The 571,657-nt window shown below is 43.7% G+C and overlaps 5 protein-coding genes and 1 long non-coding RNA gene across 7 annotated transcripts; 3 read left to right on the top strand and 3 right to left on the bottom strand.

The window, feature by feature from the left end:
- The first annotated feature begins 1,064 nt into the window (after positions 1-1,064).
- Positions 1,065-465,943, top strand: BCAS3 (BCAS3 microtubule associated cell migration factor). The gene is made up of 26 exons (XM_028157532.2): positions 1,065-1,191; positions 2,697-2,784; positions 6,278-6,332; positions 12,871-12,946; positions 22,491-22,597; positions 47,325-47,406; positions 65,667-65,739; positions 90,468-90,575; positions 92,598-92,674; positions 101,454-101,530; positions 103,500-103,583; positions 109,533-109,703; positions 115,888-115,981; positions 132,263-132,396; positions 146,719-146,983; positions 169,101-169,251; positions 177,545-177,589; positions 188,292-188,416; positions 191,463-191,628; positions 195,580-195,680; positions 219,734-219,834; positions 222,472-222,668; positions 225,241-225,338; positions 445,151-445,318; positions 454,990-455,055; positions 465,474-465,943. The coding sequence occupies exons 2-26, from the start codon at positions 2,714-2,716 to the stop codon at positions 465,620-465,622; spliced, it is 2,841 nt and encodes a 946-aa protein (XP_028013333.1). The 5' UTR covers positions 1,065-1,191; positions 2,697-2,713; the 3' UTR covers positions 465,623-465,943.
- LOC103293186 (calmodulin-1-like) lies at positions 13,815-14,431 on the bottom strand. The gene has a single exon (XM_028157534.2). The coding sequence runs from the start codon at positions 14,215-14,217 to the stop codon at positions 13,921-13,923; it is 297 nt and encodes a 98-aa protein (XP_028013335.2). The 5' UTR covers positions 14,218-14,431; the 3' UTR covers positions 13,815-13,920.
- Positions 27,996-42,694, bottom strand: LOC114234944 (60S ribosomal protein L21). The gene is given in 4 exon segments (XM_054709321.1): positions 27,996-28,189; positions 28,192-28,347; positions 28,350-28,484; positions 42,652-42,694. Coding segments are annotated over 4 exon segments (528 nt in total).
- Positions 465,944-473,330: 7,387 nt separating the features above from the next.
- TBX2 (T-box transcription factor 2) lies at positions 473,331-482,183 on the top strand. The gene is made up of 7 exons (XM_008149497.3): positions 473,331-473,930; positions 474,960-475,227; positions 476,177-476,323; positions 477,452-477,528; positions 477,626-477,789; positions 478,221-478,852; positions 480,958-482,183. The coding sequence occupies exons 1-7, from the start codon at positions 473,536-473,538 to the stop codon at positions 481,405-481,407; spliced, it is 2,133 nt and encodes a 710-aa protein (XP_008147719.2). The 5' UTR covers positions 473,331-473,535; the 3' UTR covers positions 481,408-482,183.
- Positions 482,184-510,335: 28,152 nt separating this feature from the next.
- Positions 510,336-523,580, bottom strand: LOC129147420 (uncharacterized). Its single transcript, XR_008554774.1, has 3 exons — positions 523,494-523,580; positions 520,192-520,400; positions 510,336-510,443 (listed from the first exon to the last, which is right to left on the bottom strand). It is a non-coding gene; the product is annotated as an uncharacterized LOC129147420 (long non-coding RNA).
- Positions 518,341-543,796, top strand: TBX4 (T-box transcription factor 4). 2 transcript variants are annotated; one of them, XM_028157518.2, is made up of 8 exons: positions 518,341-518,526; positions 519,267-519,361; positions 527,273-527,392; positions 528,593-528,740; positions 538,645-538,797; positions 539,754-539,842; positions 539,959-540,194; positions 543,177-543,796. In XM_028157518.2, exons 1-8 carry the CDS (start codon positions 518,341-518,343, stop codon positions 543,794-543,796), a joined length of 1,647 nt encoding a protein of 548 aa, XP_028013319.1. The 2 variants fall into 2 exon arrangements, with proteins under 2 accessions (XP_028013319.1, XP_008147718.1); XM_008149496.3 differs by having other exon boundaries at positions 543,180-543,796.
- Positions 543,797-571,657: the final 27,861 nt, after the last annotated feature.

The raw sequence follows: 571,657 nt of genomic DNA on the forward strand, positions 1-571,657 counted from the left end.
AACTTTTCACCTCTACTGCTTCACTTCTAGACCCCTTCTCCCACCTGGTCTACTGAAATAGCCTCCATACTTGATCCACTGCTTCTCTTGTCCCTTCCCTGACAAAAGTTTATTTTCTGTTTAGTAGGTAAAATGATCTTTTAGAAATGTAAATACGATCATGACACTGCCTAGCTGAAAGTCCTCGAATTGATTCTCACTCTAAAATAAAATGGAAACTCCTTATAAATCCTGTACAAAACCATAGTCCGTCTGGCCATTGCTTACCTCTCCTAACTAGTTTTCTATACTAGTTCACTTTGCTTAAACCATAGTATTTTCCTCGTTCTTATTCAAAATTCACTTCCTTCTTGGAGCCTTTGTGTTTACTGAGCGTTTGTTCAATAAGTCAATAAATGCTATAATTATTATTCATTATTACACAGAAACGTAACCAACGAAACAACACCGGCGAGATTTTGATATCTTCCTTACGGGAGGCAGAAGGAGGGAAGGGAGGAATCAGGTGTGGTCCATAAACCTAGATTAAATTGAGGCGATTACTTGCCGCGTCCCTCCTTGAGATCAACACCTCCTTAGCTCCAGGGCTGCCCACCACCCTCTACCAACCTAGCTTCCCGGAAGGTAAACACATCTACGAGGGCGGGGCAGAAGGCGGGTTCGGAATGGATGAGTGGCCAACCAAAAGTGATTGGCAGCTGCCATGTCCACGTGCTTTGAGCTTCTAACCAGCTGTCGCGAGAATTCTATGTAAACAGACCAGTGTCCGGGTCCTCGGATTCCCAGCCTGAGACGCTCAGGTGAGGCGCACTGGAGTCTGGGGCGTGATGCTTTTTGACAAACCCACGAAGGTGCTGTCTGCAACGGAAAACACACATGTCCGCAATTCCTCCGGCCGGCGTTCGCAACCGAACCTGACACCTTGGTTTTACCCGAATTTACATACTGTTTTGTTTTTCCTCTCGCCCCAGCGGATTGGGTCGTTTCAGGAGGCGGGTCCGCCTCTTTTCTCCTTGCTGGTTGGCGAAGCTGACCTCTAAGGGCGGTGCCCGGCCGTAGTCAGTTTGCTTCTGGGATTGGCTAGGAAGGCAGTTCCGCTGAGGCGTGGTAGGAAGTGGGGGCCGTCAATCACGAGGGGACTCCAAACAGTGAGGCTTGAGCTGGAGAACAGCGTTTACCGGCGGGCGGCCGGTGAGAGGGTTGGCGGGGCTGTGTCTTTGGGGAGGCTTGGCGAGGACGAGGGGCCAGCCGCGTGAGTGGAGAGGGCTTGACTGGCAGGAATTCGGCGAGGGGAAGCTGTGGAGATTGGAGGGGGAGGGGAGGAAGGGAGGGCAAGGGGCCAGAGGGCGGCCGGGGGGCAGCTGCGGCACGGCGTTGGAGGTTAAGTGGGCAGCCCTGTGCGAGTGTCTTTCAGGAGAGTGGGGCCTGAGGACCTGGCCATGGTCGTCTTCAGGAGACAGGGCCCTCATAGGACAGTTCTTGGGCGGCTGTGTTTGGAAATGAAGGGTGGTGTGGAAATGAGAGGGCTGAGGGGCTGGAGGTGAAGATACCCATTGAGGAAGGGGTACCTGGGCTGGTTGGGGCAAAGGGTGTTTTGGTTGTAGCATATGGGACTCATCAGTTTCAAAGTTGTCGAATAAGGTGGTAGAATGCTCCCTACTTAGAAGTGAGGGTTTTAGGGGCTTTTCAAAATTAGTTCCAGGCTGTGGGCTCTCCTGAGCCCTGTAAGAGATATTTAATATTGCTGTCAGTTCTCCTTTAAACCTTAACCAAATACACTCCATGCTCTTAAAACCTCCCCAATGATTCAGATGCTTATTAGGGATGAGGAATCAGTGATGTGAGGGGAAAGGATAAGGGGCTTCTAATGTCTTAAGTTTTTTTAAACTTATTTAGACTGGTGATTAGGTTCCAATAGCAGGGGGTTAATACAACTGTTTTTAAAAATCGTGCTAATTATGACCATGCAGTCTTTTTTTTTTATCTTTATTTATATATATCGATTTCAGAGAGCAAGGGAGAGGAAGACAGATAGCAATATTAATGATGAAAGAGAACCATCTACCGGTTGCCTCCTGCACGCCCCCTACTGGGGCTGGAGCTCGCAACCCGGACATGTGCCCAGATCGGAAATCGAACTGTGACCTCCTGGTTTGGCGCTCAACCATTGGTCGGGCCATGCAGACTTTTTTTTAAAGATATAATTGACATATAATATTATATTAGTTTTAAGTGTACAGCATAATGATTTGGTATTTGTATATATTGGAAACAATCGCCACAGTAAGTCTAGTTAAGATCCATTACCACAGTTACAATATGCTTTCTTAGAGATTACAACAGTCTTAGTTGGATGGTATTACCCTACTGTTCCATTTGGACTTGAAATATTGTACCCTGTGTATTTTAACTATCTCAACATAAAATTGCAGTACATTTTTAAATTTTGGCTTACATAGGTAGCACATTGGTTTTTATAAAGTGATCCTGCACCAGACTTCCCATCCTTGATCTGGTTCTCTTCCTTTTCTAGTTTATCTTAACAGTAGATCAAAGGGTCCAGCAAGAGTCTTAGCTAGTTTTATGGTTCTGAGGTTTGCTTCAAATAAAAAAAAAAAAATCTCGGTAATTAACCATAAACCTTTCTCCCTACTCCCAACAATAATGATTTTTTCTATTTTTTGTTCTGGAAACAGGTTTTGTGAATGAAGCTATGGCTACAGATTCCCCGAGAAGACCCAGTCGTTGTACTGGTGGAGTTGTGGTTCGCCCTCAGGCTGCCACGTAAGCAAATTTCAGAATAAGCCTGATAGCTGAAGAAAGATTATTCAGAATAGTGATTTAACACTCAGGTTTCCTTTTTGAACAGTGATTACTTTGTAGAATCTATTTAATTTTGGCTCTGTAGGATGCTAAATATCATTGCCAAGGTCAAAAAAAGGGAATAATTGGAGGGTCAAGTTGATGAATTCAGCACATTTATTTACACAGTACATGAAAAGCACTATGCTAAATCTTAAAGAGTAATGTTTTGTCATACTCTAGGTTTAACAATTAGTGGGTTATTAAACAATTTATTGGATCAGGACTATTATTCAAAAAAGAAATAGAATTAATAGAAAATAGGGTTGAGAGTATTGTTTTATGGCACACACAGAGTTATATCTATTTTACTAGATTGTGATGTAAAATGTATTTCTTTACATTAAGATCTCAGTCAGAAAGTTTCAAAGTCAATGTCATAAAGAGTACATGTCTATATATGTTTTTATTTTTGTTGTTAATCCTCACCTGAGTATATTTTCCCATTGATTTTTAGAGAGAGTAGAAGGGAGGGGAAGAGACAGAGAAAGAAACATCGATGTGAGAGAGACACATTAATTAGTTGCCTCTCACACATTGCCCCAACCAGGGCCAGGGACCTAGCCTGAAACAGAGGTACATTCCCTTGACTCGAGACCCTTCAGTCTGGGAGCCTATGCTTTATCCACTAATCCAAACTAGCTGGGGCTGCATTTCTGTATTTTAAGCCTTTGACAAAGCATATGGATACTTACTTTAAAAAAAAAATCCTTATTTTTATTGATTTTTTAGAAAGAGGAAAGGAGAGAGGAGAGAGAGAGAGAGAGAGAGGAAGAGAGATACAGATAAAGAGAGAGAGAACCATCAATCAGTTGCCTCCCATATTTGCCCTGACCAGGATTGGAACCCTCAACCTATGTATGTGCCCTGGCTGGGAATTGAACCCCAAACCTTTAAAAAAAAAATTTATTTATTTTATTGTCTAAAGTTTTACATATGTCTCCTTTTGCCCCAATTGACACCCCCCCCCAGCCATTCCCACCCCAGGCAAGCCTTCACCACCCCAGTGTCTGTGTCCATTGGTTATGCTAATATGCATGCATACAAGTCCTTTGGTTGCTGTCTAAACGCCCCCTCTTACCATTTGTCTCTGGATCTATTCTTGTTCATTAAAGAACCCCAAACCTTTTTGGTGTACAGTATGATGCTCCAGCCAACTGAGCCACCCAGCCAGGGCTATTATGTATACTTTCTAGGAGCATATAATCTAATGTAGTTTTAAGATATGTATGCTTGAGCCAGCGGTGATCCTGGTTTGATTTCCCAACAGGGGGCATGACGGGGTTGCAGGCTCAGTCCCCAGTAGTGGGCACACAGGAGGCAGCAGATCCATGATTCTCTCTCATCATTGATGTTTCTATCTCTTTCCCTCTACCTTCCTCTCTCTGAAATAATTAAAAACATATTTAAAAAAGGAAAAGATATGTATGTTTGCAATCACTATAATCAATAAAAAAGATGCTAGCAAAGTAGCATGAGAATTTAGAGTATTTTTGTGTGAATATTTTAGTATTTTAGATTTGAAAAGTTTTTGTTAGGAAGCTAACATTTATAGTGTACTTCGAAGGCTGAATAGTTAGAATCAAGGGTACATTTTAGGCAAAGGGAATTGATTGAGAAGATGTGGGTAAGGTAAGCTATTTTCATGAAAGAAGCAGAAAAGTTGACTTACTATATGAAATAGGTTGAGGTGGACAATTAAGACCTTTCAATACCTGGCTAAGGAGTTGAAACTTTTCTGCTTTTTTTAAAAAAAAATATTTTTATTGATTTCAGGAAGGGAGAGGGAGAGAGAGATAGAAACATATATGATGAGAATCATCAATTGGCTGCCTTCTGCATGCTGCCACCAGTGCATATGCCCTGACCGGGAATTGAACTGTGACCTCCTAGTTCTGCTTTTTAAAATGTTCATAAGGGAATTGTAACATTTTGGATTATTTCCCTTGGGAAGTTTAGCATCTTACATAAAGAGTGCCTTCTCAGAATGACAAAAGTATATGGGTAATATGATATTTTACCACAAAACTTCCTTTTTTCTCCTGCATTTTCCAAGGCTATATGTCTGTTAACTATGGACAGTGGCAATAAGCATGTTATTAGCTATAAGTTAGGTACTCTTTCACTCTTCATTTTACAGGTGAAGAGACCAGAGCAGAGAGAAATTAAGTAAATTGTTCTTTGGTAACAGCCAAGAAGGGGAACCTGGATCAAATCCAGGCAGTTTGTCTTTGCTGCCTCACCATATTCAACATTTATTGCTTTTTATAATGCAATACATAATTTTTGTGGTTTAAAAAAAAACCTCCATTCAGTATTCTTTTAACAATGCTTGAGCATCAACTCCATGCCTAAGTACTGGCTTACAGATTCTGAAGGTATAAGGTAAATATGAGAGATGGATTCCTTTCTGTAATAGAGTTTACATTCTAGTGGGGGAAACAGTGAATAAGTAAAGTCATTACAGGCTCTGATCAATGCAGTGTGCTATGATAGAATGACAATGGGGAGTATTACTTAAGTCTATGAGGGAAGGCTTCTCTGAGGAGGGAATAGTTTAGGTGGAGATCTGAAAGGGAAGGCTGAGAGTATGGGAAGGACTTTAGGTAGAAAGCTAGTGTAAAGGTCTTGATTAAAAGAAGAGCTTGGTGTAATCTAGGAATTGAAATTGCATATGACTGAAGTAAAGCAAATTAAGGGAGTGGCAGAAAAATGAGTTTGGAGAGATAGGCCTAATCACAATGTTTTGGGGTTTTGGGGCTTAATTAGTTCTGTAGGTATGTAAGGTATATTTTAAAATAGGATTTAGGATCTCATTATTTCCCTAAATGTAATTTTTCACATCTCTCTGGAATGAATTTGATTTGGTATTTTGAAGAATTTTTTTTCTCTACTTCCTGACTTCCCATTTAAAATATTTTAGTGTCCTTGAGCGTTTTAATACTTTCCCATGTCTTGTATACGGCAAAAGTTACCTGTAGAAAAAAATACAGATTCATTTTTCTCTATGCATATAAGGGACTAGGTTCATAACCAATTTAAAGTGAAGGTCACTATATACTGAGTCATCAGCAACAGGTTTTCTTGGTCTACTGGTAATTAGGGCAGTCTGCTCTGACTCAAGAGGAAGGTTCTGCTTTAGCCAAGTCTTCTGTCATCACTCCTTCAAGTATGAGTTAGAAGTTCTCTATATCAAGTTAAGATAGCATGATTTTTCAGAAGAGATGTTTAGAATTGTTAAGATCTCATTTGCATTTAATAACATTCAATGAAAGAAAGCTTAGCAGAATTATCAGGTAATGTGAGTTAGGCTTTTAAAAAAAATATTGAGTGACTTTCTAAGGGCTTAGGAAGAACTTTTCCATATTTGTCTTAAGCTGTCATGATAAATTTTGTCTAATTCTCCTTTTTGCAGGGAGCAGTCCTACATGGAAAGTGTGGTGACTTTTCTACAGGATGTTGTGCCACAGGTAAGTGTCTGAGGTTTCCGAAACAGTAGGTTTTACCTTTGTCCAGGGAGCCTCTTAAATGTACTGTTTCCTAAACTTGATACTAGTATCACCAATTTCAAAAACACTTGATGTTTTAGTATCCTGAATATTGGTAGGGAGGAACTATACTTGTTATTAGATGTACCTGAGTTTTGTGCTGACTGTGGCACCATTATTATTCCTCAGAACTTGCTCTCCTAGGAGGAATCAAGGTGAGATGGTAGTTGAGAGAAGGGACTTGGGATCTCTAGTTGGATTCTATTTCCACAGTCTTCCCCTTGTCCTGGTTAAATGATGCCTGACTGAAGTGAGACAAGCAATACATGCTTTACATTTCATTAACTAGGTATTATGTTAACTAAATCCTATATACTGAGCACAAATCTATGTCTCTTTCATATTGAGCAGTATTTTTATGCTCCACAGAGTATGCCCTGTTACTTTAGCCTGTGAGAAAGGAAGCTCCTTACCGTTCCCTCGATGTCCATGTGCGATGAAGAATGAGAGCTGCCCTCCTGGGATCATCCCTAGGGCACTGATGCCCAGACTTAACATAAGTATCACTTGGCACGCTTACTGAAAAGAGTAATTCCCAGGCCCCTCTCCCAGAGCGTTTGAGTGGCATTGAGGTGGCATCTAGTAATTCGTGTCTATAGTAAGAATCTCAGGCGATTCGTGTGAAACATTAGCTTTGGGAAGCAATGTTTAGTGGAACTACTGAAGGGGAAGGTTTCTGCTTTCTCCTTGTGGTGCCAGTATTCCCCGACTGCTACAGCATCTGTAATTGCCCTGTTCAGAAAGGACATTTGGAGATCGGTTTTACCAGAGGGTCCTAGAAAACTCTAGACTTCAGATTCCAGTTGTATTAGAGTATTCATCAAATATGAGAAAATACCAAAGAATGTTGGTATTTATTATGTTTAGTCACCTTTAATGAAAATAGGCCACAGTGACAAGGTCTGCAGGTCTGTGGGGCATGTAAGGAGAAATACATGCTTTTTTTTTTCTTGAAGAACTAGATGAATAAGGGAAGTCAAGTGTTTTGAAACAACCAGAGGTAGTAACAACATATCAAATAGTGTTACACATGTAGTACAGACTGAACATTTAATTACAAAGGGAATGCATACATAGCCAAGAAAGAGTGAAAGGCTTAAGTTCCAAAGGTCATTGGAAACAGCATTAATTGAAATGAATGGAGAGTTGGGTATTTGATGTTGAAGGAAACTAGTTAGCTGGGCATGGTAGGCAACAGAGTTCCTGTGGCTGGAGAGCTTCCTGTATTCTTCTGAGAAAACCAGGCTTAGGTCTTCTACAAACTGCTCCTTTCTTGTAAGCCCTGAGCTCTGGCATGTTCCAAGGAAGGGGCATTTCAAAATTTTTGTAGTTTGCCTGCCCTGGAGTGCCTCTCTATCAGATTTTTACAAAGGCAACTTTTGTGCTAATGGAAACCCTGCATAGCAAGCTGTGTTGGTTGGCTGGGGAAGAAAGGCTGTGGTCAGGGGCTTTGAGGGAGACTTTTCTAGGGAAACAAGAATACTAGAGTGAGTAATAGATTGAAAATAGGCTGCTAAAACTGATAGTGTAAAAATGCTGGAAGGTAGATGATTAATTTAGTTTTTATGAACATTATACATTAGAAAGGGGTTAATCTATGCAGTTGACTGAAGATTTGGATCAGAGTAGTAACTGTGGAAGTAAAGTCATAGTCATTGATTTAAGAATTAGAATATTCATTCAAGAAATTTATGTTATGTAAGTCATTCTATTTTGGAAAGAAAGCAAAAATTTAGGCAGCAGACATTTTCTTGTCAAGTTGAGGAGGTACTTTATGACCATCCTTAAAACTTCATGGTCTAGTGCAGCAGTTGGCGAACTGTTTCTGTAAAGGCTGGATAAACTTTCGCAAGTCATATAATCTCTGTAGCAACTACTAGCACTGCTTTTTAAAAAATATATATTTTTATTGATTTCAGAGAGGAAGGGAGAGGGAAAGAGAGAGAGCAACATCAGTGATGAGAGAGAATCATTGATTGATTGCCTCCTGCACACCCCACACTGGGTATCAAGCCCATAGCCCCCAGCATGTGCCCTGATTGGGAATTGAACCGTGACCTCCTGGTTCATTGGTTGATGCTCAACCACTGAGCCACACTGGCCGGGCATCACTGCTTTTTATGTAAAGCAAAGGGCAGGGCTGTATTAAAATAAAACTTTATGAAACAGGTGGAAGGCTAGATTTGGTGACTCATAGTCTCAATGTTTTTAAATGTAAACGTTATTTTTCAGTTATAATTTACATTTATTATTATTTTATGTGGGCCTCAGGTGTACATCATAGTCTTTATTGCACATTGAATCCAGAAGCCCCCATTGGTACTTTGTGGTTAGCCACTTGGAAAATGATATTTTTTGCTGATGATATTATGTTCAAACTTCTGTTCTATTCTGGGAATCATCAAATTCATGGAGCCTGGAAATTATTCTTGGGTTCTCTAACCCCCAAAAGGAGAAAATGTGTTAAAGTGGCATTAGCTTCTTTAGCTATCACAAATAGAGTGAATTCCCATTGTCTTCAAGAGATATCATTGATGACTTATAGAAACCCTTAGCTGTGCCCTTTGATCTAATAATTGTACTTTTGAAAAGTTATTAAACATAATTAAAAAATATTTTATTGATTTTTACAGAGAGGAAGGGAGAGGGATAGAGAGTTAAAAAAATGGGTGAGAGAGAAACACCGATCAGGTGCCTCCTGCACAACCCCTACTGGGGATCGAGCCTGCAACCAAGGTACATGCCCTTGACCAGAATCGAACCCAGGACCCTTCAGTCCACAGGCCAATGCTCTACCCACTGAGCCAAACTGGTTAGGGCTAAAAATAATTTTAACAAAGAAAAAAAGTTAAAGCTCAAATTTTCTCGTTTAAGTCTTTTTGAAAATTTCACATTTTCAGGGTAAAAAAGTTGTGGTCCGCCCAAGTGTTAATAGTAGTAAAGTAAATTATATGAAATTATATATGTTTTTCCTATAGAATGATTTGCTGTTATTAAACATTATACTTTTGACAGCACACAGTGGTATTTTCTCTACAGTGAAAAAAACATGTCTATAGTGATCTTAGCTGTGTCTTTCAATATTCAACAATAACTTTGTGCTTATGAAGGTGTAGCTATGTTAGAAACCAGATAAGGAATAAAAGGAGAAATAAACAAATCCTGTCAGTTGTGGACTCTAAATTAGAGGTTTAGGGCAGTTGGATTTTGGTTGAAGAAGGAGGGCTAAGCCCTAGCCGGTTTGGCTCAGTGGATAGAGAATTGGCCTGTGGACTGAAGGGTCCTGGGTTTGATTCTGGCCAAGGGCATGCACCTCCATTGCAGGCTTGATCCCAGGCCCGGGTTGGGTCATGTGTGGGAGGCAACCAATTGATGTGTCTTTCTCACATGGATGTTTCTCTCTGTCTCTCCCCCTCCTTTCCACTTTCTCTAAAAATGGAAAAATATCCTCAGGTGAGGATTAACAACAAAAAAGAAGGGCTAATAGTCAGTTTGGTAGTACGCTAACCACCATTAAGACAGCAAGTGAAAGCTGGATGGGCACTGGGTGCGTCCGTGCATCACTGGGAATGAAATATCTAAACATGGGCAAAGATTATCTCAAGTTGAGAGGCAAAGTGACGTAATGTCATTTACCTTCTTAGTGCAAACCTGCTGGAAGGCACACAAGAAGCAATACTCAGATGCTTCCGTTAGTTTCACAGAATTTTCTCAGGAATGCTTGTAAAGAATACCATGTCTGGCCCTGACCGGTTTGGCTCAGTGGATAGAGCATCGGCCTGGGGACTGAAGGGTCCCGGGTTCGATTCCAGTCGAGGGCATGTACCTTGGTTGCAGGCACATCCCCAGAAGGAGGTTCATAGGAGGCAGCTGATCGATGTTTCTCTCTCATCGATGTTTCTAACTCTCTATCCCTCTCCCTTCCTCTCTGTAAAAAAATCAATAAAATATATTTAAAAAAAAGAATAAAAAAAGAATACCATGTCTGAGAAGGAGAGAGGAAAACCTGAAGACGTAAGAAAAGTATACAAGCCTTTCTATGAAAATCTTATTTCTCCCTGAGGAGGAAAACAAAGAAGTTCTGGAATCCCCATATACTGAAAGGCTTCTTTCATCCTTGTTTTGTTCTGCATATCAACCCAGAAGTTAAAGGACAACATCTTTAGATGTTGCAAAGGAATCGGGAGAATGTTGAGTAATGCTGCGGGTGATAAGCAGCTTTATAATAATTCTGCTAAACTGAAGGAAATGTTGATAAAATGTTACTCCTTTACCAGACTGAAGAAGAGCCTAAGATAGGAAAAAAGAAGTCCTAACTGTAATGTGTCTTAGATTGGATGCTGGAGCAGAGAAAGGACATTAGTGGAAAAACTGGTGAAATCCCATGAGATCTGAGGCTTAATTAGTAGTAATGCATCAATTAGCTTCAGAGTTTTGACAAATACCATGGTAAGGTAAAATTTAGTTAAATTAGGTAGTTCACATTAGAGGAATCTGGCTAAGGTGTATATGAGAACTTTCTGTACTGTTTAGTAATCTAAAATTATTTAAAAATAAAAAATTATTTTTATTTATTTATTTATTTATTTAAATTTCTGATTTTTTTACTGAGAGGAAGGGAGAAGGATAGAGAGTTAGAAACATCAATCAGCGGCCTCCTGCACACCCCCCACTGGGGATGTGCCCGAAACCAAGGTATACATGCCCTTGGCTGGAATCGAACCTGGGACCCTTGAGTCCGAAGGCCGACGCTCTCTCCACTGAACCAAACTGGCCAGGGCTAAAAAATTATTTTTAAAAAATAGTTTTCAAGGATGATAAGGGCAAGACCAAGGAGGTAGAGGAGAAGATAAGGATGAGAAGATAACTGGTGATAAGGATGAGATGGTTGAAGATAAAGTAGATTATAGTGTGGGTTTTTCTCATCTCCAAAGAAATTAACTGCCCTATTCACAGCTCACTTTTTTTTAAAAGACAATTGAAATGAATTTTTTTGTGTATAGTAAACTTACAATTAAAATAACTGTATTTTAATAGTATTTTCAATGTCCTTTGTATGGTAAGTATAGGCACTTTAAATTGGTATGGAAATTTAAAGCAGGTCATATATAGCACAAATTATGTGGTAGTTTTTGTTATGCTTTTGATATACCATATTAAATAATAATTCTCTGAACTGAGAACCACTATAATTGAAAATGTTGCAGCTCTTTTGTTGACATTCTAAATATTTGTAAATTCACACAATAAAAACACTTGCTTAATGGAGAGATGACTCCCTTTGACTACTGATGAGAACCCTTGACACTTTTCCTATGACTTCAGGGCAGTTTATGTTTATCTTTGTGACCCTTGCAGGCTTGTAGAAACTAGCTAATAGGTTAAGTGTAGAGGCCAGATCAAAGACTGAAAAAGTAATACTTTTTTCCCACCCCTAACACTGCCCTCCAACTGGAGGCATGAAGAAAGTAACACTCCTTTTTGTGTGTAGGACTACAAACAAGTGAATTTATTTTTGTGTTTTTGTGCTGTATTTTTAAGCCTACAAGAGAAAAGCAAATAAAGCTTTTAATTGTTGTATGCTTTAGGAAAATGAGGTAATATGTATGTACTATCCTATCATTCTATTTATAATATCAAGGAGTACATTTAAAAAATTTCATTTTTCAATTACAGATGATGGTCAATATTATTTTATATTAGTTCCAGGTGTATATATTAGTAGTTAGACAATTATATAATGTAAGAAGTGATGTCCCTGATAATTCTAGTACATACATAGTTATTACAATATTATTGACTATATTTCCTATGCTGTAAGAAAGTAATACGCTTGAAAATTTTGGGTAGAGTGTAAATTGCCTGATCATAAATACATGGGAACTAAATAGATACCTGAGGTAGTTTTATTTTTTTAAGATTTCTTATTTGTTGGCTAATATAGGAAATGACTTAGTTTTTTGAGCACCTTTAAATTATAGTAATGCTTTCTAATATACTATGTTTATTATATTTTAGGTTTCTGCAATTCTTTTCAAAAATACTTGTTTAAATCCTCACTTAGGGACATGTTTTTTATTGATTTTTTAGAGAGAGAGGGAGGAAGGGAGAGAGAGAAACAACAATGTGAGAGAGAAACATTGATTGGTTGCCTCCCATACATGTCCTGACTGGGGAATGAACCCACAACCATTTGGTGTAATGGAACAATGCTTCAACCAACTGGTCAGGGCTTCTGCAGTATTTTAGTAGCTTAAAAACCCTCTTTTGACCAAGGTTTTCAGACTCCTGGATAACTTTCTTTGGGAGTACAAATATTACAAAATGTGCTGTTTCTAAGATGTAGGATTGGTGAAATTATAGAGGGATAGTGTTGGCTTTAAGTTACTCTTTGTTTTGAACATCAGTAATATTAGAGCTGTAAAATATTTTTATTCAAACATTTCTGTTTACTATGCAGGCTTACAGTGGAACACCTCTAACAGAAGAAAAGGAGAAAATAGTCTGGGTCAGATTTGAAAATGCAGATTTAAATGGTATGGTTTTAACTTTTTGGGGCTTATACATTCAATGTTTGCTTCAGGTTGACCTGATTCTTGAGTCAGATTACTTTCTCTTTTAGTAACTTTTTAATTTTCAAAATAAATTTGTGTTTAATTAATTAATTATTTTTGGGGGGGTAAAAATTTTTTTTTTATTGGAAAACAAATATACAACTTGGAATGGATTTGAGGCAAATTGTGCCATAAGCAGATTTTCTTTAAGTGGCTAAACAAAATTTAAAAAGCAAGTAACGATAAAGAAAATGTTTCTGGTACAGGACCAGGAGTACAAAAAAAAGTAGTGTATGAGTACCTGGATAATACACCCGTTTTGCAATAGTGCAACTTTTAAGTACATATTGTTGACTGTCCATAGTCCACGCAGAGTTACAACTTCAACAGCAACATGCTGACAGTTCCTAAAGAAAACTACTTCAAAAAAAGGCATAACCAGATGTTCCCTCATTTGACCAACTCCATCTAAGTTTAGATGTGCAGAAGGGCTTAGATATATCCAGAGTAAGCCACATGCAACATGTTACTTGATCAATTTTCTAAAATAAGGTTTCAGGATATTAACAGTAAGATAAGGGAAGAAAACATGGAGGAATGAAGTCCTAATTACTATACATGCATTTTTTTTTTGGAACATATTTTATTGACTTTTTACAGAGAAAAGGAGAGGGATAGAGAGTTAGAAACATCGATGAGAGAGAAACATCGATCAGCTGCCTCCTACACACCCCCTACTGGGGATGTGCCCGAAACCAAGGTACATGCCCTTGACCGGAATCGAACCCGGGACCCTTCAGTCCGCAGGCCGATGCTCTATCCATTGAGCCAAACCGGTTTTGGCCATGCATATTTTTTTTGACAGTAGGGGGAACCTTTTACAGATAAGTTACAAACAAAGAAAAGGCAAACAAACAATTTTGTACAAGAAATTTAGCACATTCTGTACAATATCTTCACTTTGCTGTCATCATTTGTACAAACCCTTCATAGTTTACTTGACCATCACCATCAATATCTGCTTCCCTGATCATTTCATCAACCTCTTCATCTGTTAACTTCTCTCCAAGGTTTGTCATCACAGGGCGAAGCTCTGCTGCACTAATATAGCCATTGCCACCCTTATCAAACACACAGAATGCTTCTCGGATTTCTTCTTCACTGTCTGTGTCTTTCATTTTTCTTGCCATCATTGTCAGAAATTCTGGGAAGTCGATTGTGCCATTACCATCAGCATCCACTTCATTTATCATGTCCTGTAACTCTGCTTCTGTGGGATCCTACCCAAGAGACCTCATTACAGTTCCCAATTCCTTTGTTGTTATAGTTCCATCACCATCCTTGTCAAATAGTGAAAAAGCTTCTTTGAATTCTGCAATCTGCTCTTGAGTCATTTGGTCAGCCATGCTGCAAGCGCTACCGGTCTCCGAGACGCAACTACACAACCACTCAGCTCGCTCGCTCCACTCGGACTCATTTTGTGTTTAATTTAAAATAGCATTACCACATTACAGGAACTTCGTTAGAACTAATATGATATGTACAAGTCTGAAAGCAATGCTAACATAGGGCCTAGCCTTAAAACTTTAAGTCCAGGTGAGAGGCGGCTGCCCCCGAATGTTTCCCAGGCTACCTTGTCTGTTAGCTGGCTGAGTTGTGGAGGCACTGGTGAGAAATTGAACGGGAGGATGGGAGACAGGGAAGAGTATATTCTCTCCTCCCTGTCAGTGGCTGCATTTTCTCTGTGGTTTTAGGTTCCCTTGGGCAGTTGTACTGGCAGTCCAGTTTTTACCAGGTGACCTCAGCACCCTGCACTCCTCTGTGTCTTCCTAGGCTAGGGGTAGCAATGACTTCCTGCTGATGCTAATCCAGTAGGCTGCCTCACAGTTCCTTCTCAGCTACCAGTTGTCTGCATTAAATTCCCAGTTACAAATACGCTGAGTTGTTTGAATTTCCTAATTGGACCTTGATTGATACCATACTCTTGAGTCTTTGTCTCCTCTAGACTTTTAAAATGGTAATGCCTATTTTTCCTTTAAAAGCTACTGTCTAGGCCCTGGCCAGTTTGGCTCAGTGGGTAGAGTGTCGAACTGTGGACTGAAGGGTCCTGGGTTCAGTTCCGGTCAGGGGCACATGGCCGAGTTGTGGGCTTGATCAGTGGTTCTTTGTCATCATTGATGTTTCTATCTCTCTTTCCCTTTCCCTTCCTTTCTGAAATCAATAAAGAACATGAAAAAAAAGAAAGCTACTGTCCAGGATGAGAGAGGCTAAGTATCGCCTCTGCTAATTGGTTTCTTCTGAATTTTGGATTCTCTATCAGCTGGTTCATTCAAATAATGACAACCTCTTGGGCCCTCTTTATGGGAACAAAACGTTCATTTGTAGGGGTGATTATTTATGATTTATAAACTTTTCCTACAGTATCTCTTTTTGAAAGCTTACTGTATTTTACATTTTCTTTTTATGGCTCAAATTTCTTTGTTTTTTAGCATAAGTCCTTCCTTTTCCTTCTTTGTTACTAATTATAATGCCGTGTTTGAATTGAACTCTGCTTTAGTGATTGCTTCTGTTTCTTCCAACAGTCCTGGGAGCTCTGCTCTTTTGCTTAAAATTATAAAGTGCTGCCAGGTAGCCCCTTCCCTCCAGCCTGCATCCCCGTTGATATGGTTTATCATGGTTGGGGGTTGGGGAACCAGTCCTGCATCCTCCTAGGTATCTCCATTCCTAATCCATGCTCTAATTTTGGCTGTTGTTAGGTAGAGATGACTACTGTTGGAGGTTATTAGAGAGAAGGACAAGGGCCTTTTGTATCATGATCACTGTTCTGTTTCTCTTTCAGACAGTCTGATTCATGCCTAAGCTTGTTTTCCTTAAGGTACCATACTGAAAAAGAAGTAGCCAAAGAAGTTTCACATCCTGATATTTTTCTATCAAATTCCCTAAAGGTGTGCATATGGTTTGAGACCCAAAGCACACTAGGTTATCCAGCTGGTTCGCTACAGTATAACCAGAACTGCCAGGTCTCTAATCTGTGAGGGGGAAGCTCGTTGCACTCCATCGCCTTTCTTGACTTGGCATTCTAATATGAAGTCCAGTGCTATACTTAGGTACCAGTTTTTATATTCCACAGCCCCTTCTTCAGTTGCAAGTGATTGATTTAAGGGAAATAAAAAAGATTAATTATGGTAAAATGCACATAAAGTGTATTATTTTAACCATTTTTAAGTGTATGGTTTAGTAGTCTTATGTACAGTAAGTCCTCAGTTAACATTGTTGATAGGTTCTTGGAACTATGGTGAAATGAAGTATAAGGAAACCAGTTTTAACATAGGCTAATTGATATAAACAAGAGTTAATTGCCTACAGTATCTCATCAACATTATAATGAAATGATATTGAATGAAATTTATTAATGGAGGACCTACTGCACATTCACTTTGTTATGCAACTGATCTCTAGAACTCTTCATCTTGTAAAACTGAAATTTTATACCCATTAAACAACAATTTCACATTCTCTCCTTCCCACTAGCCTCTGGCAACCACAGTTCTATTTGTGACTCTGAATTTGACTACTCAAGATCCTCATAAGTGGTGTCATATAGTATTTGTCTTTATGTGACTGGCTCATTTCACGTAGTATAATGTCCTCAGATTCATTTATGTTGTAGCATGTGTAGGTTTTTTCTTTCTTTTTAAGGCTGTGTAATATTCCTTTGTGTGTGCGCACCACATTTTGTTCTTTATTTGTCCTTTGATGTTCCATTTGGGTTGTGTCCCCCTTTAGGCTTTGTGAATAATGCTGCTATGAACATGGGTGTATAGATATTGCTTTGACTGCCTGCATTTAATTATTTTTGAGTATATACTCATAAGTGGGATTATTGGTTTATATGGTAATTCTGTTTTTAATTTTTTGAGGTACCACCATACTGTTTTCATAGGAGATGTTTTTTGAAACCTGTTCATGTAGCTTGTGTCAATGTAAGAAAGATCCAAACCTGTAGAGAATTTGTATAATAGTTTATTTGAGCCTAACTGACAACATATGCTGGGAGCAAGATCTCAGATGCTCCAGAGAAAGAGTTTTGCAGCTTCTTTAATGCATTTGAAATTACGGAAGATTACTTGAAGGTGGGAACAAACAAAACAAGGAGTGAATGATAGGATAGTTAATAAGATTATGTGTTATCTTGAGGGTGGTCATCCTTTAGAAGGAGGGCATTTGTGCTTATCTCCACCCAGAGAAATAAAAATAGCACAAGTGACTAACCATAATCTAAATTAAGAGAAAGGAGATTTTGTTCACATAATGATCTCAGGGTTTTTATATGTGGCCTTGGAGCCCTTCTAAACCTAACAACCTGTGATCAAGGTGGTAGCTATAGTAGAAAGATGAATAGATTGTGTATCAAGAGTCCTGAGCCCTAGCTGGTTTGTCTCAGTGGATAGAGCATCGACCTTTGAACTGAAGGGTCCTGGGTTCGATTCCATTCAAGGGCATGTACCTCAGTTGCAGGCTCGATCCCCATCCCTGGTTGGGGTACATAGGGCAGGCAACCAATCTATGTGTCTCTCTCACATTGATGTTTCTCTCTCTTTCTCTTTCCCCCACCCTTCCACTCTCTAAATATCAATGGAAAAATGTCCTTGGGTGAGGATGAACAGAAAAAAATAAAAATAAATAAAAAGCATTATTAAAAAAAAAGTCCTGAGATTTCCCTTCAGCTTTGAGTAAATTATACCTAACTTGTTCTTGTCAGTGATAAAATTAAATTGGCTCTGGTTCTGCATATAAAACAGGATTATATATGTGTGTCAGATTAGATGATGTATCTATACCAAAGCACACTGAAAATTAGGAATGACCATTAAGTGTTAGATATAAAGAGAATTAATTATGCCCTAGGAAAATAAGCTTATAATTCTGAATTTTGCTGGAAATAGAATCATGTGCTATTAACTTTATGTCGATGAATTTCTATTAAAAAATCAGCATTAAGCCTGGCTGGTGTTGCTCAGTGGTTGAACCAGGAGGTCACAGTTTGAATCACGGTCAGGGCATATGCTCAATCCCCAGTGTGGGGAGTGCAGGAGGCAGCCAATTAATGATTCTCTCTCATCATTGATGTTTTTGTCTCTCTCTCCATTCCTTTTTTTTTTTAAGAAAACAAAACAAAAAACCCCCCAGCATTATTGACCATAAGCTATGTTTTGATCTTTATATTTGGGCAGCAGGAAGTCCCTAATGTAGAGAATGGAGGTGAGGAGGTATGTCATTATTTGTGTTTTAGAGAGAGCACTGTGACTGTTGGGCAGTGGTGGATAAGGGAAGTTCCTTATGCTTTTGGAATAGACGGAGCTAGGACGGGGTTGTGGTGTAAGAAGAGAGCTGTTTAGAAAGACAGGGTTTAGGGGGAGGTTTATTGCTCGAAGGAAGGAAGAAGGTGGTTCCTGATGCTGCTTTTTCACTGAAAGAGGGAACCCTGGAAGATCAGATGTGGGGAGAAAAATAATGATTTTTGAGTGGAATTTGCTGTACTATTGAGATACCCACCAACTCATGCTAAAGAGATACTAACTGAAGCAATGGGATCACCAAGGGCAGGGTATACTGTGAGAAGAAAAGGGAAACGTTCAAACCTGTAGGGAATTTTTATGAGCTTATTTGAGTCAAACTGATGACAATTGCCGGGAAGCAGTTTTATACATCAGAATCAAAGGGAAAGATATAAGGGGTTACAAGAAATTCACTGAAATTCATTGGGGTGGGGTTACAAGTGATTCATGAATTGGGTAGCACCCCTTCTGGCAACCAGAAGGGCGCTCCAAGGGCTTGTACAAAATGGAAGGTATTTTTAGGAAAAAGAGGGCAAGGGAGAAAAGAAAAGAAAGGATTATTTTTGGGCTGAACATCATTGGGGGAAAGAGATACAGGTGGTTGTTTTTTTTAAAAGAAGTATTTTTATTGTACTAGAGAGAGAAGAAGGGAGAGGAAGAGAGAGACAGAGAGAGACAGAGAGAGATCAGCTGCCTCCTGCACGCTCCACACTGAGTATCGAGCCTGAAACGGCACGAGCCCTGACCTGGAATTGAACCAGGGACTCTTTGGTATATGGGCCGATGTTCAACCAATTGAGCCACACTGGCCAGGGCCTGAGTGGTTTTTGTTATGCAGATTGAGGATGGAGAGGGTCCTCTTAACAGATAACCTTACCAGTGCTTGACCATAAAATTCCAGACTGTTAAGTTTCTGGGAGAGGTTGAAATTGCAGTTAGGTCAGGTAGTAAATGTAGGTTTGGTATCAGGGGCTTTTAGCATGAGGGATGCCATTTTGGGCCTATAGTTTTCTCTTTAACAACAACTTGGAGGTGATTGGTGACTATAGCAAAAGTCACTTTGGAGGAGTGTTAGGGGCAGAAACCATCCTGGAATGTATTTTTGGGTGAATGAGAAATAAAAAATAGATGACAGTTATAAACAATCAAGGAATTTAGCTTCTAGAAGGAGAGGAGAGTGATGAAATCAAATACAGGGAGAAGGATATTGTTGCTTTAATTTATGATTTTTATAAACCTTTATATTGTGCAAACATCATGGTAAAGAACACAAAACTAAAGTGTAGATCAGTGAAATTTTTGCAAATCCAACACCTCTGTAACCATCATGTAGGGTAACAAAAAGAATATTACTAATTTCCTGGTGATTTTGAATTTCATATAGATAGAATTATTCAATATAAGCTCTTTTGTGTCTGGCTTATTTTGCTCATTATGTCTGTGAGGTTCATTCATGTTATGGTGTATGGTAGTAGTTCATTCTTTGTTCTGTGCCCAAAAGTATTCCATTGTATCAATATAACACTGTGTTTGTCCATTCTGTTGATGGACCTTTGCATTGATTGTAGCTTTTGGCTCTTTTCAAATAGTTTTGCTATGGATATTCTTATGCATGTCTCTTAGTGTATATGTGTGTGCTCATGCTTCTAATGAGCATGTATACCTAGAGTGGAACCTCTGTTAAAGGGCATGGTATCTTTGACTTGAGTAAGTTGTCAAACTGTTTTCCAAAGTGGTTGTACTAATTAAATTCACCGCAGTGAATAAGCAATCCACTTGCTCCACATCCTCCCAACACTTGGTTTTGTCATTGTGGTTTTAATTAGCATTTCCTTGATTACAGCAAATGAAGTCCAGCCAGTTTTCGTGTCTTATTGATCTTTTGAATATCCTCTTTTTGAAGTGCTGTTTCATGTCTCTTGCCTATTTTTCTAATGACTTATCTTTCATATCGATTTTTAATTGTTACATGTACTGGATGAATCCCTGTGGGGTTATGCTTGTTGCAAGACTCTTCTCCCATGCTGTGGCTTGCCTTTTCACTCTTGTGGTAAGAGTGGCTCCTGATTAACAGAAGTTCTTCATTTTAATGTAAAAAATAATGCAGTAGAATTTGTGAATCTTTTGTGCTAATGTTACTGGAAAGGGGACCAGGCCCTGAACTGGTCTGCCTAGGGCCAGCTGGTAGTGTGTGGGTTCTTGGTTTTGTGCAGGAAAAATTTCACAACACGAGTCCAGGTGAATTTTAGAAGACTTTTATTAACGCTGGAGGCAGGGAAATAAGAACGGGCTGGGGAAATCAGCTTAGGCTGGTCTGCTTTGGCTCACTAAGAAGCCAGAGAAAAGGGGCCCTTCGGGACAGGGTCAGGGCTAGGGATTAGTGGCTGCTACCCATTGATGCCCTGGTTGCAAGCCTCATGGAGTCCCTTAGAATTTAGGAGATGCCTGCCTGTGGGGAAAGAAGAGGGGGGAAGGTTCAGGGGTGGAGGTTAGGGAGGCACAGGCATGCTGCTGGGAGGGAGAGCATGCACTGGACCTTCTGACCTTCCCTTTTTAAAAAAATATATTTTATTGATTTCAGAGAGGAAGGGAGAGGGAAAGAGAGAGAAAACATCACTGATGAGAAAGAACCATTGATTGGCTGCTTCCTGCATGCCCCCTATTGGGGGTCGAGCCCACAATCCCGGCACGTGCCCTTGACCTTTCAGTCCATAGGCCGATGCTCTATCCACTGAACCAAACCAGCTAGGGCCTGACCTTCCTTTTGAGGGCTTTTAAAGGTTGGGTGTTTAGGGGAAGTCTTAGGGAGGATGTCAATAGAATATTCATCAACTTTATGCTGATGTACCAAAATGAGATTTATTCTCTTAACTTCATCTGTCCTTGGGTGTGGTTGGCAAATGGCACTAATTGGATTTCTGCTATCTGTCTCCCTGAGTAGGATGACTTAAGCCCGTGGTCAGCAAACTGTGGCTCGAGAGCCACATGGGGCTCTTTTGCCCCTTGAGTGTGGCTCTTCCACAAAATACCACGGCCTGGGCGAGTCTATTTTGAAGAAGTGGCGTTAGAAGAAGTTTAAGTTTAAAATATTTGGCTCTCAAAAGAAATTTCAATTGTTGTACTGTTGATATTTGGCTCTGTTGACGAATGAGTTTGCCGACCACTGCCCTATACTGTCATCATGAAAATACTTTTCTGTATTATATTTCAGAGTTTAATTTTATCTACATTATTTATATCTAAAATCCGCTGGTACTGGTTTATTTGAAAAATTAGGGAATACGTCAGCATGTGTAAATGCTCCTTGAAACTATCCAATAGCATGGAAGGAATCGAAGATACAGAAAAGGAATGATTGGAAAAAGGGCCCCTGAGAAGGTGGTGGAGGATGGGACCCAAAGCACGGATGGAGGGGTTTGCTTTAGACAGCAGGAAAGACGACTCTTTGTAATAGGATGGAAGGTGAAGAGGCTGCCACCGATGCACATCGGTCTTTGGCAACAGGAAGTTTCTAGTTTCCCTGTGCAGTATGAGACAGATTATTGGAGTGAGGAGTGGGCGGAGTCAGGACTGGGACAAAGTTTAAGGAAGTCATTGAAGAAATTATAAATTAAGTTCTATAAACAATACATTTGTTGTGCAGTTTTGAGCGTCCAGTTGAGGCTTGTGGAGGTAATTTAATTTATAGTGTACCAATTCTGTCCCACAATGATGTTTCTATTTCAGTATATGGCTGCCATAGAACAAAGTAGGATAGTGGGTAGTTGGGTTCACCTAGGAATAGGGTTTTGCTATTTGGATGCTATGCAAAGATCCCACAAAAAAGGATAAGAGAATGTAGATTATTGACAGAAATTACTGAGATGATTGATAAAAAACTAGGATCGGAGGAGTTACTAAGATAAGTCTAAAGGGAGGAGGCAGGGGTGTCAGTGAACTGAATAGCCCACAGCCAGCCATGTGTCTTGACTGGTAATCGAACCAGCAACCTGTTGGTTCTTGGGTCATTGCTCAACTGCTGAGCCACGCCGGCCCGGCTGTTCACTTTCTTTAATGAGGTCTTCCAAATACTTTTGCACCTATTTTTTATTGTGAGACAATTGTAGTACTAATGGCATTAAAGAAGTATGTTGCTTTCTTGACTGACATTGTGTCTTTTTAATTCCTGTTATTTAATTCTAATGTAGATACATCAAGAAATCTGGAATTTCATGAAATACACAGTACTGGGAATGAGCCGCCTTTGCTGATTATGATTGGCTACAGTGATGGAATACAGGTCTGGAGCATCCCTGTAAGTATGAAGATGGTTGATTTCCTAAAATACAATACTTTTGCAGAATGCTATCTGATGGGAAATCTGGTGATACTTTCAGAAAGGTCTCATTCATTTATTTCACAGTAGTTGCTTAAGATACAGTTAGGTGTGCAACACCATACAAGGTACAAGGAATAAGGGCCAGAGATGCTGTAAGTGATTTTGAAAAGTGGACTAGGAATTGTGGAAATCACTTTATGTGCAAGATCTCAATTTTGTAATGGTAACTCTGTTAGGTAGGTATTATTTTTTCCTCTCATTTTATAAATGATTAAACAGACTTACAAAGGACTTGTTTTAAAAATTAGCAATCACTTAAGAAAAATCAGTGTTTTAGAATTAGTTTAAACATTCACTTTGTCCCCACTCCCACTCTTAGTTCCTCATTTCCCCTACCTTGAGGCAGCCAGATTTTCTAGTTTCTTATGTATCCTTATAGCTATATTTTATGCAAAAAATATGTAAATATATTTTTCCCACTCTACCCTTTCCTAACAGATAGGAGCAGCATATAAGCTACCTGGGTTTCCTTAATTTATATAATTTGTACCCTATTACTGAAAAACATAAATGTCCCTTTTTAAAATTAGAAACAATAATGTAATACATGACCTTGAACAAAGGTTATTTTATATGTGTAGAGTAAATTCCAATTTTGATAAATGTTTTAAATTGCCTAATAGGGTCCCAGTTTTCCTTTTAAATCCTACATATTCCACTTTGGAATGACCAAAAATAAAATGTCCTAAAAGAGGAAAAGGCTTGGTAGGATCACAGCTCAGTGAAGTATAGTTGGGATTGCATACTGCAGTTTATACTTATTTACATTCTGGTTTATGGCATGACCTAAATACCGCATCTCCTCAGTAGATGGGGGCAGACTATTGTGTGGTACTTTTGCAGTTGGAGGCTTGGGGCCAATAGAATTTGAATTTGTACCTTTAATAAATATATTCACCAAACTCATTAGAAGCCCCTTGTGTGTGTGTGTGTATGTGTGTGTGTGTGTGTGTGTGAGTGAGAGAGAGAGAGAGAGAGAGAGAGAGAGAGAGAGAGAACGTGCGCTAGAATTCCCCCTGCCTTTTTTGGTTGTGGTTGTTCTTTTGGATATGGTTACTACTTAAAATATTTATAAACAAACATATATTGCTGCAAATTTAATAGGAATCAGGATATTCTTGAGTGCAGGATTTTGGTGTCAGTGTTGTAAGAATGAAGTAACCAGCATATTGGACTTTATTATTTTTTAACATTTTAAGTAAAATGTATTTGTTCTTTGATAAATCACTTGTGATGAACTTTGGTCTTCCATCTGATCATATAATTATGTATCATATTGTTAGGTATTTAGGACTTGGGGTTTTGTATTTCTTGTTTTTGAAGATTGGCTTTATTTTGCAGAGGTAGAAGATTCCTGCTGGTATGGCGTGGACTGAGTGTCCTCTTTCTTTAGCCTTTTGGGATGTGTAGTTGACATTTTTCAAGGTCCTGCAACATGGTCTGTAATTTAAGTACCATGTCAAAGGAATGGACAAAGGCCTTAAAATCTGGCATTGGTTTTTTTCTTTCTACCCAGGGAACTATTTCTATGTCGTGATCAGAGGAAAGGATTTTGTAAATACAACTCTTATTAACAGAGACTACCGTTTCATCTATTACACGATTTGTTGACAGACTTAAAGGCAAAGAGGAAGCTCAAGTTTTAACAAGAAGGTGGAACCTCGTGTGGTTAGGAGTGTTGACTGGATTGAGCACATTCCTTTGGCGGTACTCAGGCTACCCACTTGTTTCGGTTATAATTAGAGGCATCACTTTTAATACTCACAGAGGTAACTCGCGTTTAGCTCTGAGTAACTTAAGGTCTTCTGAGTAATTTAAATTACTTCTTTAAAGTAGTTTTTATGCCCAGGTTCAAATTTTTATTGACTAGTTTTCCTTTTTTTGACTAGTTGTTTACTATTGCAGGAGTACTAGTATAGCCCTGTGAGAACTGTTTCAAAAATTAGGAGGCAGTCTGGATAATAAGCTCCTTCTAATGCATCGATGGAGCTCTTACTGTGTTCAGAGAGCTTTATATATACACTATCTCATATACTGTACACTGTGAGGTAGAAGTTACCCTGTTTTACAGGTGGCAAGGTGACATATAAGAGGCAGGGTTGGAATTCAAACAATTCTGTCTGACTTCAAATTCAGAGTCCATGGTCTAAGAGCTATACTTCATTACTTCCAACATGTGATTGCAGAAGATATACTATGCAGGTAGTTTGGCATTTTTAGTTTTCATTGTAAAAGGTTATGATATAGCTTCAAATATTTATCTTTTATAGACTACTGTGACTGTTATGCATTACTCTAACTAAACCCTTCTGAAACTTGTTTATCACTAGTCAGTTATTCAGTAATTATTTAAGTGTTCCCATATGCTAGACAGTGGGGAGCTAATGTTGGTCAAGCTAGAAATAATCCTGGCTCTTAGGGATCTTTGCAGACCATAAATCGTATTTGCCTTTTTAAAATTTTTATTGAATTTATTGGGGTGACATTGGTTAATAAAATTATATAGGTTTCAGGTGTACAATTCTATAATATATCATCTGTATATTGTATTGTATGTTTACCAGCCCCAGTCAAGTCTTCCATCACGATTTATCTCTCCTTTACCCTCTTCTACGTCCCCTACCCTCTTTTCCCTCTGGTAATTACCATACTGTTGTCTGTGTCTAAGAAAGTTTTTTTTTTCTTTCCTTAATTCCTTCACTTTTTTCAACCACCCCCATTTTTCCCAACACCATTTATTGAGTAGACTATTTTTACTGCATTTTATGTTCTTGCCTTCTTCATCAAATATTAATTGACCATAAAGGCAAGGGTTTATTTCATGGCTCTTTATTCTGTTTTGTTGATCTATATGTCTGTTTTCATGCCAGTACCATCCTTTTTGATGACTATAGCCTTGTAGTATATTTGATATCAGGTAGCGTGATTCTTCCAGCTTTTGAGTAAGTGTTGGTAAGCAGAACGTCAATCCTGGTCCAAACTAAGCACAGTTTTGCCTCAGTTTTGTGCACGGTTCTCCCTTCTGTAAATTTTATATAACTGTTCCACTTGTGAGTCTTAGATTAAGAAAATAAACATATCTTTGTTAAACATTTTTAAAAAATTGATTTTAGAGATGAAGGGAGAGGGAGAGAGAGATAGAAACATCAATGAAGAGAGTCATTGATCGGCCGCCTCCTGCCTGCCCCACACTGGGAATCAAGCCCACAGTCTGGGCATGTGCCCTGACTGGGAATTAAACCTCAACCTCCTGGTTCAGAGGTTGGTGCTCAACCACTGACCCACACTGGCCTGGGTGGTTAAACATTTTTTAAGATTATCTATATAAGAAGTGCACAAATATGAATGAAGCTTAGACAATGTTCAGGAATATAGTAGAGTTAGCTCAGAATCAGAACTATGCAGAAGTATTTTTTCTATTTCCCAATCCCACACTTCGTAGATGAGATGGCTGCAGGAAAACACCAGTTCTCCTAGCTTTCCCAAGCTGTCAGGCCCCTTCTTTCTACATATCTGATCCTATCTAATAAAGAGGGAATATGCTAATTGACCATCACACCCTCACAAAGATGGTGGCACCCAGAGCCAATAAGGAGGGAATATGCTAATTGACCGCCACACCCTCAAAAATGGCGGCGCCCACAGCCACAAGATGACGGTGCCCAGTCCCCTCAGCCCTGCTGGGGCGGCAGGCGCATGGCACAGCCGGGCCCGCCCCCAGGTGGGTCCAGCTGCTCCATGTGCCTGCCTCCAGAGTCCCCCAGTCCCCTCAGCCCCCCAGCCACCCAGGGCCAGTCCGAGGCGCAGGCAAGCCTTGGATGGTGGCTGCCCAACTGCCCAGGGCCAGCCCAAGGACGACCAAATGACTGAACAGGCAGGCTGAGTAGGGCGACCAGGCTGGCGGGGGGGGGGGGCAGTTAGGGGCGACCAGGCCGGCGGGGGCAGGGTGCAGTTGGGGGCAACCAGGCTGGTGGGGGGGGAAGTTGGGGGAAATTAGGCTGGCAGGGGGGTAGTGAGGGGTGACTAGGCTGGCGGGAGGGGCAGTTGGGGGCGACTAGGCTGGCGGGGGGGGCAGTTAGGGGCAACCAGGCCGGCAGAGGGGGGTAGTTGGGGGAAACCAGGCCAGCGGGGGGGGGGAGGGGGAGTTAGGGATGACCAGGCCGGCAGGGTGGGGCAGTTGGGGGCGATCTGGCCAGCAGTGGGGGGGCAGTTAGGGGCAACCAGGCTGGCAGGGAGGGGCAGTTAGGGGCAATCAGGCTGGCAGGCAGAGGCAGTTAGGGGCGATCAGGCCGGCAGAGGGGGGCAGTTAGGGGCTATCAGGCAGGCAGGCAGGTGAGCGATTAGGAGCCAGCGGTCCAGGATTGTGAGAGGGACATCCCCCAAGGGGTCCAGGATTGGAGAGGGTGTAGGCTGGGATGAGGGGACCCCCCCATGCACGAAATTTTGTGCACTGGGCCTCTAGTGTAATATAAGAAATGATTATTTGTTATGCTGATGTTCTGGATAAATAGGCTCTATTTGTATCTATGTCTAACAATGTTATTGCTTCTTTTGGTAATGTAGTATAGACTCTTTTCTTTAAAATCTTTAATTAAAAAAAAAAAGTTATACATGTACCTGGACTGAAAACCAAATACTTTTATGGGATTCATATGAAAAGAACAGCATTTCTGTATTCTTCCTTTATTATCATCTTTATTTCTATTATTGTTATCTTAGTATGTGTTTCAGATATTTGAAAGTAACATACTTATATTTTTTATTTTTTTTCTCCTAGTTTTACAATAGGTTGACTTGGTGCTGTGAACTATGAGGACTTAATTAGTGTTCATTTATTCAACAGGTCTGGGATAAAATGTGTATTTTGAGCAAAATAGACACAGTCTTTAATACAGCTAGTAGGAAAGAAGAATTTAAATAAAAATAGATTATATGCAACTTAAATTGTAATGTGAAGAAAATAGTAAAATATTATGATAAGGAAGCGGCACAGAAGTTAAGATTTAGCCCAGGGTAGAAAAAAAAAAAAGATTTAGCCCAGGGTAAGAGGGAATAGCAAACAGTAAAGTCAGAGGTTCTGAGGTAAAGTGTTCTTTTCTCTGTAGTTGGACACTGATTTAGATTTTTAGTTGTTTTCTTCCTCCTCCTCCTTCTCCTCCCCCTCCTCCTCCTCCTCCTCCTCCTCCTCCTCTTCCTCCTCCTCCTCTTCTTCTTCTCCTCCTCCTCCTCCTCCTCCTCCTCCTCCTCCTCCTCCTCCTCCTTCTCCTCCTTCTTCATCATCAGCACAGAATTCTTGCTTATTTTTTCCCACTTATCACGTCATGAATTCATAGGGAATGGGTTCCAGCAGCTCAGGTTCCTTTCCAAGCACATTTCTCACAAAGTGTGCTTCTCTGGGTGGAGTAGGATCACCCTTCAGTTGAACCCAGGTACCTTTCTCTTTGGCTTCCTTCTTTTTCTGATCATTTTCCTTCACACGTTTCAGGAAGCTATCTTGGCTCTTAGAGGCTTAATATGCTCAATATGTACATTAATCCTCTTGGCAAGAATCTTGCCCTTAACTTGCTTTTTCACAATAATGCCCACTGCATGCTGGGTGACATTGTAGACTCTTTCAGTTTTGTCATGGTAACATTTGTGGGGCGTTCCTTTTTGAACAGTGCCATTCCCTTGATGTCCACAATACCACTTTTTTGTATGTAGATTTGCATGTATGTGGCCAAAGAAACAATGCCATGTTTTCTAAAAGTCTTAGAGAACATATAGCGGGTGCCTCTCTTTCCCTTTGTGTTAATAATTTTGGCTAATTAGTCTGTGGAACCCCGGTCACTGGGAGCCACGCACAGGGTCTCCCTGGAAGCGCTTAAAGAATATTGATATAAATATCTTTATTATCATGTAATTTGGAGAGCTCAATAAATGTAGAAATACTAATATTCTTCATAGAATTGTCAAATTGCATTCTTGTAAAGCCATGCCATTCATACTCACCTTGTTCATTTATTCATTCATTCATGTAGCAAAGATTTATTGCCTTTTACATGCCAGAGCCTGATCAAGGTGCTGGGAAAAATGAGTATACAAAATCATCCTTTTTATGGACTTGCCATTCTAGGTAGGTGGGTTGGAGAGCAGTCTAGATGATAAACAAGCATGTACCATGCTAGAAGGTGGTAAGTGTTATGGTGGGTGGTTGGTGGTGCCATATTATTCCGGGTGGTCTGGGAAAACCTCTCTCAGGGATCTTTTGAGTAGAAGTGTGGAAGAGACATCCTGTGGGTGTCTGAGAGAGGAACATTCAAAGCCAGTACTCTGTGGTAGTATTATGTTTTCTTTCTCTTTTTTTCAAAATTGATTTCTTCTCACTCGGATTGTGTTTTCTATATTCAAGAACAGAAGGAGGCAATTTATCTAGAGCTGGGTGGGCAAGGTTATGAATGCTAGGAGGTGATGTCTGAGAGGTTGTAGTGGGCTAGATAGAGCTCTGTTTAGTAAGGACTAAACATTTTCAATATAGAGCAAAGTTAAAACAGTTTTGTAGTGAAAGCATGTATACCCTCTACTAAGATTGTACCATTAAAATTTTACTCTGCTGTATTTTAAGGAGACCTACAATCTGGCAGTGATTTTGTAAATTTTCTGTTTATCCATCCATTTTATTCGACACATTTCAGAGTAAATTCCAAACATCAGCATGCTTCCCCTTAAGTACTTTTGTGTGTATATTATTAACTGGAGTTCAATATTTGCTTAGTTTATGTTAGATAAAATTCATTCACAAGTATTCAAATCTCAATATGTAAATATTGACAAGTACATACACCTAAATAACCCCAATCTCTTCAAGATACAGGACATGATTACTACTCAAGAAATTTCCCTCATGCCTATTCCCAATTAGTTTTCTTCCACCCCATCCAGAAGCAATCACTTTTCTCAGTATTTTCTAATCTACATTAGATTCTCCTGGTTTAGAACTTCCTGTACTATTATACAGTATGTACTCTTGTGTAAGGCTTCTTTCTCTCAGCAAAGTGTTTGAGAGATGCACGCATGTTGCTTGTTTCCTTTGATTGCCATTGTATTACAGGATATCCATATGCCATAGTTTCCATCTTCTCTTAATGAAGGGTAGCTGGGCTTTTGATAGCTTTTGTCTATTATGAACAAAGCTGCTGTGAAGATTTTTCTTCAAGTCTTTTTGTAAAACATGGATGTTCATTTCTCTTAGATAAAGACCTACAGGTGAAACTGCTGCTTCATAGGGTAGCAAAGTGGTTAGTTTTTTTTTAAAAATATATTTTACTGATTTTTTACAGAGAGGAAGAGAGAGGGATAGAGACTTAGAAACATCCATGGGAGAGAAACATCGATCAGCTGCCTCTTGCACACCCCCTACTGGGGATGTGCCCGCAACCAAGGTACATGCCCTTGACCGGAATCGAACCTGGGACCCTTGAGTCCGAAGGCCGATGCTCTATCCACTGAGCCAAACCGGTTTCGACAAAGTGGTTAGTTTTATAACAAACTTCCAAACCTTTTCTCAAAGCATTTGTAGCATTTTACATTTCCCCCAGCAATGTGTGAGTTGCTCAATATCCTTGCCAAAGTCAGTTGCTCATCTGTTTAATTTTAGCCATTTTGATGGGTGATACCTTGTAGTTTTAGTTAGTATTTCTCTGATGACTAATAAGGTTGAGCACTTTTTCATGTATTTGTTGGCCATTTGAATATCTTTTAGGAATTTTTTGTACCATTTTTTTTTTTAACCATTAAAAGATTGAATTGTAGAAACCACTTGGAAGACTTTGAACAGGGAGAAACAGCGATGGCTCTTGTGAAAAATAGGAAAGATATGATAAGGAGCAGATTTGGGTGGAAAGATAATGAGTTTAGCTTTAAATTGGTTAGTGCAATGTCTGTTACTGTATGCAACAAGGTAAGTACAGAATATGAGCATAAGCTTTTTGAAACCTATAGTAATTTGCCAGTTGCACAGCATCCAAACATGTGTTTGTAGTTACAGAAGTATCTGTTTGTGTCAGAGTGGAAATAAATAAAAATATTTGAGCCTTTATAACATAGTTTGACAAGCACTATCAACAGGGGATCCAGTTGTAGGAGGAGTTGTTTATGACAATGAGTATGTTTTAGACATTGTGCCGTCATGTATTATTTCACTTAATACAAATAACATCTCTATGATCATCAGCATGCATTTTAGTGGTTGTCCTCTCTCCATGGACATGGAGTGAGATGTAAAAATTGCAAGGAGGAAATTTGAAGTGCAGGTTGAGGGGTTGGATATTAATCTTCCAGTCATTATGAACTCATTAAAAATCTTTGAGTAACAGATACATTCCCAAATCCATATTTAATAAAGATAGATTTTGCAGTGGCAACAGGATGAATAAAGCATAAAGAGAAAGAAAAGATTATAAAGCCACTTAGGAGTCAGTTCCAACATTATCTAAATGTGAGATGTTGAGAGCCTTAACTCAGTTTGTTATTATCGTAACTAGTAAAACATTCAGAAGAGAAGAGTCAAAGACGTTTGTAAGTCTTGACCTGGGACTAGTGCTATCTGGTACGTAAGGTGACCATAGTTTTAGAAGAAATAGAATTTGATTACTAGACTTATGTTAAAATTATATAAGGCAGCCGAAACCGGTTTGGCTCAATGGATAGAGCATCGGCCTGCGGACTCAAGGGTCCCAGGTTCGATTCCGGTCAAGGGCATGTACCTTGGTTGCGGGCACATCCCCAGTAGGGGGTGTGCAAGAGGCAGCTGATCGATGTTTCTAATTCTCTATCCCTCTCTCTTCCTCTCTGTAAAAAATCAATAAAATATATTAAAAAAAAAAAAATTATATAAGGCAGTTGAGTCATTATATACTTTAAAACAGTAATTTTATATCCCTTTGTATTTGTGAGTTACTAATCAATAAGTAATATGAAGTTGTATCAAAACAATTCAATAAGGCAAAAATTGCACTGTATAATAAGTAATAAAATATTCTCATTTAAAAAATTTGACGGACAAGAAACCCAAGATAGTACCTTGTAAAAGTTATGATATTTTAATATGTATTTTTGCTGTGTTTAAACTGTGTACTTAGTTTTCTCATCATCCATGGAAATGATTAATATATTTAAAAAACTTGAAAATGTATTTATTATGTCACCTAGAAGAAAACAGTTGCATTGTAGGAACTGTATTATAGATTCAATAAGTTAATATTTGGAGTGTTTTCTTGGAACTTTGAATTTATATCAAGGATGTAACACTAGGTGTCGCTAACACATTGAGCTAAGAGAAGTGAAGCTGTTTCAACCCTTGAAAGGAAATATTTACCCTAAAGCTTTTAATGTAACTTTTACACTAAAAGCTTTAGAGAAAACATGCAAAGGCATATTTGAGGTAAATACCAATTAATCTATTATTTATAAAAGTTGGGTGCCAGTCAACCTTGCCATGTTAAGATTGCTAACCAGGAAACCATTTTTATGGGTTTCTTTTGGGAGCAACCAGTGATTTGGGTAACTGGCAAACTGAAAAAGTTTGAATATGAACCCCACTGAAAAAATTACCTTTGTTGAGAATAGGGCTTTATTTTGTTTGGTCCAGCTTCTTATTACTGAAAATAGACTTAATGGATGATTCTTTAGTCATCTGCAGTGGAAGAACATTGAGTGTCATGAAGTGCATAAAGGCAGAAATGAAAAATAATATTGAAATAACTTCTGGAATCCACCCATTTTTGTGGAGGAAAATACTTTTTTCTAGAGATTGTTTCTTAAGCTGTCACTTTAGAGAAGTATTGCATCTGAAGTTTAATCTTACTTTATATTCCCCTAACCTTAAATTATGTTTTAATAGTGGCATTGTATGACTTTTGTTGATTTAGTATAGGCAGTCTGCTTTAAATGAGTTTGATATTTATCATTGTAAAGTGGAATCTTTCTTGTATGAAATATTTTTGATGTTTTTCTGCTCTAAAACAAATATTCTTTGGACACAAGCTGAGGGAGGCAGTTTAATCTGGGGGAGGCAGTTTTTTCTTTTGTTATGAAATATATTAAATATATTGTGTAAGTTCACAGATCTTAAGGATACAGATTGAATTTGTATAACTATGTAACCTTCTATACACCACTCAAATTGAGATACAGAATGTTTCTAGCAACTCAGAAGAGTCCCTCATGCTACTTCCCTGTAGATACTGTCCTCTTGGTGCCTCCAGTAATCACTGCTCTGACTTCTATCATCAGAGATTAGTTTTTTCTAGTCTTGAACTTCATTAAGAAAATATGGTTGTAGATAATACAGTCTGTATTCTTTTGGGTCTGGCTTCTTTCTCTTAGCAGTATGGCTATGAGATTCTTTCATGTTATTGCGTGTAGTAGTAATGTGTTCTTATTTTTGCTGTGTTGTATTTTATTATGAATATAAGGCATTTTGAAAAATCCATTATACAACTAATAGAAAATATTTATTGTTTCCAGTTTTTGAGTAATCTGAATAAAGCTGTTGTGAACATTCTTGTATGTTTCTTGGTGGACATATATACCCATTTCTCTTGGAGATAGACCAAGGAGTGGATTTGTTGTGTCATACTGTGGTGTATGTTTCACTGTAGTAGGTTATTGCCAAAGAGTTTTCCAAAGTGGTTGACCAATATGTATGAAAGTTTCATTTTCTCCACGTTCTCACTCTTTTGAGATTGTGTCTTAAATTTTAATCATTCCAGTGGGTATGTGTTTGTATCTCATGGTGGAGTTTTTATTTCATAGTAATTTCAAACCATCTGAAAATTTTATTACTAGTATAAGGAACTCCTGTGACTTAGAATTATGGAGATTTTGCTTCATTTGCTTTATCATTGTCTCACTTTGTGCAGATTTTTTTTTCATTTGTGCAGATTTTTTCCTGAACCACTTACAAGTTGTTGAAATCATGTCCCCCTTTTCCATAAATAATTCAGTATATATTTACTAAACATAAGCACATAACATTATTATCAAAACCAGGACATTTAAATTTGATATAATACTATTATGTAATCCACAGACCATTTTCTGATTTTATCATTTGTCTCCTTTATAGGCATGCTTATATTTTTACCTTCCTAATGACTTTTGATGAAAGAAATCAGGTTCAGGTTTTAAGTGTTTTACGTATTGTTAATGCTTTGTGTATTTTTCTTTTGTTCTAAGGACATGAAGATATTCTCCTGTGTTTTCTGTTAGAAGGTTGTTGTTATTAATTTTAGTTTTATGATCCATTTGAAATAATTTTTTGTATGTATGGTATGAGATAGCAGTCAAGGCTTTTTTTTTAAGTTAAAATATTAATAAAAAATGATGCCTAACTTATTCAGTACCATTTCCTGAAAACAACAATAGCAACAACACTATCATTCCCGGCCCTCCCCCCTACTTAATTGCAGTAAGGCTATATGTGTACAGGTAGATTTTGCTGTGTCTGTTTTTGTTTTTTTCTTTGGCTTATTTTTTAATTGACTTAAAATATTTTTATTTAGAAATAATTATAGACTCATGGGGAGTTACAGAATATTATTTAGAGTCCTGTGTACCCTCCCCACAGTTTTCCCAAAGGTGACATCTTATGTAAACTCTTAGTACAATATTAAAGCCAGGAAACAGTTTATTGTGAGTAATCAGTTGTCTCATTTTTCTGAGAAGAGTGAGATAACAGAAAACATTAGTTTTCTGGAGACTTTTAAAAGAAATTCAACTAGTATTACTGTTTTCTAAATTGTGCTCATATTCATTTTAATGTTTAAACTTTGGACATAGGACCAAGTGAATTAAATGAAAAATTTCTGACTTCCTAATTTTTGATTCACTTTGCCTATGTGTTCCAGTACTTTCTGGGAATCTTGATTTTTATATGAGCAGCTGGGAGAATTCTTTTTTTTTTTTTTTTTAAATATATTTTATTGATTTTTTACAGAGAGGAAGGGAGAGGGATAGAGAGCTAGAAACATCGATGAGAGAGAAACATTGACCAGCTGCCTCCTGCACACCCCCCTACTGGGGATGTGCCCGCAACCAATGTACATGCCCTTGACCAGAATCGAACCTGGGACCCTTTCAGTCCGCAGGCCGACGCTCTATCCACTGAGCCAAACCGGTTTCGGCTGGGAGAATTCTTTGTAAGCCTCCCTAGAACTGTGATGATGCGGGCCCCCCCCCCCCATTTTTTTTGAGAGCATTTATTAAAGTGGAAGACAGTGAAGCAAGGAAGGGCCTAGGATAGAAGCAACAGGAGAGTAGGCTACTTTGGCTCTTTAGAAACATGGGCGAGAAGTGAACCAAAGAGGAGCTGCTGTCAGCTCACTGGAGCGTCAGAAAAGGGCAACTTGGGGATAGGTTTGGGGTTAGCCCTGGATGAGCTGCCACTGCCCTTTGCAATCCTGGTTGCAAGTCTTGTGGGGACCCTTAGAGTTTAGGAGATGCAATCAAGAAGAGAGGGGGGCCGAAACCGGTTTGGCTCAGTGGATAGAGCGTCGGTCTGCAGACTGAAAGGTCCCAGGTTCGATTCCGGTCAAGGGCATGTACATTGGTTGCGGGCACATCCCCGGTAGGGGGTGTGCAAGAGGCAGCTGGTCGATGTTTCTCTCTCATCGATGTTTCTAGCTCTCTGTCCCTCTCCTTTCCTCTCTGTAAAAAGTCAATAAAATATATTAAAAAAAAAAAAGAGAGGGGGAAGGGGAAGGTACTGGGTCCTTTGGTTTGAGGGTTTTAAAGGCTGGGAGTTTAGGGGAGATGTGTGATCATGTCTTAATGGTCTTTGTATCTCTTGTGCTATAACTACATTGTCTGATGTATCTCTTGTGCCAGCTACATTGTATATGCATATGTATGTTTGTGTATATTACATATGTGTGTACATGTGCTTATATCTTTAATACATTTGTTTTAGGATTTCAACCTTTTGCTGGATATTTTCATCTAAGTGTGCTAGAGACTCAATTTCAGAAAGATCCATACTAAGCTTTGTAATCTCTTGTTTGCTGTCATTCCATCCCATTTGCAATCTATCCCTTCCTAAAATCTCTGTTTTCAGTAATTAATAGCACCATAATTTTTCCACTCAGCAACACTGAAACTTTAGGTTTTATGCCAAGTGTTAGGAGATACAATTGTAACTTAAGACCTTAAGGAGATTATATCCTGTTTGTGCAAAATGTCACTACATAATTGCAGTCTTGTGTCAGTGCTTCTCAAATGTAAGTGATTTTGCCCCCAGGGACATCTGGCTATGTCTGCAGATATATTTTGTTGTCAACAATTTGGGGTTGCTACTGGCATCTAGTGAGTAAAAGACAGAGATGCTGTTAAGCATCTTACAATGTTACAGGACAACCTCTCTCAAGAAAGAATTTTCCAGCCCAAAAGTCAGTAGTGCTGAGGTTGAGATACCATAGCCTATGAGATTAATGTTAGGAGGGAGGTATGAATAGATTGCTGTAGAGCTTTGAGGAGTGATGGGATGCCTGGGGAAATTTTGACACTTGTGCTGCCTAGTGAAGTTTCATAATAATATAAATAATATCTATAATTTAAATAATCAAAATATACCATGCATTATTTTAGGCACATTTTATACCTATTGTTTATTCTGTCATTTTTTTTTAAGGTCAAGCATATTAATTTTTACTTAAATGAAGCTTCTTTCCAGGTATATCTGGTAGTAGCCTAAACAAAGAGCTGGTGTTTTAATAGATGGCTTGGTTGGAGGGCTTGAATTAAGATGGTTCATAAATTATCCAATGAAGAGAGGGTCTAAACTACAGAATGTTTACCAATGTCTATAAAAACAGGTGAGGGGCAAGGGAATAAAAGGGGGGGGGTATTCTGTCATTTTTATTAGTTAATGGTATTCCCATTTTATAGATGAAAAAATTAAAACTTATATTTAACCAGCTCAACTTCTTTGGTAGATACTGTTTAAAAAAATAGAATTTATTTATTTATTTATTTATTTATAATATATTTTATTGAGTTTTTACAGAGAGGAAGGGAGAGGGACAGAGAGTTAGAAACATCGATGAGAGAGAAACATAGATCACCTGCCTCTTGCACCGCAACCAAGGTACATGCCCTTGACCGGAATCGAACCTGGGATCCTTCAGTCCGCAGGCTGACGCTCTATCCACTGAGCCAATCCAGTCAGGGCAGAATTTATTTTTTAAGAACAGTTTTAGACTCATAACAAAATTGTATGGGAAGTACAGAGAGTTCCCATGTATATCTCCTGCCTCCACAAACACACAGCCTCCCTACTGTCAACATTCCACACCGAAGTGGTATATTTGATATAGTTGATGAACCTACACTGACGCATTATCACTCAAAGTCCAAGGGTTACTTTAGGGTTCACTTTTGATGTTGTGCTTTCTGTGCATTTTGACAAATGTTTAATGACATGTATCCACCATTATGGTATCGTAAAGAGTCTCACTGCCCTAAATATCCTCTGTGTTCTGCCTATTCACTGCTCTAAAAATTCTTTGTACTTCCTCCCCCCAATTTCTGGCAGACACTGATCTTTTTGCTGTCTATACAGCTTTGCCTTTACAATATGTCATATATGTGGTTGAGATCATACAGATTGACTTCTTTCACTAGTAATATGCAATTAAGTTTCTCCCATGTCTTTTCATGGCTTGGTAGCTCATTTCTTTTTAGTGCTGAATAATATTCCACTGTCTGATTCATCATAGTTCATTTATGAGATAGCTTTTAAAAAATTGTTATAACATGCCATAAAATATACAAATTTCAAGTCTATAGTTTGATAACTGTGTGTGTGTGTGTGTGTGTGTGTGTGTATGTTTATGTAAGTATTATGCAAGGTGTACACATATATAAATAAATGAAAAATATTCTTACTCAGAAAGTTCCCCAATCAGTATTCCCCCTACTTTTAGGTCAGGTAATCACTATTCTGACCATAGATTAATTTTGTCTGTATTGAACCTCACGGAAATAGTGGAATACACATTATGTATTCATTTGTGTATCCTTTTTTCTTATTGTAATTTAAAAATAAATATTTTATTGTTTTCAGAGAGGAAGGGGGAAGAAGAGAGAGAGAGAAACATCAATAACGAGAGAGAATAATTGATCGGCTGCCTCCTGCACGCCCCACACTGGAGATGAGCCCGCAACCCGAGCATATGCTCTGACAGAGAATTGAACTGTGACCTCCTGGTTCATAGGTCCACATTCAACCACTGAGCCATGCTGGCTGGTCCTCATTGTAATTTTTACATTTATCTATGTTGTTATATGTTGTGGTAGTTTGTATTTTTATTACTGTGTTTTGTTTTACTGAATGAATATATCACAGTTTGTTTAGCTATTCTTTTTTTTTTGTTTTCAAATCCTCATCTGGGGATATTTTCCCACTGATTTTTAGACAGAGTGCTAGGGAGGGGGAGAGACACACAGAGAACAATATCGATGTGAGAGAGACACATCAATTGGTTGCCTCCTGCACAAGCCCTGACCAGGGCTGGGATCCAGCCTGAAACCTAGATATGTGCCCCAGTATGTGGGCTCTGTCTACTACTGAGTCAATCCGATTAGGGCTGTTTAGCTGTTCTTTTAATGGGCATTTGTGTTTCCGGCTCTCGGTTACAGTGAATAAAGTTCATATGAACATAATATTAGATATATCTACTGTATTTTTGAGTAAGTATCTAGGAGTAGAATTGCTGGGCTGTAGGTTAGGCATATATTTAACTTTATTAGAAATTATCTAGAGTTTTCCAAAGAGATTGTAGCATTATACCCTTCTGTCTGCAATATCAGATACTAGTTCTATTTGCTCCTCTACCTGCCACAATGGTTGTTGTCAGTCTTATTAATTTTTAATCATCTTGTCAATCTTACAAGTTAGTACATCTATTTTATATCATCAATTCCTCCTTGGTTAGATATCTATTGCAAAACTATATTCAATCAGTGGATCATAGGATAGATTTAGAATCCCAATAATATGTGACAAACTCAGTCTTCTAAAAGTGGAAGAAGGCTATAAGCCAGTATTGGCTTATGTGTAGCCCTGTTTTCTCTCTTTCTCTTTTCAACTGGACACATTCGGCACAAAATAAAATAACAAGTTAAAGGGAATCCAGTTTGTGTCTCAGAGTGATTATGAAGTGTTTATGACAGCTGCTAGGCTGACACTCTCTGTAATGGTGTTACATTGACTTCTGAACACCTTCCAGTCTGCCTCCAGGCGTGTGTGTCTGTGTAGTCTGAGTGGTTTTGCATTAACATCTACCCTGAGTAAGATCTTTTGACTACAGAAGTGTTACTTGCAAATGGAAGATACCATTAGGGCTGCTTCAAAGCTCGGAATGGTATTTGGATTGGTGGTGCTGAAGTAATGGCTGGTGTTTTGAAGTGTAATGTCTAAATCTGTGTTGCATAACTGGAGGACCGTGTGAGTTTAAACTGTTTTTCTTTGATCTTCTTTTAAAAAATCAGGCTGAAGGGGAAAGGTTAAAGTCGACCTAAAATACTCCTCTCTGTGTGCAAAAATTTGGGAGTATGAAATTGCGGTTACAGTTCCATTCATTATTTGTGTCTGTGCTTTTCATATTGTTCTTGAAACTCACTTCCTTCTTGCCTCAAGTTTTGTATTTTGAACTTAGTGTCAAGACCAAAATATACACTCAGTTGCTGTCTGCTTTATGTGGTTAGCAAATATCTGTTGTATAAGTTGTTAGCCCTAACAAGCATGCGTTTTAAGTGGTTTTTGTGGTTTGCCCCCTTTTTTTCCCTTGACAGCATACAGAGCAGGTTATAGAGATATTGACACTCTAACCTGATCATTTGTGGTTAGGTAGGCAAAAATAAAACAAAAACCCTGTCCCCTTGTTTCTCAATAATTTTGGGAGCTTTCAAAAAAATTACTTTTTACTGTTAGGAATACTTTCCTCAAACTGTGCTATCTTAAGTTTTTGAAATTGTTGGAGCAGAGTTGTAATATGGAAAATAACTCCCCGGCAGCGAGACTTTTCTCTATCGAAAAAAAAAAAGGCCCAAGTTTAAAAATGGTTTTGAATACAGTGTATAAATAGGAGATTCTGATGCTTCTCTGGCCAATTTTTTGAAATATTTTTCTTTGTTTATTTATGTCTATACTGAAAATATATCACTGAATTGGCTCACAGGGTGAGTTTAGAGAGAGACTATCAGCTCTTATTAGAGAGTGCTTTGTAGTTATGATTGTCACTCACGTAGATAGGTGAGGTCTTTTTGTTGCTTAGTAACTTAATACGTAAGTATAAGATGATATCCCCACCCCTTCCCTTATCTCTCTTTTTTACTTTTATCTCTTCTCCCTAATTAAGAAAATTATTCTTGTGATTTTTTAAGTTAAAACAAAGTAATGAAAAAGTCTTTTTAAGGAACTTCGTTAGTTCATTTGTGTTGTTTGTATGATTAGTACATGTGAAACAGCAGAGTGATAACTATATACTTCTATATTTAAATACTGGTAGGCTAAGTGAGGTCCTTTTGCTTTAGGAACTGTATTCCTTAGTATAAGGCCTCATTGTCTATTCATTCCCCCCCTTCCATATATTTTTACCCTTTATCCCTATTTTGGGGGCAGCGGTATCAGGGAATGTTAAAAAATTTTACATAGAGCATGGGGCAAAAGTAGATTTATAGTTCGTAAGGAAAATAATACAATAATTAATAAATAATAAAAAAGAATAAACTCTTTTGCATACTCACATCTGTAAACTTACTTTTGCCCCACCTGTATATATTATTTTTAAAACAGTTATTTTTACATAAAAATTGAGTGGAAAATTCAGAGAATTTTCATTTACACTTCCTTACCCATTTTTCCCTATTAACATCTTATACTAGTGAGGTACATTTGTAAAATTGAATCATTATTGATACATTATTAATAACTAAAGTCTGCAGTTGACATTTTTCTCTTTAATGAAAAAATTTTATTTGGTGCTACTTTAAAACTAATAATGATGATCTTTTTCCTTAAATTTATTAATTTTAGAGAGGGGGAGAGAGAAAAAAAAAAGAGAGAGAGACATCAATGTGAGAGGCACTCTAACCACTGAGAAACTGGCTAGGGCTAAATGATGATCTTTTTAAGGAAGTTCTTTTCAGTTGTGTTTGTATGATTAGTACATGTAAAACAATGAGAAAAGATTGATAACTCTACATTTGTCTATTTAAGTGGGCTGTTTTTACATCACTGTTGGTAAGAAAACCTGTTGCAGGTAAAAACATTATATTAACACATGACGGTTGCAATGAGCGTGGGATATTTGTAAGAGAGGGTAGAGAGCCCTGACTGGTTTGGCTCAGTGGATAGAGCGTCAGCCTGCGGACTGAAGGGTCCCAGGTTCGATTCTGGTCAAGGGCATGTACCTTGGTTGCGGGCACATCCCCAGTAGGGGGTGTGCAGGAGGCAGCTGATCGATGTTTCTCTCTCATCGATGTTTCTAACTCTCTGTCCCTGTCCCTTCCTCTCTGTAAAAAATCAATAAAATATATTTTAAAAAAAAAAAAAGAGAGAGAGGGTAGAGAGACTGCCTTGGTCTTGAGGCTGGAGTGTGAAGATAAGTGTGATAAAAACTGCTGTCCAGATGAGGTGCTGTTTACCGTCTAGTAGTAGTCCTTTCCTCAAGAGCGGTAAAGCATAGGAAGGAACATATCAGTAGGTTCGAGGATGAGTTAAAACAAAGTGTGTTTTCTGATATGGTATTAACAAATTTCCAGGCATTAAATATTAACATGCTTTGAAAACAATGGGGCAATGGCAAATTACACTAAATACCATTGAGATGGAATAATCAGGGCAATACAGACTCAATCATTTACTTATCAGTTCATTCATTCAACAAGCATCTTCTTGATTTAACTGTTTTTTCTGAGTGCCAACTATGTGTTACGTATTTTAAATACACACTTTAACACAGCTACCTTGTTAGATAGAAATGTCATCACCCCTATTTTAAAAGTCATACTCAAAGTTAGCAACTTTGTATAGTTAATAAACACAAGTCAAATTTATAAACTGTTAGAACCATTGATGTTGTTGCTGTGTGATATTTGTAACTGATGATCTGGCATGTTGTACATATTTGGCATTGTTGCCATAGCTCATTATTTTTTGGGCGGGGGGGGGGGGAGAAATAAAAAACTTCCAGGGGTCCTCCCTGGTGACTCCTTTTACTCCTTTAGACTCCTTAGGTGGAACCAGAACCATTACTTGTCTAGAGAACCCGAGGATATGTTTATTGATTTTAGAGAGAGAGGAAGGGAGAGAGAGAGAGTGAAACATTGATGCGTTCCCTCCTCCACAACCTAGATATGTGCCCTGACAGGGAATTGAACCCGCAACCTTTTTGGTCCACCTTACGATGCTCAAACCAACTTAGCTACACCGGCCAGAGTGACATGAAAAATATTTTTGACTGAAAGTCAGGATGTGCTTAAGATACACATGAGGAATTCTTTTTCTATTGTCTTTCATGTCTGGTGGCTTAGTGTTTTAATTCATATTTCCAGCCTAGAAATGATTTGCTACATCAGATGTAGCCATTTTGAAAAATAGGTAAATCAATACCTGCTATAAATTTTTTTCTTTTAAAGAATCAAGCTTGTTAAAGTGTCTATGAAGAAAAGGAACTGCTAATCATTATGCTTTGTGTTTGAACTGCTTGAGTTATAGTGGAAACATAGTGATATTTGTATGTTTCCTCTTTTTAGCAGTCACTGAATTTTCTTTGAATATTTGTATGAATTTTTACAAATCAATATGTTTTTTACTTCAAGGGATGACATTTTGGTATACGCCAACCATTTCTTCCTTAGTTGGGTGGAAAGATTTCTCATGACTGGGTTTGGAATTAAATAGGAATTTGATTAAGTATGAAAAGCTTTACCTTCTTTTAGAACTGCTGTAATGAGTTCTTGAATCTCATTCATGTTCTGTACTGTTTATCATACAAATCTCTGGAAATCAAGAGTCCGTTAGGACAAACGTTTTACATCACTTGCCCTAATGGAGGGCTACTGTAACAAAGACTGTTTCTACAGTTAGTTTGAGGCAGCATTGCTTTTCCAGAGACTGATTTATACATTTTTTTTCATCATGCGCAACCATTTAAATCCATAATTTTTTTTTAGAATCAGGCAACTGTATTGGGCAAGAGACTTTAATAGTCAGTCATTTATGAAGTAGTGTAACTAAATTCCAATAAGAATTAAAAGCAATCTTCTTAGTCATGAAGACACTGCAAATTAAAACCACAGTTGTGACTCCCACCCATCAGAATGGTTGACACTACCTGTTGGAGAAGATGTGGAGCAGGCAGAACCCTTATTTAAAAAAAAAATTTTTTTTATTGATTTCAGAGAGAAAGGGAGAGGGTGTCAGATTGGCTGCCTCCTGCATGTCCCACATTGGGGATCGAGTCCGCAAGCTGGGCATGTGCCCTGACCTGGTTCATATCGATGCTCAACCACAGAGCCGCTGCGGCTGGGCTATTGTCTGTTATCCCCCCCCCCCCCCGCCCCTGTTTTAACCTGAAATAATTTTGTTGGTATTTGAATTGCATTCAGTGGGACATTTCCTTGAAACCACAAAATTCTGTCTGGATTATTATAGTATAAAAGCCCTTCTCTCCTCCTGTTTCCACCCCCCATGTCTGTTATCTTTTAATAAAGTTTGCTAAAAAGAATCAATTGTAGCCCACAATTCCCCATTTGACCAGTGTCTAAAGGGTAGTGGAGGGTGTAAATATGTACTCCTAATTCTGTCATTATAAAGCATTATTGATATTGTCCTTGATTTTTTTTTGAATTTTCTAGTTTGTAGTCATATATGTTTGAAAAGTCAACAGGTTTTCAGAAACAAGTTTGGTTCTGAGGGCTAGATGACCTTTATTTGCTTTTAGCATCCTCTAAAAGCACTTATAAAGCTCTCCCACAACTTTTATAGCCTTTTCTCTGTATGTATTATTGTCTCGGCTGTTATAATTTCCTTTTGCCTTAGATTGAATTGTGAGATTCTAAACTTGTACTTTCCCCCCATCTTTTTTGGTTTGGTATGTAATTTGCATATTTTCACCATGCGAAAGCTATTTTCTATGGTTGGAAAAGATTTTTTTCCCTACAGTGTGAACAAATCATTCTTTGTTCTCTTTATTGTGCCTCCAAACTGGTACGTCCGGTTTATGCTCCAAACAACAAAAGTCTGTCATCAGAAATTAAAATGCCAGTAAGAACAAAGGCAGAGACCCATGAGGAGCTATTGGAGAGGTTTCCTCCTTTCCCCAAGTAACCGCAGTTGCCAGGAAGGTGGAACATTGCTTGGTACACACTCCTTCCTTGTAGTTCTACCCTTGGATTTATTATTATTGTTGGTTTAAAAGTGAATTTACAGCTCCTGGTAATTCTATTCAGGATCTATAAAATCCTCATCTCAGAGATTCTTTGCCATCTTCAATGAGCTCTCTTTAAGAAACCTAAAAATCACTTTGAAAGCCTTTAATAAATGTAATCAGTTTTGACACTTATTTATTTGAGAGCAAAATTACCAGTGAAGATACTGTATAAAACATTAGAGGCAATTGACGATGGCAGCTAAAATGGTGCCTGTAAGGACATATCCATCCTCTGTGTCCTTTCTAAAATGTGCCCATCCTATCTGTTTGTTAGCTTTGTTAGCGCTGTCTCTGTCCTGAAATAGTACAATATAGAATTTGTGCATACTGAAGAGTTCTCTGGGAAGTTTGACATTTGTGACTCCCTTAGGACACTTTAGCATTATGCTTGTAACAATCTTGACTTTAACATATTCACAGATACCTATAAATAGTGACAATGTTTCTTCCCCTCTTCCTTACTTTATAATTAAACAAAGCTTCTAGGAGCTTAACTTAGTGGCAATAAAGGATGGGTAATGAATGTGAGGAAGCATTTTATAATCAGTCCTAATGTGTTTTTTTCTCTACCTGTTTCTGTACATTCAAAGAGGGGTTTAGAGTGGAAGCTAGCATTTAGGTTTGTTTTGAAAGCCATTACTCTGAAAAACATTGTGTGTTCAGATTTCAAAATGTTTTTCTATATCAAAGTAAGCTCTTGTGTATTAATCTAGTGATAACAAACGGCTATTATATAGTGAGTATACCAAGACAGGTTTGTTTTATTCTTTATTGTTTAGTGTAATTTAGTACAGCAGCTCAGTTAAAAATGATTAATTTTTTTAAACTTCAGGGCTTCATTTAATAGAACCAAAAGTTAAGTGCTAGACTTGTGGCATATGAAAATAATAGTATAGAGTAGATTTTGTGTTGGAATACAATGATTTGTTATAGGTACAAATCTTATTTATAATAGTGAGAAGTGGTTTTCATTACTCTAACTATAATTTCAAAGCAAGTTTTATTTTTTATTTCCTTGTTAATAGAAACAGTATATGTATTGAAGAAGAATATTATTTATCCATTGCCCAGCAGACACTTTATTTTCAAAAAGTAAATGACTTGTCATTTGTTGGAAGGAGCCAATAATGCATCTACAATATAATTGGATTACATTAGTGATATACCTTTCAGTCAAAGTGTGCTTAAAATGAAAGAGATTGTGATATCCAGATTTCAGAGAATGTGTAATTACTGCTTTGGGTGTTGAACAAAATTGACTTTTAAAGGCTTTTTCTAAATTTTAAATTTTATTCTATAATAAAATGTAGACTTAAGAGCTGCAGTATGTAATGGCCATGGTTTTCATTTACAAAATTAGTGTTCACAAAGGAATTTGTAGAGAGGAAAATTCTTATAGTTTGCTATGCTGAGTTTATAGCCTTTGTGTTTAATTGGTGATAGGTGGTGCTATTGTTGCATAGTTGGTCTGAAGAGCCAAGCATTCCTCATATCTCTGCATCCCAGGTGCTATTAGAGGGACTTGTCATTGTGGTCAATAAATAAGTTGTAATAAGTTTTATAAGCAAAATGAATATGATGGCTCTTTAGTCATTACCATAATTTAACATTTATAAGAAAAAATATTTATAGGTTGCTGCACTTAAATTCTCATAGAAGATGAAGATCTAAAAAAGTAGTTAATCTAAAAGGCAGCTGTACAAATTTATAGTTTAATATCGGAAGAGTTATAAGCCTTTTATTTTATAATATATGCACTGTTGATATTTTAAACTGCTTGTCTGGCAGGCCTATTTTAAAAAAAAATACCATCAGCATGTTTCTTCTATTGAATGTTTATCATTATTATATCTGTTTAAAGTTCTTGAGTATTTAGAACTAGTTGTATAATGTTTGCCATTTTCCTTATTTGACGTTACATATTCCATCAAACACTTGACAATTATGAAAATGTATTGGGGAAGAAAATGAAAATGTATTAGGAACTACATTACCATTTAAAGTAGTCTGGAAAGCCTTTTTTAACTAATTCACATTTAATCTACTCAATATTTCAATTAGCAGCAAACTTTTTTCTTGAACCACTAATTTTGAAAAACAGTTGTTTTTTTACACTTGACACATGTATTAGCATATCCCTTTTACCTTTGTTTTAATAGATTGCTGTACTCTTTATATCTGAGGAATAAATCTGATATGACTCAAAATAAATGGTCATTCATACGGTGTTATGTGTATAGCAAAAACAGTAACATTTAATGAAGTTTACATATTAATTTTTTATTCATAGAACATTGAAATTAGAAGTATCTTTGTCTTTTAGCACCTTTACCTTCTCAGTTTATAAATGTAAAAGAATAGGTGTATGGGAGGTGGGGGAAATGGGAAGATGTTAGTCAAAGGATGCAGTGTTGGTAAATCCAGAGATCTAATGTTTAGTCATGATGACTATAGTTAACAATACTGAACTACATCCTGGAAAAATGCTAAGTAATAGATTTCAGGTGCTCTTATCACACAGTAAAGGTAACTAAGGAGTTGTCTGCAGTAATCATTTTACTGTGTATATGTATATCGAATTATCCTGTTTTACTCCTTGAATATGTACAGTTTTTATTAAAAATATGTTCAGGAAAAAAAAAAAGGATATAAAAGATGTTTATGGAGGTCAAATGATTTACTCAAGGTGGTTAACAGCTAGTTAGTTGCAGAACCATAACTGGTAACTAGGTCACTGACATTTCACTTCAGGGTTCTTTACAATATATTTTGCTTTTTCTCTTTTACAACATATTTTTGAAATTTACTACAACATTTAAGATCTGCTTTTCAAAAAACCATAGTTGCTTTGGAAAGCAGTCGTGCAGGAACTGAGCTGATTTATAGTAGTTTATTAAAGATTAAAAATTATAGACTTCCAGACAGACTACATGTTCTACCATTCATATCAAGTGCATGCTCTTACAATTTTCTAGGAATATTAATGATAACTTAAGTTATGATATATTTAATGTATATGATTAACCATAAATGTGTATGAGTGTGTGTGTGTGTGTGTGTGTGTTACATACAGACAATAAGTTATGATAACATTTAGGAGATCTCATTTTCATATATTAATGTCCTGAACTTGTTTTCATTTACTGAAATTTTTTTGTCTTCTCTTGCAGATCAGTGGGGAAGCACAGGAGCTCTTCTCTATTCGAAATGGCCCAATTCGGACGGCTAGGATCTTGCCTGCTCCACAGTTTGGTGAGTGTAGCCCTTAAGAAGAAACAAATCATTCAGAACATTTCTCTTTTATTGGTCTTGGACTACAGACAGCAAGAATGATAACTAAAGTCTGTTTTCTCCCAAGTGTCTATACCCCTTCTCCTCTTCCCCCCCCAAGATAAACTTTTAGTCCCGTCAGTTGAGATGGAAATAGGTAATCTTAACCAATTCAATATGGCTATTCACTTTCTGCTGTGTTTTTGATTTATCTTCATCCTCTTTGATCTTGATTTAGCCTCTGACTTGGCTGGCTCTTTCTTGAAGGCCTCTTCTCTCCTGGTTTTCATGGCATCGCTCCTCCCAGGTCCCTTCCTTGCTGACTGTGCTGCTTTTGTTATGTTTCTGGTTTAGCTTTCTTCTCTGGGTATTCCCCAAGTCTCTGTTGTTCTTGTGTCTTAACTCCTTTCCGAAGTTACACTGCCTGCCTTGGAGAGCTTGGTTTTTCATCATTGTCTTGATTAGAGAGGAGTTTGCTCTCTGCATTTCCAGCTATGTCAGAAGTACAGTTTCTGGCTTTTAACCTTGGATCTCTGCTTTAATAATGAATACTTCTTAATATCATGTTTTATTTTTACTTTTTACAGAATCAAGCACATTTTAAAATTAAATCTGCTATTTGGATGTCTATGTAACTCCTGACTCTTTAATGATGTGAGCTTCCTAAGGGTTGTATTTTCTCATTAACTTGTCTGTGTTCACTCAGCATTTTAGCATGTGCACTAAAAACAATCCTACTAATATTATATGCATACTATGAAATCTTCTAAAAAAGGATATTAAGATATTTTAATTTATGTTTTTAAAAATTATCCAGAAGTTGGGAAATCTTCCTTCTAATACTTCTTTAAACAGTTAATTCTCTGATTGGTGAGAATGATGTTTATTAAAACTACCATGTGAGTAGTAATGTTACAGATTAATGTGGTGATTAAATCTCAATTGAAATGAGAAGGAGAAGGTAGTAAGACAATAGTATCCTGAAGTCATGTGGAAATTTTTCTCCTCCTTTTTGAATTTTATGGCATGTACAGATTTCAGCTCTCTTTTTCTCCATCTCTCCTTTGCACTCTCACTCTCTTGCTCCTATTTCTGTTGTATTTATGTTTTGGTGAAATCTTTTGACAAAGAACATTATTTTTTTTGGAATAGTCAGCATTCTCTTTGGATGGTTAGAATCAAGAAAAACTTTATTACTAAACGACTGTGCTAAGTCTTTGTTTCTTTTGTATGTAATTGACAGAGGCAAATTTTTCTTCTTTCATTTCATTTATGAAGCTCTTTTGTCTATGTCAGTTCTTAAACTTTTTCAACTTTTGCTTTGGGCAGATACTTCATGAGAGAGTATAAAGCTATAAAAGTTAATATTACTAGTAAAATTTGGATATGTTTAATTTACTTTGTCTAATTGAAAAAAGATTCTTCCATCTACTGTAACATGCTTACTTTAAAAAATAACAGATTTAAAATATAATTTCATATATATAGCTAAATGTTCTGTTATGACTTGCAAAAATAACATGTCTCATTTATTGTATTTGGTTATTTTTTTTAGATTTGTTTTCATTAAAGTTATAATGCAACTGATCACATAAGATTTATAATGGAAAAAGGAGTACCTTTTGTCCATTTTGCTTTATGTGCTCGTTTTGATGGAATAAAGTCCTTAAGAAATTTCCTGGGCGGGGGGGGGGGGGGAGGATTTGTGTTAGATCTTTTTAAAATATGTTTTTATTGATTTTGTTTTTTAAAAGACAGGAACGAAGTGAGAGGGAAGGAAGAAGGGAAGGATGGGGGAGAGAAAGAGGGAAAGAGAGAGAGAAAAACATCGATTGGTTGCCTCCTACATGCCTCCTACTGGGAATCTAGCCTGCAAGCAGGGCATGTGCCCTGACCAGGAATTGAACCAGTGACATAGTGGTGCATGGGCCACTGCTCAACTAACTGAGCCTCACTGGCTGGTGCTGATTTGTGGTAGCTCTTGTTTGTCTGTAGATGTCTTTATTCTTACATATTCTTGGTTGATACTTTGGCTGGGTAACAAATACTTGTTTTTAAATAATGTTACTTCATAATTTTGAAGGCATTGGTCTGGTGTTATGGTTGAAGAATCTGAAGCCATGTTGATACCTTTTTCTTTGTAATTGGCTTGTTTTCCTCTGTGGCATCCAGTATTCTGAAACTTTTCAGTTTTATTTCTTGGTTCATGCATTGTCCTGAGCTCCTTCAGTGCGGAAATGTAAGGACTATACATAATTTTGAGAAAATTTCTTAAATTGCTTTCTTGATAATTTATTTTCCTGTTTTCTTTTGGTTCTCTCTTTCTGGTATTGTATTATTTGGCTGTTACACCCCTATAATGATTAATTAAAAGGTAATTTGTTTCTTGTTCTTTTGCAAGATTGTCTCAATGAGGATTACTAACACTTCTATTAAATAATTCTACTCTGCCGTCATGATTTTCTTTTTTCTTGGTAATTCTTTTATCCTCATCTTTTCATGCCCATGCATTTCTCTTTCCCTCCATTTCCCTTTCCCTCTCCTTTTTTCCTTGGTATAATTTACATATAATTATTACCAAATAGAATCTAGTGATATATGAAAAGAATTACACATCAGGACCAAGTAACAGATATTTTAGGACTACAACATTGGTTAACATTTGAAAATCAATTATTGTAATTCACCATATCAGCAGAATGAAGAAGAAAACCAAAAGATCATCTCAATAGAAGTGGGAAAAAACCATTGATAAACTTTAATAGCCACTTATGATTTAAAAAAAAAAAACACCTTTCAGCTAATTAGGCATAGAAAGAAACATCAGTATGATAAAGATTATCTATAAAAAGAAATCTAAAGCCAACATCATACTCAATAGTGATATGTTAAATACTTTCCTGTTAGTTTGGGAGGGCTTCCATCACAACTTCTATTTACCAAAGAATGCAGGCCCTAACTATTATAATAAGGCAAGAAAAATAAATAAAAACTGTAAATATTAGAAAGATGTGAAATCCTTTATATATATATATATATATATATATATATATATATATGCATGCTTTAAATTTGTTCTATGTTATGGTCCTTCCTCTGATATAATGTATTTATTTGGAATCACAGGAGCAGCATATTCAATGCAGTGCCTTGCATGGTATGTGGAATATGAATGATGCCCCCAAAGTTAATTTATTCAGTATTTTACAAAAGAGAAACCAGAACTATATTTTTTTAAATTTAAATTTAAATTTTAATTGAGTTCAGAGAGGTAGGGAGAAGGAGAGAGGGATAGAAGCATCAATGATGAGAATCATTGATCGGCTGCCTCCTGCACGTCCCCTACTGGTGATTGAGCCTGCAACCCGGGCATGTACCCTTGACTAGAAGAATCTAACGCGGGACTCTTCAGTCTGCAGGCTGACGCTTTATCCACTGAGCCAAACTGACCAGGGCTAGAGCTATACTTTTGCGTAAATAATTTTTAAAAATCATTTGTCAGTGACCACATGGGTAACACTGTTTTGACTCTAAGCAAGCTTATAACTCTATTAGGAATTATATTAGGCTTGCGCTCATGCAGAAGGATGATCATTTTGGTCTTGAACCTGAACTAGATTTTTGAGAAATGCAGATTCAACCATAGTTGTCATTCTTAAGAGTCCAATGAACTTTCTCCATATAAGAACAGTTTAGAATAAATTCTTATAAGCTAGGGCCTTTATTCTGAGAATAGACGGATTCTTTGGAAACAGTATTCCCAAGTGTCTATGAGCCAGATTTCTGTACTCATCCAAAACACTGGGTAACCAACTTGGCTTATTTTTTCTAGATTATTTCATTGTGACTTACTGCTGAAAAGCTACTATGATTTTTTGTTCTGTTATCCAAGGAATTTGCAATTTCACATCTCAAAAAAATATTAAAAGTTTAAGAAAACTTAAAATCCATCCCAGTTTTTCCTACTGGAGTATAAATGCCAACTATTTTCTGGAGCTTGTAATATTGTACACAGTCCAGTCATGCAGTTTAAAATACTAATTGTTTCTGGTTTTTAATGATATGAATGGCTGAAATTATTTTTCTAGAAACAAACATGAGCAGAACAACTTTAGAGTTGTTAAACCTTTTTTCATTTGCTTATTTTTTTTGTTAATTTTCAAATAGGTGTCCACGTTTTTCTTATTTTTCTTAAGGCACAACTACTGGTTTCATCCTTTTCACAGAACTTAAATGTATTTTTTAGAGTTTGATTTGTTCAGCTGGATGAAATCAGAAATTTTGATTAGGTTCTCCAAGAAGGTCTGCGGTAAATTTTTTTTCCTGCCAAAACACTAACAACCTTCCAAAGGTATTGCTTATAGTCATCACTAGTATCTTGCAAAGAGGGAACCATCTTATTGACATTTAAAATGGGCAAACTATGAGATTTAGGCTTTCATAATGTTTTCTGCTCTAATTACGTCTCAGTTTGCTGTTTTTTTTTTTTTTAAATAACACTTAGTCTTTATCATTGGGGCCTTTACTACTTGGGATAATTTAGGTTTCTGCAAAATTTGGCCAGGCGTGGTACTTAGATAAATTATGACTGGGGAACATATGTTCTGTTCATCTTGTTTGGTTTGTTTGTCTTTTTTTGTTGTTTCAGTGTCAGATTTTTATTGTCAAGATCATTTTGAAGACACACAGCTTCTTAACTATACAAAGTTGGTACAGTACTTAGCCTTCATCTATTATATCTTGTATTTTTTCTTTTCTTTCTAATTCCAGGAGTCTGCCTTCTTTGTGAATCCCCCTCTAACAGGATGTCATGGTTTATTTTTTTCCCCTGTCCTTGGCCATGTGGATGGGCGGAGTTTTAACATTTTACTATCCTCATCCTTTGGGGTGGGTTCCTGTTTCTCTGCTATCTTGGGAACTCCTGCTGTTTGACTGTGGTGTTTGCATGTTACTAAACTGTTAACCATGAACTCTTCAAGCAGACCAGCTGTGCTGTGAGGGCTGTTTGTTATTCCTCAGCATGGTATTTTTATTCTCACTTGGCAAGACCTGTGCTTGTTGTTTCCAGTCTGTTGTGGAACAGTCTCCCCAGAAATTCTGTCTTCATCATGTAACTGGGCAGCCTGCACAGATCTCCAGCACCTGGTCTGTGTGTAAAGAGAGGGCAGTGGGGCACATGGAGAGAGGCAAGCATCCAGACCTGAGTTCTGCATAGGCCTTTGCCACTTGATAGTTGTATGGCTTGGGGTGGGGGGAGGGGGAGTGTCACATCATCTCCCCAGACCTGATGGTGATCGGACTGGGTGTGACCACAGAGCTCCAGCTATTCTGAAGAGATGCCTCAGGGACCCTTTCCAAGGATGCCGCTGGTGCTAACAGGGAGACACTGGCTAATGAGGACTGATTTCCACTCGTCATTGACCAGCAGGAATGTTAATATAAGAAATGTCCAGAGTGATAGAGAATTTTTGTGAGTTTGTTGGAGACAAGATATGCCAGGGAGCAAGCTCTCAAATGCTCTGTTCATCTTAAATTTCTTAAATTTTTTTTTTTTTTTTGTCAGAGAAGTAGTATTTCTAGGGGAGAATGTTTTAGAAGTGTGGCTTTTTTAGTATTTTAGTTTTTGTGATGTCATGGTGTTGAATTTGCAAAATTGATCTGAGTAGTCTCAGTTTATACCTATTTGAACCCTGTAATTAGGGACTTTTCCTCTGAGGGCTATGGTGAGAGGGAAGTATACAGAACAGAAAAGAGGAAGTAAATTTATAAATCAGGTGAATTATAATGCTTATATTTTCCAGACGAATGCTATGTTGATTATATCATTATCACCACATTTCCACCGTTCTGCAGGATGCGTCCATTACCCTAGTTCACTGGTGAGACTTGGAGCTCAAAGAGTGTAGGTAACGGGCATATAAAGACACATCGTTGATAAGTGGTGGGTCTGAGATTGGAAGTTTAAAGCTTGCCTCTTAATCATTTAAGCCTCACTTGTCTCCCAGTATTTGATTTTTCCAGTATTATAGGGAAACCCTTTTTACCACATCGAGGTGTTTCTAGGCTATGTCTCTGCAGAAATCTAACAGTTGTGTATTCATTGAAATATGTATAAAGTAGCTCTGTTTTTTCCATCTTTTCTTCCATTTTGAAGGTCTAAAATATCTTCAGTTGCCCTAGTGTTTTCATTGTCCTTGGAGTCGTTGGTTGTTTAGTCTAAAGGTGAAGAGCACTAAAAATAGTCAATATGGGCACAGTATATAGGGAAGTCATTATCCTACATAACTACATTAAAAATTTTTAAACTGTTAGGATAAGGTATGTCACAAAGACAGCTGCAGTCTATTCAAGTTACGTTCACCCTAAATTAAATCAGCCCTTTAAAAGAAATGTCGCTTCCCTTTTACAGGACTCTCTATAAACTATTAAAAGTACTTCAAAAGGGTTAGTGACGGATATCTTGAATCAGATAAAAACAAAGGTGTAACATGAAGCAACTAAATTACATGTGAGCTTAATGATTGTGACCCAAATAAACAGACTTGTAATGGAGATGCTGATTATTATCAGTACAGTTTAAATGCTTTTTACTGTAGAACTGTAAAAAAGAATGCGGGTGTCTTAGTGAATTGGACAAGTTGTGGTCTTGGAAATCTGTGTTCATTTATCATAACACATTCCTAGGTGTGAAAGGGAAAACTCATTATTTTCTAAGTCATAGTTATTTTAAGGAAGTCTTTTAAAAACATTCAGCTTTATTGAGAAATAATTTTACATACAATGAAAGCCATTACTTTATATAATCTGATGAGTTTTGCCAGATGAATCCAGTTATGTTATTACTACACAATCAAAATAGAAAGCCTTTCCATCACTCTAAAAAGTCCCCTTGTCCACTTCATACCCACTAAAATGGCTGTGTACAAAAGAGGGATAATAAGTGTTGGGGAGGATGTGGACTAATTGAAACTATCATACATGACTCATGAGAATGTAAGATAGAACAGGCACTGGAAAACAGCTTGGCAATTCCTTAAAAATGTTAATTATGAGCAGCTTTAGGTTCACAGCAAACTTGAGCAGAAGATACCGAGATTTCCTTTATATCAATCTATATGTACACCTGCAAATCCTCCCTTATTATCAGCATCCTCCTACAGAGAGTACATTTAGGCTTTTCAAAAACAAACCATTTTAATTTTCAGAAGTTTTTACATTAAAATTTTAAAATTCATTTCTAGTTTCCAAGTTGTAGATCTTTTATAGTTTGTGATTTTTGTTTTTCATTAACTTAGACACACTTTTTCAGTTACCTTGTGATTTTGTTCATGACTCATGGGTTATTTAAAAGGTATTTGTTTTTTTTAAATTTTGAATGCCTTTCCTGATATCTTTCCTTTATTAATTTCTAATTTAATCTTATTGTCATCAGAAGACATAGTTTATATAGACTCCTATTCTGTTAAGTGTTTTGTGATTTATTTTATGGCCCAGAAAATGGTGTATCTTGTTTCATTCTTCTGTATCCATACAGGTTGTCTTTATGCTTATTCTGTTAGTTATATATATACTAGAGGCCCCGTGCATGATTGAATCATGCACGTGTAGGGTCCACTACACGCTTTCGCTTTCAATTGCGGGGGAGCTGGGTGCCTGTCCCAGCGCTGGTGCACCAGGCCTTTCAGAAGCCTCCGGCTTCTGAAAGGCCTGGTGCCGGAGCAGACAGGCACCCAGCTCCCCCGCGGCAGGACATGATCTCGCTGCCCCAGAGGCCCCTTCTGTTCCGCAGCACAGCCATGGCGCAGACGCTGAGCTCACGCCGCCGCTGGCCTGGTGACGTGAGCTCAGTGTCCCGCTGGCCCAATCGGCTACCCCGGCCACCCCAAGTCCCGCCCCCTGCACCTCCCGCTGGCCCAATCGTGGGCATAGCGGAGTGATGGTAATTTACATATTACCATTTTATTAGGTATGACTAGGGGCCCAGTGCATGAATTCGTGCACCTTGAAAGGAACTGTGGGCTTGTGAGGCTGTGGTGGGCACAGGGGCGGGTCTCAGCCCATCCTCCGCGCTCTCTGCTGACAGCCCCGCTCCCGCTGCCGCCAATGCAGAGCGATTGGGGTTGGTGCCAGTAGCTGGTGCAAGTGGCGGCTGCCGGCTTTGATTGCCCCTCAGGAGCAGGGGGAGGTGGAGAAGCCCTGAGGGACGATGGGGCCAGCAGCCGCCACTTGCATCCACTGACGGAGCAATCGGGGCCGGCGCCGGGCACTGTCAGCGGGTGCGAGTGGATGCTCCAGCACCAGCAGTGGGTGTGAGTGGGGCCAGCGCCGGCAGCAGGGGTGAGCGCCGGACGTGACTGTGGCACATGGGAGCAAAGAATTTTTAGTAACCACCAGAGGCTCGCCCCGCCTTGGTCTGGTGCCCTCGCTCACCTGCTCCATCATCCCGCCGCGGCTAATGCCCGCCATATTCTGTGCTCTGCTGCCTGCTGCTGATGCCTGCCATGTTCCGTGCGCATCCCCTGGTGGTCAGTGCACGTCATAGTGACTGGTTGTTCGGTTGTTCTGCTCTTCGGTCTATTTGCATATTAGGGTTTTATATATATAGATAGTTATTCAAATATCCCAAAATAATTGTGTATTCTTCTTGTAACTTTTTTTTCAGTTTCTGATTTATATGTTTTGCCATTCTGTTGTTGGGAACAAAATCATTTAGGATGATAAAATCTTCTTTGTACAATTGATTCATTTTTTTGTTGTCGGTGTTATAGATTTAAGCCATTCTGCTAGCTCAGTGATTTTTAAAAAAATATATTTTATTGATTTTTTACAGAGAGGAAGTGAGAGGGATAGAAAGCTAGAAACATCGATGAGAGAGAAACATCGACCAGCTGCCTCCTGCACACCCCCTACTGGGGATGTGCCCACAACCAATGTACATGCCCCTGACCGGAATCGAACCTGGGACCCTTCAGTCCACAGACCGACGCTCTACCCACTGAGCCAAACCGGTTTCGGCAGCTCAGTGATTTTTTAACCAGTGTGCAACAAGAATTTTTAAAACATGCAATACCTGTCTATTTTTCCCCCTTAGGTTATCAAATAAAAAAATGAGAATAGCCATCTGAAATTATACATGAAATTATCAAAATCATACCTTAAAAAAAAAATCCTCACCAAGTACATGCTTAGAAAAAGGAAGGGAGAGCCAGAGAGATATTTGTTTCATTTATTTATGCATTCATTGGTTGTTTCTTGTACATGCCCTGACCGGGAATCAAACCTGCAACCTTGGCATATGGGTTTGACACTCTATCCAACTGAGCTACCTGACCAGGGCCTCTTTGTATGTTTTAGACAACAGCCTTTTATCATATATATATTTATATATATGTATAATTTAGAAATAGTTTTTCCTAGCCTTGGCTTGTCTTATTTTCTCTTGACAGTGCCTTTCTCAGTGTATATTCAAATATCTTTTTCTTCAGTCTTTTCCCCACTTTGTGTTTCCAGTACTTTCTATTGTTGATTGTTGCTTCTTCATGTTTTCTAGTTTTCTTCTGCAGTATCTAATATATCATTTACCTATCCAATGTGTTTTTCATTTCAAACACTCTATTTTCCATTTTTAGAAGTTGTGCACATACTCATGTGCATTGCATGTATATGGAGAGATCTCCAATGTCTTGTTTTTTTGTTCTTTTCCCCCTCAATGTCTTAACATGCTTGCACTTTCCTCTACCTTCTTGAATAAATGGAGTATGCTTTTCATAGTAGTGTAAATGCCACTCTGTTCTGTTGATTGATTTATCTCATTAATATGATCAAATTGTATTGTATACTTACATGCCTTGAAATATTTGTTTGGGTGTTACACATTGTGAATTTAATGCTGCTGAGGGTTGCTGTTTTGTATTCCTTTAAATATTGTTGGTCTTTGTTCTGGGGTACATTTAAATTACTTGGCTTTTTGTTTGGTATGTCTGGAACAGCCTTTTGTCTAAGGCAGGGGTGTGAAAACATATTCTGAAAGGGCCAGGTGGAGATATTTTAGTCTGTGGGCATCTGTCACAACTATTCACCTCTGTCATTATAGTGCAGAAGCAGCCATTGACAATACTTAAAATAAATGAGTAGTATGTTGAGGCATTCATAGGGCTCATATCAATTGTTCCCCTTGTCTCAGGGATCACTGTCCCATACTACCTGTTGTTCTGCGTCTGGAAACTGTCTTTTCATACATTTGATCTGTTTCTTACATTTTCTAGCAGGAGAGAAAACCCAATCCCTGTTAATCTATTATGGCTGGATGCAGAAGTTCAACACTGCTTTAATTTTAAGTTTTGGGTAGTTTCATATGAATTTTTGTAAATAAAGAAAACAAATAAATTGGGAATGGATTTTGTAGGGTAGTTTAAAATTTAATGTATCTTTGGAGAAGTTGAATCACGGATCCTTTAAAAGGTGCAAGCATTATAGAAGAGTTGCAAGAGTATTATAGCTTTAATTGTGCTGTTTTCTGTCTGGTGCCAGATGTAGCAGCAAAAGAAAATGATAAAAACACCAAGGGATTCCTTTATTTCTTTTGATCTCATGAATAGGTAAAGAAGGCTTAAACTTTCCCTCCCCTCTGACTATCATCAAGGGACTACTATGATTCTTGCCTTTCAGAGAATGGCATCTTGTTTTTTTCCTCCCATTTGCCTGTGATTCTTTTAGTCTTAAAAGCAAGAGGATTGGGCCTCAGTTGTTATCATTTGAAGTATCTTCTTGGCACCTACTTTTTAACCTAGTTTCATTGAAATTTTCCAATTTGTTGCTGTTACTGTGTCTTGCACGTTTTATGTGTATATGGGTTTACTTTAATATTTTGGAATTTTCACTTGTGGTGGAATATGGAGAGAATTTTATTTGAACCCAAGAGAATTTACTAGTATATAGCTTTATATTTAACAGAAACAACCAGATTCATGAACTAATAAAAACTCTTATTTTAAAATGTATGTGAAAAATAACAATATAACTGTGTGTCTGAAAAGGAGTGAGAAGCACAAAATGTAGGGACAGGGTTTATGATGTATGAATATGTAAGTAAATGAAAAGTGTTGGTCATGTTTTCTCATCTTCGGTGATGGGTCCATAGCTGTTTATTATATGATTAAAATATAAAGAAGAGGTCTAAACCATTGAAGAGAAATGAAGCAAGGATTATTAATGGTCTAATTCTTTGTACTCAGTACCCTATGTGGAGATGAAAAAGATGCAAGCAAGGGAAACAAGGAGTTTTTTACTGGGTCAGAAATGGAAATCATAAATGAGAATTTAGATGTTCACAGTGAACTTTTACTGCCTCCGCTGCCACCATGGCACCTCTGAAAAAGATGTGGCAAAGGAAGGCTGAAAAAAAAAAAAAAAAAAAAGCAGATTCTAAAGTTTACTCTTAACCACACCCATCCTGTAGATGATGGAATTGCCAATTTTGAGCAATTTCTTTAGAAGGGAATAAAAGTTATTGAAAAAGCTGGTAATCTCAGTAGAGGGGTTGTAACCTTGAAAGAAGCAAGAACAAGATCACTGTAACTTCACGGTGCCTTTTCCCAAAAGGTATTTTAAATATCTCACCAAGAAATATATGAAGAAGAATTAATCAACAACATAATTTGTTGCTTGTAGTTAGTAGCCAAGAGAGTTAGGAATTTCTTTACTTCCCAATTAAAGCAGAATGAAGAAGGGGAGGAAGATGAGGATTAAAACTCATTTATTTGGCATATTTGTATGAGTTCTTGAATAAATCTTGGGAACAACAGCAGAAAAGTTTATAGTGAAGATATAAAAGGGAGGGATGCCGGGCCAGGTAGCTCAGTTGGTTAGAGCTTTGTCCCAATTCGCCAAGGTTTCAGGTTCTATCACAGGTGAGGGCACATACAAGAATCTGTTAGTCAATTGAATATGCCCTTCTCCAGTTGTACAACACATTTGTATTTTCTTGTCTTTGTTTTTTTAAAATATTTTTATTGATTTCAGAGAGGAAGGAAAAGGGAGAGAGAAATAAACTTCAGTGATGAGAATCATTAATCGGCTGCCTCCTGCATGCCCCCTACTGGAGATTGAGCCCACAACCCGGGCATGTGCCCCTACCGGGAATGGAACCATGACCTTCTGGTTGATAGGTCAACATGCAGCCACTGAGCCAACCCAGTGGGGCTGTATTTTCTTGTCTTTATGTTTTATTTTTTCCTCTACTCACCCATATATTCTTATCCTTTAAAACCTTAATTCCAGTTTGGCATTCTTTGTGAAAACTTTCTGATGAACCAAGCAAAGATGATCTCTATGAACTTTTTGGGTGCTTCAGGAGAGAATCTAATGCCTATCATTTACTTTTCTTCGTATTTCATGTGTACTAGTTTTCTGAGTAGTCTGGAAATTCCTGCTGAGGAGGGATGATTTAATTCTATTTTAGTTTATCTGTTGCATCCTTTCAAATAACTTATAGCATTGAGAGAATCTCTTAATAGTTACTTCTATGTTTAATTTATCGTTAAATATTTGTGTGATTTCACTAATTTTTTTACACCAATTCTCCAAAATGCCTTCATTTTATTTTAGTTTATTGTAATAGCTACCATATATTAATCATTTGCTATGTGCAAGTTATGTAGAATCTCCATTTTACAGATGTGGCAATTAAACTTCAGAATTAAGGTTATAAATCATCTACTTCAGTGGCATGGACTGTCTGATAGCTTTACTTTAGAGGGAGTAGTTTTCCCTGTTCTTGATGATGTTGTGTGTATCAATGTATCTTTCTTTTTTATTGTGGAGTAGCATTCCATTCTATTAAAATACTAAATTATCCGTTTTTCTGTTGGTGGACTTTGGGTTGAGTATAGTTTTGAGGTATTATGAATAAAGCTGTTGTGAACATTCTCATACAAGTCTTTTTTTGTCATGGAGTTTGAGCCATCATTTGAATGCACTGAGACAAATAAATGACTAGAATGTATATAAGATGAGATTCTGTTAAGTGCTTTGAAGAAAAATAAATCAGGTAGGTACCTAGAGCATAATGTAGCATGATCTTTCTGATTGGAAAATATTTGAGAATGAACTAAAAAAGTAGACAAATGAACTAGATAGATGACTAGGGCATAATTGGGTATTTATGCCCAGGAGAAAGAAGAGAAAGCTCAGCATTCCTGAGGCAGGTGTGTGCTTGGCATATTTCAGTGTGGGTGAGCAAGGTGTAGAAATACTGGCATCATGGAAGAAAGAGCAAGAAAAGAGTCAAGGGTGTGAACAGTATTTATTTTTTCTTCACCAGAAAAGTAGATGAATGGGTTCACTATATTACAGTTGCCAGCAACAAAATAATTGCATTAAGTTTATTGAGTTCTCACTGTTTCAGCACCTTGCTTATAGTCCATTGCATTTATTATTTTTTTTATAATTTTCTCAATTCTAGGTGAAGTATTGGTACTTATCCCTACTTTGCAGACGATAGAATTAAAGCATTAAGGAATTAAGTACATTATCCTTTGCCCATAATTTTTTTGTAAGTGGAGAAGTTGATCATGATTTTATATAGCAGTACTTTTTAAAATTTAATTTAAGTGAGCAGAGGGAAGAATTCTGGGCTGTCTTTCAGGGTCACATGTGGCATTTATTGGGCAAGTTATTTAACTTTTCTTACTATCAGTTTACTCCTCTGTCATATGGATGGTTTGTAATCTTGTGTTCCTTAAAGTCTGATGAGTCTCATCTGTGAGAGAGCATAAGAAGCCTGATTATCAAAGTGAAATAATATGGGGCCGTTAAATGTTAAGGGATACTTCACATACGGAACATTTTAACATACAGAGGAAGGTAATAAAGCTAGCAATAATGAAAAAATGTTGTCTTTAATATTTTAAACTATTTGAAGTCACTGTGGAGGCTAAAATGTATATACATATTTTGGCTATTTTAGGCAAGTGGCAAAGATGTCTTTGTAATCATACTTAGGTAAAACTGTTCAAGGCAGTAAGATTTCTGTCCTGTTGCTCTTTCCCGTGGTTGGTTGATGGTACCTGCAACGTGTGTATCTATTTTCCTGTTTTTCCCCTCCTCACCTCATTTTCCACTCCATATCCTGTCTTTAAAAATTCTTTTGCTTAGGTAAGAGACTTATATGAAGATTACCCAGTTCATAATGGAGATTGCTTTATAGCACAAAATGGAAAATTTTGTAAGAAAATAGAAATTTTTAGTGGAAAAAATCTGAGTATAAATTGACAACAGAATCATATTTTTTAGCCAAAATTAAGACCTGTAATATATGACTACAACTTTAAGCTCACATTAAGAGAATCTATAAGGAAAACTGGACATAGACAAACAGAATTAAATACTTTCTAAAATAATTATTTCAAGTAAATAAAAAATGGAATGGAAGAGTTGGAAATGGTTTCAGTGGTCGGCAAACTCATTAGTCAACAGAGCCAAATATCAACAGTACAACGATTGAAATTTGAGAGCCAAATTTTTTAAACTTAAACTTCTTCTAACGCCACTTCTTCAAAATAGACTCGCCCAGGCCATGGTATTTTGTGGAAGAGCCACACTCAAGGGGCCAAAGAGCCGCATGTGGCTCGTGAGCTGCAGTTTGCCGACCAGGTTTAACTGATAAAATGCATTAAGTTGTTCATTAGAATCTTTCTGCAAAAGATTTTCACATTTAGAATTTATTACTATTAGCATAGTTTTGTGTAAAATATTTATACTTAAGACATCATCCACAACATCAAAAGAGCAGAGTTGGAATATTTCATTATCAGTTGGATTTTTATTTGCATCTGGATTTGCTTTTGGATCCTCACAGAAGTGGTTTCTATTTGCTATCTTGAAATCCTTAAGGCTGATTTATGAGCTTAAACTCATTGGTTTAAATGAGTTTACAATGGCATGTATGGTGAGGGGTATTATTTAACATTTTCTGACGTGCAAACTGTCTTGAATTTTTTTGAGGGGGAGAGGAGTTGTGACTTGGTGGGCAAGCCCATTTTCATTACTTTAATTGTGCGATTTATTAGGATTTTAAGCTTTTTATAAATGTTTTAGTGTTATAGGACAGAATTAAAAGGATTTAGAATAAGAGGAGTTTAACAAAAGGACTTTGCAACAGGATTGCAGTAGTTTTTATATTTGATGGATTTGGCTAGCTGGTTTTCATTTCAATCACCATGCTGCATTCTGTTAAATGCTGTAGAACAGGTGTGTGTAACGTCATTCTCTCTATTGTACATGCAAATAAACACAATTTTATATATAAAAAGTTAATCCTCTACAATTTGGAGGATTACAGTATGGGAGAGTGATGACTCCATTAGGCATCATGGAGAGTACATGCTACTATTTATACTGCATGAAAAATCAGGTTAATAGCTACAGTGTTCATGAGATTGTAGAATTTTTATGTTAACACTTTCAAAATTGTATTTATTCAAACTATCCTCAATGAATAGTTACTTAAATTTGTACTTTTCCAACTACTTAAATTTGTACTTAAAATTTTTTTTTTTTTTTGCTTTGATTCCTTCACTAAATACCCATGGAGAGTATGAGTCTTTAGTAAGTATTAGGTGGTTGATCTTCTATAAAGTTTGTGGTACTACATCAGGTCAGCTAAACCATTGGAGTTCTTGAATTCAGGTTTGAGAAACCCAAAACAATCAAACCATTTTGCCAGGATTATTTGCATTTTAAGGCCATGATATTTCATTCATCAGCATGTCAAAGTGGTGTGTTGAATCCAGGTACAAGCTGTGAAGACCTTGCCGATACCAGGAAGCAGAAGGAAAATAGCTATTGTTAAAGGTGGAAGTGAAATAAGTAGGAGTGAAGAGCTGGCCTTGAAGAGATGAAGCTCAGTCATAATGAATTTAGAACATAAAGATTGTGGGCTTTGGACCAGTTAATTTTTAACTCGTGCTTCGTTCAAGGCACATTGTTAATTGTGAAATCTGATTTATTTGTTTCGAAGGGGTAACAGCATACAACCCATAGTTAATGATTTTTAAAGACTTAAACACTGATTGCTGTAGTTCCTAAAAAGTTTAAATAGTTCAACTTATTTTGTATAACTACTATATTTAAAATTTAAAAGTATTTATATTATGTCATGTCACAGTTTAAAAGAAATATATATATATATTTATTGATTTTTTACAGAGAGGAAGGGAGAAGGATAGAGAGTTAGAAACATTGATCAGCTGCCTCTTGCACACCTCCTACTGGGGATGTGCCCGCAACCAAGGTACATGCCCTTGACTGAAAGATGAAATAGAGTACCGGAGACCATGGGATACCAGGACGCAGGCTTTATTGGAGATCACCCTGTCGGCCGCCTTCCAGAAGGGAAAAAGCGAGAGAGAGAGAGAGAGAGAGAGAGAGAGAGAGAGAGAGAGAGAGAGAGAGAGCGAGAGAGAGCTTGCTGGGGTGAGAGTGCCTTTTAAGGGGAGGAAAAGAGGAGATGGGACTTAGGGCACTCAGCCCACGCTGATTGGTGGTTTCATGTAAGGTACATATTTAGGGGCCTAGGGATTTAGGAATTGGGGACTTATATGGCAGGTGCTGATTGGTGGTTCAATGTACAGTCCATATAAGGTGTTCAGGAATGTCCGGCTGCAGGTGGAGTTTACATCATACTCCGTCCATCAGTTGGGGGAAGGGAGGATCTATCATTGACCAGAATCAAACCTGGGACCCTTGAGTCCGCAGGCCAATGCTCTATCCACTGAGCCAAACTGGTCAGGGCTCATGTCACAGTTTAAATGTGTAACCATTAAGGTGCCTCCTCAGTATTAAAACCTCATAATCCTTGGAGGGATCCATTGAAATGGATCTAATTCACTAATAAGTGAAGAGACAGAAAATATTGTTTAAAAAGTGTTAAAGTTTCCTGTCTCTCCCAAATACCTTCATCTTAATTCCCTAAGAAATAGATCCCTATTTTGAAATTGTTGTTTATCTTTATGAGTTTATACATTCCATGCTTCATATAACAAAATATATATGTATGTAAGTATCTAACCACACATACAACTTTTTTCTACCTTTTTCAAAAATCTGTAGTAAAATTGTAAAAATTGCCTGACAAAATTTACCATCTGGACAGATTTTAACTGTACTGTTTAGTAGTGCTAATACATTCACAGATCTCTAGAACTTTTTCTGCTTATAAAACTGTAACTTTGTACCCAGTGAACAGCCCTTTCCATTTCTTCCTTCACCCCAGTCACTGGTAATAGCATTTCACTTTCTGTTTCTATGAATTTGACTACAAGCTTCAAATAAGTGGAATAATAGAGTATTTGTCTTTTTTTATTACTTATTTCACTTAGCATAATGTTCTCAACATTCATCCATGTGTAGACAGGTGACAATATCTCCTCCTCTTCCTCCTCCTTCCCCTCCTTGCCTGGATTTAGATACATTTGCATTTCATGACTTTATTTTTCTGCTCGTTGCTGCTATTATATTGGTTTCATATCCTGTATGAGTTCATTATTATTATCCTGTCTGGGACATCCAGTATAGGGTTGAATGAGGGCAGTTACATTGGGCATCCTTGTGTTATTGCTGATTTTAATGGGAATGCTCTGAAGCATTACCAATGATACTTGTAGTTTTTTTGTAGATAATCATTATTGGGGTAAGAAACTCTTTTGCTGCTTATTTTGTTATTATCATGACTACCTGTATAATTTAATTGAATGCTTTTTCTGCATCTGCTGAAACAATAGGATGAATATGTTAATTGGTTTTGTAATGTAAAATTATTACTATTACTTGGGTAAATCCAACTTGGTTATAAGATTTTACTTTTTCTAATACATTGGTATTTAGTTTAATATTTTTAAAGGATATTTGCATTTATGTTTTGAGAATGGCCTATAATTTTATAATTTCCCTTTCTGGGAAATTAGTTGGTAGAGTTGGGGGTGATTTTTTGAGCTCCTGGAGAATGTGTATAAGTTTTAAGTTTATGCCAATTAAAAGAAAATATATTTTATTCAATTAAAAAATAATTATAGGTTTATTTATACATTTTCTAGTTTTGCTAAAAACTAGTATAAAATCATAACAATTTATAATGAATGTTTTGGTATCTCTTTGGCTGTAAATATTCTGAGAGCATGAAAATAATGGGTATTATATAAGAATACTTCTCAAAATTTTGTTTTACATTTTATATTCCATATCAGGTACTCAAAAGTGTGACAGCTTTGCAGAGAAAAGGCCCCTTCTTGGTGTTTGTAAGAGCACTGGATCTTCTGGGTAAGGAAATTTTAAAAATTCTTTGAACCATTATTAAAAATTCATATTATGATTTCAGAGGGAAAACTTTGATGACTCATTTCCCCAATGATTTTAAGATGACTACTGTGTTTTCAGTTAGTGCATCTCCTCAACTCGAACTCCTAACTGCAAGGAGAATACTAGTTTTGTTAGTAAGGAAGATGATTAAAATGGGTATTAGCCTTGGCAACCAGGAGTTCCTGTCACATGCTTTCAGCTCATAGTTTGCACTTTAGATCATGGATGCAGTGGAGAAGGGAAGAATGTGTTAATGGTATAGCATGATTAGATTTTAGAGTCTTAATTGTGCTTTTTTAGGGAAATGATTTGACTACATGTGATATAAGTGTAAATTTGGGGGTTGAACTAGGCACAAATTTACAGTGTACTTAGCACTATGTCAGGTATGGGGTAAAGATACAAAAGTATGAAAACCCAATTCCTTATCCCAAAGCCTTAAGGATATAGCTGGGAAAAACAAAAAAAGTATAGCACACAGAAAATAATAATAACTAGAGGCCCAGTGCACGAAAATTCATGCACTCCGGCGGGGTCCCTCAGCCCAGCCTGCGCCCTCTCACAGTCCGGGACCCCTCGGGGGATGTCCACCTGCCAGCTTAGGATTGCTCACTGGGGGATCAGGCCTAAGCTGGCTGTCAGACATCCCTCTGGCAGCACCGGGAGTGGGCCTAAGCTGCAGTTGGACATCCTTAGTGCTGCCGAGGAGGCGGGAGAGGCTTCCGCCACCGCCGCTGCACTGGCCAGCCATGAGCTGGCTTCTGGCTGAGCGGTGCTCCCCCTGTGGAAGCGCACTGACCACCAGGGGGCAGCTCCTGTGTTGAGCGTCTGCCCCCTGGCGGTCAGTGCTCATCATAGCGACTGGTTGTTCCCTGTCGTTCCATTAGGGTCAATTTGCATATTACCCTTTTATTATATAGGAATATATATATAAAAGGAATTCAGTGAAAGTAGAGATCATTGTGTGTGTGGATTAAGGGGTGAAGGCCTCATGAAGAAGGTGCAGCATGTGCTGGATCTAAAAGAATGGGAGGTTTGGCAATACATGAGGAAGAGTGAGGACTTCCAAAGTAGTTATAAAGCTATAGCAGTAGAACAGAAACTGGTATAAATACATTTAAGAATGATGGAAGTTTATGACTTAGGACTAAGATTATCTGCAAAACAGGCAGAAGCAACCGTTTCAGTGCTCTGGAACTCAACCAATGGTTTATAACAATCTGAAAAGTGTTTATGTTTGAGAAATGTTTAAACTTTAAGTGGTAACAGTGGGAATCTGTAGCATTCATGCCTGGAGCTGCTCCCATCACACTCCACCCGTTCTCCTTCTAATTTGGTTGATTCTTCAAGAGTAGGGAAGATCATGAGGACGGGCACTTTCCCTGCTGTAGCTGGAAGATGCACATTCAACTTGGAGCGGCAGGTGTTGCCAGCCCGGAAACATTGTCCATGGTAGTTATGGTCTAGGGGGTATATGAGTTGTGAGGGCAGTGGCTTTATGTATGTGCAGAGGACCCATGAAAGAGTCCAGGGGGAATGAAAATCTCGGGAGACTTGAAAATGTTCTGAATGTTGAATGTGCTCCCCTGTCCACACATAGATTCTTTTGGGAAGGACGACAGCCTATGTGGACTTAAGAGTATTCGAGCAAAATCTCAGCTAACCACTAAGCTACATGGGCAGATGGGCAACCCCAGGAAACCAGACTTTAAAATAAAAGCAAGACTTAAAGAAAAGTAAAAAAAACTTCACATTATGTAGGAAGACAGATGCCAGAGATGTTATACCATATTATAGAAAATATTTAATTTTCAACATAAAAGTATGACACATTTCAAGAAACAGGAAAATGTGATATATTGAAGAAAAAAGGAAATAGAAGCTGATTATCTCCATGGTTAAATTCTACAGAGAAGGGTTTTTAAAGCAGCTGTTATAAGTATATTATAAGAACTAAATGAGCCATTTGTCTAGAATTAAAGGAAAGTATGATAACGATGATTCAACAAATAGGGGGTCTCAATAGGGAGTTAGAAATTACAGGAAAACCAAATGGAAAATCTGGTGTTGAAGAGATACAAAAAATGAAATAATAAACTTTCTAGAGGAACTCAACACCATATTCAAGTCAGCAGAATAACAGGGAACTGATGTGTTGATGAGGGAGCTGAAAGAGAATGGGAACCACAGAGGAGGATGAGCTACTATGTGATGGGAGACTCAGTTGATTTCACTTTTCCTGATGTTTATTTAGCCCTCTGTAATTCAGGTGCAGGAAGGCCTGTGGAAGCCCCTCAAAAAGATGTTTGTGGAAGACACTCAGCTACCTGCTGAGTTTGGCTTGTAGTTTTTGAAAGATGTTCTGTTTCTTATCAACTCTGCTAGCTGTAAGATTAAGGAGATTGTTTTTTTATTTCTGTAGGATTCATTTATTGTGATAGCACTTTATCAAAAAACTTGAGGCCCGGTGCATGAATTTGTGCATGGGTGGGGTCCCTTGGCCTGGCTGGTGATCGGGGCCAATAGGGGGCCGTCTCTCCCAGTCCTGATTGGTGCCAATGGGGTCAGCGGGCCAGGGAGGGACCGCAGAAGGGCTCCAGGGCTTGTCCGGCCTGTCTAGCCCAGTCCCAATCAGCCGGACCTCAGCAGCAAGCTAACCTACCTGTTGGAGCGTCTGCCCCCTGGTGGTCATAGTGATTAGGTGGTCATAGTGACTGGTTGAGAGGTTGACCAAATGGTCGACTGATCGGTTGGACACTTAGCATATTAAGCTTTTATATATATATATAGATCAGAGGCACAAAAGTCGAGCAAGGGGCTCGGCCCATCGCAGCCCTGGCTGCCTTGTGTCCCTATGGCCCCGCCCACTGGTCATTCCAGAAGGTCATTCTGGAAGGTCTGCTGGTCTAATGAGCATATTAGCTCTTTATTATATAGGATTATATAGGACTAGTAGCCCATTTGCAGGAAAAATCCTGCAAGCGGCTGCTGCGGCAGCATGCGTTGCCGCTGCCGCCGTTGTTGCGGCCGCCGCCGTTGCGGCCGCCGCGCCTGCACCCGCGCGCCGCTGCCACCCGCCCCGCTCCGCGCCACTAAGCCCTGCCCCGCCCTGCCCCGCCCTGCCCCGCCCTGCCTGGGCTTTCCCTCTGGCAGCCATCTTCCTTCTAAGTTGTCTTCAGTCTTCACTCCTCCCGCCCTCCGTGTTTGCAAATTAACCGCCATCTTTGTTGGGTAATTTGCATACTCGCCCTGATTGGCTGGTAGGTGTGGCTTTGGATGGTGGGTGTGGCTTGGGCATAGCGAAGGTGCGGTCAATTTGCATATTACTATTTTATTAGGTAGGATAAGGTAACATAGTGAGGGTAAGGTGATGAGATATGGTGATGAGATAATTTACTGAATGATGAATTTGATGGTATGTGGGTTATATTAGGGTTCTCCAGAGAACCAATGGGATGTGAGAGGTAGGTGTGTGTGTGTGTGTGTGTGTGTGTGTGTGTGTGTGTGTGTGTGTAAGAGATTCTAAGAAATTGACTCACATAACTGTCAAGGCTGGTAAACCCAAAATCTGGAGACCAGGGTAAGAATAGCAATCTTAATCTGGAGGCAGAATTCACTGTTCCTCCAAGAAGGTGTTAACAAAAATTGTTATTAAAGCTTTCAACTGATTGGATGTGCCCCTCTCACATGATAGAGTACAATCTACTTAACTCAAGTTATATTGACTTACATGTTAATCTTATCTAAAAAAGTTTCACAGAAACATATTTGACTAAATCTGGTTATTGTGGCCTAGCTAAGTTGACAAATAAAATTAATCTGCACAGGAGCAATGAATCTAGTCCTGATTAAAATAGCATTTACCTGCTTGAAAAAATGTAGATATTCATTTTCTTCCTCCTATTTTAAAAAATATTTTTATTGATTTCAGCGAGGAAGGGAGAGGGAGAGAGAGATAGAAACATCAATGATGAGAGAGAATCATTGATTGGCTGCCCCCTACACAACCCCTACTGGGGATTGAGCCTGCAACCCAGGCAGGTGTCCGCAGGCCGATCGATGCTCTATCCACTGAGCCAAGCCAGCTAGGGCCCTCCCATTTTTGCTCTTCAATTTATGTCATAGAAGGGGAATCATTCTGTCAATAGACTTCTGTATGTCTGTATTACCTGGTGGGCTGTTTTAAATAATGATAATTGATAAATACCATGGCAAAGAAACTTTTGAATTAAGTTTATAAGTCACTTCATGCACCCTAAGTTCTAGGGTAAGGTATCTTGTTATTACTGTATATGTATAAGCTCTCTATATTTTTTCTCTTCTAGTTTATACCTTTCTCTCTAATGCCAAAGGCTGCTGGAAAATACTTGTTTTGTTTTCAGTTATTTATTTGCTGAACTGATTATGTAGCATCTTTGTCAGAATGTTTACAGTCACAGGAAGGACATTTTCATTGAGGACTGTGTTCTGTTTCTTGTAAGTGTCATATTGCAATTGTGAATAGAATTTTCTCTCTAATCTGAGCAAGCGATCTGTGAGTATGTATATATTTTAAGTGTTATTCTAAGTGTTAGCAGTAGGCTGGCAGATGGTGATGTCAAATACACAAGACACTTTTCAGTAACTTTAAAGTTGACTGTAATAGTAGAGAAATCTCGTTGTAGGGGAATTCTTTTAGAATCTGTTTTCCAATTCCTGGGATAAAAAAAAAAAGTTATAACTCAGTCTTTCTTTTATGAGGCACGTACTTGTTGACTATGCTAATATAGCACCAGGGACTGGAAGGCAAATGTTCAATGCCTCCTATGTACTAGGTCTGTTAAATAGTTTCCATTATGTAACACATTTAATCCTGAAACAAGCCTGTGAAGGAGATGGTATTATCCTCATTTTATACACCAGGAAACTGATGCTAAGGGAGGTTCAGGCCCAGTTAGTTGTGGACCCAGGCCTTTGCCTCACTTGCCAGTCTCCAGATTTTGAGAAAAGTTTTAAATATGAGGAAACATATATACTGAACCAGGTTGTTAACATCTTCAAAGCTAGTAAGACCTCCTTCCCCCTTTGGAGAGGTACAGGACATGTCATTTGCCATCTGTTTCCCTGGCAAATGCTTAATTGAGTACCTGGTGCCTTAGACATTGTCAGTTGTTTATATTTAAAATTAATACTGCTTCTTAAATTATCCTTGGGGGAAGACAAAAAATTTTTTAATGTAATTTTCATTTTTATAAATTTATAGTACCTTTTCAAAGAAGTGGGAGTTGCTATGGAAATAATCCGAGTTCTTTGCATATTTTATCCTTTAGCTATGAACATACTATGCTTTAGCCCACAATTGAAAATACTGGCTCTAATTGCATTCATGATAGTGATGTGTTCTTTCTTTCTTTTGTGTGTATATGTGTGTTTGTGTCTATCTGTGTATGTGTGTAAGAGGCAATACCATAATCATTCCAGATAAGCTATGTAAGGTCTTGGAGGGAGATAATGTTTATTGTGCTACTGATCCAGGGATTAAATCAGTGCCTTGTGTAACAATTTAAAGGAGGGAGAGGAAGTATGGACAGTATACTAAGGGATATACTCTCTTAGGAAACTAAAGCTCTTTGTATATTGTATACTAAACAGTTCCAGTAATGTAGCTGTTTGTGGTTAGGATCTTGTTGGGTATTATGAATGATTGCAAAAGAGTAATATTATTAAACAGTTGACTGCAGACCTAGAAGAATGGTTATCCCAACATAAAATATACTATCATCATGTTACACACAATGTGGATTGGGGATGTGATGTTTACATAGATAAATATAGAATATTGGAAGTAGAAAGAACCATGAAGATCATGTAATTTAACCACAGAGATTTCCATTATGTATCCATTTGGTGGTGGGAAGTTCTTGTAAGAGTGAGAACATTTCTTCATTTCAATTGGTTAGGAATCTCTTACCCTTTATTTAAATATGCACTCTGTGGCTATATTTCCAAGGTTGGATTTTAATCCAAAAAATTAAATATTTAGCAGTTTTATTGAGTTATAATTGACATACAATAAACTATGTATATTTGAAGTGTAGAATTTTATGTTTGATGTAAGTATACACCTATAAAAACATCACTATAAGCAAGATAATGAATATATCACCCCCCAAAAATTCTGCATGTCTGTTTATAATTCCCCCCTTCCCACGGCTCCTTTTCCTTAGATAACTACTGATCTACTTTCCATCATTTTATTTATTTATTTATTTTTCATTTATTTATTTTTTATTGACCAAGGTATTACATGTGTACATATCTTCCCATTGCCCCCCCCCCCTCACTCCACTCCCATACATGCCCTCAACCCCCAGTGTCTTGCGTCCATTGGTTATGCTTATATGTATGCATACAAGTCCTTCGGTTGATCTCTTATCTCCCCCACCTCTCCCTAATCTTCCCCCTGTAATTTGACAGTCTGTTTGATGCTTTACTGCCTCTGTATCTATCTTTTTGTTCATCAGTTTATAATGTTCTTTATTATCCACAAATGAGTGAGATCATGTGGTATTTTTCTTTCATTGACTGGCTTATTTCACTTAGCATAATGTTCTCCAGTTCCATCCAGGCTGCTGCAAATGGTAAGAATTCCTTCTTTTTTATAGCAGCATAGTATTCCATTGTGTAGATGTACCATAGTTTTCTGATCCAGTCATCTGCTGATGGGCATCTAGGCTGTTTCCAAATATTAGCTATGGTGAATTGTGCTGCTATGAACATAGGGGTGCATATATCCTTTCTGATTGGTGTTTCTAGTTTCTTAGGATATATTCCTAGAAGCCAGATTACTGGGTCAAATGGGAGTTCCATTTTTAGTTTTTTGAGGAAGCTCCATACTGTTCTCCACAGTGGCTGCATCAGTCTGCATTCCCACCAGCGGTGCACGAGGGTTCCTTTTTCTCTGCATCCTCGCCAGCACTTGTCGTTTGTTGATTTGTTGATGATTGCCATTCTGACAGGTGTGAAATGGTACTGCATTTGTTTTGATTTGGATCTCTCGGGTAATTAGTGACTTAGAGCATGTTTTCATATATCTCTTGGCCTTCCTTCTGTCTTCTTTCAAAAAGTATCTATTTAGGTCCCTTGCCCATTTTTTTTATTGGGTCATTTATCTTCCTTTTATTGAGTTGTATGAGTTCCCTGTAAATGTTGGAGAATAAACCTTTATCAGTGATAACATTTGCAAATATGCTCTCCCATACAGTGGGCTTTCTTGTTGTTTTGTTGATGGTTTCTTTTGCTGTGCAAAAGCTTTTTATTTTGATGTAGTCCCATTTGTTTATTTTCTCTTTAGTTTCCATTGCCCTAGGAGTGGTATCAGTGAAGAAATTGCTTCGGTATATGTCTGAGATTTCTCTGCCTGTGGATTCTTCTAGTATTTTTATGGTTTCCCATCTTATGTTTAAGTCCTTTATCCATTTTGAGTTTATTTTTGTGTATGGTGTAAGTTGGTGGTCTAGTTTCATTTTTTTTGCATGTATCTGTCCAATTTTCCCAACACCATTTATTAAAGAGACTGTCTTGACTCCATTGTATGTTCATGCCTCCTTTGTCAAATATTAATTGAGCATAGTGGTTTAGGTCGATATCTGGGTTCTCTATTCTATTCCATTGGTCTATATGCCTGTTCTTGTGTTATGCATTATATTTATTTTGAGGTTCATCCTTGTTGCATTTATCAACAGTTCATTTATTTTTATTGCTGAGCAATATGGTATATGGGCATACCACAATTTGATTATCCATTCACTTGGTGGATATGCTTGTTTCTAGGTTTTGGCTTTTACAAAGAATGCTGCTGTGAACATAATGTTGAAGTCTTTGTAGATACGTATTTTCTTTTCTCTGGGATAAACACCTATGAGTTGAATGGCTGAACCACATGTTGATGTATGTTTTTCATAGTGGTTGTTTCATTTTACATTCCTGCCAACATTGTATGTGTATTTTGAGAGCAAGAGATTCGAGAATGCCAAAAAGGTTGAAAACTTGGTGAGGAGAAATGGTGCATATATAAGTGAAACAAAGGAAAAAGCGTAATGATTTTATAAAGAGGATTGAAAATAAATATAAAATAAAACAAAGTATATTTTCTTTAGAGTTAGTTTACTCTGTTGAATTTGTTTTATATTCTAGGAAATTGCATCATGTCATGTGAGGTAGTCATGATACTTGAGACCAGGAGATATTACTTTTTTCATACAAAGATTCCTCTTTTATGACTATGTCATGTTGTTGTCTTTTTTTGGTCATAGTGTCAAGAAAAAGATAATTCTCATCAAATGTGCCTGATTCTGAGGTTGAATGTCTACCTTAAAGTAGATTAACTTTAGTAGTGACCTATAATCTATTTTTACTTTCAAATTAATGTATATTATAGAAACTTTTTAATATTCAATTAACATTTCTTTCTCTCTGTAAAAATAAGGATTAGGATAGAATTCATTGTAGTTTTTGCCATTAAATGTTAATGGAAATGATTTTCCACCTAATGCCTTTTCATTTAGTGGCAGAGTTTTCAGGAAGAAATTAAAGTTACTAAGTGAGGCATGCATGTTTGAGTAATTGTGTTGTACTATTGTGTTTTTTATTTTGTGGGCTTGGGGGGGGGGAGATATTTTCATTAAGATAAAACTCTAGTTTCCCAGTAGTTTTGTGTGAATGATTTTACTCCATTTTTGTTCATAATAAGCTAAATATGATTTTTCTGGGCAGCATTAACAATCAGTTTTATAAAGATTAGGGGCTGTGGTTGGAGAGGTTTGGATGCCTTACCTGGTTTCCTAGCAGGAGTGTGCCTTTTCTGCAGATACAGGGTTTCTTTAATAAATGATACCTTGGGGCAGTGGCTTCAGTTCCTCCTCAGGAGGAGGGTCTTTTCTGATAAGACCCTTACTTTCAGCTCTTTCTTCTGTCTTTTCTTTACCACTAAACTCCTGAGGATACATCCCATGTCTGATGTGATTCCCATGACAGACTTCTCTGGTCCTTCACGTGCTCCCTCTCATCCCCTGACTTTTGAGTAATTCGTAGCTGATGATTTGATCCAATGTATTGCAGATTTTTTAAAAAAGTATTTCCCTACTCCCTTGCTTCTGAGAGTAAATCCTAGGTGATTTCTCTATGCTTTGCCAGGACTAAGACTGTTGTACTTACTCCCTTCTTGTTTTTCAAGTAATCCCTGCTCAGCTCTGGGCCAGCTCAGAAGACTCTGCCAGTTTTGAATATTTAACCCTTTGCACTCGCTTGCTTTTTCCTCGATTCCTTTATTCTACTCGGGATTTAATTTTTTAAATACCCCAGATTTTACAAAGTGCGGCAGTAGAATAAAAAACTAGAGTTTCTTTTCATACAAACTTATTTATTTAATGTAAGAAAAGCCCAAATAAAGGAGGAGGAATGGAGGGAGAGAAGGGATGGGCTACCGATGCTAACCGTGTCGAGTCACACTTGACATCCAAGTGCAAAAGGTTAAGCCTCTCCTCTCCAAATAATAAAGTTGTTGGTTTTTCTCTCTCTAGTTATGCTGCAGTTTGATTCAGGGGTGATTTCATTTGCTTTCCTTGTTGATATGTATTGTTTTTCAAAGATATTTGGAGATTCAGAGTTAGGTAGCCATGTATAAATATACAAACACATTGGTAAAAGCATTTAGGTCATATTTTTTTATTTGTTGAGAGAGAGAGAGAGAAAGAGAGAGAGAGAGACACACACACACACAGAGACATTGACATTGACATTGAAGTGAGAAAGACATATTGATTGGTTGCCTCCTGTACAAGCCCTGACTGGGCTGGGATCCAGCCTGCAACTGAGGTGTGTGCCCTTGACCAGAATCGAACCCATAACCCTGAGCAATTAGTTAGGAAATTTTACAGGTGTTTCTAGAAATTTGAATAAGGAAAACTTGCCAGAGGATAGTAGTCTATAGTGTGTGAGCCTTCAACTCAAATCTTTTTTTTTTTTTTTTAAATATATTTTATTGATTTTTTACAGAGAGGAAGGGAGAGGGATAGAGAGTTAGAAACATCGATGAGAGAGAATCATCGATCAGCTGCCTCCTGCACAACCCCTACTGGGGATGTGCCCACAACCAAGGTACATGCTCTTGACCGGAATCGAACCCGGGACCCTTGAGTCTGCAGGCCGACGCTCTATCCACTGAGCCAAACCGGTCAGGGCTCAACTCAAATCTTGACACTAAGATATTCTGGATCACACTGGGCTTTCAGTGACAGCTTTTTTTAAAATTTTTATTTTATTGATTTTTTTTTTTTTACAGAGAGGAAGGGAGAAGGGAGAGAGAGTCAGAAACATCAATGAGAGAGAAACATCAATCAGCTGCCTCCTTTACAACCCACTGGGGATGTGCCCACAACCAAGGTACATGCCCTTGACCGGAATCGAACCTGGGACTCTTGAGTCCTCAGGCCAACGCTCTATTCACTGAGCCAAGACAGTGAGGGCAGTGGCAGCTTTTGTAGTATTTAAATTTAATAGGAGCTAATAGTGATAAATCTAATAGAGATATTAATGGCTAATGGATCTGATTTTCATTTTGGGTTCTACAGTTTTCTTCTATATGCATTTAGCCTAATGTTGGTACTCTGTAATATTCATTGATATTCCTGAACCCATGGATAGAATTGTCTAGAATAATGAAAAGAAAAAAGATTTTGAAGTCACACAGACCTAGATCTGAATAGTTAGTTACATAAATGAAATTATTTACCAGTTCTCCGGTTCAGTTTCCTTATTTGTAAAGTGGTGCTCATAAATAACTGTTGTGAAATATGGCAGTGCTTTAGAGTATTTAGGAAAGTGTCAGGCCCTTATTAGGTGCACCTCCTATTATTTGGGTCAGAAAGATATGAAGCGTAGCCAGGGAGCACTCATTAACAAAGACTTCTTTTCATATACATGTGAAGAACAAATGTATACCTATGTATATATAAAGCCACCCTGTGTGACTATTGGAGAAATATGGCTGTGCCCAACTTATTCAGTACTTGTGCTAAAGTTTGTCAGCCTTCACGTCCTAGTCCAGTAATGGACCTGGTAGCATCTCTGATGAATAGGAGCCCTTTACTTTCATTGGAAAATGATAATTAGTTTATATTCCCCCCAAAAGAACCTCATGTTATATTTATATATTTATATTTTCATTGAGGTATAATTGAAACATGACAAACTTCACATAAAGTGTACAGTGTGATACATTTTGACATTTGTATATGCCCACGAAACCATCACTCCAATCAGGATAATGAGCATATCCCTCACACACAATGGTTTTCTCATGCCCTTTTTAATGCATCCCTTCTGCCCTTCCTGGCACTCACTAGAAGCAGCACATTTTTGTGTAGTAAGTGTCTCTGAGTATCACTGAGGTCTTTATTTTTGGGAGATACTTTGCTGTCATGCTGTTTAAGGTGACTTTAATATACTGTTAAAAACATAAAGGTGGGAGTCTTGAATTCAACGTTGCTTTTTCTTCTGCTCTGCATCTTAAACTAAAGGCCTTTCAAAAGTGAAGCTTTCCATCTCGAACCAGTACATAAAACTACTAACAGGCTTGCAGTTACTCTGTGTAATCATTTCAAAACAACAGTTTTTCCAGCCACCAAAAGGATGCAGTCTTGACATATAAATAGAAAACAGATTGGGTTTTTGGCTGATATTGCTATACTGGTTTAAATGTTGGTTCAGTCAGCTTCAGGCTTAGATTACAAGATTTGCAAATTAAAGGAAAACCAAAAGGGAAAGAACATCTGCATAGATTCCGACTTGGTGGAATTTCGTACAGGCAGACTTCCTCTGTTTCTGGTGGGACAGAGCATGTGCACAGTGAAAAAGCCTTGAAAGGGGATCAGTTGTGTTGTGATAACCCTAATCACAAAATTGATGATGAAAATGAAGTAATTCATTATGGAGATCCATGAGAGTTTCCAGATCAAGTGTTATTTCACAGTTTTGGGGGACAATATTTTGTTGATGTAGCTATATGGTATTTAGACAGAATAAATTCTTGCTAAATCTCAATCGTTTTGTGACTTGATTTTCTTGAATCAAAGAATTGGGAGTTGAGAAAGGTTATTTGCTTTAACTAAGACCTAAATATATTTTCATCACTGACTATGTCAATATAATTGATTACCTAGGCTGCCATCCCCAAGGAATGCTTAATTTTAATGTTTCTTTTTTCTTTTATTCTAAGAGGGGCTTTACATTCTTTCAAGAAATATTTGTGGGCACTGACTATATTTCAGCTAGTTATAGTATCTCTTCCTAGTACCCATTCCAATGATTGAACACCTTTAAATAGCATTTCTTTATGACTGAGAATTGTAATCCTACTGTAATGGTACATAACATGATATTGTTACACAAGTCTAGTTGGCAAACTTGCCTGAAGGATGGCAGAAATCCTTGAAGCCATCAGATCTTGAGGGGGAAAAGGACAAATGGGAAGTCCTGGGTAGTTACTTTGTGGGAAAGGTCATGCTAAGTGAAGTGGTGGAGGAAATTGTTGTTTTTGTTTTTAATGCTAAAAGATTTTGGGTTCTGTATTTGTGCAGGGTGGTACAGAGGGCCACAATTTCCTTGTTTATTTTTATGTGTAAGGCTGTTAGTCATATCTTAGGTTACAGAAGACCAAATACTTGAGGAGAATTGGAAAAGATGAACTTCTCTTGGGCTTATAGTTTGCTAAAAATCCTGAAAAAATTATGAATGATTTGAATGTTACTTTATGTTTATAAACAGATTATTATATTAAAAAAAAAAAGCTTTCTGGTCTCAAAAAGGTAGTGTCACAACCATAGTATCCTAGAGGCAAGATTTTATTTTTGTTGTGTTGTTTTGTTGTTTGTGTTTTGAATGTGTATTTTAGTATTAACTGATTTTATCCTTTGTTAGAAACACTTGTTAGAACAAGTGGTTTTTCTTAGCATTCAAGTAATTTTATTAACGTGTTGTTTTTAAGCACAATATCCAGAGAAGATTAAAACAGTTATTGTGAGATAACTGGCATATTAATCAGAGCCTCCTGGTGTGGGTGAATGTGCTTGTGGAGAAGAATGAAGATAGGGGCACAAACAAGAGACAGTATTTTGAGTGTACCTTTGGAGATTTAAAAAAAAACATGTAAGTGCTTAAAATGCTATATTTAGGTTTTATCACTCACTTAAATACTATAACACTTCATGGTTCCCTCTCTGGAAACAATAAAATATAATACGTTTGTATGTTGTAAAGCAACATTTTCTATTTTATTTTGTTTTCATAGTAGTCCTTTTCATTTCCTAGAACACATTCTGAATGCATTTGTTGGTCAGTTTTGTCCCTGCACCTTTCTCAAACAAGGAAGTAAAAGCAGTTTATCCTGACCAGGGAGCTTGATGAAAACAGCTGCAGCATACACTTGTGTGTGTCGCTTCTCAAATGGAGCAGCAACAGAGGGAAAATGATAATGCACGCCTCCACTCCTAACGACCAAACGGCTGTGATTGGGGCCGGTTCAAATTATTAAACACTGTAAACGCCACAACGTTAATTACAAGAGGAACAAACTCTACAAAGATAAATGTGTTTTCAATATGATTCGTAGGGAGGGTACAGTAGAAACCAGTGAAGAGAGAGGAAATTTATTTCTGGCAGGACTCTAGACATGGAACTGTGGCTGAACTTTTTACCCTAATTACCTCCTGCTAATGCCTGCAGCGGTCTGGAATCAAAGTGGTGCTTCGGGCCCTGGAAATTCTCTGATGTGGCAAACGTTTGTTGTGTGAGGAGGGTTTCTTAAGAAAAAGCAGAATATTGTGACAGGATTTTTAAAAAATTTCTCAGTTACCACCCACCTCACTTGTTGCCTACAAAAATAGAGTAATTGTTTGCATCTGTGTGTGCTTTTTTACCCCCCCCCCCCCCAAAGAAATAACTGTTATAAATCAATGTGACATAGATCCAGTGAACTGAGGCTTGCCTGAGGTAGGGTTTTTTATTTTTTTAAAAGTTTCTTCTTTATTTTAAAATGTAGGTTCAAAATGTAAAGAAATTATTTTTAAGTGAGAAAAGGCATTCTGTCCATTTTAAAGGAGAATGTGGATCTTAAAGTATGTTTTTTAAAATGAAGTTGAACCACTTTGTGGAGTCACACTGATAACTATTAAATTGCTTAATCCTGGAAGTTGAAATGGGAATTTCCAGTTTCCATTTTTAGCTGTCCATTCGACTGGGACTAGAATCTTTGAGACATTTTTCTGAAACATTACATCATTCCATTTGTCTGTCTTAACATTACTGGCTTGTACACATTTTTGAAATAGAATAACTTTTGTGATAACCACCTGCTTTTCATCCTTTGCTGTTAGAATCAGTGATTCTATCCTGTATGTAGCATAAACACAGTGACTGCATTTTATGTATTCTAAGACAACCCAGATTTCAATTAGCCTGCCCTTATTTCCTATGAAGGTCTGTGCTAACTTGTAACTTCAGCTACAGCCCTTTACTGATCTTAAATCCTTTTAGAGATTTCTTGAAAAACAGTAATCACACTCTTTTGAAATGCAAATAAAATCATGGTTTCACTTGGGTAGAAATTTATTTTGGCAGTCTTTTATTTAGGTATTGTATAGAAATAGCTTTAGCTTGTAAAGGTAGTATTAGTTTTTTTTTTTTAATTCCTCATAATGAAATCTAAAATTATAAGGTTGTGTCAGAAATTCGCATCTTGTGGTGGTTAGCTGTGGTTACAAATTGCTCTAATATAACCTTAGTATTTTTCATTTTGTGTAGTTATACTTTTGCATTGCATCGACGACCATTCATGTATTAGTTTTATTTGTGAATTGTGAAGGAGGGTTATTTCTTTAAATTGCCACATTTCAAAATTATGTTTATAAGAACATTTTGATCAGTGGAAAGCAGTTACACATTTTCACTTCTAGTATATTGTTTCAAAATGGTTTTCCACATTGGATGTAAGATATGAATTTCACAACTTTTGCTCCCCTGCCCCGCATTCCACTTACCTTTATAAGAGCAGCCAAATAAGAAAAACATTTTTCTTCTTACTACTGTGTGAAAAGTATTCTTTTATGGTAATAATACTGTTAAAACTGAAAAACTACTTATGTCTTAACCAAATCTATATCTTTAGGCATTTGGTGCTGTTGCAATTTTAATTTATACTTCACTTGAAATATCATCTGCTTTATTTCTACACCTGATACCACGATTTAGCTAAATTGATGTGTAAATATAAATGGATATTATTTGTACAACAAATATGTGTTTAAACAGTACATATATTTTATTTTTAGCTCCTTTTTAAATCTCCAAAACCCACAGGCCTAGAATTGTGTCCTGATGAGGGGGCTAATTTGGCCTTGGATAACTGAACAGCTCAGCTTCTGGGGGGTAAAGGGGGCGAAGAAATAACATGACATGGCTTTATCATATATTGTGGAATGTAAAAACATTAAGCCAATATGAATATAAATATTCCTCCCAACTTACAAACAAACATTCTATGTTGTACAAATAATGATTTTTTGGTACTTTAATAAGTCAAATTACAGGAATTGATTCGGAACCATAAATTTAGGTGTCCTGTAAAAAAAAAAAAAAAAAGCTCAGATTTTCCATTGTCATTTTAATTATTGAGAAGGGAATTAATAGAAGGTACAGATTTTTACATATATTCTTTCTAAATTCTCTCAATGTCATTCTGATATTCCTTGATTTTGAGAAGTAGATTTCATATAAGCTGTTAACCTTAGCATTTCTTCATTTCTCAATGTGTCTCAAGTGCTATAATGAACTGTAGGTTTCTTTGACATGTTTAATAAGTTGGTTTGTATTGATTTCATATGTATACTTAATCTTTTTGCACATTTATAAAGTTTTATGGTAGCATTGGAGTAATAAAAACACACATGCTTTTATACAGTATAGTGTATTTGGCCCCTGTGCTTGCTTAACAGAAGTTAGTATAATTATCATCTTTTGGTGAGTTGGGCCAGACTTTAGTGTTTTCATTTAAAGTAGCCCATGTTTCTCAGTTAAACCTTGATTATAGGTATGTGTTGATATGCAAAATGCTTCCGTATATACGTTTTTTATCATAACAAATAAGCAGTTATGAAATAAATCCAAACAAGATTTTGCATTGTTTTGTTGAAGTGCTATTGCTTCTACTATAAACAACATAAATTTAAAAAATATATTTGTTTACTATTCATAGTTCCTTTTTGATATAGTGACTGAAAATTAACTATTTTTTCTTTTTTGGGGGAACTTCATGATGTATTTCTTAGTCATTAAACAAAATTTTAACTTTTCTGTTTACCTCTGTTCTTTGTATCCCTCTGATACATGACTTTAGACTCATTAAATTCATATCTTTCAAAATTACAAAATAGTGAACAATTTATTAACATTTTGCTATTATCAATGAAACATTTTTTTATATAGGGAATTACAAAGCGATATTTTGGTATTCTGAATAATTAATTTAAAAGAATACTGTATGATGGTTATAATAATCCTGGCTTATTATAGTATTTGCTATATAAATAAGAGACAGATATGTTTTTGATTTTTTTGGAAACCTGATGCCATTGAAGGCAAGGTTGCCACTTCAATCTTTGTTATTTTTGTTCTCTTCTGTGTTTAAAAAAATCGTGTTTCTAATCAATTATTGAATGAATATCAGCAACTTAATATTAAATATTCAATATTTGAAGTTGCTATTGATAGAAGTACTTTTCCAAGATATTTTATTGCTTTCTTTTATAAAATTTTAACTGTCATAGGATCATTGCTCATGTCATTATCACCTGAAGTCCATAGTTTGCATATGTTGGGTGGTAATATAATAGAATATCTTTTATAACCATAATGCAATTAAATTAGAAATCAATAACAAACATCTCTGGGAAATTTATACAAAGTTTAGAAATTAAACTATGGGACAAGCAGAACTCACAAGAAAATAGGAAGGTTAAAAAATAACAAAATTTGGGATGTAACAAAAGGGATCAAGGGATGGATGTTTAAAGCACTAAATGCTCTCATTTGAGAAGAAGAAAGATCTAAAGCTTTTCACCTATGAATCAAAAAAAGATGAGAAAGTTTACCTAAAATAAGTGAGTGGTAGAAAATAATAAGTGGAAATCAGTGAAAGAAAACAGAGAAAAATCAGGTAAGCCAAAAGTTAGTTCTTTGAAAACACTAATATAAGTGATAACCCTTTAGTGAGATGGATCAAGAAAAATAGAAGACACAAATTACCAATATCAAGAGTAAATGAAGGGGCATTACTACGATCTCATGGTCATTAAAAGCAATATTATGAACAACTTTTTCTTTGAAAACTTACATGATACGGGCAAATGAAAAACCTAACTCAGCAAGATATTACTGGTAAGTGAAAAACAATCAGTAGAATAGTGTTGCTATTGATCAATTGATAATTGTAAACAAATATTTCAGAATAATTTTATATAATTTATTACCTATGAAGGGAGGAAACAAAACAAATAGGAGAACTCTGGGAAGAAAGGGTGAATATAATAGGAGAGACAAAATCTATGGGAAGAAATAGATGGGGGAAAAATCCACAAATGCATCACAGTTGATGAAGAAATTGGAAGGCACTCAAGGGAGAATGGTAGAAAATTGGAATTAAATGAGAGCTTGAGAAAATGGATAGAAAACTAGAACATATATATTGCTCCCAAATAAGAGAGGCAATGGCGGTAATGTAAAAAATTAGGCCCTGACCGGTTTGGCTCAGTGGATAGAGCGTCAGCCTGCGAACTGAAGGGTCCCAGGTTCGATTCTGGTCAAGGGCATGTACCTTAGTTGCGGTCACATCCCCAGTAGGACGTGTGCAGGAGGCAGCTGATCGATGTTTCTCTCTCATCGATTGTTTCTAACTCTCTATCCCTCTCCCTTCCTCTCTGTAAAAAAAATCAATAAAAAATATATAAAAAAATTAGAATAGTTAATCCTATGATGTCTTATTGTAGAGTTCCTAGTTTTTAAGGAACTAGGCTCACCTTGAATTCCTCCACAACAACTGAAGCAAATACTATAAAACCCCTGAGAAGAACAGTGTAAAACAGCCCCATTACATTAGGAAAAAAACACACCACCCTATAGATCATTGAAATTTTGTTTACCATATATGAAATGTTTTAATCTTAGCTGACCATATGGTTTCTATGGCAACTACTCAACCCAGCCATAGAAAATAAAGAAAAAGTGAGTGTGGCTATGTTCCAGTGATACTGGCAGTGGGGTTGGATTTGGGACATAGTTGGCTGATTTCTGCTATATAATAAAAAATTTTCCTATTAAAAAAAAAATTTAAGTGCTGTACTAAAGCAACCACTAATATAACAAACTAGAGGCCCAGTGCGTGAATTCATGCACCAGTGGGGTCCCTCAGCCTGGCCTGCAGGATTGGGCCGAAACCAGCTCTCCAACATCCCTTGAGGGGTCCTGGATTGTGAGAGGGTGCAGGCCAGGCCAAGGAACTCCACCGTTGCATGATTGGGGCCGGGGAGGGATGCGGGTGGTTGGCCAGCTTGAGAGGGACTGCAGGAGGGCTCCAGGGCTGTCCGGTCCATCTCTCTCAGTCTTGATCGGCGGGACTCCAGCAGCAATCTAACCTACCATCCGGAGCGTTTATCCCCTAGTGGTCAGTGTATATCATAGCAAGCGGTTGAGCGGCCTTAGCATATCATTAGCATATTACGCTTTGATTGCTTGAACAGATGACTGGAAGACCAGACACTTAGCATATTAGGCTTTTATTATATAGGATGTTATATAAAATAACATGGTGCATGAAGTTTGTGCACTTGGGCGTCCCTCAGCCCGGCCTGCGCCCTCTTACAGTCCAGGAGCCCTTGGGGGATGTCCAACTGCTGACTTAGGCCCGTTCCCCATAGTCAGACATCCTTAGTGCTGCCACGGAGGCGAGAGAGGCTCCTGCCACTGCCACTGCGCTCGCCAGCTGTGAACTCCCCCTGTGGGAATGCACTGATCACCAGGCGGCAGCTCCTGCATTGAGCATCTGGCCCCTGGTGGTCAGTGAGCGACCAGTTGTTCTGCTGTTTGGTTGATTTGCATATTAGCTTTTTATTATATAGGATGGATATATGAAGTCAACTGCAGACTTTTCTTTTCCCCTGTAACATATTTTTCATAATTTGAATTTTCATTGCCTTTGCTTTTCACTGTGATATATTATACACATTTTCTTGTATTATAACTTTATATTCTATCTGGTTAAAAAAAACACATACCTAGTTATTTTAAATTCTCCCTTAAAGGTAGAGTATTTCCAGCTCATCTTTGTATTTCATTGCAAATAACAGAAATTTACTTAAAAAAAAATCGAATGCAGGATGTCTTTGGTTGCCTGTTATGCAGTATGTGAAGAACATCTGATTCAACCCCCAATTCTGACATTACCCCCTACTTTTATGTGGAGATGTTACTTCTGCCTGCTGGTTGCCTCCCAAATAAAGGCTTCACTACTACCACTCTTGCAACTTGGGGTAGTGTTGGAAGGTTTAATTACCCAGTGTTTATTCAGAACTTTACTGAAGAAAAATATTATTAAGTAGGATAATCACAAACTTAGCTTTTAATATGGTTAAGTTTCCATTTTCTTTTTAATTACTTAATAAAACATGCAACCAAGTGGCTTTTGTTCTTTAGGAACTGAATAAGAATACAAATAATGTAATTCTATCAAAAATTTTCCTCTTATATTTAAAGGATTAGATTCAGTAACACATGTTGAAGGTTGTGCAGCTTTTTCCCATTTAAAAATAAGTGTTTCCATGCTTCTTGCAATTTGTGGTAGATTTAAGATGTCTTTGCTATTTTGTGTTTCACTTATACATGCACATTCTTGGAAAATGTCACTTTCTCAGATACTTTGTTCCGCTTTTCCTAATTTTGTTTCAATCTGTTAAATATCATGAATGAAAATAATAAAAGTGTTTGTAAAGGAAAATGGTATTAATGTTTAGAATTTTCAAATCATAAAAGCCATATTTCACATTGCTTTAAGGTGATGCTCATTGTATTGCATTACAAAAGATATTATTTTGAAAACATTGGGATAAGAAATGGCTATGATTCTAATAAAATATATTAATATAAAGCAAAAAGCATATTATTATTACCCAGCTGGTGTGGTTCAATGGATTGAGCATCATCCCATTCACCAAGAGGTCAGCAGTTCAATTCCTGGTCAGAGCACATGCCTAGGTTGAGGGCTGTGTCCTCAGTATGGGGGTGTGTAGGAGATGGTTGATTGGTGTTTCTATCTTTCTCTCACTCCCCCTTTCTCTCTATCTAAAAATCAATAAAATCATATTTTAAAAAGGTTTTAAAAGCATGTTATTATAAGAATTAAAATTAGACTGAGATTAGAAATTTAAATATTTTAGATATTTATAAATTTGAGTATAGTAGTTTAATATTGTATTCTTTATAACTCCTTTTCCCCTATACAGCATAAAAAATTAGCTAATATACTGTTTTTAGGTAGTATTTAAATTTCAAAAATAGAGCATAAGGTCCATCATTTCTTCATACATAAAAAATGCAAAAGTATTCAACATTATACTAACTCTTCACAAAAGGCTCAAGATACCTGGGTCATATATTATTCTTTAGAAGTTAAAACCTAGTTTTTGACATAGAAAAGGGATTATTAATTCTAACATGAAAAGATGTACTTCAACAGCAATACTTAGCTGTACATACCTAAAAACCTTAATTTCAGTTCCAATTCAGAGTCCTTTAAGTGGTTCATTTGTCTTGACCTCACTGTATTGTTGACTTTTTCTTTAAGTAGTAATTGCTAGATCTGAGACAGACTGTCAGAATATTTCCCCATGTTTACAACATGTATAGTGTTATTTGTATATAAAAGAATTCTGAAGTAATGGATTGAGAATTCTGATGATCACTCAACCAAATGATGTGGTTATGTACATTTGGTCAAGCCTTTCAACTTTGTAACCTCAATTCATTAAGAACAAATTACTGATATAACTTATGAAGATTAAAATAACTTTTTTTATTTCAAATATTTGATGTTTAGTAGTTTTCCAGCTTTATTATTTTGTAAACTGTTTCTATTGCTTTAAAAAGTAAGTTAGGATACTAACATTGTTAATGTGTTACAGAAGAACTGAAGAAATAGACACCCACTGAGATTTGTCTCAGAATAGTTTATATTGATAAAATTTTTAAAATTATGTAAATGTGTATTAGTTTAATGTAATTGTCCATATACTACTTTATGTAAAGAAATTAATTAGATTAAAATATAAACAGTAAATTATAACTTCAGTTACAATGCTGAAATTTAATGTTCAAATATAGTAGGTGAAAAGGCAACCCAATGTTATTTTGAAGTAGTACAATGGCAGAAGGACAAACTGGGTCCTGAGTTTAGGGTCTTACAAGGCTGCTCTCAAGGGTTGACTGGGAGAGAATCCACTTTAAAAAAATATATTTTTATTGATTTCAGAGAGGAAGAGAGAAGGAGAGCGAAATAGAAACATCAATGATGAGAATCATTAGATGTCTGGAGATGGGGGTGGAATAGAGGACCATGAGTAGAAAAGTCACTAATGGCCTGACCAGTGTGGTTCAGCAGTTGAGCACTGACCCAGAAACCAGGAGGTTGACGATTGGATTCCCTTTTAGGGCACATGCCCGGGTTGTAGGCTCGGTCCCTGGTGAGGGCGTACAGGAGGCAACTGATTGACGATGTTCCTCTCATCCATGTTTCTGTCTCTCTGTCCCTTTCTCTCTAAATATCAATAAAACCATTTTTAAAAAGTCACTAATGGTATTTGAACTAGAATACAAGAAGAAAATGTACACTAAATATTTAAAACAATTTGGTCCATATTATGGGGGCTTTATTTGCTTAGATAAAAGGTTGACGTTTATTCTGTGGCAATGGGGTGTCATTTAAAAAATATTTTTATTGATTTAGAGAGGATGGAAGAGGGAGAGGGAGAGGAAGAGAGAGTGGAAGACGGAGAGGGAGAGGGAGTGAGAGAGGGAGAGGGAGTGGGAAAGAGAGAGGGAGAGGGAGTGAGAGAGGTAGAGGGAGAGGGAGCGGGAGTGGGAGAGGGAGAGAGAGAGAGACATCAATGATGAGAGAGAATCAATGATTGGCTCCCTCCTGCACACCACTTACTGGGGATCGAGCCTGCCACCAGGCATATGCCCTTGACTGGAACCTGGGACCCTTCAGTCTGTAGGCTGATGCTTTATCCACTGAGCCAAACCAGCTAGGGCGGGTGTCATTGATAGGTTCTGAAACCAGAATAAATGAGCAGAGATATATGATTTAGGAAAACTTTAACTAGATAGATAGATTTTTAAAGTGTGATATAATGGAATAGATCACAAGTGCCCATGCTTAAATATAATTGTGAGCACTTCAGAAGAAAGAGGATTCTGCTTTTGTTGGGTGGAGTCTTCTGTAAGTTGGTTAAGCTTAATTGATTTACAGTGTTGACCATAAGCTGTTTTAATTTTCTTTCTTTATTTTCATTCTGCTGATCTCTAACTTTAATTGTCTTATTTTCTGGGGCACTGTGTAGGGTATACGAGAGTACTAAGTAAAAGCTTTGTATGTCATGTCTGCATGCTTTAGTATAACATGTGCCCTTCCTGTTATGGGGCATGCTTACTGCTGATGTTATGGAGAGCTTTCTCGTCAGCCTACCCATGAGGAAAATTAAGATTGTCTTGAACTGTGTCCCAGGGAAATGGTCAAGGCTTTTGAAAAGAGAGAAAGTAGAGAACAAAAGGATATGCCAAGCGTGTACACAGCTGTGTTATTGACAGAACGTGTGACTCCTTTATGAATGTGTGACTTTCTGAAAACTCTTATTTTTTTTTTTTTTTTAAATATATTTTATTGATTTTTTTTACAGAGAGGAAGAGAGAGCGATAGAGAGTTAGAAACATCGATGAGAGAGAAACATCGATCAGCTGCCTCCTGCACAACCCCTACTGGGGATGTGCCCGCAACCAAGGTACACGCCCCTGACCGGAATCGAACCCGGGACCCTTCAGTCCGCAGGCCAACGCTCTATCCACTGAGCCAAACCGGTTTAGGCTGAAAACTCTTATTTTAAAGAGTTATCTTTATTCTATTAGGCATTGAATAAGCAGGGTTTTGCACATACCAATAGAATTTTTAGTTCTTTCAAGTCTTGTTAAGTCAACTCTATAAACAACCTTCATTGCATTTGTTTTGTCTACCTCTATGGGAGGCTTTCTGCAGAAGCAATCTCAGTTGTGACAGTGTATGATGCCAGTGAAATGATCAGAATTCAAGTTTCTATGTACCAATAGCTGTAATGAGCTGCTAATTGAATGTGACAAGCTGTGTTTTACTTCCCAGTTGGTCTGGCAAAATGTTAAATTTCATTTATTATTAACTCATTGCTTCTCAGCAGAGGATTGGTTTAATTATTGGGAACAGTAAGAGAAGAATTTTTGCCTTGTGTTAATTTTAGAGATTGAAGTTGAAGTTTTACTAGATTTCCCCATCCCCGACCCAGTTTTGCCAATAGTATACAGTTGTGTGAGTACCTGATATAATCACGACACAACAATATTTCCATCACTCCCCAAAAATTTCTCATGCCACTTTATACTATATAGTTTCCCTCCTTCCCTGGTCCCTGGCAACCACTGATATGCTTCCTATATTATAGTTTTGCCTTTCTAGTTTTTTTTTTTTTTTTTTTTTTTTTTTTTTTTTTTTAGTTCATAATGGTGTGAGGTTCATCTCTATTGTATGGATAATTTGTTCTTTTAAATTGCTGAGTAATACTCTAGAAACATTCTTTTACATTAATATATCACAATATATCCATTCTTTATTGATCAACACTTAAAACTGTTTTTGTTATGAATAACAAATTACAATTTTTTATTGATTTCAGAGAGGAAGGGAGAGAGAGAGAGATAGAAACATCAATGATGTGAGAGAATCATCGATTGGCTGCCTCCTGCACGCACCCCCACTGGGGACTGAGCCCACAACCCGAGCATGTGCCCTTGACCGGAATTGACCTGGGACCCGTCAGTCTGCAGGCTAATGCTCTATCCACTGAGCCAAACTGGCTAGGGCAAATTACAAATTTTTTGAGGAACCTTCATACTGTTTTCCATAGTGGCTGCACCAGTTCCCATTCCCACCAACAGTGCAAAAGGGTTCCCTTTTCTCCACATTCTCAGTAACATTTTTTTTAATTAATTTTTTTTTCATTTCCAGTTAATATTCAATATTATTTTGTATTGGTTTCAGGTGTATGGCATAGTGGCTATACACTCATATACTTTACAAAGTGTTTCCCTGATATTTCTAGTACCCACATGGCCCCACACATAGATATTACAATATTATTGACTATATTTCCTTTGTTATACTTTACATTCCCATGACTATTTTGTAACTACCAATCTGTATTTCTCAAGCTCTTCACCTTTTCACCCAGAAAATATAGAGTTTACTACCTTGTGAAAACTAATGGCATTTGTCTTTTTTCTTTCTTTCTTTCTTTTTTTTTTTTTAGCACTAGCCCACCTTACTGTTGTGTGGATCTGTATTCACTTCGTACTGGGGAAATGGTCAAGTCTATTCAGTTTAAAACTCCTATCTATGATCTTCATTGCAATAAGCGGTAAGCATTTTTTCATGTATTTCTTTTACAAAGTAACATATCTCCTGGGCATGTGGAGCCATGCCAATATAATTGACTACCTTTGATTTTTTTTTTTTAAATTGCAAAAATACCTTTTGAATTCTGCTAAATGGAGTAGCTCTGAAAAGTTCTTAACAAATGTTTTCAAATTTTTAGTCTTGACTCATTAGTGAATTTTGAATTAAATTTAGTGAATTATAACCAGTGTTTTAAAAATGAAATGGAAAAGAATAGAAAGTATCTGAGCAAACATACCAAGGTTATTTGAAATGATTTTATATGTATCACATAACTTTTTAGTATTTATGATATATGTGCTTCTGTGTTTATTGGTTTATGATATGAAATGTGTTTTCCTTTTAGCACTGTGAACTGCAAAAAAGATTTTTTTCCTTATTCCTTAAGACTGCAATTGAGCTAATGTTTCCCTTCATTAAGATCTGTTTTGTTATATTCTCTAGGAAAGTTTTCAGATTTGGGTTGAACTTTTGCCTGACCTGGTAATAATGAAAACATTGAAGGAGAAAGGGACCCTAAGAATCTTCTGTTACTCAACACTTTACTTTTACATTTGCACAAACTGAAGCCCTACGATCGTAAATGTCTCGATCAAGGTCATGCGTGCAAAAGTACAATTCTTCCATTGCATTAAAAAGCAAACACATAGAACATGGAAAATGAAATATTTTGTGCTGTGTCAATATAAAATAAATTTTATAATAAAAGATTCAGGTTAGATTTTAAAGGAATATTTCAGAAAGTGACTCAGAAAGGTTGAACGTAGTAGGAAGGGTAGACATAGTGATACATATAAGAACACATTGGCTTTGATACTACTATGAAAGCATTTGAATGAAAGAAACAGGCAAAGAAAAACTCAGTGATAGTATACAATTCATATTGAAGGTCTAATTGTTATGCATATTTCGACTTCAGTAATGTCAAACTCAAAAATTACAGGAAACTAGAGGCCCGATGCATGAAATTCGTGCAAGGGTAGGTCTTCCTTTCCCTGGCTGCCAGCACCGGCTTCTCTCTGGCATCCGGGACCCGGGCTTCCCTCTGGCTGCCATCAGACACCCCGGATGTGGGCTTCCCTCGCCGCCTGGCTTCGTCTGGAAGATCTTCCGGAAGGACATCCAGTCTAATTAGCATATTAGGCTTTTATTATTATAGATAGAAGGAATACATTATTGTTGGGATAATGTAATTATCCTATGATATATCAAATTATTCAAAGACGAGTATGTTAAATACTTGCCAATCATTATAATTTTTATTTGATTTTTAAAAACTTTGAAATTTGCCTGTTAATGCCTTTGCAAGGAACAGCTCTAAAATGTAGTTTGTAATATAACTTTATTTGGGATGTATTTTAGGAATTTCAGTTTAAGAAAATTTATAACTAATTATTTTCCTAATTATTTGTAAATCTCAAGGGGGGAGAACTTATAGTTCATACGGAGTCTGATTAACTTTTAATATATTGAGTCAATCAGAAATGACTCATTTGCACTGAATAATAGTGTCTGAATTGGGTTTTTTTTGCTTTTGTGTTGGGAAATTCAGCAATAATTTTAAGTGACAAATTAGATAAATCCATTTTATGTTCAATTCCATGACTTTGAGCCAGAAGTGGAAAAACACTTTTAGTAAATAGCCAGCAATTTATTGATCTTATACATTCTTAATGAATATAGATTTATTTGATTTATAATAAGTGGAGACAAAATTTTATTCAGAGGAAAAATTTTTTTGAGATGTATTTGGTTCTCTGTCACTTTTATTCCTGTAATGTCTATCTTGATTATTAAGGGTTTTATGGTTATATTTTTGCCTTTTATGAGGCATATATTTCTAGTCTAAATTGTATAAGAAATGCTTGATTTTTTAAAGCTTTAAAGATAGATACTTGTTTAAATCTAGATGATTTAACTTATTTATGATTCTATAGACTTTCACACTCACATTTAAAAAATTTTTTTTTCTTTCTAATTTTAGGATCCTTGTCGTAGTCTTGCAGGAGAAAATTGCTGCCTTTGATAGCTGTACTTTCACAAAAAAGTTTTTTGTAACAAGTATGTACCAACTTGATATTTCCTGGCATTCAATTATTAGGATATTCCTATGTTTCTGTTGATGTCTTATTTAGTACTATAATTTTATGGTATGAATTTTCAACCCACAACACGTTTTCCACATATTACTAAGCAAGCCTTATACTAGATTGCCTCAGTTTCTTCTTATATATTCTCATGTAGCTATGTTGTACTTTTAAAGCAGTTGTTTAATAAATTATCATAACATACTTGAGGTAACTGTATTATCACACATGAGGAATTTAAAATTTTTTTATGTCTGTTGTTGAAAATATTGCAGATGTCTCTTTCTCCCCACCATTGACCCCCTCTAGCCCACACCTGGGTGAAATGTGTGAGCCTGTCTCTCTCCCTCCTCCTTTCCCCACATCTTCAGACTTTACTGCTCAGAAGTGCAGAAATAAGCATAGAATCTACACACACAGGTAGAGAGGGAGAGGGATTTTTTAAAAAGGTAATGGACACGTCTAAGATTTGTAGGGCAGGCCAGAAGGATGAAAATTTCAGCAAGAATTGATTCGGAAGGAAGTCTGGAGTTAGAATTTTTTTTTCTACTGTAGTCTAGTATGACCAGGGGTCCTCAAACTTTTTAAACAGGGGGCCAGTCACTGTCCCTCAGACTGTTGGAGGGCCGGACTATAGTTAAAAAAAACAAACTATGAACAAATTCCTATGCACACTGCACATATCTTATTTTGAAGTAAAAAACCAAAACGGCAAAAACACCCGCATGTGGCCCACAGGCCGTAGTTTGAGGAGGCCTGAGTAAGACGGTAGTTTTTGTCTGTCTCTGTCTATTTCACTTAGCATAATATCCATGTTGTCACAGATGGTAAGATTTTATTCTTTTTAATGGCTAAGTAATAGTCCATTGTGTGTGTGTGTATATATATCACATTTCTTTATCCATTTATATATATATATATTATATTTATTTTTTTATTTATTTTTAATTAGCATGGACACCTTGGTTGTTTCCATGTCTTGGGCGATGATAAATAATACTGCAGTGAACATAGGGATGCATATAGCTTTCAAATGTGTTTTCATTTTCTTTGAATAAATGCCCAGAAGTAGAATTGCTGGGTGTTACGGTAGTTCTGATTTTAAAATTTTGAGGAATCACCATACTATTTTTCATGTGGTTATACCAACTTACAATTCCACCAATAGTGCATGAGAGTTCCCTTTTCTTCACATCTTTGCCAACTTGTGTGTTGACTTTTTCATAACAGCTATTCTGACAGGTGTGAGGTGATATCTCACTGTGGTTTTCATGTGCATTTTCCTTATAGCCAGTAAATTTGAGGATGTTTTCATATTTTTACTTTAACTTCCCTGCCTTTGGGGGTCAAATTTATAAAGTCCTCTCTGACACTAAGATCCTTAAGTTTACTACCTAAGTTTTTTTTTCTATGTATTTTATTTTTTCATGGGATCTAATACTTAGGTCTTTGATCCATTTTGAGTTAATTTTTGTGTATGGTGACAGATAGCAGTCCAGTTTCATTCTTTTGCATGTGGCCTTCTAATTTTCCCAGCACCACTTATTTATTTTCTCCATTGTGTGTTTTTGGCTCCTTTGTTGAAAATTGGTTGCCCCATACACATGTAGGTTTGTTTCTGGATTCTCAATTCTGTTCCATTGGTCTATGAGGCTATTGTTTTGATCGTGCAAGCATTTAACTTCTAAAATTGAAAAGCTCTTGTGTAATACAATTGTGAGTACCTTAGTTATGTATGAATCGGGACTGTAAAATTAGTAGAGACAGCTGTGTCCATCAGAGAAAGTATCTTGGGAATTTGTGCCAAAGGGGTGAAGGATCAGGTAAAGAGAGCTGATAGAGAACTGGAAAGGGAACGCAGCCAGTGTGATGAGAAAGGAGACACCTTTGTCTTTGGCTGTACAGAAAAGGTGGCCCTGAGCAGCTGTCTGATGTGGAAATCTAAAACCCATGTACGATTAAGAAAACAAAAGACAAGGACTGATAGGTGTCATTAGCAGTCATTTCCAGTGTGCTTAAGTTGAAACGTAGATAGGAAGTCTCCAGAGAGAGAGAGAGAGCGCAAAAGATTATACAGTAAGTAAGTGACTCTTTCCATTGGCCCCCATTTTTACTTGGAGGAGGAACATGTATTCCTTATAGTCCTCATGTTATTTCTTAGTATTAGTGTGTGTTCTTCATATATGTTCATGATGAATAAGAAATGTAAGAAATGAATTTAAAGGATCTTAAAAATGCACAATTATTTTTAATTTTTGAAATAGGAGCTTTTTTCTTTCTTTAATATTTCAAAGAAAATTTGTAAATTATCTAAGAAAGGTTTGGAATGTTAATGTGAGAACTCAGTCCAACTCAAGGTAAAAGTCAAATCTACCTTCTTTTGGTTTCTCATTTATGTACAATGGACTAGGCTGCCATGGTGTTTTCACAGCCTGGTGCCTGATACATAGTGGACACTCAGCAAATATGTTCAATGAAATAACTTAAGACTTTCTTATTCACTGCACATTATTCCCACCTGTTTAGCCTTATATTGAATGGCAGTACTCTTCAACTCATGATGTTTCTTTTTTTAAATTAGCATGTACAATTATTTTCATGATACTTTCATGGCAATATGTAAAATGCTTATGAGATAATGTTAAGAAAAGCCAAACATAAAATTTTACCTATACTTTCAGGAAAAGTCTCTGTATGTGTAAAGGCAAAGATATGGAGATAGTTAAAAGATCTGTGGTTGATGGGGTAATGGGGAGGGCAGAGATGATAAATAGGCAGAGAGGATTTGTAGGGCAGTGAAAATACTCTATCATATTACAATGATGGTTATATGTCAGTATACATTTATTCAACCCATAAAACATATAATGCCAAAAGTTTGTTTTAGGGTTCACTTTTAGTGTTGACATTGGCAAAAGAATAGACAGATGTATCAGTGGGACAGAATAGAGAGTACAGATCTTCGACAAATAAGCAAAGGTAGTACAATGGAGCAAAGATATCCTCAACAAAAGGTGCTGCAACAAGTGGACATTCATGTGCCAAAAACTGAATCTAGATATAGACCTTACATCCTTTGCAAAAATTAACTAAAATTAATTTTAAGTGCAAAGCACAAAAGTATAAATGTATAGACTATAACAGGAGAAAACCTAGATGACTTTTGGGTATGGTGATGGCTTTTTAGATGCAACACCAAAGGCACAATTCATGAAATAAGTAATTGATAAGGTGGACTTTATTGCAATTAAAAACTTGTGCTCTGTAAAATACATTGTCAATAGAATGAGATGACCAGGCACAGACTGGGAGAAAATATTTGTAAGAGACACATCTAATAAAGGACTGTTATCCAGACTATACATAGACTCTGAAAACTCAACAGGAAGAAAACAAACTGATTAAAAAATGGGCCAAAGACCTTAAATAGAAAAAAGAAGATATTCAGATGGCAAATAAGCATATGAAAATATGCTCTCAATGGTAGTTCATCAGTGAAATTTAAATTTAAACAGTCTGGCTGGTTTGGCTTAGTGGTTGTGCATGAACCTATGAACCAGGAGGTCAATGGTTGGATTCTTGGTTGGTGCACATGCTTGGGTTGCAGGCTCAATCCCCTGCATGCAGGTATGGGGGCAGCCTATCGATGTTTCTCTCTCATGGATCTTTGTATCTCACTATCCCTCTCCCTTCATTTCTCTCTTAAAAAATCAATAAAATAATTTTTAAAAAAAATATATTTTATTGATTTTTTTACAGAGAGGAAGAGAGAGGGATAGAGAGCCAGAAACATCGATGAGAGAGAAACATCGATCGGCTGCCTCTTGCACACCCCCTACTGGGGATGTGCCCGCAACCAAGGTACATGCCTTGACCGGAATCGAACCCGGGACCCTTGAGTCCGCAGGCCGACGCTCTATCCACTGAGCCAAACCGGTTTCGGCAATAAAATCATTTTTAAACAAAAACAACAACAATGAGATGCCACATTATTAGACAAAGCCAAAATGCTGACTACTGACAGCACCAAATGCTGGCAAAGATGTAGAGCAATAGGAAATCTCATATATTGCTCCTGGGAATGCAAAATAGTACAACCACTCTAACAGACAGTTTGATAGTTTCTCACAAAACTAGACATTTATCTATCAATGGGCATTTACATAAAGGAGTTGAAAACTTATGTCCACTTAAAAAACATGCCCATGGTATTTATAGCAGCTTTATTCACCTTGCCAAAATGTAGAAGCCACCAAGTTGTTTTTTAGTGGGTGAGTGGACAGATAAACTGGTATGTTCAGATGATGTAATGTTATTCTTAATTTCTTTTTATTGCTGAATAATAGTGTGTTTAATAACATTTTGTCTGTTTATCAATTGATGGACCTTTAGTTTCCATTTTCGGGCTATTATGAATAATGCTTTTTTGAGTAAAAGGTTTTTATGGGGAAGTATTTTTTTCATTTCTTTTGGATATAAGTATTTGTATGGACATGCATTTTCATTTCTCTTGGGTATGTACCTAGGAGTCAAATTGCTTGGTCATATGGTAATTCTATCCTTCTCTATTTGAAGAGCTGCCAGGCAGAGTGATTGCAACATTTTACATCACCACCAGCAGTGTCTGAGGGTCCAATTTCTCTACATTCACGCTGACAATCGTTATTGTTCTTTGATTATAGCTATTCTATTAGGGTCTCATGAAGTGGTATTTGATTCTACTTTTAATTTGCATTTCCCATCTTTTATCTTCTTTGTTAAGTTTTATATTGAGTTGTATTTTCCGCATTGACATAGTTCTGTTTATATTCCAGATGTAGTCAGTTATCAGGTACATGTTTTGCAAAACTCCAATTTTGTGAGTTGTTTTTTCTCTTTCTTTGTGGTGTCCTTTGAGGCACAAAAGTTTTAATTTTGATGAAGTCTGATTTATCTATTTTTTTATCGCTTATTTTTGGTGTTATATCTAAGAAAACATTGCCTAACCTAAGGTTGTGAAGATTTACCACTATATTTTGTTACATGAGGTTAATACTTTTAGCTTTTTCATTTCTTAACTTTATTTTTTATTGTTGACACTAATACAGATGTCTCCATCCCCACCCCACCCCTTTTGCCCACCTCCACCCAGCCCACACCTCCCCTCTCCTCTGGCGATCACCACAACGTGGTCTGTGTCTGTGATTTATGCATATATGTTCTTATATGTCTTTGATTCATTTACAGTTAATTTTTGTATGCTGTGTGAGGTCAAGGTTCAGTTTAATTCTTTTGCACATGGATATCCAGATGACCCACCATTTGTTGAAAAATTATTCTTTCCTCATTGACTTGCCTTTGTATCCTTGTTGAAAGTCAGTTGACCATAAATGCAGACATCAGGTTCTCCCCGCCCCCACAAAGGTCTGAACTCTTGAGTTATTCTTACCAAGAAAAATAAGGCAGAGTGTTACGGAGCGTGGTTAAATTCTTTGGTTTTCAAAATGAGTTCAGGTGAACTCTCCATTAGGACCACGCTTCTGGGAGGATGCCCTCTAACCCAGGCGTCCTCAAACTACGGCCCGCGGGCCACATGCGCGTGTTTTTGCCGTTTTGTTTTTTTTTTACTTCAAAATAAGATATGTGCGGTGTGCATAGGAATTTGTTCATAGTTTTTTTTTAAACTATAGTCCAGCCCTCCAACGGTCTGAGGGACAGTGAACTGGCCCCCTGTTTAAAAAGTTTGAGGACCCCTGCTCTAAATTGTATGTCTTGTGCCCTTATAATTACTCTAGTGGAAGAATCTTCATTTATTGTGCTTTTCTTGAATTTTATCTTTATTTAAATTCAGAAACCCAAGTTTTTAAAATACCTAGTTCTTTTTTACTTTGTTCACAAACATTGTAAACTTGTTAGAATTAGTCCTAATATTATAGCGGGTTGGTTTTTTTCCCCTTCATTTGTTTTCAAAGTTTAGCTGGAGGCAACAGTTAATCTTTAAAGAAGTCATGCTTATAAAGTTGGGATAGTGCTGAGTGGCTGATGTTCTGCTGATTCCAGCTGTAAAATGTTTTTGAAGAGCAGAAAAACAGTTTGCTTTTATCCCAATACACTGTAACTCTTGAGGTCCACTGAGTTTCTAAAAACATTGACTCTAAAAGTAAAATGAAGAATTGTTAACTGTACTTTTCCGTAGTATGCTTTTGTTTTAGAAAGGAGAATATATACTTATTAGGATATAGTGAGGCAAAATGGTTATTAGAATTGAGAGTTAGATTATGTTGACTTCAAATTTCAGGAGATTAGCTACCTCTTATGTAATGCCACAATTCAATATTCTTATTTACTTAACGACATTGAAAAGGGGGAAACTATCTTATGCACCGTACCTATACTCATTTCTCTAGCTCTAAAAATGCCTGTGGAATATATGTATGCACATATATAAAAGCACATTTTTGTATGAGTAGGATTAGTTTACTCAATATGAGTATAGAAATGAAATCTTTTAACTAAGTGATACATACTGTTTGTTAGAGTGTGTTGTTTTGCACTATTTTAATGGGCCTTTGTCCTGTGTTTTTTCCCCATAATATTTAGCCATAATTAACATTAAGTGGATATAGCAAAATAAAATTTTAAATCTTCTTTTTTAACAATGAAATCTCAAGATAGATGACAGTTGAAGGAGGTGAAACGAAAACTAGTGTATAATGGAAGCAAATCAATGTGGATTTCTCCAGTGTTGTGAACACAGCAACACCAACTTTCAAAATGATGACTTTTGCTTCTCACAAGGCTCTCTGAATTCAGGGAACCATGGAATATACATTTAAAAAAGATCTCTATCAAAAGTGGCTTTAAAATATCTGGCTATTAGCTGAGCACACTATTTGAATATTTGAAAAAAATTTCTGTATAGATGACTTTTTTGGCCATTACCTAATAAATATGCTTTAATTTATTAATTTTTTTATTAAGAAGTATGCTTTTGAATGAAATGTCATGCATTGATTACTCTGTCTTTTAGGATCAACATAGACTGGGACTTTCTGCTAGGTAGCATGTATGTGAACAGTGCAGTTTGAAAATTAGAAAGGCTATTTTTTGATACTATATTTATGTGTTTATGTAATTTGTTTATTTATTTTATTTATTTTTGCCATGGGAAGAAAAGGTTATTGTTATAAAATCTTGTTTGCCTCCTGATTGCAAAAATTTAGATTCCAAATTGATACTAAAACTATGAAATAGATAACCTTAGCTTGATCCTCTAGTGTACATTTTAGAAGAAAACATTTGTGAAAATATTAACCAGATACTTTAGGAATGGTAAACCAGGAGTCCTTTAGGTTAGGCTTTTTGCATTCTTTCATTCTGCAGTCTTTCCACGAGTCCCTTTGAAGCATTTCTGTGAAAAACTGAAACAGACTCCTAGATACAGAGTATAGACTTGATGGTTTCCAGAGGGGAGAGGGGTTGGGAGATTGGGTGAAAAAGGTGAAAGGATTGAGAAGTACAGATTGATAGTTACAGAATAGTCATGGGAATGTAAAGTACAGTATAGGAAATAAAGTCAATAATATTGTGATACCTATCTATGGTGCCAGTTGGGTACTGAAAATATCAGGGGGAACACTTTGTAAAGTATATGATGGTCTAACCCCGTGGTCGGCAAACTGCGGCTCGCGAGCCACATACGGCTCTTTGGCCCCTTGAGTGTGGCTCTTCCATAAAATACCACGGCCTGGGCGAGTCTGTTTTGAAAAAGTGGCATTAGAAGAAGTTGAAGTTTAAAAAATTTGGCTCTCAAAAGAAATTTCAATCGTTGTACTGTTGATATTTGGCTCTGTTGACTAGTGAGTTTGCCGACCACTGGTCTAACCAGTATGCTGCACACCTGAAACCAATACAGAATCATATTAAATGCAAACTGTAGTTGAAAAATAAGAAGCAGTTTTGTGAGACAGTGGAATATTATTTTGTGTAGTTGACAGATGAGGGTGATAGCCTCAAGACACTTCATTGGCACAGCCAGGAGGGAGATGAGAGCCTTGAGGATGACAGACATCACATACTTGAGTAAATTTTGTGTGTCTTGGTTAGTAGAGTTCATTGGTATTTCTATGCATAGATGGTGTCCACTGTCAGGAATAGGTGATTTATTCTTGTTGAAAGGAGAGAACCTCAAAATAATCCTTTCTATCATTTTTTATTGGCTGGACTGGATTATGTAAATAGTTCCCCAACTTCTTTATAACGAGGCATCCTTTGTGGATTTCTTCTCTTTGGCCTCATACTTAAGTGGTTATCGCCCCCCACCCCCCAATTGTACATTATATCTTCTTTTCCTTTTAGGTGTATGTATTCTTTATCTTTTGCCCTTAAATTCCTGAACCAACTGTATCCTTCCTCTGGCCTCTTCAAACATTTGTTGCTTGACTTATGAAGTTGTAGACTTATAAACTTGAAATAATTTGCTTTAGTTTCTCTCTCTTGTTCCTGGAATCATTGTATAAAATGCTCAATATTTGCAAACAGTGATTACCAGATTTGTTTCTTATTTGAAAAGTAAAAAATCAAAGGGGAACTGTAGAGGAAAAAATAAAAAACCTCATTTAGCTATTAGAATAATGACTAGTATTATGGTAATTTTATGTGAAACTTGAAAAATAAAAGCATTTGTTTGTTATATTTTAATGGCATCAAAATATGGTACATCAACAGAAAATTTATTAAGAAATTTCTAAATATTGCCATTTGAAATTTTTTAGGCTGCTATCCTTGTCCAGGGCCTAACATGAATCCTATTGCTCTTGGGAGCCGCTGGCTGGCTTATGCAGAAAACAAGGTAAGGCAGGGCCCTTGGATTATTGGTGATGGACCACTCATTCCTAAATTTTCCGAAGTGATTACCAACCAATGATGACTCTTTAACTTACTAGTTTGTTTTCTTTGATTTGGTTTTGGTTTTAGTTGGACACCCAACAATTGTCCTATCTCTCTCCCAGCATTTGAAGCAGGAGGCAGCAGGGGGATAATTTTCTTAATTTTTTTGAATGGTTGTGAGTGAATGAATCAGTGAGGCAGAGGGTGAATGAGTAAGATTATTTTTTTTTAACTAAAACAACCACATTTGCTGTTGATCACCTGTCATTTGGAAAATTCCTCACCATTGACCTTGAACTTTATCTACTTAAAAGCAGTCATTCAGTGTGGCAGTGTGATATCTCACATGAGACTTTCAAAGCTATTTCATTATAACATATACTAGTGACTGACCTGGTGGACGGATTCGTGGCTGGTGGGGCAGGACTGGGTGAGACAGGTCTGACACGCCTTGGAGCCAACCTCCCCGGGCCCTCCCCGGCATCTGTGGAGTGAGCAGGGTCCCTCCGGCAGGTGGGGTCTCTCAGCCTGGCCTGCCGGGATCGGGCCGAAACCAGCTCTCCGACATCTCCCGAGGGGTCCCAGAGTGCGAGAGGGCACTCTGAAAAGTTGCTGTTGTACAGGGTGTGGAATGCAAATGCAAGTGTGCAGTAAACCAGATTTGGGGCTGACAGTGCCCCAGCAACAACATAACCTATGGCCAAAGGTGGAATTGTGTGGTCCTGGGAGGAATCGGGCTCCCTTCTCTCTGGTTCTGGGGTGTGTCACCGGAGAACCGCTGCTGCCAAGTCACTGCAGCTCGGCAGCTCCTGTGTTGAGTATCTGCCCCCTTGTGGTCAGTGCACGTCATACCTACTGGCCAGTTGGATGGTCACACGGTCGGATGGTCCGACAGTCACTTAGTGTTTTATATATGTAGATATTGTTATTGCTTTGAGGAATTGTTTTTTCATACAATGTCAGTGAAGAAGGGGAATTTGATTTTAGATTAAAAGAATAAAAGGCTTATATACTAATCTTTATCAAATGACCTGGTTTTAGATTATATAAAGCATTTTTGTTTTTATGTTTGGAGAGGTAGATTCTTTTTGAATTCTATTGGCTTGTAATAATTCGTATCACTCTATTATTGTTATTTCATTACAAATGTAAATGTAAGAATTTGGCTAATGATAATGTATAAATATATATGTTCCCCTACCCACCCCCCCACCCAATTTAGGAAATGTAGTAGCAGTGGAGAATTTAATACCAGTTTATTGCTCAGCACATGAGAGAATCATGTTTGTCAAATTAGTGATTCACTCTGAAAATTGGCAGGTTAATATATTTACATCAGACATGAATAAGGGCCTGTCTTTTTCATTCTAATGGTAAAACTAGTAAGCCCTCTGAAGTGGATAGCTACTATCTGTGTCATAGTTGATTTATGCATAATTTGTGCCACTTTTACACTGACACAGTTGAAAATGAAAATATGGCACAATCTTTTGTCTATTTTTTTAGGTTTCCTTTTACAATCTTTATGTAGGAATTAAGAGGACAAAACCTCTAATTTGCTAGCATGTTAAATATTTAATGTTAGGAAGTCATGTCTAAGTCCTTTGATTATGTTTTTAAATTTTATTTGTGGAAAGGCTGCCAGAGCCCAGATTCCTCCATTTCAGAGTTTATGAATTCTTAAAGACTATTCATCTTGTAATTAAAAATCGCATTTGAGCATGAAACGGCCTGAATGGCACCAGTAGATTATAAAAAGGGCTAAAAGTGTCTGAGCAGGGCTTTTGGCTGTTTGTATGAAATACACTTGTACAAACATTTCCACCCACCACCATCATTATGCATGGTAAATAAGCTCTGTCCTAATAGCCTGTAGAGTTAAACAGTTTAATAGAAATGACTTTCTGCTTTTTCTCGCTCTCTTTTTCCAGTTGATTCGATGTCATCAGTCCCGTGGTGGAGCCTGTGGGGACAACATTCAGTCTTATACTGCCACGGTCATTAGTGCTGCTAAAGTGAGTATCCAGTAGTCTCTGGGAGTTGTGATTATTTGGAGTAATTATCAAGTTTCTCCACTGAATTTGATTGAGATTATCTCTTCCCTTTTCATCCACAAGTATAATAACCTTAAGAAGTAAGTCAGACTTATTTCGTGTCTCATGAGAATTGGTGGCTCAGTGATTAGGTATTTAATTTCTTAAAGTTCTTAAGTAAAACTTTATTTTCTATTGTGATGATTATAGGGTTTATAGTTATCCAATTTTAAATATTTAAGTCTGTTAGCTAGAGTAAAGTCTGTTATATAATTAATCCCACTTTTGAAAGAAGCTGTACATGTCCTAAGTAGTGACTTCTGGATTCTTTATGCGTGATTAGCATTATTCTACCTATACTGACATCCCTTTGCGTCCTTTAACATTTATGAATCTTTAGTTGGCATAAAAAAGTAGTATTCCTTAAGAAAACCTGAGTAAGATCCCTGGCACATTCTAAGGTTCCTTTAGTCACAGGCTGCCCCTTGCATGTTTGTCACATGACTTCTTTCTGTGTGTGTGCTTGGGTTAATTTTGACGATGGCTCGTAAACTTTATGCTGATTATAAGGTATTTTATAATCACTATCCTTTTGAATTCTGAAGTATACAACAAAACAATTCTAATAATAGGGGGTGATAGAGCGATTCTAAATGACAGCATGTAATAAAAAGCACAACTATTTAGAAGAGAACAACAGTTTAAAGGAAACCACAGGGAGGCAATCAGAGGTCACACTGTTTTCGTGTGAAACATACAAAAATACTTCAAGATTGATCACAAATGCTTACATGAAGTGTTTTAGCATGTTTTTATGCTAACAGCACTCTATATTTTAGATGTCAGAATCTTTATTAAAAAAATTGCTTACTTCTCTCCATTGTCTATGCCAGAATTATGGTGGTTCTTTCAAGGAAGGGAAGTCTCAGACTGAGTAATTAGGTAGCATCAGTGTTACTCAGTTAATTTACAGGAGATCCATTTCTCAAATATTCGATGCTTTTTAGACTGACCTGTCATACACTTGCCTCAGGTAGCTCGTTGTATTATAATGTAGAATAATTTTCAATTACATAATGTAGTACAGTTTTTCAGCTCTTCTTTGCTATAATTATGTTTTCGTGTGCCTTCGTAAAAGGAAAGTGACCTGCTTTATTCAGTAACTGGTAAGCTGTTTAACTGTTAGCTGAAAGTGGACATACTGGGATGAGACTAGACTAAATATGCTTTGAAAAGAACAAGCTCGAACTTCCTACTTGTTACACTCCAATATTGCAAACTGTGAGAAATATACTCAGGTCTTCCACGTTTAACTGTAAGAAATTACGTTGATGATCACACCCTCAGTCAATTCCCAATAGATCCTTGGTCACCAATGAAAGTAGTGTTAATTAACATTCATTGTCAGCTCTGGCAATGTATAAAATTTTTCCAGTAGCACTTGAATACAGTGGTAATGTTTAATTTTTGTTAATTGCATTTGTCTGTTTTTAATGCTTATTTGTATTCTTGTTTGTAAATTTATAAAATGAAGGAAAAATATAACTATGAATATGTCACACATTTCTTTTAAAATCTTTTTAATTACATAATTTTTTTAAAATTACAGTTTACATTCCATGTGAATTTGTATTAGTTTTGGGTGCATATTGGTTAGACAATCATACTTTCCAGTGTGATCCCCCTGATATTTCAGTACCCAACTGGCATCATACACAATTAGTGTAATATTAATATTAGAGGGAAAAAGGGAATGGTTATTTCAATATATGCACAAAAACACATATGCATTGGTGAAATATTTTAGTGGATAGTGATAATTTCTGATTCTCTAGAATTCATTTTTTTTTTTCAAATTACCAAGTTGTTTAAACACCCTTATTTTTAAGTATGTTACTGATAACTCCAATATTTGGTTTTGCTTTCAGTGAATTTTTGTTTGTTCATTTCAGCTGGTCCTTATTTACAATGTCTTGACTCATGGTTTGCCAGACTTTATTTCAAAAATCTTTAGAAGCACTTTTAAATTTGAGATGGTACCAGAGTTCTGCAACACTGTCAGTCTTGGGTCATCTTAATCCAATTTTAGGGATTGAAATTAAAGGTTTTAAATAATGTTTACCTGAAATAGCTCTGAGAACATCATTACTACTGGTTCCCTCTTCTATCTATTCTGTATCCCTTGGGTTCCCACCCAAAGCATGGAGGGAAGGTCACCCAATTAACCCCTTGAACATGGCCACATAGTTCCCCAAGTCTACCGAAAACACCATTCAGTCTCTTAGCAGCCCTCCCTGGAATCATCAAATGCATCTAGGCCTAAAATATTTCCTTGTTTTCTTGGATTTTGACCTAAGAACTCTTCACATTCTTGTTAAATATTCCATATGTTCAAGCAGAGTTGAAAAAAAAAAAAAAACCCACCCCAATTTTTCCTACTTTTTTCCTTTGGGGTGGATTAACTTGATTTACCTAGACTATCATTGAAAATAGAAAATAAAATTTCTTATTTCTTACCAGTTTTTTTTCACTTCTATGTAATATAATATTTTTTGAGATGTAACATGGAAATAATTTTAAAAGCCATGTAGTACATGCTCTTTAAGAAGATGTTTATCTTAAAAATAAATTCACAATCATTTCATTATATCACTTTCTCAGAAAGATTAATATTTCTCTCTCTCTGACACTTTCTGATTTGAATTTATAGAGGGTACTTAACCATAGAAGGATTAATTTTTAAATTTTTACTCTTTTTTCACTGTACAATGATAAGTATAAATATATTAGTTGTATATGTACTTGGATCTCCTATGCAGCAATACTTTCTTTTCTTTTCCTTCCTTTTTTTTTTTTTTTTTAATTTCTGGGTTTTCAAAATAGCACTTAAAATTAAAGTTTACAGTTTTAGATTTTTCCTTTTGAATTTGAAAATAACTTATTTGTCTTTCCTTAAGAATATAATAGTGATGAATTCTCTTTGGTGGTGATAAAGGAAAAACTTAATTTTGAAATTGTTTAAATTGGATTATTTTGATAAATTTATAAAATCTTGTTCCACATTTTCTAGTTATGCTGTAATTGTCTTAGTTGAGTTTTCCTTTTAATGTGTTTTAACCCCAGTATGATAAATTGATTTAATAAAAATGCCTCTATTTTCTCGTTATCTGATAACTTCTTAATGACAACTAACAGGTTTTGTGAGAGCAGCACCATTAGCACTAATGGATAGGAAGGACAACTGATATGGCACAAGAAAGGTTAAAGATGCCTAGTGACCCTTTGGCAAATCTGTCTGCAACAGAACAGAATAAGTACTATGCTGATTTAAATTAACATATCCATTTGGCCTAGTTAGATTTGTTTTTTTAATTCCTAATTTTTTTCTTAGCTTTTGTATGTATTTGAGGAAATCATCAGGTATGCACTTAACCTTTCTACTAAAATCTAGTGAAAAGGCTAATTACATAGTGTGGTGATTTAGGTATCTAAATATGATATATGAAAATTATTAAAAAATATTATATAGCTTCTGGACACTACTCATCGATGTGACATGGAAACAAATTTCTTCTAGAAGCAAAGGTCTTTACTAATGTAGAAAATGTCTAGCACCCCTCTCTCACCTCCTGCACTAGACCTTATTTGGAAGTTAGTAAGCTATGATAGATAATACTGTCTTGTCATTTACGATACAAAGTGCAGATTTGATGACTGTTAAATTTTAATAACATGACCCCACTGGTAGTCATTACTTACTTTTTTATGAGAAGTACCTATAACTCTTCATGTAATATGAGCCCTTGCCTAAGAAATATACTACCCTGCTCCCCTGGTCCCCCCATCCCTGAGTTTTTTCCTAATTCTTTTATGTGAACTTTCCCATTTAACTTGTGGTTTGCTTTGGTACATTATTTCCCACTTTCTGTGTGCTCTAGTTGTTTTAGTTTGTTCCTATTCATTGGTATAAGAGCATGAAATAATAGGCTCAAGGGCAAATGGGGAGGATATACAAGCTAAGACTTTAAACCTGAAAGGCATTTCTTTGATAAAGGGGTAGTAGCTCCATTTAAGTGGGAGCATCTCCATTAGCATTAATGGAGTCAGTACATCAGCTGAAGCATCTCAGAGGTTAATAAGGCTTCCTGGCTAGCTTCTGACATCAATACACCGTGGCGCCTGATTTTGTTGGTCCTTCAGAGGCTTTCTTAACAACAATCTAACAGACTCTTTGTAAGTCATTTCTTGTGAATTATTGAAACAAATGTTTGGCTGCTAATTGAGGAACGCTACTGTGTTTTATAATCACTGCAGTTTGAGTTTTTAGCACTAAACAAAACAGTTACAATTGATTTGTGGCTTTTTTCTGGTTTCAGTCAGTTGTAAGTTATATCTTTTTGCTTGAATTTAGCAAATGGCTTTGGTGGTCATTTATTTAAGTATTTATTAAAATACAGTGTTATAGTCTTCCTCCCTCCTCCCTCCCCAGTATATGTGTGTGTTCTGAATTCATGAAGTGTGAGATCATAAGTAGTAACAGGAATAGCTTATAAGGAAATACTGGAGAGTGGTTAAATTCCAGCTTTGGAGATAGATAGCCCTAGTTTTAAATTCTGGCTTTGTCATTGGCTAGGTGTTGTGCTTAATTTCTGTAGCCTCAGTTTTCTCTTAAACTGAGGTGTTTGAGGAAATCTATAGATTACTTACGTTTAGAGCGTTAACCAATCCCAAGTTCATAGTAAAGGTTCCATAGAACATAGATGCAGCAAAATAATGCATAAATTACTAGTGTTAATCATGTGGTGTTTTAACGGAAAATACATTTCCTTTTGAAACTTAATCTAATTGTGGTTTAAATCCATATTTATTTTCCCACAATTATTTTTAAAAGAGTCACCTTACTAAAAATTAATTTGAATTATTTTAATAAAAACTTTTCTCACAATGTGAGAATTGGGAAAATATTTCTGGTTGTGTGTTTTATATGTAATTTTTCATTTATCCCTGTAATCTAGATTACTTATTTAGTCTCTAATGACTAGGTATTTTTCCAATGTTTATCAAACACATAATTTTTTTTCATAATTTTCTTTATGCTCTAGCTTTCTTCCTTTTAGACAATGCCCCCAAACATTACCTTAACCTTATTGCTTGTTAATGCATATGAGACTAATTAGATGAGATTCTATAAAATAAAAAATAATCACACACATTACTTTTGTCTATTTGCTTTGAATGAAGTGGAACTAAAATGTAATTATAAAGCATCTTAAGTTATTTTTAATTAAAATTGCATTTTAGAAGAATTATATTGAATTGTTTTCTGTTATCAGAGAAAAAAGAATCTTCTTTGCTAATTTTATATGATATTTCATTCATCTAGTAATTAGTATGTTGGATGGAGACTGTATTTTTTCACATGTCAGATCCTGATGTACAATCTTATATAACAGCATATTATAAATTATCTTTGGAAGCATGATCTTTTTTCACAGGGATTCTACCAGATCATCACAGTCACTTTCATGCTAAAAAATAGTTTTACATTTATAATATCTGAAAAAAATAGGATATCATCCTACTTCTTACTATGTCACATGTTTTAAGTTATATACATTAAGAAGAGGGGAACATAATTTTTATAAAATATAATTGTATCCTCATGTGAAACAAAGCTTTTTAATTATTTACTTATGGCTTTATTCTCACCATGATTACTTTGGGGCTGTACTGATACCATTCACTCAAACTGATACTGAATTTACAGTCACATGAAAAGTCAGACTGAATTTCTGTGAAGTTCACTGCTACATATAGGCTTGTAAGAGAAGAAAGAATTTAATTGATAGGAGAACTAACAAATGCATAGTTCTACTTAGAATTCAAATACTGATAGGAAGTTATTTATAAGTTTTACCTTTCATTTTACAGACTTTGAAAACCGGCCTGACGATGGTTGGGAAAGTGGTGACTCAGCTGACAGGCACGCTGCCTTCAGGTGTGACAGAAGATGATGTTGCCATACATAGTAATTCGAGGCGGAGTCCTTTGGTCCCAGGCATCATCACTGTAATAGACACGGAAACAGTTGGAGAGGGCCAGGTACGAACTTGGGATGCATGTCATATCCATTTTCTGCAGAGGGCTGGCTGACTGAGAGTATTCTTTGGGATCAGGATTAGCCAAAATGTACTTGGCCTTGTAGGTTGTTAATCTAGATTTCTAGAAATCAAGGTTATTTTAGGTTAGATTCTTCCCACTCCCCCCCAAAAAATGATGAGTAATATGTTAGAACCTGTTATTTCAAATTTTATAAATCCATCAAACCTGAAGGTAAAATTGAGGTTCCATGAGATTCTCTTGTTATCTCTTCATCAGGACATGTGTTTCACAGGCAGATATTTGCTCATAGATCAACAGGATCTTTCGGGGAATTAAAAAAAAGATTGCCTGTGATGGTTATAGGTGAATACCATCAAATTTTATTATAGATATTTCCTTATAAATATGAAAATACATGAAACCTCAAAGTATATGCTAGAATACATACAAGATAATAGCTAATTGTAAAATCCTATATCTTCAGTTAAAACAGATTTTAAAAATCTAAGTTCAGAAACAGGAGAAATGATTTAAACATGGAAAAATGCCTAGTTGATAAGAAACCCATTGGGTATAGTTTTTTCCTCATGTACTTATAAATATTTCTTTCGTATCATAGTTTTAGATTTTAAATACATTTCTGAAAGGAAGTAATATTAAAATGCAGTTAGTTTGTGATCATTACTATAAAATATAATCTAATACCTATTACTAGAATGAGATAGTAGAGCAACATTTGTTAAAGATTGAATTTGTCAGCTACTCATGTACTAATTTCTATAGTAAGATCAATTGTCATTTAAAAAAAAGTGGAACCTATTGCAATTAAAAAAATCTTTTTGAAATTTTTGGTTATTGAATTTATCTATTGTATTTTACTTGAAATCAGAATAATAATAATTCTCCACCTTGCCCATCTTAACTTTGTTGTTAACCAACTATGTTATAGACTTACATTCTTTTTAAAAAATATATTTTTATTGATTTTTTTACAGAGAAGAAGGGAGAGGGATAGAAAGTTAGAAACATGGATGAGAAAGAAACATCGATCGGCTGCCTTCTGTACGCCCCCTACTGGGGATGTGCCCACAACTAAGGTACATGCCCTTGACGGATCGAACCTGGGGCCTTTCGGTTTGCAGGTTGACACTCTATTCCCTGAGCCAAACCGGTTAGGGCTAACTTATGTTCTTTTTTAAAACTCTTTTCAATGAAATGTTAGCAAAGTTTTCAGTTGAATGTAATGACATGTTAAAAAAAGCTGTTTTAGTTAGGTTAGCTCAAGTTGATGGACACATACAGATATTCTCTTTTTAAATTGGAATTAAATATATGAATCCTTTAATGTTTTATAAGTGTTAAAAGAATAGTTATTTTCTTTTGTCCTTTGATTCTTAATTAATTCACCTCCAAGGCCACCCACATTTACTGAGAGTAGTAACGACCCTTCTCAGCATTGTCTAGTTTGGGGAGTGTAATGTACGTCTGTTAAACATCCAGCCTTTGTTGACAGATAGATTTGTGCTCATTTAAAAGTAGGAAATGTTATGTCTTATTATCTCTAATGAAACAGAGATGTAACTCATTACTTTATTATATGTAAGTGTAGGAATATGTTAAAAGAAAAATTAAGCTAATTTCATAAAATGCATAACAATAGGCCATATGTTTTCAAATGTTTGTCACCGTACCTCCTCTCCCCCACCTCCTCCCATTCTTCAGTAACTTTTTATAATTTTAAAATGGAATTCTCAGGTTTGAAATATGGAAATGAACTGTAGATTGTGGAGTTGCAAAAGTTATTTTGTCTGTGATAAATTCATTGTTAACACTTGAAACAACTAAAGCTGTTTATTAGGAAATAAGACTCATAGAAATGTTAGCTTTTAGGTTAGTGTCATTCAACTTGAAATGTTCTATTTTCTATTATTTGTTTGGAGCATAATCTTATTTTCATTCCTACTTATGAAATATTCTAAAATTTTAACTTGACTTAAACATTTTAAGACAGGAAATAAATTGATGTTCAATAAATGGTAAGTTGCTATGTGCGTTTTAAAATAATTATAAATATTTTTTAAAGGAACAAGATTTTGTCAGTGTAATACTGTCCTCCTCACTTCTTTTATTAATGTGAATCTGTTTTTTGTCATGAAGACATTTTTGTCTCTGATAAGTAGTTCAGTTGGAGTACAGGGCTGTTTTTAGGTTATTCTGGATTGTATTTAAATAAGAACACTGCGGTGGTTAATGTCATAGATTTATCACTTTTAGCCCTTTCCCACTGATGTTTGACCTTCCCCTTAATGTTTCTGCTCTTTTATATACATCATAGGAGCTCAAGCTGACATTAGGTTCACTTTTGCTGTTTAAATCCATTGAGCCTTTAATAAAGATATTTTCATGTTTACATTGGTGGTGTATAAAATTTTATTCACCATCTTTCTGATACTAAATTGATTAGTTTGATTTTATGATGTTGGGATCATTGTGTAGTAACTGCATTAATGAAGAAAGGATTTAATTGACTTCATGTACATTTTTATCTTTGTTACTTTCATTTTTATTGAAAAGCATTTCTTGCCTAAGATAAGTTAAGCTGTATAATTTGCCTTTATACATTTATATAATTGAGATTAGCAATGTGGCAAAGTCTCTAATAAAAAACAACTCCAGAATGATGATATAAACTTGAGCTATCTTGCCTTGAGTACATGTGTTATTCATAATAATTTAATGGTTCCTTAGGTGTTTTGTGTATCTTTTTGTTCATATGATTAAGGCTTATTCACTTTGTATCAGTTAAAATGCTTTGCTTTATTTTAATATAGTCATGTGCTTTACTGCATATATTTAGGGCTTCAGTCTGTTTAGTTAAGTGGTGAGTAAAAATTAAATGTCTTAGGACAATTATATTGGAATATCTCTGGTTTTATTGATTTGATACTTTAGTAAAGGTGCTAATGCAATGGAGAGAATCCTTCCAAAAGTGTCTGGTTATTTGTGAAGCTCTTAAAAAGAAGATTCAAAGAATCCTATGTAGTGGTATGAGGTTTTGCTGTGTACCAAGATTAATGTGCCTTTTGCTTGATGACTTCTGTATTAGTACCATCAACTAGAGCACACAATACTAATTGTGTTGGAAGGAGGGGTACAGGGTTATAACATACATATAAAGAAAGGGAGTCTTGTAAGATCGAGTTAAAATAGAAAAATGTGCAAAAACCAAATACATCACAGAAAAAATGTATACAAATGGTATAAAATCTATGCCCATGACTTCACTTGTTAATGAGAAAGACTTGTTGAAACTACAGTTAGATACTATCTATCACCTACTAGAAAGAGAGAAATTCAAAAGCTTGTATTTTAATTTTGAATTAATTGTAAACACATAGTAAGTTGAATATATATATCCATGTGCTCTCACCCAGGTTCTTCCAGTACAGTATCAAAGCCAGGAAATTGACAATGGAACATTACTGTTACTAAGCTATAGACCTTATTACCTCTCACCATTAGTTTTACCTGCATTCATTTGTATTTGTATGTGGGTATATATAGCTCTATGAAATTGTATCCCATGTGTAGATGAATATAATTAACATAATCCACCACAATTAGGATACTGGACAGTTTAACACACACTTTTTTTGTATTCAAGCCCATCCTTCAATCAACCTCTGTTCCTTTCTCCTGAAAAACAGTAGTCTGTTCTCTACTAGAATCCTATCTAATAATATCCTATCTAATAATAGACAAATATGCAGATTGACCATACCTCCGACACACCCACAAGCCATGCCCACCATCCAATCAGAGCGAGTATGCAAATTAACCCAAACCAAGATGGCTACAGCCACAAAGAGCAAGGTTTCCTAGGTAACAGAGGAAGCCAAGCTTTCCGCCTGCCCTTGCCAGGCCTAGGCCTCCACTCAAGCTACAAAGTTTCAATTATAGAAGGTAAACAAATTCAAACAAATGGCGGCAGAATGGAGCTTGAGAGAGCAGGCCAGGGTTGCCGCCGGCAACAGGGGAAGCAAAGCTTTCCGCACACCCTGGCCGGGCCCACCCGCTTAAGGCAACAAAGTTTCAATTATAACCCCAACACAAATGGCTTCCGGCCTCCTCGGAGGGAGCCCCAGGCTTGGCTCTGCTCCAGGCTACAAAGTTTCAATTGTAGAAGGAAAATAAATTCCAGATACCAGGGCCTCTGCTTGGGTTGCCAGGGGGTGTGGCCGGCCTGCAAACCACCACAGGCCCCACATCCCAAGGGAACCCCCACCTGATCTGGGACGCCCTTCAGGGCAAACCAGCTGGCCCCCACCCCTGTACCAGGTCTCTATCCTATCTAATAAAAGAGTAATATGCAGATTGATCATCACTGCAACACACAATATAGCTGCCCCCATGTGGTCAAAGATCCTGCCCCCATGTGGACACAAGATGGCCACCACAAGATGGCCAGCAGGTGAGGGCAGTTGGGAGGCATCCGGCCTGCAAGGGAGGGCAGTTGAGAGGGACCAAGCCTGCAAGAGAGGGCAGTTGGAGGTGATCAACCCTGCAGGAGAGGGCAGTTAGGGGTGACCAGGCTGGCAGAGGAGGGAAGTTGGGGGCAAACAGGCTGGCAGCAGAGTGGTTAGGGGGTGATCAGGCTGGCAGGCAGAAGCAGTTAGGGGCAATCAGGAAGGCAGGCAGGCAAGCAGTTGGGAGCCAGCAGTCCTGGATTGTGAGAGGGATGTCCGACTGCCCGTTTAGGGATCCGACTGCTCACCGGGATCGGGCCTAAAAGGGCAGTCGGACATCCCTCGAGGGGTCCCATATTGGAGAGGGTATAGGCTGGGCTGAGGGACAACCCCCCCTCCGTGCAAGAATTTCGTGCACCGGGCCTCTAGTGTTATATAAGAAATCATAGTATGCAACAGTGTAATATTAACTTACTCTTTTGTTAGTCCAATTGAGGGTTTGTCAATTTTGTTGATCTAAAAATACGAACTATCAGAAATAAACTTAAACCAAGGAGGTGAAAGACTTGTATACTAAAAACTGTAAAACATAGTTAAGAGAATTCCAGGATGATACAAGTAAGTGGAAAGACATCTCACATGTGTGGATTTTAAAATTTAATGTTGTTAAAATATCTATACCACCCAAAGTGATACACATATTAAATGCAGTTCTATCAAAATCCCACCCTAAAATTCTTACGGGATCTTAAGAGACCCAGAAAAGCAAAAACAATCTTGAGAAAAAAACATGATTGGAGTCCTCACATTTCCTTATTTCAAAACATACTACACAGCAATATGTGGCATAAGGATAGATATGTAGACCAATGGCATAGAATAGAAGATCACAGAAATACACCAATACATATAAGTGCAAAATGTTTTCAATAAGGGTGCCCAAACTACACAAAAGGTAAAGAAGAGTCTCTTCAATAAATGATGCTGGGAAAACTGGATGGTCAACTACAAAAGAAAGAAGGCGGGCTCTTACCTTACACCATATACAAAAATGAACTTAAATCCATCGTAGACCTAACCATGAGACCTAAAACTATTAAACTCCTGAAGAAAATTAAGGGGAATAAATTTGAGATTTAAAACTATCTGTTTTAATATACTTCTGATTTTATGACTTGGTAATGTTTTCAAAGAGGTGATGTGTCTATCTAAAAAACTAGGAGTTAAAAGAGCAGTACTTTTCTACTTAAAATAAAAATTTTAGGGCTAATTTCTTTGCCATACAGCTGTGTGTTTTTAATCTATTAAGTTGTTTTTCCTTGTTTTATTCCAATCACGGGCAAGAATTTTTTTAGAAGGCCATAACACAATAAGAGCTATATGTTTCTGTCATTGGATAAAGCTCTACATAGCTGTTTTTATTTTATTTGCTGCTGCTGTTGTTTTGTGAACCTACACTTCAAGAAATGATTTTCTCTGTCACCTATAGTCAAGTTAACCAACTGTTTAGCATTATATGATTGATCTGCTGGGGTCTTATTATATCGTTTCCTCATTCCTGAAGTGGTATTTTCACTTTTTAGTGACAAGAATAATCTTACAATAAAATGGAAGCATGTTATTTAGTCACAGACATTGTGGTGTAACTGTGTATATCTTCAAACTCAGTAATTGGTGATTAAAGGTTAACTTCCATTTGCCTCTTTATTTTTGTAAAGGTTCTTGTGAGCGAGGATTCTGACAGTGATGGTATCGTGGCCCACTTCCCGGCTCATGAAAAACCAGTGTGCTGTATGGCTTTTAACATAAGTGGTATGTTTGTTTTTCCCCATTTATGTCATGGGCTTTCCAATTGATTTTTTGGGAAATGGAATATCTGAAACACGAATCTCGTTTTTCTTCTGTGTGCCAGTGTATATAACAAAAGCAAGTAGTTTCAGTAACTGGTTATTGAATGAATGAGTTTATAATAAAATTTAGAAATCATCCTGTAAACATTAGCTTTACCCATAATAACGTGGTGAAAGCAGCAGTCGGTAAACAGTGTTGTTGAATTGCATTAATTTCTGAATTATAATTAAGCCAAGAACTTCAGTATTTCAATCAACATATTAATGTATGTGAATGGAATTTTCTTTGTAACTTCAAGTTTCTTTTTAATGTCACATTTTATAAACTAGTTTACTTACATTTCCCCCCCGTTTTCTTGTGGTGTTTTTGTTTTTCTGGTTCTTCTTAAAGCATGTGGTAAGGAGAGATGTTAAAGCTATGTGGAATGCCCTATTACCTTTTGTTTTCCCCCCAACTTTTTATTATAAAATGTTTCAAACATAAGAACAGATATAAAGGTTAGTATAATAATGACCCACATATCACCACCTTGATTAAACAGGTGTTCATATTTTAATGTATGTTATATATATGTATGTGTAGTTTGCTGAACCATTTTAAGTTCCACACATTATAACATTTCACCCATCACAAATGAACTATGCATTTCCTAAGAATAAAGACCCCTTTCTATATAACCACAAATTATATATTAGTTCAGAAAACTAACATACTATATTATCTAATATCCAAGCCAAATTTAAAATTCCCCTGGCTGGGTAGCTCAGTTGATTGGAGTGTCATCTCATACACCAGTCGGGGCACATTTGGGAGGCAACCAGTGCATGTTTCTCTCTCACACTGATGCTTTTCTCTCTGTCTCTGTCTCTGTCTCTCTCTCTCTCTCTCTCTCTGTTTCCCTCTCTTTTCCTTTTTATCTCTCTTCCCCTCTCCCTTTCCCACTCTAAAAACAATAAACATATCATTGGGTGAGGATTAAAAAAAAAATCCCCAATGGTCTCAAAAGTGTATTCTCCAGCTACTTCAAACTAAGTTCTAATTAAAGTTCACTTCTTACATTTTGTCATATCTCTTTGGGTCCTTTTAATCCAACATATAACTTCCACCTTTTCTTTTTTTGCAGTGCCCAGACCAGTTATCCTATGCAAATTCTGTACTTGTCATATTTTTTTCATTATAATAATGTTTTCCTTATTCCGTAAAGAGGCTTTTAAATAACATTCAGGCTAAGGATTTTTTTTTAAAACATCTTAAGTATTACTGTCTACATCATTTCATCCCAACAAGAGACATATATTAGTAATATCAGGTTGTCTTGCAATTTATGATACTGTGTTTGATCACATGGAGAAGTTAGTGACCCATCAAATGTCTGCATATTGGAGAGAGGTTTCTCTTGTGGAGATTAGCAAGTTATCTGCAGAGTGTTATTTTGGCCTCATTTTTGAAACAACTTTTTACTTAATAGTTTTGTTACATTGAAGGCTATATCATAATGGTGGTTTTTCTGATTGTATTGTGTTTTCTGCATTGATTATCTGCTATTCTTCTATCAAAATTTTTTTCTTTCATCAACCAGTAATGAACCACAGTTATCCTGTATGTAAAAGGCAGAGATTAAATGCTTAATTCTTTCTCTTTAATTACCAATTTTCATTGTTAGGAATTGGTTTAATACTTCCAGTGGCGGAATTCTACTCCAGTGGAATTAATTTTAAAATACTTTGTTCATAAATAAAATTGTTCTCTTGCTTTCAGAGCTGAAATAGTCTTCATAAATTTACAGTCCTTTTAGATCTTATTTCTTTGGTTGATGTGTCTGAAGAGACTGCCATTTTATCTTATTCTGCAGAAATGATCCTATTAGTTAAACTTGATGTAAAGATCCATCTTTCCCTTCTTCTCAAATAAAGAATGATGGTAAGCAGATAATATAGAGTACTTTGAATAATCTTTCTTCTAATATCTTAATTAGTCATTTTTGATAGAGAGGAAGATTTTTGTAGTGATTGTTGATCAGTAGGATTGATTTAATTAATGAAGACAATGATTTATTGAAGTGCTCTGAATGTTGTGGGAATTAAGTTAAATTTGAAGAAAGAGTCTGGAAGTTCTGTTCCTTATAGCACTCCACTTGGAGTAACCAGTATGACTCATTTTGATAGGCCATCTGTTATGTCAGATCTCCTTTGTATTAATGTATATTTCACATTACCCTAGTCAGAATGCTTCAGACACTTGAAGCTGTATTTTTTCCTATCTATAACTTTCTTTTATAATAAGAACATATTATATAACATAAAGAATGTAATTAACCCTATCATTGTCTAGCAATTAATTCTAGAAAACTATTGTTTCTTTTCTATGGTTTTATAACTTTGATCTACATTTGCCTTTGAATTCTGTTTGAACTCCCCAATTTGTATTTTTATGATAAGATTTAAAATTTTTATATTTATACCTACTTTTTTTTTGCATTTATGGATCATATAGTAATCATTTCTTTAAATATTTGTTTACCTAGTTAGCCTATGAGTTCCAGTTTACATTTGGATTCATTCTTGGTTTATATTCTGTGGGTTTTGACAAATATGTAGTGACATATATCCACCAGTATAATACTACTCCGTATAGTTTCACTCCCCTAAAAATCCCCTTTGCTCTGCTTGTTCATTCCTCCCTCCTTTGAACCCCGACAACCACTGATTTTTCCACTGTTTCCATATTTTCGGTTTTTGCAGAATGCCATATATTGGAGTCTTACAGTAGGTAGCCATTTCAGATTGCCTTCTTTTACTTACTAATATGCACTTCCTCCATCTCTTTTTATGCCTCGATTGCACATTTCTTTTTATGTTATTCTCTAAATATTTTTTATGGTTCAAAATTATGGCAAGCCTATATTTTAACATATGAACAAAAATCATATATTTTAAGTATTTTACTTTGTCTTTTAAAAAATATTAGTCTTTGAAAGAGGTTTCTAGGCTTCACCATGTTGTTAAAAAGTTCATTGCACAAAAAATGTTTGAGTCCATGCATGATTTTCAACTAACACATTAGAAACGAACTCTTTCTTTTAACTGGAGACTCCATTCACATTGCCTGGCTCAGTCATGGTGATTCAGAGAGAGTCACCACCCATGGAGTTTTGCTGGTGTGATAGGGACTTAAGGAAGGAGAGTCCTTTTTGGAGTTAGGAGAGCCTGCTAGGAGATGAGATGAATTCTAACTTGGTCTTTGATTATTGGGCAACATTCTTCAAGGGGAATTCAGTTCTAAACTGGAACCTAAAAGATAATTAGCTAGGAAATAATGATTCAGTGCCTGGCATATAACGAAATATTAGTTGAGTGAAAGAGGCAAGAAAAATATTGCACGTTCAACATGGATTGTGAAGCAGAATCTATACCATGGACTGATCAATTTCTTATGTGGTAGAGATATTTCAATGCATCGTCATTTATGCAACATTTTATAAATGCTTTGTGCCTATTTAAATATTTGAATTAAATGGAGGGTTCATAACTCAGCAACCACTCACAAAATTGGTCTGCAAAATATAGATGCTGGTAGGCAGAGATTTCATACATTTGCTTATAATTTATCTTGGTTATTTACTGTTCAGCTCTTAGTATTTTTACTATTCAGAATATGACTGATATTGCTTGAGTGTGGCACAAGTGTATATATAAAATATTTAATTCTCAATGATTTGAAAGGCTTGTTTGTTTGTGTGTGTGAGTGTTTTTTTGTTTTTTTTCTTAAAGCTGGTCGGCAGCCTACCAGAGAATGGCTATGGCTGCCAACTATACAGCTCCTAACATTAGGTGACATTTTATTTGTCAAGTTTCTGTATCATGTTTCTTGTTTTACCCAACCCTCCTAGATTAAGATAGAAATACATACATAAGAATTATTTGAGTTAAGAAGCTGCATTGCCATTTGTAAATGCATGGATACCTTAGTAGATGTTATTTATTCCATTTAACTATTTATGTTACAGTTTAAAAAATATTTTTGGGAGATTAAATGATGAATTTTCTATCAACCTTTATATAATTCCTTCTCTGTAAATTTACTTATGTTATAAAATGAGGCAGTTTTCTGTTCTCTGGCTGAATTATTTTTGTTAGCTTCTGAACATTTATTAATTGGTATTTTGTACACATAAGTACTGTATGAAGTGGTCCTTCACACAGTACTTACCATTTTTTATTTAAATTGGCCTTTTCCAAAATATAACTTATAGATTCTCCAATAACATCCTCCAGTTTTTTTTTACATATATCATACATATTTTTAATTTTTTTCATACTTCTAAATTTATACCAATAAGTTTTAACTCTTTTAATAATAGTCTATTTGGTTAAAGGTTTTTTCATAGGGACTGTAGTGTGGGCAATAATAACCATAGTGTTTACAAGTTTAGGGAAATTCATTAAAACAAAAAACAGATCTTTTTTTTTTAATTTTTATTTTTTTATATATTTAATTGATTTTTACAGAGAGGAAGGGAGAGGGATAGAGAGTTAGAAACATCGATGAGAGAGAAACATCGATCAGCTGCCTCCTGCAGACCCCCTACTGGGGATGTGCCCGCAACCAAGGTACATGCCCTTGACCGGAATCGAACCTGGGACCCTTCAGTCCACAAGCCGATGCTCTATTCACTGAGCCAAACCGGTTTCAGCCCAGATTGATTTTTTTTAGATGACAGAACTATTAAAATGTCCTGGACATCAGAATTCAAGAATAAACCAGACCTGTTGTCCACATTAAAAGCAATGTAATATGTACATGTTGGAATAACTCTAAAAGTGAATTAAGGGGATAAAGTAGGTTGTGTGAGTCAGTGGCATGAGGTTCAATCTTATATGGGACCACTCAGAAAAGAAATTAAGGGATGCCATTAAATAGAGCTGTGAAACTTTTAGTTCAGCAGCTGCATTCAGTTTGTTTTTCAATTTCTCCTTCCCATTCTTGTTTATTAGCTGTGACTCTGAGTCCTGAATTAAAACACATATTTTAATGGCAACATTTATGATTTGGTTGGAAGTGCCAGGAAGGCCTCCAAGTTTAGATCTGGGCAGCTTCAATATTGGTGGTATAAGTTCCTTTCAATTATTTAGATACACAGTGAATACCAATTTCTAGGGAACTTTTAAAATAAAATTAATACACTTTTTAAAAGCAGTTTTAGGTTCCAGCAAACAAGTGGAAAGTACAGAAAAGTCTCTCTCTCTCACACACACATAACCTCCTATACTACCAAAATGCCACACCACAGGGGTAGTTTTGTTATAATCATGAATCTATATTGATACGTCATTATCAATCAAAATCTTTAGTTTACATTAAGGTTCACTGTTGGTGGTTTTACATTCTGTGGGTTTTGACATATTAATATTGATATGTATCCACCTTTGCAGATACAGAATAGTTTTACTACCCTAAATTTTTTTTTTTTTAATTCAAATTTGGGACTTCTTAGTTACTGTTTATTTTCTTTTCCTTTTTTTCAGTCATTATTTTTTTAAACATTCTCTCTGCTTCTTGTTTTCCTCTTCTTTCCTTTGGAACTCCATGATTCATAGATTCATCTCCTTGATGGTATCCCACAGGTCTCAGAGGCTCTGTTAATATTATTCGTTCTTTTCAAAATACTATCCTTCCTTTCTTCCTTTCTTTCTTTTTTTTTTTTTTTTAGTATTTTAATTTCTGCTTGTTTTTATTATTATTATTTTTGGGTGGGGGTATAACTTTTTATTTATTTATTATTAAGGTATTATATTTGTACATATCTTACCATTGCCCCGATATCCTTCCTTTCTTGAATTCTTTTTGTACTTTTATCAATAAAGTACACACTTTTGTGGGTTATTTTTGGGTTCTCTGATGAAGATGACCGCTTTTAGCTATTTCCTGTCTGGGAATATCTGTATTTTTTCCCATAGTTTTGATAAGTATTTCAACTAGAGATGATATTTTAGTTTGACCCCCCCCCCCCTTGCCAACAACTGTCAGCTGTCTGTCTTTGTTCACAGCTTTTGGCATTATTAATCTAATCCTCTTGATTGCTTGCATACAGAATTGCATTTTTTGGGGGGCAGAATTCTAATCTGTGGTGTTAGCTCAAATGGAGCCTTTGGAAGTTTTTCTAAAGGTCGGTGCCTTCTCCTTACCCTCAGCTATTGTGGATTGCTCTCTTTCCGGCTGTTTTGTCTGAGGTGAGAGCAGCTGCTTCTGTTTAGGTGTTTTTATACAGAACTTTCAAATAGATTTTTAAGTGCTTTGATTTTTGTTGTTTATCAGTTTGTTTTTGTCATAGGGCAAGAACAACAGCTTCTTTTGATTTTACAAATTCAGTCCAAAAGCCTCTGCGCTGGTCATTCAAGTGTGTAAAATGTTCTCTAGGACACTGGTTTATACCACAACCTTTGTACATGTATTAGTCAGCTTGGGCTGCCATAACAAAACACTGTAGACTTGATGGCTTAAACAACAGAAATTTATTTTTGGACAGTTCAAGATCAAGGTTCCGGATGATTTGGTTTCTAGCAAATGGTCACCACCTGGCTCTGAGCTTGCATAGCCTTTCCTCGGTGGAGCAGGGAGAAAGAAAGAGGTGGCTCTCTTCCTGTAAGATGCTAATGCTATCAGGTCAGAGCCTCTCCATTGTGACCTGATATATAGACACTTAATTTAGGAGCCCTCATCTCCATGTATTGCCACCCTGGGTTTTTAGAGTTTCAATATATGAATTTTGGAGCTACACAAACATTCAATCCATAATAGTACTTTTGAGAATCATTGTTACTCTTAGTTTTTAAAACATCTTATTTGACCACAGCCCAATTCTAGGTTATTCTGTTTAGCTGTGATTGTTGCAGCATACACATACTTAATTCCACTTTAAGGTATTCAGTTATTTTGTAAGATATTAAATGTTAATGATACTTCTGTCTTTAAACAACTTCCTTATTGCTCTGAGTGTATTGTCTGAAAGCCTGGTACAAGTGACTGATGGCTTCAACCAGGTCTACATTTTCCCTCCAACATTTATCTATAGTAGATATTTTTCAGCTGCTTAAACATGTTACATCATTTTCCCTCTGCCTAAAATCTTTTTTGACCTGGCTAACTCTTATTTACCACTTGAGTCCCATTTTTAAATATTATTTTAGGAAGACTTACCTGACCCTATATAAAATGTCATTCTCCCCCCGTCCCTGCTGCCCCCACTTCACGTTGCCACTTAATTGAGCAAGTTACTTTATCTGCTTGGATCACTCCCAGTACTTTAAATTCCTCATTAGTAAAATGAGGACCAATATACTGAGACCTCAATAAATATTAACTGTTGCCTTCATTATTATTAATACTCTCATCCTAGTTTTTTATTTATTTACTAGAGGCCCGATGCATGAAAATTTGTGCAAGAGTAGGCCTTCCTTCCCCTGGCTGTTGGCACCGGCTTCCCTCCGGCACCTGGGACCCACGTTTCCCTCCGGCCCCACCGGCAGGCACCCAGGACCTGGGTGGCTTCCCTCCAGCCCTGGATTCATCCAGAAGGATGCCCGAACTAATTAGCAAATTACCCTTTTATTATTATAGATACCCCTCAAAAATATCTTTTTGAAATATTTTCTGCTAGAGATGAGCAGAAAATATTGTGCTTTTATTTTGTCCCTGAGGTTTTTTTACTCTGACAATTTTCACGAGTTGATAGTAAGTATATCTCTCTATATAAAAGCCTAATATGGTAATTGTCCCTCTGACAGTTCAACCATTGTGCCAGTCGCTATGAAGCGCACTGATTACCAGGCAGCAGGTGCTCCGGCCGGTATGTTGGCTTGCTGCTGGGGTCTGGCTGATTGGGACTGGGTGAGACGGGCCAGACATGCCCTGGACACTTCCTGCGGTCCTTCCCCGGCCCCGATTGTGCACTGGTGGGGTCCCTTGGCCTGGCCTGCACCCTCTCGAAATCTGGGACCCCTCGGGGGATGTTGGAGAGCTGGATTCGGCACCAATCCCTGCAGGCCAGGCCGAGGGACCCCACCAGTGCATGAATCCGTGCACCGGGCCTCTAGTATTGAATAATTACATTAATTAATAGTTTCTTTCCCTATTATTATAATCATGGAGATACTATGGCAGGGCAGAGGTAAAGCATTAATGCAATGTAATTAGTCATTTGTTGAGTAAAACCAATTTATATCTAATTGTGGTTCCAGTAAGAATTATCTTCCTCCCTAAATTGTGGGAGTGATCTATCTTGTAGAAGCTACATTATATTTATGTAACTAAATTCACTAGATTGGCATATTGCTAATTATATTGCCTTTGACATCAAATAAAATAAGTATTCTTTATTAATTAAATTAGATATTAGAAGCATATGAAAGACATTCTCAACTCTGCAGTAAGTCTGACATTTCTGAAACAGACCTGCTGTCTTTAATTTGGTAAATAATTGATCTGCTGTCCAGAAGCATTATTTCTGCCAGCTGAGTAGCTGAGAGCTGTGAATTGCAACACATCTACATTTTAAATAATTACCTTTTCTTGGCAGGGAAGTTGTTTTTCCATCCATTAATAAGACAAAAATGAATGTTGGGTGTCTAGTAAAATAGATTAAACATGGACCCCTTTGGGTGTGTGACTATATCTTTAAGAGACTTTACATTTTTCTGGTTACGTAAATGCTGTATATTGAAAGGTGATGGTGGTCCTGGATTAATCAGTAGGAAAGTTTAAGTTGAAGATTTTTTTTATGCACAGAGTTCTCTCCCTACCTACCCCTCTTCCCATTGATCACAGCAGGTGGTCAAGTGGTCTTGATTTTTGTGAATATCTAAAATGCTTCACAGATTAACAGAATTATGTGGCTTCAGATTTTCCCTCTAACAGTTCTGGTGTATCACTGCCAGTCACACTGTGTCACTCACACTGCAAAGGCAGCTTGAAGAGCTTATTGCTTTTTCTCCCACCAAAGAAGGGGGTGTTTCTTTAGGTCTGTAGTTACTCTCTTGTTTTGTCATCTTGTAAACTGCTGGATATGATGTGTCTTACTTGTGCAGTGAATTAGCCCCTGAGGGATTTCTTCTCTTTGCTCTATGCTCAGTGTAGGACTAGACCTGTATGAGAGTCAGAGGGAACCTTGCAGGTTTGACTCATCAAGCCTGGGGCCCACTGTACTTTAGGGTCCCCCCAAAATGATTCATCCCTTTTAAGAGCAAAAAAGTATATAAACTTTTGGGTTACAGGAATGCTTTAATATACAATTAAAACAAACAACTGTAGTCATAAAATGTAATTTTAAATAATTTTTCATGGAATAGGGGTCCTGTGAAGAAAAAAAAAAAAATGTCCAGGGTTCATGAAAGTCCTAAGGCAACCCTGGTCCTGGGTGTCCATCAGTAAGGAAGCTCCCTCCTTCCTCCCATCCCTCACTGCCCAGTAATCATAGTTAATTTAGCAAAGGTACTCAATTAAAGCTGAAGGAACTAATGAAAGCTGTGAGTGACTTGCTATATACAAATGTGAAGTAGACATATATACCTATAACACCATAACTGATCACCAAGAAAATACAGCATATTAAAACTGTGAGAAATGACCAAATACTCACTGAAATGATTACAATTTAAAAAGACCAACAATACAATATTGATGAGATTATGGAGCTTATGTTACATGCCGCTTTGGAGAAACATTTTTGCGGTATCTTGTGAAGTTAAACATACATATGATGCAGCAATTCCACTTTATTTTACCTACGAGAAGAGAAACAAACGTCCACACAGAGGCTTGTACTTAAATCTTCATAGGGGTTTCATTCACAATAGCCCAAAACTGGAAATAATTGCTGAATGGATATATAAACTTTCATGTATCCGTATAATGGAACTGCTCAGTAATATAAATCAATGAATGGGCTCCTGCTACCCGCAGCAGATAGGGCTAGCAAAATTTTGTGTGATTACGTTTACATGGAATTCTAAAGCAGGCAATATTGATTCATAATGATAGAATGCCAATCAGTGGTTTCCTGGGACCATGGAATGGGGAGGGGATGGTCTGCAAGTGGACACAAGGATATTATTTTCACATGTTCTCTATCTTGATTATGGTGGAGTTTCATAGCTGTACATACTTGTCAGACTCATGAAACTGTTCACTTACTTTGAGTGCATTTATTGTATATAAATGATGGATTAGTAGAGGTTAATAAAGTTTGAAAATATTCTGGCATTTGACAAATACAGTCAACCACTTGGAAAAATAAGATTACATATAGATACATACCACTTTCCTATATGTCTATTGGATGAACAGACTGTTGAAAATAATAGAACACTTAATATGAAAACCCATTGGCTATAGCTAAAGATACCTTCAGAACTTAAAAAATTTCTTGATACAAAATGAAAGAATGAAAACACATTAATTATTTAAATAAAGATGTTAGGACATTTAACTTTCTCCTAAAAATGAAGGAGGGTGGACTTAAAAAGTTATAAAACATGTGAGCTAATTGTTGATTTTAGACTTTTCCACATGGAACAAATGAATAAGTGCCATGTCAGAGATTTTGTTGTAACTTATCTTGGTTCTTATGTGCAACTTTTGGAAGGGATCAAATGAATCATCTTGTTTTTTTCCTTTGATAGTGTTTATTTCAATGCCTTTAATGGCATTATCAAGCATAAATTTTAGAAAGTCTTAATATATTATGGGCCACAAATGTGGAAGAATAAAATATAGATTAGTGGCATCTTTAAGCAGCTTAAGAACTGTGGTAATATTAATGCTGCCCATAGGGAGACTTTGAGACCATTGCTTTAAGTATTCCTATTCATCTTAAAGGTTTTATTAATCAGACTTTAATAGGCTATGATATTATAGTGGTTTTATGTAATTTGAAGACCTAGTAGATTTTGACCAGTACTAGGATTCTGTTTCTTTACTTTTATGTTTATAAATATGACTAGTAGCTTTAAAAATTTAAATAATTTGGAAGTTTTAATCTCCACAGATATTGATGGGAAAGTATTAAATTTACAAGAATTAATACCAAAACAAAATTATTTTGAGTGATATAATCTGAAATCCTGTAAAGATTTCTATTTAACCAAGATTATCAGTGTTCATGTCTTTTTTTGGAGGAGAGTGTGAATAGCTGGTAATTTGTCTTCCAGTTCATATGTGTGCATGTGATAAAGAAACGTACAATTAGGTAGGTGTTATAAATAGGATATGGCAAAAAGACATACCTACTCATGTTTCCAAGCTTTTATAGCATATGTCCAGTGGAGGTTTGCTGCTCTTTAATTTTGCCTTTTGGGCTAACCAGCTGACGCCCAGTTGAAAAGACTTATGTTCTTATGAGGCCGCAAAAGCCTTAATGTTCAGTCTCCAGCCTCAGGTTTTGGAGAACGCCATGTACCATCAGCAGCTTCAGTTTCCACCCTCTAATGCTAACGCTCATCTATCAAACTTGAGGCTGAGAGTGAGGGAGAGGAAGCTTCCAGATAAACATACAACAGCGCCTAAACAGCTAATCACACTAGGCTTCCGCTTCCAGGCCCTATAATTAGAAGTCCTTCTTTTCCTTGTATTCCCAGATGACGCAAATGCATTTTGTGGCTTGGCACCTCATTTGGGGCGTAGGTTTAGTTTATGGCCAGGCTAGTCTGGTTTAGTCTTCTGATGCTGCATAAATAGTTCTCAAGCCACAGTCTACTCTGTACAAGTTTTTCCTTTTATGTATATCTGCTTTGTAACTTGTTTTCTAGAAGGAAAAAAAAGGCTTGTCATTTCTCCCAGCAGAATGTGTGCAACAGAGGAAATTATAAATTAAAAGAAAGCACATGATTGTGTAGTACTACACAAGCTATTTCTTCCCTTCCTCTCTGCTCTTTCAAGTTTTCCTCCATCATTTAAAATTTTGTCAAAAAAAATTAAGCTAACTTCTGGATTATGGAAGCCACATTTGTGTGGAGAAGTGGAAAAAGAAAAGTTTAAGATAGGATATACAGAAGATAATAAGTATAAATTTTCAAATGGGTAGTCCTCTAAAAATTTGAATTTGTTTACATAGAAAGATAGATATTAACATCAGTTTCAAAAACAGGAGCATATTGAAAGTGTTCATTTGAATGCTTATTTTGAGTAAAATATTGATCTGTAATTCTAAAAGAAATGAAGTTTATCTTCAGTAGGGGAGTGATATGTTTGTGTTATAAATGCAGCTTCACTATAATTCCTGTCAGAATGATGTTTCCATTAAATAGGCTGTCATATGCATAAAATAGCTTTGTTGTGGAAAAGTAGAGTCAAAACCTAGTAGTGGAATTGTGATAATGGAAACAGTATGACTCAGCAAAAAAATGGGAGTAAAGAAATATTGTCCACAAAAGGACAATAAAACATTCATGCCCAATCTTAGCAATTTATTGTTTGCATAACATCAACAATATGGAAAGAATGTAAAGTTGTCAATGGCATTATGTCCATAGCTAGGTGCAGGGTGAGAGGCAATCCTAATAAAGAGGGAATATGCTAATTGACTGCCACACCCTCACAAGATGGTGGCACCCACAGCCACAAGATGGCGGTGCCCAGTCCCCTCAGCCCCGCCTCATCCAGCCTCAGTCCCTCAGTCCCCTCAGCCCCGCAGGGGAAGGCAGTTGGGGGCGATTGGGCTGGCAGGGGAGGGCAGTTGGGGACAATCATGCCGGCAGGGGAGCAGTTAGGCGTCAATCAGGTTGGCAGGGGAGCGGTTAGGGGACAATCAGGCAGGCAGGTGAGTGGTTAGGAGCCAGCTGTCCTGGGATTGGGCCTAAACTGGCAGTCAGACATCCCCTGAGGGGTCCCAATTTGGAGAGGGTTCAGGCTGGGCTGAGGGACACCCCTCCCCCCCAGCTCCGTGCACGAATTTCATGCACCGGGCCTCTAGTGTTATATAAACGGTTATAGATTTGGATAGATTTCAATAAATAACACTTTTCATATTTAAAATGTGTTTTCCTGGAAATAACCAGTGCATCAGCATCTAGTATGTTATTTTTTAAATCTAATGTGGTGAGTAGGCCTATACCATATATTAGCCAAGTAAATAGCAAACTCAAATATACTTCACCTTTCCATTTAAATGCCTACCATATCTTTCCACAGGTGCTTAATATTCTTTCACATCTTTTCTTTCAACAAGGAAAAGTTTTAACAGTAAAGAAATGTAATAACATCTCTGGTAAAGCAGAATAAGCTAATAAACCACTTTTCCCATAGAAAAATATAAATTCTGGACAAAATATAGACTAGCACAAATTTAGCTATATGTTTATTATAATCCCTGAAACAAGAAAAAATTAAAATAAAGAGATTTATCCAAACGGTCAATAGGTAAATTAAAATTAGATATTATAAATAAAATTATCCAAAAAAGGGAAGGAAAAGCAGATAAACAAACAGAGACACTCATAAAAATAGTAAAAAATTATAAAATGGTAGATATAAATTCAACCCTACAAATAAGCTATATGTGTATGAACTTACAAGCACAATGAAAAGTCAGGGATTGAATTAAAACAACAACAACAACACACCAAAACTAGACTCCAATTGTTATCTAAAACAAAGTCATTTTAAATAGTTATATTATAAAAGTAAAAGAATGGGAAAATATTTATCATGCATACACCAATCAAAATAAAATTGTAGTGCTGGTATCAAAATCAGAAAAAAGTAGACCTCTGAACAAGGGAAATAACAGGATTAAAATGGGACATTTTCATAAGAGAGGTAATTGAACAAGAAGTTATAGCGATCCTAAATATGTATAAACCTAAAAATAAAAGCTCTAAAATTAAGGGACTTTGTATGTGTAACTGAGAAGTAACCCCAGCATATCCACAGATACATTTGGAGATGTTAATTTCTACTCAGTAATAGAATAGGAAAGCAGACAATCAACCAGTAAGTATATTGAAGACCCAAACAACATTATCAATTAACTTGAATAAATTGGTGTTTATTGAACATTCTAGGTCAAGCATGTCAAACCGAAAGGCTAACTCAGGCCAAATAAACAAGGTTTAAGTTTATGTGGGCCACACAAAAAAACAAAAGCTTCAATTTTCATAGAAATGTAGGTTTATTTTGATAGACACATGTTGAATACAAAGGGCTGAAATGAGTAAATTTCTTGTCACAATGGGATTAAACTAGAGGTTAATATGTGAAAATACCTGGAAAATACCCAAATAATGGTTAACTAAACAACATATCCTATATTCCTATATAATAAAAGGCTAATATGCAAATAGATCGAACAGCGGAGCGAAAGGTCGCTAACACGCGCACTGACACCAGGGCTGGAGCTGCCCCCGGTGGTCAGTGCGCTCCCACAGTGGGTGCACTGCTCAGCCAGAAGCTAGGCTCATGGCTGGTGAGCACAGCTCTGCAGCAGTGCTAAGGATGTCTGACTGCCAGCTTAGGCCTGCTCCTCGTGGGCCTAAGCCAGCAGTTGGACATCCTCTGAGGGCTCCCAGACTGCAAGAGAGTGCAGGCCAGGCTGAGGGATCCCCGCTCCTCGTCGAGTGCATGAATTTTGTGCACTGGGCCTCTATTCTTTAAATATCCTATGTTTTCTATACCTCTAGAAAATATTTGTAATAATGTAAAAGAAAATGCAGCATATCCAAATTTATGGACTTTAAAGCAGGCTTATAGGAAAATTTATATCAATGAATGCTTACTCCTGAAACTGTAATCTAAGTTTCCACCTTAAGAAACTTGAGATAAAAATGAGCAAATAAACTAAAGCAAGCAAAATGAGGGAAATAGTAGCAGGAGATAGTAATAGCAGAAAGAAGATAGTAGGAGGAATCCTTGAAATCAATATGTTTCCTTGAAAATATCTAACCAGACTGACCAAGAAAGAAAAAACAGAAAAGACACAAGTTGTTAATAATCTGAATGAAAAAGTGGCCATTACTAAAGACAGACCCTACAGATATTGACGGCCCTTTCCTTGAGGTACAGAAAGTAATTTACCTAAGAAGTAAATTAAAATATATAAAGTATATACAACTTTAATTTAACAAATTTTAAATAAAAATGATTAAAGAGTTCCAACATTGTAAAAATTCTCAACAAATTATGAGTAAAAAAGAATGTCCCTAAGTTGATAAAGGGCATTAATAAAAAAACACCTAAACTAGCATCGTGCTTAAAGATTGAATGCTTTCTCCTAAAACTGGAAACAACACCTGAATATTGCTTCTCACCACACCTGTTTACCCCAGAAAATGTAGTAAGTGAGGAGAGAGAAAGAAAAGGCAAGGGGTTTGGAAAAAATGAAATCAAATTATGTCCATTCACATGCTGCATGATTGTGTGTAAAGAAAATTCCATGTAATCAACATAAAAACTTCTAGACCTAGCAGAATATACAGTGAGTGTGAAAAAGGTATAAACTTAGAAACAGATAAAATAGAATTGTACTTTTATGATGATGAGAAAAAAAAAAAAGAACCTGAAAAAAAAATGCATTTTTAGAGGAAGATGTACACAAATATGGTCAGTTGACCTTTGGCATGTTGACAATAGATAACAAAGGATAAAGAATTCAGTCTCTTCAACAAATCTTGCACATCATTTGCAAAACAATTGTACATTGTTTGCAAAAAGTTAATTTGTCTGCTATCTCACACTTTGTACAAAAATTAACTCCAAATGGATGATAGACTTAAATGTAAAATAAAAGACTATGGAATTTTGACGAGAAGACATAAAAAACTTTTGTGATACTGCAGGCAGTTCAGTAAATATTATGCCAGGGAAGAGACAAGTTTTAAACTGGTGAATTAAGTAGGGTATTAGGAGTTGTTTTAGTAGATAAATTGGAGCTTAAAATTCAGGTTTGAGAAATGGCAAAAGGTGGGAGTAGGTTCCAATCATTTTCACATTCAGTTGATTAAATTTCCTATTTTAAAATGCTTGTGAACGCTCTAAATTCATACATATAAAACTTTTCTGCTAGTCGTGCGGTAACATGATAAAACAAGTATTTTCATCATTGTATATGACATGGCCTTAAGGTTTTTTAATCATACATCACTGGTAATCTTTTTCTTTGATAATATTTTAAAGCATGCTGAGTACTTTGTGAAAATATTTCATCCATATGCATAATCGTTTTTATTTTTACCCTTTTTTTGGTATGTCCTACAGGAATGCTTCTAGTCACAACAGATACTCTTGGCCATGACTTTCATGTCTTCCAAATTCTGACTCATCCTTGGTCCTCATCACAAAGTGCTGTCCATCATCTATACACTCTTCACAGGGGAGAAACTGAAGCCAAAGTAAGTTGTATAATTTTCAGAAGGTTTTTCTTTGTTTAAAATGATGCCTAATCTAGCTGGTTATTTATATCATATTGGAGCTTAATATTAGTGAGAATATACTTGGTAATAGAATGGTTCAGATAAGAAAAAATATTTATTCTATTTTGATCCAATAAATACATAAGCAGTAGGTGAACAATTCAATGAATGTTCAAACTCTGTAATTCAATTGATATCCATATTTCCAGGCCTTTTTCTAGGAATTTTGATTCTATGTACATGCACATGTGTATACATAAACAGACATATATATGTAAGCACATACATATTCACATATATACAAAATAATTGAGTTTTTGGTGTATATGACTATATGGATATTACTCTGTGGATACCAGGGCCAGTTCACTATGGCTAGTTAGAAGCAGTTATACACTTCTGTCCCCAGCTGGGACTTACATTGATGTGAAATCATCCACAGTGGGAGTGTTTACATCATGGAAATCAGCAAACACTACAAGTCAGAGTACATCTTTTTTCTTAGGGAGCCAGTTTTTAACATTTAACAGCACTCCACTGCGCACACATGCATGAGGGCATGCAAGCACACACACACACACACATGCACACATGTCTATATACTAGTATATACTTTACTGAGCGTTTGTATTAGACATTATGCTAAGGGAAGGTTTACATTTCTTGTATCAATATCTATAATAATAAAAGGGTAATATGCTAATTAGACCAGTTCCTGACGAAGCCGGGGCTGGAGGGAAGCCAGCCTGGGTCCCGAGTGCCTGTGGGCGACTGGAAGGAAGCAGCCCGGTTCCCGGGTGCCAGAGGGAAGCCAGTGCCGGCAGCTGGGGGAAGAAAGGCCTACTCTTGCACAAATTTTTGTACATTGGGCCTCTAGTAATAAGATAATGAACTATTTGATGAGGGATTTTTTTTTTCTCTACTGAAGAATTCAGTTTTATAATGTTAGAATTTAGACTTATTCTGGTGATCATTTTGCAATATATACATACATACATATATATATGTATGTATGTATGTATGTGTGTGTGTGTGTGTGTGTGTGTGTGTGTATATATATATGTATATATATATATATAAAATCATTACGTTGTATATATGAAACTAAAATAATGGTGAATGTCAGTTATACCTCCTTTGGGAAAAAAGTTAGAATTTTAAGACTCATTATGTTGAATGCACCTAGGCAATAATGGTCCGTGGTTTTAGCTGATATCTTAACATTACCAAAGGGAGCATCTGTTATCATGTGTTTCCCCATATGACACAATAGGATGTATAAGGCATCATCTATGAATATATTTCTACCCAGCATGTTGTATTAAACTTAATTCTAATTCAGCCCCTAGAAATAATTAGCAAAATATAGAGATTGAGGAACCAGTTAAACACTATCATGAGAATCCAATTAGCCAACTCTAAAATGTGGGAAGTTCTTTTTTTAAAAAATTATTTATTTCAGAGAGGAAGGGAGAGCAAGAGAGAGATAGAAACATCAATGATGAGAGAGAATCATTGATCGGCTGCCTCCTGCTTGTCCCCTACTGAAGATTGAGCCCCCAACCCCTGCGTGTGCCTTTGGCCTGAATCGAATCTGGGACCCTTCAGTCCGCAGGCTGACGCTTTATCCACTGAGCCAAACCAGCTAGGGCAAAAATGTGGGAAGTTCTTGATTACAAGTGTGACCTGCTTTTACAACAGATAATTGTCATGGTAAAATAAAAGTGGGAGCATGACTGGGCTTAAAAGTAATTTTAGAGAATATTATCTAAGTACAAAGTGTGGACCTTGTTTGAATCTATTCATACAAATTAAGTATAAAAACATATATTTCATATGAGTGGTGAGATTTGAACATTTGACTTAGTAGATATTGGTAATGAATCCAATGTGCCTATTTCCTTGTGATGCATACACAAGTATTTGCAGATGTGTAGAATTAGCTTTAAAATAATCTAGTAGTAGGAGAGTGTTAGATAAAAATGAGGAGAAAATTGGCAATGGTTATATTGATTATAAGAGTCTTAAGAAATATGAACTAAATGCAATGTATGAACTTAGAGCCTGATTTAAACAAAGTGTAAAGAGATATTTTTCAGACAGTTGAGAAAATAGAACTTGAGCTGGGCATTATTATATGATATTAGTTAATTTTGCTGGATCTGCAATTGTAGGTTTTTTTTTTAAGTCTTTATCTGTTAGGCATATATCATGAAGTCCTAAAACATTATGATATCTCTAATCAATTTTTAAATATTCTGGCAAAACAAAACTAAGAGATAGATTAAACTAGATTTGTAAAGTGTTAATTACTGAAGCTGGTCAATATTGGCGGTTCATTATAGCAATCTATACTTTGTGTATGTTTGGAAATTTCTCTAATAGAAAGTAAAACAATATTTTTCAGTGTTCATTTTCAAAAACTTTCCCAGCTATTCTTGGGCATTTTCTAATAGATGTAGTTAAGTGTAACCATATTGAGTTATATAAATAATTTTCTGGAGTTTTTTATTTGAATTGCATTGAAATTACATTTTAATACAGTTTGAAATCATCTTTACAATATAGAAATTTTACATCTAGGAATTATATTTTAAAATTAGTTATTGCTGTGGTATGACAAAGCTATTTATTGTTTTATAGCATATTTTTATCTTTCTCCTTTGCTAGTCTCTATTATATTAAGGTCAAATAGTTTTCAGTAATTTTTTGAATTTTATAAGTAGAACATAAGTTTTTGAATATCATAATAGTTTTTTTGTTCAGGTCTTTTTTCCTTATTGCATTGGCTAGGAACTGTAAAATAACATGTTATAGTGTAAGTGTTAGCTGTAGTTTTTTTTAACAATATATTTTTAAAGTTTTTCTCATTATGCTTTATTTATAGCACTAGAGGCCCGATGCACAAAATTTGTGCAAGAGTTGGCCTTCCTTCCCCCTGCCGCTTGCAGGCACCCGGGACCCGGCTTCCCTCACAACCTGGCTTTGTCCGGAAGGTCGTCCAGTCTAATTAGCATATTACACTTTTATTATTATAGATTTGTTTTTATGTCAATACCATGCTGTTTTGATTACTGTAGTTTTATAATATAGTTTGAAATTAGGATGTGTGATGCTTCCAACTTTGTTCTTTTTTCCTCAAAATTTCTTTGGCTATTCAGCATCTTTTGTAGTTCCATGTGAATTTTATGATTGTTTTATTTCTGAGAAAAATGTTAATAGCATTTTGATAAGGATTACATTGAATCTGTAGATTGCTTTGAGTAGTTTAAATATTTTACTAATATAAATTCTTCCATTTCATGACTATGAAATATCTTTCCATCTTCTTCAGTTTCTTTCATCAGTGTCTTACAATTTTAGTGCACAGATCTTTCACCTTCTTGGTTTAATTTTCCTCAGTATTCTTTTCTATGCAATTGAAAGTGGGATTGATTTTTTAAATTTCTCTTTATAATAGTTCATTATTAGTGTATAGAAACATAACTGATTTTGGTACGTTTGATTTTGTATCCCATAACTTTACTGAATTTATTAGTTCTAAACAGTTTTCTGGTGGAGTCTTTAGGGTTTTTCATGTATAATAGCATGTCATCTTCAAATAGAGACAGTTTTACTTCCTTTCCAATTTGGATCCTTTTAATTTCTTTGTCTTGCCTGATTTCTCCGGCTAGAACTTCCAGAGCTATGTTTACTGAAAGAGGCAAGAGTGAGAATGATGTCATGTTCCTGATCTTAGAGGAAAAGCTTTCAGCTTTTCACCATTGAGTGTGATATTAGTTGTAGACTAGTCATATATGGCCCTTGTTATATTGAAGTACGTTTCCACTTTGTTGAGAGTTTTTATTATTATGGATGTTGAATTTTTTCAAATTATTTTTCTGTATCTATTGAGATGGTTATATAATTTCTATCCTTTCTTTTTTTTTCGTGTGGTATAGTTCTTATTCAGCACCCAGCTGCACATTGATTGAAAGCTGGACCCTCAGGCAGCAGCTTTTTTTTTTTTTTTTTTTGATAAGATTTTATTGAAAGCCAACAGCTTTTAAAGTCCACAAATATGCCTCTTTCATGGGAATATTGGGTGATGGGCATTATAGTCAGCTGCCTCTGTGCTTTGCCCTGGATGGAGAGTAGGTTAAAAAGTAATTTTAAACTATATAAATATTCCATTCCTCATCAAGCTTTGTATCCTTTTATTTACATATATCATCTGGTGTAATAGCTTCTTCTTTTATCCAATAGATTATATCATTCAATAATTATTCTAATGCTCAAAATATCCTAGATTTGGCTAGTTGGAGCTGATTAGCTTGGCATCTGTGTCCTGTTGACCCGTCTCCATTATTCTTTGACAGTGTCCTTACTTCTGGGCACAAAGAACTTGTTTACTGTCATGTTTAGTTACCATTTGTTTTTGTTCCTTTTGTATGGAAGTTTTCAATTACTCTATGAGCATTTTATATAATGATTTAATATTTCATTATGCTGCTGGGCACATATGTACTCTGAGTTTATTTCTTAACTTTGGTTTTATAATTCTTCACTAGGTACTGGTATGCTGTACCTCAGCTATCACCTCAAAGAATTTGAATATTTTAAGCACTTACACTGTTTTTATTGTTGTTGTTTTGTTTTGTTTTTTATTTACACCTATTTTTGGTACCTCTTGTGTTAGCATATTTTATCATTTAATTTACCTACACATCCACTTGGAAATAGAGATCATGCTTCAGCTTCTTTGTATCTCTAACCCTTAGCATACTGCCCTACACATGGACAAATGTTTATAGGTAAAGATGTTTGATACTTTCAGTGCTATTCCTATTTAAGCGGAAAATCAAAAAGAAATTATTAAAATTGTTTTGTTCTATGTCACAGCTTGTAATTTAAGAGCTTGGGAATTTCTAAACATCAAGATCTAAGGAAATTCAATTAATGACCATAAAATTAATTTTATAAGCTTCTACTGAAAACCGTATTTTGAAATGATATATACAATTTAACACTGATGATAAAATCTATATGGCATGTGATCTGTCTGTCCATCTTTGAGTACTTCAGAATCATGTCATTCTGGATTCTTCCAAGAACTCTGAGGCTACTTTAATCAGGCCAGGAAAAAAAGTCAAAGTATGTGGATCTAATTATGTTGAATTAAGTTGTTTTGTGATCTATGACTTGGGATATCCTCTGCATCTGACAGTAATTTTCCTCATAAAGCACATATGTAGTTAGAAAAGTATTCCTAGTTTTCAACAGTAAAGTCATATGTTGTAAAACCTTAAAATATTTTGTTGCTCTACTTCCGTAATGTCTTACTCAAGCAGACACAAATCATTTTGTACTTAACATGCTAATTTCTATAAATGGTAAACTTGTTTTTGAAACATCTGCACATCAGATTAGTGTTACTTTTACTTTATCAGAGTGATCCTACAAAATATTACTCATATGTTTTCTTCCCAAGGGGAACAGAATCTAGCTTTTTAGTATTATTAATTGATAGTATTTGATGGTCAGTTAAGATGAAAACAAGCAAATTTAGTATGAGAATGTCTCAAATATTGCCTACTTATGCTTTTGCCGAAATGCAAATTTTACTGGACTTTCTATATATTTACTTGCTAAATGTGGCAACCCCCACGATCCTGATTTTTGTTATGTTTTGTTTCCCCCCAAAACATTACCCTTATTGAGATGTAATCCTCATAATGTAAAATTCATCCTAGCACAAATACATCCAAAGACAATGCATAAACAAATGGGTATGGTTGGCCCACAGTTATAGTAATCCCCCAATTAAAGCAGAGGTGGCAGCTTTCCATTATCCTATGCTGATTAGTCCTTACATTTATCCCTCCTCCCCTGCCCATATTTTTGTTGGGGTTGTATAGCTGTGCCCCAGCCAGTAGTCACCATCCCGTTTCATCTTATACAAGCCATTAGTGAATTCCTCATTTAAAGGAAGCTCTGTGAAAAAGGGCCTGTTGAGCCAGTGGCATTGCTTCAGGCAGTGGAGTAGGTGATGTGGTAACTGTAATAGTGAGATGCTGCTGGGGCCAGGTGGGAACATACTCTGGAACATGCCATTCCCATTTGACTACCAAGCCCTGTTGGGCCCTTCCACTGTGTCCATGATCAAAATTTGAGTTGAGCCCTTCGAGTGTGGGTCTGGGCCAGTGGTTCAGTGGCTGGCCTCTACAAAAGGAAGTGAACTTGGTTGCTGGATCAGGCAGGTGGCGGTGTTGTACTGGGATAGCACCTCCAAGTACTTAGCCATTAAATCTTCACCTAAACTTTTTCCCATTGGGTTGTGTGGTTTTTCTTGCATAACATGGGAAGGAACTAGAAGTCAGTTGTGTGCTTGTCCCACAGCCTACATGGCACAGGATACCCTCTGACACAAGTGTGTAAGTACAATCAGTTAAGCCATTAATACCAGTTATACTTTCACAACATAAGCTACCATACTAGTATACCCACAACATCACTTTAGCTTCTCTTCCTGCTGTGGACTCTGCTTACACCTCATTGGGTGTAAACACATGGACTAATGTGTTTATTGTGCGCATGCCATTTGTTCCACTGACAGCTGCCAGTGGTCACAGTATCCCCTATGTTGGTGTCAGGGGAGGCTAGCCTGCAGATACTATGGGGGCACTCAGGAGGATTGGCCTTTTATTAAAAATTTTTTTTTCCCACTTTGGGCAGTGATACTATTGCCAGCCTCCAGTGAGCATCCTGCCACGGCAGGCCCCTTCTTTCTGTCCCCATTCCTAACACTTCCCAGTTTAATGCCTAAGTCCTTGACATTTTGGACCAGCCCTCATCCTCATCTCCACTCAAGTTCAGGCTGTAGCAGGAGCCGGCTACACTAGGATTGCTGGCTCTGTGTTATTTGCAAGGCATCACATTCACTTTGTTGAGTTCAGATTTTTATTGAAATAATTTGTAGATTCATATGTACTTGTGAGAAATAGTAGTAAGAAATCCCATGTACACTTTACCCAGTTTATCCCAATGGTAACCTTTTGCCAAAGTAGAGTATACTCACAACTGGGATATTGACGGTGCATGTGAACAATCACCTGCACTGTTTACAGTTTTGGGCTATTGGGAATATCTTATATGAACATAGTTTTCATTTCTCTTGCATAGATTTCCAAGAGTGTAATTGGTTCAGATGATAATTGCATGCTACTTATTTTAGCTCATTTTTGAATTTCTAGCACCTAGAAGAGTGCAAAACATGTAAAAGGCTTTCCATAAATACGTATTGAATAAATAAATAAATGAATGTGAAGAATTGACAGGTGCAGGGAGTAAGCAGATGGGACAGAGGATATGTGGAGATTATCAGTATTTACCATGTTTCCATTCTAAGTAACTTATTCCGAAACAAACTTTTACTGTCCTTACCCTTGTTGTGATAGTCAGAGTTACAGCATATTCAATGAAAGTGTATTAATCAATTTTGAAGGTAAAATTATTGAAGTGGTGGATTGGGAATGACTCTAGAACTTAATTCTTATGCAAATAGCCTCTTTTTTTTTTTTTTTTGTATTTTCCTGTAAGTTTTCATTAAACACAACCTCGTCTGGTAGCTTGAATCTTGGCTAGTTTAAAAAATTTTTAAAAAAAATATATTTTATTGATTTTTTACAGAGAGGAAGGGAGAGGGATAGAGAGTTAGAAACATTGATCAGCTGCATCCTGCACACTCCCCACTGGGGATGTGCCCGCAACCAAGGTACATGCCCTTGACCGGAATCGAACTTGGGACCCTTGAGTCCGAAGGCCGACGCTCTATCCACTGAGCCAAACTGGTTAGGGCTAGTTTAAAAATTTAAAAAAAAATTTCAGGTACACCATTCATATACAATATTATGTTAGTTTCAGGTGCATGACAATGATTAGACATCTATATAACTTACAGAGTGATCACCTAATAAGTCTATTACCCATCTGTCAGTATACAGTTATTATAATATTGTTTATTATTGGTTATATTCCCTATGCTGTACTTTATATCCCCATGATTTGTACATCTTAATCCCTTACCCTTTTTCATCCATCTCCCCATCCCCTTTCCCATCTGACAACTGTCAATTTGTTCCCTGTATTTATGAGTCTGTTTTGTTTGTTCATTTTATTTTATTTATTTTTTTAGAATTCACATACTTGAAATCATATAATATTTCTCTTTCTCTGTCTGACATTTAATGTAGCATAACATTCTATAGGTTTATTCATGTTTTCCAAAATGGCAAGATTTCATTCCTTTTTATGGCTGAGCAATATTCCATTGTATATATGTACCACATCTTCTTTATCTATTTTCTATTGATGGAGACTTAGGTTGCTTCCATATTTTGGCTGTCCTATATAATAAAGAGGTAATATGCAAATTGACCATCACTCCAACACACAAGATGGCCGCCCCCATGTGTCAAAGATGGCTGCCCCCATGTGGTCAAAAATGGCTGCCACAAGATGGCCAGCAGGGGAGGGCAGTTGTGGGTGATCAGGGCAGAAGGGGAGGGCGACCAGGCCTGCAAGGGAGGGCAGTTGGCGGGGGGGGGACCAGGCCTGCAGGGGAGGGCAGTTAGGCATTGATCAGGTTGGCAGGGGAGGGCAGTTAGGCAGTGATCAGGCTGGCAGGCAGAAGTGGTTAAGGGCAATCAGGCAGGCAGGCAGGCAGGCGAGCAGTTGGGAACCAGCAGTTTTGGATTGTGAGAGGGATGTCCGACTGCCCGTTTAGGCCCGATCCCACAGATCGGGGTCCCAGATTGGAGAGGGTGCAGGCTGGGCTGAGGGATACCTCCCCCCCGGGGCACGAATTTTGTGCACTGGGCCTCTAGTTGTAAATAAAATTGCTACATAGGACTTATGTTTATGGTTTTGATTGTCATTCTTATAGGCTTCTGAAAGTATAGTACTCTGGGATTTGAGAATTTTTATCTAAGTTCTTAATGCTTTTGTGTTTTCTTTCTCTTTAAGAGTGTTAGGGCAATTGGTATTTGAGTCATTAGGCATATCTTTGGCTATAGAAGTAAAATCACATTTAACAATGCTTTTTAAAAAATCAGGGTTTATTTTTCTCATTTTATAAGAAGGCTGCTGCTGGTTTTGGTACAATTGCTCAACAGTGTCTCTGACATTTTTGCTCTTTCATGTATTGCCACTGCTCTGGACATCATTTCTCAATTCCAGGCAGTAAGGTGCGGGGAGAAAGGGCAGCATCAGTGATGTTAATTCCTTTTATCAGGAAAGTGGATACTTTCCAGAATCCTGCTTTTGTCTGACTGATTACAATGATGTCAACACTTACTGTAAGAGGGCTGGAAAAACATTTTGATGGTGTCAGGTGAGGGAGTGAAGTTTGGAGATGGGTGTTTGATTTGCCATCCACTCAGTACATTTGTATGATCATCACCTCAGTCAAGATACTGAACATTTTCACCATCCCAGCAAGTTTCCTCCTGCCCTCTCCAGTCAAATCTTCTGCCTTGCTCACACCGTGGGCAATCATTGCTATCACTTCATGTTTTTATTTTTCAAATTATAGTTTACATTCAATGTTATATTAGTTTCTGGAGTTATTTCATTTCTTTTAAAACAGTAATCTTTTCTATAATCACTTAAGGTTTGATATGGATTTGGGGGAACTTTCATTTCTGGTCACTTTATTATATTTTTTAGCTCCGTATTACAGACTTTAGGTCTGTACCACAGTCATTATCCAAGTGTTTTAAAATTGCACATATCTCTGTCATGTCTCTGCCATCCCTCCATAGCAATTGAGTTATAATATGCATTTCCTTTAGATTTTAGAATGTCAAAATAACCCTAAATTTTTATCACTGATATCAGGTAATTGGGTTGTATTTAGAGACTTGTAAGATGCTGATTTCTGCGTCTTAGATGCGTATATGTAGTGACGTTTAATTCTAGTGTCAAAAGAGAGAACAAAAAAACAGAAAAACAAAAACAATTACGCATAAAAAATAATTCTACTGCTCTAATATTCTTGTTTCATATGTAATTTGAATTTAACCTGTTTTGTGAGTTAATTATGCAATTTATGTATGGACATAATCATTCCAAGTGCATGTATGTCTGCTATATAATGTTGTTCTTATGGATTATTAAGTCAATGATATTTTAAAAAATTCAGATAATTCAGATGAGCATTGGGATCTATTTGATTACTAGCTTAGAGTCCCAAATAAGCAAAATATTATCTTCTACAAAAAGGATTCCATGTTTCTCACTAGTAGACCCATAGTACAAAAAAAGTATAATATTGCCTGACCTGGTCAATATTATTTGCCATGATATTTAGTAATGCAGAACTAAATCAGAGATACAACTCTCTTATAGCTCTCCTGTTTTGTGATGAGAAAATCTTAACTAGAAATATTCCCAAATTGAGGTCTATAAATAATGCAGAGGATGCCATCTTCTTACTACTGGTTTGCCATTATGTATAGTCAATTTATTTATGTATTTATTTTAAATCTTTATTGTTGAAAGTATTACATATGCCTCCCTTTCCCCCCACTGACCACTTCTAGCCCACTCCTGCCCCCTCCCCCCCAGACATTCACCATCCTATTGTCTGGAACCATGGGTTATGTGTATATGCATACAAGTTCTTTGGTTGATCTCTTCCCACCCACCCACCCATCCACCTACCCACCCACCCCCGCCTTCTCTCTGAGATTTCCTGTTTTTAATGATCTATGAAAAACCACCCAACTTGTTTGATAATACCAACAGTTATATCATTTTGTATTTTGTGGGTAGGTGACTTGTTATCTTCTGTAATGTTATTCAAAGGATTAAACTTGCTCTAGTCTCCTGACAGTCAATGTCTGTAGCAACCCTCCTCTGCTCATTAATGTCCCCTAATGTGTCTTCAAGGTCATGGAGCAGACTCGGTGCTCTAATAGCAGTTTCCTAAGTAAGCATTTAGGTGGAATTCTGTCTTCCTGCCTTGATACTGATTGTTAGCACCACCTCATATCAGAAGTATTCTTAAAATGAAAGAGGGAAACTCCTTTTCATTGACAGATCAGGAAGTGGTCTTGATTATAAGTGTTTTGGAAAAAGGTTTTAGATAACATGCTTTAGTTCCACTGTGATGGAACATAAATTACTCAATAAGCCCTAAAATATTTTTCTCTCTGTATTTGATTCTGGCTTGTGTTAAATGCATTTGATATTTTGATATTAAATTTGTCTGTTACTGTGTTTCTTTTCTCTTGCTTTGCTATTTACACTTTTCTTTGTCCTGCTATTTCCTTTTCTCTGGCTTTTCGATAAGTCAGTTTAGGTAAAAGTTTTCATAGGCAAAGTACAGAGTTAAAACAGTGGAATGACTGTTTATTCATAATTCTAGAATTCCTGGGAGTTACATTTATCAGCTCTCAAGAGATTCTTTAATTATAATGTTAACGTTTTACTTTTGAAAGAAATTGAAATGGACAGGCATGCGGTTGAATTGGGGTTTTTCCTTGTATTTTTGTCTAGCAATAGTCTAGCAATGGAGTATCTTGTCTTCATATAGAAGACTAAAATTTCTTTTTTATTTTAAAGGTTCGAGGTTCTTTTAGAGACTTGTACTTTGATGAATACAAATAGCATTGATTTGTGGAGTATTAGTCAAGATTCTAATGCGAACTTGGGCTTACTTGAAGATCTAATATGGGAAAGTTGGCTTTGTTGATTGCTAGGGGAGTTTTACTTAGCCCATATTGTTGTAATGAAGCTAATATATTCCTATAAGTAAAAATACATGTATATATTTTTCCTGTTAAAATCCCACTCACAGACATTTTATATTCTACCATACTTTTACATTGTCTGGGGTCTTTTTTTCAGCACTGTTTGACAGTTGTTTTGTATGGTAGAAAATTATTATCATCATTATTATTATTAATTTTTCAATTATTTCTTAATACCTCCACCTCTTCCATCTGTCCCTCTGTATTAAATACAAATAGGTAGTTACAAAATAGTCATGGGGATGTAAATGACAGCACAGGGAGTATTATAATAACTGTATGATCCCAGGTAGGTACTGGAAATATTGGGGGGAACACTTTTTAAAGTATATGGTTACCTAACTATTATGCTGTATACCTGAAACTAATACCAAATAATATTGAAAATTCTTATAGTTTATCAGTAAGTCAGTGTAGAAAATCTTAAGTAAAGTATAAAAGTATAGAAGTAAATGAAGGCATTTTGTTCAAGTTGCCACCATTAATCTGATATCAAGATAAAACTAGTAAATTCAATTTGCTAATTTAATTATGCAAATTAGTGACTAACTTTTCATAGATCAAGTCTGTGGCCAGCCTTGATCTATGGAAAGTTTTTGTAAATAAAGTTGCTTTTGTTTTGTTTTGTTTTTTAATATAGCTAAAGTCATTAATTTACGTTTTCTATGGCTACTTTGATACTAAAAAGGCAGAGTTGAGTAGTTACAACAGCTAATCATTGCAGTTCATTGTTTGTTTTTCCTCATTAGGGTGGTGTGCAGCATGTTACCTTTATACATCTACTTTTAATAAAACACATGTATTTTCATTGATTTCAGAGAGGAAGTAGAGAGAGAGAGAAAACATCAATGATGAGAGCGAATCATTGATCGTCTGCCTCTTGCACACCCCCTGCTGGGGATGAAGCCTGAAACTGGGGCATGTGCACTGACCCGGAATTGAACCATGACCTCCTGGTTCATAGGTTGATGCTCATCCACTGAGCCACAGTGGCGGGGCAGATTTGTATATTGTATTATGATTGCCATTGTAGCCATGTTTATCACATGACATAATTACAGTACACTGTTATTGTCTGTATTCATTATAGACAACAATGAATTAGACCCCTGACTTATTTACTACTTGTTACAAGTTTTATGCCCTTAAATACTATCAGTCTCAGCTCCTCATTACCCATCCCCTGGTTACTACCATTGTACCCTCTGTTTTTTACATACTTGATTATTTTTTTTTGCAGATTTCACATATAAGTGATATAATACAGTACTTTACCTTTCTCTGATTTATTTTGCTTAGCATTCTCTGCTTAAGGTTCATCCATGTCATAAATGGCAGGATTTCCTCTTTCTCAAGACTGACTAATACTCCATGGTGTATATACTGCATCTTTTTATAAATCCATCCACTGATGGGCATTGGGGTTGTCAGAGTGTTTTGAGGCCTTTTCTCCTGAGCACCCCACCTGGATCCCTAGCTATGAAGGCAGCTTCTACCCAGTTTTCCTTCAGCTATCCTTGTCCACACTGCAAACCTGCTTCCTTATATTTGACTCCCAGAATCATCCTTCCAAAATTGAAATTTTGACTACATTATTTCTTAAAACCCAGGCACCTCCTGCTCTCTCTTTTGCTGACTCTCATGTTGTTTCTGACATACTGAATTAGTTGCCCATCATTTCCATTTTATGTCTATGCATTTATATCTAAAATGGAATATGTGATATACCTGATATATCTCTACTGTAATATCCTCCTCTCCTTTCTTTGTAAGTATATCCTATTTCAAAGAGCAGTTCCATAATCTATACCTATTTAGATAATGTTTTTTTTGTGCCACTTCTAACCATCCACCTTCACCAACTCATTTTCATGTCTCACCAGTAGATTTCATATATTTCCTTTCTTTTTGTTACCACTGTGCCTTATGCATAAGATAGTTATTTCACTTTTACATATTATATTTTCACAAGTTTCTTATGTGTCTTTTCCTTTTGTTAGGCCGTGAGCCCAAGGATTACTTCTTATTTACCTCTTTGTTCTTAGTACTTAATAGCATGGTACCCAACGAATTTTTGTTGAGTGAATGATTGGGTTAATTTCCTCACCTACATTACATGATGTGTATTTTTATTTTAACCAGTTTATGCTTTTTAGAAGGCAAATTCATTTAGAGTAATAAACTTGACTCATATATCTTTTCTCTTTTTTCCATATGTCTTTTCTTATAACTTTGTAGAGTGAAACTAGGTATGTCCTGTTTTCTGACTTGCCACTCTATGCAGCAAGGGATAGAATTTCTTACTCTAAATCTTATCAAATCCCTGATAGGGAGTTTTGATCACTATTCATCATGAAACTCATCTGTAAACTAAAATATATATTAACTTCATCTTAGGTATATTTGGTAATGAGATACGTATTTCTATTCATATTTGGTGATGTGTGTGTGATCCTCTTAATGTAGGTAGTTTCAATCAGGTCTCTGTTTTCCCTTGTTTCATTTCTAGGTACAAGACATCTGCTTCAGCCATGACTGTCGTTGGGTTGTGGTCAGTACTCTTCGGGGGACTTCCCATGTTTTTCCAATCAACCCTTATGGTGGCCAGCCTTGTGTTCGAACACACATGTCGCCACGAGTCGTGAATCGTATGAGTCGTTTCCAGAAAAGTGCTGGGCTGGAAGAGATTGAACAAGAACTGACTTCTAAGCAAGGAGGTCGCTGTAGCCCTGTTCCAGGTCTCTCAAGCAGCCCTTCCGGATCACCTCTGCATGGTAAACCTAATTTTCTCTCTCTCCACTGAACCCTTCAGTCCTTCTTTTCTTTATCCTTAATTTTCAAGGTCTGGGACAAAAATAAATCCATTTTTTTCTAATCTGTTCATGCAAAGACAAGGTCTTTTTAAGCTCATGTTGGGACATTCTTAATTTATTAAATAATTTAATTAATTGAAGCCAATGTAGTAATGGCAGTCTTTATCACACGACTTTACCTCCCTAAGTTTTTCAGTATGTAAGGACTTCCTTGTGCTATTTTTATGGAATATGAAGTTTGAGACTATAGTCATAATTTAAAGATTGAATCTCATGTCTGTAGATCTTTTCCAGAAAACTTCATTTTTAACCAAAGCCAACAACACTATATGTAGTTCATTAACTATATTCATATTCATTGTTGGAGAAGAATGGTCATGAGTCATGTATATTTTAGAGCATCATTTGTTTTTTATTTTAAAATACATTGCTGTGAGATTTCTACCAATACATTGCAGGAAAGGAAAAAAAAACAACCTCTACAGCTCGATAATTTGTCTTAGAGCAAATAATTGTGTTACTATCACCCCAACCAATAAATGAAACATTACTAGAACTCCCCTTTTGTGCTTCTTTTCCATAAAAGAAAACCATGAATCTGACGTAATGGTAATAATTTTCTTACTTTTTAAAAATATTTCTCTGCTAAGGAAGTATCCTTAGATACTGTTGTTCTCGTTCATATAAGTGGAATTATAGCATAGTGTATTTTGGTATATTCAGCTTCTTTAGCATCATGTTCATGGGATTAATTCATGTTGTTCTTTATCGGTTTACTTGATTACTTGATTTCTTTCTCTTTTTAAAATATATTTTTATTGATTTGAGAGAGAGAGAGAGAGAGAAAGGGAGAGGGAGTGATAGAAATATCCATCGGTTGCCTCCTGCATGCCTCCTACTGGGGATTAAGCACACAACGCAGACATGTGCACTGACCAGGAATCGAACTACTTACTGTTGATGTATATGTGGAGAGTTTCTGGTGTGGGGTTATTACATATAATGATGCAGTGAAAATTTTTGTATTTGGTTCCTGGTACAAAGGTGTACTCATTTTAAGTGGAAATGCTGGGCCATAATGTATGCAAACCTTGACCTTGGTTGTTAATACCAGAGTGGTTGTACCCTTTCATTCCCACCAGAATGACTGAAAAATATTTGATGACATTAGATGACACTTTTTCTAGAGTATTACAGATTCTCCTTGACACATGACTGATTTAAGTTTTTAAGAGTAGGAAATTTTATATAGAGATAATGGTTACTACAGAAAACTATTTACTTGATCTGAAATTCATATAATATACATAACCATTTAAATGTTAACAATTCAGTTGTGCAAACCACCACTTCTCTTGTTTCCAAAACATTTTCTTTATCCCATATGAAAATCAAACATTCATTAAACAGTTACTCCCATTCCTCTCTTTCCCAGTCGCTAGCCACCACCAACCTGTTTTCTGTCTCTCTGGATTTACCTGTTCTGGATATTGCATATAACTGCCATCATACAATATGTGAACTTTTGTTTCTGGCTCTTTTCCTGTGGTTTAACATTTTTGAGGTACAACCACATTGTAACATGTATCAGTACTTCATTCCTTTTTATGGCTGAATAATATTCATATATATACATATGTGTGTGTGTGTGTGTGTGTGTGTGTGTGTGTGTGTGTACCATATTTTTTTATTCATTGATGGAAATTTGGGTTGTTTATATCCTTTGGCTATTGTTAATGGTGCTGATACAAACATGTATGTATAAATATTAGAGTACCTCTTTTTAATTCTTTTAGCTATACTCTAACCCTAATTTGTTTTAACTTCTTCTTGAATACATATCCTTTTGTAATACTTAAGCAGTCCTAGAAATGCATTTTCTGTAGGAAGTTTTAAGAGAGCCTGAAAAACATAGGTAAATGGAATCCTGGGGAGAAATTGGGTTGTAACAAAAAATTTGGGACTTCTGTTTTCTCTTCACATGATGTCTTATGTTATGGCTGTATTATTTTTATAGTAATAGTTATTCATGTGTAGTTAACTTAATTAGTGACCCAAGGTCAGAAATCTTTCAGAATCAGTCCTAGATGAAAACAGCCATTTGAAAAAGTATTTCAAATTTTAAAAGAAGTTGAAAGCTATGCGATATTTGTATTTTTTGCCATTTGCAATAAATTTTACTTAAATAATTAGTTACATTTTATGGCATAAATATTTTGTCATATAATTAGGTGACAGTATCTGTTCTTTGAGGACCTTTCTCTTTGTGTTGAGTATTTTTCTTTAGTTAAATTCTACTAAACACTTTATGGAAAGAGATTCAGTGTACATGTAGGGTAGCTAGGTTGACCAGAGGACCAGATGTATTGGTAGAAGAATTAAGATTTATATTCCTTACATTTATACATCTCCAGAGAGTATTCTTTTGAGCTTCATTTTCCTTCCTATTCTTCCTTCCCTACTAAGCATACCCCATACCAGGTTCCATGGTAGTTTTGGGGCATATCGTGCACAAAAAATTGTCATCTTTGCCCTGTGTATCATCTAGTCCAAGGGAAAAGATAGGGATCAAATAACTGTGAACAGATTCCTAAGATTATATTTTTGCTGAAGGGTGCAAAGTGCCAATCAATTAAGGATTTGTCATTTGTAAAAGAACATGTATTTGAAGAGCATACTTGGATTTCTGAGTCAAAATATACTATTTTCTCTCAGCTTTATTGCTCACAGCTCTCTTCATTGTTTGCCTAAAGCTACCAGAAGACATCGCAGAGAGGAGATGATATACTGTTTGACAGATAGCTATACTTAGCATTCTCTTTTGAAAGCAAGGAATTTCAGAAGGCATTTTCCTCCTGATAACACCTATTAAAAATTTTATTGTGTTGGAATTTCACCCTATTACTCTGTGTAGTATTCCTTATTTTCAAAGCACCAATGTTAGAGTGATGGTCATTTTTCTTCATGTTCTCTTTGTATTTCACATGTCAAAACAAAATGGGCATTGTTGTTGGTTAGTTCTAAAAAGGATGTATTTACAGTTTGTGTGGATAAACAGTTTGATGCTGGTCAAAAACAATGTAAACTTTGAACAGGGAGGGATTCATCTTGAAAATGAATCATGCTTGGTGCTATTACCGTTGTTTGTGCTCTTTTTAGCAAAGTAAAGGAAACTGTTAAGTAACAGTTGATATAGGGGTATTTCCTTTTTACTCTCTGGAGTCAGTCCAGTGTAGGTTAGGATTATTTTATCTTCTTGTCATTATTTTACATAACAGAGGACGTTTATTTATTTGAAATATACTCTCTCTAAATATGTCCTTCATTTTCTTTCTTATTTCCTTGACCTTAGTCTGTGTGAGTGTTTCTTAACTTAAGATCCATGGACATGGATATGAACAAAATGACATCATTATGTTTACTATCCTCTAACCAAAAGTGTTTCCTTTTATTGTGAATATAGACAACACAAGATATTAATATTAGTAGTACTTGTGACATTGTCACCAATAAAAATGCAGATGTTTTATATCACAATATATATGAACTGGATATCTTGAAATGTTTTGAGTTACTGATATTTTGAAATATTGTTTATGCTTATCATAGCTTTGAAATTACTATATATTATGTAATACTATTACTGACTTTAGTATTTATTACATATACTTCTATAACAAAATTTAATTTTTAAATGTATTAATAACTATACTTCAATATAATTGGTTTACTTTAATTCTATGTATTTTATTTAATACATTTATATATAAATAATTGATTTTTAGAGAGGAAGGAAAAAGGAGAGAGAGATAGAAACATTAATGATGGAGAGAGAATCATTGATCTGCTGCCTCCTTCACGCCCCCACACTGGGCATTGAGCCTGCAATCCGGCATGTGCCCTGACTGGGAATCCAACTGTGACCTGGCTCACAGGTCTACGCTCAACCACGGAACCACACTGGCCGGGACTCAATCGATTATTTTTTCTTACCAAATCTGTTTCAGTAGCCCCTACCCAGCCACATTTGCTATCATAAGACATTTCCTTTGTTAATCATAAATATTATTTTCCATTTTCCTGCTAAAGTCTTTCAGTATCTCAATATCCTTGTAGAAGGTTAGAGAAGCTCCCATCCTATTTCTAGCTGTTGTCCCACCACACCTGGATTACTGTATCCTCCCCTGAATATGCCACATGGATTCATTTTCTTGGCACCTTTCCTATTTTTATACTCATCTCGAACTAGAAATAATTGTTACCCTCTTGAATGCTTATTAAAACCCTACTTCATTGTGTTCTAGCTAAAAATATCACTTTGTCTCTTAGCCTCTCTTAAACACCTCTGGATGTGTGTCATCTGGAGCAGCCTCCATATTGACACTCTGAACATATTTCGTTATATCACAACATGTTGGTTGTTTGTGGACAGGCCTGTCTGTCTGTTAGATCCACTTCCATGAAGACAGGGCCTTATTTGCATTTATGTCTTTGTATCTTGTGTAGTATTTGGTAAAATGTAGACTCCAAGGCTTCGAGCCAAGTTTCCAAACATCTTTAGAAGTTCTTCTAATAAGACGATTTCTTTTTTCTTTTTTAGATTATTTATTTTTAAATTTTATTGTTTTCCATCACCATTTATCTCCCCTGTATCCTCTTTCACCTCCACCCAATCCTCTCACCCCCCCCACAATCACCACACTGTTGTCATTGTCCATGAGTTCTTTCTCTTTTTTGCTTAATCCCTCCACACCCCCTGTCCCCCCAATACAACAATTTAGATTGAAATCGTTACTTGTCGGAATGAAGCGATTTTTATTCATGATAACATTGCTGTTCATTTTAAGATCTTTAAGATACATTTATGTATTCGACAGCCATTAATTAGTGTTTACTATGTCTAGGCATTATTTCTGAACTCGAAGAATAGAGCAGCGGACAGGAGGAACATGTCTCTTTTCCCATGGAGCTGACTTTCTAGTGGAGTGTTATGAATAAAAAAGAGGATGGAAAGATAGATAGATAGATAGAAAGAAAGAAAGAAAGAAAAAAGAAAGAAAGAAAGAAAGAAAGAAAGAAAAAAGAAAGAAAAAGAAAGATAGCCATAGCCGGTTTGGCTCAGTGGTTAGAGCGTCAGCCTGTGGACCAAAGGGTCCTGGGTTCGATTCCGGTCAAGGGTACGTACTTTTACTTTGGTTGCAGGCTTCTCTCCAGCCCGGGCCCCGGTTGGGGCACGTGCAGGAGGCAACCAGTCAGTGTGTTTCTCTCACATCAATGTTTCTCTCTGTCTTTCCCTCTTTCTTCCACTCTTCCTAAGAAAATAAATCAATGGAAAAATATGAGGATTAACAAAAAAAAAAGAAAGAAAGATGATAGATAGTTTTATGGGCTAAGGAGAAAAATAAAGAATTGAAGGGGAATAGGGAATGCCTGGGGAGGATTGCAATTTGAGATTAGAATTCTTCAGCAGACCAGACTGAGTTGCTAACATTTGAACAAAGAGGTGATGGAAGTATGGATGAAAGTCATGCAGATGTCTGGGGAACATGTTCTAGGCAGAAGGAACAGCTAGTGTAAAATCCTTGGTTTGGGAATGTGCCTGGAGTGTTCAAGGGTTATGGTTAGGGCTAAGGGGTCAGTGTGGCTGAAGCATAATAGTAGAAGCACATAGTAGAAGATGAGGTCAGAGCAAATGTGTCCAGATCATGTCAACCTTTGACTTTTACTTAGAATGAGAAATGGAGAAGCTGTGGAGAGTTTTGAGAATAAGAGTGACATGATAAGCTTGTGTTTTGGTAGGATCAGAAGGGAGATCTAACAAGGGTAGAAGCCCAGTGAGACCAGTTAGGAGAGTATTGCAAAAATCCAAGTGAGAGAAGACAAGGCTTGGACTGAGTTGTTTATAGTGGAGATTCTGAGTAGTAATTGGATTCTTGCTATATACAGTAGGTCCTCGGGTTACATCGTAGGTCCGTTCCTACGGCACGACATAACTGATTTTTGCCGTAAGTACAAACCCACCTACATAAGCACCTACGTCACTCACATGGAGCACATACACAGCAGCAATGAAGTGAAACAATAAAAAAAATTTAAGAGAAAGATAACAATTCCTGACCTTCACTTGTGGTAAATAAATAAAAAAAGCACATATGTACATGTCGAAATGACGGAACTTTTTTTTCTTCTTATAAATAAATGGGAAATGGCGACGTCACAAAATGACTTACATCGAGTCCGACGTAACCTGAGGACTGCCTGTATATGTTTTTTTACAAAAATATTTTTATTGCTTTCAGAGAGGTAGGGAGAGGGCGAGAGAGATAGAAACATCAATGATGTGAGAGAATAATTGATTGGCTACCTCCTGTATGCCCCCAACTGGGGATTGAGCTCGTAACTGGGGCATGTGCCTTTGACTGGAATTGAACCTGGGACCCTTCAGCCCACAGGCCAATGCTCTATCCACTGAGCCAAACTGCCCAGGGCAGATTCTTGCTATATTTTGAGGGTAGGGCCATCAGGATTTCTGGTACACTTTATGTTACATATGAGAGAAGAGAGGAGTCAGAGTGACTAGTACCTATTGTTACTGTGCCTTAACTTTCTTTCTGTAAAATGGGGAAAATAATATTACTTACCTTAGAGAGTTACTGTGAGGATTAAAGCACTTTGAATAGTGTTTCGCACATATCAAATACTCTGTAAATGCTTACCTGCTATGATTAGTATCATTATCAATATTGTTTTTATTGAGGAGATATAAAGGATTGAGTACTTTTTCATATTTTTCATAGTGCCTCTTATCCAGAAAACCAAATAAATGAATAATTCACTGAATGAGTGAATGAAAAATATAATTGTGACCTTGTTGTGTACACATTTAGCCTTTTAAAATTTTATTTATTAATTATTATTTTAATCCTCACTCCTGGATATGTTTTTTTCTTGATTTGAAAGAAAGACAGAGGGAGAGAGAGAGAGATAGAAAAGCATCAATTAGTTGCCTCCTATTAGAGCCCCAACTGGGCATTGAACCCAGGAATCTAGGTATGTTCCCTGACCAGGAATTGAATCTCTAACCTTTTGGTGTATGGGACCACTCTCCAACCATCTGAGCCAGGGCTTTTATTTATTTATTTATTTTTTAAAGCATTTTGGACTCAGTATTGATAAGTTGACTTCCAACATTGTTTCTGAAATGGAGACACCAACACAAAACTGAAAAGTGAAGGTAGTATAATTTTTTTTATTTTTCCTCTGTTTTTGCTCATTTAAAATTCACACATCAGGAAGTGTAGTTTTTCCAATTACGCCACCTATTCTTGAGCCTTTGCCTTTGTTTATTTTGCAAATTAGTTTTCCAGTTTAGATTCAAGAATATGGCATGTACTCTGTGGGCTTTTAAGGAACTTGTTTTTTCTTGCTATTTCCATCGACTTAACAGAGGGATTTTGGATTTATTTCTACAGTTCCCCAGAGTTCCTGGAAGCGTCTCCTTTCCCATTAACTTATTGATCCTCAGGGGAGGAGTCATCTTTGAGTCATGACTTCTGGCATTTGAATTCCAGATTCTGCTTCTTCCAAATGGAAGTAGTTGAGACCTTCTTGGACTCAAAGCTCCATGTTTTAGTAAAAGTGCTTTTAAATAGCTGGTAGCATCACTTTTCTTTTTAACATCTGAGTGCTGCATTTTTTTTTACCACTCAGAAACTTTGTTTATATTCTTTATTTGATGGTTTATTGTAATTACTTTTGTTGATCAGTAGTTTTCTTGATACAGACCACATCACAATTGTAAATACAAAGCAACCACACATTTCAGCCTTATATAGTTTCACCTACTTAAGACAATCAATAAGAATGTGATGTTCCTTGACTTCTCTTTCCACATCTCTGTTTACTTGTGGATTGAAGTTTCCATTTGTATGTTTTAATTTTTGCCAAGAAAAATCAATCATGTGCACTGTAGCTCTGCTTTAAATTTTATGCCTCATATGGCACAGAGTATATATAGTATATACATGTTAAATGGATAAACCTCTTTCTGTTAGGCTATCTTAGTTTAGTACCTGGGTTTTTACTGGTTACATGTACTTGATTGTTTTAGCTCAGATGAAGTTTTGTTTTTAATTGGTTGTTTTCAAGCCTAATAAAGTTTTTCTAGTGAATTTATTTTCTTATAAATTCTTTTATCATCCTTTAAAAAATGTTGCTCTGACATTATGCTGTACTATACACAAAATCATACATATTTAAATATTTTTATGTCACTTCCTATTGTTTCTTAGAGCACATGATTTCTTTGGGAAAGTGGATTGAAAAGAGAGATTTGAAATAAGATGCTTTCATTTAAGAAGGACTAATTGAAAAATAAAAAGAGCTCAATTTTCAATAGATTATTTTATAGAGCAGTTTTAGGTTCATAGCAAAATTGAGAGGATACTGCCGATAGCATAGTTTCTGAGAAAAATAACATCTCTGGAGTACCTTTAAAAATTATTATATTGTCTCTAAATTATAGATTACAATTTGGTGCTATAAAAACTGGTTAAACTCTTATTTGAATATTTTTTTTCTATTTTATTTAGAAAATGCCTCATTTTTAAAATTTAAATATGTTTTCCCTTAAAATAGACGCCAGATAAGGTAGTTAGCAATTGAAGCTAACCTGAAATTCCTTGTTTTGCCTTTTACTGTTCATGAAATATTTTGTTTGTTTCTCTGTGTTTATTTTTTACTTTGGCAAAGCATAGACTCCAGTGATGTGGGGTTTTGATTTTAAATGGTTAATGAGACATGCCTCTAGAGGGCGGTCTTTTCTAAACTTTGATCTGATCATGGTAACCCTGGCATGAACCTGGTGTACTATGGATGGTGATGTCTTATAAGATGTCATAGTTACCCAGTTTCCTTCTTACTATGTTTTCCAAGATGTATTCCTCAAAATCTTCTTAGAGAATTGAACTTTTGAATATATTACTATCAGTTAATATCTATTTTTAGTACTCCATCGAGATACCTAGGTCCTATGAATAAATTTAGGTAGTTGAACGGAGGCAAATTTTTTTAGTTAAGTAAGTATGTGGTGTCTGCATCTTCTAAACATTCCTTTCCCTGATTCTCTATGTTGCTATTCTTTACTTTATGGGATCAGTGATTAAACTCCACTATTGAGACATTAAAAGGGCTTATAGTTAATCTCTGCTTCTCTTTTCTGTTAGTATTTATTAGAATTTTATTGTTTTTATTTACCTATTTAATGTAATTTCATCAAAGTAATGTACGCACTTATTATAAAAGAGAAATAATTCCACAAATTTATAATGAAAAACAGCCAATCAGGTGTCATTCACAGAGGCTCTTATGTCAGCTCTGCATGGGGTCTTCCTTGCTGGTTTTCTTTTCTTTTCTTTTTTTTTTTTTTTGCTCCTTTTGGGAAACATGTTAGTTGGAAATGGATCTCCTATATTGAACCCCTAACTTTCTTTTCTATTTTCTATCACTTTGTCTTTTTGTTTCACTTTATGAGAGTGTCTCCAACTTGATCTTTTAAACTTCTTATTGCATTTTTATCTCGGCAACATGTTTTTAATATTCTTTACTCTGAATGTTTCTTTAATTATCACATTTTTTTTCTTATTTGACAGACACATTATAGTTTATCTCTTTGAAGAGTTATAATTTAGTTATAATTTTTGAAGCATATTTTGCTCCTTGTATTATCTTTATTTCCTCTGACTTCTTTTTCAAATTTTTTGTTGTTGTTAGGAGCATTATCTTTCATATTAGAGCAATGGTTCACAATTGCATTTATAATTTACCTAGGTAGATTTTAAAAACTACTGATATCCAGGCCCAATCGTGGACTGATTAAACCAAAATGTTGACCTGAATGTTGAGGAATCTTTGGCTGATCATTTTTTAGAAAATATTTTATTGATTTGAGAGAGAAACAGAGATTTGTTGTCCCTCTTATTCATGCAGTCATTGGTTGCTTCTTGTATGTGCCCTGACCAGGGATCGAACCCACAACCTTGGGGTCCTGGGACGATGCTCTGACCAACTGAGCTACCCGGCCAAGGCTGATCATTCTTATTTTTAGTTTATTTTAAAATTTTATTATATGTTCATTTATTTCACGATTTTATTTTTATGCCCCTAATCAACAAACCTATACTACCAAACTGATCGGAAGCTCTTTGAGCATGAGCAGGTCATACCAACTTGTAGGCCCCCCTGGTCTATCAGGTAGAACTGGCAATTTTATTAGGGTACCCTAATCGATACAATTTGTATTTAATTTTGCAGATCAGTTTCCCCATAAAGGAATCCTCTTTTTGGGATGGTTTTGGGATGGTGCGGTCTTTCTGGTGCTAAACTTAGAAGTTAGTGTTGAAGGAGTCATTTTAGTTTAGTGATTAGGATAATAAGAGGATTTGGTTTATCTGTTTGCATATTACTATTGCCTTACTTTTCCAGGGAGGAAGACAAGTAAGACAGTTCTAATTAGCTTCCATTGAAATATCCCCCCGCCCCAAATTGCTTTTAGAAAAACTGGAGAGGGATCAGAGAATAGGAAATAGGCTTCTTAGGACACATAATGACCAGTGTCTGGATGACCCAAACAAACAGATTTAGAAGTGATCAGACTTGAGAGTAACAGGCATGCGTAGTTGTGAACTTAAAACCTGAGCAAGAAATAAAAACCTGATTGTTGGCTTATGATTTGCAAGCCACAAAAGGGTAAGGAAAGTGGGGTCTGTGCTGTGACAGGGTCACACATACTGAGAAATAGAAACTGTTATAGTTCTCACCATAATAGGCTCTTAGCATAAAATGACAGAATTTGGAGGAGGATGAGAAAAGGAAAAGGAAGAGGATTTAAGGTTCGCTGAAAAGTTATTAACATTGGGGGATGTGTTTTTGCAGGTGAGAATATTGAAGCTAGAATGAGGCACAAGAGTCAAACTGTTTCAGAGTGGATAGAGTGCCATTAATGTGGGCATTGTGTTTGGAAGTTTCAGGAGAGACGGGTGTCTCTCGCAGGGCGTGCCGAGGAAAGGTTTGATAATATTTGACTCTTGTCTAATTTTGGAGTGGATTACAATGTATCCACATTTGATAAAATCATGGGTATGATAAATAAACAGCCACAACACTGATGAATGAATTTGGTTTTCTGGCCAAGGTTAAGAAAAAGTATTTCTGCCTCAGCAGAAGAATTCTAGGGAAACAGAGTCAACACTTCTCAGGTGCCTACGGATCACGGCATCGCTCCTCTGTGATTCTCACGCGCAAGGATTTCTACCAAAGGAGTTTTTATGTGCATGGTAAACTCATGGTTTTGCTTTTGGAAAATCAGTTTAGAAAACAAGGACTTACTATTTATTGATATTCATATGATGTACTTTGATTTCTTTCTTCTCTTTTTTTTAGTGAACAATTCTCCTTCACAAATTTTTGATAATTTAGGCAGCTAAATGGGGTATGGCTTTCCTGTTTTCTTCAGGAGCAGAACGTGTAAGCATATTTTGGTAGAAAGATATTTAAAAGCTGGAAATAAATATATGTGAAGATGAAAGGTTTTATCTCCCCTGCTGTCCAAATTGCTGATGTGGCCCTTTTGCGCTGCACTCCCATCTTTGTACGGTTGTTAAAAATCTGCTGCTCTTTCCCATCTGAAGGAAATGCATCTTTGACACTTCTCATGACCTGAGCCATGATGCTGAACGAGAGCCAGAAAATATCCTTAACAGTCCTGTAAAAAGAAGGAAGGCTTCCGTGGGGAGGGAGGCTGTGGGAAGAGCATCTTTAGAGAAGCTGCTTACATTTCACTGCGATAGCTGTGATTCAACAGAAAATACTCTTGACTTTCATCTTTATTTTTTCCCTTCAGTATACAACGCTTAATGTATTTGGAAAACACAAGTTCTGCAAATGTTAAATTAAATTTGAGTCCTCCAAGTCTAAAAATATTACAACTTAAATCTTGCACTTTGTTTAAAAGTTTATCTTATAAAGGGTCCGATTGTTTTCTTCAGGAACAGCTCTCAGTTCTTCCACATCTTATATGTTTAACAGTATAAGTAATAGTTGTAAGTTGTAGTTGTTGAGTGATGAAGATAAGTTTCTATGTTTTTTTTTCCCCTTGCACAGCTTGCCCTGTTTGCTCTGTTGACATGATACAAAATTCATTGTGAGATAAACATGGGCGATCTGGTGTAGAGCCTTTTCAAACCAGAATTTCAATGAGGATTTATTTATACTTTGGGGAGCTCATTTAATCCCAAATGAGGTCCAAGAGATGCTAGATTTGGGGTTTTTAATTCTGGGGATTTTTCACTAAGGTGAAAATTCTTCTGAGCACTTCGTCCCTAAACTCTGTTTGAGCTCCTTCAGAGAACAGGGAAATTTTGAGGGCACTTAAATATGTTCTGTTAGGTTTAGGAATAACACTTAAAGTAAAACTCCCAAAATCTTTTGTTCTTCTCATTTATTACGAAGAGTTTGTCTCTTCTGTTGTTAAATGTAGTCTATTTATGGTTTTGTTTGATTTTTAATTGTTGAAAGAGTGGCAAACTACAATCTTAATGTTTAAAGTGAACTAAAAACTGCTAAAACTTCTTAAATATTAAGAGCACTAGCTCTTACAAATTTCCTTTATCCCACATCTTAGAGTGCTCTAAGAAAAATAAACTATGGTAACGAACTTCCCACTTGTGGGGGAGATTTTGCTCATTTATTTTATAAATTTGGGCTGGCTGTGTGATCAAGACTACATTGTGCCCCAAATACAACGGAGAGGAAATGTAGCCAAAAGCTTTTCTTGCAGGGTATGTCATTGCCGTTCCCCATACACCTGTATCTTTGAAACTTTTTGGACATTTTTTTATACACCTCTCCCCCCAATTTTATTCTTGGCTTTTTATAAACATTGTTTCTAGCTCTTGATCTCATCTCCCTTTTTAGGCTTATTTTTGCATCCCAAGGCTCCTAATTCTATTCCTGATTTAGTATCTTTTTGGAGTAGTATAGATAGTCCTGTCTACATATAGTTTAAAGAACAGTTATCTCCATTTGATTTTAAATTTTTTATGAATGAACTTTCTAAATGTATTGAATTTATTTTAATTTAAAGGAGGAAAAAATATCCAAATTTGCCTATAACAGTCATGAGCACATTAAGATAATAACTGGTAAAATGTATTAAGGCTAGAAAAGGAAAACCACCTAGAAAATTATTTGTTTAAAATGTATGTATTTATGTAAATATGTATAAATATTTGCATAAACGTATATACATATAATTATTATTTAATAATTAGTGCAGTGTCAGGTCTCCAAAACATGACATTTTAATTCTGCTGACATTTAGTAAGCACTAGTGCAAAGTTCCATACAGGCTAGTCTGTTATGTTGTATAGTGATGACAATATTAACAACCTCAATCCCCATCTTGCAAAAAACAAAACAAAAACAACAAAGATTCCTTCCTTCTTTTCAGATTGATTTTGTGGGAGATTTATCTTTTTACCTTCCCACCCCTCCCCAAAATACCTATAGTAGTGTCTATAGTGCCATAAACTGTTTACATGAAAAAGCAACAAGTGTTTTTGCTTGAAATGCATAAAGGTTTGCAGTATTTTTACTTCACCAGCCATCACTCCTCCCAAAAAGTTACAGGGAGAAACAAGACAATGCCCAGTCAGAATTGTCCTTGAACTGTCTGGTTGTTGTGTTAATAGCCTTTTACAAAAAAAAAAAAAAATAAAAAATTTTTATTCATTTTCTTTTAATTGCATGTTCTACTTCCTTGGCTCCTGTGAACAAGCATTGCTCCCGCCCAGTTTGGTATGTGGGTCAGAAGGCACTGTTTCTCACCAGGGCGCTGCTGCTTCCTTTTCCTACTTGAGTAGATTACAGATTATACTGGAATACGCCTGAGAAAAGGTCAAAAAGGAGGGTGAATGTCCTGGAATGGCAGCTGGGAAGTCATTCTCATCCAGAAAAGGGGAGAGGGGAATTAGAAAAAGAGAGAAATAGAGACTCCCATCCCAACCCCAAATATCCCACATTGAGGAAATGCCCATTTGCACAGGGTACTTGTTATATTTTCCAAAAGGGTTTTATTTGGTTTTGATTAAATAATTATCAAGTGTTTAGCTGAGAAAGCTTTAATGTTAAATTAGATGGCAAGCAAGAGCTAAGCTGTGTTTTTAACTTTTCAGAGCCCAGATTTCCACTGAGTGTTTCAAAAGCAGCTACCACTGTCCTCTTTTACACAGAGTCAAGAAACCGGGAGCTTTTCAATGACTTAGTTAAACTTGTTAGTATATTTTGGGTTCTTATCCCAGTCAGTTCCACAGCAATATGTTAAAAGCAGACCAAAAGTGTGAAAAGCAAAAAGCACAAGAAAAGCCCCATATGAACTCAATACCCGGGTTTTATGTGGGAAAGATATTTAGGGAATAGATACCATGTAGAGGGCTTAGAGTAGGGGGACTGTTGGAAGGAGGACAATAATGGGATAGCTGGCAGTAGGACTTTTTTCCCTTCAGACGTGTCTTCTCAGGAGTCCAGGTTGCACATCAATGCTGGCTTTCAGTGGGCCTCATTTGATCCAATTTCAAAATGTAGGAATTCAAAATAGTAGCAGCCCATGGACACTGACTGGGAGGCTTGATTCCTAGAACAGCAGCAGATCTTGTGGATGAGTGTGTTGGAAAGGTGATGAGATCAGAATGTGATACTATTGTCGGCATCTAATATATAACATGGGAAGGTTGCTACTGTAAACCTTCAGAGCACTGGAGTGTCTAACGTGTCCCTGGTAAGGATGAAAGAAGTGAGAAGATTATGCAGACCTCCTAAAACATTGCTCTCCTGTAGGGCACTGTCAACACTGCCTGGAATCCTGTTGCTTTTTTTTTTTTACAGATGAATCTATATTTATATTTATTCACAACCCTAATGACACCAAAGGACAATGCTCCTTTATCCTCCAAACATGTCATTTGTTCCATTTTATTCCATTATAGTTCTTAGTTTCTTACACCTTGTGTTACTAGAATCTTCCTTTGACCCCCATTAGCAACAATCTGTAGCTTGTGCCTCTAGAAACCTATAACAAAAAGTTTTATCTTTCTCACTGATAGGATACTTTTTAAAGGTACTTTCGGATCTACAGCTCTGAGCCTTTGATTGCTTAATGCTACATAACTGCTTTTATTCACTTTGTTTCATAATTTGATAGGATAAGGAAATTATTTTTAAAGGGGAAGAAGGGAGAGGAGGCATATCATTACATTTATACCTCATTTTCCCCCTTTTCTTGTTTGCATTTAAGAAGACATGCAAACATGGGCAGAGACACACTGATATTAACTTTTATATTTAGCATAATCTGTAATGGTCAACAATCTCAGGATCTTGCTGGCTGCAGAGGTTCCTTGTAGCTGGCAGGGTGCCACTTGCACATGTTCTCACGTCCCTGCATTCAGAAGCTCAGAATACCAGCCTGCAGCTTCTGCTGAGAGGGTGAAGATAAAGTGGAGAGGAGGCTAGCTCCGCAGCCACAGTACCTGGGAGTTGTTGCTGATGTCTTTTCCACAAATGTTCAAGTTTGTCAAAGCCCAGTAAATCTTACAAAGTTTATTTTCCTTGTAGCATCTGTGTTTTATAATGGGTCTTTTAATTTGTTTTCACTTTGTCTGCAGGGATTTCTTTTGTCCGGAGTTTTCAGACTCTGTCTTTTTTTTTTTTTTTCCTGTGGAAGTGAGTCTGTTAATGATGGCTGGTTAGGGAATATGCCTCTCTGACAAGCCATCCCTCTGGTGCAGCAACAAAGCCCATTGTTACTCTCGTTCTTTACTTTTATCCTCAACCTAACCCATTTTCCTTCGTGTGTTTGCAGTATAGAATGTTTTGGAGAACATACTTTGGGACAATAGGTAAATGAGAAGATGGCATTTTGGAGTTACTCTAACTTTTAGTAAACAGGCCATCCCCTGTTCGACATCACACACAGATGGCGGTAATCTGTATTAATATGCTGGTTGAGAGTTACTTTTCCCCTACCGTATAAGGTGTCTGTAGGCATTCTTCATCTAAAAGGTAAAAATCTTTTTGAAAAGCACATGAGGCTGTTTTCATTTTTCAAAAATGCAGTCTTGTTCAAGTAAATACAGAAAGTCAGTGGTTAAACCCCATGTGACCTGTTTTGGTTTAGTGCTTTGTTGTAACATTAAAAACAATAATAGCGTAAACAAACAATTAAAACTAAAGCAAAGTATCCTAGCTTTAAACATCCAGGGATGCTTTATAAATTCTGCTTTTAAATGATTTCCTATTCCTAAATAGAACTGCTGCTCTAGTGTATTAAGAAGCCATTTCATTGGAACTTGGAATTTTTGCCCCCCAAAGGAACTCAACTCCCTCTATCTTGGGGACTGGTAAACCGCTAAAGGATCAAAGCTCTAGTGGATTTGGATAAAGACACGAAAGCCCGAAGGCTTATGGAAGTTTATCTGTATAGAGCAAGCCCAAGAAACCGGGATGAGAGTCTTAGAAGAGCTTATTTTCTCATGAGATTTTTGGGACTTCCTCTGGCTGTGCCAGAAATACTGTGAGAATATCCATTCTCATGGCATTTGTCACTCACAGGTCTTGTCCCAGCTGGGATTTGAAAGTATAATGGGGTGTGAAATATCTATTTTAAGGTTTTATGAATCCCTCTACTAAAACTACAATTAACCAACTTCTGCTATTTTCAATGTATTTATACATTGGGGAAAGAAAAAAGTCTAGTAAAGAATGGTTAGCAAAGGTTACATTTAGAATTTGTGTAGTGACTCTTCACTGATCTCAAATTTTTTTAATTTCACTGTCACTACTGTATATATATATGCCTGAGAGGTGCAGCAAAGAAATGGTGCTACTCTTTGTCCAAGGGGTAATTGAACAAAGGGAGGAACAAACAGAGGGACAGACTTCATCACATGCAAGACTTGGGATGCTACGGAGCCTCATTATTTTAAGCACATAAAGAAAAATTCTGGCTTGGAAATTTAGCTTTGCTATAACCATAGGGAGTGTCTGAAGATCTATTCTTAAAGTTATCAAAGGCTAGGCTCCCAGCCTAGTCAACATGAGACTAAGCAGAGAAGTGAAGGCCATGGATTCCAGCATCTGGCTATCTTCTCAAGTCCTTTGAGTTCCCTCTAAAATTAATTCTTTTTCTGTAGCTCACAGGGCTAAATTTTCCTGTACTTCCTGGATGTGGGAAAAAAAATATATATATATATTTACACACACACACACACACACACACACACACACACACACACACATATATACATATATGCCGCATTTTCAAAGAAAGTCTATGACACAAAAGATAATGCAAAATTATTTTTAGCCAAAGACTTTGAGTAATAGCAATAAGAAGAAAGGATCATTATGCTATTTTTGTGTATTTGATTTATTGAGTATGAACTTCATTTTTAAATTTGATGTGTTTTAAAGTATTTTTTGAACATGAAGGTCATTATGCATCAGCTAATGAGATTTCTTATCTAAGCTAGTTTCCTGATTTTCCTAATTCCTGATATAACTGTCCACATATCTATCATCCCTTAATTTTCTATTAGAAAAGTAAAGGGAAGATGATACAAGTTTTTTCCTCTAGGCTCAAGATTTCTACACCTTTTTAAGTTGTCCTTTAACACAACAACAATAAAAACGTCTCCTTCCTTTTTGTTTCTGAGACCTTTTGCAGATATCTTTATTAGCATGTTTTCTTCCATTTAAAATTTTTGGTTTATAAATAATCTTTCTGTCTCATTATGTTACGAACTCTTTAGGAGTCCCTTGGACTTATTCATTCAGGACTAGAACAGGGCCTCATACCAATAGGCTCAAAAGTATGAAGTGAAAGAATAAATGTAGAATGAAACCTTTGCTGGTACAGTATCTCATCGTGTCAATATCTTCTTTTTAGCCACCAAGTCCTTAACTCTGCATCCATTACCTGTATCATTTTTTATCAGTGTTCCCTTGACTTATCCCTTTCTATCTGACGTTTTACCTCTTCACGGAAAATACCTGAAGGAAGATTAGCTTTCTCTCTCAGTTTGCCTTCCTGAACCTTGTCATTGCTCACCATTTTATTAACACATTTATTCTTCCTTTAAAGCTGCTTTTACTAAGTACTTGCCATACCTGTAAAATACAGCAGTCCCCCTTACCTGCAGTTTTGCTTTCCGTTACTTCTCTTACCTGCAGTCAACTGCGATCCCAAAACATTAAATGGAAAATTCTAGAAAGAATTCATAAGTTTTAAATTGTGTGCTGTTTTGACCAGTGTGCTGAAATCTCTCACTATCACGCTTCGTACTGCCTGGGACGTGAATAATCACTTTGCCCAGCATATCTGTGCTGTGCATGCAGTACAATAAGATATTTTGGGAGAGAGACCACTGTCATGTAACTTTTATTACAACGTATGGCTATGATTGTTATATTTTATTGTCAATTTATTAACTGTGCTTAATTGATAAATTGAGCTTTATCATTGGTATGTATGTATAGGAAAAGACATAGTATATGTAGGGTTTGGTACTGTCTGTGGTTTCAGGCATCCACGGGGGGTCTTGGAATGTATACCCCTAGGAAAAGGGGCACTGCTGTGGAAGACAGACACTGCCTCTATTCTTATGAACATAAAATCTCCCCGGCTTACTTTACTCTTTCAGCCCAGTCAAGTGAGGGCTGGATTTCAGAGGCTACATCATAAACACAGATGCTAAGAGTGAAATCCCATAAATACTTGGGTGTTGCTTGACAATACAGTAGCAGGCTGGGAGGGATAAGTCTGAAGTACCTTTGATGCTATTCTGAGGTTGTCCTTTATCCTAGTGAGCCAGTGAGGGATAAGCCATGGCTAACTGATCCACAGATTTGGAGCTTCTTGGTAAATCAGTTCATTTTTCTAGACGACTTAGCCCCATCTATGAAGTTCAGTGATCTCACCCTAGCTGGTTTGGCTCAGTGGATAGAGCGTCAGCCTGCAGACTGAAGGGTCCTGTGTTGGGTTCTGGTCAAGGGCACGTACCTCAGTTGCAGCTCCTCCCTGGCCCAGGACTTAGTCAGGGCATGTGCAGGAGGCAACCAATCAATGTGTTTCTCTCACATCGATATTTCTCTCTGTCTTTACCTCTCTCTTCCACTCTCTCTAAAACTTGTGTATGTGCATTGAATTATAAGAATAGCTAACTACAGTAATCAAGAAAATGAGGTATTGATGAAAGGATAGGCACATGGATCAAAGAAACAGAATCCAGAAATAGACCCACATACATATGGGCAGAGAGGAAGGAAAAGGGAGAGGGAGAGGGAGAGAGGGAGAGAGGGAGAGAGGGAGAGAGGGAGAGGGAGAGAGAGAGAGAGAGAGAGAGAGAGAGAGAGAGAGAGAGAGAGAGAGAGAGAAAGAAAGAAAGAAACATAGAAACATCAATGATGAGAGAGAATCGTTGATTGGCTGTCTTCTGCACACCCTTCAATGGTAATTGAGTCTACAACCCGGGCATGTGTCCTGACTGGGAACCACTGAGCCACATTGATCAGGCTGGGCAATTGATTGTGTGTCTGTGTGTGTGTGTCCTGAATTTATTTCTATTTGAAGATGCTCAAGAGACTTTTAAAAAGGCAAAAAGGCCCCAAGGCATCTAGGTTTAATTTAAGATCATCCTGAGGTGATATCCCTTGGTTTCTCCTTTTGTGAGGCATCAATTTGATCCTTGTTAATGAAACACCTTGATAATTCTAGTTGGATCATGGCAATTTATTGTGACCCCCAGTATCTGTCATAAATGGCCACCAGGTTATGAACGATGAGAAACGTAATATTAGAAATAATCACAAGACATCTGCAGATTCTACTTGAATATCCTTTCTGCATTATTCTTCGCAACCAGGCTCAGTGATGATCAGTTTGAGTAGCAGAGATCATGATGAGTGTTTACCTGCAAAGACTGGTATTAAATGCTGCTCTTTCAGAACAGAAACCAGCAAACATTCTTCAAGATGAAACACCTGGGCAATTGATTTTTGACAAAGGTGAAAAGGCAATTCAGTGTCGAGAGGATAATCTTTTTACCAAATGGTGATGAGACAAATGGGCATCCATTATCAAGGCAATGAACACAAGGAACCTCAACCTATACCTCCCACTATGTACAAAAATGAACTCAAAGTCAATCAGTCTGCTCGACACTTCTGTTCAGCATTGTACTGGAAGTTTTAACCAGGACTATGAAGCAGTAAAAGAAGTAGAAGGACTGGAAAGAAGAAGTAAAATTCTTTTTTTCTTTGAGGATGACATGATCATGTATATATAAATCCAAAGAATCCATAAGAAATCAGTAGAGCTAAGAAACAAGGTTATAGCGTACAATATTCAGGTGCAAAAATTAACTATTTCTCTACACTAGCAATGAACAATTTGAAAAGGCAAATGAAGAAGACAGTTCTGTTTATAAGTTGCATCACAAAGAATAAAATAGGAATAAATTTAACCAAAGAAGTGTAAAACTTATAGCCTGAAACCTACCAAAAATATTCAGAGAAATTAAAAAATTCCTAAACAAATGGAAAGACATCCCATGTTCATGGCTTGAAAGACTAGATATTGTTAAGATGGCAATTTTCCCTAAACTGATCTACAGATTCAGTTCAATCCCTATCAGAATCATGGTTGATGGTTTTTGCAGATGACGGCAAGGTGTAGGTGGAAGCAGCAAGTATTGTTAGGTATCATGGGCCATTGAGGAAAGGCCTCAAACCACCAACGATCTTTGGAAAGAAAGGAATTAAATATACTTTTTCTCTCTCTCTCTCTCTCTTTTTTTTTCTTCTCTTTAGTTCTTCTGAAAAACCATTATTTATTGTTACAGAGATGCCTCCTTAGAAAAGGTGACTAAACAGGGGTTGTAAGAGCTTTGAAATTTAAAGTGTCTTCTTATTGAGTTCTGTGCATGCTTGGGCAGGGTTTCATGCAGTGTCTACTTTGGAAGTCATCAGTTGTTTAGGAACCTAATTCCCAACATGATAGCATTTCAAAGCATTATGGAAATTCAGAATAGCAAATGATCTAACTTTTATAATTCTATATGCTTGTATCTAAAAGAGGGCTTTGATAATGTAAAAATAATTTCTGCCTTTATACTAGTATTGTATGCCCATGTTTCTATGAGCTTTTGTAACTTACTTGAATTTTGTAGTTGTAGGCTGCAAGAAGGTGATAACAAATAATATAGAAACAGTAAATGTCCGGAATATAATATGTTTCCTTCTTATAATCTGGTCTCTTTCTTTTCAGTGACTATGTGTGATTTCTATTTATGATAAGAAAGCAGTACAATTTGCCACAATTTGCCATAACACTTCAGCTCAACAAAATTTAGCTCAAAACTTGTCATTAGGCCAGGATACCAAGTAAATGGAAAAAATGAAAGAGATCATGGGTCCTTCCTTGCTTAAGGTTTCATGTACTATAGTATTGGAATAATAGATACTATAGGTAATATTTTGAGTCCACTGGTTAAAAAAAAATAAAAAAAAACAGGAAAAAAAATCCTAAACCCACATTTGTAAGATTGTGGTAAACTTCATTTAAACTTTATAGATTTTTGTTTCATCTGCTTTCATTTGTTTCATTTCATCATTATATATTTTTTAAAAATCACACCTCATACCTTAAAAATTACTCTATATTTCTTTATAACACCATAACATTATGATTAAATTTCATACTGATTATTGGTATAACCATTTAACATCTATCCAGTTCGGTATCCTCTATTCCTCTATCCCCAAAGTCTCTATTTCTAAGTAAGTCACACTTGGTGTAACCAGTGTTCTTTGTTTTCCCCCACCCTCCCATCTTTATAATCATGATTCTTTTAGAGTGAATTCTGCCTTTGATACCTTTCTTAAGTGATGAGTGGAGTTAGTGTAAAACCTATGAGAAAAGGAAACTTACCTTGGTGATGTTTTTCTTTATTTTTATTTTTTGTAGGGAAACTAAACAGCCAAGACTCCTACAATAATTTTGCCAACAACAACCCTGGCAACCCTCGGCTCTCTCCTCTCCCCAGCTTGATGGTCTTGACGCCTCTTGCACAAATCAAACAGCCAATGACATTGGGGACCATCACCAAACGAACAGGGTAAGGCCTCAGGCTTGACACTTCTTTAATAGCTGTGCTAGAGGATTGAATGCATAAAAGAAAACATACTTTTTGTTTGGGTAGTTTTGATTATGTTTTTCATTTCCAGTCCATATGATACTTAATGGCAGCAGGTTAAGTACAAAGCGTAGAACAGGCACAAACATACTTGCACACAACCCTGTGCACACACATTCAGAGAAAAAACAAAGCAGTGACAAGTTGTGAAAACAAGTGTTCGCTAATAAAAACCAGATCTAGCTACTTAGTCTTCTACTTGCTGCCTCGTGGCTTTGTTTGAAAGTACAGTTTCATTTTCTTGCTTTTGTAGACATGATCTGGACTTACAATGACTTCCAAATTTTGACAGACACACCTACTAAGATGATAACTTTAGATGACAACCATGTTTCTAATACTCTAAAAAAAAAATCTATATTGAGGTATAATTTACCTATAATTGTCATTAGTGCTAGGACAGTGTGGAGCAAAGGGTAGTTTTCAAAAGCCAGAGTCCTAAGATTTGGGCTTTACTCAAGATTGGTCGTTAACATCCTCAAAGACTTGATGATTCACTTTAATTCATACCTTTGTGCATATTTTAGCTATTTAAAAATTTAAAACAATTCCTGCCTACTAGAAATCATCACTTTTTTTGGTTCCTGAAAAATAAAAGTGCTGTGTCTAAGATATCATGATATTCAATTGTGTAATCACTTTGAAATTCACTTGTACCAGAAAGTATATATGTCTATACGCAAATTACCTATTTTCATCAATAAGCAATTCTGGGCTTTAACCTAATTTGAAATGGAACAACTGCCTAAAAATTATATATTCAGCTAGTCAGGAGAAAACCCTCTCTTGGCTTCAAATATTCTTCAGGGCCTTTCCAACAAAAGGATTAGGTTAATTATTTGGCCGTCTTAATATTGTTGGCTAGGTGGTAAAATGTTCCCAGAGGTCATTTTTGTGAGAAGAATTACTCATACTCAGGAACCAGGCCTTTGAGCTCCAGATTTTATCATAACACTGAAATTGACCCTCTCCCTAGTAGAGTCGTTTTTGTATATAAAATGATCCTTTTGCTCAATGCAGGAATAAAGTTGAGTTTGTTGCATATGAAGGGGGAAAAAAGAAAAAATACAGCAAACGTAGGTCCAAAATCAGCATTGTACAAATTCTACTTAGGAGGTTTTGACTGTCTTTCCTGTTCAAAATTATTGTTCTTGAAATTGATTTTATTTTTTTTCTAGTGTTTATGTTTGTTATTTTTAAAACTTAGTAGGCATGCTACTTTATAATCCAAAGAGTTAGCTCTCTTTCAAATAAACTTCTTTCTCTATAGTGACTGTAGTTCTATGCATGAAATCATATGATGTTAGAATTTAATTCAAAATACTTGATGGAGGGGTAGAAAATGAGCCTACTTTTATATATATTTATAATTTTCCATAAAACAAATAAAATCTCTCTTTTTCACTCTCTCTGTCCTTAGACAGGGAGAAACTATGAGTTATCTAGTCTTTTCCTATGCAACCATACTTTATGAACTTAGATTAATTTTGTTTCCTTTTCTTTTATTTTAAATGTTTATATTTTTGAATTACAGTTGATATTCAATATTATATTACTTTTAGGTGTACAGCATAGTAGTTAGATGTTTATGTAACTTATGAAATAATCACCCTGTTAAGTCTAGTATTATTTTCTTTTTAAAAAGTTGTTTACAAATCCTACATTTTTAAAGGATGTATATTAGACTCTCTTTTATTATAGTTAATTTAATAATTATTTATTAATGAATTAAATATACATGTATCATTATTATTTACTAGACTTTTTATCTCAATTATGAAACCTTTTATTTCTGCCAAGTTTTTGAATTTTTAGCATGTCCTATATGAAAGCATTTAGAGAGAATAATTAATATTTCTTATAATGAGTACTTAGTTTCAAATTTTTACTTTTACTATAATTCACCCAAACATTTGGTCATAGAATTTTCAGAATGTAATTTGTGGTTTTATCACTTAAACATTTAGCATTTACATGGAAATACATGTATTTGCCTTACCAAAAGTTATATTTGTTTTCAAGAACAAAATATGTTCCCTGAATTTTCATTTTTGACATATGTAGAGATTTGAAACAAATCCCAGACATTTTATATTATTATATTTCATCTCATTAGATTTGAAAGGCTCTATTTTATTTTAGTTTTATTTAAATTTTTTTTACTATGACCAGTTCTCAATACTGCACTGAGCTAATTTGCATTATTTCCAATTCAATTTTGTTATACTTACTGAGAAATTTGATTGCCACATTAAGGTCAGCAGAGTGATGAGCAAATGGGCTTTTCATTTTCCAGGTCTCTTTTCATTCTGGAAATTCTAATTTACTCTTTTTTTAAAAAAATATGTTTTTATTGATTTTTTTAGAGAGAGAGGAATTGAGAGGGAGAGAGACAGGAACATCAATTGACTGCCTCCTGAATGCCCCAAACTGGGGGTTGAGCTGGCAACCTGGGCATGTACTCTAACCAGGAATGGAACGGATGAACCAGCAACCTCTTGGTGCATGGGACGATGCTCTACCAACTGAGCAACATTGGCCGGGTTAATTTCCTCTTAACTTTGCTTCTATGAAATGCCTTTCCTAGCATGTGAAAAATAAAATTAATAAGAAGTATTTGACTTGGATAATGTAGAAAGAGAACGCAGCACTTTTCATTTATAGACATGTGAGTTCTATGACTACTTCTAATATACCTGATAATTTATCTAGTAAAATTGTATACTTCCTTAGGTTAGATCAACATTTATTTGTTTCATGTCAATAGAACAAATTGTTCCATGTCATAGACATGGAGCAAATAAAAAGTTATATTTCTAGCACAAAGATTTCTACGGATTGCCTATGATCCTATTATTTAAATAACCGAATTGAGATGGCAGCTTCAATTCAAACCATTGGGGATCAACCGTGTACTTACCACGTTTCACATCTGCCCTCTTATTTTTGGAAATATATATCCCTGAATGCCTGTGCAGTGTCACAGACCATCTGTCTTTCTCCAAGACATGCATGAGGCCAGTAGAACTAAAATGGCAAAAGACAGATGTACTTACACCTTCATGTTCTGTACCTTGAAGCGGCATTTGGAGGAAATGAGGCCTATTTTGGCAACAGCTGCTGCTTCACCCCACTACAGTGTACACCGATGAAGGCAAAGGAAGTGCTAGAAATCATTTGGTTCAACAATCACTCAAGTCAAACAGAATCCATTTCATCAGTCTCAGATTGAAGGCCTCCGTCACGTTTTTATCACTTGTAAATAGGAATAGTTCTCCACATCTATTAAAAGTGAAACCAGGTGCTAAAGGATTGCTCCTTGTTTGGGAGTATTAAGTTTTTATAGTAGGGATTTACTAAGCAGCGTTTTGTAGATATTTGGTTGAGTTAATGAATCATGGAAGTGGTAAAAAATTTTTAATGCTTCCTATCTATGTAAAAGTTTAGTAAATCATTTTCAGTATGCTTAATTTTATGTGCATTAAATCTAAAATTATTAATATATACACATCACTTATGGGCACAAGCAGAGAAGAGTTAATTTCAAAAAGAGGTCAGAGTAATTTCATGGGAATAAAAAAAATACAGAAATGAAATTAACTTCCTTGCTCTTAAATAGCTGATCAATTTTAGTGAAGTAAACACAAGATAATTTGGTTTCCTTTTCCTTAAATGGAGCCGCTCCCTGCTCTTTTCCCCTCCCCTATTCACTTTTTTTGTGAGCAGTTTGAGGTAGTTATTAGGAGCCTTGGGCCTGACCCTGTAGGTGTAGGTGGGGTATTGTTGTGGGAGAAAATGGACTAAGGAGTCTGAAGCCCTGGCTTTTCCTCTTGGTTCTGCCACCTGTTAACTGTGTGTCTTAGGTCAGTTTCTTCATCTGAACAATAAAAATTTATAGGTATAGATGACAATCTTTCAGCCTCTCAGTGTATGCGTTCCCACCACGCCTTTGATCCCATTACCTGATTTCCAAGCCTCACTCATTGTTGAGCCCTAGGCCAGTGCTGAGCAATTTCCATTTGGGAAATGTAGATGATTGTGCTTATTTAGAAATGGCAGCATTTAATACCATGTATTTGGTTATCTCTAGCTGAAATTTGTAGACCACATCTGCCATCAGAGCTTGCGAAGGTGAATAAATGTCATTGGCACATAGTAAGCCGAGAAGAAGGCCTATTCCTTTTTCTCATTAGGTCTACCTTGTCTAGACAATTTGTCCTGAGCCCCAGATCACATAGGCAAAGTTCTGAGAATTAATAGGGAAGATTTGGTATAGTAACACACGATAATTCTCCACCTCCCATCCTTGTCTGCTCTAGGTATTAGTTCTTGATAGCTAAGCTATAAGTGTTTGGTTCCAGATACAAAATTATGGACAATGTATTTTTTTTCTCACTAGAATGGATATGGATATATTTACATGTGCAATATACTTACCACAGTTTGAGTTTTCAGTTTTTGTGCTAAATCAGTAGAGTACTTAAACCACACCATAGTTTGTTCCATTTTACCATAAATCTATGGATTTTTTTTGGGGGGGAGATAAAGTATATTATGTACTGTATTAAAAGTCAGAAATAACTTCCTACAGATATTCGACAACCTATTTATGCTGTTCTAGTTTCTTTTCTGCCACATCTACCAGAATTTGAATATTATCTAATGTTTTTCTAATGAAAATCTTGGGTTTATAATTTAAATTTGCTCATTGAATATATCTCAAATTGGACAGTTTACCTTCAGTTTGCCCTACAGGTCAATAATTTGAGAGCCAATAATGCCATAGGTCTCTTTAGTAGGGAGCAGTTAAAATGAAAGAAAAATTAAAAGTAACACTGGAAAATGACATAAGGACTAATTTATTTGCATGTGAGTCCATTTCAGTTGCTCTTTAACAGGGGGCACACTGGATGTAGCAGGGTCATTAGGGCTCCTAGAAGATACTGTTAGAGAAGATGGCTTTACAATTTTACTCATGGTGTCGTATAGCTTTTCTTCTGATTTTTCTCTATTCAGTATGTTTAATATTTATATATGCTCATTCTAAAGTCGGTTAAGTGATGGTGCCTGAATTCTCTTTGGGTGTGATCAGTTATAAAATAGGACTTTCAGAGTGTCTTCATAGAGAACTTAAACTCCAATGATTTTGTTAACTCGGCAGATGATTGAGCCTAATCTTACTAATACGTTTTTAGCACTAGATTCAGGTTATAGAGGATTTCAGATCAACCTTTTTACTTACATTTAAGAAACCCTCACAAGTTGGCCTTGTTTTCTGCTAGCAAGACCAGAGCTTTTGTGGTGCTATGTGGAATTCAACAAATTCATGATTTTAAAGACTTACATAGCATTAATGCACAGTTCCTTCTGGTTTTCCGAGTCTATCCAGAAGAAACCCTTTGAGAACCAATGGCCCAATCAACAAGTCTGTAATAAAGATGTCTTGATATTTAGTCTCTTGATCAACCCTAGTGTTTGTCAATCAGAATTCAGCTTTCAAAGGACATATTCATGATGAAGAGAACAGGTTTTATATAGCAGGATTGTTAAATCTGCTAAATCTTCATAGTGTTTGAAAAACACACACATTCTTAATATCTGACTTTGATAAATTGAGTTGAATATATTCATATAGACAATTTTAATTCAACATAGACTCCCACTCTTGCCCTCTACTTCCTTCTAATTATCCCCATATAAAATTCCAACTGTGGGATTTGGGAGGGGGAGGAGAAAGTCATAGGTGAAGACAGCTGGATCATGGACTTGTCCTTTGTGACTTTATATTTTCATTCTTTTGCTATTGAGGGAAGATGAAGCAGGCACATTTCAAAAGAACAGCTGACACTACCCATACAAATTCAGTAATTACGTCAGTCACTCTTAATTCCTTGGGGTTTGGGGCTCTTCTCTTACATGTTCGTGGCAGAGGTCCAGTTTGTAGGAGTGGGTAAGAAGTGGTTGAATATAGATTGGGAACATGCCAAGTGTACATTCTAAGGCAGGTTCTCACCCTGTTTCCCCAGCCCTCTGATTTCTCCTTAAGCTGTGTTATCTTTACTTGATTGAAGAAGGATAAAAATATGTTCCCTGTTTATATATACGGGACACCTAAACCTGGCTTTATAGGTGGGGAACATCAGCTGGTCTTTTGAAATGTAGAAACTTTAAGGTTTTGTTTCATTTTTGTTTGGTTGGTTTTGGGGGTCATAGTGAAGCCTTTTAAGTCATAAAGAACTATGATAAAACTACCAAATTCTTTACAGTGAATGAGCTATATAGTCTGGTATTTGGAATGAGATGGGAGAGTACCCGGCATCGATACAATATACACTAAAGAGCAACTCATGCCTAAATGCTCCAGATCACCGGAGCATTTGAAGTATTTGATTAGTTCAGGTGTTCTGCAGCATGAAGAAAATGAAAGGAAGCCGGGTCCTGTGAACCAACAGGAACCTTTTCACTTGGGAGGTATTTGTGGGCACGTGGAAACGTATTGAACCTTGCATTTTCTGATCGTTTCTGCATGGCATCTCTGTGTTATTGAGAGATTGGAATCTTTATGTGGTCTCAGTTATTTAAATTATTGTTTGTCAAGTTGCAGGGCAAGCTGCAAGTAGTATTTTGTGTCTGATGTAATTAGTGGATCATGAAGTCAGAACAGGAAATTTTGATTTTTTTTTCATTAATGAAATAGAATACAATAAAATGCAGTTCTGCAAACACACAGCTTTGGCATCACCTAGGAGCTTGTTAGGAAAAGAGTCTCAGGCTCCACCCAGACCTGCCCTGTTAGAATGTTTATTAATCTTGGTTATAACTAAGTCCTAAATAGTAAAGTTGGTTACAACCAAAACCCATTCATTAACTTGTTTCAATTTGTGTGTTTTTATGTACACACCAGTTTGCACCTGAAAATACATTTTGATGGGTCCCAGTAAAAAAAACCAAGTTTGAAATCCACTGTTTTAAATGTGAATGATGGCACTTTATCTCTGGTCATGGTCTTACCATTAACTGTGAGATAAATGTAAGATAAACGAGATAAATGCTCTACATCATCTGCAAAGTTATTTCTTGTTTTCAGTATCTCAGTTCTTTCATCTCACTCCTTCTACTTAGAACCTCTTACTCCTCTGTTGCCTTGTTCCTAGCTTCTGTGCTGCAGTCCTCAGAATGGTAGTTAGTGTTGTGAAACATTATCCTCGAGTTTCAGTTTGGAGCCAAATATACTCAGTGCACTGGGAGATTAATACTAATTAGCAGGATTTTTGAAATGTCCCTCACACCAAAGTTGAAGAAGAAAATAACCAAGTTTTGATAGTGTGCTTTCCTTCTCAATTTGTTATGTCTTCCTTTCAAACGTCAGATGTCATAGCAACATTTTGTTCCGGGTATAATTAGATCACTCGGACTTCTTTGTGTGCAAATGTGCATAGCACGTCTCAAATACTGTGAACAGAGTATTAAGAAGAAATATGTGTAACTCCGAAGTCTGACTTTGTATCCCCAGTTGTATCTAAAGCAAGCAATTGTGGCTTTAGTTTCCTGATTCCAGCCTCACTCAATGGCGGCCAGGTAGAAGAAGCTAATCCCTTGTATCCCTATTAAGAGAATGGCCAGTTTCCTGGAATGTGACCCTAAATGAAAATAAATCCTACTACTTGTATTTAGTGTTTGTTCCTTTGACCAGCAATATGCAGTCCAACTTGCTATCAATTAGCAGCTTAGAAATATGTGCTTCCTTGCTCTGGCTCTGAGACTGCAACCTGTGAACTGCAGACGATGCTTGCAGAATTTTGGTTGAGTTATCTTTAGCTAGTTTTAAACATTCGGTGTCACACAACCCCACATCTGTTGCTACTGATCCCACTCTTTTTCTCCATCTGATTACTCCATTTAACTTGTGCTTTGTTTTAAAAAGGGCCTCAGAACTGAATTTATTTTATTTTACCTAGGAACCCTATAGGGTTGCTCCAGAAAAGGGGGAGAAATAGAACATTTTGAAATCTCTAAGCCTATGAAAACGAAGGGACTTGTTATATGTAATTTTTATTGGTTCTATCAAGCTCATTAGTATCTACAGCAGAATTACCAATGATTACTATTTTTTCAGTGATTTACCATACTAACAGTATGATATACATGTATTTGTTAATGTTAAATGAGTTTTCCTCTAATTTTTTTTGTGCATTTTCCCCCCTTTTCCACGAAGGCCTTATCTGTTTGGAGCGGGGTGTTTTTCCATAAAAGCTCCATGGTGAGTCCCAGTTCAGTCCCGCATGCCTAATTCATTTGTTGTACTCTCAGAAAATAACTGTTTTGTACTGTTGTTTTCAGTTGCATGGCCTGAGCACAGATAGACGCACCGAAGTACTGAATAATTTGTAGATGGGACATGAATGTTGATATTTAAGCTTTCAAAGAGCAGTTTTCTTGGGTTTACTTCATTTCTTGAAAAGTCAAATTAAATCACAGTTAAGTATTAAAGAAAAAGAAATTAGAAGAGTTCTCTCTTGTAATGCTAGTGTATAAGACAAGACTAACATACCAGTTTAAGGCTTTGAGCATTGTAGTAACAGAAGTTCCCTACACATCCTGCTGAACATTTGGAATATTTGATTTATTTTGAAATATAAATATATTTAAAGTATACTATAAATACCCTATAAATTTTAACTGCATGTGGTACCAGAGGAACAAGAGTCACTTCTGTTTTGAATAATTTTGGTGATTAAGGAGGAAATTTGTGTTTCACATTGAAACTCCTAAATAATTTATAATTTTGAGCTCATAGCACCTACTTATCATAACTTATTTATTTTGGAAAATTCTTACAAAACTGCATAAACTACAAGTTTGTCTTGTAGTTAGACACGATGAACATGGAGTACTTTTATATAAAGATATGATGTAAAATGTATTTAGAACCTGGTATAGTGTGTTTTACATAATGGATAAAAGTCAGGGCTTCGGAATCAGACTACCTAGATCTTAAATCTCAGCTCGTATGCTACCTATGTGATCTTGGGTGGTTTTCTAAAACCTTTCTGTTTCTTGTTTCCTTATCTGTTAATGGAGTTACCAGTAGCACCTAACTCATAGGTTCATTATGAGGATTACATGAACTGACAATGTAAATTGCTTAGAACAAGAAAGTGCTCAATGAATGTGTTGCTACTATTATTTTCTTTCTTATCCAAAGAAAAAATATCATTTTTGAAAAAACTTTAGTTTTTTTTTTTTTTTTTTCTGCTTTTCAGAGTAAGTGAGGCAAAAGCAAGTTTTGGGCAATGTAAGTTATATCAATATTATAAATTTACTCAGAATACTTAAAAGAGTTCTGCACATATAATATGTAGTTCTCATAACTGCTACTAGGAGTTGTTTATACTGGCCCATTATACTAGGAAAAGAAACTTCCAGTAATTTTTCTCTTGTTGGACAAAAAGAAGCTCAAATACCACCTTAAGGGTACAGTATAATTAGACACAAACTAATTTCACTATTCATATGCCATAGAAACATTTGAAAATTTCATTATCATATAATAATAGAGTGGCAAACATAAAAATTTCCTTTGTGAAATGTAGTATCAAAATTAGGACACCAGTCGTGAAAGGATTCTAAACAAATTTAGGGCCTAAATGAATAAAAATTCCAGGAAAGTCCATCTTTATTCTTTTTGTTAACCAGATTTCTTAAAAAAAAAAAACAAAAACAAAAACAGAAAACTAAACCAAATAAGATACATGAATCTTACTTAGGAGCTCATAGTGAGCAGTCGATTTTTAAATGCCAGATTCAGCATATGATACTATTTCTTTGCAGGCTAAATTTAGGATTAAATTCACTCTTAAGATAAATGTCTCATTCTAAGTACAAAGAAAAGAGTTTTAGCATGTTAATAAGGATTGAAGTTTTAGCATAGAAGTAAAGACGTAGTAACAAATGTTGTATGTTAAATAAGTAAAGTCCATTCCTTCATCAGCTTATGTGCTCTTCAAATTTAAGCAAAAGCACTTGTCAACCAGAAATGATTTGAGGTTGAAACAAGATTAAAAGAGCCAGATTAAAGAAAGGGATATGTGAAATATAGTAGACTTTTAAATCATTGCCTGTCTTTTAGAAGACTGCCTTGTGGTTTGTTTGATGCCATCGTTAGCTCACAAGAAACTCGTTTTTAGTCACTTATGCTAGCCTACAAGATCCTCCTTTCAAATGCGTTCCTTTACTAGTGGTGCATGTTTTTCCCATTAAGATCTTAATGAAACCTCAAATTAAGGCAGCAAAATGAATATAAATTTGACAACTTCCATGTTGTTTATAAGAGCTTCTTTGTTTTAACAGTTTTCGCTATTTTTTTCCATGGTATTTAGCATTCAATTTGAGAATGTTTTATTTACTGTTCTGACATAGAACATTATGCTAAATAATTATGTTTATAGTATTTCCACTTGTAGGGTAATAATTTGTATTGTGGAAGAATATGACATTTTTTACAGTTCCTCTTAAAATGTTATATAAATTTTATACAAAATTGTTAGTACTTTCAAGTTGCAGCATTTATATTTAAATATGATTTTGCTTTTGATAGGTCACAATTTCTACATATTTTTCATTCTTTGATAAACTTGTTTAAGTGTTTAAATGCATGCAGTTTCAAATGAGTCAGTTTGAAATAATGTCTTTCCCTTTGATAGTAAAATAAACTTGTTGGAAAGTTAACTGTGTAGGCCATCTTCGACATATTAGCTACTTATACGTTCCCAGGATTATGTATACTCTAGGATATTTGAGTTTGAATGACTGTAAAAAATAAAGTAAAATAATCACACGTATGATATGCTTTCTTAATACAGTAATTTTAAGAGAAATACCATTGTGAATTTTTAAAAATAAATTTTGCTTTCAATATTACAAATAAGTAACAAGTATTTATTGAACTCTTAATGTGCATGTGGTATTGTGTTTAAGCTACTGCTATTTTTTGATTACTAATCAAAAGAAAAAATACATATATAACAGTGTGGAGAAGAGGTAGTCCATTTTAATATCTCCCTTACACATAACCTATTTTTATATTATATAAGGTTAATTTTAAAGAAGAATTAAATGTTACATAGAAAGTTATATTAAAGTTTTAGTCAGCATTGTCTGAGAGTATTCATTTGATCTATATATAAATAGTTTATTTAAACTACCGTGTTCTTTTGAGAGTATTAAAAATATAATTTTATTTTTGGAAGGAAAGATTTATATGAAGAGAATCTGTTGTGTGCAAAGTTTAGATAAATCTGTGAGATAAATTTAGATAAATTTGTGATAGAATATATATATATTCTATATATATATATAATACTTTCAGTTTACCTTTTAGTTCTTATTTAAGAAAAATAAAGTTGAAAGTGAGAGAAAACTTCTAAACCCTTTTTCAAAGCTTAATCACAGTGAGGCATACAATGAAAATTGCTTCTTTAACACGAAAACATTATACCACTTGTAATTCTTACATCAGTGTTGTGTCTAGCATTTAAACTGCAATACTGACTGTACCCTTATGTTTTAGAAAAGGAAAGAAATGGTGCTTCTATCTCCATCTAGCTCTTTTCATGCCTGTGTCCTTCTAAACAAGGCATCCAACATTGCTGCTTTTCATGCCATCCACAGATACATCACTTATATCCTGTTCTGTAGGACCCAGTAAAATTACCCAGATGGCCATCATTTTACTGTAATTTTAAAGCAGATAGCAATAGAGTCTTGCTGGGTTTTTGTTTCTCTTTGCAGTAATGTTGGAGGGGAAAAAAAAGGCAAGAGAAATTCAATATGTTAATCCGACTGGATTACATAATACAGTAAACGCCAATGGGTAACATCAATAGTCTTTGTAAATAATTTTAAAGATGTCGTAATGTTAACGTCCCCAGAACTCCTGTTGGCAGTAAAAATGACTCTCATTCTATGACTTGACGGTTAAGTCTCTCAAAGGGGACGAACAAGAAGTTAAACTCCTGGGTTTTAATTTAGCACCTTATTTCTTTTGTTTCTTTGTACGTTCATTTTACTTTTGATTTTGTTGTTATCTTGCGTCAAGTTTAGTAAATATGATTCTTATTTTGCCTGATATGATGAAAGTTGAGGTCATTCCATTCTACTTTTACATTTTTGCTCAAATACTTGTTTTTTTCTTTTGGAACATGGGTTCATTTATGATGGGTTCAGGGGAGTAAAGAGCATGCGTTCTCAATAGGAAGGAGCCCATCTGCACTGCCAGTATGTCTCATTCCCATTTATAACCATAATTAACACAATTGAATTTCGGGACACCTGTATACATGGGGATTTCATTTTTTTTATATCATATTATTAATTTAATAAAATAATGAATAGAGGAGAGGAGGCCTCCAAGGACCCAGAGCTATTCTTTTTAAACTTGCAAATGTTTTGTGATGGGCTGTAAGCAAAAAGGGGGATGCTTAGAGGGAAACAGAAATAAGAGGGCTAGCATTGGAATGCTTTCCTAAATGGCTGTGCCACCAATCTACAGGTGAACACAGTTTACAAGCCTAGCTCTTTTCACTTTTAATTCTTTCACATGTTTATCACTTTTCAGTGCTTTATTATTTTAAATATATTTTTATTGATTTCAGAAAGGAAAGAAGAGGGGGAGAGAGAGAGAAACATCAATCATGAGAGAATTATTTTTTTTCATTTTTAATATATCTTTATTGTTCAGATTATTACAAATGTTTCTCTTTTTTCTCCCCATAACTCCCCTCCACCCGGTTCCCACCCCACCCTCTGCCCTTACCCCCTCCCCACTGTCCTCATCCATAGGTGTATGATTTTTGTCCAGTCTCTTCCCGCATCCTCACACCCCTTTCCCCCTGAGAATTGTCAGTCCACTCTCTGATTCTATTATATTCACCAGTTTATTCTCTTCATCAGATTTTTTTATTCACTTGATTTTTAGATTCACTTGTTGATAGATACGTATTTGTTGTTCATAATTTTTATCTTTACCTTTTTCTTCTTCTTCCTCTTCTTAAAGAATACTTTTCAGCATTTCATATAATACTGGTTTGGTGGTAATGAACTCCTTTAGCTTTTTCTTATCTGTAAAGCTCTTTATCTGACCTTCAATTCTGAATGATAGCTTTGCTGGGTAGAGTAATCTTGGTTGTGGGTTCTTGCTATTCATCACTTTGAATATTTCTTGCCACTCCCTCCTGGCCTGCACAGTTTCTGTTGAGAAATCAGCTGACAATCGTATGGGTGCTCCCTTGTAGGTAACTAACTGTTTTCCTCTTGCTGCTTGTAAGATTCTCTCTTTGTCTTTTGCTCTTGGCATTTTAATTATGATGTGTCTTGGTGTGGTCCTCTTTGGATTCCTCTTGTTTGGGGTTCTATGTGCTTCCTGAACTTGTAAGTCTATTTCTTTCACCAGGTGGGGGAAATTTTCGGTCATTATTTCTTCAAATTGGTTTTCAGTGTCTTGCTCTCTCTCTTCTTCTAGCACCCCCATAATTCTGATGTTGGTACGCTTGAAGTTGTCCCAGGGGCTTCTTACACTATCTTCATATTTTTGGATTCTTTTTTCTTTTTGCTTTTCCGGTTGGGTGTTTTTTGCTTCTTTGTATTTCACATCTTTGACTTGATTCTTGCGATCCTCTAGTCTGCTGTTGGATCTCTGTATATTATTTTTTATTTCAGTCAGTGGATGCTTAATTTCTAGTTGGTGCTTTTTCATATCCTCGAGGGTCTCGCTAAATTTATCTGCCTTTTCTAGGAAATTATTGAAAAACCTTATAACCGTGGTTTTGAACTCTATATCCAGTTGTTTGCTTTCCTCCATTTCTTTCATTTGTGACCTGTTTCTTTGTCTCCACATTTTGGCTGCTTCCCTGAGTTGATAGAGTGGCTTTGTGTGCGAGGTGTCCTATAGGGCCCAGTGGCTCAGCCTCCCCAGTTATCTGAGGTGGACACTCTTGGTGCACCCCTCTGTGGGCTGTGTGCACAGTCTTGTTGTAGTCAAGCCTTGATTGTTGTTGGTATCACTGGGAGGAATTGACCTCCAGGCCAATTGGCTGTGAGGATCAGCTGTCTCTACGCTGGGAGAACTTCTGTGCTGGAGACACCCTTATGAGACAAGACTTGCTTCAGTGGGGCTTTGGTGCTCACTGAGTCTGCCCCTGAGTGTGTCCTTTATGGATCTGAGGAGTTATAATATGGATGGTCCTACTCTGACCCCTGGGTACACTGGCTCTTGGATCTCCAAGGAGGTGCTAATTTAGCCTCTGCCTGAGGCCACCCAGCAGGAGCTATGGAGAGATCTGCAGATTTCTCTTCTTTGTTTGGGTTTTGAAGGTGCCCAGATGAGGCCCAGTGTGAAGCAATGCAAGGTGCTGAAGGCCTTGGGCCTTCTTTTGGATGTTCTGAGTCTCACTGACTCAGCTGCAGTTTGTTAGGTAAGTTTAGAATTCAAAGGACCAGGTCATTCATATGCAAAAGCCTCTGTGTTCAGCTTGGATGGGGCGGAGTCTCAGTGGAGCAAACAGCTATGGCTTTGTGGGGCGGGATCTCAGGGGGGAGCATACAGCAATGGCTTCCTGTCAGCCCTGCCCTAAGAGGCCCCTGGGTCTCAGTGTCCCGCGGTAATCGCTGCAAGCACCTCTGAGAGAAAGCCGCCCTCTAGTTTTGCCCGCTGTCAGACAGTCCACTGTCTCCCCGTAAGAGCCTGGGTCCCCAGAATCTCGCCCAGAACTGGAGTTCAGAGCAGTTGGGAGCTTTTGTCTCCCTCCCAATTGAGAAAGCCAGCCATGTACTCTGTTGCCAGCCCTCTCCGCGCGCACGCCTTGGTACCTCTGCCTCCTGCAGCTCCTCTTGAGTCTCAGTGTGCTTTTCTCTTTCCTTCTAGTTGTAGAATTTCCACTCAGCCAGCCTTCCTGTGGTTCTGGATGATGTCCGTTTTGTCCTTTAGTTGTAGTTTTGCAATTGTTGTGCGAGGCAGCAGTTTAGGTGCTTATGTATGCCGCCATCTTGGTTTCTCCTGTTGAGAGAGAATTATTGATCGGCTGCCTCCTGCATGCCCCCTACTGGGGATTGAGCTTGCAACCTGGGTGTGTGCCCTTTACCGGAATCTAACCCGGGACCTTTCAGTCCACAGGCTGACGCTCTATCCACTGAGCCATACCGGCTAAGGCCATTTTTCAGTGTTTTATATCTCTGCTAACAAGGTTAGTTTGCAATAGAAAGATTCTGGGTTATTGCGGAAAAGTTCAATTCTGCTTCACCTCACATTCCTGGTATTGGATTTTTTTAAAAAACTTAGGATGAAGGGTAAATTGAGTCAAATTTAAATTTTCTCCCATTGGTTATAGTACACAGAAAATACTTTATTAATAATAACCTTTAGATTATTATCCCTTTGTATTTTCCTGGAAGTCTTATATACACATGAACATTTGTACTTTGCTTAAATACCATAGTCCTTCTAAATGTAGGTTGATGTAGAAATAACTTGTTATGATTATGTTCGTAATATATGCTCCATGCCTAACACACAGCACTATGTCATGTAGGAGGTAGCAAGTTATTTTCAGGGAAGAAAACTCCTTTTATTACTTGTTGAACACAAACTTTCTTACTAATGTGATTTATTAAGGGACCATCTGAAGAAAAAGAAAACTAGGAATAAAAATGATCACTACAGACCTAGCTGGTTTGGCTCAGTGGATACATCGTCGGCCTGTGGTGTGGAGGAGGAGGCAGCTGATCAATGATTCTCTCTTATCATTGATGTTTCTATCTCTCTCTCCCTCTCCCTTCCTCTCTGAAATCAGTAAAAATATATCTGAAAAAAATCACTACATAATGTTATGCATACTTTTATTATAATTGCTTATTCTCTGTAGGAGATAATGAGTTTATATAAAATGATGCTGTATTGGTGCTTTTTAGCTGTATGTTCAGAAGCTGAGTAATTTGCAGCATTAAAGACATGTAAGGGATTTTACCTCTGATATTGGCTGATTAGACTGTAAACTAACAAACATACGGAATATATTTTTGCATGGCCAAAGAGTAAATCGATGTCCTCTCATATTTCTACTCTTTATTATTATGCTATAAAGGTCACTCTCTGGCCCAGCAACAACTATTTTAAAGTCTTTTTAGGATGTATACTCTAGATCCGCCATAGTCTCTCTCAAGAAGTGGCATGCGCACTTGTTTTCTCTTGTTGCTTACCACATGATTAAAAACAAAACAAATGTAACATTCAGTAATTTGCAAAAAGCTCTTAGTTCCTTGTGAAGCTTATTTATACGTTGTAGTCTTATTGTTTCCTGATGGCGATTCTAGTAAAATCACATAGTCACACAATTAGAAACACCTTTCAAAAAATTCTGCAATGGTGTTTTTCTCTTTCCTCCTCCTTTCCAACCTCCCCAAACACTTAAGTGTTAAATGACCAATGGAATTTAAAAGATGCTCCTTACAGGAACTTAACAGCTCAATGATAGTAGTTCAGTGATGGAAATAAAGGCTTTGAGGGAGGGTTTCCATTGTAATGTAGTGCAACAGAGAGCATCTCCACCAGAAAGGGCAATTCTGATGCCATTCCCCGGGAAGGTGCACACTTGTTCAGGTGGAGCGGACTCTTTCCTTTCTGTGGGTAGCTTATTGTGGTTGTGCGGAGGTTATCGCACTTATGAAACTGTTTCATTTCCTCACAGAGACTTTTTAAAAAACTATATCTTTATTCCCTTCAGTGGAAGTCTGACTGTGACTGGCATTCGTATTTTAGGCATGGATTCGATCTTTATGGGTAATGACACAAAGCGCTTAAGAAATATTGGTGGAAAGCCTTTTCATACATGGAATTGGTGGAAAACCTTTTCATATATGGAATGTGCATCACGTTGGATTTGGTAGCAAGGGAGGGACCAAAACGACCAACCACAATGGCCTCTGATCTAAACTTTGTGCTCTCCCTACCAGGAAGGTGTCAAAACAGAGGGCTCGGGAGGTAAAACGTGTGAGACTATTTCAGGTGTCATAAGGGTCTGGAAACTGAGATTACATATGCAAACTCTAATTAAAAGAAAAATAGAAGAGAGTTAACATCGCCGAGTATTATGATAAGGGAAAGTACTGCCCTTAGAGCTTTATGCACTTTACCCGATACGGTGTTTCTTATTTATTTATTTATTTGTTTATTTATTTATTTATTTATTTCTTTATTGATTAAGGTATTACATATGTGTCCTTATCCTCCCACCCCTCCACTCATGCCCTCATCCCCCTGGTGTCTGTGTCCATTGGTTAGGCTTACATGCATGCATACAAGTCCTTTGGTTGATCTCTCCCAGTACAGTGTTTCTTAAATCTGAGTATGTGCCAAATGTCCTGGAGGGCTCCTCAAAAACAACAACAACAACAAACACCCCACAGATTGTTAGGCCCAGGATTTCTGATTCAGTAGGTCTGATGAATATTTGCATGTTACGAAGTTCCAAGGTGGCACTACTAGTCAGGGACCACACTTTGAGAACAATTATATTAATCCTTAAAATAACCCTATGAGGTAGGCATTACTTTTACATTTTTTAAAATTTTTTTACATACTAGTAGTCTGAGCTCTGAGAGGTTAAATAACTTAACCCAAAGTCACAGAGCTAATAAGTGGTAGCATTGGGATTCAGATTCAGGTTTCTTCCTGACTCCCCAAACCCGTGGTCAGCAAACTGCGGCTCGCGAGCCACATGCGGCTCTTTGGCCCCTTGAGTGTGGCTCTTCCAAAAAATAGCACGGCCTGGGCGAGTCTATTTTGAAGAAGTGGCGTTAGAAGAAGTTTAAATTTAAAAAATTTGGCTCTCAAAAGAAATTTCAATCATTGTACTGTTGATATTTGACTCTGTTGACTAATGAGTTTGCCAACCACTGCCCCAAACCAATCCTTCTACATCCAGCCATACTTTATTAAAAGATGAAGAGATAAAGGACAGTGAACAAAACAAGGTAGAAATAATGTTACGCAGCATTGGAGACTGACTAGCAAAGCAGGAACATCGAGCTCTGTTATTCCTGTGCCCCAACTAGGCTGTGATCATGACCAGTGTGCAGGGAGGCTATTGTCTATGAATTAGAGAACATAATACCATCACTTATCGAAGGTGTTTGGCAAATTGCTAATGAGCTTTGGGAAGCCTTTGAAAATCAAAAGAAAAGGGAAATAAAGGATTTGAAAGAATAGAAAAGGTTGGTATTAGAAGTTGATAGTATGAAATCTGATTTGGGGAAAACAAATAGGAAAGTACGTGCTTTTTAATGCTAGTTCTGAGATGTAGCAGCAGTTACTTAATGTGTCCTCAGACATACGAAAAACAGAACAAAAATACACACATCATTTTCACACATCTACAGAGAAAAAACAAATTGGAAGATCAGCGAATATAATTGCTGGGCCCACACGTTGTCTAAGTCCTTATAACACTGTGGCTGAGAGCACTTTCAGGGTTTCATTCTGTATCACCTCATTATTTTCAGTCATGCTGTCTCCATTCAACTGAATTGTCACCCCCAAATCTTATCTATCAAAATGAAAAGGTAAACTGTTTTATTATCCTGTGATGTTTATGGTGGTTCTGTTGCTTCACTTTGAAATCTCCAAGGAATTGTTACCCATCTGAAAAGAAGTGACTTGGATTTCCCCAGCACGTATTTCAAGAAGGAGTTAATTTTTATTGATCTGATAAAGCTCTGGAACTTTGAACTAATTTTACTCTTACTGCAGAACACAGCCTCACACTACCAGTTATTAAGGCAAAATGCATGTCCACATTGAGGGGGCGGTTGAATACTTAGAGGTGGAATTTTAAGGAAAAGATGTCATTATCTCAAGGACTATGAGTTCTTCATGGTAATTTTTTTTTTTACTATCATTTTATTTTTTTAAGCAAAGTTAAACCACCTCCACAAATTTCACCCAGCAAGTCGATGGGCGGAGAATTTTGCGTGGCTGCAGTGTTTGGGACGTCCAGGTCGTGGTTTGCAAATAACGCTGGTCTGAAAAGAGAAAAAGGTGGGTATCTCACTGAGGGTTAAATGGGCCTTTGGTAATATTTGTTTCTTGAAGAAAATTTTCTCCTTGTAGTCTTGAACCCAATATTTTAGAAACCAGTTTTTCCGTTCAGTAAGCATGTTTCCTCTCAGTTGCTCAAGCCTACTCAAGAAGAAAGGCTGTCCTCTCACTGTAGATGTTAAAGACATAGCCCACTGAGTGTTTTTATTTTGCTTTGTTGGTGCAATTTACAGGTGTTCTCGATGCTTGTCAACTCCATACCATTAATGTATGCAGCGTTTACATTTTTGACAAGCTAATTTCACACCTACTCTGAGGTGTGGAGAGGAAAACCTTATCTCTGTTTAAGAGATGAAGTGAACTTGAGATTAGTGAGTTTAAATAGCTAAAAGCACTAGTTAATAAGTGATGGTATCAGAGTTTGAAATTTTTTTTTTTTTTTTTATGTTAAATCTGAGAGCAGGCAGACAGCTCTGGTGGGGGGAGGAGGTGTTGTTGGGATGGTGGTGGAGGGATTGAGCAAAAAAGAGAACGGTGTGGATTGTGGGTGTTGGGTGATGGAGAATGGAAGAGGGCATAGAGGCCATAAATGGTGATGGGGAAAAAAATCAACAAGTTTGCCATCTTATATAATAAAGAGGTAATGTGCAAATTGACCATCACGCCAACACACAAGATGGCTGCCCCCATGTGGTCAAAGATGGCCGCCCCCATGTGGACACAAGATGGCTGCCACAAGATGGCCAGCAGGGGACGGCTGTTGGGAGGGATCAGGCCAGCAGGGGAGTGCAGTTTGGAGGGACCAGGCCTGCAAGGGAGGGCAGTTCGGGGTGACTGGGCTGGCAGAGTAGGGCAGTTGTGGGGGACCAGGCCTGCAGGGGAGGACAGTTGGGGGAAACCAGGCCTGCAGGGGAGGACAGTTGGGGGAAACCAGGCCCGCAGGGGAGGGCAGTTGGGAGGGACCAGGTCAGCAGGGGAGGGCAGTTAGGGGTGACCAGGCTGGCAAGGGAGGGCAGTTAGGGGCAATTGGGCAGGCAGGGGAGTGGTTAGGGGGTGATCAGGCTGGCAGGCAGAAGCGGTTAGGGACAATCAGATAGGCAGGCAGGCGAGCAGTTGGGAGCCAGCAGTCCTGGATTGAGAGAGGGATGTCCGACTGCCCGTTTAGGCCCGATCCCAGTGGAGGGGTCCCAGATTGGAGAGGGTGCAGGCTGGGCTGAGGGACACCCCCCCACACACCCCTCCATGCACAAATTTCGTGCATGGAGCCTCTAGTATTATTAACTAAAAGTTAAAAAATAGGCTGCCGTTCAGAAATAAAAGTCATCTTTTATGGTAACCATTGCTCCTTTGAATTCATATAGTTATTTAAAAATTTTTGTTTGTTATTGTCAACCCTTACAGAGGATATTTTTTTCCATTGCTTTTTAGAGAGAGTGGTAGGAGAGTGGAAGGCGGGGAGGGAGAGAGAGAGAGAGAGAGAGAGAGAGAGAGAGAGAGAGAGAGAGAGAGAGAGATACAGAGTTAGAGATGTGAGAAGAGACATCAATTGGTTGCCTCCTGCACGTGCCCTGATTGGGTACATACCCTTCACCCAGAATCGAAGCGGGCTGACGCTTCAACTACTGGGATACACTGGCCAGAGCGAATTTATATAGTTGTTGTGTGTTTTTTAAATCCCTTTTTTAAATCAGGATCAACATCTAAAATGTTTACATTAATTACCATTTATTGTGTGATGGCTGATTGATTCTGTGTAGAGGAGAATCCCTACATTTGATGGACAACGAATTTCATTTTGAATAAGCTTTCCCCCTCATTTGAGTCCTATTGAAGTAGGTCACACTGCTATTATTAGTGAGGCACTGCTTTGAAGAGTTCCAAGGGCTGTATTGTTCTTGGCTAAACGAAACGGCTCTCCATTGCGCTTAATGCTGGCAATCAGACGTCAGCCCCTTCCCTGGTTATCGCCTGTCAGTGACCTCTCCGGGGAAATAGGATCTCCCCCACAGCAGGTTCCTTACCTGAGTGGGAGAGGATACAGTACAGAGCGCAGGCCTTCCATTTCCTTATCCCATCTTTATTTTTTTGTTACCTCCTTAGCTTTACTGATGCTATCGAAATGACTTTTTGTTGCTAGTTAAAATCCTCTGTGTAGCTCGATTTCAAATGCTTCTCCCTTCTGTTCTAATTACCCTTTTAACTTGCTACTCCTTTATGTCCCACTGACTGGTCATTAGCCATTTTCTCAAATCAGCTGTAATGAATTCCTCTGGCCTAGAGATAAGGTGACCCGCCCAGCATTCAGGAGTGGTTTTCTATGCTCCTAGGTTTACTGTAAAACCCGAGATAGAGGGCTGAACCTGTTCTGGCACTGAGGACATGTGTCCTCCTTCTAAAGTCATTTGATTAGTTCCATATTCAGCACCTGACCTCCTTCAAAGTATAATCCCCTCTTCATTTACCATGGGGGCCAGGGATCCAACTCAGAGAAAAGAAGGAAGAGGATTTGGGGAAGGAGGATGTGTGAGTTTTTTGCTTGTTGATTTGTTTGAATCCAGAAATGTTAAAGGGAAAGTGAGAAGTTGGGCTGATGTCAGCGTACAAAGGGCTCCCATGCACTTGAGTGGGTACATCCGGTGTCACTATTAAGTCTTCGTCCATGCAGTGTTCCTTTTCAGTCAGTCCGTCTCTGATAGCATTCATTTTTCATAAAGTGGGACACATTATATTGCAGACAAATACACAAGACTGAAAAATATTGTTTCACTATATTAGAAATTTGAGTATCCTTACATCATTCTTTCCTTAAGATTTAAAAAATGTTTCGACAGTGTAGACATTTTTAAATTCCTTAGTTTATACTTAGTAAGAGGCAATTTTTAGGCAAGGAGCAGACACCTTACCCATTCATGTGAACAAAATTCCTGCCTTCTTGTTCCCTCTTAGCAGCCTCAGAAGAGATTAGAAGTTCAATAACTTTTAAAAACTGTGCTGTGCTCCTTTTAGTTCATTATCAAACATCCAGGTTCTATTTTTTTGTTTGTAGATCAATCCAAACAAGTTGTAGTTGAATCTCTCTACATCATCAGCTGCTACGGGACCTTAGTGGAGCACATGATGGAGCCACGGCCACTCAGCACTGCCCCCAAGATTAGCGATGACACCCCACTGGAAATGATGACATCACCTCGAGCCAGCTGGACTCTGGTTAGGTAATACCACCTTTCTGTTTTCTTTTTCTTTTTGTTCAAAAAATTTTAAAATGTCTTTATTATTTTTTAATCTTTATTGTTGAAAGTATTACATATGCCCCCCCTTTAAAAAATTGTTTAAATTTCAGTAATAGGCTCTTCGGGACTGGTTTTGGCTGTGGGTTGGGGACTCGGCTCCTGGGGTCCTGGCTCTGCCCTTTGGCAGTGGGGTCAGCTGTTCAGGATGACTGTCAGCACACCGGGACTAGAAAAATAAATAAATAAATAAATAACTAAATAAATAAATAAATAACATTAATTCATAGTGCACATACATATACATTCTGGTCTGGTAATGGGACCAAGTTTCAAATTGTTTAATATCTGGTTATCTTGTGACATCATTGCAAAGATAAGCATAAACCCTTCTGGAGAAAGTACCCACAATCTAACTTAAAAAGACCCCTCATCTCCAGAGGCCCTCATCCGTGGACCACACTGTGATGGGTCTGACTCCCAAGCACTCCCTTTTCCATCCCCCTTAGACTATAGCACATGGGCCGTAAAGTCAAGCTTCCATGCAGTTATTATAAAGAATGCATCACTCTCTAAATAATACTTTGAATACATTACAAGGAAATTATACTCCGCAGCATTAAACGCAGTTGTTTGGGGGGAAAATTTTTTTTTTCAGTAATAACAATTTTCAGTTTTTTCATAACAGCTTTATTGAGGTATAAAAAATTAAATGTGTACAATTTGATAAGGTTTGACATCGGATACAGCTGTGGAAACCACCACCATAAGTAACATTATAAATATACTAGAGGCCAGGTGCACGAAATTCGTGCACGGAGGGGGTTGTCCCTCAGCCCAGCCTGTACCCTCTCCAATCTGGGACCCCTCAAGGGATGTCCGACTGCCCGTTTAGGCCCGATCCCAGGGGCCTAAAGATTCTGCTTTTAAGATTCTCTAAACGGGCAGTCGGACATCCCTCTCACAATCCAGAACTGCTGGCTCCAAACTGCTTGCCTGCCTGCCTTCCTGATTGCCCCTAACCGCTTCTGCCTGCCAGCCTGAACACCCCCTAACCACTCTGCTGCCAGCCTGTTTGTCCCCAACTTCTCTCCTCTGCCAGCCTGGTTACCCCTAACTGCCCTCTCCTGCAGGGTTGATCACCTCCAACTGTCCTCCCTTGCAGGCCGGGTGCCTCCCAACTGCCCTCTCCTGCTGGCCATCTTGTGGTGGCCATCTTGTGTCCACATGGGGGCAGGATCTTTGACCACATGGGGGCAGCTATATTGTGTGTTGCAGTGATGATCAATCTGCATATTATTCTTTTATTAGATAGGATAGAGGCCTGGTACAGGAGTGGGGCCAGCTGGTTTGCCCTGAAGGGTGTCCCTGATCAGGGTGGGGTTCCCTTGGGGCATGGGGCGGCCTGAGCGAGGGGCCTGTGGTGGTTTGCAGGCCGGCCACACCCTCTGGCAATGCAAGCGGAGGCCCTGGTATCTGGAATTTATTTTCCTTCTACAATTGAAACTTTGTAGCCTGGAGCGGAGCCAAGCCTGGGGCTCCCTCCACGGGCAGCCGGCAGCCATTTGTGTTGGGATTATAATTGAAACTTTGTTGCCTTAAGTGGGTGGGCCCGGCCAGGGTGTGCGGAAAGCTTTGCTTCCCCTGTTGCCGGCGGCAACCCTGGCCTGCTCTCTCAAGCTCCATTCTTCCGCCATTTGTTTGAATTTGTTTACCTTCTATAATGGAAACTTTGTAGCTTGAGTGGAGGCTTAGGCCTGCAACGGCTGGCAGAAAGCTTGGCTTCCTCTGTTACCTAGGAAACCTTGCTCTCTGTGGCTGTAGCCATTTTGGTTTGGGTTAATTTGCATACCCGCTCTGATTGGATGGTGGGCGTGGCTCGTGGGCGTGACTCGTGGGTGTGTCGGAGGTATGGTCAATTTGCATATTTGTCTATTATTAGATTAGATTCATCACCTGCAAATGTTGTCTAATACTTATTTTTAATCTCTCCCTTCTGCCCCTCTTTATCCCTACGTCTGCCATGGAGCACCAGGCAACCACTATTTGCTCTCTCTCACTGTAGATTACTTGATGATTTTTAGAAGTTTATATACATGGAATCAGAGTGTGTATTATTTTTTTGTCTTGCTTCTTTCATCCAGCAAAATTATTTTGATTCTCCCCTGTTGGGGCATGTATTGATGATTTTTTACTTTTTGAAATTGAGACATAATTTACACATAATACAATTCACCCATTTAAAGTAAATTTTCACTAGGTTATGTACCCATCACCACAATCAGTTTTCATCAACCCCAAAGGAAACTTGATACCCATTAGCAGTCACTCATTTTACTTTCTGTCTCTATAGATTTACCTACTTAGGACATTTAATATAAATGGAATCAGACAAAATGTAACCTTTTGCATCTGACTGCCTTCACTTAGCATAATGTTTTCAAGGTCCAGCCACGTGGTAGCATGTATCAGGACTTTTTTCCTTTTATGGCCAAATAATATTCCAGTGCATGGATATACCACATTTTGTTTACCCATTCATCAGTTGACCCACACTGTGATGTGACTTTTTACCTGCCATTAATTATGCTGCTAAGAACATTTTTGTACAGATTTCTGTGTGGTCATATATTTTCAGTTGTCTTTCATATATGCCTCAGAGAACATGTCCTTTTGAACTCCTTTTTCCTTGTATCTTTGTGTTACCTCTTCTCAGACTTGGGTTTTGTTTTATTATTTTTAATTTTCCACATGCTTCCCCTTATTTCCAGTCTCATGCTCACTGAAAATAGAGAGTGCACTGAGGCAGCCATTGAAGGGAAAGAAACTAGCATAAATAGATTGAAAGGTTTCCTTTACAGTCATTCCCCAATATATAAGGGCTAACACTGTAGAACTATTTATTAAGAATCAAGAGTCCTGCCTGGCTGGTGTGGCTCAATGGTTAAGTGTTGACCCATGAACCAAGAGGTCGCTCAAATGGTTTGATTCAGTATCCCCAGTAGGAGGCAGCCAATTGATGTTTCTCTCATGAACGTTTCCATCTCTTTTCTCCCTCTCCCTTTCTCTCTAAAATCAATAAAAACGTATTTTAAAAAAATGAATCAGAGTCATTCTTAAAAGTACATAATCACTAGAATCTTTATAAGCTAATACAGATAGAGAAGTTAAATCCAGAGTAAAACCTTTTCAGTGTACTGTACAATGAGTGGTATAGGAGAGACAGAAAAAAATTGGTCCTGACATGTATGGAAGGAAACAAACAAAAATGGATATGAAAATGATCCCTTTCCTTTTGACATTTTAAAATACTCTTATATTGATTTTTCAAGGCTCCAGCATTCTTTACTACTACTTTACTGCACTAAATTGATTTGATCAATAGCTTATTTATCAGGTTATTCATGAGCGGGCATATCTGATTAAAATTACTGCACCATCATTGTTGAAATAAGTGGTTTATTTTGGAACTCAGATGCTAATTTGTTTTATACTACGTCACCCATGAACATAACTGTGTTTTTTCCCCGCTTTATTCTATTTGAAAATACACACATATTCTGAGAATAGAGAGCTCTAACAATTGTCAGAAATTAGGTAAAATTAGAACTACTTAGTTGTGACATTTGAATTCCACACTTCCTCTCTGTCCAATATTTTGAATGTCCTATTTGGGCGGGGGTGGCGGCGGGGTGTGTGTGTGTTCTGCTTTAAACTGATACTGGCTCTGTGTGATTAGTATGAATCACTGCCACCTTTTTATTCTTTTCTAAGCAGATGGCCTTGTGTTTCAGGTTTCAGCACTCCAACAAGTTCATTTTAATGATTACAAAGATAGTGTGAGTTTATATCAATGTCTGCAAGTGGTGACAGTGATGTTGATTTACATACCATCTATTAAGCTTAAATATTAATATTCTTCTGCTGTTTCCTTAGAACTCCTCAATGGAATGAATTGCAGCCACCATTTAATGCAAACCACCCTCTGCTCCTGGCTGCAGATGCTGTACAGTATTATCAGTTCCTGCTTGCTGGCTGTAAGTAGTTCCTGTGTTTTTCCTTCCGTACAGTTATTTTGAGATTTCATCTTAAAATGCTGACTTTTAATGCGACCATGCATATTACCACTGGTCCATCATCCATCGGCCATAAACAATCAGATGGAGACAATAAGATATCTACTACAAATATAAACCATAAGACGTAGCACACGTTAAGTCAACCTCTGCTGTCCTCGTTCCCTGGCCGTGAGATACATGCTATTACGTAAGCTGAGAGGGAATATCTGGTGGGCTCAAAGGTGTTAACAACAACAACAAAAGGATAGTGGTATCTGTTTCTGACATGAAAAAATTAAGTACTTTTCACTGTGAAAACTGTGTTGGCAGATTTTTCTTTTTTTAGAATTCTACTTGCGATAATGAAGTAATGATTGCAACTCCATTGGTTTTTGTACGTCTACTTTCACATCAGAGCCTTTACTTGAATCATACTAGAGCAGCAGTTGCCAACCTTTCGGACCTCATGGACCACCAGTGGTCCGTGGATCACTGACTGGCGACCGCTGTACTAGAGTGCTCCATACAGAGGTCCCTATGGAGGCAGGGAGAACTCTTTGTTAACTCTTAATAATTACTGTTATAAAGATGTTGTCATGGTCAATGAGGTGATGTTAAAGTCCTTTAAAAACTGTAATATAGTACCTAATTATATAGATTGATCTGGGTTCTTTTGTTACTTGAGAAAATGTACATTGACCTAGAAACAGCCTTGTTTATAGGGGGAGGGGGTCATGAAAAGACAATTTAGTATTTATCCAGTTTATGGTCCTAGAATTAAAAATTCCTCACAATTATAATTCAATTTTGTAGAAGTGACTGGATCCTTAATTTTACTTCATGGGTCTGAGCAGTGCATGTTTTTAAGAAACTTCCTAAAAATCAACATTGACGTGTTTTTAATGGAGTTTTGTTGTATTGAACTTATTATTTCACTTGCTGTTTTTATACAGCATGAAGTGAAATATTTTCTAAAACTGTTTTATTTTATGTTTATAATGTGTTACATATTAAACTGAAACAGAAAATTTATTGACTTTGCTCTAAAGTTATGAGACTATAATTGTAACAAATAGTTGGCGGTCTTGCTCTCTTATATAATTGAACTCACTGATTTTTCCAGTATACATTTATTGAGTGATTTCCACGTGCCAGGCACTTGTGATTTAAAGTGAATAGTACGTTGCTCTGTCCTCAAATGAATTATCTGTCTATCTCAGGAGGTAGGTGTTTAATGAAAAAGTAATATAAAATCAGATGGGCCCATCAATGAAGAGTTTGGTTAACAGTGAACTATGAGAGCAGTGACTTAAGTTGCCAAAGCCTTTACCAGGAGGGGTTTATGTAAGTGGTATTTTGGTTCAAAAACTGAGTACATGATAGTTGTTAGTTCCTAGGTTATCTAAGCATATATTTAACTATCATATGCATTAGAAAAAAACACGACATTTATGTAATATCTAATTAAAGTAAGAGAGCATTTTCCTCTACCCTTTATTATGGGTGAAAATAATTGTTAAGTTAATTTCTTTCAGAATTAATATTAGTTTGTTTGTTTTATTATTTTGATAGGCCTGTCCAGTAGACCAAACAGGTCTCAAATATTGGAGAAAAAGATATGGACAAAAAATAAAATGCATCTATCTTTATTCTTTAATTTTTTTGTTCCAGCAAATTAAGCTGCTTGATATTACTTGATTATAGCAGCTCTAAACACCTTTGTCCAATTCTTGGAACTGCAAAAATCCCCAAGTGCATGTGTTAAGAAGCACCACTGTAGGCAATGACAAGCCATCAAATGTTCTCCTGGAGTGACACCACCAGAACTGCATTTTAGAAAGACCACTCGGGCAGTCTTGTAATAGGAGGTCCAGAGGAGGGGAGGGGAGGGGGAGCTGAGTGATCCTGGAGCGAGACGAGGGCTTTAATTAAGGCTGTATTACACAAAAGTCAGGGCAAATCCGTGATTCAGAGCAAAGTTGGGATAGAAAGGAATGAGAGATAATTTGACAGAATGTAGTCACTGATGATTCTGTGATTTCTAAATTAAAATATATAATATAATGCATTTCACATGGACCTTTTGAATATTAGATGGACTAGCAATGGGATAAGAATGAAAAGGCCTGGGTTCCAGCTCCAAACCATTTGTCAATAACTTGATAAATATAAAATATCAGTAATAATAATAATTACTGTTATAAAGATGTTGTCATGGTCAATGAGGTGATGTTAAAGTCCTTTAAAAACTGTAATATAGTACCCTTATTTTCAAATAGTAGATTTCAGGGCCTTAATAATGAAATAGCTATTCTGGCTACCTGATTTTGACCATGTCCATTGTCCACTTGATGGATCATCATTAATACACTTTTTCTTATCTTTTGAAGTGTTACTATAGATGTAACCTAGTAGGTCAAGAAATACCTAAGCGACAGTTAATTTTGTAGTACTTCTGTACATTGAGAGTGGAGATACAGAATTCGTCTGGATTTTAAAGTCACGTTCTCTTACATAAAGAAAGGATATTTGATTGAGAATATGCCAGTATATGACATGATTGGAGCAATTAAATATTCACAACGTGGACATCTGCGTCAGAGGTACAGCCTGACACACAATTGGCAAAAGCAGTGCTGGAGCCAGTTTATAGAGAATGCCTTTCCCTGCCCATCTCTTGAGCCCTTCGTGCAAGTAGGACCTCTTATTACCTTCTGCTTTCTCACCAATGCTCCTCTTGAAACACAGGATACCATAGTTGATGCAGGGAAGTTTTTGGTTTTACTTAGCCATACTGAAAATCACCTCTTATTTCCTGACTTGAAGACCATTGATAAATACACTACTACAAGTATTTTCAAATAAAGTGGTTTGGAGTAAAATTCTAGTGCTAACTTCACAAATGTTGCAAGCATTTTCTTTGGTTCTGTTTGGATCTATGGATCAGGTGAAGTAGACTTGTGCAAACTCCGGAAATGATAATAATAGTCATAGACAAAGAATGATGTAAATGGAAATGGGAAAGAGACTTGGTCTCAGGGAGAAGAGAGTAGGAAAGCCGGATGTTTAGCAAGGAATCCCCACTCCCCTTCCAGCCCTGTAATCATAATAGATGCATTGCTAGTTGATAAACAGAGTTCTGCCTGTGTGGCAGGAGGGTGACTGGTGGGGAGGGAAAGGAAAATCTGCCTGAAACACTAAATACTAACTTTAAAGTGAAGTAAGTAAAAGGGCCAAATTTTGTATTTGTAACTGTGGTCACATTTTCTACCTATATTAATTAAATGGAATGGTATAAAATTGAGGATTTGGGATGTATCATTGAATCATACTAGAGCAGCAGTTGCCAACCTTTCGGACCTCATGGACCACCAGTGGTCCGTGGATCACTGACTGGCGACCGCTGTACTAGAGTGCTCCATACAGAGGTCCCTATGGAGACAGGGAGAACTCTTTGTTAGTAGGTTGAGCCTTAGGAATTGCTAATTTAAGTCAAAAATCAGCAAAATGACATGGTTTGAATAGATTGATGAATTTATACGTGCAAAATGAATGTAAGATGGTAATCTAATCCTTATATAACTCAGTAAAAGTTGGGAATTATTACAAAAATGTATTTTCCTTGGTCATAAGTAATCTTGGGAATAGTGGATAAAAAGATTATACTGAGATTAGTATTTTTTTTCTAATGCATTTTCTAAAATAGGCACTTTACCTATGATCCTAAAGTAGATGACCTTTTTTTTAAGTCTCCTCCAGAGCTCCCCACTTGTAAATTAAAAAGGGGGCGTCCTGAATTGACTTGAGGAAAGTTATATTCATGGGGGGAAATAAAGTTTCTTCCTTATCTTTCAGGTAATTGGGCAGCAGCAGTATTTTTAAGTTGCTGACATTAGCTAGCTTTGTTGGGGTGGAGGTCAGACTTATTTCTAAAATAATCCTTGGGTATATGAGAAGTTCCTTCCTAAGCTTACTGAGCCTTTTTGTTAAGTAGTAACAGAAGGCCATACAACAGAAATACTGCGTTGATACACAACAGAAAGGTGACTGGGATCTATAGAACCTTCCTGTGTTTTACTGGGAATGTAATTATCTTCCTCCACCTTCAAAAGCATCATAGGAATGGTGGGGAGAGCCTTGGCCACCAGATGGAAAGGAATGGAGAACACCGGAAATGTTTAAAACTGATATCCTTCACACCAGTGTGTTTCAATTGGATTTGTGTGTGAAAATAATGTGCTTTGATTTCATTGAGTATTTCTCAAGGTTCCACTTCAGTAGTAGCTCCCCACAAAGATGGAATAACAAGGATCGGTTTACCATCCTGCCTGAAACAACAACAACAAAAACCAGAATATAGTTTAAAGCAACTGTTTTCGAGTCACTGGACATCAGGAGTAAAGGATAGTAATCCTTGAGAGATGGGAAACTAATGGGGCGAGCCCTACAATTGCCTTAAAGGATTCTCTAGACTGTGCTTCAGTGATGGGGAATCCAAGTGGAACGCAGAGTGGACAGCACTGAGTCCTGCAAGACCAAGGAAGAGTGTCTTTCAGCAAACTATCGTGAACTATTATTGTGTAAAAAAGGTTTACTGAAACACAGTGACTTCATGATTTCACTTATATATTGTCTGTGGCCACTTTAAAATAATAACCACAGAGCTGAGTAATAGTGCAGAAACCATATGACCCACAAAGCCCTAGATATTTACTATTTGCTAACTCCTGACCTAGAATTAGCTAGACTGGTTATTAGAGAGAATAGATAGATCAGCACAAAATGAGAATTCTGAACATCTGCAGAGGGTCCTCTTCTAGAACTGAACACAGGACTGATGGCTGTGGGAAAATACCCAAAGCCAAGGAAACAGCAACCACAGAGACTCTTAGAGGGCAGAGTGCCTGGAGCTCACACAGGGTCAGGAATGGTGACACTAACACAGTTATCATAACTAGATTCCATATGTTTAAAAAGTTAGAGATGTGGAAGATATTAAAAAGACTCAAAGTCCTACATATGAAAACCTAGATGTGAAAGTTACATTGGTTAAAAGTGAGAATAAATTAGAAATTGCAGAAGAAGATGTTAGTGAAATTGTGGATAGAACAAGAGAAACTATCCATAATGAAATACAGAAAGAAAAAGAAATTAAAAACAGTTTTACTGAACCGTAGGATAACATATACTTGAAATGAGAGTCCCTGAATCAGGATGATGAGGGGACCGAAGAAATAGCCACAAAATTTTCAAATCTGATATATCCAAGGAAAACAATTAAGTCCCAAAACAGAAGAAACATGAAGAAAACCATACCAAAGTACACAATTACCAAGCTGCTCAAAGTCATTTAGAAAGAGAAAATCTTAAAAGCAGCCAGTGGTTAAAAAAAAGAAGAAAGACATTACACAGTGAGGAACGATGATGAGAATGACAGGTTTCTCTTAAGTATTGAAGGGAAACAACTGCGGACTTAGAATTCTGCCCTCTCAGAAAGTAGCTTTCAAAATGAGGGCAAAATAAAATACTTTCTTCAGATATACAGAAGATTAAAGAATTTATCAGCAGCCAACATGCTGTACAAGCAGTCTTAAAGGAAGTCCTTTAAGCAGAAGGAAAGTGGCAGCAGATGGAAGAGAATGAAGAACACTGGACATGGTTAGAACATATAACGTGTTTTTTGGGTAGTTATTCAAGTCTTTTTAAAATATAATTTACTGTGAACACAAAAATAGTATCAGCACATTGTGGCTTTAAAAATATATGTATGAGTGTGTATGCATGTATGTATGTGTGTGTATATATATACATACATGTATATATAGAAATGTATTATGGACTTACAACATATGTGTGTATATGAATGTGTAATATAAACACACAAACACAATAACAACAGTAGCATAAAGGCCAGTAGTGTGAGAAATGGGATATTATTATTGTAGGTTTTCATAGTATTGTGAGTGGTATAACATCACTTAAAGGTAAACTGTGATATTAAAGCTATACATAATGCAATCAAAAGCAGTCTACAAAGGAAATAGAAACAAATAAGCAAGCTGATGTGGCCCTAAGTATATCAATGCTCATTATAAAAACTCAGTTATGAGTGATCTAAACAGCTTAATAAAAATTCAGAGATTGTCAAATTGGATAGAAATATAAGCTCCAACTATATGCTGCTTAGGAGAAACCCTGACTTGCTACATTAATATCAGACTAAGCTGAACACTCCACCCAACAACAGTAGAAAACATTATTTTCAAGTGCACAGGGAACACTGACCAACGTAGGTGATCTTCTGGGCCATAAAACAAGTCTCAATAAATTTAAAAGTTTTCAAGTCATACAAAGCATATTCTCTGACCACAAAGGAATTAAATAAGAAATGGATAACAGATCTGGAAAATCCACAAATATTTAGAAAGTAAACAACATACTTCTAAGTCATACATGGTTCACAGAAGAAATCAAAAGGCAAATTAGAAATTATTTTGAACTGAATGAAAATAAAAAAGAACACATTCATATCTTAGAATACTCTTCAAAAAAAGTTGATTGAAGTGTAAGTACATGCAACAAGTTGGATGAATTAGGGATATTATGCCAAGTGAAAAAGGCTAGTCTCAAATCTTGCATACTAAAAATCTTAAAAGCACCAAGAGAAAAAAAATTTCCATTTATACATCGTTCTCAAAATGACACAATTACAGAGATTAGCGTCGATCAGATCTTAGAGCCGGAGTAGTAGGGAGGTTGCTGTGACTATCAACAGGGAGGTAGATCTTTGTGGTGAGGGAACAGTTCTGTATCTTGATTGTAGTAGGGGTTACACAAATTAACAAGTGAAAAAAATGGAATAGAACTATGCACAAACATACGCGCACGTCCTTTGTAACACAGAATGTATGCATATACAGCTGTATTCGTAAAACTGGTGAAATCTGAATATGGTCTATGGATTTAGAATGGCAGCTTCTGGGGTTGGAAACCAGGTAAAATGGGTACAAGACCCCTCTGTACTATTTGTACAGCTTCTTAAGAATATAATCATTTCAAAATGAAAAGTTGAAAGTAAAGTATAAGATTTCTGAGATGTCCCTAAATCAGTACTCAAGGGGAAATTAATAGGACTAAATGCCTGTTTTATAAAAGAGATAGTTCTGAAATTAATTACCTCAGTTTCCACATTCAGAAGCTAGAAAAACTCAAGCATATTAAAGTACAAAGGAGGAAATAATAAAGGTCAGAATGGAAATATTATTTATATTTTTCCTATTGTTTTCGTAAATGGAAAATACGAAAACAATAGGAAAAATATAAATAATATAGAAAAATAGAAAAAATCAATTAAATCATATGTACCGTGGTTTTCTTCTGCTTGGGATCTGTGAAATTCCTGGGTCTGTGGATTTATAGTTTTCATCAAATTGGAAAACTTTTATGCAAATACTAGAGGCCCGGTGCATGAAATTTGTGCACGGAGGGTGGTTGTCCCTCAGCCCAGCCTGTACCCTCTGCAATCTGGGACCCCTCAAGGGCAGTCGGACATCCCTCTCACAATCCAGGACTTCTGGCTCCTACTGCTTGCCTGCCTGCCTTCCTGATTGCCCCTAACCGCATCTGCCTGCCAGCCTCATCACCCCCTAACCACTCTGCTGCCAGCCTGTTTGCCTCCAACTTCCCTCCTCTGCCGGCCTGGTTAGCCCTAACTGCCCTCTCCTGCAGGGTTGATCACCTCCAACTGCCCTCCCTTGCAGGCCTGGTCCTTCTCAACTGCCCTCCCTTGCAGGCCGGATGCCTCCCAACTGCCCTCTCCTGCTGGCCATCTTGTGGTGGCCATCTTGTGTCCACATGGGGGCAGGATCTTTGACTACATGGGGACAGCTATATTGTATGTTGCAGTGATGATCAATCTGCATAGTACTCTTTTATTAGATAGGATAGAGGCCTGGTACAGGGGTGGGGGCCAGCTGGTTTGCCCTGAAGGGTGTCCCTGATGAGGGTAGTGTTCCCTTGGGGCGTGGGGCGGCCTGAGCGAGGGGCCTGTGGTGGTTTGCAGGCCGGCCACGCCCCCTGGCAACGCAAGCGGAGGCCCTGGTATCTGGAATTTATTTTTCTTCTACAATTGAAACTTTGTAGCCTGGAGCAGAGCCAAGCCTGGGGCTCCCTCCGAGGCCTGCAGCCATTTGTGTTGGGGTTATAATTGAAACTTTGTTGCCTTAAGCGGGTGGGCCCGGCCAGGGTGTGTGGAAAGCTTCGCTTCCCCTGATGCCGGCGGCAACCCTGGCCTGCTCTCTCAAGCTCCATTCTGCCGCCATTTGTTTGAATTTGTTTACCTTCTATAATTGAAAGTGTAGCTTGAGTAGAGGCTTAGGCCTGCAACGGCTGGCAGAAAGCTTGGCTTCCTCTGTTACCTAGGAAACCTTGTGCTCTGTGGCTGTAGCCATCTTGGTTTGGGCTAATTTGCATACTCGCTCTGATTGGATGGTGGGCGTGGCTTGTGGGTGTGTCGGAGGTGTGGTCAATTTGCATATTTGTCTATTATTAGATAGGCTATCTTCAAGTATTTTTTTTTGTCAGTCCCTCTCTCCTGTTGTGACACCAGTTATATGTACACTGAGTGGCCAAATTATTATGATCTCTGAACGCATAATAATCTGGCCACTCAGTGTATATCCTATATAAAAGGCCAATATGCAAATTGTCCCCTCAACCAGGAGTTCGACCAGCAGGCAGGCCGGCCAACTGCCCATGTCCCCGCCCCTTTGCCAGGCTGGCCGGACCCCACCCATGCACAAATTCATGCACCAGACCTCATACACATACACACACTCACACACACACACACACACACACACACACACACACACACACACTGAGTGGCCAGATTATTATGAGTTCAGAGATCATAATAATCTGGCTACTCAGTGTAGGTTGATCACTTGATATTTTCCAAGCTCACTGGTTCTTTGTTCAGTTTGCTTTTCCCCTTCTATGTTTATTTTGTATAGTTTGCATTTATACATATTTAAATTGATCAATTCTTTTATTAATTTTTTTATTTTTTCACTTCAGATATATTTTTCATTTCTAGAAGTATCATTTGGATTTTTTTTCTATCTTTCCTCATTATGTCAGTGTTTGAACATATGGAACATTTATTTTATGATAGATGTTTTAGAGTCCCTGTGTGCTAATTCTTTTCACCCTGACATATATATATATATATTTTTTTTTTTTTCAATTTTTTTTTTACTTTTTTCTATTGATTGATTTTTTTCTCCTTGGTATGGGTTGTGTTTTTCTCTTTCTTTATGTGCCTAGTGATTTTTTAAAGGATGCTGGGCATTTTTAATATCGTGTTATTGAGTGGTGGACTGTTTTATATTCCTAGGATGCACTAAAGATTTAATTGGAACATATTTGACTCTATTTATTAATATTTCATTGAACAGAAATACACATTTTTACTTCTAAGCTGTATGTAGTGACTGCTGGATTTTTGGGACCCTGAGATGTCCTAGGCAGTCACACTGAAGACACAAGGTTGGTGGGTCAGGCTGAGGGAGGCCTGCTCACTGGGGAGGGGCCTTGAAGATGGAAACTTTGGGGAAAAATTATATTAGTTTTATTCTCATTAATCTGTATATTTCTATGCTTATTTAATTATTGTTATTCAAAGTTAATAATAGCCTTTTGCTTAGGGCTAATGTACTTATTTGAGGAGATAACATAAATCTCTCTTATGTGTTCAGTAGTGGAAGTGTATGATCACAATTATTTTTTAAAATTTAAATGCTTAAATCCTATGTATTATCTAGATCTTATAATAGTTGTGCTGACTTTACTTTTGACTCATTTCTCTAAAATAAATATAAATAAGGAATATGTACATGAATTCTATAAAACATTGTGATAAAAGCATTAATTAATTGGTATAGAAAAATTTAAAGTTTGAAGAAGTTATTTATTATTGCTTCCTACATGCCCCACACTGAGGATCAAGCCCGCAACCTGGGCATGTGCCCTGACTGGGAATTGAACAGTGATCTCCTGGTTCATGGGTCGACGCTCAACTAACTAAGTCACCCCAGCCGGGCAGATTCTAGAGATCTTGATTCCCAAGTAAATTTTGTGCTGCTGTCCTACCAGCTACAGACATGAGAACAGAAATAGCAAATGTTTTCCCCTATAATATAAAGTCAAACTTTTAGGTTTAGAATGGAGTCATTTTAAATATTTTACTATCCTATTGTATTATTGGTTTTACAACACTATGGTGATACATTTTGAACACATTGATACAAAAAGGAAAAACAAATTTTGTCTTCTCTACCATGGTCATTGTCAGTGCCCTGGAAAAGCAATTCAATATGCAGCAGTTTTCTGAGTTCTGCCTTTTGGATGTCGCATTAGATTTAACCTAACATCCTGCGTTGTATGGCTGTTGTGTTTTGTATCGAGTGTGATGGAGGTACTCAACAATATTTCCTCGCATTGTCCACAATAAATATTTGCCCAAGAGTGGGCAAGGGTGGGAGGGGAAGAATGAAATGTTTTTCTTTTGCAGAGGAAACTTGTAACGTAGTACTTATTTAAAGAGTATTTATAGACTATTGTTGGCCATTGGGTGTGTCATACTGTTCTCTCCAGGTCTAAATATCTGAGGTCGTTCAGAAACCACTTCAGACTGAATTATATTTCACAGTTTTCCTTATTTATGTTTAATTTTATCAACTGAAACATGTCCTCCCATAGAAAAATGATTTAAGTGAAATGAATGGTATTTTTCTTCAAGAGACTAATAAAAGCTTGAGATACATTGACCCTGAATTTAGCCAAGTTGTATAACTTGAGGAACATTTAAATATGTTTTCTTCTTCAATGAAAAGATATCATATATTTAAATGAAAGTACTATCAGCAATCTGCAAGCTTTTTGAAGGATGGATTGAAAAGTTTGGGATTACCCACTTCCTCTTATTTTCCTTTGTGTTTATGGGATACGTGCTTCTTATTGATAATCATATCTTTTACATAGATCTTCACGCCTGTGGAATAGCTCATTGGGTTTTTTGTCATTGCTGGTTTATTGTTGAGATGTTTCAATATCAAAAGTCCTTATTTTTTATAATATAATGACATATACTCCATTCTGAAGTAAATCTTTGCCTTTCTGTCATTTGTTTTAGTACTCTTTAAAGTATTACTTGCTACTAGTATTTTGTTTGGTAAATAAATAACAATTTATAGGCCAAACCACTTACCTGTCCTAATTGTTCTTAAAATAAAACAAACATAATGGCTTGTTTTATACTTCTATGTTTTTCTTTATTTTACAAAATTCCAGTGATATTAGTAGCTTAATGTTTCTTTAGGTTGTTTTATGACCTGCTTTTGAGTATACATCTTTTTTATTGATACTAGTATTTATTGCCATTGGTTTGGCAGATTTGACTGGGATGGGACATTGGTTCTGATAGATTAAATAAAATAATCAGTTGGTCATAAAGCCTCTGGTCCATGAGTACCTTGGCTTCTGATGTCATTCACTCTATGCCACCTTAGTTTAAGGTTCTTTTTTTTATTATTGCTTAAAAGTATTACAAATAGTGGTACATATGTCTCCTTTTTTTCCCCATTGACCTTCCCCCGGCCTTCCCTACCCCCCGGCACATGCTCTCACCCCACCTCGCCCCAGTGTCTTGTGTCCATTGGTTATGCTTATATGCATGCATACAAGTCCTTCGGTTGATCTCTTAGGCCCCTCCCCAACACTCCCCAGCCTTCCCGCTGTGATTTGACAGTCTGTTCGATGCTTCTCTGCCTCTGTATCTATCTTTTTGTTCATCAGGTTATAATGTTCTTTATTATCCATAAATGAGTGAGATCATGTGGTATTAAGGTTCTTATATACTAAAGACACTGATACCTGCCAATTGGGTAGTGGAGATATGGGAAGGAGGGTACAGGGATATCTGTTTGCCCTTTTCTCCAAAAATAAGGAGCTAAAGCAGAATGGCCTGTGTCTGCTCACCTGTAGTACCGTAATGGGCTGATGTTGGCAGGAGCCTGTGGTTGGATGTGCCTCAGTTCTGTCCTTAAGGTTAATTGCTAACAAATGACTAAATGAAAATTTGTGGGGGGGAGTGGGGGATGCTACAACTGTCTGCTCGGTTAGTGGTAGCAGGAGTTCTGGCGCCATTTCAGGGTCACTGTTTGTTTGTATCTGTCTATCGGAGTTTAGAATACAGTTGTTTCTCTGAGTTTCAGCCTTCTCTATAGAATTTCTGTCAATGGTTTGACTCCATTAAGGGTGCTGGGGAAATTAAAGCCTGAATGACCAATCCACCAGGGGCTGTGGACAGACCCTTTCTTTGTCCCTCCTCAGAGCACTGCATTAGGTCTCATTATCCATTTATAATAAGTGACCTCTGCCCCCTAGGTCACTGAAAAATATTCAGTGTGCTTTTCTGACACATAGGGCACTTCTCAGCAGACACATGAAACAAAGGGACGTCTGGCAGTCTGGAGGGCCATGCACATTGCAGGTTTTTAAATACATAGCCTTGTGCCAAATCACTCTGGCAGATTTTTTTCTTTGCTCTTGCAGGGGTCATAAAGGCACTAAAGGAAGCCTAATGTCTGGGAGATGAATGTAGTGTTCCCTTTTCAATATATATTTTTTTGCAGTTTTGTTTTCCAAAAAGGATTTGCCTTCATCTCAGCTTTTGCAGTTCCTGGTAGAGAAATATAGAAAGACTTAGATATAGTGATTGAAAGTGGTTGCCAAATATACCTGGGTGGCTCTGGAGCCTTCCTTTGACAAGTATTAAAAACCTGTCTTCTAGTCCTCTGCCCCGGCCAAACTGGTGGTGATTAAATCTCCCACTGGAAAGTGTGGGAAAGGATTTGACCCTTCCTTGGTTTCTATCACCCAGATTTCTTCAGTGATATCAATTTGGACTATCTACCAGAAAGCTCAACACATCTTGTGGTTCTGTCTCTAGCTCCCAATGTGTAGTTAGGCTTGGGAAAAGTTGGAGATGGTATCGTGATTAGTGGTTGAAATGTATTTACAAAGTAAAAAAATGGTATGTTTGTGTAAATTGAAGGACAGTGTCTTGACTAGCAGTCGCTAATTGTGTGGCCTTAGCACAGTGCCTGTGGGAAGTACTGATGGGAGCTGTCATTTACCTTAAGTCTGTTGGGATAGGAAAAGTACAATCTGAGAGCCACTTCTTTAGCAGTTCGTATGAAGAAACTTTGAGAATAGGGAAAATGTTTATAAAAATATTATTTAAGTTTAACATGCATACACTTAATTAGGAAAGCCCTCTTTCTTAAAAGCTTATATATTTTGCATTTAGTGTCATATGCATTGGCTTGCCACTTTATTAAAAATACTAGAGGTCCGGTGCACAAAATTCGTGCACTGGAGCGGGGGGGGGTGTCCCTCAGCTCGGCCTCTGCCCTCTTGCAGTCTGGGACCCCTTGCTCCTTACCGCCCGCCTGCTCACTGCTCCTTACTGCTTGGCTTGCTGCTCCTTAGCACTGCCACGGAGGCGGGAGAGGCTCCTGCCACCGCCACTGACCTGGCTTCTGGCTGAGCAGTGCTCCCCTGGTGGGAGCACAGTAACCACCAGGGGACTGCTATGTTGAGCGTCTGCCCCCTGGTGGTCAGTGCACATCATAGTGACTGGTCATTCTGGTAGTTCCGCTGTAACAGTCACTTAGGCTTTTATTATATAGATATGAGACATACATGGGTTCAAGGAGTGAGAGAAACATCAATGTGAGAGGGAAACATTTATTGGTTGCCTACTGCATGCCCCTACTGGGGATAGAGCCTTTAACCTAAGCATGTGTCCTGACCAGGAATCGAACCAGCAACCTTTCAGTGCATGGAATGATGCCCAAACAACTGAGCCACACCGGCCAGGGCCCCTGTTTATTATAATGAATTTGCAGTCACACTGTCCTGTAGAACCCAGGTGTGTTTAATGTAGAAAACTGTTTTTGCTATGTACAATTGCATACTTTAAGATATTGGTACACAGAGGTGTTATCTTAAAAAACACACACACCAATTATAGAAAACCATATAGTTGTCAGAACTCTCTCCATGAGAAGAATTAATATTTTAACTGGATTATAGCACCATTTGACAAATTGCTTACTAAATACATCAAAATTGATTGGACATTTCGTATTTGAATTGACAAATGGGTGCATTAGAAGAAGGAGGGAAATCCATTAATTATAACTGCTCTCTACCATAGGAAATATAATTATATAACTATGGATTTTGTTAAAAGAAAAATCTCTACTTTATTGTAGTGCTGCTTATATGTGTACCTATACCTCTTTGCCATTAGTAGGAGGGTTGCTCTGAGTCACTGTCCTTTGAATAATAAAAAGCAGTAATTTTTGCCATGTTATATGTTTCAGGCTCTCCTGGATGCATAATAGTATTTAGTTATTGTTTAACAAAAGTAGAAAGTACCAGGGAAACTTTGTAGTTCAGCCTTTCTGCGCAATTCTTTTTTTTTTTTAAATATATTTTATTGATTTTTTACAGAGAGGAAGAGAGAGGGATAGAGAGTTAGAAACATCGATGAGAGAGAAACATCGATCAGTTGCCTCCTGCACTCCCCCTACTGGGGATGTGCCCGCAACCAAGGTACATGCCCTTGACCGGAATCGAACCCGGGACCTTTCAGTCCACAGGCAGACGCTCTATCCACTGAGCCAAACCGGTTTCGGTATCTGCTCAATTCTTAATCGCATCTCTATCTGTCTTGCATTCTTACATTATTTAAGTCAAAAGCTTTACTTTTGTTTTGATGGTATATAACCTTCTATTATCACTGAAATTCTCCTTTTATAAAAATATTTTTCCTCATCAACTTTTAAAAAAATTTTTTTAATTGATTAAATAGAGGAAGGGAGAGAGAGAGAGAGAAACATCAATGATTAGAATCATTGATTGGCTGCCTCCCGCACGACCCACATTGGGGAGCCTTGACCAGGAATTGAACTGTGACCTCCTGTTTCCTAGGTCAACACTTAACCACTGAGCCACGCTGGCCAGGTTCTCATGATCTTTCTTACTGAAGGTACCCAACCCAGTGACCGAGGCATAAGGGAGCTGGGTGAATGCCATAGATTGTCTCCACAGTTCGAATCTGTTCTCCTTATTGTTGTCATATGACAGGAGGCTTTTCACCATGTGATTTTGTGGAACTTGGTCAAGAGACAAGAAACACTGAATTGCCTTCATTGCCTTTGTACCATTAGTTTTTTGCCTTTTCTACTATGCTTTCTTTGTATTTTAAGACCACATGAAGAGCATCGGAGCCACCCTTACATGTCAAGTCTGGGTCAGAGCTGAGACCTATAAGGACTGTTCTGAGGCTAGTGTTCTTTTTTGTTTTGTTTGTTTTTGTCTTCTCTTGGCACTCTGCTAGTCTTCAAGGCTATCTTTCAAGTGCCAGTGGTTCTTGTATGGTTATGTCAAATACATCTTGAACTAAGAAACCAAACCAGGAGGCCCAAAGTACTTTGGTTCTGAATATAAATGTAAAGCTTCCTGAGATGCCTGTAACTTCCTTGTGTTATAACTTCCAATCAAATTAATTTTTCTCTGTTGTTTGATAGCTCTATATGGTATCTTTGATCACGATACATAGGTATTTAGATGAAAAAAATGATTAATATAGGAGACATGGAATACAGAAATCATGGAAACTCCGGATGAGTGATATGATATAGTTGGTATCTGAGATAAACCATCTCTTGAATGTTTCATGTGAAAATTTTAATTTGAATTAATGAACCTAATAGGTAAAGATATGATGAATTGAGGCAGTTTATTCTTCAGGTTGAGAACGTGGTCTTTGGCATTTCCAGTTCTGTCTCTCTTTAATGTAAGGCGGATAAAGTGTTATGACAAATCCACCCACTGTTATACCTTTATACTTGAATACTTTAATATACATCTAATGGCAAGGACATAAAAAGAAGTAATTGTCATGCCAGTGGCAATGATTTGTGGAGATAACTTTCCAGTAGCTTTGCATTGTGAATCCATAGAGGTGAGAGCAAGCCTTGGAAAATACTTGGTTCTGGGCTGATATTTTCTCTCTTTCTTTCCCATGTGGTCTTGGTCCTATGAATTTTTTGATTTAGTTAGAGGTAAATTTTGAACGTTTAGTTTCTTTATTATATGGTACCTATCATGGATCCTTAATGATTTTTAAGAAAGGTTTTAAATTATGTTCTTATGGATAGGTTGAAAATGTTGATGTCCTCCATGTCTAAAAGCTTTTCACTTTCCATGCCAAGAGAACTCTGCCTCTTTTGCTTAGGAAGGAGGAAATCTGTCCTTAATTCTCCCTGCTGTATAATGATCTGCACTCTTCTAGGACGTACCTAGCTAATAGATAAGCAGAGATTGGGAGAACTGTTTTTTCCATTTTTCATCTTGTGAACGATTCCCTCCCCTTCCTGTATTTTTGTTGATAGGCTTTATTCTGAGGCTGAACTGAGTACCTTAGACTCTGCTTTTCAACTGTGCAATTACTGATTTATTGCCACTTGCACAAAATTCGGTTGATGACCTAATGCAGTTTAATGACCCCAAACAGTGATTTCTTACCTTCAAGACATCAGTTCACAATAGGCTCTGCATATCTTCTACTCATCTTATTTTCTGATAGAGGATATCCTATTTTGAAATGCCTGAAAAAAATGCATCTAAACTACAGGGTGAGATGTGAGAATACAGTTGCCACTGTTGCAGGATTATAGTTCATATTTCTACATAGAATCAGCACTAGGAGAGTTCTAGCTTCCAGCCCATAGTCATTCCCCTCAACAAGAACACACACTACCATGTGCACTGGAGCTAAAAGCTGGTCCTGTATTTGATTTGTGCATGTGTGTAAATATGGAGACAAGGATAAATGGATATATATGGAGTGAGAGAGTGTGTATAGAAGCACCCTCCCCCCCCCCTTAAAGAAAATATCACTAAACCTAAGAAATTAGGGGGACTGTCCCTGACTCATTATGCAGTAAGTGCAACTTTGTTTAATGCATTGGTTTCCATCATCCCATATAATAAAAGGTTAATATGCAAATTGTCCCCTTGGGAGTTCGACCGCTCGCTATGGTGTGCGCTGACTACCAGGGGGCGGCGCAGAACGAAGGAAGGCCCCGTCCAGCAGCCAGCAGCCAGGGGAAGGAAGGCCCTGGCCAGCCCTGATCGCCAGCCAGGCCTTCGGACCCTCCCTGTGCACGAATTTTGTGCACCGGGCCTCTAGTTCATTGATATGCATCTGATTTCTTTGTTTTCCTTTTTTGACTTCTTGGATTGACTACTCTAACCATACAAATTTTAGTGTTCTTTCTCCAGAAATATTAATTTTTAAACAGGTACATGGCATACACAATTAAAAGGTCCCAAGGAATACTTAGTGGAAAATAAGGCATCCTGTCCTCAGCTGCCCTTAGGCCCTTTCAAAAGGTACTGCTGTAACTACAGTTGAGCTTTGATTAGAATGGGTTTGTTGTTATTTAGACTTCTTTGTCTGCATAGGTTATACAAACTGTGTAGGACAAAGTTGTTATTTATAACTTTACATGGAAGATACTATACAGTGATAATATGATTCTGTGAAATAGCAAAGTGGCCTGGCTGGCATGGCTCAGTGGTTGAGGTCAGGGTTTGATTCCCGGTCAGGGCAAATGCCCAGATTGTGGGCTCAATCCTCCGAGGAGGCGTGCAAGAGGCAGCCGATCAATGATTCTCTCCTCATCATTGATGTTTCTCTCTCTCTCCCCCTCTCTCTTCCTCTCTGAAATCAATAAAAATACGTTTAAAATAGCAAGGTGGACTTCTTTCACTTTCCTGCTATTGTTTTAATGTCTGTGGAATGCAGTTGTATTATGAATTGAGTTGATATAACAAACATCAAACATTGTGTACATCTTTTCAGGTAAATAAACTCCACCTGACCTTCATTGAAAATGTTTTCAAGGGATTCTTTCACTCTGTTCAGTCCTTAGACATACATTGGGACAGTTTGAATTTTTTAGTGGAGTAGCTGATCTTGCCTATAGCATGAGGCCATTGTGTTTTATCATATTTAGGGTTATGTGAAGAGCCAAACTAAATTGCAGACCTTTCCAGACTGCCTCCAGGTGTAACTTGTCCAGATGCTGAATGTCCAGTGACCATTAGGGCAGCAGGAATAATAACAAGTGAAAGCTCCTTAGTTTACGTCTCCTGTGAGAAACTTAGTGGAACTTGGGGGGTAGGGAAGAGAAGGCAGAGCAGGGCAAGGGAGCGAGGCACCCAGTGTTGGTTATTCAGTGAAACCTGTTATCTCACAGGCAGTGATATGCATTTTTCTAGTTATATGTTGCCTGCGACTTATTCTGGGATGGTGGAATAAAAGGAAAGTGAAACCAGAGATGCACAATGACTGACTGCTAGAAAACTTGGTTACTTAATTAGAGAACATCCATGGTAACGCATGGTCAGGGTGCAAGGAAGGCCGTTGATCGGTTTAATATATAACATAGGGAAAGCTTTTCCCTTTTATGGAGGGTAACACTTCAGATGTTCTTGCACTGGTACTGGATATGGCTCCTATTAAAGTTCAGTGAGTTCCTTACATTTAAGTTGAAACATTTCTAAATCAGAGAGAAAACTTCTTTCTAGACCTCAGTAAAATTGAGTCAGGCCCTTAATAAGAATAAGAATCCTACCTATTTCTTAAGGTTGTTAGTGGGTTTTTACCTGAAAGCTTTCTCATTAAAAAAATAAAAGGTTCCCTTCCCCTAGAATACTATGCAGCAGTAAAAAAGAAGGATCGCTTACCCTTTGAGACAGCATGGAGGGACCTGGAGAGTATTATGCTAAGCAAAATAAGCCAATCAGAGAAAGGCAAGTATCATATGATCTCACTCATATGTGGAATCTAATGAACAAAATAAATCCAGAGACATAGAAGCATAGAACAAACTGCACAATCTCAGAGGGAAGGTGAGGGAGGGTGAGTGGGAGGGAAGAGATCAACCAAATAACTTGCATGCATATATGCATAACCCATGGATGCAGACAGTAGGACGGTGAAGGCCTGGGTGGAGGGGGAGGCTGGCTAGAAGAGGTCAATGGGGAAAAAAGGAGGATTATGTAATACTTTGAACAATAAGGATTTAAAAATATTTATACTTTTACCATAAAAAAAGAATTTTTTTAAAGGCCAGGGTTTAAATTCTGTTAGTTTGATAGTATGGAAGCATAACTTTTGAATGAGTAAATCTCTGATTACTGCTTTTACATATGTTTGTTGGTTGTTGTGTTTCCCCTTTTGTGACTTGCTTGTTCGTTGGCAGTGCCTTTTGGCTGGTCTTTTGAGCCTTTCTATTTAAAGGCAGATTTTAGTTTTTGTACTAAGAAACTGCATTCCCAAGCAGAATTTCTTTCTCAGGTCCTGAGTGCTTTCTGATCAGAAACAGAGTTTGGTATAGAGCCCTCTCTTATTGTATGGTTGCTTTATAAATGCTGTTTTTAATAAGTACCGAAACTATATTGAAGTTTGTCCTTGGATGAGAGTTTATCACTGTTGGCCTTTGGGTGAACTTGGAGCCTGAGCTGTTTCATTCAAGGCAGCATGATGTCATCTAACTCACAAATTTCTGTTGCTAGAAAAAGGCAACATGTTCCCCTAAATAACCTAAAGGGCTGAGTAATGCTGGCACAACGTTATTCACCTCTCAGGTCTCCACTAAAGACTTCAGCATGGTGAGGGTTTTATTGTTTTCGGAGGGTTGGTGAGGAGATGGTAGAGAGCAGGGGACCCAGCTCACACTCACGTCTCCAAAATAGATCCATCTTTGTTTCTTCATATTAAATATCTCTGAGTTTCTTTCTGGGCCCAAATATTCAGCATCTGAACGTATTTTAGGGTTTTTAGCAGAAGCTAAAGCCAAGAGCTGTATCTCACATAAAACTCTAGATACCACTTGCTTTTTAAAAGAATTAATTATTTTATTATAATTGTTCTACAATCTTATATTGGTTATATATAACTAGGTTGCATTTGGATCAGTATTTCCCCCCTTATTTGAGAAGCAGATTTCCCTGATTCCATAGCACTGAGATTCATTTCGGGGAGTAGTACAGCTTTTTAATGTCTTCTAAATTTGGGAGCATGGAATTCACCAGTAACAGAACCTGTAGTTCATTAGCTATGTCCTCCGAAGCTTCCAGAGCTCCAGCTAAGAAAATTTATTACTGGGTGTTCAAGAAATGGATGGGAGAATAGAACAAGAACAGAACAGAACCAAATGGATTTCCCCTTCCTTGTTTTTATAAATAAGCACTACCCTGTGTTCAATATTGTGCTTTGTGTTAGTTTATGTAAAAAGGATGCTTATGACCCATATGTGGTTAGTGTTTTAGCTTTGATATGCATTGTCAAGTCTTTTTTCTTTCATTGCTTTAAAAGCAAATGGTGCTGGGGGCAAATAAATTTTTTTTATTCTTTCATCTTAATGGAACACCTAGACCCTATGTACCCTGTTGTAAACCCCATAGTTAGGAGATTATTTTTTCCTGAATACCTAAACCATGTCGAACACACTAAGAAAAGTAATTACCTGCCCTAATATTAGGTATATTCCATATACTGATGATAAAAACTTATCTCCAGTTTTCAAACCAGAATACTAGATTTGTTGCAAATGAACTTAGGTTCCTGAGAGCCAGCTGTTAAATTTGGGGGTAATTCAGAAAGAATTTGATTCCTTGAAATTGAGGATGTACTGCTATTGTTTTGGAGAAAACACTCTGAAATGTCAGCAGGTTAACATTTCTCCAGGACTAGGGTTTTCAGCAGAAGCTAAAGCCAAGAGCTATAGCTCACATAAAACTCACAGGACTAGTAGTAACTCATTGTTGGAACCTTGGTTCAAATTACATATCCTAACCTACAAGTATTAACCTATATCCCTTCCATTAAACCATGTTTAAAAAGGAGACTTCAGAGTCACTTTCAGTATCTGGCAATACAATGTTTATAATGCTTTAATTTAGCAATTATTATTTGAACAACTTAATACGTTGTACCTATAGTTTTAACAGCATCTAAGTCAATGCTTTTAACTTCCTCTAAATCATAAATGCTATATTTTATGTGGATGATTTTAAAAAATTCTATACCAATTGATCCTTACATTATAGTGCAGAAGACACCTAAGAATACAAAACCAGAGAACTCATGGAAACTATTTATAGAGTTGAGAAGTGATATCACGAATTGATGTTTTCCATTTTGGAATATTGAGGATTTTGTTATGTGGAATTCATACTTAGAAGCATGATCAAAAGACCATTCAAATTTTTTTGTTCATAACTGTACTTAAGTTATGCTTACTTGGAATTCTTTGGGGTTTGGATTAACAGAACTAATTTGCAAAGGTCGGCGCTGAAGCACATTGCTTTTTGTTTGCTTTGCACATAAACATAAAATATATATAGAAACACATGTATACATCCCCTCCCACATATATCACTGTAAGACAGCAAAATACACTTAGTGATTTTTTTTAGCTTTTATTTACTCACTAGTAGCATGATCTGCTTTCCTGGGGACACGATATAAACAAAGTCTGGCTCACAGTTACCTCATAATGATCTGCCCATCCTGCCCTGGCTTGTTGATCTGTACTCATCGAATGCCTGTGTAGAGGCAGTCCTTTTGAAGTTATATTCTCTACAATAAATTGACAGGGTATCCTTTTTATTTAGATGGGTAGGCTTGTTCGCACCCACTCAACCAGAGCTGGGGATTGAGTCTGCAACTGAGGTATGTGCCCTTGACCGGAATTGAACCTGGGATCCTTCAGTTCGAGGGCCAGTGCTCTATCCACTGAACCAACCTGGCTAGAGCTAAATGTTTTCTTTTGGTAGAAGGTGTATGTATGTATGTTTGTTCATCAAACTCAGACTTGCAAGATAGATAGTCCATTTTTTCTATAAATAAACTCTTAAGTTCATTTTGCACCTTTATTCTAACAAATGTGGGAAAAAATTAATCAATTATTACCCTCTCCAAAATTGCATCTAAATTTGATAGGGGCTTACATAGTACAAAGATAATGAGATGGGAGAGTTGGGGACGTTTTATCCTTGTTGTAACCACTGAGACACCTTCCCCGCCTCTCCCCCCCATTGAGTAATTGACTGTCTTAGGTATTGTTTCTTCTCTCCCAGAGGTTTAAGGTATTCGTATGTGTCCTTTAAAATCTTGCCCTAGGTTCTACTCTGTCTACTTGATTTCTGTTTCATTAACATTTAGTTCTTCAAGATACCTTGTCCTGGCAAAAGTGCAGTGAGATTAGCATTCTCAGTCACTGCTGGTGGAAATATATAGTTCTGGGAATATGCATATAGGAATTTAAATATGATCCTATCCTTTGATTTCATTTTTAGGAATATAACCTAAGGAAGATGCATATAGAAGTATATTTATATACCTCTGGGTGGTGGAAATTATGAGATTATTTTGTTTCTCATTATTTTCTATTTCTTCCACATTTCTGTAATACTCGTCTACTTTTCTTCCTCCTTTCCTCCATCTTTTTCTTTTCTCTATTTTTTCCACAGTATTTAATTGCTTTATTTTTATTAGTATTAAAATGGTATATGGCAGTAGAGTGTGTGGGAAATCTCTGTATCTCCTGCTCAATTTTGCTGGGACTATAAAATTGGTCTAAAAATAGTCTACTTTATAATAACATTTAGCAAATAAATGTAACGGGGCTTTAAAAAGAAGAGGCTATGTCTTACTGGGTTAACATGTGGTTGATAGTAGAAACTGAATAAATTATTGTTGAATTATTATTTTTCCTAAGCCAAGTTTACTCTTTGTATGAGGCAGTAGGCTCTTTGTATTTTAAGCCTATATCCTACTGTCGCTGGTAAAGGGGTTCTTGTCCCACCCCCTTCCAGATAGAAATCAAGAGATGAGTCCAAACAAGATTCAAAAGAAGAGGTTTACTGCCGGGCTGGTGTGGGTCAGTGGTTGAATCAGGAACCAGTAGGCTGCCGGTTCAATTCCCGGTCCTGGCACATGCCCCGGTTGCAGGCTCACTCCCCAGTGGGGGCTGTGCAGGAGGCAGCCAATCGATGACTTCCTCTCTCATCAGTGTTTCTGTTTCTCTCTCTCTCTCTCTCTCTAAAAATCAGTTAAAAAATATTTTTTAAAGAAGAGGTTTACTGAAAACATGGTGGAGGGGCAGGAGAATGGAGGGAGCTTGATGCTTCAAGAGTGAGCACATAGTAGAGAAACCCAGTGAACTGCTACTGGGCTCTGGCTTATACAGGGCTGGGTTCTTCACCCAGGTGCAGAGTACATTTATTTGCTTTCCAGGCCTCCCCCCCCCCTCCCCCCCGAGAGCTGGCATCAACCAGTGTAGGCATAGAGCGGAGCCCTTTGGCGGGGAGCACCTCAGGAGAAACCTGTAACTTACCTATGAGAGGCTTAAAAACCAGCTGAAGAGCATTCCTATAGTTAGTGGTTTATTTCTTTTTACAGTGATATGTCATGACTAAATTCCTGCAGATATTTTTTAAAGTCTACTTTTAAAAAAATTATTTATTTTTTAGAGAGAGAGGAAAGGAGAGATAGAAACATCGATTTATTGTTCCACTTATGCATACTTTGGTTGATTCTTGTATGTGCCTTGATCGGGATGGAACCCACAACCTTGGCGTATCCAGACAATGCTCTAATCAGCTGAGTTACCTGGCCAGGGCTACAGTGTACTCTTAATTGAATATCTTTCTTATTCCAAAGACATTGAGTCTTTTTTGTTCATTAATTATTTGAGTTGTCTTTGTGCATTAAATGTCATATTTTATAAAGTACCACAATATCCAGGATGGTTGTGCCCGCATTCATGTTTCCATTGCATGGATTAAAGTGATTTAAATATGTTTTGTTTTTACTCTAGTGGTTCCCCCTGGAAGTCCTGGGCCCATTACTCGGCATGGGTCCTATGACAGTTTAGCTTCCGACCACAGTGGACAGGAAGATGAAGAATGGCTTTCTCAGGTAAAACTCTGAAATGTTTGGCCTGTTAGAATGAAAGAAAACAGGAATCTGTTGTCTGTTTCTATTCTTGAATTTTAAAAAGTATTTTCCTTAGAGGAAAATGGACAGAACTGGGACCTTTTATTTAGGATTGCTAATAAGCTAATCAGTTGTCTTTCCATATTAAGAATTTTTCCTAAATACTGTTGCAGGAATATATAACACCTATTATTTTATACACACACGTTGTGTGTGTGTGCATTAGCTTTCATGCAAAGGGCATAAAGTACACTTATCTTTCAAACAATCCGTTTATATCCCCCAGGATCTTGGATTTTAGATGGACACTTTGGATTAACATAAGAATTGGCCTTGTTAAAACAGTGAAGTCATTCAGCACTCCCTGGGATTTGTTTTGTGGGGCCAAAATTTTCTGAAAATCGGGCCCATACTTTGGTCGGGGAAGCTTAGCATTCTAATCTGTGAGTCCTGGTTTTGCCCGACTGGGTTTCCTCTCCTCGGCTCATGCAGGGCTGCGTCCAGCGGTCTCTACAGCAGCCCTGCAGCAGCTTCCAGAGACCCTTTCTCCCGTGCCAGGTGAAGCTGTCTTCGTCTCAGGGCTTTGAAATAAAAGATCCTTGGGCAACCCTCAAAATGATGAGATTACAAATGACTTCATTACAAATCCTGTTATGTCTGCTTCAAAGCTGACATCATTCGGTGAAGCGAACGACCTGTCTCCGATTACCAATCCAGCGGCTTTTCATCAGACAGGTGCCTCGGCGGAGGCCGGCTGCCGTTTACTGCTTTCACAGGGAGGGTTGCCGAAAAGCTAACCGGAATCTGGATGCCGGAGAAGCAAATTGCTTCTGGGTGACACATGTCATCACGCCTAAAATACTCACAGGACGCTCCTTGAAGGAGGGTCAGTGTTTCAGTTCCTGGCAGATAGAGGAACATCCTTTTTTGAGGATAACACAATAAAGTTAAAACAACAACAACAACAACAAAATACCAGAAGATGGCTGGCGGAGAAACCACTGCCCTTCACCTCAACTTTTCAGTTAGGAAAAGGGGTAATGTGTGCTGTCAGTGTGAACATCCACACAATATGTTCGTCCCGCACACAACAGGGGAATGAATGGGAACATCTGGCCACCGCCTCCGTGAAATGGCGCGGGCATCTGTTTACCTCTCGGCTCTGTGACACTGATGGTTTTGAGCTCAAAATGCGCAGCATGCTTTCTCTGTGGCCTAATTTACATTGCTGAATACAACTGCTCAACTCAGAAATCACTGTCCTAAATCTGAGTGGTTGTCTCCCCGTGACGAGCGGGAATGTGAATATTGTTCCAAGAGCACGATGCTTTTTTTGCCCTTCAGAACTTACAAACCCAGAGCTGTACTCTGTGAGCCTTTTCAGTTGTTTTGGCAAGAATTAATCACCGCAACCAGAGATTTGTGATTAAATATAGAGGAACTCAGGGCAAAAGGAAGGCATATGGGAAGTCAGTTCCATCAAGTACGTTCACAGGCATGGATGTAGCAATGAGAAGACATTGAGAAATAGTCTTTCACCAAAGGTTTGCACATGTGCATCTTACTCACGTTGCTCATTTGCAAAATTACATACTACGTTTGTTTTCAAGTTTTACCCAGTATCTTCTACTCTGCTTTCTCTTTAAATAGTTTCACTTAATATTGGTAGCATTCCCAGCCCCCTCCATAGACTAAGCATGAAATTCATAAAGCATTTTGGTTTTACTGTTTTGTGGCCCTTAAATTACCTGTGTCACTGTTTGTGATAGCAGAGAAAACACTCTCTTTTATTTTTTTAAATATTTTTTATTGATTTTTTACAGAGAGGAAGGGAGAGGGATGAGAGAGAAACATCGATCAGCTGCCTCCTGCACACCTCCTACTGGGGATGTGCCTGCAACCCAGGTACATGCCCCTGACCGGAATCAAACCTGGGACCCTTCAGTCCGCAGGCCGACGGTCTATCCACTGAGCCAAACCAGTTAGGGCGAAAAAACACTCTCTTAATATAAAAGTAGATTATGGGGTGTTTTGATAGGAGTTAGTAAATATTACAATATTTAAATGGAGTTTTGGGTGGTGAAAATTATTTTATATCTATTCCCCTCCCCCTTGGATAGTTTAAGAATAACTTCAAGCTTGTCACGAGGTTGGTCCTCAGTGCAGGAATCACTTTTAATCTGTGGATTTATAGGTGCAGTATTCAGTGCATGCCCAGGGTGGTAAGTACTGTCTAGAATGAATGAGAAAGGTAGTTCCTAGGGAGTTGACCCTAGTCATGTGAGACAGACGGCTGGTCCTTTTACTCTCATGTGATTTTTGTTTTGTATATGTGTGGGTCTGGTGTATGTGTATATTTACGTGTGTGTGTGTGTACATATATGTGCACAAAATGAATTTTTTGCTTATTTTTGTGAAAACCTGTAGGAGGGAGATAATGAATGTCTGCTTAGGCTGTGATTATCTTTGCCTTTTGATTGTGGGTGCCCTGGCCCTCCTTCACTTGGTCAAAATGAACTTCTTGGAGAATATTTGTGTTCAGGGACAGGATGGGGGCAGATTGTGAAAGGTTCTCAAAGGTCCTACCACATTGAAATCATGAGTCCTATTCCATTTCAGGTAGAGATTGTGACTCACACTGGACCCCACAGGCGTCTGTGGATGGGCCCACAGTTCCAGTTCAAAACCATCCACCCCTCAGGCCAGACCACAGTCATATCGTCCAGTTCGTCAGTGTTGCAGTCTCATGGTCCGAGTGATACTCCACAGCCCCTTTTGGATTTTGATACAGATGATCTTGATCTCAACAGTCTCAGGTAAGGAAGAAGTAAGAACTAGCGGAGTCATTTGACTGGGTTTCTACTTTCATTTGTAATGAGCATCTTCGGCAACATTTACATTTCCCCATTCGGGCACAGCGTCCTCTTGCGGAATTCATGCTCTGTATTTTGTGATTCCTTATCGTTGGGGATCTCATGTGAGATCTCATTAGATACAGTGTGCTTCGGATCATATTTCCCAATGCCACTTTCCTGAAACCCTTCCAGAATTTTCATCAGGGACTTTCCTTCTCCTTACACTAAAGAGCTCCCACTATTTGTTATCTAGTTGTACACCTGAAACCTATATAATTTTATTAACGAATGTCACCCCAGTAAATTCAATACAAAATAAATAAATGAAAAGACCAAAAAATAAATTTAAAAGAAATAAACTAATCCATAAAATTCACTGTGCAATTCAACATCCCCACTGTTTAATGCCGCATTTCCATTACCTCTGTCAGTTTGTTTTTATTTTTCTCTTATTATGAAAAAATTTCAAGCTTATAAACATGTATAAAATTAAAGAGAATAATAGAATAAACCCCATGTGTTTGTCACCCAGCTTCAACATATCGATTCTTGGCCAGTCTTGTTTTATCCATAGTACCATCCAAAACGTCACTCATAACTCTGGATTATTTAGAAACTCTACTATAAATTGAATTAATATTAGGAAACTTATTAGGCTACATAAGTTTTTGAGGCCAGGAGGGAGCTTTACTTTGCCTCACCTGACCGTAGACTAGCTTTTTGTTTCTCTCAAGAACCAGAAAACATCTTTTGCAGAAATTTCAAATAAACTCTTCCTCTTTTCTCTGCCCCAACCATTTTACCTTGGCTCAGGTAAAATAAGCTGGGATGAATGGACATTGGGTCATACACCACATTGCCCATGATGGCAGTGATCAGTGTTTAATATCATCATTCCAACTTCTGGTACTCGATCAAATGGATTTGCACTTCACCTCCCTCCCATTTCTTTCGTATAACAAACACATATACATTTAAACTGTGCTTTCAATAGCTACGAACTCTTTTTCTGCAGTTCATACTTAGCATTTTAGGCTTGTGTAATCTGTCCCATGGTGATTATCAACCTCTTCTCTTCCATCAGTATCCACTAGAAACTCCATGCTTCAGTCAAATCATGCTCCTCACCGCACCTGCATTTCTCATGCTCAGTCACAAATCCAAGGGCTTGCTTGTTCTAGTTCTCTGCTTAATGGGCACATCTTGCTCCTCTGTATATATACATACCCTGTTACTGTATGCAGGTGCCATTCCTGTTACCCCTTGACAAACTCTTCATCTGCTGTGGACCATTCATTCATTCCGCTACTCCTCAATTCGGAGCCTTTATTACCTTCTTCATTTTGACATGTTAGTTATCTTTCCCTCAGTCCATGTGCTATACCATATACCCACACACAGACCTTGTATTTCATGTTTTGTTTCTGCTTATTCCTAGAATAATAGCGATACATGATTAATATTCAGCAAATACTTATTGAATAAACAAAGTTCCAAATGCATGCATATATTGTTATAGCAAGTTTTTTTTTATTCTATTAAGTTGCTTAGGAAGCTCGGATTTTTTAGTCATACAGATAATAGTATATTCGTGTTATTAATATAATACAGCTACAAATAGACACTTGGTATTTATAGATTTACCATTCATGAGCAATTTGAAATTGTATTTAGTAAATTGCAGTTTTTCTGGGATTCTAATTGATTCTTTCATGCTAATTGATAATTTTATGGAGGTAACTCAGTTAGATAGTAGTGATCCTAGCTAAACCCCTGGCAGTCACCTCCAACACAATTTTTAAAAATATATATATTTTATTGATATTTTTACAGAGAGGAAGAGAGAGGGATAGAGAGTTAGAAACATCAATGAGAGAGAAACATCGATCAGCTGCCTCCTGCACACCCCCCACTGGGGATGTGCCCTCAACCAAGGTACATGCTCTTGACTGGAATCGAACCTGGGACCCTTCAGTCTGTAGGTTGATGCTCTATCCACTGAGCCCAACCAGTTAGGGCATTCCAACACAGTTTTGCTGTCCTATGCTTATTGTCTTATATAAAGTAACTTTCACTGAGAGTTTTAAGGCAGTTACTAAAAAATGTGTATCTAGTATTGCTGGCTTTTATAGAAGGCATTGCTAGTTACTGCATTTTTCTTGAATTAGAGGATTCTCAGAACTCTTCATATTTGCCTCTTGCAAAAGCCAAAGGTCTCTGTATGAAGTATTTTGTTTTCTCTCTCAATCTACTTAATATATTTCTTTAGATTAATGTCAAATTTCCAAACCCTTACTTAAAAGATATTAAATAACGTACAAAGAGAAGTGGGGTGGGGGGTCAGGAGTATAGAAAATTTTTGCTGTGCCTTGTGCAAGAGTCAGGGACCACAGCTCCTCTGTTTGCCCTACTTCAGAATGAATGGTTCTTGAATGGATTGGGCTATGCCAGCATTCCTGATTTAAGGTCTGTTGTAGCAAGTGACAGTTTTGATGCCAGTAACATATGTGAATTAAATTAAATTGCATTGCAGGATCCAGCCGGTCCGCTCTGACCCAGTCAGCATGCCAGGGTCATCCCGTCCAGTCTCAGATCGAAGAGGAATTTCCACCGTGATTGATGCTGCCTCAGGTAGAAAACTACCTCCAAAATGGTTACTGGGTAGTTCTGTGCATCTTTAAATTCCCTTTCTTGCACAGTGTGAAGAATGATAATATTTTACCTTTCTCTCTTAGTTTTTAGTTTTGTTTTAGGACGTATGTGCTTGCCTGTGTGTGTGTGTGTGTGTGTGTGTGTGTGTGTGTGTTTTACAAAAATACTATACCGACATTTGTTGCTGAACAGTGCCATGCATTTAAATATTGTTGAGGTTGGTGAATGATGCGGTGGAGTTGGCACTTGATTAAATGTAATGAACACAGTATTGAAGGCTACAGGGTTGATGACTGCTTTGCCTTTGATCTTTCAAATGTGGAGAAGCAACCTTGACAGAGAACGTAAATACAATATATGGATTCAATTTACTCAACCTGTTGAGTATCAAAGTGCCTGATCTGTGGAAGGAGAGAGTCCAAATGCTGAGGCTTAAATGGTCCTATTATTGAAAGCATAAAGTTTAGAAATTCATTAACTTAGCTCTAGTCTATCTATCACAGTTATTAACTTCCTATCCTTGGGCCCACGCCAGGAATATGTATCATTAGTACCTGGAAGTTGGTCTCTGCCTCGGTTAGGTGAGAGTTGCTGCATCAGTATTGTGAAGCTGTATTCTGCCAGCTCTGCCAAATATAGAAACTGTTTGTAATAATTTTCTCATCTCCAAATGGAGTGATAAAGAAAATAAGGACAGCAGTGCTTCATATTGTGGAGCAGCTGCCGAGCATCTGAAGATAGCACACAGCAGGGTTTCATCAAAAACATCCCTTACAAGTAGAATTATTAAATACTTGGCATTAGGGAGACAGTTGGGTCCGAGAGGATTTTAATCTACAGCAATTTTAAAATCCCCAGAGACTGCTGATTTGATTGAGGCTTAAACTGTGAAAGAAAATGGGGGGGAAAAACCCAAAACTGATTTGTGAAGGTCACTTTTCAAAGACCATAGCTTCTGTTTCTGACTGTCTCTGGGTGGATTTTGAAGTTTGAAAGCTAATGGCTTTTGTACGTTTTGTTCTCTTTCTGATTTATACTTTTGGGGTCTGTGGTTGCACCTTGTGTCCAATGGAGCTGTCCACATCCGGGGCTCTGCCCTCACGTTTAACGTAGACTCTTACATTAGAGGACCCATTCTTGTTCTCCGATTTAACTTGGCAATCACGGCTGTCTCCTGGAAACAAGGACAGAAATGCGTCTCTCTATCATCGCTCCTGTGTGTTGAATGAGATGTTGAGATAGGTGACTTAGACAATACATCTTCTTGGCTGTGTCCATGGGAAGATGCTAACAGGCCCTGCTTATTTGGGGTTATCATTTATAATTGTGAATCCTGGAAATGATGCATTAATCTGAAGTCTTTCATTTAAGATTAGAGTTTTAGACTTTGTTGGGGTTTTTAAAATATTCCTAAACTGCCGTATTATCACTGTGTTAGAGTCAAGTGACTAGCAACCAGCCAAGTGAAATACATGTCACTAAAGAAGTTGCCATATATGTTATTAAAAGTTGCCCTATTCAGCTCTGTAGTCTGAGGTAATAAAATGTTTGTCGTGTAGCACTATCTCCATTTTAGCTCTTCATAAAGTTATCTCCTGCCACAGAGAGGGACTTCAGTGAACTGTAAGAATCATGGTTTTGCTTAACTCTGTCACAAGGAGTTTTAAAATCGATGTTTGAATACGGGAATGATGTCTTTGCCCTTGACTTACATTTCCACCAGAGACACGTCGTAGGAGTTTCTGGGGTGTTGTTTGACAGCTCAGAGCTCCTGCCTAAAAGCACCAATCTTGTGAGCAGAGAAAGGACTTCTTGGTGACCAGGCTCTATTGTTACTTTTCTAGGACTATTTTCACTCCAGACAATCATAGCTTATTTTTGGAAGACGCCAAAGCAATGACATGTGTGTGCTTTCTCTAACTGAGCTAAAGAAACCCCATAGGTGAGGAATTGGACTTTTATGAATGATTCTCTTTCTCTCCAATTCTCTACTTCTCTACTCCTTTTTTCCACACATTTTTTTTTAAAAATGAGTGAATAATGTTTTGTTGGGGAAACTTTATCTGATAGGACCACTGACGTAACAGATTTACTTTTCTATTGACATTTAACATGATGGAGGCTAAATGGTTTGAATCTTTTTGGAAACATTTGTGGGAAAATTCTGTTTTTGATTCTTCTATTAAAAAGAGTCTAATGATTTTTGTAATTGCTCCTGAACTAGGAAGTGCTTCCCCAATTATGACCCATGTGTTCGAGTCAGCTGCATGCTGTGAATATGCTTATTTGGAGTTTTGTTTGCCTTCGCTTAGAGATAGGAGCAGCGTGGCGGCACCTCTGATGATGCGTCCGGCTTTGTATTACCTTCAATCAATTTGGACGGGGAAATGTACTATCCTTTTCATTGTTCCTGTGGCCCGTTTCTTAGCTCTCTTTCTATGTTAATGACACCTTTTGCTCCTTCTGTCTAAACTGGTGGTGATACAATTATTTTTCATACAATCACTTTTCAGAGGCTTAGAATTTAAAATTTCATTGTGATGCGATTAAGTCTTTTGTTAATGTAACAATTTTCGAAGTGAAAATATGTTATTTGAACCTTGGCTCTGCGTGTTAATGTTTTAGATATCTATGTATTATGTATTACGCTGGTCACGTTATTCTGTTGAAACTAAAAGGGATCATCAGAGTTTTGGCACTTTTGCTAAGAAATATTTCCCCCAACAAATTTCTTGATTATCTAGTGTATCTGTGCTTCACTGCTTCCCACGGAACACATTCCTAAAACATTTGGTTTTATGTTAACTTAGGTGACTGAGGCACAGCGTAAACTCTAGCCTTTAGATACCTATGAATCAGCTGCTCATTGTCTCTATATAAATATGTCTGATTTAGACTCAGCAGATTTATAACTGAGGAGTGTTATTCCATAACATGCTTCATCTGATCTTGGTGATTCAGAAGACACTGTCCTACCTGAGGGTTTGCACTTAGATGAATGTGAGGTGTTCCCTTCTTCACTAAGGAGAAGACCATGCTGGAAATAGACTTGATAGGATCTTATCGTTACACACAAGCTACCCAGAAAAAACAGAATTTGAAGGAACTGCTCCATTTTCCGGTGTCCAACTAACTACTATCACTGTCTCTGAGTTGTAGACAGTATTTCTAGACAGAGTACCTCCTGGATTACTTACCATTTTATTTCTCTGTCCATTCCTATTGGTTAGGTACCTGAGAGTTTCTTCCATTATTGGTCCTTTATAACACGTGTCCTACACAGGTGTAGGGCCCCTGATGCGAAAATGGACAGGTGGTTCTCAGTGTCCTGTGGAAACTTTGTTCCCACGTTGGTGACGGATGCTCTTGTTCTGAGCCCTGTAGGCTGTCTCCGTTGGATAACTTCGTAATAACTCTGGTTGCTTTTGAGTCACCCACACAGAGAACCTACAAAGAACTAGTTTATCTGAAGTCTGCTTGTCCTGATTTGTAGTTTTGCTATGGAAGTTGGTGTTTACCAAGAAAGAAATCAAAGCAACTGAGATTAAAAAAACGGACTTATTCCTGGCTCATATGAAAAGCAGACATCTTTGTCAAATTCTACTGAAGTAAGCATTCCATGGAGAAAAGTGTGGTTAGAAGTGGTGGGAGCAGCGTTTAAGTGTGGTCCTGAGGAAGGTGACAGCAGGAGAAGGAACACTGTGACAGATAAGTAAAATGACTTCTTACCCTTTAGTGCAGACTTGGTCACATAAGGTGTCTCATGCCACATCCAGCGTTTCAATACATAGGGACAGAGGTGCCGACCTGGTATTTGTTCCTGTTCTTGACTCAAGAGAAATGTTATTTTCATTGTGCAACTGAAGGAATCTAAGTAACTTCTATGAAGTTAATTCAGGAGACAGTTTTCCAGCACGCAGTTTTGCCCAGTATCAAAATAATTTGTTTATTGAAGAAAATGATGGACTTAAAAAATCCAAATTGGTTTCATTTGATTGATTTTATAATATTCCTTCCCCCTGCTTTATGTTTTTGGCATTCAGTGCCTCAGACCTTGAATAAAACAAATAATACTTATTAGAGAAGTCGATAGGGCAGGCAACAAGGAGGTTATTCAGGACTGAAATCCCTGCTGGAAGGATGTTCTCCCAAGAGGTATGCTTCCACCATACAGACTTTACTGATGGGCAGGGGGAATATTTCTGACGGTTATATTGCATTGTATCCACAGTCGCCATTCCAACCTGAGGCAGACAAACTTAGCCACTTTATCTTAGAGCCCTCAGAGACACGAGATGCTAGTGGTAAGGAGCAAAGAGATTTTTAAGAAACACCATTCCTCCAGTCAACCTGGGTGAAGTCACTGAGCTCCGTGACTCTAAAACTGAAGCTGAGTGACAAAAGCCATGACATTATACTCATGGCCTTGAACTGTGGCTGAAACCTTCAACAAGTTATGTTTAAGTACCTAGCCATTCTTCTATATCTGTAAAAAGAATTTAGGGTTTCCTGTAAAAAATTTGTCTTCCCCCCCCACCCCACCCCCTTTTTTTTTTTTGCAGGGATGTGTTCAAATTATTGCCTAAAATAATTTCCAGAAACAAATGACACTGAGTTTTGTAGAAATACTGGAATATTTCTTTGAGTAAATGATTTGGTATTTATTTAATCGAGTTCCAGATAGTCTTTGTGATTATAAGGTGTCGAAAACTGCAAGCATTCTTGTACCTTGTGTATTCAGAGCCGGTGTGGGATCGGTAAGAGGATTATGGATGAGGGTGAAATTAAAAGAAGGCTTAGTCCTCACTTGTGAATAGTCCCTCGTATGGGGGGAAAGGAGGTCAGTAATTTACCTGGACACTATTTATAGTTGAAACAGATAGTAAACAAACTCACACATGAAGGTTGGCATTTTTAGTAGAAATGAGGAAGTTTATGCATTATTTCAGCTCTACTCTAATGAACACCTATGGTCTGTATCAAATAAAAAATAAGTTTTAGAGATTAAGAACATAGAGAAAAGACCTGATGAGTCCACCAGGATAGGGCTGGGCCACATCTCTCTCCTTCTGATTTAAATATTCCTCTATTCTTCTTTCTAATATTTATAGGATGTTAGAAGATGAAATGCAAGTTAACAGTGTGGAAAAATTTAGCTCAGCACAATTAAGAATCAAATGATTGCCCCACTTGAAGATGAAGAAACTGTAAACAGAAGTAGAAGAAGCTGTTGGGAAAGTTGGGGGGGGGGGTGTTTTTTTTGTTTCTTTTCTTTTTTTTTTCTTTTTTTGATGACACATTGCTTCTCTGAATAAATCTTTGTGTCCACTGAAACCGCGCCTTTGCTTTCTCTATTGCAAGCACCAAGAGCCTGTCACGACTTTAAGTCTCTCCTAAGCACTTTCCGAGGGAGTTGGTGGCATTCCTCCCCACTGTTGATACACCACGGCACCACATATTTACATGGGGCTTTTTGGCTAAAAGACCCAACTTTTCTCTTTTTGTACCCTCATTCCTACATCTTTAATACAAGGCTGGACTGTTTATGTAGTCTGTTGCCTGAGACTGTGGTGGCAGAGGGACAATATTAGGGGCAGTATTAGAATTTGTTTAAGTCTGAACCGGGAATTCCATTTGTCTTGGTGACATTAGTGTCAAACTGTTAGTGCCACACTATTTTAAATTGTGTCCAAGAGCCTGAGAGGCTTGGGCTTCTAGGTGTCATCTATAAACTTGGAAACAAACAAAAGAGCCTCTCTCCATTGAATATGGAAGCCCCGAGAGCAATTAAAAAGCAGCCTGGGACCTCACCCGGGCAACTCGGCGGAACCAGAGCTCAGGGCATTCCCCTGGATATTGTTGAAATCTGTCAGAGAAAAGCTAAAGCAAATAATCAAAGGGAAAATAATTGTTCCTGGGAAAAGTTTTGTTTTGGAAGCTAAGTGTAGTGGAAAGAATTGTTGGTTCTAGTCTCAGCTCTGCCTGTAACTACGTACTTGGCTTACTGCTTCAGAACCCAAGGCTTTCTTCCATAAAATGAGGAATCCAAGTAGCTTATTTCCAAATTCCCTTCCAGCTTAAAAAATTGATAAGTTTGTACTTTGGCTCACCTTTGAAGAATTTTATTGTATTCTTTTTAATCTTCACCTGAGAATATGTTTCCACTGACTTTTGGAGAGAGAGAAAGGTGGGGGGAGAGAGAGAGATTGAGAGAGATTGAGATTGAGATTGGTTGCCTCCCATACGCGTCCTGGCTGGGGGTGGAACCTGTAACCTTTTGGTGTGCGGGCAACACTCCGACCAACTGAGCCACCCGTCCAGGGCTCACATTGGAAGAATTTTTGAAAATTAGGACGTATTTACATATAACAAACATGCATGTATCTTAATCATACAGCTTGCATTTTATACCCATGTAATCACAACTTAGATCAAAATTAGAATATCTTTATCTTCCCAGGAAGTTCTCTTCTGCCTCTTCTAGCCAATACTACCTTTCATTTAGAGATTACCACTCTGACTTTCATCATCAAATTAGCTTTGTCTGTGTTGAACTTCATGTAAATGAAATCATTCTGTAATACTTATTTGTGTCTGGCTTCTTTTACTCAACTTAATGCTTTTGAGACTCATCCAGGTGTTACATGTGTCACTGGCTCATTTTTTAAAATATTGCAGTATAGTATGAATATAACACAGTTTATGTATCCATTATCCTATTATTTTCCGTTTCAGGCTTATTATGAATAAAGCTGCTTTAAACTTTCCTGTACAAGTCCTTTTTTTTTTTTTTTTTTTTTTTGACATATGCAGTCATATCTTTGGGGCGTATACCTAGGACTGGACTTGTCTCACAAGGTAGGCTTGTGTTTAGCTTCATTAAGAACTGTCAGGAAAGTATTCCAAATTACGATGCCAGTTTTCATTCTTAACAGCAATGTGCAAGCTATTCTGGTGAACATAAACTGTGATTTTAATTTGCCTTTTTCTGATGAACACTGGTATTGAGCTCCTTGAATACAGGGTGGGGCAAAAATAGGTTTGCAGTTGTGAGTTTAAAAGCACAGTTTATTATTTTATTATTGCTTATTAATTATTGTATTATTTTCCCAACGAGCAACTGCACACCTACTTTTACCCTGCCCTGCATACCCACTGGTCATTTGAATGGCTTCTTTTGTAATGACCTTTTGAAGTCTTTCACTAATTTTTATTGGGTCTGTTTATATTGAATTTCAGGTGTTAAATATTCTGGATGCAGGTCTTTTGTCAGATATTTTGAAAAGATTTTCTTTCATTCTATTGCCTTTTCACTTGTTTTTGACAAGAAGAAGTACAATTTTCCCATTGCTTTTTCATTTTATGTTTTGCAGAGAAAAAAAGTTTCCCTTTCTCCTGGTCATGAAGTGATGCTTTTCTCTAGTAATATAGTTTTGGCCTTTGTATTTTTATCTATGATCCTTTTCAAATTATCTTTTATTCTGAAATGAGGCCAGGATCAAGGGTTGGTTTCTTCCATACAGATAACCAGTTGCTCCAGCACTGTTTATCAAAAAGCCATGCCTTTTCCTCAATGTGTTTCAGTAATGCCTTTAAAAAAAATCATATTTTTTTCTGGATTCTCTATCATATCCATTTATGTTCTGTCTTTGCACCATTATCATACTATTTTAACTCCTGTAGCTTTTTAGTAAGTTTTGAAACCTGACAGTTTAATGTCTCCACTTTTGCTTTTCATGTATATCTTGGCTGTTGTGGGTTCTTCACATTCCCATGCACATGTATGTGTACATATATACGAGTGGTTCTTGGTGAGCTCCCCGAGACACTTTCAAGCGGTCTGTGCGCAAAAACTAGTTTTATAATAATATGAAGTCATTATTTGCCTTTTTAAAAATACTGTGTTGACATTTAGTACCGATGGTACAGTAGCAATGGTAGGTAAAACTGATGGAATCTTAGTATAGTAAAAGCAGTGTCAGCAAACTATACTGTGGCTGATCCTACCTACTCACACATAAAAGAAAAAAAAAGCTATAATTACTTAGGAATGCCTTTGACACAATAAAAATTCCATTTATTATATTAAAAATTTTTAAATTGAATAAACTAATTCTATTAAATTTTGTTGCTTGTGTACTTCTTTTTAATATTCTGTATATCACATTGCAAGATAGATGTCCCGAGGAGAGGCAATTGAATGATGGTTGTGGATTGAACCTAGCAACCATCTTACTTCTAAGAACAGCTGACAAACCTTATTCAGACGCGGGTATTTATTTGGCAGACATTTTCTCAAAAATAAAGTAAGCGAGACACTTCAAAGCAAAGAGCTGACATGTTTATTAACAATGATAAAATTGCAGTCTTTAATTGGAAGTTACAAATTTGAAAACCATGTATTCACCTGTATCTACCACTGTCTACGTTGCAGGTTTCTTATATTTAAAGACATCTCTGATGAGATAGGTGCTGATATCAACTACAGTGACATTTTTATATCCTCTGGTAAAATAAATGAGGAATTGGAAGATCTGCAATATTTTCCAAATGACCAATTCTATGATATTACAAAATTATGTATGGGTAATGGATTCATTCCAAGTTAAGATAGGAAAAGGGATTTTAATGTAAGAGAGGACAAAAGTTAATTGATATGGTCTCAGATATCATTGGAACTAACTTGTTAACGTGTCATATTAAAGAAAAATAGCCCTAGAACATGAAAAGGTTCAGAATCTGAATTAGCTCCACCCTTTTGCAGTTACATTTTTGAGGGAGGTCAACTTGTCCTCACATACTTCACCAAAACCGCATATCGCAACAGATGGAATGCATAGGCTGATATGAGAATCCGCCTGTTGTCTATTACAGTTTTCTACTCCAAAAGTAAAAATGGCATTTATACTAGTATTAATGCTGAAAGAGTTTCTTACTGTTTTTCAATGAGTTGAAAATAAACGTTCCCAATGTTGATAGGTAAAATGCACATAAACCAAAGCTCTTTGGAACTTCAAGTTTTTAAGAGTAGAAAGGGATCCTGATTCAAAAACAGGTTTGAAAACCATTGATATATACCCCCTCACACACATACACATATATATATACATCTCTACAGAAATTTAAATATTTGATTATAATTTCATTGAATTTGTAAATGAAATTTGGAAGGATTGACATAATTATGCCAATGCATGAACCTTTTCTAGCCATCCATTTATTTATTTATTTATTTATTTTCCTTTAATTTCCCCTAATATTTGTTAAGTTTTGATGTAGAAGTCTGAAACACATTTTGTACAGTTTCTTTCAATTATTTGATGTTTTGATTCTAATATAGTGTTTTATTTCATCTTTCTGGTTTTTTATAGTATATAGAATAAAGTATTTTTTTGCAGGTTGAACTTGTGTCTAGAAGCCTTTCTAAAATCATGTATTAATTCTGGTAGATTCCTTTGAATTTTCTACTATGCAATTATGTTATCTACAAATAAAGATGGTTTTATTTCTTTTCGATGTTTATATCTTTTATTTTTTTAACCCCTTATAGTTGCTTAGACTTCTAGTGCGATTTTGACTAGAAATAATGACATCGAACATTCTTATCATCTTAATCTTAGAGAAAAGTGTTTAATATTTCACTATTAAATAGTATTTTAGATATAGTATGTTTGATATGTATATTACATGTAATGAAAACCTATATTTTTATATTGTATCATTCTTATATTAGAACCCCTACATTCTTATATTGTATCATTTCTTTACTGGAATGAGGAAAAAATGGCAAAATCATTAAAAGAACCAAATTGACATTCTACACCTGAAAAAATATAATATCTTAAATCAGTGAATGGGCTTAACAGCTTACTGAATGCACAGGAGAAAGGATCAGAGACTCAAAAAACAGGTCAAAATTTATCAAAGCTGAAGCAGAGGCAGAAGAAAATAATGAAATAAAATAGAACTCAGTTTGAGAAGTGTGAGGGTTAATATTAAACTAACATGTGTAATTGTTACACATGGATGACAAGATGGAGAGAAGAGGGCAAAAGAAAAGAAGGACTGAGAATTTCCAATATTAATTAAAGATATCAACTCAGTTTCAACAAAGTCAGTGTACCCCAATTAGGATAAACACTACGAAAACCTTACCTAGGCATATCAGAGTCAAACTGTTGAAATTCAAAAAGCATGAAGCAATTTTAACAAGACATTGTTTCCTTTGTTAGGTTCATATTTGGGTGAGGATTTGGAGCTTCGACAAAATTAGCATGATTTTTAAGTTTCTTTGGCAGTATGAGATCCCTGTCTCCCAATGATCTGTGAAGAATCTTTAGGGCCTTAACTGGTTTGGCTCAGTGGATAGAGGGTTGGCCTGTGGACTGAAGGGTCCCGGGTTCAATTCCAGTTAAGGGCACATGCACAGGTTGTGGTCTCCATCCCCAGTAGGGGGTATGCAGGAGGCAGCCACATGATTCTCTCTCATAATTGATGTTTCTATCTCTCTCTCCCTCTCCCTTCCTCTCAGAAATCAATAAAAATAAAAATATCTATCTATATATAAAAGAATCTTCAGGACATTTAAGGAAAAAAAAAGTAAAAGATATGGGAAACCAATATTTATTGATAAACATCTAAGTGCCCAACACTGTGCTAGGTGTTTTCACATGGCTCATCTCATTTAATCACATTTAATTTAATCACAGGTCCATTTCAGAAATATGCAAAGAGTGGGACCTAAGACACCTAGCTCCTGATACTTCGAATTACTTACAGTGCATTATGGTGACACCTCAGATAAGTCCAAAGCTCTCTTTACCCTGCCTGATCAAATATTCATTTCAAAGCACTGTATGCTGAAATGAGGTACATGGGAGTTGAAGAGAATCAACTATTCAGGTGGTGAAAATTTGTGAATGCGGCTGGCAGGTGAAGTTCAGTATGATGGATTCCCAGCTTGTCCCTACTGCTTCAGGCAGCAGCTGACAGGCCTGACTGGCCACTGGCTTCCCATTTGTGGCATTGATAGGACTGAAAATTCTTAGTGTCACAGATACTTAAAAGCTGCCCCTGTTAGAGTGGATACCAACAGTGCCGGAGGGTCCTTTTTGCATAGAGATGTAATCAATATGGTCTAGAGTTCATGGCCCGAACCTATAATTATCTGGACGTTATAAAGGTGGCTCGTTGTTACAGAAAATGCTTATCTTCAGAACTTTGGGGCTACGTTGTGAATGGACAGAAGACAAATAGAGGCTTTGTCAGACCTCTTTCTATTCTTGGCAGTATTTTGAAGGCTATCATCATAATCACAGAATAGGCTATTCTTATAGGATTAGAACATTGTATCTTTAAGATTTGGGGTGCTGAAGTCTACATCTCACCTCTGATGCTATCCTGTGAAAGTTGTGGCTTGAATGTTATCAGCTTCTGATTGGGATTTTTTGAATACCAAAATATAATTTCTTTTCATTGATCCAAATACCTGGATTTGAAGCGCAGCTTAAATAATAACACATTTTGAGTTTGATCTTTTTCTGCAGCTAGATGTATGCTGAGAAACGAAATAGGGTAAGCAGATACCAATGGCATCCATCCCAGGGGCAAGAGTGAGTAGAAGGAGATGACACAGGTAGTAATTCTTAAGTCACTACTTTTACCACTGCATTTATGTATATTTTGACCGACATTAATTTGCCACCTGAAAATAGTAAAACTTGCAGGCATAAAGTGATCTGACAGTTGATATGGATCCTGATTGTGCTGTCACTGTTCAGCTTAAGAGACCTCTGGATGGCATTATTATTGGGTTACCCTATAGGCAGGATGCTTTGATAAGGAGGGGGAAAGTAGTGCCTTGTAATAGAGGGCTCTCTGAGAACAAGGCCGTCTTTGTATTCCATATGCCTGGTATTGGTGCCTGCCAGCAGATAATCAATATTTGTTGCATTGTTGGTTTCTCATAAAAATAAGGCTTTATGCCATAAAGTGATTAAAATTCAATAATGTTGCGTCTTTCTATCTCCATTCCATCACTTATACCTAGAATACGTAATCTTGACCTACAGTCTTTTCTTAGCATTGCCCTTATATGTTCACGATCACTATTCCTTTATTTGGGCCCTTGGTAAACTGTGTGAGAAGTTGGACTATTTTGCAGAGCATTTCAAATGATCTTTTATGTTAATTTAGAAAAGCATTATTATTTTTAAGTAGTATGTTTTTCACCTTTGATAGCTTTGCTGTAACCAGATAATAAAAATAAAGGAATTATGACCCTCAACTCAATTGTACTTTGGTCTCATTAGGCTAGCATGGAAATTTGTGTTTTAAGGTTTATCTTTATAAAGCATCAACTGTAGCAAATTCCTGCTTTCTGGCACCCGTGGTCCAATCTGGCAAACTTCCACTGAAAGGAATGGACTTGCTTTTGTCTGGTCACACTAGGCTAACTTTCAGACGTATCCTTGTATGGATCTTTGGGGCTGTCTTTTAACCTAGCCCATCTTAGACGTGGGCTCAGGATTTTGACATGGGCCCAGGATATGACCTAACTTCCATGAAGCCAGAAAGTTTTATTGAAGACTTGAGTGACTTGTACTAATGCTCTAGGCCAGTGGTTGCCAACTGGTGGTTCGCGGACCAGTGGTGGTCGGTGAGGTCCAAAAGGTTGGTAACCGCTGCGCTAGGCAGCCCCAATGGCACATCGTATCGTGAGTCTCACACCTGTCTTATTTTGGTGTTGGAAAGACTGCAGTTATTCTGTAAATGCTCAGTGTGAAGATTGTAGGAAATACCACAAGTTGCACTTGAAACTTTAATAACCTATTGGTTAGTAATCGCTTCTTGAGATGAGTTTATATAGTTTTCAAATAAAAAATGTTTGCATGACTGGGAAGAGAAAAGACCCTTTTACCTTCTGTTTCTCTCTGGAGAGGGCACTTAAAGCATCCACAGTAATCCCTGGACATTCTCTTATCAAGCTGACTCCTCCAATGCCCGAAAATTTTAACCACGAGTGAACACCTCTGAGCAGTATTTTTATAGCCACGTAGGGTCCAGATTCCTGAATCGGAGAGCCTAAGCCAGAGAGACTGAATGTAGGTATGGTGCCTGAAACTTTTCATTTGCCTGGAAACCTGTTCCTAATTTTACTCTTTATTCCTATACACCCTCATTGATTAAATTAATTACTTTCCCCTCTGTTCTTAAACTTTTACTGTTGTGTTTATCACCTCATATTAAAGTTAGTTGGGAACCATTTCCCATTCTAGACTGTGAACTCATCTTTGTACTCCCCACAGCACCCTGAATGGTTCTGACACATAATAGGCACTCAATAAATGTTAATGAATTCAACATTTCAGCATGGAATATTGAAACCAAATTTTTGCATTTGAGTAGACATAGTGGTTGCCTCCTAAGAGGGAAACTGAGTGGCTAAGGAGCAGAGGTGAGGAGACCTTTTTTCACTGTCATCTTTTAGAACATGTGCATGTATTACCTCTGCCAAACAGAAGTGAATCTTTCCTTTTAACACCTAACACAATTTTTCAGAATTTGACAGGCTGTTCTTGCAAGTTATTATTGTTTGTTTATACAAATGAAGAAACTGAGGTTAAGGGATGTTAAATAACTTGTCTATTGTCACATGGCTAATAGGTGGTAGAGCAACTAGATGAATCTGTGAAACCTTCACTTTTTCCAGGAAATTGAACAGCCTTTTGGCCATACTAGCCTACCTTGATTTTGTTCTTCAGTCAGCAGGTGGCAGGGTGTGATCTGACGTAGGAACCATCCTTATTTATTCTTTATATTATATAATCAATATGTGTGTGCATCATCGAAGTCACAAAAGACAGCATCAGCGCTCTCAAGTGGTTCCTCTATTTTAAGGGGCCGCTGACAAAACCTCTGTGATGGGGTTTTGATGATTGAAGTCTGTTGCCTTCATGGCTCACCCAGATATCTCTGCAGCTCACAGGGAGACTCTTACCCTTTAAGCAATAAACATTTATTTTCAGCAGGAAAGCCACTCTCAACCAGGTAATGTTTTCTCAAGCTGAAAAAAGGCTTTCACTACAGGATGGTAATTGCCCAAGGTCACATTTCTTTTCCATCTGCTTGTGAGAAAATGCAAACTAAAGGAATACCAGTGTCTGAAACTCACAATTTATTCTATATTTGAGGGCTGGGAGAGGGTGACAGTGATTATATTTCTCCTAAAATATTCATTATTGCTTTTTCAAAATATGGATTAAAGCATAGAAGAAGCCAAAAAAGCCCTGGTTCTAAATGGACCTGACACCTTGACCTTCTACCATGGCATAACAGGAGTGAGTAGTCCCAGTGGACCTTTGTACACTGCAGTTCTCTTTATAGTTCTCAGCTGCTTCAAAACGTGTAAGAGCTGTTCGAATCCCATCCCCCAGACTTGGGTTTCACATGTTAAAATTACTGTTGTTGTTTTGTATAGTTTACTCAGAAATGCCTCTCCACCCTAAATTCTGAATAATAAGATTTGGGTTGTCAATAAACCTAAAACGCAGAGTTCAGTCAGATATGAAAGTATACCTGAGAGAGAAATGTTCTCGCTTTGCTTTTCTTGTCTATTAATGCCCAGGGCCTATAATGGGCTCATTTATGCCTCTGTTATTTCATCTGCAACATGGCAACTAAATTTTGCCTTTTGGTTGATATGACAAAAATACTAATAAATTAAAGGTGCTGCTATTGATGGTGGAACGTTCACTGTAGTTATCAGTTCCTGCTATTGATGGTGGAACTTTCACTGTAGTTATCAGTTCCTGCTATTGATGGTGGAACGTTCACTGTAGTTTGCTTTAACACTGTGGTTTAAAGAATGAACACTATAGTTTTTCTGACTTGTTAAAACATGGTTTTAAGAATAAAAAAGAAATTACTAAAGAATCTCAATGAATATAGTATCATTAACATTCACAAAAATAGTTATATGCACATTAGATGTTCTTAGCTGACACAGAATTATTTTGAGACCGTGATCATGACATAAATTAATATAATTTTGAATTATGTGCTTCCTTACTTATGATGTAAACCCAGCTAGACTATGTACTCTGGGGAAGATATAGAATTAAAAGAAAATAAATAGGATATTTAACATCTCTTCTTAAATCTTGTGCTATATGCAGCCCATACCGTTTCTGTGCTGCATATTAAAATTTACATATAATGAATAAAGTGAGTTTTGGTAACATTTTATTGCTTAATGTATTGTGCTAAGCATTTTACATGCATTATCCTCTCTGGTTTTCACAAAAATCCTGAGATAAAGGTATTGGTTTAATTTCCTTCCCGCCCCCCCCCCCCCCCCCCCAGAATAAGGACCCATACATTGTACTACCTCCCACTTTGACAGTGCCACATGAATTCCTTTGTCATGAACATTTTTATATAGATCCTTATTAAAATGTATAAGTGATGAATGCATTTTTAGAATAGACAGGTGTGTAGCAGAAGTGCATAGACCTTGTGGTCAAATGTAGGTTGATTTCCTTTTTTAAAAATAAATATATTTTATTGATTTTTACAGAGAGGAAGGGAGAGGGATAGAGAGTTAGAAACAGCGATGAGAGAGAAACATCAATCAGCTGCCTCCTGCACACCCCACACTGGGGATGTGCCCGCAACCAAGGTGCATGCCCTTGACCGGAATCAAACCTGGGACCTTTCAGTCCACAGACTGACACTCTATCCACTGAGCCAAACCAGTTAGGGCTGTAGGTTGATTTCTATATCTATAGCTGACCAGGTAGATGACCTTGAGTCTCTTTGTCTTTGAGAAGAGTATAAAAGCACCTGTCTCCTATGTTGTGAAAATTAATAAATATTTATATAGCTTCTGATCACAGTTCAGGTACATAAGAACTTATTAAATGTTAGTTCACGTTCTGTTACTTTATTTCACTATAATAATAGCTTTTACTATATCTCAAATTTTTTGTTTTTTTCTCTTTATGTTTATTTCTCATGACCACCCTCATGGCCATACAATTGTCCTCATTTATAATTGAGGAAATAGAAAAGTGGTTGGTCCCAGCTTGGAGTCCAGGCAATCTAATTCCAGATCTTCTGTTCTTAACTAATATGTGATTTTCTTTGAGAATATTCCTAAAGATTAGATTCTGATATTTCAGGCAGTGGTCTAAATCCCAGCAATTAGTATCCCATCTCCTCCTTCTCTGCCACTCAGTTCTCTCACTTAAGATTTTGACAGTATGACAATTCCTGATCCTCCGGAGATTGCTACAGTAAGTTTGTTAGAGAAGATGATTAAAGACCCTGTTGATTCCAAAATCTGTGATCCAGTGCTGTTTGGGTACATTTATAGTGTGTAAAGGTCACTCTGACCGTCCTTTAAAGGAAAGATAGTCATCACTGTGGCTTAATGAGAAATATGTTGACTTCTACACAGAACTGACATTAACCATTTCATAAGGTTTTTAGTGGGGACTAAAGAATGGGAATTAACTTCTTGAGCCTATCTTAAAGCTTACGTAAAAAAGAAGAACCTCAGAATAGTTTGTTTTTCCATGTACACACGGTTTCCTCAGGCTACAAAAGGTGAAGAAACGTTTGCCAGGGCTGGCTGTGTCCATTGGGTTTTGACTCTGTCTTGCTATATCCTTGTCTCTCTCCCTCTTTCCCCCTCTGTGTCTGTTTCCATGTCTTCTGTTTCTGTTTCTCCCCCCTAGCCTCTGGCTTTCTATTTTGATAATTCTCTTTTATATCTGTAAGTGGAAGACTCTTCCCAGGATGCTGACTCTGCCATTATTTTTGTAACACTCCTTCTATGCACAGGAGGTTTTACTGTGGCTGGAAAACTTGGCCTTGGCATCCATTTGGCAGATAGTTTTCAGCCTGGGTGAGACTTTTTGTTGGGACCATGAAAGTGTTGGGGCGTCCCTGCCCTCCACTCTTCTTCTTCAAGTCTGACATTAGTGGTTTTAGCTCTGTTGACCCTTCTTTAAACCAGAGCTTTATAGCCTATTAGAGCATCATGTGGATTTTTTTCTTTTTTTATGATATGGTAGAGGCAAAGAAAAAACTCCTCTAAAGTTACAAATGGTTTCATTTACCAAAATGACTATTTCTCTTGGAAAGTTTTGTCATTTCTTTAAAATTTCCAGGAGTTGGGTGGGCTTGATATTCTCCCTCCCACTCCGCTTTCCCCCTCTGTCTCCCCCTCCCCGCACCCTCATGTTGGCAGATATGTTGAGAACTCTAAGCATAATTCCAGGCTTCTAGGAGACAAATTATTGACCAAGGAGTAACCAAGACACAGTTTTCTACTGTTATTTTAAGGAAACTTCTCAGTCAAGATGGAAGTTAAGGACAGAATACCACAGGCTATTTTTCGACTGCTTCGTTTGTAAAACGTAGGACAAAGGCAAGCAATCTTGGGCGATTGAGGTCTATGCTTTTCCAGTCTACACTTACTATCAGACTTCATCATTTATTGGGTCCAAGAACAGTCTCATTCACATATAGTCTATTGTGGGTGCCAAATCAGGTATTACCTGACCCCTTGTGAGAGATTCTCCACATTGCCCTACCTAGTCCTCCTTAATTAAAGGACTTCAAGCACTTCCCCCTCAAGGTATCTTAATGCTTTACTGAAATGAAACATATTTGCCCTCTCCATAAAAACAATGCTTCAAACTTTTAGCTTATGTTTTGCTTATCAAAGTAACTTTGCCCAGCCCTGAATCAGAGAACTCTTACTGTGAGCTTCTGATGGGCAGACAAGGAACCACTGTAGAAACTTAAGGATTTCCTGGCCTAAGGAGGTTATGTCCTTCGATAGGGTGCCAGCTTATCATAAATCTAGGCAGAGCTGAGAAGAGGGAAAGTTGTGGAATTTTTTATCATCACAAGCTGTGCGATCCATGCTTCAGGTAACCTCCATGGGTTGCCTCTCTGCTGTTGCCTCAGCTGTGGCTTTTAATGGAGCTATATCAGCACCTCCGCTCTTTCATCCCTCCCTTTTTATGAGAATAAAAAGTAAATTGGGTGCTATTTAAATATTTCCTACTTACGTTTATTGAAAACTACTCTGCCGCAGGGCATAGCACTTGGAAAAACTGCCTCAAACCCGCCCGGTGTTCCACCACGTGGTTTACCCCAGGACCTGGACTTTGTTTTGCTCAGACCTTTAATTTCTTTAAACCAAATGATCACAGAAAAACTTAGGAGGAGCCTAGTTTCATCTGTGAGGTTTTTAATAAAAGTTAAGTGGAGTGCGGCTAGAAAACCAGACCCGTGAAAGCCAGGATGTGCTGACTCTAGAGGAAAACCTAGAGAATTCTTAGATTTCTTGCTCTCAGTGTTGGGGAGAAAAGACAGGAAAAGAGGAAGGCAGAAGAACTTCAGCACTGGTCCCCTTTGGGAAAGAAAGGGAGTAAGGGAAGTTCGGTTAAATTCATTTGTCACATATTGGTGTTTTATTTAAAAGTTTGTCCTGCTTACATATATATGATTGTTCTATACATTTTTGAAAATAGAAAAATGTATAAATAAAATTTAAAAATTACTTTTGTTCCATACATATTATTCTTTTAACATTTTGATATTTAACATAGATATTTTAATGATTATATTCTCTGAATCATTTATTTGTCTGGTCTTCTATTAAGCTTTTTGGTTTCTATTTTTTTTTTCCATGCTAATTAAGAATAAATTTCCTATATGTAAATTTTTGTTTTATATGTTTCCAAACATAGAGAAGAATTATTACCAGTCCTTCTCAAACTCTAACAAAAAATAGAAAAGGAGGGAACATTTCCAAATTAATCTCACAAGGCTAAAATCAGACAAGGACACTACAAGAAAAGAAACTTAACAGGTCAATGTCCCTGATAAACATAGATGCAAAAATCCTCAATAAAATATTAGCAAAGCAAATTCAATAATGCATGAAAGGATCACATACCACGATCAAGTGGGATTTATTCCAGGAATGCTAGGATGGTTCAACATCAGCAAATCAATGAATGTGGTACACCAAGTTAGCAAAATGAAGGATAAAAATTATATGACCACCTCAGTAGATGCAGGAAAAGCATTTGACAAAATTCAGCATACACTTATGATTTTTAAAACAACTCTCAACCAAGTGGGCATAGAAGCAACATAATAAAGGCCATATAGGATAAGCCCACAGCTAACATCCGACCCTATGGGATTTTCTTCCAATATCACCAACAAGACAAGGATGCCCATTCTTGCCACTTTAATTCAACATAGTACTGGAAGACCTAGCCAGAGCAGTTAGTCAAGACAAAGAAATAAAAGGCATCCAAACCAGAAAGGATGAAGAAAGAAACCTGTCATTATTTGCAGATGACATATTATGTGTAGAAGACCTTAAAAACTCCACCAAAATACTGTTAGAACTGGTAAACAAATTCAGTTAGGTTGTAGAATGTAAAGTCAATATACAAAAATCAGTTGTGTTTCTATTCACTAATGAATTATCAGATAAATTAGTGAAACAATCCCATTTTTAGTTACATAAAAAAGAATGAAATTTCTAAGGCATTGATGAAAGAAGTTGAAGAAGACACAAATGGAAAGATATTGTGAGCTCATGTTTTAGAAAATTTAATATTGTTACAATGTTCCTAATACCCAAGGCAATGTACTGATTTAATGCAATCCCTATCAAAATTCCAATGGCATTTTTCACAGAAATAGACCAAGCCATTCTAAAATTTATATGGAACCACAAAAGACCCTAAATAGCCAAAGCAATATTGAGGAAGAAGAAAAAGCTGGAGACACCGTGCTTCCTAATTTCAAACTATATTACAGAGCTACAGTAATAAAAATATATAGCGGAAAAGTAGATCGATGGAATAAACCCACACATATGTGGTCAATTAATTTACAACAAGGAAACAAGAATATACAATGGGGAAAGGATAACCTCTCCAATAAGAGGTATTTAGATCATTGGATCTCTATCTTAAATCCTACACAAAAATCAATTAAAAATGAATTAAAGTCTTGAAACCATGAAATCCCTAGAAGGAAACATGGCAGAAATCTCCAGGACATTCATCTTGGTTCTGGTATTTTGGATTTGATACCAAAACAACAAAAGCAAAAATAAACAAGTGGGACTACATCAAACTACAAAAGTTCTGCACAGCAAAAGAAACCATCAAATGGAAAAGTAACCTATGGAATGGGAGAAAACATTTGCAAATTAGATATCTGATAAGGAGTTAATATTCAAAATATGTAAAGAATGCATATAACTCAGTAAAAAACAATTCTATTAAAAAATGGGCAGAGGATCTAAAGAGACATTTTCCGCAGAAGATGTACAAATGGCCACCAGGTACATGAACAGGTGTTCAACATCACTAATCATCAGGGAAATGCACATCAAAACCACAATGAAACATCACCTCACACCTGTTAGAATTACTGTCATCAAAAAGAAAAACAAGTGTTGGCAAGGATGTGGAGAAAAGGGAACCCTAGTGCACTGAAAATTGGAATTGTGGAATTTAAATTGGTGCAGACGCTGTGGAAAACAGTTGGAAGTCCCCCAAAAAATTAAAAATAGAACTACCATATGATCCAGCAATGCCACTTTGAGGTATTGATCCAAAGGGAACAAAACCACTAACTTAAAAATATATCTACACCTACATGTTCATTGCAGCATTATTTTCAATAGCCAAGCCATGGAAACAACCTAAGTGTCCATCGATGGATGAGTGAAGAAAATGTGGTATGAATATTATTCAGCCCCAAAAGGAAGGAAATCCAGCCACTTGTGACAACATAGGTAGACCTTGAGGGCATTATGCCAAGTAAAATAAGTCAGACAAAGACAAATACCATATGATCTCACTTATAACTGGAATCTTAAGAGAAAAAGAACTCATAGATACAGAGAACAGCCTGGTGGTTGCCAGTGGTGAGTAGGAGAAATGAGTGAAGGTGGTCAGAGTATAAACTTCCAGTTTTAAAATGAGTCAGTTCTGGGGATGTAATGTACAGCATGGTGACTATAGTTAACAATAATGTAGGTGTTGTAAATTTGAAAGTTGCTAAGAGAGGCCTTACAAATTCTCATCGTGATAAAAAATATTTGTAACTATAGGTGGTGATGGATGTTAACTAGACATATTGTGGTGATCACTTCACAATATATACATATATTGAATTATTATGTTGTATATCTAAAACTAATATAACACCATGTCAATTATATTTCAATTTTTAAAATGTAAAAACGATGTTTAACTTATATTTATTTGATTGCCTTTGAGCTTGAACATTGAAAAAATGTTAATTAGCCATTTACCATTACCTTTAGGAGTTTTCCTATTTTCAATTCAATGATTTTAAGATCTTTTTCCAACTTTTTTACTTCCAACCTGTGTATATTAAGTTTGAAATGACTTTCTTATAGACAGCATATAGTAGAGTCATGTTTTTAATTCTCTCTGCCAAACTGTCTTTTATTTGGTGTTGTAGACCGTTTACTTTTTTTTTTTTTTATTTTATTTTATATTATATTGATTTTTATTACAGAGAGGAAGGGAGAGGGATAGAGAGTTAGAAACATCGATGATAGAGAAACATCGATCAGCTGCCTCTTGCACACCCCCTACTGGGCATGTGCCCGCAACCAAGGTACATGCCCTTGACCGGAATCGAACCTGGGACCTTTCAGTCCGCAGGCCGACGCTCTATCCACTGAGCCAAACCGGTTTCGGCTTTTTTATTTTATTTTTTAATATATTTTATTGATCTTTTACAGAGAGGAAGAGAGAGGGATAGAGAGCTAGAAACATCGATGAGAGAGAAACATCGATCAGCTGCCTCTTGCACACCCCCCACTGGGGATGTGCCCGCAACCAAGGTACATGCCCTTGACCGGAATCGAACCTGGGACCCTTGAGTCCGCAGGCTGACGCTCTATCCACTGAGCCAAACCGGTTTTGGCTAGACAGTTTACTTTGACTATAATTATTTACATGTCAGGTCTTAAGTCAGACATTTCATTTTTTATTTTCTATTCTCTATGTTTTTTATTTCTTTGTTTTTTGCCCCTTGCCTTCCTATGGGTTTCTTGAACATTTTATACAATGCCATGTTGGTACATCTATAGTATTTTCTATTATACCACTGTATATAGTGTTAGGAATGGTTGCTCTAGATGTATTACATTGTTCATAACATCACAGTTTTGTGTTGTCATTTTACCAATTTCAGGGAAGTCTTTCCTCCTGTTACCCTTCCTATCTACATATATAAAAAGCCAGTGACCTGAATGCCGTAATGACCAGAACGACCGGTCGCTATGACGCCCACTGCGGCCAGCGAACTGGCCTGATCCAGGGGTGGGGCCAGCCTGCCAACCTCCTGCGGCCCCTCTCCCAAGCCAGCCCCACTCCTGATCACCCCCCACCCCAATAGGGGGCAGGGCCGGCTGGCCAACCTCCTGCAGCCTCTCCCCCTGGCCGGCCCTGCCCCTGATGGGCCCCAGCCAGCTCCACCCCTGATCAGCCCCCCACTCGGATCAGGGGCAGGGCTGGCAAGCCAACCACCCATGGCCCCTCCCCAGGCCACTGGCCCCCGTTCGGCCTCCCATTTGGGGGTGGGGCCAGATGGCCCACCACCCACAGCCCCTCCTCATGGCCGGCCCCACCACCAATCAGCCCCCCAACCTCAATTGGGTGGGGCCCGCTGGCCAATCGCCCGAGGCCCCTCCTACCAGCTGGCCTGGCCTTGATCGGGCCCCAATCAGGGCTTGCTGGCTGGCCAACCTCCCACCGTCTCCTCCTCCTGACAGGCCCAGCCCCAATCCGCTATTGGGGCTGGGTTGGCCAGACCCCACCCATGCACGAATTTGTGCACTGGGCCTCTAGTTTAGAATATTTCTTAAATATTTCCTCTATAAACATTTTGAGCAACATCACTGACATTTACAATTTTTGCTTTAAATCATAAACATAAGTTAGAAAACTCAAAAGAAGAAGGGAAACCTGTCTACCTAAAGTTTTGTTTACATTTTCTTTCTTTTGAATTATCAAAATTCCTAAGTCCCTTCTTTTATTGTTTTCTTTTTGTTAGGAGAACTTCCTTTAGCCATTCTTTTAGAGTTAGTCTGCTGGCAATAAATTCTTTTCATTTTTATTCATCTAAGAATGTCTTGATTTCCCTTTTATTTCTGAAAGATATTTTCTCTGGGTACAGGGTTTGGGGTTGACAATTCTTTTCTTTCAATACTTAAAAAAATATTGGGTACGTTTTTTCTAGCTTCCTTGCTTTTTGAAGTGTTGTGTGTTTTTTTCCTCTGTAGCTGAAGTGTCATTTTTCTCTAGCTTCCTTCAAGATTTTGTCATGGGATTCTTTAGGACTATCCCATTTGGGGTTCACATAGCTTCTATAATGTATAGATTTGTGTCTCTTGCAAAATTTGGATAGTTTTTAGCCATTACTTTAAAAAAATACTTTTCAGCCCCACCCTTTTTCCCTCTCCTTCCAGGCCAATATGAGACCTTTTTTATAATTCCATAAATCTCTGAGATTCTGTTATTATTTCAGTCTTTTTTCTCAATGTTGTTCTGATTGGGCAATTTTTATTGTTCTTTTACAGATTATTGATTCTTTTCCACTCTTCCTCCCATCTTCTCTCTCTAAAAATTAATGAAAACGTATCCTCTGGTGAGGATTTGAAAAATAAAAAAATCTGGTATCATCTCTGATATGGTAGATGATTTGAATTACTGCCTTTGTTGAGTTCCTTTGTGTTCTGAATATCTTGCAATTGAAGTTTTATTGCTTAGTGATGTAGTACACTGCATAAAATAACCTATCCCAAAGACCAAAATATTTCCTTTTTCCAGGTCACTATATAGGTTCTTTACCATCATTACTCTGAATTCTGTTTCAGATAAATTTCTTATCTCTGCTTCATTTATCTCTTCTTCTGGAGAATTCTCTAGTTCTTTCATTTGGGGGTTGTTTCTTTGTCTCCTCATTTTGGCTGTCTGTTTGAGTTTGTGCCTATGTCCTAGGTAGATCCTCTACTCCTCTCAATCTCTAGTGCAGGACAGTGTCAAGGGCTGTTTCTGACTAATTATATCAGGCAAAAACAAAGCCTCCAGAACCCCCAGTGATTGGATTCTGACTTAATTGTCCCCAGGCAATTGTCCTCAGATATGGTGAGTGTTTGTTTGTTTTTCCAACAGGGTGGGGCAATTGCTTATGCCTGGAGGCTAATTGTTATTTTTAGTCTCTTAAGTGGCCTCACGGTGGGTCAGTGTCTTCCCCTCAGGCAAGGTAAATGTCTCTGTGGGAAAGATGTCCTCCACTGCTTGAGGGAATGACTCAACATTGGAATCTAAGGATCTAGGGGTCTCTGTCTTCTGAGCTTTAACCCCTGAGTCCCCAATCCTGGCTTCTGCCCTCCTTCTGCAAGGTGGATGGTTCCACAGGGAATTTTGTGTGTTGGACCTTTAAGAAGGTGCTTAAATTTTCAGGGGTCACTCCCTGGCAGACAGCAACCCTGCTGCTTCTCACAGCCAGATGTTATGTGGGTACCCTTCTCAGTTGTGGTGCACTCTTCTGGGGGTACCCAGCTTGGGGATTAGACCCCAGAGTTCTCAGTGGAAACCCCCCACAGCTGACATATCTCTCCGGAACTTCAGTTGCTGTCTGTGGGAGCTCAGCCGACCCTTTCGCCCCTCCACACCTCCTACCAGTTCTATGTGGTCTCCACTTTCGGTCCTAGGGTATCAGGGTTCTCTCCAGTGAGTCTTCTGTTGTTTATTCAGGAAATTTTTCTCTATTTTAGTTGGAATTCCAGTTTGTTTTTGCGAGAGTGTTCGTGCAGCATCCACTTACTCTGCCACCATTTTTAATCCCTCACTATATAGATTCTACTGCAAACTCAGAATCTGTTGCAAACTAGTACTGAACTTAAGGATTCCCATGAGCTCTGAAATGGTTAAAAACATTGATCAAAGTATGGACTAACTTCTCAGGATTCTGATCCTACTAGTTGAAAAGCATGTTGTTTGTTTGTTTATTTCCTAACCTGGCTTTCTTATTTCTTATTCCTGTTGACATTCTCCCTCCCCCCCCCCAAAAAAAAAGCATTATGGTTTTTTAAATTATCTTCCAAAAGATGACAGTTCTTGTGTCTGTCATTACTTTAATATTCTATATATTTTTTAATGGTTGCTTGGTTAGGTGTCTCTAGACACAACACTTCACACTAAGCAAGGCTGACAGGTAAGTGATGTGGAAGCCATTATCTCACCTTCTTGCTTGCAGGCTGTGGCCTCTTGCCTTTTCCTATTTCATAATAAATGGCATTAGCATTCAGGAACTTTTTAACACCTATTGAGGACAGGATTTTTCTAATGCCCTATAAAAGGGGATTTTAAAAATAAATGACTGAACCCGGAGAAACGTAACATACAAAAAAGAACTATGCATCAATCATACGCTTGAATTTAGATTTATAAATCTTAAACAAAATACCAACAATCAAACTGAACATAACAGTGGGATAATTTTCCACATGACCAAATATGATTTATCTTGTATTAATAAACCTATTATAATATATAACATTAATGGGTCCAATAAGAAAACATAACAATCTCTGTCATTGCTGAACGGGCATTTGTTAAAATTCAGCATTTATTAGATTTATTCTGAGATATAGGAATAGAAAGATACATTCTTTAAATAACAGAGAATAGCTATCTTAAACAAACACCAGCATCATATCTAAGGTGGAATCCTATTGACATTCCTTCTAAAATCAGGATGAAGGCAATCATACCATGACCATGATTATGCAATTGCTCTGACAATTCCAGACAATGCGGTAACTAATATATAAAACATAAAGAAGAGCTATAATGACAAGAATCATCTTTTGAAGTCAACATTTTTTAATATAGAAAATTCAAGAGCATCAACTTTTAAAGAACTTACACTGATCAGATATATGGTAAATACGTAAAACACCTACAAATCAGTGAAAACTAGCTGATCTAATTCTGTAAAAAATTTTCACTCATGCTAGTACCGGAACACATAAAATACTTAGGAATGACCCTAAGAAGAAATATGGAAAGCCTACGTAAAGAAAGCAGTGAAAATATTTAGAGTGATAGAGATTATTTCCATAAATGAACAATGCATCATGTTTCTGCATAAGGAAACAGTCACCACAGTGTTGTCCGTGTCCGTGAGTTTTTTCTATTTTTTCCTTTCTTGCTCAATCCCTACACACACCACCCCCCAACGCCAGTCCCCCACCCCTCGCCCCCCGCCCCCTCTACAGCTCTCAGCCTGCCCTCTATGAGTCTTTCTTCATACAAAAGGCAATTGTAAAGAAAAGCATGAAAGGTAGTTTGGTTTCCTTAATGTTTTCAGCATACCTTTTTGGCCACAACCTAAATAGTGAACTAGGGACTGTATTGAACAAACACCCCACTCCCCCATTTTAATCCCAGCTGAAAGGACCCGCGTGACGCTTCCAGCGCTGTGCTCGAGGTGGGAAGGTCTGATCGCTGGAAATGGTTCCACGAGTGAGGAAACATGGCCCCGAGTCTCTGATACAGTGGGAGGCCTGGAGTGGGACATGGGAGGCCTCCCGAAATCTGTCTAACCTTCACTCGGGGCTCCTCTTGGCTCGGAGCCAAATAACACACTTTTTCTGTCCAGACACCGGCTTAAATGAAGGTAGACCTCACTTGGAAATACCGCTCCCGCTTTGGGCGGGAGGAGCAGAAGAGGAACCTCTTCGGATGGGAGGCCACGGGGGAGTCCTCGCGGACGTGCGTTTTCACACATCTGCTGATGCACAGCCCCGGTGCGCGTTAGTCCCGGGAATGGTATGTGCATTTGAGATGAGCTCCCCAGGATTTTTGGCAGGTCAGGACAAACATTATCTTGCTCCCATATGTTTTTGTAGGCTCTTGAAAGGGAAATCATATACATTTCCCTAAACTGACATGCTGAGTTTTCCCACATACACGAAAAAACCCTCTCAGCAAGAATAAATTCTGAAATATGTGTGTATGACCTTCCCTATCGTTAGCATCTGCTGTCAGTACAACCATATAAGCTGATGGCTATTGGGATTTGCATACAGTGTGTATTTACTTTCATTTAGGTTTGAGTGGCAGATTTCAGAAAAGCTGGCCCAACAGATAAAAACTCGGAAAGATCCCACATTTTGAGTCATTCCTTCTCCTCTGCATTTCCTTAGGTGCCGTGTAGGTGGGGCAGGGGCCCTCATTTTCACTCCTTGCCCGTTGATAGCACTGAACCCCCAGATGGACAGGTTTCCCGGCAGGTTTTTTTTTTTGTATCTGATATATATCTGACATATTCACCATAAAAACATGATCTCACTTGTAAGTGGAATCTAATGAATATAATAAACTGACGAACAAAATAGGACCAGAGGCACGGAGGCATGGACATATCTCAGGGGGTAGAGGGGGAGATGGGAAGAGATTAACTAGAACTCATATGCATACATGCATAACCAATGGACATAGACAATAGTGTGGTGAAGGCCTGGTGGGGCAGGGGGTGGTTGGGAGGATGGCGGTAAAGGAGAAGGAAATTGGGGGACATCTGTAATACTGTCAACAATAAAATAAAATAAAACAACCAGGGGGCCTATGAAGCTAGGAATTCACATATAATACTAAAGCTAACACACTGTATACAAAGACTGTATCCTTTTTTTAAATCTCCTCTGAGCAAACCAAGTCCTGTTCCATGTGGGTTTGACAAACTGTAGGCACTTATCCTAAGTCTTTTTATTCTCCAGTCTCTAGTCCAGGCGTCCTCAAACTACGGCCCGCGGGCCACATGCGGGTGTTTTTGCCATTTTGTTTTTTTACTTCAAAATAAGATATGTGCAGTGTGCATAGGAATTTGTTCATAGTTTTTTTTAAACTATAGTCCGGCCCTCCAACCGTCTGAGGGACAGTGAACTGGCCCCCTGTTTAAAAAGTTTGAGGACCCCTGCTCTAGTCCCTCCAAGGATTGATAGTTATTCTGTTTAGTACTTTGGCTTCTTTTCTCTGCAAGTATATTATTAAAAGTGGAATAAAGCTAGCACCAGTAGCCCAGCCGGTGTGGCTCAGTGGTTGAGTGTCCATCTATGCACCAAGAGGTCATCACTGGTTTGATTCCCAGTCAGGGCTCATGCCTGAGTTGTGGGCTCGATCCCCAGTAGGGGGCATGCAGGAGGCAGCCGATGGATGTTTCTCTCATCGATGTTTCTATCTCTCTCTTCATTCTCCCTCTTCCCTACTCTCTCTAAAAGTCAATAAAAACACTTATAAAAATATATATATAGTGGCAGTTGCAGCTACGTAATGGCACATTGGTTGATTCTCATTGGTGCACAAACTGATGGATTGAGTCTCATTTAGATCTGGGTCCTCCTAGAAGATTGAACCTAAGTTTGAGAAGATGATAATCCCTAATCACTTTGCTTACTTGTTTTGTAAATGAGCTTTGTTGCTGCTGTGCCTATGCCTAATCAAATCAGTCCTCCAGTTCTTTCATCTGCTTATACCGCATAGTTTTCAGGCTATCAAATATTATTTAAAACTAGCATTGAGGATATACTAGTATTTCTTTTTTCTTCCACATTTGGAGAGAGGTCACATATCTTTGACCTCATTTCTTTTACTTTTATTTTGTGTTTGTTTATTTGCCACTAATAGTTTCCTGTTGGATTATTTAATTAGAAAAATGATTTTTATAAGGAAGTGAGACTGATAATTCTGCTTCTCACAGGAAAACACCAGGAGGCAATGTTATCAATTTAATGTATCTTATATAATAAAAGCCTAATATGCAAATTGACAGAACAGCAGAATGGGTTGCTATGACGTGCACTGACCACCAGGGGGCAGACGCTCAATGCAGGAGCTGCCCCCAGCCCGCAGGCCCCAGGCCAGCCAAAGTGGGTGCCAGCGGGCCCCCCCTCCCCATCACCCCACAAGTTGCCCTGCAGAGGGAGGCGACCGGCAGCAGCAGGGGGCTGGTGAGCGGGTGGCGCCAGACAGGCCAAGGTGGAAGCCAGCGGGGGCCCTCCCCCCCAATCATCCTGCTGGTCACCCCACAGATCAGCCCTGATCGCTAGCCAGGTGTAGGGACCCTACCCATGCATGATTTCGTGCACCGGGCCTCTAGTTAACAAATAATTGGTTATTTTCCTGATGTCTTGATGAACCACCAAGGCTTGTAGCTTTACTTGAACTGAATTTATATCAATATGTAAAGGTAGGGATTATAACTTTAACTTCTATCTTTAACTAATGTTTCCATATTTCTTTCTTGTTTAGTTTGTTGACTGCATTCTATTGTAGAAGTGTTATATTAAGATCTCGAGATCCATAGAAATATTGTTGTTGTATCAGTTCTTATTTCATTGCATGTTGGTACTTGGGCGTTATTTCTTACATCTACTATTGTTATTTTAGGGGGTAAACATGGAAATGTTTCTTGTTGGTTTTCTTGGTTTATTTCTTCCCTCCCTCCCCCCCCACTAATTTTCCTTGTGTGTTATATAATTGATTACATCAAAATGTTCTGTTCTAAAATATGTGATGTTTTCAGTCCTTTGAAAAAATGGTAATAGTCCATTTTCCATATATTACTCAACATTAGCGATCTCCTGCCAAATGATCCCAGGTGTGGGGTTGCAGCAGGTAATTTCCTGAGCTGTACGGTACAGATGATTTTCTGTGTTAGAAGATGCTATCGGCTCACCTGGCCTCGTAGTGACAGAGAAATCCTTTGTTTATTCATTTAGTAGGCAGATTAACCCTAATGAATATTGGCTTCCTGGAAATAGATACAGGTGACAATGGCAAAGTGAGGAGTGGGAAGAAGGAAGACAGGTTCCCTTTTCTTTCTTCACTTATAAATAAAGGTGGCTTTCATGGGAGAGTGTTTTAAATCGGAAAGGAATGCAAAATATTTCCATTTAAAAGCTAGGTTTTAAATAATCAACCTTTAATTTTCAGTTTTCAGTGTCTATATAAGTATATATTTTCAGAAGAATTAAAGATTTGTTAATTTTGGGAAACAGGTTAAAAGTTTTATGTCTTTCAAAGTAGAGTTTAAATGAAAATATTTAATTACATTCTTCATGCTGGTTTCGGCAGAAGCAGTCATTGGAACAGGAAAACACAATCCCAATATGTCCTTGCACTCAGTTAAAATTTTTTGAATTTAAAAATAATATCATTTATCAGCTTCTTCTATCACATGAAAGAAAATATGCTTTCTGCTGTGTTCATTTCCGTAGTCTTTCATGCTGCTTCAGTGACATATTTATTGTTTTCTCTGGAGCAGGGATTAAGGACTAATATAGCCCTTAGGAAAGTATTCATGGTCTTATACTATAAACTAAAAGAAATTTGTGGACTTAAAGCTACTTTTGGTTCTTTGTTCTAACTTAACAACATTGTTAAGAACCATTTTTCTGAATACAGTTATGAATGTTTGATGTGATTCCCAACAACCTATGATGGCGCCCCTTTAGGTTTGCTTCCTGAAGGAGGGAGTGCTCTACAACATTTTTCTATGAATGGTTTTGGAGATACATTATTCCCAGGACATGAATGTATAGACGCAGATGTAAAAAGCCTCTAACGTTCAACTAAACTATTCCAGAGCTTAGAGCTATAATTTATTCCCCACTCTCCACATTCTGCCCAAATGTCTTCTTTTGCATAACTTTATCCATTGGAGGAAAAGTTTAAATTCTTCCCCCTGTGCATGCTAAATGTTGACGGTAGGCTTCTCTTGATGTGTTTTGGAGTTGACTATAAAAGCCCTAGAATTTCAAGGGAGAAGTGAAAGAACAGAGTCTACCTTTCTATGAAGATTTAAGATTTATGGTCTTTCCTAGCTAGAGAGATTCTGCTTGAATTGTGCTCTGAATAATGTGAGATATATATGAATCGAAGCAGTAATAAATTCTGAATGAATCTTTGGTTCTTACTTAAGATTACTTTATCCTTAACACTAATGTTTCCATAACCTCTGACCAAATACAAAAGATCCAAAGTACTTCCAAGGGTGAGAATTTTTCCTGGCCTCGTGTGAGTAGTTGAATTCATTCCAGTTGTGTGGTATGTGCCATGAGTGCATGAGGGGTGTGCTTGCAGAGTCTTCATTTACATATCTCCTTGCCAAAATAGGAGGCAAGCCTTTACTGAATTGTCAGTAATATTTATTTTCATAGATTAGAAAGAGAGAAAGCAATGTATTTGTATCGTATTATCTTCACATGAACGGCTGCCTATGGTAACTGGATTTTTCTTTCCTTTCAGTGAAAAAAACACACACACACAAAGGACAACAATCATTATACGATTTTGTATTTTAAGTATTTTCATAATCTAACATAAATTGGCCCACCCAAGGATTATGTCTGTCTTATAAAGATGTGTTTACATAGTCATTGGGTGAAAGATTGCAGAAGTTGAACCGCTAGTTTTGAAAGTTGAGCCAGACCAGGAAAAATCAGGATACAATTTGGCACTTATGGAGACGAAATGATTTCCTTTTTAGCTGCTGATTTCTACTGGGAAATGTATCCTTGGACTGAAAATTGCATCCGGAAAAATGTTTATGTAGTGTTTTTCAAATGACTGATTATTCTTCTAACCTTTAACATGAACTGTGTCTAATTTTGGTCTCCTTTAACTCTTTCACGACTAGGGGATTTTTCTCTCTGTGGGAAAAATATTACTAACAAACATATCTTTACTGCTTTGAACACAGGAATGTCTTCCAATGGCAACAAGGACATAAATTATGTCATGATTTCTTCTTGACTTAGTTTTCTAAGCAGATAGCACAATGCCCTGTGTTTTCCACCCTTGCTCACAGGCACTGAGAATTGTATTAAGGCACTTCTCTAGAACATAGTTCTAGTCTGCTTGAGCAGCTGTATCCCCCTCTTTTTTTATTTAACGTATGTTTTTATTGACTTCAGAGAGAGGAGGAGGAGGAGAGAGAGAGAAAGAAACATCAACGATGAGAGAGAAATACTGATTGGCTGCCTCTTGCACACCCCCTACCGGGGACTGAGCCCACAACCCCGGCATGTGCCCTGACCGGGAATCAAACCCTGACCTCATGGTTCATGGGTCGACACTCAACCACTGAGCCACGCCGACCGGGCTGTATCCCCCTCTTATTGCACCAACACCAGCACACGTGAATCAAGAGCTTCTTGATATTTTCACAGGTAATATTTGACCCATAAGATCTTCACAAATGATCAGTACTTGCTATATTTTCTTCCTTGTACATTTTATGACTTTTCTGGCTAAATCATTGTCCATTGCAGGGACATCTTCTCCATGCTATCTCCACTCAGGGACCTAGGTTCAGTAAGGCTTCCCCATTGAATTGTTACAGGTGATCATGACAGGGAAACAGGGACACCGGAGGTCCCACGGGTCACTTCTGCTCACCGTTCGTGAACAGTGTCTAAGCACGGTGCCATCCACGGTGACAACCACCTGCGACGCTCCGTCATTTACATGTCAACTAATGAAAACTCACCGAATCAGCAGTTCAGTTTGTCAGCTGCACTAGCCACATTATAAGCCTACCACATTGGACAACACTAAATGGAGAACATTTCCATTGTCACGGATGGCTCTGATGGACACTACTGGGCTATCCTGTATGCCCAGAGGTGAGGAAGAAGCAAATATTATGAAACTGTATAATGTCTACCATTTGGTAAAATATATTCATGCAGATATTCCTGAGATGCTCTAAATTTGTTTTGTTATATTTTTGGAGGTGGGGGTTAAAAGTGAGGAAAGTGATATACAGACACACACACACACACACACACGCACGCACACACACACACACTGCTGTTATTCTGCAAGCAAAAGAAAACTTACGAAGCATACACTTGAAACTAACATTTTGTCCAAGGGGAGGGGGGTGGCTTCCGTTACATATCATTTGAAGGAAGAATCTGTACTGTGTTTGTGTGGCTCCGGAGAAGATATCCAGGAAAGAAACACCACAATTCCCATTGAGCTCAGAAAATGTGATTAAGGAATTTGAATGTAATTACCCAGAGTTTGGCTTTTCTTTTAAAGAACCCATTCATTTCAGAGATTCCTTGATACTGTAAATCTGACAACTACATCTAGTTTTTTTTGGAAGACTTCCACCGGGAACAGTGTGAGTCCAGGATGAGTCCATAAAAAAGAAGCCCCTGCAGCAAGCGCAGCTTGAGCGAGGCTGTTTTGACTTCAATCAGATTTTATCGGTGGCTGATGTACAGAGCGGGCATTTAGTGGGATGTGCTCGGCTCTGCTCGAGATGCCTATCTTACTGGACTGGTGTACGAGCTTATTGAACGGAGCGGTTGGGGCAACGAGAACTATATGTTCAAGCAAATCACAGCACTAATAACAGAGCTGGGGAATTTTCTGTGTTTTCAGAGACAGAGTTCTCCTTGCCCATAATTGGTGGATTAGAATTCAGCAAGTGAGAGGCAAACCTTCAGTTCCTTTCTCTTCTAAATCGCTTGTATAAGATCCTCACAAAGCAAGTTACCCAGCAAAAGTTGCGACAGAAACTGTTAACCGGTTTTTATTTTTTCTTTCTTTCTTTTTTTTTTTTTTTTTTTATTGGTGTTTCCGCACTATCTTGTCTAACATCTGGAAATCAGCGTATTTGCAGTCGCCTCGCAGCACGATTTCACATTTACATCCTTGTGCCGGTTGGTGAAAGTTGTTCTCCCTCTCTTTTCTTTAGGAAAAAGCATCAGCAGCTTTCGGTCTGTCACAAGGTCAAGCGATGATTAGTGGTGCAGTCTCCCCTAAACACATGTTTAGCTCAGAAAAGTTAAATCAGTTTCCAAAAGTTTGGTAACTATTAGCGCACTTCCTAAGTCACTTCCGGTGTCAAGCCCAAGGTGCAGGGAGTCGGGGCTGTCCTGAGTGCTCGGCAGTTCTCTACCGAAGGGACTTAATGTGGCAGCTGATCCAGCCAAGGAAACACTCACGCCATCACAGAGCCAGACAGGAAACACGTTGGAAAGGGCTGTTTTGATAGCGGATCATGAGATCAGGCAGAGAGCTGTGAACTTTATATGTCGCCGAGGCCATGGAGCGGTAGGCCAGGCACCTGGGGGTGGAGAACAAGAAAGAAAATTAAAGGAGGGAACCATGTAACGTACGCGCAGTTTTCTCAAAAAGAGGCATGCTAAAAATGATGGGATTCTTTGACGTAGAGGAGCATGAGTAATGAATTTAGTTGTTCTTGTTTTCTGTCGTTTTTTTGTTTTGTTTTTTTGGTGAAACATTCCACCACCATGATCCACCTTTACATGCTTAGCGTGATGGTTCGCAAAGACTGCAAGAGCGGTCCCCATCAGTGCTGCCTCCTTTCTGTGGCTCTCCCAAGAGCTGTCTTCCGCGGAAAACACTGCATGGAGCAAAGGTTGTCCTTTCGGGAGATGGACGTTTTATAATGATACGTTTTGACAACTGGCTCTGGTCGCCATGTGTCTCCCAGGCCTGCCAGTGGGTGGGTGTTTGTCAGGAGCGGGGGGGCGGGGGGTGTCTGAGAGGGGCTGCTTTATAGCAGCCAGACTCGATGCTCAACTTCCAGGGCCACGAGCCTCCTTGGAGCCCGCGGGAAGCAGAGCAGAAGGCTGCTCCTGTGTGTGACTCGGAGGAAACGGCTCGTCCTGCTCAGGGCGGAGCCGAGCCTGGTTTAGAGCCTGGGAATGACGCCTTTCCATCTCCCACGAGCTTCTCTTTGGTCCCCTGTGCCCAGATGTAGAAACGACCATGTGATTTATTTCTTCTGTAGGGCCCCCCTTCAAGGTCTCTGGGAGCCATTTTTGTGTAGAGGGCAGACCCGGCCGATCATTAAATTCTATCCATACCTGCATTGGACGAACGCTGCCAAGACTTTCCTCTTGACTGAGTGTGCTCCTCGGTTTGTTGTCTGTGAGGGCAGTGTTGCGATCCACGGCACCGTCGCCCCCTCTCTGCTCTGTGGCTCAGACAGCTGGCAGGTCCCGGGCAGGGCATATGGATGACGCCCTGATAGCATCCGTCCAGTTCTGATCACGTATTAGGTGGACAGCTAAAAGACCCGCGCTTGACTTGACTAAGTTTCTATGACTAATTCTAAATTTTACTATAGACCCCTTTTTCTCTAGACCCCTTTCAAATGCTTACTAATTCTAAACGATAATTGTGTATTTCTCTCAATTCTGACTTACAGAGCTTCTTAAGATCCAACAATTCAAAAAATATCTTCCCAGTTAATTATGAGAAACTGATCTGGTACAATTTCCTTTATTGTCATTCATTCTCTTGTATCCAAAAGAAGAGTCAATACGACCCGAGGAACCCCATTTATCAGAATGACCACAAAACTGATTTTGGATGACCTCTGGCCTAGAGCACTGCAGCAGCGTCCAGATTGGTCCCACACATATCAGTCTCTCTGACCTGCCGCTCCTCCCCACCCCCAGTTTGTCCTGACGACACCCATAGCGTCTTCTTCCCCAAATATTACGTTGGTCACGTCACTCCTGTGTTCCAGAATCTTTGAGGGCACCCCATTCTGCAACAGGGAGTCTCCGTGATCTGATGGACGAGTCCCGGTTCTGGCCATGCTTCTTGTGCAGCCCTCCTCTGAGCACCCACACTCCAGTCACATGGACCTTGGTAGGTGAGTCGGGCTCCAAGCAGTTCAGGTCCTGGCTCCTCACATCAGCATCCACAAAGGCTTCTTCTCCTGGGGTCTTCGGAGAGTTTTTCTTCATGAGGTCGGAGTCCGACACGGGTTCTGGTAGAAACAGGAGAATTTGGAGGCTGTTAGATTCAGGAAGCGTTCATCGCTTTGATGGATGCTCATTCTGTAGTTATGCTTTACAGTTTGACTTTAACAACACTGGGGTGGAGGGAACTGGTGTTCTTGGGTAGATGTGACTTTGCCTGAGCGGGGGCTCCTCTTTGTGAGGACAAGGTCCCAATCCGTCAGGCCACAGCGAGATGACATTGTCATGCCATCAGCTTTCACAGACAACAACCGATAAAATGCCAGCAGAGTGGAATCCGCAGCAGGTCTTGGCTCCCCGGCAGGAGTGCTGTTTTGACTGCTATGTAGCATCGTGTGTTGGGCTAAGTGTCACCCAGGGCTTCTTTCTCGAGTTCATGCCACGCACCCTCTGTCACAGGCAGGTAGATACGAGGTAGGTTTTCGGTTTGTCATTAGGAAAGTTAGCATCAATTTTGGAAGCCATGGACTCAGCTCTCTGCTTGTTAATCAGCTCACCAGGCTCTGGTCTGATTGTGTTACCTAAAGGGCGATTTCATATCTACACGCGTATCCAAGAGTCCTGGAACTTTTTGCCATAATCTAGATCTATCTTCCTATGAGAAGTGATTTTTCAGTGTTTTACCTGAATCCTGTTAGCTCATTAATGTTCTCAGAAAACTTTTTTAAAAATATATATTTTATTGATTTTTTACAGAGAGGAAGAGAGCGGGATAGAGAGTCAGAAACATTGATGGGAGAGAAACATCGATCAGCTGCCTCTGCACACCCCCTGCTGGGGATGTGCCTACAACCAAGGTACATGCCCTTGACCAGAACTGAACCTGGGACCCTTCAGTCTGCAGGCTGACGGTCTATCCACTGAGCCAAACCGGTTAGGGCTCAGAAAACATTTTTATAATAATTTAATAATACCTTGAATGTATGAGGAATTGCATCGACCTATAATATATTCAGGAAAGATATAAATCCCATTTTACAGATGAAGAAATTGAGATTCAGAATGTTAGGTGATTTAGCCAAGGTAAACCAGTAAGAGGTGGACATAGGACTGGAGCCCATGTTTTCTGACTCCTCCCACTCCTCTCTGTTCTCTTTCTGTAAGTGATGCCATTTTAGTATTTGACTCTTGTGTGACATCTCTCGTTGTATAAGATGTTTGGAATCCTAGATTCTAGAGTAAACTCTGCTACTAACCAGCTAAGCTGACTTTTAGCAAGTCCATTTAATCTTTTTCTTAGAGTAATTCTAGGATCATTGCCAGTGAAAAAAATATAAAGAATTTATAAGTTTATGGCTCTGATTACATTTAAGTGAAATAACAGTCATATCACAGACATTAGTTCTCATCTGTAATTTTTTGTTTTATTTCTTTTTTTTAATATATATTTTTATTGATATCACCTAGAAAGAGAGGGAGAGATAGAAACATCAATGATGAGGGAGAATCATGGATCAGCTGACTCCCTCACACCCCACACTGGGGCTCGAGCCCGCAACCCAGGCATATGCTCTGACCAGGAATCAACCACAACCTCCTGTTTCATAGGTTGATGCTCAACCACTGAGCTATGAGGGCTCCATTTATTTCTTAATGACTTCACTGAAACAAGAGGTGAGAAGGAGAGTTTCTGACTTTGATTGTTTCAAAGCTATTGTTATTTTCACTTATATCCTGTGGCTCTTCTTTGGTCTTACTAAGCTTTGGATTAGGTGTCGAAATCCTTAAGCTGGAGGGTACAAATTACTATTCAGTAAGCAAACTCATAATCTATCTTACATTGTGGAAACGAAATTCTATCCCAGACTCTTACGGTTACGTGTGAAAAATCGGTGTTTGAGATTTTAAAATAAATCCTAAGCGTTGGAGTTCCATTCCACCTTCACTAACTTATTATTTCGACATAAAGGCCTTTCTTCCTCCGGGCCTGTGCGCCCCAGGCCTTTTCAGCATCGTGGTCTGCACTTCTCTGTTTTTCTTTCCCTGGGAGTGCTGATTAGTGACTTGCGGTGTGGATTCTGATTTATCGCAGACCAGAGCCGCCCCTTAGGGGCTGAGCAGAAACACTCATGAAGGAGCCCTGATTAAAAAGAGTGGTAATGAAGACAAATGTTTCAGAGGGAGTTGAGAGAAAACCAGTGCTTGGCATTCCCCGCAGCTCCTCGGAGCTTTTGAGAGGGAGGTGGTGGTAGCCAAAGGAAATATTTCCCCTTTGTTGTTTATTTCTCATGGCACTGGAAACATTTTTCTTTTCCTCCTGGGTGTTCTAATTCTCACTTGTTAACTGCTTTTCATGCAGGGTTGCAATTAACCCCTGGCAGATTCCTCACCAGGTTCCCCTCATAGCCACTCCATCGCCAAAGAAGTTTTTAATGCTTTGACCTGTAACCATTTTTAAATTCTTCAGACTTGACACTTTTGCCTAATTTCTCAGATCATTAAATCACACTTTTGGGTCCCCCCACCCCTCAGTGATTTTTACTAAATTTGATGTTAGGTGCCTATAATTTCCTTCTTGTTTTTTACAAGACAGAATGCCAGTAGAAAAAAAACAAATTCCCATTCACTTGATAATTTTAGTCACAGCTAGGTCAAAAGTTCCAAACCAAGTGTATATGCCCATAACTAAGGACACCATTCCAGCATGACTTGAGTTCCGATGGGACCTCTGCAAATACCCGCCATGGCTTGGCCTGGGTCTTTGGGCATCTGCCAAAGCAGCAGTCCCATCATCTGTAGCTACATGAGCTGTCATCCACAGCCCTGCTCAAGCCTCACCAAAATCTACCTTCTCTCAGAAGATTCCCTAATATTGGAATTAATGCTAAAGATATAGATGATTTCTGACAGGCTTATGCAATGAGTCTCTGAACAACATTGAAGGGTCAAAATACCACATTCAGAACACTTAGGGATGGAGAAGGATAAAGGATTGTGGAAGCTATGGAGTATTTGGTGAGCAAGAGCAAAGCACTATGCAGCTACCTGGTTAGTGTGCTCCATAGTGTGTTCAGTGCTGAGGGGGCAAGGTGCACAGAAGGAAAGACTAGAAATAGAAGAGAGAGCCCACCCGCTTGAACTCTGTCAATAGAAGCTCCTTAGCAGGTCTACATTGATTAACAGGAAAAGATCAAAGAACCCAAGCGAAGTTCAGGAAATGCCACCACCCCTGATTCATGCGACCTACTGAAATGTTTGATTTCCAGAAGCGGGTGATAGTTACTGATCCAATCAAGTGATTCATTCTTGTGGAGAAGGTCCCAGTGTACTTAGAGAACCTTATCAAATATCCAAAATCAAAGGGAAATTTTAAATCTCATCAGATGAACAAAGCTGATACAAAGGTAGAAGTCATCCTTATTGCCTTTCTGGCATTTCTGCTTCTGACTTAAGGCAAAACAGAAACAAAGAAATGAGTAACAAAAGCAACAACAATAAATTATGAGCTTCAGGCTCCTCAGTATTAGGGAGAATTTGAAGTTATCCCATTCTGAAGAACATATGAGATTAAAGATCAACAACATGGAAGATTAAAGAGCTCATTGAGAGACGACTTGGGCGAAACCTTTCACATTTAGGTTGTTTCTATTGAGGTTTGGTCTTCTGAACTCTGCTCCAACTCTAAAGGCAAGGTCAAGGGCTGAGTCTAGTCTAACTGATGTCAAGAGCAAGTGCTGTAGGAAAGGCCAAAAATTGCTGCAGCTCATCTGGAAACAGATGAAGATTTAGGCTGCTGGACTTAAGTGCCAAGTTTGTAGGATTACTTCAGGATCGTGCTCCAGGGCATTAGAATTCCATGAACATTTGAGCCATTTGACATTACTTCCCTGTTAACTGGGGAAGAAAGGCTCTTAGTAATTTCCAAGACTGAACGGAATTCCCCCTCAAGTACTGATGGACTCGTCCTGGTCTTAAATATTGGCATGAGGTTCTTTATTTTTCCTGGCTTCAGACAGGCATATTAAGATTTCATGGATATCTGAATCTTTCTTTGAGTATCTGGGAACACATCAGAGAAACCAGATAGACAAGAGGGAAAAGGAAATAGGCTATTTCCTCAGCCTTTTGAAGCAAATGAATTGGAGGGCTGCTTTCTGTGACGTTCACTGGCCCACAACTGCCTGGAATCTGTAAAAACACCACCTTTTTTTCGTTACTGTGTAATATTTAACAAAGTATTTCATAGATGTATTTAGCATGATTTCCTCCCAGGATCCATGGAGCAGAGTTGGAGGGACTGAAGCATTGAATGGCTATGAAGCAATTTGAAATTGAGGGAGACACTACTGAAGGAATCACTCACAGAAAGTGAGAGGTAGAGTTTGCTTGATTTGGAAAATAAGTATTTAATTTTAAATTAATTAATTAATTTTTTTTTTGAAAATAAGTATTTTAAATAGTCTGCTTCAGTCCAGTGTGGCTGGCTAATATAATTAGATAGGAGTCAAGTTCAGAACAAACACTGGGGCAATTTACGCATACTTCTCCAAAAGATGAACAAAGGACATATAGTTTCATAGTAGGAAGATTAAGGTCAATAATAGTAGTGAACATTTATTGATTTAAAAATATATGTTGGGGAAATTCACAAATAATCTGCAATAACTTGAGATGCATACCCTTTGGAACACTTCCTTTGCTCATGTATAAATTAAAATGTTTGCTGCCTTTTGCAAAACGTCAGTTCTCCAGAACTGTGTCCGTGTGTTTCTGTACGTGCAGTGCGGTAAAGCTTTAGATGAAACCCCATAATCACAGCGGCACACTGTCACTCAGGTTCCAAGCAGCAAAATAAACAGTGTCGCTCAGAAATTATAAAAAAAACTGTGTTAGGCACTGTGCTCAGTACTTTATGACTGTTATTTCATTTAATCCCTATTTTATAAATTAGGAAATTGAGGTTTTGGCAGAATTTGACAGGCTGGTTAGCCAGGGCTCAAAACCAGGCATGCCCAACTCCAGAGCCCTCGCTCTCTATACCAAGCTCCACGACCTTTCTGTGTGTCTTCAGTCAGTCAGTCCATTTATATAATGTGAGAGCTGCAATTTCTAGGTTCTTTTGGCTCTTAAATTGTAGAAAACTATGTAAAGTTGGGAGGACTTTATTATGGTGAGACATTGAGAGAGAAACTGAAGTCGTGATTGTAATGGCATTTCAAGTTAATGATACCTACCATCGATGGAGCACATACTGTATACTAGGCACCATGTAACTAAATTATAATCAGATAAATTAATCCCCAAAACAATCCTTTTGACATATGTTTATTGTCCCAAAGAAATATCATAGTTATTCATAAAGAGTCGGCCACATCAGAGATGTGAAAGACAGTTGTTTAGATTTCAAAGGGCTTTAGTTATCATAGGACACCACTGTGGCTATTGAAAGTAATAAGAAATTGGAATCATGAAGAAACAAGAAATGTTTCTCCAGATTAGTATCTGTATCTTCCTCTCATGCAATCTTTTGAATAAAACATTTTTCAAAATTAGTAAAAGTGATATTTTTGTTTTTAAAAATTGAATTCATGTTCTCAGACTTGTCTCTTAAAAATAGTTTCACATTACAGGTAAGAAGTTTCCAGCAGTTTGGACTAGCTGAGATAGTGAGAACAGCTAACCTGTGTGTGAAGCACCCTGTTTCATACTTCTCACATTGACACTATGAAGTACTCCGTATACCTTCATCGGAACAGATGCTTATAAATACGGAGTTGTTTCTTCATAGCTGGTACTTTTTGTCACTTCGCCCTCATTTGCTTAATTCAGGGACACATACTGGGGAGCTAGTTTAAGGATGACTTTGCTGCAATAATCAGATTGTTTTAGTGTCAAGTGCCCACTGATTATGAAGAAATTTCTGTCTGCATTAGGTAAATGTCATTTCACCACAGTAGCCTGAAATGCGATTTTTAATCCTTTAGTTAGCATACCATTTCATTGGAAGTATTAAAAGCAAGCTATTGACAAAATTTAGGACCAAGTCCATCTGTTCTTTGGAAGGAATAGCTAGAAGATTCTCAGTACTTCCAGAGATCTCAAGAGAAATGCCCTGTTTTGTATCTGATCAGCTACCTTCTCACCTTGAAGTCCCGTGTATTTGCCATAGCAGGGCTTGGCAAACTACGGTCACCTCCTGTTTATGGACAACCCACAGGTTAAGAATGGTTTTCACACCCTGGCCAGTTTGGCTCAGTGAATGTCAGATTGCCAATTGTAGGGTCGCAGGTTCAATTCCTGTCAAGGACATGTACCTTGGTTGCTTTCTCTAAAAATCAATGGGAAAATGTCATTGGGTGAAGATTAACAAAAAAACAAAAAGGAAAGAAGGAAGGAAGGAAGGAAGGAAGGAAGGAAGGAAGGAAGGAAGGAAGGAAGGAAGGAAGGAAGGAAGAAGGGAGGGAGGGAGGGAGGGAGGAAGGAAGGAAGGAAGGAAGGAAGGAAGGAAGGAAGGAAGGAAGGAAGGAAGGAAGGAAGGAAGGAAGATTTTCACTGGTAGAAAAAAAAAGAAAAGAATATTTTATTAAATCTGAAAATTATTGAAATTCAAGTTTTAGTGCTCATAAATAACATTTTAATGCACTACAGCCACATACCTTCATTTATGTATTGTCCATGGCTGCTTCCTCGCTATGATCACAGAGTTGAGTAGTTGTAACAGAGACCATATGGCCTAATGATGCTTCCTATCTGGCTCATTACAGAAAATGTTGTTGACCACTGACGATAAGATCAAGTCTAAACTGTTTCCTAGCGTGGCATACAAAACCTTTATGACTGGCTCCTGCTACCTGTCTGCTTCATCGTCTCCACTCCTCTCTGGTAAAACAGCCTGCGCTCTGCCCGTTCTGAACTAACCATTCTGAACTACTGGAACTTCTTACACTCTGACGTGCTTTCTACACATCGAAGTATTTTCCCGTGTTACTCCCTTCGCATGAAATCATTCCTTTCCCTCCTGAGAATCCCTGCCAAATTCCCATTTGTCTTCCAATGTTTGGACTTAAGCATCCCCTCCCTTCTCTGCAGCCCTAACACCCCGTGCTCTGCTCCCACCTTCCACTCCTTCACGGGACAGTAAGCATTTGGAAGGCAGATATTGTCTCTTGTTCGACTTTTTATCCTTCATACAGGGTTTCTCAACCTCAGCACTATCGGCATTTTTGACTGGATAATTCTTCATTGTGGGAGCTGTCTTGTTCATTGTAGGATGTTTAGCAGCATCTCCAACCTGGTCCAGCCAATAAATACCAGGGGATCCCTCTTCCCCAGTCATGCCAATCGAAAAAGTCTGCAAACATTGTCAGATGTCCCCTGTGGGCCAAATTGTCCCCATTTGAGAACCACTGCCCTAGCGTCTTGCATAGTCACTAACCCGTAGTAGACACTGAGTAAATGTTGAATTATGTAGTGAAAGACTTGATTGGTTTGAATGTACACTTCAAATGGATGATTTGTATGATGTACTATTAATAGCTCAACAAGGCTGTTTTTAATAAAAAGACATGGTTTACTAACAGCTATTATTAGTGACATTATTATTGTGGTTTTTTTGGTGTTCCAGAATAATTGCCAGAGCAACTGATTGTGTCATGTACTATACTTGCTGATGCCCAAGACACATTATCTCATTTAATACTGACTTCAGACCTGGGAAGTTGACTTCATCTTTTCCTCTTTCTTTGTTGGTAAATACAGATGCAAAAAAGATTCAGTAACTTGCTCAGAAGACTCTGCTCTTGTCTGGTTTCAAAGCCTGTCTTCGCATCACTGGACCATGTTGCTTCCACAAGCCAGATAGTCGCCACAGGGAGAAGCCTAACTTCTGGGTTAAGTGAAAACGCACTTAACTATCAAAGACAATGTGTTTTCAGAGCAGATCTGAGCAGTTTCTAAGTAGCAGGAGCATTGTTTTTGTTCAAAATGCTAAACACTGTTTCTGACCAGTAGAACTGCCCGCATGCTCTGTGGACCGTGGTAGGCTTCTGTTTTGTTGTAGTTGTAGCTGTTTGGGTTGGTTTGTTTTCTCTGGGTCCACCAAGGGGCCACTTTTTATTTCCTTCCAGGTTCTTAGATCCTCGGGTGGTGGGCTATCTAGTCTGAAACATTATACAAATCTAACATTTAGCCTAAAAAATAAAAAGGAAATCGACAGGTGGCATTACCAGTTCTGTCTTTCACTTTGGCTTGGAGCAACGGCCTTAAAGCAGATATGATCGAAGACTGGTCATCTTTTGACCGGTACTGGGCAGTGGAACTCTCCGCAGGGATGGCAATGGGGTAGGTCTGTGCTCTCCGGTAGGATAGCCACATGTAGCGATTGAGCACTAGACATATGACTCATGAAACTGAGAAACTGGATTTTTGATTGGTTTAATTTATTGACATTTAAATAGCACAACTTAGACATCTTAGCTTTGACAAAACCACAAACCTAAGCTTAACCCCAGAAAATACCTTAGGGGTCAGAGACCCTGGTTTCAGATTGAATAAATTACCCGTGGTGAATACATATAGAAAGTGTAGGAATATCTTCTTTCACAGTACAATTTAAAAGGTTGCTGGTATACCTCAGCTATGTGATTGGTAGAAGGATAAAATTGCTCTATTGGGGGGGTGAGGGTGTTACACTCACATTGTATTGTTACTTCAACATTTATGAACACCTAGCAAGCCATTTTGAATTTTTCTCTTGACTTGAGTGTTAAAATAAATTATCCAGTTAGGGGCAATGTTGAGACATTGAGGAATAAAGTGGAAAATGTGGTGTATTTGATTGTTTTATGTATTTAAGAATTATTGGTTGAGTAAGAGACTTTTGCTTTGTTGAAATTCTTGAATTTTTTTTTTACTAAAACATTTGTTTTTTTGCTCTTGGTCCAAATGACAACTACATTTAGTAATTTAACAGTAAACTAACAAATTTTTTTTTCTCTGGGTAGATTGCTAAGTGTTTTCAGAAGAGTCAATGCTTTGGAATATTCTTTTTATATCCATAATATTTTAATTTTGATAAAGAAAAGAAAAATGGCATTAAGTTGGTATATTTTCATTTCAAATACCCTCCTAAATTAGCTCTAATCTTTGGCAAGTTATAGTTAAACCCATTTCATGTTTTTGCTTGTATGTGTTCATTAAGTTTATTAGGTCTCAAAAAACACACAACTCAGTTATAATGGAGACAGACATCAGTTTTATTATTCTTGGATCTTCAAGAATTATCACTGACTTTTTACTTACATTTACTTTGCCCCAGTACTTACCTTATATTAATTGCAAGTGATTGAAGTTTTAGAATATAGATGCATTCTTCACTTGTGTTGGCCCAAAGGCCAAGAAATAATAGATGCATTCGTACAGATTATACATTGTTCTCCTCAGGGTTACATATGACCTAATCTAACAATTTGGATGATTTAAAAAAATAATTTTTAAGATATTTTTTCCCTCCCCCATGTCCTGCCTTGCTCTCTGTAAAGAAGTGTGATGAGGTTACAGATGTCTGGGATCTGGCTGCAAGAGGTTCACAAATACTGTTTCCATACTGTGGTTTTGGTATTTCCCCTTGCACATGTGTCTTCTTCTTCAGTTTTTTACTCACTCTGTCAAGAGAGAGAGAATTGGCTGCTCTATTTGTATACTGATATCAGGTGGGCTCAGTGGAGGCTTTGTCTATGGCAGAAACCATCATGTCCAGGAGTCGGTGAGCTAATGAAGCAATGTCCTTCAAAGGATTTCTGTGTGGAATACTTACCCAGAAAGATGTAATGCTATTTTTGACGGTTTCCTCGATCTCAAACATGCAGCACAGTTCAGTGTGACTCAGTGTCACCACACTCCACGTTCTGAGGCAGGGGTGGGGAGCCTCTTTCCTGCCAGGGGCCATTTGGATATTTATAACATCATTCGAGGGACGTACAAATTATCAACTTAAAAATTAGCCTGCTATATTTGGTCAAACATTTGATTAACTCAGCCCTCATGCCTTGGCAGGGCAGACGAAATGCTTTCGCCGTCATATACAACCACTGGCTGGACAGTCCCCACCCCTGCCTTAAGGGGTGTAATTAAGAAAAAGGCATGCCCCCTAATCCCCAGAACCTTGGGATTCTGGTGACAAAAATAAAACTCTACTGACCGTGGTATAAGGCAGATCAAGTCCCCTTAGAGTACGCAGGAGGGAAAGATAAGTTCTAACTGAGGTGATCAGAAAATGTTGTGTAGAAAAAATGACATTTGAACTAGAATTTGAGGAAAAGGTAGGATTTTGATAGTTACAGATTGAGGAAAGGGACTCCTGTTGGCAAGAAATAAAGGCACACATACTGGACTAATTTGGGGACAAATGGGAATCTGCTTTGAATATATAGGAAAGGATATGTGAGGGGAAGTTGTGGACGACCCAACTCTCTAGGGAGGTTAGGACCAGACTGGGAAAGGGAAGTGCAGGTGGAGGAGTGAAAAGTGTTTGTGGTGAGTAAGTGATGAGTTTAGGAAGATTATTCTAGCAGCAGATAGAATAAATAGGGAAAGACAAAAGCAAAGTAACCCCAGGCAGTGGCTATCACAGTCAGACATTTACCAGGTAATCACACCAACAGAGACTTGATTTGTAAAAGTTGCTATTCCTCCCTCCCTTCCTCCCTTCTTTCCTTCCTTCCTTCCTTCCTTCCTTCCTTCCTTCCTTCCTTCCTTCCTTCCTTTCTCTCTCTCTCTCTCTCTCTCTCTCTCTCTCTCTCTCTCTCTCTCTCTCTTTCTTCCTTTTCCTGGAGAAATAGAACTCTGGCATTTGGCCATCTTAGCATAACCTTTATATAAGTTTGGAATGAAAAGAAAGAGAAAAGAATACTCATTAAAAATCAGTGAAAAGCTTCTAGTTTGTGATTTTTAAATGAATAGGTAGGTATATAGTTCTTGTGTAAAACTTTCATATCAGTTCTTTTCCTTATGAATGGCCCTGGGCACATTATAGACTGTAATGTAGTGGTTTGATAGTGCATGATTTAAAGTACATTTTGTCCTGATCCACAAGTGTCCTGACAAATGTTAAGCAAAAAGCATGCCTCCCCGTGTCCTTTATTCATCTGAGTGATTTTTTTTCCGAAGTATAATACTGAAATGGTGTAGGCATGAAGCCAAGTGACGACCCAGTGCCGCCACTGCCACTTTTCATTATGGCACTATCCCTCCCCTTTGCTTTACTCTGTCTGGTTCACTGGGACAAGTAGTGAGCGTTCACCCCCCTCCACCCCGAGTCCTTACACTGGTATATAAATACTAGACTTCAGCCAAGGCCCTTCACATTTGTGTATGAGACATTTGATTTTTTTTTTCTGCAAAAAGCTTTATTGTTTCCATTTGGTCCAGTGCATGGGAGAGGGCTTCAGGGCGGAGGTTAAAAGAATGGCTAGTAGTTTCGGGGAGAGGCTCAGGCAAAAGCCAGACACCAGGGGACTAGAGAGGGGCCCCTTAAAGGCCTCGGCTCCTAAGGCTCCTGGTCGTGCTGGAGGGTGAGCCTTTCGAAGGGATACTCGCCCAGCCCAGCCTGGGGGCCGGCAGCCTCGGGAGGTGGGTCAGGTATCACCCATCTTCTTGATGAGTTTCACCTGCTCACCCCGGAAGTGGTTCTGCAGGAAGTCACAGAGCTGAGGGTCTTCGTGGTAGAACCCAGGGCAGGCAGCTTCCATGGCGTCCTGAGTTTTGCCCACTCATCTTGGGAGGCTTCAGCACGTCCTGGAAGAAAATGTGGCCACCACGCTGGGTTTGCAACTTTAAGAGACACTCGGCCCACGCCCTGGAGAGCCACATCCTCGCGGTGGCCATAGAAGCCCAGAGAGGTAGGTGCGGGAGGCCCGCCGGTGCAGGCTGGCCAGGCGGTTGACCGCAGCCTCCACCTCGGTGGAATAATTCGGACGAATTTGGGAGCTCATGGTTGTTCGGCAATAAGGAGTTAGGGTAGAGAAAAAAAAACCGTGTGTTGGCTGGTCTCGGAGGTGGTTCTGGAGGTGGTTCTGAGGGTGGTGATGGGATGAGACGCTGGAGAGTGGTCCGAGGCTGGAAGAAGGGGCGTCCCTGGGTCTGTTCGTCCAAACACTGCTGAAACAAGAGACAGGTCCGGACCGCCGAGGGCACTCTGATTTTTTTTTTTTTTTTAAGAACTGACAATTATGAACAGGTTGAATCACCTGTGTTTTAGATTATGAGCTTATTGAAGGCTCCTATTAAACAGTAATACTGAGACACTTAATTTCTTCAAAGAAGTTGGTGGAAGATACAATTTACAAAAATGGAGTATTTTTTTTTTTACCCCCATTTCCTCCCTCATGTCATCCTTTTCACTGTATACAGACCCCTTCTCATTACTGATATTTATCCATGTAAGACTCTCTTCCTTAATTTAAAAAGTGAGCAACCACTTATTTTAAGGTTCTTGGCTAAGCACTCTCTACATATTATTTCATTTAATCTTCATGAGAGTTCTGTGCGGTAGTTATTATCATTCCAATTTTAGAGCTGAGGGGACAGACACACCGACATAAAGTAACTTATCCAAGGACACATAGTAATTGAGAGAGCCAAATGTGAAGCCAGAAATGTGTGGTTGAAGCTGATGCTTTAACCACTACCTGCAGGTCCTTGGATAACATCATTTTGTTCAACGTCATTTTGTTCTACATCGTTTGGTTATAATGTTGGTGAGAAAAAATAACGTCTGTTCTTCAGCGGGGCCACGTCTGTGCGGAGTTTGCACTTCCTCCCCATGTCTCGTGGGTAGGAACTTGTTCTTGTTGATATCCGTCAGCCTATGGAAACACGGGTTTGGTTAGACGTCATTTTGCTTCAAGTCGGTTTCCAAGAACCTATCGATGACTTCAAGTGAGGACTTACTGTACTTCCTTAATCACTGTGCCTTCCTTGATGCTGGATGATGTGATCCCAGTTTGGGTAATGGATGAATACTGGTCCCAAGTGGAAGTTTGCATAGAGGAGTGATAGAATTTTAAGAATGGAAGGGTATATGGAGGTCTTCAGCTCTCATGTAAAATAAAGTCGTGTGTATCTGGGAAGGGTGTCTAGTAACTCAATTCACCTGGTGCATTGGATAGTAACCGTACTAGTAACAGCCTCCCGATGAGGGTAAGGAGCAGGGAGTTAATCATCAAAAACATTGATTCTGTGGGTAGAGGTGAAGGCAGAAAGAGACCATCCATTTGGAATAATATGCTTGGAAGAACTGTCTGATTTGCTGGCACCTGGGATTTGCTTCAAAATAATGCAGGAGGAGGGAACTGGAGGTGGGAGGGGCAGGATTGGCCATGGTTTGATGGCCCTTGGGTTGTGCGATGAATGCTTGGGTTTATTATATTTTTCTTTCTGTTTTGGTGAGTGCTCAAAATTCTTCATAATGCTTTTACATTTTTATTTGAAGGCACCGTTCTTATGGTTTTGCAATGATTCGATTATGTACATATTTTCTTACGCAACATTCTCTTGGATGTTTTAGTCAAAAGGATAATTTTTTTTCCTAGTATTTGTTCTCTCTTAGAATGTCCTTCATTTCCTTTTCTGACTATTTGCTAAAGAAAGAACTCCGCTTTTCCAATGCTGAAGGTGACGTTACTTGTCAGCTGCCGATATGGCTGCGGCATTAGGATAATTTATCTCATTTCTCTTATGAGTAACTTCTCTTTGACATTAGTTTTCAACTCAAAGACTTGGCTTGCATTGTTCTCGTTAGTAAAAAAAAAAAAATTGCTAGGATGTCCTTAGTAATTGGAGTCAGCTGCACTTAAGACTGTTCAGCCAGACTGTTATTTTAGCCTTCACTAGTAGGGTTTTTAACACCAGTTTGACCTTACTTTGAAACATTCTCAAAATGCCATACTTTAATATCGATTTATATACTTTCATATTAAGGCAGGGCAGGGTCCCTGGGGGGAAAATAATGAAACTCTTACTTCCCACAAATACAGGAATAAAGGTTGATTTTCTGTCTTTCTTTTTTAAAGAAAAATAGGGAAAGACTTTGGGTAAAGTTTTCCCTGGGTTAGGGCGTAATGCTAGGTGGGCTGATTCCCTGGGCCTGTGGTCCTTCCTGTTGCTTGAGGATTTTGACTGAATCCTCTCTGTTCATAGCACTGAGCAGATGCTCAGTGGATTTGTTTCTCAGTGCTAAATACCGAGTTCACATGACAATAGACCAATTATATTTTAGGCAAGTGTAAAGCCCAAATTTTATAAAAATCTTTTGAAAATATTCTCTGTTTTTGTTTATTCCAGGGGAATACAGTTCTCTGATTGGTCATTGGTAAACTCCCATCTAGTAGAATGTCAGGGGCAGAGTACATTGAGGAGTGTAGATATTCTTTTTTAAAAAACTAGATGGATAAAAAAAGCTATGGTACATTTACACAATGGAATCACTGCACAGGACAACATGGATAGACCTGGAGAGTGTTAGGCTACATGAGATAAGCCAGTCAGAGAAAGACAATTACCATATGATTTCACTTATATGTGAAATCGAATGAACACAATAAACTCACAAGCAAAATAGAAACAGACTCATAGATGCAGAGAATAGACTGACAGCTGTCAGAGGGGCAGGGGGACTGGGTGAAAAACATGATGGGGCTAAGCAAAGAAAAGAAAAAAAAAACACTCCTCGGAGACACAGGCTGCAGTATGGTGATTCCAGAGGGAAAGCGGGCAGGAGGGATAAGTGGTGATGGAAGGAGACTTGACTTTGAGCGGTGAACACACAGTACAATATACAGATGTAGTATAGAACTGTACACCTGAAACCTATATAATTTTATTAACCAATGTCACCTCAATAAATTCAGTAAAAAAAGTAGATTGAGAGAGGCTTAGAGTATTCTCAGGACCAGCAAATCCGTATTAGGCCATTGGACTCCCTCCCATCTCTTCTGAGCCTTCCATGTGTGTCTCGGGACCTAGAGCCAGTGCCTGGGGAGGCCTGGAGCGCTCCAGACAATAGCTCATGCTCGGGTCCTCATGCTGTATGTAGGAGCTGAGCAAGTGCTTTAGAATGAACCGGCCCTCCAGGCACCCTCTCCTGCTGACGCCAAATCCGCAGGCACCCAGTAAGCGGTCCTTTTTGAGTCTCAAGTGCCGGCTACTTTATTTACGTTACCTTTCGGAAACGTTTGGCCTGGTGTTCTTCATAAAATAGTAAAATCTGTGAAGGATTAAAATTTGATAATGGCTTATCCTCAATAGCCGAAAAGCGCGCTCTTGCACAGCACAGCCCTCCTCGGCGTGTGGCATGTGCGTGAGCTTTCACGTTTGCTTACCTTAACCCTGTATCTTCTCAACTTCTCCAAGTCCACGACGGGGGTTGTTTGTGAGTGGCTGAGGAAGCTAAAGGTTCAAGAGAATTTCTTACTAAGTCAATTTACATCCAAGAATAATTTCATATAGATTAACGGAAATAATAATACCGGTAAGATTTCCAGACGGGGGTCATTACAGCATTCAGAGTAGGCCCTCCGTGACAAATTGCTGTAAACCTGTTTGGCTCCCTACCACAAGGTTTAAAACATAAAAAATATCAAAGTGCTTAAATTTTTCTCTCTGTTCCCTTATCAGAAATATTCATTTAGACCATAACAACTGTTAGAACAAGATAACAACTCCAGGCCAGCTGTCAAATGTTTACCATTATCAAAACTCTCCCTGGAGGGAGATGCAACTTTGGCTCGCCTCACCGGCAGTAATTTAATTTTTCCTTCATTCTGACTCGGAAATGGCAGCATTTTTCAAAGCTTCCTCCCACTGATGGCTGAAATTTTCCCTGTGAAATGATTTCCACCAGTCTTGAATCTCTCTTGTTTCTGCCGTCTTCACCTTTGCTGATGGTTCTGCAACTCATCACCAGCTATGCAAACTGACAGTTCACATCCTGGGGCAGCAGCGGGGTCTGGCCCGCAGAAAGGAGCAGCCTGCCCAAATTTACGCTCCCAAGATCTCTTAATTCACAAAAGCATTTGCTCCAGTTCCTGCTCTCGGCTGCAGGGGCTGCGGAGAGGGAGTGGGGGCTGGGGCAGGACCGTGGGGAGAATGCTCTGAAGAGAAGAGAGGCTCTCTTCACACTCTGCTGAGTACACAGACTTGGGAGATGAAAACCAGACGGGGAGAGGCATTTCCAGCCATCTTGCTGATCTGTGCGGGAGTTCATTGAACTGTACAGCATAGCACCAGACCCTGGTGTCAGTGAAGGTTACTTTTAAAGTTTGTTCTTAAATCTCCAGCACACATATCCCTCCTTTCCTTTCAAACGTGTGCTGACAAAGAATATCAAAATTAAAAAGAAGCAAAAAGATCCATCTTGCCATGAGGATGGCCAGAAATCGCTTTCCTCTCTGCAGAGTTCTGTGTCTTAACGAGAGTGGACAGAGGACGTTTTAGGTTTGATTCGAACTTCATGTACATGACATATTTCATTTTCCCCCCCTTTCCTCCCCAAATTCAACCCAGGCCACTGGATTGCAGAAGCTGCCAAAGCCTCCCTGGCTGCTTCTAAGATGCTCCTGGAATTTGAGGTTGCCTTTGTATCATCTCGGGAGAGACATATTTTTGTCCTTTTCTCTGCAGAGGGCTCCTCTCTCCCCGCGCAGGCGACCCAGACAGACAGCTGGCGCGTCGCTGTTCCCCAGCACAAGGTCACCTATGTACTTGGTGTGCCAGTTTGGGTCAGTCTGAAAATTGCTGTCGAGTACAGATTGTTTAAAATGACTGACCTCTTAGGTGTATTTCTATCCGCTCCCCACTCCCCCAGATGTCTACAATGACCTAATCAAATTGGTAGGTTGTTTCCATGGCTTTGAACGGGGACCTGTAATTAAAGTTACAGTGACAGAATCCTGAGTGAGAGAGGCAGGTCTGGATTCTAGGCTTTCCTCTTCCTTGTACTATGTTTTCCAATTGCTTTCCCTGTCGCCCACACCATCACCCTAAAAGAATGGGGAGTATGAGTGATAACATGATCAAGTCCCGAATTTGGATCCCACTAACTCAGAATGTCGGATTACCCTGAATTGAAGTGGCTCTTTGAACTGTCTGTGAAGTTGGCTATGAAAGTTGGTGTTTTCAATAATATTTCAGAAGATAGCATTCACTTACTAAAAAAAAACCCAAAAGCATTGCAATCACCTTTATGCATACAGTTAGTTGTATAGAACATTCCTAATTATGGGTGTTTCTTATATCAAAGTAGATAAAACAGATTTCGGCCTCTCAACAAGTATTCTTCTTAAGTATAACTCACCTGTTTCCTTGTTTAAGGCTGGCCAATTCCCTAATTGTCTGAATGAGAGGTATTTTTTAATCATCTTTATCACAAGTAAGTTGTTTATTTCATTTATTGGTGTGACATTGGTTAATAACATTACATACATCTTATGTGTAAAGTTCTATCTGTATATCATCTGTATTTGCATCGTGTGCTCACCACTCACAGTCTGAGATTTCTGTCACCATATATTTGACCCCCATAACCCTCTAAGTCTCCACCCCCCCACCCACAGCCCTTCCCCTCTTGTAACCACATACTGTTGTCTGTAGCTTTATTTGTTTTGTTGGTTTGTTCCTTTCTGTTTTCTATCCCACATATGATTGAAATCATATGGTTCTTGTCAAAGAGGTATTTTTATTCTCAACAGTGCTTTGGGAATGCGCACTTGAGGAGCTTACACGTTGGTTGAGGATTCAAATAGCAAGAGGCGATGGTAGGTGCTAAATTCCAGAAGAAGCAGCATGAAAAGTAAGTGCGCTAGGAATTCTAGGTCCATGGGGATATTTGGGAGGTTCTGAAATCATATACCTATATATGTTGTTCTCTGAACCTTCTAAATATGTATACTTACACACACACACACGCACACGCACACGCACACACATTAGGAAAATTTTGTAAAATTTCCAGAGCTTGATGTAGTCTGTGCTGCATAAGATGTTTAATTGATATATACATGAATCCTCCTTCCACTGAGTTTACTTGGCGGAGTAGTTCTTATAATGCCTACTTTTTCTTGAGTCCTAGGTACCACGCATTTTGTGCTGGACAGGGTTCCAAACGATTCAGAGAGACCTCCGATGCGCCGATGCCCATGTTGCGTGGGGGCTCTAGCAAATTACCTGCATTTGCAAGGTGGCTGCCCCTACTTCACGCCGTGTTGGCACTGCAGAAATGTGGGCTTGGCGTTGGCAAACCTCCCATTCAGTCCGGAGAGACAGGAAATTCACATTTTTTATGGCGATTTTCTGATTTTCAAAGCAGTACAAGCCACATAAAAAAAAAAAAGTCGGTGACTTTTACATTATATACTCAACCCCATTTCATCCTCACCGTATCCCTATAGGGGAGGTACAGTTCTTCCTACTTGCCCACTTTCAACCCAGCTCATCAGTAGCAAAAGTGGAATTCTACCCCAGATCGTTCTCCCTCCAAAAACTACGGTGTCACCGCACTGCTGGGCTCTGCCCTGGACTGTGGGAGTGGTGCTGGGGGAAGTATTGGCGGAAGAGTGCTGTTCAGTTACAGCCAGGCCCTTAACAAAATGATCACATCGTGTAGACTGTACTGTAGAGTTCTCATCTTCCAGAGAACAGTTATTTATGGCTTTGGGGGAATTAATTATAGCACGAAGGTATTGGTGGCTGTAAATATCAAACAAAAGCCCTCTTGCCTTTGCTGCAGATTTATTATTTCAACCTCTTGGTACTTCCAGAAAAGCTGCACCCGTACTCTGAGTTGGTTGTAGAGTTCTTCAGGTTTCACTAAGAGCGGCAAAAGCATTAGTGGCAATTTTACAAGGCCTGACCTTGCCAGAGAGAGGAGAAACCAGTAGTTCTCAGGGTCTCCTAAATTGTTAATCACTTTTTGTTAAAATTCTAAATGAACTCTGTGGCCTGAAGAAGTTAACACACCTCCACAAGCCCGCCTTCAGCTGGCGCGATGGGGCCCGTTGTTATTATTATACACAGCTGTAAAAAGCTGGTTACATCGCATAAATTGCATTGAAACACGTAGGCCACAAGATTACTCCAGAAGAATTGTATTGCTTGTTCAGTCATATATTTTGATCTTTATTGCCAGTAGTTTATTCTCGTGAGAGTTGGGGATTAGCCTTGCTTTTAATGTAAGAAGTGTATCTATGCGGGCAAAAATATAAAATGGAAATAGATTTTTAATGGCAACTTTGGTTCTTAGCATTAATTTTACATGCATTTTTCATTCTGAACTTTTAAACAGTTTTGAGAAACCTATGAGAGATTTGTGAACAGGGGCAAGAGAGGGTCAAATGTATCAAATCCTGGGATTCCAGCAAATGTAGGATTTGTGGAAGAGCCGAGGAGCGCACATGTGTGGGGAGTGTAAATTAAAATAAAACCTCACTTTGTGGAGGCTTTGAGAAGTGAGCCCACCACGTTAAGGCAAATGTCTGAAGCGTTTGTCTTGTTAATAAATTAACCAAATATTAAAATAAACATTAATTTTATCAGTCTGCCTATTTTTTTCCTCTCTCTCTCTCCCTGGATGAAAGTGTTTCAGGAAAAATCATAAAAGAATCTATGGTAGCTTGGAGAGGTTAAACTCAACAGTTGTTTTCTTTGAAGTCCCTGGCCATGAGGTTAATTGCCAAAACTGCTTGTGGAAAAGGTGGTAACAATTTAACAAGACTGTACAACTGCAGAGACTTAGATGAATATCAGGTGTTTGCAGATGTTTTTTTTCCCAACAGGAAAGGGGGTGGGGAGGAGAGGAGGAACAGAATGAGAAACAGGGGAAGAGAGGGGCCTGAATAAAGTCCCAACTAAACAGCCAATAATTCTTTGTTTGCTTAGCCAATCATCCTGTAATTGGCCAGGAGGTTAATAGGAGTCTATTGATTGGTCAGGAGGAGTGCTTACTGTGGCTATTTTTACAGTATGCTCCCAGACAGAAGGCTGCAATTACTGGAGCTCTCATTCCCACTCTTTAGGGCCATTGCTGCCCTGATTTATGAAACCTGATCAGCTTGCTGTTGGCAATTTATGTTTTAAGTGTTGCCTTCTGGGTCTTTGCTGCTTATGGGTCGCTGTGCTATTTCTCATCATTTATTGTGGTCATTTGAATAGGTAAGCTTATTTATGACTTATTGAAGTAGGAATACATTAAAAATAATAACCACCACCCACGTGGACTGGAAAGTGAGAGCAATCATACGAGATGCGTGTTAGAGTCCTACCTGTCCTAGAAATAGAAAGTCTGCTACCCGCGTAGCATTTCCAATAGATCAAGACATAAAGGACGTAATCCTTTATCTGCCTTCAGCAGACCTGTTTCTCAGCTTGCCTCACTGACTCGCACTTATGGATTACCCTTGGGCTTCCTTTGTGTCACTCCCAATAATTGGGCGTGGCCGCTGATATTTCAGAGGTAAGGAAACTGAGGCCTGTTTAGAAAGCCTTGAACCAGCCAGTCTTGCTCGTGACCGGGCTCTTCTGTCTTAACCCATCCCGACCCGGTCCTGACCTTCACTTTCCTAATAAGGTACTTACCTCCCCATTGCATTTCTCACTTGCTAACCTTGGCTATAAATCCTCCCATGGCGCAAGCGCTTGGTTTCCCAGCCCTGCTCAACCCTGCCTTGGCAGTTCAGAGTTCCCTGGGAGCCCTGTGGAAGGAGAGTAAATCTCTGCTGATGATAAGGCCCTTGAGCCTCAGATTTCTGTGTAGCCGTGTCGAGCAACTGGATTTCACCTGCACTCCCAACCTGTCCCTTAAGGCTGTGTGACCACGGCTACTACCACAGCTGCTACTGCTTCTTCCTGTTTCTCCTCCTTTTTAAATGTTACTACTACTTAAAAACAAACATGTGAAGGACATTTGCAAATCCTCTCGTTGCATCTAAAGATATCCATCATTCGGCATCCGTATTTTGATGGACTGCTCGAGTCCAGGCACTCGTGCAAGTGCTGTGGATACAGTGGTGAAGTCAGTAGACCACAGCTGTCGCTGCTGATGGTGCCTCTGAAAACAAGGTGACCGTTCCTAAGACCTGCTGAGCTTTCTGGCAGAAGTGTGGCAAGCACCAGCCCCACAAAGGGACAGTAGCAGAGGGCTAGGGTTCTCTGTGTGCCCACAGAAAGCGGTGTTATGACAAGAAGTGGAGGCGCCGTGGTGGGTAGACCAAGTTGACTTTCTCGAGAAAGGCTAACTCTCCAAAGAGGATGGTGCTGAGGTCTGGAAGCATGGAGCCCAGCTGCAGACCTCAGAGCGTGCCGGCTAGTAAGAGAGGGTGAGCATTTTAAGCTAGGAGGAGATAAGAGAAAGGGCCAAGTGGTCCAGTTCTAAGCTTCATATGTTTCATTTTATTATGAAGAGTGTAAAATCTTGCGGTTATATTTTTTAAAAAAGAACCAAAAAACCAACGATCCCAATTTTTCAGCTGCCTGCTCGTTTTCCTCTAGTTTGGTGAGCACACCTCCCTCTAAAAGAAAGCAGTGAAAGGTAAGGTGGCCTCACCTGAGCCAAAAGATCTACAAACAGCCTCCCAGAGATTTATTGTTTCCTGTAAGAGGACTACTTATTATGGAACCATTGTTATTTGTGCTGTCTTTCCTTCTTCCGTCTGTTAAAATTTTTCTTCTATCATGCTGTTGTCACTCACAACTTTTCTCATCTTCTTGCGCTCACTAAAGCTCGAAAGAACTGTAGTAGTTTTCTCCCCTCTCTGTCAAGAGTACCGGGAACTCTCTTCCTCTTCCTGTTGCTTCTGCAAAAAAGAGTGGGTTTTTCCTGCCCTCCCGCTCATGAGCTCACTTTAGAAGTCTATTCTGACTGTGAATCCATCTTTAGTGAGAGTGAGACTCTTTTCAGCTCTTCTGACTGACCTGTTGTTACCATCATGTTATCATGTAGGAGGATATCAATCGGACCTGTCTCTCAGTGTGGTAATTATGGCAAAATGTTAGTAGCTGAATCTTCTGTAGGGTAGTCTGCTACCAGTTCCACTAGACTTGGAGAATATCACTCCTGTCTTTCTCCCTGCTTCAGATCTAGGCTAGGTGACCCTTTCGGTCTTCTTGCTACGTTATTGTTTTTATTATGAATATTGGAGGGAAACAGATGACTATGTGCTTAAAAGATCTGACCTCACTGCCTCCCTCCCCCGCACCCCCCCCCCCCGCCCAATATAATGTGATATTTCCTGTTTACTTAATATGAAATTCATAAGAGAAAGTAGTTTGGTACTTTTAGATAGACTGATATGTTCTTCATTCTTTACCTTTATCCTAAGCCAAAAATCTCAGAGCCCCAGAGAAAGGTTCCTGAAATGCATTCTCTCCACCATTGTATGCCCTTAGAACCCTTGTATTGGTTTGTTTTCTTGTGGGTTTTTTTTCCTAGACGTCACTGTGTACCTCATTATTAACTTTTATATCAGAACTCAACAGCATTTTTAAGATTCTTTAGTAACACAGTGATGTCTGAACTTCTATCTTCCCATTTGTTGGTAGAGCTGCTACTGTTTTCCAATGGAACTAACAACCACCCACACCAACAACAAAATTGAACAATCCATGTTCCAAAACTAGATAGTTGAAAGGTCTCATGGTTTTAGTGTCCTTTCACTGCTGATAAAGGAATCATGAGAAAGGAGAATAAACAGGCCACAATCCATGGTTTAAGAGAAGAGACGCAAAAGGGCTAAGGAAGCATGTGATGGCGAACCCTAACAGTGATGGCGAACCTATGACACGCGTGTCAGCACTGACATGCGTAGCCATTTCTGATGACATGCGGCCGCCTCAGCCGAGGATGAAACATTTGCGAAATAATGTTTTTTCCTCAGAGTGACACACTACCCGAGTTATGCTCAGTTTTTTGGCGAAGTTTGACACACCAAGCTCAAAAGGTTGCCCATCACTGCCTAGGACCACTTTGTTCTCTTGAAGTTCCTTTCCTTTAGATAGTTGTCCCACTGTCTTTCTTTTGTTTTATTTTGTTTTGCACTAGCCATGCCCTTTGCTGCATGACCATTTGGGGAGGGGGAGATGGAGGGAGGGAAGGAGGGAAGGAAGAAGGAAAAAAGGAAGGAAGGAAGGAAGGGAGGGAAGGAGGGAGGAAGGAAGGGAGGGAGGGGGGAGGGAGGGAGGGAGGGAGGAGGAAAGAAAAGAAAAGGAAAGGAAAGAGATAAAGAACACTTGTGTAATAAAACAGATTGTGAAATGAGGGTTGGAGCAAATGAATATTTCGAGATGTAACTACTTATAAAACTTTGGGCACGGACTCAGCCATGACACATTCACCTTTTTGGGAGAACTCAGAGAGATTTCTTGGCAAAATTCTGTGACTTTGTTTTCATAGTTCTGGAACAAAACTGCTACCACCAATTTTAATATCCTTTTTTATTCTTTAAGGTATTTTGAATTTATTGACTGATTAAGCTAAATGGGTCTTTAAAAATACATTAGGAAAACACATTTATCTTTTTGGAAAACTTATACAAGGTGTTATTGATCTTCAAGACCAACAAAATAATGATTCTTTTCTACCATATAGATATATATCTGCATTTTGTTTATAGGAAAGTGTCTATAAACAGAAATTATTCTCAAGTAAATGCTGAACAAAGTTAAAGGAAATAAATAAGAGAAAGAGTAGTACTATTTATTGAGCAGCACTCAAATTTGTCACACCACAAAATTATTTGTGGTTAATTAATCTAGGTGCTGGGAATGGTGTTAAATGAAACATGTGGCATTCTTGTCTCAAGGAGCTTTCTTTTAAACTTTTTTATTGAATTTATTGGGGTGATGTTGGTTAATAAAATGAAATTATAGAGGTTTCAGGTATAATACATCATCTATATGTCGAATTGTGTGTTCGCCACCCCATAATATTCTTGAGACTCTAAAATGACTTGGATTACTCACTAGAAGATTTATTTTTTTTATGTTAAAAGGAATGAAATTTTTGTGAATGAAGATACTGGCACCAAATGTAAATTTGAAATATTCTTTTGATTGAATGCAACTGTTTTTTTGTTTGTTTGTTTTTGGCTTGCAAAAGACAAAATACTCATTTCGGGAATATGTTTCTATCTGCGCTTTTCCTTGAAATTGTCTTTTGAGTTTGGAAAAGTGACCAGTGAACAGTACAGAGCATTTTTAACGATATATTTCAGGCATCAGGAAAGGTGTGTGCATGGCTCACTTGTGTAAGATGACCTCAACAAGTTCATTTTACTACACAATGAGGAAAAAAGGTGTAAGAAGCTTACATATAATAAAAAATGATTCTGCCTCCTAGAGCATGGATTAGAGAAACTTTGACAGAAGCAAAAATTAATAAGCATACAGTTTGTTATGAATTTTGGTGAAATTTATCAGAGACAAATAGGAGTGGGTCAACTAAATTGATATATTTATTGAAAAACTTGAATTGGGACAATAAATATGTCCTTAGGCTTTGGTGGCATCGTAAAGTATTTGTGCTTTATTCTTTGTGATTTACTGTTTTATCATCAGAGGTGAGCCTTTGTGTTCAGAAATGGGTAATTCACACTTAAATCTTGTGTCCTCTATTTAATCAAGCTTAAATTATAGGTTAAGAGTGGTGTCCCTCCCCCAACCCCCCAAAAAAGAAAAATACCTACAAAAAAGTGCAACATTTAGCTTGAATCTTGATTTAAATTTGCCACCCAAGGCAGAGTTTTTACATCCGTCTAGGGGCAAACACCTCTGGGATTTGTCAATGAGCAAAAGAAAAACACTGGCTTTCAGATAACAGGCATTTGGAGAGCTGGCGACGGTCATGCAGGCGAGAATGTTCAAGTGACTCCAGCTCTTTCCAGCTTCATTAGGCCAGGCTGGCAGATCCCATATGGCATTATGGAAATCAGCAAATGAAAACCATATTGATCAGCATCGAGAACAAATGTGAAAAAGGTGGTCCCGGAGAGGCGCCGAGGAGAAGAATGCTTTCCCGGTCAACCTGATAGGCCCTTGTTAAGGCCTTTTAATCATTTATTAACGTGACCCTCCTCCTTCCCTTTCCACTCAGATTACCTCAGCCACAGAGCATCCTGCTCCATTTATCTTTTAATGTTTCCTTTATTTAATTTATTTTTTAAGCTCTAAGTTACACTCTTATTTCAGAATTGAGTTTTACTTTTCATGGGATTGTTCTAAGTGACTTAAATGACTTTTCCCAACAAGCTCACCAGGCATTCAAAGGAAGGAAAGCATTTGCTGAGATTCACCTAATTTACTTGGTATGCACCCCAGCCAAAGGGGAGAGACAGTCAGCCAGACACATAAAAAAAAAAAAAAAAAGGAGAGTAAAACCTGACTTGTTTCTAGACCTGAAGCTCTGGTTAAAGTTGGGGTCAGTGTTTCAATTTTAAGGTCCTTTTTTTTTTTCCAGGGTTTGGAATTTAGCCTCGTGAAATTACTTCAGGTCTAAAAGCAGAATCTCAGCCACCTTTCTTCTTCCTTTTCATTCTGTGTCTTCAGCAGAGAGCTGGCGTTTTATCTTGGTGCTCTGGGAGGAAAGTAGAGTAATACTCAGTGTGCCCAAATGAGAGAGAGAAAGCCAAGTCTGTGTGTGTGGAGGGTTCTGCTTTCCTGGCGTGTCCTCACCTGGAATGCATCTCGGCCTTTGTAGGTTTGCTGCCTCCTCCTAAGTCACGTTCCCACCTAGGTTTGCAGGGCTTTCCTCTCTCCCCACCTCTTCCCTTCCAACTCCTGCTTCCCCTCCCATCGTTCCGTCCAGCTTCATCACTTTGGTAAGAAATGTCGAAGGTGTTTTCATTGGGAACTGTGTCCTTCTGTGGTTGCTAAGTAACCTGTGGATATTCTTTGGAATATTCAATAGCAGCTGACAATAATTGTTTCTGCGCTGCTTTGGGGCATAACACCCTCCTGAAAGAGATCCAGATAAAAACCAAAGAAACCTGAAATATAGATATAAGTGAATGCCTTGAAACGGGTGCATACAAACCAACTGGATGGTGGACTGTTTCCTGAGTTATTTACCTAATTGCCTAAACTGAATATTTGCTTTTTCTCCTCCCCTTTCAAACCACCTTTAAACACACACACACACACACACACACACACACACACACACACACAGAGGAAAACCCTCTTCAACATCGAACAATTGAGGTACCACTTTCCTATCCATTTAACATTGAATTCTGAAATAGGTATTCATAAAAAGTAAAAAATATGTGATTAATCTCTGGGTGCTTGGGTGATCAAATCCTTGAACTTTCTTTCTGCTCTAGACTCCTTGTCTGTAGCCATTGTAACCTGATTATTTGAATTTGTACTTTCCTATGTTTTTGTTGCTTTCCCATGCATGGGGGGGGGGGGGCGGGGGGGGTACTGTTTCTGATTGATTTGGGTATCAAAAGATGCACAATGTGTAGATCTAATTTATCTAACTAGAATCAAGAATTTTATTTTATTTTGGTTTTCCCTTGGGACTCCAAAGCTACCTTCAGTAATGCATTGGGGAGAATCCATGTATGAAATCTATTTTGTCTTTTCCTCTTCTTGCATACTCATTGATTTCTAAGTGCTTTTCCTCACAGACTCTCGTTGCTATCCCGCTTTGCTTTCTGGGCTCCACATCAAACAGTGTAGGCGTGCTATCTGTGCAGGACTTACTCTCCCTGCCTCGTGCAGAAGAGCAGAACATTAAACAGTGAGTGAACTGTGCAGAAACGCTCTCTCCCCAGCTCTTTCTTTTCCTCTCTCTCTCTCCCCCCTTCCCCCCCCCCCCACTCATCCCTCTCCTTCTCTTCCTCTCTTTTCTCTCTCTCTCTCTCTCTTCCCCCCATTCCCAATGGGAGTGTTGTTTATAGAGCATTATAATTTATAACTGAAGAGAGTGGATTTAATTTCAGTGGAGAGGCTCGCCAGCAGGGCGCCAGCCTGCAATCATATGAATCAGCAAGCTGCAAACTCTATTGAATGGAAAGTATTATCGCTGGCCACAAACGGACACTGTTTCTCCTAAACAGCTCCCTTGGTGCAGGAAGACCTTGTCTTCATTCATCTATTTTACATATCTCCTTCTGTTTTAATTTTGCCATTTCCTAAAAGTGTTTTCTCTTTAGATTGCAACTTTTCTCTAACTACCTTATTTCCTGACCCAACATTGCAAACTGCTATCGTGTATTTCTGGCTGATTTGATGTTTCTCCTGTCTCCATCCTTCCCATGTATGACTTGAGTTAGTTTTCCCTTTGCGTCTCCTTTCTGCATATAAGTCTTTTTTTTTTTTTTTTAAATGGGAGCTGTTAAACATGCAAACCAGACTGTGATGAACCATTAGCATTGATATTGTAAAATGTTAGTCCATTTCAATCACCTAAACTTTTATTTACTCATGGATATTTTGTTTATACTCAGATATTTTTTTTCTGCATTCACTGAAAGATTTATTCTCTCCTTCAAACATCTGGGAGATGATTTCTTATTCTTTACATGACCCGTCAAATCTCTTGTAGTATTCATCTACCTGTGCCTTTATGCCAAGTTTCTGGCCCTTTTTTAGAAGGCGTGCCAGAGTGCATGCTTGACTTTTTGTGGTTGGTGTTTGTTTTCATCCAACATCGGCTGCGTTCGTGTAGTGAAGCTACATCTCTGAGTCATTTTAAAAATCAAGTGAGAGACCTGCAAGGCTGCTACCTTTTTAACATGTATTTTACTGAATTCATGTCGCTACTATAAGTGTTGGTGATTTGGGTAGTAAAACTGTTACTTAGGTTAGAGAGACTGCATTAATATTTCATCAAATATCAGACTATCTTCATCCAGTCTTGAATAAGTTCAATCCTCATGTCTCAACAATGAGATTCAAGTTGCACAAATAGCTGGAGCTGGCTGAGGCTGGTATTTGCTTCCAGGGAGGAAGGGATAGTGCGTGAGGCAGTAAGGAAGCTGCAGTGAAGGAATTCTGATTAGACATCGGTGAAAAAGCCAACTGGCCCGACTACATTTGTGTACGGTGAAGGTCGTATGTGCTTTAAAAATACGAACAAATGCAAAGGGTAACAAATATCAAAATGCTGGAGGCTCAGCAATCTTATATAAAATGTACAATTTCTTTTCAGAAATGTATTTTCGTGTTGTAGATATATGAGGGAATTCTTTATATATCAGCTTGCCTAGTTTCTTGACACAATTTAACGTCAACCAATCAAAATATATGTAACCATGATTTTTTCTCATTTAAAGCACAAACTTAGGAATCCATATGATTCCATAAATTTTCTCCTTTGAAGCCTAAGAATAGAGTTATAGTCTTCACTGTCTCAGCTAGGATTTTTTTTTTTTTGTGCCTTTGATTACTCAATAAGAATTACACATAGGAACAGAAAATCAATATGTTTACTTCTGCTTATTTTCCAAATTGAATGTTGCTGTGGTTTAATATCAGAGAAGGCGTACCCACTGCCAGCTTAGAGAGGGTTCGTTTGGTTTAGTTTCAAATTCCCGGTGGTGGTAGTTGTTACCTCCAACAACAAATTATCAACAAAAGTGAAATTTCTTATCACTCCGCTTTTATCCCAAGAAGTAGTATGTGACATGAGGAAGGAAACTGGGAGGTGATCGCAGGTGAATGTGTGTCTAAGTCCCTTTTATTCCCGACTTAAAACAGTTGGTAAGCCGACTCATGATGTGTGGATTTTTTTGGCTGAATTAAGATTAGAAAAAGTGCAGGCAGCTCTGTGGTGAATACCTTTCTACAGAAACCCTGTGCATTTTCAGCACCCTTGAGGGGGAGGGAGAGCTATATTGAAGTGCAAACATTGGAGTGAGGTTGGAATGGCTCCACAATAGTGAAAAGGGTCTTGGCTTCATTCATTGCTTTCCAGAGGCAGGCAAAGGAAGGGCCTTTGTCTTTTCCCTGGAGCTTCGTTATTGTGCTTTGTTTGTTGTATTTTGACCTAAAAGTTGCCCCCCCCCGCCCTTTTTTTTATCTGTAATATAATGTATGGTTCAAGACAAACATGGTTTATTTGTGCCTTATTCTGATTAATTCCTTTAAAAAAAAATCTACCGTAAGGTCTCTCAGAACCCAATCTAGAACAGATAAATTCTGTTAGCCTGAATATTCTAAGCAAAGGATAAGTTTCATTAAATTAGTATCCACGATTCAATTAATTGTTTTGAAAATTTCCGGCCACTGAGGTTAGAAGAAAAATTTGTTAGTTATCTTTGATTCAAATACAAACACACATGGAAAACAGAATCATCTATAAATATATTTGTCCACAATTTTTCTGTTCTACTAGATTAAAAAATATAAATGACGTGCAGGGAAGTACAGTTCATTTAAAGCTGCTTTTTATGTCTACAGCAGGGTGTGTGTGTGTGTGTTTGTTTGGATTTTTTGCACAATTCTTGCACGTTAGAGTGGCTGGACTTCTTAACAAGTTCTCTGATTCCTTGATCAGAAAAACTTTAGAAGAGTGGGTTTTTAAAATGTGACTCGGTGACTTTGCAGAAGGGAGTATGTTGCACTTATGTAATTGCCATTGGCTTCCTTGACTGTTCATATCTAGAGTTTCCAAGCGTTGTTTTAATAAAACGCGCTCAGGCATCGAGGCCGACAGCTAATGTTTCCCCGCCCTGTAGCTCCGCCGCTGGACCGTGTGCGGCCGCTCAGCCAGGCTCAGGAGCCAGCTGCGCCTGTGGGAGCCAGCTCCGCTTTGACTGCCGCAGTCATACACCATTTGTTTTCTAAAATCACAAACGTTTTACTTTCCGTTTACTGGGGCTTTCAAAAAACCATTGCTTCGGGCTAAATGCTTACCATTTCATCTAAATTCTGTACCTCCCAAATATTTTTAAAAAAATAAAAATAAAGAAGGTCATGGCCTGGTGATTGATGGTGGTGGATAAGGCGGTGGTCGCTCCAGTTACAATTGTGACCGAGGTGGGGGATGGGGAAGGCCCTACTGGTGGCTGCTTCCCTCACTTCGGGGAGCTTTGATGTGTTCCTGCAACAGATACAAAGGCACCGGGGTTCAGGGAGGGGCAGCTGGCTGGCAGCGACAGATTAAAATATTTCTGACCCACAAAAGTAACCAAACGCCCATATTTCTTCATTTACCATAATTAATACCTTGTATTTCCACTGACTTTGATAAAGTGGCTTCCCTTCTCCCTCCCCCTCCCCCTCCCCTCTGTCAACTTTGGGAAGGCTGCAAAGAAATCCGTAGTTAAAATCCTCTGCAGAGGACGAGGGAGAGCGTGTCTTAAAAAAGCTAACATCCGAAGTCTCAGTTAGGCTGCTGCCCAGCCGGAAGCTTAGAGCCACATTAAAATGGAAACGTTCATTTCATTTCCAGTGTACTGTGTTTCAGCAGCAAGGGTCGCAATCTCAGAGCAAAATGAAACATTTTGGTTTGGCCGTCAAGTGAGTCCACATTTTGTCACAAACGTGTAACTACAGGAAATGGAGGAAAAGACAAGTGTTAAGCATTTCTTACAGAATATTGTTAGAGAGGAATTTGGTGCACTTGGAATTTAGAAGAAGCCTGGGATGGATTTTGGTCATGTTACAAGGTCTGCTTGTTGCATTTAATTTGAAGCAGTTGTCCTTATTTCATTATCACAGAACACAGTGTTCTTCGACGTATTCTTTAAAAGACGGAGAACATGGCATCGAGTGTGCCTATAGGTCTAGGCCATATTTGATGGATCGTGTGATTATACCCATGTCTTTTTTTTTTTTTTTCTTTCTTTCATTTTGCACCTCGTTGTACACATTTCTAAGAGAAAAGACAGACGATGTCTTAATTTGAAACAATCTAAGTAATGGTTGAGCAAGCCATCTGGAAAGGTGATGTCAGCTGAGGGCAAGGGTGGCTGCTGGTGGGGGGACTGGTCTGCCCCTCCCCCCCAGCACACACACCAGCCCCCGCAAACCCAGTTTCATGGTGCCTGAGTCACTGTCTGGGTGGTTGAACTCATGCTCCTCAGCTGATAGTTAACCAGCGGCTTGTTCTGGAAAAGTGTCAGTTCTGCCTCCCCTGTCCTTTACCGGCCTGAGCGCCGGACAAAGATGAGCAAGCAGCACTGATCTGCCAGGATGGACGGAATTCGATTACCTTCCTCTCTCGTGGGGGTAAAAGGCACACACGTTCCCCGCTGTCACTAAATTGGACTCCTTCTACGAAGACATCCTAAATTTGCGTTTCAATAGCCAGATAAATGTAGAGCTGATTTACATGCACAGGCTGATTGTAGAATTTGATGGCTAGAATATAAAGTTTGGTCTGTATGTGGATGGTGTGATTTCCCCAAACGCTATGTGTATAATCCTGGTCCTGCACCTTTTTTTTTTTTTTCCCCCCCTTAAGTCAAAATGGAAGGTCTCTCAGTGGAAAGCATCCTGGGTAAGTAAACAGCTGCAATGTGTGTGGAGCCACTGTTCCTGGAAGAGTGTGTGTGTGTGTGTGTGTGTGTGTGTGTGTGTCCCATGAAAAGGGGAAGCCCCAGGTATAGATACTGGTTCTCCGTGAGATGGGGTCGGTAGGGAATCATTTCACGAGGGAAGGTTCTCCGTGGAATATCCAGCTGGGTTTCTTTTTTATTCCCCACAAATAGATGTTCCATCTGCCTTTGCCTCCACAGGAAGGGGATTTTATCCTATTATGTGGCTGTAGAGAAAGGACAGAGACACACACCGTATTTTATTTGGCAGTGTCCTTCCAGAGTTCCTCACCACCGTTTCCCATGCTGCAGTCTGTTGTGCAGCAGCAAGACTGTGAGGATCCCAGGAATAAACCTTATTGGTATGGTTCACTGATTTTTTTGGACTCTGCATTTATTTTAGCAGACTTCTCCGATAGCTTTTTGCCGTTTTCAGCTTTTTGTTGTTGAAAACAAAAATAATAAGTAAACCAGCTCAGGGATGTATTTCTCTCTCTGAATCCGATCCCATGTCCTCGTGCCTTCCGTGGGGAGGAGCTGTGTCCCTAGCCAAGGCTGGAACCGGAGGGGCCCCTCCTGACGGAACATGAGAAAGACCCGGGTATTACTTACACTCTGAATGTCCCTGCCTTTTCTTCCTGAGACAGTCAAGAGCACCAACCTGTGGCTAGCATTTCTTCTTTTTAAAAATTACATAAGTACCTATCTTGTTCAAGTTTTATCCATAGTTCTGGACATTTAGCCTTACTTTGTGAAAGATCAAGGCAACACCCTGTATATATTCATTCAACAAGTTTTGGTTGAACACCATTATATTGTTCAACATAATAATCAACATCTAGACTGTATTTACCAGAGTAGATGTTGTTCCCATTATGTGAGTGAAGCACTGCAGCACACGGGATAAATATTAGTGAATAAGGCATTTCTTCTACATTAGAATCTAGGGGCTGGGTTCTTCCCAACTCTCAGGAGGTGGCCTAGTTTCTTTTATCCTAACATTTGACCAAGATATCTTAGGTTGAAAGGAATAGATATAACATGTTATTCCAGTGGAGAGCTGCCCAGATTCTTTACTTAGTTTAGATGAAAGATTTCATTCCAGATTCCTTTCTGGAATATGGGTTAAGAATATTCCATTGTGATAATATTCCATTGATCTAGAAGTCAAAGAAACAAGCAGATAAAACTAAACTGAAGGTTTAATTGATGGAACTATTGTTAGGCACTAAAATTAATAATAAGGATGTGGCTGCTTTTTTTTTACATCATTGGAAATATCAATATTGGGAGATTTCCAAAACCCTTAAAAGGAGGCAATGAAAGTACCATGGAATCAAGTGTATAGTGATTCTGAGCCAGTGGCACAATATTGAACTGTCTTCTAAATCATCAATGAAATTTCAAATTATGTTCAGTATAGTTTTTGTGTTAACCATGCTTCGTTATTTTCTAGTTCCTTATTTGTTAGTATCAACCTATGATAGATGTGACACCTCTTCATTAATAAGAATGTTCTGTACATTGCCTCAATCCTTGAGAGAACTCGGCAGTAATTATTTTATACTAGGGTCCCTCGGCCTGGCCTGCGGGGATCGGGCCGAAACTGGCTCCCTGACATCCCCCAAGGGGTCCCAGATTGCGAGAGGGCGCAGGCCAGGCTGAGGGACCCCACCGGTGCATGATCAGGGCCAGGGAGGGACCGCAGGAGGTGTCCAGGGCGTGTCCGGCCCGTCTCGCCCAGTCCCGATCTGCTGGACCCCAGCAGCAAGCTAACCTACTGGCCGGAGTATCTGCCCCCTGGAGGTCAGTGTGCATCATAGCAACTGGTTGAACAAATGGTCGGACCCTTCACATATTAGGCTTTTAATATATAGGATTCTATCCATGAGTATACTGGGGCTTAGCGATGTTAGGTGATTTCAGCTTAATGACCATGTGTTGGAGCTGGCCGTTAAACTGAGGTTCTGTAAATCCAAACACTGTCTGTCTACCGTGTGACACCTCCTCACTCTTTGTGATGGCCATGATCATAGCCAAAGCAGGTAAATGCTACTTCAGCTTCTCAGTGAACAAAGGAAACCAAGTCTCTTGATAACTCTCCCTCCCATTATTGCTAGTTTAGGAGATGCTTCCCCCCCCCCCCCCCCCCCAGTTCCTTTTCATCTTTGAAAACAAAACACCTTTCCCAGGGGCTCCTTTTGGCAGGTTATCAACAAGCTTGGATTCTTTCATGGCATTTTTATTTTTTATTTTTTGGTCCTATAAAGAAGCTTAATAACTAACTGATAGTCGCATCAGTCTTCCCTCCAACAACTTCTAGCTAAAAGGCAATTTGTGGTAGGGCCTCAGAATGCTGGGCTACAGCCCTCTGAGCATTTTCTTCTTTTGTGAAATAGGTAGAGACTTACTGAATCCTTACTGCGTTCTTAGCCGTGTAGGAGATGAGAAAATTTTGTTCCTGTCTCATCCAAAAAGTTTTCTTTGGGAAAGATGAGGCATGAACGCCTGCCTATGAAATACTTAAAAGATGAAGAAATACCACAAGGTCTTATATTATCAATTGAACAACTAATGGTACGGATAGAAAAATGCTTTTGTGTTCAGGGAAGGGTGAGTCACAGTCTTAGAACCGTAACATTGATAGAGTCCTTATCTAGTCCTCCCACCTTAAGAGAAGGTAAAATTCGGCAAAATTAATATACAGACTTAAATTGCTACAGAAAACTATTGCCATACCTAGACTTCCAATTCAGATCTTTTCATTGACAATCTCTTGCCTAAACGAGACTCTCTCCCTGACCTGTGAACACTTAGATTTTTGAGAGAGAAGTGAAATCTTGGCACCCATATCTTTAAGCTTTCCTCTCCACTCTGGAAGATCTTGACATGAATTCCATATCTGCTTCCACCTATAATGTGGAACGGTCTGGTCCCTTGAGCCTTTTCTGTTTCTCCCTTCTCCTACATTTAGTATTTAGCATTTAATCGCCACGCTACAAAAACAGTTTGACATCATTTTGTGTATAAAAATATAAAAGGCAATCATATCCAACTTAATTTGCTTTGAACAGTGACATTGAATCATTAATGACTGCCTGGAGATTCAGTCATAATTTTCTCACCTTATTCAAGTGTTTATCTCTAAGTTTTCTCCTGCCAAAGTCTAGAATTCCAAAGTGTCTTTCCTCGGTAATTTAATTAGGCCACAAGTTTGAGGCTTAATGATGGATCAAAAAATGTATGATATGCTTGAAAGATCAAGACTGCAAATTTATTGCTGTTGTAGCAAAGGTTGGCAGATGTGGGAGAGGGAGCAGGTACTGCCCTGTGCTGCAGGATCTGAGTCAGTGATCAAGGTCAGCCTCCGTTCATTAACTTCTTCTGGGGGCATACAGTCATTATAAATATAACTTATCATAACTGATATTCTCATTACAATATAGTGTGGTTTTGGAATGACTTTTGTTTACTTCAGTTAAGTAATATATGATGTTGAAAGATCTAGAATTGCATAAGCTAATTTCTGGTCATTTTGCCTAGTTTCCTGGTGCCCCAAATGGAAAAACCTCACCCCTCAGGATATGTGTGCATACAGATGTTGTCATCCACAGGCTTGTTAGGCAGAGGGTCTGTTAACCTAATCAGTTAAACCATCATCTGTTTTAGGGGGCAGTATATGGGGATCCCATTGTGCTCTCAGCTAACACACTTAAAAATTGGAATGTATTGCATTTTAATTAAGACCTTACTATTCAGAAACTCATTTTTGCAACAATTGTAATACCCATTTCATTCCCATGTTTAGACAGTAAACATTGTTTGGCCCATAAATTGCTAATAAGCCTACTTTTAGATGATTTTTAAAATATTTCACTGGAAGCAAAATGGTAAGTCACTTTAAACATAACAATTTTTATGAAATCTAGAGTGAAGATACAATCTTATGTGTCCAGTCCTTTGCACAGAAGTATAAGAAATTAGTTTGGAGTTTGCACATGGATATCTTAACTGTGCTACGAGACCACATTCTTTTATTTAAGTATCCTCAGTGTACTCTAGAGTATCTCAATAACCTTCATAAATAAACACAGAATCATAAAAATTAATATACTTTTTCACTTATTATACAGATGTTACAGACCATTTTAGAAGCAGACAGTTGTATTGGTGATAACATGATAAATTGGAGTTTTTAAAAGAATATTTGTGGATATTGAACAATTTTCTATTAATCTCATTTAAAATAGATTTTGTTTCCCTTTGATTTCTACAAGTTGATTTACTAAAGGTGAAATAATTAACATTCATTTTCTAAGCATTAATTGGGTACTCCATATCCAGTTAATGCTTAGAGTTTTACAAGCAAGGCCTTCAGTGAATGCAGGCACCAGATTTACCCTTCCACCTGAAACAAATACGCTGGGCAATTATATGATACAATAGTTTTAAGTTATTGGGTATAAGGCAGTTAAGGACAGTGATCCCTGAGAGATGGGAAACAAATGAAGTGTGTTCTACAGTTGTCCTGGCTCATTGCCAGTACATATTGTCTGAAGAGGGAACCCAGGTGGAGAGCAGCAGTCTTTCTAAGTGGAATAGATGAAGTTTGGAGTTTGGGGAGGCCAAGGTGTCTAGCATTCACAGGGCAGCGTGCCATAGAGGAGAGAGCTGCACAGATAGAGCGCCCTAGAGTTCTGCTGAGGATATACTATAAGCCTTCAGCTGAGTACCAATAAGCACATGAAAAACTACCCAAGGTCTGGGAAAGAGTCATCCAAAAATATTAGAGGGAGCAATTATTGGAACTCAGTGGAACTCAGGGCTGGGAATAGTTCCTGTTCCCACCAGTCAAAGTAGAAAAATCTTACAATTTACAGGCAAATGGAGAGAACACTCAGAAGTGTTCTGCAGTGAGGCAAAATTTCTTTTAGACTCTACTGCCTAACAAAGCTTAAAAGCAAGACCCAAAGCACATCATCAAATTGCATAAAGCCAGTGATAAAGAGAAAGTTGTTGTAAGTTTTTTACACTATGAATGAAGTGTTGTAATATTCCTGAAAGGTAGACTTTGATAAGTTACAGATATATGATATTAACCCTAAAGCACCACTAATATAACAAACTAGAGGCCCGGTGCATGAATTCGTGCACCAGTGGGGTCCCTCTGCCTGGCCTGCGGGATCAGGCCAAAACCAGTTCTTGGATATCTTCTGAGGGGTCCTGGATTGTGAGAGGGCACAGGCCAGGCTGAGGGACCCCAGTGGTGCATGATTGGGGCCGGGGAGGGACATGGGAGGTTGGTCAACTGGGGAAGGACCGTGGGAGGGCTCCAGGGTGTGTCTAGCTCATCTCGCTCAGTCCCGATTGGCCGGACCCCAGCAACAAGCTAACCTATGGTCGACTGCGCCCTGGTGGTCAGTGCACGTCATAGTGAGCGGTTGAGCAGCCTTATCATATCGTTAGCATATTACACTTTGATTGTTTGAACAGATGACCAGACACTTGGCATATTAGGCTTTTATTATATAGCATATTTATATAGCTAGTAAGCCAACAAATTAGATGAAATGGAATCTTAATAATATTTAATTAATCCAAAAGAGGTTAGGGGGAAGAAAAAGAAGAAAAGGAACAAAAATCATACAGACAAATAGAAAACATAGCAAGATGGTAGATTGAAACCCAACCATATAAAAATCATATTAAATGTAAAAGGCCTAAATACCCAATTAAAAAACAGAAATTGTCAGATTGGATAGAAAAGGAAGATTCAATTACATGCTGCCTACAAGAAATCCACTTAAATATAAAGACACAAATAGAATAAAAGTAAAGAAATGGAAATGACAATATTCTATGTTAACACTAATCAGAAAAAGCGGCAATGGTGACATTAATAGGCAAAGTAGACTTTAAAAGAAAGAATGTTATTATAGAATAAGGGCTCATGCATAATGTTAAGGGTGTTAATTCATGAAGAGGACCTATCAAAACTAAATGTTTATATGCCTGATTGCAGAACTTCAAAACATATGAAACAAAAAATGAACTGCAAGCAGAATTGGGCAAATACACAATATTGTTGAAGTCTCAACATCCCGCTCTCAATAAGTTGATAGAATAGACAAAGAATCATTGAGGATATAGAAGGCTTGAATAACACTGATAAGCAACTTACTATAATTGACACATTTATAGTATATACACAAATATATGAAAGCCTCCCATCACCTGCAGAACTATCTTCATTTCAAGTGCACACAAAATATTTACTATGATAATCCACATTCTGGGTTTTAAATTTTAAGAGATTTAAATAATATCAAATGTGTTCTTTGACTACACTGCAATTAAATTAGAAATCAACAACCAAAGATATTTGGAAAAGTGCCCAAATATGTATTTGGAACCACTTCTAAATAAACCATGGATGCAAGAAGAAATAAAAATTATTTTGAAGTAAATGAAAATTAAGACATAACATATCAAAATTTGTGGGATGCAGCTCTTCCCAGGCCAGAACTCACCAAGGAGAAGGCCATGTTCAGTTCAAGCACCAAGATGATGAAGCCCAAAGGTGAGAAGCTGGACAAGTTCGAGTGCATCATCTCCCATGCTCTGCTGGAGCTTGAGATAAACTCAGACCTCAAGGCCCAGCTACAGGAGTTGAATATTGCAGTGGTTAAGCAAATTGAAGTTGGTGGAAATTGAAGTTAACATTAACATTAATTAATAGTAGGCTCTCTAATATTAAAAATGCTGACCACACCAAGTCTTGGTAAGGATATGAGGACCTCATACACTCCTGTTGGAAATATAGAATCATACAAACAATTGGCCAGTTTCTTAAACATTAAACATATACCTACCTTACAACCTAGCCCTTTCACTCCTAAGTATTTAATTAAGAAGAATGAAAGCATGTGTCAAAGACTTAGACAAATTTATCTGTGGCTGTATTTGTAGTGGCCAAGAACAGGAAACAACTCAATGTTCATCGACAAGTAAATGGATAAACAAATTGATGTTCATCCATAAAATGGTATACGACTCAGCAATAAAAAGGAATGAATTTTTGATAAATGCAGTGACATGGGTGGATCTCAAAATAATTAAGTAAAAGGAACCAGACCAAACAAATACATATTGTATGGTTTTATTTGTATAAAATTCTAGAAAATACTAACAAATCTATGATAATAGGAAGCCAATGAAATGTTTCCTAAATATAGAGGGGGACTGAGGAGAGAGATGGATTAGAAAGGGGCCTTGAAGATACCGTTGGCAATGATGGATATGTTCCATTATCTTGATTGTGGTGATGGTTTCACATGGGGGATACATATGTCAAAACATCAAATTTTAACACTTAAAAATATGCACAGTTTATTGTATGCCAATTAAACTGTTGAATTCTCAAGGAAGGCAGTGTATGCCCATATTATGTAAATTCTGTTCAGCAATGTTATTTTGAGATTTTTGGCTTAGTGTTCCAAGTAATCCAGTAGTTTGTTCACCTGGAAGTTAAACATTATCTAGCCCAGGGGTCCTCAAACTTTTTAAACAGGGGGCCAGTTCACTGTCCCTCAGACCGTTGGAGGGCCGGACTATAGTTTTTTTAAAAAAATATGAACAAATTCCTATGCACACGGCACATATCTTATTTTGAAGTAAAAAAACAAAACAGCAAAAACACCCGCATGTGGCCCACGGGCCATAGTTTGAGGACACCTGCTTTGGATGGTATGTTAGTCCAATCCATACAATAAACATAAGTATATGTAAATATAATGGTACACGAAGGGCCAGGGATCAGTCCACATAGGTGATCTAGCCATTGTACCTGCCTTGTTTTCAAACTCATCACTATTGAATGAGAAAACCAAATCCAGGGCATTTTGATTCCATACTCAGCGAATAGAATGGACATATTACATAAGAATATGTGAAATAGCTACTAAATGGATAATCTTTCGTCTTACATTTCTACATCCTAAAAGAAACATTAGATAGGTGTGTCTTTGGGTGTTTAGGTTAGTATTTTGCTTTTGGACTCTCAAATACTCAAATCCTAAACATTTTTTAACTTACCTCCCAAATTGATAACAACTGGCTCTTAAATGCTTGGTGGGCTGTACACACTCGGTCTGCCATTTTATTTCATGGAAGTCCTGCCTGGACATTATATTTTGAAATCTGTATTACAAAGTCTTTTATCCTTTTATTGGTTTAGTACTTTAAGCCTTAGACATAAGAAAGAAGACTATCAGTGAAAATCAATTGAAATGCAGTTAGATAAAGATCTGTTGTACTAGGCAGAAAGCTTAGTTGCAGCACAATATAATCAATTAGGGCCCTCCAGCTGCATACAGAGTTTTACCCAGCCAATCACTTTTCACACGTTTCCTCCATTAGCTTGACTAGAGTTCTTTTTTTCTTTTTTTTTTTAATGTGAATTATGATGAATGAGATTGTTGTGAATATAGAGATGGGTCATTACCCTACAGAAACCAGACTGCGCTGGCGATTAGGGCTTTCTGCTCCAGCTATCAATAAAGTATAAATTTATCTGTCTCAAACTATAATTGGGAAGCTGTAGTCATTGTTATCTAATTCATTTAACAATGTTATAATCGTAAATTGTTTTTGTTCATCTGGGTTATTTACACAACTTTTAGTTGTGAGGGTGAAGGAATAGAATTGATCAAATGGCGGTGGGAAGTTTTTATGGCTTGAAATTAAATAAATATCCCTCGGGGATTAGTACCCCCAAATTTAACAACCTGGGGATAGCCCTTTAAGATGTCAAAAAGTAGAAATAATGAATGAAACGTACGTACCCTATGTGAAGATGCTGGAGGTTTGCAAATCATGAGCATTAGCGCATTTTAGAAGCCCTGTCGTTGTTAAACTCTAAAAATTATGTGGCTGTTTTCCCTGGGCTTGTGTTGGGGAATTCAAGCTGGAGAAAGGAGTCATTGGGTTTGGTTTAATGCACTAAGTGACCGAGATGCTTTACTGGTAAAATGGGCCCATGAGCCTAACATTAGCATGTTTTTTGTTTTGTTTTTGTTTATCCTCACAGAGGATATTTTTTCTGTTGCAGACTGAGTGGAAGTGGGGGGAAGGGGAGAGAGAGAGACAGAAAAACATCAATGTGAGAGACTGGTTGCCTCCTGCATGTGCCCCAACCGGGCCTGGGAGTGAACCCCCAACTCAGGTGTGTTCCTTTGACCAGCAATTGAACTTAAGACCTTTCAGTGTGCAGGCCTGTGCTCTAACCACTAAGCGTACTGGCAAGGGCTAACATTAGCATATTAGGGGGGGATCAATCCTTAGAACACCTCCATGGGGGTATATTAGTAGAGAAGGTCCTCCTATAAACTATTAAATTACAATCAAATTTTGTCTTTTTGTTATTGTTCTTAAAATAGCTTTGGTTTTGGTTTGGTTTTTGCTACTTAAACTTTATTCCAGCCTCCTATTGTCACAGACAAAGGCTTTTTTTCCCCTTCTACCTATAACATAGCGCCTACAACAGGTGGCCCTCGCAGATGTCAGTACATGGATAGAAAAATTTCAGGGGATAATTTTATCGTTACGTTAGAAAAGGGGGAACTTTTGCCTGCTTGTGGTCGAGACCCAAGATATCTCCAGTGGAGATACTGTTCTTGGGAGTGTCAAGTCAAAGCCCGCCAGCCTTTGAGGTCCATGGATGAAAAGGCCTTTGCGTTGTGTGCCATGCGGGTGGGGGAGGAGGCCTCAGTACCAGAAGAGTTAAAAAACACCAAGAGCTGTGCTCAGCGTGGAGCTTTAGGGAGCGTTAATCTGTAAGCTTGATTACCACCTAACCCTCTATCTCTTGCCTCCCCCTTCCAGCTCGGCGGGGGCTTTATGGCAGCATTAGTGGCATTTTGCCCATCATTGGCTTTAAGGGAAAAATCGTTCCACAAGAAAGAAAAGCAGAAAGACTAGGTCTGTCTACTGTGTGAGATCATGAACACAGGGGCACCCTTATGAGCTTCAGAGGGCGGGAGGGAACGTCTGTCCCTATGGAAGTCTTCAGCTGAAACGCCACGGTCCTTTTCTTATATCCCAACTTGTTTCAGGCCTCGTGGCATCCATCATCTGAAACTCACTTGAGGTGCTGTGAGCAGGAGATTCAGTTGCAGATCATAGAGGGCCGGCCCTTTGTATTTGCTATGAAGTTTATACTTGCACAGAGTTGCTATGAAATTAATTCTCAGTATTGAGAATATGCTAGTGTCTGAGATTGGGTTCAATGCTCTCTGCTTTGCCAAACATCACCAGTCCTTCGTGTAGGTGACTTGTGAAGAATCGATTAAAAGCTCAGAGAAGCCCTGGCCCATTTTTATATTAATCCCAAGAGCTTTATAATATTCTCTTTTCTTTTTCTAATTAGTAGCCTGAGAAGATATTATTTTATTTTTTAAAAATCTTGAAAGATAAGCTGAGAAAATGATTATGACCACAAAGAAGAGACTAAACTATTCATGCAACAAGCAATAATAAATAAATACTGAGCCAATATACTGTTAAATTGGGAGCCATTGGGTAGAATTAATGTGGCTTAAAATTTGACCCTGTGTTGTCAGAGGATGTGAGAGAGACAGTGAAAGCAGTTACTTGTCCTTAGCGTATCCCAGAGTTGATTGTCAGGTCACCTGAAGAACAGGGAGACTGTTATAGCACGTGATGGGCCTTGATAGTTAGTGCTGGCTGGTACTTGCTTCGTCTATCAGAGAGCACTAGTTCCATGCTGTGTGTCTGTGCAGTGGGACAAAAAGCATCAGTCTAACCTCACAGGTGGCTTTGCCTGCAGTAGGCGTTGTTATTTAGGCACAGAATAAAATGATGGGTAAATAAGATGACTATTTAGAGCCCAAAGAGAGAATATATGCTCCGTGAAGCTGGGCCGTATCTTCTGTCATTGAGTTCCCAGCAGTTGGAACAGTCCCTGGCCAAAAAAAAAACAAAAACAAAAAAAACACACCACGGCAATTTGATATAAAATTTTAAGTAATTAATTACATGACTTGTGAGGAACAAGAGATGATTAGATCCTGGCCTGAGCCCATGGTGAGGCCTGAAACACTTTAGTAGTCAAATGAGGGGTTCAAAGAAGGTCAGAACAAAAGCATGGGGTTGCTATGAGATAATTCTGAAAGCAACTCAGAGAACTGAGATGCTACACATTGCTATAGGTGATGTTACCTTTTAACCTTTACTCAACCAGTTATTGACCAATACACCCAGAAACAATCTTTTGTGTACTAACACAGCCAAAAGCTTAAATATTTCAATCATTTCCTTATAATGGCCTGGAGTAATTTCTTTTCTCTTTGGAAAAAAAAAAATCAGCAAATTGGTATTTCTTTCTGAGTTGCCAGATGATGATAAAGCTGGAAGCTACAGTATGAATTTGGTGAGGACAGTCTTACTGTTGCCGGTCTGAGATACGAGTTACTTAAGTCATGTTATTTTCTCAGTGAAGGGGGACCCATTGTGGTATAGACTACCCATCCATAGAGTTAAGAAGATGCCTTGAGAGATGAATGAAACATAAACTTTGAAAAAAGTTTTGGGGTAGTTGAGAAAGAGAAGGGATATAAAAGGATATGAAGAGGGAGGTATGCCTTAGAAGATTGTTAAGAGGGAAAGGATTGATGCTCAATTAATTAGCTTCCCATATAACCTTTAAGAATGAAAACCTGCTTCCACCCCCAACCTAGGCAGTCATTAACCTGGTTTATGTCTCTCTATGTTATTTGTCTTGTCTAGAAGTTTTATTTAAAAGGAGACATAGAATATGTAGTCTTTTGATTCTGGCTTGATAGCATAATGTTTTCGAGGTTCATTCGTGTTGTAGAATGTATCAGTATGTTGTTCCTTTAACTTTTTTTATTATTATTTAAAGTACTTTATCATTAAAAATTTTTTAATTTAATTTATTGAGGTGATATTGGTTAGTAAAATTATATAAGTTTCAAATGTACAATTCGATGATACATCATCTGTATATTGCATTGTGTGTTTACCACCCAAAGTCAAATCTCCTTCCATCACCATATATTTGACCACCTTGACTCTTTGCTATCTCCCCTCCCCACTTTCCCTCTGGTAACCACCATCCTGTTGTTTGTGTCTGAGTTTTTGTGGCTGTGGACCCTGTTCATTTTAGCTATTTTGGCCTTTATCTTGGCTTGAATGTGTGGGCTCCGTGTGGAACACCAACCTCAGTGTCATTTTAAAGGGGTAGGTTTTTTTGTTTGTTTTTGTGCTTGTTTTAATGAACTGGCCTTTCCTGTGTGTTCATACTGGTTGTAACTTGTTGAAGGAAATGTTTCCTTAATAGAAGAACCCTCTTTCAAGGTCCTCCTATTCCTTTTCTCAAGCAGTGAATGTAATTTAAACTTTTTTCCTATTACAGTTTTCCATGAAGACATTCCCTTTCATTTTAAAATGTATGGTTTCTTGCTTTTAGAAAAGAACGTATTCCTTTAAAACTTGCTGTTTCACATGTCAATTGCCAAGGTGTCCACGATAAGAAAATTCACTGTCAAGAGCTCATAAGCACAAAGTTCTAAACCTGGTCCTAAGTGTGGTTTTTAGACAAATGTGTTTCCAATATGTTGTTACAAATAAGAAGTTTCTCCTTATCTCTGTAGTTCAGAATAGGTATATTTTGACTTAATTATGTTGATAAATAATATATTTTACTTCATATGATGCTTCAAGCTAAATATTATACAGCAAGCCCATAAAAATGCCATAAACATATGTTTGTTATTTCTCCACATGAGGTTTGCTGAGATTAATAATAATTAAAAAGTAATTTACCTCTGGGAAATCACAGGTAAAGTTATACAAAAATTAATTCTAAATGGGATCATAAATCTCAAGAGTGAGCTAAAACTGTAAAGCATTAAAAAGAAAAAAAATTGGAGCATATCTCTTTGTTCTTAAATTAAGCACAGATTTTTTTTAGATAGAATTCAGAACCTTGAACCAATAAAAATTATTGATATATTGGACCAAATAAAAAAATTTAAATGTTTGCTCTTGGAAAACCACTATTATGAGAATGAAAAGGCAAGCCTCAGACTGGAGGGAAAGTCTTTGCAGACCATACGCCGTTGATCCTGTTATTCCCATACTCCCTGTTTGTGAATTACTGACTCGCTGAAATTTATTTGTAACCCCAAATCAATACTTGCTGTGCTTTCGTGTGCAGACATGGACAGAGCTGCAAAAAATTTCAGTTGCCTGACACATACTCTCCCAACTGCCTTTGAACAAGGCAACACTCACTCTGTCTTCTTGTTCCAACTTTCATAAACAAATGTCCTTTTTGTGATCTATTTAGTGTCGTGGGGTGTTTTTTTTTTTGCATTTTTTGCACGTTTTTCTTGGCGATTTAAAATGGCCCCAAGCATAGCGCTGAAGTGCGGCTTAGTGTTCTTAAGTGCAAGAAGGCTGTGATGGGCCTCATGGAGAAAATATGTGAGTTCCATAAGCTTCATTCAGGGGTGAGTTAGAATGGTGTTGGTTGCGAGTGTGCAATATTGATTGATCAACAGAAGGGTGCATACAGAAAAAGGAAGAGGAAATTCGCCCATCAGTACATGAGGCTGCTCTGGAAAATGCTAAAATATGTGACAAGAGGTAGATGGAAAAGATGGAAAAGTGGCTGAACTTGTGGATTTTAAGTTCAATGACAACTGATAAAATTGTAGTATTGTTGTGCGGCTGAAACCAAAGAACTTCACAGTCACGTTACCCCCAGTCAGGAAACGTTGTACCCTTCTTGGCTGGCTTGCACAATTAAAAGGTAACACAGCCTGGAAAATGCTAAATTTGCCATCAAGGCAGGTTCTATAGATTAGGAGGTCATGGAAGAATCTTAAAAATATCTGCTAAGTGTTAGAAAAAGGAGGAGGAGCAGGGTTTCAACACTTTTGAGACTAGTTTTCAATACTGAGGTGACATTAGCAAATGAGCCACATAATTATTAGACAAAAATGTTTTGACCAGAGGCTTGAAGGAACCTCACTCTGTTTTTCCCCTGGGAAATTTCAGTATTCACTAATTCGGTATTCCCAATGCCTTCATAGAACATAAATACCACAAATAACCCGAATTGACTATTTGATAAAGAAGTCATGTGCAAACTATGGAAAGGACTCTTATAACGTAATAATGAGGAAAACAGCTAAATTTAAACATGGGCCTTTAAACAGACACTTAACCAAAGAAAATTTTAAAAAAAAATTGACAAGCCTGTGAAAAGATGCTGTGACGTTCATCATTAGAGAAATGATACCATACTCTACAACAATGGCTAAAATGTAAATGTCTAATAATACCAAGTGTTGAGGATGTGGAAAAACTGTGAGACCCTTACATATTATTGCTGGAAATGCAAAATGCAACAGCCACTTTGTAAAACAGTTTGGTAGTTTCTTATAAAGTTAAACATACATCTACCATATGATGTCATCATTCCACTCATAGGTATTTACCCAAGAGAAATGAAAACATATGTTCATACAAAGACTTGTACTTGAATGTTCATTGCAGCTTAATTCATAATAGCCAAAAAACCTTGAAACAAACCAAATGTCCATCAGTTGGTGAAAGGATAAAAAAAATTGTGTCAGATCCCTACTTAGCAATACAAGGAAAGGGACTGCTGATGGATACACATAGCCACATGGATGAATCACAAAAGCATTAGGCTAAGCGAAAAAAGAGACATAAAACACTACATAATGCATGATCCATTTATATGAAATTCTAGGAAAGGCAAAACAATGGAGAGAGAAGGGAGATCAGTGATTGCCAGAGGCCAGGAGTTGGAGAAGAGGAATTGACTTCCAGGGCTCATGAGCAGACTTTTTTGGAGTGATGGAAATGTTCTCCATCTTGTTTGTGGTGAGGGTTCCATACTATATATATTAACAAAAAAACTTCATCAGACCCACACTTAAAATAGGTAAGTTTAATGGAAGGTAAAGTCATGCCCCTATAAAGCTATTTAAAACAACAACAAAACTCCTTCCCAAAACCAGCAGGATAAAATGTGTGCCTATCATTTTAACTTTTAAAACAAGTTTTATTGTATGTGAATCTATAGACCTTTCATGCAACAAAAGGGGTTATTTCCATTTAAGCCGGTAATAATTAAAATATTTCTTTGAATGGCTAATGGGCTAATGGCTTAAATACTTATCCATATTCTAACATGTTCTTCTCTTCCATGACCATGCTGTGACCTCTCAAAACAAAAGTTAGAGATCGGAAGTAACTAACTGACAATTACAGTGGTTGATACACTCCAGTTTAAATAGAAGTGTCCTTGGTTAAAATATGGTTCATTCATCGGTCAAACTGTCCTTATTTCCTTTAATTGAATTAAGATAGACAAATGAGAGATGTGTGCAAGACAGAAAAAAATCCTTTCACATTTCACTGTTATCCTCCCTCTGAGTGTAAAACGAATCAATTAAAAGCATGTCAAAGCATCTTTCACTCTTGACCAACTTTAAAGCAGACAACATTTTATAAAGATAAAAATTTTGAGTGAGAAATAGAAACTGGTTATGTTTTTAGTTAAATATAATTTAATTTTATCTCAGAGAATTATGGATTATATTATTTTATATGTTCTTATTTGCCTACAAATTATAGGTTTGTGATAAAAAGCCTTCTTTTTTTTTTTCATTTCATCTTCAAGTTGGAAATATCTAATCATGAGAAAATAGAAGATACAAGAAAATGTACAATTCACAATTGTGTATACACAATTGGGTTTCATCTGTACATTGACTTGGGCAGTGGTGTGGGAGTAGGAATGGAGGATGAAATATAATTTTATTTTTCTACTTAATTGCCAGCTATTTTGAAAAATGCAGTGTCCCTGTTCTATTTCATTAAATTATCATTTATTTCTACTATATCTTATATGTGGATTCATTAACAATCCATAGACTAACCTGTGTATTAAGGTTTATTTTATTAAAATTAGTTATCTGTCCCTATATTTTACCTTTATTTTTACTAGTGTATAGATGCCAATTAACTCAGAGCTCACTTCCTGTTTGTAATTCATACCTTTTAAAAATATATATATTTTTATTGATTTTTTACAGAGAGGAAGGGAGAGGGATAGAGAGCTAGAAACATCCTCCTGCATACCCCCTACTGGGGATGTGCCCGCTATCAAGGTAAATGCCCTTGACTGGAATCGAACCTGGGACCCTTCAGTCTGCAGGCCGACGCTCTATCCACTGAGCCAAACGGGTCAGGGCTCATACCTTTTTTTTTCTTAAAGATGTTGTTTCCTACTTTCTGAGTTTGATCATAGATATGCTCTTAATTTATGTTATTTGTTCATTTTAAATTTTTATTTGTATTTTTAACAGGTTCAAAATTCAAAACATACAAAAGGGTACAGAGTGAAAAGTCTTTCTTCTACGTATACTTGCCCCAGCCACCCAATTCCTCTCTTTGAAGGCCAGCAATATTACCAGTCTCTCCTTCCAGAAATATTTTATGCAATATATATTGGGGCAAGGATGACTGAAGCAAACCTTTTTTTATAAATTGGAGGTTATACAATTTAAAAACATATTGGATTGATATCACTTTCTATGTTAACTTTTAAAATAATGGTGGCTGAAACCGGTTTGGCTCAGTGGATAGAGCGTCGGCCTGCGGACTCAAGGGTCCCAGGTTCCATTCTGGTTAAGGGCATGTACCTTGGTTGCGGGCACATCCCCAGTAGGGGGTGTGCAAGAGGCAGCTGATCGATGTTTCTCTCTCATCGATGTTTCTAAGTCTCTATCCCTCTCTGTAAAAAATCAATAAAATATATTTAAAATAAAATAAAAAAAAAAATAAAATAAAATAATGGTGATTTTTTCTTATAGAATCAGTTTGCCAACACCCACCAAATCCAAGACTTTAAGCATGATCAGAGACATCAAGATTGACCCTTCACAAAGAGATTTTAAGAACTTAAAATATTCGGACTATCAGGATTCCAATGTTTTCTGTCTCTGGACTTCATGTCTATGATGTGTTTCACAGAATTCTCATGTCTGAAACTTCTCTTACCATTTGTCTTTTAGTATAGATCATGTCAGAGAATGGGAGTGCGGGTATGAATTATTGAGTAGCGTTGATCACCAATACATCTACCCATCTGGTTTTCCCTTACTTTAACAAATTTCCTTCTACTAAAGTGCCCAAGAGCAGAGAAAAATAATTTTACTTTCCTTCTTACATCATAAATAAATAAATATTTAAAGACACAGGACAGGAAGCTAAAATATTCGCAAACATGTTTAGGGTTATTTATTGATGGCTTTGCTCATTGGCAGTATAAAGTGTGTGTCACTTGTCATTAGCAGTAACAATTTCAGCACGTTATATTCTCTTTTTATTTACTCTGGTGGCAACATGTTTCTGAACAGGGCCACTGGCTGTGGGTCAAGAGGTCAGTCTTTGAGGTTAAGAGTGGATGGGGTCATTTGCTATTAACCTAAGATTAGCAGCTAAGTTTTGTTTCCTTTTTTTCTTTTTAGCAGATTTCCTCCTATTTGTGTAACACACCAAATTAATCTTGCTCAATTTTAGAAGAATTTCTTCTTTCTGATCTGAATTTTATTTATTTAAAAACTTACAAAGGTGTGTTTTTTTTTACTATCCAGATCTCTTCCTAGCCCCTTTTCTGAGTCCATGAAGCAATGTAAACTATTTTTAAGATTAAAAAATGTCTTATCTTTAACATCCTATTTCCCAATGTACCAATACTTCTTTCTATAATTTTACATCTCAAACTAACAAATGCATCGCAGAATTTTAGGATTTCCTTGACCCATCTCCCTTGGTACGATTTTATTGCTATTCTGGATATTAAGCCATGATAAGCCCCTAAACTAACAAGTTTTATTATTGTTATTGTTGTTTAACTTTAGGAGTCTATTTATTTGGTGTCCTGGTATCTGAGATCTTTTTTTCTATTTCATCTTCAGCAAAAAGAATCACCTGTTAGAATATAGTTGCATTAGTCATTGTCCAACAATTGCTTTCCGTGGAATTTCCTCCTGAGAATTTCCACACAATTCCTAGTTTATATTGTGGTATAAACCACAGCCTGCTTTAGGAGCTAAGTTGATGCTAGGTGTGTTTTTGGTTTTTTTGTATTGATGCTAGATCTTTTTATACCGAAGTTGTTTCTCTTACATCTTGGCCCATTTGATTGCTAGAAAGAGATTTTACTTGCCTTTAAAATGTTTTATTGCTATTGGTGATTTGCTTTCTTTCTTTCTATAACCTTAGCAAGTGGGACTTAACCTGTAAATAAGCATATAATGACTACATGATGGATGCAAGGTACAACAAACAGGGAAAGGTTCCTTAATGCAGGCTTCTCAGAGTGCAGTGTTGACCTTGATGGGTAAAAAGGAGAGGAAAGTAAGTATATACAGAAAAATGTCAAATATATTAAACCTATGATAATTGAGAGATTAAAATCAACTGTATTTCTAATAATATTATACTGTGAAGAATAGCAAACTTCGGAGGGTATGGTCTTTGCTAAGTTCCCTTACATGCTTGGACTTGAGGTAGGTAGAGCATATTTAAAGAGAGTGTTGATTTGGTAGCAATCCAGATAGACAATATAGCATAAGTGAAGGTATAGAGGCAAGAAAAGTCATGGTATGCCCTGGCGGTTTGGCTCAGTGGCTAGAGCATTGGCCCATAGACTGAAGGGTCCCGGGTTCCATTCAGGTCAAGAGCACATACCTTGGTTGCAGGCTGGACCCCTGTCCTTGGTCAGGTTGCCTGTGGGAGGCAACCAATTGATGTGTGTCTCTTACATCGATGTCTCTCCCCTCCCCTCCCCTTCCCTCCCTTCCCCTCCAAAAATATCCTTGGGTGAGGATTAAAAAGGAAAAGAAAAGCCATGGTATAGTCACAGGTTGGCGTTGCCATAATGAAATTCCTAGGCAGGGACTGTAAGAGATGAACCCAGACAGTCTCATGCTAGTGAATATTTTCTTTGTTCCTTTGTTTTGTCTATTTTGCTATTGTTTTTTTGTTTGTTTGTTTTTGCTTTCATGAGCAATGAATTTCTGGTACATTTTGCTACATTTATGTTATTATTTTCTCAGGGTAAGTTTCTAGAGGTAGAGTTGCTAATCTATTAAGTATTTGTTCTTTTATGGCTTTTGGTTGTAAATTGGACAAAATCACTATCCAAACGGATTGCCAGGTTTGCACTGCCATATAAGTGTGAGAGAATTATTTTTCATTACTCTCCTAACTCTATCTTAACTCTGTTTGCCAACCCAATAGGCAAAAGTGATGTTTTTTTTTGCTTTAAATTTGCATTTATTTGATGTTGAATATTATTTATTTTTTGATCATTTAAGAGAATATATTTTAATTTGAGTGTTTTCCACTCATTACTTGGATAATTAAGAATGTGAGAAATTAATTATAATTATAAATTATAAGATATCATTTGAGCCCTGGCCGGGTGCTCAGTTGGTTAGAGAGTCGTCCCATACACCAAAGGTTGTGGGTTCGATTTCTGCTCAGGGCACATACCTAGGTTGTGGGTTCGATCCCTGGGTGGGGGGTATATAAGAGGCAATCTATCTATGTTTCTCTCATATTGATGTTTCTATCTCCTTTTTCTGTCCCCTCTCCTTCCTCTCTCTCAAAGTCAATAAACATATCCTTGGGTGAGGAGTTTAAAAAAGGAAGAAAAATCATTTGAGCATAATAATTTTTCAGCATGACTTGCATATATAGGTATCCATGATATAAATAAGACCCTTTTGACTTAGAGGAAAATCAAAAGATGAATGACTTAGAGACCACAAAAATGTTGGTTAGGGGAACTCTTTCAGTAAAGATGATGTTATAAGTCTATACCTTGATGATAAACCATTGGAAAAAACAAAAGGAAAAGGACAGAAAAGAAAATTTAGGTTTGACAAAGCTCAAAAATAAGACAGACATCTTCATGGGCCAAAATTGGGACAGGAATGCAGGGGCCCAGAGGTGGACACTGTGGTTGTTAGTGTCTGAAAGATGGCTCAGTGGCCAGGAGTTAGGCTTCTGCAGAGTGCTCTATTTGGGGCCAAGGAGTGACTTCAAAAGAACACTAATCAAAGCTGCTGCTCACTGCTACAAAGAGCTAAGGCCTGTGTGAAACTGCATGGCCAGGGAGTTGGGAAGACAGAGACAGCCTTAGCAATGGAGCCAAGCTAGCCAATGACTCATTTTCTGATTTGGATTTCCCCCCATATTACCAAGAATTAGATCCCCTGATTGTGCAATAGAAGACCAGATTCTGGACTGGAGCTTCAGGGATTCTGTGGTGGCAACCATTAAACTGGAAGACAGGGAATGTTGCACTCATAAAGTACAAAGAAATCACTCTAACTCCCACTTAAGATGTGCCTACAAATAAAATGTCAAACTTCATAAAATAAAGTAACATATTAATACCAAAGAAAACAGACAGTATAGTCAGCAAATAGGAGATGAATTCATGCAGATGAAAGGAAAATAATAGAACAATCTGAAAAACACACAACACCTTTATATTTCAGATCCTCAAAAAGATAAAGGTATGGCTCAGCAGCCCAGAGAGATAAAAATGTGAAATAATTAAGAAACAAGTTTAAAAACTTCAATATATATCTAACTAGAGGCCTGGTGCACGGATTCGTGCACCGGTGGGATCCCTCAGCCTGGACTATGGGGATCGGGCCGAAACTGGCAGTCTGATATCCTGCAAGGGATCTTGGATTGCGAGAGGGCGCAGGCCAGGTTGAGGGACCCCACCAGTGCACGAATCCATGCACCAAGTCTCTAGTATGCATATAAGATCTTTGGTTAATATCTCCCCCTCTCCTCCTTCCCTCCTTCCCTCTGAGATTTATCAGTCTTTTCTATGTTTCCATGCCTTTGGTTTCCGCTCCTATGTTGAGTGTTTGCCCCCTGGTGGTCAGTGAACATCATAGCTACCAGCCGGTTGGCTGGTTGCTTAGGCTTTTATATATATAGATGAGTTCTAAAATAATTAGAAAGAATGACTAAGAAGTGATATTCACATAAGAGAATTGAAGAGATTTAGTCCTCAAGGTAAATGAGTAGTAACTTCAGTATTGAGCAAAATATACATAAGTTCATATCTACATACTTTATAGCAAAGTTGAAGACCATTGATTTTTCCCCCTCCCCCTCCCTCCCTCCCTCCTACCCTTCATGAAGACCATTGATTTTAAAAAGCTAGCAGAAAGAAAAGACATATTACCTACATAGATAGGTAGTAGACTTCTATTAGGTGACATTAATTAATACCAAAAGACAATAGAGTAATACCCCAAAGAACTGAGCAATAGTAATTCTTAAATTACAATTCTAGTATACCCAGCTAAAATGATCATTCAGTACTTTCACACAATAGTAACAGTTTACCACTGCCTTGTTCTTGCTGGAAAAAAAAAAAAAATCCTTTAAATATGTACTTCACTATGAAAATGCCAATGCAGAGGGAAATAGTGATATACATGATACAGAATGGTGTTGGTAATTAACTTTGAATGTTATAATAATAATATAGTGAAATAATAAAAATGTGTAATAATGTGTAATAAATTATTTATATGGAACTAAAAGTCCAGACAATAATGATAAGGAAGAAGGGATGTTCAGTTGCAATTAAAGCATATTTAGAATAAATATTGTGATATTGAGTAATTTAGGGAAATATTTTGTTACATACAGTATGATAAAAATTAAGACTAAATCATTAATAGAAATGCAATCTATAGATCCCCAACATATAGTTTTAAAAAAGTGATTATGGAAAACTGTCAGTGCAAGAGAAGGCAGGGAAGAACAGATCATGCAAAATAAGATGGTAGAAATAAACCTCATTATATCAATAATGAAAGTAAATATAAATGGCAAGGGATATAATATTTAATTTTTTAAATCTAATTATATTGTGCTTAAAAATATATATGTCTAGAGATTGTGCCATTAGCTTGTACCAATGGTATGAAATTTTCAGTCAGGATATGCTATAAGCAACAAATGGCTTCATTTTCTTTTCTTCCTTATTACAAATATATTTGCATGAGAGGAAGAATGTAATGTCACAGATTTTGTCATTAGTTAATCAGAGTTCATAGAAGCTTCATAGATCATATCTCTTAATTCCCCCTGCATTTGCAATTTTCATTGTGCTAAAGCTGATTGAAATTCTGAGCTGCCTTTAAAGCAATTCCAGACCTCAAGCTTCTGAGGATTTAAAAAAGATATACTAAGTATGTGACACTTAAATTCATAGGCTAAATTTCCTTTCATATTGTTTTGCAAAGATGGAAAATGCCTATGTCAGGAAATTTTTCTTTCCATTTTCCAGCTTCTCTACTTGTCAACTATTCTATTCTGACTTCTAAGATGAAGTTCACATTTTAATTACAGTTATGTATGGCAGTCTCCATCTGCCATAGCCAGCCAGCCCGTGGGCTTAAAGAGAGAAGGAGAGAACCTAATACAGGACTTCTTTTTGACAAGTTATCTTGCTATTTTTCCTTTACAATTAGACTCTAAGTAATAATCTGTTGGCAATGACCCAATGACCCTGTGAATTATCAAATATTGCAAATCTTCGGTTTTGTTAGGTGTATCGTTTTAAACATTAATGATTAATTTCTTTTTAATTAAATTTATTCATCCACATTTGTGCTTATGGCAAAGTTGTAAAAAATTGCTATTTTCTTATTCCCATTTAACTGCATATGTTAGTTGTTCAGGTGAAATTGTCCTTCAGGTACTATTTTTCCCATTTCTGTGGGTCCCCCAACTGTTTGCACCCTAAGAATATTTCTAGTTCACTGTGACTAGGGTTATCCACCGATTAAACATAGATTCATTTTGGTGGGTAATGAGCATAATAAATGATCTGATTGGATCTCTAGGGATGATTATTGGTAAGCTGTAGCAATGGTCAAAGCCCAACACTGATTTTTTTATCTAAGGTCCAAGGATGAAATTTTGTTTATTCATGGACATTTATGTCAGAAGCATATGTACAGAGATTGAAAACTAGAAAACATGGTTTCTTTTTGCCTCTCATATGACTATAGAGACAGTTGCCTCTGCAGATCTATCTAGAGGACTCTTCAGGTTCCTGTATGTACAAGGGACATCTCATTTGTTGCTGCTGATAAATTCTTGATCTATCAAATCACTGCAGTCTGAGAGAAGCTATTCCATAACACAGTGAATCTCAGAATTTATTTTTTCAACTGATACTTCCAGCTCTGGATTCTGTGACATTTGCCCAAAGGGAAACACCGGTCCCTGGGATTACACTGTGCTTCCATTGTCTGAACTGTCACAGCAACAGCGCGTAAAGCTGTTTGCATAGCGTGCTAACTCTATCAGGGTCAGTTCCAGTCTGTGGCCGCTAAAAATGAAAACCATGCCCCAACCGGGACAAGAGCAGGGTCAACAGCTGGCAAAGGATATGGCAATCATTTATATAAATATGCTTTCTCAAGCCCACAAAAACAAAAAACCCCAACCTAACAGCTGGGAAGGGTTGGAAGTAGCCCCAAGGCTGGTTAGTCCCCTTCCAGATGGGGAGGTTAGACCGGGGCTAGCCAGACTGCTCCACATAGACTTCCGATTCGCATTAGAAATGAAAAGAGGAGAGGAAAGGGAAGAGGAAGAAAGGCCACAAGCATGACTGCTCTGTTTTTCACCTAACTTAATCAAATCAGAGGAGACTTTCCGAGACGGAAGGCTTCCATTTATTGGTATTCACGCTCCGTTTTTTTTCTGTTTATCATAGTGTCTGATACACTTCTTAACTGCTTAAACAGAAAGCATATATGCTCTAAACTACAGTTTATATATAATGTCATGGTTATTTGTAGACAGATTGAAGAACCGATCTCAGATTTATGTCCTGTTTACATCTTCCAAACACTTATGTAGAGCATTCAGTGCTAGAGAAGATAATAATTGTGGGTGCTGGCGCGCACCCAGAACTTTATCCAAGGGATAGGGTTCATATTGGTAACCTGATTTACTTTATAATACATCGTTATTGCACATCTAATATATCCAGCAGGAGAACGAATACCATTTCCCTGAGTTCATCTGAAGGTTGCATTCCACGAGACAAAGTATTATTTTTATAACCTGTTGATGCAGCAAGAGCCAAAGGTGGAGAGGATCTGACTTCCAAACCCTTCCAGAGTGACAGTGAAATGAAAGTCACCACCAAGATGACGAAAAACTTGCTCTCATTATTTAGAAATGTGCAGCCTCTTCCTAATAATGGAAAGTTCTGCCGGAGCCAAAAGGAATGGCAAGCAGCACCTTCCTCCTCTCCAGCCTTCCGTTTGCTGAAGGGAATGCTTACATAACGAGGACATTTTTTTAAGGTGTAGGATGAGCTCATGATGCTGGGAATCCATAACGAGACCGACATTAGGGTCTTTTGCCAAAATGGAGGCATTGTCTTAAAGGATGTGCGGGTCTGACGCAGAAGTAATGCACTTTCCTTCTGGTAACGACTTGCCTGAAAACAAACATTTTAGCTTTCCTTGTAGAATGGCCTAACCAGAAGGGTCTGTAGTGATCGCCTCTGATACCTCCTCTCACCTTCCGGCTGGAGTAGTGGAGATCGCATAGGTGGACCTGCCGCTGGAGGCTCTGTGGGCTCCTACTTAGGTGTGCATGTCCCAGCTTCGTACCTGCAGGGGGCGCTGTGCTGAGGAGGAACAGTTCTAGGCCAACCTGGATAGAGACCTGTGCTGTCGGCTGATCTGTGATTGTCTTTACCGCCCCCTTAACTTTGTACTGTGACCCTGTAGTAGCAAAGCAAGTGTGGCTCAAGCATCAACATTTTAGTAGATATTCTGATGGTTTCCAGATTATGAGTGAGTCGGGTATTTCCATAGATAAGTGATAAGGTAAGTGTGTTACGACGCTATCCCCTTTATCTATGTAGTACTAGATTTTAAGCATTTTGAGGGCAAGAAAAGTAAGTCTTATTCACCCTTGTACACACTGAGTCTTGCATAGATGATCAGCATCTATTAGATGTTTGAGGATGTGAAATTAAAGTGCAGGAAATGCTGATTTTGAGATTATTAACTCATTTAAACGTTTTCTTTTATCATACCTGCGAGCTAGGGGGAGGTACTTTTTCTTTTCTTTTCTTTTCTTTTTTATTGTTTAAAGTATTACAAATAGTAGAACATATGTCTCCTTTTGCCCCCATTGACCTCCCCCCGGGCTTCCCCCCCGCCCCCCGCCCCAGTGTCTGTGTCCAGGTACTTTTTCTTACTTAATTTACATACTAGATCAGTTGTGTTTTGTAGGACAGTGCAGGTCTGACAGAGGTGCTTCTGACACGCTGTCCCTGCGATTCCTAATGCCTTCTGTGCTTTCACAGGCCCTTTTCTTGTTTTGTGCACTTACTTTTGGTTAATCTGTTTGATTTGAATACACTGTTCAATTTGTCTCAAAGATTTTCTTAGGATTTATCTTCGAACATTAAGTATAAAAGCAAGACAGAGGCTTAGAGGTGTGCTCAGAATTTAAGAACTAGTGGTTTAATTTCCTGACTCTGGGATTCTAAATGTTTCCTTAGATTGGTGCAGATTAGTTCAACATAATTGGAAGTTTGAAAGGTGCATGTTTCTAGGGCTTTTAAGATAATGATACTTAGGAATCACTGATTCTTCCCTGATGACTAATGTCCTTAATATATGTTTACAAGCTCCAAGGACTTTTAATATCTTTTACCGTCGTCTGATTACTAATAATATGTAACTGAAGCAAACATTTTCTCTATCTTGTAATTCTTTGTAAAAAGAAAAAAAAAAAACCTATTCAGTAGAGGCTGTCCTTCCTGAATTTTGTTAAAGCTCCGTATCTTATTTTTATTTTTGAAAAACTTTCCCAGTCCATAATGCAATACGGTTTGCTCTGATATACCGAGAAGATATTTCTTCCTTCCACTTCCTCTTTTAGCCGTTTGTATACCACGTACAACCACATAATACATATGTTTATATCTGTTCTATTTTATAGAATCCTATGACACCAGCCAGCTTGACTCTTTCCTTGCCACACTGCCACAGCTATGCCTACTTCCTTATCAAAAATTAGTAAAACTCCAGGCGGAAACCGGCGCATAGCGTTCCATTAGTGACATCTTGACACTGTACTGACCTCAACTTTCCTCTCTTAGTTTAACTGCAAATGGCACCTCTCACAACCACAGTTAGGATGTGATTGGCACCGCTGTTTAGTTAGGGGTGTGTGTGTGTTTCATTGTTGTTATCTCATATTTATTTTTCCTTCTAATTTGTGGCCTGACTACTTTGCTAAAGGTGTAGGACTAGGATAATCACTACAATGAAAAATCAAAAGAAATACTTTCAGGGTTGACTAATTTGATTTTAAACAGCAAATGCAAAGAGTAATGCATTACTAATACTATAGCTCCTTTCTCAAACAACGGTGGCAGGTTAATGTCAATGGGGTCCCTATGATCTTTCTAAGCGTATTCATGTCAGCAATGTCATCCTGAACATTAGATCCTATCTCTATCCCTTTTCAAAAAAAGCTCTGTAAAGTTAGTGGCTTAAAAGTACCTGAAACATCTTTCTAGACTTCCACCTTACTTCAGGGCCCTAAGGTCATAACCTCTTAACCTTACAGGTTATAGGTCTCTCACTTTTTGATCTTTCTTGGTTACTACGTTTTTGCCTACTTCCTCCGTAACATTCAAGCCTTGTTATGTAAGGAAATTGGAAACACCAATTTTGGACAAGATAAGAGTTACCCTCTCTTCCAGAATCATGCAAAAAGATGATTTTAAATAGAAACATGCTTGGGAAAAAATTTAACAAAACGAACTCCAGCATCCTGTTTAAGGCAGTTTGAAGTAGATTCCCTTCATTTCTTATCCTCTTAAAACACACACACACACACACACACACACACACACACACACACAAAAAAAAAACACACACACACACACACACACAAAAAAAATACCACCTTAGAACTTACTGTTGACTTAGTGATAAAATTTTTATTTAGGTCACAACACAACTTGCTTACATCATCAGAGTCCAAGCGGTTTGAGTGAATGAGAAGTGGATTAGTTAGTTAGCTTATTATTATTAACAATTAGTTAGTTAGCTTATTATTCTTGCCCTACTGGTTAGAGTGCTATTTGATAATAGTAACAACTAACACTCATGTGGCACTTGCTGTTAACAAAGCATCGTATTTATCATTTTATAGCCAGATCAGCTTAATGGGAGCGAGAGTCTCTTTATTTCACAGTGGAGGAACCTGAGCGTCAGAAAAGGCCCTCGACTTGCAGAAACTCAGGGGCAGAGCTGGCATGGGGTGTTCGCCTCCCGGATCAGACCTGTGCAGCCAGCCGTTCCTTTTGGGGAGGCTTTAGGAGGGGAGCGTATTTCTTTTGATTGTCGGCCAGGCTGGTGGTACGATATCTTCAGTTGTTTGGCTGATTGGCTGGCTCTCTCATTATATTAATATATTTCTTTTTTTTTTTTCTATTTTCTTGCTTCTGTTTCAGCCAGTATTCGGGTTTTATTTCTTTGACACACCCATAGACTGAACTTACAATTTTCCCAATAAAGAAACTTCCCTGAGCCTAATAATCAGTACTGAAATCCAAGTAGGATTGGGAAGTGCACTTGTTTCCTAGAATACCTCTCCCGAGCCCTACCTCAGCTGAAGAATATCCCCATTAGAAAGAAAGGGAAAGAAACACCTCTCACAAGCCAAGTTAGAAGCTCTGCGTTGTTTTTAGCAGGACAGTATGTCTTCGATTCTTACTCAAGAAGTTCAATTTACCCATCACCAGACAGCAAAGGACAAATGGTAAAAAAAAAAATAAAAAAAAAAATAAAAATTATAGGTCATTATTCAGTTCTTTCAGTCTTTTTTCTTTTTTAAATCCTCATCTGATGATATGCTTTTATTAATTTTTAGAGAGAAAGGAAGGGAGAGAGAGAGAAACATCAATGTGAGAGGGAAACACCAATTGGTTGCCTCCCATATGTGCCCGGACCAGGGATTGAACCTGCAACCTTTTGGTGTACAGGATGATGCTCCAACCAACTGAGCCACCGGGCCAGGACAGTTGTCTTTTAGTCTTACTAAAATTAGGAGATCTTGCTTTAAAAAAAACAACAACACAAAACCAAGGCAACTTTTAACCCAAATCTAAAAATCAAGCAATGACGTCAGTATTTCTTCTCCAATACAAACTACCTGATATCCTCAAATATCTACTAGTAGCAAAATCAGAGCAAGGAAGCCTTTGATCAATAACCCTGCTTCTACCCCATAGTAATCACCTACTTGTCTGACTCACAATAGCACTTAAGTATGTGTACGTATGTGTGTGTGTTCTGAATTTATTTTTATTTTATCTGGCTTGCCAGCTGACTAAGGGGGCAAAGAATGTAATGTGGAGACCATCCATTTCCACTGGAGGAAGGAGCCAAGAGGAATTCCTCAAGCTGAGAACATGAGCTGTGAGCAACATGTTTAAATACCTCAACATCCAAAGTTTGAGTCAAGTCCATTTATTTGGGGGGGGTGTGTGTGTGTGCGCGCACGTGCACGCTCTTTGGGGCTTAAAGGAGTCCTTTGACTTAGACTCTAGCATATGTGGTGCTAGAGGAAGTGAGAGGCATGAAGCCCCAGAGAATATGCACAGGTTGTGGTTGATGGTGAGAGAGAAGGGTGTGGCTCCCTTCATGATGTATGCCCCAGGTTCAATCCGGAAAAGCCGTGACTTTTAAAGAAAGACTTCACCGAAATGAGGGGAGTGGTAGCTAACATTTTGTGTGTGTGTGTGTGTGTGTGTGTGTGTGTGTGTGTGTGTGTGCTTTTTATGTGCCAGAAGCCATTTCGGGTACTTAAGTGTCACATTTGGTTCTATCAACACTCCTAGTAGGTAGTGATTTTTATCCCCATTTTGCAGATCAGGAAACTGATGATATCTGAAATGACTTGAGTTCTCTCTAACACCTAGAAGAAGGCCCAGGCAGGATCTGATCCCAGATCTGGCTGGGAAGTCCCGTGCTTTTCTCAGTCGCCCTGAAGCATTACTCAAAGCATTAGCTGGAGCTCTCAACAAAGAATTGACTTTCCTTCTGATGTTCCTTGTTTTGCTGCTCTAGGCTGTCTGGGCTAATTACTCCATTAGTTAGAATAAGAATGCATTGAGCCCCAAATCCTGTTTGATCTTTGGATGGACCAAGTTAATTTTTTACAAAGCAAAGCTGAGAATTATATGGCATCACCGTAGGCCTGCCAGTATGACAAAAGTGTGAGCGATGAGCTAAGAGTGTGTCTGACTCCACGCCAACCCAGAAAAACAGCTCCAAAGTACATCTCCTGTGGCTCTCACATGGTCTGAGCATTCAAAGGGAATAAAAGTAATGCATCACTCGTAGAAATAAACAGCCTGAATAGCTTAAAACTAAGTCAGTAGCCTTTCAGCAGTGAAGCCGAGTCTTCTGTATCTGTCCTGTTTCAATTTAGGCAATCAAGACCCGGCATTTTCCCTGAGTAAGTTTATATTTAGAGTACCAGCGCTGTGACGGAGGTGGTCTGAGGCCTCTGTTGTGAATCAGGACTCACAGTAAATTACTAGTGTGTGTGATTGCTGGAGAAGTTTGCGAATGCCTGTGCTCTTCAAAAAAAAGCCTTTTTTTTTTTTTTTGTACCTTCTAGGTCTAAAAAGGAAGAGTTTTTCATATAATTTCAAGGCTTCTTTTTCTTTTCTTTTTTTTTTTTTAATGTAAGCACCTTACTGTCTATCTTTGATCACTCATGGGTTGTCATCAGTGGGTACATGCTTTTGTCTGTTCCACCTTTTTTTTTTTCTTTCACTCAATATTTGAAAAATAAACATTTTCATCTATTATATATTTCTCACGTTAAGGACATTTTTAAGCCATCACTAATTACCCTTCACTCATAGCCTAGTTTAAGTGCATTGTCACATTCTCTGTGTGGGGCAGATTGGGTTTGGTGTAGAGAAAGAATATGCAGTTGTACAAAATCATTTTTTTTTTTTTTTGGAGTAAAGGTTGAGGAAGAGAAAGAACTAAATGTCAATCCAGTCGGAAGCGCCTTCTGCCCAGCGTGGGTGGGAAGAACCTTCCAGAGCGTGCCTTCCTGCCTCTCCCTTAGTCGTTCTTCATTAGTGCTGCGACTTTATTTTCTTTCTTTGTCTTCCTGACTTTTGGGGGACAGCAGGGCACTAAAGAGAGAGTTTAGGAAGAACTTAACAGTTTCCACATTGTCGTCTGTGTAAAATCACAAAGAGAATAATTAACAGATGTATCATCGATAGTTAGGGAGGATAGTGATCAAAGAGGGCTTGAAGAGATATTTTAAAATTCATGGAAACTTTCAGCCATCTACTCTGCCTTCTGTTCTTCTCTGTAAACTTTTTTTTTTTCCAGGTTGAGTGTGATTCTTTCTTTCCAGCTGGAACTTTCGGCTTTGTCCCTGGGACCAAAGGCTCAGTCAGTATCACTCTGCAAAGAACGTGTCCCGAGGCCCAGCATCCTCACCTTGGCACGGCCAGCCGGCCCCGTGGCCAGGAGCTAATTAAACGCCCAGCCATCGGAGCTCCGGAGTGACCCAGGGGAAAGGGCAGAGAGTGGAACTGAGAGATCATTCAAATGGGGTTCAAGCTGTGAACAGCGTCCGGCCCCCTTCTTTCACAGCTGGGGTTTTGGCTGCGTGTCCCTCGGGTTGTTCAGCACGGTGACCTTGGCGCCTGTGATTTACTAACTGTTTTACAAACATTTCCTCACTCTGGGAGGTTTGATATACTCTTCATCCTCCTCAGCTCACCAGAGTCACTCAGTGTCTTGAGCCAAACCTGCCTTTGTTTACAACTTTTCCGGAAATTTTCACAGAGGGGGGAGAAAGAGACCCCTCCCTCCTCTTCCAGTGTTTTATTTTTAAGTCAACACTTTCCCCAAGTTTATTTGTGCTCAAGCAAACTCTCCTACAAGGTATTACTCTATATTCAAATGGGAATTGCTGCGTTCCTATAAATAGGACGGAGGTCATGTGAACGAGGTCAGAAACATCTAGATATCAGATTTTACTGGACCTTTACATTTAGTTCTCTGGTTTTTGAAAATAATATTCTATGTTTGGATTTGTCTTTTTTTCCCACATTCACATTAGCCTGACCATTATGTGAAACGCTGAATTTGGGAAACACTGAGTGGAATCTTTTAAAACTAAAATACCCATGTTAAAAATAACAAAATTTGTTGTCGCTTCATCATTGTAACTTTCTTAAAAACAGAGTTTATGGCCCTTACATGAAGTAGTTTTAGACTGTCATTACCTTTGAATACACAGTACCAGGGCTTCTTTCTCTCAACCTGATTTCCATTGCACTGTTAGGTCTTTACATTGGCTGAGAATGAAAAAAAAAAATGCCTTGGAACTTATTAAATATCAAGAATAATTTGAAGAAAAATTAAAGAGTGATAGCATAAAAAAAATTAGAAAGTCCAATTACATCTGAATCCAAAGGCTAATTTTTGGTTCACACTAAGAAGAAATTAGTGTGGCCAGTATGGTTAAGCTCATGAACCAGGAGGTCACAGTTAAATTCCCAGTTGGGGCACATGCTTGGTTGTGGGCTCGATCCCTAGTGGGGGGCATGCAGGAGGCAGCTGATCGATGTTTCTATCTCTCTGGTTCCTCTCTCTTCTTCTGTCTAAAAAAATCAATAAAAATATAGTTTTTAAAAAATAAGAAATTAAGTAGGAAGTTCTGACAAATATGAAGTAGTATAAGACTCTCGTAAGAAAAAGTGTTATTCTTTGGAACTTATCTGTCTGGAAATACAAGAAGTATTTTTCTCTTTTATACCTGTCAAAAAAAAAAAAAAACAAAAAAAAGAGGAAGAAGAAGATTGAAACCAAAAGAAAACAAAACAAACAGGTATTATTGTCTTTTAGAACCAGAACAGACAGAGTATATTCTAAATGGGATACAGCCAGAGACCAGTTTCCTGATAAGATGTGTTTTAGGAAGGAAAAATCGCTTTATTTCAACAAATCCAGCTGGACTTCCTGGTGGGCCTCCCACATTGTCAACATCAATAGCATTTATTTGTTGACCAACAGAAGACCACCAGAATGAGCTGTTTCCACGTCTGCATATTCCCAAGTCTGCTGGAAAGATAGCTGTTGAGGAGCTAGTCTGAAGGAAATGGCAAACAAACACCATAGGTGATCCTAGGTGACATTCAGGAACTATTGCCGACGTCCAGTGCTCAGGACCGTCTCCTCAGCCATAATGTCATTGACCTTGACAAGCTCAGAACAAATTGGTCTTTGTGATTGCTACCACATGCTGTATGTAGTGCCTCCCAACCCTGCTATTGGTCTAGCGTGAATGGGGCCGGGGAAAGGGCTACTCATCAGAGAATATGCTTCCTTTATGTTCCTTAGGCCCTTGTCTAGCATGCTTTTCCCACTCTGGTTAGTCCTTAAATGGCTGATTTAGGGTTGTCGAAGCTTTGTAGGACCTGTGGAGTGTACCTAGCTTTACCCCAGTACTTAATAGATGCATTGTCTTTGTATTCTTAGGGGGAGCATAGTTTAGGCAGACACAGTCGGAAAGAAAGCCTTTATGCTCAGTTAGAGGGAAGGTAATTGTTGCCTCAATGCTCTTTACACTGTCTGTACTCATCAGACCAGTAGAATTGGAGCTTATAAAGAATTAGCAGTGATATCTCTTTCTGGTTACAAATGTGTTCAAGACTCAACTGAGGTGAGCATATTCTTGAATTGGGGTTTCCTTTTACTCATGTAGGTTTTTCCTTTACCTGGGGAACATTGTTTTGGCCAGTAAGAGTTTCTGCAGGCCCCTCGGTTTCTAGCATTCTAGTGATAGGCTCTTAACAAATGTTGAATGAATGAATGAATCCTGCACAATCCAAGTTGTGTGGGGTAAGTCATAATCTTGGCAAAGCCTTACTTAACACGATCAAATCACTGCTTCTGAAACAGGATTTTCAACTGTACCTTTGACTTTTAGCCTAAAATTGATACATTAACTTCTGTGATATTGTACACCTCGATAGATAGATACACTGGAGTGTGACCAGCCAGCATGCTGGGGGCCTCCCGGGCCGTCTTTGGTTATCTATGTCCACAGTGTCCCACATACGCTGGATGAGAGCTGCCTAGTGGATTCTTGACTTCTAGGAATAACTTTCTTTTAAAAAAATATATATATATTTTATTGCTTTTTTACAGAGAGGAAGGGAGAGGGATAGAGAGTTGGAAACATCGATGAGAGAGAAACATCGATCAGCTGCCTCCTGCACACCTCCTACTGGGGATGTGCCCGCAGCCCAGGTACATGCCCTTGACCAGAATCGAACCTGGGACCTTTCAGTCCGCAGGCCGATGCTCTATCCACTGAGCCACACCGGTTAGGGCTTAATGTTGTATAATAAGTGATGTTGTGTTTTATCTTGGTTATATAAAATGCAAGTTCTTTTGTGGCACGGGGAATAACCATAATATTAACTAAAACTATACTTTTATATTAGAAAATTGTTGAGAGGTTTTCAGTTATGAATGTACCAGTTTTTCCTTTGATCCTATCTGCTTCGTTGTTGTTGTTTTTTAACTTGGAGAATTCTATATAGATCCACAATGATTTTGTTTTGAAAGAACCGCGATCCTAGGGGAACGACTGACAAGTAAGTAGGGAAGGAGTATGTTTTTCGAACATCTCTTTATTTGAAGATTCACTATTATCTGTTCTCAGCACTTTTCCAAGTTTGCTGCACATAAACTCTTACAGTGTGCCAAAGACAGCAGAGATGTTCCTTACACTTTTATCTGCTGCGTGAACAAAAGAGCAGAAACCCGGAGTTCCCTTTCCTGTCCTCATCCCACTCTAATGCTCGCCAGCCCCTGTTTTTCTCTCACCGATTTGTGTTAGAGATATTGTCTCCCTGTCAGTACTCTTTTTACTGTCTGCATATTAATAATAATAATATTTCTAAAGGCAGGTGTGTATGAATGCATTTACCATAACTTTAGGATGTAGGTATTGATAGAGGAGGGAAGTGAGGCAAAGGATGGTTACACATGTGTTCAAGGTTACAAAGCCAAGGCTAGATTCCAACCCAGGCGCGCTCTGGCTCCTTAGCCTGTGCTCCTAACCCCCGAGCTCCTTCTAACAGCGTTCTGTCGTACGGAGGTTTTACAATATATCTCACTGCTCCCCTGTGGAGGTTAAGAGTTTTTGCTTTACGGACAAAGCTGCAGTGAACATCTTTGTGTGTATTTCCTGCGCCCTGTGTAGCGTCTGAAAAGCGTGGCTCTAACTGCCCTCTCCACCCTTTCTGTCCCAAGCAATCCCTGCGTTGCCCAGAACCCCGAAGAGGAGAAAACCCACCCTCTCATACGGCTCAACGAAATTCAACTGGCAGATGGTCCATTTTTTCAAAGTTTTTTTAGAGCTGTAAGATTTACACTAAGATATACGTTTTTTGTGTCTTGTTTGGTGGGAAGAGGTGGGGAGGGATACTGGGTTCAGTTTTGCTGAGATTTCTATTAGTAACATGGCTGAAAACAGTGGCTTTGTAAAAATTATCTGTAAGATCTTTGTGTTTGAGGAGAATTAGAAAAAGAAATGTATTGTTAGTATTATTAATCTTACTTTCATATAAGAACCTGGATGGAGAGGGGGGAAACCCCACTTAGGAGGTAATATTGATCACTTCTTTATTGTTATGTCTGTTATCTTTTAAGTATGCAGTAATAATAACAAGTAGGACTATTTTTAAAGCCCTCTTCACAAAATAGATATCCAGCCACAGATACAGAAACGTATAAAGACTGGGATATTTAGGAACTCAAAAACAAGTTTTAAAAAATGCCTCTCTGAATATAGGGTAGAAATAACCAGTTTTCACCTAGAGTTATACCTCTTACCTGTTATATCTTAATAAATGACTCTCATTTAATATTTTAGAAAATGGTCTATAAAACTCTATTGACTTCAGTGTAGGATTTCAGCTCTAAGTTTAAGATGAGGAGGTTTCGTGGCCTCTGGCCTCCCAGAGGCTGGTGGCTTCCATCCCACTTGCCTGTGCTTGGTGGTGCCTCCTGTATATAATGGACTTCTCACTGTATTTCATTTTTTCTAAAGCGTGGCTTCTTCTTCTCTCAGGAATAAGAGAATTTTCTTCTTGATGCTTTTCTAACACCTTGCTAAATGCTCTCACTCAGCCTGACTTTAACTCCATGCTTTCGTTTTCTAACATTATTAATGACTAGAGGCCTGGTGCATGAATTCATACATGGGTGGGGTCCCTCAGCCTGGCTGGCGATTGGGGCCGATTGGGGCCAGCTGGCCGGGGGTTGGGGGGAGAGGGATCGCAGGAGGTTGGCTGTGGGAGCACACTGACCACGAGGGGACAGCTTCTCCATTGAGCGTCTGCCCCCTGGTGGTCAGTGCACATCATAGCAACCAGTTGACTGGTGGTTTGGTTGACCCGGTCGTAACAGTCGCTTAGGTTTTTATATATATACTAGTAGCCCATTTGCAGGAAGAATCCTGCAAGCAGCTGCTGTGGCCGCGTGCGCTGCCGCTGCCACCGCTGTTTCGGCCGCCACGCCTGCACCCGTGTGCTGCTGCAGCCTGCCCTGCTCTGCCCTGCTCCGCCCCACTCCACCCGGCTCCGCCCCGCCCGGGCTTTCCCTCTGGCAGCCACCTTGCTTTCTGCTTTTCCTCCCTCTTCCTTCTAAGTTGTCTTCAGTCTTCACTCCTCCCACCCTCAGCATATGCAAATTAACCGCCATATTTGATGGGTAATTTGCATACTCGCCCTGATTGGCTGGTGGGCGTGGCTTTGGCTTGTTGGCGTGGCTTGGGCGTAGCGAAGGTGCGGTCAATTTGCATATTTCTATTTTATTAGGTAGGATAGATTAATATTGAATAAATGGAGATAGCTTCTTTAGAGGGCTGAGATAGCACGTTTCATGAAAAGTGCTTTTGTTTAGGACATTTCTTCTCAGCTTGAGTTTAACTTGAATTTCATCAGCCCAGCTTAACTTGTGGATGTTCTAAAAAGGAAGAGGGCCCTGTCCGGGTTGCTGAGTTGGTTAGAGCATGGTCCTGATATGCCCAGGTTGCAGGTACGATCCCTGGTGAGAGCACATATGAAAAGCAACCAGTGAATGCTTCAATAAGTAGAACAACAAACCAATGTTTCTCTCTAAAATCAATATAAGTAAATAGATGGATGACTAGATAGATAGATAGATAGATAGATAGATAAAATGGAAGAGGGAGAGACAAAGCGCATGGTTATCTTAAAGGCTAACATCAGAGGCTCCCCTCTTATAAACCTGTTAGGTCTGTGCTTCTGTGATGAAAGCAGGTACCCATGTTGTGGATGCTCCCCAGAGAGGGCCTCAGACACATTTTGTTCCCAAACAGAATTAGAAGGGAAAAGTCTGCTTAGCTGTCTTTTCCTGTTTAAAATACAGCTGCTCCTGAAGCAGAGCCGTCGTCAGCTCCCCAGCGCTTTCTGCAAACTTGTGGTGCGGGTCTATGATATAAGTAGTGCGGAGTGGTTTGGTTGCTAAGAGAAAAGTGCTAAAAAGGGGAGGTGGGGGTGGAAGCTATCTCTCTTATAGAGCTCAGATCCTTTGGGTATTTAATGTACAGTTTCAACAAAGGACACTCAGAATTATACCTCTGGTTCAAAATTGCTTAAATGTTGAAACATATGGTCTCATGTTCCATTCGTTAGGAAACAGCCAGCTGTTCTCAGCCTGCCAAGTCCAAGTAAACATCCACTGTGTGGAAGAGTGAATCTGAAGTGGTTCAGTAAAAACATAAAAGCTGTTTTTGCTGAAGAAGAAGAAGAAGAAGGGGAAAAAGGCCACCCCGAAACAACAGCGGGTGAAGAAAAAAGAACCCCTGTTCTGATAGCCTATTTTCCCTGGCTTGCTCATGGTGGACCGTGGAGCCGGAATAACTCGGGGGGAGGCATTTCGATTTAAAAAAGATCGCTGGGCATCCTCATCGTCTTCTGTTGGCGAAAATCAAGTCATGGTCTCCGTGATGGTGATTATTTTCATAAAATGCAATTCTCTGAATAATTAATTCATTTGGCTACTTGACTGTGTCCTCCATTCACGGAGGCCAAAATGTCAAAGATGAAGTAGATTGAGAGGAGAGGAAAGTTCTCATTATAAAGGCAAAGGGAGGAGGGAAAGGATGAAATAGTTGGAATTTCAGTGCAGTGGTTTCTATTTATCCGAAATGTCAAGGGCAGTGTAAAATGTATTTTTAAAATGTGTTTCTGTATGGTTTGTGCCCATTCTTGGCGTGGCTGTGGCTCTACAGAGACCATTGTTCTTTGAAGAGTATGAGGGGGTGTCTTTGTCCAAAGTGACAAAAAGAGGACTTGGAAGACTGGGCTCCCTTTGTTCCTGTGTGGCGCTGTAAAATTTGGTTTGAAATTAGGACCTCAGGGAAGGACCTTCAATAGAGCGCTTTCATTTCCTGCCAGCATTTTAATCACCCTGAGGTTGAAAGTGGACGGCCGGCCCGCATAATGGCCCTATGTTTAATAGAACAGCTCGTATCTTGAAGGCCAGTTAAGGGATCTGTCATCTGCCCAATATTCGTCTTCTCTGTTTCCTGTCCATTTACGAAGATCACCCACCCTTTTTAGGTGGCTTCTCTGGACCATTTGGAGGAGAGCTACTGCCACGGCTTCTTAAAGAGGCTGAGCAGAAACCCACTTGGATGTGGTCCAGTCTCCTGCCTATGCAAGAGGGTCTGGTAATGCTTTAATTAGACATCAACTTCCCCAGGTTTGGGAGGTGATTCCACGCTTGCAGAGAGGAAGTATAGGAAGGTTTCACAAACTGTGTAGAATATGAGGGCGGTTACAATTGGTCCCTGTCTTGTAAGGAGTATTAGCACCTACTGACCTGATCCACGATGATGACGTCATTGCCGTGGAAGCTAATGTCATCCCATCAGGCTGAGGAGGAATTTGCCCCCTAGGAGGCAACATCACCCAGTGGATTTGATCTTGTACAAGAAGGAAATTTGTAGTTTTGGTGGTTGAGTGGCTTTTTAACTCCGAAGGCTTTCTTTGGAACCAGTTACCTTTCCAGCTTATTAAATGACTAGAGGCCCAATGCACAAAGATTCGTGCAAGAATAGGCCTTCCTTCCCCTGGCTGCCAGCACCCAGGACCCGGGCCTTCGCTCTGGCTGCCGCCTTCTGCCTTCATGCACTGCCCAGAGGCCTAGAGCAACCGGGGCGGGGCGGAACGCCTGCATCATCGCCATGGCGACGACACAAGCGTCCCGGCCCTGCCACTGCCATCTTTGTCACGTCAATTTGCATATTCCCTCCTTATTGGCTGTGGGTGCTGCCATCTTTGTCGTGAAGTGATGGTCAATTTGCATATTCCGTCTTTATTAGATAGGATAGCCAGAACTCCAAAAGGAGTCGAGTCTTGAAAGATAGGGCCAGCATTAAGAAGTAAGGATTCTGAATTTCTTCCCTGGTTCCTACCTAGTGGCCAGGAGTAACATAATATCAGTGAAAGCCTCAGGTTTGCTAAATTCTAATCTAGGACCTAGGACTGAAATTATTCTGTGACTTGGTGCCAAGCATGGAATTCTCCTTGCGTGGCCATCCTAATAGTGGCAGAGGCAATTTCAGGGGTAGCTGTGAAATAGGATGAGAGTGTTTCCCTAACAGCGAATGAGGAATGAAAGAGAAGGGACTTTTTCAGCTATTAACACATTTTCCCATCTTGCACTCACAAGTGCCACAAAAGAAGCAGGGAATGCACTTTCCACGGGCATTTTTGGTTTTGTCGGTAGGTGTGGCTTATCCTGGGGAAACGAAGGAATGCGTGAGCCTTGTTCAGTGGAACTGAAAGGCTTCTCTCTCCCATCTATCTCAGGCCAAGCTTGGCCTACACCCACCGAGATGATGAAGTGAGTGAGAGTCTTCGCTGCCCACAGCTTTCTCTGAGCCAGAGTCCTGGCCTGGGTAGAGGAAAGGAGAAAAGGCCTTAGGGTGGGGGCGAGATGAATGACGTATTTTCACTTCTTCCAAAGAAATGGAGTGATGTTAACATTCTCAAAACAACAACAACAAATTTTGCCGGAACCAGCTCCTCTTCACTTTTCCCCTCTGTAATCAGCAGTCATTGTCTGGTTCGTTCTCACGATAGTCCAAGTGGCTATCCTTCCTGGGCTGTGCTGCCTTACTGACTGGAAGACTTTTCAAACAAGGATTTAAACGTCCAAGACACTTTCCTGCCCCTTCGAGAGCCACCCTCCCACGGGGTCCCTCTGACCTCTTTCAGCATGTCTCTCGCCACACATTTTTGAGCCCCTTTGAGTTGGCCTCCCTTGGATGAATAGCTGTTTGAAGGCTGATTTAAAGTGAGTGTTGCCCCATGGAAGAGCTATTGGCTGAAAAGAACACTATCCAGAGCAGCAGAGGTGGCCGCATAAGGTAGGCAGGCTCTCCCGAGGCCGGTTTTGCAGATGTGCGTTGGTCTAGCAGGAATTATGCATCATTAGACGCAGGATCTTTTCTTTGCATCCAGGTCATTTCTCCATCAAAGAATGCCTCTGACATTTCAGCCAGGGAACCACCATTGTGCTTAAACCAGTCTGTTCCCACACATGAAATGTTCTGACTCAAATTGCCACTCAACAGCTCCTCTGAAGGTCTAGAGTGTGTTTGCTGGGTAAAACATTTCAGGCATAGATTTGGAGGGAAAGCTGCCCACCAGAGCAGGGCCTTAACATAAAGTTAATATTGTCAAAGATCTAACTATAATCTGTTTCATTCACTGTTGCATTTTGCTGTGTGGGTGTATCCACAATGTGGGAACCACATTTCATTGAAGAATCTGAATATTTTGTAAGGATGTGAAGAGTTGCAAATAATCTTTTCTGTAAGGCTGCGAGGAGGAACAAAGCAGCTAATGTTAGAAAGAACTGGCACACCATTGTTTTCTGCCATTTGTAAAACTCAATAGGAATATCCTACACTTGACAAATTTATATCCTCAACTTGCTGTTCCTTAAAGACGATGCATATCTGCAGCAAGCGTACCTGTGAAGAGATCTGCTCCATTGGAAGGACATCCCGTTTGAAGCAGATATAGTTTTAACATAAGACGACATACATAATAAACCCCTGAAGTCTTTGTGTGTAGCAAAGAGTTTGTCTATACCTTCAAAGAACTACCTAAAGTCTGCTATATAAGCAACAGAGACAAGGCATAGAATAAAGTTTTTAAATCCATATACATACTTTATTTTTATATAGTCAGGAAAGATGTGAATAATATAGAAAAATGATTATGTATAAATATATAAACACAACATATATGTATATAAAATGTAAGTATGTATATATAACCAAGTCACCGAAGTAAGCCAAAATGCCTTAATTTTTGCCTTGTTTTAGGCAGCGAGATTACAGCAGCCTTAACTGTAACTAAGTGCTAGTTTCCAATTTTTGTTTCTTAGCCTATTTTTGAAAATGACACTCAAAAGTGATGTGACCTTTGTGCATTTCCCATGGTAGGCAATCGCACTTGGTCAGCATTGTTTCTGTGGGCGCTCTCGGGAGATTTTGCCTATGTTAACACTATATCCTTCTTGTCTTTCCTTCCTTTCCTGAGAGTTTATTCCTTATGTAGCTAATACCTATTTTATGAAATTGTGTGGAAAAGCTTTTATGTTTTAGAACTTAATCCCCAGCCGTTAGTTGACTTCTTTGAGTTAGGACCCGTGTCGCACGTTCCCTGCACTCCTCAGAACCCATCAAGCTGTCCAGTGCCCGAGTAAGGTGTTAGTTTTCTTTCCTTGTTTTAATTGTGAACCACACGTTTTCCATGTGAGAAAAGGAATGCAAGGAGGGAATTTTTGTTCTTTGTTTAGTTGACAGGAAAACGGAAGCACAAGTAGTGCAATAACCACCTTACCTCAGGTTCCTGGAAGAATGCTCTCCTCTAAGTTGTACAGCTCATCTCTCTTTCTGACCTTTAACTATCTTAGATGGACATTTTTTTAAATCAAATTGTTTTTGAAAGTCTCATGATTAATGATGAATAGACAGACAGATCGATACACATGTGCCAGTGACTGGATTAGAATTCACAAGTTTTGAGTTTGCTGGATGTGGTTGAGTACATCATGAGACCAAACCATAGCAGCCCCTACTAAGTGACTCTAAGGGAGACAGGCAGGGGAGAAGTGAAGGAGATACTAAACTCTGCCTTCTGCCTTTTTGTAATTGTCCCAGAAAGTTCTGCAGTGATGTAGTACAGAGGGATGGGTAGGGTACTCTGGCAGCCAAATGCTTCCTAACGTGAAAGGCAAGAGAATGATGGCTGGAGTAGACCAGCGACCCTGTGTAACCTCACAGGATGACTGCTTTCAAGCTTACTCGGCAGGAATACATTGTTGGAACTATTCCTTAGAATTAACAGAGCCTTTCCTGGAAATTCTGAAAGCTAGCTATTCAAAAGGACATTCTCTGGCTGTGAGTGTACCATACAGATGTATGTTGCAATAACATTTGTTCTCATAAACCTTATCACTTGCATGTATTTAATGCACAGGCTTACCCTCTAAGAGAAAGAAATATAGCCTGCATGTCTCTTATACCCACTACATAAAGTTTAAAGAACTAATCAGGATCTCCTTGGCTAGCGGGAGCAGATAAGCAGGGAATGTAACTAACCAGGATTCATTTCACAGGTAGTCTATTATAGTTTTTCTTAATCTACTCCTTGGCTTGATTTTTTTTTTTTCCTCAGTTCAGGGAACTAGCTTCTTGAGAGTGGAGGACAAGGATGCATTTCCTCTATGTCTAGTGCTTTAACTGTTTTGAGAGGGAAACAGTCCCGTCTGAAACCCATCAGTGAAAATACTGTAGGAGTCATTGGCATCATCCTGCTTTGTTGATTCTCCTTGCTCTGGATGGGGAATCTGCAGGTCTGCATTTTTATCTGTCTCTGTTACTAACTAGCTCTCTGTCCTTTGACACTTCATGTCTTTACACTATGATTCCAAGTTCCCTCTAGTAGAAATTCTATTGGTATATCACTTGAGACATGCAGACAACATTTGAATGGAAGTCTCCAAACACTCTCATGCAATGCTGCCCCCGAATGGAGCGGGAACCAATGTCCATTATGCTGCTGACTCGAATACAGAAGAACATATTTTTCCATCTTTTTAAAGCTAATTGAGCTCTCTTTAAAATTGTTAGAATTAAAAGAAATGTGGAAGATTACCATTAACCTCTCTGCATGTCCATCTCTTTCACATTCACGTCATTAATTTGCTAACCCCTTGGTTCATGACACCCAGGCTTTATCAGATGTGAACACCAACAACTCTTGGCCTAATGGTCTCCCTCCACCTTGGCCTCACGTCAGAATTCCTTGGGGACCTTGGAATCCGTATACCCAGGTCACACTCGGAACAGGTGAGGTCAGAGTGTAGGCATCAGTATTTTTCAGACTTCCAGATGATTCCAGTATATAGCTGAATTTGAAAACCTCTGTCTTGGGAGTCGGACCTCCGTTACCACCATTTGTCCACCATCCAGAGCTGAGGGGTCAGTGCTGACATGTACACATAAGGAACTGGTGGACATTGAAATTGGGTCTCAAAAGAACTGTTGGTCCAGAAAGAAACTCACTACAGACTGATCCATCTGCCTGTCAGCATAACTATTATTGCTCGTCTCACATTCAGTTCTCATAAGTATATATCTAGTGACATATGATCTCACTCATCTAGGGGAAATGATGAACAACATAGACTGAGGAACAAGAACAGAACCAGAAGCAAGGAGGCATCGATCGGACTATCGGGCCTCAGAGGGAGGATAGGGGAGGGTGGGGGGAGGGGGAGAGTTCAACCAAAGGACTTGTGTGCATGCATATGAGCCTATCCAACGGTTAAGTTCAACAGGGGGTTGGGGCATGCGTGGGGATGGGGGGGATGGGAATGGGGGGATGAGGACAAATATGTGACACCTTAATCAATAAAGAAATTTAAAAAAAAAAAAAAAGAAAGAAAGAAAACCTCTGTCTTAGTTGGACCTCTTTGCTTTTCAGGATCATATGTAAGTCTACTTTTCTACAATATTAAAAAATAATCATATGTTGGTTCCTTCAGGAGTAGATCTCTTATATTCCAGGACAGTTTGCTGAATATTTTACTGACTATATTTTTTATTTCATACTGATCTCTCTGATAGCCATGTCCCTTCCCTTGGAGGCATAGCAGCATTTCATGTGAGGCAGCACAATGCGAATCTTCTATTCCCATTTCCTACGATGAAACTCTAACCTAGAAGGGAGATTCCTTCAGGCACCGTGGGGTGTCCAGAAACTGAGCATCGCCTGACACCTGAGTAGATTAGGGTGGTGTGGGTATGTGTTTGTTTACCACAGAAGATGCTGCTGTTGGGATTTATGTCACCATTTTATCAGATTTGCCTTAAGTCAAGTATGGAAGGGGGACTTGCTTCTTCCATAATTGACTTTAACCAAAATGGAAGATTAAAGTAAAAAAAAAAAGGGGGGGGGTTTAGGAAGGAGGAACCGGAATTAAAACGCATTTAGGAGTATAGCATATGTTATTATACATATGCATTAGTCAAGTCAGCAAATATTTGTTGATTTTATATGAGGCAAAATAATTTTCAAAGACACTGTTCCACCAAGATGCAGAATGTAAATGTTCGTCTGTTCACGAAGAATCTCAGCACACACTCATGCAGGTTTTCCTTTATCTGAATTCCAGACCCTCAGTCCAGGTGGTGTGCCTGCCACGTGTAGCTGAAGTTTAGCACTGGTTTTAAGGCGTCCTCTGCATCCTGCTGTCTGTATTCCTGAAAAGAATGGGTGCCTCCCCCACCTGAATGATTTCCAGCTCTTACCCTGGGTTGGAAGCATTTGGGAAGCATATTGTGAGCCAGAACTCATTCTTGTGGCTGAGTTTGGCTTGCCCGAGTCATGTAAATTATAGGAAACCTTTCTTGGAAAAAAAAAGCAGAGGAGCTAAGAGCAGAAGTGGTTTTGTCCCTGTCATGGTTATTTGGAGCCAGTGAATGGACATATAAGTGAAGGGCATGTTCCCGATACCTGGGCACTCCAGAAGTCCTTATTTTTACCCCAAGTTGGTTACCTTAGAGCTGCTGCTAGCATTGGGCAGAGTCCTCTGACCTGTCGATTTGCTTGAGAAATGTTTTCCTTGATCATGTAGTGTCTCATACTTCCATTAGCCCTTTTCACTCCCTTCCTCAAAATGACTTTAAAACAAATTTTTTTTTAATGCCAGGCACAAAATAAATTGCAAAAGGAAAGTGTCAGAACTTCCCCTAAAATAGTTTTGGTTGCTGAGTTTATTGCTCCTCTGAGAGGCCTGTGTGCTTTGGAATGAGCTCCGCTGTGATTGGCCACCGCTCATTTGTGTGCACTGGTTACCGCCAGAATTCTCGGGGTTGTCTGATCCTCTCCCCGTCGTTCTCCATTTAATATCACTGCGCTTACCATCTAGTTAAGCTGTCACGATCTCGATCCAGCCAGAGCCAGGGGCACTGGGACAGTGAAATGAAGAAATGATCAATGTTGGGCGGCGAGACATTGAACTGAGCACCTCCGGAGCTGGCCGCCCTGACTTTCTCACCTGAAGTCCCCTCCTTGCTGCCCCTCCTAGGCTGCTCTGAGCTCATTGTCACAGTGAGTAGCAGCCTTCACAGGGTTAAGTGACACGCCTTTCCCTAGCTGAAAGACTAGAGTCTGAATTCTTCCCTTTTGGGGGGTCCCCCTTAAATATTTCTCTTCCCTCCTTTCCAAGTGGAAAATGCCCAAACTCCCTTCTGTCTGTCCTCCAGGATCTTAGAGCCAGACAGACAAACCCGAGACCAGCATGCCCTTGGCTTCTGGTGCATTCCCAGGACCCTGCACCTACAGTTGCAATGGGTAGTTGCATCTGCATTGTAGTCACTGTGTTAAGGTTCCTTCCTAAGGCGTCAGGGCCCGGCCCGCACGGCTGTCTGCGTGATCACTGTGGGCCAAGCAGCCTGGTGTTTGCCGGTAGGCAAGCAGGACCCCCCGCTGGTGGGCTGAGCATCCCCTTTCCATCCTGCTGTTAGTTCTGTGAGGAAACAGCCCCTTGTTCATTTCCTATCTCATCACGTGACTTTTCCGGCCTCAGTTTGCTGCGGTGTGCCTGCCACGTGTAGCTGAAGTTTAGCACTGGTTTTAAGGCGTCCGCTGCATTCTGCTGTCTGTATTCCTGAAAAGAATGGGTGCCTCCCCCACCTGAATGATTTCCAGCTTTTCTACAATATTAAAAAACAATCATATGTTGGTTCCTTCAGGAGTAGATCTCTTATATTCCAGAACAGTTTGCTGAATACTTTACTGACTATATTTTTTATTTCATACTGATCTCTCTGAGAGCCATGTCCCTTCCCTTGGAGGTATGTGAGGCAACACAATGTGACGTGGCAGCCTGACCACAGGGCCCGATTGCCCCGGTCCCCTCTGCACTCGTGCCAGTTTAATTTTCAGCCGTGCTCATTCCACCCCCAAACGTGTACCAGTTTGGATGCCACCCACGTATCTCCCTGGGTGAGAGAAGGGGGAGCCAGGAGAAGGAGCTGCCAGGTGGAGTGATAGTAGGACCTGTGCTTCTCAGACATTCGAGTTAGCCTGTATAACCTGCTGCTTGCCGCTTGAATCCAAAGAGTTGTTAAATGTCTTCGTTACATTTGCCAACAAAGAAAGAATTGAAATTCCGGTCTCTGTAAGTCACATTTTCAGAGGAAGTCAGAAACAGAGCCGGGAAGTACGAAATCAGGCAGGCTCTAGAGCAGCGGTTCTCAACCTTTCTAATGCCGCGACCCTTTAATACAGTTCCTCATGTTGTGGTGACCCCCAACCATAAAATTATTTTCGTTGCTACTTCATAACTGTAATTTTGCTACTGTTAATGAATCGTAATGTAAATATCTGTGTTTTCCGATGGTCTTAGGCAACCCCACAGGTTGAGAACCGCTGCTCTAGAGCCTTTTCCATAACATTGGACTCTCCTTCATGGGGCATCATGGTGGGTAGCTGGTGGTGGAGCAAGTTACTCTCTCAACATACAACCTCTGAGAAGGAACCTCAGTCCGAAACCCCATGCCTTAAGTAGTGCTCAGTGGTGCCCTGGCGAGGACCATTCTAGTAATTTCTTTCTGGGCACATTTCCTAGGGAGAGAGTTGAGCAATGTACAGGGTCAGGACTTCGGGGCCAGATCTCCACCTAAAGGCCTTCCTCTCCCCAAGGGGGTCCATTGGCTTGGTAGCCGTGTGCCCGCGTGACTGGTGCTGCCAGCTCAGGGAGTTTATGAAATTTTGATGTAGAAATGAGGTTGTTGCTTATCTTGTACCTCCGTGCTCATAGTATTGACAGTGCCCTGGAATGGCTGGAGGCAGATAGCATCTCGGCGATCACTGTGCTATTTCAGCTCTCTGCTGCTGACAACATCAGAAGTGTTTTAACAGGGTTTTAATGGGCAGCCTCTGTCGCTCCTTGGAGGGTTGCAAATAGCTGCCGTGAGAAAGCCCTGCTTCGGCTGCGGCTGACATGCCCTCTTTTCCCATCCAGCTGCTGCTTGTTTAGAGGGCTCCTTCCTGGTGACAAGCACTTCTTATTTGGGCTGAGCAGTCCTAGGACTTGAATTCCAGAGATGAGATTGTGTAATATAAAAAAGGAAAGGTCTCCTGAGGACATTTTCTTCCCATCCTGTTGGGGGCAGGAAAAAGGAGTCGTGGGGGTGTGGGGTGTGGGGTGGGGGGGGAGGGGAGGGCCAGAGAGAGGGTCTAAGCAGGAATAAGTCGGCCATTCCCAGAACCTTTCCGAGAAAATTCCTAGTGTGTCGTTAAAACTGAAGTGTTCTCATTTGGTGGAGTCACAGGAAATCTATTTGGAGAAGGCCATGTCCAGAGCCCCTGTTTTCTAGCTTTCCCACATTTTAGGGTTTTGTTTAATGGCCGGCAGGCACACAAAAGAGCAAAGTGGCCTTCCACACTGAGGACCGTGTTTGATGGCTGCGTGATACCCTGGGTTTTCTCTGCTGTTGTGAAATACGTCTCCAGAATGAAAGCACAGTGAATTAATGCTGATTCATGGGCTTTGGTTCTAGCACTTGAGTTTCAGATGTAACAAAGTGATTGAATTCCCCGCTAGCAACTTAAAACCTGAAATCTTAGGGTGAAAGGGGTGGATATCTGCTCTTCCTAGAATTCTCTTTACTAAGACAACGAGGTAGTGAAATGAAGTGGGAAAGGAAGAAATTATATTGACCTCTCAGCTGTGGCACCGTATCTGTGTCCAAGGTCATCAGGGTACCCAAAGGGAACTGCTGGTAAGAATGGAAGGGGAAGCCGAAACCGGTTTGGCTCAGTGGATAGAGCGTCAGCCTGCGGACTCAAGGGTCCCAGGTTCGATTCCGGTCAAGGGGCATGTACCTTGGTTGCGGGCACATCCCCAGTGGGGGGTGTGCAGGAGGCAGCTGATCGATGTTTCTCTCTCATCGATGTTTCTAACTCTCTATCCCTCTCTCTTCCTCTCTGTAAAATGTCAATAAAATATATTAAAAAAAAAAAAAAAAAAAAGAATGGAAGGGGAAAATGGTGGCTAGCACATTGAAGCTTTTAGTGTGATACAGGGACCCAGTCCAATCAGGAGGGCTCCCCAGAGGAAACTATGTCTGCGTTCCATTTAGAAAGCGTAGTTCACCAAGACGTGGAAACGACCAAAGGGTCATTTGATGGGTGATTGGATAAAGATGTGGTACATGTACACCATGGAGTACTACTCAGCCATAAGAAAGGATGAAATCCTGCCATTTGCCACACCTTGAGAATCTCATGCTAAGTGAAATAAGTTAGACAGAAAAGGACTAAAACGATATGATTTCACTCATATGTGGGATACAAAGCAGAAGGCAGCAAGTGAGCAAGCAAACTCATAGACATAAACAACAGAAGGGTGGTTACCAGAGGGAAGCAGGAGGATGAAGAGGGTAAAGGGGGTAAATTCATGGTGATGGAGGGAGACTAGACTTTGGGTGGTGAGTACCATGCAGTATCCAGGTGATGTATTATAGAATGATACACCTGAAACCTATATAATGTTATTAACCACTATCACCCCAATGAACTTAATAAAATAAAAAGAAAAGTGTCGAATCTCAGGGTTTGGAAGTATCCGTGCAGACATCAGCTGCTATAATTGTTTCTCTCCCTCAGCCTCCCTTCTCGGGGACAAAGAAGCAGCAGGCTACCTGGCTCCTTTTACAGGAGATCTAATAATACTTCCTTCTGAAGTCTGAGAGTGGCTGCCTGCACTTAAGGTCTACCTACTTGGAATTGGTTTTTATCATTATCACCCTCCACAGGTTTGTGGGGTGTGTGGTTTTTTTTTCAGGCTGCCTAAGAAAATCTCCTATCAGACACTTAAGGCCATTTCACAGCCTCCTCTTCCCCATCCAAACTGATAGAGCTAGGTTATCATCTGTCCTTCAGCGATTGAAGATTCTTAACTTCTTGTCACCAGCAGAGGCACGACTTTAGCTTTGAAGAGATAAGTGTGATTATCAAGGTTAGAGGAGAAAAAGCGCCAGTACACCCCTGGGACACCTCGGAGACGGATTCCCGGGAGGTCCCAGCCGGTTTCCGTTGGCTTTGCTACAGCGGCGCCCCTTCCCAAGGCTCTCTGCCGGCCGATGTGGGGACTGTTACCCCAACTAAGATCCCTCTTAAAAAGGCTTTATGAGATGGGCTTGTGTCTAGGGTCTTCTGCAAGGCTCTGAATAAAGAAAGCTGCAGGAGTTCTACAGCATAGAAAGGGGAAGCCACCAGACTATGGCCCAGAGGAGAGGATAATGGTGAAATGTGTGAAGCCTGCGGCTAGAAAGCTAACCCCATCACTGCCTCGCGAGTGGATTTGCCTCCCTCTGCCTCAGCGTCCTCGTTTATAAAATGAAAATTGTTATGAGAATTATAACCTACTTATAAGATTGTTGAGCATTAAATATGGCATTGTATTATAGCACAGTGCCCAGCTCATAGTTATGTGCTTGGTTAAAGGGCCAATATTACTATTTCTGTTATGTATACACATGTCTGGTTCTCTCTCTCTCTCTCTCTCTCTCTCTCTCTCTCTCTCTCTCTCTCTCTCTCACTTTCTCTCCCTCTCTCCCCGGTTGCCTATTCCCAAATCCAGTGGTTTAATTCTTCAGTTTGAAGAAAACCAGTATGATATCTCCCTTCCCTTAATCATACCTGCAGGTGGTGATTATGGGATGTATTTCCTACACACATTAATTTTGCTTTCAACTTGTGAGTAATTCAGCGCTGTTTTTAATTAAATATTCAAAACAATTAAAAACTCAATAGAGACATCTCTAATCAGGTCCTGGACGGTTCGCAGGCTGCCCGGGTAGTCCTTCTCCTGTCTGCCCTGGGGCCTGTCTCTCTTCGTGTTCATGCATTTCCTTGTTGTAGGTACATGTTTGCCTGTGGGACAAGGTGTGACAAGGAGAGAACACTTGAAAAGTAAGCTAGACTAGAGAGTGTGGGGCTCTGAGTACTTGGCAGTGTTTCCTATATTTCTGGAGTCGGTTGGTTAGTCGGGATTTGAATCTTACTTTCACCCTCTTCTTACCTCTGTGATCTTCAGCTGTCTGTTCTTATCATGTTTGTTCTTCAGGTTCCTGGCCTATAAAAACTAACAGGTAAAATGAATTTTAATGTTGTGTTTTATTTAACCCAGTGTATCTAAATGCCATTTTAAGTTTTAGTCGATGTAAAATGATTAATATCATCCTTATATTCTCTTTCCCATCCTTGTCTTCTCTTTCCTTATATCCTTCAGGATCTGCTGTATATTTCATACTTCCAGCCCACCTCGATTCAGAAAAGCCATCTTTCGAATGCTCAGCCACATCCTGGCTGCACAGAACTTCCACCTGAGGCTTTATGAACCCAAAGAGAGAACCTTAGAATTAAACTCAAAAGCCATTCCATGCTGATATCCATAGCTACCACTTACAGGTGTTTTTGACATGCCAGGAGAAGTTAATACAAATACATTTTGTGCTCAGTCAGCCACAGGAGATTAGTTAGCGATGATATAGAATGAAAGCCATCACTGGTAGCATGCCCATCCTGGCGCACATGTGAGCTTTACTCTGGCTTTTTTTTTTTTTTTGAGACTTAAGACTCATCGCCCCTTTTATTATTTCCTGACCAAGACTGCCTTTGTATTCAAGTCTAACAACCTTGGAAGAACGCAGATTCTGTGCTAAATATAATAGTGACCCTTTTCCACTTAATGAGTGGCTGTCTGAATTCCCAGCACTGATCTCATTCCAGTCCCTTCTGAAGTTTACCTTTTACACTTGTGTTGGTTTTAGCCAGTGGTCACGGTGTCAAAGGTCATGAACTTGTACACTTCCTCCCCAGAAATTCACTGTATCAGTAACGATTTGTGAGGATCCTTCTAGAGTAATTTACTTAATTTTGCCACCATTGGTTCACAAAAGAATAAAGCCAAATGGATGGCAAATGGGTGATAAAGGGGAAGGAGAAGAATGAAATGCATCAGCACCTTAATTATCTTAGTTTTAAGTTCATCTATAAGTGTGTCTTTATGGATGTAGTTTTACTAGCTTAAATCATCTAATTGAAGCCAGAACCTTACATCTCTTTGGATCAAGGAGGAATAATAAAACCAGAACATTTTATCCCTACCAATCCAGAAACACTTAGGTAGCTTGTACTTGATATATATATGTAATCAGTTTACTCTCCCAGCTTCTTTTGCCACCTAAGACCTTAGCATGATCTAAGATGGCGATGAAGGGACTATTTATTCCTGTTTTAATGGGTGCAACCAGCAAAGGCGGGTGGGAGCTCCATTATTAGAGATGGTTCAAAGGATCTGGTTTCTTTACATACGGTAAAATGGAGATGACCCATTATTTTCAGCCCCTTTATATAGGTTATGGTTACCCCGTTGTTATGCCAGTGTTGATCTGTTATGCAGAATGGCTAGATTTTGACTAGACCAGTATTTCATCTCTGGATAGAGGAATTACCTGATGAGCCCTCACAGACTGTTCTGAAGGGGTGCGTGTCCCAAACCTAAACCTACAAAGGCTAAGTTAGTGGTTCCCAATATTCTGGGGTCACTGGCTGCTCTGAGAAGCTATTGAAATTTCTGACTCCTCTCCAGAAAAACAGTGCAGAGCCTTCTTATACACACACAAAGTTGTGTAAGCTTTCAGGGGGGCCAGGACCCCTCGGACATCCACCCCTGGATCCCAGATGAAGAGAATTCATTTGAGGCCTGTGGGTAGTCACTAATGCTCCTATAGCCTAAGCATGTCCCTCAGACAAAAAAACACACACTATACAGAGGACAAAGGAAGCCGAGGGACTGTGTGGGTTTTGAGAAAGAAAAGGGCTTTAGCCCTGGAAGGAATTTGTGTTTGCATTGAATAAGGTGAGGCAAGCAGGTAGAGAGTAGAGCCGGGTCCTGGAGGCTGGGAGACCAGCCCTGCCCTGAGGTCACATGGCTGAGCGAAGGGCTGGAAGCCAAGAGAGAAATCAGGCGAAGTTCCTGTAGTTACACCAGTGGGTCTGGCTGGAGCTCACTGGTCTAAACTCAGGGAAGTGCTTGCTCCTTTGAGGAGAGGTTTTCAGAATCAGAAAACTGTACTTGGAAAACGTAACTCTCTCTGCTGTTTACGTTTCCTATAATGATTTTCTTTTGCTCGCCTCATGGTTTTATGTAAGATTTGCACTAAGATCAAACCCAGAAAGGGAGTGTGCAGATACATCCTTGAGTGGGAAGAAGAGCGCCTGCAGGGATGCTAACAGCCCCCTCCTCTTCTCTGCAGGGAGCCCCCAGGGAGCTAAGTGCAAAGGCGGAGGTTGGGGCGGGGCACTAGACCCCCTCCCACCTGGACACTCTCCTTTCAGGTTTTCTACCCCAGGAGTTTTGCCTTTTGTTTTAGTGCGCTTGCCTCTGTTTTTGCACTCATTGCTGCATATTTTTGTTCTCCCTCCCTATCCCCCTCCCCCCCTCACCCCCCTCAAGTAGGAAGGGCAGTAGGGCCTTCCTTGTGTTGGAAAGTGTGACTCCTGTGTGTGGGGCTTGGCTCTAGTCGAAGCCTTGAACCGGCTCAGAGATAGGACAACCCGTCTCGTCTTGCTGTGAGCTTCTGTTAAGCCCCAGTGGTGTTGAGAAATTATCGAGGAGACTAAAGACACATTGAAATCTTTAACCAGAGAAGCTGCCTTCACAGGAAAGCATAATTTATAGTATCTGTTCAAAGGATTTGAAAGCACTAAAGTAAAAGGTCCAAATAAGTACAGTATTTTTCCAGAGTCGTTGGATGTTATCCTAAGGAACGAAAGCTGTCACCTTTTAAGTCACAGACCAATTTTCTGTATGGAAATGCGGTAATTTTTTTGTAGGCAGCCCTCGTCCGAGTGGCGAACCACATTCTTGTGCTTCGAAAACAACTCTTTTAAGTGGCGTCCACAGCAGAGGAGAGTCCCCAGTACGAGACACATCTTTTCTTGAAGCTGGGATTTTACCATAAAATTGGTGTTGCCACTCTGTGCATGTATATGTTTGTTTGGATATATGTCATTTGTCTATCAAATTTACTCTTTTCCCTAAAATTTTCAAGCAAAATAGCTTTCTCTGGCCCAACACTGCTTACCCGCAGAAATAACTGCGCTAGAGTGAACATCGGTAGAGGTCATATTTTTTTAATCGCTCTCTCCTGTTCCCATTTTACAGATAAGAAACGAGTTTTGTCACGTTCAGGCACTTGCTCGGGGTCAGAAACTCAGGAAGTGGCAAAGCTGTTCCTACCCATGTCTTTCTTGAGTTACAGATCTATCACACAAAACCGCGTGGGCATTAATGAGTCCTAGCTTCAAAAGCAGGAAGAAGGTGGTTTTAAAAAGAGTCCACAAAGGTAGTGGTTGTGTTATTCGTGCACAGCGTGCCTAGTTTCCCAGAGAGCTTGGAAACAAATAACTTTGGATTCGCATGCAGGTCTTCTTGTCGCTGTAGACACTGGGAATAATGTTTTTTTAAAAATATATTTTATTGATTTTTTCTACAGAGAGGAAGGGAGAGGGACAGAGAGTTGGAAACATCGATGAGAGAGAATCACCGATCAGCTGCCTCCTGCACACCCCTCACTGGGGATGTGCCCACAACAAAGGTACATGCCCTTGACCGGAATCGAACCAGGGACCCTTCAGTCCCCAGGCCGACGCTCTATCCACTGAGCCAAACCAGCCAGGGCAGGGAATAATGTTTTATGACGAGATACGTTTGGGCAAAAAAGAGCGAGTAGGGCCCTGGCCGGGCAGCTCATCCTGATGCACCAGGGCTGGGGGTTTGGTCCCCGGCCAGGGCACATACGACAGTCAACGAATGAATGAATGCATAGATAAATGGAACAACAAATCGATGTTTCTCTCTCCCTTCCTCTCTCTCTCTCTAGCATCAATAAATAAAATAAAATTTTTTTAAAAGAGTGACTTCCCTCAAAACCATTATCTGGCAGGGGTTGGGGTTTCTTTTACCGACAGAAAAGCAGTCTCAGCTAGGAATCTTGGTTGCGTTTACGGCATTTTGGCAGACCCTTGAATGGAAGTCATTTCCGGGCCCGCGTGCTAGTGCTGCCCTGAGAACCCTCTTGCTTGTGAAGAAAATCTTCAGAAACCCCAAGTCCTGAGTTTCATCCTGAGGCTTCAGGACCCATTTTCTCTTTCTTAAAAGGAACACAAACAACAACCACAAAAAACCAAACTAGCAAAATGGTGGCAAATTCTTTGCAAGTCCTACTGTCTTCTCAGTTTTTCTCTCTCTTCTCCATTGCTGCTTTATTTTATAGCATCTTCAGCCCTTGTGTAGTGGAAAAAATTGCTATTACCATTATTAAAAGAATTCTCTCCTTTATTATGATTTTCCAGCCCTACATCTATTTAGCAGACCTAGCAGCTTGCCTGAGTCTGAGCTGCTATTGTAAGATACAAGATTATGTTGCCGGCATCGTTTTGGAATTTCATGGAATTTGCTTCCTCGTTGACTATATTTCCAGATGGAACCATGTGCCTAAGTGTTTGTTTTAGGCCCCCACCAAGTCATTCCTTTGCAGTGGTCTGTAGCTATACTGCTCTCCCTTGGGCCTAACCTGTGTGACTAATTGGGGTGTGATAAACTTCCACACCACTTCACAAGAGGCTAAAAATACTTCTTTTTCTTTGTTTCTCCCCATATCATCTAGCAATACCCTTTGAGGGAGCAGGAAGAAGAGGTGATGAGGATTAGAGCTCATCGGGGAAGGCTCTGAATGCCTGAGTTTCATTTCGGAAGCTTCACACCTTTGAGCCCCAGGGAGAAGTTCTGACCTCGGCTTTTATAGGTTTTGCTGTATAATCGGAGCTTCCCAGAACACGCTGTAGCTAATGGCTTTCGCAGAAGTGATTTTACCACTAAAGATGGCCATCAACCAGGCTTGTCTTAGGGCCATGTCCACATCTGAAAATGACTGTTAACTTGACTTACTGCTGCTAGGTAAATATTTCTAAGAAGGGTCTCTTTCTAGGTTGCAGTCTTGGGATCAAAACACAGTAAAAGGAGGGCTCCCCTCAAAAGTGGAGCAATAGATATGGTTCGATGATGATGCCAAGCAGGCTGGAGAGGGATTCTTGTCTTGGCCCTGCCCTCCCCGCGCTGTGGGACCCAGCCTCCCTGTTCCATGCTTTTCAACTTGAAAATGAAAGGATTGGACCAGCTCTTTGGTTTTGAGGGCCTCCCTCTTCAGCCCTCCTCTCCCACAGGACCCCGATATATAAAACAGATATAAGTGAAGCGGTTTCATTAATGGAGGCTACAGGGAAACTCTTTCTCTGGCCCCACTTCTGGCCCCAGAGGCACTTCTGCTTTATTTGATCTTTCTTGAAGAGCTCTTCCAGCTGTGGCATTCTGTAATTCTAATGAATCTGAATTGAGCTTTATTAAAATCAGTAGGGGTTGTTTTTTTGTTTGTTTGTTTTTTTGTCATTCAGTACCCACATCAGGGAGGGAAGAAATGGGCTTAAGTTACAGTATGATTTCAGTTAGTAGAAGATATAATTCATTGATGTTAAAGACAAGCACAGGTCTAAACATCAGCCTGTTAGAAGTTGTAGAAATTCACAATAGAAGCTCTCTTCCTTTGCTCCAGCAAATATGGAGCAAGAACACAGAGGAGCAGATAAATGATGAACCTGCCATCATTAGACCTCACTTCCTAAATATTTCCCACCGAGCTCTAGCATCCAGTTCCTTCCTCTTCCTTCTTCTCCTCTCTCAGATCCTAGATTACTGCAGTTTGGAATTTTGGCCCTAAAAGTGTGTTTCTGGGTTCCCTCCATCCCTCTCTCTAACTGGAGCCAGCTCAGAAGTCCCCTCATTCCTACCTGTCATCGCTGCTAATACCTTGCAGATTCAATACCAAACGATTGCATAGGATTAAATTCTGAGCCTTCCAGGAAAAAATTTCAGAACGAGTTCCTTTGCTGTCGTTAATTGCAAAATAAACAGCTCTCCCTCCCAGGGAGTGGGGTTTCCTTCTCCTTTGGTGGGCTTCCCTCTAGCCATGCAGGGGCTGCTGGGGGCCGATTTACACCTTCAATTCCAGACCAGTTCAGAGCGCCCACTTCAGTTTCTCAGTTTGCATTATTTCACCAACCCGATGACGGACGGCTAATCATTCCAGCCTTTTCTGAGCCATGCGTGGCCTCTCCCAGCCAGCGGTGTTCCCACTGGTTGGTAGAAGTGTCCCTTAAAGTCAGGATTTCTCCCCCCAAAAGAATAATAGCAAATTCTGCTTAGCATTTTCTGTCAGCCAGGCACTGCCCTAAACACTTTACATTTTTTATTTATTGATTGCAGAGAGAGAGAGAAAGAGAGAGAGAGACATCAGTTTGTTGTTCTACTTATGCATTCATTGGTTGATTCTTATATGGGCCCTGACCAGGGTCAAACCTTGGCTTATCAGGATGATTCTCTTAACCAACTGAGCTACCTGGCCAGGGCCTGTCCTAAACCCTATTAGTGCGTTCACTGCTTCAGGATCTTGAAGAATAGCCAGACAAGGCCCAGGTAACAGGATGGGTACAGAGTTTCCAGAATCCTCCATGACTAGTTGTAGCCAAATGACTTGCAGGCAGGCAGGCAGACAGATCCCAAATGAGTGTCCTTCAATTAAAATGTACAATTTTGAGAATTTGGATTTTTTTTTTTTTAACAAACAAATGAACCACTTGAGTTGCCTGTGTATGAAATGATTGTTTGGCAGGTAGAGTTATTATTATGCTATTATGTTAGAAATGATTAACAAGGGCTTAATTTCATTCCAAACAGACTGTGTCAAGGCGATTGGGCGCTGCAGAAATACAGTGAAATATGAGAATTCCGAGCCTGTAGCAGAGGCTGAGCTAGAGACCCCAGTCAGTCCTACCCCTTTCTAAACAGCCTCAGCCATGAAACTTTCCTGACCTTTTCACCTTTAAACTTTGTTTGAACTTGGAAAGAAGACTTTTGAATTATTTTAAAAAGGAAAAAAGAGCAGAAAAAAAAGAAAGACAGGAGTAAGAAGGCTGGGGGAGGCTGTGGAGGAGATGTGGAGACTGAGGGAAGGGTCTGATTATATGTTAGTGTAACAGTAATACTAGGAAAATAATCCTCCTCTTGTGTAGGAGATTCTGCTACTGGGAGCCACAGGGTAATCAGCTCACGTGACATACCCAGAGGCTAATGCTAGCCTGTGCTGTTTTTGAACATATTCAAACAAAGGCTGATTATCCAAACAAGAATTTGGACTGCAGCAGTCGGACCGGTAAACTATAGTTAGTAAAACTTGGCGCCTTGCGAGCCTGGAATGCTACAATTGCAGCTGGGTCTTCGTTTGTCAGGCAGCCTCACTGAGCAGTAAAAGCAGAGATTTTTATCTCCCCGGGTCTCAGTTTTAACTCCTTGGTTGCAAAGAGGAAAGGGCCCATGGCCGCGTTAGGGAGGCCGTGGCATTTTCCCCGTGTTCTGTGGGAGGGCGAAGGCAAATTGCTCATTTTCTCAGATCTTATTCTAGAGACTGAATAATGGTTATTCGTTTATTCCTTTAGCCAACCTTTATTAAGTGCTACTGTGGACACAGCCCTGTGCTGGGTGCTCTATTTCTGTACAAATACAGAAATAATAGATGGCATAAAATCGCTATCAAAAAGTTACTCAGTATTGTCAGTAATTTTGTGAAGGGGATGGGGAAGATAAATAAAGGCTTATCGGAGAAGGTGTCATTGAAATAACTTGGAAGGAAGGTAGGCTTGAATCTTCTAAGGTGGTTTTCAAAGTGACTTTATGCAGCAGGAACAGCACACATAAAGGAACAGACGCAGGAAAGTTGGATAGTGGATGTGAAGGGAAGTCGTGGAAAAGTCTGCCAGGCCTAAGGGAGTGGCCTTGATTGGTAAGAAACCATTACAAGGATGTGAGGGCAATCTGGCTGCGACATCTGTCACCCCATTGATCGCCAGGGTTGATTCGGCTGATCTGGCTGGCTAGGCGGGTGTCCCCCTCCTCCCTCACCGATCCATGTGCGTCCCTCCCGAAGCTGCGCGCTCGGTCGAAGAGGACGACCTTCCCCCCAGAGGAGAGGACCGGTCTTCGGTCAAGGGTATACGAGTAGCTGCGCTCCCCTGCTAGAACCTCCAAACAAGCTCTCAAGAAACCATTACAAGTTTTCTGCAGCTTTTACATAGCTACCTTTAATAATAACAAGTTGCCCTAGCCGACTTGGCTCAGTGGATAGAGCGTCCCAGGTTCGATTCCGGCCAAGGGCACATGCCTGGGTTGCGGACTCAGTCCCCAGTAGGGGGTGTGCAGGAGGCAGCCGGTCAATGATTCTGATTCTCTCTCATCATTGATGTTTCTATCTCTCTCTCCTTCTCCCTTCCTCTCTGAAATCAATAAAGAAATATATTTAAAATAATAATAATAAGTTAACATATGTGGAAAGTTCATCATCTCTTGAGACGTCGGGTCCTCATGATAATTCTCTGTGAAAACTGAGATTCAGAGAAACGGAGTAACTTTCCCAGGATCACAGGGCCCATTAAGTGGCAGAGTCAAGATTCAAACCCAGTCTGACCCTAGTTCCCCAGCTCTTTCCTACTTTTCGGGTCTACTCTCTATGCCTTTGAAAGTTGCTGATGATCATAATGCAGAATGAATTAGGCATATTTTTATATGGCGGCAAGAAACTCGATTCTAATGGAATATCACTGTTCTTGAATTAGATGGTTACAGTGAAGAGACTTACTTTACATGAATGGTCTTTATATTGGAAATCCATATGCAGCTACAACAATCACCACTCTTGAGTTAGTTGAAGCATACGGGTCCTAATAAGTTCATGGGAACAAGAGTATTTCTTCTTGACCAGTGCCATCATAACGAGACAACCTGCTCTCCGAGTCACTTCTCACCGTGATTTTACGCTAACACAGAGCTGACTCTGGCAGCTCAGGTCTGATATGCATTTATGACGTTGCCTTTTCTGAGAAACACATTTGATACCATTAGTCTGTGCCTCCCCACTTCCCGGTTTCCACAGGGCATCTTCACCGTGTTCTTATCCTCTGCTGACCCCACCGCCCTCTTGTTTTCCTTCCTGTCCTCTTTGATATACTCTGTTATTGTAAGCCAGGCCTGCGGCTGCTGGGAGGGGTGATTGGCAGGGTCACTCAGACATAAGCACTGGAACGTGCGTCCCAGAGGTGGAAGCCAGATTTCCTCTCCGGGCCCCGAGGCCAACTCCTGTGATAGCTCTGTGGCTAGAAATAGCAAAGATCGAAATGGATATTGCAGATAGTCCAGACAAGCAAATAAGAAATCCAAGTGCTTGGGTACTTCAGGTTTTTAAATTTATTCGTGGACATTTTGAACCACAGAAGCGATATAACATGTCCGTGCATCAGTGTTGTGTGTGTATGGCGTATAGGTTGGGTTTACAGTTCTAAGGGGGAGAAGTTTAGGTGCTGATTTAGTGAGCTTTTTTGAAAAGCAAAAGCAAGAGTGCATAAAATAGCAGGCTGCCATATTACACATCGTGGGAGCCCATTAGCACCAACATCATTATGTAGCTTGGGTTCAAACAGGTCCTCAGCTAGTGAATTTGGAGAGGAGAAACCAGCTTGAAGGGCATTTCCGTCAACGATAGTTCCGTATCCAAGAGGGAAGCCTGGGTTTGAAGTACTGACGTAGCCGTGCATGTGTTCAAGGGGGTTTATTTGTTTGCTTTGTCTTTTAATTCAGTCTGCAAGGCCTTGGGCAGATAGCTCCGAAACCTCGGGGGAAACTGTTGAAATGCTGGAGATTAGTTTCCATGACTTACGGTGCTTTTGGAAGCGAGGGTGGCCTCGTGATGAGCCATTTTCCCCTTTCTGATGTTAATTATTTGCGTTTTGTCAGTGGCTCTAAAATTAATATAGAAAGGGAATTTCGTTTACTTTGGGTGATCGTGTTTCACTGTATTAATGTCTCGGGCGTAGCAGAGGATAACATGCTCCTGTTAAGATCTAGATCATGCTGAAAGTACTCAACGTGGCTTTTGGAGATTAGGTTTCCCTACTTAAAATTAAGAACTTAAAGATTTTAATCAAGATAATCTTAAAATGTCTTAAGGTGCAACATATTCTGGAGGTGATACCACTTGGAATAGTCAAGACCAAAGGAGAAGTTGTGAGTTAATGTTTACTCTTTTATTACTATTTTAATCAAATGGCTTTACAACTTGACCTTTTAAATGTGAATATGTTTTTTTAAAAGAACACTCAGGTATGTGAAGCCATAACTGCTGTGCTGGAAGTTCACAAGCCGCCGTCTTCTGCCTGAGCTTTAAATATGTGCCGGAGGAAAATGCCTTCATTGGTGTTGCCTGTGGGGGGATTACCTGGCCGTGGTGACAGGTGTTTTGGTGTAGGTGAAAGCATCTTTTGGGCCCGGCCGGCGTGGCTCTGTGGTTGAGTGTCGACCTATGAACCAGGAGGTCACAGTTCGATTTCTGGTCAGGGTACATGCTTGGGTTATGGGTTTGTTCCCCAGTGGGGGTGCCTGCAAGAGGCAGCCGATCAGTGATTCTCTCTCATCGTTAATGTTTCTATCTCTCTCTCTCTCCCTCTGCTTTCCTCTCTGAAATCAATAAAAATCCATTTTTTAAAAATCCATTTTTTGGATGTTTGGGAACTGTAGCCATGTCACCTCAAATGATAATGGTAATGATGTTGATGATAATAGCAGGAGCTACCACGGACTGAATGCCTGCTCTGTGATAGGCACTCCTGTGGGCACTTTCTATGCATAATTTCTTGTCCCCACAACTAGCCTGTCAGGCAGAATTGTGCCTTTATTTCACAGATAAGAGAATTCAGCCCAAGGGAAGGAGATAAGCTTTGAACCCAGTTTTCTCTGACTCCAAAGTCCACATTCTTTCTGCTACACCACGATATTAAAAGGAATGAGTTGTAGCTGATGCTCATTTAAAACTTACCCGTTTTACCACGCCATGCCCTAAGAACTTCACAACAGATCTTACCTAGTAGACCCAATTCTTTTACCTGTGCCATTGAGCTCTATGACTAAAGGGCTCCTTTCTCCTAAATTAACCCCAAACACACTGAAGTGTATCTTAGCTAAAACTTTCCCCCAAAAGAAGCATTCTTAAAAGGCACTGAGGGTTGTTATTCTTAAAATGATTTTGATGAATTTGAGGGCAAAAATAGGTTGGGCTTGTGATTAGATTTCAATATGCCACTCTTCCTTGGGAATTTTCCTTTGTTTGGGCATGAAGGAAACTTGCCATGAGAAACCTTCTGCTCCTTTCACTCCCCCGCCCCCCTCTCACCCTTCACGAACCCAACCTGAAATTACAATCCTATTAGGATGTCTTTGGGGGACCCTCAGTACAGTCGGTACACTGCATTCATAGATTTGACATTAGGGGTTTGATAGTGACTCTGAAAGTCAGTGAAGAATTGGCTGTTATTACTGATTAGCATGTTGGTATATAGGAGGCATTGGCAAAGCTGGTGGGTCAGCCTGTTTGACCACCCAGTACCTGCATCTACGTCCTGGGGTTCTACTTATTGTCTCATGGTTTGATTTCACACACACACACACACACACACACACACACACACACAACACCAAAAAAACCAACAACTATGTAGCTATCTCTTTATGCTAATGATGGAAGAGAAGAGAAAGTAAAAAAGCCTAATAAAAGAATAGTTCTTAGGGAAAACCAGTTCAAAAATTGTACTTTCCCTCCCTACTAACAGCATTTAACACCTAGGTGTTGAAAAAAATGTTTGTTGAATAAATGCTTAAATTTTCTAAGGAACCTAAGCACTCTCATAATAATGGAATAAGATTCAGGAGGTGCATGTGTTTTAATGAAAGGGAAATGGTTTCCCAGGGGTGAGTACACCCAGGACCAGAATGGCTCTTGTTACCCAACAAGAAGCAGCCAAGAACTTGAGGAAGACAGTTCAAATATCCGAATTAGACCTAAAAGAGAGCCTTAGACATGGCCTGGTTAGCCCTTTCACAAATCACTATATCTTAAAACACAGAAAAATATCGATAGTGGGTTTTTTTAGTAACTTTCATGTCTATTTTGAATCCAATCCATATTTGGATGCTGTTGCTAGGCTTAGACCTCAGCCCGCCTCTGTTTACATTTGATGCTTTCAACATGATAAGAACTTCCTCACTGACTAGCCTGTGCTGTGTAGATCCCTCCTCCAATGAGAAGGACGTCACTGGATGCAAATTATTGCAAAGAGCTGTGGCAGAACTTATAGTTACAATCTCATACGATGCATAGAGCCTGGAATTCAGGAAGCTGAAGGGAGAATTCACATTCATACCCTCTCTTCTATCAATCAACCTACTTTTTTTCAGAGGGATTAATCTCCTGGTATTTTTGTTTTGTTTTGAACCATTGTTGAGCAGAAGGAATAGTGGTGATCACTGCCTTTACGGACTAACCCCAATTTCTTCCAAACTGATTCTTGAGAACTTCATTTATAATCTCATGTAATGGGTGCAAACTATTCCATCATTGGCAATATTAGGATTTATTTTGCCAATTCTTGAGAAGGTAGTGTCTTTAACAGACAAAAAAAAAAAAAAAAAAAAGGCTTTCAGTGGGTTAAAAAAAATAAAAGAACCTAACGAAAGTCAATTCAGTCTATGGCAGTAACATGAGCAAAGGCATGGGTTTGGAAATGGCAACTAGAAGTTAGCAAAAATATGTCATAAAAAAACACAAAAATAACAGTGTGGCTCAGTTGGTTGGAGCATCGTCCCTGATACTGAAAGATTTCGGGTTTAATTCCCAGTCACGAGGGCTGTGGAGCCGAGGGGGCAGCTCTTTAGGGTCTAGAGACCTAATCTTTGTGGACCAACGTCGTGTTAAAGCTGGGAGGCCTCCTCCTTTGACCTCTTCCTTTGAGCAAAAATGAAGCTCTGAGGGTTCCAGTGATCTGCCCAAGGTCCCACAGAGATTGGGAGGGCTGACACGTAGAAGACCCTGATTTGGGCCACCTCACATTGATCAGGGATTCTTTTCTGTGCTGGGACAGCCCTCAACCTTTCATGACCCCACACCTGATCTGTTTACGGTAGCATTCTGGACATGGTGAATCAGGAATAGGTTTAAAATACAGGGTGGGGCAAAAGTAGGTATATAGTTTGTGAGTATAGGAAACACAGAGTTTATTCTTGTATTATTATTTTCTACACAAACAACTGTAAACCTACTTTTGCCACAACCTGTAGATTGCAATTAGTCCCTGGGTCTCTCCCTCTACTTCCAAAATCTTCTAAGGGTGTTCTAAGCACCCCAGTGGTCAGAGGGTGGACTGAATGTATTGGCGTAGCATATCCAATAACATTTGGGACATGGCTCACCTGGCATGGCCTATGTACCTGAATTATAGCTGTTGTTGCAAGTCCTCTCTCGTGGTTGGTAACAGAATTTCCTTTTTCTTTTTTAAAATGAATGTGGCTAGTTTTGCCTTTGAGTGTGGGTGTGGGTGTGTGTAGAATAATCTAATTGGCAACCAATCATGAAGTTCTCTTTGAGCCTGATGCTGTCCCATCATTTGGAGATCCATTTTGGTTAATTTGTTTTTCCATATAGTTGCTAGTGGGGAAAAATGCATTGCTTTGGTACTGAAATTAACTTGATTGATGTGTCTTTGACTTTGTCATTTTCCAGTGGCTCAAAAGGTTATTTCCCAAGTGTTTAATTTTTTTAAGTACAGTGTATATTAATTTAACTGCTACTTTCTGATATTCATCACTCTGTGAAAAATTATTACAACTGCATGCCTTGAACAGACTTTTATTTACACTGCAAATTCTATTCAATGTAGAGTTATTCAACTCAAAGATACCATGCAAATTTGACAAAGATGAGGTTTTTAGAAACTTGAACCATTTATTGATTTGCTAAATAGAATTTTCACATTTTCTTTATAGTATTCTATAATATATCTTTCAGAAGGGAACACTTAAAGACTAATGCAATCTACAGGAACTGTTCAATCAGAAATAATGAGTGAAGAGGTCATTCTTGTCTGAAATACTTACATTAAAGGGTTTCCAGTCTTTGAGGTATAAAGTTCTTCCATGAAAAATATGGATTGCGTTGGGCTTCTGAATCCTGTACAACATGTCACAATTTTTGCTCTTGGGCTAAAGATAGAAAGTAAAATAAAATGTTCTTTGTCCATTTAGTTATCCTTGACTCCATGAAATTCTCCAAAGTAATTACTGGTGACCACAATACCACCTACCAGCAAGAGAAGCATTGACCTGGTGCCAGCTGCCTTATTGCTGACCACAGCTGCTCTTGACTAGAGCAGATGTTTCTCCTTTTGCCTTGCCAGTAAAAATTTATTGAGCCGTTTTGCAAATACAGAGCAATACACTCTGCCTGATGAGCAACCAGAGATCTCAGCCACCTTATGCAATAATGCTAGATTTCTCCTCTCTCCTGTGAGGCCCTCACTCCTAGGTTCCATGCGTCTTACCTCCCAGGCCTCAGAGCTTTTACACTACAGTCTTCTTGGGTTGGCTTCCCTCCCCACCCATTTAATTTTCTCCAAGAAAATAATGTTAGAAGAGTAACCACACTTGTGGTTGCAACTCGCTGCTTTAAAAAGCTGTCTCATTGGAACTTTGCTCCTACCAGTTGTGGGTTTGCAAAAAGGAGTGAGGGTACTTTGCTAGGATGTTTTGTTAGGATGCCTTTCTGAAATTTTCCACGTCCCTTTGGTTTGGATGTTGACTTGGAAATCTCTTTGGAATTAGCTTCCTTTTGGAGAGCTTTCAGCCTTCCTGAGTGCTTCTTGAATCCTTTCCCCATCAAGGCAGCCAAGGGAACTTCTGATCGCACCGCTTTGTATCTATCATGGATGGTGCTGTGTTTGAGTCTGAGAGTTGAAGCACTTTAAGGGCTTGCTTTTGCTTTTGAGTTGGAATGAATGACTTAATACGATTTCTCTCCATGTTCCTTGTCCAAACATAAAGGAATGATTTTCTTGTTATAGCTGATATTACTTTCAAAAGGGAGGGGGAAAAGGGGCGGGGGGATCTAAAGGACTACTCCCTTCAGTGGTTACAGCCTATTCCCCAGGACCTTTGAAAGAAAACAACTCATGAAGATAATTCATGCCAGCCTAGCATGAATTCCCACAGAGCCTTGTGCCTAGGGAGGACAGGTAGGATATAAGATCAGAGGGCAAAGGCCATTTGGTGAGAATTTGCCTGCTTTGTGCTTCCTCAGCAGGGAGGAAGTAGCCGTGACCTGCGTCCCTCAGTGGCTATTCCAGGAGTGTGTCTCTGTGGGAATTTATCTATCCGGCTTTGTGGCAGATGACCAATTCTGATAGCCGAATGCTAAGGCTCCTGACACACATGATACCAGGACTTCATTGAATATTCTATGGAGTCCCTATTAGGATACAGGGGATAAAGTGAGTGACTACTTGCGATCTATAGATCAAGAAGTTTGCAGCAGTGTGTTCACTTTTAATACTTTAACCCACTTGGAGTAATTTAAAGTAGTAGTATACGCTCAAATACTTGTAACTTAAAACTTTAATCTTCTTTGAGTTTAAGAGAAGAACTTGTTCAGATTAATGTATATTTCCCGACTTTCTCTACTACTCCTGAAAAAAAAAATACTATTTTTAAAATAAGAACGTTGAAAAAAAAAGATTATTTTTAAAATAAGGACGTTGAAAGAATTATCAGCACTGCTAGACTGGGTATTTGGCTCAGGACTGGAGGGTGTTTTTTTCCCTCTCCAATGTTTCCAGAGCAGAGCACTCCTTAACTAGGATGAGAAAAGTTAATTTTAATCCTCCAAAGGCTTATTTGCTAGCACAAAAGGTCACGAAATACACCCAAAAACTCTGTTGCTGAATTCTTAAGGACAGCGATCTCAGCAGCAGAATGGTCCAGGTCTAGTATCCCAACATAGGATTGTGTCTCTGGCTGAAGAAACAATTTATTTTAGGAGCAATTAATACAAATCTACTGAATCGAAGAGCCTTCCCTTAATCTGTCTAAGGGAAAACTTGCTTTGTTCATGCTGTTTCGGGTATCTCAGAAGAGAATTATTGAGAAGTGGTTGTAAAATGGGGGTAGGACTTCTTTCCAAGGATGTTCCCTGCCCAGTCTATATATATAAAAGCCTAAGCCAGTGGTCAGCAAACTCATTAGTCAACAGAGCCGCAGTTTGCCGACCACAGGCCTAAGCCACCAGAAGACTGGCCGGTAGCTATGACGTGCACTGACCACCAGGGGGCAGACGCTCAACACAGGAGCTGCCCCCTGGTGGTCAGTGTGCTCCCATAGTGGGAGCGCCACTCAGCTGACAGACGGGCGCCAGACCCTGGGCTCCTGGCTGGCTACCACAGCTACGGCAGCATAAGCCTCTCCCTTGGACACTCCCCCTGCGAGCCTGAGTGGTGGGCAGCATGGCACCCAGCCCGGGCTCAGGGTCCTCCCCGGCCGCCTGCCACATCACGCACCACTTTGTGCTGTGCTGTGCTGTGCTGTGCTGTGCGGGATCAATGAGGACAGTAGGCTGGAGCCCAACAAGCTGAGGGGTAAGGCTGGACTAGGGCGGCGAAGAGGTCCACGGATCCCTGCAGGCCAGGCTGAGGGACCCCACCGGTGCACGAATCCATGCACCAGGCCTCTAGTATTTTTATAATTACCACCCATTAATCTGGGATGCATCCAAAGGAAGAAAGACTTGCTGCATCAAACTGGTTGATCCATGGAATGTAAAAATGTGATGACCCAATTTTTTCAAGCTTTATTTTGAGCTGATTTTTTAGGGTATTAACATGTCACCTGCCCCAGGGATTAAGAATCAGACATTGAATGAGGCAGGCTTGAAGAGGATCAAAAAATAAGTTACTAAATCATAGCAGCCATTGGAGAGCTAGGGAAATGGCCTCGCTTTTGTATGGGGAAGGTCTTTTCCTTGAGTTTGGTCTTTTGCCTCCTCAGCACCTCTATGAATTATAAGGTTATTAAAGGGAGGGGAGGAGAGGCAACCCAACTTCAAATTTAAGTTTTGATCACTTTAAAGGAGTAGGTTTGTGAACAAGTGCTCCTTCAGACAGTGTGAATGCTGATGTACTGTGAAAGTCGGGCCTGCTGAGCCACTGGAGGAATTCTCAATATATTGTGCAAGTTTTTATGGCAAGAGGACTGAGAGCAAGGCTTGTTTTCCATATAAAAATCGCCTTAGAGATGAAGGTTGTAACTGAGTACCGCTCTGTACTGTATCAAGCCATAATATCCAGTGAGTCAAGAAGGCATTAGGGAAACGCTGGAGACATCACAAGAAACATTTGAGTTAATGTTTGAGATAAGGAAGATGACTATCTCTGAAAAGAACCCGAAATTAAAGGGCTCAGGCTCCCATTTTCGGACAACGAAAGGGAGTTCCTTTTAGGGATGCTTTCTTTCCTTCCCGATGGAAGTGGGGGGTGAAGAGCCAGCGTGGAGAACTAGAGAGCAGGCTGCTAAGCTCACCTAGGCCGCGAGACCTTGAGCTGCTGTTGCCCATCTCAGCTCCAGTTTCCTCACCTGAAACTAACTGATGAACCCACACCATCTCTATGGGCCCTTCTGGTCCAAGGAGTCTGTGAACCTGTTTTTTGAACATTATCTTACAATGGATAACCCTGGAACGCTTTCATCATTTATGGCTGCTGCTGTGGTGTGTCCCTGGGAATACTTAATGCTTGGACCACCCAGAGACCAACGCCCAATTCTACTGTTTCCACCTAGCCGGGCATTCAGAGGGCCAAACACCCTCACCCCCGGTCCTACCCCCAAGAAACCCTTAACTCAGAAAGGACATTTCATTTCCTGGGAGGCTATGATTCAGGCGTATCTCACGGGTCGTGGAGCTGAGCACTGTTCGGCCAACTGGAAGGTGAGACAGTGGAGGCCTCAGCCCCATGAAGATGCTGTCAAGTGACCTGGCCTTCCAGGGATCTGTCAGCTGGTGACAAGCTGGGGCGAGTCCAGTCCCTCAGTTCACATCAGGCCTGATGCTAACGCATGTGGGATTCCTTGCCGAAGAAACGGCTGGATCCTGGTGTGTCCAAGACTCTGCCCTCGAAACGTCTGGGTTGATGACTGATATGTTGGTCTCTGGGGACAGGGCTGTACAGTTGAGAAAAGTAGCAAGAGCATCAGATCGCAGTAGGTCATCTGGCCCCCATAAAAAAGCAATAGCAACTGGGGAAAGGCTAGACTGCTAGGTTCCCAGCTCTGTTGGATGATTAGACAAAGCTACCCACTCCATCTTTGTTTATAGAACTCGTTTTCAGGGACAAGTGTTTTATAGTGAGGCGGAGGTTGTTAAGGAGCTATTTATAATGAAGATCTCAACTACATGAGCCCTCTATCAAGCTTGATCTAAAGGAACTTTGCATGGGTGGCAGTGTAGGAGAAAGAGGGAGAAAAGGATAAGGGGAAAAACTAATAAAAATAGCTGAGATCACTCAACAGTTATCAAGAAACAGATACTACAGTTTTATAACACTAAGTACTAAAAGTATATGCACTCTTAAAAGGCAATTAAAACGTATGCTCTGAAACTATAAAACATTTTCTTTTCATCTGCAACATAGAGGGCAGATTACAACACATTAATAACGTTTTGTTTAGAGTTCAGTTTCTGATGGTTTCCAAATGTAGTCTGTGTAGATTAACCAGAAGGAGTCCAGTTCCCTTTTTTAAGAGCGCTTGTAAAGGAAAGCAATGTGGTAAGATTGTTATGAAAAGAGAGTGTATTTAGGAAATAGCACTTAGCAGGGTCTCTCTGAATGGCTGCCAGGTCAGGAAGCTGAAGTGCAAGGCTTGGCCCTTGTTCAGCCCCCCCAGTTCCAGCTCCTTGACCACACAGTACGTCAGGAACATGTCACAAGCCAGCCAGGAAGGCTCAGCCCCGCCCATGGGCCAGCTTGGCACGGCTGCTTTCACATAACCCAGGGCTCCAAAGGGGCCGGAGGCAGGCATTCCAGGGCCACGGGAACATGCAATTTTTTAAAATAGAAATGAAGAACTAAAAAAAAAAAAAAAAAAAAGCCTGGGAATCAAACTGTTGCTGAGTCCTTCTGAAACACGGCCCCTCCTGGAGAATGTCAGAGCTGAAAAAGGCCTTAAAGGTTATCTCATCCTCCGCCCTTGGCTTAGAGACTAGGGAACTGACCAGCCTACCACAGGAGTGGCAGACTCAGTAGTGGAATCCGAATCTCTCAGCTCTCAGTCGGCTAAGCCCGACAGCTTCCGTGCCTCAGTGGGCTAAGCCTTCTGTCTTAGAAGCTCTATCCTGTCCTTAGCGTCCTGCACTGCCTGGGAGCCCTCTTGGATTTTGGCTAGCCAGTGACTTATTGCTATTCTAGTTGCTCCTACTACTTGCCTTCCTGCTCTGCGTCTGAGCCTCAGCTTCCTCATCTGCAAAATGGAGTGAATGTCAGTGTTTAGTCCTCATAAGTATTGACCCAATAAATAAATAAATATATATATATAATAATTACAGTGCTCGAACCTTAAGAAGGGCTCAATACTGTTAGCCATTATAATCCTGAATGATAGCACTTATGTGGCATTATTACTGTCATGTATGTTGTCATTATTATTACTGCTATTGTTTCTACAGTTGCTGTACCCCCAGTCTTCCTCAGGCACCTGGGCTTGGGTGACTGGGGTGTCCGTTCTATCACTAGTAGATTGTCATGAAGGGCAGAACAAAAGGGATACTGAGTCATAAACACCTCTGGGCCAGTTCAGGGTCCCGCCGGGGAGCAGAGGTTTAGAGTGCGCTGGCGCTATTTGGGGGGGAGGGGTTGCTTTTCTAACTTCATTATGTCATTTTGGTTGGAAGGGATTTAGAGATGATGGAGTCATTATATCTTATAGTTCAGTCTTCCCGGCTCACACGCGGGGAAAACTGAGGCTCAGAAAGATAAGTGATTTGCTTGGCTGTGTCTCGCTTCCCTAAATGTCAGAATCGACCGGAGCGCTCGTCTTTATCTCGAGAAGGGAAACTGGCGGAGGAGGCGTCTTGGGATAACACCCACAAGACCCAAATCCTTTATCCTTCCTTCAGCATCAGGCCCACTTCGACCCCATCTAAAACCCCAGTGGTGACCTTATTCCTCAGTCAGCACCGAGACAACCCTGAGGAAAAAATGCGAGAGAGCCCGCCCCTTCCTTTGGTATTATTAGAGAACAATCCCCTATAAAAGTTAAGTGGATGTTTGTTTTTTATTTAAAACCCTGAACAGATTTAACCCTGTCGGGCGGGCGGGCGGGCGGGCGCTACTGTGCTGCTTCATGCACAGCAGGGTCCCTTGAGGCCTCACATAACGCTGCTCAAAAGAAGACCTCCTTTCGAGTTCCTCTAAAAACCGTGACAAGCACGTTTCTCTGCTTCCTATCAGGCTCACTGGTTTAGAAAGTAAAATTACTTTCTTAGTTTTATGCCTCAGTTGTCTTTCCCTTGAGCTCTTTATCTCTCCTTTTCCTTAGTATCACATCAGTTTCCTGTTTTTCAAAAACGTTGATCAAGTCGTTGGTGAGATGGGGAAATTTAGCTATACTGCTTTAAATAGAAGATAAGTATAGTATTTGGTTGCTGGAAAGGCCTATGTGCTTACCAATAACAAAACGGCCTCAAGCCATTATTTGCCTAGAAAAATCAACCCTAAATCCATTCCAACTGTCCAGGGGAACCTTTTAGCTTTTTCCCTTTCAAGATTTTAAGCTCTGGTATTGGCTGGGCACATTGAAACAGCCCTAGTGTGCCGTCCCACTCTCTCTTTCCTTTCACCTTCCTCTTTGGGACTCCCTTCGGCTTCATTAATCTAGATTTGTTCTGAAGGCATTAAAGCAGATTTTCAAAGAGCTATAATTGTCACAGCAAGAGCACAATGACTTATTGAAGTTTCAGATTTTGCTTGGTTTGGAGTCTACCAGAGATTGGAACAGATTCCCCATCCTCATCTCTACCACAGAGTTGGATGAAAAGAAAGTTTCCCCTTCCCTGGTGCTTGTCAAAAATACCCTTTTCAACTAATCACATTCCCAATTTTCCAAAAGAGCAAAACCAAAGCTCAAGAGGTAACTACTCATCTCAAGGTCACCTGACAAGGTCAAAAGAGGGCTTTGGTGAATGCGCCCAAGTTTCTTTCCCTTACAGCCTCCAAAACACCTCCAGTTTATACTTTTTTTTAGTTTCCACATTCCACTTTCCTATGTTTCTACTTAGTTGGACAGGATTTTCAATGGGCAGAGTCTTTCGGATGTCATCAGTACCCGCCAGTGCGCCCATCCTTCCCTGGAAATGTAATCCTTGTACCGGGTGGTGTTCGTGACAGCCCTGACGTCAGGGTAGACTTGGCTTTGTGCCTCCATCTCAGTAGCTGGCTTAAGTGCAGTGTATGTATTGAAACTTTTTTATTAGAAACTTATTCTTTGGAAGACTTTTATAAACTTTTTTTTTTTTTTTTTTTTTTTGCTTGACCATACTGTGTGTAGGGCTCGGGGATTAAAGGTTTCCTGACAGAGCTGCTCATGTGGAGAACCTTACTTACCACAGCTTTCTTTTCCCTGAGCTATTTGTATAAAGTCCTGGCAATTTGTTCAGATGTTTAGTAACACCTAATAAAATAATAAGTAGATGGGGTTTGACTCTAAGTCGGTTTGAGGCCTTGATGGTTTTCTCGCCAAGTTACTGTATGCAACTTTGCTCCTAGACTTGGGATGGGAGATGCCATGTTATTCTTTTTCCACGAAAAAGTAAGTCTGGTCAAACTGAGAAATTTTTTCCTGAAACTTCAGGTCACAAGTATATCGTATGTATTTTCTGACTTTGATCTTTACTTTTTACAGGTAGTAAATATTTCCCACCCGCAGTCAACCTCTACTGGTAGCCAGAGGATGAATGGCTAGTGTCTCATTACACAATTGAGGCTTCCTTTTGAACATGAAAGTGGTATGTCTCAAAGTGCCTTCACAGTGACTCTGAGCTGGATTAGATAGACTACATGGGGTTATCGAGCCTTCCTCTTAAAGCCAAGAAGTCGTTTCTTTTTGTTGATATTTAGAAATGTAATGACCTTGTCCGTGGAGTGGTATACATCCAAGGTTGATGTCCACTTCTTACCTTTAAGACCACTGAGTCTTGGGCCAGACAGGGATGAATAAGATGGCCTTGGAGCAACTTACAAGGGGTGGACCTAGTTGCTACACATAAGTATGTCTCTGGGAAGTTCCTAGGGGTGAACTCAGGTTCTGTTGGAGGTATTTTCTCTATCAAATCAAGAATTTTGGATTTTTTTTAAAATTTCACATTATGCTCTATACTTTCGGAGCTTTTCTACCCACGTCATATACTTTTAAGCCTAAATCTGCGAGGTCAGTATTGTCATCGCCTTTTCCCACTAAGGCTTAGAGATAGAATTACATGGCTAGTAAAGGACGGAACTCTGTCATTCACCTATGTCCTCTGTCATTCCTTCAAGAGTACTTTTTACCTTCCTTTGAATGGGATACTTCAGTGACCCGGTAGAGTCTTTATCCCCAAATAGCAAATAGTTTGATCATGTCAAAATATTTTTCTCCTCAAAGATGATAATGATGTGTTGCCACCTTCAAATAATAGAAATCTAAATTCATTAATTTCTTGTTTAAGGTAACAGTGTCGTGGGAGGAACCTGGAACTTGGGAACAATCAAGTAATTCCAAATATGACTGTTCTGCAGTCAATGTGGGACTTTACCTAGCCTGTTTCTTCTTCTACAAAAATGATGAGCAGATCACCTCCAAGGAGTCTAATGACTCTAAATAGAATGACACAGCACAGCGCCTGGCATGAATAATAATGAAGTCTCCTTTCCCATTTTCACTTTGGTTCAAACCGATCTTTTCCACCTTACCTCCCACCACTTCCTTAGACGAACCCTTTGCTCATGCCAAATTTAATTATTCATCATCTCTTGAGCAAGCTTCTACCTTCCCACCTTCAGATTTGTGTCCCCTTCGTCTGAAGAGCCCTCCTGTCCTCAGTGACCCTTCACACACTCCTGTTTAGTCGCCTATAGAATTTCTACCCACTTTCAAGGGTTAGACCAAGGACCAGTCCTCCGCAGAGCCTTTTGTGATCATTCCGATCAGAAATTGTCTCTCTCGGAGTGTTTATATCTTTAATAATCACTGCCCTCATATGGCACTTGCCATGTTTTGTCTTATGTTGTTTGAATTTATGTATCTTGATTATCGTTTTCTCAGACTTTCAACTCATGGTGGGAAAGGGTTGTAACTTCTTGCCTCTAAATAGACAATGTAATATGTAACATGGTTCCTGGGAGGTTGCATGGTATGGTCAGAACACAAATTTGAGAGGCAGGCTTATCTGGGTTTGAATCCTGGGTCTGCCATTTCCTTTCTAGCTTTTGGCCTTGGACAAGCTACTTTACCCTCAAATCCACTTCATCCTATCATTGTATGGATTAAGTGAAATAACATTTAGAGAGTCTGGTGCTGAGTAGGTACTTAATAAAGGTTAGAGTCTTTCCTTTAATTGTAATAAAAAATAGATGAAGTAAGAGGATACTCTCCCCCCTCCCTTATGCTATGATTTTATAAACAGGGGATTTATTGATCATCATTTTAGTAGATTCATCTAATGCAATGGGGACCTCTGTAGTTTATTTGGAAAGCCAGGTGTTACTCTGTGGAAGAAGCATACACAGAACACTAGCTAAATATTGACAACTGACTGTTCCATCCCATTCCAGCATATGGATTTGTATTTGTAATTCCCCCTAGATAAGATTTCTCTGTCCCTCTTAATTTCATTAATCCATTCTAAACTGACAGATGTTGTGGTGAGCCTTGAGCTCCTGGGGATTCTTATTCCATTCTGATTAAAAGATGAGTTTCCTTCTTAAACCCAAGGGTCTAAGTATACACTGCCCTTCTCTCCTAAACAGCTTATTTGAATGTCAGAAGTAAACTTGTTATTCTCTGTTAGGTACTAAACAAGTTTTCTAGTATCTGAGCCCCTTCTAAAACGTTTCCTTCTAGACGGCGGAAGAGTGGTATATGGGATAGATGAGCAGTAGTGCCTGGTACTTTGTAGTTGCTTAGTAAATAGTAGTGTGAACTTCACTTTTTATTTCCTTTTTTTTTATTTTGGAAGGGGATGGGGATAGTAAGCAGAACTCACAGAACTAATAATCTGTGTTGATCTCTCTTCTTCTCAAGGGCACATAGAATTTGAGAACATTGAACTTCAGCCAGATAACAACTCAGAGTTATGGACAGTGTTCAGTCATGGTGTGTGTTTAGCGTCCAGCTCTGACTTTAATAGTATAGCACTTGTCAGTTTCTAGCCACAGAGGTTGAGAACATCGGATGGTCTATTTAACACAGGAGAAGTTGAGGTTGCTGAAATCTGGTCCATTCTTTTTTTTTTTTTAATGGATTTGTCTTAAAAAAATTATATATATATTGATTTCAGAGAGGGAGAGAGATAGAAACTATCAATGATGAGATAGAATCATTGATCGGCTGCCTCGTGCACGCCCCAACTGGGGATGGAGCCCGCAACCCGGGCATGGGCTCTGACCGGGAATCGAACGGTGACCTCCTGGTTCATAGGTCAACGCTCAACCACTGAGCCACGCTGGCTGGGCTGGTCCATTCTTAGGTTCCTGGCTACTGTGTGCACTGCTACACCAGAAAGCACGGTGGTCAGCAGAAGAATTTTAATGAAGCCTTTAAGTTCTCCGCCCACGGGAGCTGGTTCTCTTGTTGTTGTTGGGTGTTTTCCCCTCTTTCAGCAGCCTACCTCCAAGAAGAGGCTTGTGTTCTTTCCCAGGCCAGCAGCCTTAGAGTGGGCAGCTGTCCATCGCTGGCCTGCGACAATCATTTTGGAGATCTCCCTGGACACCAGACACTTGCTATCACTTCTGCTCTCCTGCTGGCTGATCCTCCGAGTACTTTTAGGGACACCTGAGGTCATCTTTTTCCTTAAGGAGTGTCACTGAGTGGCGTCTTTACTGCATAGAACTGTGGATGTGCTTTCGATCACGTTGGACTGGCGATACCTACTATTTATTGAACTGCTCTGTGAGTTAAGCATTGTGCGGGTTGCTTGATATGGATTGTCGTTAATCCTCCCAACAACCCTTTAAGGTAGTACTATTTTACCTCTTTTATGGACAAGTCGTGGAGAAGTTAAGTAACTTGCCCACGTTACTGCATGCCAAAGCCAAGACTTAACCTCAAAGCCCTATTTTTCCACTGTTTACCAAAAGCTCAAAGCAGCCCTGAAACTGAAATGACTGTGTGGCATTTCACACGCACGTTACCAGAAATTCCCAGGACATGAATGCATGGACCAGAGTCGAGTGTGTAGACGCATTAGCCAATTTGGAAAACAGTCGATTTCCACCGTTTTACAGGAAAACCCAGAGAAGCCCAAGGACATCGGACAAATTGGAATTGAAAAGCTTAAGTGAAAAAATATTTATTTTAAGGTCATCTGTTTATACTGACACGAGGTCCCTGGAAAAGGAGGGAGCAGGCATCACGTTTCTGAAATATGCAATTTTACAATGGGAACGTGTTATAAAACGCCCTGCCACTGTTGTTTTCCTTGGGATTTGGGGTGAGAGACATGAAGGCTGACAACTCTCTTCCTGTTATAGGTCAGAGCTTCAAGGAACTCTGTAATCTTCCCACCAGCTTTCTCTCTCCTGGAACTCACGGGTAAAATTAGATGCTGGCTGGACTTCAGTAGTTGAGCTTGAGAGCTTTCAGAGGCCGAGTCAGACAACGGCAGCGCGTTCTCACAGGACCGCTTTGTCCAGGCCAGCACAGTCCAGTAAACCGAAGAGTGCCCGGCGACTCTGCCCTAAAACACCATTAATGACAATGCCCACGGGAGCAGGGGGACATTATCTCTGTGCAGTTCATCTCCTTGGAAACAGGATAAGGTTTATCTTCCTTTTACTAATACGCCGCATGGACCTCCTGGTCTGGCTCTACTCCACGCATACGGTTCAAGCTTTAAAAAACACACTTCTGCCCTAGCCGGGTTGTGGAGTGGTTAGAGCGTCGGCCTGTGGACTGAGGGGGTCCCAGATTCGATCCCAGTCAAGGGCAGGCTTGAGCCCAGGCCCTGGTCGGCGTGTGGGCGGGAGGCCACCAATCGATGTGGCTCTCTCACATCGATGTTTCTCTCTGTCTCTCCCCCTCCCTTCCACTCTGTCTAAAAATCAATGGGAAAATATCCTCGGGTGAGAATTAACAAACAAAGATAAAAAAAAAAAAAAAAGCAACACTTGTATTTGAGGGTCTAGATGCTCTCAGGTTGCAACTCTATTATACACACTCTGATGGACTCTCCGGGGCAGATACGGTGGAAAGGGTGTGGGAAGAAATCATTTAGAGAATGAGAGCTCTCCCAAACCGGCATCGAACACATTTATCTAATGTGACACATTTTGCCTGGAAGTCACAGAAAGAGACGAGGTGCCCCATCTGAACATAAAGAGCCAGAGACTAAAACCAGACTAAAAAGGGCCAACCCATTAGGGAAGTACCTCCCCGGGGAGTGGGGGCACGGGGAAGGGAGGTTAGGTGGCGGTTATTAAACACTGAATCAAGAATATGTCCAGAGAGGCTGCTGCCCAGGGCAGCCCCCCTCCCAGCCTCCGCCGGGCAGGGGACAGTTAAGGAAAAGGAGTTCTGCTTATTCTCTGCTGCAGGATGCTACCCCCTGACCCTTTATAAGTCAGCCTCGCTTGATTACTCCTTTTAATTCAAGACTCAACACAGCTTGTAAAGTTTTTTTTATCATCCCTTTCCAGATTGTGTGGGCCACACTGTAGCACGCGCGTTCCCTGGGTCCACATCTGTTTTCCAACCTCATTACTCTTCTGTTATTACGTTCATTAAAACAACAACAAAAAGAGCTGTTTATTTCTTTTCAGCATATCCCCCCCACCCCCGACCCAGTTTCAAAAGCTAAAATGGTAAATCGTGCGATGTTTGATGTGCCCATCTCGACTATTCGAGCATAAGGAAATGATGGTTGCTTCTACAGGACCTGGTTGGATCTTACTGTTTAAATTAGGTGTCCCCACGCCCAGGCTCACCGGAAGATGTGTCAGTGTAGGCCTGTCAAGGCTTGTCATTTCTGGATGCGAAGGTCACACCACTCTCTCCAGGGCCCAGAGTAGCAACGTGACCTTTTTTTTTTTTTTTTTTTTTTTGACTCATGAGACCACCTGAGCACCTTGATTTGAATATTCTTATTTAAAGGTAAATGGAAGCTGAGAGGCATAGCTTTAGGATTGATAGTGGTTTCACTTTGTGAAGAGAAAGCTAAGAGAAATGAGATAAGGAAGCTCATCCACACCACTTCTCTTCAACATTGTATGGAAATGCTAGGCAATGCCATGAAGTAAGAACCAGAGATGAGAGATATATGAACTGGAAAGAAAGAGACATAGCTGACCTATTTGTACGTGATACGATTTGGTACATAGAAAACCCAGGAGAATCAACAAACTATTAGAATTAAAAAGAATTCAACAGGGTTGCCGGGTACAGAAGTTGATGGAGTTCCTACATGCCAGCAATAACCAATTAGGGAAAGGTTCCTATTTGCAATAGCAACCAAAAGCACAAAGAAGCCAGGAATCATTCTTAGAAAAGATATATGAAACATTTAGAGAAAAGTCATAAAAGGACATTGAAGGGATGAAAGAAGACCTAAATAAATAGATGTGACATGTTCATGGATAAGAAGACTCAATCTATTAAAAGTTGTCAATTATCCTCAAATTAATTGAGAAATTAAATGAAATTTCAATCAGAATCCTTATAGGTTTTTGCATACGTCTGGCAGAACGCATTTACCGAAGACAGTTAATGAAGGGCCTCTTTACAAAGGTTCGGACAAAGCTTAGGGAAACTAAGAAACCAATAGCAAGAAGCCTCTCGTGTCCCTGGGCCTAAACAGCAACAGCTGGAACCGCTGTCGGAACCTAGAGAGAGCTGTAGCTGTGGTTTAGGAGAAGCCCTCCTGACAGACCTTTGCTAGAGGAGCAGCTGGCGAGAAAGCCGAGGGGGGAAATTTCTTGACTTATCTTTCCTCTGCTCTTCATTCCCCTGCCGCTGACTCACTGGCTGGATCCAGGATGAAGGGACCCTCGGTTGGCGCTGTCCATCTGGAGGACAGACCCGTGGGGACCGAGCAGTGCGGAGAAGAGGGGAAAGCGGATCTGAAGGAGCAATCAGAGAATATCCAGGACAGGTTTCTTCAATAAAAATGTTCAAAGTGATCTTGAACTTCACATGGAAAGACCAAAGGGTCAAAAACAGCAAAGAACAATTTTGGAGTACAACAGACCTATTATGCTTTTTATTAGAATCTTATTTAATTTCTGTCCTGCCAGATATTAAAATGCATTATAAACGATAATAAGACAGAATGGTATTGTTACAGAAATAGACAAACAGAGGAACGGAGTCCACATGTGTGTAGAAACTTGAAATATGCTAGAGATAGCGTTGCAAATTAGTACTGTAAGATGGACTAGTCGAAAAACTGTGCTGGGACCCATGGTTATTGACGTAGGAAAAAATGTAGGACTTCATATTAGGATAGCAGAGCTTTAAAATGTTGACCACAGGTGTTGGCAAGGATGTGGAAACTCGCTGATGGTAGATGTATCAATTGGTGTGAACATTTTGGAAGGTGATATGCAATGTTTAGTCAAGTTGCATAGATTCTAGCACTGGACTACTTCTCATCTGAAAAAAGAACAGAATCCTCATAAGGTTATTGTGAAAATTAAATGAGTTGATATGTATAAGCTACTTAGAACAACGTTTGGCACAAAATAAGCACTATTTAAGTGTCAGTTATTATCATTATTTCTGGGATCCTGCAGGTCCACCCCTAGGTAGGTAATCCATGGAAAAGTTCTGACTTGTATAAAAGAAGACTCATACAATAATGTTCATAAGAATTGATTTTTTTAAAAAGTCATGGTATCTTCATCATATAGAGTAAAAATGCAAGAACTAAAACTACATGCAGCAGCATAAATAGTAAAGGTATTTTAGGCCCAGGCGGTGTGGCTCAGTGGTTGAGCATGACCCATGAACCAAGAGGTTGCTGGTTCGATTCCCAGTCAGGGCACATGCCTGGGTTGCGGGCTCGATCCCCAGTGGGGCCGTGCAGGAGGCAGACGGTCAGTGATTCTCTCTCATCATTGATGTTTCTATCTCTCTCTCCCTCTCCCTTCCTCTCTAAAATCAATAAAAAAAATATTTTTTAAAAATATGAAAGATATGAGAAATAGGATAAAAAGAAACTATCTTGTAGAGGAATGGTATAATCTTTGGGGGCAGGCAGCCCTGGGTTCCAGTCTTCCTTTTTAAAAAATTGTCTATGTAACCTTATCTAAGTTACTTAACATGCGCTAACCTCACTGGGATATTTTGAGGATTAAATGAGATACTGTTTATAACATAGCATAGTGCCTGATAAATCATAGATAATTGTTCCATTCTTTCCCGCTTGTATAAGGAAGAAAAAGTCTAATCAACATTTTCCTTGGAAAATATTCTAGACTAAATTTCTGCTTCTGTGGACCGGGTTTCTACAATCTCGTCTTGGCTTCAGTTCATGTTGACTTTAAAGCAAGGATTGCCAATTCATGCCTAAACTTAGTGCAACAAGCTTATTTGATAAAGACATGCACTGCAGGATCTCACTGCACAAAATCACCGCTCTTTTTCCCATCAAGTCGTGTATTTCCCAGTGATTGGGGGTGCAGCGCTATCTGGGGCTTTGAGTGAGAAAGAGGAAATGATCACGGTCCCTACCTTTATCCTAAAAAAACATGGACGATTCTATTTTTGTGATACCCACTTGTGAACGGAAGCCTTCTCTTGCTAACCGAACTCGGGAATAGTTATCCTCCCGCCTTCCCCCCAAAAGACAAATGTCTTTATTTTCTGAAAACCCAGTGTCACCTTTCATGGATACTAAACTGTTTCCCTCCCTCTTCTCTAATGAGTTGCTGTTTGATTATTGTTTTTATAAAGTTATGAAATCCATATGAAAGCCCTGGAGTCAGGGTCAGTTTCAACATGGGGAAACTTGTCGTCACTTTCATTAAAATTATATCTATTTTAGGCAGACAGGCCCCTTTTGATCATTAACAAGCAATTTTATGGTTGGTTTTTTTTTTCATATGAACACTTCTGTAACAACCAAAATAGCAAATGAAGGATTGTAGTTTGGGATTTGACCTCATTTTTACTCTAATATTTAGGGAGTCAGATATGATATTCAGCGCTAAGAAGAGAAGGTATGCAATAGGTAAAGACATAAATAGTTTTACTAGTAAAAATCGTGAGGGGGGAGTGGGAAGGAGGGAGACAGAGATAGAAACAAAGGGGGATGGAAGAAGAGAGAGAGAGAGAGAGAGAGAGAGAGGCCCATTAGTAGACAAAGAAAATGACTGGTGTGTGGATTTTTAAAAGAGATCTTTCTTGCATGCTTCATGCTTGTCACAGGAAACCCGCTGTGAGCAATGCCGTTTAAGGAAAGGTCTGGGAAAGGAGAATTACTTTCCAAAGGAAAGTGCGAGCAGCACCTTGAGCTTGAATGATTTAACACTAACCCCAGACCTGGTATCTGAGAAGCTCTATCTGAGGGTGGAGAGGTGAAACTAGAGGCCTAGGAAAATTTCCCTCTCCAGTGTCCCCAGGGTATACCAAGATGACCTTGCACGTAGATACTGTTTTCAGAAACTGACATATTTAGGAAATCTGTTAAAAGATCTAATTGCTACAATAAGTGTGACTCATCGCCCTTTGCACCTTGTGCTGCTGTGGAGCCCGTCCCATCCCGTGCCGTGCCGTGTTAGAAACTTTCTGTAATCTAAGCCTATTTAGTCTATTTTCTCCCACTTTGTAAACACCCTTTTTCCATAGTTGCAAATGTCTCCACCATTATTTGTTTCGATTTGTAAATTGCAGAAAAGCTAGCATAAACAGTGTCCTCACACACGCACAGCAGCCACTGCCAGAGATTAGCTATCTCCGGCCAGAGATACATCCAAATGGGGCCGCCCCATATTTTCTTTCTAAAGCCAGAATTCCCAAAGCAAGGTTTTTTCCCCCCTCTTGTCCCCACTCTGAAGTTAACTTTTAAAATTGCCACAGTGGTTGGTAACTTAAAAGATAGTAAGTCCTGATATCAAACTTTTTATTTCTTTAGAAAGTTAAACAAGAGATTAACTGATCCCTCCAAAATACTCAGGGTCCTTACCAACAGCTATAACGGTAGGGACCATGACTTACTTATCTTTGAATTCCCAGCATTGAGCTCTGATTAATGAGTGAGTGAGTGAGTGAGTGAGTGAATGAATGAATGAATGAATACATAAATTAATGAATGCCATGTTGCCAAAAATGTGTTATCCTTGGCAAGGAGCATGGGATGCTCACAGGCTTACAGTCTGACCCTGAACTCAAGGAGGGTGGTGGCCAGGAGGTGACACATGGAATTTTCCAGAGCATAGTTCCACTGTAGCTAAGGTGGTTCAGGAACGGCTGTGTAAGAAAGGACGGTTTGACCTGAAACATGACCATAGAGTGAAAGACTCTGCTCCCTTAGTTTCGTTCCCTTCTTGTCCACGCACCTGTCCTATATAGGCCCGCGTATGCTTGGAGCTCGCTGAAAACCCAACACCCATAGCCCCCCAAAAAACTAGGTCATGTATCTCGTGAATATTTAATATCCTGTCCTACATCTTGTGCCGGGAGAGAAACTGTCACTCACTTGTAATGTCACTCGGGCCACAGACCTTCTGTCATTTGGTGAAGATACAGGATCCCCGCTCATATTCGATCTTGGGGACAGTTCGCACCTGTTCTGGTTCCGCCCCTGCCTGTTCTGCATTCATTCATTCATTCATTCATCCATTTATTCATTCAATACTTTCATTAACAAAAGATTCTCTAGACTCTTCAGACATGAAAGTAAGACAGAGAGTCTATCCTTGTTCCAGTTGGGAAGATAAAATTATAGAGTACACGATAGTGTCGTCGGTCTGTCTATCCCTCTCCTTCCGTGTCACCGCCACCTCCACTGCGGCATTTTTTAGTTTTCTTTTGCTTTCCCTTTACCGATTTCAAATTATTTTTTTTTTCTGGTAAAAACAACAACAACATATAACATAAAGTTTACCACCTTAACTATTTTTAAGTGCACAGCACAGTATTACTGGCTTCATTCATATGATTGTGCAACAGATCTCTAGATTTCCTTTTCATCTTACAAAACTGAAACTGTGTAGCCATTGACGAACAACTCCCCTTTCTCCCTCCCGCTCCAGCCCCCTGGTAACCACATTCTACTCTGTTTCTGAGTGTGACTACTTTAGATACTTCAAATAAGTGGAATCATACAGTATTTATCCTTTTAAAAGTTTGTAATTTTTGTAGACTTAATTTTTTAGAGAAGTTTTAGGTTCACATAAAAAATTGAAAGGGTGCTACAGAGAGCTCCCACGTACCCCTCATCCTGACAGATGTTCAATCTCCCCCATCGACATCCCGCGCCAGAGTGGGATCATTTCGAAGAACATAAAAAGCATCGGCTTTGATCCCAGGGGCAGAACCACTGGCATAGAATGAGCGGTTCATTATAGGGATTGGACCTCTCTGTGACCTTCTATGGTGTGGTCGCTGTTGAAGAAGTCTGTGGCCCGACAAACTCTACCCCAGGAGGCAAACTGGAACCCATGTCTGCTTCTCAGTGCGATCAGCCTGGGTAGCAGGGGGACCTGCTGCAGGAGCTGGCACTCCTCACTGCAGAGCTGCCCGTGCCCTCGGCCCAGGACTCGGAGGATCCGAAGGATGATGTCTGGGGGCCGCTGGTGGGTATGCAGGCCTGGCAGGATGAGCAGCAGTGGGCACAAGCTGCCACAGTGCCATGGGCCCGACACTTAACCATCAGAGGGTGACTGCTGCTGCATTTCCACCTTCTCACGTACATTTTTCTTATAGCCAACGCTAACTCCCAATCCTACAGGGAAGGACATGTTGGGAAATGTAGTTCCACGTTAGCTAAGTTGATTCAGTACAAAGCCGCCACAGGACTTAATTGTTTTTAAAGAGCCTTAGGAACAATTGTAAAAGGCAACTCATTCACCAAGGATGCAGAATATAAGAACAATATACAAAAATCACTTGTATTTCTATACAGTAGTCATGCGCAAATAAAAAATGGGACTGGGGAAACAGTTCCATTTATTTTATATTAGCATCAAAAAAATAAAAATATTTAGGAATAAATTTAACAAAAGAAGTGCAAATTTCATTCTCTGAAAAATACAAAGTGTGGAGAGGAATTACAGAAGACTGAAATAAATGGAAAGGCATCTTATGTTATGGATTGGAACACAATATTGTTAAAATGACAGCACTCCCAAATTCATCTACATTATTCAATGAAATCCTTATAAAATCCCAGCCAACTTCTCTGCAGAAATTGAACAGACACTCCTAAAATTCATATCTAGATTCAAAGTATGCAGATTAGCAAAATCAATATTGGAGAAAAAAAGAAAGTTATAGGCTTCAATTTTCCCAATTTTAAAATTTGCTAAGTTGCAGTAATCAAGACACTGTACTGGTATAAGGGTAGACATATATAGATAATGGAATAGAATTGAGAGTCCAGAAATAAACCTTCACACTTATGGTCAATTGATTTTCAACAAGGATGCCAAGACAATTCTTTGGGGAAAGAGTCTTTTCAACAAATGGTGATGGGACAGTTATATGTCAACATGAAAAAGAATACCATGTACAAAACTTAACTCAAAATGGATCAAAGACTTAAATATAAGAACTAAAGCTATATCACTTTTAGAAGAAAACATAGGTATAAATACTTGTGACCTTGGATTCGGCAGTGGTTTCTTAGGTGTGATATTAAAAAACACAAAATGAAAAATAGAGAAGCTGGACATCCAATCTTTTGTGTTTCTAAAGACAATATGGCAAAAGTGAAAAGACAACTGACAGAATGGGAAAACATTTTTGCAAGTTATATATCTGACTTGTATCTAGACTATATAAATAACTATTACCACTCAATAATGAAATGGGACATTTAACCCAATTTTAAAATGAGCAAAGGATTTAAATAGACAATTCTCCAAAGAAGATACACAAATAGCCAATAATCACATGAAAAGGTGCTCAGCGTTATTATCAGTCAGGGAAATACAAGTCTTCACCCATCAGGATGGCTATATTCTAAAAGGTAGATGATAGTGAATATGGAGATGTGGAGAAATTGGAATCCTCATACACTACCTTTGGAAACAATATAAAATAGTGCAGCTCCTTTGGCGAACTGTCTGGCAGTTCCTCAAATAGTTAAACACAGAGTTACAGTAAGATCCAGCAATTGTACACCCAGGTATACACCCAAGAGAAATGAAAACACGTCCACACAAAAGCTTGTACACAAATGTCAATACAGCATTAACCCCAAATAATAATTAATAGCTATTAATAACCAAGAAGTGGAGACAGCTGTCTATCAATATATACCCCAAAGTAATTGAAAGTAGGGACTCTAACAGGACCTTGAATGGCAGTGTTCATTGCAGCAGCATTCCCAATAGCTAAAAGGTGGAAACAACCAGTAACCATCAACAGATTAATGGATAAACAAAATGTAGCATGTCCATACCATGGGATGTTAGCCATAAAAAGGCATGAAGTTCGTATCCATGCTCCAACATAGATGAACCTTGAAAACATTTGTGACTGAAAGAAGCGGGTCACAAAGGACCAGAAATTGTATGATTCCATTCATGTGAAATTTTTAGAGTAGGCAAATCTAGAGGGACGGAAAGTAGATTAGTGGTTGCCTAGGGATGGGGATATGGGAAGTTTGGGAGGTGATGGCTAAGAGGTACAGCGATAGTTAAAATGTTCTTATTAGATTGTGGTGATGGTTGCGCACTCCATGAATATACTAGATCCTGTTGAATTGTACCCTTTACATGGGGGAAATGTATGCTAAGTGAAATATATCTCAAAAGAGCTGTTGTTTTTTTTTTAAAAAGGGAGGCAAAGTAGGACTGGCACACTTAACAGAATAGAAGCTTTTGCTCATTTCTTCTCTTTTCCTCGGTTAGTGATTCCCTTGGTGGGGAGATCTGTGAACCCATAGGGAGTTCCGTTCTTTGTCATTTGCGATCTTCTTGAATGGCAGCTTCTGCCTCGCCTATGGTTGCTAAGAGATTCACTGGCCGTTGTTAGTATTTTGCAAACTTCTCCCTGGGGCCTTGCAGAGGATATTTTGAGAAAAAATTTGGGCCTGATGTTGATGCGGTCCAATGTCTGGTCCCTTATCCCCATCCCTGCCATTGGGATAAGCATATGTTACAATCTATCGCAATCCCTTGGAGGATACGGAGTTGTTCAATCCATCTTGGTAGAGACCACAAACCATGTTTAAATAGTGGGCCAAGCCATTGGGCCTCCATGGTGAGGTGGCACTGATCCCTCTGCTTGAGTAAAAAAAAAAAAGGAAAGTCAGGCAGGTAACCACAAGCCACGCTGGGCTTGGCTGCTCACGCTGGCTGGGTGACTGTGACCATGGGAGTTTGCGAGGCCTTCTTTGACTCATCCTTTGTCCCCCTCTCAGTCTCTCTCCACATTAACTCTTTATGGAGCTTGGCTCCACGTTATGAATACTTCTTTTTAGTTAAGTGTTCATCTCTGGGGTGGTTCTCTCCTCGCTGTCAGCAGAACTCAGGAAAATCCTCTATTTCATTGAAGAGTAGAGCTATAGAGGATCAAATTCTTATAGTCTACGCTGCCTGCTTTACACTTGAGCGCCCTGGATATCCAGAGAAAGGTGGTTAGCGTCTGTTCAAGTTCAGGAGGCTCTCAGATGCCACTGAATCCAGGAAGTTGTATGGGGAAAATACATACTTTATTACTCTTAACACAGCTTGGGGACAGAGTCGTCCCAGATTTATCTTTGGAAGGCCATGTGCCGTAGTTAGCATGGTAGAAGGAATATCTAATTTGGAATTCAGGGACCTAGGTGTGAGTCACAGCTCTGCCAATTTAGGGTGAGTAACTGAAGTTTTCAAAGTACTTTCCTTGGAATCTGTTATGATTTGATGAAATGGATAGAAAAGCTTCTTATAACTTCAAACAAAGGTGTCGTCACATGAAAGATTGGTACGTGTGTCTGTCTGTGTGTGTGCGCGTGTGCGTGTGTGTGTGTGTGCGTGTGTGTGTGTGTACACCCAGGAAGAAGTGGCCCCTGCAAGTATGTTCTCATGCAGATTCGTGTTTACATGGGCAGTGCCAGAGCTGAGGGTTCTGCCAGCTCTCCTCAAACATGCCTGCTCATTTGGGCAGCATAGATGAAGCCATATGGGTATATCTGAACTTTTAACAGATCAAAGACCTTTTCCCAGCAAGTCTCAACTCATCAGCCTACTTTATTTTTATTCCCGGGGTATTTCAGCTTTTTAAATAGGTGTTACCATACCATGCAGTTAGAACAGAAAATCGGGCACAAAATGGTATTTAGTGAGAAGTCTCCCACCCCATCTCCTAGTCTGTCCCCAAAGGTAATGCTGTTACCCGTTTCCTGTGTGTCATTCCGAGGATATTCTGTGCACATACAAACATCCGTTTTCCTTTACATCAAAAGGACACCCTACTATGCACGTTATTTTGTACTTTAGTTTGATCGTATGTTGATATATCTTGGATATTTTTTCCGGTTTTAGTATTTAGGGAATTTTCTTATTATTTTTAGAGACAACATAGTTTTTCATTGTAGGGTTTTACCATAATTTATTTAGAACCCCTATTGTTAGACACAGGTGTTTTTCAAACTCTTGTCAGGTGCTTTTTAAACTTTTGTCATTATAAACAATGCTGAAGTAAATATCTTCCTACATCTTTGAGCATTTGTGTAATTGTAGCTGTGCAATTGGTTTCCAGCAGTAACATCCCCAAGTTATAGGGTACGTGCACTTGTAATTTTATTATCTAACTAGAGGCCCCATGCATGAAATTCGTGCAAGAGTAGGCCTTCCTTCCCCTGGCTGCTGGCACCAGCTTCCCTCTGGCACCCGGGACCCGGGCTTCCCTCGCAGCCCCGGCTTCATCCAGAAGGTCGTCCGGAAGGACATCCGGTCTAATTAGCATATTACACTTACATTATTATAGATGCCAGATTTTCCATAATAATTGCTATACTAATTTATACTCCCACCTACAATATATGAGAGGGCTTATTTCTCAATACCTTCCCAAAACATCATCTTATCAGATTTTTCAGACTTTTGCCTATTGGATAGATTCAATGTGATATTTCATTGTCATCTTCATTTGCATTTCTCTTAGACTGGCATTGAGCATCTTTTCTCATATTTAAATTTCACATGTTTAAACTCTCTGCTCATGTTCTTTCCTCATTTTTCTATGGTTAGTGGGCTAATCAGCTATTTCAATTTAGACTGTTTCAAACACTGAATTTTGATTCAGAAGGCCTCATTGACTAACTCTAGCCTAGACATACCTGTGACTGTGTACCTGCCTCTCAGATTTTTGCTAATATCTAATAACAACAAACCAAATAATATATGAGAAAGTGCTTTTTAAATTGTAAAAGAATTACTCGGTGTGATTTCTTGGTGAACACATCCATCTACGCTTTCCTTGCGGGTGCACCTCAGGGTTAGAGCATTTGACTATGCGTACATGCTTTTATTATTCTCCCTAATTGGTCCCAGGTTTGAAATAAAATTGGTCTCTAAAAACAGCTAACCTCATAAATGTGAAGTTTCCTTTTTTGCTTCTTTGGGAGTATCTTGCCAATGTGAAGTCTTGACTGAGCCTCCCGGTTGGGAGCTGGAAATGGGGCAGGGGAGGAAGGGTACCTTTAGTGAGGCCTTCTCCCTAAATAAGGGTCCCAACGAGTCACTTGGAAGAGCTGGATGGTTGGGAAAAGTGGGAGGGCATTCGGTTAATATGCAAGGACAGAGAAGCCAGTTCATGGGGGTTGTGCTGAAAGAGTTCAAAGGCAAATTCTTTGGGGAACTAGAGTTGGTTTGCTCTTAGATAGCCGTGACTTCCTGTGTTGGCAAGGGAAAATTCCCTGGCCTGACCTGGGACGGCTCCAAGCAATGTTAAATGACCAAGTTATAGAAAGTTGTGTTTGGTCCTTGTTAATAAAACAAAGGAGCTGGTTCAAATGAAAAGCGAGGAAGCCTGTCAACACAGACTATTGCTAACTAAGCCTTTCCAGAAGTTTCTATACCTCAGTTGGAGAAGAATTGAACACTTATTATTTTTGTTTCCATGATGGCTTAATGAGTTGGTCAAATGATATCACTTCTTGATCTACCTAAAATGTGAATTTTTAAGCTACTTTTTAAATTGATATTTTTTAGAAAGTGAGGAATGGGGGGTGAGAGAGACAGAGAGAGAGAAACATCAATTTGTTGTTCTACTTATTGATGCATTTGTTGGTTGCTTCTTGTAAGTGCCCTTACTGGGGATTGAACCCACAATCTTGGCATATCGGGGCAATGCTCTAACCAACTGAGCTACCCAGCCAGGGCCTTAAACCTTTTGTATTAAGGTAAATTTTTCGTAAGTGAAATGTAGAGATCTTGAATGTATAAATTAAATGTATTTTAACTGTTGGAAATATATATATTTGTAATTCCCCCCCCCCCCCCCCGTTCAAATTCTAAATACAGCAGCCCATGGCACCTTAAATGTAAATGATACCGTGATGTTGTAATACTAGAAGTTGTGATGTTACGTCACTTCGTTGTGCACCTTTATGTGTTGAAAACAATTGGGCCTTTAGGCTGTTCAGTGGTGCTTCCTCGTCCTTTTGGAGATTTTACCATTTTATTTACTTATTTTTAATACAAATGGGACCACTTGTGCTGTGAGAGTACCAATGAACCTAGTTAGTCTTGATTTCCTACTATTGATCCCACAGATATTTGTTAAGCACCCACTTCATGCCAAGTCCTTTATATTGTATTTGTTTCATTCCCCCTCTCTGCCCCTACTTCCGGGGAGGTAGCGGTGACAAAGGGATGGCCACGGGGGTTTAGAGCAAGGGTCCTCAAACTTTTTAAACAGGGGGCCAGTTCACTGTCCCTCAGACCGTTGGAGGGCCGGACTATAGTTTAAAAAAAACTATGAACAAATTCCCATGCACACTGCACATATCTTATTTTGAAGTAAAAAAACAAAACGGCAAAAACACCCGCATGTGGCCCACGGGCCGTAGTTTGAGGACGCCTGGTTTAGAGGGGATGTATACCAAAATGAAGCTTCAAAAAGTCAATTGATTTTTTCAGTGATTAGAGCTTGGGGACTATAATTCAAGTTAGAGCCTGAAGTCCCTCACCGGGGCAGCTTTCATTCCACCTTCGCTGTAATGATCCGAGCCGTGCTGATCTCTGCTGCTTCTGGGCTCCTTGGACTGGGCCTTGCGGTCCACGGCTGCATTTCTTGGCCCTGCTCCCTTTTCTTCCTCTGGCTGAGCACTGGAGGGTGTTATTTAGGCTTCAGGAGACTGGTCCTTTATTGGTTCCCATAAGGCCATGCTGATTGTTGTCAACGTGGAGAGGAGGAGCCTTCAGGTGAGCCATCAAGGTCTCTGCTGAGAGAGCCCCTACCCTCCTGCTCACCAGTAAAGTGAGGAGGGGATTTGCCCAGGCCGGCCAGGCCAGGCGTGGCACCATGACCTGGGGCTTCCCCAGCGCCCAGCTTAGTGCCCGGTCCCTGGTCACTGAATGGGTGGGTGGGTGACATTCTCAAGCACTTGTCACCAAGGCCCCTCCTGGCTCTCTTGTCTGCGGACTCTGGAAGCCTTGTTGCCCTAAATCCCTCTTCTCAGTCTCCTGCCCAGCTCTGACCTGGGGGCCTCTTCTGCTCCCTCCTGACTCAAACCAGCTACCCCGAAACCGCCTTCCCCCGAGTACGCCAGGGACCACGTGAACCAGAGAAGTGAAACGTGACAGCTGAGAACTGAATTGGGGTCCTTTGCTTTCCCATCCGGCTAGGCGGGGTTTATCTTGCTAAAATCCGGGGGAAAGGGAGAGAAACAAACACGCTCTTGAGTAGGTGTAAAAGAGGGAACCCAGTGCTGCTTGCCCAGCGCCGAGGAGCCCCCAGGTCTGAATGGTGCTTATCTCTGCTTTCTGCTGATTGCCAGCAAGTGTGAGCTACACTTTCTGGGCCCTCGAGCGAGCGAGGAGCTCTGCGTGTTTGGTTCCGTTTACCCATAGGCTCTAGACCCGACTGGAGGATTGACTCAGTAAAAATGTTTACTCCTCTAATTAAGCAGAATTAAGGTCTGGATTCAAACTGTCTGAGGCTGCAGCGAGGCATAATTGAGATGCATGGGCTTTGTGTAAATAATGTACTTCTAATTGGCTTTGATTAAGTGCAAATTAGGATCACACTTCACTCCAGCGTGATTTACATTCCTAAACCCTTTTACACACAGAAGTAGTGTGGGTGGCCGATAAGGCTTGTTTATCAGGGGTGGCGAGAGCTGGGAGCCGGGGATGCGCACTTCCCGGAGGTGAGGAGCGGGTTCTGACCTCTTCCTTCCCATTTCTGGACCCTGCTTTGGGCGACTCGGCTTAGTCCTCCAAACTCCACCGCTCCACCCCTTTCTTTCTGATTGTCAGGACTTGGGAAGCTTGTGTTTTTTTTTAAAAAAAAAAAACACAAAAAAAAAACACAAGTGAGTACTGGAGCGTGCCTTGTGGAACCTGAGACCTAATGCCAGCACCCGGCTCTGGCTGTCAGAACATTGCGGCACCTTTGTTAGTCGCTGACCAGAAACGTTTCATAAAAGGAAACAACTGGTGGGAAGTTTCCTCCACCGAGTTCCCAGTGAGCGGGGGTGAGTCACCAGACCACTGCGGAGCACACGTCTTCCTCTGGGATCGCGGGGCCGTGCGCGGAGGGAAGGTCTCTGCCACTGGCCCTCGGTGAGCCTGGATGGGGGACGTGCTCATAAATCCTCTGGGTCTGCATTTGAAAGGCATCGTGATGAGGGGAAGCAGCAGCGGCTGGGTTTCTGGATGGGCGCTGACTCCCGGGCCCGGGGAGTCTGGCCTGGGGAAGGGCCTCTGGTTAGTGTGCGCCCAGCCAACGGGCCGCCAGAGGAGGACTGGGACGCGGTGTTTATGACCCTTAGGCCACCGGCAGCAATCCGGCCTGGAAGGGCTGTCTCCAGATTTTCTCACATGAGCGCGCTGCTGCTTGGTGCTGGGACCGGAAAAAAAAAAACACACAAAAAACACGTAACCTGACAAAATAGGGATTTTCACACTAAGCGCGCAAGGCAGCGCCCACCCGGGTCCGCGGGAAGGCTGGTGGGAAGAAGCGCCATGTGTTACATCCTCACGTCACAGCCTGGGGAGAAAGGCCAGAGCATCCCAGAGGGACTCTCGAGCAAGTCACCTTCAGGCAAGGTTGGACCGCTAAGATGTTTGGTATCTAAACTCGGGGAGAAGGCAGCATCCTTAGACCCGCTGCATTTCTAGAGAAGGGAAGAGAGGACGCGCTCTGGGCCCTTTAAACTTCTCACCCATTGGTTAATTCAGCAAACGCTTGTGGGCCCGAGCCCGGCGCTGGAACTGGGGAGGTGACGAGGAAGAGGGGGACTCGCCCCCAGAAGAGCTCTGTCTGGTGGCGGCCCAGACCCGCGTCGGCTAAATTACAACCAAATGTGGGAGAAACGAGGAAGCAGATGGTGGCGGCTGCCGTGGGGAGCACTGTCTGCCACTCCGCGTCGGTTCGGGGCAGCTTGGAGTCAGCTCGAGGGCCACGTGCTGTTCCAAAAACGCGTGCTTGTTAGCCCTTTCCCTTGAGTGGGGCCGGCACGAGTCTCTGAAGAGACACAGCAATAACAACAACAACAATAATGAGGAACATTTGTGCAGCGCGCACTGCGTGCCAGGTACCGCTCGTTCGGAGGGCTTTTGATCTCGCTCCGTCGACTCTTCACAGCGTTACGTGGGTACAGTTATTATTCCTGTTTTAAGAAGAGCGAACTGAAGCTTGGACTTCAAGTAACTCGCCAAAGACAGGAACCAGGACTCGCGCTCGGGGCTGACGTCTGCGCGGCTCCAGCTCACAACCGCTGAATCGCCCCGGCAAGGTCCCCCCGCCCATGGCCTGCGTGTCCGAAGCCCTGGGCTCCGGCCCTGACTGTCTCACCCGCTGCCCGCGACCTCTTAGCAAGTTGCTTCCTGCCTCTGCCTCAGTTCCTCCCAAGGCCCACCATCCAGTCCAGCGAGGCGCTCAGCCCGGGGAACGCACGGGCCATGGCCAGGGAGAGAGTAAGGTCTCTTGCTGTTGCTGCTGTCGGTTGTGAATTTAGTGACCTGGGCTTGCCATCTGCAGCCCCGAAGGGAGTGATGTTGATCGTTGTCCGTCTTCCTGACCCGTGTGCTCATTCCAGAAAGCCTCGTCAAGCAGGGCTCGGTGACCCTCTGTGGAGTGGTCCCTCTGTGGAGTGCAGTGGCTTTGTCCCAGGGCCATCTCCGCGGCAGACTGTCCCCGCCTTAGACCAGCATGTACTTCCCACTTCAGGTCCTGTCGGGCCTGGTTGGCAAATGCAGCTCTGATCTTTTAAACAATGGGTTCCGCCCAAGACCTTGACTCTGAGCTCTCCTTCACCTGGTCGGTGAGGAGGAGTCCTTCCTTGTCTGGCCTACAGAGACGAGGAACCAATTCTGAGGCGCCCACAAAGTATGGCCTCCCAGAAGGCCAACAGGTTCCCTGAGCCCTAGCTGGTTTGGCTCAGTAGATAGAGCGTCAGCCTGCGGACTGAAGGGTCCCCGGGTTTGATTCCGGTCAAGGGCACACGCCCAGGTTGCGGGCTCGATCCCCAGTAGGGGGCATGCAGGAGGCAGCCAATCAATGATTCTTTCTCATCAATGTTTCTCTCTCTCTCTCTCACTCTCCCTCTTTGAAATTAATAAAAATATATATTAAAAAAAAAAGTTCCCTGACAGTCTTGAGTGCAGACAGGCCGGGAAGGGAGCCGCTGCCCACCTGCCAGGCCTCTCGAGAAGCGGGGTGCCCAGCCTGGGGGAGGCCGTACTGAGAACCAAGGCCTGCTCAGGCCCAGGTGGTGGCTGGGGTACCTACGGGTTCCAGGGAGCCTTGGACCAGAAGATTTTGGTTTTAGAGGACAGAGGTAGAGGGTGAGGAAATACGCTCCTGGTATTTATCTATCGACCAATAAATGGTTTAAAACAGTGGTCAGCAAACTGCGGCTCGCGAGCCACATGCGGCTCTTTGGCCCCTTGAGTGTGGCTCTTCCACAAAATACCACGTGCGGGCGCGCACGTACAGTGCGATTGAAACTTCGTGGCCCATGCGCAGAAGTCGGTTTTCGGCTCTCAAAAGAAATTTCAGTCGTTGTACTGTTGACATTTGGCTCTGTTGACTAATGAGTTTGCCGACCACTGGGTTAAAAGGACCAGTGTCCGCTTCGTAGCATCAACCCTTCAGTCCCTCGCGGTCCACAAGGACCCATGGCCTCTTGGGAAGGACCCAGAAAAAGGGCCCCTTTCTTCCCACCCCTTAGTCCACTCGTTGGAACAACTTGTTTCAGAGTCTTGATGTTGTCTGATCCTTCTAATCATGTTCTGGGACTCTGACTCACGTCTCTGAGCCTTACAAAGGAGAGAATACGGCCACCATGCCTCAGCCGGCTCCCTCCACGTGCAAGGTGGGGGCGTCCACCCCCTAAATTCTCATTCACTCTGGAAAAGGGGTTTCTCCCCTGACTGTTTGCAAACATCTTCACATGATCCCAATTGGGCTTTTAGCTTCATTCGGCTCTTTGCTTACAGTTCCCCGGTATCAGACGTGATGTTTACCTCCATGTGCATTACTGCCATGTGAAACCGCTCTGTCCTCCGAAAGCAAATAAACCGGCGTTAATGGGCGTGCTGGCGGCCGGCAGCCAGAGGGTTAACAGTTTCAGCAGGCAGACTGGCCAGCAGGAGTTAGTGGTGTGGAGTAAGAGGGACGCCAGGCTGTCTCTAAACTTTTTGGCCCTCCCCAAGCACAGAGATGAAGGAAGAGCCTCTATAAATCACTGGAGATTAGAGACCCTGCTCTTGCCGACTCCGCAGGGTTGCACTGCTTAATGTCAAAGCCTCACGTATTACTTTAACAGCACTCCTTTTCTTTATTAAATCCACTTTGAAATAAAATAAAATAAAAAAATGATGATCTTTCCAGGAAGGGGGGGAAGGCTGAAAGGATTTAGAAGGTATCTGCTGTGTTACATTACAGAGACTAATAACTGGTTAGGGAGTAAGGAACATTTTTGCACCATCTTAAGCCATAAAAATGCAAAGACGTATCAAGGTCTGTTCTTTAAAGTCAGTTTGTTAGAGCGTGGCTTTTGCCCCGGTTCCTTTGTCTCCAGGCTTCTTCAAAGAGGGGGCGCAGAACCTGGGGACCGGAGGTGTGAGTGCTAATGACCAAAAGGTCTGGGACCACACTCTTCACGGAGTTGTGCGGCGGTGAGGGTGTTTACTGTGTGTGTGTGTGTGTGTGTGTGTGTGTGTGTGTGTGTGTGAAGGGAGCACGGGAGGGACTGGAGTTCCACTTCTGTACTTAAAAGAAAAAATGCGAGCTCTGTGTCCATCGAGGGCCGAGACCGAGCTTATCTCCTTCATCTGACTTTAATGAAGACATATTCTCAGCAGCTGCACCCATGGCCAATGTCATGTGTTGGCTCAAAACGTCTACCTTCCAAGTGGGAGGTTTCGCAAAACTAAAAAGTTGCCAGTGATTATCAACTAATTGGGGAGCTCTAGGCAAGAGTCCGTTTGTCACAGAACTCAAGTGTAAACCTAATTTACGCAGATGAAGTAAAAGGGCCTCGGAATTGATCGTCGTTACAGCTGGGGATGGGTAGATGAGGTTCTTTATTTTCTCTGCTCTTTAAATATTTTTCATAATAAAAATAAACACATCAGTTTAAATAAAATGCTTAGCACTCAGTGAAGCAACACACACACAGCACAGAGTGAGCTCAGATATTAAACCGCCGACGATAGCATTTTTATTTATACTTTCAGAGAGATCTTAAGATAGAGAAAAGCTGCCCAGAGAATTGGGGTGCCTCTGATTTGTTTACTATCCATTAAAGCTGGAAGCTTCTTTCTGTGTGTGTGTGTCTTTATTAGTAGTATTTATTGTCAAATGGCCATGACTTAACTAGAATTATTTTAAGAAGGTAGGATTCTCTCATTAAAAGCCCAGCAAAAGCTTTCAAAATCTTGGAACACATGTGCTCAAGGGGGCACTTTTTTTTTATTTTCTTTTTTTTTTTTTCAGTTTGCCCGTGTTAGCCAGCCTCCCCCCGAGCCAAGTCCATTTTGTTTTCAGGATTTCATGTGTTTGTTCAGCAAACATTTCCTGAACGGCTACTACATTCCAGGCGTGTTACTAGCTGCCGGTGACAGAAAGCCGAGGAACCTGGGCCCCCGCTCTCGGGACGCTTACGATCTTAAGTGGAAATATAAAAACGCTGATTAAAAGTAACGTAGGCATGAAACCTTAAAAAGCAGCGTCCACGTTTCGGCGCCGCCACACTCGCCGCGGGGAAGGGGGCCGCTTTCTCTCTGTGGCTCCCAGACCAGGGCCTGGGGAGGGACGGCCACGCTTGCGATGAGCGGGGAACCCTTGGCAGCCCACCCCTTAGGCTGGGGCGGTGGTGTTTCCATCAGCATTCTGCAGGTGGGAAGGCGCTCACACCTTTAACAGACGGTTCAGACGGGCCAGGGGAGGGGAAACCACGCACACACACACAACACCGACGGCTAGTGCTGCCGCACGTCCCGTCCACACGCTGACAGGCCACGGCTCGACGGTGTCGCCGCGGTTCTTCATTTATGGCAGCCTGTGATCCGTGCGCGCTTTCCTGTGTTCGGGACGCTGGCCCAGATTTAAAGTAGCAGCTCTTAAAATAGCTGGAAATGGACGTGGAGTTCAGGTTTGGTTGAAGTGGGGTTGGTGGTGCGTGTGCGTGTGCGTGTGTATGTGTGTGTGTGTATGTGTGTGTGTGTGTCGCAGTCTCCAGCCAGGGTGCCTGCTTGGGCCGCAGTAAGTCGCTGTTGCTGTAGCAGCTTACACAGGGGTCCATTGTGACCAGAAAAGCAAAGGCATGCCGGGTGAGGAGGAAGAGGGAGGGAGGATTGCATCCAGTGATCCGGGAACAGTTGCTGGGACCAGCATTTAGTGTTTTATTAGGAGAGAACAACTCTATAAAAGGAACAAGAGGTTCAATCATTATACAGCGGGGCGACAGGAGGCAGCTGCCAGCACGACTTTGAAAACCCTTTCAGATCCTGAAAGAGTTGCCACATATAACGTGCTGCAGCTGCTGGGATCATTTAGGAGAAATGCAGAACTTGGCACCCACTCGCCCCTCAGGGGGCGAGGATTCTAGGATCACCCCCTGTTTTCTTTAGTTGAGTTCCAACCCCACCTACCCCCCCACTTTCCCACTTTCCTTATTTGCCACTGAACCTTCTCACAGCAGTTCTTATTTCTCTCTCTCTCTCTCTCTCTCTCTCTCTCTCTCTCTCTCTCTCTCTCCCCCTCTCTCTCCCCCTCTCTCCCCCTCTCTCTCCCTCCCTCCGCTCTCGCTCTTTCAGGTAGGTTTGCAGAGAATTAGAGAAAAGGACAGCTCCCTAGTTTGATTGAAAGGGAATGGGGGTGGCTCCTGCATGCTGGGGAACCGAGTTGGGAGAATACAGAGGGCCCCCTAACCATGCGCCCAGTGTTTGGGCCTGCTGAGTGAGTTACTGTGTGCAGACCATCACTTACGTGATGTCGTGTAAGGAACAAAGTATGTGGGTTTTATTTTTAAAAATTTGCCTGGAGATGTCTGTTTTTCATCATCAGTACATACAGAATATTTCCACAGTTGAACCCTCAGTGATTAAAAATCTCTAATTAAGTCATAGAAACTGAAGCAATAACCTGTGATCATCTGCGCCAGAAAATAAAAGTCATTTATGGGGAGTTATTTTTGACAAATGTAGTATTTGATATATGTATACTATTTTTGATAAAGAATTCTCAAAGTACAAAACGCCAATTACTGCCAAGACTTGGCGACCAGGAGAGTCTCTGTGAGCGAGCTCAGAGCCCACCCCTGGGTGAGCAAACGGTGTCAGTGGTGTCACTGTGAAAGAGAGGGGTTCCCGGCCGCCCTGGAGAACAAGTGGAGAGAAAATTAAGGGGAGGGAGATGGTGGAGGTATCAGAGTTTCCTATGCAGGAGGGATATTAGGACTCCTTTAGGCTGGAAATCGCACTTATAATTTGAGAAAATCCCTTGTTCTTCCACTCTAGGAGATTCTGATCACTTCTTTTCTTTCTGACCTTCCCCGCTCCAGTTTGGAAAGCATTCCCACTCTTACTGAGAAAGATGCCTATCTTTCAGGTATGTGAGGTGGAGAAAAAAGTTAACCATTAGTTTCAGCTTCTTGACTAGTTTTTGAGATGAGACAAGTAAGGCCCAGAGACGTCCTATAGAAGGAAACAGAACAAAGTTTTCTTACTCCGTCACAGCCCAAACCGAGCATTTCTGAGACATCAAGTCACAACCCTCATGTACTTGCCCGGTGACCAGGGATCCCCAACAGACTCTAATACAAAAAAGAAAAGGCCACATGGCTGGGGAGATGATCTGAGGAACCACCTGCTGTCATCCGTGTAACTTCCATGACCTGCCGCAGGACTCAAGCGATCCCCTGGAAGTAGCAAGTCCTTTTGCTGGAAAGTAGGTTGTTGGGGGTCAGCCTGCATTTGAGGCAGAGGGGCCTGGGGATACGCTGTCTTCTCCAAACACCATACGGCAGCGTCTCTGGAGACTTCCGGCTCACTTCCGACTCCGGAGGTCTTTGCCCCTAAGACCATTCTCTCCGCTCCTATGGCCTTTCCATCGGGCCCATCAGTTCCGCTTTAGGCACCTCAGTAATTCCAGAAAGGAGCCTGCCCGCACCCACATGACCAAAGCCGCGGATGACATCACTTCTCAAACCCGCGGCTGACAGGAAGGCCTTGGTGTCACCTTGTGGAGGAGACAAGCTGAGAAGCCCAGCTTCTGAGTAGCCCCTGCTGGGTGATGAAGTCTTGATAGGGGAATGCACTCCCCCCCTGAGACTTATCTCTAACCCTTTGGAGGGCACGCTCCCTAATAAGCTGCCTGAGATGGACAGTCGAGACAAGGAACTCCCTTCAAGTGAGTCAAAACATCTGGAACGATGGTGCTGGATTACGAGGCAGCCCAGCTAGAGACCCCTTTCTTCCTTCCTAAAACTGAATTCTCAAGTGAAGTGGTTTATAAGGAGCAGGTGATGGCGGCAAGGAGGTGTTGGTGATGGAGACTGGGCCAGAGAGCAGTCTGGCTCCTGGGGGGAGGCAGGAGTAGAGACCCTCTATCTCTGAAACGAACAATGCCCAGCATTCTCCCCAAGGCACAGCGGAGGCTGATGGCAGCTGCCTCTCGGGCTCAGAGGTAGTGGAGGGCGTGGCGTCTAGGGGAAGGTTCTTCTGTCTGTTTCTGATACCCCTCAGTTCAAGACCAGTCTTGGCGAGATGTCTGTTGCCGTTTGAAATGTCCAAATTTTAAATGTAGCGGTTGCTCCAACAGCTCCTGCACTGGCCTAAGAGAGTCATGAAAAGTTTCACTTTCTTCCCTGAAAATGAGGTGTGGTTCTCTCTCACCCACCCACTCCTCGCGCCCCTATCCCTACAACCTAGGGACACCTAATCTAAACGTGTATCGTCACCATATGAGGCAGAATATATCTCCCTCCACCACTCCCTCATTCGTCCAATCAGATTAAACAGACTTGACCCAGAGGTCATTTGGGTTCTCCGAGTTCTTTGTGATTGGTTACATTGAGTTAGACTTCATGACAATTGGCTAGGCCAGTGGTCGGCAAACTCATTAGTCAACAGAGCCAAATATCAACAGCACAAATATTGAAATTTCTTTTGAGAACCACATTTTTTAAACTTAAACTTCTTCTAACACCACTTCTTCCAAATAGACTCGCCCAGGCCATGGTATTTTGTGGAAGAGCCACACCCAAGGGGCCAAAGAGTCGCATGTGGCTCGCGAGCCGCGGTTTGCCGACCACGGGGCTAGGCAGTTGCTGGTGGGATCAGTGACATGAAGCAGCATGATCACTATGATTTGATGGTTCCCGGTGGTTCCAAGCAGGCAATCCTGTTATTGTTCAAGCTTCAGGCCTTCTGTGGGGAGACTTCTCTTTTGGATTCAGTCTCACTTTAGAAAAGGTGATTCTCACAAAGGCACCCGAAACAGGGGGCTTCTGCCCAAGCCATGACATTGGCATGACCTTCAGCCAAGGTCCTCGTTCCCCAGCCCACGTGCCTTCCTTTCCCCTTGCTGTGCTTCTGTAGGAAAGAGATGTGTTCACTGGAACATGTTCCCACCATTTTGTTTGGTTTATTCATTTATTCAACCAAGGTCTTTAGGCACCAACCATGTGCCACGGGAGCCTTCCCGGAGAAATGATTGCTTGAACCAAGTCTTAAAGGACAAGTGGGAAGCAGCCAGGCAGCAGGGAAGAGGGAGCAGCACGGACAAAGTCCATGGACAAGAGCGGTCAGAGCGCACACAGAGCTTCGCTTCGTTCAGACAGGCCAGGATGTGGCGCATAAATAGGAGCTGAGGTGGGAGAGACGGAGGGCTGATCTTGGGGCGTTGCGTGTCATGGTAGAGAGCCTGGAGGCTTTGGGGGGCTCCCGTGGAGTTTGAAGAAGGCAATATGGTCAGCTGTGTGTTTCAGGAAAACCTCTTTGGTTACAGTGTGGAAAATGGGTTGAAATGGGGGTGAGACTGGGTCCAGGAAACCATCAGGTACGGACTGTTCACCTTGGTGCTGAGTGACGAATGCCTGCAGTAAGGCAGCGGTAGTTAAGGAGGAGAGGCGGTGAGAATGTGAAGGCTCGCAGGCTCTGGGAGGGCCAAGGGCATCGTGGGTCCAGAATGTAGTAGAGAGGGTGGCATCTGGGAATATTATTCAAGGTCTGGTTGGGCAACTGAGTAGAAAGTGGTCCTGTTCACAGAGAAAGGAGGAGGGGAGCAGGTATGCTTACTTTGTAGCATATCGAGTTTAGAAGCCCAAAGAACAGCCTAGAGAGGGGCCAACACCATAACCCCTTGAGTTTCTCTTTCTTAGCTTGGCCTGTCTCACGATCCTTGGTCATTTGTCCGTGTGTGTGCATGTGTGTGCGCGCGCGCGTGTGCATGTGTGCACATGCACGCAGGAGGGGGAGAGAGGAGGCATGTGGAAACTCTCAGCATCCAAGCGACATTAACATAAACCCTCCTGTTGAGATTATTTCCAAAATCTGACCAGATGTTTAAGCAAATTAACAAATGATTAAAGTGGCAGTCGGCAAAGACCTAGGCCCCTGTAGGGGTAGGCGAAGGAGCAAGGCCACAGAGGGGCCCGAGCCCAGGTGTTCTCGCTAGAAGGGTCTGCGTGATGCAGGTCCCCAGTGGCTGATGGGTAGAGATAAAACAGGGCGAGCCGAGCCTGACAGAGAAGATGAAATGGGGAGTCTAGAAAAATCACAGATGTTTGTATTCCTCCTGAAAGTAACTTCTGCTCAGTGGCTAGGCTTTCAAGAATGTTTTATTCTATCCATTGTTAGTAACATATCCCCACTTTTCTGTACAGCCGCGTGTTTCGTCTCTTTAAAAGGCTGCTTCTAAATAGTCCAGAGAGAATAATATCGAAGAAGGACCACTGATTAGCATTTTGCCGTTGTCTGCATGCAGGTTAACCGTCTGGAGACTGACACGGCTACACCCTCCAGCTTCATCAGTAGCTCACGGTGGAGCCTCGAGCAAGTCCCTTACCCTCTCTGGACCTTTGCTTCCTCCTGAAAAGTTAAGGAATGTATCCTAACAGGTTTTTAGGGTCCCTGCAAGCAGTGTTATTCTGTATCTGTGTCCATTTCTGATTTGAAAAGGCCACAAGTCTTGCTTAGAATGGCAGATTCTTCTCCATCCCCAAAGACACAGGCCTGGACATCAGCAAAATACTTCAGTAAATTGTACTTCCCAGCACAGTTGGTGCCTGGCGTGTGGCAGGGCTGGAAAACTGCCACAGAGACGCTCACGGCAGCCCTTAACCCATCAGGGGACATTCAGCATGTCAGGCTTAAACATCAACTATCCACACCCCCACCCCCAAAAATGTCAGCTTCCTAGCTAGCCTCATCCAGAGCCTGCATCCCTTATTGATCTGCCAATAAAAATAAAACAGAATGTAAAGGACGCTGACCTCTAGTATGTGGGAACTCTCCCAGTGTCCTGCCCATGCCAGCACTGGCTCGTCTTAGCATCTCCATCCTCCAGGTGGGTTCAAGTTCTAGCTCAAATTCTCTACCCCGAGGATAATGATGACTGTCCCCCTGCCTTTCCAAGCTACTCCCAAAAGGGAGTCAGATCCAGGGCCCCCAAAGGAAATGTCCCACAACCTCTGAGGTGGCACTCACACCCCATCAATTTCTGTGTCCCCGGCTCTACTCCCCCTCTCCCATCCCTCCCATCAGCCCTCTCACCCCTTGTATGGAAACAGAGTTCAGTGTTCTGAGATGCAGACTACCTTCCAGTTAAAAGTAGCCGCGCATCATAATGTCACACTTACCTTGCAAAAGATGAGATTCTGATTCAAACCTGGGAGACGTAGTTGAATGAGTGAATTCATTCATGACAAATTCCTGGCAATTTCATAGCATTCTTGAGAGGGCTTGGGGTTCTCGTGAATACTTGTGCCATGTATATGGGGCAGTTAACACATACCAAGATATTTATTTTACACACAGATATCCAGAGAGGTTTAGTGACTTGCCTGTGGTCACACAGCAAGTTGAGTGATCGGCAAGGATTGGGAACCGTCCAGGTGGTAATGAAACTGAAATGTTTTGGCTCTGACAGAAGAGTTCAGCCTGAAGATGTTGGTCCTGGGGCGGGGAGTGCAGCTTAGCCTTCGAGTCCCATTGCTCTCCCATGAGAACTGTATTTTCCACTCCTGAATTTTATTATGACAGGTTTTAAAAAATGACTTAAAATTTATGTGTATGTACGTGCATGAAAATATGTAGCTGCTCACAGATACATATATAGAAGATGAAAGAGAAAAATGGACAACTTATAATTACAGATATTTTTGTTCATCTGGTATCCAGATGATCTCCCTTGATTCTGACAGTTTTGACAAATCAGTTTATTAAAATTGTAAATGTAACCCAGAGCTGTTTAGTACAGTACTAAGCAGAAGGTGCTTTCTCCTCACATTAGATTTTGCTGTCGCGTTATCAGAACGAGGTAGGGCTTACCCTGAGCGGACGAGGCCGCCTGTCTCCCACGAGGAAGATGTATCTTCTCTGCTGGCTTCACTGTCCCAAGACCCTAAGGATATTTCCGTCGAGCTTTGACCTTGACCAGGCGCAGAGATGCCTGTTCCTCATGTCCCTTCTTCCCCTTCAACTCCCTCCCCCCACCCCCCAATCCCTTCAGCTTCGGGTTTCTAAAGAGAAACTGCAAAGAGAAAACTTGCTCCCTAACACCCCAGAAGGCATTGTTCAGGGAGCGTTTGGGGGAGGAAATCATCAGCAAGGCAAGTTTCAATTTGGGGCCTATAAACCCACGGTGCTAAGTAACAGATCTTCACTGTAAACGCTCCGGCGAAGTGTGCAGCGGCAAAAAGTAATGGCGTGGGGCCCTGGCTAGGGGGCTCAGTTGGATAGAGCATCAACCCGCACACCAAAAGGTTGAGGGTTGGATGCCCCATTGCGGGTTCCATCCCTGGTCGGGGCTCCTACCGGAGGCAACTGATGGGTGTTTCTCTCTCTCGCTCACTTCCCCTTCCTCTCTCTAAGTAAGTCCTCGGGGGAGGGTTACAAAAGTGATATGTGGGAAGGCAAGATGGCAATAGTGAGTGCTGTCATAAACAGAAGACATTTTCAAAAGTGGACCTCTCTTTACGCAGTCACTGTGGATGGGGGGTGTGGGGGATGCCTTTTTTCCATCAACTGTCATAGAAAGCCCAGGGAGTTTTTATTTCGTATCTGAGTGGCTTCAGTCGACAGTATGTTCTACCACTCTGATTTTTGTCTCTCCAGCTTTCTCTTCCCCATCACTCCTGGTCTCTGCCCATAAGTCTTTTGTAAACATACATCTGTGACAGGGCATCTTAATCTTCCTCCAACTCCACGGACGACCTGAACTATTGGTAACCTGGTCAAGCCTATGGACCCCTTCTCAGAATATTTTTCAATGTATAGAACATAATTATTAAAATATTTTCTATGCCCACAAATATATGATATAATAATGCTTGCTTACTTTTTTTTCACATATTAAGTAACCAGACCTGATCAGTACTATAATTTCTGTCAGAATGTGTGTACGCCAGAGGTCAGCAAACTGCAACCCACAGACTGTTTTTGTAAATAAAGTTTTATTGGAACATGGCCATACTCACTCTAGGCCATACTGCCTACTTTCATGTTTTTGCAGCAGAGTGAAATGGTTGGACTGAGATTGTTTAGCCCTCAAAGGCCAAAATATTTGCCATCTGGCCCTTTACAGAAAGTTTCAAAATCCCTGGTGTAAATTGCAGTAATGGTAATACGTCATAAAAATGCTGATTTCTATAGGTGACAATCACAGGTCCTGCTGACTATTGCCTACATTCATAATTGATGTAAGTGCTAATTTCAGTTGGAGGTTAGTGAAAATATCGGTGGGATTTTTTTCCATCCAACTCCACGGACGACCTGAATTCTACCCCTGGGTCCCTTGGGGACTTGTGGATCCCTGGTTAGTAACCTCTGAACGGGACTAGAATTAAAAGGACCTTTCATAGAAATAAATGATTTTTTGACCATGTGAAAAATCTGCTCCCTCTCCACCCCTCTCACACATTGGTGTGTTGCAATTTCATATAAGGAATTTTTAAGTGGTCAATGAAAAAGAAGCCAGATAATCCCTAGAATTAGGTGCATCAGAGCCACTTTGCGCTCTTTACTACCATCCTGGCCATGGTAATACCACCCAACATCTTGCCGGGGAAATGTCATTGCTGTCAGCTGATCCTCAGAAGACTCGGAGGTTCTCTGCACAGTCGACCTGCTCCGGCCCCCGGCCCACCCCACTCTTGCCTCACCAGGGGAAAGAGCCAGAACTGCCCCTGCCCACGCCCAGGCTTCTCCTGTCCTCTCTGCTGGATAACTCGCCGTTTCTCCTCTCGTCTTCTCTTAATGTGACATCAAGACGTACCATGGGATCTGACTGGGCCATTTCTGTGGCTATGATGTCATAGTCTCCAGAGACAGCCTCGAGTATTCAGCAATAACTCATGTCCACTTAATGTGAAAATTGGTGCCATTTAATAGCATCTTCAACATGCTAACCACACCATTCCAATAATGAAATGCAAATTTTTCTTCTTTTTCAGTGGGGTCACTGTTAGACTCTTGAGGAATGGAATATTCTCTTTATTGTGAATTGAGAACTGGAAATAAAGATGCAGAGTTTTCTTAGAGGAATTTTAAACAGTCTCTTTACCTTAGAGCCCTAGGCTATCATATTTAATCCTCACCGCGGACTCCGAAAGTCCATATCATTGTTATTCCCTTTGTAAGGCTAAGGAAACTGGGATGTGGAGACTTCAGGTTACATTGGGAAGTGGCAGGGTTCCAGAATTCATGGTGTGTTTTTTCCCCAGCTTTGGCAGAAAAGATACTTTATAGGACTCTTTATTTATAGGATTAGTTATGGGCCCTGGGTGTATTTTTATCTAAGAGGATCCTGTAGTAGCTCAAACTCTGTATAGAAAGGCAGTGAAATGGAATCATTCTGACTGTAGACTCAGGATCTAGATCACTTCCTAAGTTGCTCATCTATGCATTAACCCTTTGCATTCCCTTGCTTTTTTCTCGATTCCTTTATTCTAATGCTAACCGTGTCAAGTCACACTCGACATCCGAGTGCAAAAGGTTAAGGGCTTTGGGAGAGCCCAGCTGGCATGGCTCAGTGGTTGAGTATAGACCTCTGAACCAGGAGGTCACTGGTTAGGGCACATGCCCAGATTGCAGGCTTCAAGGTTTCTTCACCTTCCAGAAAGCATGGTGGGTCTGGCTGCGGTGGCTCAGTGGTTGAGCGTCGACCTGTGAGCCGGGAAGACATGGTTCGATTCTTGATCAGGGCACATGCCCAGGTTGTGGGCTTGATCCCCAGTGTGGGGCGTGCAGGAGGCAACCGGTCAATGATTCCCTCTCATCACTGATGATTCTCTCCCTCCCTTCCCCTCTGAAATCAATAAAGATAAGTGTGTGTTTTTAAAGGACGTGGGGGAGAACAATATCTGCAAGACCCCTTCCAGTGCCGCGTAACCCTCTGCGGTCCTCGAATATTCAAGGCAAAGGCTGGCTGAGGAAGCCTGATGTGCGTGAGCTCCCCAGCCGGCCTCTCGTGTTGGCCGTCAAAGGCAAGGGCTTGCCCGGCGACGGAACCTCTAAGCTGGACTGGCCGGCACCGCAGCCATCGTCCTGTGTGAACAGCTCTGCTGCTGATACAGCAAAGCTGGGGCTAGTATTGATTTTTCAAGGAAGATTTGCATGTCATCTTATTGAGACAAAATGAAGAGGACGTAGATGGAGCCGGAGCTGCGCACTGCTGCAGCGGCCGGGCTGTGGGTATCTTCTGGACGGCCTAAAAAAATATGGTCCCTCCTCCGTGAGGGTGGGGGAAGGATGTAAGCGAGGGCCTGTGTGGGACACGGCAGCAGCCTGGAACCCGGGAGCTGCCAGAGAAGCACCCAGCGGGTGAGGGGGAACGCAGGGGCTTCGCCGAGCCATCAGTGCTGTGGGCTCAATGGAGTTGGAATGCTGATCTGGATTCAGCCCCATCTCGGCGTGGCTTCCGAGACGGAGATTTGAACTGACAGCCTTACCACCTGTTGTTAATTGGACGTTGGTGCTTTCTCTTCCTGCTGTCATTGCTCATTACTGCCCGTGGCTTCTTTCTAAGGGAGCGAGGACAGTGGGCAGTGACCAGCCCGCAGGAGGGGGGCCCAGGGGCTCCCCTTCGCGTCCGGCGCCTGTCTCTGGCTCTGCCTGGATTGGGGCAGAATCGGTGTTTTCATCCTCTTTTATCACACCGGGCTGTGGCTTTCTGCTGACCTGGCTGCCTCCCTCCTGAACGGCAGAGCTAGGAAGTCATCTCGGTGATCTGGGCACCGGGTTCTGTGCCTGGCACTGGATAGGTGCTCAGTAAAACTTGTTGGATGGCTGGATGGAGAATAGGCGTAATTTACCCAGCCTGAGCCCTCCTAACCGTGCTCCATTCCCCACAGCACCACCACCGGCCATTCCAACAAAACTGGAAGTACGGGGTCATCCTCACCGCGGCCTCCTCCACACAGAGCAACGATTCCTGCTCTTTTTTTTTTTTTTTTTCTTTCCATCTGAAAGTTCTCAAACCTGTCCTTTCTCCTTTTCATTCCTGTTGCCACCACCTGGTTCAGTGCCTCGTTACCTGGTCCTCCTGTCTTCTCTCATCTGTCCCCTGCCGCTGGGCCCTGCCACGCCCCTGTGTGCCGCCTGCCAGAGGCTCCCTGCTCCCCAGGGCAGAAAGCCAGGCTCCTGAGCGTGGCCTGCAAAGCCCGGCTTCAGTCTCGTTTCTGCCTCCCTCTGTATCCACATTTCTGACCACTTCCTTCCTCAGTGTTTATGCTTCAACATCACCAGGATTCTTACAGTTTCCCATGAGTCATAGTAGTCGATGCCTGGAATGGCCCTCTCACTTTTGCCTTCTGTCTTCTTAGTCATACTACAGACTCAGTGTGTATGTTGGTTGCTTCATCTAGAAAGCCTCAGCTGAAGGAAGGTCAGGCAGATGGACGGAGGGAGGGCGGGAAAAGGGGATGGGAGGAGGAAGGGAAAGTGGGGGAGGAAGGAAGTACGTAGGTAGGTTTGTACGTAGGTAGGTTGGTACGTAGATAGGTTGGAAGGTAGGTTAGGTTGGTACATAGGTAGGTTGGTAGGTTACATCTCCTCTGGGCTTTCATAAAACTCTGTGCACATCCAGGTACCTCATACAGATAGACACTTCCATAGGGCATTGAGCTTCCCACATGTCTGTCAGTTGCCTAATATCCTCAAGTTCTCTCCGTTTTCCAAGTTTTTATTCCTATTGGGATAAAAGCAACAGGTGAATGTGGCTCTTCTTGAGAGGACTGCCATTATTACAGGCCCTGTCCCTCTAAAGACTGAATGAACTGAGCTACGCGGCCAGGGCTCTATCATCTCTTGGTGGGACTTGGGCTTTTTCCCCAGGCTTAAGTAGAACGGTTATTTCTAACCATTTCCACAATGAAAGAACCTAGTAATCGGTCATCTCCTGGCGTCAGCTCTTTCTAGGAGCAGCTCTGGGTCCTTAGCCAGGGTGGCACTCGAGCCTCCAGGCCAGTGGCCCAGCTCTGACGACTCTCTCAAAGCTGGCGGTGTTCATTAGAGTGTCGTTCTGCCGAGTCCTCGTGGGGTGTGTGTGTGTGTGTGTGTGTGTGTGTGTGTGTTTTACTTCTTTCCCCATAAGCCACTGATTCCGAAGAGCCGGACTGAAGCTCGGGCCCTAGTGCGGGTGGGGCTTGGGTTGGCACTTCCTGAATGTTGGTTCCCATCCCACAGTCATGAAGAGTAGATGGCGCTCTACCTCAGCCACCTAATTCCTCTGGGACTGTTCCCAGAAGGAAAATTTGCTTTTTGGGGGAACAAAAATACAACCTGTGATTTTTTCCCACTTTCCCACCTCTACCTTTACTATCATTATGTGCATTTTACCCAAGTTCTTTGAGAGGCACCTCAGAGAAGACTCACCCATCCTTTCTTTCTCTAGTTGCATTTCCCACAGCTGTAAGTGTAACGAAGGTTGCATTAACTTCCTTTAGCGTCTGGTCAACATGTAAGTGGCCCCTTTTAATTTGTTTCCCGTTCTGTCGTGCTATAACTGACATATAATACTGTGCAAGCATACGGCGTACAACATAACCATCTGATATATGCCTATATTGCGAAGTGATTGCCACAACGCGATTAGTTAACATCCATCGCCTCACCCGGTTACAGTTTTTCCCTTGTATGATCTACTTTTAAGATCTACCCTCTTAGCAACTTTCAAATATACAGTACAGTATTGTCAACTGTAGTCCTCACGTCCGCATTCATAAATGGTCCCCTTTACGCGTCATCTTCTGTGTCTGGGATTGACCCGTGTGAAACAGCGATAATCCCAATCTCCCTCAATGGGATTTTGTCCAAGAAAAGGAGTACGCAGAAACAAAGGGACCACATAAGTCCCAGAATCCACAGAGAGGCCTCTAATCCCAGGTCCCTGTGCTCCGTGCTGCGTTCCTCTCCCCCCTTTTCGGCGCTCTAGAAGCGCCTCTGTTCCTGGTGCAAGACCTCACAGCCAACTTGCTGGGAAATAACCACATGAAAAGTATTCACTTCCAGCTCGCACTCATTTTTGGGACACCTTCTATTAGGCATGTACATGTGAGCTACGTAAAGGGCGTAGCAACGCATCCGCCATGTGGTTACAGATGTAGCACAGTTCTCTGCACAACTCCAAATGACGTACCTTTATGCTGTTGAGACGTAAAGTTTCCAAACATGAATTAACTTGGTCAGATAGAGAACCTAGTTCATCCACCCTGGGAAATGTTGCTCAGTGGTTAGAGTGCTGGCCTGCACACCGAAGGGTCACAGGTTCAATTCCTGGTCAAGGACACGTAATGGACCTGGGTGGCAGGTTCATTCTCCCGCCCAGGTCGGGGCACATGCAAGAGGCAGCCAATCGATGTGTCTCTCGCACATCTCTCTCTCTCTCTCTATCTCTATCCCTATCCCTTCCACTCTCTCTAAAAATTAATGGGCAAAATATCCTCGGGTGAGGATTAACAACAACAAAAGAACCTAGCTCATCCAATTACCGTCTGCTTTATGTATTTAGCTGTGTGTGGGCCTCCTCAAAGGGGGCCTGGGAACCAGGGTCAGAGCTAGACGGGCCAGGCAGTGAAGCTGATGCATCACTGTGCTATAAACAACAGTGTGGGTACCACTGGCCAAGCCCTGAGAGCGTGGCTGAGGATGCGGGGACTCCCGGTGTTGTTGTTTATGCCATTTGGTAAATATTTCCACTCAAGCCCTCAGCTAGCTGATGGCATTTCATTTTACAGCCCATCATGATGATAGGAACCAATCCCAGGAAAACATCAACAAGCCGTTATAAGCCATAGTGTTGGTAGATGAATGTGACCCCAGAGACCTCCACTCCATCCACCACCCCCCATCCCCTCACACACCCCCTCTCCACTCCCTTTCGTGTTCAGTGAATTTCTTTAGCCAAAGTGGTTGCCATGGCTCTTGGGTCAAAAGGAGGATATTTGGAGGGATTTTTCTAAACACGCGCATATAAATGTTGAGAAATAGGACTCTAAAAAAGTAGGAGTCATACACAGACCCCAGCCCTTCTCAGTGAGTAAGACAAAAGGCAGCAAGATCTATAAATACAGCGCCGTGAGTTCAAATGAGCATTGGGGGGTGGGGAGAGTGGTCTGTGACACGGAGCATGCCTTCTCCTCCCTCTGAACACAGCCTCCTAAGACATTTTCCATCTTTGAGCAAGGAAACAACAGTTACATTTTAAGTTGCATTTGGTTAAGAACAGAAAAATATAACTTGGCCTGAGTCCCCATCCTGGCCTTTGGAACGGGTTGGTCTGTAACACCACACTAAGTCTGTTTTCTATCAGTGATTCCTAGCCAGCTTATTAAACAGATTTATACAATGAAAGAATCTAATAACAGAAACATTCACCTCCTTTATTACTTGGCATTATTTATGGTTGGAGTTTTTTTTTTTCAGCTACTTTTTTTATGCACCGGAATCTGGCAACATTATACTTAGAAAGTGTGTGTACCGCAGCCTGAGTAGGTTGGGGGAGTATTGGAGGGGTCCCCTCTGTCCCACCTTGTGGGCTCCCCCGCCAGAGACGCCCGGGACCTGCCCATCCCATCCTCTGACTGTTCTCAGCACGGAATCCTGCTTCCTTGTGGAGTCCGTGATTCTAACCCAAACAAGGATTGATCCCCACCCGCACCTCCAAGAGGTAAAGCTTCTTCCAGCCCTGAGTTTAGTGACAGGAGAAAAAGAGAACCTTAGCCTGTGTGAGAAGGCTTACAGTGAAATTAGATAATTTGTTACTGATGGTGCACCTATCGATCAAGATTTTCAAGATGGAGCCCTGGCCGGTGGTGCTCAGTGGTTAGAGTGTCAGCCCGCTCACCAAAGGGTTTCGGGTTAGAGTCCCAATCGAGGGCATGTACCTGGGTTGCAGGTTCGCTCCTGGGCCCAGTCGGGTGCATGCGGGAGGCGACCAATGCATGTGTCCCTCACACATTGATGTGTTTCTTTCTCTCCCCGCTCCCTTCCAGTCTCTCTAAAAATCAGTGGAACAAACATCCTGTGGTGAGATAACAAACAAAAAAAGTTCTTTTTTTTTTTTTTTCTAAGATGGAATCTTTTTCAACAATCTTCTTTTCTCCTCCTCACTCATTCCAGGGTAAGGAGAGAGTGTGGAGAGGTAGGGGAAATGTTTTGAGAGAGCTGGTGTGGGGAGATGAGAACACAGGAAGACTAACCTCGATAGCATCCCGCCCCAAATTGCCCCGTTGGGAGAGGCAGCATGGGGCCACTTGGAGGGCGTAACTGGACCCGAAGTGGGTGTCAGATGGGCTGTGGCGGGGCCAGTGTGGCCCCGACCCCGCCCTGCCTCGCTTGCCCTCTGCTTCCCAGCTTCATCCTTTCATGAGAGAATATTCTGATGTGTTTGTTTTCCCTGAAGAAGAGCAGTTCCATCTCAGAAAGGTATTGCCCCCTCCACCCGAGGGCATCCCTCTCCCGAGGAGAAGACATTCGTCAGGCTCTCTGAGCAGAGAGTGGAGCTGGCGAGGTGATCCTCCAAGAGGTGGTTTGGGATCGTGAAGCCACCGTTGTGGGGAGGTGGTGGCTTGTTTGGGGGTTCATGGGTTGAAGAGGAAGGAGATGGCAAGGGGGAAACTGGGAGCGTCCCAGGAATCCACACCCCCTTGTAAGAAGCAGTTCATGAAGTCAAATGGGAATTTGGAAAAGGTAGCCATGAACACCCGTGAATGAGAACATCCGTGGTTAGAGCTGAAGGTATAAAATTAAGGGAAAGCTTATGCTTAAAACAGTTTTCCTTATAAAAATGACAGCATTTAGGTTACCACCTTAATAAGGAAGCCATATCCCAGCCATGTGGCAGGAACTAGTTCATATGGTTAATAATCTATATATATAAAAGGCTAATATGCAAAGTGTCCCCTCGGGAGTTCGATTGCTCACTAAGATGTGCGCTGACCACCAGGGGGTGCCGCGGAACATGGTGGGTGACCAGCAGCAGCGGTGGGGCACTGAGGGAGCGAGGGAAGGAGGAGGCGGGGAGGTGGGGGAACCTGATCCTCCCTGATTGCTGGCCAGGCCTAGGGACCCTACCCGTGCACCAGTTTCGTGCACCAGGCCTCTAGTAATAGATATAAGAATTCAGAAGTAATGAACCTAGTTCTGGTTCTCAGTTGTCTGTGGGAATTGCCATGGGTTTGCCGGGTGAATGGATCAAAGAGATCACATTTCTTCTTTTTCCAGATTCCCAACCCTTCCTCCCTGCTCTGTCTGAGCTTCCATATCTTTGACCCACCAGTCCCTATGTTGAGGGGTCTTCTAAATACTCTGGAATGAGAGCATCACAGAACTCTCAATTCTCTCTCTGGGCTGCATCAGAAACCAGCATTTCCCCTGAGCTCTGGCATTAAGTTAAGTGGTGAACCCAAAATTAGGGAGTGTAGGAGACAGGAGGAGGAAGAGGCCTCCATGCCCTGCCCTCCACGACTAAGTCTCATTCTGTCTAAACAGATCATTCTAGGGGCAAATACTCTCAGAGAAAAAGGGTTCCGATTCTGTCGGCCTGTGTGGAAGGTAGAATGAAGAAGGAAGGCTTTGTTCCAAATGGCTTCTGAGGATCTTCCAGATCATTGGTGTTAGCTTAGCTCAGCAGATAAGAACATGGAGTCTAGAGTAGTCCATATCGCCTTCAATTCCCAACTCTGCCTCTTCTAGCTGTGTGACCTTGGGCAAGTTGCTTAACCTCTCTGTGCCACAGTTTCTTCATCCATAAAGTAGTTTACCTACATCCTAGAGTTGTTGTGAGGATCGATGAGTTAATGTTTGCAGAACACTTAACATACTGCTTGCCCACCACACAAAAAATACTGCCTGACCATAAATGCCATGTAAGTATTAGCTATTATTATTGTCACATATTTTGTGTGAATGTATATAAATGTGATATATGTATATCTTTCCTTTTTCTTTTTTTATTATTTGAGCTCATACTATACGGAGGGCCTAACTTGCTCTACATATCAACACATATTGTAGTTTATTTTACAACATTGATTTAATATCAACTTCCTTTTGAGAAATTTTTATAACCAACCCCATCAGAGATTGCAGACTCTCTGTAGTTGATTGGACCTTAACTGTGGCTGATGGAGTTACATCCTTCAAAGTCCAAATTTGGGATCTCTAGTCAGGCTGTTTGGTTTGGGAAAACTTTAGATATTTGTTTTTTAAATCCATATTAGGACACATTATTCTCTGTTTGGAGAACTTGGCGTGTATTGATTTCTAGGCTGCTTGAGGAACTTGTAGGTAATTGCTGCTCTTAAATCCCCCTGAAATATAGGGCAGAAGGGAACTTGGCCTCCTGTGTTTAAAAGATACATGTTCAAAGTGTCGGGGCAAATAGGTCTCTTCACAGCTCAGCCGTGTAAGACCTGCACTTCTCTAGACTCTTGTGGTTTCTGGGAGTTCGGTTAGAATCAAAAGGGGGGAATCTTTAGATCTGCTCCTTAACTGTGGGGCCTGGTTCATCGTTAAGAGGTGTTCTCCCTGAATCACCCCTTAGGACAGTGGATCTGGATTCCACACTTTAGGGTTCCTGGATATCTGGGGAGGTATCCTCTAGGCAGGCCTGTCCAAGGACGTGCTTGGAAGGGAGCAAGGAGAAAGGGGGTGTCAGCCCAGGTGGGCTTCAAGTCTCGTGGATGCCCGGTCTCCCACAGGCAGATGCCCTGTGTAATCCACATCTGCCTCAGAGACTGGCGTGTTGGCACACCCCAGCATGACACTGACCTTGGCCATGCTGTCGGGGTAATTGGACTTTCACGATGACCTGCCCGAACAATCTCCCCACTGTGGCTGGCACAGACGGGCTTTTCTTCAGCAGCAGACGTCCACGTCTTCTCGCTCCAACTTTTTTCCCTTGAACAAACATATGTATTGTGGCCAGTGCAAGGAAAATCCCACTCATCCTTTCGTTCTGGGTTGTTTCTGTCCTGGGACAATAGTCCAGTGTGCCAGGGGCCCTCAGAAATCTGGTTTCCATGCCCGGGTCCGGTTTCGTGAATCTCCTTGGAAGACCCTACGGCCAGGAAGCCATTGGTATTGCCGAAGGACCTCCTACCGCCACCAATGGCATCGCTGGCTTTGTCTCGGATTGGCTTTTGTTTCTGTTGCCAAAGAGAGCGCTTCAGCGAGAGCTCGAGGGTCAGTTCTGGATTTATTAGGAAAATATTCCCACGTCGAAGAGCTTTCTCAGTGCCTGTCTTTTCTCTTCATTACCTCAACGGGCATAACGCGGGATGCGCATCCTCCTCTGAACATCGGCATGGCTCCGGTAGAAGAGTGTTTGCAAGCGCTGCTGACGAGTAAGCAAGCACATATATATGTGTGTGTGGATTTCAGAGAGGAAGGGAGAGGGAGAGAAAGACAGAAACATCCATGACGACAGAGAATCATTGATCGGCTGCCTCCTGCACGTCCCACACTGGGGATCAAGCCCGCAATCCGGGCATGCGCCCCGACTGGGAATCAGCTGTGACCTCCTGGTTCATAGGTCGACGCTCAACCGCTGAGCCACGCCGGCCGGGCTGAGCCAGCACTTCCAAGCGCTAAGTGCAAGGCGAGGCACTTCACATCTGGAATCTCGGCGGTCCCCTCGGAATCCTGAGTCTTTTTATCACTGACTCCGCGTGGATTAATCAAGAAACCTCCTCTGTGTTGGGCATGGACCACATAATGAGGAGTAAGTCAGAACGACTCGGTCCTCGCGGAGGTTGCCACCGAGCAGTGGCAGTGTCGTTCCTGGTGTAGAGCTGCCATGTCCATCGGAGAGGAGACGGAGGGTCGGAGAAGCATCACTTGCTCGGGGCCAGGCCGCTCGGAAGGGCAGAGCCACAGTGCAGACGCCTGCCTGACTGCATCGAGGGCCCTTCCGCCGTGCCACGCTCCTTCCTCCCGGAAGCTCCGTCTGTGGTTCCACTTAAAACAGGAGGAAACATCTGGAATATTAGTTTTCAACCGCATTTCAGACGCAGAAAGTGGAGCCCAAGGAATAGCCCCGCTGGCTCCTCGCTGAGAGCGGGTAAGAGGAGAAAAGAATTGCTGATGGCAAGCATTCTGTTACCAGAATAACCCCACCGGAGGGGCCCGGCTGGCCTGGGATTTGTGTGGGCCAGACGGTGGGAGGGATTTATTCCCAACGTTGGAGGACAGAGCTTGGCTCCGGGTCCAGCTCCGCATCCTCCCTGGGGCCCCGCTCGCCCGGAGGTGCAGCATCTGGACCGGGGCCTTCCGCGGGGCCGAGCTGCAGGGCCCAGGCGGTTAACGATGAAACAAGAAGCAGCCTTTGGCTCCAGACCTCATGGTGTGGGCTCCGGGGCACAGGATAAAAATACACAACTGGGAAGACAAGCTCCCAATTAAGTGGACGAGCTCGAGCAAGAGACGTTGCCATACGGTGTCGCCAGTGACCACACGCGGGCCCGCTGTCTCCTCGGACGCCCCGCTCTCCCCGCCCCATACTTAGCGTTGGCTCCGGGACCCTGTGGGGCTGGCAGCACTGGCGTTTGCTCTTTCCCGTTCAAACAAAAGCGTGCTTGCCTTCCGCCCCGCGATTTATCTTGTGTCGTCTCCGAAGAGCAGCACCTCCGAACTGGAAGGCCCAGGGAGAGCCTCGGGCCTGGTCCAGCTCCCGGTTTGATGCGGTGGAAGGTGAGGCCCAGACAGGGGAAGTGACTTGGCCGGAGTCACGCTGTCACCTAGGGGAGTGGCAGGGAGGAGACGGAAGTTCGGGGCGTCTGATGTCCCTATCATCACGCCCGCCCCCTCCCGTGTGTACAAAACCAGCACCGTTTGGCAACCTGCCCGCGGCACTTTTTCCATTCCCCCCCAAACATAGAAGGCTCGGCCCTCCTCCTCTGTCACAGGAAAGGATCCCAAGGCAGGGGGTGTACGCGGCGCCCACACAACGGACAAGGACAGATGCCAGGAAGGGAACCACAGAATCCCGGCGAGCAGGCCTGGGCCCTCACCCTCTGACCGCATTCCCTCTCCAAGAACATGTGGTGGGAGGGCCGGCGTGGGCCTCCTCGGAGCTCCCAGCCTGCAGCCGCCCTCGTGGCTCTGAGCGCCTGGCTTCCCCTGGCCGCTGACCTGCCCTCTCCCCGCTGCCTGGCACAACCCCACCGCCACCGTGACTCCGGGTCCTGCCGAGGCGGCCCAATCGTTACTTTCAGACCCACGTTCTTGCCAAGCCCGGAATAGTAATTGCCTGAAGGATTCCAAAGCGCCGGCTTTATCTGCCGCGGAGACTCAGTAAATCAAAACGCAGGTCTTATCTCTCCGTTCTCTCCTCTCTGTTGTGTGGTCTCCTAAATGAAAAATGTGACCTCATTGCCCCACACAGCTGGCCCAATGTTTAATTATTTCAGCTCGCTAACCTGCTGTGCCGGGCCAATAAAGTGTACGCAGGGAGCGGAAAACGCTCTCTCCAGCCCCGGTCTCCTGTGTGAGAAATGGTTGATTTCAGCCACCAGAGGGAATTCCAGGTTTCTGTGCGCTTCGCAGCAACTGTGTCTGTCCGATGTAGGAACTCCTCTGCGCCCATCTGAGGAGCAGGGTGCTTAGAAACGCCTTCAGTCCTCACCAGGCATTCCAGGGGGGTGCCCTGAGGCTCCGTGTCTGAGGCCCCGAGGGCCTGCGACCCGGCTCCGTCTGACCCTCCGCCTCCGTGCTGTGCTCTCTCCTCAGAGTCATCGCCGGTTAACGACAGAGTCAGGGGTACGAGCCAGGGACCTCAGTGATTCTCCCCAACTCCGAGCACTCTCCAGCCTCACCCCTCAACTCTCCCCCACGTGGGCCTGGATTCTGAACCCTTTGTCTTTGCTCATACCAGTCCCCATGACGTCCCCTCACTCAGCCCCTCACCCCCTCACCTCACCTTCTCACCCCACCTCCTCTTCCCTTCCATCGCCAGATGCCACCTGCTTCTCCTTCAAGAGGCAGTTCAGGGGGCAAATCCTTTGTGCCGCCTTCTCTCTCCTTCAGCCCTTGGGGGGCTCAGAGGTTCCCTGGCAGTCTGCCTTGCTCACCTGTCCGTTTCTGCTTCACCAAACTTCAGGAGTAGGACTTCATCTTCTCGTCTGCGAGTCCCTCACGCTCAGATAGTGTCTAATCCATCGCAGGTGCTGAGCAGATAATGCGCTGAATGCGAGACGTACTTTCAGGGAAACCCTGAGGTTCTTAGAGCGGCAGAAGATGCGATCATTGAGCTGTATATACTTCTTGTCCGATAAAAGAAAGGAAAAGAGGGAGGAAGAGAGAGGGAGGGAGGAGGGGAGGGGGAGGGGGGAAGGGGGAAGGAAGGAAGAAGAAAATAAAAAGGTCAATTCTTCAGAAAAGAAACCCTGAAGGGGTGGCCCCTTTCTCTTCTCAAACACCTGCCCCATTCCTCCGGGTAATATACAACAATTCCTGCCATTTAGGTTTATTAAATTAACAGTTTCAACTTAAATTATGTTTAGCTGTTTCCCCCTAAGGAATTCCTCACGTATGCGATCGATGGTGCGGGGAGCGAACTCCAGCCACTGCCAGGCCTTCGTGCAGCCGCTACTGGGTGAACCAAGAGTCCTTTTCCGCATCCGCCTCTGTGACACCGTCAGTCTGGGAGGCTCGTGTAAACTCTGCGGTGGGTTTAGCAGGAATAAAACCGGCTTTCGCTGCTTTATTCCCCTAAACATTTCAGGCTTCCTGAGCCTAGTGTCTGCTCTCTAAGTCTAATATCTTGTGTGTTGTGCCCTTTGTATTGTACTTAGTGGTTTTCCCCCAGGAGTTTGATGGATTGTGCGTTTGGGTGCCAGGCTCTCAGGAGGCCTTTGCTCCCTGCCTTCCTGCCACCCTCACCAGCTCAGGACGAAGCCGACGGGCCAGTGAGAGAGCCCGCCCAGCGATCCACACAGAACAGGATGGCATGACGATGTGAAAGCAGCACCGCCTGAGCAGCAGGTTGTGTGCTTTCATTCTTCATTCATTCATTCGCCTGCTGACCATTTTGCTATCAGCAAAAGCCCTTCTCAAGCACCTGTGTATTTGTGGGCCTGTGTGAGGTCAGCCTGATGAGCTAGACAGTTCCTGGTGCCGGGGCCGTGGTCCAGGGAGGTACCCCTCCTGGTGGAGTGATGGGGACCCTAGGAGACAGTCCTGTGCAGGCGGCTGGGCTGGCTGAGCAGTGGCAGCAGGAGGGGCCTCTGGCAGGGGCCCTCAGTGGCACATTGGGAATCCCCCAGACGCTTGGGTGAGGCCAGGGAGCTGGGGCTGAGGGTAAGGCAGGGTCTTGTTCCCCGACACCCGAAGCTGATCGAGGCAGGAGGCAGTGCCCAGCTTGGTGGGCTTGTCCTCGGGGGTAGGACAGAGCCTAGGTGTCAGGCCCTGTGTGGGAGCCGCCGGGTGGTCTGTGGGGGGCAGGGGGCTGGCGCTGACCCTCCTCCCTCCGCTCACCCCAGGGCAGGCTTGTTGAAGAACCTGGGTGAGGTCGGGGGGCGGGAGCAGCCAGCTGGGAGGGGGGAGCATGCCAGCTGGCCCTGGCTGAGACCAGAAGGCCCTGACCAAGCCGGCTCTGTGGGCCTGACCCGTCAGACCAAGTGGCAATGGGAGGGCGAAGGTGGCGTGGGTGCTGCGGGCATCCCGGGAAGTGCAGGAAGCGGCCACGCTCGGTCCTGCCTTTGGCTCCTCTCCTCCCACAGTCACAGGGGACCAGGCCCTGGCCAGGCGGGTCCAGAGCCCGAGGAAGCCCAGGAGGACGGCCCGCGGGTGGGGTCGGCCCTTTGTTTAAGAACGTGGCTGTGGCCGGAAGTTAGTGAGGCTTCGGCCGCCGAATTCTGCCCCGTTTTGAGGCAGGAGTAGAGCTCCCAGGAGTAGCTTTTCTAAAACCGGAACCTCCCTTCTCGGGCTCCAGGACGTGCAATCTCCACTCCTGGGTGGCGTCTGAGCGCCAGCATCTCCTCTCTTCCTCTCCTGCTGTCGGAGCAACTGTAGTCTTTCCTGAAGAGCCGGAGGGGCTGCACCCTCCCCCCCCCCCTCACCATCGCGGCCACACCCTCCTCCCCGCCCCTAAGTGCAAACGTGGCCACGTCCGTCCGAGCCTCCTGTGGCCTTAGCCAGGGACAGACGGCTTAATAACACGTGGAACCACAAACAGACGAGAGGTTATTTCTCCTATTTCTCCCCGCCCTGCGGCGGGGCAGCCGCCTGGTGTGGGCTTTCTGGGGGCCACTCCTGCTCTCGGGACGTGGGCTATTTCCAGCCAGCGCCGTCCACCTGCAGCTTCTGCGAGCGTTAGCAGTTTGGTCGCCCATGTTTGAGTCCAGCTGCGGCGCCTTTGATGTTGGTCCCGTCACGTTAAACGTTAACTGTAATTTCTCCGGGCCCTCGCTGGAGAGAGCGTTCCTGCTGCTGGTATGATAATAGCCACGGCTCTGTGGGCTGGGTGCTGGCCGACCAGCTCAGCACATGCTCACAGTGCCCGAGGGAGAGCTTCGTCCCGTCTGTCGGGACCCGGGGGCTTGGACCTGGTCCGCGGGAAGCCATGTGACCGTGAGCCGGTCCGGTCTCTTCTCCGAGCCGCATGGTCCTGCTCTGTGACGTGATGGGGCGGGGTTCGCAGACCTCTCCAAGCCTTCCCGCCTCTAAGTCTGAGATTCCAGGATTCCAAGAATGCAGTTATTCCCAGCTCCTCCTGCCTCAGTGACTTCCCTCCCCACCGTTCCTCTCCGTGCGCATAGCCTCGTCGTCAGCCATGATCCGGGAACGCTCCTCTTCTGTGAGAACCCGGGGTCATGCTGGCCATTTGAACCCGAAATCCACAGAGAGCTTTTCATTCTAATAAAAAGGCACCATACTGGCGATGTGACACCCCCTACATCAAACTCTTATCGTGTTAAGGAAACCTTAGAACTCAGATCTACGGGCTGGCCTAATCATTTACAATTCTGCTGGGATTGGGATCAGGAATAATTAATTATGCCTATTGGTTTATTCCACTGTCAGAATGTTGATGCTAGGTTTTCATATTGTCTCTGTCACTAAACATGATAATTAAATAACATGTCAAATGTATTGATCATATGCTTATTAATCCACTTGTTATGCCATAGAGGCCTCTTGTTGCTACAGTATGTCACGAGATTGAATTCCCAAGTTTGCCCGGCCGTCTCAGGCTGCCTAAGAGATCTTGTTTTCTTCTTCTCCCTAAACCACAGGTTTCTGGTGGCTTGCCATTTTGACATTGACAAAAGTTATCCCCCTTTCCTCTCTAGTTCGTGCTGTATCTCGTTTAGCCCTCCGTCAGGCAGAATAGCCAGGAAACGTTTACCTGCTTTAGCGACAGGACCCAGAGGGTGTAATTAGACTTTTTCTAATATTTGCTTTGGATGTTTCAGATGTTTTCTCAATAGGCAAAGAGGATTTCTTCAATCTGCCTGAAACATGTGTCATAAGCTCTTCCGTCCTAATAATAATACATCACCCGTGTACAATGCTTTAGCATTTACAAAGGGCCGTCGCACACGTTGTCTCAGATGGATGTGAAAGCATGCTGTGATGTAGGCAGGGATTATTCCTGTTAGTTCATTTTACAGATCTTGTCACAAAGAGGCCCAGAAAACTTAAGATTTTTCTGTATCATAAACACTAGAGGCCCGGTGCATGACATTTGTGCACTGGGGAGGGGGGAGGTGTCCCCTCAGCCTGGCCTGCGCGCTCTCGGGGAGCGGTCCTAAGCTGGCTGGCAGACATCCCCCGAGGGGTCCTTAGCGCTGCCTCGGAGGCAGGAGAGGTTCCTGCCACCACCACTGTGCTCACCAGCCATGAGCCCAGCTTCTGGCTGAGCAGTGCTCCCCCTGTGGGAACGTACTGATCACCAGGGGCAGCTCCTGCGTTGAGCGTCTGCCCCCTAGTGGTCAATGCGTGTCATAGCGACGGGTCTTTCTGCTGTTCGGTCAATTTGCATATTAGCCTTTTATTATATAGGATTAGTAAGCAGTAGAGCAGAGACTAGAACTCGTGTCTTCTGAATCCTTGACCTGGTGTCGTTTGGCCTCCTGTGCTTTTTTCTAATGAGCTTTACACACATAACTGAAATGTGGCATCTCCCATTTCCACTTTTTGCTCGTTTGTTTCAAGTAGGCTCTCGGTTTCTGTCTAGCATCCAGTCCTCTGGATCCACGTGGCATGAAATTAAATGGCCACGCGTCCCTAACCCAAGGAAGGACAGAGCAGAAGATCAAGGTGAAAGATGCTGGCCCTCTCTGACTAAGAGATGGACCCACCGCCCTCCTCCCCACCCTCATCCCCTTGTACCCATCCATCCTCTGGCTTCTTGAGGCGCTCGGGGCCATTTTCAAAGAGCTCGGTTGTGGTCCTTGGGCCAGGAAGAAATGCACGAGCAAAAGCAGTGTTGGCGCGTGGCCCAGGAAGAGGCCGCTGGGTCTAGGGGGGTAGGAGGTTTTGGCCAGGCAGCCCTTTCCTCCTATGATGAGGCACGCGTGAGGGGCTCACTCCAGGGAAGGTGCTAGTCTCTGGAAGACTGGGTTTTAGAGGCGCTGCCACACTGAGTCGTTTTTTAAGACGGAAAGAATTCTTTTCTCCCAACCCTCTTGGTGAGGACCCAGGCCTGCCCGCTGAGGTCACACCCACCCCTCCAAGCCTTCCGCCATCCTCTTAGGAACGAGGTTGTAACTCGGCCACAGTTCGGCTGGGAACTTGCTTACGGCTTGAGGCTTGGCCAAGAACATGGCCTCGCTGTGCCTCCCACTCTTCCTCCTCCCCCGCCCTCCGGCCTCCACTGCATTTCAAACAAGTGAGTTGTGTTGGTTCGTTTTTTTTTTAATGAGGTTTTTCCAGCCTCTTGTTTTTTTGTCCTTGACCATAAAGAACTCCCAGTTACTTGAAGCTGAAAATAAAATTTGGCCAGAAGTGAGCTGAGAATATTGTCTCATTATTGGTGTTGATATTTTTAAGTCTCTCTTTAAAAAAAAAAAGAAAGAAAAGAAAGAAAGAAAAAGGCTCTGGGAGAAAGGGGGGATTTGTCATGGGATGAATATCTGTTTGAGGCCCTAGAGTGAGGACTTCACATCTTCTTCCTGAAAACAAGGCGCCTGCCTTCTTTGCAGGGCGAGTGGTGGCTATTTTGATGCCTTTTGAAAGCACCACAATCAATTTGATTGAGCTGCTACGCCGTTGGTGTGCCCTTTTTTTTTTTTTCTTCTTTTTAAGGAAAAAGAGAAAGGATAATGGTCACATGGATTTAACATCACATGGGGAAATGTGCTGTAACCCAACAGTCTTTTAGACAGCTGATGACCACGGGCCAGAGTGTTCATTTCACAAAAGGGAGTCAGTCTTTTAAAGATGAGAAGACTTTTGTCCAGAGCCCAAACTTCCCCAGGGGAGGAAGGACTCACGTATAACCCATCCTGATTATTTTTCCTCTTCCGTCTCACTGGCTGAAGAGGAGTGTGTGTGGAGCCCTCGGCTACCACATGGGAAGGAGTGCCGGGAGCAGTTGGCCCAAGGCAGTTCCAGCCCCGGCCTCCAGTCTCAGCCCCGCACTCCCTGGAAACCCAGTAGTCACCGGCGTGGCCCTGACTGCCTGGGGGCTTCTGCTCTATCAGGTGAAGCGGTAAAACGCCTCCTCCCCACCTTGGAGAACTGGTTCGGAAGAGGAAATTATGTTGATCATGTAAACGTGCTTTAAGAAACACCTTAGATGTTCTCAAAATTATCCGTGTGAGGGTGTGCAGGGGAGGCGAGTTTGGGGGAAGAATTGGTGACCAGGCTCTCCAGTTCCTTCCTCCATATGGCCTCTCAGTCAGAAAGGGGGTCTCTTTTCCTCCGTAGACCCCACTTCCTTCAAAGCCCATTCATCACTGCGGCGCAGCACCCCAGGAAGCAGCCCGTCTGCCGGGCTCCGCGGCTCCTAAGCTATCCGGCAGAAGCAGGCGGCCCTCACTCATCCTCGGGCCCCTGGGGCCTGTGTTGGTTAGCTGGCTCTTTGTTTCCCCTCTTTCCCAGGCCGCCTTTTCCCTGGTCATTTGTGCATTCCTCCTGGAGGGAAATGATAACTCATTGTCAGGGCTCGGATGAGAGACAAGATGGGAGCTGCTGGTGTCTGAGGTGTTTGGGGTCTTTTCATCAGGTTCACGCTGGCTTCCAGCTGCAGCCCTGGTCCTTGCTCAGCGGGGCCTCCTCCCTGTCTTCCAGGGCCCCCAGGGGAGCCTCTGCCAGAGCACTTAGCCCACGGGACTCTCTGTGGCTCGCCCTGCTCTCAGCCGGGACTCCCCCTTCCTGTGTCTCCGCATCCCCCATGCCTGACCCATGCTATGTACTCAGTGAGTGTTTCCGTGAACGAGCAAATGAATGAATGGATTGGAGATGAAAGGGACCTGGAATACTTATACCCAACCTCCTTCGTTGTACACATTGATGAAAGTGAAGCCCAAAGCTGCTCCGTGAATTGATCACGCAAAGAAAACTAAAATAGAGATTAAATATAATAAATGTATCTATTTATGTATGCCTTTCTATACTATATCACACATGATATATACAGATAATCTCAGTTCCAGTATATCCTGACTCTAGCGCCGTGGTGAGCAAACTGCGGCTTGCGAGCCACATGCGGCTCTTTGGCCCCTTGAGTGTGGCTCTTCCCACAAAATACCACGGCCCGGGCGAGTCTATTTTGAAGAAGTGGCGTTAGAAGAAGTTTAAGTTTAAAAAAATTTGGCTCTCAAAAGAAATTTCAATCATTGTACTGTTGATATTTGGCTCTGTTGACTAATGAGTTTGCCGACCACTGCTCTAGTGTATTTATTTATATATATATATATATACTCAGACTCAGAGTTGGCCGTGTGTTAAAAAGTTACCTGAGCTAAGTCTCTCCTTGTTCCAAAGTCTGCTGTCCTAAGAATTTCATGAGTTTTCAGAAGACATGTTTGAGCTTCTTGAGGAGAATTTTAAAAATAAATAAATAAGCTAGTGAGTTACTGCAAAGGAGTTTTTTGGTTAAAAATTTTTACCTTGAAACCCATCTCCACCAGGGTCCCATCGGAGCACCTTGCCATCAGCTACCAACCTTCCTCTACAGCGTACAGAGAAGCCAATGTCAGCCCGACCCCGTCCCCCAATGTGGTTAGAGAATTCTTGCCTGAGCTTTAGAAGCACCCCTCCCCTCTGCCCACCACCCACGCAGCTCCTGGTTGGAGGCTTTTGAAGGTCTGACTCTGTCTCGTGGCCGCATTTAGGGAGCAGCAGAACCCTGGTTTCTGTGCCAGACAGAGACCCTGGCCAAGCACTCCCAGCCCTTCGGACGGCGCCTGACCAGTTCGGTCTGTGGCGCTGACACCCGACCTCCCTCCGTCCCACATGTCCTGGGGCAGCCTCGCCCTGCCCTGCACAGCTGAGGCCTCCCCGAGGTGGGAAGGGTGACCCTGTGCCTCGGGGTGGCGAGCCGGCTCCCGGGAGACCTGCGCCGGCTCTCCCCGAGGCTGTGCTGAGCAGCCGAGTTACACACCAGTTCATTCTTGGTCAGTGGCAGGCACATTTCACACTGAATTCCACCCCGTGGGGCTGTGTCTAATTGGACAAATTTGAACAGCAGGCAGCATGGCCACTGCAGCAAGGAACATTGATATATGGCCCAAGCAAGGGACTAAAATCTTAAAGTGACAGGGGCTCTTTTTCAAAGAATGACTGGCTGGACTCCAGGAGTAACAAACAGGCCCGACTAGCAAGAGAGAGAGATGGGCCAACTCTACAAAGCAGAGCTGCCATGTCTACTGCTCTCTGTGGCCAGGTAAACAGTAGGGGGTGGGCCCTGGGGACGGTGCTCTGGGAACCAGTCGTGCCGAATGCCTCTCCCACCAAAGGACTCGCACTATCTGATTAAACCTGGCGAAAGTATTCGGCAAGGAACCCTTGACAGGAAAAGAAAAATGAAAATCTGTGTTTTCATACATTACTGAGCACCTACCATGCATTAAGTCAACATCCATCACATGCCTATTAAACGCTAGTATGGATACTATTAAATGCCCTGTCGTTGGACACAATGGAGCTTGTGAAGTCCATGGCCTAGGGAGGAAGAAAAACATTAATCAAATAATTTCACAAATAAACCCAATCACAAATTGTGTGAAGTGTTACGAAGGAAATAGTTCATGTGGCCTGAGAGCGTATGGAAGGGGTATTTGGGGACAGTTTCCCTGAGGAAGTCACATTTAAGCTAAGCCCTAAGGGGTGAGTTAAGGGAGCAGAGGGGGCAGGGACCCGGGAGATGAGGGGGATAGTCGAGGTGATAGAGGGCTTGTGTGGCTGGGCTCAGTGCCCGAGGAAAACGGCCTGGGGTGAGGCTGTGGGGCCTTGCTGCTCACGCGATGGATTTTAGTCATATTGGAGTTTTGCAGCGATCACTCTGGAGGACAGACTGTTACAGAAGTCCAACAGGAGACGAGGCACTGGACGAGGCTGGCATCAATAACAAACAGGTGGAGAGATATTTAGGAGGCGTAATCCACAGGACCTTGTGATGGCCTCAGTAGGGGTGAGTGAGTGAGTGAGTGAGTGAGGAGGAGATGTTAAGCAGGGCCCCCAGCCCTCTGCCTTATTTTACCCCATTCCCTGGGAGTTCCCGGTCATGTGGAGAAGGAGGCATGGACATGTTGCGTTTCCATGGAGATGTCAAGACGTTGACTCCACATCTGCTACCTTTGACATCCTGCGGTCATGGTGAAACAATTCTGCCGTCGCCCTGATGGGTCAGGGGAAGCCAGAGGCCCATCTCTTGATTAGGAGTGTGCACTGCTGTCCTGTCCGGAGTGCTTATCACAGTGCCAGGCACCCAGGAGCTGTTCATTCACACATGCTTGTTGCTGACAACGTGCTACAGGTGCTGGATGTAGGAGAAGCCGTCGGAGACGAGGGAGAGCTGGATGACCTTGGGCAGGTTACATCAGGCGGTTGTATAAGCGTCTAAGACTCTGTCCTGCCTTCCAGGAGCCTCCAACCTTTTCTGAAAGGCAAGGGAAATGTTGGTGAGACAGTAGCAGCTCTGAGAGCCCTCCGGACAAAGGGGTGGAGGGAGGGAGATGGTGGAGGCTGAGGGTGGGAGGTGGGTTCTTTGGTCAGTACCCCAAGGTCTCTGATCTTCAGAGAAACCGCCCTTTTATAAGGCATGTGGCACGCCCGCTGGCTTGTTTCACGTTCCCCGGCTCCGATTCTGGCAGGGTACAACCACAATTTCAGAGCTTCTGAAATTTCCTTAGAAGTGGTGTGTGTGTGTGGGGGGGGGGGGGGGGGGGGCGGGGGGGGGGGGGGTCCCTCTCCCTTTATTCGAGCAGAGACAAAAGGTCCAAACCCTTCTTATATCCTACTGCTAGGGGGGCAAGAGAAAGTGAAGGAGGAATTCTTGTCAAGAAAACCATGAACAAAGGACCCATTTCGGTGCCACTTCTGTTGTTGCCCCCTGGCGTGTGCTCAGGCGTAGCAGGTGTCCAGCCCGTGCTGCTGGCCGGAGCAGGGCTGACAACAGCTTTATCTGCCCGTAATTGAGCCCATGATGGGTTTGGGTGGTGTGCTTTTCTGGTTTAGGCCAGACGGGCCTTTTCCATGTATCATCCTGTGCTGGTCTGTCTCTTCTGCATGTTGGGCTAATCTTCTCCATATGTGTGTCTGGTCCGGCTGTGCATCCCGACCTCCCATGAGGAGGGCGAGGCCGCTCAGACAAGTGCGGAGAGTTGCCGCCCAGCCCGCCGGGCTCTGGAGCCGGGCCGTTGGCTGGTTCTCTGAAGAAGGCAGCTGTTTGGAGGCCTCCTCTTTCTCTTTCTAGAAAGGCTCTGAGGAAAGACGCCCCGACGGGCTTCTCTTTGGGGTTTACTGGGGCGTGAGAAGAAGGTGCTCTTTGAACAGCTACAGCCGGTGACTCACCGGAGCAGAGGCTCACAGGCCTGAGGTGTGCCAGCTGTCAGCCAGGCAGCGTGCAGCCCTCGGGTAAGGAGTCCTCTAGGCCTTGAACTTCTTGCTCTGACTACCAGCAGCCCCTTTTTCCCTCCCTTCCCCGCCCCCCGCCCCCCAGAGACCAGCTTCCCTCCCTCCCCAGCAGGATGGAGCCGCGCTCTCCACGATGCCTAGAGAGGCCAGCAGCCTGCTGATGGCTTTATGGCTGCAGCCTGAAAGGAGGGGAGCCCCCTGACAGCAGAAAGAGAAACCTCATGTGAAGAGTATGTTGCAATTTTACAAAGTGCTTTCAGATCCATTACTTTATTACTCCCCACAGCCACCTGTGAAGCAGGAGTCCTTCTCCCCCAGGCTCGGGGAAGTCGTACCGCAAGTAAGAGGCCGAGAGAGCCCGGGCTTGCTGATTGCAAGGCCAGTGCTCTGTCTGAAACACTGCCCTCCCCAAACGCCCACTGCTGCAGCCTCGTGGCCCCACGAGCCCCTTCACAGACCCCATCAGGTGCCTTCAGGGGCTCTGTCTCCCCGGCGCCACCTCGGGTCTGCCCCTGGACCTTGGCTGGCACGTGGGACGCCTGTGAGAGCGTAGACATGAAATCCCTGCGATAGGAACAGGTTCCGTGGCTGCACAGGGAGCAGCTGGCCCCTGAGACTCCATCAGCCACAGCTCCACCTTCAAAGGGGTTTGTGCCGGGCGTCTGATCCCCCAGAACCTCCAGCAGGCACCAGTTCACATCAGCAATAGCGGTCCATGCCCCCAAGCAGGACCCAGGACAAAACGGAGGCGTTTTGTGAGCCAGCCGGGCCTCTGCCTCGGGGTCACCAATAGCATGCCTTCCTCTCAGCCCACACTCTGCTGCCCCCGGTCCTGTGCAGGCCACACCATGGATGCCAGCCCTCACTTCCTCCCTGAGCCCAAGAGCCCCCGTGGCCCATTAGACTCGCTAACCAGCTTTATCAAGTTCCTGAACCTTTGTGGTCCTTGGATTCCCTGACTGAGAAACGAGGTCAGCATGCCGCACTCATTCATTCATTCATTCATTCATTCATTTCATGTTAATTCAACATATAATTTGACGAGCCCTGGAGATTCAGATGCTAGGGCCTCAAGCCCTAGAGATTCAGAAAGGTAATCAGAGACTGTCTCGGCCCTCCAGATGTTCATAGTCTAGCAAGGAAGACAGATGTGTAAACCGATGACCATGATACGGCAGGAAATCAACAAAATGCTTCCCTGCTCATGTCAAAAGCTGTCTCACTGGAGGCTGTTGAGGGAAGGAGAACATGGGGCTCACTCCTTAGAAGCCACAGAAAAGCACATAGGAGATAAGGTGACCTGGATGACCTTGGGGAAGTTATGTAACTTCTCTGAGCTCCATTTCCTTATCATAAAATGGGGTGACGACGCCTGTGTCACAGAGTTTTTTGTTTTTAACAGAGTTTTATCGTGAGGGTAATGCAGAAAGTACTCAAGCTTTACACATGATACGGCAAAACAGGGCAAAGGAGCTACAAAGAACCTTGAATTGTAATTTTGGGGGGAGTAAGTGTCACAGGGACAGGGCAGCTCATTAAAACGGCGGCTGGCAGTTACCGGCGCCCAGCACACGCCTGCCGTGTTGGTGGGCCTTGGCCCCGAACCTGAGGCTGAGACCTCAACTGCAGGCTGGCTCCCTGGGTGGAAAGAACCTGAACGGAACCGGCATCCAGCACAGGACCTCTGTCACTCAAGCACAGAGGTCTCAGGGCCCCCGCACTGTTGTTACCCAGGGGCACCTGGGGCAGGCCACGGAGCCCTTCCTCGGGCTCATCACCGCCTCCCCCGTAGCCTTCCGTCATTTCTTTTGCTCATCGTGTCGACATAGGCGAACCTCCCTTGGGAGGCCCCGTTTTAGCCAAGTCTTCTTCCATGAAAACCCTCAGAGCAGCAAATTCCTCCCAGGTGTGGAGAGGGGGGCCGTCCCCTCTGCCCGCGCCTGCTGAGCCCTGCTTTCCAGAGCTGATTTACAACGCGGCCTCCGTCTGAGCACCGGATTTTTCGGGACTACCTCTTCTTCCCCTCTCACCCCAAACAGATGTTCCTGCCCTGTCTCCTTAGCACAGTGAGATATAATGTGAACAGATTAGACCGCTCTTCTTTGCCAGTGATTCAAAAGGTATTGCTTTGGTTCTTTGCTGAGCCCCACCCTGTGAGGAAGGCTAAGATGCCAGGTGTAGGCACCATCCACGCAGCCCCGTCCCCCCAAACAGAGTTACTGCCCATTAATTATTGTTGGCACGGTGAAAGAAGCTTAAGTCAACGAGTACTGGCTTTTCTGAGCCTCCGTTTCCTCATCTAGAAAAGGGGGGTAGTAATAGTACCTCACAAAGCTCTTATTAAGGTTTAGTCAGTGTGTCTAACAGAGAGTGGCCTGGTGGTTGTCCAACGGGAGGCAGATTGGAGGGCTGAAAGGCTAAGATGGAGAAGGAGGTGAAGGGATTAAAAAGTACAAGTTGGAGGAACAAAATGGTCCCGGCGATGTCACGTGCAGCAGAGGGAATGAAGTCAGTAACATTGGGATAACTATGCACGGTGCCAGGTGGGTACTAGCGTCGGCGGGGTGATCACTTAATAAGTTAAATACTGTCCCATCACTGGGTTGTACACCTGAGACTAATATAATATTGCACGTCAACTGTAACTGAAAAATGAAAAATTATTTAAAGTAATAATAATCATATTGCAGTAACTATGTATGATGCCAGTTGGGTATTGCAAATATCGGGGGGGGGGGGATCTCTATATAAAGTGATTGTGTAGCCACTATGCTGTCTGTACACCCGAAACCAATTCAAAATACGATGGAAAGTGAAAAACAAGCAAAGCAAACGTGCCAGGAGGCGCATCCCCGCACACCCTGGGTGCTCAGGACATGGCAGTCCTCATTCATTTTCCCTTTCAGCCCCCAGACCCTCAGCGGGGCCTCCTGTGGCCTCGGCACGGCAGGGGGCCCTGGGGATGCCATAATGGAGAGACCCGGGCAATCAGGAAGCCATTAGCCCAGTCGTGGCGGGGAAAACAGACATTAAACAAATAATTGCATAAATAAATATGTAATTACACATCTCCCTGATCTTGCTCTTCGGGGAAAAGGCATCTTGCGTCAAGACGGTTTGGGTGGAGGAGAGAAATGGCCTACATTTCTGGGCTGGTAAGGCTGGCGTCTACTGGGTCTGACCCAGAGGTCTGGCCCCTTTTCCCGTTTGAGAGACTGAGCCAGGGCGGCAGGACGGCCCTTTGCCACGGCTCCTTCGGGGCTGCTCCGGGCTCAGAAGCAGCCGAGAGTAGGGTCCCCGCACGCCTGCTGTCCCGGAGAGCGTCCTGGCTCAGGGTACCACTCCTCTGGATGCTGAGTTCTGCCTTTCTAGCACAGGGATTTCATGGCCTTTCACAGTGACTAGAAGAGAGGGAGAAAAAGCGACTTTGGACGGGTTTTCTTCTTAGAGATCCATAAACTTCAGTCTGGCCAGAGTCTGGGCTGGAGAGCGGGCACCTGAGTGGGCGCCGCCTCGCCTCGCAGCTGTGGCCACCTGCCAGATTGACAGCTGCCTTCAGACCGCGCCTTCAGCAGTGGCTTCCTCCGCACTCTCTGCTCCGATGTAGGGCCTGTCGGCTCTCCTGACACGAGGGAGGCCCCGGAGGCCCTGCCCCACCGGTGCTGCTCGGGATCAAGGCCTTGCTAGACTCCCAGCTCCCTGGTTTGCAAAGCAAACTTCAGCCTTGTACTATTTACCTTGGCAAGTCCAGGGCCAGATTGATGATCTGTAAAGTGGATTTGTTATTTGGCTGTTTGCTTTGGCAGCTCTTGAAAGCGCTTTGCTGATTACAGTCCCAGATGTCATTGCATACATTACCCTGCTCTCTATAACGGGGCTTTGAACACTTTAATTTGAACTACAAATACTATTAAGCTTTTTGCACCTCTTCTGCCTTTAGTCCTTGGATATTAAATATCAGAACAGACAGCCTGCATTCCCTTAGGCGTCTTTCTCGTTGTCCTTGTCAGCCTCCTCCCCACAGAGAGCTTCCGGCTCGTCCTCTGTGGGTCTTTCTAGAAAGCTTACTCACCTATGCCCACCCCCTTGCCAGTTCTTCCCTAACAGGGACCCTGGCTTTCCCGGTCGGAGGGACGAGGTGTCACTCGGAGCCTGGCTGCCCACACTGCTGGCCCGAGTGCTTTGTACGGCGCTCCATTCCGCTCACCCAAAGGGATTTTCCTCTCTCCGTTTGCGGTTTGTTGTAGTGTTACTGATGGCATTCTTCTGGGGCAACTAGATTTGGGGCATGCGTGTGCCGTGCCATTGTGCCCAGAGCGGACAAGGGGCTCCCCAAAAGGGTCCAACGTCACACGAGAAAGGCAGCGGCAGAACCAAAAAATAACGTGACGCTTTCCCACCTCAAAGAGCCTGGAATCGCTGGCCAGGTTCCCCTCTCGGGCTGCGTTGAACACCCCCTCACCCCGGTGGGCGGGGGGCAGAGTAATAGCCCGTGTTCTTCCACGGGGGCAGCCGCTGGTTCATATATCTTCGGGGGTTATTGGTGGAGAGAGCCGTGCTGCTGGCTAATGGTGGGGTATAGGAGTCCGAGTTCTCCAAGGTAATGACTTCTTCCTGTTGTAAATAAACCATTAGCCAGGTCCTCCCCTCAGGAAGCAATTTAAGGCCCAAGGGAGAGAGCGAAGAAGTCCGCTTGCCGCCTCCTGGAGGGGCTCGGCCCTGCCCAGCGCCTGCCCGGCCTCCCCCTCGGAGCAAAGCGCTCGGCCCCCTTCCTGCCCGGCTCCCGGCCCTGGGCCTGGGACTCGCAGGCTCCGTATGAACTGCCTCTGTTTGTGTCAAGCTCCAAAGAAAACGAGTATTTCCCATTTTCCTTTTCTTTTTCGCTCTCCCTCCTTAGAGGTCATTGTTTGGTCCAGCTCCTCCCCGCCGGCCTTGCGCGTCCACCGGGCGGGCTCGTAGCCGAAGCCTTCCAGCATTTCTCGGGGCTTTAGAGACGGAAACGCCTCCCTGGCATCCACAGTGGGCGGCGGGCGTGCCACTGTGTGTTTCTGTTCATCCTCACACCGGCCCTGCCAGGAAGAGTGCTCCATTTCCTCGGTGGGGAAACTGAGGCTCAGCGGGGGCCTCGCCCAGTGCCCCCCCCCCGGCTACAGCAGGACCTGCGTGTCGCCAGCGCCGTGTCTCCTCGCTGCCCGGGGCCCTCCCGTCGGGGCTCTGGCCTCTGAGTGACAGCCCTTCTCTGCTGTGAGCCCCTCCCGGGCAGGTGGAACGTCACGCCTCCGGTGGGGTCCTGGTGACGAGTACTGGGCCTGGCTCACGTTAGGTGCCCCATCGATGTTTGAATGCTGCTTGAGCGGTTTTGATTTGAAGTGACGGTGGCTGGTCTCGGGATGGGGTGCCGGGGCGGGGGGTGGCGTTCGGCTTTGAAATATTTCAGTTGGAGAAGTTAATTCACTCTCTGAGTTTACTTTAGGGATAGAGATTACGGCAGTATTTCTGGCCACCACTCTCAAATTCTTCTAAACCTTTGCTATAATAAGCAAATTGAGCAGATTAAGGACACACTTAGCTGCCAAATGGTGTTCTGAACTGTGTAACGTTCTGGGCCGAGTAAGGCCAGAGTGGCTCTTTTTTTTTTCTTTTTTTTTTATGTAAAAGATTGTGTGGGTTCTGTGAACTTCGCTGCCTTTTTTTTTTTTTTTTTTTTTTTAGCTCTTCCTGTTTTATTGTGTTTGAAGTATCTTTGTGGTGACCTGTTGGGATAGGATTCTTCCATATGGAAGTGTTTCTTTAACTTTTTAATCATTTCTTTGGGGGAGCGGAGGGTTGGGAGCAGCAGATGTTTCTCTGGCTTTGTTTGCCGAGTGGAGGGAGGGCCCTAGGAGCTGTGCGTCAGGCGCAGGCCCGTCCCAGGGGCAGGAGGCGGCGGTCCCCACCGATCTGGGGGATCGGGCTGAGCAGGGCTGTGTGGGAGGAGGCCTCCTGCCCTCACCCTGAGTAATGCCTTTCCCGTTTCCCAGGAAGAGGCCGTGTTCCCCTGTGACGCTGAGAAAAGTTTTTGGTGGGTTTTTTTTGGTGGTTTTTTTTTCAGTGTCTCAAGGCAAATCCTTATCAATTCTCAAATGGGAGGCCTGTCTAGTGCCCTTACCAAGGGGGCGGGGGGGGGGGGGGGCGATACCAGATAAAATAAACCCTGTTTCTCTCCTTCGTGGCAGTCACGTCCCTCTCTCTGCTCTATTTCTCAGTGAGCCAAAGCTCAGCATCTTGATTTTTTTAAAAGTTGGGGAAACCCATCTGATTCCCCCATTTCCTCGTGTGCGTTTGGACTCATTGCTCAGCCGGCCTACTCGGGAGGCAGCGGGGGACCTGGGACGGCCGTTCCGTGTAGAAGCTGATGGCTGGCGCTCACGTTGTGCAGCTCTCAGCCTGAATACCGATTCTAACGGCGGCCTCTGGCCCTGGCTCTGTTTACCACCTGCTCCCCCCCCCCCATGTCCACCTCTCCTTCTGTCCCCAGGGCCCCCTGACAAGACAAGGAACACAGGTTTTGGTCCTGTGAGTGAGGCCCCCCGACCCTTGTGCACTTCAGACCCAGGCCGTAAGAATGCAGTGGGAAGACTGACATCCCTTCTTGACTAGACCATGGCTTTGCATGTAACCTTGGAGTTCCCAGCACCTAGAGGTTGAGGAGATGAGTAAAAGCGTCAGCAAAAGAAACTGAGAAGTAGCAGCGAGAGAGGTGAGAGGGAGGCCAGGTGAGGCGGGTAGGTACCCTGGAAGCCCCAGGAAGGGATGAGCCAGCTATGTCAGGTGCACCCTTGACCTGTCGACGGGTCAGGTTGGATGATAACTGAGAAATGGCTGTGGGTTCAGGAATGTGAAGGTCACCCGCTCTGGAAGAGCAGCTTCAGGGGAGCGGTGAGGGCACCACCCTGATTGGGTTCAAAGACAGAAAGGGAGGCAGAGAGGGAGGAAATTCTAGGCAGCCAGTCTAGACACCTCTTTCTAGGAGTCTTAAGGGAAGGAGAGACATGGGGTGGGAGCTAGAGGAGGATGTAGGGTCAAGAGCTTCCTTCTTTTTTCTAATGGAATAAGTACTAACATAATGATGACATGCGGGTATGGGGTCTAGTGCCGTGGTCAGCAAACTGCGGCTCGCGAGCCACATGCGGCTCTTTGGCCCCTTGAGTGTGGCTCTTCCACAAAATACCACGGCCTGGGCGAGTCTATTTTGAAGAAGTGGCGTTAGAAGAAGTTTAAGTTTAAAAAATGTGGCTCTCAAAAGAAATTTCAATCGTCGTACTGTTGATATTTGGCTCTGTTGATTAATGAGTTTGCCGACCACTGGCCTAGTGCATAGGTGGCGGGATTGACCTCGGTGGGGGGAAGGGAGAGGGCCTGCCCTCAGAATCAGGTGGGAGGGCAGGTGCAGCGGTGGGACTTTAAATTCCCTCCTCATGGCTTCCGCTTACTTGGGGAAGTAATAAGGCCTCGGCTGAACATGAGGATGGTGGCGAAGGTATGGAAAGTCTGAGGCTAGAGGAGCAAATACGAGTTCGTCACCTAGGAGAGCGGGAGAGCACGCAGACTGGGGAAATATGATGAGAGGGCAGCGTGCAAGGCCCACGTGGAGGTAGTCGTCAGAAAGTTTACAGCAAGACTGGCTAGCAGGGCGTGCTTTTTTTCATAGCTACAAGTAATTGCACGGGGACGGGGAGTGGGCAGAGAGCTGGACTGAGCGGGGTTGTGGTTACCCCAGGAGGATACAGCGAAGGGGAGGGGGTGCCGACGGTGAGGGTGTGGGTGAGGAATCGGTTCTGTCAGTTGAATTGTAGACATCTTGATGGGTTTCCCCATTCCCCGTCCTCTCGGGGCCAGTCGCTTGCATGGCCAGGCCTCAACGTGGTCTCCGCTGTCCGCTCCGCAGGCACTTGTGGGTCACCTGTTACAGCCCGGGGCACAGAGGTGACACCCCACTACAGAAATAAATGCCGCCAGGGGCTGGAGATTTCCCATGCCGCACTGCGTGAAGAGATCTTCTTTTAAAGGAAAATGAGAATATCCCTTCACACTCTACAGCAGGGGTCCTCAAACTTTTTAAACAGGGGGCCAGTTCACTGTCCCTCAGACCGTTGGAGGGCCAGACTATAGTTTAAAAAAAAACTATGAACAAATTCCTATGCACACTGCACATTTCTTGTTTTGAAGTAAAAAAAACAAAATGGCAAAAACACCCGCATGTGGCCCGCGGGCCGTAGTGTGAGGACGCCTGGGCTAGAAGATACCCTCTCCTTAGCCACCTCATCCCAGTGTCCTAGCATGCCCGGCCCTGGGGAGGGTCGATTCGTGGAGGGTCGGCACCGGTTTAACTGAGCAAACCGGACGGTTTGGGGCCCTCTCTCTGCTCGCCCTGCCCCCGTCAGCTCTGCCACGGTCCTTGATCCGCACGTTGGCCGAGGCAGGCACAGGGCCCCAGGCAGGGGCAGAGGCCCGGTCCTGGTGTGAGGCAGCCGGGAGTGCCTCCGAGGTACCTGGGAGCTTGGTCAGGATGCCGGTGCCCAGGCCCCAGCCTTATGCCGCAGAAACTCAGGTTATGATCTGGGACGGGACTTGCCCTCCATACATGTGAAAGGCTCCCTCGCTGATTCTGCCGGGGAGCCCCGCTGGGAAGTCCTGGTGGTGGACATGTGTGCAGAGGTTTGTGCCAAACAGCTGGAGGCACCAGGACCCACATCCCACTGCCGCTCCTCCACCAGGTCTGAGTGTGGCCAGAGAGCTCTCCCGACAGTCCCCTTCTCAGTGCCATCCTCCGGGAACTTGTGATTATCCTCCGTCTAAGCCGAAAGCAGCTTAATTCCTCGGAGAGCAGTGCCCGCTGGGCATTATGCCTGGAACCAGGAAAGCAGATCGGTAGCAGAGTTCTCTGCTCAGTTCAGCTCTGCGGCCTCCACGGGGCATCCTCTCCGTTTGCCCTGCCTCCCCTCCCCCCCCTTTCTCTTCCGGGGCTTTGTTTGGTGCCAGGTTAGTGAAGTCAGCTCATTCCAGAAGGCCCGGGGGTCTGGCTAGATGCAGGCTTGGGTAGCGTTAGTCAGATGAAGTCTGCTTGGCAAGGAGGTCCTGGGTGGGCCACGAGAGGCAAGTGGCAGCAATGAGAGCAGAGAGCAGGAGCCTGGAGAGCAGGCTGAGGGCGCAGGCCAGTCCAGCACCAGCTCCAGCCCGAGGGAGCACTGCAGCTGAGCCTGAGAGTCTCGTAGGAGCTGGAACACGTGAACCCTCGCTACGTAGAGGAACCCGAGTTTACCTGCCTGCATCATCCTTTGACGTTAAATCCTCTTGGTCTTAAAGGGCCAACCTCCTTCCAATGGCTTCCACGGTATCAGAGACGTGGGCCTCTTCCTCCAAGACCCTGTGCTGAGTTGGAGCCATTGCACTGTGGAACCTACAGCGTCAACCCTGGGTCTTCCTCTCGAGAGAGAGTCCCTCTTGGGCCCAGCCTCACCTTCGCCAGGACTTTCTTCCATCTCTGCACCGATAGATATTCGTGTTCTGCCCAAATCTAAAACCCCTGATTCTCTCCGGTCATCGCAGAGACATTAGAGAAGGTGGGATCCCACAGAGAACCAGACAGGCGGTCTCCCTGCCCTGTGGAGCTCATATTCTGGAAGCGGAAGCAGGCAGACCAGCAGGGCCCCGAAGTGTGCTGTGATGACGTAGGTTCCGGGGGCTCGGAGCACACTGCAGGGCCCTGACCGACCCTAGGGGAGGCAGGGAGGGCTGCCCAGAAGTTCTGCTCATGTCATCAAGCCTGAGCCTTAAGGCGGAGATGGAGAGGCCCAGAGAGGAGAGGGAGCACCGTCCCCTGGAGGCACGGAAAGAGGCTCATTGTGCCTAACGGGAGGGAAGGGCGTGGGGGAAGCGGGCCTGGAGACCTGCGTGGCGCCAGGTCAGCCCGGGACTTGGCACCCGTGGCAGAGAGATGTGGCGTCTCTGGAGCAGCTTGTTTATCCCTTTGGACAGGTGTTCTCTGGCTCCTGGGATGACTCTGGAATAGACACACACACACACATACAAGCACACACACACACGCAAGCACACACACTTGCGTGCAGAGCTCACGGGAATGGTTACTGCTCTGTCCCATCTCATCTGGAGGCGGCACAGGGTAATCTGGATTATAACCCATCGCCGGGGGCAGGGGCTCACTCGGCCGTTATAATCATCTTTTCCTTCCACCTTCGGATGCCACTCAGCCTCACACGGCACCAGCTCTGTGATGGAGAGTGGAAGTGACAAGGGCAAAATTAAAAAAAAAAAAAAAAAACGCCCCAGAACGTATTCAGTGGGAAACTCCAGGCGGGAAGCGCTGTTCTCTGGTTCCGGCCGACACCCCATCCTGCTTGCTGCTGTCTGAGGAGACTTCCCTCCCGCGCTGCCTGACGGCTGGCTGGCTCTCTGCTGTGTTCTCTGCTTGTCACTCCTACACTGAGGTCACTTTAAGATGCATGGACTTCTGAATCTTTAACAGAAAGAACTAAAAGGAAATCCCAAAGGCAGTTAGTCGACAGGCATCTGCTGAGAATGAGGGAGAGAGTTGTGACAGGTGTGGGGCGTTTGAGACGAGGGGGAATGCAGGAGGGAGCTGACGAGGAACAAATGGGGGAGAAAGGCCGAGGAGCAGGGAAGGCCTGGCTGCTAAGTGTGTCAGAAGTGTGTGGTTTTCTCCGGTGCAGCGCAGCAGCCCAGGAGTAGGACGGAGGTTTCAGATGGTCGGATGGCTCATCCCGGATGCGGCTGGCAAAGCAGGCGTGGCGGGCAGACCAGGAGGAGCAGGGAGGGGGGCAGTGAGGTTGTTATTGCGCCGGGGTGGATGGTGAAAAGGTGTCACCAGGAGGAAGCCAGTGGGTTGGGGTGATAGGGAGGGCTCCAGGCCCTTCCTTGGTAAGAATAAGGAAGTGAGAGAAATAGACACATAGGAAGTTTTATGATCAAAATGTGGGAGTTCTTGCTTAAAATACTGCAAGTGCCAACTGCAAGATCCAGGTGAGTGAGTTGCCGGAATGAAGGTCAAAGTCACTGGGGTGTGGCGGTCAGTGAATTACAAGGCCGAGGGTGTTGGCTTGGTCATGCACCTGAGCAGCGCGCCTTCTCCGCACTCGGCGGTTGTTGAGAAGGTGACCGTGGTGTGTGTAGGGCCACAGTCCTCCCTGAGGCCAAGCGACGGACTTAGAAGGTCTGTGGAGCCCAGTGACGGGGTGGGGAGCACGGTGCCAGACCGACTTGGTGAGCTCTGAGCTTCTCCTGATGGATAAGATAATTCCTCTGGAAGAGGTGATGTAATTCACAAAGAACATTTGTATTCCCCCGTGGAAGAGAGTGCTTCCTTTTATTGTCAGATCACTTTAGCATGATTGAAAAACCAGGGACAAAACTTTTTTCAAATGCCTGAAAGGAATAAGCTATGAGCCGTCTGAAATCCCGGCCCCAGGGTCCTGCGCGGTGGCCTAATGCAAAGTCTCTTTGCACCTCAGCTTCTTTCGGAAACGGGAGGACTGCGCAGGGTCATTGGGAGGGTGGGTGGAATGGGGGTGCCGTAAAGCGTTCACTGTGTGCCAGGCACTATGCAGAGCACGTTTGCTTCGGCCTGAAGGTTGTGTGTTATTCCCACTCCATAGATGTATAAACTGAACCAGGAGAGCTAACTAATTTGCTCAACATGATGCGACTATTAAGTGACAGAAAAGGGACCCTAAAGCCCGGGACTTGAACCATCTCCTCCACTGCCTCTCTTAGACTCTGCGAATACAAAAATAAGGCCAAATGCTCCGAGTGCTAAGATGAGGAGGAGACATCAAAACACACCACAGTGTCACAGTCCCCTCCACACCAGGTGAGAGGGTGTGCAGGTGCAGTGAGGGTGCCACCGAGGGGCCACCCTGCCCAGGTGACTCCAGGGGCCGCACGGAGGCATGTGAGCTTGAGTCTGCTGCAGATGGTGGCTGGTCGGGTCGTTGGCCCCTCTTGTCTTGTTGGTCCGCAGTGTGGCAGCTCCCTCTCCCTGTGTCCTGGTTTGTCACAAAACAAACAAACAAACAAACAAAAACCACATCTATTTACTTTTCCACAAAATCTCTCTTTAAATGTTTGAATACTGGACTTGCAGCTGCATCCTTCTTTTCTGCAGGTTAAACAACCTCAGTTTGTTCCCTCTCTTCTCTCTCTCTCTCTCTTATTATGACTTTTTAAAATCCTCATCTGAGGATATGTTTTTATTGATTTGAGAGAGAGGGGGAGGAAGAGAGAGAGAGAGAGAGAGAGAGAGAGACAGAGAGAGAGAGAGAGAGAGAGAGAGAAAGAGATCAGTTGGTTGCCTCCTGTATGTGCCCGGACCTGGGATCAAATCCACAACCTGGGTATGTGCTCTGACCAGGAACCGAACCCACAGCTTTCTGGTGTACAGGACGACGCTCCAACCAACTGAGCCACCGGGCAGGAAGCTATGTTAAGGGGCAGGAAGGCCAGTTTAAAGACTGTCGGAATAATCCCAGTGCCTATGGAGAGAAGGGACAGAGGCGTAGGAAGTAAAATCCGCAGGACTTCCCGGTGAGCTGGGCGTGGGGCTGAGGAGTCCGGCTGGGGCCACTGAGAAGCCAGTGTTGCCATTCACTTAGGCAGGGGACAGGGAAGGATGAGCCAGTTTGGGGGGCGTGGGGCAATGGGTGGGCTCTGGGCATGTGGAGTGCGAGGTGCCGAGGAACATCGAGTGAAGACGTGTGGTCCGACCCAAACGGATTTGGAGCCAGGAGGGAAGGGAGTTAGAAGTGCCGTTTGGCGAGTCAGTGGCATGTAGGTGGTAGTTGTGACCACGAGTGTGGGTGACCTCACCCGGGCACATTGAACAGAGAAACTAGAGAAGAGGGTTAAGGGTAGAACCTTAGAAGCACCAACATTCGAGGAGCAGAGGGAGCAAAGCAAGGCCTTGGGAGGGTGGTCAGAGAGGGAGGAGGACGCCCCGAGGAAACGGAAGGAGGATGGGAAGAGTCAGCAGTTTCCCAGGGCAGCCAGCTCGCCCCTACAGCAGCTGGGTTGCCACAGGGACCACACGGTTACGCGGATCCCACCATGATCGTGGGAGACGGTCACGTGCTTTTCCAGTCGGGGTTCTCATGGCTGGGCTGGAGGACGTGCTGCTCTGGAGCAGGGGTTCCCGGGGAAGGATCCAACCCGTTCCCAGAACCGGCGTTCACGTTCCGCCCTGGAGTACCTGGGACCGATGCTTCAGACGCGAGGTGGTTCCATGATAACCTGGGGGCTCTTTCTGACGACACAAATCACACACTCCCTCCCCCCCTCCCCCGCCCCCCGCAGCCCACACAGATTTCCACCTAAGGTCCTGGAGCCGCTGTCACTGGGGGGGCTCCTCCGACGTGCGGGGTACAGAGGCTGACGCACTGGTCCCGAGGAGAGCAGCTGAGCAGCTAAGTGTTGGGGAATCCAGTGGAAAGCGGGCGTTTAGACAGGTCATTGGTCCGGCGCCCTCCGCTGCGCATTGGCACCGGGCACCCGCACCGGCCTCTGGTGTAGACAGTCCGACTGCCCAGTCCTTTGGGGGATAGTGGACTTGAATGTGATTCAGCTTTAGAAAAAACAAAACCCCGGTTAAAAAGCGGCTCTTCCAGCGTAGGAGAGGGACTGTGTGTAGCCCAAGAAGACATTTTAGTTGATGTCAGGGCAGGAGCTGGCTCTACTTGTTTGCATGTCTAAGACCTAACGCCGCTCAGTGCCTCCAGCGGTGAAGTTCATGCCATAGGCCGAACGCATCTATTCTCAGGAGCAGTTTTGTGACTACTGCTGCTGGGCCTTGAAGGTCGACACCCCGGGGGGCGGGGGGTAGAAAGAGGAGGGATGGCTCCCCCGGTGACAGGGACCACCACCCCCTGTGGATCTTGAGAGCAGGCGCGTCCCTTCCTACATTGGAAGAGAATAGCGCTCAGATCCAGGCCTCTTCGCTGTACGGGGCGGCCCCGAGGGTTAATGACCACAGTCTGAGGGACATGAGAAAGCTATATCTGGTAGCTTCTCAACCCTAAAGGCATTTCTAAAACTCAGATGAAGCACGATGAGAACTTAATTCTTTCATTCAGCTGTTAGCCCTAACTCAGGGTTGGATGACAGGCCCGCGTCTGTCTGACACAGTAACAGGAGGTCTCCGGCCCCTCCGCGAGGCCCCTTGGCGCCTGGCCCCCCCCCCCCCCCCCCCGCCAACCCCCATGTGGATGACTCTGATCTTCCTCTAACCCAGTATGTACCCTAGGTCCAAAGATAAAAAGATAGGTTTCTGCACACACACACACACACACACACACACACACACGCACACACGCACACACGCACGCTTGTTCTGGCCGGCTCTGTAAACTTGCTCCTTGCATGAGTGTAGCCGACATAAAATATATTGCTTCCTCCTCGTAGGAGGGGTTGGCATTTCTTGCACAGGGACGGGGTAGGGGAGGCGCCCCTGGCCTTTTTGAACTTCCTTCTCCGCGAGGGAAATGAATAACATCCTGATTGGCCCCAGCGGAGTCCAGGCGGAGGGAGTCCCGGCCCCCGGCTCCAGGCTCGTTCTAGGAGCTGCTTTGCCCACAGGCGCCAGCCGTGGCGCACGGTGAGACCCCGGAGTGACAGCTATTCGGGCATTTTCACACTCGCTAATGAAGTGGCCATTTTACAAGGCACGCTAGCATTCCCCGGCCAGGGGACCACGTTCTCCTGTAGGCAGCCAGGCCCGAGGGGAAAGGGCAGGGACAACCCACGTCCGCCCGCCCTGCCCTGCGCAGTTTGCGGCCGAGGCCTCGCGGTGCCCCGTACTCCCGGTTGGCGCCTGGCCTGTTAGCAGGAGGTATGGACTCTGTTTGCTTAATAGAGTGTTAACCCCAGGCCCTAGAACTTGTGTTAACACTTAGCACAAGGCTGGATCCGAGGGGAGAGGCCAGGGCACTGGCGGCTGAGGGCGGTTTGAGGGTTGAACTGTGGGGGGAGGAGGGAGGAGGGAAGGAGAGGCAGTTGAATGGCCGCTGGATGGAATGGAGCTGACTGGCGAGACCAAGGGTTCCTCTGCCCCTGCCTCTGCCCCGGCCCATGTCTGTCCCCTCCCCCGCGTCACTGTCCTTGTCTTTCAATGAGTAGCCAGAGCCAGATGTACTCGAAGGGACCAAGAGCTGGAAAATGCTTGGGGACGGGCCAGGGTGGGCAGCGTCAGCGGCACTGTCCAGGTTTGTGTGCACACAGATCCCCGGGGATCCGAACCCAGTGCAGCTTCTGAGGTGTCCTCTGGGGCGGGGCCTGAGGGGCTTCTAGGTGCCACTGGTCCGGGGCCTTCGCTTTGAGTAGCAACGGCATGGAGCGGAGCGCAGGCCGCCGCGGAGAGCCTCCGATTTGGCTTATTTGTGGAGCACCGAAACCTCTTGTAAGACAAACACAGGGTGGTCACACACACACACACACCGCGCCCCCCCCCCCCACCTCACAATCCTGGGATAGGAAGACGGAGCTGAAGCCCCCCTTACTGGTACTGTGGCCGTATTTTCAAAATCAATTCAGCCTGGATTTTAACGGGGAGCGTATAGGCTTTGGAGCCAGAGGAACCTAGAATCAGAATCCTGGCGATACCCTTGGTGGCGCCATCTGAACAAAGATGTTACTTCTCTCTGGCTCCGTTGCTCGATCTATAGAATGGCTATCAGCCCCAAGTTCATGGCCTTGTTGGGGGTGATGTCCGTGAGGTAATGCGCATAAAGTGGCTGTGCCCGGCACCCAATGGACGCTCATCAATTGAGAGCTCTCTCGCCCTTCCTGAGATCCGATCTGACCAGAGAAGAGGCTGTTGGGAATTGGACACTGTCCTGGGAAACCCAGTTTGTGTGCTTTTGCCTCGAGAGACCCTGTTCCATCAAGTGTTTCCATCCGAGGCGGCGCTGCTTCTCCGGGGACACGGCTTGTCTTGCGGTGCATTCTGAGCCTCGTCGTGGGACTCCCGTAACCGCGTGCGTGTGTGCCTTCCCCACCCTCAGAAGCATCCCGAGGGCCCGTTTGCGTGGTCTGCCGTCTCGCTGCAACGTGACGGTTGCCTTCCCGCGTGGACGGGGCGAGACCTTGGCCGCGCCAGGCTTCCAGCCGGGGAGGAGCGGGTCTCAGGACCCCGTCTGGGAAATGCCAGTGTCGGCCTGGCTGGGGAGGCTCTCCTGGTTGAGGCACCTCCGGGCCCGGTCTGAGGTGGGGCCGGTGGGCATTCTCCCGCCGGGACCTGCAATGCCGACCCATCTCTCGGGCTCCCCGGGGGCGGGCCCTGCTCAGTGACCTAATGGTGTGTGAGGGGCTCAGACCTTCCGTGACAGTCGTGAGAGGTGTCCCCTAGGAAACTGTGTCCTGTTTAACCGAAGGGCAGCGGAGGACCGGGAGGGGGCAGGGCAGGGCAGGGACAAAGGTGACAGGCGAAGGGACTTGATTTAAAAACCGACTCCTTCCAGAGCTGCTCCCTGGCCCCTTCTGATCTGACGTATGAAATCTGGAGAGAGGTGGGACTGTTTGTGACATTTTTCACGCAAGTTGGTGCACATTCCTGACGTGCTCAAGAGGAAGTAAGTCAGATGTGCACAGGGATGAGTCAACATTGCGTGCAGCCGGCCAGGGCCACGGGGGGAAGAGTCACGCTGCAGGCCCAGCTCAGGCAGGCGCAGGGCTCGTCCAGGGGCAATCGGCCAAGTCGGACCCTCCCCCCAAACGCTTCTCAGGGGCTTGCTGTCCGGGTCCCAGCATGAGGGTGTCTGCCACGGGGCTTTGTTCTCCTTCTCTCTCAGCTTTTTCCAAACGTCTGTTTATTTTATGCTGATGACAGAAGTTTCAGGAAACACATAGAAAGGAGTAAACAGAAGAGTCCCCTGTAACCCAGCTACCCAGAGGCAACCATAGTTAATAACCTTTTGTCGTGAGTCGTTTAAAATGGTTTTTATGTTTCCTGTACATGGTTTGGTGATGCTAACTGTGCAACTTTGTTTTGCTTTTTTAGTTTCTCATACTCTCTAAACATTTTCTCTGTTATAAACATCGTTTTTCATGGCTACATAATATTCCACTGCCGGAAGGATAATTTACCTAACAAATACCTTATGGTAAGGCTGTGTTAATAAAGCGGCATCGAGCTTTATTCTCTGTGGGTGAAGGGTTGCTGGCATCTTAGATTACTTACTTGGGCTAGATTGCTGGAAGTGGCTGGCATTCCTAGGTCAGGAGTGAGCCTACTTTGCAGACGTTCCTAAGGCACATCGCCAAATCGCCCTAAGATAGTGTATCCCAGTCACAGTCCCGTCACCAGCAGCCCGTCTCATGTCATCCTTACCTGTGGAGTATGACTCTGTGTCTTCATTAACGAATGTAGGGAGCTGAGATGTCCTACCCCCGCCCTATGTAGGAAGCTCAGGAGATTTAAGGGACCCAACCTCAGAGCTAAGAGGCCACTCCCCCTGCTCTCCTGTGCCCCCTGCAGGCGTCCTCAGCGAAGTGGGGGACACAGGCCCCCTCAGATGAGGTGCCTCCCCACAAAGGCCCTTCCTGTGAGATGACACAGAACCACTCGGCTCTGGGGATGGGGTTCCCAGACTAGGAGCTGATTGTTGCTCCTCTAGCTGCTTGTCACCTGGCCTAGAGGTGTCCCTGGTCACTTTCTCCACTTTCTAGTCCTTTCCCAGAATCCCACGTCCCCTACGAGGAGCGCGTGGAGCCCAGGGCGTCCTCTGTGTTTGAGTGACCCTGTGCCTTTTCCAGGGCACTCTTTCATGGACGTCTTATCAGGGGCTCACGCAGCCCTCGGAGGCAAATGCTTGTCTCTCTGGTTGACAGGTCAGGTGGCTGCCTGTGGCTGCCATAACAAAGTACCACAAACTTGGTGACTCAACACTACAGAAATTTCTTCCCTCGTATTTCTGGAGGCCAGGATTTCGTCAGCAGGATCACGCTCCCTCCTCAGGCTCCAGGGGAGAATTCTCCGTGCCTCTTCCAGCTTCTGGTGGCTCCCGGTGTTCCCCCGCTGGTCATGGCATAGTCCAACCTCTGCCTCCGCCGTCACGGGGCCTCCTCCCTCTGTGTCCAGGATCGCCCCCTCCTTTCTCTCATGAGGACACCAGTCACTGGATGTAGGACTCACCCTAAATCTAGGATGCTCTCATCTGGAGATCCTTAATTCCATCTGCAAAGACCCTCTTCACAAATAAGGTCACATCCTGAGATGGACATGCCTTTTAGGGGGACGTCCTTTAACCCACTACAGTGGGTCACAAAACCAAGGTCCAAAGAGGCTAAATGACTTACCCAAGGTCACCCAATGAGACAGTAGCAGGGGATGGCATTTGAACCCAGGTCTTTTGCTCAAGTACCTTTAATTATGTTTTTAAAAATGTTTTAGACTCTGATGGTGTGACTGCTTGACTATGTTACCTGGTTCATAAGGAAATGCAATTTGGTACATTTTTACCCTAGGATACATACACCGTTACCCTGTTCGTGTATTATTGTAAATTACATTGAAACTACGTAATTGAACTCCTTGAATGAGAGTCACCCATTTTTCCTCCATGTGGTAAGTGGGGAAATTAAGACCCGGATAACCAGAAAAGTTAACGGGAGCATCCCAGTTACCACACAGATGCCCGGATTTACAAATCTACATTCTAGCCTTTAAAGTCTGTGTTGCGGAAGGTGTCCAAATGACGACTCTGTGTAAAATTGCACGGAAATTCTTGGTGTCCCCATTACTGCTGAGCTCCTCTTCCCTGGCTCAGGACCCTTTGATGTGCCGGCCGCACACGGCTGTCTGTTCGTGGACCTCTGATGAACAACGAGGGCCTGTTAGAACAGATGTGCACAACGTCGCCACATCTGGGACACCAGCATCTCCTGGCTTGTCAGCCTTTCCTTCTCTGTCGGTACCTTTCCTTTCTCTTCCTTCCGAACTAAAATAGTAAATCCTTTCAAAATGACCTCCCCCCGAAATCCAAACCCCAGAGCCACGTGGATGAACAGAGGACAGCCGTGGTACAACGTCACAGGTTAGGTGAGCGTTAGGCGATCCGGGTCACAAGCGGTTGCCAGGGTCTGGGTCCCTTTGCTCTGCCCCAGGTCTGTGCACGTGGGGCTCTGGTCATCTCGAGAACCACCCTCAGGAACCGAGAAGGACGGGTGGGGTCCTCCTAGTGTCCCACCCGCCCTCAGTGAACCACTTCCTGTTCGTCGTGACATAGTGCATGCTGACGTAGGGGAATATGCCTGCAGCCACACCCGGTAACCAAGGACACCCCATTCCTCGGCCTGTGCTTTGACGACCCAACCTGTCGTGTAGACAAAGGAGCCCTCCCCACGGCGCCGGGCTCTAGCCCCGTCTGGTGAGCCAGTTTGGGGAGCAGGCGCGGAGGTGCTCCAGCGGCTGCTTTCGTCACGCCTGGGGTCATTTCTTAGTTAGTGTGGGCATTGTTATTTTTAAAAAATATATTTTTTGTTGATTTCTGAGAGGAAGGGAGAGGGAGCGAGAGATAGGAACATCAATGATGACAGAGAATCATGGATCGGCTGCCCCCTGCACGGCCTCCACTGGGGATCGAGCCTACAACTCGGGCATGGGCCCTGACCGGGAATCAAACCCTGACCTCCGGGTTCATAGGTCGACGCTCAACCACTGAGCCACACTGGCCGGGCAGGGTGGACATCATTGTTACCGCGAGCTCTCACCTAGAAGGGCTCACCTCTTGAATAGCCTGGTTTAATTACAAGTGTTGCTGGCCTCCCTGGTGGCTGGAAATTCGATCAACAGGTTCTTGTCATCTCCAAGTCCCCGGGCCGAGCCTAATTAATGCACAACGGAGGCCGGGCCATGGTCCCCTAAATAGCCCGGGTGTGATTAGACGCTATCAGCTCAGAGGAACATCCCATCGCCCCCCTGCCACCGCCATCCTCTGAGCTCCCGCGCCCCGCCACGGCGGCGTACAAAAGGCAGAGCACGTGCCCCCTCGCAGCCCGGCAGCTGCCAGCCTGCCAGCTGTCACAGCGTGCCTCCGGTGGGTGTGCGAAACCCAATAACCTGACCCATTTCTCCTCTGGGGAGAGGGCAACGCAGGGTGCCGCGCTGGGAAGCGGGATGCCCGAGGCTCACCTGGGCGAGACTGGCTCTCTGTGCAGACTGTCCGGGTTCTTCCAGGCCCCAGAACCACGGGTCGCAAATAAGTGCGGCAGCGTGATGTTGTGACATTGTTTTCTGCTCGGGCATCATCTCCTTCCTTCCTCCTATTTAATTCTCGCTCCTTTCTCTGCCCAGCTCCATCTCGTTCCTCCCAGTCCTGGCCCTGAGGTTTTGGCTCTGGGACCACGCCCGATGGGTACTGACCCTAGCGTACCTGTCAGTGTCTCAGATGGTCAGAATCAGTCCACAGACACACGCGGGCTGGGCAAGCACGCTGTGCAAAGAGGGATGCGGCCCGCACGGAGCTTCTAGGCTAGAGAGCAGACCATGAGCCTAATAAAGGCAGAATGGGACTAACGCCAGGGGGCTGATCTAGTGAACCTGGGAGCCAAGGATAGACTTCAGAGGGGTCCGTAAGCACCCCAGAATTGCTTACATAATTTTATGTACGCAGACACGCATTTTGGGGGTAAGCTCATAGCGTTCATCAGCTTTACTCCAAAAGGTAAAGAGCCTTTTGTACAACCCGACTCTCTGAAAGCGTGCTCGTCATAACTCGGATCGTCACTCAAGGCTTCCCAGGGCGGGAGGCAGCCCGCGAGGGCAGGGCTTCCCAGGAGGCAGCGGGGAAAAGACTGTTACACGCAGAACCGGAGACCTGGCGCGACCTCACCTCTCCCGGCCTCAGTAAAACGTAAATCTGGGAAATGGCAATAACTGCGGCTTCCCAGAGTTCATAGAGGACCACGAGCTTTATTGTTATCGCTTTCCTGGCTCCCTTTGTATCTCCATACCTCTCGGTACTGTGCTTGACGCATATCACAGTGGACGCTAATCAATATTTGATGAATGTGCGAGTTAACTGAAATCGTAAACGTGAGAGGGCTGTGTAAACAGCAGAGCAGGGGCCCCAGCGAGAGATCTTCGCTTCTCAGTACGTGTGTTTTGTGCTTCGCAAACAGCCTGCGTGAAGTGTCTTCTCCCCTTGAAACTGACCCTTCCCCCCCGTAATGGGACTCACAGGGCCGGCCCGCCTGACGGAGCGTCTCTGGGCTGCCAGGTGACTGAGAGCTGTGCCGACAGCATGGCGAGATACGCAGTTGCCTGAGAGCTCGGAGGTGGCCTCACCCTCCAGGGGCTGGGCCTCCCGGCCCCAGCCCCCGCTGACCGGCACGCACCTGCAGCCCTTCTCCCCCCCAGGGCTGGCAGACTCCGTGAGCTCCTTTGCTGTCCTCGTTGGCGCTGGCAGGGGTGGGCGGCACGTCAAGGAAGGGGCATTGCAGGCCTCTGCTGGGACTCCCAGCACGGAAGCAGGACCACTAATTGCATCCCCTCTGTGGCTTCCCGGGACGGTAGAGACGATCGAGTGCCCCTTGGTGGAACATTGTATCTCCGACCTCCTGCCCACAACTTCCCGTCCACGCCCAGGCCAGGAGAGAACGGGCCTTCCTTCTCTCAGTGTTCTTTCTCCCGTGCGTCGTCCGCCCGACAGAAGGACTCATCCACGTTGCCATGATCCTCCAAGGACCGTGGGCCGGTGGAAGTGGGAGGGCTTTTTAACAGGCGTTGGTTGACGGGCCCAGCGTTCTCCGAACAAGTGAGGAGGGACAGGTGCTTCCCCGCCCACCAGTTCCCCCCGCGGGTGCAGCTGAGGGAAGCAGCGGTGGGCGCTCCCGGCTGCGGAGGAGGAGCCTGTGTTCCGGATCTCCCACGGGGTGGGGGGGGCAGGGGGGGACGCGGAGCTTGCCACCCATCACTCTGGGCTTCAGAGACCGGGGTGGTGCCCGCCTGACCTCTCAGGGTCATTGTGATCGTGAAAATGGATGACGATGCGTCAAGCGGCATCAAGTTGTTCACGCCTGTTATGACCCACGCATACGCGAGCTCACCAGGGCGTGCAGAGCCCTCACCCTGCGCGGGCACTTCCCCTAATGCAATCCCCACAACAGCCCTACAGGACTGGGTTGTTTTGCTGGTTTTATGGGTGAGGAATCGGAGGCTCCGAAGGGTAAAGAACTTGGCCAGAGCCACGCAGCTGATGTGGGTGAGAGCCTGCCCGTAAGTCCAGGCCCGTTTCCATCTCCACCAGCTCACGATCCTTCTCTCCTGCGTGCCGTTGCGTTGTCTCTTAAAACCTTGCAGACTCCTCTGGCCGTCACCTCCCGAACCCGCCCTCTCACCTGAGCCCCTCGTGCTAGAGCTCTTGCTGGAGTTTCCTGTTTGCTTGCGCTTGGGCTTCTGAGGTTCTCCTTGGCCCTGCTGTCAGCTTACCCGCCCCGCCCGCTCAGCACAGGGCGCCCCAACCCTGGCCGAGCGCCTCCCGGGAAGCAGGCACCTGCGCTGTGAATCGAGGGGGGAAAGGCCATCCCCTCCCTGCCCCGGGCTCTGGGACGTCTCTGTCCATAGGAAAGCCATGGCCTCAGGCCTGGCTGTCGGGGAGGAGGCGCGCCCACATCTCATTGTTAATGCCCGCTCTGGAAATCCCGAGCCACGATTTCCCAGGCAGACCCTTCAGAGAAACAGCGATGCTTCAGATCTTGAACTTGTCAAATAGGAGCGGGGCAGCGGCAGAGAGCATCGCCTCCTGGCAGGAGCCTTGCTTAACCTCTGCCCTCCTTGGAGACAAGGAGGTATTAGCTCCACCTCAGAGTGGGAAAAGGAGGTGGAGGGACTTGCCTCATTCGCTCAGTGAGTGGGTCATGGAAGGGAAAACGTATGTCGTCAGTCCCTGTGTGTCCTTGGGCACCGGGCTCCGCTGGGTTGTTGCTATGCTGGCTGAGCATTGGCTGTGGGCTGGGCCTAGGGCGGGCCCTTGGAGGGCTGTCACTCAGAGCACCCCACCCCCACCTCCTGGCGCCTCACTCCCAGACCCATGTCCTGACCCTACCTGATGGTCAGAGAAGGTGCTACAGGGCAACTCCTCACTCGGGGGTCCTACCTGGGAAGCTAGTCCCCGGGAGCCCGCTCCCCAGGTGGGTCTCTTCTTGGGGAGACGCATTCACAGACGCTCCCAGCTCCCCCAGCACCAGGCATCTCCCCTACAATTAGGCAAGAGATAAATCAAAGCCCAGGCGGCTGATGACATTCAGGAGCCAGTGGTGACCCCTGCCACACATACAGATCCCAGCGGGCTGGCCGGGGCCTTTGTCTGGGCAGGAGGGCGCTGGACTATCTGGCCCTCTTTGCTGATGTATGGAGTCACTGGCTGTCGGGGTGTTTACGAACGGTTATCACCTCAATGCTGCGGCCATTATCAGAGGCAGGGCCGCCTGCCGGGGCCAGGGCTCGCACCCTCTCTATTACCACCTGTCATTGGCAGGGAGTGTGCGCTGACGCTGCCCAGTCCTGGCTGCCGCGGGGAGATAGTTTCTGACGGCTGATCAAAGAGGAGCAGCAAGGCCTGATAAAGAGTGTGCGTTGCGTGTACTTTTAACTCGGGGGAACATTGGCATTTGCATTTTTCCCCCATCTTCCCGGTGCTGGCAGGAACCGAGCCCAATAAATGCCGTGGATTCAGTTACCTAATCGCTGGGGAAATGGCATGTGCTTAAAGCAACAGAGCAGGACTGTAATCTCTTTCCAAGAGAGAGTGGATGAAATAAGCTTTCACAGAAGACTTGCCGTATAATAAAGCAGAATAATTTAAATGGGGACTTTGAAGTGAGCGTGCGTGTAAAAGCTGACCCTGGCACGCGGCAGAGCACCGTGTACGTTTTGGAATGTGGGAGCAGCTTCAGATTAAGGGGAGATCTTTGCTGAAGGTGCTGTCACCCAACTCTTGCTGGCATCCCCCAAATGGGGCCCCAGGTGTGCTCGGCCTTTGGCGGCTGGGAGGCGATGGCCATGGAGCAGAATGAGTTCTCCGGGCATCAGAGATCTCAGTTCTTTTATTTATATTTCTCAATTACAGTTTACATTCAGTAGTATTTTGTATTAGTGTCAGGTACACAGCATCGTGATTAAACAATCAGATACTTTATTTTTATTTATTTATTTACTAGAGGCCCGGTGCACAAAATTCATGCACGGGTAGGGTCCCTAGGCCTGGCCGGTGATCAGGGCCGATCTGTGGGGCCCCCGCTGGCACCCACCTTGGCCAGCCTGGCACCGTATGCTCACTGGCCCTGCTGCCCGCCACCGCCAGTCACCTCCCTCTGCAGGGTGACCGGCAGGGCAATCGGGGGGGCGGGGCCCACTGGCACCCGCCTTGGCTGGCCTGGGGCCTGCGGGCTGGGGGCAGCTCCTGCACTGAGCGTTTGCCCCCTGGTGGTCAGTGCACGTCATAGCGACCGGTCATTCCACCGGTTGTTCTGCCATTCAGTCAATTTGCATATTAGGCTTTTATTATATAGGATATCTTTATTTTAATTTATCCTTATTACTGAAAGTATTACAGATGTCTCCTTTGTTTGTTTGTTTTTCCCACTGCCCCCCTCCACCCCGCCCCCACCCCTCCAGGCTTCATTACTGCACTGTGTCCATGGGCTGTGCGTATATGCCTGTAAGTTCCCCAGTTAACCACTCCCCACCCCACATCCCACCCTCATCTTCCCTCTGAAATCCGTCCGTCTGCTCCAGGCTTCTATTTCTCTGCTTCTGTTTCTCTCATGTGGTAAAGACCATCATATCCTTTACCCAGTGTTCCCCCTGATATTCCCGGGACCCACCTGGCACCGTATGTAGTTATTACATGGTAATAACAGATCTGGGTTCTTGAACCAGGTCAGCCACAAACGTGCTGTTGGATTTGGGGCCATAACTTCTCTGAAGTTCAAATGTAAAATGAGGAGGTGTGGTAAGGGATACAGTGGTTTAGAAAGTTTAAGTTTAAGCTTTATAACCCCTGTTTTATTAAGCTGTATTGTATTAAACAGAGACAAATAGAGGTGTTTTGGTTGAACCTGGGAAGGAGGTTCGCTGCCCTTGACCTGGTCACTAGGCCTGGCCAGCGATCAGGGCCAATCTGTGGGGCCCCCTAGTCCCTGAAGCCATCCCTGGAGACTTCAGAGGGACCCTGTCGCTGCTCAGTAAACAGCTGAAAAACCACTCACCCAGCGACATCATAGAGTTCATTTCCTGGAGGTCTACACTTTGACCCAGTGGCATAGCTGCTGCTTTCTATCCTGCACATTCATGGTGTGTGTGTGTGTGTGTGTGTGTGTGTGTGTGTGTGTTTTAATCAATTTTGAGAGAGAAGCATTGACTCATTGTTCCACTTATTGATGCATTCATTGGTTGATTCTTGTATGTGCACTGACTGGGGATCGAACCTGTGACCTTGACATTTCAGGTCGATGCTCTAATCAACCGAGCTACCCTTCCAGGGCCCACGTTCGTGGTTTGTAGTGTCTGTCCTGGAGAAGAGCTGACGGCCCCTGGACGGGCGGGGAGTTGGTGGTGGGGAGACAAAAAGAAGGGGCTCTGACAGCATGGACTCAGCGTGCCATGTCCCGTGTGCTGCAGGTACCTTCGACCGGAGCGTGACCCTGCTGGAGGTGTGCGGGAGCTGGCCCGAGGGCTTCGGGCTGCGGCACATGTCCTCCATGGAGCACACCGAGGAGGGCCTGCGGGAGCGGCTCGCCGACGCCATGGCCGAGTCGCCCAGCCGGGACGTGGTGGGATCCGGAACAGGTAACGTGGCATCGCACTCCTCGCCTGACTTGGTCACGACTGGCACCTGCTGGTGTGGAGCTTCTTTGGCGGGAGAGGGTGTGTGTTTGTTGTAACTGCTTGTTTCTTTAGTTAGCTCTCTGATTGCCGGCCCCTGGGGAAGCTTCCAGTCATGGGAAACCCTGTGCAGAGGGGAGTTCCCGGTGGAACGGACCCCTCCTCGGTGCAATAATTCATACAAAAAAGTTGTCATGAGCACAGTGTTCTGTAAGTGGCTCCCGGAAGGACACCTTCTCCAGGGGAAGGGACCACGCTGGCGTCTCTAAGGTTTTCAGCAGCCCTTCGGCACTGAGCGCGTAGGCAGCACCCCTGCTCCTGCCATGCTGGGGGCTTCACAGAGTGGCAGGTATCAGGGGGGCCTGCCACCTGGCCGGGGCCGGGGGCGGGGGGGAGCAAGCATGAAGCAGGCAGGGATGGTTTGAGCCCGCCAGACAGTTTTCCCTTACGCTGCCTTTCGCCCTTGTCTTGCCTCTGAGAGGGCCCAGCAACAGGCCTGGGGTGGCTTCCCGCATCCTGGGAGCAGGCAGCAGACATCCTTAGGTGATGGGTGAGCGCTGCCCCAGCAAGCAGGTGTACACATGCGTGCACACACATGTGCCCGTGCACACACAGAGAGCTCGCACTTAGGAAAGACCTCCATCTCCACACAGTCACAGCACAGCCTGCTCTTTGTCCAAAGCACCTCTTCATTCTGGGTATCTGTGCTGCTCGTGGCTGCTGCAGCCCAGCCTTTAAGCCTGAGAAAGACGGCCCCCAGCCTGCTGCCCGGCTTCCTGAGGTTCAGCGGGAACTCGTAGCGGGTGGAGCAGATCCCGCGGCAGGCCCTCCCGCTCCTGCCTTCCTTTACTGTGAACTGCCCGTCCCTGCTCCCCACGCTCCCTGGAGAGAGCATCCCAGAGAGAAGGAACTTACAACCCGGGGGCAGGGACCAGGACCAGCGAGGTGTTGAGGGTCCAAGCATTTGGGCAGGGCTTGAAATGCCTGGCCAGCGTTATCCCACTTCCCGGCGGGTCCTCCGGGGCATTTGGGTCCTGGGGGTCAGCAGTTACGCTTTCCCTCTCTTCTTCCCCCTCCCTTTTAGTCCCTGTGTTCCTGCACTAAGAGGAAAGAGACACTGCACTCCTCCCTCTCCCCACCGTGCCAGCATCGTCCTGCCCATAGTGCTTGTATACCAATTGGCAAAGGAACAGAATGGATGCAAGAGAGGGAGGGAAGCGGCTTAGCTAGAGGCACCAAGTACCTGCTCAGGCCAGGCAGCCAGCCGTCTCTGAGGCCCCGCCTCCTTCCCCGCCCCTTCGCCTCTGGAAGGAGAGGACGCGGCCACTCCACGGCCACGGCCATTCCCTCGGGCGGGTCCAGACACGTGCACACCCTCTCGCTCCCCCCACCAAGAGCTCCCCAGCTGTGGCAGCTGCTCATCCTGCCCTTGTGCTCCCACCTGGGCCCACAGCTGAGGGGCAGCTCTGCTATTGCTGGGGCTCTCACCCCATTTTCCTGGAAAGCTGGCTGAAGCCAGGAACACGTTCCCCTTCTGAATCTCGCTCGGAGCACAGCCTTTCCCCTGAATCTGTGGGCCCCTGGCCGGCCGCAGTTCACATGAACCAGGGCCTGGGGTCCCCAGACTCGGTCCCGGGAGCTGCCCTTCCAGGGGCTGGGGCCGCGGTGGCCAGCTTCCTCTGAGGCCGCTTGGAGCACCTCAGCGTCAGCCAGCAAGCGGGTCGGAGGTGCCTTCGCTCAGGGCCGGGGACTTCAGCCGGGCGCAGACAGTTAGTAACCGAGCAAAACTGGCAGCGAGCCATCTGCCAGACAGCTGGGGCCCAGGGGAGACTTTGTGGCCTTAAGCAGGTTCATGAAATTAAAAAAAGAAATGAGAGAGGAAATTAAAACTGAATGACCCAGGGGTCAAAAAGATAGGAGACGCCCTTTTTGGGCAGAGGGACCGCATGTCCCTCCCCCAGCTGTCACCGAGGGGATTCTTCGGGTCTTCTTGGACCATGTACAGGTGTGCTTTATTTTCCAAAAACGCAGCCTCGGTGTGCAAGGCCAGCAAGTAAAGCAGAGGTGACGGGGGTTCGCCTGCTTCCCTCTGCATTGCTGAGCATCACCTTCACGGTTTAGAACTGCAGATGAAGGTGGCCGGCGGGGGCAGCCCAGCCTGGACGCGGCAGCGAGCAGTCCCCTGCCCGTCAGCCTGCTGCCCAGAGAGAGCTGGGGACATGCAGGGCCGTGTGGGATGAGAATTTCTGGCAAATCACCCCTGGCCGTAGCAGCCTCTCAGTCTCTCTCTCTCCCCCAACCCTGCTTCTGTGGGTGGCGCACAGGATAGGGCCGTGGTCGGCAAACTCATTCGTCAACGGAGCCAAATATCAACAGTACCAACGATTGAAATTTCTTTTGAGAGCCAAGTTTTTTAACTTAAACTTCTTCTAACGCCACTTCTTCAAAATAGACTCACCCAGGCCGTGGTATTTTGTGGAAGAGCCACACTCAAGGGCCAAAGAGCCGCATGTGGCTCGCGAGCCGCGGTTTGCCGACCACTGGGATAGGGTGACAGCCAGTGTTTGCCTGTCAGGGACCAGAGATGACCAGTCCCTGCAGCCTTCTGGGAGGCGCTGGCGGTTTCAGTGCAGCCACCGGGCCTGCTGGCCTCTTACCAAGGTTGCATGGAGCATGCTCTCATGACCCCTGACCCTGCAGCCCAGTATCCAGCATGCCTCGCTCTTCTGCAGGTTTAGCTAGTGACTCGCTGGTAGATGTTTAACACCCAGCTCTCTGTAGGGAAGCGGGAAAAGCCCTAATTTGTAACATTTGGGGATTGCCGTCGTGTAAAAACTCACTATGGCCAATTTCAAGCTACCAACATGTCAGTCGTCTAGCAGAATTCCTGAGGAGGTGACATCAGCTTATTGGTTTATTAATTACCCCAGCAACCCGCCACCGGTAAGCTGTCCCATAGGGCAACTCAGCTCTCCCCTCCGCCTCCCCCGCCCCCCGCCCGCCCCGAACAGCAGAGCCTTTCCAAACCTTGCTGCTCAGAGTGGTGCATGACCCAGCAGCACCATCTGCACCCAGCTGCTGATTAGAAATGCAGAATCCCAGGCCCCACATAGCCCCACTGGATCAGCACCTGCATTTAACAAGCCCTTTCTGCACGTTTGGCTGTGGGAAAGTCTCTGTTAAAACACGGCGAACCTCAGGTGTTAGCTCTGGCCTCCGTGACGGCTGCTGACCAGTGAGTCTAATTAGGTCACATGTGCGGCTTGCCAGCCCGGCTCTACCATAACCGGCTGGACTGCTTTCTTGCTAATATCATTACACTCCTTCCCCCACCCACCCCCCCACTCCTGTTTACACTTCCCTTGTCCCCATTCAGCAGAATTCCAAATTGAGGTCAGTCGAACTCTGCTCTCACTGAGGTTGCTGAAGGAAAATCACAAACTGGCCAGATGGGTGCCCCTGCCCGTGGGTGGTCTCCCCTCTCCAGTGAGCCTGGCAGCCCTGAATGTCCCTACCACCCCCTTCTCCTCGTCTCCGGTGGCACTCATCTTTGGCAGCAGACACCAGTGCCTAGAGCAGTGTCCGGCCCTTCGTGGGTCTGCAGTCACTGCTGAAGGAAGGCATTCTCCATCCAACCTAGACGTTAGCCGTCCTGTTACCGCCCCTGCTTGCTGCGGGGGCACCCCGTCCATTTTCATCCTCTTAGAGATTCCCCAGGTCTCTGGTCCTCGAAGAGCTTATGTATTATGTGTAACATTTTTTTCATAGAATTGCTAGTTATTTAGTAGGACTTAATGTGCTGTTTATTTAGTGGGGTACATAATCAGCCTCTTTCCCTCTTTATGGACACTATTTCGAACTTTCCTCTCTCAAATCTCTCCCCCGCCATCGTGTCTCTCACTCTCAGAAGAGGGCTCAGGGGTGGTTGTCATTGAAGAAACCCCTTGAGTTCCTGCACTCAGACCCTAAATGTTCCTGCAACAACGTGCCTCTCTCCTCCTGTTTCTGCCCCCAGATCGCCCAGCCACCGCAGCCACTCGCCCGTTTACCTCAGCACGGTCGGTCAGGTCGCTGCACCCCAGCCTGGCCCCGTGCACACACCCCGTGACCTTGATCTTGCTTTCCCACGCTCTCCCGGCTTGCCTTCTGCCTCGGGCCGCTTCTCAATCCCTGCCCTGGGTTTTCCTCATCTGTCGGCCTCAGTGTGTTTCTCGGGGCCCCCTCTCGGCCTCTTTCTGTTCCCTCAGTCAGTACAGGGCATCCCCACTGCTACTGAGGCCGCTAATGCCATCTACAAACTGACCACTTCCGAGTAAGCTCCCAGTTGGCTCTCTCTCCTGGTCTCCAGAACCATCTAGACGGTCACCCACTGACATCTCTGCATCCACAGCCGGAACTGCTCTCCCCCTGCCCTGTCCTTCTCCCGGGCTCGCCCACCTCGTGGTGTCCAAAGCCTTCGCGACCAGCCACTGCCCTCCCTCCGGCCAAGCCGAGCTCCCCGAGGGTCTCCGAGCACACGTGCCCTCTCCACCTGCCTGGCCTCTGCACATACCTCTCCCTGGGCCTGGAATGCCGGCTCCCACAGCCCCCTCCTCTCCCGCTCACCCCCCTCAAAATAGCTTGACTAATTCCTGCTTAGCAGACATTCCTTTCAAAATTGCCTTTTGCAGAAAAGTAGAATTTTTTAAAGAAGCAAAACATTGACTTTTTCCAATTGTTTTGTGTCTAGGTAAAGATATAACCGAATATCCCAAAAAATTTTAAGGAACACCTGGATACATATTAAGTACGGTTTCCCTTTAGACGTTAACTCTGTCCATCGCTATTTGGCTACACCTCGCCTTTGCCTTCCGCTCTCTCTGACGTCCAACAGCGAAAGCCCCTCGCCCATTCGCACGGCCCTGGTCAGCTGTCTAAGTGTTCCTGACGCGTCTGTGTCGCAGGCCGCCTCCTTTTGCTGCTCTTGACTTAGGAGCTCACTAAGTCAGTTCTCAAGGTCAAGGGGGACTGTCTCTCCCCTGTGGCTGTGGCGTCCTGCAGTCCCGGGAACCCTGCTCATTCTCCTTTCGGCTTCGTCTTTTCGGTCTGCCGTCTCTTTAACACACTCTCTTCTAACCCAGAGGCAGTTCCTCGTGGGGATCACACTGTGGGCTCCATCTTTGCCTCCTACCTGCTGTCATAAATACATTTATTTCCTCACCCAGATATAGAAAACTTGCACAAGACAATATGATAAGCAATGCATTCTAGGACTTTCTTTTTTCTTTTTTTTCTTCTTTTTATTGAAATGTCACAAACAGCTAACTTGATTTCACAATACATTGATGAATCACTGTCTACAGTTGAGAAACCAGCACTCAAGTTCGTTCTATTAAACCCTCTGAATTTCCCTCCATCTGCATTAATTCCTCAGCAGAAAAGGCTGTGTGTGAGGTTCTTTTCAGCTGAAGCTCTTCCAAAGTTTTGTCAGAAACGTCTTTTACTTGCGGAGAGGGCGTGAATTGTTTCCTCCTTAACAGTAAAGGCACGTTTTGAACCTTAGACGCAGTTCTTTAACCTTTTGCACTCGGATGTCGAGTGTGACTCAACACGGTTAGCATTAAAATAAAGGAATCGAGAAAAAAGCAAGCGAGTGCAAAGGGTTAAGTGGTCAAGATTTCAATAAGTTGGTTAACAAATATCTGTTGATTGCCTATGTTCTGTAAAAGATAAGCTAAAAGCACGGTGTGTATGTGTGTGTGTGTGCACATGCTAATAACATTTCCAGACTGTAGGAATTAAGCTCTCAACAAAGGTTAGCTAGCGTTGCAGGGTTGACCAGATGCGCACCGGGTGTGTGGACCCCTATCCCCGCTCTGGACTAGCTCCTGCAATGGGCCTTGGAGCGCCTGCTTTTCCCCGGCTGATGAGGGCCAGGACAGGTCCCTGCCGGGACACCTCCTGTGGGGCTCATAATCCCCCTCCCCTCGAAAGGTGCCGCAGGACCAGGCGGCAACAATGGCAGGCATCGGGCCGTGAATGAATCCTCTTATCTCTTAGACATCCCTCCTCTCAGGCAAACACTGTCATCCAGCACCTTAGCCAGCCACTTAGGTCCTTGTCTCCCCTTCCCCGAGGGGCCCCGGAATTCTCCTGCGGGGCCTTTACGGAGAACTGTCAGTGTCTTCTCTCAGCGAGCTCCTCGTGGGCCCACGCACCTGTCTGTGGCTGCGGCAGGCAGGCAGGCAGGCTGTCCGCAGGCACCTCTGACTCCCTCCACCCCGGGGTGGACTTCTCAGGAAGAAGGAAGGCTCGGTTCCCCCCCTCAGAGAGAGTCCGTGCTGAGCTGTGGGTCGGCTCCTTCTGCTCCTCTCGCCGCTGCCCTCGGGGGCGCACCCGGCTGAGCTGGGCCAAGCAGACAGCCATCGGCCCCCTGCCCACAGCCCATGCTCCTTCCAGGACTGGACAGCGGAAACCGCCCAGTAACGGACGCCACGCTGGCTGGGGGTGGGGAGGAGAGCGTTAGCCCCAGAGGAACCTGAGCGCCCAGACGCAGAGCCCAGGGCCCGCCCCGCCGCCTTGCGGACCACGGCACCCGCTCGCTCGGGGCGGAAGGGAGCAGCTGCTCCCGGGGTGGTGGGCGGCACGGTTGGTGTTGCTATTTGTGTCTCAGTTCAGTGTCCCATTCCTGTTCCGGCTTCTTTCCCCCAATCTGGAGGAACGGCCAGGTCGGAGGGTCCTCGCGGCTCCCAGCCCCCAGCTCCTGCCACTGAGAAGAGGGTCTTGTTCTGTGCTCTTTCCCGTGGGGGTCAGACGTCCTCACCAGGAGCGGGGAAGCCTGTGCCCTTGGGCAGCTCCGTTCCCTTCCTCGGTCCACTTTCTTCCCCAGCTCCACGGGCAGGGAAACCAGTGCGTCTGGTAAATGTTTACCGATTGCCCCGGCCGGGTCCCGGCCCCGGCCCCACTGCGCTAAGCACTTTGTACGTGTCGCCTCCTCTACTCCCCTCAACTGGAGAATAATGGCCACCTCCTCCCACGTGGCTTCTATGCTCTGCTCTACGCTGGCCACAGAAACGTCCCCTGATCAGATCATCACTGCTGGGTAGACACTCCTGTCTCCAGTTCACAAAGAGAAACGGTGAAATATTGGCAGTAAGATCCTCGCTACAAGACACAGGATTAAACTGAGAAATCCGGGAAGAGTTTCCAGCTCCTCAGATCCCATCAGTCTCACCTGGGCAGCAGGGTCTAGTCATCACGTCCACCCTTTATTCAGAATAGGAGGGGTCCCCAGAAGAGGCGGGGTGCTCGCTCGGAGGGCCCCCTCTGACTGTTGGCCCATTTCCCTACTCACAGGTGCCCAGGCCCACACATTGCAGCCCAGGCCCCTCTCAAGCCCCTTACAGGCCTTCCTCCCACTTCCCCGTCCACAAGGACCCTCACTCACAGTTCCCCACCACCGCCTTCACGCAGACATCCTCGCCTGTCACCGTGTCCCATCATCCCCGGCGCCCGCCCTGCTCACCTGGCTCTGCTGACGTGCCTGCTCCCTCCCCCTCTGCTCAGTCACCGGCTCAGACCAAGCTCAAACCTCAGCTCCTCGGTGAAGCTCTCTCTGGCCAAGCAGCCCAATGCCCTCTCTGTCTCCGCTGAGCTTCTGCACCCCCTCCTGTGGACACCTGGCCCCGGACCGACAGCGAACATTGCCTTTTCCACTACCTGGCAATGGCTGTTCCCTCCTACATGCCGCTGGGGAGGCCCAGCTCTGGCGGTCCCTCGGCCCCTGCCTCAGCCCCACTGCCCATGCAGTGATCTTACCTAAACCCCTTCCAGATTCTGGGACCGTCTTTGTTACCTCTAACCACCAGCCTCCTCCCTGCCCAGCGTCCAGCTCGGGGAGGAGAGCCACGCTGAGCCCCGGTTAATGTTTGTTGAATGACTGGACGGGGTTTTGTGGCTCCTGAGAGGCCAATGAAGCCAGCCAGAGCCCGGGGCGAAATCACTGTGTGTAAAAGACACACTGGATCCTTTCAGGCAGTTCTCAGATCTGATTCCAGGTCAATAGTGCCTCTCTCTCTCTCTCTCTTTCTCTCTCTCGCCCTCTCCCTCTCCCTCTTCCTCATTCTCCTCTGCACATCTTGTAGTTGCCCAAAGTCTACTTTGAACTCTTTAACCGAAACATGCTGATTGCTGTCCACAAGGAGCATGTGCCCCTGGGACTTCATTGGTGAGCCTTCAGAGTCCCCTCTCCAGGGGTTGCCCCAACACAGACGCAGGGATTCCTGTAGAAAATGTCTAGGCTTGGACACAAGGGTGGGGAGGGGCGGTGGGACCCCCCAGATAAGGGCCGTCCTCCGGAGACGTGAAGGCAGGTAAATGGTTAACAAAGGGGAGGGTTTCTCTCTGATCCTCCTCTGCCAGGGAATTCACCTTTAGCCGCTGACCTTTCTGTGAGGGGGGAGAGCTGAGCAAAGTCGCGCACAGTCATGGATGGCTAAATGCCCATCGTTCGTCTGTGCCCCTGCCTCTGCCCCCTGCCGCCTCAGAGACCGTCTGAGGTATGCAGACCACCCCCCAGATGGGACGGCTGGTAACAGGAAAGACACACGTACGCACAGAAAGTGAAAGTTGGGCACGACCCTCTGACCCGTTAGGAATCCAGGGCCTCCGCTCTAAAGCAAGGAGAACGCTGCACAGAGGAGGCCAAGCCATGCCGGTCCAGTCGGATCGAACAGGAGGCGTTTCTGAGCAAGCATAGCAGACCTTCGGCGATGACTTCCCGCCCACTCTCTCTACCCCAGCCCTGCCCAGGGACCTGCAGCCCCTGCAGTAGGCATCTAGACATTTACGGGCAGAATCCCCGACCCCAGGCTCCACCGGCCTCCCCTGACCACCGCCCCCCACATATGTTTTATTTTGTGTAGCTCGATAGCTTGCGATTCCACCCCTCCGAGGGCTTAATGGAGTTTGGGGAGAACCGACATCCAGTTGCTTCATTTGTTTAGGATGACTTTCCATTCGGGGCCCCGCCCTGTGCTCACGTGACTGGCACGTCCCATCCTCTCCGGCCTCCCAGGGCCGGCGTCACATCTCCACTTGGGGCCGTGGGGGAAGCTAAGCCTACCAGCGCCCCCGCCTCCATCTGGGCATGGGCTGGCACTGGGAAGGCATGGAGAGTCTTTGGGTTCATGCTTTATCCCCTGAGCCACGAGGAGCTGCCTAGGAGCCGAGCTGCCTAGGAGCGTGCGGTTCGTGCGTTTGAGCACATCTCCATGAGCCACGTCTCAGCAGCCCAGCCCCACGGCCACTCAGCCACTCAGAGCTCCAGGCCTGGCTTCCACACCCGAGACGGGGAAGAAAGCCTGCGGGGTTGCCCAGGATGCCGGCTCTGCCTCCCCATCCTCGCTGCTCCCCGCCCGGTGCGGCAGGCGGGACTGTGGGCGCTCCTTGGCGGCAGGAGAGGGGGGATGGCAGCAGGTGAACCCGGTGAGCCTGTGTGGGCCCCTCCCTGCGCTGTGCCTCGGGACAGACCACGGACACCCCCTGCCACGCTCTCAGTGGTCCAACCGGATTCTGGTGTCTCCCCCCTTCGATCTCAGCTCTTGCCGCTCTCTTCAAGGTCCAATATTTAAAGAAATATTTTATTTCCAATACAGACACAGCCCTTGATGTAGCAGTAAAAACCACCACCCCTGAGAGGCACATGGCTGTGAAGTGTGTTGGTATGTAACTTCCTGTCTTTGCCCACGTGCAAGGCTTCGTCCCCGCTGCCCCCTTTGTCCCGGGCGAGGTGCCGCCCCGCCCCCCGGTGCTCGGGCTTCGGGAGGCACCGGCGTGAGGGCGAGAGGTCAGCTCAGGCAGGAGACACCTTCCGGCAACGGGGCTGGCGGGTTTGGGATGGGAAGCGTCGCTGGGCCTCACCCAACAAGAGTTTCTTTGAGAATCCCACTCCCCGCCCCCCACTTTTGAGATGGAAGTCAAATTTTCGGATTCTGCTGTGCAGAGCAGAGAGGTCACTGGGCTCTAATGCATTTACCATTGACTGCCCCTCTTGTAGTGCGTCTATTAGTGAGTAATTTGATTTGTACCTATTCATTTGCAGTCCCTGCAGGAGCCTGGAGCTGGCCCCTCGTATAATTGGTGCTGTCTCTATTTTTACATCATTAGATTAGCCCCGACTCCTGGCCACTTGTTGTCTGCGCTTGTCTGTCCATTTATACAACCTAATGTAACACAAAATTCATTACTGATCACATTACTTTCAACTCTGCAGCCAGCCTTGTGATAAACATTTGGTTAACCCCTTCCTGCCCGCGGGAGGGCTGCGGAGCAAATGCACTTCCCCTCGGCAGGCGAATCAATATCTTAATACACCAAAGTGGAATTGCATTTCTAGATTTGTTATTCCTCCTGGAGGAGCAAATGGAAGGGCGCTCAGAGCGAGTGGGATTGAATAATGAATAGGGCCCGGCACCAGCCGCCAGGCCGCCCAGGAGCACAAAGGCTCCCCCGGCATCCGCCCGCCTGCGCATCGGGCCGGCGGCACCGCGGCCATTAACGGGGGCCTGTGCTTCTCTGCCCAGCGCGGAGCAGCGTGGGTTCAAGGGCACAGGCTGGGACCCCGAAGTGGGCCACAGAGACCTTTCCCCTTCCTCCCCGTGTCGCCCCCCCGCCTCTCCCTCCCCCCGCCTGTCATTCTCTTTACTAGACTTGGCCTAGGATGACTGGACCAGGAACTGGGTTCGGTTCCTTAAAACCTGCTTTACTTGTATGAAGGTACCACACATGTGGGCCCGGCACGAATGCCACCAAGAAATTAAACCCACCACTAAGCTAGAGCCTACCCTTTGGAACCAAGTGCACCAGGCGCTTCGGTTGGTTCACACCTACCTGTGTGTGTGCCTGCGCTCGGTCCGGCTCCGCGGGAGGGATGCTGTGAGCAGCACGGGGGCTGCACTGGAGCTGGCCTGACTTCTTCAAGGGACCCCCCCCCCCCCGAGCTCTGTTTAAGCTGGAAGATTCTCCCCTACCCCCACCCTGGCCATCCCCCCCCCCCCCCAGCCCCCATTTGTCTCTGGGTAGCATCCACACCCACTCTAAGTCATTAACTCGCAGGACAGTTTGTTTCCAAAGGAAAAATACCCTGACTTATTAAGAAACTCTCATAAAGCCTGTTCTACAGTAATTAGAAAAGTAGGCGTAGAGGAAGTAGAATGGAACCCATTACTATGAAAGTCATAAATCCCGGAGTAAAAAGAAGCCGTAAACAAGATACTCAGCTGGGAGTGGGAGCTGGAAAGAGCGCCCGTCTAGGGGCCGTGCTGGAGGCCGTTCTGTTGGGGGGCGGGGGCTCCCGCCGCCTCCTGCCAGGGCCGCCCCAGGGTCCCTGCGGCCCCGTCCCTGGCCCAGAGCCCAACAGGCCTGAAATGACCAGCGGTCCGAGGGACGCCTAGAGAGGGCTCAGACGCTGCTCTTGGCCTTCTCCCCGGTTCCCCCCGGCATTCCTGGGCCGAGCGGGGTGGTGTGGGGGTGGCTGCAAGGTGAGATGGCAGAGGTTGGGGGCGGTGCTCGCCCCGCCCTGACCGTGGGAAGCTGCATTTCTCACGAGGGGCCGCGGAGACTCCAGAATTAGAACCACGTGCTTCCTATTGTGAGGAAGGACAACCGGGCATCTTGGCGGGGTGTCCTCGGTGCCTCTCTCCAGGCAGGGGGAGGAGGACACCGGAGTGTCCCCGAGGGGAGCCCTGCCTCCGCGGGCGCTCTCCCCGCCCCACCCACCATGCACGAACTTGCTCCGTGGGGAGCCTGCAGTGCGGCCTCAGCTGTTAATCCTCTCAGGTGGGACGGGGGACTGCGTGTCCCCACTGCGCCCCGGCCATCAGCTCTAGAAAACAGCAGAGTGCGGCTGTGACCTTTGCCGAGGAGGACAGACCGGTGACAGGGAGGCTGGTGGAATGAGAGGCTTTGATTTCTTAACCTTGATGGAAAGTGGGGAAAGCCACATCTTACCAAACTCTTCCGCTGCGTCGCGGAGAATGTAATTACGTTCGGACATCTGAATGAGAACCAGATGTGCGCTGGCCCGTGGGGCGCGGCGCCTCCTGCGGTCTGCAGGCCCCTGTGCCGTCCCGCGGCCCCCGAGGCCGCTCGGCAAGACCCACCTGGGAGCTGGGTGGGGTCGTCAGAGCGTCGGGGCTGGACTTAGGAGCCGGGAGGGGCAGGGCCAGCTGCCAGACACCTGGTTCCACGGGACCGTCTCCAAGCCCCGTCTCTTCTTAGCCATGCTGAGTGGGCACGCGGGGGCCCTCGCTGGCACCCACCCCGCCCACATGCAGACACACACGCTAGGAGGTCATGTCGCAGCCCCGGGCGGGCATTTTCTCTCACCAAACACAGAGCCAGGCTGCCCAGCCCCGCGTCTGCCTCAGCGGGCGTCTCCCGCGGCTCTGCCCACCCCCCCACACCCCGCGTGGTGCCGAGGACCTGGGGCTGGGAAGGGCATTCAGGCCTCCTGGGTGGGGAGCACTCCCCCGGGGGCCTCAGCTGCCAACACACCAGAGCCGGCAAAGCTCACCTTGTAACCAGGACGCCCGCCCCTCCCGCCTGACCGGTGAGGAAGCAGATGAGAAGTGAAGTGACCGGCCCAGGTCACCCAGGTCATGGGCACCAGGACTCCCCGGCCTCCCGCCACGGCCCTTCCCCTTCTCACGTCCCGGGGAGTTCCGCCCGGGCTTACCCAACGCCTCAAACCCAGGGCAGCGCCAGCCAGGCCTGCGCAGCCTCTGCTCTGCCGCGCGTACTGTGCCGCGACAGGACGCACTCTGTCTGGTCAGGACGCGAAGTCACCCTGATAGAGTGGCCCCGAGAAGGCCACTGCCCAGGGTGCTGGTCCCGGCTGTCCCGGTGGGAGGTCCTGTCTCTCCTCCTTTGAAGCCAAGACCGGGGAGGACCTGAGCGCCGTGGGTCCCTGGGAGCGGGTGTGGCAGCATTTCTGCTGCGAGGCTGTCCTGCCTGGGACCTGGGAAACGGCTTCAGCTCCGAACCAGGCCAGCGTGCCCTCCCGCTGATGCCCTGCCTGTGGGCACGGCTCATCGGCCGGTCAGAGGCTACGCAGGAATTGAGCGAGGAGGAAAGCAAGCACATTGGTGGGAGCCCCGTGGGACGAATGAGGCTCGGCCGGTAGGAAGGGCGTGCGGGCGGCACTGGGACCGGGCCGCGTGCGGGGAGGGCACCGGAAGCAGGTGGCGTCGGCGGGCCTGGGCTCCGTGCTCAGACGTAGGTGTTAAGCCCAGAGATAACCAGGCCAGAGTGGCCCTGCTTCTCATCTGCTCCCAGGTCCCACCCGCCCCTCAGGGGATCCCTATTATCTGAATGCAGAGGAGCCTGTTCATCCTCAGCCCCTCCGCGTCGGGAAGCTGCCCTCCTGCGTTCCCCCATCTTGCCTGGGAAGGGGGCAGGAGCCCCTGCTTAGGGGACAGGAGGTCCTTGGAGGACCAGCCCCCGTCCTCCGCGCCCTCCGTGACGGTCTGTGGGCCTGTGCTAGCCATGCAGCCAGAGGGGACCCTGCAGGGGGAGCGTGGGGAGGGCGGGGTGGGTGTGTCTGAGGGAAGAAGAGCAAGGCCTCCCCTCAGGCTGCCTCCTGGAACTGCTGCCCTTTTAACCTCCGAAAAAGTGCCCCGGGGCTGAGGTGGGCTCCCGCCCAGAGCGTGGTCTCTGGCAGGGCTGGCAGGGTTTCTAGAAGCATTCTCAGCCAACGCCACCTGCCCCCTGCAGGAGGGAGTGGCCGTTCCCAGGCCAGGACTGCTGTCCACCCCGAGCTGGCCCTGGGCCATCTTCCCGGGGTCGGCACCGGGAAGCGGCCTGTTTCGCTGAGCCCGGCAGGATGCATTCCAGCCCGGCCGCCTCGGCTTCTCCGCAAGCCCCAGGTTGCTCAGTGGGTCCCAGGCCCTGTTGGCAGGCCCCTTGCGGACCAAGTTCTTGCTTGGGGCGGCCCCGTCTGGATCCATTTGCGGACCTTGCAGCAGTCCTGTGGTCCCCCGATCTCCTCTCCGCAGAGCCCATCCAGGGAAGACGCCGAAAATCCCTAACCTCCCCACCCTCCCCCCACCCCATTCCCTGGCCCAGAAGCCTCACAGCAGAAGGGGATTGGAACCGTTTCTGTTTGCAGACCTTCCCTGAGCCAGACACTGGGCAACACGGAGCAGTTGAGCTGGCTGCTCTGGGCCCCGGGACCACCCGCCCCCCCGGGGTACCACTGAGCCCAGCCCGAGCCAGGGGTTTAACCACAGACCCCGCCACAGACAGGGGAAGACTGGGAGGTGGGCGCAGGAGGGAAAAATCGATGCACGTCAACAGGGTTGGAAATTTATTTTCCAGCTTGGAACAGGGTCTTTACAACGAGGCAAGGAGGGAAACGGAGAGCTATAAACACATATCTGCCATCTTCCTCCGCGGGCCATTTCTTGATTAAAAAGAATCTTTCGCGAGGTCCAGTGGAGGGCAGGCTGGTGGGGGGCTGGATGGCAGAGACACCTGCTGGGGAGGAAGGGGGAGGGGGCCTGGGGTCCCGTGGATCACCGCAGTCACGGGGACAATGGCAGCAGTCCTGGGGCTCAGGTTGGCTGGCCGGAAGCTGTGCTCTGGGGTGCGATCTGCATGCCTTATCTCATTTATGTCTCCCTCCCCCGCTCGAGGAAACGGACCTGGGTATCCTCACGGGCGGGAAACTGAGGCACAACAATGTGGAGGGACCTGCTGCAAATCTCCCGGGTGCAGGGGCTGAGCTTGTGCTTTTATCCACTCTGCCCAACTGCCCCCCGAGCCTGGGCAGCCCCCCCCCCCCCCCCCCACCCCCGCTCAGGCCTTTGGCGAGGCGGCATGCTCCCTTCGCGCTGCCAGAAGTGGGCAGGCTGTGGGTGCAGGGTAAGACTGGCCCCGACGTCTAACCCTCCTCCCACAGGCCACTTGGGTGGTGAGCTGGGGACTGGGGTGTGTGGCTGCCGCCAGGGCCCAATAAAAGTGCTCTGCTAATCCCGTTAATGAGCGACACGGGGAGGCTCGGTGCACAGGGCAGGCTGGCCGGGGCCGCTGAGCACACCAGAGGGCCGGCAGTAGGTGGAGAGGGACGTGCCGGGCGGCCTGGGCTGAGCCGGGGGGTCCCAGGGACCCTCTCCCCGAACACACACACAGCACTGCCCTCAGGGACCCCGCCAGGTCCCAGGAACAGGCCTCCACCCTGCCCCCGACCGCCAGAAGCCAGAGGGGCTGGCCTCAGAGTCTCTGGCCATCTGTCCCCACTGCCCTCCGGCCTGGAGGTCAAGCCCAAAGTCGGACTTCACTTCTGAGCCTCCCCTGGGGCCTCCTGCCCCCTTGGGCTCACCCAGCCCTCCGCACGGCTCAGTAGGCCGTGCCCCAGCGTTTCACCGCCTCCCAGCGAACTGGGGAATTGAGACGTCGGTGCTTATGAGGTGACTGACGCATGAAGAGGCCTCCATTCGGTCTGTCCCCAGAAGCCCTGCCTTGCAGGTGGAGGGTGGCCTCGCGGGAGGGCAGGGTCTGTACCCAGGGGAGAGGACGACCCGAGGGAGAACCTCAGGGAAGCAGACGGGGACCAGCACTGCCCCTCAGCGCCCACCACAGCTCCAGGAGGCGGCTTCCGTGGCTCCTGCCTTTGCAAAGGGGCCGCTGGGGGTGCGGGGAGAGGAGTGATGGCGAGGGAACAGCCCAGCCCAGGAGCGGGGTGCCCTGGCGCTCCCACGTCCTCCGCCAGGCTGAGCGCTACTCCTCGCTGGGTCGGCCTTGGTGCATGTGCCCCAGCCGCAGGGCTGCTTCCCCCGACGAGGTCAGCGCCCTCCCTGACACCTTTGAGCCGTGCCAGGCTCCGCATGTGCGGGCAGCCTGAGGGGCAGGCTTTCTCGTTCCTCCGCGTATTTCACGAGCCAGAGCTCGCCCCACTCTCCCCCGTCCCCGTGGCTTGCCCATCCTGGCCCGTGGCATAGCAGGCCCATCGCCAATCGGAGCCAGTGGGAAGGGGTGGGCACGGCCAGCGGCGGCATGGGGAGCCAGGCTTAGTGTTGCCGGGGGCGGGGGGGGGGGGAGGTCGCACCTTCATCCCGGGGTCTGCGGCTCTCTCTCACAAGGTTGTGCACCCAGAGGTGACTTCCTACTCTTGCTTGGAGTTGCGTCCACAAGCTGGGGAGCCAGCACCCGCCTCCCCGGTGCACAGAGCTCCTGGAGGGTGTGCGGCCTCAGCACTATGACCTGTCGGAGGGCAGCCACGTACCTCGGAGCCGCTCCTCGCCCCGGCCTGGCTTTGAGGCCTGCAGAGCAGCCTCTCTCGGAGCTCGCCCTCTCCACCGCCTGCATCGGCATGCTTCCCCTTCGTCCCCCCGGAGCCCAGCTCGCTCCTGCAGCCTTGGCAGGCTTCTGGCGGGCTTTCCCCACAAGCCCGGCTCAGCGGCAGGAGAGCTGCCCGGCCTGGGGGTCTTGGGAGGGAGGGAGGCGGGGGCAGTTGAGGCTGGGCCGCTGAGTCAACACGTCGGAAGTCGTCTCTGAAAACCCCGCGGCCTGTCTCTGTCTCCTCTCCCTCTCCCGGCAGCCCACCTGCATGGGGCGCCGTCCGTCGGCACTGCATGGGCCCAGGCCCTTCCCTCCCCACAGCCGCCCCTCGTGCTCCGTGTGCGGCTCCTCCCCCCACTCCCACGCCGAAGGGAGTCTTGGCTCTGTCACCACAGTTCCGTCCCTGAGACCCCATCGGATTGGGCCCCGGCCCCCTACACATGCATGGCACCGTCCTCGCTGCAGGATTCCGCCGCAGCTTACCCTCCCCCAGCGTGACACCCACACCTCCGTCCGTCCGCACCTCCGAACGCCCTCTCACCTGCTTGCAGAGACCCGTGTACTTCTTGATCGTTGTCCATATCTTTTCCAAAAAAGATGCCTCAATGCTTTTCTTTTCACAAGGGAAAAAAAAAGGAAAAAAAAAACAATGCCAACAGCCCAGCGTCCGTGAGCAACCCAACAGTAACAAAGCATGTGTGCGGGATGGAGGAAGGTAAGGCCACACGTTTCCATTTGCCGCTTGCTGCTAGGGCTGGGCGGCCGGGGTGACTCGGGGGAGGGGCGGGGGGAGGGGGGCGTGTGTGCACCCCTCCTCCACTCCCACTCCCACACACGCTCATTGCTCTGTCTTGGGGGTTAAAGACGGCATGTAGGAAAGAGGCCAGGACCGGCCAAACCCAGCCAGACCCTGGTTCTTTCACTAACAATTCACACGGAAAAACCCCTCCCCCCTTCCACATCACTCATTCATTCCAGAACTGCTCCCTGCACACCAGCTGTTTCCTAGGCCCGGTGGTTGGCACTAGGCACACGGAGATAAGGCACAGCTCAGGCCCCGGGGGCTCGCCGCCTGGACGGGGCACACCTGAGCAGAGGTGCTCGGCGCAGCGGGGCCTGGCCAGCTGTGCCAGGGCAGCAGGCGGGCTCACAGGGCAGTGCATGCTGTGCTCAGCTCTGGAGGATGAGCGGGTGGCCTGGGGGCTGAGGGAGCCTGGAGAGCTCTAAGAACTTCTCAAGTTCACTCCTTTATTTGCTCAATTTAGTACCATTAGTGAGGCAGGCCCTGGAAGGGGGTTGAGGCCTTATCCTGGGCACCGCTAGGGGTCAAAGGTCTCTAAGCAGAGGAAGAGCAAGATGAGGTTTGTGCTGTACACAGACCACTGGCGTTGGTGTGCTGGCGGGTTGGAGAGGGGGGGGGGTCAGGAGGTCAGGAGGTCAATGGGGAAGGTATCCAGGTGGGAAGTGCAGGCCTCACCAGGCAGTGGCAGTGGGGATGGAGAGGAGGGGAGAGGCTGGTCACCCTGGGACGTGGGGCGAGGGAGAAGCCTGCCCACTCCCATCGTGCCCAGACCTAACTGGTGAAGAGACCACCTGAGCCAGGCAGCTCCGGCTACACCTGGGCTCCAGGAGCCCTGCCCCTGCGCTGGCACACGGCGGGACGAGCTGCGTCTGCTGGGACTCGGGGGGGTGGGGTCGCCGAGGCTGCAGGTGGGGTTGCTGTGGGCCTGTGCCAAGGGCTGTGGGGGTGCCGCGCTTGGGCCCGGGCTCCGGGCTCCTCGGCTTCCTTGGCCGTGCAGAGGTGTCAGCACTTCGCATGGAGAACGTGGGGCCTGTCCCCCAGCTCTGGAAAGGGGCCCACCCTCCCCCATCCTAGTGGCCTTTCCTGCTCCTTCATCGGGGGCTTTTCTTCCTTGGGCCTGCTGTCCAGACCCTAAGGAAGCCCCTGCTTTTCTTGCTCCTGACTGCCGGCGCTCTCTCCTGCCCTCCTGGCCCTGCTGTCAGCGCCCCCTAGTGCCGGGATGGCTGTGCATGAGGGCACGGGCCTCTGGCACCAAAGGGGGGCCTCAGAGATCTCGCACAGGCTCCTCTGCTTGCTCGTGGGAAAGAAGGGGACGGAGGCCGCTTTCTCGGAGTCCAAAGCTTCCCTATAGAAGCCCCAAGGTCTATCCTCTGCTTTCCCGTCCTCGCCCTCTCTCGGCACCATGACCTTTACTCCCGAAGTAGGGTGAGTCTGCAGCAGGGGCCGGAAGAAGAGCCCACACAGGAACCGGGTTCCGTCCAGGTCTAGCTAACTCTTCCCCACCAGGGCAGCCAGTGTCTCTTGCAGATCAGGGACCATCGCCAGGCCCACTGCCGGTACCCACACGCCCCTCCTCCCACGCCCCCGTCTGCCGAGAGGGTCTGGTGCCCGGCCACACCCTTGCAGATGTGGCTGATGCAACCCGGAGGCCCCTCAAACCTGGTCCCCCAGGTGCCTGCTCTGAAGGAGGGCACACAGACTCCCCCACCCCATCCTGTGGCTGCTGCTACTGAGCAGCCTCAGTGCTTTGGGGTAGCCTGCGGCGAGTGGGGATCAGTGGTTGGTTCCTGGACGGCTGGTAATGGCCAGCCCAGGGGGAAAGGCCATGACCCGCTCCCTAACCAAAGCCAGCTGTGCTGCGTGTGTGTGGCGGCGGGGGGCTGGGAGCGGGTGCAGGCCGGAGATAAAGGTCTCAAGCAGCCGGGACAAGTGGGACAGGCGCACATACCTTGCCGTTTCAAATGACTGCGTGGCAGTCCTGAGCTCCCGAGGCTCCCTCAGTCCGAGACAGGTGTCCCTTGGAGAAGGAAAGGTCACAGGTCACCACATCGCTCAGAGTCTGCCCAGGGGTGTGTGTGACCACATCTGAGAGCCCACTCTGAGGGACTGAAAGGGGATAGGAACCGGCCACTTTCCAAAAGCCAAGCAGCAGCTCCTCTTTCCCTGCATTCAGCACCCAAGGAAGTCTATTCACAACCCACTGCCCGGGACCGGTCTCGGGTCAAGAGAGGGTTAAGAGATGGTTGGGCAGTAAGGTGCCCGCTGCCGAATGAGGTGGGATCAGCTGCAAGGTGGCAGCATGACTGTGTCAGGAGGGGCTGGAGCCGCCCTGCCTGCCTCCCAGGTCCACTCTGAGCATGTACATTGGGGGGGAGGGGGGGACGGGTCTCAGGAGACCTGGTGGGTAAGAAGAAGAAAGAAAGCCTTTCTGCATTGGACTAGGCCCCTCTCAAACCAGGCATTCCCTCCTGCCAACGAGGAACCAGGGCCTGGCCAGCAGGCAGGTTGCATGGGCGAGAATGAATGAGCAAGTGAGAGGCTGAGCCAGGGTGGGAGCCCTGGGCAGGGGCGGAGGGGCAGGGGCAGGCCAGGCGGGGAAGCCACAGCCTTCCTGTCCTGGCTTCTCCCCTCCTGCCTGACCTGTAGATCCAGGACAGGAGCCAGCCTTGGAGTCAGGGGAGCATGCAGGCTGTGCATGAGTATGTGTGCAGGCGTGGGCGCACGTCCGCGGTGTGGGCCAGACAAATCGTCAGGGTGGTCATACTTCTGCCCCAAAGGGGTCCCACAACAAGAGAGCAACTGGAGCCCAGCAGCCACGGGAGCGTCTCCCTCCTCCGCTGAGCCTCCCTGTGACCCGAGCTGCCACCTGTCCATCTGGGGAGCATGCGGGGATCCCCTGCAGCAGGATGGAAATGGACCCAGATGGGCGCCTCCAGACAAGCAGCCCAGCCCCATCCCCAGACTGCACTGACCGGGCCTGGCCCTCTCCTTGTCTTGCAGAACTTCAGCGCGAGGGAAGCATCGAGACTCTGAGTAACAGCTCGGGTTCTACCAGCGGCAGCATCCCAAGAAACTTCGATGGCTACCGATCGCCGCTGCCCACCAATGAGAGTCAGCCCCTCAGCCTCTTCCCTACCAGCTTCTCCTAGGTGCCAGCGACCTGCTTCGGACTGGCCGGCCCACTCGCCTGCCTGCCGGGGGAAGGAGGAGACGCCCCCCTCCGACTCTCCCCGTCCGTCTCTGCTCCTCTTTCACCAACCACCTTCCCCAAGCCTAGTGACAACAGCCCCCCCCCCTCCCTGGATGGAGAAGAGACCCTTCCCCAGAGCACCTGGGTGCACGCGGACCCCGTCAGCAGGGCTGGGGCCGAAAGAGACTGCAGAAGCGCCGCCCCCTCCTGTTTGCACATGGTGTCCTGCGTTGGATCCGCTTTTGTATTTTCTAACCCACGGGGGGCCTGTGGGGGGGGGGAGGGGGAGAGGATGGACGGCCTGGCCAGGCATTTCGACGCTGATCGCCAGCCCCAGCCCACTCCTGGCTGTGGCTCACACTGCCCAGCTCCCCTTGGTCAGCCTCCCTCTGGAATGGGGTGAATTGAGGCCCAGAGTGTTAGGGGAGGAGAAAGCAAGGGAAAGCCCTCCTCCTCTTCTTCCCTTCGGCTCGTGGGAAGGATCTGTCTTTCTTGTCTATAAGCCCGTGTACACTGGTCCCGAACTGTTCGCTGAAGGAAACAGTGGTTCCCGAGGCCCTGTCAAAAGTGCACGTCTTTCCAATAAATCATGCTGCAACTGGTGTCCACCCCTGAGCTGCTGGGGGCAGGGCCCTCGCCGAGCAGAGTCCTGTGGGCCTGACCCTGTGTCCCTGCTGCCAGCACCCCTGGCCTGACATGTGCCACTGAGGGGGAGTCATCGAGGGAATAGGAAGGAGGAGAATATTTGCCTTGGAATTTGGGTGGGGCCTGATTTAAATCCATTCTCCAACCTTCCTTCCTGTTAGCAGAGCCAGTGTGTTCTGGGGCCACCACAGGCCTGACACTCCCTGTCTGTGGCAGGAGCAGGGGGGGGAGCAAAAAGGGGTGCTGAGCAGAATAATACTAGCCCTCGTCCCCACTTCTCTAGACCCCAGAGAGGCCTGGGAGGATCGAAGGAAACCTAATGAGCCAGCTGTGGTCTGGGGTGGAGTTTAACGTAACAGCCACAATCAGGCCTTCCCGTCCAACTATCCGACAGGAGCTGGGACAGCTCTTGGGGCCCTGCCCCCTTCACAGGCACCCCCTCCAACCCGGGCACCTGAGAAGAGATCAGTTGGGCCTGTTAGGAGGAGGGGGACCTGAATCACACTGGGTTCTGGAAGCTGAGTACCTGGCCCTACACTGGGTGGCTGAAGCCAGTCCCTTCTGCCTAGGAACCTGCAGGGTGAGCAATCACATGGCGGAGGGCAGCGTGCTGGAAGGTCAGGAGGCCTGGGCACGGCCAGCGGGAGCTGCCGGAGGGGCAGCAGCTTTTCCCCATTTCGAGACGTTGATGTGTCGGGCACAGCCTCCAGCCAGAGCCAGAGCAGTGTTTCAGTTAAAAGGGGGCGGGGGGAGGGCTGCCATGAGGCTACCTGTGCATTCTATCCCTGGGCTGGCTCCCTGGGGGGTGAGTCCAGAGTTCTAGGAAGGGTGAGCCCCTGAGAACCCCCCTATGGCAAATGGATGGGGCCAAGATGGAGAGCCAGGAGCTCTCTCCAACCCTGCAGGGAACGGCTGGCAGCTTGGAGTCAGGAGTCCTCCCTGGCTCAGCCCTTTCCCTCCAGGGGGTGCAAAACAGCTGTGGCCTCCTCCAGTCAGGGAAAGTGGTGGGTGTAGGGCTGGACTTGCCGGCTGAGCTTGCAGGACAATCTGGTTATTCATCTGCTCACAGCCAGGGCAACTCTTTGAGTATGTGGGGGGAGGGGGAGGATAAGAGAGGCCAGATAAGCTGGCCCCATGGCGGCTGCCACTGGAGCTCAGGTTATCAGAGAGGCCTTGGGCCTGGCCCCTGACTAATTGGGGAGGTTATGGGCCCTGCCACAGCCTGTAATCAGCTGGAAGTGAGGGCTGGGCTCCAGGGTGGGGGACCTTACTGCCCACTGGCCATGGAACAGCAGCCTCCAAGTCTCTAGAGAGAACATCTAAGGCAAACTCTGCCTCAGCCCCAGTAGACCTCCAGGTGGCATTACCTAGGAGGCCATCAGAACATGCATCTAATTGTGGCCTGACCCTGTGACCTTGAGGAAGCCACGTGACCTCCCTGATTCTCACAGCACTACCTGCTCAAAGGACCAATGACTATGGACTTTCTCTCGGTGCGATGGAGGGAAAAATACCTTCCAGGTCTTTGAGGCGGCTGGTGGGAGCTGGGGTGGCAGCTCAAGGAGAGAGGGCACTGTCTGGGATTGACCTGAGAAAGAGCCGGGGGTCCCAGGGCAACATCAGGTGCACGAGCGCTCTGTCAGACACCACTGCCGGCTCCTCGGGAAGCAAGTGGAGGCGGCAGGCAGCTGCCGTCTGGGACTGGAAATGGCTCCTCAGCACTGATTTTTCTGATTTTCACAGCTCGGAGACTCTCTAAACTAGAAGGCACCTAAAAGAGCCTATTTGGTCCCCATTTTGCAAAGAAGCCCAAGCCCCAGAGAAGGCCAGGGCTTGCCCAAGGTCACGAAGTCACACAGCTAACCTGCTGGTGTCTATCTGCTCCTTGCTGCCTCACATGAGGGCCCCGTTCTGAGCTGACCTGTGCCCCCACAAGATCCAAGACTCTGAGTCTATTCACCCCCATCCCCTAGCCCTAAGAGCTTCCAGCTCCTCAGCCGAGGCTAAGTTTATTGATTTTAGAGAGAGGAGAGAAACATCATCAGCTGCCTCCTGTGCAAGGCCCCTCCCTCCGCTCTGCGAAACCTAGGGAAGTGAGTCAAACCAGCCTCTCGGTGTACAGGAGGGGGCTCCAACCAGCGGAGCCACACGGGCCAGGGCCCCCGACTGACTCTGAAGCTGCTCTTTGTCCCTGTGTAACAGGGAAGGCGGCCTCCTTCCTGCAGATTTAGAGCTGGAAACTCCAGGGCCAAGGGGAGAGCATTCTTGTCTGTCTTGTATTTACAGCAAGAACCCAGCCTGAGGGTGGCGCCCTAGAGTCCCAGTATTGCCTTCCTGTAGGAGCAGGAGTAGCTACCGGGACAGCAGTGATATCAGCACCTAGGAAGTGAATTCCAGCCTGGCTTTTTGTTGTTGTTAATCCTCAACTTGAGGATATTCCCATTGATTTTTTAGAGGGAATGGAAGGGAAGGGGGAGACAGAGAAACACATGGATTGGTTGCCCCTCGCAGGGGCCCCCCACCCCTACCAGGGCCTGGGATTGAGCCTGCAATCTAGGTAGGTGCCCCTGAAGGGAATCAAACGCAGGACCCTTCAGTCCGCGGGCTCTGTCCACCGAGCCACACCAGCTGGGGCCAACCTCACTCTCTTTGAAGCTCCCAGCGTCTCTGCCACTGGTAGCTGTGTGGCCCTCCGCTGGGCTTCAGGGTTTTCATCTGTGAATGGGGGGGCGGGGAGCATGCCCTGCAGATAGGAGCCACGAGGCCGAAGCAGGCAAAGGGGAAACTGTAGGTCAAAAAGGCAAAAGGGTGTTTCGAGGCCCCGGAGGCTGATGGGAGGGACAGGCCAGGTAGCTCTTCAGCAGGAGCGGGAGAGAGGGCGGAGGCGGCGCAGTGGGAGCCCACGATGCGGTGCGCCGCCCTGGGAATCCGGGCCGCCAGCCCCCAGCGAAAGCATTTCCAAAAGCGAATCAAGAGCCCGGCGAGGAGCGAGCAGCGCAGACCAGCCCCGACCTCTCTCTGGGCAGGTGGGCTGGTCCCAGGGATCCCTCCCGCGCGGCGCCCCTTTCTCAAGCCACAAAGCGGCAGGGCCTGTTCACGCTGCCCCGTGACCTCGCGCCCGTGCACCTGACTCCCGACCTCTGGGACCCACGGCCTCAAGCCTAGAGCAGCGAATAGTCTGAGGCGCCCAGGGAGAGGGGATCCCCAAATCTCTGAGGCTTCAGATCCCCAAAGTGCCGCGGGGACATGTCCTCGGTGGCCAGCTCAGGTGCAGAGCGACCCCCCTCAAAGGCCAGGTGTGTCCTGTCCTGGGCCAGGCTGGGGCCTCGCCTTCACCCCAGCCTGGAAGAGGGGATACCGGGCCACACAGGCCGGGGCTGCCCACGCACTAACCCGGCCCGCGTCGGAGAAGGGGCCCCGCTGCCCAGCCCGGCTTAAGGCGGGTGCCACGGCGCGCCGCCGGGAAGAGGTCGCGCCTCCCGCTCTCACCACCACCGCCCCCCCCCCCCGCCCCCATCCCAGCCACTTGGCCCAACCCTGCGCGGGGAAATTGGGTCGGGAGGGAGGCGACGGACGGGCGGCGACTCCAGAGAGACTACGCGCCTGTCAGCTGCAATTTGTCTAAGTGGACGGGACAGGCCGGGCCGCTGCGGGCCGGGGTCAAGGAGGCCTCGGCCCCCACCCCAGCCAGACCCGGGGCCGCGGGGGAGCCAGGCCGGGCGCTGAACGGGGCTGGCTGGCGCCAAGGCTCCGGGAGGCGCGGGTCCGGCCTCGAAACCGGGATGGGAAGCAACTGTGTGTGTCCGCCCACGGCCATACGCACACCGCACGCCAAGACCGGACAGCGCCTCCATGTGCGGACACGCGGGGGCCACCCACATCTCCCAAGCCCTGCCTGGGCACAGTCACAGGCGACTGCGCGCTCACCCCAGCCTCACCCCAGCCCCGCTGCTGGTCCCCCTGCCTCCCCACCGGACACCCTCCAGCCAGCCGGGCAGGTCTCGCAGACCCACGCCCAGTCGCACGGATTAAAGACACAGGCGGCGACCGTGTCTTTAGGGAAGGTCCTAGCAGTGGCCCTTGACCTCACGAAAGGTTAAGGGGCCAAGGGCTGACGGGAAGCCCAGCCCGCCCAGGCGGCGGTCCTTGCGGGGTTTCCTTATTGCGGAAGCGCAGAACGCACGGAGCGCGTGCAGGGACCCAGGCGGGGAGCCCGCGCCCGCCCGACGCCGGCCCGGAGGACTCGGGAGAGGGAGGGGCCGCCGAGCGCGCGTCCCCCACCCGTCTGCGGGGCCCGGCCGATGCGAAGTGACAGGGGCCGGAGCTTTGTTGTGGAGCCTGGGCCGCCTGGCGCCAGCCGCCCCCGCCCGTGCCCTCCCCCTCCAGCCCTGGGCGGCTCGCAAGGCGCACCCCCCCCCCCCGCCCCGGGGGCCTCTTAAAGAGACACGCTCTCTCAGCCCTAGGGACCCCCCAGAGGCTCCAGTTCCCTGGGCCGGGAAGAGGGGGAGACCCAGGTGGGGGAGGGGCCGAGCGGGAGGGGGCGCTGCAGAGGGCCGCACGCGCGGGGCGTCTGAGCCTCCCCTGCGCGGGTTTTCGCTGCGCCAAGGACATTCCTCGCTGGAGAGTTTGGAGAGGGGAGGAGGGGAGGGTGCGGATTCAGAATCTTGAGAGTGGCTGTAGCAAAGCCTTGGGTTCACTGCGGGAGGGTGGGGCAGAGAGACTGCGGAGCCGGGGCCCAGAAAAAGCCTGAGGCCGCCGGAAGGTGGCCCACGGTCCAGCTCCTGTGGCCAGGTGGGGTCCTGGACCCCAAATGCAGCCGCTGCACTGTCGCCGCCAGGTCTCTTGGGCAAACAATCCAGGCCCAACTCTCTGGGCCTTGAACCCCTGGACCAGCTACGGACCTTCCCCAGGAAAATGTCCAAATTGCACGGTTAGGTGTACACACATTCTTACAAGTACGAAAGTACGTGTACATACACGACTTGGCAAATGTATTCACGGATTCCCAGGCCCGTCCCTGGGTTCCCAGCTAAGCTCCGCTGCCTTGGCTATTACCGGGTCACCTCACGGATGGCGAAAACCTGTCCACACACATCCCCTCCCGAGGGGCCACAGCCGTCCTGAGATGGACCCGGCAGGGCTTTCCCGGTTCAAAGCTGCAACGGATCCTGCCCCGGCTGCGTAGACTGCACAGCGCGGAGTCGAGGATTCGTTCTGGACAGAAAAGAGGCACCAAGTGAGGAGCGACCCACCCACGGGAGAGCGAGGTCGTGAAGAAAAACCCTGTGGGAGCGCCGCCCCTTTGAATGCTGGGGAGGGGAGTTCCGAGAGCACCAGGGCCGGATGGGAAAACAGAAAAAAGGGTCGCGGAGGTCCAACAGCTCCGGCGGTCCTGAACCCAAAATGCTAGGGGTGAGCCGGCCTTACATTCCAGATCCAAGTGCGCAGCAACAAGGTGCACTGAGACTGGGTGCGCGCAGCAGATGGCAAGGTTGCCGGGGACACCGCTGGGTGTGGGCTGTGCGCGCCCACCCTGCCGCACCGGCCTGTGCCCGCCGAACTCACCCGCACTTGCACTGGTTGTGCGGGCAGGAGCGGCCCGTCTCGTCCTCACCAGGAACCAGTCTGAGTGTCGGCGCCCAAGCGTGATTCCAGGCAGGTGTGTGGCCGCTCCACTCCGGCAGCGCGCCTCCAGCTGCTGCTCCCGCTGCGCACAGAGGGCACCATCACACAGGGCGTCTCACACACACACACACACACACACACACACGCACACACACACGCATCGCGGGGATGGGGGATGCTGGGGCTGCCGGAAAACCGGACTGTTGGTGCGCACCTGTGGTTGACCACGTGCGTTCAACCACCCGGAGGGGCGTGATCCACCACAGGTGCGCACCAACACTCGGCTCCCCACCGCTCCGCACTGCCGGACCTGGGAGAAAGTGGCGGAGAGTGGGTGGAGGATGCCTGTGTTTAGGATGAGGGAGACTTCTGTCTCCAGTACCGGATGCGGCGAAAATTAGTTGGGTTGCGGGTCAAGAACCGGGGGCCGGGATTGGCCGCCTTGTGCTGGGCGAAAGGTGCGCTCCCTTCCTGGCCCCGAGACTGCCCTCGGAGGGCCCAGGTCTGGGTCGGGGCGCAGACCCGCTAAGTTCGGGGCTTGCCCAGAACTCCCAGTTCCTCCTGAGTCCTCCGGTAACGGGAGGCGCGGGCTCCGGGGGTCCCCGCGTTTCCGGAGTGCCAGGCCGCGCGCCCCGCTCCCGCCCACGCCGGCCCCACCAGGCTCTGCCACCGCTCCACTCACCAGCTCCCGCCACTGGGGTTCCACTCCGGCACCTCGGCCGCCCGCGCCTCCCGACTCGCCCGCCCACCGGCCTCTCTTTCCAGCACCCGCAGCCTCCCTCCGGAGTGCAGGGGCCCCGGGCGGCGCCGCGGCCGGGAGCGGGGTCGGAGGCCAAGCTGAGGAGCGGGCCAGAGCGTCCAGGCTGCCGGCCGCAGGCGGAGGGCGCCCCCTCTCCTCTCGGGGCCATGTCAATGCTTTGCACTTGGGGCGGGCGAGCGGCTGGGGGTCCTTTCTCAGGGCCCTGAGACCGGGGCGCCCCTCGCCTCAAGCCCATGAGGCGGGGCGGCTCGGCCAGCCGCGCTCCCCGTACGGGCGCGGGCAGCCTCGGGCTCCGGCGCGGGGTGGGGGCCGGGGCAGGGGGAGGGGTCTCAGGGCCCGCTGGCCCGTCATTGGTTAATATTTTATTCTGTTGACATGTTTTCTTACTGCTGAGGCTTCCGACACCTTCTCCCCGGCCCCCCCCCCTCCCGGCCGGAGCTTGGCCTGAGCTGTCAAAACCCCGCCCCCGGAGACCCACAATTGGTCCAAAAAGCGTAAAATCAGCAATCAAGGGGGGCCTGGCTCGTTAGCGCAGGGGATCCGAGCAGGGCAGGACATGTGAGATAGTCACAGTTTCCCAGAGATCACGACAAGATCTAACCAGTCGCGCGTGGTCACCGGCGCCGGAGCGGGCCAGCCCAGCCCAGCCCCGCGCAGAGCCCCCGCCACCCCCGCGCCCAGAGCCCCGCGCCCCTCGCTGTGCGCCGGACGGGGAGCGGGAGGAGCCGCCGCCGCGCTCGCCACCCGGGTCGCCCTTCCAACTCGCGCGCCGCCGCCCGGGCCGGGGGTCCCAGCCCCGCGCCCCCGGCCCCGGCCCCCAGGCGCCTGGGCCGGATGTCCCGATGAGAGAGCCGGCGCTGGCGGCCAGCGCCATGGCTTACCATCCGTTCCACGCGCCGCGGCCGGCCGACTTCCCCATGTCCGCCTTCCTGGCGGCGGCGCAGCCCTCCTTCTTCCCGGCGCTCGCGCTGCCGCCCGGCGCGCTGGCCAAGCCTCTGCCCGACCCGGGCCTGGCGGGGGCGGCGGCGGCGGCGGCGGCGGCGGCAGCGGCGGCCGAGGCGGGGCTGCACGTCTCGGCACTCGGCCCGCACCCGCCCGCCGCGCATCTACGCTCGCTTAAGAGCCTGGAGCCCGAGGACGAGGTGGAGGACGACCCCAAGGTGACGCTGGAAGCCAAAGAGCTGTGGGACCAGTTCCACAAGCTGGGCACCGAGATGGTCATCACCAAGTCCGGGAGGTAGGGCGGCCCGCTGGCCGGGGGGCGCGCGGGCGGGCGGGCTGGGCTGGGGGACCCGACAGCACCCGCCTGCGCCGAGCCTGCCGCCCGGCGCTCCCGGCTCGGGCCGGCGCCACGCTTCGCCCCACAGACAACCAAGTGACTTTTCTCGTTTGGCACCGAGCGATGTTTAAAGAACTGAACCATCAAACTCCCCCGAATGAAGTAAAACGAAAACGTGCTCCTAAAGCACAGCCCCAGCCCTCTGAGGCCCGCGGCGGAGGAGGCCCGCGGCTCGGAGGTCTCGGCTGCAATTCAGCCTCGCGGCCTTGCTCTCCTGCCTCCCGGTCTGGCTGGAGCTCGGGGAGACCCGGCGTCTCCCGGACTTTCTTCCGACCCTGGAGCCCAGAATGGCACCCGCGCCCTGCTGGACCCAGGCTGCCCCGCCGGTTCGTCCCCGACCGCTCGCTCGGGTCCCGCCGGCGCCCGCGGAGCCAGCCCAGCCGCAGCCCTGACCCGGCCCGGCGCCTCCTCGGGGCCCAGGAGCGCGGAGCCCTGGACACGCTCGGCCCCAGGCCTTGAAGCCGAGAGGGAGCTGCCGGCCCCCGGCCCTCGGCCCTTCCCCAGGCCGCAGGCGGCCCTCTTCCCTGGAACTGGAGGGTCAGGGTCCTCGTGGGGCACTGCCACCCAGGTCCCCACACACGCCCCCTCTGAGTGTGTTCCCGGGAGCTGCTGTGCCCGTGGGTTACCCCCAGAGCGAATTTCAGGGAGCTCAGGAGAAGCGGCTGTGTTTTCGGAGGCTCTGGATTTCTTGCCTGGACATTGGCTGTCCTCTCAGATGAGGGTGAAAGGGTTTCCTAGACCCGAGCATAGGGTCCAACAAGAAATGGGATTTTCCACGGGAACAGCCACAGGTGGGGTCTCCCAGGCAGCAGTAAGGGGGCAGAACAGCCACCGGAGGGAAACCCAGGCCGTGGTGCGTGTCCCCGGGGAGAGAGTCCAGGGACACAGAGCCGGGCCCCAGGCGTCTCCCCTTTCCCTTCCTCGCAGGCGGATGTTTCCTCCCTTCAAGGTGCGAGTCAGCGGTCTGGACAAGAAGGCCAAATACATCCTGCTGATGGACATCGTGGCCGCCGACGACTGCCGCTACAAATTCCACAATTCGCGCTGGATGGTGGCCGGGAAGGCCGACCCGGAGATGCCCAAACGCATGTACATCCACCCGGACAGCCCGGCCACGGGAGAGCAGTGGATGGCCAAGCCGGTGGCCTTTCACAAGCTGAAGCTGACCAACAACATCTCCGACAAACACGGCTTCGTGAGTGTGGGGCAGGCTTGGGGCTGGGGGGCCGGAGACCGCACCTAGCACTGCAGCCCAGGGTTCGAGCGAGAGGCAGGCCAGTTCCCCAGAGGGGAACGCTGGCAGAATCCCGGGGTGCCCCTGTCCAGGTCTCTTGCCCTGTGGTTTCTGCCGGCTGGGCCCGGGCCCGGATGGCTCTGCTCTGTGAGCCTGGGGAATGGCAGGTTAGGGGCGGGTGAGTCCCAGGCCGCTCACCGTCTGGGCTTGGGTCAGGCCTGGGGAAGGCCCTTCCTGGAGGCCAGAGGATGCAGGTGCGGTTGGGGCTCCCTCCGCAGCCGCTGGCCTTTAGGCGTTGAGCTTGGAAGACCTGCCCCTGACCTCAGCTTGTGTTCACCTTTCCTCGCCCAAACTAGGAGATTTAAAGGTTACATCCGCCCCTGCCTGCCCTCTCTGAGACCCCCTTCCCTCTCCCCACAGTGGGACGCAGACCGGCAGGAGGGAGTTTGGAGGTTCTCTCTGCTTCCGCCTAAGCCGGGCCCCAGCTAACGGGAGGGGGAGTTCATGGGGCAGGGGGACTGCCTATCCGTAGTTAGGGCAGCTGGTGAGTCCTCCAAGTCCCCCATCTTCTCTCCGTGGGTGTTCTAGGGCTTAGCAGTGAGCCTAGGAAGATGGGTGAAGAGCGGAGTTGTGGAGGGTTTTTACGTTGTTTCATTTCTGTTTTCACCTCGGGTAAATATTTTTAAACGGAGAGAGAAACTGTGATAAAGAAAACAGACTGAAAAGAATTATAAACGAGAAAAAAAGAGCAGGGGGAGAAAACACACAGGAGAAAAATAGCAAAGGGAGGGGAGGGGGCGTAGAGAAAGCAGAACCGGGTGAGAGACAGGGCTTGAGAGAGGTAGGGTCCCCAGAGAGCGGAAATCTCCGCGGAAGGCGGGGGCCGCCGCTGACCGCACCCTCCCCGCAGACCATCCTGAACTCCATGCACAAGTACCAGCCGCGCTTCCACATCGTGAGAGCCAACGACATCCTGAAGCTGCCCTACAGCACCTTCCGCACCTACGTGTTCCCCGAGACCGACTTCATCGCAGTCACTGCCTACCAGAACGACAAGGTGCGGTGGGCGGCGGGCAGCACTCCTGTACCTCCGCCCGCAGGCGCCCCCGCCCCCGCCCCGCTCCCTCCCAGCCCACTCCCGGCACCGCGTCTGTCCTCTGTGCGCCCAGTGCCCACCGAAACCCCCGGGCCCCTCCCGAGCCCGCAACACGCACGGACACGCTCCCCGGGGCGCGCAACAGCTGGGCGCTCTCGTCGGGGTGGGGATGTTTACTTAGCAATTAGCAGAGACGGGGCCCCGCTGACAATTTTACATTTCATTCGTTTATTTCTTGGCTCCGGGATGGGAATTTAAATGAAGAGGGAGCGGCCCTAGGCAATGTGCCCAGGCGCTCTCAGTGCTGGGAACCTGGGGCCCAGTTTTCTCTCTCCCGGGGAAGCCAGGGGTCGGGGCAGGTGACAGCCCCAAAGCCACCACGTTTGGGCCCGTCCAGGCCCCGGGCCACTTGGGAGGCGCTTAGAGACTTTTCCTTCCAGCCAAAGCCCCCCGCCCCCCACCCCCACCCCCGCTTTCTGCCTTTCTACTCCCTCTTTCTAAAGGGGCAAAGCACCACCGCGTCGGTCCATTGGGTCCATTCGGTGTGTGTAACCCTCCGGTGAGGGAGAGTGTGCGGGGGTCCTGGCTGTCGTTCTGTCTGTCTCTGTGAACCTGTGAACCGATGCGTACGCTCCAGGATGCGTGCACCGTTTGGGGCGTGTGGAAGCATGTTTACTTGTTTGTTCTGCGGGCACTTGCTTTGTCCGCGTGTGCGGGCCGTGAGCGTGACTTGTCTTTATGTACCTGCGGACGGCTGTCTGCTCCGGTGCGGGGTGGGCGCGCCGGGGCCTGTGTGCCTGCGGGCGGGCTGGGACAGAGCCCACGCTGTGCGCACAGCTTCGGGCCTGTGCGTGCAAGCTGAGCGGTTCTACCTCGGATGCTTTGGAGGAGGAGAGACCCTGTGGCTTTCTGAGAGGCCCGCCTGCCAGCCACACCTCGCCTTGGGGCCCCGGGGCTGCACATCCCAGGCGGGAGGGTATCAAGTGGTCACTCCCCGGCTCTCCTCGGAGCCGCTGCCCCCTCCGGGTGCCCCAGGCCGGGCTGGAAGAGCTGCATCCTGACCTGGCACCGCCCTCTCGGTCCCCGCAGATCACACAGCTGAAGATCGACAACAACCCGTTCGCCAAGGGCTTCCGGGACACCGGGAACGGCAGGAGGGAGAAAAGGTGAGGGGTGCGCGGGACCCATCCGCGGTGGGTGCCTGCAGCAGGGCGTGGGGGTGGGCGCGCTCCCTTCTGACCCGCTCCCTCTGCCCATCCCCAGGAAGCAGCTGACGCTGCCTTCTTTGCGCTTGTACGAGGAGCACTGCAAGCCGGAGCGCGACGGCGCCGAGTCGGACGCCTCGTCATGCGACCCTCCCCCCGCGCGGGAACCGCCGCAGTCCCCGGGGGCAGCCCCGAGTCCCCTCCGCCTGCACCGGACCCGAGGTGAGGGTCGGGCGGTAGAACCGACCGGAGGCGGGGGAAGGGGGACGGGAGGGTTTCCTCAGAGCGCGGGCTGGCTCTTTGCTCCGAGTCAGGGTAGCCTGAAGGCCCTGGCAAGCGCCTGGGGTTTGGAGGCCCCCGGGAGACCCGTCCCTGAGGCCCCAGATCCGCCTGGACTCCGAGCTGCGTTCCTGGCGCCGCGCGCCGCTGGCAGTGAAGGGAACCACAAGGCTCAGTTCCTCCCTCGGCGCAGAAGGGGTCTTGGGTTAGGTGACCTGCCGCTGCCCCTTGCCCCACGAGGATCTAGAAGCCTTCCACTTGCTCTCCCAGACAGCGGGCTTTCCAAGTCTCTCGGACCCGCCCCAGACAGGGAGAGCCCTGACTTTGTCTGTTCCCGGGCCCCTGTCACCCCGCCTGTCCTCTCTCCCCTGCAGCCGAGGACAAGTCGTTGGCCGCAGACAGCGACCCAGAACCCGAGAGGCTGAGCGAGGAGCGCGCGGGACCTGCGCTGGGCCGCAGCCCGGCCCTGGACGGCAGCAGCCCCCCTCGCTTGACCGAACCTGAGCGCAGCCGGGAGCGGCGCAGCCCGGAGAGGGGCAAGGAGCCGGCAGAGAGCGGCGGGGACAGCCCATTCGGTCTGCGGAGCCTAGAGAAGGAGCGGGCGGAAGCCAGGAGGAAGGACGAGGGGCGCAAGGAGGCGGGTGAGGGCAAGGAGCCCAGCCTGGCACCGCTGGTGGTACAGACAGACAGTGCGTCCCCCCTGGGCACCGGCCACCTCCCGGGACTGGCTTTCTCCGGCCATCTGCATGGGCAGCAGTTTTTCGGGCCATTGGGGGCCGGCCAGCCGCTCTTTCTGCACCCGGGACAGTTCGCCATGGGCCCTGGAGCCTTCTCCGCCATGGGCATGGGCCACCTGCTGGCCTCGGTGGCAGGCGGTGGCGGTGGTGGAGGCGGGCCGGGGGCCACCACCGGGCTGGACGCAAGCGGGCTGGGCCCCACCGTCAGTGCAGCAAGCACCGCCGCGCCCTTCCCGTTCCACCTCTCCCAGCACATGCTGGCATCTCAGGTAAGGCCTGTGATCTGGTGGCATCGCAGTGGAGGGAGGAGAAGCAATGCGGGTGGCAGGGGTGGGCACAGGGCTTGAGGTGCTGTAGTGGGCAAGGACCCTGTCCTGGGAAGGCCTGATATACACTCTCTAGGACACCTAGTTCGGGGATACCACGGCTGTAGGTCCAGGGTCTGGCCAGGGTGCTCCTCTGACTGCTGTGTGACCTTGGGCAAGTCCCTGACCCTCTCTGGGCCCATTTCCTTCCCTATTAATAACAATGAAATGAAGCACCCATTAGATTCTTCCTGTTTGACGGACTGGGGCTGCCCCTGGCTTTTGGGAAGTCCACTTTCCTGGCCTCTGGCCTTTTTCCTTGGGAACAAAGACCCCCGGCTCCCTCTCAGTCCCTGAAGGGACACGGTGGCTGGACCAAGAAAGGAGGGAAATATTGTCCAGTATTTCCTGGACAACTGACCACCAGAACGACCCACCTCCAGATGTGTTTTCCAGGCCCTCCAGGAAGTCCTCTGACCTGACAGAGGACAGGGCTGTTCCTGATCCCACCTTGGGTCTCCACACTCCCCCAGCCACACATCTGGGGGGGGGGGGAGCTCAGCTCCCCAGGCCCAGGTGGAAATCCTGAGCTCCCAGGGGGGAGCTTATTAAACTGTGGCCAACAGCAAAATGAGGAGATCCGATGAGGGTGCGGCCTCTTTGGTCGCTTGGGTGGAATATTCCCTGTGGAAAGATTTGGATTCTCTTCATTCATTTTCTCCCCTCTGAGGTTTCTGGCAAATTGAACCCTTGAGATCATATCTAATGGGAAGGAAAATAGGAGTTCGGGTCTGAGAGGGCTCCTTTGGTTCAGAAGCAAATGTTTTTCAAGTGGGGGAGGAGATGCTGAAATAGGTTTTGAACAGCGTAGTGGGGCGGGGGAGTGTTTGAGGCACTAACATCGCATACCTAGGGCTCTGAGCTGGCAAGGAAGCATCTGGAAAATAGAGTTCAGGGCCTGGAGGTGGGGTCTGAACCCTTGATTCTGCATGTACGTGAATGCGTCTTCCCCAGGCAAATTCTGGTGACCAGCATGGGCATCGTAGAGGTCATGGGGAAGTCACGGCTTCTAGACACAGCCTGGTCAACAGGTGCAAGGCCGGGGTGAGAGTGCCCAGCACTCAGGAGGCATCCCTTGGTACCGGCTGGGAGTTAAGTACCCAAGAGAGGGTAGCCCACCCCTGGCCATCGGGTAGAGCCAAGTGGGGTGAGCTGATGCCAACTCCCTTCTCCCAACTTGGAATGCCAGGTCTGAGTGCCCAGTAGGGCTTGACCTTCTAGGAAGGGTATCTTTTCATTTCTGACTAAGCTACTTCTTTTTTTCTTCCCGCCTGAGCCAGGCCTGTGTCTCCCTAGCAGCCCAGCACAGTCCGCTCCCTGCCCTCCTCCCCGTACCCACAGACTCTGGGGCGGGAGCCACTATTTCAAAGGTCACATAATCCAAAAGTCGGGCCTCAGGTGGTGTTTATCCAAGGTTTCCTGGCTCCTGTGCTTTCCACAGGCAAAGACCGCATTCCTTCCTCAGCTGCCACTGAGGTGCCGCCAGGAGTTCTTTATGGAATATTCGGGCCAGTTTATAAACTGATTGGCACCTGTGCCCTCCTCCCGGCCCCGGGCAGAGACCTCTGAGCAGGCAGAGGGAGACTTGACAAAGCTCCTCCCCCCTGCCCGGGCTTCCTCCACCCTTTGGGGCACCTGCAGAGAGCAGGGCTGGGGAGGACACTGTTCTAAGTGAGCAGAACTTCCCAAGACAGCCACAGCCGCCCGCTTGCCACCTGGACCCACGCCTGCCCCGTGTCCTCCCTCTAGGCCTTTGCCTAGGCCAGTCCAGCGGCCTGGCATGTCCTTCCCTTTTGCAGACTGGCACCGAGCTTTGTGTCAACCTGAAGTGAGCTCCCCTTCTAGCTGGGTTTGGCCGTGGGCCTACGGCTCATGCCGAACTGTGCTGCGTGGGGCACAGTGACGTGAGCTCTGGCCTTCGATTCCCAACACAGCGGGAAGGAGTCCTAACTGTAGCTCACCCTCCGACACCTCATGCCTAACCTCTTGTTGTGTCCTTTTTCTCCCAGGGAATCCCGATGCCCACTTTCGGAGGCCTCTTCCCCTACCCCTACACCTACATGGCCGCCGCCGCGGCCGCCGCCTCCGCTTTACCGGCCACCAGTGCCGCCGCGGCCGCCGCCGCCGCCGCCGGTTCCCTCTCCCGGAGCCCCTTCCTGGGCAGTGCCCGGCCCCGCCTGCGCTTCAGCCCCTACCAGATCCCGGTCACCATCCCGCCCAGCACCAGCCTGCTCACCGCCGGGCTGGCGGCCGAGGGCTCCAAGGCCGCGGGCGGCAGCCGGGAGCCCAGCCCGCCGCCGGAGCTGGCTCTCCGCAAGGTGGGGGCCCAGCCCCGCGGAGCCCTGTCGCCCAGCGGCTCGGCCAAAGAGGCGGCCAGCGAACTGCAGAGCATCCAGAGACTGGTGAGTGGGCTGGAGAGCCAGCGAGCCCTCTCCCCTGGCAGGGAGTCTCCCAAGTGACTGCTCCGCTGCCAGCCGGCCTCCCGGGCTGCCTGCTCCTGCTGCTGGGGACCTGTACACACAGAATGGGTATTTATTTAAATAAAGGAGCGGCCGCGGCCAGATAGAGCCCCGACCAGCCGGCGGGGGCCGGACACGTCCCTGGCCCTCAGGAGGAGCCCCGCGCCGGGGTCACAGTCGCTCTGGAGCCCCTGGACTCGGTCCAGGCTTGCTCCAGTGTCCAGGTGGCCCCGTGGGGGCCTTGTCCGGGTCCTCCTGCGCTGTGGGGAGACCTCACCCCCAGCCCAGCGGCCCCTTCAGGAGCCAGAAGGTGCAGGGGTGAGGGGGGGAGCTTCCGAGGGCGTCCCAGAGGCCCTGGCCTCCCGCCTGAGAACCGGGGCTGAGCGATGCTGGGGTCCGGGAAGACCGAAGTCAGTGCAGACTCCAGCAGGGAGGGGCCGTTTCTTTTAGTCCTTGCACCCCTTCCCCCAAGAGCCAGGAGCCCCTGCCACCCCTGGGTCAGCGGAGGGAGTGGCACTTCTGCCTTGAGTCCCCAGGGGGGGGGGGGAAAGATATTTATGAAATAAATGGTAATTTGTGTAAATATGCTTTAAGATTCCCAGAATATGCAAATTGGTATTAATTTATTCAAAGGTGTACATTGCTGTGTACATAATATTTGGAGATTAACTCATAGCATTTAATTTTTTTCATTTTACGTGAGCATCTATATTGTACAGGGCTGGGGGGCCTCGGCGGCAGGAGAAGGCCCCGCCCCCGGAAGAGCTCCCACCCCCTCGGCCCCTCGGGCCCTCGGCCCCGGCTTTGCTCGCCTGGCCTGCGGGCTCCACCTCAGGTTTTCACTTTTCTCTCCGGAGCGGAGCGAGATGAAACAACAACAACAACAACAAACGAACAAACGAGACAAAACAATAAAACGCGAGAAAACAATAAAACGCTACAGTGCGAAGTGAACGGCGGCGCTGTGCGCTCTGTGGGGCGCGGGGCTGGGGCGCGGCGGGGGCGCTAGGCGGGGCCGGAGGCGGAGACAGAAGGCTGGGCGCCCCGCTCGGCGGCGGCTGCACCCCCGGGGCGGCAGCGCGGCTCGGGCGCAGGCGGAGCTGCGGAGCCGGCGGCGCCGGCGCGGGCCACGCGCTGGGCCGGGGCTGGGCCGGGAGGCGCCGAGCCGCCCGGAGCCTGGAGCCCCCGGAGCTCCCAGCGCGGACCGCGTCCCAGGCCGGGGGCCGGGCTCCCTCTGCTGGCCACTCGCCGCTGCCGGCGCCCCTCCCACTCCGCGCACTCCCGGCTCCCCTTCTGGGGCGCCCTCGTGGAAACGCGACCCCTTTTAGCGCCTCTGGGTAGGTGGGGCTGGCCAGGTGGGTGATCCTCTCTCCCCTCCGAGGAGAGGTTTGGCCGTGGTCCCCCGAATACCGGAGACCCTAGGACTCTTCCATCTCTGCACCTCCTGAGCCTCAAGGCTGTTGACTCCAGTGGCAACGTTCAGCCTCAAAGTTCTCCCGTGTGACTTTTCTGACTCCCTGGGAGGGGTGGGGCGTGCAGGAGGCTATTCCCTTCCTGCCTCGGTTTCCCCTGTGTCATACTGGGCCTGGCTGGGACTCTCTCTGGGAGTCCCACTGTGTCCGTCTCCAGGAGGCCGATCCTTCCCCAGACGCTCCGGCCCCCATCCTGGGAGCTGGCCCGGGCGGCACCTTCCCGCCTCGTCGCCCAGCCAGCAGGCACCTGCGGCCCCAAATACCAGCAGTGGGAAGGGGTAGGAGCTGGACCGTCAGTCTCTCCCTCAACCCCCCCCCCCCCCACTCCCGCAATGGTCTCTCCGTCACTGAGCCCCCAGTTCTCTCCTCTTTTTTTCCTTTTTTGTGTGACTTTTTTTTTTTACATTCAATACTATTTTCTATTCGTTTCCGGTGTACAGCATAGTGGTCAGGCAACCATACTTTACAAAGGAGTCCCCCGATATTTCCGGTATCCACCTGGCACCACACACAGTTATCACATTACTGACTCCATTCCTTCCCTACGCTGCACTTACATCCCACAGATTTGTACTTAATCCCTTCACCAGGTTCATGCAGTCACCCAGCCCTCCCCCTCTGGCACCCATCGGTCTGATCTCTTTATCTAGAGCCCCAGTTCCTCCTCTTTAAGCCTCAGGGGTCTGGGATGCCCTGGCCCGGCAGGCTGTCCGCCTTGGCACTTCGGAGGGCGGCAGGCACTGGCCCTCACCCCACCAGGGACACCGGGGACGGTGATACCGAGAAAGGGTGGAGGTGGAGGTGGAACTGACAGTATCTGGGCCTCCAAGCTCCCAAGACAGCTTCCTGGGCCAACACAGTTGCCAGGAAAGAGAGCGATGCGGCCTTTTCCAGGGAGGGAGCTGGCCCCTGACCCCGCTGCCTTTGCTGGGGCCTCGGCCAGAGAACGAGCGGAAGGGCCCCGGAGTCTGTCCCAGCCCCCAGAACGGGCGCCGGCGCCCCAGCCTCTGACCTTCAGGCGGCGGAACAGCGAACGGGGCAGTCCAAGGACGGGGCTGAGACCCCTTTCTCGGCTCAGATAGAACCCCTCATCGACAGTGTACTTATTCGACAGGGTTTGGGGAAGGGAAAAAAACAAACAAAACAAAAAAAACGCTTCCAAGATCCAAAGAGCAGCAGGAGCGCGTAGGCCTCTTCGAGTTTCTCACCGGCTGCACGTCTAGGAGGAGAGGGAAAGGCTGCGGGTGTACAGCCGCCTGCGGAGCGAGCTGCGGACACCAGGGGGAAGCACCGACCGGAGCCGCGGGAGGGGCCGCGGGCACAGTGGGGAGCCGACCCCGGGAGGGTCGCTGCAAGGGCGGGGCGGGGCGGCGTCCTTGCGGGAGACCCCAGGGGCCCGCAGCCCCGCGCAGTGTGCAGACTTGTTCCCCATTTCCCCGCCTCCCGCCGCGCACGTCCCCTCCTGGAGTCGCTCCCGAAGCGCTCCGCTGGGTCACAGCTGTGAGCCTGAGTTCGGCTGCGGGAACCGCGCGGCCGGCGGGGCCTCGCCCCAGACAAAGGCCAGGCCGCTTCCGGGCCCAATTAAGCCACCCCCTTTCAGCCCTCTTTGTTCCCCGGGTTGCCAATTAGCCCAGGCTCCTCGCGTCTGCCGCTCCGGTGCCCCAAGGCCTCCTTAACCCGTGAGGGCCTGGCTCCGGGGGCCCTAGACGGCAGAATCGCTAGCGCAAGGACGTGTGTGGAGGGCGCGTTTGGGGTGACGGGGTCGCTGAGACTGTTGGTGGTGTGATGTGTCACAACGGGCCCTGTGCTTTGGAGCCGTGCGGCCTGAGAGGGAATGGTGCACATAGACGGTGCACAATCTATACTGTGAACGATCTGTACTGTGCACCCTCTGTACTGTGCACCCTCTGTACTGTGCACCCTCTGTACTGTGCACCCTCCGTACTGTGCACCATCCGTACTGTGCACCCTCTGTACTGTGCACCCTCTGTACTGTGCACCATCCGTACTGTGCACCATCCGTACTGTGCACCATCCGTACTGTGCACCCTCTGTACTGTGCACCCTCTGTACTGTGCACCATCCGTACTGTGCACCATCCGTACTGTGCACCATCCGTACTGTGCACCCTCTGTACTGTGCACCATCCGTACTGTGCACCCTCCGTACTGTGCACCCTCTGTACTGTGCACCCTCTGTACTGTGCACCCTCTGTACTGTGCACCATCCGTACTGTGCACCCTCTGTACTGTGCACCCTCTGTACTGTGCACCCTCTGTACTGTGCACCCTCTGTACTGTGCACCATCCGTACTGTGCACCCTCCGTACTGTGCACCATCCGTACTGTGCACCCTCCGTACTGTGCACCCTCCGTACTGTGCACCCTCCGTACTGTGCACCTTCTGTACTGTGCACCATCCGTACTGTGCACCATCCGTACTGTGCACCCTCTGTACTGTGCACCCTCCGTACTGTGCACCATCCGTACTGTGCACCATCCGTACTGTGCACCCTCTGTACTGTGCACCATCCGTACTGTGCACCCTCCGTACTGTGCACCTTCTGTACTGTGCACCCTCCGTACTGTGCACCCTCCGTACTGTGCACCCTCCGTACTGTGCACCCTCCGTACTGTGCACCCTCCGTACTGTGCACCTTCTGTACTGTGCACCCTCTGTACTGTGCACCATCCGTACTGTGCACCATCCGTACTGTGCACCCTCTGTACTGTGCACCCTCCGTACTGTGCACCATCCGTACTGTGCACCCTCTGTACTGTGCACCTTCTGTACTGTGCACCCTCCGTACTGTGCACCATCCGTACTGTGCACCCTCTGTACTGAGCACCATCTGTACTGTGCACCCTCCGTACTGTGCACCCTCAGTACTGAGCACCATCTGTACTGTGCACCCTCCGTACTGTGCACCCTCCGTACTGTGCACCCTCTGTACTGTGCACCCTCTGCACTGTGCACCCTCCATACTGTGCACCCTCTGTACTGTGCACCCTCTGTACTGTGCACCCTCTGCACTGTGCACCCTCCGTACTGTGCACCATCTGTACTGTGCACCCTCTGCACTGTGCACCCTCCGTACTGTGCACCATCTGTACTGTGCACCCTCTGTACTGTGCACCCTCCGTACTGTGCACCCTCTGTACTGTGCACCATCCGTACTGTGCACCCTCTGTACTGTGCACCCTCTGTACTGTGCACCATCCGTACTGTGCACCATCCGTACTGTGCACCCTCTGTACTGTGCAGATTGTGAACTGTGCCTGGAGGTGTGGGTGTAGGGGCTCCGTGGGACCCCCAGCGGCTAGGCAGCAAGGATTTCGAGACCTGGGGACCTCATTTCCCTTCCGTTAATCCGAGTGTCCTGAGCTTTCAAGCTATTTCTTCCTCCCCCACCCTTCACCCCTCAAACAAATGCTGCGTCGGGGGAGGAGTGAAGTGGCTGGCCCTGTCCTACCGAAGGGCGCACAATTGGGGCCACCTCCCCAGCGTAAGGCAGGACACCCCTTGAGCCACAGGGCGCATTTAGCTTGGTGACACCGGGACACCCACAGGTGAACACCCAGCTCGAGCCCACCCCCACCCCCAATTTCCCGGGCCTAGGACGGTTCAAGAGACGCAGTCTCTGTGAGACCAAGGTTTAAACTCTGCGCCTGCCTTCCTCCCCACCTTTGGCAAGTACCCCAAATCCAGTCCCACTCCGTCGCCTCCTTCACGGTCCTGGATCCCAAAGTTTGGAGCAGGCAGGGTCCAGCGAGGACTGGGCAGCGGAGGGGAGACCCGCGGCCCGGGGAAGAGGCAAAGGGAAAGGATCCTGAGCTCTGGGTGCTCTCTGGGCTCTCCCCGAGGGCGCCCTGGGGAGTGCAGCGGTCACCCCGCACTGAATGCATTGATTTTCCCTTGGCGCTCCTTTTGGGCTCTGGAGGCGCAGATCCACTCGCCCCACCCCTCACCCACTCCTCAATCACCGGGTTCCCACAGCCGCTGGCCGCCCCTCTTTTCCCCGCCCCTCCGGGACCTTCCCCAGCTCCCGGCCAGGAGCTAACCTGCAGCCGGCCTGGCCGCGGGCCGCCGCAACTCTTCACGTGCCCACGAGATGGCGCTCCAGGCCAGGGGCGGGCGGCGGCCGGACAGCCCGCCCACGGAGAGCGGGAGGTGGCCAGAGAGACCCACAGCCAGATGGGCACAGAGACAAACCCACAGACTGACGTAGATCCAGGCCCAGGGACCGCACAGGCAGCCGGGGGACGGAGGCCCTCCGCCGGCCCGAATGGGGCTCTGGACCGGGCTGCAGACGCATGGACGGGAGCGCCCGAGGCTCAGGGCAGTGGCTCCTTCCCTTCTCCCTGCGCCCCCTGCAGTGCCAACGCCCTGAGCGGCGAGGCCCCAGGGCCCCGGCTGCAAACACGTCGGGCGCGCTTTCTGTGAGCCCTGCTGGGCTTGGGGTCCTCACCAGCCCTTTCATGGAGGGGGAGGGCGCGTGCCTAATTCGGCCTTCCTGACTTCTCAGAAGCCGAGCTGTGGGCTTGGAGCAACACCCCCCACACTCCATCTTCCCCTCTCCCCTCCCCCCCCCCTGCATCCCCCTCCAGAGGAAGTGCTTTGGCCTGAGGGCCCACTCAGAGGTGCGGGGTGCGGGGATAGGAGGCTGAGGGGGCCCGGGCGGCAGATGGTCCACCTAGGCTCCTTCCTCCAGCTCCTCACCTCCCCCACCGGGTCTTCAAGGTGGAGCCCGGGGCGCTGCTCACCTGTGGTCCGTTGGCCAGAGGGTCCAGAAGTCTTGGAGAGCCTCGGGGTCTGCGTTGCTCCAGGGGCAGGTGGTGGGGAATGGGGGGCGCATGGGAACCTCCCTTGGGTTAAAAGCCACCAAGACCTGGGTCAGGTTTGCGTGGGGAGCAGGGGTGTGAGGCCCGGGCCTGACCGCCAGTTTGATTGGGGGCGTGGCTTGGAAGCCTGGTCCCAGCGGACCCTCAGGGTTCCCAGATGAGCGGTGGCCTTTTTGCAGATTATCTCCGTTACTAAGGACGAAAGGTGCACCGCTAGAAAGCAGCCCGGTCCACCCGGCTTCCATCATCTCCACTCACCAGGCTCCAGCTTTGTGTGTGGGCCCGGCCAGGTGACCTCCCCGCACTAGGCTTCCAGCTCTTTCCCCTCCAGTGTGTGCGCGGGGCAGGCCCACACCTGTGGTAATTTAGTAGTTACCCACATCCACCGACCGCTGAAGCCCGGGGAGAGGCACAGGTCAAGCTGCGGCTCTAGCTGTGCGGCCCTGGACATGTGACTTTCTTCTCTGGGCCCCAGAATCCTCCCTTCCTGTGCTGCCCTGCAGCGCCAACACCCTGAGCTGGGAGGCCCATGTGGTTTGGACTAAGATAAAAGTGACCTGTGAATGAGCAGCGGCCTTGGTCCAGTCCCCAGTGATCCCCAGCCTCAACTTCTTCAGGGAAGAGGCAGGGACTCTTCTTTCATTTAACGTTTGAGGTACCTACGCCTGGAGGCTAGGCAGAGTCACCCACAGACCTAGGCTGTTGTGGCTGAGATTCTGGGGGAAGGGACAGGGCTGGTGGCCAGGATGAATTCACAATTAGAAAATCACCTTCCGGGTCCTGAAACCTTTAGGCCCTGGCTGGCTCTGCTGCCTCCACTCCTGGTGGGATGTGCTGGCCACCCCCTACCCCCACCCCCAGCAAACTGCAGGAGAGGCACCGACTGGGGGCGGGGGAGTTTGGCAGCCAGCATCACAGTGTGTTGACTAATTGTGAGACTTCTTCCCAAAGAGAGAAGGAGGTGCTGATGGGGGACATTCAGGCACCTCATTTAAGGGTGCCCCCTAGACCTACTTCCTTACCTGTGTGGAAGGCTTTGTGGTGTTGAAAGCACTTTCACATGTGAGCGCTCACTGAACCTCCTTGGCAAGGTGTTGCTTGCCAATCCCCCCTCACAGACATGACCCTGAAGTTCAAGAAGGGAAGGGAAGTGCCCCAGGCCTTCCAGTAAATAAAGGAAGAGTCTTTCGCAATCCCATGGCCAATCCCGCCAAATGTTAGCTGATGAAGTGATGCTGGGTGAGAGGCAGCCTCGGGGCTGGGAAAGGCCAGGGGGCTGGACGGGCGCCCTTCTGGAAGGGCCAGGAGGTGTGTCCATGGGAGAAGCAGCCTGACCCAGCCCACGTCTGGGAGCCCAGGGGAAGGATGGCCTCGTCTTGTCGCCCAGCAGGGCCTGCCAGGGGCTGTGGAAGCAATAGCAGGGGTGTTGAAGGGTTACCTGAGATGGCTCATGGCAAGTGCTTAGCTCAGGCACAGATCATGTTTGCTCTCCTTATTAATGATTTCCATCCCAAAGAGAATACGATACCCTCTGGCCCCATGGGCGCCTTCTCCCCAGCCTCACCGGAGGAGCTGTGGAACACCCACTCTGTGCTTAACACCGGGCATTTGTTACTGATGATCAGCACTGGGCAGGGGTATGATTATCCCCATTTTACAGAGCAGGAAACCGAGGCTCAGACCTGCCCACGGTATCCAGTTGCTAAGAAGCAGATGACAGGCACACCAAGGTCTGGCCGACCCCAACCCTGCGCCCTCCCCTGGACCCCTTAGAGTTCCTGCTGTACAGCCCAGGGCTTCCTAGTCCCCTGGGCATTTGGCCCGCCCCCTGTGGCAGGCTCTTGTGGGGCTGGTTTTTGCTTAGCCCTGGCCTGGCTGGCCGGTTCCTTCGTCCTGCCCCAACTTTGGGTCATACTCCCCTCTCAGAGGGGCGGCCCACCCTCAGATATCCTGAGGGCAATGAACCCCAGCTTTGGCCTCCCACACTGTCCCAGTGTGCACAGCAGTTCTGGTTTCCGTATTGATACCTCCCATTCTGAGAAACCAGTTCGTTCTGAACAAGGCTCCCAGCAGGTCATCCTCCCACTTACACACAGACCTCCACATACAGATTCACCCATAGACATACATGCATGCACACACGGAGACTTATACATAGCACGTGAACACCCACCCACACAAATATATACACATACAGATCACCCCTTATACAGACGCACTCACTTAACCACATACAAACCCAGAGACACACATACAAACACACACACATTCATGAGTACAATTCAGAGAAACATCAGACACTCAAATGCACACTCACTGTCCCCAGTTTGTGGGGCCACGCCCTTTTCTACCCCACTCTTCTCATTGCCACATCTCCTCTGGGAGGAGATATATTTGCTTAAGGTCTCTGTCTCCTAGGACAGTGGTCGGCAAACTCAGTCAACAGAGCGGCAAACCACGGCTCGCGAGCCGCAGTTTGCCGACCACTGTCCTAGGAGATCATTGGCTCCCTCAAGGTAGGGCTGGTGTCTGTTTTGCTTTTGTTGGGTGTCCAGACCTAAAACTGCTTAACACATGGTACGGTGTGAAAAGCATTTGCTGAATGAGTGAATGAATGAATGAATGAATGAATTGCTCCCTCCAGAAGCAGGGCCCACACCTAGTCCTCCACAATATGTTTGCCCAGGCGCTGGGCCAGTGCCCCTGCTCCAAGTCCACTTGGAACCAGCTGCAGGGAACCCTGAGGGTCAAGGACATAGTCCCAACCAATGGGGCTTCCTCTCTCCTGAGGAGCTGAGGCCCAGGGAGGGCAGATATCTTGCTTGAGGACTTGCCTCTGCAGGAGAAGCGTCCAGGTTACTAGGGTCTGAATGTTTGTGCTTCCCTCCCCCCAAAATTCATATTGAAACCTAACCCCCAAGGTGATGTCATTAGGAGGTGGAACCTTTGGGAGGTGCTTAGGTCCTGAGGAGAGCCCTTCAGCGTGGGACTTAGCTGTTATAAAGAGAACCTTTCCTCTTCGTACCACGTGAGGATACGAGGAGACCTCTCTGAGCTGGCAGGAAGAGGGTCCTCCCCCTGTTGGCACCCTGAGCTCGGACTCCCAGCCTCCAGAGCTGTGAGAAATAAATGTCTTTGTTCATAAGGTTCCCAGCGGGTGGCATTTTGTTCGAGCAGCCTGAGTGGACTAAGGGCCACCCACCACCAGGCGCTCCCACCCTCAAACCCGGCTCTCCGGGGTGCCGGGCGAGGCTCTGGGCTCTGCTGGCCTCTGGCCTCTCGGCCTTTGCTGCCACAGCCCTGCCTTGACCAACAGCCTTGCCCCTCCCCCAGCTCCAGGTGGAGCCTCCCCACCGAGGACCCTGGGAACCTCCCAGCACCTTTCCTGCCGGCTAAGACCTCCTGAGAGGCGGATCTGATGGGCTTGTGCTGCCTTGTTTAAAGCCCCCCAAAGGCTTCCCGCGCTCTTGGAGCCAGGCCCACACTCCCTCACCTGGCTCCACTGTCCACCGCTCAGGTGTGTAGGTTAATCTTGCAGACCTAGCCTTGGGGCCTTCTCACACTCACTCTTCCCTCAGCCTGGAATCTCTTGCTGCATTGGCCCCTTCTCCAGGAACCTCCCCCCACCCCACCCCCCACCCCAGTCTTTTCCCTTCTGAGGGACTGCACCCGCCCATATTGTTTTGTAGTCAGTATTCAATGGCTGTGTGACTTGGGCAAATTACTTCACCCCTCCCCCACTGCTTCTTCAAAATGGAGATACTTAACAGTAGCTAGCTATGGGGGTTGTTTGAGGATTGGAGGAGATGCTGTTTATAAGAGTTCCTGGCTCAGTAAATGCTGGTTTCCTGCCCCTCCTGAGGTCTTGCCCATTTGGGGGAGCCTAGAGGAGCCCTAGGATGGAGGCGTGGGGGCCCTCTGGGACAGGGCAAATTCTCCTCTGCCCTGGGCAGCAGCCTGGTGAGCCCAGTGGAGCTGGAGGCCAGTGCAGGCCAATGGGACCCTGTCATCTGGGGTGACAGGCTGCCCAGTCCCTGAGCCTGGGGAACCTGGCCTAGACACAGAGGTTTAGGCTAGAGCAGTGGTCGGCAAACCACGGCTCGAGAGCCACATGCGGCTCTTTGGCCCCTTGAGTGTGGCTCTTACACAAAATACCACGTGCGGGCGCGCACGTACAGTTCGATTGAAACTTCGTGGCCCATGAGCAGAAGTCGGTTTTCGGCCTGGGCAAGTCTATTTTGAAGAAGTGGCATTAGAACACTCAGGGGCCAAAGAGCCGCATGTGGCTCAAGAGCCGCGGTTTGCCGACCACTGGAGAGGGTGGCCCAAAGGGCCTGTGTGTTGGGGTGTCTGCAGCTGAGGACAGAAGAGCCTCCAAAGACGACTGGGCTGCTGCAGAGATATCCTGAGGGCAATGAACCCCAGTGCGCATGCCCACCGGTGGGGCCTCCTCTCTTTCCGGAGACCCCTGTCCCCGGGGAGGAGGAGTTTCCTGCTGGCTGGGGCTTGCAGGTGACCTGGATTAGTGCTGCCTGTGAGCTGCTGCAGTGACTCCCTCTGACCACTAGGTGGGGATCTGGAGTTGTTCAGCCCTGGAGTCTGGGGCCTGGGCTGCCACCTGGAGCCCCTGCCCCTCCTGCGTCCGGCCTGTTTCAGGTCAGGGGTTCCCAGCCTGCCTGGCTGCCGCCTCTGGGGATCCAGGCCTGCTCTGGGCCTGCATCCTAATTTATGGCTAGGCCCTGCTGCCAGACAGGGACCCGAGGGAAGTAAGAGCTCCGGCTGTACAGCGCAGACCTGCGTTCAGATCCCAGCAGCACCTCTAGCTCTGTGGCTTTGACCCTTGAGCCTCAGTGGCCTTACCTTTCAAATAAACTCGTGTCCCCTTATTCCACAAAGGGCAAGGAGATATGTGGCCGCCCTGGTTGCCACAAAGAAGAGTGGGGACGGCAGTGTCCAGATCGCTCACACTCAGGTGGGACAGCTGACCCGGGAGGAGGAACTGAACGTGGGACAGACCCCATTCGTCCCATCCTAACTCCCCCAAAGCCCCTTGCACTCAGGGCTCTGTGGGATCCCAAAGAAGCTCCCCACTCTGTTCCCCGCTCTCAGGCTGCCCACACACAAACGGCGCTTGGAATGTGGCAGGTCCGCACGGAGGCCTTGGGCTGCTCACCCTCTGAGACAGGGAAAGCCCCGTGTTCCTTCTGCCTGGAATGCCCGCCGCCCCTCCGCTCCTGTCTCTAAAGGCTTCATTCTTTTCTAAGGCTCAAGTCAGAAGCGCTTCATCGGCAGGCCTTACCTGGCTCCTCCTCCCTCCAGTCCTGGGCTCCCGCAGTCCCGGTGTGTCCCTCTCTGCTGGCCCCGGCTCATGGACCAGAGACTCTTGCTGAGTTCAGGCTTCTGGCCAGAGGAGGTGCTCCCTGCACAGACGAGAACGTTGCCTGAAGATGGGGAAGACTTCATGGAGAGGGAGCTTGGAAAGATGAGAGGACATTTCAAAGGCCAAATGAGAGGACATTTCAAAATGTGGGTTGTATGGGGAAGTGGGCACCATCCCTAGTTCAAGGAAAGGTGTGAGCTGTGCCCAGGGCCAGCAGCTCCGAGAGGAAGGCAGGCCCAGAGGGTGGAGGTGCCTGGGAGACCTGGGGAGGAGAGGAGCTGACTCCTTACAGGGCTTCCTTGGAGCCCCAAACCCAAAACCTGCAGCTTGTCAGGCCACAGGGTGGGGGCAGGGTCCCGGACTAATCCAGCCTCTCTCTGGGGGTCGTGGAACCACCCCCATGCCCCATCTCCTCAGCTACCACCTTTTGGGGGTAAACAATGGAGCCAACCCCTGTGATGGAGCTGGGAGCTCCGGTGGCTTCCTGTGGGCCCTCCTGGGCCAGTTTACAATTCTTTCCCTGCTCAGTTTTCCAGGGGGCAGAGTTGAGCTAGGCTTGTGGGGTCCTGTACCTGACTTCTTTTTTTGTTTTTTTAATATATTTTATTAATTTTTTTACAGAGAGGAAAGGAGAGGGATAGAGAGTTAGAAACATCGATGAGAGAGAAACATCAATCAGCTGCCTCCTGCACACTCCCCACTGGGGATGTGCCCGCAACCAAGGTACATGCCCTTGACCGGAATCGAACCTGGGACCCTTCAGTCTGCAGGCCGATGCTCTATCCACTGAGCCAAACCGGTTAGGGCTGTACCTGACTTCTGATTGGCTCTGATGCTGCTCCGCTGGGTCACCTTAGCCAGTGACTCTACCTCTCTGATCAGAGCTGGTTTCCTCAGTCTACCCCAGGTTGTAGTGAGGTTGGAGGAACCAATGTGTTTGACCACAAACAGTTGTGCTTTCTCCTCCCCTGAGGGCCCAGGAGTAGACTCTGTTTCCTGCATCTCTGCCCCTGACAGTGCCCTGTGCACAGTGCCTCCCACAGGGGTCCCAGTTTCCCTCCCACTGGCCCCCACAGTGCCATCTTCATGAGAGCAGCCGGGCTGCACGCTGGCCGTGGCTTTCCTCACACCGAGGCTGGGCCCTGCTCCTGGCTGAGCCTGTGCCTCGGGCGGCTTTGTGGCCTCCGTGTGGCTCATCCTCAGAACCTGCACGCTGGTCCTGCACCCTCACCTGAATGCCCAGGGCTCCCTGGGCACCTGTCTTTCCGGAAGTGCCCCGTTTTCCAAGCCTTCCCCACCTCACTGAGGGGCACTTGCCTTCACGGGTTCCCTCCCTCGGGGCCACGCTGGATGAGGGCCCATTTGGCTTACTGCGCCCCCTCCTCCGGGTGCCATGCTTGGAGCTTCCATCAGCACCAGGGGCGGGGTCTCAGGGCCTCATGTCAGAGGCTCAGAGTCCCCTCCCCCAGCACGAAAGGCACTGCCTCCTCTGCCTCCTTAACCCCGGGCCAAGGCTGAGGGATAGCTGCCCCTTCTCCCCCATCGACAGGCAGGAAAACTGAGGTTCCGAGAGCCCAGCGCAGGTTCCACAGGCCAGGGACGCGGAGGACAGGGCTTCTCATGGAGCCCCTCTCTCCCCGGGCTCATCTGTCTTTCTCCAGAAGCAGAGGGATTGGAGTGAGAATCCTCACCTAAGAGACGTGTGGGCCCTGACCAGGAATCCAACCGACCCCGCTGTGAGAGCGGCTTGACAGGAACGGGTGGGTCTTTCCCACACCAGGAACGGGGGGCAGACTGTCCCGGTTGCATCGTGACCTTGTGGTCTTTCACGGCCTCGCCTCAGCTGGCCTCTGCGCACATTAGTCAGGAATCTGTCAGCGGCCAGGCACCGAAACCAGCTGAAACTGAAGAAAAAGAGCAGTTCATTGGATCATGTGGTACAAGGCAGTGCAGAGATCAGGCAGCTGCGGGCCCGGGGCACAAATGCCCGGCTCTCTCCACCTCTGCCTTCCCTCTCCCTTCCGGTCTTTGGGTGCTGGGTACTCTCCCTCCGCGGGTGGGCTTCTTCCCGGGGCAGGGAGCTTGGCCGCAGGCAGCTGTGGCTCACAGAAACCCAGCGGAAAGGGAACCTGCCCTGCTGCTCCCCTCACCACAACGCAGAAACAAACACTCCGATTGGCCCAGCTGGGCCCACGTGCTCACTTCTCTCCTAACCCACACAACAGTCCATCCCCACTCCCCACTGCTGTCCGGAAAACTGGGCTTGCTGGTCTCTCACCGCGGGCCTGCTAAGTGCCAGGTGCTGTGCAATAGGATTTCTTCTAATCAACACATTGCCCTGCAGAAGGATGGACTGGAGAGGGCTCTTGTGGTTCCTACTGACAGAAGCCCAACTCAAGTTAGCTTAAGCCAGAAAAGGGAATTTATTGCTCACATAATTGATAAAGGCAGGAGTGGACTTCAGGCATGTGTCTCATTAGCTCCAGCCCACCACCCCAATCCCCGATACACCCCCCACCCCCGTACTGGCTGGGCTCTCAGGTGCATTCTCCCCACACAGCAGGAAGGATGCCCATGGCAGCCGAGGCCCTGATGGCCTTTCCAGCCCTCAGTCCCAGGAGAAGAGAGATGCCTGTCTTTGTGTGTAGAGCAAACGCTTGGGGAGACTGACTGCTTCTTACGACAGTCTTATATCTACGCAGTGGGCAGGGGGGAGGGCAAACATAATTGGCCAGGGCAGGTCACATGCTCACCCTGCAGCAAGAGGATGGTTGGGACAGAGCTGAGAGAGTTGGTGCTACCAGAACCAGGAAGATGGATTGCATATGGTCAGCTGTAGTCAGTGTAATTTTCCCATTTTACAAAATAGGAAACGGAGGTTTGGGGAGATTAGGTGACTCGCCGGGGCTAGAGACACAGATGGGATTCAAACCTATGTCTGTCAGTTCTACCCAGAACATTTCCTGGCCTCCTTTAGGAGTGATATTGAGCCCTAGCTGGTTTGGCAGTGGATAGAGCGTTGGACTGCGGACTGGAAGGTCCCAGGTTCGATTCTGGTCAAGGGCACATGCTCAGATTGTGGGCTCGATCCCCAGTAGGGGGCGTGCAGGAGGCAGCTGATCAATGATTCCCTCTCATCATTGATGTTTCTATCTCTCTCTCCCTCTCCCTTGTTCTCTGAAATCAATAAAAAAAATATATATTTTAAAAAGAGTGATATTGAAACATCACATGAAGAAGTAGATTCCTGGTGACAGCCATGTCATTTCCAGCCCCACCCCACCCCCCCAACACCTCCCCTCACTACCACCCCCCACTCCGTAGCAGCTGTAACAGAGAGGATGCCCTGGGAGGAGGGTGTAGCCACACTCCCAGACTCAATCTTTTACAAGCCCTGCTCCATGACTGGAAGAGTCTCAGAGGTCCTTGATTCCTGTTGCTGTACTGGCTCAGTAATCCATCACCTGGCCTCTGCTTGAACACTGCCCCTGGTGGCAAACTCACCACCTCAAAGGTAGGTAGCTGGTTCCAGATTTGAACTGGTCTAATGGTTAGGAAACATCACCACTGGTTAGAAACAGGGCAGTTTGACTGGCTCCTGAGCATATGTCTTCATTCATCTAAGGAAGAGCTTTTGCTTTATAAGTGGAAAGGAGAGAGAAAGGAAGAGGGTGGGCCAACCAAATATTTGAAAGTTATTATGCATCCCCTTCCTCTATCCCTACCCAGTCATCTCCCCAAGTTCCTCAACTGCTCTCCCCTAATGAGGTTTATTCAATACTAGAGGCCCAGTGCACAAAATTCGTGCATGGGTAGGGTCTCTAGCGGCTGCCAGTTGATGGCCGGGGCCTACCTTCCCCCCAGCTGCCTGCCATTGCCGCTGGCCGGGGCCTCCCTTTGCATCCACCTTGGCCTGGCACCCCCTGCTTACCTACTCCACCATCCCACTGCAGTCCCACTCTCGTCGGGGCCCATCAGGGCCAGCAGTGACTCCAGTTCCACCTGCTGCCAGCGCCCCCTGGTGGTCAGTGCATGTCTAACTCCCAGTCAAACTCCTGCCCGTGGGGACATTTTGCATATTAGCCTTTTATTATATAGGATATATATTATTCTGTCCCTGGAAAGAGCATCTATGGTCTCAAGGACCCTCTATAGAAAAACGTGGGCCTCAGTAGGTAGAGCACAGAAGACAGGAGCCTATCTCCTGCTGAACTGGTTTAAGTAGAGCCCAACTTCACCTGCTTATTGGCAGCCACAAAGCACTGTTGACTCACATTGGTTCTATGAGGTCTGTTCTTTAGCCAGAACCTCTCTCCAGTAACATGTGATACTGATTTTCTTTTCAAATCAAAAGTGATGGGTCCTTGCCCTGGCCAGGTAGCTCAGTTGTTAGAGCATTGTCCCGATACACCAAGATTGCAGGTTTGATTCCCTGGTCAGGGTACATACAAGAACCACCCAATGAATGTATAAATAAGTGGAACAACAAATCAATCTCTCTCCTTTACCTCCTCTTCTCTCTCTCTCTAAAATCAATAAATAAATAAAAGTGATGGGTCAATGGTGCTGCAAAAATGTAAAAATCCAGCCTAAAATTTATATAGAATTTCAAGAAACCATAAATAGCCAAAAAGAATCTTTAAAAAGAACAAGACTTGCTTTTCTTAATTTCAAAACATACTACAAAACTACAGTAATCAAAACAGTGTGGTATTGGTATTAGAATAGACCAATGGAATAGGATTCAGGGCCCAGGAATAAATCTGCACATCTGTGGTTAACTGATTTCCCACAAATGTGTCAAGACCATTCAATGGGGGAAAAACAGTCTTTTCAACAAGTGGTGCTGGGAAAACTGGACATCCACATACAAAAAAATAAAAAATGGAGTTAGACTCTTACCTTATATTATATATAAAAATTAACTCAAAATGTATCAAAGATTTAAATGTAAGAGTTAAAGCTATAAAACTCTTAGATGAAATCATAGAGGAAAATCTTCATGACCTTAAATTTGTCATTGGTTTCTTAAACATGACATCAAAAGCACAAGAGACTGGTAAAAAATAAATTAGACTTCAGAAAATTAAATACTTTGTGCATCAAAAGAGACCATTAAGAGAGTGGGAAAAAAAACACAAAAATATTTGCAAATCACATCTGATAAGTTTAAATACATACATATATGTGTGTGTGTGTGTGTGTGTGTGTGTGTGTTTATTGATTTTTAGAGAGAGAGGAAGGGAGAGGGATAGAAACCTCAATGAGAGACAAACATCATTGATTGGCTGCCTCCTGCATGCTCCCCACTGGGGACTGAGTTAGTAACCTGGGCATTTGCCCTGACCAAACCAGTGACCTCCTGGTTCATAGGTCAACGCTCAACCACTGAGCCATGGCTCTGATAAAGGTTTAATATCCAAAATATATAAGGCACCCCTACAACTCAACAGGAGAGAGACAAAAAACCCAATTAAAAAATGGGCAAAGAGCCTTGAATAGACATTTCTCCAAAGAAGATATATCAATAAACAATAAGCACCTGAATATATGCTCAACTTTATTAGTTATTAGGGAAATGCAAATCAAAACCACAACTAGATACCACTTCACACCCAATAGATGGTTAGAATTTTATTAGAAACAAACCAAGTGTTGGCAAGGGTGTGGAGTGGGACTGTGTGTGATTTCATCACCCTACTCAGAATGGTGCACAATTTATAACTTATGAATTGTTCATTTCTTGAATTTTCCATTGAATATTTTCAGGTTATGATTGACGGTGGGTAACTGAAACCATGGAAAGCAGAACTGCAGATATGGAGGGATTACAGTATACCTTTCTTTCTGGTTGTTCATAGGCTCTGCCCAAGCTCACTCTCCCTTGGATGGGTCTGTCCACACTTCTCTCTCCTCCCAGTGGAAACTCCCGGCTCTCAGGAAAATTTACCTTGGTGTTAAGTGGGGGAAAAATATGATAATTTAGTCCACAAGTGTTTCCCTCTGAGCCCTTAAAAACTTTCCCTCATGCACTTCATCCCAAGTGAAGTCTTTGTGGTGGAATGTGGTCTGAAGATGTGTGAGGCCCTTGGCCTTCCTGGCTGGGCTGGCCACGCCACACAGGGCACGCCTGCCACGGTGCTGACCACACTGTGAGAGCCCTCTTTGTCTGGCTTTCTTAGTGTGTAGTGCAGGCTTGGCACATCATCATTCTAATAAAGGTTTATTGATTTAATAGATGAGGGAGAGGTTTTGCTGATGTCCCTACTCCCAGTCATCTCTATTCCAGTCCTAGACAATTCCCTGAGAAACTAAAACATATGCCCTCGCAATGACTTGTTCACAGATGTTTATAGAGGCTTTATTTTCAATGGCCAAATCTGGAAACAATCTAAATGCCCATCCACAGGTAACAGAACAAACAAATTGTGGTAATCTATATATATAAAACCCTAATATGCAAATAGACCGAATGGCGGAACAACCAAACAACCGGTCGCTATGAAGTGCGCTGACCACCAGAGGGCACACGTGAAACATGACGGGCATCGGCAGCAGGCGGCAGAGCGCGGAACATGGTGGGCATTTGCCGCAGTGGGATGGTGGAGCAGGTGAGCGGGGGCGCCAGACCAATGTGGGGCGCTGGTCACTGTCATTGGGGGAGCCTCTGGTGGTTACTGAAAATTCTTTGCTCCTGTGTGCCATGGTCCCCTGGGCACTTGCACCTGCTGCTGGCGCCTGGCATTGGCCCTGATCGCTTGGCGCTGTCAGCGGGTGCAAGCGGTGGCTGCCAGCCCCAATCACCCTTCAGGGCTTCTCCACCTCTCCCTGCTCCTGAGGGGTGATGAGGGCCAGCAGCCGCCTCTCACACCCGCTGCCAGCGACAGCCCCACTTGCACCCACTGACAGCACCCCGCACTGGTTCTGATTGGTCAGCGGGTATGAGCGGGGGCCGGCGCCGTTAGTGGGTGCGAGCGGTGGCTGGAGCAGGGCTGCTGGCAGACAGGGGACCAGGGGTCGTGGCGGGAGGGGCTGGGTGGGGGCACAGAGGATGGGCTGAGATCTGCCTCTGTGCCCACCACAGCCTCACGGCCCACAGTTCCTTTCAAGGTGCACAAATTCGTGCACTGGGCACCTCGTATCCAAATAACAGAATACTACTCAGCAATAAAAGGCACACTGATCTACCCACCAAAGTGGATGAATTGCAAAATTGCTATGCTGAAAGAAAGAAGGCAGACACAACAGAATACATACTGAACAGTCGCATTTACATGTTATCCTAGAGAATGCAAATCAATCTATAGTGACAAGAAGACAAGAAGTTGCCTGTGGCTGGGGTAGAGGAAGGATTCACTGAAAAGGGACAGGAGGGGACTCTTGGGCCGGATGGAAATATTCTGCATCTTGATGTTGGCTGTGGTTACACCACTGTTTACATTTGTCAGAACTCATCCAATTAATACTTTAAATGGGTGCAATTTATTGCACATACATTAGATCTCAATAAAGTTAATGAAAAAGAAAATCTATAAAGCTTTGGACCCTAAATACTGCATCCTCTGCTCGAATAAAACCAGGTATGTGTCTTGCATGTGGAGAGGCCTATTTGAGAAGTTATTTAGTCCACAAATATGCATTGAAGGCCAACTCCGTGCAGGCATCTGGTTGGCACCGGGAGGTGGATCATGCAGGTTGCGGCCTCAGGAGGCCCAGGACTCTAACAGAGCTTGCCAAGTTCTCAGAGAGAGAGGAGCCAGGATGGAAAAAAATATATATGCCCAGAGCAGAGAATATGAATTCACCTCCTCAGTATTTCCAAACTTGCCTGAGGTGCTTGTTACAAGTATTAAAAACATCTGGACTCGTCCCTGACCTACTGAGTCAGAATCACTGAAAGGGCCGAGGAATCTTTATTTCTAACAAGTACCCGCAGGTAAATTTTCAGATCAGGTAAGTGCAGAGAAAGTGCTTGACTGGGTCTCCATTTCAGGCATAGGGGTCATCACTGTCCAACGCTAAGCAGAGGACAGAACTAGAAGGGAGTTTGAAGAATCACTCGTCCACGCACCTGCCTCTGGCCAAGGAGAATCCATCAACTTCCCCCCTCCATTCCCAGAGCCTTCCTGGGCCAGATATTCCCCCCATCTAATTAACACTCTCTTCTTTCAGAAGCTCCTGACCTTTAGGTTTATCCTGGGAAAAACAGCCCCTCTTTCCCCAATCCCACCACCTCTTAGAAGGCAAAGGCTTTATTAAGCGATTCTGCAACTTGGATCAACATGTAAGTCCTTTGATGAGCTGGTGTTTCTGCTCCTCTGGCTGGAGAACTCATGCTAACCTGGTAAAGCTATCCCTAGGCTGAGAAGGTGGTGTGAGGGAGAGCAGAGTGTGGGGGTGGGTGGGTGGGGGATTCAGTCCTCTGTTGCTCAGGCCCTGGGGACGCGTCACCATGGCTACGAGCCCTCCTACTCTGCAGGCAGCCATCTTGTTTCCACGGGCAAAGCCCCAGCCACAAGGAAGGTGTGTGGTGGCAGCTGGAACACAACACTCAGGAAAGGTCTAATTCACAGGGAGAGATCACCGAAGACCTCAGTGTCCGCCTCCAGACCCCGCCCCACGCTGCTGGGCTCCTCCCCAGGCTGGGACGAGGGGGAGAGGGCAAGAGCTCAGGCCTTAGCTGCCTTCTCCCTCCCACTGGAGGACGGTAACTGCCCTCTCTAGGAGAACAAGCCACGGCGACCGTATTTTACAATCCCAAATCAGAACACCATGCCTGATGAAAAAGAATGTGCAGATTGATTGATGCGAAAAGTCCTTTAAAGGTATACAAATCAAGTCACAGTTGTTACATATGGAATATTATGGAAAAGAATGCCATCGAGGCAGACACTGTCCTGATATTGTGAAAATCTAGGCCAGTGTTTCTAAACGGGGGTGACTTTGACGCCCAGGGGACATGTGGCAATATTTGGAGACATTTTTTTGTTTTTACAAGCTGGGGTGGGCAGAAGACAGGGATGCTAAACATCCTACAATGCACAGGACAACCCCCCCACTCCCCCTTGACAAAGCATTATCCAGCTCCAAACGTCAAGGGCGTCAAGGGCGCTGAGTGTGAGGAGCCTGGTCTAGGCTCGCTGCGCAGGACCTGTGGTCCCAGCGCTCAGCCCTCCGATGGGCTTTTCCTCCTACCTACTTTGGCGTTGGCTTCCACGTTGTTGTCAGGGGGAGAAGCGTGGGACCTCTGCTATTTGCTGCTTCCTGTTTTGTTGGCAGATGCAAGGAGACAACTGCCTTTGAAGACAACGGCAAGAGGCAGGCAAGGTCTGGCGTTAGCACCTCCCACAGAAGAGTGTCCTGAGCAGAGACCGGCCGCAGCCAGAGGGTGGGGAGGAGCACTGGATGTAGGGGGAGACCCTTGGGCTCTAGCTCTGGCTGCCTCTGCTTCTGACTTGGTCCCTTAACCCCTGTGCCTCAGTTTCCTCAGTTCCTCTTCTGAGCCCAGCTGTCTTCCTCACAGGGTTGTTGTGAGGGTCAGGGGAGATGAAGGATGGGACAGGGTTTTGGAAGGCACAAAGGTCAGGCCGCAGCAACCCACAGTGCCAACTGAGTGTGGGGATAGAGGAGTTTCCCAGGTGGCTGAGACAATGGAGTGTAACCCATGGGTGCAAACAACCGGGCATGATTGGAGCACCAAGGAGGAGGGCTGGGGAGTGGCGGGCCACGGTGCGGGGCTGCTAGTGGAGCCTTCCTTTGAGGATCCGGCTTTCTTCCGCAGCTCTGAGGGGTGCACAGTGCGCCAGGCCGCATGCGCGGTGGGAGGTGCTGCAGCTGGAACGCTCCATGTAGTGAAGTGACGAACCCTTCCAGCCACAGCTGACGTTTGGGAAGTCTTCATATTTTTGTTCCTTATGAAGTGCTTTTGCATCCTTTAGGTATCTTTAAGCATTTGTGTCCATCTTTTCAAGGTGTTTAAAAACCTACCTTTAAATTTCTAGTTCTTTTGTAGTTAATGATTTCTTCTCTACGTTGTGTATATCAGACGAGATTGGGCACGATCAGGGTGGTATGGCACAGGACATGCATTGTGTATATTAGCAAAAATTTGGAATCACTGAAATGTCTAACAATAAATCATTTATTGGAATAAAATTAGATATCTAACAAGGATCAGTGGGAACAAACTAGATGTTCACACATGCATGAGGAGAAAACCATAGCCAAAGATGATAGATTAAGAAAAATTTTGTAAAAAAATCACCCAAACTCCTAAATTCCTAAAAACATACAAATGTGTATGTATGTGTTTGTATTCTTTTTTTTGTGGAGACCGGGGAGTATAGTGGTTATACTTGCTGCCCAGAAGTTAGAAAGAGCCCCTGTTTGCCAACAGAGAGACCCTTGGGCTGTTGCTCCTCTTCTCTCAACTTCAGTTTCCCATCCCATTTGTAAAAGGTGGATAATAACCATCGTGTGTCAAAGGGACACAGGAGCCAGCTGAAAGAGCACCCAGTGGCCACAACCGGAACAAGTTGAGTGACAAAATAACAGTGTTGGATATTAACCCAAAGTATAAAATAAAAACCCATGAAGTTGTAATGATATAAATAAATCTTGAGTACATAAATAATTGTGGAGAGCAGATAAATCTACCGTGAAGAATTCCACAATAGGTACTCCTCCCTCGGAGAGATAACTCCCCACTCCTGAAGTGTGGGCTGTGCAGTGACTTCCTCCCAACTTCTGCAGCATGGAGGGGGTGGGAGGAGAGGAGTAGCTTCATAGTAGAAACCTGGCAAACACTACTCAGCCAGCTGGTCAAGGTCAACATCATTAGTGATATGATCATCTTGATAATATGCACCTTGGATGGGATGTGATGAGAAGGGTGCTTCACCTCTGAGGCCTTCCTTCCCCAAGCCCGTAACGCCAATCTTGTCCTGAGAAAAACATCAGATAAACCCCAAACAAAGGACAGTCTACAAAATACCTGACTAGCGCTCCTTCAAACTGTCAAGGTCATAAAAAACAAGGAAAGTCGGAGAAACCGTCACAGTCAAAAGGAGCCTAAGGAGACATGATGATTAAATGTGAGGTGATCACCTGAATGGGATCCTGGGGTAGAAAAAGGACATGAGGTGAAAACTAAGGAAATCAGAATGAAGTATGTGTGGACTTTAGTTAATAACATTGTGTCAATATTGATCCATTAGTTTTGACAAATACACCATATTAGTGTAAATGTTAACAGTAGGGGGAATATAGTGAGCTATATGGAAAGTCTATGTACTATCTTTGCAACTTTTCTATAAAGCTATTCTAAATAAAATCATTTATTTAAAGAGTGGATATTGTGTCTATGTTATGTTGTTGCATTCAGTTAGGGCAGTGGTCGGCAAACTCATTAGTCAACAGAGCCAAATATAAACAGTACAACAATTGAAATTTCTTTTGAGAGCCAAATTTTTTAAACTTAAACTTCTTCTAACGCCACTTCTTCAAAATAGACTCGCCCAGGCCATGGTATTTTGTGGAAGAGCCACACTCAAGAGGCCAAAGAGCCGCATGTGGCTCTTGAGCCGCAGTGTGCCGACCACGTAGTTAGGGGATTTATATCAAGTGTTTAGCATATTGGCATATGGTAAATGTTTAAGGTTAGCTATTATGTATCATTATTGTTCCTATTTCTATTTTTCTTATTAAAATAGTGATCAATACATACTCATTAAAGAAAACAATGAAGAATGTCCACAGTTGGATATAATGTCCACACAGCCTTAATTTTATAATGTCCACACAGCCTTAATTTTTTATAATGTCCACACAGCCTTAATTTTTTTTTCTTTAAAAGGAGTGAGGTGTGTAGGGGAGAGGGAGGAGCTCAAATGTTTTATAGACAAGAAAAATAAAAACTGTGCTAGAGTCAACTTATTCATCATCATCTTCTTCATCTCCGTCATTTTCCTTCCTTTTCTTGCTTTTTCAGCTTTGACAACTCCTTTTTTTTTTTTTTTTTTTGCCACATCAGCTTTCCTTTAGCTCAGTATGCAGCAATATCCTTTTCATATTTCTCCTTCTGTTGGTAAGACAGCTTGTCACCTGCAGCAGTGCGGTTCCGCGTCTCTCCCAGCTCCTTTGCAACTTCACAAATGCACGGGCCCACGATTCTCCTTTGATTGCTGGCTGATACTCAGAACAAAACAGTAAGGTCTCTTGGGTAGAAAGGGATCCTTGAGCTTCCTTTTTGTTTCCTTTTTAGGAGGGAAATAGGTTTTCATGCTCTTTCACAAGGGCCTTTGTCCACCCTTGCCTTTATCTTCAAATTTCCCTTTCTCTTTAGCAGACAGGGTCTTCCACCTCTCAGCACTTCTTGGAAAACTCTGAGAAGTAGACTGAAGCATCCGGGTGCTTCCTCTTGGGCTCTTCCTGGCAAGCTTGCACAAAGAATGTGTACGATGATATCTTGCCTCTGCTTCTTAGGATCTCCTTTGCCCATATTTAGTTATTTTTTCTCAGCAAGGCTCCGAGTCGCCCAGTGCCGGTCTGGCTCTCACTTGCCCTGGGCTGTCTCTGTGGAGCTCAACATTCTGCAAGGGCTGTCTCGATCAAGTCGCTAACATGGTTTACAAGGCCCTTCCCAAACTCTGCTTTTCCACGAAGCTTCGTTTTCCACCTCTGCAGCCCCACTGCTCCTCAACGTGCCTCCTGTGCCCTTTCCACAGCCTCTGCCTCGGGATCCCATACATACTCATCCTTCAAAGATGGACTCACATCATCTGTCATCTCCTCAGAGAACCTTCCTCAACAAGGCAGCATGAGTTGCTTATTCCCTCTTCTGTACTCTCATTACATTCAATATGGACTTAGATTATAGCCCTGAGCACATTTTATTATTGCATTCGTTTATTAGTCTGTCTCCCCCACTCGACTGGGAGCTCCCCTAAAGTAGGGCCTGGGTTTTCCTCAGCTTCACGCCCCTACTGCTTAGCACTGTGCCCAGCACGTGGTGTTTGGTGAACCTTAAATGAACTACACAGATAAGGAAACTGAAGCCCATGCCTAGAACAAGTAACCAGCCTGAGGGAGATGGATTGGAGAGAGACGTGTGATAAATCAGATTGCGATTTTAATAGTCTAGGCAGTTGCTAAAGGTTGTTTACACCCTCCCCCCTTCCCCCACTCCCAAGGCTGATAACCACCTATTTTACTTATTCCCTTTGCTCTTGGGGGGAAATGGGGCTCAAATAACCAGGAGAGATTTCAGTTAAAGATGAGGAAGGCCTTCTTGTAGACAACATGGCAGCTGACTCAGGATGCGTGGTCTCGGCCTCTGGAGGATTTTAAGTTAGACTTTATCAGGACCCAGTTAGAAGTCCTGTTAGAGGTGGGCCAATGGCCGAGCTCTCGCCTGAACAGGCTGCCTCTCCAGGAGGCCCACGGGGAGCAGAGGACCAGCCGGGGGGACTCCAGCAGTTCCGACCACGTTCCCATGGAGCCCAAGGATGTTGGGGGAGGGGAGGCGGACGGGCAGCCTCGCTAATGAAGCCCCTACCCACGAGCGCATGTGAGGCTAATAAGGCGGCCCCTTCCAGGGCACCTCCACACCGAGCAGCCGGCCTGCCTGTTTATTGCCGTATGGAGATCATTAATGCCTCCTGACACCGGGGTCGCTCCCAGGGTCAATCCCCGCGCCCGGTCTGCAGAACAAGGGGAAATGAACTTCCCAGCACATGTGGCTCGGGCTTGGTGGGGAGGGGGCCTCCCGTCACCCCACACCTCAGCTCTGCGAGAGATCAGCACCCCGGGTCCTCGGACCCCCCAACACAACCCGTGCCGCCCGCGCTGGACTCTGGGGGGCGTCGTCCTGGGGAAGGTGCAGGGGAGGCCCTCGTCTGGGCCGGGACGACCCCCACTGAGGCTGTCCCAACCGACAGACGGACACTAATCCCCTGGCGACTGGCTGGAGTGGTGTCTGGGAGCTGCAGCTGCAGCTCGACAGGGGCCGCCGGCGCAGGTGGCGGGAAGGCCGGCCGGGCGGCCACGTGGGCAGGCCCTGCGGCCGCGGCCCCACCCTCCTCCACTCCCGGTCAGCGATTGGCCCCGGAATCCAAGATGGCGGAGGGGGGCGGGGTTCCAGCCGAACCAAGTTGCGATTGGTGGAGCCCAGGCTCTCTGGGTTGAAGGACAGCCTCAGGAGCCACTCCGGAAGCTCCGGGCGGTGGCGGCAGTGGCCCTCGGTGGCCTTAGCTCACATTTAAGGAACGAGGCGCTCCCACCCGTCTCTGGCCGCCTGGGAAGGGCCAAGGTGGGAGAAGGAGCCACCCGAGGGTCCTCCGGCAGGCCATTACCGATCTGGGGCCTCCGCCTCAGTAATGACCAGAACTGGGAGTCAGCCCCGACCTGCCCAGGAAGAAGTCGAGAAAACCCCCAACTAGCTTGGAGGAAATCGGTAGGATTATGAGGTTAATGCCAGAGCAGGCTGAGTGGCAGTTACCAAGTAAATGATCCCAGGAGGACATGGCTGAGGTTAAATGAAGCCCAATAAATAAAGGACCGTGTTCAAAGGAGAAACTTCAGAAAATGCAGGGACTCCTTCCTGTCCTCCCTTCTGGGGCCTGTTGGATTCTGGAGGAGCCCAGCCCCCGCCCTGCCTTCCAAGACCGCACAGACTGGGGGCTGTGCCCGTTCGGTGCCAGTGTTGGCACAGCTCCTGGGCCCAGGGTTTCTTGGGACAGCTCCATCCACCCAGCTTCGGGAGCTGAATGAGGGAATGGAAACTCTTACTGGAGGTCTGACCAGTTAACAGCGCCCCAGCAAGTCTCTCTCTCTGATTTCTTAGAGACCGAGAAGGGACCCACTGCAGCAAGAGGGGTTGAAGCTAGATGTTAGCATGCACTTCCCAAACACTGGCTAGACAGAGGGAGCTTATGGATCGTGGAGGTAAGGAACAATAGAGGATTTTATTCCAGATGAGCGTGCATTTGTCCTTATCCCATTGTGCCTGGGTCAGTGCCATCAGCACCATCTTTGCACACGGAAAGCTTGTGGTAGAGTGTGCGGAATGCTCTCCATTCCACCATCATTGTGTCCTGGTGAGTGAGCAGTGCACTCCCATGGATCCAGTGGCCAGCTGGTGGAAGTCATTGGGAATCAGAGCATGAAATTCTTGGTACATAAAGGATGTACTATGTTGCCCGGCCAGCGTGGCTCAGTGGTTGAGCATCGACCTGTGAACCAGGAGGTCGAGGTTTGATTCCCAGTCAGGCCACATGTCCGGGTTGCAGCTGGATTCCCAGTGTGGGGCATGTAAGAAGCAGACAATCAATGATTCTCATCATTGATGTTTCTATCTCTATCTCCCTCTCCCTCCCTCTCTAAAATAAATAAAAATATGTTTAGAAAAAAAATTTAAAAAGATGTATTATGTTTCTGTTTTGGGAGTCTAAAGAGAGAGAAGATTAATTCTTTGGACCCCGGGTTAGTATTTTCTTTCTTAGAAAATGAACAATAAGAATAGTTAAGATCTTGGGCTCTGGAGTCTTAAAAGTCCAGTAGGACCTCTTTTCTTCTTCTGAGACCTTGGGCAAGTCCTACTTACAATAACAATGCTAGTGTTACTGGGTGTCAGGCAGTATTTTACACTCTTAGAACCACCGTGTGGGGGAGGTACTGTTGTCCTTGTTTGACAAATGAAACCATCTTAGGTTAAGTGACTGCAGAGCGGTATATTTTAAAGCAGGGGCACTGAAGAGCCAAACTAATTGGGTTCAAATTCAGACTTCGTTTTCTGGTTGGATGACATTGGACAAATTACCCGATTTCTTCATCTGTGAAATGGATATTATGATAGCACCCGACTGATGGGGTGGTAAGGTTGAAATGCAGAAATGTATAACTCTTAGAACCCTGCCAGGCACATTGTAGGTACTAAATAAGTATTATTCTGAGCTCCAAAAGCACTTTTATCTATGCTATCACTTTATCCTTTTTACTACCCTCATAGGGTCGTTATTATTAAATTCATTTTATAGATGAGGAAATAGAGGCTTAAAGCTGATTATTCGTAGGTTCCTCTGTAAACAGCCTACTGAGGACCTGAATTCAGGTTTGTTTAGATTCAAACTCCAAAGGCTTCCTGATACTCTCTCATTCTTGAATTCTAATTTGTTTTAGTCCCTCATTCAAAAAAATCCTTGAGGATCCAAATTAAAAGTCAGTGTTTGATAATCCATGCTAAGGAAGAAAGATGAGAAAAGAAAGAAATTTGGGTGATTAAGTAATTTCCCTGACTTACAATTTTTTTTAACCTTACTCAGCTCTCACAGATATACCATCCTCAGTCTCAGAGAAGTTTTACTGGAGGAACATGTCATGTAATGGGGCAGAAAGTCTGATCTTCTGCAGATAATCCACCTGCAGATACGGATTCTAGAACAGAAGAGCTACCCACTCATTGCTAGCCCTGACTATGGAAAACCCAGATCTGATCATCCCTGTGTCTGTAGTGCCTCAAATGAAAGTCATAGCAGGGACCCACCTGTGCGGTTGGTGACTCACGGCCTCACTCTCAGTCCTGACGGGGGCTCAGACCAGCCTACCTCACCCAGGTCAGGCAGCAGGCTAGCCCCGTCCTCAGATCCTTCTAACTGGAAGTTCCTAATTCTCTCGGTGGGAGAAGGCCTGGGCGGCCAGGGTGAGAGGTCAGGTAAACAGACCTGCATCTGTGTATGAGGGAAGCACCTGCAGCAGCAGCTGCCACTTATTACCCATCCCCCTTGCCCAATCCTCCTATTCCAGAACAAGCTCAACTCCTGCCTCCACCCCAGTTGTCCTGGGCTTGATAGTTCCAATGGGGCATGGGCTGGGGAATCCCAGAACAGATTGGGGGCTACTGGGTAACAATAAAGCCACAGGGGACAGCTACATTCCTGCTGCCTCAACCATCCTTTCCTTTTGGTGGGGCCAGAGGGGGGTGGGCAGTTTTTTAATCGGATGCCTGGCCTTAGGTCATAGCACACACAGAATAACATGGTTGGGAAGGGGATGTGGAGGGATTTTGCTTCCCGTATTTGGGAAGGCATGTACATGTACAGACACTCAGATAAGTATCTTTCATTATGGGGTACCTAAGGTCTCTCAACAGGAAGCTGGGACCTATGTCTCAGGAGTGTGTTTGGCTGTAACAGACCCAGACACTACAAGAAGCCAGCCAGCACTGGCTTACCTGCTCAGTGATGCCGGTGGGAACACAGGCTCTTTTTGCTCCAATATCCTTAGCATATCGGCCTTCATCCTTCTTGCCTCAAGGTCTCTAGAGGGTGAGAACGCCAAGGATCGCATCTACAGGGGAAAAGAAGACTGTGTCTTTCCCTTTATCAAGAAAGCAAAAAATCCCCCAAACTTCTTCCATTGTAGCCTTCCACTTAGGCCTCATTGCCCAACGTTGGATCACATGACCGTTCCTAGCTACAAGGGAGGCCAGGAGAGCAGGAAATGGGATTTCCGTGTTTGGCACAGAGCAGTGGTTCTCAAACTTGGCCCTCTTCTCAGAGATTCTGACTCAGTTGGTTTGGGGTGTGGCTTGACATTGGAATTTATCACATGTTCCAAAAACCTAGGTTAAAAAAAAAAAAGTTGTAATGGTTTTTCACTACACTATGGGGCCAGCTCAAGTAGTTGTCTTCAACCAAACTGCGCCCGCACCCCCCCCCCCCACCCCCCCAGGCTCTGGGAGAGCCATCTTTCTTTTTTATTTTTTTTTTATTTTATTGATTTTTCACAGAGAGGAAGAGAGAGGAATAGAGAGCTAGAAACATCGATGTGAGAGAAACATCGACCAGCTGCCTCCTGCACACCCCCCACCGGGGATGTGCCCGCAACCAAGGTACATGCCCTTGACCGGAATCGAACCTGGGACCCTTCAGTCCGCAGGCCGACGCTCTATCCACTGAGCCAAACCGGTTTCGGCAGAGAGCCATCTTTCTTGCACTGACAGGGATTCTCCAGCTTACCCTGTAGCCCCTGTTCCCTTTGGGATTGATTATTAGCAAGTTTGCAGTTAGTAACTAGTTGGCCAATCAATTGACTAACTAATGGAATGTTTAGTTGGTCTTTCCTCTTATTTATGTATCTGGCACACAGTAAGCACTTGATAAACATTTCTTTGGGTAAATGAATCATGAAATAGAATTAATACTGCACCAAATGAGATAGTAGCTGTGAAACCACTTTGTAAATGGCAATTAACTATACAGATTTAAGAATAAAAACTTACATGATAAACTACTTTAAAATTTAGGGCCACGATGAAGTTTGTTCCCCAACCCTTCACCAAAGAAATACCATCTTCATATTTCTGAAATAAAGAACTACCATTTGCCCTGCTGTTGATAAACCAGATATGGCTCTCATCAACTTTGTCAACACTTAATGATAGCATGTATTCTTTCTCCTTTTTGCTTGATTCTATTTTGTCTTTCTACTTGTATTTTTATTAGCTTATTTTAAAAATACATATTTTTTTATTGATTCCAGAGAGGAAGGGAGTGGGAGAGAGATAGAAACATCAATGATGAGAGAGAATCATTGATTGGCTGCCTCCTGCATACCCCCCCCCCCCCCCCCCGCTTTACTGGGGATAGAGCCCACAACCCCGGCATGTGCCCTGAACAGGAATCAAACCGTGACCTCCTGGTTCATAGGTCGATGATGCTCAACCACTGGGCCACGCTGGCTTGGCTATTAGCTTATTTAGGTTATAAACCATCTAAGCCTTTTTAGGAAAGAGATGTGATAAAATAAATTCTAAAAATACTTGGGAACTATATACCATATGCCAGACATTTGCATGCATTAACTTAGCCAAACCTCACTATAAGCTAGTAGGTTGGTGTGATTATCCTTATTTTATAAAAGTGTTAAGGACTTGCCCCAGATCACATAGCCGCTAAATGGTGAGGCAGAAGTCAGAGCCAGGTTTCAAAACCAAGGCGAGTCAGACACCAAACCTGAGGGCTTCCCCTAAGCCAAGTTGGTGTGATAGATGCTTGGTTATGGTCAAGTATTTGCTCACCTAGTTGAGAAGAGTTTTTGTACCTTGAACTCCTCAAATCAATTTTGGGAAATGAGTAATCTTTTTCTTTTCTCCGCAGGCCATTTAACAGCAAATACTGTACTTCATCAATTGTCAGCTACTCTATTATTTTTATGTACCACTCAGAAGAAAAAAACACTAAGCTATGACACACCGTTGATTTTAAGATGTATCCCATTTTCAGAGATGTCAAAATGTGGGAAATGTGTGTCTGCGAATCAACGAAATAAAGCATTCTGTCCTAGCAACGGAGAATGTGTGTGCATGACCTCCCTTTCTCTCTTGCTTGCTTGCTGGCTGGTTTGCGCCTTCCTTTTCATCACCAAAACTTTGCCTGCCCCTTCCATATCCAATTTCTCCACGTCAGCATGAACAAGTTGATATTGATTTGGACTATGCGTCCAAAGTTCGTGACTAGGAGTCCATGGGTCTCCAGGAAGCCTTACACTTAGAGAAAGGCTCCACTTTAGTTTCTTTAAAGAGCTGCACTGGATGGTCTCATTATGAACTTCCTCCAATGACTATCAACACATTCTTCCCAGAATCTGGCCCAACTCTAGTCTTCCCATGGTACCTGGAGCTTCACTGCCTTCCCTGTTCACCATTCCAGCACAGTAGTTGGTGGGTTAGTCTGTATACTGTTTATTTACAAGGGATTTCCCTACAGGCTGTTGGAGAGGACATGGGAGGGGGCTTGGGAGCAGAAGCTGAGGCGTGTCATCCCCTTCTCTGTAACACAGGAAACATGACTCCCGAGGCACCTCCTGAAACACCAGGGCCTTCCCTTTTTCCACTTCAGGAGGAGGTGGGATGCAGGGAGGGTTAAGCTTCTCCACCCCTCTTAGATCTTACTTCCCCTTCCTGGTTTGGGACTCCATGAGACAAGTCATGAAGGGAAGGTGGGGTAGCAGGATCTGGTACTGCTGGGGGAGAGAGGGATTCGTGAGCAGTGGGCCATTGTGGATCTGGGTGACAGGCCTGACCCAGCAGTTGGCTTTTCTGAGTTGGTGTTTTGCTTCCTCCTTTGAGTGCAGGAGGGACGGAGGAGGCACTGTTGCTGGCTTCCTGTGTCCTAGCATTAGAAAAGGGACAGATCCATCCAGGGAAGGAATGTTCCCCTCCTGTCCTCCTCAATCTGATTTTGAGGTCAGAATCTGGAAAGGAACAGAGGCTGATTGGAAAGGTTGGGGACACCAGTAGAGGGAGGGATGTGGCCAATGCTGAGAAGCAAGGGGCTAATGGGATCCCTTCGACAGAGGACTCTGGGGCCTTTGGGATAGTGGGCATTCTGGGCATGTGTTAGACTGTGAGGCTTGGGCATGAGCTGAGGTCCACATGGGTCTGTCTGCTGTGGTACACAGTGGGAGGTACAGACAGACGGACAGAGATAAATAGAGGTAAGTGGAGACAGTGGGAGTCAGAGGCTGCGCAGGGAGGTCTGGCAGCGGAGGGGTCCCCACTTTCTGAGGCCCAGAGGCTGGCTGGCTCCAAGCAGGGCTTCCTAGACTGGAGCAGGCATTGGGCTTCCTCTTCAGCTCTCTGGGATCTCGGGGAGCTGCTGGCAGAGTCCTGGTCCTCTCCACCATTTCCCCAAGAGGCTCTGCCAAGCCTGGCACCTTGGAGTCCGGGCCTCGGCTCGGCTCCGATTCAGAGGCTGGCGAAGCACCTCCCCGCTGCCTGCACCGCTGCTCCAGGCCTCCTCCCTGTCGGAGAGCAGGCTGCCCTCACCCGGTGACCTCCACGGCCAACTCCAAGAGCGCCAGGCCGGTTCCAGCGCCCGTTCCCGGCAGGGCCCCCGACGAGCAGGGTCTGGTGAGCAGAGGGGCCGCGCTCAGACAGGACGGTGCCGGCCGTCGCGACGGTGCCGGAGCCCGAGAGCGGGAGTGCGCGCGGGCCTGAGCGGAGGTGTGAGAATGTGTGCCGGGCATGGTCGGAGGATGGAGCGCGGGGCCGTGGCGCGCGGGCCCTGCACGGGGAAGCGGGCTGGCGAAGACCCGGCGTGCGCGGCGGGGAGCCGGCTCGGACGGGGTGTGTGCGGGCGCGGAGCCCGCGGCGGGCTGGGTGGAGGGCGGCGGTCTGGAAGCGGCCCCAGCCCGGCAGGCCCCGCGGCGGAGCGCCCCGGGCGCGGGCCTCGCGGGCGCTGAGGCGTGCCGTCCTGGATGTCAAGCCTCGGTGCCAGCCGCGCGGTGCGGCCGGGCCTCTCGCCCGCGCTCCCGCCCCGCTAATCTAAACCATGCGGGCTCCCAGCCCGGCCCGGCCGGCGGGCCCTAGGGCCGCAGGGAGGGCACCGGGCCGCGCGGTGGGGGAGCGGGCGGCTCGCTCCGGGCTGGGGGTCCTGGGGCCGCGGAGCCCGGGGACCCTTGAGGCCCCCGCCACCGGGGGCGGCGGGCGCAGACTGATTGACAGCGGCGACGTCAGAGGGGGGGGGGGGGGCGTCCCCGCAGGGAGGGAGGGAGGAGGAGGGAGCTGAGGCCCCAAAGTGCAGCCTCGGAGATCAAGGGCCCGCTCCAGAGCCGGGATGTGACGGGACCCGAGGGCGCGGCGGGCAGAGGGATCCTGACCCAGCGGCCGGATCCGGAGCCGCGGCTGTCCAGTGTTCCTCGGACCCGAGCCTGCAGTGGACTCGGGCCGCAGGCGCCTCCGCATGCGGCAGCGCAGTTAGGGTGAGTGTGGGTTCTGGCGGGGATGCGGGTGAGCCAGGCGTGCGGGACGGGGGCCACCCCGAGCCCAGGGTTAGGCTGCAGGGTCAGGGAGGATCAGCCGGAAAGGGGGCGAGTAACGAGACCCAGACCGGGTAAGAACCTCGGGGACGATTTAGGTGACGGGAGGGCAGCGAGAAGTGCCTCAGATCTGGCTGCCGCCTCAGCCCGACTCCCAGCGGTTGGGGCGTGAGCCCTCCTCTCCTCCAAGCAACCAGACAAATTGGGTCTAAGGGACCCAAGAGCATAGAAAGAGCCCGCGCCAAAGGAACCAGGTTAAGCCGAGGTAGCTTTGAAATTGGAGTTTGCAGAATAGAAAAGGCCATGAAAGAAGGCCCAGCTACTGACGGTGAATATCGTCAAAATTAAAGCAAGGAGCAATATATGTGAATAATGATCGATGATCAAGAATGACCAGAATGTGAGCAAGCAATTACCAAAGAAACGAAAGAAACGGGGTTAAGCAGCATAACTGATACTCGGGCTTTAAAACGACAAGACAATACTAGTCACTTTCAGAACCAAGTGAAAATTGTAACCACAAATGTAAAAGGATCATAGACAAAGTAACTCCAAATACAGGAACAATGTGATAAGAACCACTGTATTAAAATCAATAGCAATAGTGTAAGAAATGGTAATAGTGTAAAAATGATAAAAATGTAGGAAAAATGTGACTAAGAAATACTATTCAGGGAAATGGTAATATTAGTAGAATTGACAGAATACTACCATATAATTTATTGCTGATACTACAATGAATTATTAAAATAAATATTAACCCAAATATTAAGAGCTATGGTAATACAAATAAAGACAGCAAGTAGAATTGCTGGAGTGATATGACGATTTACAACCAAGGTATTAATAGTCCCAACAACATTATAAATAATGGTAGAATAGTAAGAGCTATTGTACCAATGTGATGAAAATAACCAGAATATTAAGAGCTACAGCAATATTACAAATTATGACAAAATAGCAACAAGTAATGATGTGATGAAAAATAACTAGCAAATTAAGATCTGTAGCATTGCCAATAATGAGAAGGTAACAGATATTGTAACCATGTGATGAAGTAATACCTGGAGTATTAGGAACAATCCAAACAAAACAAATAATGGCAAAATAACAGCAAGTATTAAGTATTAAAAGGATTTGAAGAAAATTAACGTGAATATTGAGAACAATAATAGTCCAAGTATGGCAAATAAGTTTTTGAAACGTGACAAAGCACAGAGACCGAGGAAACATTTTAGGGATACAGGGTCAAAATTAAAACAATGCTCGATTGACAAGACCTATTGGAAAACTAGGCCCTAGAATGAGGGGGCATCAATCAGACCAGTACTTGAACCGTATAGTATTAAAGATAAAAAATAACCAATAATTTATGTGTTAGGATAAATGTTCTTAATATTGTTGAACTGAGCAGACTACTACTCTGATAACAGAGAGCATTAAAACGCAACAATTCCCCCAGTGCAAGAACAATACCGCCAGGAATCTAGAGTGCAAACAAAATGCTGTTCTTGGATAGCGAGGTGGCTGAAAGCGACGGATGCAGAGCCGGCCGCCGCGCCCGCAGAGGGTCCAGGAGAGGGGCGAGCGGGGCGCGGACTGAGGGGACCACAGGGACCGCCGCTCTGGGCCAGCCAGGCGGGAAGAAGGGGAGATTAGAGGGAGCTCCAGTGAGGGCGAGCTGTGGGGTTTGGCTCCCTGACCGAGAGAAAAGGAAGAGGTGAGCCCCTAGAAGGAGAGCGCGGCGAACCCTGGTCCCGAGTCCAGTCGGCGGATCGGCCTCAGAGGTCCTGCTGGGCACAGGCAGCAGAGAGGCCGCTGTGAGCCGCTGCCCGGCTCAGGGGGTGACAAGTGTCCCGCAGAAGACCTAGGGCTCGCCGCATCTTGGACCAGCAGATGGAGATGGGCGCCCATCCCAACTGGCACCAGATATAGTTGAAACCAGCGTCTTGCGCCAGAGTGAGCAACTACCCCTGCCATGCAGTTTCCCCTTAACCAGGGGCTCCTGGGTTTCTAAGCCGAAGCCTCGCCCCCCCCCCACCCCCCGCACCCCGCACGTGGCCCAAGGCGGGTTCTGGAGCTGACCATGCGGGTGCGCCTTGCTCCCTGCTGCCCGTGGCCTGAGGACCAGCCGGGCTGTCAGCCTTATCTTTACGGGCTTTTCCCAGCCCCGACTGGCCCTGGCCCCTTTTTATCTCCGGTTGCACTTGGCTTATTTACTTTGTGAGGTCCTGGAAGCCGCTGTCTAGGCCCGGGGATGGGGAGGCCGGTGGACAGGAGGTGAAGGGGCCTGGGCCTTGGAATGCCCAGAGAGATCCAGGGGAAAACAGGGAAAGGTAGGAAGAGAAAGGGGAGCATTCCACCACAGACAGACATATAGAAAGGCAGCCAGACATAGAATCCCCCCCACCGCCCACGCCGCCCAACTTGCCCAGACCCAGACCCAGAGAAGGGCGAAGAGCAGGGAGGTGAAAGGAGAAGCGAAGCTAATGCAGGGATGCACCCACGATGGAGACAGGACAGGCAGGTCCTTGCGGGCTGGGCTCTCATCCTGATATCCCGGGACCAGCAGGCACAGGGGCAGGTGGTGAACAGTCCTAGACACTTGGGGAAGGATGGCTGTGCCTGTGAAGGGAACCCACCCAAGGCTGGTCCTCAGCTGGGAGGGAGGGGTCTGGGTCCCTTGCCCCAGAGCAGAGCCCCTTGGAGCTGAAAGTGTGAGCCAGGGAGGGTGAGTGTGAGGGCAAGGCTGGGGAGGCTCCTGGCTGAGTTCACTTAGGAGAGGGGCTGCTTGGGTGGCGAGGGGGCTGTGTCTGGGTGTGAGGATGTGTGCTGCGTGTGTGACACACACGGTGACTGTGGGAGCGGGGATGTGCAGGAGTAAACGCCTTTGGTTCAGGAAGGCTCTACCTGACTGCTGTCTGAGAGTGGGTGGAGGCTGCCCAGCCTTTCTGCAGGTGTGGAACCCAGGAGCCTGGGTCCTGCCCTCCAGGCCCGTTCCCCTCTCCTGTCTGCCCTGGCCCCAGGACTCCAGTTATTAGGGAACGGTGGAAAAAGACCCAGGCCGCAGGCTCCACTGGAGCCCAGCAGGAGGGAGGGACTGGGGGTACAGCTGGGGCAATGCCGAGAGGGCGGTCCTTCCCCCCAGACCTACTCATCACACAGACCCACACCCTGGGCAGGCAGACCTTGCACCACACGCAGACCCTCCCAGGTCCAGCACCCAGAGGGAGGAGGCGAGGGTCCTGCCCTGGCAAATTCTCCCTCCCCCAGCTCAGGAGGGGGCGGGATTCACGTGCGCCAGGGCGGCTTCCCCACCCTGTCCAAGACCCTCCACCCACACCCCGCTCAGCTCGAGAGGGCTGGGGGCCCCTGGCCAGTGTGGACCTGGGCATGTGACTGGTGTGTGCTGTGCCCGCAGGAGATGCTGCAGGATAAGGGCCTGTCGGAGAGCGAGGAGGCCTTCCGGGCCCCGGGCCCAGCGCTCGGCGAGGCCACCGCTGCCACCGCCCCTGAGCCCGCGCTGGCCGCTTCGGACCTCAGCGGAGCCGCGCTCGGCAGCTCCCCGGGCCCCGGAGCCGACACCTCCGCCGCCGCCGCCGCCGAGCAGGTAGGGACGCGGCGGCCGTCGGGGAGCGGGGAGCGGTCGCGGCAGCCCGTGTGCAGGGCCTCCGGTGTCAGTCCGCCCCACTGCGGGCAGGACTCGCTTCCTGGGGCCTGGCTGCGTCCTGCGCTGACTGCCAGAGGGCCCCCCAGGGACCCCTCTGGGACAGGGGGAGGGAAGCCCGGCGGCCGCGGAGGGAGCCCAGGCCAAGTGTCCAGCCCGAGGAGCCTGAGGGGTCGGGGGTGAAAGCCTAGGACCCGGCGGAAAGAGCGGCCCCGACGGCCGGGTGTGCGTGGGGGCGGCCGCGGGGACTTCACCGGGAGGTCACGGAGACAACAGGATGCGGACAATGACTGTGTCTGCGTGCGCACGCCTCCCGCCGGTGCGGGTCTGCCTGCAGTGTCCGAGGGGGCGCCGGGCGGAGGAGGCGCCCCTCCTGGGTCTGTGCTCTCCCCCGGCTGCGGCTACGTCTGGGCAGGTGGAGTCATCCACCCCGGCGCGGGCAGTTCACGTGTCCTCTGCCGGCCCATCGACAGGCGCAGCTCCGAAGGAGGGGGTTCAGCTACTGATTCCATTTCTTAACAATTCATCAGTGGTACGGGATAATTCCGTGAAACGAAATCTTGGGGCATGGGCTCCGGACTGGCAGTGTTTCTGCATAGCTCCTTGGGCCTGTGCCCTCCCTTCTGAGGGCTCTGCCGGAGCCGGGGCCGGGCCGACACACGTCCCCTCCCTCCCCTCCCTAGACCATCGAGAACATCAAGGTGGGCCTGCATGAGAAGGAGCTCTGGAAGAAGTTCCACGAGGCGGGCACGGAGATGATCATCACCAAGGCGGGCAGGTCAGCTCTGGGAGATGGACTCGGGGGGAGGGGATGATGGATAGAGCAATGGGTATCCCCCAGGGCACCCTAGCAGCCTTGGGGTCTCCAGCCTGGGGTGGGGGGCGGGAGAGGAAACGATGCGAGTTCCCCTCACCGCTCTGGCTTTAGCCCCACGTCTGTCCGGAGAGAGAGTACTCCCCACAGGGTGGTGGAAACCACAGGGGCTACCCCGCCAGGCGGGTAGAAGGGCACACTATGTGAATGGCTGTCAATGAGGGTCGCTGCTCTGGGACTACGGGGCCCAGCTCCAGCAGTTTTGCCCCCGGGGCAGCTGCTTTGTCCTCCTTTTGGGGATCTGCAGGGTTTTGCAGGCTTGCATTGATGGGGCACCTGGAGATGCCCCCATGGGGGAAGGGGAAGGGACCATGTTTTCCTATTTCCACAACGTGATGGGGGCAGCGTGAACCCCAAGTCTCTCACCCCAGTGCCAGTCTCTCCTTCCAGTGCCAGCCCCCTCCTTGGCCAAGGGGAAGGCACATTGGGCCCTGTGTGTGTGTTGTTTGAGGAGCAGCTCTCAGTGGCTGCCAGAGAGGGATGATTTATAAAGTGGAAACATCTTTAAAATGTGCTGGTGTCTGTGGGAGAGGACCGGGAGGAGAGGGTGAGAGGAGGAAGATGCAGATGGGCTTGACGGAGAGGTTGGCTGGGGCGGCGAAGCTGGGTGGGGCAGCGGTGGAGAGCAACAGCGTGGTTCTCAGGTGAAGGGAGATGGTTGCAGACAGAGACGCTGGAGAGTTCAGGTTCAGGAACCCCCCTTTTCTCCTCCCCCGCCTCCTCCACATACTCACACTTGATTGTGATCGTTGGGGGACAGGTTAGTTGTGAAGCTGTCCCTTGGCCTGGCTGTGGGCTCATAACTGGGTTTTCTGAAGACTAAGATGGTGAAGCGTCCGCCAGGAATCTGGAGTCAGACGGCAGGGGCTTCAGTTGCTTGCCGCTCAGCTACTTCCATCTGGGCAGCCCTCAGGCAAGGGTCTCTGCCCCTCCTCATCCCCAGCTGTAAAAAAATAGGTGTGTCTTCATACAGTTGTATGTAAAACACTCAGCACACCTCCTGCACATGTAAGCACACAATAAATGCTAGCTATAACATTAATGTAACAAATGCTAATAATGTGAACCATAGTTAAGAGAAATGTCTGGTATCCACTCAGCATTCCCCCTACTTTTTAGAGAACGCTGCTGAACTGCTTAGGCTCTTCAAAGGAAACAAAAGGCGGTGGTTTGCGGTGTAGGGGTGCTGGCTGGCCTTGTGAGGTTTCCTTTATTTTGTTGCGGGTGGGGGTTGTGCCTAAGTCAGGGAGGTGGCCTGGCCACCCAGGGTCTCTATCAGGAGAGGGAGCAGTCAGGTGTCAGGGCTTGAATTTGCTGCATTTGGGGGATGGGGAAGGAGGATGCATTAGGGGAGCCTGGCTGAGGGTTCCATATGGAGTGGTCATGAGGTCCGTGGGGGGGGGGGGGGGGGCAGGTGACACAAGCCCTGCCTTTTCCTAGCTGAGTGCACTTGGGCAAAGCCTGAACTTCCTGTGGCTCAGTGGTGCTAGGCAAAACAGAGGTGGTGACTACAGATCTACCTGCCATCCTATCTTTTTCCAGTAGTGTGAGCTCAAACCAGGGATCGTGTGGGCGGTGCATGGTCAGTTGCTGAGTGGATTACAGGTGTGAAGAGGGGGGATTTAGTTCTTGCGACTGCTGTGGTGGACGGAAGGAAAGAAGACAGGGAAAGATTCAGAACTTCCATTTTTAGGCAGCAGAAATAACCTTGTCTCTAGAAAATAAATGGCCAGCGGGTTCTTTGGGCATGCCTGGCCTCTGCCATTTTAAACAAAAGGCATTAGTGATTTTCCTCAGTGGGGTTTACTGCATCTGCTTGGGTCCTCCCCCCACTCCCCTCAACACACACACACACACACACACACACACACACACACACACTTTCAGAGGTGACTGGCTTCAGGCAAAGTTTTGTGCCTGATTCTAGTGGAGGCTTAGAGATGGGCCACAGGGACTGATGCTATAATTTAAAAAATGGTTGTGATGATGTTGGCCAATTATGGATTCAGCACAGTCTCTCCTTTCTCTGGCAGAAAGTTATCCTTGCACCAGGTCTAGTCCTTACGAAAGCCACTGGCCTTCCCCTCCCCCAGAGTTCTCACAGCCGCTTTTCCTCCTACATAGCTGCCCACTGACTTCAGAGACCACTTTCACTGCTCTGTTCCCTGTCTCCCCCCACTCCCGCCCCCCATGCCTCTCTTCCAGGGGCAGCCTCAGGAGGCAGCTTGCTTTGCTTGGGCTTGTGGCTCTTCAGCCTCCTGTCCAGTGCCTCTCCCTCTTCTCTTCTTCGTGTCTCTATCAACACTTCCATTTCCCAGCAGATGACCTGGACCCTTCTCCTAAACCTTGACTCACAGAGTCCTAGACTGTTAGAGTCGGACATCAACCCGACCCCAGAGAAAGAAAGACACTAGGCTCTTGTAGATAGAAGCAGAGTTAGGCGGTTACCAGGTCTCCACAAGCCAAGCACATGGTACCCCACCCCAACTTTGAGAAACTTCCTTGATTGCTCATTTACAGGGCCAGGTCAATGTTTTGAACGGGGGCTGTTGCTCTGCCCTAGAGAGCCTGGCTGGTTAGGGGCAGGGTAACTGCTGTCCGCTTGATGAAAGGGTGGGTCCTGGAGAAGAGGGAACAGAATGTTCTCAAGTCAGTTTGAGTCCTTGAGTCACAAACCTCTCGCCCTTCAGCCTTTGAAGGTCTGAAGCCACAGGAGTGAGTTTGAATTCCCGAACAATTGACTCTGGTGAATAAGGTGCCGACCAGAGCGTGATACATCAATTTCTGATTTCTGAATGCTCCGGCATAAGATGTGGCCAGACCCCTCCCCAGCCAGTCTCTGTCCCTCGAAGGCCCCGCAACGAGAAGGTTCATGCTGTGGTCTGCAGAGAGCAGACCCTTTCTGTGCCTCCCTACATCCCTGCCAAGCTTGATACATGTGAGAAACGGCATTTTTCTCCCAAACACAGATAAAAGTGAGCTCCACAAAAATTTAAATATAAACCTCCCCGAAATGAAAATTTCCTAACCGTCTGACGGCTCTACTCCTAGGTCATGGTTGTGCCACCAGATAAATCTCCACTATCAGCCTTCAGAGCCTGTTGAGTTCAATGTTGCTTGTGTTAGTGACAGTGAATTTGCGTTTGAAAAATGAACTACCGATGAGAACTCCTGTTGAACCTGTATTGTTTGTTATTCTGAGGCAAGGATTTGGCCTGGCTTAATCCGGGGCTTCAAAGCCAATTGCCCTCGCTCTGTATACACAGCGTCAGAGCTCAGTGGCGTGGGTGATAAGAGAAGTAAGGGTTGAAGACACTGGGAAAGTGGATTGGGGAGAGAGTGCTTTGATCTCTTTTTAAAGTATTTTCTGAAAGCAAAAGTCTATCAGAAGGAAATGTCTTTTAAAAAAAGAATCTCAGAGAAGCAACTGACCTTCCCAAACAGCATCCATTCCACACACCCTCACTCCTGCCCCCACCTCAGGGAAAATATTTCTTTAAAATGCTCTGACTGAATTAGAAAACTGTGTGTGTGTGTATAAAGTGGAAATAAATTACGTAGCTGTGGTATTGCTCTCAGAAGTCATTTGGCTACAAAAGATTTGGCTCCACAACAGCCCCCAAACTCAGCCTTGGTTGCTGGGCCCTGGCCTCTTCCCAACATATCCCGAATTCTTCCTCAAGATCCCCAGAAACTAGGGCTAGAAAGACTGGTGAGGTCTTCTCTGGACCCCCGACCTTTTCCCCTGCAGCCTGTTCCTTTCAGAATCTGCGCTCCAGGGTCTCTCTGTGTGTGCGTGCGTGTATAAATTTTAATGTCAATTTTATTGAAGTGGAACATTCCTGCAGAAAAGTGAGCAATTCTTAATTGTGCAGCTCTATAGACTTTCACAGAGTGAGCAACCCGTGTAACCACCACCCAGATAAACAGAACACTCCCAGCCCCAGAATCCCTCGTGGGCCCTGCAGTCACCACCTCTCCCGCCCCCCAATCTCTCTCTGGACTTCTCACCCCTCCGATTTGGTTTTGCACCTACATTCAAAGGAAAGCACCTAGAGCTGCTCCTGGGGTCCCTGTCGGACTCCCCCCACCCCAGGAAGTCGGAGCTGCGGTGGGTTGAGGCTTGGGGACCCGCTGGGTGGGGAGAATTGGTGGGTCCCTTAGGTCGCTATTCCCGGTTCCCCTTGCGGGCTTGGGGCGAGTGGGCCAGTGCTTTGAATTGGCGGCGCTCTGAGCCCAGCTGTAACTTGCGCGTTCCCGCTCAGCAGTGAGTTTGCATTTAAGGATTTGTTGCCAAAATCAAAATGTCCTCAAACCGTTTCTCCGCGCCCCGTCCAAGGAAGCTTATCTTAGCAGTTCATTCTAAAACCATTTCCGAGTCTGAAGTAGATAAAGGCTCAGCCCCGCACCCTTCCAGAGCCTGTTTCGTGATCAGAGGAGGAGCCCCGGCTTTCATCTCCTCCCCAGGCCGGCGGGGCGGGCGGCTTGTTTATTCCCCGGCGGAGCCGTTTCCGCGCGTGCTGGGGAGCGCTCCTCCTCGGGGCTCCGGGAGCCCGGCGGGGGCGGCAAACTCGGAGGGAGCGGAGAGGGCGCCGGGGCAGGGGGAAGGCTCGCGGGCCGTGCGGAAGGTGCGGAGGGGCGGGAGAGGATGGAGGATGGGGAGACGGCGGGCAGGACTCGGGGAGAGGGCTGACGGCGCGAGGAGAGGATGGGGACGTGGCTGGCGGGGCGCCGGGAGAGGGCTAGTGGGGCGCGGGGGAAGGGTGAGAGAGGGCTGGCGGAGCTCAGGGCTACGGGGGCGGGGCGCAAGGTGTCTGGGACCAGCGAGCCAGGACTTGACATCCAGCGCTGGTGGCGGCTGCGTGGGATGCAGGCTGCTCGGTCATTACCTCCCTTCGCGGCCCCTCCCTCCCCCTCCCACTGAGGTGTTCATTTCCGACATAGGCGTCAGTTTCAGGTACATTTTATGTCCCAGTCACAGAAACAGTATCACCCCATCTGCTCATGGTGTCAGGGGGGAGGACCTCCGCAGTGCAGGGGGAGCCCAGAGGAAAGTCCGGCTCCCAAGCCCGGCCTGGCCTCAGTGGCTTGAGTGATGCCCATCTGCGGACCCTCCCATGCCCAGCCTCTGGGCTCCAACTTCAGCCGCTTCTGGAGCCAGGGCAGGTGCCCTCAGCTTGGGCAGAGCCTATGGGGGGAGAGGGGGCGATTCACATCACACTCAGCTTTTCCCCCTCTCTGGGCAGCCTCCATCCTGCTAGAGCCCCCTAGAGGGGATGTGGCTGTGCCTGGGGTCCCCACAGTGTGTTCTCTGTGGCCCCCGGCCTCACCACTGAACCTGACAGAGAGGAGGTAGTTTCCATGAAGGAAGGGAGCTCACGGAGGAGCCTTCTGAACTCCCCCTTCAGACCAGATGTCCCATCTCCCTCCCTGCTTCCTGAGAGGGGGGAGTGGTGGGCAGGGGGGCAGAGGCTGCGGGACACCTCCTGCAGAACCTCCTGGGATGTTACCACCGTCAGGGATCTGGTCTGTCCTCAGTTTCTAGCAGAAGGCAAGTCATAGGCTGCAGGCTCCGGGCCTTGGAGGGCCGAGCGCAGGCTCTTTGCTGGCCGTCAGAAAAGCACCCCAGCCAGCCTGGCCCCCTGCGCTGCTGAGGACCCAGTGGGGAGCGGGAGAAGGACAGGACCCCAGGCTGTGAAGCCTGCAGAAGTGGAGCGAGCCCTAGTCTCCCAGCCCCATGGCCTGGGGGAAGCCATGCCGGCCCTCTGCTGTTGCCACTGGGGTGGTAATAGGAGAAACAGGCCACGTGCAGGGCACTGGTACCCAGCAGCCACGCACAGCCAGGGCTGCCCCATTTTGTGGCTGTTTCCGTGGCAGTTATAAAATGGTGCCTGGAAAGGACAGGGTGTGTGCCCCCCCCCCCGGCCCAGGGAGGGGGAGCTGAGGCAGCTGCGGCCCCCCTCTCAGGTTTAGGCCCACCAGGGGAGAGGCTGGGCCAGGAAAGAGGGTGGTGCAGCTCCAGCTGTGCCCCCAGGCCAGGCAGGGGGGTGGGGTGAGCAGCAGGATTGGGTTCCTGAGCCCTCTCACTTCCCCGTCCTGGAGAGGGGGTGGGGTGGACATTTGAAAATGCTTTCAATTGACATCTGAGACAAATTCTTCCACACGGTTTATAAGTCCCTAGACTTGCAGCTAGAACTTCCCTCCTGCCTCCAGGCACGCACACATGCACGCATGCGCACTCCACCTCGCACGCCACCACATGCGCTGGTGCATCCACACGGTCACACACCTCCCACATCCCGGCCCACTGCAGCCTTCCCCCGCCTCTCCTCCAGCAAGAGGGGGCACAGACCTGGCTGGGCTGGGGAGTGGAGTGGAACCCTGCACCTCAGGGCCTGACCTGGGCTTGCCGTAGGGTCTGGCAGCTTATGGAAGCCTTGCCCTGTCCAGGTAAGCAGGTACCCCTGTTGACAAATCGGGGGACTCCGATAATCTGAGGGGTCCAGGACAGCTTCTCTTGAGGCCCCTGGACTGTCTCTCAGCTTAGGGAGAGGCAGGGGACCACCGATGGCTTTCCTGGAGTGGGCAGGTGGGGCTCAGGGGACTTGGCCCTTCATGTCTTCATTTAGGTTTGGGGCCTGCCTCTCTCAGAGGACACTTGTGAGAGGCTATCTAGGAGGGATGGGGTGTCTGAGGACAACTGTCTGCCCCTCTGAGAAAGCCCAGTGTCAGGGACCTGGTGACCGGGGACGGAGGGTGCCCTGCAGGTGTGTATGCATGCTGTTGTATGTGTCTACGTGCTGAGGGGCCTGGGGAAGCTCTTCTCTAGAATGTTCTCTGAGCCTCAGGGCCCTGGAAAGTCTCAGCATGGGCTGCAGGGACTGGAAAACTTCTTTTGATGAATCTGTTTTCTTAGAGGTAGGTCATCCCACAGGTTTGTGGAGAGAGCAGCACAGTGGGGTCCATGGTAATTGTGGTGCATGGATTCATTGAATCCACACAGCAACCTATGAGATACGTAGTAATATCCGCATCTTAGAGATAAAGAAGCCGAGGCACAGAGAGAGCCGAGCGCGCTGTCTAAGGCCTCCCACGGGGGGGGGGGGGGGGGCGGGGCGGGGGGAGACAGGCTGTGAATCACGCAGAGTGGCTCTGGAATCCATGCTCTTCTCCCGAGGCTCCTGGGCTGACTTCCCCAGCACCCAGTTCCTGTGGGCAGGCCCCGTCCAAACGTTCATCTCTGCTAAACACCGAAGGAACCCAAAGACCTGGCAGAACTCTCCTGCTCTCCTGCAAGTTGCTTTGAGGCTTGAGGGTTTCCACAGAGAAAGGAGCAGAGGAGCCATCTCATTGGTTAACGGAGCGGCTGACAGACTCCTAGGTCTGCTGGCCCCCTGTAACAGCACCCCAGAATTTTAGCTGTCCACAGACTGGTGAAGGACAGGAGGGAAATTAAGGCAGGCAGCTTGGTGTCAAAATCCTGTCTCAGGATCCTGACCAGGGCCTCTATGCTTTACCTGCTCACAGCCACTAGGCTGGGGGTGGGGATTCAGTTTGGGAAACATGTAAACCCTCCTTCTAGACACGCAGACTGACAGCTGCAGGGGCTCAGAGGGAGTGGCTAGTGCATCCCTCTCCTTGTGTAGGGGAGGCTGAGGCCAGAGAGGGAAGTGACGTGCACAGGATCCCACAGCTCTGACCGATGCCAAGACCTCTTGCTATAGGGGCAGTGCCCCTTCTGTCCCCGTTGCTCACTCTGTGCCATCTCTCCTGGTGCTCTGACCATGCTCCGCCTCACCCTCTGGCTTCTCCCAGGAGGATGTTCCCCAGCTACAAGGTAAAGGTCACGGGCATGAACCCCAAGACCAAATATATCCTGCTGATTGACATCGTCCCTGCGGATGACCACCGCTACAAGTTCTGTGACAACAAATGGTAAGAACTGGGACCCTCACATCACCTGCCTTCCCTCCGCTGCTCTTTCCATTCACCACACCCATCGCCACCTGATGTTTGCTCCAAGGACTCACCAGTTAGTCCGAATGACTGCCCAGATCTGCAGCCTGGGGAGCGGGGTCTGCAGAGGCTGCAGGGTCGGCAGATGTCTGCACACCTGCTGCCGGCGGGGCTGGGGCTGGGGCTGAACATGAGCTGCAGTGTTTGGTGGATTTCAGGGTCTGTGCTCTCCCCACAGCTGTGGACAAACAGGACTGCTGACTATGCTGTGGGGTGACAGGTGAACACCCACCCGGGGTTGATCTAGGCTCTGGCATTGCTGCGTGGGGAGGAGGATGGGAGCCGTTTTCCCGTGGGGTCCAGCTGCCTGCTCTGTGGCATCTCTCTTCTGTTTCTCCACTCACTTCCTCTTTGCCTGGCTGCATTGTGTGTCCCCCACCCAGAGACAGTGCGTCCGGTGGTTGGATGATGGGACCCTTTGGCAAGGAGCTGGATTGAAGGGCAAAACCAGGCTGGGGCTGGGTAAATAGACACTGGGCTCCATTTCCTGAGGCCCCCTTCTTAGTGCCCCGACTGCCCCCAGAGCCCAGGACAGCGCTCAAGGAGAGCGAGGGATCAAATGAATCACAGCCTGGGATGTGGGCTCCCTGCTGGGTGGTTTGTGGGGCCTGCAGAGGCTGGGTGGATTCAGTGGCCAGTCCTGCCCAGGACTATGTTTCTACTTCTCTCTCTCTGGGCTGTATTAGCACTCAGAGCTGGCTCTGGCTGAGGGGACCAAGACCAATTAATTTCTTTGGGGCAAGCATTGTTTTGGGGGCAAGAAATCTGAAAGTTGTCTGGGTCCTCTGAGAAGCTCCCTCCAAATAATATAATTTATAACATTTTGAAATGGTCTATAGAACACGGAGAAGTGCTGCCTAAATCCCCCCATAATACATTTGTGGTTCGCCCCATTCCTTCTAGTAAACAATGACATTTCTCTGTAATGTCCCTTTCTCTTTCACGCTCTCTTCTGTGCTTCACTGCTACCCCCAAAGTCCTAAATTGTCAGTGTGATGGGACCAGCATCAATTTTCCCCTTCAGGTCTATGAGGATTTGCTCTCAGAGAGGGGACGGGGACTCTGGGCTTCCCAGACCCCGGGGTAATCCCCTGCTGTGGCCGGTTGCTCTGTTGGCAGGATGGTGGCAGGGAAGGCGGAGCCCGCCATGCCAGGAAGGCTCTATGTCCACCCGGACTCTCCAGCGACTGGGGCCCACTGGATGCGGCAGCTGGTCTCCTTCCAGAAGCTGAAGCTGACCAACAACCACTTGGACCCCTTCGGCCACGTAAGAAGGGACCGCCTGGCCCCGAGGGCGAGTCCTGGGCTGGCTGCGGATGGATGGGTGGGTGGGGATCGGGAGAACCCACTCTGTGGCTCCAGCTCCAGGCTTTGGCACTTGTCAGGCCAGGTTGTGGCAGGAGCCAAGGTTCCAGTCCCATAGTTGCACACCCTTCCCTTAGTGCTTACTGGCTGTGTGACTTTGGGCGAGTTTCTTAGCCTTTGGGAGCCTTAGTTTCCTTGTCTAGAAAGGGAAGATGACCATGCACACTTTTCATGGGTGTGAGAATTAAATTAGAGAATATGCAGGAAGCACCTTACACCAAGGAGGCTCTAAATAAAAGGCAGCTGTGACGACAATGATGGCGATGATGGGTCTGATCGCCCAGCTTCGGTTTCCCCAGATTTGGCCTTGCCGGAGCATAAAACAGTCCACTTCCTTGAGAAAGAGTCACGATGAGTCCAAGCCTCTCTTTGGCGTGTCTGTCTGCTTGGCCAGGCAGCTGCCTGCCCTTTGGAAGGGGAGGCCTTGCTTTGGCTCCTGTCCACTCCTTCCTGGCCTTGCCTGGGACCTGGCTCTCGGAAGAGATTCTGAAGCCCTACGGATGCTGCTGTTGACGCCCCATCCAGGCTGCTAAAGCTTATTCTTTCGCCATCTGGCCCTGGCAGACCCACAAAAAGCTTTTTATGTGGAAATTTTTAGCTCAAGTGCGTGGGGCAAACTAAAGTCTGGAGACCTGGCATTATGTGCCAGGGCACAGGCCCTACCCCTCTAGGCTACCCACGGTTACCCTGGAAGTGCAGGGTGGGGTGAGGGTGATGCGGGTGCATGAGAGCCTCTGAGATGCAGTTACCGGGCTGCCCAGCTAGCGCTCAGGTGTGCAGGGTGGCGGGGGAAGCCGCGGTGGGGTGTGCAGGCAGGTACGTGCCTCTTTCAAGCCTCAGTTCTATTTCTGGAGATCTGCGTGCAAATCAGAATTCTGTGAATCATAGTTCCCCGTGGAAAATGCCAACATTGCTGAGTTTCCAATTGACCGGTATGTTACTAGCAAGCAGCTCTTAGCTCTGATTTTCTTAGAGCCTCTTCCATTCTTTTCTGAGTTGGTGATTCATAAACAGGCAACTATGAGAATGCTTAATGAACGTAATTGACTCCCAACTTATCTGTTTTGCAAGCAGCCCGGGTTTTTCCCATGCAGGGCCAGTAGGTGCTGTTGGGTGTATGGCAGAGACATGCAGGTGTGCACAGTGGCATGTGCTCATGCAGCCCCAACCTGTCGTGGGGGCAGAGACAAGCCAGCGATCCAATGGGAAAGGTCAGCCAAGCCCCCGCCTCCCAGGGCACAGGGCCTTACAACTGAGGGGAGAGGGGCCTTCAAGGTCTTCCTGAGCACCGTCCTGGCCAAGACTTTGTTCCCAGCAGCTCCTCCCAGCCTCCGCTGCTTGGCCAGGCTGTGGCACCAACCTCGGAAGGTTAGTGAGGGCTTCTGCGGTGGGAGGTAGGGAGCCTAGCGGACAAGCACGTCTCTGCCCACAACTGCACACACTGCAGACCCCAGGGGACAGACCCCTGGGGTGAGCACAGAGCTTGGCAGGAGCTGAATCTTTGGGTGAGTGGCCAGGGGACCCAGGGATCAAAGCTCTGGTGAGAATTTTGGATGCATAGCTTGCCATAATGGTTCCCAGCTGTAGGGATGCCAGCTGAGAGGACTCTTCCACCTCCCCGACACCTCTGCAGAAAATGGCAGGGGAGAGAGTCAAGGGGCCGAAAAGATGGGCTTTTTAAGAGTGGGAGACAGGCCTACCCTTGCAAGCCCAGTAGTAGGTTTCCCCAGCCTGACTTGCCTCTTTAGTGGCTCTACTGAGGCTCCTAGGGGCTTGCACTAACCCTGCATATAGTCTTGTGTCTGGGCCAGTGGGGCTGCTGGAGGGGTTGTGGTGGGGGGTGCCCCTGGCTACACTTGCCATTCCTGCAGTGCGTCTTCCTTCTCCCACATCCCCTACCCAGCAGGTGCAGTTTATTGGTTATGGCACCCCCTGCGGGGTGGCAGGGCTCAGGAGATGCAGTGATTTTCTCAGGAGCTGGGAGCAGTGCTTGGACCCTGCTTTCTGATTTCAGTTCAGCACTCTCGGCTTCTCCACCTGTCTTTCTGTACCCAAGGCGCAGGCTGTCACATCTTCAGCTATTTGGAGCACCGCTGGGGAGGGAGCAGGCTTTGGCCGTGCAGGCGAGGCGGTGGAGGACGGGTTAACTTCCTAGACATATCAGGGCCTGGACCTGGGCTCTCTGTTCCTTGGCCTGTGTCCATGGTAGTGGTGAACTCTCCCAAGTCACCCTTCTTGGCTTCTCAGTGCAGGAACCTGGGAAAGTGCCATCTCATACTGTGAACATGCCCCAAACAAGTCCTTCCTTCTGCCTAACTCATCTCCAAATGTTCAGTTATTCCCAGGAGCTTCCAAACCTCAAGTACCGTTCTCCAGCCAAATGGACTTTGGACTTTTCTCACAGCACTTGAGGGACTTTATCTAGCTGCTGCCCCCCAATTGCAGCCTTCCACCAGGAGAAGGATCCAGGGTTCAGGGGAGGGCTGGGGCTGGGCAGCCCGGGCAGCTTGTCCTGCATGACAGGCAGAGGCTCCGGGACAAGGACCCCCTTAGACCACATGGCCACATGCTCCGAAAAGACAGGACTGGGTTCTGACTTGAAAACTCCTTGTGGGTTTTTGCTGAGTCTGGGAAAGTCCTCTATTCTCGAGGGGTAGGTTCAGGGTATGACCCCTGGGTTGTGGAATAAAACCCAAGGCCACCGGCAAGGCAGGCAGCAGGGGCAGAAAGGACCAGGGGTTGGGGCGGGACTGAGCTGCCTCCACACAGCCCCAGTCTGGCTCCACTTCTGCTGGCTGTGCAGGCTGCTTGCCCATCATGCCTTCCCACCTGCCACCCCACCCTGTGTCCACGGGCCAATGACCGTGGGTGGAAAGAGATGCTTCGGGAAGCTGAGGGCCTCACTGGGGGAGGGTGTGTTTCCCACGGCGGGGCATGGAGATGGCTGGCACAAAGGTCTTACTTTTCTTGTCTCAAGTCTCCCAGATTCCTGAGGAGGAAGGTCAGTTTATGATTTCTGACATGAATTTGATTTTTGAATCTGTTCCAGAGGCTGAGTTCATCCAGGGATGGGGGGGTGGGTGTGGGCTGCAGTTCCTTGGCCACAAAGTAACATGGGCACAGTCCCCTCAATGTGCTACCTCCTCCTCCTCTGGCTGCAAGCCTCTTCACCTAGTTAGTCCCTCCACAGCTTGGGAGCCAAGCTCACATGCCACTTCTTCAGGGAGATGGTTCAGGGTCCCCCTCATAGGCTTTCAGAACGTTGAGCACCTTCCTACCCTAGTACTTCCCACAGTTACAATTTTATACTCATTTGTCACATTTGTTTTTGAATAGGAAATGCATTCACAGGGTTTAAAAATAAACCAATGAGTAAACCAAAATGTCTTCTTTCATCCATCTAGTTTCTTCCAATCCCAGCCACAGGTAACCAATGTTACTAATTCTTTTCAGCATTTCTTTTTGCATAGACAAGCAGAATGCAGAATCTCAGATCCCTTCTTTTAGACACAAAGGGTAGTGTACTACAAACCCTTTTCTGCACCTTGCTTTGTCAACCTGGTATATCAGGGCGATGGTTCCATTCAGAGCGTCCTCATTCCTTTTTTCACAGCTGCATAGAATTTCGCCCCGTGATTGTTCCATAAATTATTTAGCCAGCCCTTATAGGACTCAGATGTTTTCCTATGTTTTTCTCTTTTGATTAAGCTTGTGCATATGGCATTGTATATCTGTGCCAAGTATATCTGTGCCATAAAGTGCCTGTTCAAAGGGTATTTGGATTTGTCATTTGTAATTCTGCCCGCCATTGAGTTACACTGATGTATATTCCCGCCATCGCTGTAGCCTCACCAGCACGGTGGGAGAGAAAAGGTTTGGGTTTTTGCCAGTCTGATGGGTGAAATGTAGATATCAATTTTAGTTTTAATTTGTATTTCCTTTATTTTGAGTGAGGTTAAGCATCTTTTTTATATGTGTTTCCTCTTCTGTGAACTGCTGTCTTTATCCTTTGCTCATTTTTCTCTTAGATTTTTTTTATTACTTAACAATTCTAGGACTTTTATGAATTAGGAAGGCTTAGCTCCTATCTGTGATAGGAGTTGTATATATGTTTCCCAGTTTGTCGCTGGTCTTGGGGTTTTGCTATCGTGGCGTTCCTGCACAGGAGCTTTTCATTGAATGCATTGGTCTTTTCCTTACACATTCTGCACTGTGAGTCATTGAAAGCCCATATCCACTCCTCACTTACAAGGGAATTTTCTTCTGTTTTCTTTTAGTGTTTTATGGGTTTATTTTTACATTTAAACCATTGATTCTTTTGGACTTTATTCTGGCATTTGATAGGAGGTGTGAATCCAACTTTTTTATTCTTTTCTAGAGAGCTATCCAGTTGTGCCGACACCGGTAACTGACGAGTGCTCTCTCCTCCTGCTTTAGATGCTTATTTCAGGAGTCGAAATCCCCAGTTGAGTCTGCGACTGTTCAGGTGCCAGAACTTTAACTGCAGAGGCTTCAGAATAGGTTTCAATGCCTGGCAGGGCTGCTCTCCCCCTCCCTCTTCTTTTTCAGTTTCCTGGGCTAGACTCATGTATTTTTTTCACATGAAACTTTAGGATAAGCTTGCAGTGTTAAGAATGAAACTTATTTTTATTGATTGATTGATTGATTGATTGATTTAAATTAGGTTATTGGGCTACCATGGGTCAACAACACCGTACAGGTTTCAGGCGTACAGCTTTATAATACCACATCTGTATCCTCCACTGTGTGCTCCCCACCCAAAGTCTACTTTCTTTTTGTCACCATATATATTTTACCTCCGTGGCCTCCCCTTTTCCTTATATTTTTATGAGAATCGCTATAAATGATAAATTTACTTAGGGACATTGGTAGGAATGCCTTTCTCTTTGTTGGAGTCTGCTTTTTGTCCTCCGAAAGTGTATTCACGTTTTCTTCCTAAGATCCTAGACCTTTCTCATTCTGTATTTCATCTTGTTACTATTATCAATGTGGACTTTCTTCCACTGCATTTTCTCACCACCAGTTTCTGCTTGATTTTGGATGACTGTGTGACTGCCCACTAAACAGGAAACCATAAGGTTTTTAATCACCAGGATGTCCTAGTGCCTGGAACTGTTTCTGGCAAAAGGTGGGTGCTGGTCAGCAGTAAGTGAATGAGTGGACCCGCTGAAGGGGGTGCTATGTAGACAGAGAAGACACTTCCTCCACCAGGGGCTGGTGTCCCCCCAAAGTTTAGGCTGTTAACTTGCCAATGGGGGCCCAGATCTATTGCTGTCCTTTTCCTCCCCTATTTGCTGAGCCCTGACAACGTGATGAGCCCTTGCCCGGGGCTTTGGGACATATAGATGGATGCCCCCATACAACTCCAGATCAGGTTTGGCCCTCACCAGCCAGGTACAGGTACAAGTTCAGGCTTGGAAGTGAGCACCAATTCTGTCTCCCATCGGCTAAGGTTGGGCAAATGCCTTCACCTCCCTGAGCTGAGCCTCTGTTAAAATGAGGCTGATAATAATGCCTACTTTACAGGGATTATAAAGATGAATTATATGATGTGTGTAGAATACTCGACCCAAGGCCTGGCACACAGGTTATGCTCAGGGAACATTGGCTATTATTGCAGTTTCTGGGCCCCTGGTTACTGCCCCGAGAGCAATTCCCAACCTCAGAGTTGACCCTTGAACAATACCGTTTGAACCCCATGAGTCAATTGAAAAAAATCCGCGTATAAGTGTATCCATGCAGTTCGTGCGGTGTTGCTCAAGGGTCCACTGCAATGACTGAGCTTGCCGAGAGCAGTGTGTACTCTCTCAGAGGCCATCTGGATTCTTCTCAGGATCCGTCGGGTGTCCTTGGGCAAGTCCCACCCCCACAACAGGCCTCCTGGTCCTCATCTGCAAAACGAGGAGGTTGGACTCGAAAGATCCCAGGTCTGCCTCTCCCGTACCCTAATGTTCTGTGTTTCCAACGTAGATAATTCTGGGCCCCACTGGCGGAGCATGCTACGGTGATCTCTTGAGAAGATGGATGTTTGGCGCTATCGCAGTTGTTAAAACAGAACAGGCTTCTGAATCATAGCCAGGACATAATGAATCCCATTTCCATAAAACAGCGATGATGACGAGACCAGCCGTGTAGTGGGCTTTGTTGACGTGGCTGGCCCATTTGGCCCAATATCCTCGGCAACAAATATAAATGTGAGACTCTGGCAAAGTAGTTCAATGTGACGCCTGAGGAACTTCCGAGTGAAGCCAGGTGTGTGAGTCACCGCGTTGGTCTCACATTCTCTCCGGCTGATGGGACGGAGGCTCCAATTTATATTTGTGTTGGTTCCATGGGCGGGACTTCCTTCCAGACACCTGTCCAGGTTCCAGACTGTCAGAGTCAGGAGGGTATTTGGGACCACTTAGTGGAAGGCCTCACTTTATAGATGGGGATCCCAACGACTGGAGGGGAAGAGCTTTGCTCAGGACTTGCAGCTGGTGAGCAGAGGTCCATAGAAACTTCCAGACCCTTCTTCACTTCTTTGAGGCTGGGATTGCACACCCTAGTGGCGCCTACCTGCCCCTGCAGGTCTGGCCATTTCTCTCTTCTTCCCAGATTCCCCTGCCAGCCTGTCTGGTTCCCTTCCCTAGAAGGTGTGTTTGACAATCCAGGACTTTGTCCGATGGGCTACGGAGTTTGGCGTTTATCCCAAGGGGCAAGAAGGAACCATCAAAGGTGACATTATGACTAGAAGCTGACTAAATGCTGGCAGGAGTGGGGTGGTGGGGACATGGAGGCAAGCGGAGGAAATACAAAGGGCCCTGCTCTCAAGCAACGGACGGTCTTCTTGGATGAGCCATAAGGTTCTGAGCAGGGGCGTGACCTGACCGGATGCATCCCAGGTGAAATGGAGAGAAGTAGATGGAGACTGCGAGAAGGCTGTCCCTAAATCCTGTGAGAGACAGTGGGGTCTGAACCAGGGCTGCGCAGCGGGGAAGGGGAGGCTTTTGTTTTACAGCCAGAGTCACAGGACTTGGTCACTGCTGACTGGACCTGGAGCAGGGGGACTATGAGGAAAGGGGGAGTTGAAAATGCCCATGGCTCTGGCTGACTGTTACAGCCTGTGACTGCTGCCATTGGTCCTGAGGTGTCCCTAGGGGACAGCACAGCCTCATGTGCAGGTGCCTGTGTTCTCCCCTTGAGCCCCCTCCCCAGGAGAGCCGAGTGACCAGGGGTGGTCCTGTTGCCGGGGAGCATGTGCGTGCTCTCAGAAAGATTGTTCGGGCACACATTTAATCACCATTTTTGACCTGAAAAGTGCCTTAGAGGCTAGCTTATCTGTAAGGAACAAAGAGAGACAAGAGGAGTGGATAGAGTTTGTGACCACGGCCCAGGTCTTCCCATGCCTGTAGCCCTGCCTTGCACTTACTAGTTCCTGTTTTGGGGGAAAGTACAAAAGGAATAAAGATATGGCCCCTTTTCCTGAGGAGTTTTTAGTTCAGTTGAAGGGACAAGAATAAATAGGAAGTCAGGAAGAAGCAGCACCACAGCCACAGAGAAAATACATGGGAAGTTTCAGAACTGGGAGTTCAGAGCAGGCCCTAGTAATCTAGGAAGGCTTCCTGGAGGAGTTGTTAGGCCTAGAAGGCGAGAGAGAATGGGAAAGGAAGATAAAAACAGCACAGGGAACTGCATGTGCAAAGATGCAGAGGTAGGAATCTGGGGATTCCTAGGGGCATCTTGACCACCTCCCAGGGATTCAGTAGCTGGGGCTTGTGGGAACTTAATTCCTTTGTTAGCTCCTACAGCTTGAGGGAATAGTGAAGGTGACAGAGGAACTAACCTGACCGGGAGGTGTTTTCCAAGATCCAGCTCCTCTCCCCAGTGGACTTTTCCCTGGAAAGGGACGTCCATCAAGCCCCACCCCACCCCTGCCTGTCATTAGTCTCACTGTCTCTTGTCTGGCAGCCCAGTTGGGAAGTGGGTATCCAGCTGCAGGACCTGGTTTGGGGCTTGGGAAGCTCTGTCTCTGCCCCAAGAGGGTCCAGAGGTTTGTCACTGAGGGCTAAGGGGTAGTGGCTGGTACAGGACGCAGAAAAGCTAGTTCCTGCTGGAAGGAGCTACTCGGCCAAAACCAAGGAACCCAAGGAAAGCCAGAGCCCACAGCCCAGCTCCTGGCCAACTACCTCCTCAACTGAACCTGTGCTCTGGGCTGTCCTGTCCCTGGGGTGTGGTCTGAGCAGAGCCTCCCCAGACTAAGGCTTCTGCCTGCTTTCCATGGGAGAGCCTGGCCCTGGCCTTCTCCAGGCTCTGGTCACTCAGAACTGAAACCTTTCACTAAGCTTCAGCACCAGGTGGGGAGAAAGGAGAGAAAGGAAAGGGGACTGGGACCCAGGGCCAGCCTAGCCCAGCCAGACAGGAGCCAAAGGGTTAACAAAAGCAGCAGTGCTGATAAAATGCCCCAAATTCCTGGTCTTGCCTCCAATGGGGAGTGCGTCTGGCAAATGTCAACGATAAAAAAATACATTTTAATGGCACATGATGCAGCCGCTACCGTGGGGCGCAGTCGAACGAAGCAGGTTTTGAGCAGCCACTACTGTGTGTTACTCCCAGGCACCAGGGCCACGCCTCCTGGCCTCTTTCATAAGCTTTGGCCATGAGGGTGACCCACCCCCCCAGCCCCAGGCACCTCAGGGCGCTGGCCTCCTCTGGCTTATTTTAGGAACTTTGTCTCTTACCTTGGTACCAAGCCTGGGATGGAGCTTCCCTCTAGGCTGTGAGCAGCCTCAGGCAGGTCTCAGGATAGGATGCAGCTGAGTCTCCCAACTACCCCCAGCAGGCCTCTGTGAAGGCTGAGAATGAATGAACAAAGGAGTCACTAGATGACAAAGGTCAGAGTGCAACATTCTCTTCAGCTCCCTCCCTCCCCCATTCCACAGACTCCTGGGCTGGGAAGTTGCTTTTGTTACTGACAAATGTGAGGAGGGGGCTGAGCCCTGATTGTGAGCATTTCTGGGGAAGGCTGGTCACACATAAGTGGGAGGGAGGGATGAGATGGCAGGGGAGCGAAAAGGCAGGAGAAAAAGAGGGAGAAGCAAGGGGAAGAGTCAGCCGGTAGGGGAACAGGTAAGTTATGCATTATGATCCCATTTTACAGATATGAAAACTGGGGCTGAGAGACGTCCAGTTACCGTATTTTCCGGCGTATAAGACGACTGGGCATATAAGATTTTCCTGGGTTAAAAAGTCGTCTTATACGCCAGAAAATACAGTAGTCCAATATATCTAATCCATTATATCCAATCCCATCAATATAGTCCAATATACCATATTTTTCGGTGTATAAAACTACTTTTTAACCCAGGAAAATCTTATACGCCCAGTCGTCTTATACGCCGGAAAGTATGGTACTTGTCTGAGGTCAGACATCCAGTTACTTGTCTGAGGTCAGACAGTGAGACAGTGGCAACCTGGACTTTTGTCTGTAACTCAGAATTCCACTTACTACACTGCTGAGTTCCCTGGGGACTTTAAACTGCTAAGTTCTCCATTGCCACAGTGAAGCCATCTAACATAGGGAAGTCCTGGGACCAGGCATAGGTGCTGGAACACAGAGGCCGAGTAGGAGCCCAGGGGCCTGGTTCTTCACGTGGGAACTTTAGGACCTTTCTGGGCTGAGTCCCTGTAGTCAGGCGCTGGGCCTCGGGCTTTTAGGAGATGAAAGCCAGTCCAGGGTCAGCTAAAAGAGGCCAAGGGCCAGTGGGTGGGGACCTGGAGCTCAGAATGAGACCCTTGTCTTCCAGATCATTCTCAACTCCATGCACAAGTACCAGCCACGGCTACACATCGTGAAGGCTGATGAGAACAATGCTTTTGGCTCCAAAAACACAGCCTTCTGCACCCACGTGTTTCCAGAGACATCCTTCATCTCTGTGACCTCCTACCAGAATCACAAGGTACAGCTGCAGTTCCCACCACCGACAGCATGCGGCATTTCTGTTGGCCTTCAGAGAGGCAGGACGTGCAGCTTTGGGGAGAGGCAGTGAGGTGGAGGCAGGCCCAGTGCAGGGAGAGGCATAATGAGCAGGAAGGGAGACCAGACTCCTAAACCTCTGTGCAAAGTAATTATGCTCTCTATTTAGGGATCAAGGTTGGCAACTGTAAAAACTGGCGTGGCGCTTGCCCCATGGCATCAGTGTTAGGACCCTTCGTCTATAATATCTCTCCCTGGTGGGATTCAAAGGTCGAATGCTGGGCCTGCAGAGAGGCGAGGGGTGGGGGGGCGGAAGGGGGGGGTCAGGGGGAGCCCTGGGGCCCTGTCAGCTGTGGTCAGAGGCTGCCTCCCACTACTCACCCTCCCCAGCCCAACCAAACTGCTTCCGATCCCTGCATGGGTCACACCCCGGCCCCTCTGCCTTTGCCTGTGCTACCCTCTTCAGCGTGCTTCTCACATGGTGCACATTGGACTGGTGAGGGGTCAAGGGTCACTGCAGAGGGACCACGGCTGTGGTGGACTTTAGGCAGAGAGTGACAGAGGCAGATTTGCATCTAGAACAGTCTTTGGAAACTTGATGTGGCAGTTGCACTGGACAGGGATGACAGGGACAGAAGCTGTCACAGGCACGGGGGGGGGGGGGGGGACGCGAGGCGGGGAATGATGAGGGACTGAGCCAGGAGCACAGTAAGAACAGAAGATAGATGTGGAGGGTCTGTAGCGAGTAGGGTGGAGAAGCGCCAGTGACAAGATGTGCAGGGTGAGGCCAAGGAGGACCCAGCAGGACTGGGCCCAGGGCTGGGTGGGCAGCTTCCCCAGACCCTGCCATGAATTCTGAATGTGCCTGGGGCGGGAGGAGGGCCGAGGCCAGCCCAGTCCTCTACCCTAGCACCTCTACTGCGTGTCCTCTCCTGACAGATCACACAGCTGAAAATTGAGAACAATCCTTTTGCCAAGGGATTCCGGGGCAGTGATGACAGTGACCTGCGTGTGGCCCGGCTGCAGAGGTGAGGGGTCCCCGGGGGTGGGATGGGCAGCCTGGGTTCAGGTACGTGGATTCAGTAATCCTCAAAGTACCTTCACTCTTTCCTGTCTCCCTCTGACTGTCCCCCCGCTGCTCCAGCAAAGAATACCCTGTGATCTCCAAAAGCATCATGAGGCAGAGGCTCGTCTCCACCCAGCTGGCGGCCAAGCCCGACGTCAGCCCCCTGCATGGCCCCCACCAGGCGCTGCAGCACTACCAGTACGAGAACGGGGCTCACATGCAGTTTGCTGGAGCCGAGCCACAGGACCTTCCCCTCAACACCTTTCCGGCCCAGAGAGATTCAAGCCTCTTCTATCACTGCCTGAAAAGACGAGGTAGCTCTCTCTGGTGTGGAAGCCCTAGAGGGTCAGTGGAGGGGTGAAGCTCACCTCGCACACACTCCCCACTACACATGGAAGCACACATAGATGCACACCTGTGCGCATGTGCACGCGTGCACACGTGCACACGTGCACACATGGGAGAGCAAGCCTGAAGGGTTAGGAACAGGGCTGGGCTCAGGGCAGGGATGTTGGTTCTTGCTTTTAATGCAGCCTTCAGAAGCCTCACGGATAGCTCACGGCCTTGGTGTCCCCGGAGACTGGTGCCCTGCCCTACTCCAGGTGTTGTTGCTTTGCAGCCAATGCTTTGAGAGCCTCCACAGGGTGAGCAGAGAGCACGAAACCTGCTGGTCTCTGCCTCTGAGCAGGGGCGGAGGCTGAGGGGGCACAGTCCAGAGGTTTTGGATTGGGGCTGTCACTCATGAAAGCAACCTCAATCCTAGAAGAGGGGCAACCTGGAGCCATGACTGCAGGCTCTCTGCCTCGTCACACCAGGACCTGCAGAGGCTTCTTGAGAATGGAGATGAGCTATTGTGGATGTAGACTTGTGTGTGCTGAGCCCTGAGCCAGAACCAGCACATCTGTGCTCTGTCTTGGTGCCAGGTCTCATCTATAAATCTATAGATTCCTTCATCTAAGAACTAGGGGCGATTAGTGCTATTATACCAGAAAACTTCATGGGGTCGCTGAAATTCTCTTGGGAATGAGTTTGGGGACTTTCGCTTGCAATCTAGAATGTTCTCTCAGCCCAGCTCGTACGGACCAGCGGGCAGAGCTCTGGTACCAGTCCCATTAGATCTAAGGTCCTAGACCAGGGGCTGGCAAACTGTGGCCCTTGGGCTAAACTTGGCCTGTTGCCTGTTTTTGTTTGTGTCTGTGAACCATATAAAACGGTTTTTACATTTTTTAATAGTTGAAAAAAATCAAAAGACTATTTCATGATATGTGAACATCATATGCAACTCAAATGTCAGCACTGTAAATAAAGCCGTATTGGAGCACAGCCACGCACATTTACTTACCCGCTGTCGGTGGCTGCTTTCACGTGACGACAGCAGAGCTGCGAACAGCAAGTCCTGGCTTAACATCATCCACAGGGTCTGCGACTTCAAGCAACACTAAGCGTGACAAAACCAGTGTTACCACAGGCTAATTGACATAGACAAGAGCTGAGTTCCTACAGCATAGTTCTGGTCACCAAAACACATCAAACTTCTAGATCAGGGGTCCTCAAACTTTTTAAACAGGGGGCCAGTTCACTGTCCCTCAGACCGTTGGAGGGCCGGACTATAGTTAAAAAAAAAACTATGAACAAATTCCTATGCACACTGCACATATCTTATTTTGAAGTGAAAAAACAAAACGGCAAAAACACCCACATGTGGCCCACGGGCCGTAGTTTGAGGACGCCTGTTCTAGATAAAGATGCCAAACACTTCAACATTAAATACTGAAATAAATGTGAACTATATGTACATTTAAGAAAGGTTAATTTAAAAAGGTAAGACAATGATTTTGCAACCTTTTGCAATTCAGCATGGCAGGTGGCTGGAGCATGTCCCAGGCACAAGGCAAACCCACCCTCACTCAGACAGGGACAACGTAGACAAGCCAACTCACCGCATGTCCTCATCTTTGGGGTGCGAGAGGAAACCGGAGTACCAGGGAAAACCCACGCAGACGTGGGGAGAGCGTGCCAACGCCACACAGTGGCCCCGGCCCAGAATTGGTTATTTTTCCTCATCAACATTATAATGAAATGATGTTGAATGAAACATTATTCAGAGACCTATTGTAGTGGCGACAGATTCCACATGGCCCACAGAGCCTGAAACATTTACTATCTGGCCCTTTACAGAACAGTTTGCTCACTCCTGACCTAGAGTGACTGGGCCACTTTCCAAGTTCAAGAGCTTAGTGCGCTCGAGAGAAAGGAGGAATCTGGAGAGAAGGTGGAGAGGAGGGATGAATGAGGGGTGAAGGAGCGAGCTGGGTAAGAGAAAGGGGCAAGTGCCTCATCAAGGAAAGATGCCTCTCTCTACCTGGGACAGAGGTGGGTGCAGGCCTTCAAACATGGCCCACTCCCCAGGCCACCCCACCCTGTGCACATACTCCCAGAGTGAATCTCTAGAGGAATCAGAAGGAGGTAAGCCAAGATAAGCCACAGGACAAGCGCTCTTAAGTTTGTCGCGTGGGCTGCTGCCCAAGTCCTGGGGCCTGGGTCATCCCTGGATTCCAGGGGGGCATGCCACCCTAGAGAGTCAAGTCCTCATGGTTGAGAATGGTTTGGGGCAGCTGAGGTTGTCTTTTCCCAGAGTATTAGCTTAGGCTCAAAAGTAGAAGTCACCTTTTACTTATTATCAGCTCCATTTCTTAATTTTGTCAACAATGTTATCTTGGAATCTGTGTAATGACAATTTGATGGGACTTCTCTGAACACAGGTAGGGTTTGCTTCCTCTCCTAAAAGCAGCAGGAACATGCTTGCAGGTAGCTTGGGCTTCCTAAAGGCCTTCCTGGGAGCTGAGGATTGAGGCAGAAACGCTGTGGCTTTAATTTCCTGGCTCATTCAGACAGATGTGGCCTCTGGGCCTGGTTTGGTCTGGCAATTGTGTCTACTTTCCTTGGCCAGGGTGGGTCTAGTCTAAGAATGCCAGCACACGTTAAGGCCTCTTCCCAGCCCCGAGAGTCAAGGCAAAGGATCAAAGCTGAGGGCCTCCTGGCTAAACACACGACTCAGTGCCCAGTGATGGAGTGTCCCTGTGCCTGTGGGCAAGGTCCACAATCTCACCATTTCTCGGCCGCTGCCACCTTATAAAAGCTGTTGCTGATTAAAGAAGTTTTGGGAGTGCCATGGCAACACGGGGCAAGGGTGGGCCCTGAATGACAAAGGTAGGCTTATCCTGGCCTCCAGCCGGGGTGCTCTGACCCGTGGGCTGGTGGGAATGGCTCTTCCTGAAGGTTTCTTTGTCTTCCAGCAGACAATGCCCGCCACCTGGACCTACCCTGCAAGCGCTCCTACCTGGATGCCCCCTCTGCGGTGGGGGAGGATCATTACTTTCGTTCTCCCCCTCCCTACGACCAACAGATGCTGAGCCCCTCCTACTGCAGCGAGGTGACCCCAAGAGAAGCCTGTATGTACTCGGGTTCAGGGCCTGAGATTGCGGGGGTGTCTGGGGTGGACGACTTGCCCCCACCCGCCCTGAGCTGTAACATGTGGACGTCGGTCTCTCCGTACACGAGCTACAGCGTTCAGACCATGGAGACTGTGCCTTACCAGTCCTTCCCCACGCACTTCACCACCACCACTATGATGCCTCGGCTGCCCACTATCTCCACCCAGGGCACCCAGCCACCAGGAAACACCCACTTCAGTGTCTACAATCAGCTCTCCCAGTCTCAGGGCCGAGAGCGGGGGCCCACCGCCGCCTTCCCGAGGGAGCGAGGCCTCCCCGCAGTGTGTGAGAGGAAGCCACCCTCTCCACACCTGAATGCTGCCAACGAGTTTCTCTACTCTCAGAGTTTCTCCCTATCCCGGGAAGCTTCCTTACAGTACCATCCAGGAATGGGGACTGTGGAGAACTGGACTGACGGATGACTCCCAAGTCCCCTCGACAGCCCCAGGACCATGTTAACTCAGCACTGACCTCTGTGGGTGGCCTGCACTACCAAGAAACACAGGAAGGTAGTTTAAAGGGTGGGCTGTGTGCATGTGTGTGTGCGCGCATGCATTTGGAGAGCCCTGATCTTCTGCCATACAATTGAGGCCATGACAAGGAACAAACACAACTGTCTAAGATGTGCTTTTGGCTGTAGGACCCGGGTCCATTGTTATCTGGCATCTCTTGAACATGCCCACGGGTGGGATGGAAGTGGGGAGTTCATGTGAATTATTTAGAGATTTTATAATATAATATTTGACTTTCTCAGGGCCAGGTGATGAGGTCCCTCCCACAGGAAAGGTGGGGGAGGATTCTCTTCGCTGGGGTGGGAGGGCTCTGTGCACACCTTAGTGGTCCTGGCCTTCTCTGCAAGGAGGGCTGAGAACCTTGTTTGGCCTCTGGTCCACTCCCTTGGCTTCTGAAGGTTCTATGACATGACCCAAGAGGTGGGCTCAGCTAAGCCACACTCTTAGTGGAGCTGGCTGCCCAGTGAGTAGCCTGGAAATTCACCCCTGAGCTCTGAGGGCTGATCTTCAGAGAGGGTCATGTGCTAAGTGCCATCTGATGGGTATGAAAAAAACCTTTTTTTTTCCTTTAAGAGGAGGGAAAATGCAACCTATGGCATCTCTGTCATCATTCAGGTTTTCTTATAAAGCGCAAAGCCCTTCCCCCTCGGTCCCCAAGGCACAAGCTCTCACTCCCTCTGTTGTGCAAGACTCAGCCTCTCAGGCCCCATCTGCATCCTGTGACTGGCAATTATGAAACACACTTCACCTGGCAGCGTCCCCAGGAGACTGCGCTGGGGCTGCTGCCAGGCACCTACGGAGCCTGCTCTGCTCCTAGAAAATCCGTGCCTCTGGAGCAGGAAAGCCCAACAGAAATAAAAACGAGAATCGAGAAAACATTCACTTCTTCCAGTAAATTCAGCCAGTGTGCTCAGAGGAGCAAGGACCATTATTCTGCAGCGAGGTGGGTGTGAGTCCTCAGCCCAGCTCTTTAGCATTGAACATCACCAGACCATCCACACGGCTGGTGCAAACTCTGTAATCCAAGTTGGGAAATCTCTAAACTCTTTGCATGCTGAATAGCTATTTATATATTATATAAATAAATAAAGAAATATATATATATATATATATCTCACAAATGCAGGCCACATGTCAAATTCAGCTTTGCTCTTTACAAATGAATAAACTTTAAAAAAAAAATGAAACGTTGGAGGAGGTATTTGGAAAGACATCTATTTAAATTTTTATTACACACTTGATGTTAAAAAAACTAAGAATGGTTTAGAAAAACATAAATAAATGAATAAATAAATAAATATATATATATAAACACACACAGTACAGATTAAATTTTATTAGCAGACACATTAGCTAACGGGATATGGAACCTCAAGTGTTTTTTATATAGCATGGATGTTTTATTTTGCATATCGGAACATAAAGCCATTTTACAACTGTGAAATGTGTGGATGCTCTTTGCTCCTGACTTGTCATTTCTTGGCTCAGCAATGGTCTCTGCCTCCCCTCTGCTCGCATTTTTTCTCAAGGGCCAGATGGAGCCCTTGGTGCCGCTGAACGTTTGTACCATGGAGCCTCTCAGCGTAGAGAGAAGGACCCACAGAGCCACTGGACCCTGGACTTCATGCTACTCTTCAGATGATGGGTCTGGATCCCAGGGCCCACAGAGGCCCCAGATGGGCAGGGTAGGCAGTGCCCAAGAAGCTGTCCCCTTTTAGTAGCCAACACACAACCTGGTGGTGTGGGGGAGGTGGTCTCCCCCGTAGGGAATACTTAGTGGGGTTTGTGTAGCTGCTTCAGAAAAGGAGCCAAAGAGCAGCTTCCATCGGAGACGGAGGCTTTCCGAGCTCACCAGCCACCTGCACCCAGAGAGGAGGAGTGAGCCTGACAGAGCCCTCCCTCCACTTGCCCACTCCCCAGCCAGATCCCTGAAGCCTGGCCCCAGGTGGAGGGGAAAAGGGAGATGAAATCCAGTGCGGGGTCATCCCACTGAATTAGAAGAAAAGCTGGTGTCGGAAGTGCTGTTGAGTCTCCCTCCTAACCACCCCTTGCCCCACCCGTCATGGCTCCTTCTCCAAAGCCGCTCACTGTCATCCACCATCTCCAATGCAGGCTGGTACCTTTCCAATCCCGTCCTCATCAGGATTAGGATGAGATTTCCAGCTGGGTACAAAGTCAACCTTGTCTCCTGTTTCCTCAGAGCCCTGCCCTGTGGCTCTAGGGTTTCTCCCCGGCTGGACTTCTTCCTGCAGAAGGAGGCCCCTTCTTCCCTGGCTGTTGGTTCCCACCTTGGGCTTGCTGATCACAGAGGAGAACTTAACTTGGTTCAGGGCACAGGGAAGGCGGGGCTCTTCCTAACTCACACCTGCTCTGCTCTTTTCTTTCTGGGTGGAGACTGCATCCTGGGATACTCCGCACCTTCTAGAAACCAGGCAGAGGGCTGGGGGCCAGCTGTGGGTTCCCAGGCTCGCACCAGACACACAGTTGCCTGGGTCCCGGGTAAAAAAAGCCGCTTCTACAGGGGTGTTTTGCCTTTAGGCAGCTCCCAGCTTCCTCCCAGCTTTCTGGGAAGCAGGAGGTCCTTGGTCTTCCCCACCTGGGTACGGCTGGAGCAAAGCCTGCAGTGGGATTTGTGGAACTTTCCGGCCCCTCTGAATCAACAAGTCAATAAAAAGGGGGCACATGGGATACCCAGGAACAAAGGGCACTATTCAGTAGCGCCAACAGGTCATACATCATCGGGCCAGAAACCTGCCACATGAAAAGGGTCTGCTTCTGCTGTGCCCTGCCTGGGAAGGAAAAAAAAAGAACGATGAACATTCATCTGTGAGGCCAGCGGCAGGCAGCCCCAGGGCTCTGTTCTCCAGCCCAGGGCCAGGCCCTGGGAAAGGCTGGGCCAGGCTCAGCCACCCAACTGCTCTCCCACAGCAGAGGAGCCTGGGATCACGAAAGGGAGAATGAAAAGAGAAGCTGGGTCAGGCTGACAAATTGTTAAAAAACCAAACCAACTTCCAGCCTCTGCTAGGCCTCAGAGGGGTCAAGAGGCCTCGGCTGGCCCCACTAATGGAGCCTGCTGGAGGAGCAGCAGCCCTGGCCTCGCTGTGTCTTATCTTACAACATAAAATTAAAACCCACTTAAAAGGCCGGAGGGCATGTTAACATTCCCCCTGCTGTCTAATTGAAGTAGTTCCCAGTGCAAAGGATTTCACTTGAAAGATGTCTCCCTCCGAGGCCCAGTCCTCCTGCTCGGCGGGCAGGGGAGGGGGCTGGGAGGGTGGGACTGTCATCTCCAAGACCAGCACCAGCTCAGGCCAGAGAAGCCTGCCTCCTGCCACCACCCAGGTGGCAGGTGGCGACAGTGAAGGTTAGAACAGGCTGGGTTGTTCTGTATTTTTAATAATTTACAAATTCATTAGCAGCTATGTCAGCAGAGGCCAGATCCCTGACAAGAAGCCCTGGTAATGATTCAAATATGGTGAGCTCCGCAGCAAAACCTGGCAGTTCCTGAGGCCAAGAGATTTCTGTTCTGTCCCCCACCAAGGCCCTCCTCCCTCCTATGCAAATCCGTTTCAGGTCTGGGAGGCATACGGAATCAATCAGGGCCATCCTGTAAAGGTGATGAACTTGCACTGGCCATCCCCAGTAATGGGAACCAGTCAGCCCTAAGCCGGCTGGGACCGAAAGCCAAGGTGACAGCTATTAAGCAATTGTGTGCAGAACAAAATGGCAAAGGGGCCAGGTAATCAATTCAATTTCGATGGGCAACCCAAGCAACTGCAGCGTCTGTCGCGGCTGATTAGAGAGGGCCCGGCTGGAGCTTTCAATGCGAGCCCATCACAGATCAGAAACAGGCCCGGGATGAAAAGGGAAAGAACTGTCTCCTGAGAAGCAGGCGATGAAGGACTCTGTTTTATGTGACCGTGTTCTTCCTTCTCTCCTTGAAGAAAGAGTAGAAAAAAAGCAAGCAGTTGGGAGATTAGATAGTTTTCTTTTCAGCCATTTATCATTATGAAAGAAAGTAGACAGGGCAGGGGCAGAAAACCCTCCAGTGGGATTTCTGCAAAGTCTCACTAAGAAGGCCCAGGTTTACACTCTGCAGCTCCAATGGCCCCCGCTGATTACCACAGCCTGACGGGGCCTGCAGAGCGTCCAGAGTCCCTCTTCCCTAACAAGGGCAAACAGGTCCCGTGCTCTGAGGATCACAGGCATTCTCCTGCCGAAACCCCAAACCACCAAATTGTATCATTTGTGAAAATTAAAGTCTGAGTTGAAATAATGGGGAGAGGAAAAGATGAGACAGAGTTGTGCCAAGTCCCAGTGGGTTAGGCCCCGATTGGGGCCCCCATTTGCCTGGGCCCTGCTGTGTCTGCCCCAGGTCAGCACTGGCCTGTCTGATGGTGGACCCGAGCAGCCAGCTGGTTCTCTGGTGCAGAGGGTGAGGGAGGCAGAGCCAGGGGGCACCCACAGGCACAGAAGCAGAGAGAGAGACCAGCGATGGGGCTGTGGAGGGGATGGGAGAGGCTTGTGAGCAGATGGCAAAGGGTGCAGAACCAGGAGGGAGAGGGCCACCTTGGAGCCCAGGGTGGGGAATGAACCTCTGGGGCAGGAGGCTTGGGGCTGGGGCAGGGCTGGTGGGGAGGGAGGAAGGGGGACTTAGAAGAGAAGAGCAATGGGTGCTATTATCAGGTCATTTTAGAAGAATTACAAATGGTTGAGTAACCTGAACAAAATTAACCTCGCTAATAATCTAAATATCACTTTTGTCTAGCAAATTAACAAACATTTAAGAAAAGATATGGGGAGTCTCTCTCAATCATTGCTGAGCTTGCTATAGTCTTTCTGGAAAAAGCAATTTGGTAGCATGGACAAAGGCTCTAACAGTGTTGATACACCAAAGAAAATAACCAGCAATGTGACCATGGCTTAATGCTCTATAATCTTCATTGTGGTATTATTTTAAATAGCTCCAAATTGGCAGGAAGTAAATTGTGGTTAAGTAAATGATGATATACTCATATTCTGGAATATGATATAATCACTGAAATTATGTTTACAAAGTGCATTTAATGGCATGGGGAATTGATTTAAAACTAAATGAAAAAAGAGAATCATAATATAGAGTATGAACTCAACAATATTTGAAAAGGAAAAAAAAATTTGTTGTAGCCAAACAATAAATCATTAAGTAGCAATCAACAAGAAATTGAAATATATAAGTGCATATATCCATTATATATTATGTAAAAAATTTTCTGAGTAATATGTAGTCTCCCATTTATGTAAAATACAAAGCAAAAACCTCTGTGTGTGTGTGTGTGTGTGTGTGCGCACATATATTTATTTGTGTGGTGTATATGTGTGATGTGTGAGTCTGTATGTGTGTGAGTGATGTGTGAGCCTGTACCATGTATTTGTGTGTGTGACTGTGATTGTGAGTCTGTGTGTGTGTTAGGGGCACAGAGATGTAGGAGGAATTGTTTCTGATAGTTCCCTCATACATCTGTTTTGTTTGACTTATTACAATATGCCTGTATTACTTCTGTAACTAAAAGAGTTAATTAGAGGAAAAAGGAGAAGAAGTTGTGAGTATAGAAGTGCCTGAAATAAAAGAAGGAAGAGTGGAAGAAACAGTGCCCAAACGCTATGGCAGCAACTCTGGGAAGTGGTGGCTGCTGCCCGTCAAGTGGAGGAGACTGACTTCTGGGCCCCTCGCCCTCCTCACCCTACTGCCTTACTAGTTTCCTCCTGACACTCAGGTGCTCCCTCTCAAGACGCCTCCTCTTCCTTCGGTAATGCTGCTGTGGTTCAAGGTCTGGGGCTTTAGCCTTCCCTTCCCACTAGCTACTCCCCCAGGGTGATGCCATATCTTCCCTCAGCTCCTCGTTTCCCTCTTGAGCCTGTCTCCTGGAGATGTCAGGATCTCCAGCTCACCCTGTTTGAACCTGAACCCATCATCCCCTCCCAACCTCCCCTTGCGTTCTGTCTGGCGAATGGCAACACCAACCAATGTCCCGTTGCTCAAATCAGACACCCGAGCTTCTGCGCTGACTCCTTCCACTCCCTACCTGCCCACCCCCAAATACGTGCCAAATTACACAGAGCCTACCTCCTAAACAGCACATATCTGTTCACCTTTCTCTCTCCCATCAGGCCTGGCAGCGCCTTGGTCCTGGGCTGCCCACTCTCTAGTGTTAGCTGTGTGAGGCTGCGGAGCTCCAGGCTGCTGTGAGCAGCACCCCTGGGCAATTAAGAGTCACTCCAGGGGTTGTGGCTGCTCAGCCATGTGGAGCCAGGGAACTGCCCGAGGAGGCTGCTGGGTAAACTGCTGCCTGCACCCATGACGGCTTTCTGTGGGTGTGGCCTGAGCCCTCTGCTGTGGCCGCCACCGGGGGAGTGCTAAGGAAGCAGGGCCCTCTGCTATCCCCCAGAGTGACAAGCGATCTGAGCCCCTCCTGCCCTATAGGTCTACATCCAGAGCCTGATGCTCATCGGCTCTCTGATGTCTTAGCCAGCTGCTTCCTAGGAGCAAATGAGCTGCAGGAATACTAACTCAGAGTCGTTTCCAGCGTCTGCTCTCCATGTCCCTACATCTCTTTCTCTTTCAGGGATTCCAAATTGTCCCCTCCCGCAAACCCTTCCACGGAGACCACTTAGCCTAAGACAAGATAGGACTAGCCTCATATCTCTCTTCAGAAGAGAAAAACCAAACCAAAGACAAAAAGCCCCCCCAACATGGATCCCTATGTCAAGCACATAGGACAGGTGCATGCCTGGGAAATGATAGTGCTCCTTAGTCCTTCATCTCGTCCCAGCTGCACCTCTCTCCCTACCAGGTGCCTGATGAGCCCCTCACCAGCCCACCTGCACATGAGCTACTGAGCTCCATGAGCTCCTTAGTAAGCTCTACTCTGAACCTTCTTTAGATTTGGGTCTACAGAGTTGGGTGACTCCTCTAAACGTAAGTTAGTGAATAATTCATGGCACTTAGAGTTACAATCACCTCCACCAACCACAACTACCCACAACTGGGGCATAAACTTGGGTTATCTACTGCCCTCCCCCTCACAGAGAGGCAGGCTGATCAAAGGAGGGGCTGTCACTGCATTAGGTCTCATCCTCTCTACCAGGCTGGGATAGTTTGAGCCAAACTAGTCAGCAAGTGGTCCAGGTACCTCTAAAACAGCTGCTTAAAGTGCTTTGGGGATGCCCCCAGCCCCACTTGGCGTGGGCAGCAGAACCGTGCCTCCCCAGTTCCTGGTCACATGTGCTTCCCTGGGAGGACTTGGGCGAGGCTTGTTCTGGAGCCACTTTTCTTTACCACCAAGAATTCCTAGCTGGGGTGCCTGAAGCAAGGGCCGGGTCTGTAAAATGACGTGGCTCCATTAGGAATGATGGAAACTATGTGAGCTGCTTTTAATAGGATCAAATATAGCACAGCACAGCCTTCTCCTTAGACCCCACGTGCTAATGGCCTGGCCCACATGCTCTGTGGCCCAGACTGAAAGGCCAAGGGCTGTGTCTTCAGGGCAGTTGATGAACCTGAATTTACTCCAGACACAGCAGTGAAGAAGGCTCAGGCGTTAGGCTCTGGCCTATCACACTGGAGACCCAAATGCAATTTTCTAGCCCAAGAAAATGAGCTTTTGGCTTCTTTTGATATCAGTATAGAGCAGTGAAAAGTGCTTGGGACTAGATGTGAGGAGATGCGGGTCCTAGTCCCAGTCCCATCGCATGCTAGTCCTGTGACTTTGCCCTATTTCTGAGCCTCCTTTCCCTTCTTCCTTACAGGTCCTCATACCCCTGGCAGCACTAAAGGTCTATGATTCCAAGAACAATGTCTGCAATCATTAATTTTTTGGTACTTGGGGGACTCTGTCTGACTCTACAGCAGGACTCTCTCCAAAGTAGGGTAATGAAAGGAAATATTAGAACTTCTTTATTTGTTTTAATCACATCCTTTTCCAATAACTAAGTCTATACTAGTATACTAGTACATACATATACACTGAGTGGCCAGATTATTATGCGTTCAGAGATCATAATAATCTGGCCACTCACTGTGTGTGTGTGTGTGTGTGTGTGTGTGTGTGTGTGTGTGTGTGTAATAGGCCTGGTGCATGAATTCGTGCATGGGTGGGATCCGGCCAGCCTGGCCAGGCGGAGGGGACATGGGCGGTTGGCCGGCCTGCCTGCTGGTCGAACTCCTGGTCGAGGGGACAATTTGCATATTAGCCTTTTATTATATAGGATATACACTGAGTGGCCTGATTATTATGCATTCAGAGATCATAATAATCTGGCCACTCAGTGTGTGGTGTGTGTGTGTGTGTGTGTGTGTGTGTGTGTGTGTGTGTGTGTATAAAACTTAATAAGTAAATTTATAGATAATTAGTAGTATATTGGGAGTATGTACTTTAAAGCTTGTTGCTGAAGGGAGTTGAAATAATAATAATTATAATAATAAAAAGGTATGGGGACTACAGGATGACAGAGAAGTCACATTGAGACTCTGGGCTCCCCATGACCTCCTCGCGATGGTTTATCAGAGCTTTGGATGGAGAAGCACAGTGAGGAAGTGGAGAGAGAATGGGCCTGGCGCTCTACCTACCACCCATTAGATGTCTTCCTAATCTCTGGGAGCCTCTGTCTCTCCACATGTTAATTGGGGGTAATAAATGCTCGATTCAAGTTGCCCCCTCCCCCAAAATGAGATGCCAGTCTGCACAGGTTCCATTTCAGATGCTTAAAAGATGTGAGCCTTCTTTTCCTGGGAAATTCCTTTTATTGCTTTTCAGGACTTTATTGCTTCTCCTGTCTCACAGTTAAGCCTCCTTTAACAGATGCCAAAGCCTAGATCTATGTGCAGTTAGGTGTACAATGCCAAGGAGGGCCATGCTGGGAAGAATCCTGCTTGGTCTGTCCAGCCCCCTGAGCACCTCACATTTCCAGGGGTTTGGGGCTCATCTAGGATTCAGGACACTTAGGAAAGGGTATCCCTCCAACAGAGAAGCCAGTCATCTTCACCAGTGCCTCCAGGAAGGGACCGACTGAGTTTTCCACTCCTTTATCCAAAATCCACTGCCAAACTCAGTGATAGTGGGAATTAATCTACTGCTGAAAGTCCCAACTCTGCCACTAGCTTCTCAGAGGTGCTGGACAAATCCCTCAGTCTTTCTTGGCTTCAGTTTCCTCATTTATAAAAAGGGATGAGTAATATCTGTGCTGCCAACCTCCAAGGCGTGGTTCTTGGGCCAGATGAGATGCTCTGCATCAAAATACTTAGTAAGAAATGAAAGGGATCGCAATTAAAACCTCCTGTTGGCCCAATTAGTACCAGCCCATGCTCATTTTTGCATTTTCATGAAAAAAACAAAACAAATTCCCACCAAAAATCACTGCTTTTTATAGACTAAAAATGGGGTATGGTTGCCAAGGTATTGAGCAATTCCATCAGCTCTGAGAGGTGGATGATTTAGCATCATCACCTGCCTTATCATTATCCTTGCCTGCCTGCATCCTCAGCTTTTGAGGAGGTCAATTTCCGGTACACACAGAAAAGCCTGTGGCTGCAGTCGGGAACAATCGGCCACAGTGCTCCTCTCGGGTTGTTGATCCTTTCATTTCCTCCAGCAGACTCCTGCCGTGGACTGAGTTCTATGTTTTACGCTACTCTTTTGAACTGATCATTTACAACAGCCCTAAGCACCAGCCTTTCTCTCACTTTTGCTGTCCAGCTACTACTGCTCTGGATGGCAAGATGGCTAATTGGGACACGATCCCAGCCAAATGGCAAGAAAGATTCAAAAAGCGGGTTCACTGGACCTTAAATATCCTGCCCACAACTTTACAGCTCCAGCAGCCATGGAGGAAGCATGAGTCATACCCAAGACACGGGGCGGCTGCTTAGGGAAGGCCTCGGCAATGACATTTTTCACGCTTTTAATAAACCGCTGTATTATTAGAACTCACCAAAGCTGAATTTAATGAAAGTTTTAGGCCCTAAGGCCTGCATTTTTCTTTTGTGTTGCAAAACGAAACCAACTGGCCCAATTCAAATTAACCCCAGAAAATGCATAGACTTTAATTATGTTTCTTTCATTCTTTTTCCTTTCTCCCTTGCTTTTTCTCTCCCTTTCTCCACCCTCTCATTTTCAAATTTTGCTGGTGATTACACTCTAATTGGAAGAAAAGGAAATAAAGTATGGGAAACATATTCAGATAGCCACAGGTTTCTAAACAGACTTCTTTAAGAAAAGTTACTGGTAAGTGATACAAATTCAGATGAAAATTTTGGAAAAGAGAAATAAAAAGGCAAAAGAATACAAGGTCCTCTCAACTGGTACGAGAGACATAATCTGATTTGAAATTCTGTTAGACCTGCTAAGCATCATTTCATAACAGGCAACTCTGCACAACACTGGTGACCTCAAACAAACCAGTAATCACTCCAGAAATAATAAGAAGGCAAGTCCTTTATTTTTCAAATTCCTGGGACTGAGCCCTTGGGGGAGGTGGGTAATGAAATGTGCTGCTGTGCACCTGGCCTTCAACTATGCAGAAGCCTGGGCGGCCGGAAATAGCTCCACAGCAGCTTCCGTATTTGCAGGAGCTAGTGAAAGACATCTTTTTTCCCCTCACAGCTCCGTTCTTAAACAAATGCTTACTCTCCAACCCTCACCCCAATTTGGAGCATATTTACCCAATAGAGTGGGCTTTCAAACTCCTCCTAGTCCTTTATGGAAAAGAAAGGATCAAGCCCCCAGCTCCTAACCTCACGGCCACCTGAGGGAATGCACTCGCAGCCCTTCCCCAAAGCAAGTTAGTAAATCCCCAGAGCATGCACGGGACCCCCCACTTGAGCTGCTGGACTGTAAAGTCACCCAAGAGGATGGCGGGGAAGGAGATGATTTCAAATGCACTGCCTTCCGCATGAAGGGGCAGGAGACAGAGGAGGGCTGGGAAAGTCCCGGGTGCAGAGCTGTCTTTGTCTCCGTCCATTCCTTCTTTCGGGGATCAGCTCAGCTCTGATTCCTGCAGGGAAGTCCCTGCTTGGCATCAAGGCTGGCCTCAGGCATAAGATCCTAATTATTTGAATGGTATTTGTTTTCATAGCTCTTTTTTTTTTTTTTAAATGTGTCCAGGTCGATGGCATTTTAATGCCTTATTAAATGGGAAGTTTTACAGCAGTCTGTCTGTTCAGTCTCTGGGCCCATGCCTGTACTTTGTGTGCAGGGATTTTATCTTTCCTGCTGGCTGAAAATATTTTCCGAATTCCCTATAAAAGTTTTTGAGATTTCCTAAGACAAATAGAGTTCCACCAGCTCTAAATGACCTCGATGCTGTCGGAATTACATTCAGACACGTGTGCTTTCCCTTGTTTACACAAAGAACAGCATGTCCCTGTACTGGTTAACTCCACAAGTGTGCTGGTGCATAGAAACACAGCTCTCCCCGGGATGGCTCCCCAGAACCCCATCTTTTACCGGTTTCTTCCATCCTCGCCAAAGGCCACAGCATCAGGAAAGCCTGTCCTGGATGAGGGCTTACACAGGAGCGGGCAGCAGTGCACAGCTGAGGGGAGCAGCCAGACCTGCAACAGAAACATGGTCTCATGAAGACCACAGAGCCACCTGGAAGAAAACCAGCTGAGCCCTTTCGTTTACTTGATAGTCTTCAACGTTTATGAAAATATGTTGTTCAGTTGGAAGCTGAAGGTAGTAAGCAGTGAAATAAAGTATAAGTCAGGCAACTTAGTGTCATGGAAAGAACCTAGAAGAGACTTAAGTTCAAATTTCATTTCCAGCACAATTTATAGCATGTGACCTTGGGCAAATAAAATGGGGACAGTTAACTATATTTATGGGTATCTCTGGGTTATGGTGAGGGTTGAAATGAAGTAATGTACATAGGACTTCTAGAGCGGTGACTGGCACAGTGACTGTAGATAGCTGCCGTTACTATTTCATGAGGGTGCTTAGGACTCAGGTGGGCAAAAGCACAATTCAGGTGTGTACTCAGGCTTTGTTAAGGGTTCTGGAGGTGGGAGGGGAGAGACACCTTAGGACAGGAGGCCCACACTGGGCCACATACAGCACTAACTGGTGGAACCAGAATTTAAATCCAGATCTGACTCCAGACCTGTGCTGGTTCCACTATTCAACTTGGGGAAATTAAATATGGAGAATTATCTCACCTGCCTGCAACACAACCTAAGCCTAAGGCAGCAAAATGAGGCTTATTTTGCTTAGTTGGCATTAAAACACACACACAACAAAAAACCCTTTAGGGCCAACTGCTTAGCCACCAAAAAGTTCCCTCTGAATTTCTGTTTCACTGGGTCATTTTTGAGCCTTACTGTCCTGGTGGCATTTCACTAAAAATACCACACTAAACATTTAAGAGAGACAAATGTCCTAGAGATGAATTGATAGGAATGCCCAGCTCATTCAGAACATTTCCTGTTTATTCCATGTCTGCTGGCATGAAGCATGACACAACCAAAGATGGAAGGTTGCTTGATGCCTGTAGTTGGAAAGGATAATAATCAGGGGTCATGTTTATGATTCTAGGGTTAAAACCTTTTATTTATTTACTAGAGGCCCGGTGCACGAAATTCGTGCACGGGGGTGTGGGGGTGGGGGGTGGGGGTGCGGTGTCCCTCAGCCCTGTCTTGGCCTGCAAAGACGCCAGCATCCCTCACTCCAGCCTCTAGCCAGAGGTTCCTCCCTTCCTTCTGCACAGCCTCTGGGAAGATGCTTGTCCTGGGGCCTCCTCAGGGCCCTGGCCTACAACGCCCTGCAGTTCGGGTACTCGGGGGCTTGGGCTTTCAGGTCTGGCTTCCTCATCTGGCATGGTGAGCATCAGCTGCCATGGGAGCCTTGCCTTAGGAGTCACCCCCTTGGACCATACTACTTGCAAGTGTGTGTGTGGGGGGTGGCCTCAGTGGCAGTGATTTCATGTCTGTAGCATGCCCGCCGACACCCACCACCGCGGCGCAACACTGGTCCCGTCTGGACTGCTGGCAGGGGGCTTCCAGTCTGCGACTGGGGGCTGCAGGTGGAGGACCCCGGCACCCATAGGGCTGTCAGCATCAGGAACTGGAAAGATCCATTTTTCTGGTTCCTCCCCTGCCGCACAGATGCTGAGCTCCGGGCCCCACAGGCCCGTTCACTCCTGCCGCATGGCTGGCCAGGGCGGGGACGTGGGCGTGTGGCGCCAGAGGCCCGTTCACTCCCGCCGCATGGCCGGCCGGGGCGGGGACGTGGGCTCGCTGCCCCAGAGGCCCCTTCTGTGCTGCAGCACAGCCATGGCGCAGACACTGAGCTCGCGCCGCCGCTGGTGACGCGAGCTCAGCGTCCCACTGGCCCCATTTGGTCCCCGCTCAGCGGCGCAGCGGCCGATCACGCCGGCGGGAGGCACGGGCCCCATCGGTCCCCGCTCAGCTGTGTGGCTGGAGGAGCGGGGAGCGGGAACTCGTGAGTCCCCGTCCCCCCGCTCCTCCTGCCGGCCCAATCGGCCACCCCAGCCTCCCCGAGTCCCGCCCCCCATGCCTCCCGCCAGCCCAATTGTGGGCGTCGCGGAGTGATGGTTAATTTGCATATTACCCTTTTATTATGTAGTATTTATTTATTTATTTATTTATTTATTTCCTCACTTGAAGATATTTTTCCATTGGTTTTTAGAGAGAGTGGAAGGGAGGGACGGAGGAAAAGAGGGAGTGAGAGAGAGAGGGAGAGAAACATCATTGTGAGAGAGACACATCAATTGGTTGTCTCCTGCACGCAAGTGCAAGTGAACTGGGGCCTGGGATCAAAGCCTGCAACCCAGGTATGTGCCCTTGACTAGAAATTGAACCCACAAGCCTTTGTCCCATGGGTCCACACTCTGACCACTGAGCAAAACTGGCCAGGGTTATTTATTTCATTTTATTTTTTAATATATTTGTTTTGATTTCAGAGAGGAAAGAAGAGGGAGAGAGAGATAGAAACATCAATGATGAGAGAGAATCATTGATTGGCTGCCTCGTGTATGTCTCCCAATGGGGATTGAACCTGCAACCCAGGCATGTGCCTTTGATCTGAATCGAACCTGGTACCCTTCAGTCTGCAGGCCGACGCTCCATCCACTGAGCCAAACCAACTAGGGCTATTTGTTTTTTAACTAAGATGCTCCACTTTCACAGAATCAGTAAAAACTCTCAATTTTAACAAATATGTTTCATTCCTTGAAATTCGATTTGATTCCTTTTCAATTCAATTTAGACTCTTTTTTAAAATGGATGATAATTATGTTATCTAAGGTTCTTGGGGAGTGTCTAATTCCACCATTTACTGATGTTTCAAAACAGGTTTTTCCTTCTACAGCTTATAGTTTTTCTTCCTTTGATTTCTGCATGACTTCTGTTATAGCTTAACTTGGTCCCTTATACATTAATGATTCAGAAATCGAGACAAATCACTTCTCTCTTATCAATATCTGTATTTCTATTGCCTTCTGGGTATTGTTACCTAATGTCCTATGGATATCTCAAACCTTTTCTTTTCTTTTTTTTTATTCATTTTTTACAGAGAGGAAGGGAGAGGGATAGAGAGTCAGAAACATTGATGAGAGAGAAACATCGATCAGCTGCTTCCTGCACACTCCCTACTGGGGATGTGCCCGCAACCAAGGTACATGCCCTTGACCGGAATCGAACCTGGGACCCTTGAGTCTGCAGGCCGACGCTCTATCCACTGAGCCAAACCGGTCAGGGCGATACCTCAAACTTTTCATATTCAAAATTGAACTCTTTTCCTCACCAGAAAACCTCTTCCTCCTGCAAGTCCTAAGCAGAAGTTGATGATTTACTAATCACCTGGTCACCTAAGCTAGAAACCTTGGAGTCAGTGTTGTCTCCTTCCTTTTCTTCCCCTTTCCTTTTTGCATATATTGAAACGCAAATGTTTTTGTTACTCAAAAGAGTGAATAGCAAAATTACAAGTTCTCACGTGCAAGGTGCTACGAATGACATGAAATAAGGTATGGTCTTCATGTTTGTAGTGGTAAAAAAAAAAATTGCTATTAAAAACAACAATAGCCTACTAATACTATAGGAAAGTTGAAAAATTGGTTTTCAGGATAGATAGGAAAATACTTTGATGGGACTTCTTGGCTGGGAAAAGCACAGCCTAGATGTGCTAGACAAAGAGAGAACTGAATTTCTCTGTGGAAGAAAGGGAGAAGACTCGGGTTTCGGTAGAGACTCACTGTGAAAGAGATGGGGTGGGACCACAGGATAGAGATGTCTGGAGATATGAGGAAGGACCATGGAGAAAAGAGGGCCTAACAAGATGGCAGTAAGCTAGAACTGAAGAAAAGAAAGTTTCTTTTTTTTTTTTTCTGGAGAAAAAATCCCTGTAATAGGGATGGCCTGAAGACCATAGGACTGTGATGCTCACATTCCAAGTTGTTTGCTGTGCTATGTTGTTAGCTCTCCTATGACTCCCATAGAAATATACTTTCCATAACAGCCTTGCATAGATGGTGTTGAAGGAAATGAAGGGTACGGGCAAAAAAAAGAAATGAAACCTTCTCCACAGCCCCTTCTGGAGCCAGTGTGGCTGGTAACTGCAGCATGGAGGAAGGACAATTCAAGATTGTACCCCTGAAACACAATTCCCTTTCCTCAAGGATATCAGAAGAAAGTGATCTTTGAAAGGGGGCCAGAAGACACTTAGGTTGCACTAACAGGTTAGAAGAGGAGATAACACAAGTAAAATCATAACTATGACACAAAGCAATGTAAGACACATGCCATAGAGTTGTATATACAAAGAACTATTGGAGTTCTGATAGGAAAATAGAAACATTGAAAATCACTATATCAAGGGAGGGCCTTGATATTAATGAAAGGAGAATGAGGTAGACGTATCTGAATGTATATATAATAAAAAGCAATGTGCATACCAATGAAAAACAGGTAAATGTGCTATGAGTTACTAAAACTATAACTAATTTCTGCAAGAGTAAATTAAGAGTACATTTTTAAATGTAAAACTTAACACAATGTTTTTTTATCAGATGAATGAATGAAGAATTTGTTGAGTAATTCAGAACGGGAACGTGACAAATGAATGAGTGCAACTGATCAAGCAGGAAAGATTGTAAAATAAAGGAACGAATGGCTGACAAAAATGATCTGAGATCCTAGGTGACCAGGTGGTTGGTATGTTTACTAAAAAGTAAATTTGACTAAAGGAAGAATGAGCAGCACAGATGCTAGGGTATCTCATCACTCTACCAAGATCACAAATCCTGTTGCTAGTCAGGGCGAGGGCAATTGATGAAAAGCTGATTAAGTAGAAAGCTTCTTAATTTGTGATAGAGAGCAGAAAAGATGAAATTGGAAACTTTTAACCAAGCTCCTGATTCATTCTGATCATAGGTGGCTATTCTGAGTAGATTACCATAACTAAGAAATACTTTCGCAGGAGAATGTGTGTGTGTGTGTGTGTGTGTGTGTGTGTGTGTGTGTGTGTGAGAGAGAGAGAGAGAGAGAGAGAGAGAGAGAGAGAGAGGAGAGAGAGAGAGAATATATGAATGAAAGTCTTTGTGGCATTTGTGAGTGAAACTTTGTGATTGACAACATGAAAATCAGAATGCCCAGTTGTCCTTTGTCCTAAGTGATCCTCCCTAAGATTCTGGGCCTGTGAAAATAATATTGGCTTTTCATTTGACAAATATATGGAGCATGATGAGTAAGTTGAGTTGGGATGGTTAAGCACATGGTATTAATATTCCGGAGTATTTAAAGAAAAGGGAAAAATCAGAAGCTCTTGCCAACAATTATTTTTCTACCACAGTCTTTACATAGGCCAAATGTGCAGATGTGAGTCTGGGGAGAGTGGCAGAGGAAAAGTTTTTGGCCAAGGGCTGGAGAGGTTGACTGCTGTTAAAGGACTACGCTTCCTCACTTGTTGAGAGCTCTGTATCATCTTATTGATTCTCACAAGGGAGAAAGACAAGTGTCTTCATAAATAGACAAGAAGACTTAGGACCAGAGAGTGTACACATTGGATAAGGATTAAAACTTGGTTCAGGGCCCTAGCCGGCTTGGCTCGGTGGATAGAATGTTGGCCTTCGGACTGAAGGGTCCCGGGTTAGATTCCAGCCAAGGGCACATGCCTGGGTTGTGGGCTTGATCCCCAGTAGGGGGTGTGCAGGAGGCGGCTGATCAGTGATTCTCTCTCATCATTAATGTTTCTATCTCTCTCTCTCCTTCTCCCTTCCTCTCTGAAATCAATAAAGAAATACTAAAAAAAAAAAAAAAAAAACTTGATTCAGGTACCAGGCTTGTTAGCTCCATCTTTCCATACCACATGAACCCTAAGTAAGGGTAAGCATTCCTTTTTACAATTTCTTACTGATTCTCAGAGACAAAAAAAAAACAAAAATTTTTGAGACTCGAATGGCTGTTTGACACTAAGCAGAATTCCCCTGGAACAGGTGAAAGTTATCAACAAAAGCCTGTACTTTTTGAGGGCCTCTAGAGACAGACTCCTGCTTTGGAAAAAGAAAAGTGTAAAATAAACTGAATCAACTCCAGATTCGTCCCAACCAATACTGTCCAAGAGGCTCTAGGGGAGCCACTCACTAAGGGTGAACTAAATTCAGCTTATTTTTCCTCCACAGAGAAACAATTATGTAAGAAAAGAACAAAGACAGCAATAACAAACTATATTAAAACTTAGTCAGCATAAATAACAAGAGACAAGTCAGTAATATATTTGCAACACAGCAAGTAATAAAAATATAGCACATATAGATAGTTTCTACAAATGACTAAGAAACAGACAAACAACTTCAAAGATAACTGGGCAAGAGACTTGAACATGTGCCTCACAAAAGAACAGATATGATTGACTGATAAAAACATGAAAGATGCTTAACCTTATTGGAAATCAGAGAAACGAATAATCAGAAAAAGATAACATTTCACATTCACTAATTGCCAAAAGTTAAAGTGTCCAATAAAACCAAGAATTAGAAAGGATATGGGGCAACTGGAACAAACACACACTGTTGGTGGCTGGAAAACAATTTGACATTATTTGGGATATTGAAGATGTGCGAACTCTATGACCCAGCAGAAATAAATCCCCAGAGGTCCAAAGCAGAACTGTGCAATAGCAAAACATTGGGGCCAATGAAAAAGTCAGTCAAGAGGACAGTGGTTAAATAAAGTTGAGTGCAGTCAAACAATGAACTATTACATAGCAGTGAAAATGAAGTTAGCAATGCATAACGACATGGTGAATACTGCAAGTGTATTGAATGAAAGAAGTTGCAAAACAATACATACAGTATGACACCATTTTTATAAAGCTCAATTAAAAAAACTGATCAGCATAGTTTAAGGATATGTACTCACATAGGTGAGCCACATGCTAAAGAAAAGTTAAGGAGCAATAAACAGAGCATTCAGGAAAGAGGGAGCAGAATTTGAAATGGGGAAGGAGCATGCAGAGGTCCCTGGTGGTTTGGGGCTGTGTTCTTATTCTTAGCCTGTGATTTGGTACATAAGTGTTTATCTTATTCTTCTGCCTCATATATACTTTATATGCATTCCTTTGAATGTATAATTTAAAAATTTGAAGAAAGTAATAGTATTAAAGGCTTAGAAATGCATTTGTTTTCATAGGAACCTTACTAACTTCCCCTCCCTAATCAGTTAGTATTCATCAAACACTTTTCCTTTGCCTTAATGACTCCCTTTGGAATGGAATTTACAGTGGATAAAAGGATTAGACAGCAGAGGTAAAATTGTTAACTGTTGGTAGATCTGCAGTTTGCTTTTGACATTTAAAAAGTAAAGTTAAACTTCAGGTTTGACTGATCCCTAAATGTTCCAGGAACATTTCAGTAGTGCCTCCATTAATGAAAAATATTTTTCTGAAAATGCCTTTGTTGATAGAAAGAAACCTTGTTTCTAGAGATAGAAATCATGTTGGCGGTGTGGGGTTGGGGCTCAGAGCCATGGATTCCTCTCCTTGTTCCCAAACCAGGCGCCACAGCCAGACATGGCCTTTCTCCCCGGAGATAAGCCTTGACTCCCCAAGTCTCCCGGACTGTTTGGGAACCAGGGGCAACCTTCTGCCTGGGGATGGGGAGGTCCTAGATGGTGGCTGCCCAGCTCCTGCTCTGCCCTTCCTTCAGCTGGGGCATATGCCCGAGTTACTGTCATTGCTCCTTTTCCTCAGCTGTCAATTCTCTGATTTCTCAAATTTGGGATTTATCATGTCACTCTTGAGAGTCTTCTCTTGGGAGGTAATTTTTCAATTTTATATTTTGAATGTCTTTCCTAGAGTTAGTGGCCAGTGAGAGGTATTATGGGAAGAGTAGAATGAGTGGAGATATTTAAGTGAAGAGGTTAGAAGAATTTTTACTATTAATTACTATAGATACTTTCATGTCTCTGAGTTACCAGTAAGTTGCTACGAATAAAGTCAATCTATTATATGTAATTATATAATTATATTATATGTCAGGCTGTTTTGACTTATACTATGTTTTCTGTTTGTACCAAACCTAAATGGAAAGTAAAATTGAGGTTTAAATACCTATTGGTCAAGGTCACATGACTTGGAAAAATCTGATTTTAACCCTCTACAAGCTGCCTCCACTTGGAAATTCAAGTGTCTTTTAGGGTGAGAACAGCTCCAGTCCCTGGTGGTGAGTGGCAGTGATGGTCACTCGACATGTTACTCAGAATATGCAGTAACATTGAACTCCACTCACTTCTACTGCCCTAGTTCCGCATGTAGGAAATCCATATTTCTGATGGAACAATATTACTTTTTCGAAATATAGTTTCTGCAAATTTACAGAGGCAGGCTTTTGCTGCAATGTACACCAACCACTTTACCACATGAAGTTTTTGGGATGTTTATAGAAGTACCCCAAATGTATCAAACTAGAAATGTCTCCACTTTTTGAGCACACAGCTTAAGCAAAAAAATAATAATATTTAAAAAAAAAAAAAAAAAAAAAAAAAAAAGAACTGCTAAGAGACTGGATGCCAAACTTCAGGCAAGAGTGAATTTTTATAACTTGAGCTGTAAGCCTATGAAATTAGAGGTTTAAAATGGAAATGCTGACACAATCTTTGCACTTCGTAGAACATTGAATGCTGGTCGGGGCAGAGCTCTCCTCTTGCTGCTGCCGGCCACTGCTGTGCTAGGAAACTTCCTGTCTAGCTTTCTCCACTTTGGGGCCTCTTGTTCCTCTCAGGTCTCCCCAGGCCTCCCTCTGGCCCAGCTAGGAAAAGCAGCTCAGATATAGGCCCATCTGGAGATGTTCAGTGTGAGGCCTGGACTGGCTGTGGAGCCCAGCCTGGAAGCCTTACTGGTTTCAAAGCTTTCCAGTGCTGCCCTGGACTGCTGTCTACCAGGCCTCCTAGTCTCAGATCTCTCAAGCGGCCCTGAGAAGTCCTGCATCGAACTATCATCTTTCCAGGGCCAGCCACCACCACCTGTGAATCCTTCCCATGATGCAGAAGGGCACCATTCCGGAGGTATCCCGGGCTCTCCCTTGGATTGACCCATGGCTTCTGGCTAGTGCTGCCTTTGCATCCTCCCAAAAGCAAACCTTTCAGAATCTTTTCCCTTCGTGGCAGCAGGAGGGACAGGTATGGAGGGCTGCCTGAAAGGTACCTCAAAACATCATGGCTTTAAGAATGATGACTTTGTCAGACTGCCTGGATTCAAATCCTCACAGTACCTACTCACAGGTTGTTTTGAAGATTAAGTGAGGTAATATATGCAAAGTGGGTGAGGGTAGTCCTCTTTCCCGCTGGAGCAAGAGGCAGGGTCAGCACTAAGAGGACTGGCTCTGGGAGTATTGCACCGGAGGGAAACCAAGGAAGAGAAGAATGGAAACTGATAACTTCAAAATAAAATGTTATTTGCATGGTGCTTTATAGTTTACTAGAGGCCCAGTGCATGAATTCATGCACAGGTGGGGTCTGGCCAGCCAGGGGAAGGGGACAGTGGGAGGTTGGCTGGCCAGCCCCGCCCCTGATTGGGATGGGGGAGGCTGATTAGGGCCGGGGCTGACCAGGGGTGGACAGAGGGGCCACGAGAGGTTGCCCGCCAGCCCCACCCCCAATCGGGGGTGGGAGGAGCCAATCAGGGGTGGGGCCGGCCAGGAGGAGGAGCCATGGGAGGTTAGCCAGTCAGGGGGAGGGGCCGTGGGAGGTTGGCTGGCCTGCCCTGAGCCCCCTCCCCCGAAGTGCATGTCATAGCAACCAGTGGTTCTGTTTGTTCTGGTTGCTTAGGGTTTTATATATATAGATGGTCTCAAAATTTAATCAGATTATCCATATAAGGTAGGTTATCTCCATTTTACAGACTGAGGTTCAGAGAGGTTAAGTGACTTGGCCAACATAATATAGCTAGTAAGTGAAAAGCCAGATCTTGAACCATGTCCTGATATTAAGTTTGGAGCTTTTTTTCTTTTCTTTTCTTCTTCCCCTCCCCCCCCCGCCGCCCCCCCCCCCCCCCCCTCCCCCCCGCGACACTATTCCATGGCTTGCATGAAACTAGAAGGAATGGCTGGTGGAGACCCCATCATGTTATGGGTTTTTTATTTAAAAGACTGATTTCATAGCTTTAGAAAGACTCACTTTTTAAAGAAAGCTTAACTCATTTATCACTGAGAATCCCAGAAAAGTACCTTGGAATTTGTACAAACCAGGTTCAAATAAACATAGAACTTTTTAAATGGAATCAAATCGAGTTGTCTAATTTAATTCCTCTTTCTTTTATACCTTCCCCAATTTTTAGCTTTAGTAATTTTCTTTTCCTCAGTGATAGTGTTATAAAACCTTTTGGTCCATTATCTGAATTTCACTAGGAAACAATAGAGTGAAAAACATAAAAACAAAGAAAAAATAGCTAAGAAATTTTTCATAATTCAGTAAAATGTGCTTAGATATTTGATGTCCACATAGATATGAGCCTGAAATAATTAAACAACAAAACTCCAGTTTGCTACAGTCAGAAAAAAGGATATGGTGTAACACAGGAACTATTACTACTCCTGCACAGTGGAGAAGACTTCTCAGGTTGTTCCAACCTGAAAACTGTTTCCTTCCTTAAAAAAAGAACAGAGACAGAGAGATGGAGAGAATATAAACAAGTGAGTGAGAGCAGGAGGCATCAAAGCTGGACAAGACAGAAAGTGCATGGTTGTGGCATGCATTTTGCAGGGTGTACAGTGAGGAGAAAAAAAGAACCTTCCTATGTTACACCTTTAAATGGTTCTGTCAGGGGCAGATGGGGAACAGTTTTGCTAGTGCTATGAAATACAGTTCCAAAGACTGTAATTAAAGACAATTTAACTACAGACAGAGAAGCTGAAAACTCTCTGCAATCAGTTAAAAGCATTTGAACAAGGTAGAAAGAACAGTGAGGACTATAAGACAGCGTGGGACCCAGAAGATGGGCAGATGGCGCACTACCAGGCAATGAACAGGACCAGGAAAGAGCCATCCCACCAGCGCTTAATGTCAGAATTGTATTATTTATTACCATGGATGTGTTTATAGATTTATGCTTAAGTTAACTATTTGATAAAAAATAGTTCATTCTAAAATATATATTTAGCCCAGCCAGTGTGGCTCAGTGGTTGAGCATCAACCTATGAACCAGGAAGTCACAGTTCAATTCCTGGTCAGGGCACATGCCTGGGGTTGCGGGCTCGATCCCCAGTGTGGGTTGTGTATGGGGCAGCTGATCAATGATTCTCTCTCATCATTGATGTTTCTATCTTCCTCTCCCTCTCCCTTCCTCTCTGAAATCAATAAAAATATATATTTAGAATATATATTTAGTCACTATCAAAAGATCCTTTTAAAAGTTTTTATGAAGTCCAAACAGACAAAACCCTTAACTCTTGATGAGACTTGAAATAACTGGATTCCAGCTTACAAATATATCAAGATTTTATCAACAATTGACCAATAAGATAAACAGCTCAGGATAGTGGCTGATTAAGGATGAGCATACTTGCAACTTTGTGTATTATATTACCAATGTTTATATTATTGATTTTTTATGCTCTAATGATAATTGCCTTATCATCTTAGCATTTTTCTTCCTTTTTACTTGTATGGGTAGAAAATTATAGTCAGATTTCATCTCTCAGCTTCTCATGGTCTCAGTCTTCTATGGTATCACCACTACCACTATCCGAACAAATTCCAAAATGTATACCATGAGAGAGAGCTTATATCTCACCTAAGATAGTTAGTAACTCAATCATCCAGAAACACAGTAAAAAATCAGGAAGAAAATAAAAATGAAGGGCAAAGTAAAGAAAGAGAATAAAACTTCATGTATCACCTACTATGTGTTTGGGACTACACTATATAGTTTACATATATTTCTTCATTTAATCATTGTCATTCTATAACATAGATTTTATTTTCTCTATTTTAGAGATGAGAAATCTGAGGGTCAGAGAAATCAAGTAACTTGCCCAAGATCACACAGCTAACAAGTAGAGGAGTTAAGATTCAGACTTATATTTGTCTAACTCCCAAACTCCTGTTCTTTCCACTGTACCACACTATTTTCTGAAAAGGTCTCTGGATAACCAACACTTGTGTTTCAAAGTTTGAATCCAAAGTATGTGATCATGTATTTTATTCACATACATAGTCTAAAACCCTCATGTGAAACTTGGTTGCTCTTACATGTATTTAAGTCATGGTTGCTTGGTTTCTAAATCCAGAGCAGATTAGAAAAGAGAAGCAAATTAAAAGATGGGAGTAGGGTTTCAGTCAGCAAATACAATGATTACAGTGAAAAGAGATAAATGACAGCTTGATGGAATACAGAAAATCACATTAAAAAGCAGATATAAGAATAAAAGCATAAATATGAATAAAAGTTTCACCTTAAGTGATGCTAATACTAAACTGCTGTCATTTAAATAGTACCTACTAAGTGTCAGACTTTGTGCTAGATGCAATGATTTTAAAAACTCAGAGTATTTCCACTTTTATTTGTTCACAATGGGGCTCTGTATAAAATTTAATTTGTAAAAAGAATTTTGGGTGAAAGATTCTTAAAAACCACTGCATTATATCATTTAATCTTCAAATCATAACTGTTACATTTGATTCTACCATCCCCTTTTATAGATGAGAAACTGGAACTCAAAAACTTGCCCAAGGTCACACAGCTATTAAAGGAGCCAGTATTCAAAGCACAGGTCTGCTGCCTTCAGAGCCTGTGTTTTTTCCACTGTCATGCTGCCTCCACATCCATCGGCATGACTCTGAGTCATTAAAAGAAGATTAACTTAAAAAGTTTTAAAAGCCAGTGAAATTGCATTGGTTAAACTAATGGAAAAGTGTACTTACATGGCAAGCAGCCAGTTACCTGGAAAACTTAGCTCTCTAGAAGGAGCAGATACACAATAACCTAGGGGCTACTCCATAATCAGGACCCTTATACCTTTCCCAACTTTATCTTCACATTAGTGCAATTTTGTAATTTTCATGTTTCTTGCAGATGATCTTATGTGGTCATTTCAGTGGACATTTTGAAAAAAAGTCCAATTCAGAAAAGATCATGAGAACTGTACACTTTTCAGTTAGGGTGTGTGTTTTCCTGCCTTCTTGGCAATTACTTTATCAAACTCATTAGTAGCGTTTGTACAAACACCTAAATATAATTTATGAATTATTATTAATAAAAATATATTCTTTGTGAATAATAATGTGAGCCACGTATCTTTCATGCTATCTTTCTAATGATGTTGTTGGAGGGAAAAGGAGTGCTTATAAATCATTCCTCAAATCCCCTAAAGGTTGAAAGGTAAGTAGTAACTAGTCATCTTCAGAACTCATTGGATTTACAAGTTTATCCTTGAAGAGGTTCATGACTGGAAGGAAGCCTCATTAATCTTAATCATATCAATCTGAGTACCCAGTAAAGTCAGGTCCGAAATGGCTGCTATCAGAGACAGTCAGGACAGACTTCAGACAAGAATGCACTCACTTCTTAGACACACATACCCAGGCCAGATAACAGCCGGGGATTTAGGCGAGGCTCACTGGAGACACAAATAGTCTCAATAATGACAATAGCTAGAGATCCCAGAGCCAAACATACAGCTAATAAAACCACTGAGCTGCAGGGTCAGACCAGAGTTAACCGCAGAGTCATCCAGAGCATTACTGGCCCTATTAAAAAAAAAAAAAAAAAGGCTACAGAAGCCTTGTGTACCACAAGTGGCCAATTTGGAGCTCCAATGGGTAAACTATGATTGTCCTAGGTCAGGAGATAGGGTTGATATCATTAGGGGCAGGAAGAACTCTACTCTGAGCCTTTCATTTAGATGTGGGAGATCAACACGAGATGATGAAGAAAAAGAGGGAGAGAGGAAAGAATCACGTAATATAAACAGATGTTTGCATTTGTTGGAGGATCTAAATTCTAAAAGTTTAGATGGACCTGACCAGAGAAGAAAAAAAGAGCCACCTATCACCCAGTGTTGGGAACATAACCAGTCGGGTTAGTATGTCTAAATGTTTTTAACCTTGTGAAATATACAAGTTTGCCAAGAAACTCCAGGATAGATATTCTCTTCTCCCTCCATCTCTTTAGCCCAAGTAGCTTGGTCTCTTACTCTATCAAATTTCTCCTAGATGTAAACTCTTTAGGAACAAGAAAATCATATCTTATTCATCTTTGTTTCCCCTACAAAGCCTAGCACAAAACATACAGCAGACTCTCAATAGACGTTTGTGGATTTTAACCACCCTCTCCATTTCCCTTCCTCCCACTCATTGTCATCATTGACTAAACTCTTTACCTTTTGGTCATAATTTTTTTTTTAACGTAAAGAAGCACAGGCCTTGAAATTGACAATGGAAGCTCTTGTGATATAGAAGAAGATCCCAACACATGAGATGTTATGTGATTTGATTCTAGCCCGTCTTGATTCTGTGAGCTTTCAGATTTGTACCTCACTTAACTATTATTATTTTTCTTTTTAAAAATTATTTTTCAATTCTAGTCTACATTTAACACTTTTTAATTAATTTCAGGTGTACAGCATAGTGGTTAGAAAATCATATACTTTTCAAAGTGTTACCCCTGATATTTCCAGTCCCACCTGGCACTATAATACATAGTTATTACAATATTATTGATTATATTCCCTGTGCTGTACCTTACATCCCAATGACTATATTGTAACTACCAATTTGTACTTCTTAATCCTTCATCCTTTTCACTCAGTCCTTCACCCTGCCTCCCCTCTGGCAACCATCAGAATGTTCTCTGTATCTGTAGGTCTGTTTCTATTTTGTTGGTTCATTTATATTTAAGCTTCCTCTTTTTTCTTTTTTCTTTTTAAACATTTGGAGAATTTCACTTGATGCTCCTTTGTTTGGCTTTGTAATTACAGGAATAAGTTCTCTAATGAAAATACTCTCTGCCACTGATGCACTTTTTAACAGCTTTGTCGAGATATAATACACAAAGCATATAATTCACTTATTTAAAGAGTGCAACTCAAGGATTTTAAATATATTCACAAATTGTAGAACCATTACCATATTTAATTTCAGCATATTTCCATCGGCTCAAAAATAAACCCTGTATCCTTTGTCTATCACCCCTTCATCCCCACACACTCTAGCCATAGGCAAGCTCTAACTGCTTTCTGTCTCTATACATTTGCCTCTTCTGGACACTTCATATAAATGCAGTCATACAAAGCATACTCTTTTGTGACTGGCTTCTTTCCCTTAGCATAAGGTTTTCAAGTTTCATCTCTGCTGTAGCATGTATCAGTACTTCATCCCTTTTATGGCCAAATAATATTCCATTGTATGCATATATTATTTTAATTTAACCATTCATCAGTTAATAGACATCTGGGTTGTTTCCACCTTTTGGCTATTATGAATAACATTAATATAATATTTGAGTACAAGTTTTTGTGTAGACATATGTTTTAATTTCTCTTGGGTATATACCTAGTAGTAGAATTGCTGGGTCATATAATAACATATGGTTTGAGAAACTTCCAGTTTGCACTATTTACATTTCACCAGCAGTGTACGAGGGCTCTGATTTATCCACATAGCTCACCAATCCAACACTTGTTATTACCTGAATTTTTTAATTCTAGCTATCTTAGTTGAGGTGAAGTAGTATACCACTGAGGTTTTGATTTGCATTTCTCTGATGGCTAATGATGTTGATCATCTATTCAAGTGCATACTGGCCATTTGTACAGATTCAATTCCGTCTCTATCAGAATAGAATAACATATCCATAATTACTGGCATATGACAGGCCCTCAATATGTGTTTTTTGTTTTAATGATAATAGTTGTTGATTTTTTTTCTATGGTCCAGGTGAAAGGTCTGATAGATTCATCCTGGCAGCAGAGAGGCAAGTTCTCTGAAGCTGGTTTGGAATCCTTGCCTTTCTCAGTGGTTCAGGCCTACCATAACCCAACAGGCTGAGTTCATCTTACACACAAACTTCCCTGTTTGGCTTTTGCTCTCCCAAGCCACTAACTGATGTTAGGATCCCAGGTGCATAATATACTAGAAATGAGATATTTCATGGTAGAATCAATCTGCCATGAGACTTTTTTACATAGTGATGTTTACTATTTTATACTTGATGCCTATTGTCCTCCTTGGAGATAATGATGTTTCATAATTGTTTTAATTATGCTTACTTAGGCAGAACTTCTTTCCTA

Source organism: Eptesicus fuscus, chromosome 20, assembly GCF_027574615.1.
Source record: "Eptesicus fuscus isolate TK198812 chromosome 20, DD_ASM_mEF_20220401, whole genome shotgun sequence".
Lineage (NCBI taxonomy): Eukaryota > Metazoa > Chordata > Mammalia > Chiroptera > Vespertilionidae > Eptesicus > Eptesicus fuscus.

Bases quoted from the DNA above. Each gene is read 5' to 3' on its own strand.
- BCAS3 (XM_028157532.2), top strand. From the start codon at position 2,714: ATGGCTACAGATTCCCCGAGAAGACCCAGTCGTTGTACTGGTGGAGTT. The intron at 12,947-22,490 runs GTATGGTTTTAA...ATTCTAATGTAG, and splicing joins TGAAAATGCAGATTTAAATG to ATACATCAAGAAATCTGGAA. The intron at 65,740-90,467 runs GTAAGGAAATTT...TTTTTTTTTTAG, and splicing joins AAGAGCACTGGATCTTCTGG to CACTAGCCCACCTTACTGTT.
- TBX4 (XM_028157518.2), top strand. From the start codon at position 518,341: ATGCTGCAGGATAAGGGCCTGTCGGAGAGCGAGGAGGCCTTCCGGGCC. The intron at 518,527-519,266 runs GTAGGGACGCGG...TCCCCTCCCTAG, and splicing joins CCGCCGCCGCCGCCGAGCAG to ACCATCGAGAACATCAAGGT. The intron at 527,393-528,592 runs GTAAGAACTGGG...CTCTGTTGGCAG, and splicing joins AAGTTCTGTGACAACAAATG to GATGGTGGCAGGGAAGGCGG.
- TBX2 (XM_008149497.3), top strand. From the start codon at position 473,536: ATGAGAGAGCCGGCGCTGGCGGCCAGCGCCATGGCTTACCATCCGTTC. The intron at 475,228-476,176 runs GTGAGTGTGGGG...CCCTCCCCGCAG, and splicing joins TCTCCGACAAACACGGCTTC to ACCATCCTGAACTCCATGCA. The intron at 477,790-478,220 runs GTGAGGGTCGGG...TCTCCCCTGCAG, and splicing joins CCGCCTGCACCGGACCCGAG to CCGAGGACAAGTCGTTGGCC.
- LOC103293186 (XM_028157534.2), bottom strand. From the start codon at position 14,217: ATGATAAATGAAGTGGATGCTGATGGTAATGGCACAATCGACTTCCCA.